The sequence below is a fragment of the Pristiophorus japonicus genome, chromosome 1, assembly GCF_044704955.1.
Source record: "Pristiophorus japonicus isolate sPriJap1 chromosome 1, sPriJap1.hap1, whole genome shotgun sequence".
Classification (NCBI taxonomy): Eukaryota; Metazoa; Chordata; class Chondrichthyes; family Pristiophoridae; genus Pristiophorus; species Pristiophorus japonicus.
The window spans coordinates 109,729,403-110,216,989 of NC_091977.1; the positions used below are offsets into that span (position 1 = coordinate 109,729,403).

The following is a 487,587-nucleotide window of genomic DNA, read 5'->3' on the forward strand; positions in this document are numbered from 1 at the left end:
CTGTCTGCCAGCCAGTTCTCTATCCACGTCGGTACATTACCCTCAATACCATGTGCTTTGATTTTTCTCTTGTGTGGGAATGTTGGGAGTTAGAGAATTAAGTCATGAGGGAGCTCGTGGAATTTTTTTTCTATTGGTAAATAGTGAGGGGAATGTGAGTGGTAAGGGATATGAGAAAGAGGTCAGAGATCACCTTATCGGTGATGAGAACATCAAATGCAGAGAGGTTAAAAAAATGATAAGGTCAAGTGGGTGGCTATAAGTATGGCCCGGGTTTGTACCGAGGTCATTCCTAATCTGTAACTCTGTTACTCATTGGATACATTTTCTGAGAAGGATATTGCTGCTGTAGAGAATAAATATTCAGGTTAATACAATTAATATTCATAATGCTATGTAACTTATGATCACAACTGATAAGGGGAAAAGTAATTATATTGTTTTCTTTTCTTTCTCCTTTTCCCCTTTTGAATTGTCTACAATTTTTCCTACATATTTCTAATCTTTTCCAATTTCTCCGCTATTTATTTTTTGGATCCTTCTTCCCAACTCTTCCCATAACTGGCTTCTAAAAAGCCTAGGGCCTATTCCTTTCCTGCATAGAAGCATCCACTTCTGCTTGATGCCTCACTCCAATGGCCCACCAAACATTCTATTGTGTCATAGAAACATAGACATAGAAACATAGGGCCCAAGTTTCCACATGATTCGCGCCTGATTTTTAGGAGCAACTGGTGGAGAACGGACTATTTTAGAAATCGCAATTCTTCACATTTTTTTTTCTGCAGTTCTAGTCAGGTAGAACAGTTCTAGTTTAGAACAGAATTTTTTCTTCAAAAGGGGGCGTGTCCGGCCACTGACGCCTGATTTGAAAGTTTCCACAGTGAAAGTGTACTCCAAACTAAAGTAGAATGGCGCCAGTGAAGATTTTTGTAGAACTGAAAAAACCTGTTCGACACATTAAAAAATCAGGCGCAGGTTACAAATTAGGCGTCCAGAACGAGGTGGGGGGGGAAGGGAACTCATTAAATTCGACAATAAATCCTTATTTATAGTTCTACAAATATTATACAAATAAATCCAACCTGAATAAACATTTATAAGCCAAGAAAAGATTAAATAAACCATCTTCCTACCTGTGTGAAAGTGCTTCAGCCAGGGAGAATTCTGCAGCTCTTCGTGCCGCTGAGCGAGAGAGGGAGGGAGAGAGGCGAGAGAGGGAGGGAGAGAGGCGAGAGAGGGAGGGGAGGGAGAGAGAGAGAGAGAGAGGGGAGGGAGAGAGAGAGAGAGAGAGGGGGGAGGGAGAGAGAGAGAGAGAGAGAGAGGGGAGGGAGAGAGAGAGAGAGAGAGGGGAGGGAGGGAGAGAGGGGAGGGAGGGAGAGATGGAGGGAGAGGGAGGGAGGGGGGAAGGGGGGGAAGAGAGGGGGGAAGGGTCGGGGTACAGGAGCGGGTGTCGGGTGCGGGGGGGGCGGAGCGGGTGTCGGGTGGGTGGGGGGGGGAGAGCGGGTGTCGGGTGGGTGGGGGGGGAAGAGCGGGTGTCGGGTGGGTGGGGGGGGGAGAGCGGGTGTCGGGTGGGTGGGGGGGGAGAGCGGGTGTCGGGGGGGGAGCGGGTGTCGGGGGGGGAGCGGGTGTCGGGGGGGGAGGAGCGGGTGTCGGGTCGGTGGGGGGAGCGGGGGTCGGGTCGGGGGGCGGGGGGGGGGGAGCGAGCCTCGGGTCGGGTCGGGTCGGGGAGCGGGTCTCGGGTCGGGGCTGGGGGAGGGGAGCGGGTGTCGGGTCTGGGTTGGGAGCGGGTGTCGGGTCTCGGTCGGGGCGGGGGGGATCGGGTCTCGGGTGTCGGGTCGGGGGTGGGGGGGGAGAGCGGGTGTCGGGTCGGGGGGGGGACGGGGAGCGGGTCTCAGGTGTCGGGTCGGGTCTGGTCGGCGGGGGGGGGGGGGAGAGCGAGTGTCGGGTCTGGTCGAGCGGGGAGCAAGAGCTGGCCGTGGGAGGAGCCTCATTCACGCAGCCCCAGTGAGGCCATTGGGCCAGGGCTAGGGGCTGCGTGCTTCGGGCCCCTCCCACACAGTTCGGCGCCTGGAGCTACTGCACATGCGTGCCGACTGTAGCGCGCATGTGCAGAGGTCCCGGCACTGTTTTCAGCGCCGGGACCTGGCTCCGCCCCCCCCTCAGCTCGTGCTGGCTGCGTCGAGTGCCACAGGACCTGTAAGTCGGTGGAGAATACCGAGGATTTTTTTAGGCGCCGTTTTAGGCGCGAAAAACGGGCGCCCAGCTTGGAGGGGCGCCCGTTTTTTTTCATGTGGAAACTTGGGCCCATAGAAACTAGGTGCAGGAGTAGGCCATTCGGTCCTTCGAGCCTGCACCACCATTCAATGAGTTCATGGCTGAACATGCAACTTCAGTACCCCATTCCTGCTTTCTCGCCATACCCCTTGATCCCCCTAGTGGTAAGGACTACATCTAACTCCCTTTTTGAACATATTTAGTGAATTGGCCTCAACAACTTTCTATGGTGGAGAATTCCACAGGTTCACCACTCTCTGGGTGAAGAAGTTTCTCCTCATCTCGGTCCTAAATGGCTTACCCCTTATCCTTAGACTGTGACCCCTGGTTCTGGACTTCCCCAACATTGGGAACATTCTTCCTGTATCTAACCTGTCGAAACCCGTCAGAATTTTAAATGTTTCGATGAAATCCCCTCTCCTTATTCTGAACTCCAGTGAATACAAGCCCAGTTGATCCAATCGTTCTTGATATGTCAGTCCTGCCATCCCGGGAATCAGTCTGGTGAACCTTCACTGCACTCCCTCAATAGCAAGAATGTCCTTCCTCAAGTTAGGAGACCAAAACTGTACACAATACTCCAGGTGTGGCCTCATCAAGACCCTGTACAACTGTAGTAACACCTCCCTGCCCCTGTACTCAAATCCCCTCGCTATGAAGGCCAACATGCCATTTGCTTTCTTAACCGCCTGCTGTACCTGCATGCCACCCTTCAATGACTGATGTACCACGACACCCAGGTCTCGTTGCACCTCCCCTTTTCCTAACCTGTCACCATTCAGATAATAGTCTGTCTCTCTGTTTTTATCACCAAAGTGGATAACCTCACATTTATCCACATTATACTTCATCTGCCATGCATTTGCCCACTCACCTAACCTATCCAAGTCACTCTACAGCCTCATAGCATCCTCCTCACAGCTCACACTGCCACCCAACTTAGTGTCATCCGCAAATTTGGAGATACTACATTTAATCCCCTCGTCCAAAACATTAATGTACAATGTAAACAGCTGGGGCCCCAGCACAGAACCTTGCGGTACCCCACTAGTCACTGCCTGCCATTCTGAAAAGTACCCATTTACTCCTACTCTTTGCTTCCTGTCTGCCAACCAGTTCTGAATCCACGTCAGCACACTACCCCCAATCCCATGTGCTTTAACTTTGCACATTAATCTTTTGTGTGGGACCTTGTCGAAAGCCTTCTGAAATTCCAAAAATACTACATCAACTGGTTCTCCCTTGTCCACTCTACTGGAAACATCCTCAAAAAATTCCAGAATATTTGTCAAGCATGATTTCCCTTTCACAAATCCATGCTGACTTGGACCTATCATGTCACCTCTTTCCAAATGCGCTGTTATGACATCCTTAATAATTGATTCCATCATTTTACCCACTACCGATGTCAGGCTGACCGGTCGATAATTCCCTGTTTTCTGAGTCCCTAGTTTCATGTATGTAACCTCTATGTAACACCACTGCAATACTGTATATACTTAAGCAATGCACACCTTGACCACAGGGGATGAACTTGTGGGAGACACTCCTTACCTGGTCATCCAGGTATATAAAGGGAGGTCCCACGCAGGGTCATCACTTCTTGGTCCTGTGAAGAAAGGTTCAGGGCATATAGTGACCTTGTCCATAGAATGTGCCTGTGTGGTTTTTGTGCCATTGAGTAAGGACTTTACATTGGCGACGAGAAACGGGAATCAGCGACCTACGAGAATGGCCACCGGTAGCACAGAGGAACGGTATTGTGTTGGTGAGGACTGGGACAATTTCATTGAGAGGCTCCAACAAAGCTTTATCATGAAAGAATGGCTGGGAGATGCAGCGGCCGACAAGCGAAGGGCACATCTGCTGACCAGCTGCGGACCTAAGACTTACGCGCTCACGAAGGACCTACTAGCACCTGAAAAGCCGGCGGACAAAATCTTTGAAGAGCTCAGCAAACTAATCGGTGAGCACCTCAAACCGGCAAGCAGCATACACATGGCTCGACACAGATTCTATATCTACCGACATCGTGAAGGACAGAGCATACCGGACTTCATTGTGGACCTCCAGGGTTTGGCCAGCCTCTGTAAGTTCACAGACGCCTGCAGCGGGGAGATGTTAAGGGATTTCTTTATTGAGGGTATCGGTCATGCGGGGATTTTCCGAAAGTTAATTGAGACCAAGGACTTGAGTTTGGAAGCGGCGGCGTTGATGGCTCAGACTTTCATGGCGGGGGAGGAGGAAACCAAAATAATATACGCATGCAATTCTGCCTCCAACGCGGCGGGGGATCAGGGAGTCAATATCATAAACACGACTCAGAGCCCTGCAGGCAGGCAAGGCCAGTTCGACACACCCCAGGCAGCAATAGACCCCAGAGCAGGTTTTCAACAGAGACAATGGCAGGCTGAACGGACATTTACGCCATCACAGTGGACAATGCGGTCCGGGATGGGGCCATTGACACCCACTAACAGGGTACTCGAGGGCAGTCAAAGGGACAATCAGCGAGGAATGCCGGGTCATAGCACCTTTGTTCACAACAATGGGAATCTCAGCTCATGCTGGAGGTGTGGGGGAAAAGACGCTGCCAGTACTTGCAGGTTTCAACAATTCGTCTGCAGAAATTGCAACCTCAGTGGCCATTTAGCTCGAATGTGCAGGAAGCCTGTAACCAGGCTAATTTATGAGGCGGATGGACCAGAAGAGGGGTCTGTGATGCTGGATGACTCTTGGGGCAAATCAATGGACGCTGAACTTCAGCGGGTTCATGTGGCAAACATTCACAGCTCATATACCAAAATGCTGCCTATGATGATGAAGGTTTTATTAAACGGCATCCCTGTACGCATGGAGCTGGACACGGGGGTCAGCCAGTCACTCATGAGCGTTCAACAATTCGAAAAGCTATGGCCACACAAAGCCAGTAGACCCAAACTAGAACACATTGAGACACAACTACGGACGTATACCAAAGAAATCATTCCAGTGCTAGGCAGTGCAATGTTGGCGGTCACACACAATGGATCAGTGAACCGGCTGCCGCTCTGGATTGTCCCAGGCAATGGTCCCGCACTGTTGGGAAGAAGCTTGTTAGCTGAGATGAACTGGAAATGGGGGGATGTGCACGCAATGTCATCTGTGGAGCGAAGTTCGTGCTCACAAGTCCTACAACAATTTGAGTCACTATTCCAAACTGGCGTCGGGACGTTCAAAAGTACCAAAGTAGTGATACGCATCACCCCGGACGCCAGACCAGTGCACCACAAAGCCAGAGCGGTGCCATATGTGATGCGAGAGAAAATTGAGAGTGAATTGGACCGTTTGCTGAGAGAGGGCATCATCTCGCCCGTTGAATTCAGCAACTGGGCGAGCCCCATCACTCCCGTCCTAAAAGCGGATGGTTTTTGTCAGGATATGTGGCGACTACAAGGCTACTATCAATTGGGTGTCCCTACAAAAGCAATACCAGCTCCCGAGAGCGGAGGATCTTTTCACCACGCTGGCAGGCGACAAGCTGTTTACCAAGTTGGATCTCACTTCAGCCTACATGACCCAAGAACTGGCCGACGAATCTAAACTACTGACCACCATCACTACGCACAAGGGACTGTTCATTTACAACAGGTGCCCGTTTGGCATTCGATCAGTGGCCGCGATTTTTCAAAGAAACATGGAAAGTCTCCTTAGATCCATTCCTGGAACAATCGTATTTCAGGACGACATCCTCATCACGGGTCGTGACACCGAGGAACATCTCCACAACCTGGAGGAGGTGCTACGCCGACTGGACCGGGTAGGCCTGCGACTGAAGAAGTCCAAATGTGTGTTTTTGGCTCCGGAGGTTGAGTTCCTGGGCAGGAAGGTTGCTGCAGATGGGATTTGGCCCACCGAATCCAAAACAGAGGCGATTCGACGAGCGCCCAGGCCCGGCAACACATCGGAGTTGCGTTGATTTCTGGGACTCTTGAATTATTTTGGGAACTTTCTGCCGAACCTAAGCACGTTGTTGGAGCTGCTTCACGTGCTCCTGCAGAAGGGTTGTGATTAGTTTTGGGGGGACTGTCAGGAACGGGCTTTCAATCGGGCGCAGAACCTACTTTGTTCAAATAAGTTATTGACCCTGTACGACCCCTGTAAGAAATTGATTCTGACATGTGATGCATTGTCCTATGGGGTCGGGTGCGTGTTGCAGCAGAGTAATGCTGAGGGCCAACTACAACCTGTGGCTTATGCTTCCAGGTCACTCTCAAGCAGAACGGGGATATGAGATGGTTGAGAAGGAGGCACTCGCGTGTGTCTATGGTGTAAAAAAAATGCATCAGTACCTTTTTGGCAGGAGGTTCGAATTAGAAACGGACCACAAGCCTTTAACATCCCTGTTGTCAGACAGCAAGGCTGTCAATGCCAACGCGTCAGCCCGCATACAGTGATGGGCTCTCACGCTGGCTGCGTATGACTACTCCATCCGGCACCGGCCGGGCACTGAAAATTGCGCTGAAGCGCTCAGCAGGCTTCCACTGGCCACCACCGAGGGGTCAGCGGAACAAAGCGTTGAGATGGTCATGGCCGTTGATGCCTTTGACAGCGCAGGCTCCCCCATCACAGCCCGCCAGATCAAAATCTGGACAAACAGAGATCCCCTCCTATCTCTGATTAAGAAATGTGTTCTGACTGGGGATTGGGCACCTGCACACGGAGCATGCCCTGAGGAGGTCAGACCGTTTCATAGGCGGATGGGTGAGCTCTCCATCCAAGCTGACTGCCTACTATGGGGCAGCCGGGTAGTCATGCCCCAGAGGGACAGGGAGGCATTCATCAGGGAACTCCACAGTGAGCAGCCTGGCATCGTTCTGATGAAGGCCATTGCCTGGTCACATGTTTGGTGGCCGGGAATTGATTCAGACCTGGAACACTGTGTTCGCAGGTGCACGACGTGTGCCCAGCTGGGTAATGCCCCCAGGGAGGCCCCGCTCATCCCGTGGCCCTGGCCCACCAGGCCATGGTCACATATTCATGTTGACTACATGGGCCCGTTCATGGGAAAAATGTTTCTCATTGTGGTGGATGTGTACTCGAAATGGATCGAGCGCATCATTTTGAATTCGTGCACGACATCCACCACTGTGGAGAGTCTACGTGCGGTCTTTGTGACTCACGGCTTGCCAGACATCCTTGTTAGCGATAATGGCCCATGTTTCACGAGCTATGAATTCCGGGAGTTCATGCCGGGCAATGGCATCAACCATGTTAGGACAGCACCATTCAAGCCGGCCTCCAATGGCCAGGCGGAACGTGCGGTCCAAATCATTAAACAAGGCATGCTCAGGATTCAAGGACCCTTCCTTCAATGCCGCCTATCGTGCCTCCTGCTGGCCTATCGGTCCCGACCGCACTCGCTCACAGGGTCCTGCCCGCTGAGCTACTTATGAAACAAACACTCAGAACTCGGTTGTCTCTCATTCACCCAGTCCTGACCGACATAGTTGAGGGCAAGCGTCAGTCCCAAAATGAGTACCATGACCGAAACTCAAGGGGGAGATGTATAGAAATAAATGGCCCCGTATTTATCCTCAATCACGCCATGGGACCCAAATGGCTTGAGGGTGCTGTAATAGACAAAGAGAGGAACAGGGTCATCGTGGTTAAACTTAACAATGGGCAGATATGCCATAAGCATCTGGACCAAGTAAAAAAAAGGTTCAACATGGACACTGAGGAACCCGAGGAAGATCATGAGATGGTGTTCACACCACCTCCAGTGAACGAGCAACAAGAACATTCAGCAACATGCACAGTCCCAGCGGTCAGCCCGGACAGGCCAGAATCATCATAGGTGACAGACACTCACGCCAAGGCTCAACAACCAGAGCCCCAACTGCGGCGCTCCACGAGGTAGCGTAGACCACCTGAAAGACTTAATCTATGATCCCAATAAGACTTTGGGGGGTAGGTGGGAGGTGATGTCATGTATGTAACCTCTATGTAACACCACTGCAATACTGTATATACTTAAGCAATGCACACCTTGACCACAGGGGATGAACTTGTGGGAGACACTCCTTACCTGGTCATCCAGGTATATAAAGGGAGGTCCCACGCAGGGTCATCACTTCTTGGTCCTGTGAATAAAGGTTCAGGTCATAGAGTGACCTTGTTCATAGAATGTGCCTGTGTGGATTTTGTGCCATTGAGTAAGGATTTTACACTCACAACCCCACAAGATGTCTGCATTACTCAAATTCTGCCCTCTTGAGCATTCCTGATTATAACTGCTCAACTATCGGTGGCCGTACCTTCAGCTGCCTGGGCCCTAAGCTCAGGAACTCCATCCCTAAACCTTTCTGCCTCTTTACCTCTCTTTCCTTCTTTAAGATGCTCCTTAAAACCTATCTCTTTGACCAAGGTTTTAGTCATCTGCTGTAATTTCTTCTGATGTGGCTCAGTGTCAAATTTATTTGTTTTGTCTTATAACACTGCTGTGAAGTGCCTTGGGATGTTTTACTACTTTAAAGATACTATATAAATAAAAGTTGTTGTTGTAAAGAATTTTCTTCTGAATTCCCTATTGGATTTCTTGGTGACCAACTTATATTGAAGGCCTCCAGTTATGCTCTTCCCCACAAGTGGAAACATTCCCTCTGTATCAATTCTGTCAAAACCTTTCATAATTTTAAAGACCTCTATTAGGTCACCCCTCAGCCTTCATTTTTCAAGAGAAAAGAGATCCAGCCTGTTCAGCTTTCCTGATGTGTATACCCTCGCATTTCTGATATCATCCTTGTAAATCTTCTCTGCACCCTCTCCTGTGCCTCTATATCCTTTTTATAATATGGCGACCAGAGCTGTTAAGTGTGGACTAACCAAGGTTCGATACACATTTAGCATAACTTCCTAGACTTTTCAATTCTATACCTCTAGAAATAAACCCGAGTGCTTGATTTGCTTTTTTACTGCCTTGCTAACCTGTGTTGCAACTTTTAGCGATTTGTGCATTTTGTACTCCGAGATTCCTTTGTTCCTCTACCCCACCTAGACTCTCATCCTCCAAGTAATAAGTCACCTCCCTATTCTTCCTACCAAAATGTAATACCTCATATTTATCTTTGAACTTAATTTGCCAATTATATGCCCATTCTGCAAGTTTATTCATGTCCTACTGTAATTCGTTGCAGTCATCCTCAGTCACCCCTAATTTGGTGTCATCCGTAAAGTTAGAAATTGTGTTTTTGATTCCAAAGTCTAAATTGTTAATATAAATTGTGAACAACAGTGGTCCCAGCACTGATCCTTGTGGAACACCACTACCCACCTTCTGCCACTGTGAATAGCTACTTGTAATGTCTGTAAGCTTGTAATGTTTGTAGCTCCACACATTGTGGATGTGGACGTATTGTGTACTGCAACTACAGAGTTAAAAATTAAACAGAACCAGGCGTGTTCCGGAAGCTTCCGAGAGAGCTGCCTGCCATGTTAGAAGCTGTGTGTGCTGTGCTCTGTGAATATATCACATTTGGCGGCGAGATGGGATTTTTCAGATGATTTAAAGCTGAAATTTTGTTGGTGAAGGTTTCAGCCAGCCGACAGAGAGACTTTGGAAGCTTCTGTATTTGGAAAAAGCTACAAAATCCAGGGTAAAATACAGCACACTATGTGAACAGCTAGAAATTAAAATGACAACACCCGCAGGTGTAATGGGACATTTGGGTGAATATAAACGCGACCGGGAACATTTTAAAGCATATGTGGATTGGCTAGAAATGTATTTCACTGCAAATAACATAATCGAAGTTCCAGAGAATGCAGTCCAGAATCAGGCGATATTGGAACATAAGCGAGCAATCTTCTTATCGGAAGCTGGACCGGAATTGTTTGAAACTCTGGTAAATCTGCTTGTGCCTGATGAGCCAAAGGACACAATGCTTAAAGAGATTTTAATGAAGCTGGAGCAGCACTACAACCCCAAACCATTAGAAATTGCTGAAAGCTATCGTTTCGGGATACAGAATCAAAAGTCTGATGAATTTATCAGTGATTACATTGTAGCATTAAAAAAGCTATCTATTCACTGTAATTTCGGAAACTTTCAAAACCGAGCATTGCGGGATCGTTTTGTTTGTGGGGTGAAAAATGATGTGATCAGAAGGAAGTTATTGATGACGGATGACTTGACTTTTGAGCTTGCTTGTCAGACAGCGAGGTCGATGGACATGGCCGATCAATATTCCCGAGAATTAAATAATAATTACGGTCGTCAGTCAACCGAGGTAAATCGCCTGCAGGTTCAAAGTAAAAGACGGCCCAAAGTCTCAGAAACTAGAAATTCTAACAGCGTCGAAGTCATGCTATAGGTGCCTGGGACAACACATTGCTCAAAGTTGTCCATACGTGAAGGCAGAGTATTTCTTCTGCGGAAAGACTGGGCATCTTGCGAAGGCATGCCGGGTAAACCAGCTTTTAAAGCTATGAGTCCAGCGTTCAAAGCTATGAGTAGAAATCCACAGAGATTACATAGCATGCAAGAACAACAGGACAAGGAGATGTTAGAGTTACACGTCATCAGGAGCACGAGGTTAACGGACAGCAATTCAAAAAGTATCATACTCCACATAGAGATTGCGGGATTCAAGATACCAATGGAAATCGACACGGGTGCATCCATGAGTGTAGTACCGGAGTCACTATACCTCAACAAATTGCGGGATTTCCCATTGGAGAAAGCCAAGATAGAGCTGCGAGGCTACTCAGGAGAGAAAATTCCTGTGGTAGGTCGTATCACCGTACCGGTGAAATATAAGGATCAATTCCAGAACTTGCCTCTAATAGTAGTGAAAGGAGACAAGCCTGCCTTACTAGGAAGAAATTGGTTATCACTGAAACTGGATTGGAGTGAGATTTTCCGTGTGGAAGCGATATTTGCATCAACAGATGATGTTATCAAGAAGTATCCGAAGGTGTTCTGCGAAATGGGCAGTCCGATCCAAGACTTCAAGGCGAGTGTCAGGGTATAGAAGGAAGCTAGATCGGTTTACTACAAGCCACGTTCCGTACCATATGCACTCAAGGAGAAAGTTGAGCAAGAACTCAAAAGACTAGAGACTGAGAACATTAGTTTTAAAATAGGTCGATGTAATGGGACTACACCCATTGTTGTTGTACCTAAATCCGATGGTAAGGTAAGATTGTGTGGTGATTATAAAGTAACTGTAAACCAGGTTCGAGAGGGTAATGTCCCCAATACATTGCTGAATATAGAAGATTTGTTCACAACACTGACAGGTGGTCAGATCTTCTCAAAACTGGATTTTACGAATGCCTACTTACAGCTTGAACTAGATGAGGAGTCCAAGTCATGCTTGACTATAAATACTCATCTTGGCCTGCATCAATTTAATAGGCTAGCATTTGGAGTGTCTTCCACCCCTACATATTCCAAGGGGTGATGAGCCAGATTTTACAAGGTATTGAAGGGGTAGTATGTTATTTGGATGACATACTAATTTCAGCACCAAATAGGCAAATTCTTAATAACATATTAAATGAAGTCCTCAAAAGGCTAGAGAAGCACAGAGTACGAGTGTCTGCTCGTAAGTGTGAGTTATTTAAAACTCAGTGGATTACTTAGGGTACAGAGTAGACAAAGATGGTTTACATCCAATCATGGGAAAGCTGGATGCAATCAGAAATGCACCCACTCCCAGGAATATCACTGAACTTCGTTCATTCTTGGGTCTTTTGAACTATTATGGGAAGTTCCTACCAAATTTAGCTATAGTATTACATCCACTGAATGAACTATTGAAAAAAACAGGTCCATTGGAAGTGGTCAAAAGAGTGTGATGCAGCATTCAAAGAGTGTAAAAGCAAATTGGCAGAGAGCACCATGTTAGTTCACTATGACATATCTAAGGAGATTAAGCTAGCATGTGATGCTTTTCCGTATGGAGTTGGGGCAGTGATCTCTCATGTATCACGTAGTGGGGAGGAGAGACCAATTGCTTTTGCTTCACATATTCTCAGTGCCAGTGAGAGCAATTATGCGCAAATTGAAAGGGAAGCTTTGGCATTAATTTTAGGGGTCAAGCAGTTCCACAAATACTTGTATGGTCATAAGTTTACCATCGTTACAGACCATAAGCTCCTAACAGCAATCCTCCATCCAAAGTCCCCAGTTCCAACATCAGCTGCAGCCCGAATGCAGAGATGGGCTTTGATTTTGTTAGCATATACATATGATATTGACTGCAGACGATCAGCTGATCACAGTAATGCTGATGCAATGTCTAGATTGTCTTCCCCATCACAATAGGGAAGAAGTGTTTTATTTTTCATACATTGATGAACTGCCAGTCACAGCTGAAGAGATTGGTAGAGCAACCAAACATGACCCAGTGATGTCAAAGGTGTATGATTATATTGCAAATGGATGGCCAAACCAGGTAACAGACAAAGATATTCATCGATTCTTCATTCGAAGGAATGAATTATCAGTCATTAAAGATTGTATCATGTGGGGTGCAAGAGCGATTATACCAAATAAATTCAGGTCCAAATTATTAGGAGCCCTCCGTGACCAGTACCTGGGAATGTGCTTAACCAAGAGTTTTGCGCGCAGTTACTTATGGTGGCCAGGTCTTGATGAAGATATAGAGTACATCGTGAGTCAGTGTACGACATGTCACTCGGTAAGCAAGCAACCACCATCAGTACCATTACAGCCATGGAAATGGCCTCCCAGGGTGTGGCAAAGATTACATATTGATTTTGCTGAGCTAGAAGGACAACAATTTTTCATTGTGATTGATAGCCATTCGAAGTGGGTTGAGGTGTTTTCAATGTGGAAAATAACAACAAGTAAAACATTAGACATTTTGCGAAGTTTATTTTCTTCCTTTGGCCTCCCAGAAGAAATTGTTTCGAATAATGAACCACAATTTCGTTACGAAGAATTTGCACAGTTCACGAGCAAAACTGGTGTGAAACATACTAAGATTCCACCATATCACCCTGCTGCACCATTCGAAAATGGTGCAGCAGAGCGCACTGTACAAATTGTAAAACGTGCCCTCATAAAATAAATGTTAGATCCTAATCCAAAGAAGCGACAGTTGTCATTGGATCACAAATTGGCTAATTTTTTGATTACATATCGTAATACTCCTCATACAATTACTGGTAGAACACCAGCAGAGTTGTTTCTCAAACGACAGCCACGAACCAGATTCTGATGGTTAAAACCAAATTTGGCACAGTCCGTAGAAGAGACACAATTAAGACAGAAAGAGAATCAGGATAGAGGTAGAGTAAAAGAGAGAAGTGTGAAATTAAATCAGGGAGTGAAGAACCATCACCATAAATGGTTAAAGTGGTTACTCGGAAGAGCGGTGAAGTTATGTGGTCCTCGCACATATTTGGTCAAGATATTTGATTATGGACAGGTTAGGTTTGTTCATATTGATCACATTTTACCTACAGACATGAAAGGAGTTGAAGGTTGGAATAATTCAATTATTTCTGACTCATCAGATAGTTTTGACATACCAGTAGCAAATCCTACATCTAGTGTACTGGAAACAAATCCAAGAGAAAATCAGAATGAAAGTCTGAGTCCGAGTCAGGAAAACAAAGAGCCTGAAGTTAGAGTGAGTTCAAATGAAAATCATGGAAATTCCATGGAGGAAACGTTCCTCAGGTTGAGCCTCGAATGAGTTTAAATTCAACACCATATTTGGAAGGTTCTGTTCGAGAGAGAAGGTATCCTCTTCGAAACAGAAAACAAGTGGTAAAGTTAAATTTGTAAATATGGAAAAAAAATAAGTCTATATCCTGTGTTATGTATAAACATGTAAGTTATGTATGATGTTTGTTCTAATAACTTCTTCATTAATGAGGGAGAAATGTAATGTCTCTGAGCTTGTAATGTTTGCAGCTCCAAACTGTGGATGTGGACATTTGTGTACTGCAACTACAGAGTTAATAATAAACAGAACCAAGTGTGTTCCGGAAGCTTCCGAGAAAGCTGCCTGTCATGTTAGAAGCTGTGTGTGTTGTGCTCTGTGAATATATCACACTACCTTTTACCCCTACTCTCTGCTTTCCGTCTTAAAGCCAGCTAGCTATCCATTCTGCTACTTGTCCTCTGACTCTGCATTCTCTGACCTTGTTCATCAGTCTATAATGGGGTACCCCATTGAAGGCCTTTTGAAAATCTAGATAAATTACGTCTACTGCATTACCATTGTCTACTCTCTTTGCTACCTCTTCAAAAAATTCAATGAGGTTGGTCAAGCAAGACTTTCCCTTTTGAAATCCATGCTGACCAAAGTTATTATATTTTTGGTTTCTCGATGTTCTTCTATTTTCTCCTTTAGTCGGCATTACATTATTTTTCCTACCACCGATGTTAAGCTGACTCATCTATAATTCCATGGACATGTTCTATTCCCCTTCTTAAATATAGGTATTATGTTAGCTATCCGCCAATCCTCTGGCACTACATCTTTTTTCTAATAAATTATTAAATATGTGTAGTAATGCCTCTGCTATCTCTTCCCTAGATTCTTTTAAAATACGTGAATGCAATCCATCTGGACCAGGGTTTTATCCTCATGCGATGGAGCATGACCAGAAGATGGAATGAGTGTAGACAGTGACACTTCTTACAGCGATCGGGAAAGAAGTGCCTGAAGTCTGCTTCACGGGGTTAGACTGTGCCGAGGATAGAGACAGAAACAAGATGGCGTCGGTGCTGACGAAGCTCTCACAGTACTGGCAACTACACAAGAATGTTCCTTTTGAGAGATATAAGTTCAACAGGAGGATGCAAGAAACTGGTGAAATATGACCAGTATCATACAGCACTGAAAAAATTTGCTGAAGGGTGCGAGTTCTACTCCATAATGCCAGAAGAGATACTCTGAGACAGACTCGTGTTTGTGATTGCGGCTACGAAGGTGGGAGACAGACTGATCTGAGAGGCTAATAAGAACATAAGAAATAGGAGCAAGAGTAAGCCATTTGGCTTCTCGAGCCTGCTCCGTCATTCAATAAGATCATGGGTGATCTTCTACCTCAACTCCTCTACTGCCTGCACTATCCCCACATCCCTTGATTCCCTTAATATCCTAAAATATATCAATCTCTGGCTTGAATATAGGCAACGACTGAGCCTCCACAGTCCTCTGGGGTAGATTATTTGAAAGATTCACAATCCGCTGAGTTAGGAAATTTCTCCTCATCTCAATCCTAAATGGCCGACCCCTTATTCTGAGACTGTGACCCCTGGTTCTACACGCCCCAGCCAGGGGAAACAACCTCCCTGCATCAACCCGGTCAAGCCCTGTAAGAATGTTATATGTTTCAATGAGATCACCTCTCCTTCTTCTAAACTTGAAAGGATATAGGGCTAGACTTTCCATAAGTTTTGCATCGCTACCGCCCATTTAACATCCATTTTAACGCTGAGATGAGGTATAACGCCTAGATATCACCCATTTATCAAAAAAATGGAAACTTACGCCCATTTATCACTCACTTATCGCCCAGCGTTACTTTCAGCATATAGTTAACACCAAGAATTAATAATACCGCCCGCCCATTTTTTTGCCGTAAACATCAGAAAATGGAAACTAACGCCCATAATATTGCCGAGCGTTACTTTCGGCATCTTGCCCACATATTGCCGTAAATATCGCTCGCCGAAACAAACGCTGAAAAAAGCTGCCCTCAGCTGACCTTAACCCAGCGATATGGACGCCATTTTGTAAATCAGAGGACTTTTCATATAAAAGGCTGCTTCAACCTCTGGGGAGTTTTGATGTAATCTGAAGTTATTTTAAGGTGATTTGAAAATCTGAACAAACATCTTATCATACTGTGGACAAATTGAATTTATTTTATTTGTTTTAGTAGGTAAATTTATTGTTTGTGAACAATAGGTATAATACTGATATTGTAATATGGCCTGTAATTTCTCAGCCTGTCTTGATGACTATGCACATGCTACAGACTAGAGATGGCAGAAGGTATATTCGAGAGCATTATGTGCCCAATCAAAGAGGTGGCAGACTGAGGAGGAGGAGGATGAGAACTTACACCCGTGCACTTACAGGAAGAAGCAGTCTTATCTGAAATTGTCCGATACCACGTGCCTTAGGAGACTGTGCTTCCGGAAAGAGGTCATCAGTGAGATATGCCAAATCATTAGGGGAGATCTGCAACCTACCAGCACCATTAGGACCGCACTGTCCGTTGAGGTCAAGGTAACCGGCACTTTCCTTCTATGCATCAGGTTCCTTTCAGGCCTCAGCTGGTGACATTTGTGCTATATCTCAGCATGCCACACATTGCAGTATTCGACAGGTGACTGAAGCCCTTTATGCATGCAGGATGGACTTGATCAGCTTCCCTATGACCAGGGAGGCACGGACTGAGAGGGCTCTAGGATTCTCCAGAATAACAAACTTCCCCAAGGTGCAGGGAGCAATAGACTGTACACACATCAGCATGCGGGCACCTTTTCAGGATGCAGAGGTGTTTCGGAACCGAAAGGGTTCCACTCCCTGCATGTGCAACTCATTGTCGACCACAAGCAAATTATAATGGCAGTAAATGCCAAATTTCCAGGCAGCATCCATGATGCTCACATCCTGCATGAGAGCGCCGTGTCTGACATGTTTACCAGTCAGCCACAAGGTCAATGCTAGATGCTTGGTGACAAAGGATATGGCCTTGCCACCTGGCTGATGAGCCCCCTACATAACACCCAGACAGAAACCGAAAAGCGATACAACGAAAGCCACATCGCCACATGCAATATCATCAAAAAGACAATTGGGAGTGCTGAAGCAGCGCTTTAGATGCCCGGACCACTCAGGAGGTGAGTTATAATACCACCCTGAGCAGCTAGCTCAATTTTTGGTGGTGTGCTGTATGCTGCACAACTTGGCTATCAAGAATTGTCAGAAGGGACTGCCGGTTCACCTCAGGAGAGAGAGGAAGAAGAGGACGAGGAGGTGGACAATGACCTTGGGGCAGACAATCAGACTGATGATGAAACCATGCCCCCACCCCCCTGTTGACCACTGGAAAGGGCCCGTGGTGGCTACATAGCTGCAAGACTCTTATGTCAGCAGCTCATAAATGAGCGTTTTGCTAGAAATAACGTTGGTGGTATTTACAAAGCTGCAAAACTGCTGTGTCTGCAGCTCATACATCAATGGTATGCATTACCTTGGTGACAGTTAAAGTTGATTCAAGTTATGTTGAATTATCCCCTTTCATGTTAAGGAATCACCAGTGTTTAACATTCCAGCTATCTGAGAAAATGTGCAACAATGTTATGTTAAATTTTTAAAAAGTAATGATAACATTTGTATTCATTCATAATTATAACTCTAAAAAAAACACCCGACCCCACAACAAATTTATAACATTTATTAAATTTTTTACATTTCCAATAACACTAATAACACAAATGCAAATACAACAAGGTACCCCCCTCCCCTTCCCCCCTTGCCCCAAACCTCCCAACATTCATTAACTAGCAACAAAAGCAAGAACAATACTGTTAGAACTCCAACTCCTGTGGCCATGCACCTCATTTTCCTTTCTCCCCCGACCCCCCCACATCTTCTCCCCACCTCTACCCCTTCCCCTCCCGACTCCAAGCCGCCTTGCCGCAGTGCTCCTCAGGCACAGCTTCATTTGGGGGGATGACGGCAGATCGGCTGGTTGGCCGGATGCTGAAGAGAACATTCCTGAGGAGGAAACGTCCTCCGAGCCAGAAGCAAGAGCTTTCTCCTGGCTCTCATGTGTCATTGGCAATGGGGGTGCGGCACTTTAGGGTTCAGTGTCGCATTCCAGGAACACTGGTAGCCCTCTGGCACCAGTGTTCCTGGCTATCACTTCCAGGGCCACCGCCATCCGCGGCATGTACTCGGTCATGTTTGTGGATATGGTGGCCAGCTGTTGGGATATGACCCCCATTGTCTGCAGGATCTGCTAACCTATGTCAACACTCCTCCTGGACAAAATATACCATGTCCCCGCTGAGATCTGCCGATCATGGAACAGTCCTGCTGCGTCAAACCAACCTCCGCGGGGTCGGCGCTGGTATGGAGATACTTGGGGTGCCCTGCTGCAAAGTGCTTGGGCCCGCTATCTCCATGGTGGAGGAGGATGGCCGCAGGAGCACTAAATGTAATAGATGTGCTTGATCTGGAGTTTGTTGCTGCAGGCTCCTCCAACTCCTCACTGTCCTCAGTGGAGAGGACAACCTGCAGCTCAACGGGCGATATTCGGGGCTCCTCAACACCAGAAGCACAATCCACCACAGACGCCGCCACAGGATCATCACCTCACCTCGGTGCTGTTGGCAGTGACTGTGCTCTTGGCTGAGCTACAAAACATAAATGAGGTAATTAGAGGAGAAGTGGGTATTAGGGTCACAGGGTGATTCAAACGCTACACACAGCATATGCACAAGGACAGCATTACCGCTATCAAAATAATCACAGACATCACATTTAATGAACATAGCCAAATTCTGCATTACAATGATTTTCATGAGCCCATCATTAATTACAAAACACTTTCATCTATCATATATTGTACGGATATGAGTGGGTGTGGCATCTATTGACTTTACATCACGCAATGGTGTATACTTTACTCACATGGCATTACATCAGGTTCTGCTGCTGCACGGGTGGACGAGCGATTGTGGATCCCCACTAGTGCCAGTGCCCGCTCTTCAATGTCAGTCAGCTCACACATCACTGGTGGGCTGCCACCCGTGCACTGCTGCTCGGCCCTATTCTTCGAAAGCTTCTTCTGCAAAAGGTAACAACAGCACGACATGGCATAAGATCATTGAGTAAGATCATTGCTAGGTACTGTCACAGATACTGATACAATACATAACCGACAGATGTTATAATTATTATTATTGTCATCATTATTAACCTAAACACGGACATCGTAAACGTAGGATTTGAGTAAAACATTACTGGTCTGACTGCAATACATCAGATCTGAATTTATTTACTCATTACACTTACAATTTAAATTATATAAATATATAAGTAAATGTAAATAAATGTAATACTTACTCAGCTGGAGCCGACAAGGTCGTTCCAGTGCTTGTGGCACTGGTTGCCATCACGTCACCGACGAGACCACCTCAGCGATTTCGGCCCAAATCTTCTGATAAACCTTCAGGGTGGTCTTTCCATGCCCACCTTGGGTCAATAAACCCCAACGTGACTCTACCTCCTGCAGGAGGGCAGCATTTGCCTCGTCTGAGAATCTCCTCGCACTTTTTCGACCTCCCATCTCCAATTCCTCTCCAACCTCACTGCCCTCACCAGCCTCCTCCACCTCCACATTGTGATCTCTCGCCTCCTCCATGCCTCCCATTTAAAAAAAAATTTTGTGACAGTTATTTCTGTCTCACAGAACTAAAGAGTGCTATTTTTTATGGGTACTCCTCATAAAAATCCTTCCAAACTCCCACAATAGCCAAACAAACCACAAACACCGACACAACAAACCTACACAAGCTTTCTCTTCCTCTGCTCTCTCTCTCTCCTCTTCTGCGCATGTATTGATGACCCCTGACCTCCTAAAACGCGGGAAAAGACCGTTGCTATGACATTGCTATGGACGCCGACATTTTATGACAGAAGAAAAAAAAATACCGCTAACGCCCATTTCACATCGCTCCCGCTAATGCCCATTTTATAAAGTGGAAACTAGGGGGTTTGAAAATGGGCGATAATTCGGCGATCTCAAAACCCATAATAAACACCAATGCTGGAAATAACGCCCATTTTGGGGCGATCTGCACAAGAATGGAAAATCTAGCTCATAGGCCTAGTCTACTCAATCTTTCCTCATAGGATAATCCCCTCATCCCAGGAATCAGTATGGTAAACCTTCGTTGCACTCCCTCTATGGCAAGTATATCCTTCCTCAGGTAAGGAGATCAAAAGTGTACACAATACTCCAGGTGTGGTCTCACCAGGTCCCTATATAATTGCGGTAAGACATCTTTACTCTTATACACAAATCCTCTTGAAATAAAGGCCAACATACCATTTGCTTTCTTAATTGCTTGCTGTACCTGCATGTTAACTTTCAGTGATTTGCATACAAGGACACCCAGGTCCCTCTGAACACCAACATTTCCCAATCTTTCACCATTTAAAAAATTCCCTGCTTTTCTATTTTTCCTGCCAAAATGGATAACTTCACATTTTTCCATATTATATTCCATTTGCCATGTTCTTGCCCACTCACTTAGCCTATCTATATCCCCTGGAAGCCTCTTTGCATCCTCCTCACAATTTACATTCCCGCCTAGGTTTGTATCATCAGCAAGCTTGAATATATTACATTTGGTTCCCTCATCTAAATCATTGATATGTATTGTGAATAGCTGAGGTGCAAGCACAGATCCTTGTGGTACCCCACTAGTTACAGCTTGCCAACCCGAAAATGACCCGCTTATTCCTACTCTGTTTTCTGTTCATTAACCAATTCTCAATCTATGCTAATATATTACCACCAATCCCATGAGCCCTAATTTTGTTTAATAACCTCTTATGTGGCACCTTAACAAAAGCCTTCTGAGAATCCAAATACACTACATCGACTGGTTCCCCCTTATCGATACTGCTAGTTGCAACCTCAAAAAACAGATTTGTCAAATATGATTTCCCTTTCATAAATCCATTTTGACTCTGCCCAATCTTATAATTTTTTCTAAGTGCCCTGTCACCATGTCCTTAATAATAGATTCTAGCCTTTTCCCTACTGCTGATGTCAGGGTAACTGGTCTGTAGTTTCCCATTTTCTCTCCCTCCTTTCTTAAATAGTGGGGTTACATTTGCTACCTTCCAATCCGTGGGAACCGTTCTAGAATCTACGGAATTTTGGAAGATGACAACCAATGCATCCACTATTTGTATAGCCACCTCTTTCAAAACCCTAGGATATAGGCCATCAGGTCCTGGGGATTTATCAGCTTTCAGTCCCATTAATTTCTCTAGTTCCATTTTTTTACCATTACTAATTTCTTTCAGTTCCTCATTCTCACTAGATCCTTGGTTCTCCACTATTTCCGGCAAGTTTTTTTACATCTTCTTCTGTGAAAACAGACACAAAGTATTTGTTTAATTTCTCTACCATTTGCTTATTCCCCATTGTAATTTCTCTTGTCTCAGCCTGTAAGGGACCCACATTTACTTTAGCTAATCTTTTCCTTTTTGCATACCTATAGATGCTTTTACATTCTGTTTTTATGTCTCTCGCTAGCTTACTTTCATATTCTATTTTCCCTTTCTTTATCAATTTCTTGGTCTTCCTTTGCTGAATTCTAAAATCCTCCCAATCCTCAGGCTTACTACACTTTTTGGCAACATTATAAGCCTCTTCCTTTGATCTAATACTATTTTTAACTTATCTTGTTAGCCACAGTTGGACCACTTTTCCTGAGGGGTTGTTGTGCCTTAAAGGAACGTATATTTGTTGTAAATTATGTATTCTTTAAATGCTATCCATTGCTTGTCGACCGTCTTACCTTTTAATGTAGTTTCCCAATCTACCTTAGCCAACACGCCCCCTCATACCTGCGTAGTTTGCTTTGTTTAGATTTAAGACCCTAGTTTCGGATTTAACTAAATCACTTTCAAATTCAAATATAAAATTCAAACACATTATGGTCACTCTTCCCTAAAGGCCCCTTTACTACAAGCTTATTAATTAACTTTACTCATTGCATAATAGTAGATCTAAAATAGCCTGTTCCCTAGTTGGTTCCTCATCATACTGATCTAGAAAATGGTCTTATATACATTCCATGAATTTGCCCTCTACACTATTACCACAAATTTGATTTGTCCAGTCTATATGTAGATTAAAGTCCCCCAAGATTACTGTATTACCCTTATATGCATTTCTAATTTCCTGATTTGTACTCTGCCCTATATTACTACTGTTTGGGGGCCTATAAACAACTCCCAGCAATGTTTTCTGCCCCTTGCTGTTTAATAGCTCCACCCAAACTGATTCAACTTCTTGATTTTCGGACCTAAGATCCTTTCTCAATACTGTCTTAATCCCAGCTTTTATTATCAGAGCTACCCTTCCTCCTTTTACATTTTGCCGATCTCTTCTAAAAGTTAAGTATCCTGGAATATTTAATTCCCAACCTCGGCCACTTTACAACCATGTCTCCATAATAGATCAAACCTATTAATTTCTATCTGCGATATTAATTCATTTATTTTGTTGCGAATGCTTTGCGTTTTGAGATATAGTGCCTTTATATTTGACTTCTTCCTATTCCTCCCTGATGTCACCTTAGTAAATAATGGCCTATTACCTTTGTTACTCTCTGTTCCTTCCTGAACCACTCAGCTTATTTTTACCCCAAACTGTACTCTGCTCTAGAGCTTTGACATTTCTCTTGCTGATTTTAAATGTACTCTTTTCTGAATCCACCGCCCATCCCCCTCGACCTCCTTCATTAGTTTAAAGTCCTGTCTACTGCCCTAGTTATTCAGTTGGCCAAGGCACTGGCCCCAGCCTGGTTTAAGTGGAGCCCGTCCCAAGGGAACAGCTTTTTCTTTTCTCAGTACTGGTGCCAATGCCCCATGAACTGAAACCCCTTCCTCCCACAACACTGCCTGAGCTACGCATTTAAATCTTTAATCTGTTTGTCCCTATGCCAATTTGCGTGTGGCTCAGGTAACAATCCAGAGATTATAACCTTTGAGGTTCTACTTTTTAATTTGGATCCTAGCTCCTCAAACTCCCTCAACAGAACCTCATTTCTGGTTCTACCTATATCATTGGTTCCTGCGGCATGGACCACAACAACTGAATCCTCCCCCTGCCACTCCAAGTTCTTCACCAGCCGCGAGGAGGTATCCTTATCCCTAGGCAACACAAACTCTGGAATTCCCTGTCAAAGCTGCAGAGAACAGTATCTATCCCCCTGACTATACTATCGCAGACCACAACCACATTCCTTTTTACTCCTCTCACTTGAATGGCCTCCTGTACCACAGTGCTGTGGTCAATTTGCCCATCCTTCTTGCAGTCCTTGTTCTCATCCATACAGGCAGCAAGTACCTCGTACCTGTTGAGGATGGATGAGATTTGTCACGCATCTGAAAGCATGGTTGTGCAACTCAAAGTCATCGGGGATGCGAATGGACAGAATGTGAGTGCAGTACAGAAAGTCAAGGTGACCCCAAGGTGTGATAGAGGCAAGCTTTGGGACAATGCCAGAGCCTCCCCAAAGACTTGTGCTGGAACTGCATCTTGTTTGCAAATCCAATCAGGGCCCCTCCCCTCCCTATCTCTGTAATCTCCTACAACCCTACAACCCTCTCAGATATCTGTGCCACTCCAATTCTGGCCTCTTGAGCATCCCTGATTTTAATGTTCCACCATTGGCTGCCGTGCCTTCAGCTGCCTCAGACCTAAGCTCTGGAATTCCCTCCTTAAAACTCTCCACCTCTCTACCTATCTTTTGTCCTTCAAGATGGTCCTTAAAACCTACCTCTTTGACAAAGCTTTTGGTCATCTGCCCTAATATCCCCTTATGTGGCTCGGTGTCAATTTTTTTGTCTTACAATATTCCTGTGAAGTTGGGATGTTTTACTACGCTAAAGATGCTATCTGGCAAATGGAATTCAATCCTGAGAAGTGTGAGGTAATGCATTTGGAGAGGGCTAATAAGGCAAGGGAATACACAATAAATGATAGGACACTGAGAAGTGCAGAGGAACAAAGGGACCTTGGAGTACATATCCACAGAACCATGAAGGTAACAGGACAGGTAGATAAGGTGGTTAAGAAGGCATACGGAATACTTGCCTTTATTAGCTGAGGCATAGAATACAAAAGCAGGGAGGTTATGCTTGAACTGTATAAATCACTAGTTAGGCCATATCTAGAGTACGATGTACAGTTCTGGTCACCACATTGCAGGAGATATATGATTAGAGAGGGTACATAAGAACATAAGAACTAGGAGCAGGAGTAGGCCATTTGGCCCCTCGAGCCTGGTCCGCCATTCAATAAGATCATGGCTGATCTGATCTTGGCCTCACCTCCACGTTCCTGCCCGCTCCCCATAACCCTTGACTCCCCTATTGTTCAAAAATCTGTCTATCTCTACCTTAAATATATTCAATGACCCAGCATCAACAACTCTCTGGGGTAGAGAATTCAAAAGATTCACGACCCTCTGAGAGAAGAAACTCCTCCTCATCTTCGTTTTAAATGGACGATCTCTTATTCTGAAACTATGCCCCCTAGTTCTAGATTCACCCACAAGGGGAAACATCTTCTCTGCATCTACCCAGTCCAGTCCCCTCAGAATCTTATACGTTTCAATAAGATCACCTCTCATTCTTCTAAACTCCAATGAGTACAGGCCCAACCTGCTCAATCTTTCTTCATAAGACAACTCCTTCATCTCAGGAATCAACCTCGTGAACCTTTATACTCCATCCCCTGGCAATAAAGGCCAACAAACCATTTGCCTTCCTGATTACTTGCTGTATCTGCATGTTAACTTTTTGTGTTTCATGTACAAGGCCCCAGATCTCTCTGTACCACAGCATGTTGTAGTTTCTCTCCATTTAAATTATACTTTGCTTTTCTATTATTTCTGCCAAAGTGGATAACCTCACATTTTCCCACATTATACTCCATCTGCCAAATTTTTGCCCACTCACTAACCTATCTATATCCCTTTGCAGATTCTTTGTGTCCTTTTCACTATTTGTTTTCCCACCTATCTTTGTATCATCAGCAAATTTGCCTACATTACACTTTGTCCCTTCATCCAAGTCATTAATATAGATTGTAAATAGTTGATGCCGCAGCACTGATCCCTGCGGCATCCCGCTAGTTACAGTTTGCCAACCTGAAAATTACCCATTTATCCCGACTTTCTCTTTTCTGTTAGTTAGCCAATCCTCTATCCATGCTAATATATTACCCCCAATCCTGTGGGATCATATCTTGTGCAGTAACCTTTTATGTGGCACCTTATCGAATGCCTTCTGGAAATCCAAATAAATGACATCTACTGGTTCCCCTGCCCATTACATCCTCAAAGAACTCGAGCAAATTTGTCAAACATGATTTCCCTTTCATAAAATCATGCTAACTCTGCTTGATTGTATTATGATTTTCTAAATGTCCTGTTACTAGTTGCTTAATAATGGATTCTAACATTTTCCCAATGACAGATGTTAGGCTAACTGGTCTATAGTTTCCTGCTTTCTGTCTCCCTCCTTTCTTAAATAGGGGCGTTACATTTGCGGTTTTCCAATCCGCTGAGACCTCCCCAAAATCCAGAGTATTTTCTATGAACTCGTCCTCAAGGCTACCTTTGCCAATTTTATTTGTCCAATCTATATGAAGAGTAAAATTGCGCATGATTATTGCCGTACCTTTCTTTCAAGTCTCCATTATTTTTTGATTAATACTCTGTCCTACAGTGTAGCTACTGTTGGGGGGCCTATAGACTACTTCCACCAGTGACTTCTTTCCCGTATTATTTCTTATCGCCAGCCAAACTGATTCCTAATCTAGATCTTCTGAGCCAAAATATCATTTCTCACTACTGCACTAATCTCATCCTTTATTAACAGAGCTACCCCACCTTCTTTTCCTTTCTGCCTATCCTTCCGAAATGTCAAATACCCCTGAATATTCAGTTCCCATTCTTGGTCACCTTGCAACCACGTTTCTGTAAAGGCTATCAGAACATACCCATTCATTTTCTATTTGTGCCGTCAATTCATCTATCTTGTTACGAATGCTGCATACATTCAGATAAAGAGCTTTTAATTTTGTCTTTTTACCATTTTTCCCTACTCTGTCCCACTTTTTGATACACTCTTATGTTTATGCGCTCTGTCCCTTCCTGTCACACTCTGGTTATCGTTACCCCTATTGCTACACTGCATTATTGCCATCTCCTTTCTCTTTAACTTTTAAATTTTCCCCACCTGAACCCTTCCCTCCCACTATTTAGTTTAAAGCCCTATCTGCAGGCCTAGTTATTTGATTAGCCAGGACACTGGTCCCAGCATGGTTCCAATGAAGCCCGTCCCAACAGAACAGCTCCCTCTTTCCCCAATACTGGTGCCAGTGCCCCATTAATCAAAATCCATTTCTACCACACCAATCTTTGAGGATACAGAGGAATTTTATGAGGATGTTGCCTGGACTGGAGAATTTTAGCTATGAGGGAAGATTGGATAGGCTCGGGTTGTTTTCTTTGGAATAGAGGAGGCTGAGGGGAGACCTTATTGAGGTGCATAAAATTATGAGGGGCTTAGAAACATAGACATAGAAACATAGAAAATAGGTGCAGGTGTAGGCCATTCGGCCCTTCGAGTCTGCACCACCATTCAATAGATCATGGCTGATCATTCCCTTTCCTGCTTTCTCTCCATATCCCTTGATCCCCTTAGCCGTAAGGGCCATATCTAACTCCCTCTTGAATATATCCAATGAACTGACATCAACAACTCTCTGCAGTAGGAAATTCCACAGGTTAACAACTCTCTGAGTGAAGAAGTTTCTCCTCATCTCAGTCCTAAATGGCCTATCCCTTATCCTTAGACTGTGTCCCCTGGTTCTGGACTTTCCAAACATCGGGAACATTCTTCCCGCATCTAACATGTCCAGTCCCGTCAGAATCTTATACGTTTCTATGAGATCCCCTCTCATCCTTCTAAACTCCAGTATATAAAGGCCCAGTTGATACAGTCTCTCCTCATATGTCAGTCCAGCCATCCCTGGGATCAGTCTGGTGAGCCTTCGCTGCACTCCCTCAATAGCAAGAACGTCCTTCCTCAGATTAGGAGACCAAAACTGAACACAATATTCCAGGCGAGGTCTCACCAAGGCCCTGTACAACTGCAGTAAGACCTCCCTGCTCCTATACTCAAATCCCCTAGCTATGAAGGCCAACATACCATTTGCCTTCTTCACCGCCTGCCGTACCTGCATGCCAACTTTCAATGACTGATGAACCATGACACCCAGGTCTCGTTGCACCTCCCCTTTTCCAAATCTGCCACCATTCAGATAATATTCTACCTTCGTGTTTTTGCTCCCAAAGTGGATAACCTCACATTTATCCACATTATACTGCATCTGCCATGCATTTGCTCACTCACCGAACCTGTCCAAATCACCCTGCAGCCTCTTAACGTCCCTATCACGGCTCACACCGCCACCCAGTTTAGTGTCATCTGCAAACTTGGAGCTATTACACCCAATTCCTTCATCTAAATCATGAATGTATATTGTAAAGAGCTGTAGTCCCAGCGCTGAGCCCTGCGGCACTCCACTAGTCACTGCCTGTCATTCTGAAAAGGACCCGTTTATCCAACTCTCTGCTTCCTGTCTGCCAACCAGTTCTCTATCCACGTCAGTACATTACTCCCAATACCATGTGCTTTAATTTTGCACACCAATCTCTTATGTGGGACCTTGTCAAAAGTCTTTTGAAAGTCCAAATACACCACATCCACTGGTTCTCCCATGTCCACTCTGCTGGTTATATCCTCAAAAAATTCCAGAAGATTCGTCAAGCATGATTTCCCTTTCATAAATCCATGCTGACTTGGACCGATCCTGTCACTGCTTTCCAAATACGCTGCTATTTCATCCTCAATGATTGATTCCAATATTTTCCCCACTACCGATGTCAGGCTAACCGGTCTATAATTCCCCGTTTTCTCTCTCCCTCCTTTTTTAAAAAGTGGTGTTACATTCGCTACCCTCCAGTCCATAGGAACTGATCCTGAGTCGATAGACTGTTGGAAAATGATCACCAAAGCATCCACTATTTCTAGGGCTACTTCCTTAAGTACTCTAGGATGCAGACTATCAGGCCCTGGGGATTTATCGGCCTTCAATCCCATCAAATTCCCTAACACAATTTCCTGCCTAATAAGGATATCCTTCAGTTCCTCCTTCTCACTAGACCCTCGGTCCCCTAGTACACCCGGAAGGTTATTTGTGTCTTTCTTTGTGAAGACAGAACCAAAGTATTTGTTCATTTGGTCTGCCATTTCTTTGTTCCCCATTATAAATTCACCTGAATCCGACTGCAAGTGACTTATGTTTGTCTTCACTAATCTTTTTCTCTTCACATATCTATAGAAGCTTTTGCAGTCAGTTTTTATGTTCCTGGCAAGCTTCCTCTCGTACTCTATTTTCCCCTGTTAATTAAACCCTTTGTCCTCCTCTGCTGAATTTTAAATTTCTCCCAGTTCTCAGGTTTTCTGCTTTTTCAGGCCAATTTATATGCTTCTTCCTTAGATTTAACACTATCCTTAATTTCCCTTGATAGCCACGGTTGAGCCACCTTCCCTGTTTTATTTTTACTCCAGACAGGGATGTACAATTGTTGAAGTTCATCCATGTGATCTTTAAATGTTTGCCATTGCCTATCCACCGTCAACCCTTTAAGTATAATTTGCCAGTCTATTTTAGCCAATTCACGTCTCATACCGTCGAAGTTACCTTTCCTTAAGTTCAGGACCCTAGTTTCTGAATTAACTGTGTCACTCTCCATCTTAATAAAGAATTCTACCATATTATGGTCACTCTTCCCCAAGAGGCCTCGCACAACAAGTTTGACAATTAGTCCCTTCTCATTACACATCACCCAGTCGAGGATGACCAGCTCTCTAGAGTGGGTGATGTGTAATGAGAAGGGACTAATTGGCAACCTTGTTGTGCGATAGGTTGAATGGGAAGAACCGATTTCCTTCAGCAGAGAAGTCAACAACAAGGGGGCATAGATTTATTGTAATTGGTAGGATGTTAAGAGGTGATTTGAGGGGTCATTTTTTCACTCAGAGGGTGGTGGGAGTCTGGAACTCATTGCCTGAAAGAAACCCTCAACACATTTAAAAAGTACCTGGATATGCACTTGAAGTGTCGTAACCAACAAGGCTATGGACCAAAAGCAGGTAAGTGGGATTAGACTGGATAGCTCTTTGTTGGCTGGCACAGACATGATGGACCGAAATGGCCTCCTTCTGTGCTGTAAATTTCTATGATTTTATATAAATATAAGTTGTTATTCTTGAGTTCCACAAAAGAGAGCTGATCCCTGCCTTTGTGGAAATGTGCAACAAGTGCGGAAAAAAACACCATTTCACAGTGGAATGCTGTGGAATAAATTGCCTGCACACAGATAAATAGCTTGAGCAATAGAGGATGACCGAAGGACAAAAGAAATCATTGTCATCAATGAGGTCAATGTTATTGGTTTGGATGCATTGCATTAATATAGAAACATAGAAATATAGAAAATAGGTGCAGGAGTATGCCATTCGGCCCTTCGAGCCTGAACCACCATTCAATAATATCATGGCTGATCATTCACCTCAGAACCCTTTCCTGCTTTCTCTCCATATCCCTTGATCCCTTTAGCCGTAAGGGCTATATCTAACTCCCTCTTGAATATATCCAACGAACTGGCATCAACAGCTCTCTGCGGTAGGGAATTCCACAGGTCAACAACTCTCTGAGTGAAGAAGTTTCTCCTCATCTCAGTCCTAAATGGCGTACCCCGTATCCTTAGACTGGGCCCCCAATGTCCCGGCAAGCTTCCTCTCATACTTTATTTCCCCCTCTTAATTAAACCCTTTGTCCTCCTCTGCTGAATTCTAAATTTCTCCCAGTCCTCAGGTTTACTGTTTTTTCTCGTCAATTGTTATGCCTCTTCCTTGGATTTAACACTATCCTTAAATTCTCTTGTTAGCCACGGTTGAGCCACCTTCCCCGTTTTATTTTTACTCCAGACAGGGAAGTTGAAGTTGAAGTTCATCCATGTGATTTTTAAATGTTTGCCATTGCCTATCCACCGTCAACCCTCTGTAAGTATCATTTGCCAGTCTATTCTAGCCAATTCACGTCTCATACCATCGAAGTTACTGTCATGTATCTTACATTATTATATATAACTGTATCCTTACATGCTTCCATGACTGTAATAAGATATGAACTGTAACCACCAGCATACCTTACCACCAGGGGTGCACTTGCAAGAGACAGGTATATAAGGACAGTTCTCAGGCAAGTGCAGCATTCCAGAGCTGTGAAATAAAGGTGCAGGTCCAGAGTGACCTTGACTTCACTACATGTCTCGTATGAATCTGTACTGAGGGGACAGGACTTTACAGTGGCGACGGGTTACAGCATTACAAAATCCACAGAATGGCGAACAACGGATCAGATGAAAAGTACAATGCGGGAGACAATTGGGAGGACTTTATAGAAAGGCTCCAGCAAAGCTTTGTAACCAAAGACTGGTTAGGCGATGATAAGGCAGACAAGAGAAGAGCCCATCTCTTGACCAGCTGTGGCGCGAAAACATACACTTTAATGAAGGATCTGTTGGCACCCGAGAAACCAGTAAACAAGTCGTTTGAAGAATTGAGCACACTGGTAAGAGACCACCTGAAGCCAGCGAGCAGCCTACACATGGCCAGACACAGGTTCTACAACTACAGACGCTGTGTGGGCCAGAGCATACCCGACTTCGTGGCGGAACTTCGGAGGTTGGCTAGTTTATGCGAGTTCTCCGATGAACTGAGGAGAGAAATGCTGAGAGACTTTTTCATTGAAGGTATAGGCCACGCAGGCATATTCCAAAAGCTCATAGAGACCAAGAACCTGATCTTAGAAGCAGCAGCACTGGTTGCACAGACATTCTTGGTAGGGGAAGAAGAAACGAGGTTGATTTACAATGCAGGTGTGACAACTAATGAAATATTGGAACAAGAAGTTCACAGCACTAAACAAGCTGCTACCCCCACACACAGACAAAACCGGGAGAACAGGCTCTTGACAGCAGGCGGAAGCCATCAAGGGCCACAGGAACGGCCGTTCACACCTCATCAACCCACAATGCGAGCAATCAACTACAAACTGAGAGACGCTCAAGAGAGATCAGCCAGACGCAGCTCATTCTTTGGGAACACTTTAAACAATAGAACAGGTCTGTGCTGGAGGTGTGGGGGTGGGCACTCATCAAGAGGATGTCAATTTCGGGAGGCTGTTTGCAGAAATTGTGAATATACAGGGCATTTGGCCCGCATGTGCAAAAAAACAGCAGCTCGGCTGGTATACGAATCGGATGGGTCGGAAAGTGGACCAGAAGATGGTGGGGACAATACCCGTGACACCGATGTACAGCGGGTCAACACGATCAATGGCCGCTGCTCCTACAACAGGATGCCTCCTATAATGATGAGGGTCCTACTCAACGGGATATCTGTCAACATGGAGCTGGATACGGGAGCGAGTCAATCTCTCATGGGCGCTCAACAATTTGAACGACTGTGGCCGCATAAAAGAGACAGACCAAAACTCACAAGGGTCGACACCACACAAGGACTTATACCAAAGAAATCGTACCAGTCTTCAGCAGCGCTATGCTCTCTGTCACACACAAAGGGACAGTGAACCGACTTCCCCTGTGGATTGTCCCCGGAGACCCCCAGCACTGCTGGGGAGAAGCTGGCTGGCAAAATTAAACTGGAAATGGGATGATGTCCATGCCATGTCATTAGAGGAACGGACCTCCTGCTCAACAGTTATAAAGCGATTTGAACATCTCTTTCAGCCAGGTGTGGGCACTTTCAAAGGGACCAAAGTCAAAATCTACATCACACAGGATGCTAGACCGGTCCATCACAAGGCCAGAGCTGTACCCTATGTGATGAGGGAAAAGATTGAACACGAACTAGACAGGCTTCTGCGAGAAGGCATTATATCACCTGTGGAATTTAGCGACTGGGCAAGTCCCATCGTCCCAGTCATGAAGCCTGATGGATCCGTACGAATCTGTGGGGACTACAAATCTACCATAAACAGAGTCTCCCTACAGGACCAGTACCCGCTGCCAGGAGCGGAGGACTTATTTGCCACATTGGCTGGAGGTAAACTTTTCTCAAAATTAGATCTCACATCTGCGTATATGACACAAGATTTGACCGAGGAATCCAAGCTACTCACCACCATCAACACACATCGAGGCCTTTTCATGTACAATCGATGCCCATTCGGCATCAGGTCGGCAGCTGCCATATTCCAGTGCAACATGGAGAGTCTGCTCAAGTCCATCCCGGGGATGGTTGTATTTCAAGATGACATACTTATCACAGGCAGGGACACCGACTCCCATCTCTGTAATTTGGAGGAAGTACGAAAGCGGTTGGATCGGGTAGGCCTACGAGTCAAGAAATCCAAGTGCCTGTTTCTCGCACCCGAGGTTGAATTTTTGGGCAGAAGGATTGCCGCTGATGGAATCCGTCCAACAGAGTCCAAAACAGAAGCAATTCGCCTGGCACCCAGGCCCCGGAATGTCTCAGAACTGCGCGCCTTTCTTGGGCTACTCAATTACTTTGGGAACTTTATGCAGAACTTAAGCACGCTGCTGGAGCCTCTCCACGTGCTACTCAGGAAGGGGTGCGATTGGTTTTGGGGGGACGCCCAGGAAGGCACCTTCAATAAGGCACGCAACCTTCTGTGTTCCAACAGTGTTTTGACTTTCTTTGACCAGGTAAAAAGCTAGTTCTCACATGCGATGCGTCAGCGTATGGGGTCGGGTGTGTTTTGCAACATGTCAATAGTGCGGGCAAATTACAACCCATAGCTTATGCCTCCAGGTTACTTTCGCGGGCAGAGCGCAGGTATGGATTGGTAGAAAAGGAGGCGCTCGCGTGCGTATACGGTGTCAAAAAGATGCACCAATACCTTTTCGGAGCCAAGTTCGCGTTAGAAACCGACCACAAGCCCCTCACATCTCTCCTATCTGAGAGTAAGGCAATAAACAGCAACGCCTCGGCGCGAATTCAATGGTGGGCACTCATGCTGGCGTCCTACGACTACACAATAAGGCACAGACCAGGCACAGACAACTGTGCCGACGCGCTCAGCAGGCTACCCCTGGCGACAACGGAAGGGTCTGACGAACAGGACTGTGAGATAGTCATGGCAATCAATGCCTTTGAGTCCACAGGTTCACCCATGACGGCTCACCAAATCAGAGCCTGGACGGCTAGCGACCCCACATTATCCTTAGTAAAAAGACGTGTCCTAACCGCTGACTGGGGAGAAGCTCGCAATGCCTGCCCCGAGGAATTAAAACCCTTTCACAGGCGCATGCATGAGCTATCACTACAAGCAGACTGCCTGATGTGGGGCAGCCGAGTAGTCATGCCTTTGCGAGGCAGAGAGGCATTTGTCCGGGAGCTCCACCACGAGCACCCGGGGATCGTTCTCATGAAGGCCATAGCCAGATCCCACGTCTGGTGGCCTGGTATTGACGCGGACTTGGAGCTCTGCGTCCGAAGGTGCACCATTTGTACCCAACTCAGCAATGCCCCCAGGGAGGATCCACTGGGCCCCTGGCCTACCAAACCGTGGTCGCGGGTGCACGTAGACTATGCGGGCCCATTCATGGTCAAAATGTTCCTCGTAGTTGCAGATGCATTTTCAAAGTGGATCGAATGCACCATTTTAATCTCGAGCACAACCTCCACCACTTTGGGGAGCCTCGCAACCATGTTTGCAACGCACGGAATCCCTGACACATTAGTCAGTGACAATAGTCCGTGCTTCACCAGCGCAGAATTCCAAGACTTTATAATTGACCACGCTGAAATCACGTCAAGACGGCACCGTTCAAGCTGGCCTCCAACGGCCAGGCGGAGAGAGCAGTGCAAATCATTAAACAAGGTATGCTTAAAATCCAAGGTCCCACGCTGCAGGGTCGCCTGTCGCGACTGCTGCTGGCATACAGATCTCATCTGCACTCACTGACTGGGATCCCCCCTGCGCAACTGTTGATGAAAAGGACTTTAAAAACAAGGCTCTCATTAATCCTCCCAGACATGCATGAAATCGTTGAGGCAAAGCGCTGTAAGCTGACTGAGTACCATGACAGAAATTCGAGGGGGAGATGGAATGAGATAGGGGACTATGGCAGGGGTCCCAAATGGCTTGCAGGGACAGTAACAGGCAAGGAAGGAAACAGGCTACTGGTAGTACAAATGGACAATGGCAAAACCTGTCGGAGGCATGTAGACCAAGTCAAAAGCAGATTTACCAACAACACTGCGGAACCAGAGGCAGACTACAATGTGGAACTCGCACCACACCTGGTGGACAGACAGAGGGAACAACCTGAGGAAAGGGCAATCCCAACAGACAGCCCAGGCGAGTCAACAACAATCACAGCAATCGAAACAGACAGCCCAGGCGAGATACCAGCAACCACACCCAAAGAAAAACAGACACCAAGGCAAACAACTGAACCACAACTCAGACGCTTCACGCGAGAGCGTAGACCACCTGAGAGACTGAACCTATAAAGACAATAAGACCTTGGGGGAGGGTGATGTCATGTATCTTACATTATTATATATAACTGTATCCTAACATGCTATACATGACTGTAATAAGATATGACCTGTAACCACCAGCATACCTTACCACCAGGGGTACACTTGCAAGAGACAGGTATATAAGGACAGGTCTCAGGCAAGTGCAGCATTCCAGAGCTGTGAAATAAAGGTGCAGGTCCAGAGTGACCTTGACTTCACTAAATGCCTCGTGTGAATCTGTACTGAGGGGACAGGACTTTACAATCTCTTCCCCTCCTCCAATTGCCCCTCTCCCTTCCTCTCCCTCTGATCCTCCCCTCTCTCTCCCTACAATCCTGTCTCTCTCTCTCCCCCACTCTCTCTGCCTCCGATCCCCTCCCTTTTCGATCCTCTCTCCTCCCCATGGATCTAGTGATGGGCCTTGTCCCACGGAACTAAAGGAAGCGTGGCCCGAGCTTCACTGCAGCCACAACTGTGGAGTACTGCGCATGTGCAACCTGGGTGACAGCGCACGTGTGCAGAAGGGGATCGGATGCGCCTATGGAAAAAGGGGCAGGGCCGACCATGTACATGCGCAGAACACAATACTGTTCATGCAGATAATCACTGTGTTTTTGAAAACTTTCCTAGATTATGTGTTGGTACCTCTTTAAATAGTCGATGCAGCCATGCGATATTAGAGTATTAATGTTCAAACGTTTCTCCAAAACCAACTGTTGCAAAATCATCTGCAATGACCTCTATCCCTTGCAATCAATCTTTCCACCAGCTTATGCATCTTGCATTGGAAGACTTCTGGCACTGAGCTGATCCCAAATGTCATACGCTTCCAGCGGTATAATTCACAAGGTGTGTGGAATGTGATTAGGTATGATCATCGATCTTCGAGACTCCCATGCCAAAACCCATTTTGCAGACATCGAGAATTTTAAAGACTTTAGCACCATGTAGGTGTGTAGCTACATCTTCAATAGTCAGCAGAGGATAATGCATTCGCTTGATAGCCTTTTTTAAATCTTTGGGATCTGAGCAGATGTGTAGTGTGCCGTTCTTGTTTGGTATGACTACCATCAAACTGATTCATGATGTCGACATTGTTACAAGAGTGATGCTGTTCTAGCTGACTAGACCATCCAGGGTTTCCTTCAGCTTATCCTTAAAGCCACTGGTACACGACGCAGTACATGTTGGACGGATCTACTAACTTGCCGAGCCTGATTCAGTATTCTCCCTCAAATTGTACTACCCCATCAATGAATACTCGAGGATGTTTCAGTCTAAAACACTCCTTAGTTAGCAGTTACTAATTGAGTTTGACCTGAGTTTGATCGCTACCTGGAGCAGATGCTCAGAGACTTTTTTGTACTGGGCATTGGCCACGAGACCATCCTATGAAAACTTTTGACTGTAGCGACATCGACCCTCAGTAAGGCCATTGCGATAGCACAGGTGTTTATGTCCACCAGTGATAACACCAAACAAATCTCTCAGCACACAAGTGCTAGCAATGTTCATAAAATAACTGGAACTGTGTTTGCGAGCAGAAATGTACAGGGCAGAAACCACGAGTCTGCAACTGCCAGCAGGCCTCAGGTGACCCAGATGACTCAGAGTCCGCAACAAAGGATGAATGCAAGACAATTCACACTTTGTTGGCGTTGTGGAGGCTTCCATTCAGCGTATTCATGCCGCTTCAAAGGGTATGTTTGCAAGAGCTGTGGAACAATGGGGCACCTTCAACGAGCTTGCAGACGAGCTGCAAGCTCTGCAAAACCTGCTAACCATCAAGTGGCAGAGGAAGATCGGTCCATGGTGAATCAAAGCAATTTCGAGCCTCAGAGAGGCAGATGCTGAAGTACACGGGGTGCACACATTTTCAACGAAATGTCCACCTATAATGCTAAATATAAAATTGAATGGCTTACCCGTAGCCATGGAACTGGCTACTGGCACTAGCCAATCCATCATGAGTAAAAAGATGTTTGAGAGACTGTGGTGCAACAAGGCACTCAGACCAGCCCTGAGCCCCATCCACACGAAACTGAGAACGTACACCAAAGAACTCATCACTGTCCTGGGAAGCACCATGGCCAAGGTCACCTACGAGGGCACGGTGCACGAACTGCCACTCTGGATTGTCCCAGGCGATGGCCCCACACTGCTTGGAAGGAGCTGGCTGGACAAAATCCGCTGGAACTGGGATGACATCCGAGCGCTATCACATGTCGATGAGGCCGCATGTGCCCAGGTTCTTGACAAATTCCTTCCCTTTTTGACCCAGGCATTGGAAGCTTTTCTGGGGCAAAGGTGCGGATCCACTTGGTCCCAGAGGCATGACCCATTCACCACAAGGCGCGAGCGGTACCTCACATGATGAGGGAGAGAGTGGAAATCGAGCTGGACAGGCTGCAAAGTGAGGGCATCATCTCCCCAGTGGAATTCAGTGAGTGGGCCAGCCCAATTATTCCAGTACTCAAAAGTGATGGCACGGTCAGGGCCTCACCTGCATCAACACACACAAGGGACTGTTCATCTACAACAGATGCCTGTTTGGAATTCGGCCGGCTGCAGCGATCTTCCAGAGAAACACGGAGAGCCTATTCAAGTCGGTACCACACACGGTGGTTTTTCAGGATGACATATTGGTCACGAGTCGGGACACCGTCGAGCACCTGGAGGTCCTCCAGCGACTGGATCGCGTACGGCTGCGGCTGAAGAGGTCAAAATGCCTCTTCATGGCAACAGAAGTGGAGTTTTTGGGGAGAAAGATCGCGGCGGATGGCATTCGGCCCACAGACGCCAAGACAGAGGCTATCAGGAACACGCCCAGGCCACAGAACGTCACGGAGCTGCGGTCGTTCCTGGGGCTCCTCAACTATTTTGGTAACTTCCTACCGTGGTTAAGCACCCTCTTAGAGCCCCTACATGTGTTATTGTGTAAAGGTGGGAACTGGGTATGGGAAAAAAAACAAGTAATTGCTTTTGAGAAAGCCAGAAACATTTTATGCTTCAACAAGCTGCTTGTATTGTATAACCTGTGTAAAAGACTTGTGTTAGCATATGATGCACCGTCGTATGGAGTCGTGTGTGTATTACAACAAGCTTACATTGCGGGGAAGTTGTAACCTGTCGCCTATGCCTCCAGGAGCTTGTCTAAGGCCAAGAGAGCCTACAGCATGATTGAGAAAGAGGCATTAGCATGTGTGTTCGGGGTAAAGAAAATGCATCAGTACCTGTTTGGCCTCAAATTTGAGCTGGAAACCGATCACAAGCCCCTCAGATCCATGTTCGCTGAAAACAAGAGGATAAATACTAATGCCTCAGCCCGCATACAAAGGTGGGCACTCGCGCTATCAGCGTATAACTATATCATCCGCCACAGGCCAGGCACCGAGAACTGTGCGGATGCTCTCAGTCGGCTACCATTGCCCACCACGGGGGTGGAAATGGCGCAGCCTGCAAACTTGTTGATAGTGGTGCAGCCCGCAGACTTGTTGATGGTTATGGAAGCATTTGAAAATGATAAATCACTTGTCACGGCCCGCCAGATTAGAACTTGGACCAGCCAAGATCCTCTGCTGTCCCTAGTAAAAAACTGTTTACTGCATGGGAGCTGGGCGAGTATCCCCGTTGAAATGCAAGAGCTAATCAAGCCGTTCCAGCGGCGAAAGGATGAGCTGTCCATTCAGGCAGACTGCCTGTTGTGGGGTAACCGCGTAGTGCTACCCAAAAAGGGCAGGGAGACGTTCATCTCGGATCTCCACAGCACCCACCCGGGTATAGTAATGATGAAAGTGATAGCCAGATCCCACATGTGGTGGCCCGGTATCGACTCTGACTTAGAGTCCTGTGTACGGCAATGTCGCGTGTGTGCTCAGTTGCGCAATGCGCCCAGAGAGGCACCACTAAGTTTGTGGTCCTGGCCCTCCAGACCATGGTCAAGGATCCATGTCGACTATGCAGGCCCGTTTCTCGGTAAAATATTCCTAGTGGTGGTGGATGCATTTTCAAAATGGATTGAACGTGAAATAATGCCGGGAAGCACCGCCACCGCCACTATTGAAAGCCTGAGGGCCATGTTTTCCACCCACGGCCTGCCTGACATACTGGTCAGTGACAATGGGCCATATTTCACCACTGCCAAATTTAATGAATTCATAACCTGCAATGGGATCAAACATGTCACCTCGGCCCCATTTTAACCAGCCTCCAATGGGCAGGCAGAGCGGGCAGTACAACCAATCAAACAGAGCCTTAAACGAGTCACAGAAGGCTCACTCCATACCCGCCTGTCCCGAGTACTGCTCAGCTACTGCACGAGACCACACTCGTTCACAGGGGTGCCCCCGGCTGAGCTACTCATGAAAATGACACTTAAAACCAGACTCTCGCTGGTCCACCCCAACCTGTATGATCAGGTAGAGAGCAGGCGGCAGCAACAAAATGTAAACGATGGTTGCGCCACTGTGTCACGGTAAATTGATCTGAATAACTCTGTGTATGTGCTAAACTATGGACATGGTCCCAAGTGGATTGCGGGCACGGTGATAGCTAAAGAAGGGAGTAGAGTGTTTGTCGTCAAACTAGACAATGAACAAATTTGCAGAAAGCACCTGGACCAAACGAGGCTGCGGTTCACAGACTGCCCTGAACAACCCACAGCAGACACCACCTTATTCGAGCCCACAACACACACCCAAAGGATCAACGACACCACCCCGGACCAGGAAATTGAACCCATCACGCCCAACAGCCCAGCAAGGCCAGGCTCACCCACAGCCCTGCAGGGCCAACAACATGCCAGCCCAGCGAGGGCACAGCCAACACACCAGAACAGACATTTGTACCGAGGCAGTCCACCAGGGAAAGAAAGGCTCCCGACCGCCTCACCTTGTAAATAGTTTTCACTTTGACATTGGTCGGGGGTGATGTGTATCTGTAAAGCATGCACTCCCATGTTCCGCCACCAGGGGGCGCAGCCCCTGAAGTCCCAAGGGATCCCAGCATCCCTTGGGAGCACTGTACATAAGCTGGCCCCTAAGGCCTGTTACTCACTCTGGAGTGTCTTAATAAAGACTGAGGTCACTGTTACTTTAACCTCCTTGTGTGATGTTTCATCTGTGTCAGGAACACAATAATATCTGTCTGGTATTATCGCTCGTGGATATGAATGCCTGGGCTATCGTGATGGCCTTGCTCAGGTTTAGGGATTCGGCAGACAGCAGCTTGCGAAGAATGGCCTCGTGGCCGATGCCAAGCACAAAAAAGTCCCGCAGCATTTCCCCCAAAAATCCAGCAAATTTGCAAGTTCCTGCAAGGCGTCTCAGGTCGGCGACGTAACTCGCCACGTCCTGGCCCTCAGAGCGGTGGTGCATGTAGAAGCGATACCTGTGCATTAAGATGCTCTCATTCGGCTTGAGGTAGTTCCGAACCAGCATACACAACTCTGTATTTGTCTTCTCCGCTGGTTTCTCCGGTGCTAGCAGATTCTTGATGAGGCTGTATATTGTGGACCCACACACGGTGAGGAGAATCGCCCTGCGCTTGATTGCTTTATCGTCCCCATCCAGCTAGTTGGCCATGAAATACTGGTCGAGATGCTCAACGAAGGCTTCCCAATCATCACCCTCTACAAATCTCTCTAAAATACCAACGGCAGCCATGACCGCGTGAAAGTTAATAATCTGTTACTCGTCGCCAATTGTTAAGTATGGAAGGACTCCACAAGACTGAGTACTGTAAGCTAAAACTGATGTGACCTTCGTCTCTTGAATACAACTCCAAAGTGCCTAAGCAGCATGGTGACAACCTTTTATACTCCCTTGCACAAGGTGTGCCGGTGACCCATGGGCCTCTAACAGTTGCGCCCTCTGGTGGCAAGTCTTATACAGTTACAATGTTTACATACATAACAGGTGGGAGAAGGTCTTTATCCACGAGGATGAGCCCTCTTTATTGTAAGTGAGCTTTGTTGTGTCTGGAGTCGGCAATCAGAATGGCTTGAATTACACTTTGCAAAGTTACTGATTATTTGGGCAGGGAGGATCTAAATACATTCTGGAGAAACTGCTGGCTGTGTCTTGTCATCTCAGGGGACCAATCAGAGCTTTAGGTGTTGCAAATTATCATGTCCTTTCAAAAAAGTTCATCATAAGCAGTCCCTCGGAATAGAGGAAAACTTGCTTCCACTCTTAACGTGAGTTCTTAGGTGGCTGTACAGTCCAATACGAGAACCACAGTCTCTGTCACAGGTGGGACAGATAGCCGTTGACGGAAGGGGTGGGTGGGACTGGTTTGCTGCACTCTCTTTCCGCAGCCTGCGCTTGATTTCTGCATGCTCTCGGCATTGAGACGCAAGGTGCTCAGTGCCCTCCAGGATGCACTTTCTCCACTTAAGGCGGTCTTTGTCCAGGGACTCCCAGGTGTCAGTAGGGATGTCGCACTTTATCAGGGAGGCTTTGAGAGTGTCCTTGTAACGTTTCTGCTGCCCACCTTTGGCTGTTTGCCGTGAAGGAGTTCCGAGTAGAGCACTTGCTTTGGGAGTCTCGTGTCTGGCATGCGAACTATGTGGCCTGCCCAGCGGAACTGATCAAGTGTGGCCAGTGCTTCAATGCTGGGGATGTTGGCCTGGTCGAGGATGTTAACGTTGGTGCATCTGTCCTCCCAGGGGATTTGTAGGATCTTGCGGAGACATCGTTGGTGGTATTTCTCCAGCGACTTGAGTTGTCTACTGTACATGGTCCATGTTTCTGAGCCATAAAGGAGGGCGGGTATTACTACAGCCCTGTAGACCATGAGCTTGGTGTCAGTTTTGAGGGCCTGGTCTTCAAACACTCTTTTCCTCGGGCGGCCAAAGGCTGCACTGGAGGTGGTGTTGGATCTCGTCGTCAATGCCTGCTCTTGTTGATGGGAGGTTCCCGAGATAAGGGAAGTGGTCCACATTGTCCAGGGCCGCCCTGTGGATCTTGATGACTGGGGGGCAGTGCTGTGCAGCAAGGACAAGCTGGTGGAGGACCTTTGTCTTACTGATGTTTTGCGTAAGGCCCATTCTTTCGTACGCCTCAGTAAATACGTCGACTATGTATGACAGGAATGATTCCTGATATTTTAATTGTGTGTGATTTTGGATCATTACAAAATTCAAGCGAGCTCTAACTTGTCTCCATTTGACGCTAAGCGTCTTGAATATTTTGTTTTACCAAGCACTGGCATCCCAGCAGTGGGGTGGAAGTGATGATGTTGGTGATAGTGGCTGGAGGAATATATCTTTAAAAAGCTAAATACTGTAGTTGCTGAAATTCTGAAACTGAAGTAGAAAATGCAGGAAACACGCAGCAGACCGGGCAGCGTCTGTCCGATTTCTAAAAGTCCCGTACGAGAAACGTCTGACATGTATTTTTTCGACTGTTGCTGCCTGACCTGCTGAGTGTCTTCAGAGTTTCATGATATTTAGCTGTACGAGTACAGTGTCCGGCAGGAGAGCCATGTAACTGGAAGGATGGCTAACCAAATGAAGAAATAACTCAGTGCGAATAGCATCATCGATGACAGTTCAGCTCGGGTGAGGTCTCTCCCAGGCCCAGGTCTGTCACTGTAAACATCTCCGATGATGTATTTATTACACAGAGCACAGAGGCTGCTGTCTGCATCTAACACATAGAGGGAAAAATCAATGCGAACAAAATTTCATTCAATAGATGCATCATTTTCAACATTTCCTGTTTGATAAATTTTCCACAAAGTAATACAAGTAACATTGTAACGATTACAGAAAGCATCAAAGTATGAATGCAGGCGCAGGAATACCATCGCCAAACAATGTGCAAGGAGAGAGCACAGCTGTGCGTTTATATGAATTGAGGTAGAGCTACAATCACTTCGCTGCTCTTTGTTGTCTCCTCGTGCACCACCTGCTGGAGCGCGCGTGCTTGTGAGGTGTGCGCAGAGCGCTGTGATTGGCTGATTCCTGGGTCCAGGGACCGGGACGCGCGCGCCATTCTTTCTGCGCGCGTGTGTCGTGAGCGAGGAGGAGCTTGCGTCTCGCGCAGCGGATCAATACAACCACAGCATCTCTTGCAGCCGGCACACGAAACAGCAGCTTGCATATGCAACGAACAATGTTTGACCTGCAGGGTGGTATTATTTAGCAAGGAAAAACAATTCAAATTCTGTCGCCGGAGTTTCCATGGTTGCTGTTTATTTTCTTCTTGCTGTGTAATTGTCAGCGAAATCTTGAATGAACGTTTGAAATAGAGAGACTCCGCTTGACGCAGTCAATGATCTCCATGTGCTAGTGTTTTCTTCATAATACGATACACAGTCAATGCTTTTCCAGTTTAGTCGAGCGATGTTTGTTTTCGAGACTGACGGCTCCTTATGAGTAATTAAAGAGCGAAGGAGGAAGAATGAAAATGCTCCGCTTTCGCAGTTCAAGTATCAAGTCGTTAAGCCAAGAGATCAAGTGTACAATCAGACTACTCGATGACACTGAGCTACCTTGTATTATCCAGGTACAGTAACGGGGCTGATAGCTTTAACATTTAAAGATCCTGCCACAAATAAATTACTTTAAAGCTTCTAATGTGATGGGCGAGGTTTTATCTTTGAAGCATCAGTGATAGTTGTTTTTTTCGGCAGTGTGCTCTGCAAAGCTTTTTGTTTTTCATTTTCTCCTGAAGTATCTTATTTCTGCAGTAAATTGAAAATGCACGATACATACTCATTCCACCCATGTTACAGAAATAGGTTGAAGACTCGGATACTTTCCCCGCCCCTCGTGTATTTTACTACAGAGTGACAATGACTACATTATTATTACAACGATGTTGCCATCGAAATGACAGCAGTTAATCATTACTATTGATAATTAGTTGATGTGTTATATGATCTGGATACATTTACTGATACTAGCTTTCGCTCTGTTCGAAAATATGATTTTTTTAAATGGACAAAGTACTATTTATATGTGTTGTGTGAACACATGTGATTTTTAGTGGGTTTACCGTGAAGATCCAATTTGAATAATTTCTTGCGTTTTAAACCTTTCGATTCCTGGACGCTGGTTAAAATGGCCAAGTGTGGAGGTTTTGTTCTGTTGTGTTTTATTTACAACACGTGAATTTTCGTCCAGTGCCCTCTAATTTATATGAGGTCTAACTTTAAAATAAATACATTTATTTTATATATACTGTTTTGTCAAAAATTGCCGATGCTGGAATCAATATTGTGCAGTCACACTATTAAAGAGACAGTTTTCATTTAAGCACGGAACCATATACACAGGAAATATTTGATAAGTTTCATGTTTATTTCGATTTAACCACATAATTTAAAGCAAACATTCATCTATTTAGAATTATTTTCCCATTTTTATTACTGTTGTATTTTGCCAAAATAAATTTGTTCATATTACCTAATAATCCCATTTTGTAGAAAATTGGCACAACTGAAAGATACAGGTTTTGATTGGGCATGTTTTTAAATCGTCTAACAGAAATTACATGGAATTTCATGTTCATTTATTTAAAATGATGGTCTTACCATCTATCCTGAGTAGATTAAACTAGGAATAATTGATTTATCAAACACTTGTATCCTTGTCATTGCAAATTAATATAACTCCTAATCAACGTTCTAGAGTGCTTTTCTTACCATGGTTTTTTTCAATCTTAGCCATCGTTGTAGTTACCTTTTGTGAATTCTATAGTTGATCTCCCAAAGGTAGTCTGGAGCTGGGTTGTTCATTGGTATTCCGATACATAAGTGCCAGCATCAAAATGGGTCAGGATTCCTTTTGAAAATATCATTCAGATGAGAAATCTATTATCTCAACTGTCTTTCAGTGTCTGACTATGACCAGGAAACATTTTCTAATCTTCACACAGATCCAAGGCCGTATGTTTTTTTTAATGCACAGATTAATACTACTTGTCTGAAGAAAATATTTATGAAGTGATAATTTCTTTGCACTGCTGCTTTTTTATTTTTATGCATTCAGACCAAACATAGCATTCACATGGAATGACTCAGTGGGTGAATAGAGCTAGAATATGCAGAAATTATTCTTGTGATATGGGTGTTTCTGGCAAGGCTGGCATTTATTGCTCATCCCTAGTTGCACTGAGAAGCTGGTGGTGAGCCTTCTTCTTGAATCACAACAATCTTATTATTCTTTACCATGGTTTGATACAACTGAGTGGCTTGCTAGGCCACTTCAGAGAACAGTTAAGAGTCAACCTCATTGGTGTAGGACTGGATTCCCATTTAGGCCAGACAGAGTAAGAATGGTAGGGTTCCTTCCTACAGTTCCTTTGACAGCTTCATGGTCACTTTTACTGATATTTATTTATAGAAATTTTGAACTGAATTCAAATTCTCAAACTGCCATTTGAACTCACATTCTCTGGCTTATTAGTCCAGACCTCCTGATTACTAGTCCAGTAACATAACCATCTTATTTCTCCTTTTCGGGAAACTGCAAGATCCGAGATTTGATATCCTAACTTTTGACATTCTAATTTATTTGTGTAACATATAGAACAGGTACAATTCACTTATATATACATAATGGATACCTGGAGTGATTACAAAACTGTAATATTCAGAAGACATCATAAATTGTGAGACCAAAGCTAGAGTAATATTTATAACTAAAGTATACGTTTTGAAGTTCATGAAGTTATTGTGTGCATCATAGATATCTAATGTGTCAGTACTGAAGGATTGTTGGCCGTTTTGATGTAAATACTTCACATTTCTTAAGTGATAATGAACTGTTGAAGAAATGCATTCTGTATATATTGTAACTCAAGTTATCTCTAATTACAAGTACAGATGCAATTCTCTTCCCCCGTCCCCCCCAAATGTTCTCTTAAGTTTCTCCCTTACTCTCTTGGATGTGATGACTCATGCTTATCTCCTATCCTGAAGGTGATGACTAATGCTGGGATATCGCTCTGGCGTAGCTTACTCAAGAGGCATGTGTCATCATCATAGGCGGTCCCTCGAACGAGGATAACTTGCTTCAGCGAGTTCACAGGTGTTTCACTGAAGGACCTGATGTTCCAGTCCTGAACTCCAATTGAGGGTGTGGAAGATGCCTGTGCGTGAATTTTTTTAACGTGTGGTGACCGTTGCACACCAGCCACCATACAGGCTTGACGGAGCTCGGCCTTTATCCAGTGGCAAGGGTTAACCAGGACAACCGGAGACCTGCTCTGCTGCATGGACCAAGGGCGCACACGTATCGCAGTGTGGACTGGCCCGTGCTGCCCCTGGGCCCTCGGCTCTTCTGGGCCCCTTACACTCATTTGCCCAAAGAATTAGGTCACCTACATTGAACAATTTCAACAGTAACAACTCACATAGCATAACCAATATCCTAAGGTGCTTCTTAATGTGTACGGCTACAGTGAGTATCAGCAGGCTATTTGACCTGGGGACATCTAAGTCAAGCCTGATCCTGTCTTCAGCCGATAACCACACACGTGCAGTCTCCATTGCAGTCACTGAAATGATCAGGGACTTGTTTGCTTTTTACCCCTCTCTTTAGTTAGTAGAAAGTGAGGCCAATTGTAGGTCCCCCAGTGCCTCCTGATTGAGATTAGTGACTCAGTACTTTCTTGGTCTGTATGGTTTAGGATTCTTTCTGATAAGTTTAGGATCAAATCAGATGAGGTGCATTATCCACTGAGCCATTGAGGGAGATTATGTGCAATTTTAATACAGGAACAAAAATTAAAATACAAAAAGTTGAATAGCATTCGGTCAAATGGAGTAGTCTACATATTGTTAAGTATGGAGTTGTGTAGAAGCAATCCCATTTTAAAAGGATTGGCAGATTTTACTGTCAAAATATCATCATCATCATAAGTAGTCCCTCGAAATCGAGGAAGACTTGCTTCCACTCTAAAAGTGAGTTCTCAGGTGGCTGTATAGTCCAATGCGGGAATTACAGTCTCTTGTCACAGGTGGGGCAGACAGTGGTTGAAGGAAAGAGTGGGTGGGGAGCCTGGTTTGCCGCACGCTTCTTCTGCTGTCTACACTTGATTTCTGCATGCTTTTGGCGACGAGACTCTGTGTTCAACGCCGTCCTGGATGCTCTTCCTCCATTTTATCCGGTCTTTGGGCCAGGGATTCCCGAGTGCCGGTGGGGATGTTGCACATTAATCACGGAGGCTTTGAGGGTGTCCTTGAAACATTTCCCGTGCCCACCTGGGGCTCACTTGCCGTGTAGGATTTTGAAGTAGAGCATTTGCTTAGGGAGTCTCGTGTCAGGCATGCAGATGATGTGGCTGTCAAAATAATGGTGAGGCTAATGGCGCTCACTATTATTTAAGGGTAAATGGTACAGCAACTTCAGGCGAGGGGCAGATGCGCAGTTAAATGTCAATACCCAAAAGTTGCTGTCCGAGGTGTGATTCGCCGCTGTTAGCTTTGCAAAAATGTAATTTCGCTATCTGCCTTACCATTGAAATGGCATGAAGTTGCTGTATTTGCGTGGTAGATACGAACTAAACTCACCACAGAAGTTAAGTCTTGTCATTACAAGTGCAAATACCCTTTTAATGACATGACAACAGTTAATTACTGCCATACAACCTCTCTGGCACTGAAAATGAACTATTAAAAGTGTGGAATCTCATTCCTTCAGGTATTAATTTTTGTTGGAGATTTAAAAAATGTCAAAGTTAAATTAAAAAAACATTTCTTTTACTTTTCCATTCTCTTTTTTTTCTCTCTTTCTTAATCCAATCTTTCTTTCCCTCTCTTTGGGCTGGATTTTATGAACCTTGGCAAGTCCGTGGCGGGCGACTTTGGTGGCAGAGCTCGCTGTGCAGAATGATTTCCCCCTGATTGGTCTTGTTAAGCCCGCCCAGCGCATTTCCTGGCCAATTGAAGGAAGCAGGTCTGATGACGTTATTTGATGATGTGTCATCAGCTAGTTTCCTTAAAGGGACCATGCGCAAATTTATTTTGATATTTTTGCTGTCAGTGTTCTACAGCATTTGAGGTGCTGCAAACACTGACAAGCACTGCACAAAGGTGCACAGCTGCACCCAGGCTCTCCCATAACTCCCTCCACATGCTTATGGAGGGAGTCACAGCATGCAGGGAGGTCCTCGTCCCTTCCAATGGGCGGAAGAGAGCTCCCCAGAAGATCAACACAGTCTGGTTGCATATTGCACAAGCAAGGGTGTCATCAGGAGGACAAGGCTGCAATGACGCAAATCTTTCAATGACCAAGGGTAACCACTTGGGTATTTTAGTCAATGTTCATGTAATGTTTCTGTTAGAAACATAGAAACATAGAAAATAGGTGCAGGAGTAGGCCATTCGGCCCTTCTAGCCTGCACCGCCATTCAATGAGTTCATGGCTGAACATTCAACTTCAGTACCCCATTCCTGCTTTCTCGCCATACCCCTTGATCCCCGAGTAGTAAGGACCTCATCTAACTCCTTTTTGAATATAATCTGAATGACAAGGTATTATCAAACATTAAAATCTTTATTTTCAGCACTTTGCGTTCTTGGACAGATTTGTGTGCACCTTTGGAAGTGGCTTAGTGAGATGCAGTGAATGGTAAGACATAATGGTACCCCCTGCAATGCTGATGAGTGTGAAAGGAATGGCTTAGGCATTGTAGGGATGATTTATGGTGTTGTGTGGAGTGGTGCCAACCTGGTGCATCATGTGGCAGCCAGGGTGTACAGCATCAAGTGAAGTAAATCTGGCTATGGTGAGGTCATCCCTGGCCTCCTGGGCAACAACGTAGTTGGGTGCTGATGCCCTGTGTCCTGTACAGCATCAGTTGATTGCGGAGAAGATTGGTGCTGTTGGTGATGCTTCTTTTCAGGCTGATTGTGGTGGGATTCTGAAGACCAAGGTGAGAGAATATGAAGTGCACCAATGTTGATGGAATAGATGGCAGGTGAAGTAGAGATGACAGAAGCAATCTGTTAATGGTGGGAGAAGTAATTAGATCAGACTTGATAGAGACTTGTATAAAGACTTGCAGTATTCTGAATCGTAGTGGAAATGCAGTTTAGAAAAGCTAGTGGCTAAGAGAACATTTCTCAATAAGTTGGGAGCTTTGACTTGACATTTGAAGCTGTCAACTCATCAGCTGAAACAATGGCCAATGACCTCCCGCCTCAGCTTCACTGATGAAGTCAAAGCACAGCGAGAAACCAGTAGGCGGTCTGTCAAATTCAAAAAGCTGGAAAAAAAGCATTAAATGGCTGTAAACAAGCCACTAATGATTTTAATTGCCTCCCCTGCTGCCGTGTGGCAACGGGTTGACAGCAGGGTTCTGATCTGCTGTAAAAAAACAAAACACTTTCCCACCCAACCCACCACCGATCATGCTCGCTGACCTCCCGGAAAACTCTCCCTATAATTTCTCTGCACCAGATTGACAATTTGAACTCAGCACTCTAATTTACACTTCCTTCTCTGTTGTTCCTCTGTTTATTTCTCAGTCCTTCAATCTGATTGGTTAAGGAGATACACAGTTGATTGTCCTGATGACAAGTGCCCAGTTTCCCTCCCTGCACCGTTATTAGCTCGCACTTTTAGAAACTTGTCGTCCAAGGGTAAATCTAACTAACGGCAGTTAGATGCCCTGCTACTGCAAAATCCGGACCATTTTTCTTGGGTTGTGGACGACGCTAACAAGACCGCATTTATGTCCAATCCTACTGTTCTAAGAGTGTGATGATGATGTTGTAGTCCTTGTGGTGATGGTGCTCTCACAATGGTGTTCTATCTGTATCTGCTTGCCCTCTGGATGTGAGTGTGATGTGTATAGGGTCTTTTAAATGTTGAATTCTCTCTTAATTGTCATGGTTGACAAACGTATTTTGGCGTGGAAGCAAGTCATCCTCGATTCGAGGGACCGACTAAGAAGGAGAAGATATATGGTAATGTATTCCATATTCTGATAATCCACCCAATTTATGCTTTTAGTATTATAATTCTAAATTTATGCCACCTTGTTGAATTATTACCATTGGTCAGTGAATCACTTTCACTTTTGATCTTCTCAAGTCCTTTCATAATTCTGAACACCAGTTAGTTCCCCTTTAATCTTCTCTGCCCCATTGAACAAAGCTGTAGATTTTCAAGTCTCTTCATCCTGATATCATCTTAGTAATTTATGTTGTATCCATTCTATAGTGCCAATATTCTTCTTGTATTGGAATACTCAGAACAACAACTTGCATTTATATAGCGCCTTTAACATCGGAAAAAATCCCAAGGCACATCATAGGAGTGTAATCAGACAAAAATATTAACAGAGAAAGAGGCATTAGGACAGGTAGCTAAAAGCTTATTCAAACAGGTAGGTTTCAATGAGTGTCTTAAAGGAGGGGAGAGAGCTGGGGAGGTTGAGGGAGGGAATTTCAGAAATTAGGGCTTAGACAGCTGAAGGCACAGCTGTCAATGGTAGGGCAAAGTAAATCAGGAATGCACAAGTCTTGATTTATATGAGGAACGCAGAGTTCTCGGAAGGTTGTAGGGCTGGAGAAAGTAGTAGAGATAGGGAGGAGCGAGGCCATGGAGTGATTTGAAAACAAGGATGAGAATTTTAAAATCAAGATGTTGGTGGACTGGGAGCCAACAATATAATTCAACCAATGTCTTGTATAGCTTCATTGTGTGGCATGTGTGTGTGTGCAAATGTATGTACATGTGCACGTGTTTATATACTCAATCTAATTTCTCCTGTTTATGACTCTTCTCATTCTTGCTTTTAAAGATCTGTGCGTGTGTAATTCATTGAGAATTTTACAGTTCTGGTATATTTCCATTCTGTATTCTTCCCAAATCATGTTTATCTATATTAAGATGCATTTGTCACAAATCTGCTGACTTCCTTAACCTGACTGTGCCATGCAATTGAGTATAGGAGCAGTGAGGTCTGCCATGCCAATTATTTGGCAATTTAACCAAATTTCAGTATTTTGCCTTATGTCTGTGCCCCAATCATTTATTTATATGGGGAAGAAGTTCCAACACAGATCATTACACGATCATTACACCATGCCACTGGCAAGATCTGGGCAAAAGCATTCTTTGATCTACGGTGCTTGGTAATGGTATTAAAATGAAAAAGAATTTTGTGAAATATCAACACTTGAGGAAACACTCAGGTAACTTTAGCAAGAAAGCAAATGGTACGTTGGCCTTCATAGCGAGAGGATTTGAGTAGAGGAGCAGGGAGGTCTTACTGCAGTTGTACAGGGCCTTGGTGAGGCGACAGCTTGAATATTGTGTACAGTTTTCGTCTTCTAATCTGAGGAAGGACATAGAAACATAGAAACATAGAAAATAGGTGCAGGAGTAGGCCATTCGGCCCTTCGAGCCTGCACCGCCATTCAATGAGTTCATGGCTGAACATGCAACTTCAGTACCCCATTCCTGCTTTCTCGCCATACCCCTTGATCCCCCTAGTAGTAAGGACTACATCTAACTCCTTTTTGAGTATATTTAGTGAATTGGCCTCAACAACTTTCTGCAGTAGAGAATTCCACAGGTTCACCACTCTCTGGGTGAAGAAGTTTCTCCTCATCTCGATCCGAAATGGCTTACCCCTTATCCTTAGACTGTGACCCCTGGTTCTGGACTTCCCCAACATTTGGAACATTCTTCCTGCATCTAATCTGTCGAAACCCATCAGAATTTTAAACGTTTCTATGAGATCCCCTCTCATTCTTCTGAACTCCAGTGAATACAAGCCCAGTTGATCCAGTCTTTCTTGATATGTCAGTCCTGCCATCCCGGGAATCAGTCTGGTAAACCTTCGCTGCACTCCCTCAATAGCAAGAATGTCCTTCCGCAAGTTAGGAGACCAAAACTGTACACAATACTCCAGGTGTGGTCTCACCAAGGCCCTGTACAACTGTAGTAACATCTCCCTGCCCCTGTACTCAAATCCTCTCGCTATGAAGGCCAACATGCCATTTGCTTTCTTAACCGCCTGCAGTACCTGCATGCCAACCTTCAATGACTGATGTACCATGACACCCAGGTCTCTTTGCACCTCCCCTTTTCCTAATCTGTCACCATTCAAATAATAGTCTGTCTCTCCGTTTTTACCACCAAAGTGGATAACCTCATATTTATCCACATTATACTGCATCTGCCATGCATTTGCCCACTCACCTAGCTTATCCAAGTCACTCTGCAGCCTCATAGCATCCTCCTCACAGCTCACACTGCCACCCAACTTAGTGTCATCCGCAAATTTGGAGACACTACATTTAATCCCCTCGACTAAATCATTAATGTACAATGTAAACAGCTGGGGCCCCAGCACAGAACCTTGCGGTACCCCACTAGTCACTGCCTGCCATTCTGAAAGTACCCATTTACTCCTACTCTTTGCTTCCTGTCTGCCAACCAGTTCTCAATCCACGTCAGCACACTACCCCCAATCCCATGTGCTTTAACTTTGCACATTAATCTCTTGTGTGGGATCTTGTCGAAAGCCTTCTGAAAGTCCAAATACACCACATCAACTGGTTCTCCCTTGTCCACTCTACTGGAAACATCCTCAAAAAATTCCAGAAGATTTGTCAAGCATGATTTCTTTTCACAAATCCATGCTGACTTGGACCTATCATGTCACCTCTTTCCAAATGCGCTGCTATGACATCCTTAATAATTGATTCCATCATTTTACCCACGACTGATGTCAGGCTGACCGGTCGATAATTCCCTGTTTTCTCTCTCCCTCTTTTAAAAAGTGGGGTTACATTGGCTACCCTCCATTCCACAGGAACTGATTCAGAGTCTATGGAATGTTGGAAAATGACTGTCAATGCATCTGCTATTTCCAAGGCCACCTCCTTAAGTACTCTGGGATGCAGTCCATCAGGCCCTGGGGATTTATCGGACTTCAATCCCATCAATTTCCCCAACACAATTTCCCGACTAATCAGGATTTCCCTCAGTTCCTCCTTCTTACTAGACCCTCTGACCCCTTTTATATCCGGAAGGTTGTTTGTGTCCTCCTTAGTGAATACCGAACCAAAGTACTTGTTCAATTGGTCTGCCATTTCTTTGTTCCCCATTATGACTTCCCCTGATTCTGACTGCAGGGGACCTACGTTTGTCTTTACTAACCTTTTTCTCTTTACATATCGATAGAAACTTTTGCAGTCGTCTTAATGTTCCCTGCAAGCTTCCTCTCGTACTCTATTTTCCCTGCCCTAATCAAACCCTTTGTCCTCCTCTGATGAGTTCTAAATTTCTCCCAGTCCCCGGGTTCACTGCTATTTCTGGCCAATTTGTATGCCACTTCCTTGGCTTTAATACTATCCCTGATTTTCCTTGATAGCCACGGTTGAGCCAACTTCCCTTTTTTATTTTTACGCCAGACAGGGATGTACAATTGTTGTAGTTCATCCATGCGGTCTCTAAATGTCTGCCATTGCCCATCCACAGTCAACCCCTTAAGTATCATTCGCCAATCTATCCTAGCCAATTCACGCTTCATACCTTCAAAGTTACCCTTCTTTAAGTTCTGGACCAAGGTCTTAACTGTTTCATTCTCCATCCTAATGAAGAATTCCACCATACCCTTGTCACTTTTACCCAAGGGGCCTCACACAACGAGATTTCTAATTAATCCTCTCTCATTACACAACACCCAGTCTAAGATGGCCTCCCCCCTAGTTGGTTCCTCGACATATTGGTCTCGAAAACCATCCCTTATGCACTCCAGGAAATCCTCCTCCATTGTATTGCTTCCAGTTTGGTTAGCCCAATCTATATGCATATTAAAGTCACCCATGATAACTGCTGCACCTTTATTGCATGCACCCCTAATTTCCTGTTTGATGCCCTCCCCAACATCACTACTACTGTTTGGAGGTCTGTACACAACTCCCACTGAAGTTTTTGCCCTTTGGTGTTCTGCAGCTCTACCCATATGGATTCCGCATCATCCAAGCTAATATCCTTCCTAACTATTGCATTAATCTCCTCTTTAACCAGCAATGCTACCCCACCTCCTTTTCCTTTTATTCTATCCTTCCTGAATGTTGAATACCCATGGATGTTGAGTTCCCAGCCCTGATCATCCTGGAGCCACTTCTCTGTAATCCCAATCACATCATATCTGTTAACATCTATTTGCACAGTTAATTCATCCATCTTATTACGGATACTCCTTGCATTAAGACACAAAGCATTCAGGCTTGTTTTTTAACACCCTTTGTCCTTTTAGAATTATGATGTAGTGTGGCCCTTTTTGTTTCTTGCCTTTGTTTACTCGGCCTTCCACTTTTGCTTTTTACCTTTCTACCATCTGTTTCTGACTCCATATTACTTCGCCCTATCTCGCTGCATAGGTTCCCATCCCCCTGCCATATTAGTTTAAACACTCCCGAACTGCATTAGCAAATGTTACCTCTAGGACATCAGTTCCAGTCCTGCCCAAGTGCAGACCGTCCCTTTTGTACAGGTTCCACTTCCCCCAGAACTGGTTCCAATGTCCCAGGAATTTGAATCCCTCCCTCTTGCACCACTGCTCAAGCCACATATTTATTCTAACTCTCCTGCTCCCTCTACTCTGATTAGCACGTGGCACTGGTAGCAATCCAGAGATTACTACCTTTGAGGTCCTACTTTTTAATTTAACTCCTAGTTCCCTAAATTCAGCTTGTAGGACCTCTTCCCGCTTCTTACCTATATCGTTGGTACCTACATGTACCGCGACAACTGGCTGTTCACCCTCCCTCTTCAGAATGCTCTGCAGCCGCTCCGAGACATCCTTGACCCTTGTACCAGGGAGGCAACATACCATCCTGGAGTCTCGGTTGTGGCCGCAGAAACTCCTATCTAGTCCCCTTACAATAGAGTCCCCTATCACTATAGCTCTCCCACTCTTTTTCCCACCCTTCTGTGCAGCAGAGCCATCCACGGTGCCATGAACCTGGCTGCTGGTACCTTCCCCTGGTAAGTCATCTCCCCCAACAGTATCCAAAACGGTATATCTGTTTTGGAGGGAGATGACCGCAGGGGACTCCTGCACTACCTTCCTGCTCGTGCCTTGTCTCTTGGTCACCCATTCACTATCTGTCCTAACCCTTACCTGCGGTGTGCCCAACTCACTAAATGTGCTATCGACAACATTCTCAGCATCGCGCATGCTCCAGAGTGAGTCCATCCGCAGCTCCAGTGCCATCATGCGGTCTGTCAGGAGCTGCAGCTGGACACACTTCCCACACACATAGTAGTCAGAGACACTGGAAGCGTCCCTGACTTCCCACATAGCACAGGAGGAGCATGACATGGGTCCAAGCTCTACTGCCATGACTTAACCCTTAAATTAATTTACTTACTAAAATTACTTAAACACCAAACAGCTACTTAGTCGTTCGCTGCCAATTAAAGCAATCTAAAAGTCAGTCTAAAAGAGAGTTATACTTACCAGTCGAACAGCCAACCACTTGGCTTGGCTGTGTCGTCACCTCTCGATTTCTCACCCCTCTATCTTTGTCTGCAACTGGTTGGGCTGGTCTCTGGGCCTCCGTCTCCTACTCTCGCACTCCTTATCAGCTGCTCTAGTGTCAGCACTGGTAGGAAAAACAAGACAAAACAGCACCAGCCACCCCCACTTGCCCGAACTCACCCACTTACCAAACTCACAAATGCCACTCTATGCTGTTGCACTACGTGCTCTGCACGAGCTGCCTCTTTTTTTTTGCTATTGAGGGAGTGCAGCGAAGGTTCACCAGACTGATTCCCGGGATGACAGGACTGACATATATGAAGAAAGATTGAATCGACTCGGCTTATTTTCACTGGAATTTAGAAGATTGGGAGGGGATCTCATAGAAACATATAAAATTCTGATGGGATTGGACAGGTTAGATGCAAGAAGAATGTTCCCGATGTTGGAGGAGTCCAGAACCAGGGATCACAGTCTAAGGATAAGGGGTAAGCCATTTAGGACCGAGATGAGGAGAAACTTCTTCACTCAGAGAATTGTGAACCTGTGGAATTCTCTACCACAGAAAGTTGTTAGATATATTCAAAAGGGAGTTAGATGTGGCCCTTACAGTTAAAGGGATCAAGGGGTATGGAGAGAAAGCAGGAATAGGGTACTGAAGTTACATGATCAGCCATGATTTTATTGAATGGTGGTGCAGGCTCGAAGAACCCAATGGCCTACTCCTGCACCTATTTTCTATGTTTCTATGACTGTATTTTTAAAAAGGTCCATTTCAGTTATTTACCCCAATTAGTCCCTGTAAGACTGTATTTTAATCTTGGAGAAATATTAAGGGGGTCTGGATTGTCATGGGTTAACCCAATGTTGTTACTTTGATACCTTATTTAATTAAGCTCAACAGGGAACCCTTTCTTCAATCGGAAAAGTGTCCTCAAAGCAGGACTGTTAAGTTTTTTTTCTCATCTGGCAATGTCCGAAGGAAGAGCTTTAAAAAAAAAAGTCCATGTTACATATATCTCCCAAGGGGAGGCTGAATGTGATCGGAAGACATTGCTGATGTAGAGCTTATTGGACAGTTAAGTCATTAGGCTATAGAAGCCAGTTATCTAGAAAAGGAAGAGTGATCATAGTGACTGCTGTTATAAAGCACTCTGTATACTATGGCTGGGATTTTCCATTCCTGTGCTTGCCAGCCATGATTTTCTGCTTATTCACTACAATGGCAGAAAATCAAGAGCTGGTGAGCACAGTAATGAAAATCCTATGTGTACAACAATATTCCCTTATAATGTTAGTATCGTCCAGTTCCTAAATCTCTCTATATTTGATTTAACTGCAAATAAATTCTGTGGTGATTTTAACCTGTAATGTTCTGATTCTGAACACGATATTTCTGCATTTGAACTGATAGAAGGACACTAATGGGGATCGCATATAAATTCAACTACATATGTTACTTCAAAATAAGGTAATGCTAATCCTAAGTCATATAACCTAAGACATACATTCCTGGATCATGAGAGACACAGCTTGCTCAAGGGGAATCTGGTACAAAGGTTAAAGGGGAAATGCTGTTTTAAAAAGCCAGAAGAGCAATTATCCAGAGAAAGAAAGATGTAGAGCAGGAGACTACACAATGAGTTTTAATTCCAACATGGTGAGGATGTAGATGTGGTGAGGACGGGGTGGAGGAAGAGTGTAGAAGATTCTATTTTTGCAGGCTAGAGGGAACAAATGGAAATTGCAAGGAGCATTGATCTCATTAATGTTGATGGAATAGAGACAGACAATAAAGATTATAATTCGAGAGAAAGAGGTTGGCGCTTTGATCCACCTATCAGACAACAACCATTTTCTTGTATCCTACCCAAGAGTGTAAGAGATAATATGAAAGATAAATTCAAGTGTTGGGTTTTGTTGAGAATTGTGGAAGGGAAGAGATGTGTTTGCCACAAACCATGACCTAGAAATTCAGCCTTTTTGCAGAGAGTCGTTTATTTCTGGAATAAATTGACAGAATGTGCCATGAGCATGGATTTGTTCCTGCGAATGGAAACAATTTCAGTTACAGCAAGTGGGTGGGGCTAACAGTGGTTAGTATGTCAGTTATTCCAGTCTCTTAGAACTTGCTTGGTTGTCTTCAGGGTTTGGAGAGTAATTCCTCGAGTTATTTTTCCTAAATTGGCCGAAGTTTTTTCTGCTTCTGTTTTTGCCTCTCTCAGCAAATTGTGTGAGGGAGGGCAGAATGGATTGTGTTAATGCTTTACGTAGGCTGCTGCTTCTGAATGGGACATGTTAGATAAACGAGTTATTGTTTTTTGTCCATTTTGTAAGTATGCTTGTATATTGTTGATGCTGTGGATTTGGTTGATTAAATTTATAAACATACAAAACTGACAGGCAAACTAGATAAGAACATAAGAACATAAGAAATAGGAGCAGGATTAGGCCACTTGGCCCCTCGAGCCTGCTCCGCCATTGTCATCATCATAGGCAGTCCCTCGGAATCGAGGAAGACTTGCTTCCACTCCCAAAGTGAGTTCTCTGATGGCTGAACAGTCCAATATGAGAGCCACAGACCCTGTTACAGATGGGACCGACATTCGTCGAGGGAAGGGGTCGGTGGGCCTGGTTTGCCACACGTTCCTTCCGCTGCCTGCGCTTGATCTCTTCACGCTCTTTGCGTTGAGACTCGAGCTCAACGTCCTCTCGGATGGACTTTCTCAGCCTCGGGCGGTCTTCGGCCAGGGTCTTCCAGGTATCAGTGGTGATGTCGCATTTTACCAGGGAGGCTTTGAGGGTGTCCTTGTAACGTTTCCGCTGCCCACCTTTGGCTCATTTACCATGAAGGAGCTCCGCATAAAGCATTTGCTTAGGGATTCTCATATCTGGCATGCGAACTATGTGGCCTGCCCAGCGAAGCTGATCGAATGTGGTCAGTGCTTCAATACTGGGGATGTTAGCCTGGGCGAGGACACTGATGTTGGTACACCTGTCCTCCCAGGGGATTTGCAGGATCTTGCGGAGATATCGTTGGTGATATATCTCCAGCGACTTGAGGTGCTTTCTATACATCGTCCGTGCCTCAGATCCATACAGGAGGGCGGGTATTACTACAGCCCTGTAGACCACGAGCTTGGTGGTAGGTTTGAGGGCCTGGTCTTCAAACACTCTTTTCCTCAGACGGCCGAAGGCTGCACTGGTGCACTGGAGGCGATGTTGAATCTCCGCATCAATGTCTGCCTTTGTTGATAAGAGGCTCCCGAGATGTGGGAAATGGTCCACGTTGTCGAGGACCGCATTGTGAATCTTGATGATTGAAGGGCAGTGCTGTGCGGCGGAGACAAGCTGGTGGAGGACCTTTGTCTTACGGGTGTTAAGCGTAAGGCCCATGCTTTCATATGCCTCAGTGAATACATTGACTATATCCTGGAGTACAGTCTCACAACGTGCGCAGATGCAGGTGTCGTCCGCGTACTGCAGCTCAACGAGAGGTTGGAGTGATCTTGGACCTGGCCTGGAGGCGGTGTAGGTTAAACAGCTTCCCACTGGTTCTGTAGTTTAGTTCCACTCCAGTGGGGAGCTTGTTGATTGTGTGGTGGAGCATGGCGGCGAGGAAGATTGAGAAGAGGGTTGGAGCGATGACGCAGCCCTGTTTGACCCCGGTCTGGACGTGAATTGGGACTGTAATGGATCCGTTGGTAAGGATCACGGCCTGCATATCGTTGTGGAGCAGGCGAAGGATGTTGACAAACTTTTGGGGGCATCCAAAACGGAGGAGGACGCTCCATAGACCCTCACGGTTGACAGTGTCAAAGGCCTTTATAAGATCTAAAAAGGCCATGTATAAGGCTCCCTGCATTTTTCCTGTAGCTGTCTCGCTGCAAAGATCATGTCCGTTGTGCCCCTAGGGGCCAAAATCTGCACTGTGATTCTGGGAGGAGATCCTCAGCCACAGGAAGAAGACGATTGAGAAGAACTCTAGCGACAACTTACCCAGTGGCTGATAGCAGGGAGATTCCTCTGTAGTTGCCACAGTCGGACTTGTCCACTTTAAAAAAAAATGGTCACAATCACTGCATCTGAGATCTCCCGGCATGCTCCATGCTCTCCTCCCTCCAGATGAAAGAGATGAGGTCATGTATCCACGCCAATAGCGCCTCTCCGCCATACTTTAGCGCCTCAGCAGGGATTCCATCCGTACCCGTAGCCTTGTTATTCTTGAGTTGTTTTATGGCTTTGCCTACCTCGTGCAACGTTGGAGTTTCACTGAGTTGGTGGTGGGTCGCATACTGCGGGATGGAGTCGAGAACACTTGGGTCAAAGGCAGAGTCTCGATTGAGGAGATCTTCAAAGTGCTCCTTCCATCTGGCCCGGACAGCCTCGGTGTCCTTGATGAGCATTTCCCCATTCTTGGCCAGAAGTGGGGGTGGGGCCTTGGGAATTTGGACCGTAGGTGGCCTTGACTGCAGTGAAGAATCCTCGCATTTCATGGCTGTCGGCCAGTTGTTGTATCTCCTGTGCTTTCTCCATCCACCACCTGTTCTTTAGATCCTGGGTTTTTTGTTGAACCTGAGCCTTGAGTTGTCTGTAATGTTGTTTTGCAGCTTCCAAGTTGGGTTGTTGCTTGAGGCTCAGAAATGCTTTGCACTTACGATCTATTAGTTCTTTGATCTCCTGATCATTTTCATCAAACCAGTCCTGATGTTTTCTGGTTGAGTGACCAAGTGTCTCTTCACAGGCACTGGTTATAGAGGCCTGGAGGGCAGACCAAGCGCTGTGGGCATTCAGCATCTCAGGATCATCAAGGCACGCCAGAATGGCTGTGAGGCTCTGGCTGTATTGGGCTCTCTTAGCTGGGTCGCTCAGTGCTCCGGCATTAACTTTTTTGTGGAACTGCTTCTGCTGTCCCTTCTGCTTTGGGGCAATGTTAATGTTGATGATAGATCGGATTAGGTGGTGGTCCGTCCAACAGTCGTCCGCTTCTGTCATGGCGCGGGTGATGCGCACATCCTTGCAATCCCTGGCTTGGACAATGACATAGTCAAGCAGGTACCAGTGTTTGGAGCGAGAGTGTTGCCAAGATGCCTTGTATTTGTCCCTCTGGTGGAACAGGGTGTTGGTGATGAGGAATTCATGTTCTAGACATTTTGTCAGGAGTAGGGTACCACTGGAGTTGCCTTACCCTCTCTCTGCCAATCACGCCTCCCCAGAGGGCTGTGTCTTTGCCGACCCTGGCATTAAAGTCACCCAGGAGGATCAATTTGTTGCCCGTGGGGACACGGGACAAGGATGTCTCGAGGTTGGAATAAAAACTCTCTTTAGCCTCATCCGTTGCATCGAGTGTAGGGGCGTACGCACTGATGACTGTGGCACATTGGTTCCAGGATAGGGTAAGACGAAGAGTCATGAAATGTTCGTTAACCCCACAGGGGGAGTCTTTGAGGCAGTCGACCAGCTCATTCTTGACGGCAAAGCCGACTCCATGAAGGCAGCGTTCTGCCTCTGGTTTCCCTTTCCAGAAAAAGGTGTAACCTCCACCATGTTCCTTCAACGAGCCTTCCCCTGCCTGCCGGGTCTCGCTTTGGGCGGTGATGTCAATGTCAAAACGTCTGAATTCCCGGGCAACTATGGCGGTGTTGCATTCCGGCCTGTTGCTGTTGGAATTGTCGATGAGGGTCCTGACGTTCCAGGTCCCGAACTTCATACTGACGAAGTGGAAGATGCCTGTGCGTTAGTTCTTTTAACGTGGGGTGGCCGCTGCACACCGGCAACCACACGGTCTTAGCTGAGAAAGGTCTTGGTCCAGTGGCAAGGGGGTCCAAGACAACTGGAGACCAGGCACAGCTGTATAAGTCTAATTGCCTGTGGCGAAGTGTTGGTCGCAAGCTCGGCGCCAAGTAGTGCCATTGATGGCAGATGGCCCGAGGCTTGGTTGGGGGCAGGCATTAGGAAGGTCACTTCCAAAGTTATTTTAAAAGTTAAAAGTTGAAGAAAAATCCCAATTTATTTAAAAAGTTTCTAAGATTTAAAAAGTCTAAGATGTAGATCAATAATAGGTTATAAAAGTTTCTCCAATTGTTTAAAAGTTAAGATTGATTAAAAGTTTTTTTTTAAAAAGAAGAATTAAAAGAAGAATTAAAAGTCGATTAAAAGTTTAAGGTGCAGGGGTCTGTCCGGGCTGAGGTCAAAATGGGCCGGTGCAGGGGTCCCTTCGGCCCGGGACAGAACCAGGCCAGCACAAGGCCCACACAGAGCACACCAGGCCGAAGATGGCTCCGCGGGTTTTTTTTGGCACCGAGCGACACCGAGCTGGTCGGGGCTGCTACCGTCACTCTCCTTGGCTTGTCTTTTCCTTGGTGTGTGTGTCCCGGGTTCGGGGCCCTGCTGTGTGTCCCGGCGGTGCCAGGCCAGGCCCGGTTCCCCAGGCGGTCCCAGTTTCCTGCTGTGTTTCCCGCGTGGTGCCGGGCTCGGTCCCCGGCGGGTGCTCCTCCTCACAGCGTGGAGTCTTGCTAGACAGCTCGGGTTGCAAGCCTCGAACAGGAGTCGCAATTGAATAAGATCATGGCTGATCTGATCATGGACTCAGCTCCACTTCTCTGCCCGCTCCCTATAACCCTTTACTCCCTTATCGCTCAAAAATCTGTCTATCTCCGCCTTAAATATATTCAGTGACCCAGCCTCAGATTTACAACCCTCAGAGAAGAAATTCCTCCTCATTTCAGTTTTAAATGGACGGCCCCTTATTCTGAGACTATGTCCCCTTGTTTTAGTTTCCCCTATGAGTGGAAATATCCTCTCTGCATCCACCTTGTCGAACCCCCTCATTATCTTACATATTTCAATAAGACCACCTCTCATTCTTCTGAACTCCAATGTGTATAGCCCAATCTATTCAACCTAGCTTCATAAGTCAACCTCCTCATTGCCGGAATCAACCTAGTGAACTTTCTCTGAACAGCCTCAAATGCAAATATATCCTTCCTTAAATACGGAGAAGAAAACTACGCAGTACTCCAGGTGTGGCCTCACCAATACCCTGTATAGTTGTAGCAGGACTTCTCTGCTTTTATACTCTATTCCCCCTTGCAATAAAGGCCAACATTCCATTTGCCTTCCTGATTACTTGCTGTACTTGCATACTAATTTTTTGTGTTTCATGCACAAGGACCTCCAGGTCGCTCTGTACTGCAGTACTTTACAATTTTTCTCCATTTAAATTATAATTTGCTTTTCTGTTATTTCTGCCAAAGTGGATAACCTCACATTTCCCCACATTATACTCCATCTGCCAAATTTTTGCCCACTCACTTAGCCTGTCTATGGGCTAGAACGTCCACTTTTGAGCTTATCGCTCAAAAATGGGTGTTATTTCTGGCGTGGGCATGAAAAAAGGGTTTTCAGATCACCGGCTTCGCGCCCATTCTCAAAACACCTAGTTTAGATCATTGCAAATGAGCGTTACCGCGAGCAATATCAAATGGGCGGTAGCGTTACATTTTTCTGACCTTCTGCCATAAAATGTGGCCATCCTTAGCAACAGCATGGCAACGCTCGATTCCCGTGATTCAGGAGGTCAAGGGTCAGCATGACTTGCGCAAAAGAGGAGACAGAGAGGGTTGTGAATCTGTGGAATTCTCTGCCCAAGGAAGCAGTTGAGGCTAGCTCATTGATTTTTTTCAAATCACAAATAGATAGATTTTTAACCAATAAGGGAATTAAGGGTTACGGGGAGCGGGCGGGTAAATGGAGCTGAGTCCACGGCCAGATCAGCCATGATCTTGTTGAATGGCGGAGCAGGTTCGAGGGGCTAGATGGCCTACTCCTGTTCCTAATTCTTATGTTCTTATGTTCTTATTAATGTTGGGGAAGTCCAGAACCAGAGGTCACAGTCCAGCGATAGGGGGTGGGCCATTTGGGACCGAGATGAGGGGAAACTTCTTCACCCAGAGAGTGGTGAACCTGTGGAATTCTCTACCACAGAAAGTTGTTGAGGCCAATTCACTAAATATATTCAAGGAGGAGTTAGATGTCGTCCTTACTACTCGGGGGATCAAGGGGAATGGCAAGAAAACAGGAATTGGGTACTGAAGTTGCATGTTCAGCCACGAACTCATTGAATGGCGGTGCAGGCTCGAAGGGCCGAATGGCCTACTCCTGCACCTAGTTTCTATGTTTCTATGTTTCTATGTGAACAAGGGAGAACCAATGGATGTGGCGTATTTGGACTTTCAAAAGACTTTTGACAAGGTCCCACACAAAAGATTAGTGTGCAAAATTAAAGCACATGGTATTGGGTGTAATGTGTTGATGTGGATAGAGAATGGGTTGGCAGACAGGAAGCAAAGAGTAGGAATAAACGGGTCCTTTTCAGAATGGCAGGCAGTGACTAGTGGGGTACCGCAAGGTTTAGTGCTGGCACCTCAGCTATTTACAATATACATTAATGATTTAGACGAAGGAATTGAATGTAATATCTCCAAGTTTGCAACTGACACTAAGCTGGGTGGCAGTGTTTGCTGTGAGGAGGATGCTAAGAGGCTGCAGGATGACTTGGACAGGTTAGGTGAGTGGGCAAATGCATGGCAGATGCAGTATAATGTAGATAAATGTGAGGTTATCCACTTTGGGGGCAAAAACAGGAAGACAGAATATAATCTTAATGGTGACAGATTAGGAAAAGGGGAGGTGCAATGAGACCTGGGTATCATGGTACATCAGTCATTGAAAGTTGGCATGCAGGTACAGTAGGCGATGCAGAAGACAAATGGCATGTTGGCCTTCATAGCGAGAGGAATTGAATATAGGAGCAGGGAGGTCTTACTGCAGTTGTACAGGACCTTGGTGAGGCCACAGCTTGAATATTGTGTATAGGTTTGGTCTCCTAATTTGAGGAAAGAAACTCTTGCTATTGAGGGAGTGCAGCAAAGGTTCACCAGACTGATTCCCGGGATGGCAGGACTGACATATGAAGAAAGACTGGATCGACTAAGCTTATATTCACTGGAATTTCAAAGAATGAGATGGGACCTCAAAGAAACATATACAATTCTGATGGGATTGGACAGGTTAGATGCAAGAAGAATTTTCCTGATGTTGGGGAAGTACAGAACCAGGGTTCACAGTCCTAGGATAAGGGGTAAACCATTTAGGACTGAGATGAGGAAAATTGTCTTCACTCACAGAATTGTGAACCTATGGAATTCTATACCACAGAAGGTTGTTGAGGCCAATTCATTAGATATATTCAAAAGGGAGTTAGATGTGGCCCTTACGGCTAAAGGAACATAAGAACATAAGAACATAAGAATTAGCAACAGGAGTAGGCCATCTAGCCCCTCGAGCCTGCTCCGCCATTCAACAACATCATGGCTGATCTGGCCGTGGACTCAGCTCCACTTACCCGCCCGCTCCCCGTAACCCTTAATTCCCTTATTGGTTAAAAATCTATCTGTGACTTGAATACATTCATTGAGCTAGCCTCAGCTGCTTCCTTGGGCAGATTCACAACCCTCTGGGAGAAGAAATTCCTTCTCAATTCGGTTTTAAATTGGCTCCCCCATATTTTGAGGCTGTGCCCCCTAGTTCTAGTCTAGCCGACCAGTGGAAACAACCTCTCTGCTTCTATCTTGTCTATCCCTTTCATTATTTTAAATGTTTCTATAAGATCACCCCTCATCCTTCTGAACTCTAACGAGTAAAGACCCAGTCTACTCAATCTATCATCATAAGGTAACCCCCTCATCTCCGGAATCAGCCTAGTGAATCGTCTCTGTACCCCCTCCAAAGCTAGTATATCCTTCCTTAAATAAGTAATTTTTGGCATGGTTCAAGGGGTATGGAGAGAAAGCAGGAATGGGGGTCCTGAAGTTGCATGATCAGCCATGATCATATTGAATGGTGGTGCAGGCTCGAAGGGCTGAATGGCCTTCTCCTGCACCTATTTTTTATGTTTCTATGTCAGTTAACCCAATTTTTTATCCATGCTGCCACTGTCTCTTTTATTCCATGGGCTTCAACTTTGCTGGCAAGCCTATTTTGTGGCATTTTATCAAATGCCTTTTGGAAGTCCATGTGCACCACATCAACTGCAGTGCCCTCATCAACCCTCTCTGTTACCTCATCAAAAAACTCAATCAAGTTAGTTAAGCATGATTTACCTTTAACAAATTCGTGCTGGCTTTCTTTAATTAATTAATTAATAATTCCACACTTGTCCAGTGAGTGTTAATTTTGTCCCAGATTATTGGGTTCAAGTTTCGGCCTCAGTTGCTCCTGATTTTTTGGAGCAACTAGTGTAGAACGGAGTATCTTAGAAATTCAAATTCTCGGCATTTAGTTTGCTCCAGTTCTAGTCAGTTAGAACAGTTTCACTTTGGAACAGAATTTTTTTTTCAAAAGGGGGCGTGTCCGGCCACTTACGCCTGTTTTCAAAGTTTCGGCAGTGAAAACTTTCTCCAGACTAACTTAGAATGGAGTAAGTGAAGATTTTTGTACGCTCGAAAAAACCTTGTCTACACTTTAGAAAATCAGGCGTAGGTTACAAATCAGGCTACAAATCAGGCGTAGGGAATGGCAGAGGGAGCGGGTTTAAAGGGAAGTTTACAAACATTAAACATTTCAGTTTTACAAATAAAGAGCCATTATCAATAATAAATGATAAAAACATCAATAAATCAACCAATAAATCAATCAAAAAAAATTAATAAATAAAACATTTTCTACTTACCGACTGCAGCACCGGGAGCCCTCCAACAGCGTGCTTGGATGCCCCCCACCCCAGTGTGTCTCTGTCAGTGTCTCTATCTCTCTGTCTGTCTGTGTGTGTCTCTCGCTCTATGTCTGTCAGTGTCTGTGTTTCTGATAGCAAGGGGAGGGGGAGGAGGGGGGTAGAGGGAGAGAGGGGGGGCAGGGGGAGGGGAGGGAGGGAGGCAGAGTGGGAGGGATGGGGGAAAGGGGGAGGGGGGAGAGAAGCGGGGGGGGAGTGGTGGGGAGAGAAGGGGGGAGGAGAAGGGGAAGGAGGGGGGGAGGAGACGGGGAAGCGGGGGGAAGGGGGGGAGGAGAAGGGGAAAGGGGAAAGGAAAGGGGAGGAGAAGCGGGGGGAAGGAGAAGGGGCAGGGAGGCTGAACGGGTCGGGCCTGGCTGGGCCCAAGACTTCGGGCAGGGCCCGTCCCCAGCACCAGATATACAGGTAGGTGGCATTGGGTCGGGTCCGAGGTCGGGAGGGCGGGTCGGGGTCGGGAGTGCGGGTCGGGTCGGGGGGGCGGAGGGAGGTCGGGTCGGGGGGGGGGGGAGGAGGGAGGTCGGGTTGGTTTGGGTGGGGGGGGGAGGGGCAGGGAGGGAGCGGAGCGCGGGTCGGGTTGGGTCGGTTCGGTTTGGGTCAAGGGTGGGGGGGGGTGGCGGTAGCGCAGGTCGGGTCTGGTCCGGGGGGTCGGGTCCGGTCTGGTGGGGGGTGGGGGGAAGCGGGAGTCGGGTCGGGGTCGGGTCCGGGGGCGGAGGGGGGAGCGGGAGTCGAGTTGGGTCGGGAGGAAGCAGGAGCTGGGCGTGGGAGGCAGCCTTATGCATGCAGCCCCAGTGAGGCCATTCAGTCAGGGCTAGGGGCTGCGTGCTTCAGGCCCCTCCCACACAGTTTTGGGCACCTGGAGCTACTGCACATGCGCGCCCACTGTAGCGCGCATGTGCAGAAGTCCCGGCACTGTTTTCAGCGCAGGGACCTAGCTCCGCCCCCCACAGCTCGTGCTGCGCAGCGCCTGACTCCAGAAGAGCAGCAGGGAGCCGGAGAATCTGAGTTTTTTTGTAGGTGCACTTTGTGGCGCGAAAAACGGGCGTCCAGGTCGGGGTTGCGCCGTTCTAGGCGTGGCCCGAAACTAGGGCCCGTTGTTTCTAAAAGCTTCCTCACTATCGAGGTTAAACTGACTGGCCTGTAGTTGCTGGGTTTATTCTTACACTCTTGTTCAAAAAAGGATGTAACATATGCAATTCTCCAGTCCTCTGGTACCATCCCCATCTTTAAAGAGGATTGGAAGATTGTGGCCAGGACCGCCACAATTTCCACCTTTACTTCCCTCAGCATCCTAGGATGCATCCCATCCACCCTGGTAACCTATCAATTTTAAGTACAACCAGCCTTTCTAGTTCTAGTTCCTCCACTTTATCAGTTTTTATTCCATCCAGTATTCCAATTACCTCCTCTTTCACTCTGATTTTGGCAGCATCTTCTTTAATAAAGACAGATGCAAAGTACTCATTTAGTACCTCAGCCATGCATAGGGCTCCATTTTAGTCCCCAATCGGCCCCACCGCTCCTCTTATTATCCATTTACTATTCATATGCGTATATAAGACTTTTGGATTCCTTTTTATGTGCTGAAATCTCTGAAGTGGGATACAAAGATGAGAGTGGTACCACTGAGCCAAAGCTGACACCCATCCAATAATTCATACAATACAATACACAGAAAAAAGGGGCATCCTGTATACAATAAATCCAAGCAAATACCCACTAGAATGGCAGTGATTCTTACAGTGCAGTCATAAACTCTGCAAACAAATTACCCGTGTGTGGTCAGGGTGAGTTTCACAGCCATTTAAGAATCTTGATTCAGGACAGCAATTCCAGATATCCAAACGAAAACATACCAAACTACATTGTATCCTCAAGTAGCCAGTAGCGAAATAAACTTACTGAAATTGAAGTTTTAGTCATTGTACCTGCAGAAATTTTTTAAATCCTGCTGTGACGACACTACTTTAACCTGAGGGTAAGCCAGGTTACCCTGCTATTGCTATTTAGCAATCAGCAGAAAAATGTTGCCACTGACTATACTCGTTGCTCCTGTAGGAATATTACAACCGTTTGAAGTGCATCTTAAATAAAAGTGTCTGTTTGTGCTGAAAGCACATATCACAAAGTCAGGCAAAGAAATGCATACTGTCATGCATATTTGCAGTGGGACTAGAAAGCAAATATCTCGATATTACCCCACTATATTGTGCTCCAAACAGCTACAAGTGGCTGTTAAGCACTATGGGCTAGATTTTACATTTTTGTGCAGATCGCCCAAAAATAGACATTATTTCCGGCGTGGGTGTTAAAAATGGGTTTTTAGATCGCCAGCTTGTCGCCTATTCTCAAAGCCCCTCGTCTCCATTTTTGAAATTGGGCATTACCACGAGCGATATGAAATGGGCGGTGGCGTTAAATCTTTCTGACCTTCTGCCGTAAAGTGTCGCCTTCCTTAGCAACAGCATGGCAACGCTCGTTTCCCGCGATTCAGGAGATCAGGGGTCAGCATTACATGCACAGAAGAGGAGATAGAGACAGAGAGAGAGGGAACAGAGAGGGACTGAAAGCTTGTGTGGGTGTGGTGTGTGCTTGTTTGGCTGTTGTGGGAGGCACGAGGGAGATTCACCAGCAAAAAGCCTACTAAGCACCAAGAACGTAGTTGGCACCGAGTTATTGTCCAACAAATAGTATATAACATGGAAGGGATGGAGAAGGCCCTGAAGCTGGTAGCCAGGAACACTGTTGACAGAGGGCTCCCAGTGGTCCCGGAACACGGCACTGCACCCCAAGGTGCTGCACCCCCATTGCCAATGACACATGAGAGCCAGGAGCAACATCTTGCTTCTGGCTCAGAGCACATTCCCACCCTGGGACAGTCCTCTCCTGCATCCATCCAAGCAGCGGTTCGGCCGACATCCCCCCCCCCCCCACCCCGATGAAGCATCGCCTGAGGAGCTCCTCAGCCAGACGGCTTGGAGTCAGGAGGAGAAGGGGTAGAGGTAGAGGTAGAGGTAGAGGTAGAGGTAGAGGTAGAGGTGGAGGTGTGGAGGTGTGGAGGAGAAAGGATTGTTTTTTACAGAAATACTGATTATTTCAGATTAATGTTCGGTTTAAATCTTTTTTATTTAGCAAAACCTTGTAGCACACTGGCTCAGATAGCTGCACCGTTATACACTGGTGATTCCTTAACATCAAAGGGTATAATTACACTTAACTTCAATCAACTTAAACTTTAACTGTCACCAAGGTGATGCCCACCATTGATGCATGCCCAGCAGTGTGTTAGCCTTGTAAATACCATCAACGTTCTTTCAGGCAAAGCGCTCATTTATGAGCCCCTGAATTAAGGCTCTTGCAGCTATCATGCCATCACGGGCCTTTTCATGTGGTCTACAGGGGTGCGGGGGCATGGCTTCAGCATCAGCCTGATTGTCTGGCCCGATGTCAGCGTCCACCTCCTCGTCCTCCTCTTCCTCTCTCTGCTGAGGTGGACTGTCAGACTCTTCAGGCAATTCTTGTCCCCTCCTGATAGCCAAGTTGTGCAGCATGGAGCATACCACCACAAATTGAGCTACCTGCTCAGGGTGGTATTGGAGCTCGCCTCCTGAGTGGTCCAGGCATCTAAAGCGTTACTTAAGCACTCCAGTGGTTTTCTCCACGATATCGCGAGTTGCTCTGTGGCTCTCGTTGTATCGCCTCTCGGCTTCAGTGTGGGTGTCATGCAAGGGGGTCATCACCCAGATGGCGAGACCATACCCTTTGTCACCAAGCATCCAGCATTGACCTTGTGGCTGATTGTTAAATAAGTCCAATACAGTGCTCTCGCGCAAGATGTGAGCATCATGGATGCTGCCTGAAAATTGATTATTCACTGCCAGTATAATTTGCTGGTGGTCGACAACCAGCTGGACATTCAGGGAGTGGAATCCCTTGCGGTTCCTGAAAACCTCTGCATCCTGAAAAGGTGCCCGTATCACGATGTGCATACAGTCTATTGCTCCCTGCACCTTGGGGAAGTTTGCAATTCTGGAGAATCCTAGATCCCTCTCAGTCTGTGCCTCCTAGTCATAGGGAAGCTGATCAAGTCCCTCCTGTGTGCGTACAGGGCTTCAGTGACCTGTCTAATGCAGCGATGTGTGGCATGCTGAGAAAGTCCGCAAATGTCGCCAGCTGTGGCCTGAAAAGAACCCAATGCGTAGAACGACAGTGCTGCAGTGACTTTGACCTTGGCAGACAGTGCAGTACTGATGATGCTGGCAGGCTGCAGATCTCCCCTTATCAGCTGGCATATCTCAGTGATAACCTCTTTATGGAAGCGCAGTCTCCGAAGGCAGGTGTTATTGGACAAGTTGAGGTAAGACCACTTCTCCTTGTACTTGCGGGAGGTGTAATGTCTGGTCCGCCTCATCAGTCTGGCACGTCTTACATTGGGCATATAATGCTGTGGAGCATGCCTTCTGCCATCTCAAGTCTACAGCATGTAATTGGTCGTCAAGAGAAGGTGAGAAAGGACAGGCCCCATTCCAATAGCTATCTGTTTTCCACTAATTGTTCACAAAGAATCAATGTCCCGACGAAGACACCTATTAAATTCCAATTGTTCATAGTATGATAAAGATGTTTGTTCAGATGTTCACATCACCTCCAAAGACCTCTAGAGTACATCCGAACTCCCCCGAGGTTGAAGCAGAGCAGTCGTAAATGATGCGACATGTGATTTAGAACATGGCGTCCATAACGCTGAGTTAGTTCCACTTTTTTCCGGCGTTTTTTTGAGTGAGCGATATTGTGGGTGAGATGTGTGCGAGGTGGTGAAAGTGACCCTGGGCGATCTCCTGGGCATTAGTTTCGGCAAATGTGATCTTTACGACAAAATAAAGTGGGCGGTCGGTATTATTGAATCTCGGCATTAATTACGTGCGGAAAGTAATGCTGGGCGATATTATGGGCATTGGTTTTGCCCATTCTGATGATTCCGCCCAAAAAAAGTGGGCTGGTGGTATTATTTCTTCCCGGCGTTACACATAGGGGGAAAATAACACTCGGCGATAGTGTCTGAAAAATGGGCATCAGTTTCCATTTTGTGGCTAAATGGGCGATAATTGGGCGTTATACGTCATTTCAGCCTTAAAATGGACGTTAAGTGGGCAAAAAAAGTGGAAAATCTCACCCCATACAAGTAACTTAACAAAACACTTTAGTCAGAATGTCGTTGATGCCTGAACAACTTCGGGAGAAAATCGGTGGAAACCTCCGATAGATACGTAAATGGGTTTAATAACAGATGGAAACAATGCCGAAGCAGGTTAATTATAAAAAAATGACCTGGAATTTGTGGTCAGCGGCAAAATGACAGCGCCCCACAAATATCTTGCGATCCCTGTGCTGAAAACTTTAGCTTTCTCGATGTTAATTTGATTGCAGCACTGCCAATAAGGGATCTCCAGCGTCCAGCAGCAGTGATGTCATCAAACTGGCTAAGCAACCAATCATATTGAAGAATTCTCACTGTCAGCAAACCAGGAAATAAAAAGCAGCTTTATCATTCACTTAAAATTTTTTTTACAGAGAGCGAAATAAAGATTGGGATTAAGGTAGAAGCTGAAATATCAAACAAACTTCAAAAAATATTTTTTATTTTTAAAATCTAGTCATTTTATCATAATGGAGAAATTTGACATTCCACAAATATAAAATTAGTTTTTCAAGACCAGAACAGTCAGGAGCAAGAACCCTGGCCAATATTTTATTCCTTCCCTAACCAGGGACAATGAGGCCATATTTAGTGCCTGTACTGTTGTCCTCGATAACATCAGCTAATGCAACACAGACCAAGATTTATACTGGTCTTCTTGGTCTGTGTGGCTTAGCTACTTACTTGGTAAATTTGTTGAATCATTGGAAAAGTGGAGCATGTACCTTTCAAGGAGAAAAGCACAAATGCTATAGCATCCAAAGGGTGCTTCCTTGCCTTCTCTTTTGGCTGTCCTGGGCTATGCTTCATTCCTCAGTTGACAGTGGGTGCGTAAACAAGTGAACTTCTCTCTCATCTGGAAGGAGGAGAGCATGCCAATGGATTTCAGAGACGCTGTTATCGTGACCATCTTCATGAAAGGTGACAAGTCTGATTGCAGTACTTAGAGAAGTTTCCCTGCTGTCTGCCACAGGGAAAGTCATCGCAAGAATCCTCCTCCACCATCTTCTCCCAGTGGATGAATAACTCCTTCCAGAGTTGCAATGCGGATTCTGCCCACTAAGGGGTACAATGGACATGATCCTCACCGTGTGCTAAATCCAAAAAGAATGTAGGGAGCAGCATCAACCTCTGTACATGGCTTTCTTTGACCTCACAAAGGCCTTCGACTCCATCAACTGTGAGGGATTATGGAGTGTCCTTCTCAAATTCGGCTGCCCTCAAAAACTTGTCACCATCCTCTGCATAATTCATGATGTCATGCAAGCCTTGATTCTTACCAATGGATCTACCACAGACCCAATACACATGCAGACCGGTATCAAGCAAGGGTGTTAATCTTTCTTACTGCAATGCTCTATCTCACCCTTAACAAGCTCCCCGCTGGAGTGGAGCTAAACTACAGGACAAATGGGAAATTGTTCAACCTCCATTGCCTCCAGTTCAGATCCAAGGTTGTCCCAACCTCTGTCATTGAATTACAGTATGCAGACGATGCTTGCGTTTGTGCACACTCTGAGGTCGAACTCGAAACCATCGTTGACACCTTCACCGAAGCATACGAGAGACTGGGCCTTACACTAAACATCCATAAGACAAAGGTTCTCGACCAATCTGCCCCCATCACACACTACTGCCCCCCCCCCCGATTATCAAGATCCATGATGAGACCTTGGACAATGTGGACCACTTTCCATAACTTGGGAGCCTACTATCAACAGGAACAGACATCGATGACGATGTCCCAACACCGCCTTCAGTGTGCCAGTGCAGCCTTCGGTCACCTGAGGAAGAGAGTGTTCGAAGACCAGGATCTCAAACCCGGCACCAAGCTCATGGTTTACAGAGCAGTAGTTATACCCGCCCTCCTATATGCCTCAGAGACAGTAGGCATCTCAAAGCACTGGAGAAGTACCACCAACGTTGCCTTCGCAAAATCCTGCAAATCCATTGGCAGGATAGGCGCACCAACGTCCGTGTTCTCGTTCAGGTCAGCATCGTATCATTGACCAGCTCCGATGGACAGTCCACATGGCTGACACTCGACTCCCGAAACAAGCACTCTACTCCGAGCTCCGAATTGGCAAGTGAGCCCCAGGAGGGCAGAGAAAGCGCTTCAAGGACACCCTCAAATCCTCCTTGGAAAATGTGCAACATCCCCACCGACACTTGGCCCAAGATTGCTCAAAGTGGAGGAGAAGCATTCGAGAAGGCGCCAAACACGGTGGTGTCTTCGTCCGGAGCACGCGCAAGCGAAGTACAAACACCGGAAGGAGCATATGACAAATCAAGCACCCCACCCACCCATCCCTGCAACCACCACCTGCTCCACCTGTGACAGAGGCTGTAGATCCCGCATCAGTCACCTTCGAACTCCTATTAGTGTGGAAGCAAGTCATCCTCGACTCCGGGGGATTGCCGAAGAAGAAAAGGTAAATTTGTTGAGTCATTGGAAAAGTGGAGCATGTACCCTTCAAGGAGAAAAGCACAAATGCTATAGCATCCAGATGGTGCTTCCTTGCCTTCTATTTTGACCGTCCTGGACTATGCTTCATTCCTCAGTTGACAATGGGTGCGTAAACAAAGGAACTTCACCCACAGTGAGCCATGCATATTCTTGATTCAAGGTAGTAATTGCTGAAGGAATGGCTACATCTCAAAAATGAAACACCTTACTACAATTATTTTGCAATTTTTCTTCATTATGTTGTATGTTTTTATTGTAAAACTGATAGAGAATGTACAAGGGATTTAAATAAGTAAACCAATTTATCTGGAAAGACCGACATTGTACTGTATTGAGATGCATAACAAGAGTCCCTGTAAGCTGAAACACAGCACAATTCATTAACAAAGATTTCACTGGCTGATTTAAAAATTCAATTAGGCTTGATGTATCAATTTTGTTGTTACAGTACAGAGCTCCTACCACTAACTGGTACTGGTTCCTGTCCTCGATAATTATCTCAGTATTGTCTTGAATCAGAGAATAAGTACAATTCACATCTTGGTGAAGCTCCTTTGTTGCCCTTGGCATCAAGGAGGTGGTTTGTGCTCCAGAGTGCTTCTGGTTTCAGCAGCAATTATGAATCACAATATTTTTTTTTACAAATACAATGAACTACAAAATTGTGGTTGGTTTTGTACTTCTAATTGTACTTTATAATCAGTGCTTGGAATTCATAGTTTGCCAAGTATTTGTAATGTTAAACTGATATGCTCAGTACCTTTTCAGTTGTATTGTTTCATTTGAAAGCTGCAAAGGTCATTACTATACAAAGGGCTGAAATAAAAATATTGATGTGCATGATTCCTTCCTCTGAAATTGTTTATGTTGCTGTTTCAAACATATTATTTTACTCCATTGTGGTTCAAAGTAGTTATTGTTCAGGCTAAAGTGATGGATGATGGTGTGAAGCAAGGAATTCTGGTTTTGTTAAAAAAAAATCAAAGAACTAAGGGGTGATTTTTGCCAAATGGCTTGTTAAACAGCTGATTGGCACTGAAAATGCCTGCGAGTTGTCATTAAAGAGGCTGCATGGCATTTTGGTGGCGAGCTTCTAATATGTCCTTAGTATAGAGTATAAATGCATATGAGGCCCATACTTGCGAGGAGGTCACTCTGTGACCAGTTACCTTTATTACCAAGACCTCAAGAGACTGAAGGTGACTGGAGCTTCCCCTTTTATACCGGAAAGTCCAGGTTAGGAGTGTCTCCCACAAGTTCGCCCCTTGTTGTCAATGTTCTCAAGGTGTACAATTTAGGTCAGCTTATGCATGGGTTACAATGATAATTGAATACATGACATCACCTCCCCCCCCAAAGTCTTATTGGGATCACAGGTTAAGTCTCTCTGGTGGTTTACGCTCCCTTGCAGAGCGCCTGAGTTGGGGTTCCGGTTGTTGGGCGCTGGCCTGAGTGTCTGCTGTTTGCGGTGACTCAGGTCTGTCCGGACTGCCCACAGTGACTGGGCTCTCCTCCACTTGGTTCCGGTGTTCGGTCACCTGTGCTGGAGTAAACTGTATGTCGTGTTCTTTCTCTGCTTCTTCTATGGGGTTGCTGAACCTCCTTTTAGTTTGATCCACGTGTTTGCGGCAGATTTGTCCATTGGTAAGTTTAACTACCAAAACCCTATTCCCCCCTTTGGCAATCACAGTGCCTGCAAGCCATTTGGGCTCTGCAGCGTAATGAAGGACAAAAACAGGGTCATTGACATCAATACATCGCGCCCTCGCATTCCTGTCATGGTAGTCACATTGTGACTGACGCCTGCTCTCAACAATTTCTTTCATAGTGGGGTGTATAAGGGATAACCTGGTTTTGAGCGTCCTTTTCATTAGCAGCTCTGTGGGTGGAACCCCTGTGAGCGAGTGTGGTTGGGATCTATTGGCTAACAGGAGGCGTGATAAGCGGCTTTGTAGGGAACCCCCTTGGTTTCTGAGCATCCCCTGTTTGATTATCTGCACTGCTTGTTCCGCCTGGCCGTTTGAGGCTGGCTTGAACGGTGCTGTTCTGACATGGTTGATTCCATTGCCTGCCATGAAGTCCTGGAATTCAGTGCTTATGAAGCACGGGCCACTGTCGCTGACCAAGACGTCCGGTAGACCATGGGCAGCAAACATTGCCTGTAGACTTTCTACCGTGGCAGAGGATGTGCTTGAATTTAAAATGGCACACTCAATCCATTTGGAGTAGGTGTCTACTACAACCAAAAACATTTTTCCCATGAAAGGACCTGCGTAGTCCACATGGATGCGTGACCATGGCTTGGCGGGCCAGGACCAGTGGCTAAGGGGGGCTTCCCTGGGTACGTTGCCCAGCTGAGCATACCTGTTGCACCTGTGAACACAAAGTTCCAGGTCTGCATCTATCCCTGGCCACCAAACGTGTGATCTGGCAATTGCCTTTACCATGACAATGCCCGGGTGCTCATTGTGAAGTTCTCTGATAAACACCTCTCTGCCCTTCTGGGGCATGACTACTCGGTTTCCCCACAGTAGGCAATTGGCCTGAATCGAGAGTTCATCCTTGCGCCTATGAAATGGTTTAAACTCCTCAGGGCATACCCTGTACGTGGCTGCCCAGTCCCCATTCAGGACACATTTCTTAACTAAAGACAGTAGCTGGTCTTTATTTGTCCAGACTTTAATCTGACGGGCTGTCACAGGTGAGCCTTCGCTTTCGAAAGCTTCAACCGCCATGACCATCTCAGCATCATGCTCAGTTGCCCCCTCAGTGGTGGCTAGTGGGAGCCTGCTGAGTGCATCGGCAGTTTTCAGTGCCCGGTCTGTGCCGAATTGTGTAGTCACAGGCGGCTAACGTAAGTGCCCACCTCTGTATGCGGGCCGATGCATTCGCCTTTATGGCCTTGTTGTCAGCCAAAAGGAACATTAGGAGTTTGTGATCTGTCTCCGGCTCAAATTTCCTGCCAAACAGGTACTGGTGCATTTGTTTTACTGCATATACACATGCTAGCGCTTCCTTTTCTACCATCCCGTAGCCCCTTTCTGCCTGGGACAGACTTCTGGAGGCATAAGCTACCGGCTGTAACTGACCATTGGCATTCACATGCTGCAACACACACCCGACCCCATAGGACTATGCATCGCACGTAAAAACTAGTTTCTTACACGGGTCATAGAGCACGCAATTTGTTATGCTCCAACAAACTGTTAACGTTACATCAAAAGCCCTTTCCTGGCTGTTTCCCCCAGACCCAATCGTGACTTTTGCGTAGGAGCACGTGTAGCGGCTCTAACAGCATGCTCAATTTGGGAAGAAAGTTACCAAAATAGTTCGGGAGCCCCAGGAACAATCGCAGCTCTGTCGTGATACGGGGTCTGGGTGCTCTCTGGATCACTTCCGTTTGGGATGCAGTCGGTCTGATCCCATCTGCTGCTACCCTCCTCCTCAGGAATTCTACTTCTGGAGCTAAGAAGACGCACTTCGCCTTTTTCAGTCGCAGTCCTATCCGGTCCAGTCTACGTAGCACCACCTCCAGGTTGTGGAGGTGTTCTGCAGTATCGCGACCCGTGATGAGGATGTCGTCTTGAAAAACCACCGTCCTTGGAATCGACATGAGGCTTTCCATATTTCGCTGAAAGATCGCGGCAGCCGAACGAATCCTGAACTGACATCTGTTATACTCAAACAACCCCTTGTGTGTCGTGATGGTGGTCAGCTTCTTCGACTCACTTGCCAGCTCCTGGGTCATGTAAGCTGAGGTCAGGTCCAATTTTGAATAAAGTTTGTCACCGGATAGTGTCGCAAAGAGGTCCTTCGCTCTCGGTAGCGGGTACTGGTCTTGGAGTGACATCCGATCGATGGTGGCCTTATAATCGCCACATATCCTGACCGACCCATCCGCCTTGAGGACCGGCACGATCGGGCTCGCCCAGTCACTGAATTCAACTGGCGAGATGATGCCTTCCCTCAGCAGGAGGTCGAATTCGCATTCTATCTTTTCCCGCATCATGTACGGCACCACTCTGGCCTTGTGATGTACTGGCCTGGCATCTAGGTTTATGTGGACCTCATGAAAGTGCCGATGCCAGGTTGAAATAATGTGTCAAATTTGTCCAGGACCCCTGTGAGCATGATACTCGCTCCACAGAAGAAATTGCATTGACATTGCCCCATTTCCAGTTCATGACAGCAAGCCAACTCCTCCCCAGTAGTGCGGGACTGTCCCCCGGGACAATCCAGAGTGGCAACCTGTTCTCCGAATCTTTGTGGGTCACGACTACTGTGGCGCTGCCTAGCACCGGAATGATCTCCTTTGTATATGTCCGTAGCAGTGCATCAATCGGCAATAATTTTGGCCTCCTGGCCTTGGACATCCACAACCTTTCGAACTGTTTAATACTCATCAGGGACTGGCTGGCCCCTGTGTCTAGCTCCATTATACTGGGTTGCCATTGAAGAGCACTTTCATCATTATCGGTGGCGTCTTAGTATATGAACTGTATATGTGCTCCACATGAACTCGCTGAACTTCAGCTTCCAGCGATTTCCCCCAGTATTCATTTGACCTCGTAGGGCTTACATCGGGCCTGTCCTCCTCGTACATCAACCTGGCGGACGGCTTCCTGCACATACGCGCCAAGTGACCGCTGACGTTGCAGTTTCTGCAGGTATATTGCTGATACCTGCAAGCTCTGGCTGGGTGTTTGCCTCCACACCTCCAGCATGAACTGGAGGCCCCATTGTTGGAAACAAAAGGTCCATTACCAGTCGATTGTCTTTGACTGTCTCTGTAACTGTCCTTAAGCGCACCATTAACAGGTGTTGATGGCCCCATTACTGGCCACATTGTCCATTGCGATGGCTTGAATCGCCGTTCAGCTAGCCATTGTCTCTGTTGAATTCCCCCTTTGGGTTCGACTGCATGCTGGGGCATGTCCGATTGCCCTTTTCTGCCTGGAGAACTGTGTACTGCGTTAACAATGTTGACTCCCTGGTTGTTTGCCAAGATTTTTGCCATAAATCATTCTGATCTCTTCCTCCCCTGAGATAATTGTCTGGGCTATCAGCCGCCGCTTCCAAGGTCAAGTTTTTGGTCTCGATCAGTTTCCTGAAAACCCCAGCATGCCCGATGCCCTCAATAAAAAAGTCTCGCAGCATCTCCGCTCTCATGCATCTGGGAACTTACATAGGCTCGCCAGTCGCCGGAGATCTGCCACGAAGTCTGAAACGCTTTGCCCTTCTCGCTGCCGGTGCGTGTAAAACCGATGTCTCACCATGTGCGTGCTGCTCGCCTGTTTAAGGTGTTCCCCGATCGATTTACTGAGCTCTTCGAATGTCTTGTCCGCCGGCTTCTCTGGCGCTAGAAGGTCCTTCATCAGGGAGTACGTTCTGGATCCACAAACCGTCAGGAGATGAGCCCTGCATTTGTCGGCTGAATCCTGTCTCAACCATTCCTTAGTGACAAAACTTTGCTGTAGTCTCTCAATAAAGTCGTCCCAATCATCACCAACACAGTACCTCTCTTCTGTGCTGCAGTGGCCATGCTCGCATGGTTTAAATCCCAGTTTCTCTTCGCCAACAATATGTCCTTACTATACAATATAAATGCACACGAGGCTCATACTTGAGAGAAGGTCACTCTGTGACCAGTTACCTTTATTACCAAGACCTCAAGAGACCGAAGGTGGGTGGAGCTTCCCCTTTTATACCGGAAAGTCCAGGTTAGGAGTGTCTCCCACAAGTTCGCCCCTTGTGGTCAGTGTTCTCAAGGTGTACAACTTAGGTCAGCTTATACATGGGTTACAATGATAGTTGACTACATGACCGCTTCAATTAATGCCCTCTCCTAACTGTGACCAGCTGTTTGGGGTAAACTCAGCGTTTATGTCGATTTCAAATGCTACTCAAACTGATTTTTACCATTGCGTGTTCATTGCTGTTGGAGCTGTGAAGAGGGCCTCTAAAACATATTGGGAGACATTCTGGGACATTTGTCAAGACTTCATCAACACTCGAGCAACATTTATTCTGAAATTTAGGACTTCACCTAAAAAGTGTAAGTGCTGCACTATTCCATCTTATAGGAGCCACCAGGAGAATGGGAGTGCTTGGTCATGAGGATCTTGCTAGGGGTCCCCCTTGGTCTGGATGAGGAATGGGAGGAGGACATGAGGCCAGGCAGAGCAGCAGTAGCTGCTGCAAGAGAGACAGGCAGGAGGGCGAGGTGCTGTCCTCCCTCCCCCTGCCCCCTCCCCCCTGCAGGTTCAGGAAAGACATCCTCCTCTGGACCTCCTGCACCAGGACTTCTAGTGCTGCATCCGAGAATCTGTGCACTGTCTCCCTTGGTCCCTGAGCCATCCTGCAACATGCCGCTGTGCGCCAGCCAGAACACGCCACATCTTCAGTGGAAGTGGGCGCGAGGAGCCCACATATACTGCGCCATGAAAATTGTTTTTAATCAACTCTTGAGTGCTAAACCAGCAGTTTTCTGGTTTAGCACCTCTAAGCAAATTCACATTATGGTAATCAGCAATTAGGACCAAAATTGTGTGCTAAATCTAGATTTTCAAACAGACATGTCTTATTTGCACTGCACCCATTTAGCGCTTGTTTGCACCCTTTGGCTAAAATAACCCGCTAGGAGTGTAGCACATTAGAATGCTATTCTTTCAGGTCAATCCAGTCCAAATTGATGGGATGAAAGTTTATTCTCTCCCTCTGTGGCTGTCGAGGCCCAAAGGACAATGAAGTTGTACAATGTAAATGCATTTTCTTGTGATTGTAGGTCAACTGCATAATTCACCACTTTGGCAGATTTACTCGGGGAAGTCACAGGAAATGTTGTACAGTGTGTTAAAAAGTTGTCAAGTTGTCCAGAAAACCTAATCAGTGCAGTAAGAGTGTTTTTCTGAAACTGGAAGGCGAAGTTCAAGATGCATCATTGGAGCAGACTAGAATGATCTTTAGTTTGTATAAACCCAACACATAATAGGCCTGAAAATATTTGCATTCGTTGCATAAAATTAGGGGAAATGTTTTAATTTATTTCTTTGAGCACAAAGGGACAGAACATGGAATCATGGAAATTATAGCTCCTTACAAAGGAGGTCATTTCACTGATCATGACTGTGCTGATGCAAGTAGGCGGTGGGAATCTGTCGTAAGTGCCAGGATACGCCCACCTGGAACCCTTCCATTGCTGACCCGGCCAAAGTTTTTTGGGTCGGGGGAGGTCTCCTGATTTGCATATAAATGCTACTAGGCTCAATACCCTAGGAATACAGGCTGTTCTAAAGTAGTCGTGGGGGTTAGATATGCTAGGACCATCCCACCTGGAAAGTAAGCCACGTGCCCCATTTGTAAGGGGTCAAATTTTAAATATTTTTTAAAAATAGGGCGTTTATTGAAGCTAGCCACCAAAATGCCATGCAACCTCTTTAATGAGCTCCAGACGCCGCCTCTTACAGGGCCCTGCGGAATCCCTGATTCCAGGACCAGTGAATCCTGCCAGAATGATCGCAACTTTTATCATTTAGTGTGTATTTTCTTTCATTATTCTTTCTCCCAAAATGTACTATTTTAAATTTCACATGGTTTATCTGATGTGGAGCTGGATGTCATGTGAACAATGCAATATTGGACTGATAGTAAAATCCACTCCTCTTGACTTATCCCATGGAAATGTGACTTTATCCTATTTCTTTTTTAAAAATTGTATGAAAATGTTTATATTTTATTCATGAACATAATCTTCTGCTAAGTGCAGTCAACTACCCCATTCCCAGTTTATTTAAAAAAAATGTTTGCATTTGACAAATTAGTATTAATAGCTAGTTCTGGACTACATTTATTGGAATAACCAACAACTCTGTCTAAACCAAGAAAGGTTTACGTATCCGACCCTCTTAGTTTCCAGAATTGTGCAATGCTGAGTGGGAACAACCATTACGTCTCGGTGGTATTTTCTGTAGCTATCTTCAGCCACTTCAGTATTGCCGAGGCTCTTGAACTCCTTGCATGTGATTGTTTGTATCCTTCAAATTTGGTCCTTTCTGCACACCAGTCCTAATCTTATTTGTTAGCTCTCTGCTATTACTTGGCTCTTGTGAGTGCATTCTTTCTGGAACTGTGCTATATCTTTTCTGCCTCCTGTCTGTCATGCATTTAATTCTTCTTTTTATCTATACTATCCTCTGCTGCGAAGCATGTCAGGATTGGTCTGTTGACATTTTCATCTCATGAAGGGGAAGGAGTTGGATGGTGTGAAAACACAGGCCTACCTGTGCTTGTGTTGCCAGTTCTTCACCACTTCACTCATTCTGGGTAATGCAGGTAGGACACATGCAGAGAGATGCAGACATCCTTGTCTTCAAATCCCTCCATGGTCTCGCCCCCTCCCTATCTCTGTACCTCCTCCAGCCCTACAACTCTAATGAGATCTCTGTGTTCCTCCAATTCTGACCTCTTGCACATCCCCAATTTTAATCACTCCACCATTGTCGGCTGTGCATTCAGCTGTCTAAGTCCTAAGCTTGAGAATTTCCTCTGCCTCTCTACTTCTCTCCTCCGTTAAGATGCTCTTTAAAACCTACCTCTTTGACCAAGCTTTTGGGCACTGATCGCAATATTTCCTTTTGTGGCTCGGTGTCAAATTTCATTTGATAACGCTCCTGTGAAATATCTTGGGACGTTTTTTAAAAGGCACCAGCATTTGTTGCCCTTGAGAAGATGTGGTGATCCACCTTCTTGACAGCTGAGTGGCTTGCTAGGCCACTTCAGAGGGTAGTTAAGAATGAACCACATTGCCGTGGGTCTGGAATTACATGTAGGCCAGACTGGGTAAGGACATCAGGTTTCCTTCCCGAAAGGATATTCGTGAACTAGATAGGTTTGTTACGACAATCCGGTAGTGTCATGGTCACTATTACTAATACTAGCTTTTTATTCCAGATTTATTTAATTAATTTAATTAAAATTCCCCAACTTTTATGAGGGGATTTGAACTCGTGCCTCGGGATTACTAGTCTAGTAACATAATCACTATGCTACCATTCCCGTTCATAGTCTTTACTCCTTAAAGCCGAATTCCCTTCCGAACCTCAAAAAATGGGAAAAACGCTTCCGCACTAACACATGGCTCGGTAAGCCAGGGAAGGGGCACCCAGGGTCTCGCACGCAGCACTCCAGTTTTGTGCCGGGGGTCAACATTGCAAAAGACGTCCTCTACCCACAGGGGCCAGGAGGTCCTCCAGAAAGAATGATGTGGGACTACCTGACTCCAGTGCCCAAAGAAGTTTCATGACCTCAGACCACTGGTCAAAGTCAGTGAATGCATTTTCAAAAGCCGTCTCTTATCAACTGAATCATGAGCCTCACACACTGCTCAATGCACAACTCTCCCACCCCACCCCCATTCACTCACCTACCAACAATCCGTACCAATTATGAGATACATCTCCCATTGCTAACCTCACCTCACTCCCTTGGAGGAGACTGTATAGGCCATTCTTGGCAGGGGCATAGCTGAGCCCTTGGCCAGTGGTGGGGCAGAAAGATACAAGATGCTGGTATCCTTATAAGTTACCCTTCTTCTGGCATGCACCTCTTGCTTTCCTGCTCTTCCCTCACCACAACTCCACTCTTGGGTGTATGAAATGTGGAAGGCACAAGAAATGCAGCCTGCCCAGTCAGTGGTTGCCCAAGAAGAGGGAGAGGAGAGAGAAGGAGAAGGAGAAAAAGAAGAAGAAGAAGCAACAACATCGTCACTCAGTTTCACATTCCCAGCCACCAGCTCCTCAGGGTTGACCCGCAAGGCCATTTGCAGTGCCCCCATTGAAATTCAGCAGCCTTCCACCAGCCATGCTGCAGCCACTGGGATGGCACTGCATGATATTAGTAGAATAGGCAAAGGCATATACAATCAGTCATTAAGAGAATGCATAAATGTGAACAATTGATTTATTGATATCATATTCTTTTCTATTTTCTCCTCTTCTGCTTCCTCCTCTTCGGCATCTTCCTCTTCTGTTTCTTCCTCTTCTGTGTCTTCTTCCCTCTGCGAGAGGATGCTGCAAATCTGAAATGACATCATAAAATGCTAGAAATACTCAGCGGGTCATGCAGTATCATGACCTGAGACATGAACTCTGTTTCCCTCTCCATGGATGTTGCTTGACCTGTTGAGTATTTGAAGCATTTTCTGTCTTAGAGGCCTTCCTTTACTATCTGAGGTCTTGTAAGCATCAAACAGCACTCTCTACATACACAAACAACGCCATTCCCTTTCCACGGCAACTGCCTAAGGCTGACCAAATCTGTTTGCAACCTTGATGTCATATCACGAATTGAACTTCCTACCTCATATTCGCTCTATCACTAAGACTGCCCATTTCCACCTTCATAATATTGCCCGTCTCCACTTTTACCTCAGCGTATCTACCCTCATCCACACCTTTATCATCTTTAGACTTGACTATTCCAATGCACTCCAGGTCGGCCTCCCGAGTTCTACCCTCCATAAACTTGAGGTCATCCAAAACTCTGCTGCCCGTGTGCTAACTGGCACCAAGTCCCGGTCACCCATCTCCCCTGTGCTTGCTGACCTACATTGGCTCACAGTTAAGCAATGCCTCAATTTTAAAATTCTCATCCTTATTTTCAGATTCCTTCATGTCCTTACCCCTCCTTATCTCTGTAATCTCCTCCAGCCCTATAATCCCCCTAGACTTCTACGCTCCACCTATTCTGATCTTTTGAACATCCCTGATTTTAATTGCTCCACTGTTAGCCATCATGCCTTCAACTGTCTCAGTCCTAAGCTCTGGAATTCCCTCCCTAAATCTGTCCTCCTCTCTACTTCTCTTTCCTCATTTAAAACTCTCCTTAAAACCTACCCCTTCGACCAAGCTTTTCGTCATCTGCCCTAACATCTCCTCCTATGGCTTGATGACAAATTTTGTTTTTTTCATTAACACCCCTGTGACACACCTCTAACGTCACAGGCGCTACATAAATATGTTGTTGTTGAAAATGTTCAAATGTTACAGCAGACTTGCATGTGCAGGTAAACAGATGTCTGCAATAAACTTTCAGACACCAGAAACTATATTATGCATATATTAACAGAGAATAAGAACATAAGAAATAGGAGCAAGAGTAGGCCGTACGGCCCTTCGACCCTGCTCTGCCATTTAATAAGATCATGGCTGATCTGATCATGGACTCAGCTCCACTTCCCCACCCGCTCCCCTTAACCCTTTACCTCCTTATCGTTTAAGAGACTGTCTATTTCTGTCTTAAATTTATTCAATGTCCCAGCTTCCACAGCTCTCTGAGGTAGCGAATTCCACAAATTATCAACCCTTTGAGAGAAGAAATTCCTCCTCATCTCAGTTTTAAATGGGTGGCCCCTTATTCTAAGATGATGCCCCTTAGTTCTAGTCTCCCCCATCAGTGGAAACATCTTCTCTGCATCCACCTTGTCGAGCCCCCTCATAATCTTACATGTGTCGATAAGATCACCTCATTCTTCTGAATTCCAATGAGTAGAGACCCAACCTACTCAATCTTTCCTCATAAGTCAACCCCCCTCATCCCCGGAATCAACCTAGTGAACCTTCTCTGAACTGCCACCAAAGCAAGTACATCCTTTCGCAAATATGGAAATCAAAACTGCACGCAGTTTTCCAGGTGTGGCCTCACCAATAACATATAGCTGTAGCAAGACTTCACTGCTTTTATACTCCATCCCCTTTGCAATAAAGGCCAAGATACCGTTGGCCTTCCTGATCACTTGCTGTACCTGTATACTATCCTTTTGTGTTTCATGCACAAGTACCCCCAGGTCCTGCTGCACTGCGGCACTTTGCAATCTTTCTCCATTTAAATAATAACTTGCTCTTTGATTTCTTTCTGCCAAAGTGCATGACCTCACACTTTCCAACATTATACTCCATCTGCCAAATGTTTGCCCACTCACTTAGCCTGTCTATTTCTTTTTGCAGATTTTTTGTGTCCTCACACATTGCTTTTCCTCCCATCTTTGTATCGTCAGCAAACTTGGCTATGTTACACTCAGTCCCTTCTTCCAAGTCGTTAATATAGATTGTAAATAGTTGGGGTCCCAGCACTGATTCCTGCGGCACCCAACTAGTTACTTGTTGCCAATCAGTGAATGAACCATTTATCCCAACTCTCTGTTTTCTGTTAGTTAGCCAATCCTCTATCCATGCTAATATATTACCCCCAACCCCGTGAACTTTTATCTTGAGCAGTAACCTTTTATGTGGCACCTTGTCAAATGCCTTCTGGATGTCCAATGCATTGCTATCCCTCATCCACCCAGTGCCGCTGCTTTTCTGCTTCAAAACACAGTACTATTACTTCAACATAGCTGCAAGTTCATCAAAAAATTGTATTTGAATCTAGTACAGAGTTCCTAATATAATACATGCACTGTAAGCTATGATGTACAGTAGTGTGACCTCTTTGGCGAGCCAGCCTGCTAGACGACATCAACGCAGAAAACCCAAAATTTGCTGGCTGCATTGTGCCAGAATAAATATACTGTAGAAGAGATATTTGCTTTTTACAATTATTAAGGCAAGTTTGTTTTAATCTACAGAAAATAGTAGAAATCTCAGTGGGTCAGGCAGCATCTGTGGAGAGAAAAACAGTTAACGTTTCAGGTCGATGACCTTTTGTCAGAACTGGCGAATGTTCGAAAAGAACAGATCTTATGGAGCACTGAAACGGGGAGGGGGAGAAACAACAAAAGGGAAGGTCTGTGATAGGGCAGCAGGCAGGAAAGATGCAAAACACAGTCCTATTACTTCAGCATAGCTGCAAGTTCATTTCAGCCCATTTCAATTCGGTCCATCATCCCTTTTTTGTCTCGAATCTCTCCTGCCTTTAATCTACTAAGTGTCATTGATTTGAATAATTCAGAGAAGTCTTTGTTTGACTGCTCTTGTTAACTACCTTAGAATTATATTCCACGTACAAATAATTGATGAGAGCTGCATTTCACAGACTTTGCTTCCTTTTTTAAAAAGCTAATATAATGCTATAACACTACAACACATCTGTTGGAATTAACTAGATTTAGAATAAATTACAAGTACTAAGACTAACTATTATCATGAGAGGAAGCTGTGAAGAGAACTAAGGAAAGAACAGACCTGCAGCTCTCTGTCAATTGCTTGTAATTACAGTGTAACCCGACTAAGGTAGCGAACAACAACAGTCAAAAAAAGCGACTCTGAATTATTCAAAGCGATGGTTAAAGCTCTGGAGGGATCTAGCTAAAAGAATCTGGGAAATGAGAGAGAGAGAGGAGAAAGATCAAAAGAAAAGGAGAAGAAAGATCAGAAGGAGATAGCTCATTCCTCGCTCCTTGCAGTGCCAGGCCATCAGTTGGAGGGATATTTGTAGATAAAAAGATGCCAAGCAGAAATTAGCAATTAACTCTGTTTCAGAAAAGCCTTGCAGTTTGATTGACATCTAGGAATATTGTCATTGTTTCAGTTGAGATGTTTGGTGATTGAACTGTGTATGATGTCATATAGGCCCTTTTCTTTTTTCATCTGAAATGTGTCTTCCGAGGGATGTAGAGCACTAATTTAAAGTGCAGTCAGATTTCTTTAGACACCGAGAAGTTTAAAAATCACGAGAGCTTTTGTCCAATTTGTAAATGTTCACCTTTTTTTTCCCAGCTGTGCTGTACTTTTGTGATTTTTTTTTACAAAAACCTAATAAATTCAAAAAGTTTTTCAAAATTACAGCCCTCACAGAGAAGAAGTGATAAATTGCACTGATTTGAGAGTCGAATTTTCTTTTTGGTCAGTTAGGTTCCTGACAATGCAGGAAACATCCTCAGAGCTGCTCTTACTCCTCTGGAAAAGTTATGGCAGTGGCTGTGAGAAAATTCCTGGCCCATGTTTCAATGTGATTTTTGAGAAATCCATGCACCTTGGCGAGATTTTTCTTCGGTGGGTCTGACACAGGCGATATGGGTTGCAGGTCACAGCCCTGCTACTGGCTCCATCCTGCTCTGGAATATGAATTTATATTGATAATGCTTGTTAAGCCCACCCAGCACATTTCCCGGTCCAATTAGAGGAAGCGGGTCTGCTGATGCCATTCATGACGCATCATCAACCGGTTTTCTTAAAGGGACCATGGCCAACTTTCTTTTGATATTTGTGTCCGTGTTCTACAGCATTGAAATGCTGCAAACACTGACAATGGCTGCACAGAGGCAGAGGGCTGCACCCAAGTTCTCCCACGACTTCCTCCATATGCTTGTGGAGGGAGTCAGAGTGCGCAGGGAGGTCCTCTTCCGTTCCAATGGGCGGAAGACACCTCCCCAGGAGACCAAGGCAGTCTGGTTGCACATTACACAGAAAAACACAAACAGAGATGTGGTCAGGAGGACATGGGTGTAGTAGCGCAAACATTTCAATTATCTCATTCGATCACAAAGCGTTAGTACAAAGCCACACTCAACCTCATCGTTCTGTGCCTCTCAGCACATCACCATCACTCTGCCTTGCCTTCCCTACTCTACCCCTGCACATCCTTACACCAACTTACTTTGCACCTCCACCCATCCCCCTCTCTATCTACCCCCATCTCATTAGCTACCCCTCACACTCACCCTCATCCGAGTGCAATCATACCAACTAACAACACACAAGGGTAGCCACTTGAGTGTTTTATCCAATGTTTATGTAAAATTTCTATTAATCTGCTGACAAACATTGAAACCTTTATTTTCAACACTTTCCGATCTTGGACACATTTCTATATAGTGGCTTAGTGAGTTGCAATGAATGGTAAGACATAATGCTACCCCTGCAATAGTAATGAGTGTGAAAGGAATGGCTTGGTCATTGTAGGGATGCTTTGTGGTGTTGGTGTGGTGCCAATCTGCACATCATGTGGCACCCAGGGTGTACAGTGTAATGTTAAGTACATCTGGCCACGATGAGGCAATCCCTGGCCTCTTGGGCAACAATGTGCTCATGTGCTGATGTCCTCTGCCCCTGTGCAGCATCAGGTGATTGCGGAGAAGGTTGGTGCTATTGTTGGTGCTTCTGGTGTTGAGGCTTATTGTGGTCCGATTCTGAGGACCAAGATGAGACCGTATAAACGGCACTCAAATCGCATGGGGTAGCTCAAATCGCACGGGGTAGCCTTGAGGAGGAATTCATAGAATGCATACGGGATTGTTTCTTAGAACAGTATGTTACAGAACCTACAAGGGAGCAAGCTATCTTAGATCTGGTCCTGTGTAATGAGACAGGAATAATAAACGATCTCCTAGTAAAAGATCCTCTAGGAATGAGTAATCACAGTATGGTTGAATTTGTAATACAGATTGAGGGTGAGGAAGTAGTGTCTCAAACGAGCGTACTATGCTTAAACAAAGGGGACTACAGTGGGATGAGGGCAGAGTTGGCGAAAGTAGACTGGAAACACAGACTAAACGGTGGCACAATTGAGGAACAGTGGAGGACTTTTAAGGAGCTCTTTCATAGTGCTCAACAAAAATATATTCCAGTGAAAAAGAAGGGCGGTAAGAGAAGGGATAACCAGCCGTGGATAACCAAGGAAATAAAGGAGAGTATCAAATTCAAAACCAATGCGTATAAGGTGGCCAAGGTTAGTGGGAAACGAGCAGATTGGGAAAATTTTAAACGACAGCAAAGAATGACTAAGAAGGCAATAAAGAAAAGAAAGATAGATTACGAAAATAAACTTGCGCAAAACATAAAACAGATAGTAAAAGCTTTTACCGATATATAAAACGGAAAAGAGTGACTAAAGCAAATGTTGGTCCCTTAGAAGATGAGAAGGGGATTTAATAATGGGAAATGTGGAAATGGCTGAGACCTTAAACAATTATTTTGCTTCGGTCTTCACAGTGGAAGACACAAAAACCATGCGAAAAATTGCTGGCCACGGGAATGTGGGAAGGGAGGACCTTGAGATAATCACTATCACTAGTGGGGTAGTGCTGGACAGGCTAATGGGACTCAAGGTAGACATATCCCCTGGTCCTGATGAAATGCATCCCAGGGTATTAAAAGAAATGGCAGAAGTTATAGCAGATGCATTCGTTATAATCTACCAAAATTCTCTGGACTCTGGGGAGGTACCATCGGATTTGAAAACAGTTAATGTAACGCCTCTGTTTAAAAAAGGGGGAAGACAAAAGGCAGGTAACTATAGGCCGGTTAGTTTAACATCTGTAGTGGGGAAAATGCTTGAAGCTATCATTAAGGAAGAAATAGCTGGACATCTAGATAGGAATAGTGCAATCAAGCAGATGCAACATGGATTCATGAAGGGAAAATCGTGTTTAACTAATTTACTGGAATTCTTTGAGGATATAACGAGCATGGTGGATAGAGATGTACCGATGGATGTGGTGTATTTAGATTTCCAAAAGGCATTCGATAAGGTGCCACACAAAAGGTTACTGCAGAAGATAAAGGTATGCGGAGTCAGAGGAAATGTATTAGCATGGATAGAGAATTGGCTACCTAACAGAAAGCAGAGAGTTGGGATAAATGGGTCCTTTTCGGGTTGGAAATCGGTGGTTAGTGGTGTGCCACAGGGATCGCTGGGACCACAACTGTTTACAATATACATAGATGACCTGGAAGAGGGGACAGAGTGTAGTGTAACAAAATTTGCAGATGACACAAAGATTAGTGGGAAAGTGGGTTGTGTAGAGGACAAGAGAGGCTGCAAAGAGATTTAGATAGGTTAAGCGAATGGGCTAAGGTTTAGCAGATGGAATACATTGTCGGAAAATGTGAGGTCATCCACCTTGGGGAAAAAAAAACAGTAAAGGGGAATATTATTTGAATGAGGAGAAATTACAACATGCTGCGGTGCAGAGGGACCTGGGGGTCCTTGTGCATGAAACTCTTTTTGGTCCTTGTGCATGAATCCCCCAAAAAAGTTAGTTTGCAGGTGCAGCAGGTAATCAGGAAGGCGAATGGAATGTTGGCCTTCATTGCGAGAGGGATGGAGTATAAAAGCAGGGAGGTCCTGCTGCAACTGTATAGGGTATTGTTGAGGCCGCCCCTGGAGTACTGCGTGCAGTTTTGGTCATCTTTCTTAAGGAAGGATATACTAGCTTTGGAGGGGGTACAGAGATGATTCACTAGGCTGATTCCGGAGATGAGGGGGTTACCTTATGATGATAGATTGAGTAGACTGGGTCTTTACTCGTTGGAGTTCAGAAGGATGAGGGGTGATCTTATAGAAACATTTAAAATAATGAAAGGGATAGACAAGATAGAGGCAGAGAGATTGTTTCCACTGGTCGGGGAGACTAGAACTAGGGGGCACAGCCTCAAAATACGGGGGAGACAATTTAAAACTGAGTTGAGAAGGAATTTCTTCTCCCAGAAGGTTGTGAATCTGTGGAATTCTCTGCCCAAGGAAGCAGTTGAGGCTAGCTCATTGAATGGATTCAAATCACAGATAGATAGATAGGGGTACTGAAGTTGCATGTTCAGCCATGAACTCATTGAATGGCAGTGCAGGCTAGAAGGGCCGAATGGCCTACTCCTGCACCTATTTTCTATGTTTCTATGTTTCTATGAGACTTCCCTGCTTTTATACTCCATCTCCTTTGCAATAAAGGCCAATATTCCATTGGCCTTCCTGATTATTTGCTGTACCTGCATACTAACCTTTTGTGTTTCATGCACCAGGACCCCCAGGCCCCACTGTACTGCAGCACTTTGCAATATTTCTCCATTTAAATAATAACTTGCTCTTCGATTTTCTTTCTGCCAAAGTGCATAACCTTAGACTTTCCAGCATTATATTCCATCTGCCAAATTTTTACCCACTCACTTAGCCTGTCTATGTCCTTTTACAGGTTTTTTGTGTCCTCCTCAGACACTGCTTTTCCTCCCATCTTTGTACCATCAGCAAACTTGGCTACATTATACTCAGTCCCTTCATCCAAGTCGTTAATATAGATTATAAATAGTTGCAGTCCCAGCACTGATCCCTGCGGCACCCCACTAGTTACTGATTGCCAACCCGAGAATGAACCATTTATCCCGACTTTCTTTTTTCTGTTAGTTACCCAATCCTCTATCCATGCTAATATATTACCCCCAACCCCGTGTCTTGTACAGCAACCTTTTATGTGGCACCTTGTCAAATGCCTTCTTGAAGTCCAAATACACCATATCCACTGGTTCCCCTTTATCCACCCTGTTCGTTACATCCTCAAAGAATTCCAGCAAATTTGTCAAACATGCCTTCCCCTTCATAAATCCATGCTGACTCTGCCTTTTCCAAATGTCCTGCTACTGCTTCTTTAATAATGGACTCCAACAGTTTCCCAACCACAAATGTTAGGCTAACTGGTCTATAGTTTGTCTGCTTTTTGTTGGTCTCCTTTTTTAGAAACATGGAAACATAGAAAATAGGTGCCGGAGTAGGCCATTCGGCCCTTCGAGCCTGCACCACCATTCAACAAGATCATGGCTGATCATTCACCTCAGTACCCCTTTCCTGCTTTCTCTCCATACCCCTTGATCCTTTTAGCCGCAAGGGCCATATCTAACTCCAAGATATGAACCACAAACAATATACATATAATATATAATGGGCTGGATTTTCGGCTTTGTTCATCTCGGGGTGGAAATGGCGACGGAGCGGTCCGGGAACAGTTTGCGCCTCAGTCAGCAAAATTGGGCAGCTGGGCCCAGAGTGCGGGGCGGAGCGCTAAGTGAGGCGTTGTACACCTCTCTTTGGGCATAGGCCGGCTGAGCATGCAAAAATCCTGAGCTAAACAGCCGGCCTTGGAGCACTCTAAGAGAGGCCTGGGGAGAAAAGTAAAAACCTGAAAAACCACCAGAAACATTCCCAATAAGTAACTCACGTCACCACAACATAAATCGTAAAAAAAACCAAGCAGACAAAAAAATCATACTTACCTGAGGTCGACATTACTTACCTCACTGTAGCCGCTACAGCTTGGACCGCCCGCTTTCACAGACGGTCCCACCAGGACGCTACGGATCAGGCTGGAGCCAAAAATCGAGCCGGTGTCGCAACCAGGGGCATTGCACACCGGCTCACCTCTTCCGAGCGGTAATGCTCCGCGCCCCGGCGAAACCGGCCCCGAAAATCCCAGCGGGAAAAGCTCACCACCGCCATTGCTGCCCCTCCAGGGCGAAAACCGAGGCGGCAATAAGCGGAAAATCCAGCCCAAGTACTTTATTGAAAGTTCTGAATACAAAAAGTGCTCAATGGTAACCAATAGAGATGAACATGTTACCAAGGCTTCCCTCATGTCATTATGCACTGTTAATTGGTGCGCCATTCAGAAGTTCACAGTAAGAGTGTGAAAAATCATCTCAATGATTCATTAAGAACATAAGAATTAGGAACAGGAGTAGGCCATCTAGCTCCTCGAGCCTGCTCCGCCATTCAACAAGATCCTGGCTGATCTGGTCGTGGACTCAGCTCCACTTACCTGCCCGCTTCCCGTAACCCTTAATTCCCTTATTGGTTAAAAATCTATCTATCTGTGACTTGAATACATTCAATGAACTAGCCTCAACTGCTTCCTTGGGCAGAGAATTCCACAGATTCACAACCCTCTGGGAAAAGAAATTCCTTCTCAACTCAGTTTTAAATTGGCTCCCCCGTATTTTGAGGCTGTGCCCCCTAGTTCTAGTCTCCCCGACCAGTGGAAACAACCTCTCCTCCTCTATCTTGTCTATCGCTTTCATTATTTTAAATGTTTCTATAAGATCACCCCTCATCCTTCTGAACTCCAACGAGTAAAGACCCAGTCTACTCAATCTATCATGAGGGTACTCCCCCCTCATCTCCGGAATCAGCCGAGTGAATCGTCTCTGTACCCCCTCCAAAGCTAGTATATCCTTCCTTAATTAAGGTGACCAAAACTGCACGCAGTACTCCAGGTGCAGCCTCACCAATACCCTGTACAGTTGCAGAAGGACCTCCCTGCTTTTGTACTCCATCCCTCTCGCAATGAAGGCCAACAGGGGAGCTCCATTTGCAGTTTACCAATCTGCTGGAACCTCCCCAGAATCCAAGTAATTTTGGCAGCAGGCTGAATCTGTTGTGGAAATTCAGTGAGGAACAGTGATCTCTGAAGCTTTTACTGTATATTTGAAGCTGTCAAGTAATCAGTTGGAGCAATGGCCACTGAAGTCCTGCCTCAGGTTGACAGATGTGGTCACTGAACAGCTTGGTTCCCATAGCCATGAAGTTAATGTTAAAGAATAAGGTTTAAAAAAAGCTCGTTAAGGGTCTGGTAAGTACAATATAATTAGTTTAATTGGGTCGCCTGCCTGTCAGGCTGCTCAGTGCTGACAGTCCCGACATTGGGAAAAGCACGTGCGGCGGGTTGACAGTGGGTTCCCGACCCGTTGTCAAACAAAAACACTTTCCCACTTGACCTGCCACCGATCCCGCCGCGAACACCGGCCCTTGAGTTTTGGGTTGCCTAATATGAACCTCACACTTTTTCCTGTCTGGAGTAGATCCAGCTTATCCAAATCCAGAAATCCTTGATGCAGGTTGGCAATACCAAGACTTGAGGTCTCATAAATGTTTAAAGGAGTACTGTTGGAGTTAGACCAGCTGTAACCATACAGTCTACCTGTACCGAACACTGGTAAGCTTACGACTGCTTGTTTAGCCAAGATAACCTTATTCATTGGGACATTGGCTTACAGAGTTATCTGAAGATGATTGAGAAGAATCCCAGCTCTCAGTGACAGGATACCCCCTGCCCCCCCCTCCCCTCCCCTGGTTCCAATAGTGAGCCAGGTTAGCTGGTCAACCACAAACAGTGCTCTGACGTACAGTGGATTGGTCTCACTCAGATATCTAATTACAGAATCTGCTACAGAAGCTTGATTTGGTTCTGAACTTCCATTACCTGATGTATTGTGTAACCTTGCCTAACTTCCACCAATTCTTCCCTTTGCCCACCAACAAGGGCAAGGACAGCAGTTTTCCATTACAGAAGGACATAAGTGAACCAGTTGGGTTTTTATGATCATTCTGTTCAATGTGGATCATGTTCTTCCACCTGGATAACTGAGTGAATCCCTTCCACACAGGTGAATGGCCTCTCCCCAGTGTGCACTCGCTGGTGTGTCAGAAAATTGGTTACACACACACAGCGCACGTGCCCCGCACGACGCGGGTGCGCACGCATGCCTGCATGGGCCCCACTATCCCGCGCGCCCCCAGCGCACCGCACGACCCCCATGCACGCCCCACACACACATGATCCCTTCATTCTGAATTAAATCATTATTATCACTTCCAGAAGGAAAAAAATACTCCAAAGAAGTAACTAACCCACTAATTAGAGTATAAAGTGGTCAAAAGTGGATCTGATCTTGGCCTCAACTCCATGTTCCTGCCTGTTCCTCATAACCCGTGACTCCCCTACAGTTCAAGAATATATTCAATGACTCCGTCTCTACAGCTCTCTGGGGTAGAGAATTCCAAATATTCACGACCCTCTAAGAGAAGAAATTCCTTCTCATCTCTGTCTTAAATGGGCGACCCCTTATTCTGAAACTATGCCCCCGAGTTCTAGCTTCTCCCACGAGGGGAAACATCCTCTCAGCATGTACCCTGTCAAGCCTCCTCAGAATCTTGTATGTTTCAACACGATCACCTCTCATTCTTCGAAATTCCAATGAGTACAGGCCCAACCCGCTCAACCTTTCCTCATAAGACAACTCCTTCATCCCAGGAATCAACCTTGTGAACCTTCTCTGAACTGTCTCCAATGCAAGTATATCCCTCGTTAAATAAAGAGACCAAAACTGTACGCAGTACTCTAGGTATGGTCTCACCAATGCCCTGTACAGTTGTAGCAAGACTTCCCTACTTTTATACTCCATCCCCCTTGCAATGAAGGCCATCATTCCATTTGTGTTCCTAATTACTTGCTGTACCTGCATGCAACCTTTTTGTGTTTCATGTACAAGACCCCCAGATCCCTCTGTACCGCAGCATGCTGCAATCTCTCTCCATTTAAATAATATTTTGATTTTCTATTCTTCCTACCAAAGTGGATAACCTCACATTTTCCCACATTATAATCCATCTGCCAAATTTTTGCCCACTCACTTAACCTATCTATATCCCTTTGCAGACTCTTTGTTTCCTCTTCACAACTGAAAGTGGACGTGTCATTGTGCCAGGTGAAGACAGGAGAGAATTCAGCTGTGGTGATCCTGTGAACAAATAGCCTGTCAACACTCACTTGACAAATGGCCATTTAGATAAACTGGAAATTGTGGAACCATATCACAGCATGGAGTCAGTGCCTTCAGAAGAGGAGGAAGAGAGGCAAAAAATGAGTAACATAGAAACATAGAAAATAGGTGCAGGAGTAGGCCATTCAGCCCATCGAGCCTGCACCACCATTCAGTAAGATCATGGCTGATCATTCCCTCAGTACCCCTTTCCTGCTTTCTCTCCATACCCCTTGATCCCCTTAGCCGTAAGGGCCATATCTAACTCCCTCTTGCATATATCCAATGAACTGGCATCAACAACTCTCTGCAGTAGAGAATTCCACAGGTTAACAACTCTCTGAGTGAAGAAGTTTCTCCTCATCTCAGTCCTAAATGGCCTACCCCTTATCCTAAGACTGTGTCCCCTGGTTCTGGACTTCCCCATCATCGGGAACATTCTTCCCGCATCTAACCTCTCCAGTCCTGTCAGAATCTTATAAGATCCCCTCTCATCCTTCTAAACTCCAGTATATAAAGGCCCAGTTGATCCAGTCTCTCCTCATATGTCAGTCCCGCCATCCCGGCAATCAGTCTGGTGTACCTTCGCCGTACTCCCTCAATAGCAAGAATGTCCTTCCTCAGATTAGGAGACCAAAACTGAACACAATATTCCAGGTGAGGCCTCACCAAGGCCCTGTACAACTGCAGTAAGACCTCCCTACTCCTATACTCAAATCCCCTAGCTATGAAGGTCAACATGCCATTTGCCGCCTTCACTGCCTGCTGTACCTGTATGCCAACTTTCAATGACTAATGAACCATGACATCCAGGTCTCGTTGCACCTCCCCCTTTCCTAATCTGCCGCTATTCAGATAATATTCTGCCTTCGTGTTTTTGCCCCCAAAGTGGGTAACCTCACATTTATCCACATTATATTGCACCTGCCATGCATTTGCCCACTCACCTAACCTGTCCAAGTCACCCTGCACCCTTTTAGCGTCCTCCTCACAGCTCACACCGCCATCCAGTTTAGTGTCATTTACAAACTTGGAAATATTACACTCAATTCCTTCATCTAAATTATTAATGCATATTGTAAAGAGCTGGGGTCCCAGCACTGAGCCCTGCGGCATCCCACTCACTGCCTACCATTCTGAAAAGGACCCGTTTATCCCGACTCTCTGCTTCCTGTCTGCCAACCAGTTCTCTATCTACGTCAGTACATTACCCCCAATACCATGTGCTTTGATTTTGCACACCAATCTCTTGTGTGAGACCTTGTGAAAAGTCTTTTGAAAGTCCAAATACACCACATCCACTGGTTCTCCCTTGTCCACTCTACTAGTTACATCCTCAAAAAATTCCAGAAGATTTGTCAAGCATGATTTCCCTTTCATAAATCCATGCTGACTTGGACCGATCCTGTCACTGCTTTCCAAATGCGCTGCTAATCTTTAATAATTGATTCCAACATTTTCCCCACTACTGATGTCAGGCTAACCGGTCTATAATTACCTGTTTTCTCTTTCCCTCCTTTTCTATACAGTGGTGTTACATTAGCTACCCTCCGGTCCATAGGAACTGATCCAGAGTCGATAGACTGTTGGAAAATGATCACCAATGCATCCACTACTTCTATGGCCACTTCCTTAAGTACTCTGGGATGCAGGCTATCAGGTCCCGGGGATTTATCGGGCTTCAATCCCATCAATTTCCCTAACACAATTTCCCGCTTTATAAGGATATCCTTCAGTTCCTCCTTCTCACTAGACCCTCGGTCCCCTAGTATTTTCGGAAGGTTATTTGTGTCTTTCTTCGTGAAAACAGAACCAAAGTATTTGTTTAACTGGTCTGCCATTTCTTTGTTCCCCATTATAAATCCACCTGAATCTGACTGCAAGGGACCTACGTTTGTTTTCACTAATCTTTTTCTCTTCACATATCTATAGAAGCTTTTGCAGTCAGTTTTTATGTTCCCAGCAAGCTTCCTCTCATACTCTATTTTCCCTCTCCTAATTAAACCCTTTGTCCTCCTCTGCTGTATTACAAAATTCTTCTAGTCCTCAGGTTTGATGCTTTTTCTGGCCAATTTATATGCCTCTTCCTTGGATTTAACACTATCCTTAATTTCCCTTGTTAGCCACGGTTGAGCCACCTTCCCTGTTTTTATTTTTACCCCAGACAGGGGTGTACAATTGTTAAAGTTCATCCATGTGATCTTTAAATGTTTGCCATTGCCTATCCACTGTCAACCCTTGAAGCATCACTCGCCAGTCTGTTCTAGCCAATTCACATCTCATACCATCGAAGTTACCTTTCCCCAAGTTCAGGACCTTAGTCTCTGAATTAATTGTGTCACTCTCCATCTTAATAAAGAATTCTACCATATTATGGTCACTCTTCTCCAAGGGGCCTTGCACAACAAGATTGTTAATTAGTCCTTTCTCATTACACATCACCCAGTCTAGGATGGCCAGCCCTCTAGTTGGTTCCTCGACATATTGGTCTAGAAAACCATCCCTAATACACTCCAGGAAATCCTCCTCCACCGCATTGCTACCAGTTTGGTTAGCCCAGTCAATATGTAGATTGAAATCGCCCATGATAACTGAGACCTTTATTGCACGCATCCCTAATTTCTTGTTTGATGCTGTTCCCATTCTCATTACTACTGTTTGGTGGCCTGTACACAACTCACACTCGCATTTTCTGCCCTTTGGTATTCCGTAGCTCCACCCATACAGATTCCACATCATCCAAGCTAATGTCCTTCCTTACTATTGCATTAATTTCCTCTTTAACCGGCAACGCTACCCCACCTCCTTTTCCTTTCTGTCTATCCTTTCTAAATGTTGAAAACCCCTGGATGTTGAGTTCCCAGCCTTGGTCACCCTGGAGCCATGTCTCCGTGATGCCAATTACGTCATATCCGTTAACTGCTATCTGCGCAGTTAATTCGTCCACCTTAGTCAGTTATATTTATACTGATCTTGGATGTAAGGAACAATCAGTTACTTTGAACAAAATCAAAAATCCCAACCAAAGCAGTGAAGTTTTATAGTCAATCAGTTAATTAAAATAAATACTTTGGCCTAGAAATTGGAACCTTTAGCGCCAGCCATTAAGCCCGGTTTTGAAGAAAATATGGCAGCCTAACTGTCCAATTCCGCCCAATTAGATAAATCACCAGGAGCGGATGGGATGCATCCTAGGATGCTGAGGGAATTGAGGGCGGAAATCACGAAGGTACTGGCCATAATATTCCAATCCTCCACAGATATGGGGGTGGTGCCAGAGGACTGGAGAATTGCAAATGTTAAACCATTGTTCAAAAAAGTGTGTAACGATAAACCCAGCAACTATAGGCCACTCAGTTTAGTGGGGAAATGATAATTAGGGACAAAATTAACAGTCACTTGAGGGATAGGTGTGAATTAATTAAGGAAAGCCAGCACAGATTTGTTAAAAGCCAATTATGGTTAACCAACTTGTTCGTGTTTTTTGATTTGGTAACAGAGGGTTGATGAGGGTAATGCGGTTGACATAGTGTACATGGATTTCCAAAGACATTCGACAAAGTGCCACATAATAGGCTTGCCAACAAAGTTGAAGCCCATGGAATAAAAGGGACAGTGGCAGCCTGGATACGCAATTGGCTAAGTGACAGGAAACAGAGAGTAGTGGTGAACGGTTGTTTTTCAGACTGGAGGAAGGTATACAGTGGTGTTCCCCAGGGATCGGTTCTCGAACCACTGCTTTTCTCGATATTTATTAATGACTTGGATGTACAGGGCACAGGGCACAATTTCAAAATTTGCAGATGAACTAAAACTTGGAAGTATAGTGAACAGTGAGGAGGAGAGTGATAGACTTCAGGAAGACATAGGCAGGCTGGTGAAATGGGCAGACATGTGGCAGATGCAATTTAATGCAGAAAAGTGTGAACACTGGTCGGCCCCAACTGGAGTACTGTGTCCGATTCTGGGCACCACACTTTAGAAAGGATGTGAAGGCCTTAGAGAAGGTGCTGAAAAAAATTATGATAATGATTCCCGGAATTCTGGGTTTTTATCAGGTTTTTGCCTCTCCCAGGAGATCACATGGCTCCGGTTGGGGTGGAGTGTAGAATGTTTCAGTATAAGGGGTGTCGCAGTTGTGTGAGGCGGACTGGTTGGGCTGGGTGCTCTTTGCCTTTCCGTCATTGTTCATAGGTTTATATGTAACCTTTTTGGCCTCATCTGTTGCATCGAGTGTTGGGGCGTAAGCACTGATGACTGTGGCGCACTGGCTCCCTGCTGGACTGGAACTAAACTACAGAACCAGTGGGAAGCTGTTCAACCTTCACTGTCTCCAGGCCAGATCCAAGACCACTCCAACCTCTGTCGTCGATGCCTGCGTCTGTGCGCACACAGAGGCTGAACTCCAGAACATAGTTGACGTATTTACCGAGGCATATGAAAGCATGGACCTTACACTAAACATTAGTAAGACAAAGGTCCTCCTCCAGCTTGTCCTCGCCGCACAGCACTGCCCCAGACATCAAGACCACGGCGTGGCCCTGGACAACGTGGACCACTTTCCCTATCTCGGGAGTCTCCTATCAACAACAGCAGGCATTGATGACGAGATCCAACACCGCCTCCAGTGCGCCAGTGCAGCCTTCGGCCGTCTGAGGAAAAGAGTGTTTGAAGACCAGTCCCTCAAAACTGTCACCAAGCTCATGGTTTACAGGGCTGTAGTATTACCTGCCCTCCTGTATGGCTCAGAGACGTGGACCATGTACAGTGGACACCTCAAGTTGCTGGAGAAATACCACCAGCGATGTCTCCGCAAGATCCTGCAAATCCCCTGGGAGGACAAACGCACAAACGTTAGCGTCCTCATCCAGGCCAACATTCCCGGCATTGAAGCACTGACCACACTTGATCAGCTCCGCTGGGCAGGCCACGTAGTTCGCATGTCAGACACTAGACTCCCAAAGCAAGCACTCTACTCTGAACTCGTCCACGGCAAACGAGCCAAAGGTGGGCAGAGGAAACGCTACAAGGACATCCCCAAAGCCTCCCTGATAAAGTGCGACATCCCCACTGACACCTGGGAGTCCCTGGTAATATACTGCCCTCAGTGGAGGAAGTGCATTCGGAAGAGCACTGAGCTCCTCGACTATCGTCGCCGAGAGCATGCAGAAATCAAGCGCAGGCAGCGGAAGGAGCGTGCGGCAAACCAAGCTCCCTGCCCACCCTTTCCCTCAACAACTATCTGTCCCACCCGTGACAGAGACTGTGGTTCTCGTATTGGACTGTACAGCCACCTAGGAACTCATGCTCAGAGTGGAAGCAAGTCTTCCTCGATTCCGAGGGACTGCCTATAATGATATATATAACCTTTAGGGCTGCTGACCAAGGGCCGTGCGGCTCTTTGTCAGCCGGCTTGGACACGATGGGCTGAAATGACCTCCTCCTGCGCTGTAAGCTTCTATGTTTCTATGTTTTCTATGAATGAGGGGCTTGAGTTATGTGGATAGACTGGAGAAGTTGGAGTTGTTCTCCTTGGAGCAGAGAAGATTGAGGGGATCATGAGGGGCCTGGACAGAGTAGATAGCGAGAAACAGTTTCCATTGGCAGAAGCGTCGTGAACCAGAGGACACAAATTTAAGGTGATTGGCAAAAGAAAGGAAGGCGATGTAAGAAAAAACTTTTTTACGTAGCGAGTGGTTGGATTCTGGAATGCATTGCCTGAAAGGGTGGTGGAGGCAGACTCAATCTTATTTTTCAAAAGAGAGTTGGATAAGTATCTGAAGGAACAACATTTGCAAGGCTTCAGGGAATGGGCAGGGGAGTGGGACTAGCTGAGAGTAGGTAAAGGCTCGACAGGCCGAATGGCTTCCTTCCATTCTGTAACCATTCCATGATTCTAAGATTCTATGGCTCGGAACGCGATAGCCGCCATTTTGGGCAGCTCGGCAGTGTTACCATTGTCTGCGCTCACCTCAACTATTTTAATGATCGAAAGCGTGACGCCAATCGACATGCAATGCCGAATTAATGCACACTGAGCGGTTTTGGACATCACCACTCCTTTTACCGCCCTCTCCAAAGCATGCCCGTATGATTGTTGTCAGTGTGTAGACCCGGAGAAAGTCTTCAATAACTATGCAGAGTATGTCCAGTACAGTGAGATGGCTCATGGTCATTGCTGCAGATGCACATCAGCAGATTGAATGCCTGTTCTATAGACATTACATCACTGGAGCAGCTCAGTGAGTTCTGGCACGTAATGTGTACAAATAATCTGGGGTACTTATACTGTATCTAAAGGCCTGATCCATTACTGTTGGTCAGTTGTGTAACGCAAGATGTACACTTGTACACCAAACTTTCAAATCTTACTAATAAGCGCTTGCAGTTGTGTCAGTAAACTGGAAATTAAACGATATTTGGGTTTTGTAAATGTTTGCTGTTATTGTTACAAATGTCCGTATTGAATACGCACCTTGTTCCTCTGATAGGTATGTGCTTCTTATATTTTCAATTAAAGGAGATCTATTACTTTTTCCTGTTTCTGATGGAATTTGTACATCTGTGTTTCCTCGTATCGATATTCAGGTGTTCAGGATATCCAGAAAACTTTTCACGTCTCTTGGTCTATGCTGGCAATTATGCAAACAAATCTCCCAATTCCAGTACACCGTTGACCTTTCAAAATGCTTATCCGGGTACTTTTGAGAGAGATATACTCCTAAAAAGACTTACAGTGAAACGCCTCTGTGATAACAAAATGTATTCACTATGGATGAGTAATTAAAAGAATAGGTTGCTTTTTCTTGTAATCCAGGGAGTAAAATCGGAAATATTGTTTGCATTCTTTAAAATATGGCAGATTAGAGTATTTTTAGGCTTTGATTTATAATTGCATACCCTTTCTGTCAATCTACAAATATAATCGGAAAGATTGCACTTCACTTTAATAAATTGTGATTTCCTGATAGCACCGTGCAGAACGATTAGACCTGACCTTCTGCCTCCTGCTGATCTTACCGCCTGAAGGAGCATGTTGCACAGCATGTTGCTGCGCTCATTTAAATAGGCAGGCAGCACCAAAATAACGATGCTGCCTGCACTCATTTTTACAGGCAGCCATTAACCTTGGTATGCGGTGGCACTGCCCATTTTCAGGCTTAACTATATAGTGAGGGGATTTAGTAAGCAACTAATTTATTATTGGAGTCCAGTTGATTTAGTTTGTGATTCATGATTTTATTTAGAACATCATTTACTTATCAGGATCAGGTGTTAATGTCCCGGCAACACTGGAAGGATCAATTATAATGTGGTTGCTTGCTGGAACTTAGCTACAGCTATTTCTCCTGGTGTGCTATAGCTGATCTTGGTGTGCAAGCTTAGAATTCAATGGGTAGAAATTGCGTAGCGCCCTGCTTGGGGCAATAACTTTTGCAGGAAAGCAAAAGTATTGCTGGGCGCTATGCAAGTAAAGCCAACGCGAACTTCCGGTTTAGCGCTCCAGGAAAAAAGTGGAGCACTAAATCAAGCTCAACCACTTCCCTTGGAGCGTTAAACCAGGCAAGAGGAGCGGTAGCGGCAGAGTGCTGCACAATGTCCAGAGCAGCGATGGCGGGATCGGAGGCTCCTTCCCTCCCTTAAAGGGAAGGGCCATTGCTGCAGTTCTCCACACTAAATCAACTCCCCTGCTTCCCGGTGGCAACCACAATCTGCGCTGATCAGCCCCAAGCACACTAACAGAGTGCAGGGCTGATCAAGCGTGGCGGAAGGAAAGGTTAAAAAAAAATGCACAGAGGGTTCAAAAAAGATTTTTCACTTACCTCACCGGCGATCCCTTTAAATACCGCTCCCCAAGCAGCCGGCCTACCTTACAACGCCTCCTGCAGCTGCTGGTGTTGACATCCGGCGATGCTGCAGGGGGCGGAAGCGATCTTTGCATCCGGGGCGGTACCGGGATGCTGCGCACCGGATGACGTCATGATCTCTGGGGTGCAGGGGATCGTGGTGTTGGGGTTTACCACCGCCGCTTACCTGCAAGGCAAGTTCACAGGTGTCGGTCCTTTTGCCGTGCCCGGCCAAAGAGTCGGGAGCACCTGCTATCGCCCCTCTGGAGGCGCCAACGAGAGGCGCAAAGATGACCAATTTCTCTCTCAATAACTTTACCTACTGGAAACTTCATTTGAGTCAAATGAGAATATAATAGACAATGGGCAAATTACCAGTGTACAAACTTGTCTATTATAAGTGGCTTGTACTGTATTTGATAGTTGCATGGAGATTTGGTACTCAAAATTACTTTTAGAAACTGAAGTATGTAGGATCCTCTTCGGTATTGTGAAATATTCAGATTATTCGGGAAATCACTCCTGAGCAACTAGTTTGAGTTCTCTTGGTGGAATCATGGGTTGGTGGCTCACCCACTCTTTCGCAGGTAGTGGTATGGCCCTTGGATCACAGCAAAGAGATATTAGAGGGTAAATATGCTTACAGTAATTTTTTTCCTGATTTTACTGGAGATGTTTGGGGTTTGAGCAGCTGTGCTTTGTGCTAGAACAGTGTTATTTTATCTAAGAGACCTGGGTATAAATCGAGTCCAGACTGATGGACGAAAATCTGCTGTTCCCTTACAGTAACAGTCCTACATGAAGTGCATTTTGGGTGCTGCAGTGCAGTTATAATTTGGCATAAGTCTGCAGCAGCAAACAAGCCATAACTTGGCATCAATACAAATGCAAAATACTGCAGATGCTAGAAATCTGAAATAAAAATAGAAAATGCTGGAAATACTCAGCAGGTCAAACAGCATCTTTGGAGAGAGAAACAGAGTTGACGGGGGAGAGGTTCAGCTGTTTTGCGCCTCCCGGTATGTGGTAATGGGGCGCTAAGGGGTTACCGACCGGGCGCGGCGAATTCACTAACGCCCACGAACATCCCTGGCGGTTTTGCGCTAGCACGAACACTTACGCCTTGCTGTCTTGCGCCCGCAGATCGAGACGTCGTCCAGTGCGCAGCGTCCCATTACTGCTCCGGATGTGATATTCGCTTCTGCTCCCTGCTACATCGCCGGGCGTCAACAATAGCAACAATAGGAGGCGTTGTCCCCTCGACTGGCCGCATTGCGATATTTAAAAGCAGTGGTGGTCGGGTAGGACAAACGTTATTCTTGGCACCAGTCTGGTGCCTGTTGATTGTTTTTGATGGCACATTGCTGCGCGATTCCTCAGCCCTCCAATGCTTGGAGCTGTAATGGAAGTTGCGCAGGTCCCCAGGCCCCACAGAAATAAGAGGAAGAATCTTGCAACCCAGCATTGGCCCTTCCTTTTAAGCGAGGGGAGGAACCTCTGATGCCGGTTGCACTGCTTTGCACACTCTTCAGCACTCTGCGGCTACTACCCCTCTCTCACACTTTAGTACTCCAAGAGAAGCGGTTAGCACTTGCTTCCCTCTTGGAGTGTTAAAGCTGAAGTTCCCGGGATTCAAAAAGGATAATTATCACTTCTCAAAAGTTATTGCCCCAAATGGAGCGCAACGGAATTTCTCAAACTTTTCAGGTCGATGACCTTAAATGTTAACTCTGCTTCTCTCTCCACAGATACTGCCTGATCTGCTGAGTATTTCCAGCATTTTCTTTTTTTATAACTTGGCATTAATTGGTTTTGAAGTCCTGTAGAAGTTATAAGGATGGTTAATATTGGAAATGGAAATGTGAGATTGGCATTTTGGCCTGCACTTCTGAGATTGGGGTTAAGCTATGTTGTTGGGACAGAATAGATGCTGTTTCACTTAATATTTAAGCAGTGTTATACCTAATCAGCAACTACTTGATGCTGACATTAGGGTAACAAGAAGTGTGAAGATATTTATTTTACAGCACTGGGGTGACAAATGCACCATATTGTATTGCACTGTATAACACAACGTTGTATTCGGTCTATACAAAACCAGTATATTTTTCAAATGATCATTTGTCCCATGGATTTATTTTGCATTTTTATGATGTAATTTGACAAAAATGCACTGACCATAATCTTGCTTCTTCCAGCTGAGTTTAACTGTTTCCAAAATTTTCAAAGAGGTAGAAAATGGGTTAATTTCTTAAAATGCTTACAAATGCAAGTTACATTTGCAGATGCACACTTTAAAATATATTGTGCAGTACATCTGGATAAATTAGCCTTCTCTGCAAGATAACACAATTGCAGTTTTTCACAGCAACTCACTGCAAGTGAATTCAGACCTTAGGATGATGAGGGCATTGCTGAATTTAGCCTAAAACAAACTGTAACCTTTGAACAGCTGGCCACCAAGTTTCACGTTGCCCAATATAACTTTTTCTGCTACCTCGAGTATTACTTCCAGGACCTTAGTGCACCGTTCAAAATCTAGTACACAGTGAACTTGCTCTCTCTCCCTCAGATTAAATCATTATAGAGCTTGCTGTATATGGTTTGTGGAAGGAATGAGCTTGATGAGCCAAATGGCATTTTCTTGTTTTGTTGGTGTATATACACACCGCTTCTCTGAACACCAAGTACAGTTTACCAATGAAGAGTACTAATAAAATGTTCATAATAGTAGAAATATGAATAATTATACTGATAAGAATTGATCCCAAATAAAGCACATAGTGGTAATTACTTTGTAATTGTGTTTTTTTCAGCAATGTACAGTGATTGTTGTTGAGAAACAAGACAAAACAACCAGAAAAGCCAGTTGCTAGACATCTTGTAGACAAAAAAGCGAACTTGATAAGTGTAACATATACCAGGTAGAGTTATATCGGGACCAATGACAGAGGTAGAAAGAGGGATGAGGTCCTGCAGGCAGAGTTTAAGGAGCTAGGAGAGAGATTAAAAAGCAAGTTCTCAAAGGTAGTAGTAATATCCAGAGTACTCCCGATGCCACGAGCAAGTGAGTACAGAAATAGAAGGATAGAGCAGATGAATGCGTGGCTGGAGACATGGTGTAGGAGAGAGGGCTTTAGTTTCCTGTGGCATTGGGACCACTTCTGGGGGAGGTGGGATCAGTATAAGCCGGACGGGTTGCACCTCAACAGAGCCGGGACCAATATTCTCGCGGGGTGGGGTTTGCTAGTGCTGTTGAGGAGGGTTTAGAAACATAGAAAATAGGTGCAGGAGTAGGCCATTCGGCCCTTCGAACCTGCACCGCCATTCAATGAGTTCATGGCTGAACATGTAACTTCAGTACCCCATTCTTGCTTTCTCGCCATACCCCTTGATCCCCCGAGTAGTAAGGACTTCATCTAACTCCTTTTTGAATATATTTAGTGAATTGGCCTCAACAACTTTCTGTGGTAGAGAATTCCACAGGTTCACCACTCTCTGGGTGAAGAAGTTTCTCCTCATCTCGGTCCTAAATGGCTTACCCCTTATCCTTAGACTGTGCCCCCTGGTTCTGGACTTCCCCAACATTGGGAACATTCTTCCTGCATCTAACCTGTCTAAACCCATCAGAATTTTAAACGTTTCTATGAGATCCCCTCTCATTCTTCTGAACTCCAGTGAATACAAGCCCAGTTGATCCAGTCTTTCTTGATATGTCAGTCCTGCCATCCTGGGAATCAGTCTGGTGAACCTTCGCTGCACTCCCTCAATAGCAAGAATGTCCTTCCTCAAGTTAAGAGACCAAAACTGTACACAATACTCCAGGTGTGGCCTCACCAAGCTAACTTGGCAGGGGGATGAGAATCTGAAAATAGATTCAGTAGGGAGGGGAATAAAGCTGGAATTAGAAAGCAAAAATGAAGAAAGTGAGTTTGAAGGACAGAGGAAACCAGCAGAAAAAAAATGGTAAAAAAACAAATTTAAAAGCTCTTTATCTAAATGCACGTAGCATTCATAATAAAATAGATGACCTGAGGGCACAAATAGATACAAATGGGTCTGATCTGATAGCTATTACAGAGACGTGGTTGCAAGGTGATCAGGACTGGGAACTAAACATTCAGAGGTATTTGACAACCCGGAAGGACAGACAGAAAGGAAAAGGAGGTGGGGTAGTTCTGTTGATAAAGGATGCAATCACTGCAATAGTGAGAAACGATATTGGCTCAAGTGATCAGGATGTTCAAACAGTTTGGGTGGAGATCAGGAAAAATAAGGGGAAAAAGTCACTGGTAGGCGTAGTCTATAGGCCTCCTAACAGTAGCAACTCTGTTGGTCGGAGTACAAACCAAGAAATAGTGGGGGCTTGTAAAAAGAGAACAGCAATAATCATGGGTGATTTTAACCTCCATATTGATTGGACAAATCAAATTGGTCAGGAAGTCCTTGAGGAAGAGTTCATAGAGTGCATTAGGGACGGTTTCCTTGAGCAGTATGTAATGGAACCAACCAGGGGGCAGGCTATCTTGGATCTGGTCCTGTGTAATGAGACAGGATTAATAAACAATCTCCTAGTAAAGGATCCCCTTGGAATGAGTGATCATAGCATGATTGAATTTCAAATTCAAATGGAGGGTGAGAAAGTTGGATCTCTAACCAGCGTACTAAGCTTAAATAAAGGAGACTACAAAAGTATGAGGGCAGAGTTGGCTAAGGTGGACTGGGAAAATAGATTAAAGTGTAGGACAGTTGATGAACAGTGGCATACATTTAAGGAGATATTTCAAGAAAAATATATTCCAGAGAGGAGAAAAGGGTGTAAAAGAAACGATAGCCATCCGTGGCTAAGTAAAGAAATAAAGGACGGTATCCAATTAAAAACAAGGGCATACAAAGTGGCCAAAACTACTGGGAGGGCAGAAGATTGGAAAGTTTTTAAAAGCCAGCAAAGAATGTCTAAAAAAAATGATTAAGAAAGGGAAGATAGACTATGAAAGCAAACGAGCACAAAATATAAAAACAGATAGCAAGAGTTTCTACAGGTATATAAAAAGGAAAAGAGTGGCTAAAGTAAATGTTGGCTCCTTAGAGGATGAAACTGAGGAATTAGTGATGGGGAACATGGAGATGGCAGAAACTCTGAACAAATATTTTGCATTAGTCTTTACGGTAGAGGACACTAACAATATCCCAACAGTGGATAGTCAAAGGGCTATGGGGGGGGGAGGGGGGGGGGTGGCGAGGATGAACTTATCACAATCACAATCACTAAGGAGGTGGTACTCAGTAGGATAATGGGACTAAAGGAGGATAAATCCCCTGGACCTGATGGCTTGCATCCTCGGGTCTAAATAGAAGTAGCGGCAGGGATTGTGGATGCATTGGTTGTAATTTACCAAAATTCCCTGGATTCTGGGAAGGCCCGAACAGATTGGAAAACTGCAAATGTAATGCCCCTATTTAAAAAAAAGAATGCAGACAAAAAGCAGACAAACTATAGACCAGTTAACCTAACATCTGTGGTTGGGAAAATGTTGGAGTCCATAATTAAAGAAGCAGTAACAGGACATTTGGAAAAGCAAAATTTGGTCAGGCAGATTCAGCATGGATTTATGAAGGGGAAGTCATGTTTAACAAATTTGCTGGAGTTCTTTGAGGATGTAATGAACAGGGTGGATAACGGGGAACCAGTGGATGTGGTATATTTGGACTTCCAGAAGGCATTTAACAAGGTGCCACATAAAAGGTTACTGCACAAGATAAAAGTTCATGGGGTTGCGGGTAATATATTAGCATGGATAGAGGATTGGCTAACTAACAGAGAACAGAGAGTCGGGATAAATGGTTCATTCTCTGGTTGGCAGCAAGTAACTAGTGGGGTGCCGCAGGGATTAGTGCTGGGACCCCAACAATTTACAATCTATATAAACGACTTGGAAGAAGGGACTGAGTGTAACGTAGCTAAGTTTGCTGACGATACAAAGATGAGAGGAAAAGCAATGTGTCAGGAGAACACAAAAAATCTGCAAAAGGACATAGACAGGCTAAGTGAGTGTGCACAAATTTGGCAGATGGAGTATAATGTCGGAAAGTGTGAGGTCATGCACTTTGGCAGAAAAAAATCAAAGAACAAGTTATTATTTAAATGGAGAAAGATTGCAAAGTGCCGCAGTACGGTGGGACCTGGGGGTACTTGTGCATGAAACAGAAAAGGATAGTATGCAGGTACAGCAAGTGGTCAGGAAGGCCAATGGTATCTTGGTCTTTATTGCAAAGGGGATGGAGTATAAAAGCAGGGAAGTCTTGCTACAGCTATATAAGGTATTGGTGAGGTCACACCTGGAATACTGCGTGCAGTTTTGGTTTCCATATTTCCGAAAGGATATACTTGCTTTGGAGGCAGTTCAGAGAAGGTTCACTAGGTTGATTCTGGGAATGAGGGGGTTGACTTATGAGGAAAGGTTGAGTAGGTTGGGCCTCTACTTATTGGAAATTCAGAAGAGTGAGAGGTGATCTTATCGAAATGTATAAGATTATGAGGGGGTTTGACGAGGTGGATGCAGAGAGGATATTTCCACTGATGGGGGAGACTAGAAATAGGAGGCATAGTCTTAGAATAAGGGGCCGCCCACTTAAAACAAAGGAGGAATTTCTTATTTGAGGGTTGTAAATCTGTGGAATTCACTGCCTCAGAGCTGTGGAAGCTGGGTCCTTGAATAATTATAAGACAGAGATAGACAGTTTCTTAAATGAAAAGGGAATAAGGAATTATGGGGAGCAGGCAGGAAAGTGGACCTGAGTCCATGATCGGATCAACCATGATCGTATTAAATGATCTTATGGGGCCATATGGCCTACTCCTGCTCCTATTTCTTATTTTCTTATTATCCAGGTTCTATGGGGAGCTGAATCCACACACACTACTGATACGGAATCATTCTGGGACCTACGAGCTGGTAATAACAATTGTATTTCTTCACAGTAAACAGCAGAAAACAGTCCCTCAATGCTGTCATTGACATATCCCTTTCAAATCAAAACAAATAGCAAAAATGGACAGAAAGAACAAGAGGACATTAATTTTATAGCAATTAATGGTGAGATCCTGGGCCATAACTTTTGCCACCATAAATATGATGGAGTGGGACTTCAGTACACATAACCCCATTCCAATTCCCAAGGTTCCCTCCACTTAAATATTTCTGGTAGGCATTCATTTCATTTATGGCACAGCTGTGGCATTTGTCTTTGTTGGGGGTTGGCAACTTGTTGTGGGCCTTGCCATGGAATAAAAGGGACAGTATCAGCATGGATACGAAATTGGCTAATGACAGGAAACAGAGTAGTGGTGAATGGTTATTTTTCGGACTGGAGGATGGTGTACAGTGGTGTTCCCCAGGGATCGGTACTAGTACCACTGCTTTTCTTGATATATATTAATTGTTATGTCTGTAATGCACTTATGAAATACTCCACGAGGCAATGTATTGTACTCAAACTGCAGTGACCTTGGTCCTTTATTTGTAACTTCAGAGTGAGGCACAAGCATGGTGGACAACCTTTTATACTGGGCGCTGCACACCTGTGCAGGTGACCCTCGGGTCTCCCACTGCAGTGTCCTCTAGTGGACAGCCTCTGCCACAGGGCCAGGACACGCCGGTCTCCACCAGTTGCACCCTCTAGTGGTGCCAGCATAGTCTATACACAGTGTAAACCTTATTGATAGTACATCAGATAACAAGTCTCCATCTTAAGCAACTATACAGTGACTACACAGAGAGTATACCTATAGTCTGCATATATAACATCACTCTCCCCCAAGTCCTTTGTGCCGATTATCGTGACACCTTGGTTCAGTGACTTACATCCGTTACGTTTTGCGGTCGTGCGCCAGGATTGGGTAGATTGCATTCATGGTTCAGTCATGGTAAATACTGAGGTAGCAGTACAGGTATGCGAGGATGCAGGTTCCAGAGCAACCGGACGGGGTCCTTGTCATCTGATAGCGGCGCTGCATCCCCTGCTAGCGGGGTGGGCTTGGTTCGCTCACCTAGCCAGGACTCAGGGTCTTTGCCGTTACCAAGTGGTGGGCAGAGTCACAGATGCCTCGTGGTGGGCAGAGCCACAGATGTGTGTGGCCTCCCTGTCCTCCTTTGAGCGCTGCAGAATCTTCTGCCTGCTCTCTAACGGTGTTGGGAAACTGGCTGTTCCAGGTCCTGTTTGGGGAACTCGTTGGTTCTGACCTATCGCTCCCGGACGTGGCCGAGGTAGTGACTAGGTCTGGGGGCTGCGATGTCTCCACCCGGGTGGTGGGCAACCGCGGCCGACGGCATATTGGCGCCGTTTTCGTTTTCACGTCCGTGGCGAATAGTGCCATCAGATGCCTGCAGCGTGGGATAGGCCTGGGGCAGGCTATCAGGATCAGTGCCTTCACCCTCCTGAGGTCTCTGGCCGATTACTTGTGGGGACACCTGGGGCAGGGCATCAGGATCAGCGCCTTTATCCTCCCGAATTCGCTCGCTTGCTACTTAAGGGGACACACTATTCCCAACATCTCGCAACAACATTTTGTTCTTTACATTAGGAATAGTACCGACATCTCGCAACAACATTTTGTTTACAATCTTAATCTGTTCATTACATTGATTGTCATGCATACAATGTCTCTAAATTCAGTTGGTCTCCTTTAGAAACATAGAAACATAGAAACTAGGTGCAGGAGTAGGCCACTCGGCCCTTCTAGCCTGTACCACCATTCAATGAGTTCATGGCTGAACATGCAACTTCAATAGCCCATTCCTGGTTTCTCGCCATACCTCTTGATCCCCCTAGTAGTAAGAACTTCATCGAACTCCTTTTTGAATATATTTAGTGAATTGGCCTCAACAACTTTCTGTGGTAGAGAATTCCACAGGTTCACCACTCTCTGGGTGAAGAAGTTTCTCCTCATCTCGGTCCTAAATGGCTTACCCCTTATCCTTAGACTGTGTCCCCTGGTTCTGGACTTCCCCAACATTGGGAACATTCTTCCTGCATCTAACCTGTCTAAACCCATTAGAATGTTAATCGTTTCTATGAGGTCCCCGCTCATTCTTCTGAACTCCAGTGAATACAAGCCCAGTTGATCCAGTCTTTCTTGATATGTCAGTCCCGCCATCCCGGGAATCAGTCTGGTGAACCTTCGCTGCACTCCCTCAATAGCAAGAATGTCCTTCCTCAGGTTAGGAGACCAAAACTGTACACAATACTCCAGGTGTGGCCTCACCAAGGCCCTGTACAACTGTAGCAACACCTCCCTGCCCCTGTACTCAAATCCCCTTGCTATGAAGGCCAACATGCCATTTGCTTTCTTAACCGCCTGCTGTACCTGTATGCCAACCTTCAATGACTGATGTACCATGACACCCAGGTCTCTTTGCACCTCCCCTTTTCCTAATCTGTCACCATTCAGATAATAGTCTGTCTCTCTGTTTTTACCACCAAAGTGGATAACCTCACATTTATCCACATTATACTTCATCTGCCATGCATTTGCCCACTCACCTAACCTATCCAAGTCACTCTGCAGCCTCATAGCATCCTCCTCGCAGCTCACACTGCCACCCAACTTAGTGTCATCCGCAAATTTGGAAATACTACATTTAATCCCCTCGTCGACATCATTAATGTACAGTGTAAACAGCTGGGGCCCCAGCACAGTACCTTGCGGTACCCCACTAGTCACTGCCTGCCATTCTGAAAAGTCCCCATTTACTCCTACTCTTTGCTTCCTGTCTGACAACCAGTTCTCAATCCATGTCAGCACACGACCCCCAATCCCATGTGCTTTAACTTTGCACATTAATCTCTAGTGTGGGACCTTGTCGAAAGCCTTCTGAAAGTCCAAATATACCACATCAACTGGTTCTCCCTTGTCCACTCTACTGGAAACATCCTCAAAAAATTCCAGAAGATTTGTCAAGCATGATTTCCCTTTCACAAATCTATGCTGACTTGGACTTATCATGTCACCTCTTTCCAAATGCACTGCAATGACATCCTTAATAATTGATTCCATCATTTTACCCACTACCGATGTCAGGCTGACCGGTCTATAATTCCCTGTTATCTCTCCCTCCTTTTATAAAAAGTGGGGTTACATTGGCTACCCTCCGCTCCATAGGAACTGATCCAGAGTCAATGGAATGTTGGAAAATGACTGTCAATGCATCCACTATTTCCAAGGCCACCTCCTTAAGTACTCTGGGATGCAGTCCATCAGACCCTTGGGATTTATCGGCCTTCAATCCCATCAATTTCCCCAACACAATTTCCCGACTAATAAGGATTTCCCTCAGTTCCTCCTCCTTAATAGACCCTCTGACCCCTTTTATATCCGAAAGGTTGTTTGTGTCCTCCTTAGTGAATACCGAACCAAAGTACTTGTTCAATTGGTCCGCTATTTCTTTGTTCCCCGTTATGACTTCCCCTGATTCTGACTGCAGGGGACCTACGTTTGTCTTTACTAACCTTTTTCTCTTTACATATCTATAGAAACTTTTGCAATCCGTCTTAATGTTCCCTGCAAGCTTCTTCTCGTACTTCATTTTCCCTGCCCTAATCAAACCCTTTGTCCTCCTCTGCTGAGTTCTAAATTTCTCCCAGTCCCTGGGTTCGCTGCTATTTCTGGCCAATTTGTATGCCACTTCCTTGGCTTTAATACTATCCCTGATTTCCCTTGATAGCCACGGTTGAGCCACCTTCCCTTTTTTATTTTTACGCCAGACAGGAATGTACAATTGTTGTAGTTCATCCATGCGGTCTCTAAATGTCTGCCATTGACCATCCACAGTCAACCCCTTCAGTATCATTCGCCAATCTATCCTAGCCAATTCACGCCTCATACCTTCAAAGTTACCCTTCTTTAAGTTCTGGACCATGGTCTCTGAATTAACTGTATCATTCTCCATCCTAATGCTGAATTCCACCATATTATGGTCACTCTTCCCCAAGGGGCCTCGCACAACGAGATTGCTAATTAATCCTCTCTCATTACACAACACCCAGTCTAAGATGGCCTTCCCCCCTAGTTGGTTCCTCAACATATTGGTCTAGAAAACCATCCCTTATGCACTCCAGGAAATCCTCCTCCACCATATTGCTTCCAGTTTGGTTCGCCCAATCTATGTGCATATTAAAGTCACCCATTATAACTGCTGCATCTTTATTGCATGCACCCCTAATTTCCTGTTTGATGCCCTCCCCAACATCACTACTACTGTTTGGAGGTCTGTACACAACTCCCACTAACTATTTTTGCCCTTTGGTGTTCTGCAGCTCTACCCATATAGATTCCACATCATCCAAGCTAATGTCCTTCCTAACTATTGCATTAATCTCCTCCTTAACCAGCAATGCTACCCCACCTCCTTTTCCTTTTATTCTATCCTTCCTGAATGTTGAATACCCCTGGATGTTGAGTTCCCAGCCCTGATCATCCTGGAGCCACGTCTCTGTAATCCCAATCACATCATATTTGTTAACATCTATTTGCACAGTTAATTCATCCACCTTATTACGGATTCTCCTTGCATTAAGACACAAAGTTTTCAGGCTTGTTTTTTTAACACCCTTTGTCCTTTTAGAATTTTGCTGTACAGTGGCCCTTTTTGTTCTGTGCCTTGGGTTTCTCTGCCCTCTACTTTTCCTCATCTCCTTTCTGTCTTTTGCTTTTGTCTCCTTTTTGTTTCCCTCTGTCTCCCTGCATTGGTTCCCATCCCCCTGCCATATTAGTTTCACTCCTCCCCAACAGCACTAGCAAACACTCCCCCTAGGACATTGGTTCCGGTCCTGCCCAGGTGCAGACCGTCCGGTTTGTACTGGTCCCACCTCCCCCAGAACCATTTCCAATGCCCCAGGAATTTGAATCCCTCCCTGCTGCACCACTGCTCAAGCCATGTATTCATCTGCGCTATCCTGCGATTCCTACTCTGACTAGCACGTGGCACTGGTAGCAGTCCCGAGATTACTATTTTTGAGGTCCTACTTTTTAATTTAACTCCTAGCTCCTTAAATTCGTTTCGTAGGACCTCATCCCTTTTTTTTACCTATGTCGTTGGTACCAATGTGCACCACGACAACTGGCTGTCCTCCCTCCCTTTTTAGAATGTCCTGCACCCGCTCCGAGACATCCTTGACCCTTGCACCAGGGAGGCAACATACCATCCCGGAGTCTCGGTTGCGGCCGCAGAAAAGCATTTCTATTCCCCTTACAATTGAATCCCCTATCACTATCGATCTCCCACTCTTTTTCCTGCCCTCCTGTGCAACAGAGCCACCCACGGTGCCATGAACTTGGCTGCTGCTGCCCTCCCCTGATGAGTCATCCCCCCCCAACAGTACCCAAAGCAGTGTATCTGTTTTGCAGGGGGATGACCACAGGGGACCCCTGCACTACCTTCCTTGCACTGCTCTTCCTGCTGGTCTTCCATTCCCTATCTGGCTGTGGACCCTTTCCCTGCGGTACGACCAACTCGCAACATGTGCTACTCACGTCATTCTCAGCATCATGGATCCACCCTAAGCTCCAACTCCGCAACCCGGTCCGTCAGGAACTGGAGGCGGATACACTTCCCGCACATGTAGTCGTCAGGAACACTAGTGTTGTCCCTGAGTTCCCACATGGTACAGGAGGAGCATAACACGTGACCGAGCTGTCCTGCCATGACTTAACCCTTAGATAAGCAACAAGAATGCTAAAGTTTACTCACTGTTATAGAAGAGAAAAAAGAAAAACTACTCACCAATTACCAGCCAATCACTTACCCCTTTGGCTGTGACGTCACCTTTCTGTTTCTTTCTACTTCCTTTTTGCCTTCTCCCTGTAGCTGCACAAGTACGCCTTTTATAGGCCTCTCCACGCACCTCCGTCGCTGCTCCCGACTGCTGCCGATGCTGGGCCCCGGACTCCTGTTGTGCCTTTTATAGGCCTCTCCACGCACCTCCTCACGCTGCTCCCGACTGCCGCCAACGCTGGGCCCCGGACTCCCTGCTGTGCCTTTTATAGGCCTCTCCACGCACCTCCGACGCTGCTCCCGACTGCCGCCGAAGCTGCTGGCTTGACCCCAATCAAATCTATTGTTAGACACCACGTATTGGTGCCTCAGCGTTGCACCTTGTGATATGGCCGCGGCCATCTTTTTTTTCAGCCACACTGCACCTCGCTGCAGCAGGGACGCCATCTTGCCTCTGTCCTCGAGGTCAACTGCCTTGATACTTTTCTCCCATGATTCTGCCACAAAAGCTGGAAGAGTGCCTGTGAATTCCATCTTCCTCCCCAGGAGTCCTGCCACTGGAGCCGGGAAGGTACTTTTAGGTCGTTCCAGTTGGATCATTGCCACGCAGTCGTGATGGAAAGTCTGTGCTTCAGGTGCTGCACTGGTCTGTTCTCTGGTGCCTGGCCCAAGTGAAGGTGAGGTTTTGCTTTGCCTCTGAGCATGGGGGACATAGATTGCTGGAGTGAAGAGGTCTTCCCATTTCCACTGGATCTTCCCCATCCACCACCTTCCGAGTAGCGTTGGATCATCACCTGCAACAATCCAGAGAGGTAACTTGTGCACCAAGCCATTATGGATTAGGGATCAGCTCCTTGGTGTAGGTGCGCAACTTTTCCTGTACTGGAACCAGCTCGGGTCGTTTTTCGTTCCATAGCCTCTCAAAGGCATCCTGGCTCATCACTGACTGGCTCGCTCTCCGTGTCCACTTCCATGAAGACTGGAACGCCATTTATCTCGACTTCCATCTTTACTGGATGACAATCTGTGGTGCAGGTATACACTCCATACACTTCTTGGGGCTGAGCTGCCTCTCTGGCCAAATCATCATACTCCCCGCTGGATTCAAAGTCATCTACCGACTCCTCTGCTAGACAGTGAGTTGTATTTCTTTTACACATATGCTGGAGGTGGCCCTTCATGTTACAGGCATTGCATACGCACTCAGCAAACCAACACTGGTGAGCGCTATGGTTTCCTCTGCAACGCCAGCATGGTGCTACTCGATTAGCACCCCTTGGCAGACTCTGAGTTCTGGAACCCTGAGGTCTGTGCTCTCTGCCCTGGGCAGAGCCACGTTCTACAGTCTTGCCTGTGAAAGGCACCATTCTGTGGACAGTACTTGCCAGGTTTGAGTCCACAGGATGAATAATTTGCTTGGTGCTGCAGGTCGAGATCATGAATGCCTGACTGATGCTGATTGCCTTCTGCAGGTTGACTGTGGTGTCGGCAGATAATAGCTTGTGAAGGAGGCTTTCGTGGCCAATTCCCATAACGAAGATGTCTCGCAATGCTTCGTTGAGGTGTGCGCTGAAATCACACGGTGCCGCAAGTCTCCTGAGGTCGGCAGCATATTTTGCAATCTTCTGGCCCTCAGGTCTGCGGTGAGTGTAGAATCTGTGCCTGCTCTGTTTTTCTTTTAGTTGGTCACGAATTAGTTCAGTCAGTTCATCGTATGTCTTATCCTTGGCCTTCGTGGGTACCAGCAAGTCCCTGACGAGGCAGTGGACCTCGGGCCTACAACTGGTCAGCAATATAGCCTTGTGCTTCTCCACCAATATGTCCGTCTCCCCTGCCAGGTCGCTTGCCATGAAATATTGCTCGAGCCATTCCGTGAAGGCATCCCGATCATCACCCTCTGCGAAGTCTTTTAGTGTGCCAAAGGTAGCCATAATCACGTGAAAGTCCGTATTCCCGTCGCCAGTTGTTATATCTGTAATGCACTTATGAACGACTCCACGAGGCAATCTGTTGCACTTAAACTGTAGTGACCTTGGTCCTTTTTTTGTAACTCCAGAGTGAGGCACAAGCATGGTGGGAAGCCTTTTATACTGGGCCCTGCACACCTATGCAGGTGACCCTCAGGTCTCCCACCGCAGTGCTCTCTAGTGGACAGCCTCTGCCACAGGGGCAGGAAATCCTGGTCTCCACCAGTTGCACCCTCTAGTGGTGCCAGCATAATATATACACAGTGTAAACCTTATTGCAAGTACATCAGATAAAAAGTCTCCATCTCATGCAACTTTACAGTGACTACACAGAGAGTATATCTATAGTCTGCATATATAACATTAATGACTTGGACGTGGATGTACAGGGCACAATTTCAAAATTTGCAGGTGACACAAAACTTGGAAGTATAGTGAACAGTGAGGAGGATAGTGATAGACTTCAAGAGGACATAGACAGGCTGGTGAAATGGACAGACATGTGGCAGTTGAAATTTAACGTAGAAAAGTGTGAAGTGATACATTTTGGTAGAAAGAATGAGGAAAGGACATATAAACAAAATGGTACAATCCTAAAGGGGGGTGCACGAACAGAGAGGCCTGGCGGTATGTGTGCACAAAGCAGTTAAAGTAACCTATGGGATCCTGAGCTTCATCAGTCGAGGTATAGGGGGTGAAATTCGGTCATGCCCCGTTTGGGCGCGAGTTCTGCTGCACAGGACTCAGATGAGGACCTCGATGGAGAGGCATTCACAAGAAGGGTGATGGCCATGCACTCTGACATGATAGGTGCAATGGCAAGGGTGCCTGAGAGCCTCTCTGCTATGGTAAGGAGCATGGAGGAGTCCGCCTCCAGCATTGCACAGAGCTTTACGGAGCCCATCACTTCCAGTCTGCAGACGATAGTGGACTCCCAGAGAGAATGTGGCGCAATGCAACGTCTTGTGCTGTAATGCAGACAATGGTTGATGGCATTGAATCTCAGACTGCTGTCATGCAGTCTCAGCTGGATGCCATGCAACGTCTTGGTGCTGTCATGCAGTCAATGACTGCTGGCATCATGTCTTAGACTGCTGTCATGCAGCCTCAGCTAGATGCCACACGTGCTCTGACTGCTGCCATCGCCGCTGGGTCCACCACAGTCCACTGATGATCTCATGGTGTCTCAGCAGCCCACCAGTCTATGCTCCATCAGATTAGTGGGGATGTTGAGATGCTGCCCCGGAGGAGTGGTAGTGGGTCAGTGGAGCAGGAACCTGCCGTCCTCTCTCAGGATAATGGCATTCCTGAGCTCGCCATTGCACTTGTCGTTGCCTGTTACCCAGCCAGCCCAGACTGCCGCCGGCCAACCGGAGGTGGTGCCGTCTACAGCCGGGCCTTCCAGCATCCTACAAGGCCATCTGTAGTCTCTGGCCCTGATACACAGCGGCCTTCCACCAGCCGTGCTGCAGCCACAGGGGACATACTGTGTAGGAGCTGTAGAATAGTTAAACTGGGTGTGAAGTGAGGATGTAAGGAAATGCACAGGAGTGATTGTTAAATATATTTGTTCTTTATGGCACTCTTAAATGTTATGATATAAATTGGAATTGCCAATGTTTCATCTTTGGTGGTGTCACGCTTTTCAGTTTTGAGGCTGTAGTATGGAAGAGAAAATTGATGTGCTGATGAGGGTATCCAGAGGAACCGGGAACTGTGATGGAATTCAATGGAACCGAAGTCTGATGAGACTGAGGTGGTGGAGCTATGCCTGGTGACAATGGCTGCACCCTCATGATGGCCAAGTTGTGCAGCATGCAGCAGACAACGACATAGGGACACCCGCTCAGCCGAGTACTGGAGGACTCCTCCTGAGCGGTCAAGGCAGTGGAACCATTGCTTGACCACTCTGATGGTCTGCTCAATGATGTTCCTGGTGGTGACATGGCTCTCATTACATGAGTGCTGGTCAAGAGTGTTGGGGTTGTGAGGGGAATTATGAGCCAGGTGGAGAGCTGATAGCTCTTGTCTCCGACCATCCAGCCTGGCCTGAGCTTGATGTGGTGGCTAGAAGAGAGCTGGCACAGTATGAATGCATCGTGGCTCCTGCCAGGACAGCGGGCATTGACGGTGAGGATTCGGCGTGTGTCGTCGTACACCAACTGCACTTTCAATGAGTGGTAGCCTTTGCAGTTATGGAAGATCTCAGGATTGTGATGCGATGCTCGCAAAGCGACGTGGGTGCAGTCAATAGCGCCCTGCATTTTGGGGGAAGCCCGCTATGCTGGCAAAGCCATATGCATGCTCCAACTGCTACTCTCTGGTCATGGGGAAGGAAATGTATTCCCTTCTCCTCCTGTACTGACCATCTGTGACCTCACGGATGGAGCAATGGACGGCAAACTGGGAGATGTTGGAGATGTCTCCTGTTACACACTGGAAGAATCCATTGGCATAGAAATTGAGCATAATGATGACCTAGACTGCCTCTGAGAGAGCCGTCCTCACCCTGGTCGAGGTCTGGTTGCAGCAGATGGCAGAGCTCTATGACCATGTCCTTGCTGAAGTGCAGCCTTCGAACACACTTTTGCTCAGTGAAATTGATGTAGGAGAACTGCTGCCGGAATACCCTGGGAGGGTAAGGTCTCCTGTTGACAGTCCTGTTGGGCTCCTCCCTCTGGCCATATTTTGCTGTCTTTTTTCCCGTCTTTCTTCCCTGTCTTTCTTCCCTGTCTTGCATAAGAACATAAGAAAAACAGAAGAAATAGGAGCAGGAGTTGGCCATTTAGCCCCTCGAGCCTGCTCGGCCATTCAATAAGATCATGGCTGATCTGATCATGGACTCAGCTCCACTTCCCTGCCCGCTCCCCATAACCCTTTACTCCCTTATCGCTCAAAAATCTGTCTATCTCCACCTTAACTATATTCAGTGACCCAGCTTCCACAGCTCTCTGGGGCAGAGAATTCCATAGATTTACAACCCTCTGAAAGAAGAAATTTCTCCTCATCTCAATTTTAAATGGACGGCCCCTTATTCTGAGACTATGTCCCCCAGTTTTAGTTTCCCCATGAGTGGAAATATCCTCACTGCATCCACCTTGTCGAGCCCCCTCATTATCTTATATGTTTTAATACGATCACCTCTCATTCTTCTAAACTCCAATGTGTATAGGAGGCCCAACCTACTCAACCTATCTTCATAAGTCAAACCCTCATCTCTAGAATCAACCTAGTGAACCTTCTCTGAACAGTCTTCAATGCAAGTATGTTGTTCCTTAAATACAGAGACCAAAACTGTATGCAGTACTCCAGGTGTGGCCTTACCAGTACCCTGTACAGTTGTAGCAGGACTTCTCTGATTTTATTCTCTAATCCCCCTTGCAATAAAAGCCAACATTCCATTTGCCTTCCTGATTACCTGTTGTACCTGCATACTAACTTTTTGTGTTTCATGCAAAGGACCCCCAGATCCCTCTGTACTGCAACACTTTGCAATTTTTCTCCATTTAAATTATTTACTTTTCTATTATTTGTGTCATCATTATACTCCATCTGCCAAATTTTTGCCACACATAGCCTGTCTATATCCCTTTGCAGATTATTTGTATCCTCCTCACAATTTGCTTTCCCACCCATCTTTGTATCATCAGCAAACTTGGCTACATTACACTTGGTCCCTTCATCCAAGTCATTAATATGGATTGTAAATAGTTGAGGACCCAGCACCGATCCCTGCGGCACCCCACTAGTCACTGTTTTCCAACCGGAAAATGACCCATTTATCCCGATTCTGTTTTCTGTTAGTTAGCCAATCCTCTATCCATGCTAATATATTACCCCCAACCCCATGAGCTTTTAACTTGTGCAGTAACCTCTTATGTGGCACCTTATCGAATGCCTGCTGGAAATCCAAATACACCACATCCACTGGCTCCCACTTATCCACCCTGCTCATTACATCCTCAAAGAACTCCAGCAAATTTGTCAAACATGATTTCCCTTTCATAAAACCATGCTGACTCTGCTTGATTGAATCATGTTTTTCCAAATGTCCCGCTACTGCTTCCTTAAGAATGTACTCCAGCATTTTCCCAATGACAGGTATTAGGCTAACTGGTCTTTAGTTTCCTCCTTTTTGTCTGCCTCCTTTTTTAAATAGGGGTGTTACATTTGAGGTTTTCCAATCCGCTGGGACTGCCCTAGAATCCAGGGAATTTTGGTAGATTATAACCAATACGTCCACTATCTCTGCAACCACTTCTTTAAAGAACCTAGGATGTAAGCCAACAGGTCCGGGGGACTTGCCCACCTTTAGTCTCATTATTTTACCAAGTACATAGAAACATAGAAACATAGAAACATAGAAAATAGGTGCAGGAGCAGGCCATTCAGCCCTTCTAGCCTGCACTGCCATTCAATGAGTTCATGGCTGAACATGAAACTTCAGTACCCCCTTCCTGCTTTCTCGCCATAACCCTTGATCCCCCGAGTAGTAAGGACTTCATCTAACTCCCTTTTGAATATATTTAGTGAATTGGCCTCAACTACTTTCTGTGGTAGAGAATTCCACAGGTTCACCACTCTCTGGGTGAAGAAGTTTCTCCTCATCTCGGTCCTAAATGGCTTACCCCTTATCCTTAGACTGTGACCTCTGGTTCTGGACTTCCCCAACATTGGGAGCATTCTTCCTGCATCCAACCTGTCCAAACCCGTCAGAATTTTAAACGTTTCTATGAGGTCCCCTCTCATTCTTCTGAACTCCAGTGAATACAAGCCCAGTTGATCCAGTCTTTCTTGATGGGTCAGTCCCGCCATCCCGGGAATCAGTCTGGTGAATCTTCGCTGCACTCCCTCAATAGCAAGAATGTCCTTCCTCAAGTTAGGAGACCAAAACTGTACACAATACTCCAGGTGTGGCCTCACCAAGGCCCTGTACAACTGTAGCAACACCTCCCTGCCCCTGTATTCAAATCCCCTCGCTATGAAGGCCAACATGCCATTTGCTTTCTTAACCGCCTGCTGTACCTGCATGCTAACCTTCAATGACTGATGTACCATGACACCCAGGTCTCGTTGCACCTTCCCTTTTCCTAATCTGTCACCATTCAGATAATAGTCTGTCTCTCTGCTTTTACCACCAAAGTGGATAAGCTCACATTTATCCACATTATACTTCATCTGCCATGCATTTGCCCACTCACCTAACCTATCCAAGTCACTCTGCAGCCTCATAGCATCCTCCTCGCAGCTCACACTGCCACCCAACTTAGTGTCATCCGCAAATTTGGAGATACTGCATTTAATCCCCTCGTCTAAATCATTAATGTACAATGTAAACAGCTGGGGCCCCAGCACAGAACCTTGCGGCACCCCACTAGTCACTGCCTGCCATTCTGAAAAGTACCCGTTTACTCCTACTCTTTGCTTCCTGTCTGACAACCAGTTCTCAATCCACGTCAGCACACTACCCCCAATCCCATGTGCTTTAACTTTGCACATTAATCTCTTGTGTGGGACCTTGTCGAAAGCCTTCTGAAAGTCCAAATATACCACATCAACTGGTTCTCCTTTGTCCACTTTACTGGAAACATCCTCAAAAAATTCCAGAAGATTTGTCAAGCATGATTTCCCTTTCACAAATCCATGCTGACTTGGACCTATCATGTCACCATTTTCCAGATGCACTGCTATGACATCCTTAATAATTGATTCCATCATTTTACCCACTACTGAGGTCAGACTGACCGGTCTATAATTCCCTGTTTTCTCTCTCCCTCCTTTTTTAAAAAGTGGGGTTACATTGGCTACCCTCCACTCCATAGGAACTGATCCAGAGTCAATGGAATGTTGGAAAATGACTGTCAATGCATCCGCTATTTCCAAGGCCACCTCCTTAAGTACTCTGGGATGCAGTCCATCAGGCCCTGGGGATTTATCGGCCTTCAATCCCATCAATTTCCCCAACACAATTTCCCGACTAATAAAGATTTCCCTCAGTTCCCCCTCCTTACTAGACCCTCTGACCCCTTTTATATCCGGAAGGTTGTTTGTATCCTCCTTAGTGAATACCGAACCAAAGTACTTGTTCAATTGGTCTGCCATTTCTTTGTTCCCCGTTATGACTTCCCCTGATTCTGACTGCAGGGGACCTACGTTTGTCTTTACTAACCTTTTTCTCTTTACATACCTATAGAAACTTTTGCAATCCACCTTAATGTTCCCTGCAAGCTTCTTCTCGTACTCCATTTTCCCTGCCCTAATCAAACCCTTTGTCCTCCTCTGCTGAGTTCTAAATTTCTCCCAGTCCCCAGGTTCGCTGCTATTTCTGGCCAATTTGTATGCCACTTCCTTGGCTTTAATACTATCCCTGATTTCCCTAGATAGCCACGGTTGAGCCACCTTCCCTTTTTTATTTTTACGCCAGACAGGAATGTACAATTGTTGTAATTCATCCATGCGGTCTCTAAATGTCTGCCATTGCCCATCCACAGTCAACCCCCTAAGTATCATTCGCCAATCTATCCCAGCCAATTCACGCCTCATACCTTCAAAGTTACCCTTCTTTAAGTTCTGGACCATGGTCTCTGAATTTACTGTTTCATTCTCCATCCTAATGCAGAAATCCACCATATTATGGTCACTCTTCCCCAAGGGGCCTTGCACAATGAGATTGTTAATTAATCCTCTCTCATTACACAACACCCAGTCTAAGATGGCCTCCCCCCTAGTTGGTTCCTCAACATATTGGTCTAGAAAACCATCCCTTATGCACTCCAGGAAATCCTCCTCCACCGTATTGCTTCCAGTTTGGCTAGCCCAATCTATGTGCATATTAAAGTCACCCATTATAACTGCTACACCTTTATTGCATGCACCCCTAATTTCCTGTTTGATGCCCTCCCCAACATCCCTATTACTGTTTGGAGGTCTGTACACAACTCCTACTAATGTTTTTTGCCCTTTGGTGTTCTGCAGCTCTACCCATATAGATTCCACATCATCCAAGCTAATGTCTTTCCTAACTATTGCATTAATCTCCTCTTTAACCAACAATGCTACCCCACCTCCTTTTCCTTTTATTCTATCCTTCCTGAATGTTGAATACCCCTGAATGTTGAGATCCCAGCCCTGATCATCCTGGAGCCACGTCTCCGTAATCCCAATCACATCATATTTATTAACATCTATTTGCACAATTAATTCTCCCACCTTATTGCGGATACTCCTTGCATTAAGACACAAAGCCTTCAGGCTTGTTTTTTTAACACCCTTTGTCCTTTTAGAATTTTGCTGTACAGTGGCCCTTTTTGTTCTTTGCCTTGGGTTTCTCCGCCCTCCACTTTTCCTCATCTCCTTTCTGTCTTTTGCTTTTGCCTCCTTTTTGTTTCCCTCTGTCTCCCTGCATTGGTTCCCATCCCCCTGCAATATTAGTTTAAATCCTCCCCAACAGCACTAGCAAACACTCCCCCTAGGACATTGGTTCCAGTCCTGCCCAGGTGCAGACCGTCCGGTTTGTACTGGTCCCACCTCCCCCAGAACCGGTTCCAATGCCCCAGGAATTTGAATCCCTCCCTGCTGCACCACTGCTCAAGCCACGTATTCATCTGCGCTATCCTGCGATTCCTACTCTGACTATCACATGGCACTGGTAGCAATCCCGAGATTACTACTTTTGAGGTCCTACCTTTTAATTTAGCTCCAAGCTCCTTAAATTCGTTTCGTAGGACCTCATCCCTTTTTTTACCTATGTCGTTGGTACCAATGTGCACCACGACAACTGGCTGTTCTCCCTCCCATTTCAGAATGTCCTGCACCCGCTCCGAGACATCCTTGACCCTTGCACCAGGGAGGCAACATACCATCCTGGAGTCTCGGTCGTGGCCGCAGAGACGCCTATCTATTCCCCTCACCATTGAATCCCCTATCACTATAGCTCTCCCACTCTTTTTCCTGCCCTCCTGTGCAGCAGAGCCAGCCACGGTGCCATGAACTTGGCTGCTGCTGCCCTCCCCTGATGAGTCATCCCCCTCAACAGTACCCAAAGCAGTGTATCTGTTTTGCAGGGGGATGACCGCAGGGGACCCCTGCACTACCTTCCTTGCACTACTCTTCCTGCTGGTCTTCCATTCCCTAGCTGGCTGTGGACCCTTTCCCTGCGGTAAGACCAACTCACTACACGTGATACTCACGTCATTCTCAGCATCGTGGATGCTCCAGAGCGAATCCACCCTCAGCTCCAACTCCGCAACGCGGTCTGTCAGGAGCTTGAGGTGGACACACTTCCCGCACACGTAGTCGTCAGGGACACCGGAAGTGTCCCTGAGTTCCCACATGGTACAGGAGGAGCATAACACCCGACCAAGCTCTCCTGCCATTGACTTAACCCTTAGATACACTTAAATTGGCAACAACAATGTTAAAAGTTACTGACTAATATAAAAAGAAAAAGAAAAACTACTCACCAATCACCAGCCAATCACTTAACCCCTAGGCTGTGACGTCACCTTTGTTTCTTTGCCTTCTCCCTGTAGCTGCATCGGTACGCCTCTCGCCGACCCCGGACTCGCGCTGTTCCGAGCTCCCGCCTCCTCAACCTGCTCGAACTGCTCGATTCCCGCTGGCCTTTATAGGCCTCTCGCCGACCCCGGACTCGCGCTGCTCCGAGCTCCCGCCTCCTCGACTGACTGCTCGACTCCCGCTGGCCTTTATAGGCCTCTCGCCGACCCTGGACTCGCGCTGCTCCGAGCTCCCGCCTCCTCCTTACTACTTCATTAGTGATAGTGAATGTATTAAGTTCCTCCCTCCTTGATTATCCACTATTGGGATGCTTTTAGTGTCTGCTACCATGAAGACTGATACAAAATATTGTTCAACATCTTTGCATTAATTAATTCCCCAGTCTCATCCTCTAATGGACCAACATTTACTTTAGCCACTCTTTTCCTTTTTATGTACCTGTAGAAAGTCTCTCTGCCTGTCTCTCTGCCTCAGTTGCCTCCGATGGTGAAGTCGGAGCAGGAGGTCGAGTGCCAACACAGCTCCCGTGAAACTATATCAATGTTGTTGTTTCAAATCTGCCCTCAATGAAAGACAGGGATGTTTAAGGGCCAGAAGACCTCTTCAACTGAAAATCGCTCAAATCTGTCAAACAGCCTGCGTGTCTATGTGTTAGTAAGCTAGTCACAGTAATGGTTGACAACATTTCTTTCTAAATATGGTGCCTTTAAATGGTGCTCCTGCAGCTGACTCCCAACTGAAATGCGACAGCTATCAGCGGCAGGCGGTAAGACGGGACGCGACCGAATTTAGCTTCCGGGTGGATAACGGCTCGCTGCGCACGGCGAAGACGTCATCATCACCGGGCGCAGCCGAACAAAGTGCTATCTGTTAGCGCCGTTGGAAAGCCCCCGGCCAATTTATTGGGATGCGCTGTTTTTGCCATGCCCCCCCCCCCAGCGGATGTTAATGGGAGGTGCAAAGTACTCAAATTTCGCCGCACAGAGTACAAAAGCTTGGAAATTGTGATGAACTTGTATAAAACACTGGTTCGGTCTCAATTGGAGTATTGTGTTCAATTCTGGGCACCGTACTTTAGGAACGATGTGAATGCCTTAGAGAGGGTGCAGAAAAGATTTACGAGAATGACTTCAGGGATGAGGGACTTCAGTAACGTGGATAGACTGGAGAAACTGGGGTTATTCTCCTTAGAGCAGAGAGGAGCTGTGATTGAGGGTCTGGGCAAAGTAGATAGAGAGAAACTGTTACCATTGGCAGAGGGGTCGTGAACCAGAGGACACAGATTTAAGATGATTGGCAAAAGAACCAAATATGAGGAACATCTTTTTTGTGCAGCATGTGGAATGCACTGGAGGCAGACTCAATCGTGGCTTTCAAATGGGAGTTGGATAAGTACCTGAAGGAAAACAGTTTGCAGGGCTATGGGGAAAGGGCGGGGGACTGGGACTAGCTGTGAAATGCTGTTGCAGAGAGCAGCACGGGATCGATGGGCCGAATGGCCTTCCGTGCTGTAACCATCTATGATTCGATGAATGTTCGGCATGGTAGGGTGCAAATAGCAGGAATTACATTGTATTATGTAATTTCCTTCTTTGCATGGCATCATAATATGCTTGCCCATGCTATACACCTGATCCCACCATTTGCTGTAAATTCTGACAGGCAGAGAAGTGGTAGGACTGCATGGGTCTATCCCTTATTCCAATCCTGGCCTCCCCAGATTTTGGTGTTTTAATGCTGAAGGATAAATGCCAATGTAAGGCCTCCTAATTGTTTGCACCTTTGGGTGATTTGTGCAATTAAATCAGTAAATTTTATTTGGTTAAAAAAGTATCTTATCATGCAGGCCACATCAAATGCAAAGATTTACAAGTTTTTAAATCCTGTTAGAATTTGGAATATTATTCTGGGAAATTATGAAAACAGCCTGAAGATATAGTGCGAAACAAAACTTGGAGACCGTGAAATTCTGCAGTGCCTTGTTAGGGGCAGTAACCTTTCCGAGGCCGGACATTCTGCGCCCGGCACAGAAGTCCCGTCCCAGAAATGAAATTGGGGTTACCACCCCTCACAGGAAATGGAGCGCAATGTTGCACGCTCCACTTCCTCTCGGGGCAGGCTCGGGGGCGCTAAGCATGCGCAACACATATTCCACGGGCCCTCCCATTCTGTTAAAAGGGAGGAACGTTGCGATGGGCTCTTGATGGGCCCATCGGCCACCGGAGATGCGGGGTGCCGTGGTTGCAGCCCAGCACCAAAACGGAGTGCCGGGCTGCACAATCTCGGCACGGACCCCGCAAAATTGGCAGATAAAGACCCAACCGATAAGTCAGCCAAAAAAAAATGCCGACGCGTGGCGGCTCGCACCTCCCTTTTAAATTTTGCCCCACGAGCGAAATGCAGCCCAGTTTGCAACCCGCGAGGCTGACACTGACATCGCCCGCGGCATCCTCACGGGGCGCTGTCCAATTTATGTCGCGGATGAAAACGGGGTCGCTGCGTGTGGCGATGAAAACACTTTCGCGCCCTGTTAGCACCCCCCGATCACTCCTGGATGCCATCAGTGGGGTGAGTGATGAGTTAGCAGGACTGTCGGAGAAATAACAGCAATGACACGAGAAATGGGAACGATAGCCGGGACCATCAGTGAGGAAATAGTGGCCATGAGAGAGGGAATGTCAGAGATAGTACAAACCACATCACTGACCATGAGGGAGGGAATGTTGCAGGTCGTTGAGACACTGTTGGGACGCATGAGGGACGGCATGTTGTAGAGTTAGCTGCTGCAATAAGGGAACATGCCCAGACCCCGCGCCCTTTGACAGAATCAACTGTCACTCCCACTCCAATCCCACACCAGCCTTTGAAGAGCCCAAAGCCGGGCCCTCCAACTTGCCACCTGACGCCGACGCCCTCCACTCTCAAGAGGCGCGCAGTACTCGAGATGTTAGAAAGAATAAGTTTGGTTCCAAGCCCAGAAACACTGCGCCATCGCCTGCGGGCAGGGGTGGGGGAGTATCCAAGACCAAGTGCAGCGGGCGGTCTTAGAATAAAGTGGAGGAGAGATGGGTGGGTGCAGCCTTTCTTTGCTGTTGTTGTTATTATTGTTGTTACTGTTGTAACTGTTCCCAAATTAAAAGTTTTTTGTAAGTTATGTAAATTTACAAGTTTAAAAGTTTGTAAGGAATCTTAAAGTTTTTAAGTGATCTTGAAGAGTGATCTTAAAGTAAAGCTTGATGCAAGAATAATTTTATTAAAGTTAAGTTTACACTGTTAAACTTTTGAATAAAATATATTTTACATTAAAACTGAATCATGTTCCATTAACACAACACAACACAACATTACGGAACAGCTCCAAACAGTAAACATGGTCCATGTGGAATAGTTATCGCTGAGCCCTCAGGCATCAGTGAAGCGTTCACGAATGAGCTGCTGGCGCAAGGCTAGAGCAATCGTGAAAGGGGCACGATGGCCCGCCCTCTTCCGCTGTCATGTTCCGGCCTCAGGCACGTGCATGGCTTCCTCATCATCCTCCTCCTCCTCCTCCTGCTCGTCATCTACATCTTCCACATCATTATCATCAGCCACTCTCACCGCAGGTGGGTCTTCCACTATCAGGTGCTGTAGCCTCATAATGGCTAAGTTATGCAGCACACAACAGTGAATCGACCGACAATCTCGGGAGTACAGCAAGTAGCCTCTGGAATGGTCCAGGCATCGGAAATGCTGTTTCAGGATGCCAATGGTCCTCTCCATGATGCTGCGCATCGCAATGTGCGACAGGTTGTATTCACGGTCAGCTTCCGTCCGGGTTACGCGTAGGGGCGTCATGAACTAGGTGGCGAGGCCGTACCCTTTGTCTCCCAGTAGCCAGCTCTGCCCTTCTGGCTGCTGCTGCTGAAACATGGCAGATATAATGCTGTCACGTGGGATTAACACATCATGGGTGCTCCCAGGGTATCTTGCATCGACTGACATGATATGATGCATGTCATCACACACGAGCTGTACATTAATGAGTGGAAGCCTTTTCTGTTTCTGTACATCTCGGAACCCTCCAAAGGTGCTCGCAAGGTGATGTGGGTACAATCAATGCAGCCCTGTACCTTTGGGAAGCCAGCAATCCTGGAGAAGCCCACAGCCCTGTCATGGATTGCTTGGGCGGTCATGGGGAACTTTATGAAGTAATTCCGCCACGCATACAGTGTAGCCGTGACCTGGCGAATGCATGTTGAGAGATGGTGCACACATCTCCAGTTATAGCTTGAAACGAGCCGGAGGCATAGAATGAAAGTGCAGCTGTAACCTTCACTTCAACTGACAAAGCAGTCCTTCTGATGCTTCTAAGTTGTAGGTCTGCTTTGACCAACTCACAGATCTCAGTTACAACTTCTTTGCGGAAACACAACCTTCTGACACAGTCTGCATCACTCAGGTCAAGGTACGAACGCCCATCTCGATATACTCGAGGTGGGTAAGGCCTCCTGCCCAGCACCATATGGGCTCTGATGTTCCTGATGTGATGACGTCGAATCAATTGTCTCCTATGTAGCACCATGATGTAGAAGGGTCACACAAGGTATGGCATTGTCAGTATTGCCTCCATACTTAAATTTAACCTTTGAAAGAAGCTCAAAACGACAGGAAAGCAGGCAGGAAGTTCTCTCTCTCCCCAAGGTCTGTATGCATGGACCACACCCAAGGTCTTGTGACTTCTCTCTTCCCCCTCCCCCCCTTAACTAATTGCAGTCATGACTTCTCCCCTTCTCTCTCCCACTCTTCCCCCACCCCCCCGCCACTTAGTCTTCAGAAGCTTTCTGATCGGCATCTCGCGCTCTCTCCTTCACCGTCCACCCCACACCACTCCGACGGCTTGTTTTCTAGCCAAGCCCGTGTCTGGGTGCGGGGCCGATTTTGCCGGCCAAAGCTACGCCCCTCCAGCACTGCTTCAAGACATTCGATGATGGCGTGCGAGTGAGTAAAAAAAATGAGAGAAATCCAACAAATTTACATTTACTATGTTGACAGATTAAAAAAAGTTGAACATTATTCTTGATTTTGACAGTGTTCTTAACTCCCTCCAAAATCTTTGATTTAAAAATAATGGCGTCTTTGAGCGCTGATTTGTGAATGTGCGCTTATTTCCTTAAGTGCCCAGAAGGTTTTTCAGGAGTGGCCAGACATGGCGACCCAGGACGAAAAAATGTTGGCCAAACTGCGAAAAATTTAAAAAACCGACGCAAAAAAAGGCCTAGAAAAATCGGAACTAAGTCAGTTACGCCAGCGCAAATCGCAGGGGGAAACTTTGAAAAAGAAAACGCCAAAAAAAACGGCGCAAATGACCGGGGAAAATTGAGCCCTAAATTAGGTGGCTCGTGGACAAAAACACTGGATCAGACTTGATAGGTCATTTGGCCTGTTTGTGTACTGCAACATTCCACTATTCATTGACTTTTGTCTGCACATGATGTCACCGAGAAGCAGCATGTAAGTAAGGGAGAAAAGGGGTTCAAGGATGGATCCTTGAGAAATTTTGGAGGTAACTCTGTGGTACTGGAAATGCACTCACTATGTTGGGAAAGGGGCGGTTTTTAACCTCTGAGGCCAACCACAGTCATCATCATAGGTAGTCCCTTGAAATCGAGGAAGACTTGCTTCCATTCTAAAAGTGAGTTCTTAGGTGACTGAACAGTCCTGTCATATATGTAAATTTGTATATACTTTTTACAGCCACCAGAGAGCTCATCCCCTGGAGTCCCAAGCTATCCCATAATCCCTTGGGAGCACAGGTACTTAAGGAGACCTCACAGGCTGGAAAGACGCTCTGGAGCCCTGCAATAAAAGACTAAGGTCACACTTTACTTTGAGCTTACGGTATCCAGTCAGACTCTTTCTTCATACATAACAACTGGCGACGAGATACAGATAACAAACCCCACCGCAACGATGCAGAGAACAGTGGGCATCCTGGAGAAGTTTTCGGATGGAGATGATTGGGAAAGTTTCATGGAGCGATTCAACCAATACTTGGTGGCCAACAAGCTGGAAGGAGAAGTGAACGCTGCCATTTGTGGGGCACCAACGTATGGTCTCATGAAAAATCTGCTTGCTTCAGCGAAACCCACACAGGGGTCATGCGATGATTTGTGCACACTGGACCAGGAACATCTGAACCCGAAGGAAAGTGTTCTGATGGCGAGGTACCGGTTCTACACCTACAAAAGGTCTGAAGACCAGGAAGTGGCGAGTTATGTCGCCGAGCTAAGACGCCTTGCAGGACGTTGCGAATTTGAAGGACATTTGGAGCACATGCTCAGAGACTTTTTCGTACTTGGCATTGGCCATGAAATGATACTTTGCAAACTTTTGACTGTAGAGACCCTAACCTTGAGTAAGGCCATAGCGATAGCCCAGGCGTTCATTGCCACCAGTGACAATACTAAGCAAATCTCTCAGCACACGAGTGCTTCTACAAGTACTGTGAACAAAGTGATGTTGTTTTTAAATCGCAACGTACAGGGCAGGCCGCACATGCCAGCAGCCGCACGTCCGCAGATGTCTCAGAGTCCACCATCAAGGGTGATGAATGCAAGACCATTAAACCTTGTTGGCGCTGCGGGGGTGATCATCGTTTCCATTCATGCCGCTTCAAAGGATACATTTGCAAGGGCTGTGGAACAATGGGACACCTCCAACGAATGTGCAGGCGAGCTGCTAATCCTGTTAATCCTTCAAACCACTGTGATGCAGAGGAGGACAGATCCACGGCAGATCACGATGAACCAGAGCCTCAGACTGAGGAGGCAGAGGTATATGGGGTGCACACATTTACTACAAAGTGTCCCCCGAAATGTTGAAGGTTGAACTAAATGGACTCCTGGTGTCAATGGAGCTGGACACGGGCGCGAACCAGTCCATTATGAGTAAAAAGACTTTGAAAAAATTGTGGTGCAGCAAAGCCTAAAGGCCAAACTTGACTCCAATTCGCAAAAAACTGAGAACTTACACAAAGGAACTGATTCCCGTAATTGGCAGTAGCACTGTAAAAGTCTCCTACGATACACAAGCTACCACTCTGGGTGGTACCGGGTGATGGTCCCCCGCTGCTCGGCAGGAGCTGGCTGGGAAAGATACGCTGGAACTGGGAGGACATCTGAGCGCTCTCGTCCGCTGACAACACTTCATGTGCACAGATCTTAAACAAATTCCCTTCGCTGTTCGAACCAGGTATCGAGGAGTTCCAAGGAGCAAAAGTGCAGATCCACCTAATTCCGGGGGCGCGACCCATCCATCACAAGGCGAGAGCAGCACCGTACATGATGAGAGAAAGGGTAGAGATCGAGCTAGACTGGCTGCAAAGAGAGGGCATCATTTCGCCGATCGAATTCAACAAGTGGGCCAGTCCGATCGTTCCTGTCCTCAAGGGAGACGGCACTGTCAGAATCTGTGGCAATTACAAAGTAACTATCAATCGTTTCTCCCTGCAGGACCAATACCCACTATCAAAGGCCAACGACCTTTTTGCTTCGGTGGCGGGAGGAAAGACTTTCACAAAGCTGGACTTGACCTTGGCCTACATGACGCAGGAGCTGGAGGAATCATTGAAGGCCCTCACTTGCATCAACCCGCACAAAAGTTTTTTCATTTACAACAGATGCTCGTTGGGAATTCGGTCAGTGGCGGTGATATTCCAGAGAAACATGGAAAGCTTACTGAAGTCGGTCCCGCGCACGGTGGTTTTCCAGGATGACGTCTTGGTTACAGGTAGGGACACAAGTGAGCATCTGCAGAACCTGGAGGAGGTTCTTAGTCGACTCAGCCATGTGGGACTCAGGTTAAAACGCTCCAAATACATTTTCCTGGTGCCTGAAGTGGAGTTCCTGGGGAGAAGAATAACGGCGGACGACATCAGGCCCACCGATTCGAAGACGGAGGCAATCGAGAACGTACCGAGGCCACAGAACATGACGGAGCTGCGGTCGTTTCTACGACTCCTGAACTATTTTGGGAACTTCTTACTGGGTCTCAGTGCACTGTTAGAACCACTGCACGCCTTGCTGCGTAAAGAAAACGAATGGTATGGGGCAAAAGCCAAGAAAATGCCTTTGTAAAAGCTAGAAAATTGTTATGCTCAACCAAATTGCTTGTGTTGTATGATCCATGTAAGCGTTTGGTACTAGCTTGTGATGCATCGTCATATGGCGTCGGATGTGTATTGCAACAAGCTAATGATTTTGGGAAATTGCAACCGGTTGCTTATGCATCCAGGAGTATGTCTAAGGCTGAAAGCCTACAGCATGATTGAAAAAGAAGCGTTAGCGTGTGTTTATGAGGTAAAGAAAATGCATCAATACCTATTTGGGCTAAAATTCGAATTGAAAACTGACCATATGCCACTGATATTCCTGTTTTCCGAGAGCAAAGGGATAAATACCAACACTTCGGCCCACATCCAGAGATGGGTGCTCACATTGTCTGCATACAACTATGCCATCCGCCACCTGCCAGGCACAGAAAACTGCGCCGATGCTCTCAGTAGGCTGCCATTGCCCACCATGGGGGTGGAAATGGCACAGCCCGCAGATCTAGCCATGGTTATGGAAGCATTTGAGAGTGAGCAATCATCCGTCACTGCCCGACAGATCAAAACCTGGACAAGCCAGGACCACTTGTTATCTCTAGTCAAAAGCTGTGTGCTTCACGGGAGCTGGTCCAGTGTCCCAGTGGAAATGCAGGAAGAGATAAAGCTGTTCCAGTGGCGCAAAGGTGAAATGTCTGTCCAGGCAGACTGCCTTCTGTGGGGCAATCGAGTAGTGGTCCCCAAGAAGGGCAGAGACACCTTCATCAATGACCTCCACAATACCCACCCAGGCATCGTAATGATGAAAGTGATAGCCAGATCACATGTGTGGTGGCCCGGCATCGATGCAGACTTAGAGTCCTGCGTTCACAGATGTAATACATGCTCGCAGTTGACTATGCAGGCCCGTTCTTGGGTAAAATGTTCCTTGTGGTTTGTAGACGCGTACTCCAAATGGATTGAATGTGAGATAATGTTGGCTAGCATATCCGTTGCCAACACTGAAAGCCTGCGGGCCATGTTTGCCACACATGGCTTACCTGATGTCCTGGTGAGCGACAACGAGCCATGCTTTACCAGTGCTCAGTTCAAAGAATTCATGACCCGTAACGGGATTAAACAGATCACATCTGCCCTGTTTAAACCAACGCCCAATGGTCAGGCAGAGAGAGCAGTGCAAACCATCAAGCAAGGCTTGAAGATGGTAACTGAAGGCTCACTGCAGACTCGCCTATCCCGAGTCCTGCTTAGCTACCGCACGAGACCACACTCACTCACTGGGATCCCACCTGCTGAACTGCTCATGAAAAGAGCACCTGAGACAAGGCTCTCGTTAGTTCACCCTGATCTACTTGAACAGGTAGAGAGAAGGCGGCTTCAACAAAGTGCATACCATGATAGCGCAAATGTGTCACGCGAGATTGAAATCAATGATCCTGTATTTGTGTTAAATTATGGGCAAGGTCCTAAGTGGCTTCCCGGCACTGTTGTGGCCAAAGAAGGGAGATGGGTGTTTCGGGTCAAACTTTCAAATGGACTCATTCACCGGAAACACTTGGACCAAATCAAACTCAGATTCACGGACTATCCTGAGCAACCCACCTTGGACCCTACCTGTTTTGATCTCCCAACACACAGACCAGTGGCAACCGACACCACGGTTGACCACGAAGCAGAACCCATTATCCACAGCAGCCCTGAAGGGCCCAACACACCAGGCAGCCCAGCAAGGCCAGCTGCACAGCAGCCCAGCGAGGGCCCAACAAATTACTCAACAACACCAGCTTTCACACCGAGACGATCAACCAGGGCAAGAAGGGCCCCCAGATCGACTCATATTCTAAATAGTTACACTGTTGACTTTAGGGGGGAATGTTGTTACGTATCTGGACTTGTATATACTCTGTAGCCACCATAATCCCTTGGGAGCACAGGTATTTAAGAAGGCTTCACAGGTTGGAGAGGCACTCTGGAGACCTGCAATAAAAGACTAAGGTCGCACTTTACTTTGAGCTCAGTGTTCAGTCTGACTCTTTCTCCATACACTACAATAGGTATGGAAAGGACTCAAAAATTTGGAAAGATGATGGTTAAGGGAAAATCTATTTATATTTTAAAAGGGTAAACGGTGAAAAGATTGTTGCCATTTGTAACAAGGGAGCACAGACTGAAGATTATCCCAAGAAGAACAAAAAAGGAAGTTAGAAGACCGAGAGAAGAAGATAGAAGTAATATTTTCACATGGGATTACTGAGACATGGAATGCTTTACCATAGTAGCGATTAAGGCACAGACTATAATATAATTTGAAAAAAAAATCAAACATGCCCTGTAGTTAAAACTGCAGGGGGATAGAGGAAACCTGTACTTCCGGCTTTCCCGTCCATAACTCCTCCCCACACCCCACTCCGAAAGCGCGCCCCTCAGCCTCTGTACTGGAGTGACTAAATAAATTCATATTAATAGAGATGAATCCTATTGAAATACAAAGACCTTTAAGCAGTTATCAAACAAGAGTTTAAAAAACCTTGTGGTGTACAATGTGGTCAAAAAGGGTGTTTCATTTTAGGCAACATGTTCTACATCTTTTAATGTCAATAGCCAACAGTAGTTGGTTATTGTTAGGTTGCAATGTAAAAATATCTGAGGGGTTGAAAGCTCAACTGCTGAAGCAGTTGTCATCATCACCATAGGCGGTCTCTCGAAACGAGGATGACTTGTTTCCATGCCAAAAAAGGAAAAGTTCACATGTGTTCCAATGAAGGACCTAAAATTTCAGGTCCTCAACTACATCCTGAAGGGTGGAAGCTGCCTGTGTGTGGATTTTTTTTAACATGTGGTGGCCGTTGCCCTCCAGCCACCACACGGGCTTGACAGAGCTAGTCTTGGTCCAGTGGCAAGGATTACCCAAGACGACTGGAGACCTGCTCTGCTGCACGGACCTAGTGCGCACACATATAGCAGTGTGGGCTGGACCATGCTGCCCCTGGGCCCCTGGCCCTGAACTCACACTTCCCCTGGGCCCCGATCACATCCCTCCAGTCTCTCACTGCCCCTTCGCCCCGACCTCGCAGCTACTGCTGTATCTGCCCACACTCCAGTTTAAAAACTATGTCAGGACTCAAGATTACTTCTGTCATTTAAAGTACAGATCTGCCACTAATTATTTTGAGGAAATTCCCAAGACCACATGTTGGGACTTGTATGAGAACAACCTGTAAGTACCGAACTTGACGATTGTCATTGGCGGTGTTGGCCAACATTAATTTTATTCCTAGTGGCAGTGACAATGTATTGCTGAAATGTTACTGAACCCCTGCTGTGCTTTCTCAGAGCTGCTGGAAGAATTAAGCTTTTAAGAGCGTTTTCTGTTGTACAGTTAACCTCATTTGGCTGTCTTCAGTGAATTTGCTAAACCATTTTATTGAAAATATAGCCTAGTAAAGTGCAACATTATTGAACTGCAAATAATAATAGGTCTAAGCTTCAGCTGAATTGCATACAGCTTCCCTGTCACTGTTTTGAGTCATAGAATTATTATCATCAAAACATAACAGTGAAAATCAGACTTGGCAGATTGAGCTTTACTGAAGTATAGGAATACAGCCCTTCAATGATGCAGAAGTACTGCCAGAGAAAAATGTGGTTAATATTAACATCATGACATGAAGCACATGATCCGCAGTATTTTACCATGATCTGCAATATTGTACCATGATCCTCTATAAATGGCTAAAATATTGACTCCTCCAGGACCTGCAAAGATAATCTGGGCTGCTGCTATCTCAGGACACCCTCCATCTGCAATCGGTACCTCCCCAGCCACCGCCGTTCCCCCCCACCCCGCAGAAGTGACTATATTGGGGGGGAAATTGTGGTCAGAGGCTTCCTTTGGACGAACGCTTCCGACCTAAAATGTTTTAACGAAAATACCTGGTCGTCTTGGAGGAACGTAGGAATCCGGTCGGAGGCCCCCATTCACTGTGCAGCATACGGGAACACATATTCGTATCCGTGATTCACGTGAGCCTGGACCACCAATCACTATGTAGTATTCTCATTGATAATGGAAACTCTGTTTTTACAAGCTCCCATTACTATCAATGATTTAGATGAAGGAATTGAATGTTATATCTCCACGTTTGCAGATGACACTAAGCTGGGTGGCGGTGTGAGCTGTGAGGAGGATGCTAAGAGACTGCAGGGTGACTTGGACAGGTTAGATGAATGGGCAAATGCATGGCAGATGCAATATAATGTGGATAAATGTGAGGCTATCTACTTTGGTGGCAAAAACAGGAAGACAGAATATTATCTGAATGGTGACAAATTAGGAAAAGGGGAGGTGCAACGAGACCTGGGTGTCATGGTTCATCAGTCATTGAAGTTTGGCATGCAGGTACAGCAGGCAGTGAAGAAGGCAAATGGCATGTTGGCCTTCATAGCTAGAGGATTTGAGTAAAGGAACAGGGAGGTCTTACTGCAGTTGTACAGAGCCTTGGTGAGGCCAAACCTGGAATATTGTGTTCAGTTTTGGTCTCCTAATCTGAGGAAGGATGTTCTTGCTATTGAGGGAGTACAGCAAAGGTTCACCAGATTGATTCCCGGGATGGCAGGACTGACATATGAGGAGAGACTAGATCAACTGGGCTTGTATCTGTAAAGTCCTTACACAATACCACAAATCCACACGAGGCACATTCTATGGACAAGGTCACTCCCTGACCTGCACCTTTATTCACAGGACCAAGAAGTGATGACCCTGTGTGGGACCTCCCTTTATATACCTGGATGACCAGGTGAGGAGTGTCTCCCACAAGTTCACCCCCTGTGGTCAAGATGTGCATTTCTTGCGTATATACAGTATTGCAGTGTTGTTGCATAAAGGTTACATACATGACAGTATCCACTGGAGTTTAGAAGAATGAGAGGGGATCTCATAGAAACATATACAATTCTGACAGGATAGGACAGGTTAGAGGCAGGAAGAATGTTCTCGTTGCTGGGGAGTTCCAGAACCAGGGGTCACAGTCTAAGAATAAGGGGTAAGCCATTTAGGACTGAGATGAGGAGAAACTTCTTCACTCAGAGTTGTTAACCTATGGAATTCTCTACCGCAGAAAGTTGTTGAGGCCAGTTCGTTAGATATATTCAAAAGGGAGTTAGATATAGCCTTTACGGCCAAAGGGATCAAGGGGTATGGAGAGAAAGCAGGAAAGGGGTACTGAGGTTGAATGATCAGCCATGATCTTATTGAATGGCGGTGCAGGCTCGAAGGGCCGAATGGCCTGCTCCTGCACCGAATTTCTATGTTTCTAAGAATACCCCTAAAAACATGAAACACAACACAATAAATTAAAAAAAACACCTCACATTTAAAATTAATTGAAATTGAATGTTTTAGAAAAAAATATATTTAAAAAATGTTTTTTTAATGTGTTTTAGTAGGGTTAAAAATAAACTTACCTCAATGAACAAGGTTTTTAATATAAAAATGAGTGATTACATTTATTTTTTCTATGTTTTAAAACTCTTACGTTGGTAAATGTAGGCTATACTTTTACCAGGCGTAAGAGTTCGAAGGACATTCACTGGGCAGGATTTGGGCAAATAGCCAAATCTCTGTTCTGCGGATGTCCATCCTGCAGGGCTGCGTGCGAACTGTCAAAAGAAATTTTGACAGATCGGAAAAAAACGGTTCTCGGCACATGCGCATTGCACGCCGAGAACCAGCATTTGCGAGGCCTCTTCGGGAACGTGCAACCACAGTGAAACTCGAGCCATTTTGAAGCGCAGGCACAGGTAGCTGACTATTGACAGCTGTAGGAAATTATAGTGGAGGAGCCATGCATGAGTTAGCATCGGGCTGTAATATTTTTTGTGGGGCAGGGAGAAGTACTTTTGGATTTTTTTTGAGCAGTCTCCACCGGTCCCTTTAAGGACCGCTGGAGACAGATGGTGGTAGAATTGGGCCAAGTGTCAGTGGCACATGCTCTGTATATTTTTAAAATTCAAATTGGAGTTTTACATATGTCATAGGACCACAATTTGTGTACTACACGTGGCTTCCCATCTGAAACAGGCAAGTGCTCCGGCCACCCTTCTCAGGAGCCTGAGTGGCCAGAGTGCCAGCATAAATCGGGTGGGATGTGACCCAATGTCATTTTCAGGACACTACTGCTGCATTTACTCTGGAGGGAGTTAAAATTCCCTCACCTAGAGTTGTAAATTTCCCCATAATTTGTCAATCTCACTTAGAGCCCAGCCGCATTGAGAATATTTGGAGTGAGAAACAGAATTCTGAGATTCCTGAGGCATTGGGACCATTTCTGGGGGAGCTGGGACCTGTACAAGCCGGACGGGTTGCACTTCAACAGAGCCGGGACCAGTATCCTCGCGGGAGGGTTTACGAGTGCTGTTGAGGAGGGCTTAAACTGGCAGGGGGATGGGAACTGGAGAATAGATACAGTGGGGAGAGAAACAAAGCTGGAATTGGGCAGCTGAAAAGTAGAAAGTGAATTTGGAAGTCAGAGGAAATAAGGGCTGGAAAATAGATAACAAGGGAGTTTGGCACCACTAAATGGTATATACAATGCAAGAGGTATCGGGCATAAGGCAGATGAGCTGAAAGCACAGATAGCCACTTGGGACTACGGTATTATAGCTATTACTGAGACATGGCTGAAAGAAGGGCAGGTATGGCAGCTCAACATTCCTGGTTACAGGGTTTTCAGACGGGATAGAGAGGGGGCTATAAAAGGAGGAGGAGTCGCAGTATTAATTACAGAGACAATTGCAGTTGTGAGAAGGGATAATAGGTTAGAGGGGTCATCAAATGAGGCCATATGTGTTGAATTGAAAAACAAAAAAGGGGCGATCACACTACTGGGAGTGTACTATAGACCCCCAAACAGTCAGAGAGAGATAGAAGAACAAATATGTAGGCAACTGGCTGTGAAGTGCAAAATCTATAGAGCTGTAATAGTGGGGGATTACAAGTACCCTAATATAACCTAGGAAAAAAGTAGTGTGAATGGTATAGAGGTTGCGGAATTCCTAAAATGCATTCAGGAGAATTTCTTTAGCTAGTATATAACAAGCCCAATAAGGGAGGGGGCAGTTCTGGAATTGGTTTTGGTAAATGAAGAGGGGCAGGTGGAACGGGTATCAGCAGGAGAGCATTTTGGTGCGAGTGATCATAATTCAGTAAGATTTAGGATAGCTATGGAAAAGGACAAAGGTGGACCAGGAAAAAAAGTTCTCAATTGGGAAAAAGCCAATTTTGCTGAGCTGAGATGGGATTTGGCCAAAGTGGACTGGAAACGCCTACTTGATGGTAAATCAGTGTCAGAGCAGTGGGAGGCATTCAAGGAGGAGATCCTGAGAGTACAGAGCAAGTATGTTCCCTTTTTTAAAAAAAAGGGTGGGGCTAACAAATCTCGAGCGCCCTGGATGTCAAGGGGCATACAGGGAAAAATAAAGAAAAAAAGGGAAGCTTATGACAGATACCGAGAACTCAGTACTGCAGAAACTCTAGAGGAGTATAAAAAGTACAGGGGTACAATCAAAAAAGATAGCAGGAAAGTCAAGAGACTGCATGAAAGAATGTTGGCAAGTAAAATCCAAAGATGTTTTATAAATACATTAAGAGCAAGAGGATAACTAGAGAACGAGTGGGGCATATTGGACACCATAAAAGAAATCTGTGTGTGGAGGCAGAAGTTGTGGGTATGATTCTGAATGAATATATTGCATCCGTTTTCACAAAAGAGAAGAGCAATGCAGAATTTGCAATGAGGGAGGAGGAGTGTGAAATATTAGATGAGATAAACATAGTGAAAGAGGAAGTATTAAGGGGCTTAGCAGCTTTGAAAATGGATAAATCCCCAGGCTTGGATGAAATGTATCGCAGACTGTTAAGGGAAGCAAAAGAGTAAATATTAGACGCTCTAACCATCATTTTCCACTCTTCTCTGGCTACAGGTGTGGTGCAAGGGGACAGGAGGACTGCTAATGTTGTACCTTTGTTTAAAAAGGGAGAAAGGAATAGACCGAGTAATTACAAGCCAGTCAGCTTAACCTCAGTGGTGGGAAAATTATTGGAAAAAATCCTGAGGGACAGGATAAATGTTCATTTGGAAAGACATGGATTAATCAAGGCCAATTGGCATGGATTTGTTAAGGGAATGTCTTGTCTGACTAACTTGATTGAATTTTTCGAGGAGGTAACCAGGAGGGTCGATGAGGGAAGTGCGTATGATGTGGTATGTATGGATTTTAGCAAAGCTTTTAATAAGATCCCACATGGCAGGCTGGTCACGAAAGTAATAGCCCATGGGATCCGGGGCAAAGTGGCAAGTTGGATCCAAAATTGGCTTGGAGGCAGGAAGCAAAGGGTAATGGTTGATTGGTGTGTGTGGCTGGAAGGCTGAATCCAGTGGGGTTCCGCAGGGCTCAGTGCTGGGTCCCTTGCTTTTTGTGGTATATATCAATGACTTGGACTTGAATGTTGGGGGTATGTTTAAGAAGTTTGCACATGACACTAAAATAGGCTGTGTGGTTGATAATGAAGAAGAAAGCTGTGGACTGCAAGAAGATATCAATGTACTGGTCAGGTGGGGCAGAACAGTGGCAAATGGAATTCAATCCGGATAAATGTCAGGTAATGCATTTAGGGAGGTCTAACAAGGCAAGGGAATACACATTAAATGGTACCATACTGAAAAATGTAGAGGAACAAAGGGACATTGGAGTGCAGGTCCACAGATCCCTGAAGGTAGCAGGCCAGGAAGATAAGGTGGTTAAGAAGGCATATGGAATACTTGCCTTTATTAGTCGAGGCATGGAATACAAGAGCAAGGAGGTTATGCTTGAACTGTATAAAATACTGGTAGGCCGCAGCTGGAGTACTGTGTGTAGTTCTGGTCACCACATTACAGGAAAGATGTGATTGCAGTGGAAAGGCTGCAGAGCAGATTTAAAAAAATGTTGCCTGGACTGGAGAATTTTGGCAATGAGGAAAGATTGGAGATGCTTGGTCTGTTTTCTTTGGAATAGAGGAGGCCGAGGGGAAACCTGATTGAGATGTATAAAACTATAAGGGGCCTGGATAGAGTGGAAAGGAAGGACCTGTTTCCCTTGGCAGAGGAGTCAACAACCAGGGGCCATAGATTTAAAGTAATTTGGGGGAGGTATAGAGGAAATATGAGGGGAATTTTCTTCACAGAGGGTGGTGGGCATCTGGAACTCACTGCCTGAAAGGATGGTAGAAGTAAAAAGCCTCACCACATTTAAAAAAAATCCCTGGATGTGCACTTAAAGTGCCATAACCTACAGGGCTACGGACCAAGAGCTGGAAAGTGGATAGCTCTTGGTCGGCTGCACGGACACTATGGGCCGAAATGGTCTCCTTCTGTGCTGTAAATTTCTGTGGACCCAAACTTGGTCGAGGCTCCGTCCACAGCCGGAGAACTTCCGCCAGAAATGTTTTTTTTTGGTTAATTCCTCCGGTCCCGCCCATCTGTTGCCAGGTGCCACCCGCTGGGAGATTCCTTGCGGAGTTTTCTCCAGCGCTACTTGTTGCTGCCCACCCATGCCGGAGGCTGGAAATCTGCGATTTTCCTCAGGCACCATGGACTAAGATCGCCCTGCGCCCGCTAGAAGGACCGCTGGCAAAAAGCTAGTCTGAGCTGGCTGTGAGTCGAGTGGCAGGGAGAATCGCTCAGCGCGCTGCAGTGCTTCACATCCCGGGTATCGTGCACATCATCATCATCATAGGCAGTCCCTCGAAATCGAGGAACACGTGCTTCCACTCTTAGCATGAGTTCTTAGGTGGCTGTACAGTTCAATACGAGAAACAGAGTCTCTGTCACAGGTGGGACAGACAGTGATTGAAGGAAAGGGTGGACGGGGAGTCTGGTTTACCACACGCACCTTCTGCTGCCTGCACTTGATTTCTGCATACTCTCGGCGACGAGACTCGAGGAGCTCAGCGCCCTCCCGGATGCACTTCCTCCACTTAGGGTGGTCTTTGGCCAGGGACTCCCAGATATCAGTGGGGATCTCGCACTTTATCAGGGAGGCTTTGAGAGTGTCCTTGTAACGTTTCCGCTGTCCACCTTTGGCTCATTTACCGTGGATGAATTCCGAGTAGAGCGCTGGCTTTGGGAGTGTCACGTCTGGCATGCGAATTATGTGGCCAGCTCACGGAGCTGATCAAGTGTGGTCAGTGCTTCAATGCTGGGGATGTTGGCCTGGACGAGGAAGCTAATGTTGGTGCACCTGTCCTCCCAGGGGATTTGTAAGATCTTGCGGAGACATCGTTGGTGGTATTTCTCCAGCGACCTGAGGTGTCTACTGTACATGGTCCATGTCTCTGAGCCATACAGGAGGGCTGGTATTACTATGGCCCTGCAGACCATGAGCTTGGTGACAGTTTTAAGGGCCTGGTCTTCGAACACTCTTTTCCTCTGGCGCACTAGAGGCGGTCTTTGATCTCGTCGTCAATGCACGTTCTTGTTGATAGGAGGCTCCCGAGATAAGAGAAGTGATCCACGTTGTCCAGGGCTGTGCTGTGGATCTTGATGTCTGTGGGGCAGTGCTGTGCAGTGAAGACAGGCTGGTGGAGGAACTTTGTCTTACTGATGTTTAGTGTAAGGCCCATGCTTTCGTACGCCTCAGTAAATACGTCGACTATGTCCTGGAGTTCTGCCTCTGTGTGTGCACAGGTTGGGTTGGTCTTGGACCTGACCTGGAGACGGCGAAGTTTAAACAGGTTCCCACTGGTTCTATAGTTAAGTTCCAGCGGGGAGCTTGTCAACTATGAGGTGGAGCATGGCAGCGAGGAAGATTGAGAAGAGGGTTGGGGCGATGACGCAGCCTTGCTTGACCCTGGTCCGGACGTGGATTGGGTCTGTGATGGATCCATTGGTAAGGATCATGGCCTGTATGTCGACGTGGAGCAGGCGGAGGATGGTGATGTACTTTTGGGGACATCCGTCACTGAGGAGGACGCTCCATAGACCCTCACGGTTGACAGTGTCAAAGGACTTTATAAGGTTAAAGAAGGGCATGTATAACGGCTGCCGCTGTTCCCTGCATTTTTCCTGCAGCTGTCGTGCTGAAAAAATCATGCCCGTTGTGCCCCGGAGGGGACGAAATCCACACTGCGACTCCGGGAGGAGCTCCTCGGCCACGGGGAAAAGACGATTGACGAGGACTCTAGCGAAGACTTTTCCAGTGGCTGATAGCAGGGAGATTCCTCTGTAGTTGCCACAGTCGGACTTGTCCCCTTTTTTAAAGATGGTCATGATCACAGCATCTCTAAGATCTCCCGGCATGCTCTCCTCCCTCCAGATGGGAGAGATGAGGTCATGTATTCGCACCAGCAGTGCCTCTCCGCCATACTTCAGTGCTTCAGCAGGGATTCCATCTGCTCCCGTAGCCTTGTTTTTTTTAAGCTGTCTTATGGCTTTTTCTACCTCATGCAGTGTTGCGGTCTCACTGAGGTGGTGACGGGTAGCATGCTGCGGAATGGAATCGAGAATACTCGAGTCAAAAGCAGAGTCTCAATTAAGGAGATCTTCGAAGTTCTCCTTCCAGCAGGCCCTGACTGCCTCGGTGTCCTTGATGAGTGTTTCCCCGTTCTTTGCTAGCAGTGGAGTGGGGCCTTGGGTGTTTGGCCCGTAGGTGGCCTTGACTGCGATGAAGAATCCTCGCACATCATGGCTCTCGGCCAGCTGCTGTATCTCCTGTGCTTTCTCCATCCAGCACCTGTTCTTTAGGTCCCGTGTTTTTTGTTGGACCTCAGCCTTGCACTGTCTGTAATGCTGCTTTGCTGCTCCCGAGTTGGGTTGTTGTTTAAGGCTCAGAAATGCCCTGCGCTTGCAATCTAATAGCTCTTGAATCTCCTGATCATTCTCATCAAACCAGTCCTGGTGTTTTCTGGTTGAATGACCGAGTGTCTCTTTGCAGACACTGGTTATGGAGGCCTGGAGGGCAGACCAAGCATTGTGGGCATTCTGCGTCTCGGGGTCATCAAGGCATGCCAGGTTAGCTGGTGTGCACATGCAGCGGCATTAACAGTGGCACAGAAATAGTAATGTGATGGGCCTCAAAGAGTGGAGATATGTAATTCTACATTAGACGGTTGAAGGGAAGGTGTGGTCAGGCAGCGGCAATGAATGTTGAAAGATGGTAAAGCCTCAATGGAGATGCCCTACATGAGTCTTGAAACCATTTTCAGGCAGAAGATTTTTAGTGACAGATTGTGACTGTGCATATGGAATGATCTTAAGTCAGAGAAAATGGGCGAGAGTTAGAAGATGTGAAGCTCTGGCAGGTCTCGGCATGTGATAGTGAGAACAGCATGACATGAGGTATGGAAGACAGAAAAATACATATAATGGACTGCAATTTCACTGATGCACATGTCATCTCAGGGGTCCCACTACGCGATGTTTGGCATGAGAAAAAGTTGGGTGAAGTGCAAGCCTTAATGTGTGCCCTTCACGTAGTTCAACTGACTCTCATTGAATGGAAAACTTCCTGCATTGGTGACTCTTGCTTGTCGTGGCGAGATGGCCCGATTGCAGGACCCATTATACAGAAGAATCATTGGTGGAGGACAAGTTATCCCTCAGACAGCAGAATACCAGAGTGAGAACTGTGTGTTTCTCAGAAGGCACCACACATTATGTAAAATCGAGACACTGACCAAGAGTGGGTGAACAATGTGAATTTTGTGAAAAGTGCAGCATTCCAAAAGTGACAGAACATCATAACTAATGAGCATATACACCACCAAGATCCACCCGTCTACCCGCCACCGCCACCTCTCTTTTCTCCCCCTTGATGTGAGGCCCCTCGTCCTCTTCTTCGCTCCGCTTTCAACACGGCATGCCGTACCCCTGCCCCTCACCGCTTCTGCTTGATCAGTTTATGCAGGAGGACAGCCAGATTTCTGCAGACGTGTCCATCTTGGCGAAAAGGTAGGGGGCTTGATTGATGGAGCCGGCATGTCCGGCTCCTCGGGATCTGTGAGCCTTGAGGATGTGGGCTCGGGGGCTTGCACGACCTAGCCAGAAGCCATCGCTTGCCTCATCGCCTCGATAGACTTTGTGCTCCGCTCCACCACACTAATGAGCCGGTCCAAGCTGTCAGTATGGTGTTGAGCAAAGGTCGCAATGCTGGCAGCTACCCCAGCCATGGTCTGCAGCAGATAGCGACCTAGCTCGGCGTTTGTCCTCGACAGCTGCACTATCTCGTTAATGGCCGCGAGCCTTCCTTCATCTCCTCAGGTGATTGTTGGGTCTGTGTGCGTGAATGCATCGTGGTTGGTTTAACGCCATGGCCTCTGCGCCTGCCGGCACTTGTTCCTGGTTCATCCGCTTCGAATCCCATGAATTCGGACCACGATGCCGAGGCTCTCCGGGCAGGTGGCACACATGTCAGGAGCTGGTGCCTTCCTCTTGCAACTCCTCGAGCTCATTTGGCTCTGTCATGGGCCCTTCTCCCTCCTGGTCTTCCTGACTCTGGGTGGCGGAGGTGGGTGCGGTGGACATGGGTAATCTTGCGGGTGGGGTGGGGAGGGGGCCGGTTGGTTGGATTCTTGGACTGGTGACAACGTAGGGGATGGAGAACTTGAGATAACACTTCTCCTTTGTGTGCCAGAGGTGGATGGTGTGCATTGCTCGTTGCTGTCTGACTCAGCATCTGCAAGTAGAGGACAACTTTTCATTCTATAGCTGAGGGTGGGGTTTGTCAGGATGACATATGAACCATCCAATCTCACATTGCGCCATCAAGGAGTTCCATCGCTCCTTGGGCACACCAAGAATGGCCGACAAAGTGTGCGTGAAAACGCTTTTGACTTACATAGAAACATAGAAAATAGGTGCAGCAGTAGGCCATTCGGCCCTTCGAGCCTGCACCACCATTCAATATGATCATGGCTGATCATTCACCTCAGTACCCCTACCGGGTTAATGTTGCATGACCTTTCATGACATGAGTGTCACGCACACTGGAGATTAGTTTAACCTTATCATGCTCTATAATGGGATCTGCATCACCCTTTGTGGTTGCACGCCGTTGCTCACCCACCAATGCCAAGGCACGCTCCTCCAGGCTGATCAACTCTATGACCCCCTGCTGGGCCCCCTCCCATGGCTCACAGACTTTCTGTCTTGGATGGCTTTTTCTTCTGCGGAAAGAAACGTTGCATCCTTGACCACTTTTGCTCATGCCCCACACACACACAGACACTTCTGGCACAGAACCTTTTGGAGTTGTACGGGAGGGCTCCTATAAATGGTTACTCACTCTTGCTGACACCAACACATCATTCCAACATTTCCTATACTGGTCTCCATCCCGCCAATTGCCCATTGAGGACACGGCCTCACCAATCTCACTCCAAATGCATCTGTATTGGGGTGGTGGAGGCTTTCCGGGTGAGGTCTTTATACCTGCGCTCCACCTCTGATACAAGCTCCTCCAGTTCTTCATCATTAAACCAGAGAGTTGTGGGCCTGGTTTTAACAGTCTTCCTTAAAGCTTTTTGTCCACACTTCAATTGCCTATATGAATGGCTGCTGAATACTTTGTTGCTCTCTATCTCCAACACTCTCCCCTCTCCAATTGGCAGGTGCAAAGGAGTGATCAGAATTTAAGCACATGCGCAGATGTCCCATCAGCCTGATTCGGCTCAACAATGACGTCAGGTGGCAAATGAAACTACAAAAATAACCCAAGTCTCGCACATGTGCGGTGCACGGCCTCTGAAATCTTCCGAGTTGAGAGGTCTGCACATATCAGCTGTTGCCCGCTGATGCCCGTTTCCCGCCGCCAATTCCCGCTGCCTGCCGCTGCTGCCGACATAACCGCATGAAACTCGCTCCTGACTGGCCCCAGAGGCAGCAGGCAGAAAAAAGGTATGTGCCGCCCGGGGACCGCTGAGAAATAGGCGGGCCTTAGAGTCGACCAAGTTCAGGCCCTATGATTCTGTGATTCTATGTACAAAGGAATGCTCTTTTGAAATGCATGTTAAGGTGCACTGTAGAATCAGAATAGAGAGCACTTTGCTGTGCATTTCACTGTGCTATTCTGGACCCCAGAAGGTTTGATGCTGACCGTGGGTGCCTGGAGTGGGAAAGCTAGCAACTCCTGCTTTGATAAGTACAGTACAAAGAAAACCATCCACGTCTATTAAATCTGGTATCCTACCACAAAATGCCTGTCAGTCTGTTTGCTTTTGAAAATGGTGACCATAGCATAGTAGCAAGGTTTTGTATTCCTTCTTGGGATATGGTGTTGCTACCAAGGCCCATTTTTATTTTCCCTTGAAAAGGTGGTGGTGGGTTTTCTACTTGACCCACTGCAGTCCATGTGGTGAAGGTACTCCCACAATGGTGTTAGGTAGAGAATTCCAAAATTTAGACCCATTGACAATAAAGCAATGATGATATGGGTTCAGGTTAGGATGGTATGTGACTTGGAGGGGAATTCGGAGGGGAACTTGGAGGTCATGGTGGTCCCATGCAGCTGCTGCCCTTGTCCTTCTAGGTCGTGGGGGTCGAGGGTTTGGGAGATGCTGTCGAAGAAGACTTGGAGAGTTGCTGCAATGCCTCCTCTGGATCATACTCACTGGAGCCACAGTGCACTGATGATAGAGGGAGTGGATGTGTTGAGCTTTTTGAGTGCTGCAGCAGAACTCATCCAGTGAAGAAAGAACAACTTGTATTTATATAGCGCCTTTCACGACCACTGGACATCTCAAAGCGCATTACAGCCAATGAAGTACTTTTTGAAGTGTAATCACTGTTGTAATTTAGGAAAAGCGGCAGCCAATTTGCACACAGCAAGCTCCCACAAACAGCACTGTGATAATGACCAAATAATCTGTTCTTGTTATGTTGATTACGGGATAAATATTGGCCAGGCCTGCTCTTCTTCGAAATAATGCCATGTGATCTTTTATGTCCACTTGAGAGAGCAGATTTGGCCTCAGTTTAACGGCTCATCTGAAAGACAGCACCTCTGACAGTGCAGCACTCTCTCAGTACTGCACTGGAGTGTCAGCCTAGATTTTTGTGCTCAAGACCTGGAGTGGTGGCTTGTATGCAGTGGAGAGACTTTGGAATCAGGAGGTGAGCTACCTGCCACAGAACACGCAGCCTCTGATCTGCTCTAGTAGCCACAGTATTTATGTGGCTGGTCCAGTTGAGTTTCTGGTCAATGACAACCCCCAGGATGTGGATGTTGTTGGGGGATTTGGTGATGGTAATGCCACTGAATGTCAAGGGGAGGTGGTTAAGAGTCTCTCTTGTTGAAAACAGTAATTGCCTGGTAATTGTGTGGTACCAATGTTACTTGCCACTTATCAGCCCAAGCCAATTTTGAGCTGCTACATCTGTTTTTAATCTATCCCACTTAGTATGGTGGTCACATGACACAGTGGCGAGTGTCTTTACTGTGAAGGTGGGACTTGGACTCCACAAGGACTGTGTGGTGGTCACTCCTATCAGTACAGTACTTCATGAACAGATGCATCTGTAACAGGTAGATTAGTGAAGATGACATCAAGTAGGTTATTCCCTCATGTTGGTTCTCTCACATCCTGCTGCAAACCCAGTCTGGCAGCTATGTCCTTTAGGACTTGGCCAGCATGGTCAGTGGTAGTACTACCAAGCTAGTCTTGGTGATGAACATTGCAGGCTGAGGGAGAGCAGTAGGTGACAATCAGCAGGAGGTTTCCTTGCCCATGTTTGACCTAAAGCATTGAGACTTCATGGGGTCCTGAGCAATTAAGCTGTGCAGCCGCGTGGCAGCGCAGCCATCTGGAGGTTCCCCGCAGCCTGCTCAGTGGCTTTTAAATGGAAAAACTGCGCATGTGTGGAAATTTGAATGGGCTGCGCAGCCCATTAAAGGGGCTGCAAACCCAAAGTAATTTAGCGTGAACATTGGTCCAGAGTAAATGTTGAGTACTCCCAGGGCCACTCCCACCCCACTTTATATCACTGAGCTCCCACCAGTGGAATAGGATACACCAATGGATGTTGACTGAAAGGTATGATTTTGAGAGTATGACTATGTCAGGCTGTTCCTTGTCTAGTCTGTGGAACAGGTCTCCCAGATTTGGCACCAGTCCTCAGATGCTGACAAGGAGGACTTTGCAGGATCAACTGTGAGATACCTTTGGGGCCGTGAATGACACCCACAGCTCGTCAATACTATCCCAACAAGGCTGGTGGATGAGTTTGCGTGGTCCTGCTGCCGGCCTCATTAGCAGCGTACAGCATGCACTGCACTGGATCACGTCCTGATTTGGGCCCAATCCAATTTCTAGGATGTTTACCAGTTAATAATCAAAATATGATTGATTACATGATTTATCTATATAATCAACACTTTTTTCGTGACCTCCAGCTATTTTGTCAAAGCACAAGAGTCCTATCGTCGTACTAAGTAAAACACTTTTTTTCCTATTATTAGGAGGGACTAGTTACATTTTCTTAAGCAACTTATCTGCTCAATATAGCCCTGCATTGTCCACATTCTTGATAGTGTTTCTACAATACTAGTTAAAGAATATAATATACAGTAATTTTAATTACTGTTTACATCCAATCTTGGCAACTATTTCCATCGGTGTAGGTCTGAGGTACATATTTAAATGTCTATGCAATCTCCTCTGTAATTCAAACAAAGAATTATTCTTAGTCAAATGGAGTAACATCTCCATAATTATTAGCTCTTTTAGTTCAAAATAATTTATAAAGTTTTTGACCCTACATCAAAAATGAATTGAGTTTTTTTTTAATTGGTTTTCAGCTATGAGCTGTTAAAGAAGAAGATTAGTAGATATCCAGTAGTTTGGGTTTTCCTTTAGCTTAATATAACTTAACCTTGATTCCTTTATGGCCGTGAAATTCGGCAGCTTAACGCCGGTAGATAATGCTTTTTTTAAATGTCGTATTGGGACCAATGTTCCTTTTACCCTGCGCGGCCGCGGAGCCGCACAGTGCTCCAGGGAAACCGCGCAGCCGTCTTGCCTGCTTTTAAATGCAAAAACTGCGTATTTTGAATGGTCCGCGCAGCCCCTTAAAGGGACCATGCACTGTGATAAAAAATTAGTTCGGACCACTGCTTTTTTTGATATATATTAATAATAGTGTATGTAGGCACCTTTAGTAATGACTCCACGAGACAGATGGTGCTTAAACTGTGCAGACCTGCAGTCCTTTATTAGCAGCTCCTGAGTGCTCACAACAAGCTGTGTGTTCCTTTTTGTATTGGGTTACCTGCCATGTGCAGGCAACCCCTCGGTCTCCAGCAACAGCACCCTTTAGTGTACCGGTAAGGTGTGTACAGTACAAGGGTACATTCAATGTTGCATGACAGTGTTACACACATCACACAGTGAGCAGGCATGCCTACACAAAACTAATGACTTGGACTTGGGTGCACAGAGCATAATTTCAAAATTTGAAGATGACACAAAACTTGGAAGTGAGGAGGATAGTAACAGACTTCAGGAGGACATAAACAGACTGGTTAAATGAACAGATACATGGCAGATGAAATTTAACACAGAAAAATGTGAGTTGATGCACTTTGGGAGGAAGAATGAGGAGAGGCAATATAAACTAAATGGTGCAATGTTAAAGGGAGTGCAAAAACAGAGACCTAGGGGTGTATGTACAAAAATCTTTGAAGGTGGCAGGATAAGTTGAGAAGGCTATTAAAAAAAGCATATGTGATCCTTTGCTTTATTAATAGCTGCAAAGGCCGAAATTTTAAGGAGGAAGGTGGTTTGCGGGTGGGGCTCCGAGGCAGTTGGGAAACCCGGAAGGCCGCAGACCCTACTGACTTTAATGGCGGGGCCTGATTTGCATGTGAGGCCTTGGCTTCCCGCCCGCAGCCAGCCAGATTGAGAGACTGCTTACTGTGGGCGGGTCGGCCTGCGGCCGCACAGGAAATAACATAAGAATTAGGAGTAGGAGTAGGCCATTCATAGAAACATAGAAACATAGAAACATAGAAACATAGAAAATAGGTGCAGGAGTAGGCCATTCGGCCCTTCTAGCCTGCACCGCCATTCAATGAGTTCATGGCTGAACATTCAACTTCAGTACCCCATTCCTGCTTTCTCGCCATACCCCTTGATCCCCCTAGCAGTAAGGACCTCATCTAACTCCTTTTTGAATATATTTAGTGAATTGGCCTCAACAACTTTCTGTGGTAGAGAATTCCACAGGTTCACCACTCTCTGGGTGAAGAAGTTCCTCCGCATCTCGGTCCTAAATGGCTTACCCCTTATCCTTAGACTGTGACCCCTGGTTCTGGACTTCCCCAACATTGGGAACATTCTTCCTGCATCTAACCTGTCTAACCCCGTCAGAATTTTAAATGTTTCTATGAGGTCCCCTCTCATTCTTCTGAACTCCAGTGAATACAAGCCCAGTTGATCCAGTCTTTCTTGATAGGTCAGTCCCGCCATCCCGGGAATCAGTCTGGTGAACCTTCGCTGCACTCCCTCAATAGCAAGAATGTCCTTCCTCAGGTTAGGAGACCAAAACTGTACACAATACTCCAGGTGTGGCCTCACCAATGCCCTGTACAACTGTAGCAACACCTCCCTGCCCCTGTACTCAAATCCCCTTGCTATGAAGGCCAACATGCCATTTGCTTTCTTAACCGCCTGCTGCACCTGCATGCCAACCTTCAATGACTGATGTACCATGACACCCAGGTCTCTTTGCACCTCCCCTTTTCCTAATCTGTCACCATTCAGATAATAGTCTGTCTCTCTGTTTTTACCACCAAAGTGGATAACCTCACATTTATCCACATTATACTTCATCTGCCATGCATTTGCCCACTCACCTAACCTATCCAAGTCGCTCTGCAGCCTCACAGCATCCTCCTCGCAGCTCACACTGCCACCCAACTTAGTGTCATCCGCAAATTTGGAGATACTACATTTAATCCCCTCATCTAAATCATTAATGTACAGTGTAAACAGCTGGGGCCCCAGCACAGAACCTTGCGGTACCCCACTAGTCACTGCCTGCCATTCTGAAAAGTACCCATTTACTCCTATTCTTTGCTTCCTGTCTGACAACCAGTTCTCAATCCATGTCAGTACACTACCCCCAATCCCATGTGCTCTAACTTTGCACATCAATCTCTTGTGTGGGACCTTGTCGAACGCCTTCTGAAAGTCCAAATATACCACATCAACTGGTTCTCCCTTATCCACTCTACTGGAAACATCCTCAAAAAATTCCAGAAGATTTGTCAAGCATGATTTCCCTTTCACAAATCCATGCTGACTTGGACCTATCATGTCACCTCTTTCCAAATGCACTGCTATGACATCCTTAATAATTGATTCCATCATTTTACCCACTACCGATGTCAGGCTGACCGGTCTATAATTCCCTGTTTTCTCTCTCCCTCCTTTTTTAAAAAGTGGGGTTACATTGGCTACCCTCCACTCCATAGGAACTGATCCAGAGTCAATGGAATGTTGGAAAATGACTGTCAACGCATCCACTATTTCCAAGGCCACCTCCTTAAGTACTCTGGGATGCAGTCCATCAGGCCCTGGGGATTTATCGGCCTTCAATCCCATCAATTTCCCCAACACAATTTCCCGGCTAATAAGGATTTCCCTCAGTTCCTCCTCCTTACTAGACCCCCCGACCCCTTTTATAACCGGAAGGTTGTTCGTATCCTCCTTCGTGAATACCGAACCAAAGTACTGGTTCAATTGGTCCGCCATTTCTTTGTTCCCCGTTATGACTTCCCCTGATTCTGACTGCAGGGGACCTACATTTGTCTTTACTAACCTTTTTCTCTTTACATATCTATAGAAACTTTTGCAATCCGTCTTAATGTTCCCTGCAAGCTTCTTCTCATACTCCATTTTCCCTGTCCTAATCAAACCCTTTGTCCTCCTCTGCTGAGTTCTAAATTTCTCCCAGTCCCCAGGTTCGCTGCTATTTCTGGCCAATTTGTATGCCACTTCCTTGGCTTTAATACTATCCCTGATTTCCCTTGATAGCCACGGTTGAGCCACCTTCCCTTTTTTATTTCTATGCCAGACAGGAATGTACAATTGTTGTAGTTCATCCATGCGGTCTCTAAATGTCTGCCATTGCCCATCCACAGTCAACCCCTTAAGTATCATTCGCCAATCCATCTCAGCCAATTCACGCCTCATACCTTCAAAGTTACCCTTCTTTAAGTTCTGGACCATGGTCTCTGAATTAACTGTTTCATTCTCCATCCTAATGCAGAATTCCACCATATTATGGTCACTCTTCCCCAAGGGGCCTCGCACAACGAGATTGCTAATTAATCCTTTCTCATTACATAACACTCAAGCCTGCTCCACCCATCTATAAGATCATGGCTGATCTTCTACCTCAACTCCACTTTCCTGCACTATCCCCATATCCCTTGATTCCCTTAATATCCAAAAATCTATCGATCTCTGTCTTGAATATACTCAAAGACTAAGCCTCCACGACCCTCTGGGGTAAAGATTTCACTATCTTCTGAGTGAAGAAGTTTCTCCCCATATCGGTCCTAAATGGTCGACCCCTTATTCTGAGACTATGATCCCTGGTTCTAGACTTTCCAACCAGAGGAAACACCCACCCTGCATCTACCCTGTTGAGCCCTGTAAAAATGTTGTATGTTTCAGTGAGATCACCTCTCATTCTTCTAAACTCTAGAAAAAATAGGCCTAGTCTACTTGATCTCACCTCATAGAACAATTCTTCCAGCCCCTGGCGGCTGGGCTGTTAAATGGATGGATCGAGGGGATGGGTAGAGGATCGGGGGCCGGGACGTTAAATGGGTTGGGGGGAGGGCGGTAGAGGATTGGTGGATAGAAGATCGGAGATCGGGCCAGGCCAGCAAATGGATCGGGGGGCGGGGGCGGGGCGGGGAGGGGAGGGGATTAGAGGATCGGGGGCTGGGCCAGGCTGTTAAATGGATCGGGAGGGGTTAGTAGAGGATCGGGGGTCGGGTCAGGCCATTAAATGGCTCTGGGGGGTGGGGGGGGAGGGGATTAGAGGATCAGGGGCCGGGCCAGGCCCTTAAACGGATTGGGAAGGGTTAGTAGAGGGTCGGGGGTCGGGTCAAGCTATTAAATAGATTGGGGTGGGGGTGCGTTGGGCAGAGGATCGTTGGTGGGGGGAGGGGGAGAGAGGGTCGAGGCCGGATGATGGGGCGGAGGCGATGGAAGGATTGAGGCCGGCCACCAGAGGATCGTTGCGGCGGGTGGCGGCAGGGAAGATTGTGGCGGGCCACCGGAGGATCGTGGCTGTCCTCAGCGTCATCGCTCTGGTGCGGGGGTGAGGATGAGGGGAATGCCTGGGGGTGTGAACGGATGCCTTATGAGGGGGTCTACAATCGTGGGGGTTAGTTAGGCAGGGACACTGGATGCAGAAGGTAGGTATAAAAGCACTTACCTCCTGGAACCAACAGGCCCTGCCTTGCTGTAACTGCCAGGTTTCACGAATTGTGTGAAAGCCCTCCACATACAGCTGAACAACAAAATTGAGTTGAAAAAAGAGGCTGCCAACCTCATTATAATATTTAAATTGACGCTCTGCCCCTGGGAGCAGGCTGATCGTCCACCCACCGTCCTGCCTCCATTAAAAGTGGGCGGGTTTGGAGGCGGGTTCAGGTCCCGAATCCCATTTTTAACAATTTAACTATCCCCCCATGCTCCAAACTTAATTTTCAGGTTAAAATTCCCTCCATTAGGTACAAAAGCAAGGAAATTATGCTTAAACCTTTATAAAACACTGGTTAGGTTCCAGCTTGAAGTATTGTGTCCAATTCTGGGCACCACACTTTAGGAAGGATGTAAAGGCCTTGAAAAGATGCAGACGGGATTGACTAGAGTGATGCCAGGGATGAGGGTGTTCAGTTATGTGGAGAGACTGGAGAAGCTGGGTTTGTTTTCCTTTAGAACCGAGAAGGTTAAAGGGAGATTGAGAAAGATGCTCAAAACCATGAAGGACTTTTGATAGAGCAAATAGGCAGAAACTGTTTCCAGTGGCTGAAGGGATTTAAGGTAATAGTCAAAAGAACCAGTTGTTAGATTTGGAATGAATTGCCTGAAAGGGTGCTGGAAGCAGATTCAAGAATAACTTTCAAAAGTGAATTGGATAAATACTTGAAGGGAAAAAGATTGCAGGGCCCTAGGGAAAGAGCGGGGGAGTGGGACTAATTTAATAGCTCTTTCAAAGAACCAGCACAGGCATGCTGGGCTGAATGGCCTCTTTCTGTGTTGTAGCCATCTGTGATTCAATATTATACAAACTAACATAAAAATAAACTGATCGGTATAGGAAAATGGTCTTGTGGTTAATTTTTGTTTTTAAATTGTGTTGAGTGTGCCAATTGATACGTCGTGTTATGAATGACAAAATGTCAGCATCATTGTTATTTAAAACCTAAGACTAGAAAGAAGAGCATAACTAATTTAGTGGGATATGCCCACATCCAATGCTGTTTTGTAGTCTATTTAGACCAATCCTTCAGGTTTCTCTAAAACAAAAGCAAAATAATGCAGATGCTGGAAATCTGAAATAAAAACAGAAAATGCTGGGAAACACTCAGCAGGTCTGGCAGGATCAGTAAAGAGAGAAAAAAAGTTAATGTTTTAGGGCTCTTCAGGCTTCTTTTATTTGTCAGGTTGATGAAACAGTTAATTATCATGTTAATTGTTACATCATATTGGTTCTTGTGCCAGCGTGGTGTATTCTGTGGTGGACCATTACGCTGCAGCATGTTTTTCTGCCTGTAATTTGTAACAAGCAAATTGCTGATCCAAGGCTGTGTTAATTATGAATGTTGCTAAGTGCAGTACAGATGCCTGAGAGAAAATTACTCATCTCATGCTCCGCTGCAGAATAAAAAAAATTGAAGGAAATTAAGAGAACTTGATAGATGAGGTTTTACTGGATCTGTGCCCAGCAAAACTGATTGCGAGGGAGCCATTCTACAAACTCCTTGAGTCCCACTGCCATTTCCAGGACTTTCCACAGAAGTAACAGTGGATGGGCATTTACTATACGCACCTAAATATGGACAGGCGTATTCATATGATACATTAAAGATGGGAGAATGTAATACAACATTTTTCCTGTTATTAACACCATAGCAACATTGAGCACTGTGTTCCTAGTGTGCGGCATTGCTATGGTTGATAGAGGAGGATTTAAAATTAAATTGTCTCTCCCCTCCCAGGGAAGTGTAATCGATTACACTCCCTCTGCTGGAAAATTTTAAAATTTAAAAAGTCAAATTTTTCTTCAACTAACCCGGCCTGCAATGATCATATTAATGTTGCAAGCATGGAGTCGCGGAAGACCTAACCTGCCAAAGTAGTATTGGGATTACACCTTATTGGAAAATATCACCCTTTTCCTTGAATATAGTAAAAGTCTCCCATAAAAATCTGTGATATTGAGAGAGTGAATTTTAGTTAACTTTTATCTCTCCTTATTCCAAGGATGCCAAGGCCAATTAGACCCTGGCTGAGATTAAGTATCTCAGCACGGACTGGGAATTGAACCTGCCACAGTCCTGATTTGTATAGTTAAGCTCCGCACGAGCCAATGCAATCACTGAGCAACTGATGGAGTTGCAGTTTTAACATCTCATCAGATAACTGAAGGCTTTTGTTTTCAAAAATTTGCCTCTTGGTGTTCCTTGCAGATTATTGCCTGGAGCTCAGATTCACTAGTTTTAAGATTTTTATTTATGTAGAGTGGCAGGGTGTAGTTTTGATCCACCATTTTTCTGAGTTCCCCATTGTTGTGTATGGCGAAAGAGTCAGACTGAACACTGTGAGCTCAAAGTAAAGTGTGACCTTAGTCTTTTATTGCAGGTCTCCAGAGTGCCTCTCCAACCTGTGAAGCCTCCTTAAATACCTGTGCTCCCAAGGGATTATGGGATCCCTTGGGACTCCAGGGGATGAGCCCTCTGCTGGCTGTACAGAGTAAATACAAGTATACATATATAACAAAACTCCCCCCTCCCCCCCCCCCCCCCCCCACCAAAGTCAATAGTGTAACTATTTACAATGTGAGTCGATCTGGGACCCTTCTTGCCTTGATCATTTTGGTGTGAAAGCTGGTGTTGTTCAATCATTTGTTGGGCCCTTGGTTGGCTGCTGTGTAGCTGGCCTTGCTGGGCTGTCTGGTGTGTTGGGCCCTGCTGTGAATGATGGGTTCTGCTTCGTGGTGAGCCGTGGTGTCGGTTGCCACTGGTGTGTATGTTGGTGGATCAAAAAAGGTAGGGTCCAAGGTGGGTTGCTCAGGATAGTCCGTGAATCTGAGTTTGATTTGGTCCAAGTGTTTCCGGTGAATGAGTCCATTTGAAAGTTTGACCCGAAACACCCATCTCCCCTCTTTGGCCATGACAGTGCCGGGAAGCCACTTGGGACCTTGTCCATAATTTAATACAAATACAGGATCATTGATTTCAATCTCGCGTGACACATTTGCGCTATCATGGTATGTACTTTGTTGAAGCCGCCTGCTCTCCACCTGTTCATGTAGATCAGGGTGAACTAACGAGAGCCTTGTCTTAAGTGCTCTTTTCATGAGCAGTTCAGCAGATGGGATCCCAGTGAGTGAGTGGAATCTCGTGCGGTAGCTAAGCAGGACTCTGGATAGGCGAGTCTGTAGTGAGCCTTCAGTTACCCTCTTCAAGCAGTGCTTGATGGTTTGCACTGCTCTCTCTGCCTGACCATTGGACGCAGGTTTAAACGGGGCAGATGTGACATGTTTGATCCCGTTACGGATCATGAATTCTTTGAACTCAGCACTGGTAAAACATGGCCCGTTGTCGCTCACCAGGATATCGGGTAGACCGTGTGTGGCAAACATGGCCCACAGACTTTTCGTAGTGGCAGCGGACGTGCTAGCTGACATTATCTCACATTCAATCCACTTGGAGTACGCGTCAATAACCACAAGGAACATTTTACCCAAGAATGGGCCTGCATAGTCGACGTGTACCCAAGACCACGGTTTGGAGGGCCAAGACCATAAACTTAGCGGCGCCTCCCTGGGTACATTGCTTAACTGCGAGCGTGTATTACATCTGTGCACGCAGGACTCTAAGTCCGCATCGATACCGGGCCACCACACGTGGGATCTGGCTATCGCTTTCATCATTACGATGCCTGGGTGGGTACTGTGGAGGTCATTGATGAAGGTGTCTCTGCCCTTCTTGGGGACCACTACTCGATAGCCCCACAGAAGGCAGTCTAGCTGGATGGACATTTCATCTTTGCGCCGTCGGAACGGCTTTATCTCTTCCTGCATTTCCACTGGGACACTGGACTAGCTCTCATGAAGCACACAGCTTTTGACTCGAGATAATAAGGGGTCCTGGCTTGTCCAGGTTTTGATCTGCCGGGCAGTGACGGGTGATTGCTCACTCTCAACTGCTTCCATAACCATGGCTAGATCTGTGGGCTGCACCATTTCCACCATCGTGGTGGGCAATGGCAGCCTACTGAGAGCATCGGCGCAATATTCTGTGCCTGGCCTGTGGTGGATGGCGTAGTTGTATGCGGACAATGTGAGCACCCATCTCTGGATGCGGGCCAATGTGTTGGTATTTATCCCTTTACTCTCGGAGAACAGGGGTATAAGTGGCTTATGATCAGTTTCTAATTCGAATTTTAGCCCAAACAGGTATTGATGCATTTTCTTTACCCCATAGACTTACACTAACGATTTTTCTCAATCATGCTGTAGGCTCTCTCAGTCTTAGACAGGCCCCTGGATGCATAAGCAACTGGTTGCAGTTTCCCGAAATCATTAGCTTGTTGTAATACATACCCAACGCCATATGATGATGCATCACATGCTAGTATACTCTCAATGCGAGGAATATTCGGAATAAGGTGGACGAATTAACTGTGCAGATAGCAGTTAACGGATACGATGTGGTTGGCATCACGGAGACATGGCTCCAGGGTGACCAAGGCTGGGATCTCAACATCCAGAGGTATTCAACATTTAGGAAGGATAGACAGAAAGGAAAAGGAGGCGGGGTGGCCTGGCTGGTTAAAGAGGAAATTAATGCAATTGTAAGGAAAGACATGAGCTTGGATGATGTGGAATCGGTATGGGTGGAGCTACGGAATACCAAGGGACAGAAAACGCTAGTGGGAGTTGTGTACAGACCTCCAAACAGCAGTAGTGATGTTGGGGAGGGCATCAAACAGGAAATTAGGGGTGCATGCAATAAAGGTGCAGCAGTTATCATGGGTGACTTTAATATGCATATAGATTGGGCTAACCAAACTGGAAACAATACGGTGGAGGAGGATTTCCTGGAGTGCATAAGGGATGGTTTTCTAGACCAATATGTCGGGGAAGCAACTAGGGGGGAGGCCATCTTAGACTGGGTGTTGTGTAATGAGAGAGGATTAATTAGCAATCTCGTTGTGCGAGGCCCCTTGGAGAAGAGTGACCATAATATGGTGGAATTCGACAATAGGATGGAGAATGAAACAGTTAATTCAGAGACCATGGTCCAGAACTTAAAGAAGGGTAACTTTGAAGGTATGAGGCGTGAATTGGCTAGGATAGATTGGCAAATGATGCTTAAGGGGTTGACTGTGGATGGGCAATGGCAGACATTTAGAGATCGCATGGATGAACTACAACAAATGTACATCCCTGTCTGGCCTAAAAATAAAAAAGGGAAGGTGGCTCAACCGTGGCTAACAAGGGAAATCAGGGATAGCATTAAAGCCAAGGAAGTGGCATACAAGTTGGCCAGAAATAGGAGCGAACCCGGGGATTGGGAGAAATTTAGAACTGAGCAGGGTTTGATTAGGGCAGGGAAAATAGAGTACGAGAGGAAGCTTGTAGGGAACATTAAGACGGACTGCAAAAGCTTCTATGGATATGTAAAGATAAAAAGGTTAGTAAAGACAAACGTAGGTCCCCTGCAGTCAGAATCAGGGGAAGTCATAATGGGGAACAAAGAAATGGCAGACCAATTGAACAAGTACTTTGGTTCGGTATTCACTAAGGAGGACACAAATAACCTTCCGGATATAAAAGGGGTCAGAGGGTCCAGTAAGAAGGAAGAACTGAGGGAAATCCTTGTTAGTCGGGAAATTGTGTTGAGGAAATTGATGGGATTGAAGGCCGATAAATCCCCAGGGCCTGATGGACTGCATTCCAGAGTACTTAAGGAGGTGGCCTTGGAAATAGCGGATGCATTGACAGTCATTTTCCAACATTCCATTGACTCTGGATCAGTTCCTATGGAGTGCAGGGTAGCCAATGTAACCCCATTTTTTTAAAAAGGAGGGAGAGAGAAAACAGGGAATTATAGACCAGTCAGCCTGATATCGGTAGTGGGTAAAATGATGGAATCAATTATTAAGAATGCCATAGCAGCGCATTTGGAAAGAGGTGACATGATAGGTCCAAGTCAGCATGGATTTGTGAAAGGGAAACCATGCTTGACAAATCTTCTGGAATTTTTTGTGGATGTTTCCAGTAGAGTGGACAAGGGGGAACCAGTTGATGTGGTATATTTGGACTTTCAGAAGGCTTTCGACATGGTCCCACACAAGAGATTAATGTGCAAAGTTGAAGCACATGGGATTGGGGGTAGTGTGCTGACATGGATTGAGAACTGGTTGACAGACAGGAAGCAAAGAGTAGGAGTAAATGGGTACTTTTCAGAATGGCAGGCAGTGACAACATAAGAACATAAGAATTAGGAACAGGAGTAGGCCATCTAGCCCCTCGAGCCTGCTCCGCCATTCAAAAAGATCATGGCTGATCTGGCCGTGGACTCAGCTCCACTACCCGCCCGCTCCCCAGAACCCTTAATTCCCTTATTGGTTGAAAATCTATCTATCTGTGATTTGAATACATTCAATGAGCTACCCTCAACTGTTTCCTTGGGCAGATAATTCCACAGATTCACAACCCTCTGGGAGAAGAAGTTCCTTCACAACTCGGTTTTAAATTGGCTCCTCTATATTTTTGAGGCTGTGCCCCCTAGTTCTAGTCTCCCCAACCAATGGAAACAACCTCTCTGCCTCTATCTTGTCAATCCCTTTCATTATTTTAAATGTTTCTATAAGATCACCCCTCATCCTTCTGAACTCCAAGGAGTAAAGACCCAGTCTACTCAGTCTATCATCATAAGGTAACCCCCTCATCTCCGGAATCAGCCCAATGAATTGTCTCTGAACCCCCTCCAAGGCTAATATATCCTTCCTTAATTAAGGTGACCAAAACTGCACGCAGTACTCCAGGTGCAGCCTCACCAATACCCTGTACAGTTGCAGCAGGCCCGCCCTGCTTTTGTACTCCATCCCTCTCGCAATGAAGGCCAACATTCCATTCACCTTCCTGATTACCTGCTGCACCTGCAAACTATCTTTTTGGAAAGAGTTTCATGCACAAGGACCCCCAGGTCCCTCTGCACCGCAGCATGTTGTAATTTCTCCCCATTCAAATAATATTCCCTTTTGCTGTATTTTTCCAAGGTGGATGACTTCACATTTTCCGACATTGTATTCCATCTGCCAAACCTTAGCCCATTCGCTGAACCTATCTAAATCTCTTTGCAGCCTCTCTGTGTCCTCTACACAACCCACTTTCCCACTAATCTTTGTGTCATCTGCAAATTTTGTTACACGACACTCTGTCCCCTCTTCCAGGTCATCTATGTATATTGTAAACAGTTGTGGTCCAGCACCGATCCCTGTGGCACACCACTAACCACCGATTTACAACCCAAAAAGGACCCATTTATCCCGACTCTCTGCTTTCTGTTCGCCAGCCAATTCTCTATCCATGCTAATACATTTCCTCTGACTCCGCGTACCTTTATCTTCTGCAGTAACCTTTGGTGTGGCACCTAATCGAATGCCTTTTGAAAATCTAAATACACCACATCCATCGGTACACCTCTATCCACCATGCTCGTTATATCCTCAAAGAATTCCAGTAAATTAGTTAAACATGATTTCCACTTCATGAATCCATGTTGCGTCTGCTTGATTGCACTATTCCTATCGAGATGTCCCGCTATTTCTTCCTTAATGATAGCTTCAAGCATTTTCCCCACTACAGATGTTAAACTAACCGGCCTATAGTTACCTGCCTTTTGTCTGCCCCCTTTTTTAAACAGAGCTGTTACATTAGTTGCTTTCCAATCCGCTGGTACCTCCCCAGCGTCCAGAGAATTTTGGTAGATTATAACGAATGTATCTGCTATAACTTCCGCCATCTCTTTTAATACCCTGGGATGCATTTCATCAGGACCAGGGGACTTGTCGACCTTGAGTCCCATTAGCCTGTCCAACACTACCCCCCTAGTGATAGTGATTGTCTCAAGGTCCTCCCTTCCCACATTCCCGTGACCAACAATTTTTGGCATGGTTTTTGTGTCTTCCACTGTGAAGACCGAAGCAAAATAATTGTTTAAGGTCTCAGCCATTTCCACATTTCTCATTATTAAATCCCCTTCTCATCTTCTAAGGGACCAACATTTACTTTAGTCACTCTCTTCCGTTTTATATATCGATAAAAGCTTTTACTATCTGTTTTTATGTTTTGCGCAAGTTTACTTTCGTAATCTATCTTTCTTTTCTTTATTGCTTTCTTAGTCATTCTTTGCTGTCGTTTAAAATTTTCCCAATCTTCTAGTTTCCCACGAACCTAGGCCACCTTATACGCATTGGTTTTTAATTTGATACTCTCCTTTATTTCCTTGGTTATCCACGGCTGGTTATCCCTTCTCTTACCGCCCTTCTTTTTCACTGGAATATATTTTTGTTGAGCACTATGAAAGAGCTCCTTAAAAGTCCTCCACTGTTCCTCAATTGTGCCACCGTTTAGTCTTTGTTCCCAGTCTACTTTCATTAACTCTGCCCTCATCCCACTGTAGTCCCCTTTGTTTAAGCATAATACGCTCGTTTGAGACACTACTTCCTCACCCTCAATCTGTATTACAAATTCAACCATACTGTGATCACTCATTCCGAGAGGATATTTTACTCGGAGATCGTTTATTAATCCCTGTCTCATTACACAGGACCAGATCTAAGATAGCTTGCTCCCTTGTAGGTTCTGTAACATACTGTTCTAAGAAACAATCCCGTATCCATTCTATGAATTCCTCCTCCAGGCTACCCCGTGTAATTTGTTTTGACCAATCGATATGTAGGTTAAAATCCCCATGATTACTGCCGTTCCTTTTTCACATGTCTCCATTATTCCCCTGATTATTGTCCGCCCCACCGTGAAGTTATTATTTGGGGGCCTATAAACTACGCCCACCAGTGACTTTTTCCCCTTACTATCTCTAATCTCCACCCACAATGATTCAACATTTTGTTCATTAGAGCCAATATCATCTCTCACAACTGCCCTGATATCATCCTTTATTAACAGAGCTACTCCACCTCCTTTCCCTTCTTGTCTATCCTTCCGAATTGTCACATATCCCTGTATGTTTAATTCCCAGTCTTGGCCACCCTGCAACCACGTTTCTGTCATGGCCACCAAATCATACCCATTTGTAATGATTTGTGCCGTCAACTCATTCACTTTATTTTGAATGCTGCATGCGTTTAGGTAGAGTGTTTTAATACTAGTTTTTAAACCATGATTTTTAGATTTGACCCCTCCTGCAGCCCCTTTATATTCATACATATTGTCCCTTCCTATCACCTTGTGGTTTACACTTGCCCCAGTGCTACTCTGCTCTGTTGCCTCCTGCCTTTTGCATTCTTTCTTGGGGTCCTGTTCATCTGCGCTCTCACCCACTCTAACTAGCTCAGAGCCCTCTCCTGGGTCGCGAATAATCCTTGCATTGAGACACCGAGCTTTCAGGCTTGCCTTTTTATTGCACTTTGACCCTTTAGAATTTTGCTGTACAGTGGCCCTTTTTGTTTCTTGCCTTGGGTTTCTCTGCCCTCCACTTTTACTCATCTCCTTTCTGTCTTTTGTTTCTGTCTCCATTTTGTTTCCCTCTGTCTCCCTGCATTGTTTCCCATCCCCCTGCCATATTAGTTTAACTCCTCCCGAACAGCACTAGCAAACACTCCCCCTAGGACATTGGTTCCGGTCCTGCCCAGGTGCAGACCATCCGGTTTGTACTGGTCCCACCTCCCCCACAACAGGTTCCAATGCCCCTGGAATTTGAATCCCTCCCTGCTGCACCACTGCTCAAGCCACGTAATCATCTGCGCTATCCTGCGATTCCAACTCTGACTAACACGTGGCACTGGTAGCAATCCCGAGATTACTACTTTTGAGGTGCTACTTTTGGGCTACCGCAAGGTTCTATGCTGGGGCCCCAGCTGTTTACATTGTACATTAATGATTTAGACGAGGGGATTAAAAGTAGTATCTCCAAATTTGCGGATGACACTAAGTTGGGTGGCAGTGTGAGCTGCGAGGAGGATGCTATGAGGCTGCAGAGTGACTTGGATAGGTTAGGTGAGTGGGCAAATGCATGGCAGATGAAGTATAATGTGGATAAATGTGAGGTTATCCACTTTGGTGGTAAAAACAGAGAGGCAGACTATTATCTGAATGGTGACAGATTAGGTAAAGGGGAGGTGCAACGAGACCTGGGTATCATGGTACATCAATCATTGAAGGTTGGCATGCAGGTGCAGCAGGCGGTTAAGAAAGCAAATGGCATGTTGGCCTTCATAGCGAGGGGATTTGAGTACAGGGGCAGGGAGGTGTTACTACAGTTGTATAGGTCTTTGGTGAGGCCACACCTGGAGTATTGTGTACAGTTTTGATCTCCTAACTTGAGGAAGGACATTCTTGCTGTTGAGGGAGTGCAGCGAAGGTTCATCAGACTGATTTCCGGGATGGCGGGACTGACATATCAAGAAAGACTGGCTCAACTGGGCTTGTATTCACTGGAGTTCAGAAGAATGAGAGGGGATCTCATAGAAACGTTTAAAATTCTGACGGGTTTAGACAGGTTAGATGCAGGAAGAATGTTCCCAATGTTGGGGAAGTCCAGAACCAGGGGTCACAATCTAAGGATAAGGGGTAAGCCATTGAGGACCGAGATGAGGAGAAACTTCTTCACTCAGAGAGTGGTGAACCTGTGGAATTCTCTACCACAGAAAGTTGTTGAGGCCAATTCACTAAATATATTCAAAAAGGAGTTAGATGTAGTCCTTACTACTCGGGGGATCAAGGGGTATGACGAGAAAGCAGGAATGGGGTACTGAAGTTGCATGTTCAGCCATGAACTGATTGAATGGCGGTGCAGGCTCGAAGGGCCGAATGGCCTACTCCTGCACCTATTTTCTATGTTTCTAGTACCAAACGCTTACATGGATCATACAACACAAGCAATTTGTTTGAGCAGAACAATTTTCTTGCTTTTACAAAGGCATTTTCTTGGCTTTTGCCCCAAACCCATTCGTCCCCTTTTCATAGTAGGACATGCAGTCATTCTAACAGTGTGCTGAGACCTGATAAGTAGTTACCAAAGTAATTCAGGAGTCTCAGAAACGACCGCAGCTCTGTCATGTTCTGTGGCCTCGGTACGTTCTTGATTGCCTCCGTCGTCGCGTTGGTGGGCCTGATGCCATCCGCCGCAATCCTCCTTCCCAGGAACTCCACTTGAGGCACCAGGAAAACGCACTTCGAGCGTTTTAATCTTGAGCCCCACGCGGTTGAGTCGACCAAGAACCTCCTCCAGGTTCTGCAAATGCTCGACTGTGTTCCGACCTGTGACCAAGATGTCGTCCTGGAAGACCACTGTGCGGGACCGACATCAGTAATCTTTCCATATTTCTCTGGAATATCGCCACCACCGATTGGATTCCAAATGGGCATCTGTTATAAACAAAAAGACCTTTGTGCTTGTTGATGCAGGTGAGGGCCTTCAATGATTCTTCCAGTTCCTGCGTCATGTCGGCTGAAGTCAGATCCAGCTTCGTGAACGTCTTTCCTCCCACCAGTGTTGCAAAGTGGTCATCGGCCTTTGGTAGTGGATATTGGTTCTGCAGGGAGAAATGATTGATAGTTACTTTGTAATCGCCACAGATTCTGATGGTGCCGTCTCCCTTGAGGACTGGGACGATAGGACTGGCCCACTTGTTGAACTCGATAGGGGAAAGATGCCCTCTCTTTGCAGCCGGTCTAGCTCGATCTCTACCCTTTCTCTCATCATGTACGGTACTGCTCTCGCTTTGTGATGGATATGTCGTGCCCCCGGAATTCGGTGGATCTGCACTTTTGCTCCTTGGAATTTCCCTATGCCTGGTTCAAACAGCGAAGGAAATTTGTTTAAGACCTGGGCACACAAAGTGTCGTCAGTAGGCGATAGCGCTCGGACGTCGTCCCAGTTCCAGCGTATCTTTCCCAGCCAGCTCTTGCTGAGCAACGTGGGACCATCGCCCGGTCCCACCCAGAGTGGTAGCTTTTGCACCGCTCCATCATAGGAGACCTTTACGGTAGCACTGCCGATTACAGGAATCAGTTCTTTAGTGTAAGTTCTTAGTTTCGTGAGAACTGGATTTAAGACTGGCCTTGAGGCATTGTTGCACCACAACCTTTCGAAAGTCTTTTTGTCCATGATGGACTGGCTCGTACCTGTCTCCAGTTCCATTGACACTGGGAGTCCATTTAGTTCAACATTCAGCATTATCGGGGGACAATTCATGGTGAATGTGTGTACCCCATGTACCTCTGCCGCTTTGATCTAAGGCTCTGGTTCATCATGATCCTCCATGGATCTGTCCTCCTCTGCAACATAGTGGTTTGCAGGTTTATCAGGCTTTGCAGTTTGCCTGCACACTCGTTGGAGGTGTCCCATTGTTTCACAGCCCTTGCAAACGTACTCTTTGAATCGGCATGAATGGAAACGATGATCACCCCGCAGCACCAACAAGGTGTTAATGGCCTTGCTTTCATCACCCTAATGGTGGACTCTGAGGCATCTGTGGAAGTGTAGCTGTAGTATGTGTGACCTGCCCTGTACGTTACGAATAGAAAATAATATCACTTTGTTCACAGTACTTGTAGCAGCACTTATGTGCTGAGAGATTTGCTTAGTATTGTCACTGGTGGCAATGAACGCCTGGGCTATCGCTATGGTCTTACTCAAGGCTGGGGTCTCTACAGTCAAAAGTTTGCGAAGTATGGTTTCGTGGCCAATGCCAAGTACGAGAAAGACTCTGAGCATGTGCTCCAAATGTCCTTCAAATTTGCCGCAATGTCCTGCAAGGCGTCTTAGCTCGGTGACATAACTCGCCACTTCCTGGCCTTCAGACCTTTTGTAGGTGTAGAACCGGTACCTCGCCATCAGAACGCTTTCCTTCGGGTTCAAAAGCTCTCGGACCAGTGTGCACAAATCATCGTATGATTTCTCCGTGGGTTTCGCTGGAGTGAGAGATTCTTTATGAGGCCATACGTTGGTGCCCCACAGACGGTGAGGAGGATCGCCCTTCATTTGGCAGCGCTCGCTTCCCCATCTAGCTCGTTGGCCACGAAGTATTGGTTGAGTCGCTCCACAAAAGTTTCCCAATCATCTCCCTCCGAGAATTTCTCCAGGATGCCCACTGTTCTCTGCATCCTTGGGTTCGCTATCTGTATCTCATCGCCAGTTGTGTATGGAGAAAGAGTCAGACTGAACACTGTGAGCTCAAAGTAAAGTGTGACCATAGTCTTTTATTGCAGGTCTTCAGAGTACTTCTCCAACCTTTGAAGCCTCCTTAAATATCTGTGCTCCCAAGGGATTATGGGATCCCTTAGGACTCCAGGGGATGAGCCCTCTGGTGGCAGTACAGAGTAAATACAAGTATACATATTTAACACCCATCTCATCTACTTGTCCAGTGATGTATTAAACACAACCCAGAAGTCTGCATACGGAGGAGAGAAAAAATTGGTTTTCTTTCATGCAATTGAAGCCATTAACCAATCGTAACATTGGCGGAGACCTGTCAGAAATTTGTGCACCTATCCTTTTTTATTAAAGATCGTTTGCTGTTTGGGGAGACCAAGGACGACTGGGGAGCAAAGGGAGGGACTTTTGAGAGAGAAAATTTAGAAGAACTTTTCATAAGAGCTTATCTTGTTATTACTACTTTTGTCTCCTTCATTTCTTAAATCTTGAGCTCCGATTTTAACCCTGCTAGCAGGCAAAACAGTGCAGGCGGAGGGTTACAATGGCAGCCGGGTGCTTCCTGCTGATTTCTAGCAGCGTTCGTGCTCCTTGCCATTACACTCCTGGGCCTTCAGGAGCGTTGAGACCGCCTGCCACAGACTGGCTGAGGCATCGTAGATATTTGAATATCCATGACATCATTTGGACCCCAAGATGAATTTAACAGTGAAGTGCACGCAAATCGTGCAAAGTCCCAGAGTCACCAGTGAAAGCTGGCATCAAGCAAGATCGGGCACAGAAGAGGCTCTCGGGTAGGTTCATCTTATTCATCTTGTTAAGACTTCCTTGTGGGCCTGGAGTGCTCCTCTTGGCTCCACAAGACATCCTTGGGCCCCTTTAGCCCCAGCTTCTCCACCTCTCCTGCTGTCGATCGTCACAAACTTCCCCCATTACCAAACTCAGCGTGGACTGTTTCATTGGTACTTTGGCACCGGCTGCAGTCATGTGATCTTGCGCGTCCACCTGCCTACTTTGTGTGGAAGTCAGTGTCGAGACATTCAAATGAGGCCTGGAGTAATAATTGCCTGGGCCTCATACAGGCACTGTTGTGGGTGGTTCCATGTCACTCCAACCATGTACCTCGTACCCCACACTTCTGCCCCAGGTTAAAATCAGGGCGTTGTTATTTTCTACATGTTACAGTGCTATGCTGCACTTTTGAGCAAGCAAGAACATTTATGATGCGCATTTTTACTACACTACATATCCTCTGTACGCATATGCTGGATTTTCATTTTAGCATTATTGCTTTATCAACTGTGCACTGCGGTAAATTAAACCCTGGAGAGCAGTCAATGCCTTGACAACGCTTTGATGTTGCTAGGTACATCATCACGGCAATCCGCTGGGAGGTCCGACATTTATTTGTATACATGTAAGCAGTGTTTTCTAGCAACTTAATACAATGATAGGAGCTCTCTGGATGTAGTACCTATTGTACAGCAAACAGATCCTACTTAAGACAGTTTATTCAGGTTTGTACCTTGTATAATTCAGCTGGGCCTGCCTGTTGAATTAATGTCGTATTAAGTGTGCATCTTTTTTGCCTGAATTAGCATCGGCAATCCAAAGTGCACAGCACTGAATTTTAGACATGTGTTTGTTGAATAACTTCATTTACAACTTAAGCAACATTTAGACTAATTGTACAGGTACTTGCAAGAATTCATTTAGAATACATTCTGCTTTCTTTTGGTCAATGGCCTGTTCTCAGTGCGTCTTTTTAAAGACCTTTCTTGCCATTCATTTCAGTTAAGTGGCATAATAATGGAAGTTTTCATTGGTTTATTGATTTCCAGTCCTTTTACACAATGGACAGTTCTAGTTTCATTTTCCCTTCATATTTCCATAATCTATTCTAGAGATGATGTCATCTAAAAATGTTATGGCACCAGAATCAGGCCTGTCAGCCTATCCTTGGTGGGGGGAAAGTTATTGGAAAAAATTCTGAGGGACAGATTTAAATCTTCATTTAGAAAGTTATGGATTAATCAAGGACAGTCGGCATGGATTTGTTAAGGGAAGGTCTTCTCTGACTAACTTGATTTGAATTTTTTGAGGAGGTAACAAGGAGGGTCGATGAGGGCAGTGCGTATGATATAATGTATATGGATTTTAGCAAGGCTTTTGATAAGGTCACACATGACAGACTGGTCACGAAAGTAATAGCCCATGGGATTCAGGGCAAAGTGGCAAATTGGAACCAAAATTGACTCAGAGGCAGGAAGCTAAGGATAATGGTTGATGGATGTTTTTTGACTGGAAGGCTGTTTCCAGTGGGGTTCCGCAGGGCTCAGTACTAGGTCACTTGCTTTTTGTGGTATATATCAATGGTTTAGACTTGAATGCAAGGGTTATGATTGAGAAGTTTGCAGAGAATACTAAAATCGGCTGTGTTGTTGATAATGAAGAAGAAAGCTGAAGACTGCAAGAAGATATCAATGAACTGGTCAGGTGGGCAGAACAGTGGCAAATGGAATTCAATCGGGAGAAGTGTGAGGTAATGCATTTGGGAAGGGCTAACAAGGCAAGGGAATACTCATTAAATGGTACGACACCGAGAAGTGTAGAGGAACAAAGAGACCTGGGAGTTCATATCCACAGATCCCTGAAGGTGGCAGGTCAGGTAGATAAGATGGTTAAGAAGGCATATGTAATCTATGCCTCGGTCTTTATTAGCCGAGGCAGAGATTACAAGAGCAGGGAGATTATGCTTGAATTGTGTAAAATACTAATTAGGCCACAGCTAGAGTACTGCATGCAGTTCTGGTCACCACATTACAGGAAAGATGTGATTGCACTAGAGAGGGTACAGAGGAGATTTACGAGGATGTTGCCCAGATTGGAGAATTTTAACTACGAGGAAAGATTGGATAGGCTGGGGTTTGTTTACTTTGGAACAGAGGAAGCTGAGGCGAGACCTTATTGAGATGTATAAAATTATGAAGGGCCTATATAGAGTGGATAGGAAGAATCTATTTCTCTCAGCAGAGAGGTCAACAACCAGGGGGCATAGATTTAAAGTAATTGGAAGGCGGTTCAGAAGGGATTTGAGGAGAATTTTCTTCACCCAGAGGTTGGTGGGGTTCTGGAACTCACTGCCTAAAAGGGTGGAAGATGCAGAAACCCTCACCCACATGTAAAGGGTACTTGGAAGTGCACTTGAAGTGCCATAACCTGCAGGGCTATGGAACAAGAGCTGGAAAGTGAGATTAGGCTGGATAGCTCTTTGTTGGCTGGCGCAGACACGATGGGCCGAAATGGCCTCCTCCCCTGCTGTAAATTTCTATGATTCTATGAACCAGGGCCATGAAAAAGGTGCAAATTGATTATATGTGCAACAACATGAAGGCTGGAGTGAGAGACAGCGAGTATAGCACATCGCATAGCACAGATTTACTCTTGTCTTTAATCAGTCTAATTTAAACACATGAAGACACTATATCCTAAAAGCACAATCATCATTCTTTTAAAATATTATGAGGTCTCCTGTGGGCAGGAGGCAGGCTGAGCTCTAGGGCGGGGCAGAGTTATGAATAGAGTAGATGGGACACTGGATAGTGGTGGTGGGTGGAGCTTGCCGTCCTAAGTCATGAGGAATGCTGTTATAGGGCACGCCGTTTTTTAACATCGATGGCCGGAGTTTTACCTACCTGGTTACCCAGCGAAATAAGATGGAGTGGGACTGGTGACGTCATAAAGCATTTTCAGATGGGATCTTTAAAGGGACCATTCTTCCAATGAGGTAACACTGGATGGAGACTTTGTTGGAAACACTTGCAGTCTGCAAATCCTTAAAAATGGGCACCATTCTATCACAGATAGAGGAAACTAAGGTGAAAGGGCCGGGAATGTGCTATCTGCTTGGTACCCTTGTCCTACACATGTTGTCGGTGTCGAAAGGTTCCAGGGCTGGATGAGATTACAGAGATAGAAACATAGAAACATAGAACATAGAAAATAGGTGCAGGAGTAGACCGTTCGGCCCTTCAAGCCTGCACTGCCATTCAATGAGTTCATGGCTGAACATACAATTTCAGTACCCCATTCCTGCTTTCTCACCATACCCCTTGATCCCCCTAGAAGTAAGGACTACATCTAACTCCTTTTTGAATATATTTAGTGAATTGGCCTCAACAACTTTCTGTGGTAGAGAATTCCACAGGTTCACCACTCTCTGGGTGAAGAAGTTTCTCCTCATCTCGGTCCTAAATGGCTTACCCCTTATCCTTAGACTGTGACCCCTGGTTCTGGACTTCCCCAACATTGGGAACATTCTTCCTGCATCTCACCTGTCTAAACCCGTCAGAATTTTAAACGTTTCTATGAGATCCCCTCTCATTCTTCTGAACTCCAGTGAATACAAGCCCAGTTGATCCAGTCTTTCTTGATATGTCAGTCCCGCCATCCCGGGAATCAGTCTGGTGAACCTTCGCTGCACTCCCTCAATAGCAAGAATGTCCTTCCTCAGGTTAGGAGACCAAAACTGTACACAATACTCCAGGTGTGGCCTCACCAAGGCCCTGTACAACTGTAGCAACACCTCCCTGTCCCTGTACTCAAATCCCCTTGCTATGAAGGCCATCATGCCATTTGCTTTCTTAACCACTTGCTGTACCTGCATGCCAACCTTCAATGACTGATGTACCATGACACCCAGGTCTCGTTGCACCTCCTCTTTTCCTAATCTGTCACCATTCAGATAATAGTCTGTCTCTGTTTTTACCAGAGAAAGGTGAAATGGAAAGGTATATGGACATGGTAGCAGAGTCAGCACAACTTGTCAACGCACAGTGGGGCAGCAATGAACAAAGAAAACAGAATGCTTAATTATATTGCTAGGTTAGTTGCATATTAATCAGAATATGTCATGCTGAAACTTTACAGCCTCCTAACTAGAGAAAGGCAAAGTCATGAAGGGATTTGAACACAAACCTAGAATTTTAAATTTGAGGCATTGTGCGACCAGGAGCCAATGTAGGTCAGTGAGCACAGGGGTGATGGATGAGCAGGACATGCTGCAGGATAGGATAGGATAGGTGAAGCACAGTTTGGATGAGCTGCAGTTTATGGAGGCTGGAGGCTGGGAGGACAGTTAGGAGGCTGTAAAGTTTCAGCATGACATATTCTGATTAATATGCAACTAACCTAGCAATATAATTAAGCATTCTGTTTTCTTTGTTCATTGCTGCCCCACGGTGCGTTGACAAGTTGTGCTGACTCTGCTACCATGTCCATATCCCTTTCCATTTCACCTTTAGCTATTTCTGCTCCATCCATACTATGCTTGCGACATCTATTTTTCCTTTGAATATGCAGTACTTTGCACTTATCTACACTGAATTTAATTTGCTACTGATCTGTCTATTTGCAGATAACTCCTTGTTAGGTCCTTGGCTGCTTCCTCCAACTGACGGTCCCCTCTCTTGTTTAGTATCATCTGCAAATTAACCAGTTTGGGTTTTTGAATCCAAATCATTAATGTAGATCAGGAACAATAGGGTCCCCAATACTTATGTACTTGTTAGGTAGTGATGTCAAGGTGCAGCTCCAATAAGAAATATATTTTAATCATACCATTCCATACAATATCAAGCCACTATAAATTAATTTACAGTGCATTAGTTTCTCAGACATAGTGGCATAAATTCTCCTCAAAATAAATCCTCACATTAATTTCCTTTTGTTCCTTACTCTGGTAAGTGCCAGTTATGGCAGGGTGATGTCATCAATTATTGTCACGCGCAATCTATCCTTTATCCTCACATTGCACCTTTTTTGTTTTAACCCAAATATTAATGCCAAAAATTCAATCTTGGGTTTTGCTGAAATTTATCAACTGTGTAGCTTTGCTCTCTTAGTTTATAATGCTGTCAGCTTTCTGTTATCCTGCATAGATCGATCATATTATTCATTCTCTGAGATCTGCCACATTCAGTACTTTATCATTCACCAGCAGCTTGAGTCTAATCAGTGTAAAGGCTCTTATGATCTGCACACTCTGTGTATTGTTGCAGTAAAATGAAATTCTTGTAAATATTGCTTTTTCATATCACACTGCACCTTAAAAAATCTCTTAATATAAATTCCATACAAGCCTTTAAAAAAAATAGAAATTGATTGCACATTTGAGAGTGTAATAAATTATTACTTTCTGTTCTTTTAAAAAATTATTTATGCCACAAATTATAAGTATAAGAAAGTGTGAAATGAATTTAATAATCTTATTTGCAAAATGTATTTAGCTACGTTCCCCCAGCCTCTCGATCCCCACATCGAGCCCACACAAAATCCAGAATAATTTCAATTTAATAAACAACTGGTAATAGCTGAGTTTTCTTAGCCATGGCTGTAGAGTTCTATGAAACACAAAAGGGATTTATTTTCTTTGGTCTTGTAACATTAATGTTTATATAAATAAAAGCTAATTTGATAAATATGATTTCTGGTACATTTGTCTCGCTCAATAAAAGGTTTATTTTCTTTGGTCTTGTGGCAAATAACAAAATAATCAGTAAAGTTGTGCAAAATTATTTTGGTATCCATAACCTTGTGGCAGGTCTTTTCTAGCTAAATCATCCTTTTTAAAAGTATCTGACAACAGTGAATTTATTTTCTATGATTAATCCATTTATTAGAAGTGATGCTCAATTGCAGTAGCTTTACTGTATTTAAGGTCAAAGATGTTTTACTTAAATTAGAAGGTTTTTTGGACAGTTTCAAGGCAGATGACCTGATATGGGATCATAACTACTGGGAGATTTGCCCTAATATTATAAAATAATAAGCATAAGTCAGATTATTAACCAAAAAAATACTGTGGCTGTAATTTATGTTTTTTTTAATGAAACTATTTACCAGGCCTTTTTGATACTAAACTTTTGACTCCATCGATGGGGCCCAAATATGCTCTTATGGAAACTGGTACGTCTTCACTCAGTCAGCATACTGGCTGCCACACAAACACCGAGTCATGACTGTGGAGAAGAAGCGAGAACTCTGGACTTAGAGGACAAAGGAACAGGAGCAGGCGCAGGCCCTTCATCCCCTCAAGCCTGTTCTGCCATTCAGTTAGATCATTGGTGATCTGTACTCATCTCCATTTACCCATCTTTGATCCATATCCCTTGATATCCTTACCGAAAAATATCTGTTGATCTCAGCCTTGAAAGTTTTAATCCTTTTATCATTTTAATGACCTCAATTGGATCAACTTTCAACTTTTTAAACTCAAGCAATCGAAGTTTAAACCACCTGTCCTCATAATTTTACACTTTAGGTCCCAGTATCAGTGCTGTACTTGCTCCAAGACCGATATATAATTCCTGAGGTGCTTTGCCCAGAACTGAATGCAATGCTCCAGATGTGGTCTGACCAAGGCTCTGTATAACTGAAGCATCAATTCCTCCCCTTTGTATTCCAGCCTTTTTGAGATAAAGGCCAACATTCCATTAGCCCTTTTGCATCTGTGCCATTGCTCTTTGTACCTGTACATCTATCGGGTTTACTCTCTAGGCCAGGATTAAAATAAAAAATGCCAGTTCTTTAAATATTATAATTCCAAGAAAAAGAAGATTTTTAAAATAATATAGAAATAGTGGTACTCAGCTGGTGCTGACCTTTCTAGATTCTGTCTTCTCTTCTTAGGCAGTCCCTCGGAGTCAAGGATGACTTGCTTCCACATTAATACAGTTTCTCAGGTGACTGATGAAACCAGTGCGGGATCTACAGTCTCTGTCACAGGTGAGGAAGGTGGTGGTTGAAGGGACAGGTGGGTGGGGCGCTTGGGTTGTCGTGCGCTCCTTCCGCTGTTTGCACTTGGTTTCCGCGTGCTCCTGGCGAGGAGGTATTCGACACCTTCCCGGATGCTTCTCCTCCACTTTGAGAGGTCTTGGGCCAGGGATTCCCAGGTGTTGGTGGGGATGTTGCACTTTTTCAAGGAGGCTTTGCAGGTGTCCTTGATACATTTCCTCTGCCCACCTGGGACTCGCTTGCCATGTCGGAGCTCTGAGTAGAGCGCTTGTTTTGGGAGACAAGTATCGGGCATGTGGATGATGTGGCTGTCCATCGGAGCTGATCGAGCATGGTCAATGCTTCGATGCTGGGGATGTTGGCCTGAGCGAGAACACTGATGTTGGTGTGTCTATCCTGCCAATGGATTTGAAGGATCTTGCGGAGGCAGCATTGATGGTACTTCAGTGCTTTGAGGTGCCTACTGTATATAGTCCATGTCTCTGAAGCATATAGGAGGGTGGGTATCACGACTGCTCTGTCGACATGAGCTTGGTGCTGGGTTTGAGATCCTGGTCTTCAAACAGTCTCTTCCTCAGGTGACCGAAGGCTGCACTGGCACACTGAAGGCGGTGTTAGATCTTGTTATCGACATCTGCCCTTGTTGACAGTCGGCTCCCAAGGTATGGAAAGTGGTCCACGTTATCCAAGGCCTCGTCATGGATCTTGATAATTGGGGGGGCAGTACTGTGTGGCAGGGGGAGGTTGGTAGCGAACCTTTGTCTTATAGATGTTTAATCTATGGCCCATACTCTCGTATGCTTCAGTGAAGGTGTTGACGATGGTTTGGAGTTCGACCTCTGAGTGTGCGCAAACGCAAGAGGCGTCTACATACTGTAATTCAATGACAGAGGATGGAACGACCTTGGATCTGGACTGGAGGTGGCGGAGGTTGAACAATTTCCCGTTTGTTCTGTAGATTAGCTCCACTCCAGCAGGGAGCTTATTGAGGGTGAGATGGAGCATTGCAGCGAGGAAGATTGAGAAGAGCGTTGGTACGATGACACAGCCTTGCTTGACCGCATGAGTATTGGATCTGTGGTGGATCCATTGGTCAGGATGACTAGACCTCCTAGTCAGCTTTCAAGCTGGCCCTGTGTGCTGATTTTCAGGTTTCATCAAGATGCCATTCCATATCATATCCACAAATGTCAAATTCAGTGGTTAAATGGCATGAGGCAGGATCCAAATGCTAAATTTTCATGGGAATGAAAACTAATGGCTGAAAGTTGAATTACTTATTGCAAGCTAAAACAGTACAAATTTGATTTTTGCTGGTACTTAGATGATAGGAACAGGAATAGGTAATTTAGCTCCTCTCACCTGTTCCACCATTCAATGAGATCATGACTGATCGGTGACCTAACACCATCTACCGCCTTTGCCCCATATCCCTTAATACCCTTTCTTAACAAAAACCTATCAATATCAGATTTAAAATTGAGAATTTACCTAGCATGAGCTGCCATTTGCAGAAGAGAGTTCCAAACCTCTACCACCCTTCACATGTAGAAGTGTTTCCTACCTCTACTCCTGAAAGGCCTGGTTGAAACATTTAGGCAATGTCCTAGGGGGAGTGTTTGCTAATGCTGTTGGGGAAGAGTTGAACTAATATGGCAGGGGGATGGGAACCAATGCAGGGAGACAGAAGGAAACAAAATGGAGACAGAAGAAAAAGGCAGAAAGGAGATGAGTAAAAGTGGAGGGCAGAGAAACCCAAGGCAAAAAACAAAAAGGGCCACTTTACAGCAAAATTCTAAAGGGTCAAAGTGCAATAAAAATGCAAGCTTGAATGATCGGTGCTTCAAGGCGAGGAGTATTCGGAACCCAGGAGAGGGCTCTGAGCTAGTTAGAGTGGGTGAGAGCGCAGATGAACAGGACCCCAAGAAAGAATGCAAAAGGCAGGAGGCAACAGAGCAGAGTAGCACTGGGGTAAGTGTAAACCACAAGGTGATAGGAAGGGGCAATATGTGTGAATATAAAGGGGCTGCAGGAGGGGTCAAATCTAAAAATCATGGTTTAAAAACTAGTATTAAAACACTCTACTTAAACGCATGCAGCATTCGAAATAAAGTAAATGAGTTGACGGCACAAATCATTACAAATGGGTATAATTTGGTGGCCATTACAGAAACGTGGTTGCAGGGTGGCCAAGACTGGGAATTAAACATACAGGGGTATCTGACAATTCGGAAGGATAGACAAGAAGGGAAAGGAGCTGGGGTAGCTCTGTTAATAAAGGATGATATCAGGGCAGTTGTGAGAGGCGATATTGGCTCTAATGAACAAAATGTTGAATCATTGTGGGTGGAGATTAGAGATAGTAAGGGGAAAAAGTCACTGGTGGGCATAGTTTATAGGCCCCCAAATAATAACTTCACGGTGGGGCGGACAATAATCAAGGGAATAATGGAGGCATGTGAAAAAGGAACGGCAATAATCATGGGGGATTTTAACCTACATATCGATTGGTCAAATCAAATTGCACGGGGTAGCCTGGAGGAGGAATTCATAGAATGCATATGAGATTGTTTCTTACAACGGTATGTTACAGAACCTACAAGAGAGCAAGCTATCTTAGATCTGGTCCTGTGTAATGAGACAGGAATAATAAACGATCTCCTAGTAAAAGATCCTCTCGGAATGAGTGATCACAGTATGGTTGAATTTGTAATACAGATTGAGGGTGAGGAAGTAGTGTCTCAAACGAGCGTACTATGCTTAAACAAAGGGGACTACAGTGGGATGAGGGCAGAGTTGGCTAAAGTAGACTGGGAACACAGACTAAACGGTGGCACAATTGAGGAACAGTGGAGGACTTTTAAGAAGCTCTTTCATAGTGCTCAACAAAAATATATTCCAGAGAAAAAGAAGGGCGGTAAGAGAAGGGATAACCAGCCGTGGATAACCAAGGAAATAAAGGAGAGTATCAAATTAAAAACCAATGCATATAAGGTGGCCAAGGTTAGTGGGAAACTAGAAGATTGGGAAAATTTTAAACGACAGCAAAGAATGACTAAGAAAGCAATAAAGAAAGGAAAGATAGATTACGAAAGTAAACTTGCGCAGAACATAAAAACAAATAGTAAAAGCTTTTACCGATATATAAAACGGAAGAGAGTGACTAAAGTAAATGTTGATCTCTTAAAAGATGAGAAGAGGGATTTAATAATGGGAAATGTGGAAATGGTTGAGACCTTAAACAATTATTTTGCTTTGGTCTTCACAGTGGAAGACACAAAAACCATGCCAAAAATTGCTGGTCACGGTAATGCGGGAAATGAGGACCTTGAGACAACCACTGTCACTCGGGAGGTAGTGCTGAACAGGCTAATGGGACTCAAGGTAGACAAGACCCCTGGTCCTGATGAAATGCATCCCAGGGTATTAAAAGAGATGGCAGAAGTTATAGCAGATGCATTGGTTAGAATCTACCAAAATTCTCTGGACTCTGGGGAGGTACCAGCGGATTGGAAAGCAGCTAAGTCGGGAGGTACGTGAGTCCGTTGGAGAGGCCTATAAAAGGCCGCGAGGTCGGGAGGTGCGTCGCTGAGTCAGGAGCAGCGTGAGTCCATTGGAGAGGCCTATAAAAGGCCGTGAGGTCTGGCGGTGCGTCGCTGAGTCGGGAGCAGCGTGAGTCCGTTGGAGAGGCCTATAAAAGGCCGCGAGGTCAGGAGGTGCGTCGCTGAGTCGGGAACAGCGTGAGTCCGTTGGAGAGGCCGATAAAAGGCTGCGAGGTCGGGAGGTGCGTCGCTGAGTCGGGAGCAGCGTGAGTCCGTTGGTGAGGCGTGCTTGTGCAGCTACAGGGAGAAGGCAAAAAAGAAGTAGAAAGAAACAGAAAGGTGACGTCACAGCCAAGGGGGTAAGTGATTGGCTGGTGATTGGTGAGTAGTTTTTCTTTTTTCTCTTCTATAACAGCGAGTAAACTTTAGCATTGTTGTTGCCAATTTAAGTGTATCTAAGGGCTAAGTCATGGCAGAAGAGCTCGGTCACGTGATATGCTCCTCCTGTACCATGTGGGAACTCGGGGACACTTCCGGTGTCCCTGACGACTACGTGTGCGGGAAATGTAACGCCTCTGTTTAAAAAAGGGGGCAGACAAATGGCAGGTAACTATAGGCCGGTTAGTTTAACATCTGTAGTGGGGAAAATGCTTGAAGCTATCATTAAGAAAGAAATAGCGGGACATCTAGATAGGAATAGTGCAATCAAGCAGACGCAGCATGGATTCATGAAGGGGAAATCATGTTTAACTAATTTACTGGAATTCTTTGAGGATATAACGAGCATGGTGGATAGAGGTGTACCGATGGATGTGGTGTATTTAGATTTCCAAAAGGCATTCGATAAGGTGCCACACAAAAGGTTACTGCAGAAGATAAAGATACGCGGAGTCAGAGGAAATGTATTAGCATGGATAGAGAATTGGGTGGCGAACAGAAAGCAGAGACTCGGGATAAATGGGTTCTTTTCGGGTTGGAAATCAATGGTTAGTGGTGTGCCGCAGGGATCGGTGCTGGGACCACAACTGTTTACAATATACATTGTTGACCTGGAAGAGGGGACAGAGTGTAGTGTAACAAAATTTGCAGATGACACAAAGATTAGTGGGAAAGCAGGTTGTGTGGAGGACACAGAGTGGCTGCAAAGGGATTTAGATAAGTTAAGCGAATCGGCTAAGGTTTGGCAGATGGAATACAATGTTGGAAAATGTGAGGTCATCCACCTTGGGGGGGAAAAAAAACAGTAAAAGGGAATATTGTTTGAATGGGGAGAAATTACAACATGCTGCGGTGCAGAGGGACCTGGGGGTCTTTGTGCATGAAACTCTTTTGAGTTCACCTGTGAAAACATAAAAACAATAAACGGTGCCACCCGACCTGGGTGACACTCCAGACATTTTCAAGGCCCTTTTTTTCCCCCCTTTTTTTTTTGGTTTTTTTTTTTGTGTTTTTTTTTTGTGTTTTTTTTTTTTTTTTTTTTTTTTTTTTGGGCACTAAAATTCTTTGTGCATGAATCCCAAAAAGTTAGTTTGCAGATGCAGCAGGTAATCAGGAAGGCAATGGAATGTTGGCCTTCATTGCGAGAGGGATGGAGTACAAAAGCAAGGAGGTCCTGCTGCAACTGTACAGTGTATTGGTGAGGCCGCACATGGAGTACTGCGTGCAGTTTTGATCACCTTAATTAAGGAAGGATATACTAGCCTTGGAGGGGGTACAGAGACTATTCATTTGGCTGATTCCGGAGATGAGGGGGTTACCTTATGATGATAGATTGAGTAGACTGGGTCTTTACTCGTTGGAGTTCAGAAGGATGAGGTGTGATCTTATAGAAACATTTAAAATAATGAAAGGGATAGACAAGATAGAGGCAGAGAGGTTGTTTCCACTGGTCGGGGAGACTCGAACTAGGGGGCACAGCCTCAAAATACGGGGGAGCCAATTTAAAACCGAGTTGAGAAGGAATTTCTTCTCCCAGTGGATTGTGAATCTGTGGAATTCTCTGCCCAAGGAAGCAGTTGAGGCTAGCTCATTGAATGTATTCAAATCACAGATAGATTTTTAACCAATGAGGGAATTAAGAGTTATGGGGAGCGGGCGGGTAAGTGGAGCTGAGTCCACGGCCAGATCAGCCATGATCTTTTTGAATGGCGGAGCAGGCTCGAGGGGCTAGATGGCGTACTCCTGTTCCTAATTCTTATGTTCTTATGTTTCCTTATGTCCCCCAGTCCTAGACACCCCAACCAGCGGAAATAGTTTCTCTCTATCTACCCTATCAGTTTCCCTTAATATCTTGAAAACTTCAATGAAATCACCCCATAACCTTCTAAATTATGGGGAATACAACCCTAATTTGTGTAATCTCTCATTGTAATTTATCCCTTGGACTCCAGGTATCATTCTGGTTAATCTACACTGCACTCCTCCAAGGCCAATATATCCTTCCTAAGGTGTGGTGCCCAGAACTGCTCACAGTACTTCAGGTGTGGTCTAACTGGGACTTTGTATAGATAGCTGTAGCTTGACTTCTAACCCCTTGTATTCTAATCTTCTCGATATAAAGGCCTGCATTCTATTAGCCATTTTGATTATTTTCTGTATGTGTCCATGACATTTTATTGATGTATGCACATGGATCACCAAGTCTCTTTGGATCTCCAATGTTTCTAGCTTTTCATCGTTTAGAAATTACTCCGATCTATCCTTTTTAGGTCCAGAGTGGATGACCTCACACTTGCCTACATTGAAATCCATTTGCCGCACTTTTGCCCATTCACTTAATCTATTAATATCTCTTTGTAATTTTATGTTTCCATTTACACTGCTTACCACATGGACTGCAGCGATTCAAGAAGATGGCTCACCACCGCCTTTTCATAGGCAATAAATGCTGGCCTTGCCTGCGACACTCACGTCCCAGGAATGAATATAAAGAAATCTACACTGCTTACAATGCCTTCTGTCTTTATGTCATCAGCGAATTTGGATCTGTGGCTTGCTGACTCATCATATAAGTTGTTAATAAATATGTTGAATAGTTGTAGCGCCAGCACAGATCCCTGTCACATCCTGTCAGTTAGAATATCTGCCCATTATCCTTACTCTCTGTCTCCTGCCACTCAGCCAATTTCCTAACCAGGTTAATAATTTGCCTTCAGAACCCTGAGCTTCAACCTTCGGTCAGGGTAACTTTAGATGAAAACTGCATTGTTCGTTGTCTGAAACAAAAGGAAAAAATGCTAACAACACTCAGCACATCAGGCAACATCTGTTAAAGGAGCGCAAGTTGACATTTCCCTTCTTTAACTGAGTTTTTTATATCCAGGTTGCAAATCATTGCATTGCATGGAATTACATAAAATATACAGCACAGAAACAGGCCATTCACCCCAACCAGTCTATGCTGGTGTTTATGTTCCACTCGAGCCTTCTACCATCCTTTCGTTATCTAAATCTATCAGCATAACCCTCTATTCCCTTCTCCGTCATATGCTTATCTAGCCTCCCCTTAAATGCATCTATACTATTCACGTCAACCACCGCTGTGGTAGCGAGTTCCACATTCACACCACTCTTTGGGTAAAGAAGTTTCTTCTGATTCCCTCTTTGATTTCTTGGTAACTATCTTATATTGATAGCCTCGAGTTTTGCTCTGCCCCACAAGTGGAAACATTCTCTCTGTGTCGACTCGATGAAAACCTTTTGTAATTTTGAAGACCTTTATTAGGTCACCCCTCAGCCGCCTTATTTCAAGAGAAAAGAGATCCCGCTTGTTCATCCTTTCCTGATGGGTATACCCTCGTATTTCTGGTTTCATCCTTGTAAATCCTTTTTTGCACTCTCTCCAGTGCCTCTATCCTTTTTATATTATGGCGACCAGAATTGTACATAGTACTCCAAATGTGGTCGAACCAAGGTTTGATACAAGTTTGGTATAACTTCTCTACTTTTCAATTCTATCCTTCGAAAATAAACCCTAGTACTTGGTTTCTTTTTTATGGCCTTATTAACCTGCATTGCTACTTTTAGTGATTTGTGTAGGCTAAAAATTGAGAGCGCTAAAAACCTGCCGGTGCCACCGCAGGCCGGAGTTAACGGCCGCCGAAATTAATGGCGCTGCCAGCACCGGGATATTGGTGCTGATCGCTAATTAACTTTGGCCCAGTGCTAAATTTACCATGCAAGACAGTTTTCATGGTGGTAGCCCCAGCAGGAGAACCAATGTAGCGTGATCGTAGCGTTATTGGAGCAAGAACAGTCTTCTCTTAAAGCAAGGCAGTCATTTTAGAAAGCAGTATCGAGCCCTTAAAGGGGAACTGCTTTCTAAAATAAACAAAAATTATTTAAAAATAGGCAGTTTTTAGCTCTTACAGCTCAACTGCCTTCTGAAAAAAAATTAACATTAAAATGAATACCCAAATGAGAGTCTGCAGCTCTTCAAGCTGAATTGCCTTCTGCACCCAACAAAAAAAGTGAAAAGTGCTTCAGCGCTAACACGAATGGCTCAGCAAGCCAGAGAGGGTCTCTCACATAGCACTCCAGCTTTGTGCAGGGGTTCAACACTGCAAGAGAGGTCCTCTACCCACAGGGGACATAGAAACGTAGAAAGTAGGAGCAGTAGTAGGCCATTCGGCCCCTTAAGCCTGCACCGCCATTCAATATGATCATGGCTGATCCTCTATCTCAACACCATATTCCCACTTTTTCCCCATTCCCCTCGATGTCTTTTGTTTCTAGAAATCTATCTATCTCCCTCTTAAATATATTCAGTGACTTGGCCTCCACAGCCTTCTGTAGTAGAGAATTCCACAGGTTCACCACCCTCTGAGTGTAAAGATTTATCCTCATCTCGGTCCTAAATTTCCTACCCCATATCTTGAGACTGTAACCCCTTGTTCTAGATTTCCCAGCCAGGGGAAACATCCTCCCCACATCCAGTCTATCCAACCCAGTCAGAATTTTATATGTTTCAATGAGATCCCCTCTCATTCTTCTTAACTCTAGTGAATACAGGCCTAGTTGACCCAATCTCTCCTCATACGACAGTCCTGCCATCCCAGGAATCAGTCTGATGAACCTTTGCTGCACTCCCTCTGTGGCAAGTATATTCTTTTTTAGGTAAGGAGACCAAAACTGCACACAATACTCCAGGTGCTGTCTCACCAAGGCCCTGTATAACTGTAGTAAGACATCCTAGCTCCTGTATTCAAATCCTCTTGCAATGAAGGCCAACATACCATTTGCCTTCCTAACTGCTTGCTGCACCTGCATGTTTGCTTTTAATGAGACCCTCCAGAAAGAAGGAGGGTCAGATCATCAAGGTAGTCACTGTCAGCAGTGTTGCCCCCAGGACCTGGCTTCAGTGTCCAAAGAAGTTTCATGACCTCAGATGAGTGGTCAAGGTCAGTGAAAGCATCTTCAAAAGCCGTGTTCTATTAACTGCACCACTAGCCTCACACACTGCTCAATGTATGACCCCTCGCATCACTCACCTACCAATAATTTCTACCGCACATTCCGAGCTTCACCTTACCCCCTTGGAGGAGACGGTGCTGGCCATTCTTGGCAGGGTCATCGCTGAGCCCTTGGCCAGCAGCAGGACTAAAAGAATACAGGATGCTGGCATCCTCATACTTTATCCTCTTTCTTGCATCCCACTTCCCTCTCATCCGACACTCTATTCTGATGTATAAGCTGCACATAGTGTAAGCAGCACCCTTTCCTTTCCCGTCATTCCCTCACAGCAACTCTACCCTTGTGCCTTCCTCATTTCAGACACCCAGAAAATCTAGCCTGCCCAGGCAGTGGTTAAACAAGAAGAGGCAGAGGAGAATGAAGAAGAAGATGAAACACTGTCATTCAATTTCACATTCCCAGCCACTAGTTCCTTGAGATCGTCCTGCAAGGCCATCTGCAATATCCCACACTGAAAGGCAGAAGTCTTCCACCAGCCATGCTGCAGCCACTTGGGTAGCACTGCGTAGGAGCACAAGGATAGACAAAGGCAGGCACAAGGCACTCACTAGGTAAAGGTGTTGAATGGTGCATGTTATGTATGCAACACCTTGTAACCAGCATTCTACCACCACCAGAGGGCGCATCTGTTGGAGTCCCAAGGGATCCCAGCATCCCTTGGAAGCACTGCATCTCAGCAGGCCTCCCATGCTGTGTCTGCACTCTGGAGTCAGAATAAAGAGACTAAGGTCACACTTACTCAAGTCTACAGTACTCAGTCACATTGCTTTATTTGAGACATAACAACTGGCGACAAGTAATAGATAACGATCTATCACATGAAAATGCAGAGAACTGTTGGTACCCTGGAGAAATTCTCAGAAGATGACGATTGGGAAGCCTTCGTGGAGCGACTCAACTAATACTTCGTGGCCAATGAGCTGGCAGGGAATGAGAGCGCTGTCAAACGAAGGGCGATCCTCCTCACTGTCTGCGGGGCAACAACCTATGGCCTCATGAAGAATCTTCTTGCTACTGTGAAAGCAACAACCAAATTGTATGAACAACTGTGTGCACTGGTCCAGGAGCACCTAAATCCGAAGGAGAGCGTTCTGATGGCAAGGTATCAATTTTATAAATGTCAACGGTCTGAAGGCCAGGAAGTGGCGAGCTACGTCGCCGAACTAAGGCGCCTTGCAGGACATTGCGAATTTGATGGATTCCTGGAGCAAATGCTAAGAGACTTTTTTGTGCTTGGCAATTGACCATGAGGTTATCCTTCACAAACTATTGACTGTTGAAACACCGTACCTGAGCAAAGCCATAACGATAGACCAGGCATTTATGTCCACCAGCGATAACACCAAACAAATTTTGCAGCATAAAGATGCATCGGCAAGTACTGTACATAAAGTAACGTCGTTTTCAGGCAGGAATGCATATGGCAGAATGTACACGCCTGCAGCCGTACGACCTCAGATGACTCGGAGTCCGCCATCAAGTGTGAATGCGAACCAATTAACACCTTATTGGCGCTGCGGAGGTGATCATCGAGCCCATCAATGCCGCTTCAAACACTATGCGTGCAAAGGCTGTGGAACAATGGGACACCTCCAGCGAATGTGCAGACGAGCTGCAAACCCTGCAAACCACCACGTTGCAGAGGAAGACCGATCCATGGTGGATCAAACTGAATGAGAGACTCGAACCGAGGAAGCAGACGTGTATGGGGTACACACCTTCACCACGGAATGTCCACCGATCATGTTAAAAGTTGAACTGAATGTAATTCCAGTATCCATGGAATTGGACATGGGTATGAGTCAGTCTTTCATAAGCAAAAAGGCCTTCGAGAGGCTGCGGTGCAATAAGGCACAAAGGCCCAAGCTGAGCCCTATTCATACCAAGCTGAGAACTTATACTAAAGATCTGATCCCTATAATTGGCAGTGCTGCAGTAAAAGTCTCCTATGATGGAGCGGTGCACGAACTACCACTATGGATTGTACCAGGAGATGGCCCCACACTGTTCGGCAGACGCTGGCTGGAAAAATCCGCCGGAATTGGGATGACATCCGAGTGCTTTCATCCATTGATGACACCTCATGTACCCAGGTTTTGAGCAAGTTCCCGACATTGTTTGAGCCAGGCATCGGAAATTTCCCTGGGGCGAAGGTGCAGAACCACTTGGTTCCCGGTACACGACCCATTCACCACAAGGCACATGCGGTGCCATACATGATGTGAGAGAAAGTGGAGAGCGAGCTGGACAGTCTGCAACGAGAGGGCATCATCGTGCCAGTTGAGTTCAACGAGCCGGCCAGTCCGATTGTTCTGGTTCTCAAGGGCGATGGCACGGTCAGAATTTGTGAGGACTATAAAGTAACGATTAACCGTTTTTCGCTGCAGGACCAGTATCTGCTACTCAAGGCAGATGACCTATTTGCGATGCTGGCAGGAGGGAAGATGTTTACCAAGTTGGACCTGACCTCTGACTACATGACGCAGGAGCTGGCGGAATCTTTGAAAGGCCTCACCTGCATCAACACGCACAAAAGTCTGTTCATCTACAATAGATGCCCGTTTGGGATTCGATCGGCCGTGGCTATTTTTCAAAGGAACGTGGAGAGTCTGCTAAAGTCGGTTCCGCATACCGTGGTTTTCCAGGACGACATATTAATCACAGGTCGGGATACCATCGAACGCTTGCAGAACCTGGATGAGGTTCTAAGTCGGCTAGATCATATGGGACTCAGGTTGAAACGCTCGAAGTGTGTTTTCCTGGCGCTAGAGGTCGAGTTCTTAGGGAGAAGACGCACGGCAGATGGCATCAGACCCACCGACGCCAAGATGGAGGCCATTAAGAACGTGCCGAGACCACAGAACATGACGCGCTGCAGTCGTTCCTGGGACTCCTCAATTATTTTGGTAATTTCCTACCCGGGTTAAGCACCTTGCTAGAACTTCTACATGTGTTGCTACGCAAGGGAGATGACTGGGTATGGGGTAAATCACAAGAGACTGCTTTTGAGAAAGTCAGAAACCTTTTAGGTTCCAACAAACTGCTTGTTCTGTATGACCCATGTAAATGTTTAGTGCTAGCTTGCGATGCGTCTTCGTACGGGGTAGGCTGTGTGTTGCAACAAGCAAACGAATTGGGAACATTGCAAACGGTCGCTTATGCATCCAGGAGTTTGTCGAAAGCCGAAAGGGCCTACAGCATGATTGAAAAAGAAGCTCTGGCATGCGTTTATGGGGTGAAAAAAACGCACCAGTATCTGTTTGGGCTTAAGTTCGAGTTAGAAACTGACCATAAGCCGCTCATATCGCTATTCTCCGAGAGCAAAGGTATTAATACCAATACCTCTGCTCGCATCCGAAGATGGGCACTCATGCTGTCTGCATATAACTATGTAATTCGCTACAGGCCATGCAGAGAGAACTGCGCTGATGCTCTGTTGGCTACCATTGCCCACCACAGGGGTGGAAATGGCACAGCCTGCAGACTTGCTCTTGGTGATGGATGCATTTGAAAACGAAAAGTCAGCCGTTATGGCCCGTCAGATCAGGACCTGGACCAGCCAGGATCCTTCACTGTCCCTTGTAAAAAAATTGTCCTCCATGGGAGCTGGTCCAGCGTCGCAGCGGAGATGCATGAAGAGATCAAGCCATTCAGGCGGCACAAAGACAAAATGTCCGTACAGGCAGACTGCCTTTTGTGGGGTAATCGTGTCGTTTTACCTAAGAAAGGCAAGGAAATGTTCATACGCGACCTACACAGTACCCACCCAGGCATAGTAATGATGAAAGCTATAGCCAGATCCCATGTGTGGTGGCCCGGCATCGACTCAGATTTGGAGTCTTGCATGCGCCAATGCAACACTTGCTCTCAACTGAGCAATGCATCCAGGGAGGCACCGCTAAGTTTGTGGTCATGGCCCTCCAATCCGTGGTCTAGGATCCACGTTGACTTCGCTGGCCCGTTTCTAAGCAAAATGTTCTTGGTTGTTGTGGATGCTTATTCAAAATGGATTGAGTATGTAATAATGTCTGTAAGCACGTCCACTGCCACCATCGAAAGCCTACGAGCCATGTTTGCCACACATGTCCTGCCTGATGACCTTGTCAGCGACAATGGGCCATGCTTTACCAGCGCTGAATTCAAGGAATTCATGACCCATAATGGGATCAAGCACATCACATCTGCCCCGTTCAAGCCCGCATCTAACGGCCAGGCAGAACGGGCAGTCCAAACCATCAAGCAAAACTTGAAACGCGTGTCGGAAAGCTCCCTGCAGACCCGCTTGTCCCGAGTCCTGCTCAGCTACCGCACAAGACCCCACTCGCTCACCGGGGTTCCCCCTGCCGAACTGCTCATGAAAAGGGCACTCAAAACAAGGCTCTCTCTAGTCCATCCTGATCTCCATGATCATGTTGAGGGCAGGCGGCATCAACAAAGCATGTACCATGATCACGCGATATTGAAGTCAATGACCCTGTATTTGCACTCAACTATGGACATGGTCCCAAATGGCTTGCTGGCACTGTCGTAGCCAAAGAAGGGAGTAGGGTGTTTGAGGTCAAACTTGCAAATGGACTAACTTGCAGAAAGCATTTGGACCAAACCAAACGACGATTCACAGACAGCCACGAGCAACCTGAAGAGGACACCACCAATTTTGACCCTCCAACACACACACACGCACAAGTGACAACTGACATCACGGTTGACCACGAAGCTGAACCCAACATCCCCAGCAGCCCTGCAAGGCCAACTGCGCAGCAGCCCAGCAAGAGCCCAATCAACTCATCTGCACCGGTATTTGTACCGAGACGATCGACTAGGGAGCGGAAAGCCCCAGATCGTCTCACCCTGTAAATAAGTGTGCTATTGACTTTTGGGGGGGGGGGGGGGAGTGATGTTATGTATGCAACACCTTGTAACCAGCATTCTACCGCCACCAGAGGGTGCATCTGTTGGAGTCCCAAGGGATCCCAGCATCCCTTGGGAGCACTGCATATAAGCAAGCCTCCCATGCTGTGCCTGCACTCTGGAGTCAGAATAAAGAGACTAAGGTCACACTTACTCAAGTCTACAGTACTCAGTCACATTGCTTTATTTGAGACATAGTGCGGTGCATCCAAAATAGCAGGCCATGTGTCAATTCAGCATTGCCCACTGATTAACATCACAATATGACTAAATAACATTTTTGCAGCTAGTGTAGGCAACGATAGCACTGCCGACCTGCCCAAAATGGCAGGCATCATATTTCACGCCGAAAGTGTGTGGAAGCAAGGCGGCTGCCATTTTTTCTCTGAAACTGGCCTGATCAGCCAGCGCCAAGATGCTGAATTTCATGGCCAATAGGTGTGAACTTTTTATTGATTTCCGAAACAGGCTAATAATTTGTTGTATCATTTAGTGTTTGGAGAAATAAAAGAAATTAAAGCCCAGTTCATTACCATTTTAACCGCTTTTTTCTCGGTGTCTTTTTTAAACTTGTGTGAACACACTTTGCTTTAAAACACAACCCTTAAATGCATTTTCTCCTCCAAATCCTTTCTGTGGAAAAAATATTTAAAATAAACCAACAACGCTATTAAAACCAACATTGCATCCTGGAAGCTTCTCAAATTACATGGTTTGATGTCATACCTTGCCAGACTCTACGTAGAATATACAGCACAGAAACAGGCCATTGGGCCCAACTGGTCTTTGCAGGTGTTTATGCTCCACATGGGCCTCCTCTCACTCTTCTTCATACAACCCTGTTAGCATATCCTTCTATTCCATTCTCCCTCATGTACTTATCTAGCTTCCCCTTAAATGCATCTTTGCTATTCGCCTCAACTATTTCATGTGGTAGCAAGTTCCATATTCTAACCACTCTCTGTTAAGGAGTTTCTCCTGAATTCTTTATTGGATTTATTAGTGACTATCTTATATTTATGGCCCCTAGTTTTGGACTCCCCACAAGTGGAAATACCTTTTCTACATCTACCCTATGAAACCCCTTCATAATTGTATTAGGTCATCTCTCAGCCTTCTCTTTTCCAGAGAAAAGAGCCCCAGCTTGTTCATGCTTTCCTGATAGGTGTAACCTCTCAGTTCTGGTATCATGCTTGTAAATCTTTTTAGCATCTTCTCCTTTATATCCTTTTTGTAATATGGCGAAAAGAACTGTGCTCAGTATTCTCCAAGTGTGGTCTAACCAAGGTTCGATATAAATTGAACATAACTTCTCTGCTTTTCGATTCTATGCCTCTAGAAATGAACCCCAGTGTTTTGTTGCATTTTTTATAGCTTCCAAGCAATTTTGGTTTGGTCACTTTCTTCCTGTTTTTCTCCTTCCCTTCCTATGCATTACATATTAGCTATATTCCCATAGCAACTGTGGATATGGAGCTGTGTTGCAGAATTCCGTGATGCTTATTTAATTTCTGCCTCTGTATTCCAGTGATGTTCTACGCATGCTTTAATTCACATGTACTTACAAATGAACAAACAATTTAACTTTAAAAAACATGTCACACTCACACCATAAACTTTTTGTATTGCATTCTTGGATCTTATTTGTTGAATTTTCAAGGTATTACCTTCAAAAAATATATATCTGAATATAATTTACCTTTTGGATTCTTGGTTCTTTAACCATAAATTAGAAAATGGGGAGAATTTTAACCTCAAAAAATGGGTCGGTTGAGGTTAGGAGGGAAAAGAGTTAACAAAACAGAATCCTGACCCCAAACTGCCCACTTCCGGTTTTAACAGAGGTGGGATGGAGCGGGACGGGCAGTCAAACTGCTGCCAGGAGGCAGGTCATTCATTTAAATATTATAATGAGGCTGGCTTGCCTCATGGTGATCCACCATTTCAAATTTAACTGTGGGCGGGTGGGTTTCCCTGGCCTCAGGGAAATCACCAACTAAAGGGAGGCGCGGACTGCTGTATCCAGGAGGTAAGTGGCTTATTGAGTATTCCAGCATTTTCTGTTTTTTTTCAGATTTGCAGCATCCACAGTATTTTGTTTTTGCTTCTGTGCTATTAATTTCTCTCACCAATGCAGTGATTCTTCAAAAGTTTCCCATCGTTAATCTTACTAGCCCTGATGCCAACTTTGACTTGATGTAAAATATTCACTTTTTCGTGTTACTTTATTTTGTCTCTTTGCGAGTATTTTCTTTCCCTTTCTTTGAGACATAGGAATGGCCAGTGAGTGCTAAACATGGAAAATCATTTTTACTGCTGCCTGACATCCAGCCATGCTTTGCTGACATCTACATTTAATCTAAGATTAGCAGACACAGGAGTATTAGGCCCCAATTTCCCCACACCATACATCATATAATAAAAACAGAAATGTTGGAAATACTCAGCAGGTCAGGCAGCATCTGTGGAGAGAGAAACAGTTAACAGGCTGGATTTTATGGGGGGGTCAGTGGACGCAATCAGTGGCGGGTTGGGTAGGAAATTGCATTTTTTTCCCCAGCGGGTTGGGGCTCTGCTGTGAACCCGCCGCCGCGTGCCTTTCCCGATATCGGGTCTGTCAGCCTGAGCAGACCTGACACGCAGTGGCAGAATCACAGTGGGGGACCCAATTCGGGTAATTAGTGGCTTGTTTAGAGCCACTAAAGAATGAATTTCAGCTCATCTTCTGCATTTGACAGCTCGCCCATGGGGTCGATGCTGGTTGTAGACCACGTCTGTCAAACTGAGGCGGGGGGTCAGTGGCCATTGAATCATCTGTTGAGTTGACAGCTTCAAATGTACTGTAAAAGTTCCCACTTTAGAGATATCGTCTCTCAGCCACAAACTCTTCCTCACTGCATTTCCACAACAGATTCATAAGAACATAAGAAATAGGAGCAGGAGTAGGCTATTTGGCCCTTCAAGCCTGTTCTGCCATTCAATAAGATCATGGCTGATCTGATTTTGGGTTCAGCTCCACTTCCGTGCCCGCTCCCCATAATCCTTTCACTCCCTTATCGCTCAAAAATCTGTCTATCTCCACCTTAAATATATTCAATGAACCAGCTTCCGCAACTCTCTGGGGCAGTGAATTCCACAGATTCACAACTCTCTATGAAAGAAGAAATTCCTCCTCATCTCAGTTTTAAATGGACGACACCTTATTCCGAAACTATGCCCCCTAGTTCTTGATTCCCCCAGGGGAAACATCCTCTCTGCATCTACCTTGTCGAGCTCCCTCAGTATCTTGTATGTTTCAATAAGATCACCTCTCATTCTTCTAAACTTCAGTGAGTATAAGCCCAACCTACTCAACCTTTCCTCATAAGTCAACCGCTTCATCTCAGGAATCAGCCTAGTGAACCTTCTCTGAACTGCCTCCAATGCAAGTATATCTCTCCTGAAATAAGGAGACCAAAACTCTACGCAGTACTTTGGGTGTGGCCTCCCCAATATCCTGTACAGTTGTAGCATGACTCCTCGGTTTTTATACTCCATCCCCTATGCTTTCTTCACTATGCTGCAACTCTTTATGCAAGTCTCCATCCAGTCTGACCTCACTATCTCTCTCACCATTGACAGATCGCTTCTGTCATCTCTACTTCACGTGCCATCTATTCCATTTGAATGGTGTCCTTTTTACTCTCTCACCTTGGTCCTCAGAATCCCACCATGATCAACTTCAAAATCAACATCACTAGGCAGACCACCATCACCAACAACAACACCAACCTTCTCCGCAATCACCTGATGTTACACAGTACAGAGGGCATCAGCACCTGAGCACATTGCTGCCCGGGAGGTCAGGAATGGCCTCATCATGGCCAGACTTACTTCACTTGACGCTGTACACACTCCGCCGCTCCCTAAAACGACCACTTTGTATTCTCTCATGGTCTGGCACAAGCCACTTTTCTTCTTCCTTGTTCTTTCCTTCCTTTTAAAGAGGGGGTGGTGGGGTGGGTGGGGGATTGTAGGTGGGTGGTGTGGGGTGGTGCAAGTTGGCGCAACCCCACACCACCACCTTAAAGCATCCCTTCATTGCACAAGCCATTCCTTTCACTCTCCTCACCATTGAGTTATGTCTCACCATTCACTGCAACTCACTAAGCCATTTCCAAAGGTGCACACAAATCTGTCCAAGAACACAAAGTGTTGAAAATAAAGGTTTCAATGTTTGACATCACATTAAAATAAAATTTACATGAACATAAGAACATAAGAACATCGCATAAAATACCCTGTGCTGTCAATTGCTATGATTGCACTAGGATGAGGGTCAGTGGGAGGGGTGGCTAGTGAGATGGGATGTGATAATGTAGATAGAGAGGGATGGGTGGAGGTCCAAGATAGTTTGTGTGAGTAAGGGTGTGCATGAGTAGCGTTGGGAAGGCATTAAGCTGTTGGGTTACCGATTGATGGGGATGTGATGAGAGGCACAGCAGGATGAGGTTGAGTGTGGCTTTGTACTTAGGTTTCGTAATCTACTGCGTTCATTGAAGCATTTGCGGCACTGCACCCTGATCTTCCTGACCACATCCCTGCTTGTACTCTGCACTGTGCAGCCAGGCTGTGTTGATCTCCTTGGGAGGTCTCTTCCGCCCATGGGAAGGGAAGAGGACTTCCTTGTGTGCTGTGACTCCCTCCATAAGCATGTGGAAGGAGTCATGGGAGAGCCTGGGTGCAGCCCTGCACCTCTGTGCAGTGCTTGTCAGTATTTGCAGCACCTCAACGCTGTAGAACGATGACAGCACAAATGTCAAAATAAAGTTGGCCATAGTCCCTTTAAGGAAACCGGCTGATGATGCGTCATCAGATGATGCGTCATCAGATGATGCGTCATCAGATGACGCATCATTAAATGATGTCACCAGACCCGCTTCCTCTAATTGGCTGGGAAATGCGTTGGGCGGATTTAACAAGCCCAATCAAGGGAAATTCATTTCAGAGGCCGGGATGGATACAGCAGTGGGGTCGGGAGCCGCCACCAACATCGCCTGCCACAGACCCGCCAAGTTTAGTAAAATTGAAGCCAACATTTCAGGTCGATGACCTTTCATTAGAACTGGAAGATGTAACAGGTTCTAGGCAAGTACAGAGGCAGGAAAAGGGGGGATGAGAACGACCAAAAGGGAAGGTCTGTGAAAGGGTGGAAGGCAGGAAAGATTAAATGGCAAAAGGGATGATGGTGCAAGGTAAAAGAGAGTGGTAATGGGACAAGTAATGAAACAAAAGATGGGTCTTGAAGAGGTGTAGATGGGAATAGCAGAATCAGTACCTGCTGTCCAAAAAAATGGGGGCAAAAATTATGATCTGAAATTGTTGAATTTAGTGTTGAGTCCGGAATGCTGTAAAGTACCTAATCAAAAGATGAGGTACCTAATCAAAAAGGGAAGTGATTGGTTGGTGAATCTTGCTCTTTTTTTCTTGCTTTAAATTAAGGGCCTTAAATTAGGATCCGGGATTAAAAACTAAATCTAATGAATTAAATACATTATAGATGGCAGGGCATGTGATGAGTTACTGCTGCAGCTTGTGGAATCTGGTGGATCCCATTGAGATCCACGGCGACCACATCTGCAGCAAGTGTCTGCAGCTCAAGGAACTTCGGCTCCGTGTTGATGAGCTGGAATCCGAGCTGCAGACACTACGACACATCAGGGAGGGTGAGAGTTACTTGGACGCCGCGATCCAGGAGCTAGTCACACCAATTAGATTAATTAATTAAAATTCGATCCGTGGTCAGGGACAGGAGGGTATGACTACAAGTGAGGAAGGTATGGGGACGCAGGATGGAGTGATGGAGGAGCCTCAGCCCTTGCTCTTGTCCAACAGGTTCGAGGCTCTTACTCCCTGTGTGGACGAGCAGGGATTGCAGGGAGGATGAGCAAACTGACCACAGCATCATGGTACAGGGGGCCAATCAAGTATGAGGAGTAAAAAGAAACGTAGTGGTAGGGGACAGTATTATTAATGGGATAGATACTGGTCTCTGCAGCCGAGAGCGTGAGTCCCGAAGGCGGTGTTGCCAGGGTTAAGGACATCTCCTCTGGGCTGGAGAGGAACTTGGAATGGGAGGGGGAAGATCCAGTTGTCATGGTCCACGTGGGTACCAACGACATAGATAGGACAAAGAAAGAGGTTCTGCTGAAGGATTATGAGCAGCTAGGGCCAAATTAAAAAGCAGAACCACAAAGGTAATAATCTCTGGATTACTACCTGAGCCACGATCAAATTTGCATAGGGTAAATAAGATCAGAGAGTTAAACACGTGGCTCAAAGACTGGTGTGGGAGAAATGGGTTTTGGTTCGTGGGGCATTGGCACCAGTACTGGGGTAAGAGGGAGCTGTTCTGTTCAGATGGGCTCCACTTAGACTGTGCTGGGGCTAGTGTCCTGGCGAATCGAATAACTAGTGCTGTAGAGAGGGCGTTAAACTAATTAGTGGGGGAGGGGGGGGTCCAGGTGAGCGAAAATTTAAAAAGTCAAAGAGGAAAAGCAGGCAATAAATCAGGATAGCACTGGGGGAATGAAAACAAGTGCGTGACAGGAAGGGACAGAATGTATAAACATAAAAGTGAATCAGAATGTGGGGTCAAAGCAGGAAAAAATGGTTAAAAAAACAAATTTAAAAGCTCCTTATCTGAATGCACGCACCATTAGTAACAAAATAGATGAGTTGATGGCACAAATATACAAATGGGTATGATCTGAGCCATTACAGAGACGTGGTTGCAAGGTGACCTGGACTGGGAACTAAATATTCAGGGGTATTTGACAATTCGGAAGGATAGACAGAAAGGAAAAGGAGGTGGGAGAGCTCTGCTAATAAAGGATGAGATCAGTGCGTTAATGAGAAACTATATTGGCTCAGAAGATCAAGATGTTGAATCAGTTTGGGTGGAGATAAGCAAAAATAAGGGGAAAAAGTCGCTGGGGGAGCGTAGTCTATAGGCCCCCTAACAGTAGCTACACTGTTGGACGGAGTATAAATCAAGAAATAATGGAAGCTTGTAAAAACGGAACGGCAATAATCATGGGCGATTTTATCCTTCATATTGATTGGACAAAGCAAATTGGCCAGCGTAGGCTAGAGGAAACATGTATCCGGGATAGTTTCCTTGAACAGTACTTTGTGGAACCAACCAGGGAGCAGGCTATCTTAGATCTGGCACTGTGTAATGAGACAGGATTAATAAACGACTTCCTAGTGAAGGATCCTCTAGGAATGAGTGACCATAACATGGTTGAATTTTAAATTCAGTTGGAGGGTGAGAAAGTTGGATCTCAAACCAGTGTCCTAAGCTTAAATAAAGGAGCCTACAAAGGTATGAAGGCAGAATTGGCTAAAGTGGACTGGGAAAATAGATTAAAGTGTGGGACGGTTGATGAGCAGTGGCAGAAATTTAAGAAGATATTTCATAACTCTCAACAAAAATATATCCCAATGAGAAGGAAAGACTGCAAGAGAAGTGTCATGTCTGTACTTTTGGGATCACTCGCCACAAGATGACGTCACTGTTGGAGGCCATTGGGCTGCACGCACGTGTGTGCAGCCCAAGTATAAAAGGCCAGCCATTTTGTACATTAGTCACTTTGGGCCGTAAAAAAGCAGAGCCAAGGTCATACCGCTTGGAGTTAAACAGTACTCAGTCTAACAGTTATTGCATAACACAACAAGAAGGAATAACCATCCATGGCTAACTAAGGAAATAAAGAATGCATTCAAATTGAAAACAAGGGTATACAATGTGGCCAAGACTAGTGGGAGGCCAGAGGATTGGGAAACTTTTAAAAGCCAGCAAAGAACGACTAAAAAAATAATAGAGAGGGAAGATAGATTATGAAAGTATACAAACAGATAGTAAGAGTTTCTACAGGTACATAAAAAGGAAAAGAGTGGCTAAAGTAAATGTTGGTCCCCTAAAGGATGAGACTGGGGAATTAATAATGGGGAATAGGGAAATAGAGACTTTGAACAAATATTTTGTATTGGTCTTGACAGTAGAAGACACTAAAAACATCCCAATAGTGGATAATCAAGGGGCTATAGAGAGGGAGGAACTTAATACAATCACTAACACTGAAGAAGTAGTACTCGGTAAAATAATGGGACTAAAGGCGGACAAGTCCCCTGGATCTGATGGCTTGCATCCTAGGGTCTTAAAAGAAGTGGCTGCAGAGATAGTGGATGCATTGATTATAATCTACCAAAATTCCTTCGAACCTGGGGAGGTCCCAGTGGATTGGAAAAGTGCAAATGTAACGCCCCTATTTAAAAAAAAAATGAGGCAGACCGAAAGCAGGGAACTATAGATGAGTTAGCCTAATAACTGAAATTGGGAAAATGCTGGAGTCTAATATTAAGGAAGCATTCGCAGGACATTTGGAAAAGCATAATTCAATCAAGCAATGTCAGCATGGTTTTATGAAAGGGAAATCATGTTTGACAAATTTGCTGGAGTTCTTTGAGGATGTAACGAGTAGGGTGGATAAGCGGGAACCAGTGGATGTGGTGTATTTGGATTTCCAGAAGGCATTCGATAAGGTGCCACATAAAAGGTTACCACACAAGATAAAAGTTCAGGGGGTTGGGGGTAATATATTAACATGGATAGAAGATTGGCTAACTAACAGAAAACAGAGAGTCGGGATAAATGGGTCATTTTCCAGTTGGCAAACAATAACTAGTGGGGTGCCGCAGAGATCGATGCTGGGGCCTCGGCTATTTGCAATCTATATTGTTGACTTGGATGAAGAGACCGAGAGTAATGTAACCAAGTTAGCTGATGATACAAAGATGGGTGGGAAAGCAAATTGTGTGGAGGACACAACAAATCTGCAAAGGGATATAGGCAGGCTATGTGAGTGGGCAAAAATTTGGCAGATGGATTATAATGTGGGAAAATGTGAGGTTATCCACTTTGGCAGAAATAATACAAAAGCAAATTATAATTTAAATGGAGAAAAATGGGATAGAAGGAAGACTTCTCTTCCTCGAGGTGGACTCCCTGGTATAAGGAGTCGACACCCGCCCTCTTGTATAGCGACCACGGAATCACTCATGAAAACTTCGGTTCAACCGGTTTTTATACAAGCATGCTAGGGAAGGGTTCCGATGAACACTTCTCCAATCAGAGGTTTTACAATTACAATTATACAGTTTTTCGAGGTGTGCAACCCTCCTACAGAACCACCGATTGGCCGACTGCCATCAGTGAAGTTACATTGATTTGTTGACCCTTATCAGACTGGCTTTGAGTGGTTCTTCCCCACCTGTCCATCTCCCATCACATATCACCCTCCCGGAATGTGTTATTCATTGTTGTCAACTTTGCCTCAGTTCCTCATGACGTGTTGATTAATTTTGTTTTCCAGGGTGGTGCCTCCTTATCCATCTCCCAAGAACTCTAGTCAAAACTACGTCAAAAGCATCCTGTTCCCATGCTGCTATAATCTATGTTCCCAAACATTTTACTGTCCTTATTCTGTACTGAATATATAAGTTTCCATGAGTCTTACTAAGGTTAATACACCGGATGGTTCATTAACCATCAAGCTTTGCAACATAGCAAGCTTTGCTGCTTCCCCTTCTTAAAACCCATTCCAGCAAGTTATTAAGCGTGCTTTCCATACATTGGTCAATTACAATCCCTATCAAAAGGTAGAGAAGTTCCTGATTCCTCAGAACCTCCTGATACGGATAAGTCCTACAATCTGGACCATGTGTCTGAATGTCTGCCACTTTAGTGACCGTATTTTATCCCCCTTCAGTGCTGCAGTACAGAGGGACCTGGGGGTCCTTGTGCATGATACACAAAAAGTGAGTATGCAGGTACAGCAAGTAATCAGGAAGGCAAATGGAATGTTGGCCTTTATTGCAAGGGGGATAGAGTATAAAAGCAGAGAAGTCCTGCTACAGCGGTACAGGTATTGGTGAGGCCACACCTGGAGTACTGCATACAGTTTTGGTCTCTGTATTTAAGGAAGGATATACTTGCATTGGAGGCTGTTCAGAGAAGGTTCGCTGGGTTGATTCCGGAGATGAGGAGGTTGATTTATGAAGGTAGGTTGGGTCTATACACATTGGAGTTCAGAAGAATGAGAGGTGATCTTATCGAAACATATAAGATAATGAGGGGGCTTGACAAGGTGGATGCAGAGAGGATATTTCCACTCATAGGGGAAATTAAAACGAGGGGACATAGTCTCAGAATAAGGAGCCGCCCATTTAAAACTGAGTTGAGGAGGAATTTCTTCTCTTGAGGGTTGTAAATTTGTGGAACTCACTGCCCCAGAGAGCTGTGGAGGTTGGTTCATTGAATATATTTAAGGCGGAGATACACAGATTTTTGAGCGATAAGGGAATAAAGGGTTATGGGGTGCGGGCATGGAAGTGGAGTTGAGTCCATGATCAGATCAGCCATGATCTTATTAAATGGCGGAGCAGCCTCGAGGGGCCAAATTGCCTACTCCTGCTCCTATTTCTTATGTTCTTATGTACTGTTCCTCGAGGTTATGTTGAGCTTCATTGGAACAGTGAAGGAGGCGGAGAGCAGAGAGGTCAGAGTGGGAGTGGGGCAGAGAATTAAAGTGAAAGGCGACTGGAAGCTCAGGGTCACACTTGCTTACTGAAAGCGGTCACCCAAGCTGTGTTTGGTCTCCCCAGTGTAGTGGAGACCACATCGTGAGCAGCGAATACAGTAAACTAAATCGAAAGAAATACAAGTAAATTGCTGTTTCACCTGGAAGGGGTGTTTGGGGCCCTGGACAGTGGAAAGTGGGGAGGTAAAAGGTCAAGTTTAAGTGCTTGCATGGGAAGCTGCCGTGGGAAGGGGAGGGCGTTTGGGATGATTGAGGAGTGGACCAGGGTGTCGCAGAGAGAACGATCCTTTCAGAATGCTGAAAGGGGAAGGAAAGATTTGTTTGGTGGTGAGATCATACTGGAGGTGGCAGAAATGATGGAAGATGATCCGTTGAATGTGAAGGCTTGTGGGGAGGACAAGGGTGACCCTATCATGGCTCTGGGAGGAAGGGAAAGGGATGAGAGCAGAAGTGCGGGAAATGGAATAGGCATGGTTGAGGGCCCTGTCAATCATGGTGGAGTGGAATCCTCCTTTAAGGAAAAAAGGGAGACATATCGGAAGCACGAGTATGGAAGGTGGCATCGTCAGAACAGATTCGACGGAGGCGGAGAAACTGCGAGAATGGAATAGAGTCCTTACAGGAAGCCGGGTGGGAGGAAGTGTAGTCAAGGTAGCTGTGAGAGTCACTGGGCTTGTATTGTATATAGGTTGATAGCTTAGCCCCAGAAATAGGGACAGAGAAGTCAAGGAAGGGAAGGGTATGAGATGGACCATGTGAAGGCAAGAGCAGGGTGGAAATTAGAAGCAAAGTGGATGACATTTTCTAGTTTGTGATGAGAGCAGGAAATGGCACTGAAATACTGGAAAAAAGAGGTGAGGGAGGGGACCTGAGTCGGACTGAAACAAGAATGTTCCACATATCCCATGAAAAGGCAGGCATAGCTGGGACCCATGCAGATTCCCATAGAAACACCTTTTATTTGGAAGAAATGAGTGGAATCAAAGGAGAAGTTGTTCACTGTGAGAACATGTTCAGCCAGGTGGAGGAGGGCGATGGTGGATGGGGACTGGTTGGGCCTCCATTCAAGGAAGAAGCAGAGTGCCCTCAGGCCGTCCTGGTGCAGGATGGAGGTATACATGATATCATGACTGACCGATTCAGTAGCTAGCCTGCTCTCAATCTTCTGCCAATACCATTCTGTAGCTGGTAAGGTCCTGAATTTCTACCTGATTAGCATTAAACTGATGGTGAACAGAAATTCTAGGGTGAGGTGTGGAAGACCAGTTTTGGTGACTGTCCTTCTAAATTTTATTTCAATGTAACTTGCCTCCAAATAATTTCCTTAAAGGCACGGTTGAGCTTAGGGTCTTGCAATGTGTGGATGATGAAGTGTTGTCATTCTACTCTCTGTCATGATGCATTAATACTTCAATATGCATGTGAATTTGATTATCAGAAAAGATGTGTTGGTGCATATGGAGTAGGTTTGTGTATTTTTATATAATGTAGCAGAGATATTCACAGATCTTCTGTTAATAGTCTAGTGCCAGCACTAGGCTAGTGAGAGCCCAGGCAGAGGCTAAGGCATGGGCTCCTCCCACCACAACTTTGCTTGGAAAAGGACTTAGAATCATAGAATGGTTTACAGCACACAAGGAGGCCATTCAGCCCATCGAGCCTTCACAACAGCTAGTCCCTTTCTCCGTAGCCCTGGAAATATTTTTCCTTCAGGTACTTCTCCAATTCCCTTTTGAACACCACGATTGAGTCTGCCTCCACCAACCTTTCAGGCAGTACATTGCAGATCTTAACCACTTGCTGCGTAAAAAATGTTTTCCCTCATGTCGCCTTTGGTTCTTTTACCAATTACCTTAAATCTGTGACCTCTGGTTCTCTACCCAGTGGGAACAGTTTCTATCTATTCTGTCTAGACCCCTTATGATTTTGAACACCTCCGATCAAATCTCCTTTCAACCTTCTCTGCTCTAAGGAGAACAACCTCAGCTTCTCTAGTCTATCCATATAACTGAAGTCCCTCATCCCTGGAATCATTCTTGTAAATCTTTTCTGCACGTTCTCTAAGGCCTTCACATCCTTCTGAAAGTGTGGTGCCTAGAATTGGACACAATACTCTAGAAGAGCCCGAACCAGTGTTTTATTAAAGTTCACCATAACTTCCTTGCTTTTGTACTCTATACCTCTATTTATGAAGCACAGGATCTTGCAAGCCTTTTTAACCACTTTCACAACCTGTCCTGCCACCTTCAACGATTTGTGCACAACTTAGGCAGTTCCCCGGAGTCGAGAATTACTTTTTTCCACACTAATGAGTTCTAAGGTGACTAATGAATGCGATGCAGGATCTACAGTCTCTGTCGCAGCTGGTGGTTGAAGGGACGGGTGGGTGGGGTGCTTGGTTTGTACTTGGCTTCCACGTACTCCCGACGGAGAAACTCAGTGTTTGGCGCCTTCTCGGATGCTTCTCCTCCACTTTGAGCGGTCTTGGGCCAGGGATTCCCAAGAATCAGTGGGGATGTTACACTTTTTCAAGGAGGCTTTGAGGGCGTCCTTGAAGCGTTTTCTCTGACCTCCTGGGACTCATTTGCCGTGACGGAGCTCAGAGTAGAGTGTTTGTTTTGGGAGTCTTGCATCAGGCATGGGGACAATGTGGCCCGTCCATCGGACCTGATTGAGCGTGATCAATACCTCGATGCTGGGGATGTTGCCACGAGAAAGAACACTGACACTGGTACGCCTCTCCTGCCAGTGAATTTGCAGGATTTTGTGGAGGCAGTGTTGGTGGTACTTCTCCAGTGCTTTGAGGTGCCTACTGTACGTTGTCCATGTCTCTGAAGCATGTAGGAGGGCGGGTCTCACTGCTGCTCTGTGGACCATGAGTTTGGTGCTAGGTTTGAGATCTTGGTCTTCAAACACTCTTTTCCTCAGACGAACGAAGGCAGTGTTGGATTTCATCATCAATGTCTGACCTTATTGACAGAAGGCTCCCAAGGTATGGGAAGTGGTCCACACTGTCGGTGGAGGCAGATTGGTCGAGAACCTTTGTCTTACGGATGTTTAATGTAAGGCTCAGTCTCTCAGGCTTCAGTGGAGGTGTCAATGATGGTTTGGAGTTTGGCCTCCAAGTGTGCACAAACATAAACGTCGTCTGCATACTGTAATTCAATGACAGAGGTTGGAACCTTGGTTCTGGACTGGAGGCGACGGAGATTGAACAATTTCCCATTCGTCTTATAGATTAGCTCCATTCCAAAGGAGAGCTTGATAAATGAGATGAAGTATTGCAGAGAAAGATCAAGAAAAGCATTGCTGCAATGACATAGCCTTGTTTGACTCTGGTCTGCACTTGTATTGGGTCTGTGGTGGATCCGTTGGTAAGGATCGCGGTTTGCGTGAAGCAGGCGGAGGATGGTGACAAATTTTTTAGGGCAGCAGAATTTGAGAAGGGTACTCCACAATTCCTCTTGGTTGACAGAGTCGAAGGCCTTTGTGAGGTTATATGTGTTATGTTCAGAATAACTCCACAAGACTGTGGGCTGTAAGCGCCAACTGATTTAACCTTAGTCTCTTTAATCAAACTCCAGAGTGAAGAGTCAGCATGGCAGACAACCTTTTATACTTGCTTGCATGAGGTGTGCAGGTGACCCTTGGGTCTCCAACAGGTGCTCCCTCTGGTGGCAAGTCTTACACTATTATAAAGTTCACATACATGTCATCACTCCCACCAAAGTCTGAGATACAAGTTATTTACAAGTTGAGGCGATCTGGCGCTCTGTGTTCCCGGGTTGATCACCTGAGTTGAATTCCTGGCATGGGTGAGTCGGTCGGATCATTGCTGCGTTGCAGCGCGGCTGGTCTGATCAGACTGTTGGGCATGGTGGGTTCATCCTCGTGATTGACAGCGAGGTCGATTGCTGGTTGGGTGTGTGCAGGTGGATCAATGATGGTAATGTCCTCTTCAAACTGTTCTTGTTTGTCAGTGAATCGCAGTTTGGTCTGATCCAAATGCTTTCTGCACGTTTGTCCATTCAGAAGTTTGACAACAAACACTCTATTCCGCTCCTTGGCTAAAACAGCACCAGCAACCCATTTGTGACCATGACCATAATTAAGAACAAATACAGGGTCATTAACCTCAATGTCATGCGATACAGCCGCGCGATCATTGTACATATTATGCTGGTGACGCCGGGTTTCTACATGATCATTGAGATCCGGGTGGACTAGGGAGAGCCTTGTTTTGAGTGCTCTCTTCATTAACAATTCTGCCGGGGGTACCCCAGTAAGCGAGGGGAGTCGCGACCAGTAGCTGAGCAGAACCCGAGATAACCAGGTCTACAGGGAACTGTCCGCCACGCGTTTCAAGCTCTGCTTGATAGTTTGGACTGCCCGTTCTGCTTGACCGTTGGATGCAGGCTTAAACGGGGCAGACCTGACATGTTTGATGCCATTGCGGGTCATGAACTCCGTTGAATTCCGAGCTGGTGAAACATGGTCCATTGTTACTAACAAGGACGTCGGGCAAACCATGGGTGACGAACATGGCCCAGAGGCTTTCAATGGTGCAGTGGACGTACATGATATTATTACACATTCAATCCATTTAGAGTAAGCGTCACTGCTACTAGGAACATCTTTCCTAGAAAGGGGCCAGCGAAATCTACGTGGACCCTGGATCACGGTTTGGAGGGCCATGACCACAGACTCAGTGGGGCCTCCCTTGGTGCATTGCTCAACCGTGAGCAAGTGTTACATTGATGTACGCATGACTCCAATTCCGAGTTAATGCCGGGCCACCAAACATGCGGCCTGGCGATAGCCTTCATCATGACTATGCCTGGGTGGGTACTGTGTAGGTCGGATAAACGTTTCCCTGCCTTTTTTTGGCAAAACCACGCGATTCCCCCATAGGAGACAATCTGATTGGATGGACATTTCATCCTTGCGTCAGTAAAAGGGCTTAATTTCGTTTTGCATTTCCCCGGGAATAGTCGACTAGCTCCCATTAAGGACGCAGTTTTTTACTAGTGATAGCACAGGGTCCTGGCTAGTCCAGGTCCTGATCTGGCGAGCTGTGACGGGTGACCCCTCGCTCTCAAAAGCATCCATTACAAGAAGCAAGTCTGCGGATTGCGCCATTTTCACCCCGGTGGTGGGCAATGGTAGCCGACTGAGGGCATCAGCACAGTTCTCCATGCCTGGTCTGTGGCAGATTACATAGTCATGCGCAGATAATGTTAGTGCCCATCTTTGGATGTGGGATGAAGCATTGGCGTTAATACCTTTGCTTTCTGAGAACAGCGAAATGAGCGGCTTGTGGTTGGTTTCGAGCTCGAACCGGAGTCCAAATTGGTATTGGTGCATTTTCTTAACCCCGTATACGCATGCTAATGCTTCTTTCTCAACCATACTGTAGGCTCTTTCAGCTTTAGATAAGCTTCTGGACACATATACAACCAGTTGCAGTTTGCTTGCTGTAACACACAACCAACCCCGTACGAAGATGCATCACAAGCTAGTACTAAACGTTTACACGGGTCATACAATGCAAGTAACTTGTTAGAACATAGCAGGTTTCTGGCCTTATCGAAGGCTGTCTCTTGAGATTTACCCCAAACCCAGTCGTCACCCTTACGTAGCAATAAATGCAAAGGTTCCAGCAAAGTGCTCAACCCGAGTAGAAATTTACCAAAATAGTTGAGTCCCAGGAACGAACGCAGCTCCGTCACATTCTGTGGTCTGGGTGCATTCTTGATGGCCTCCGTCTTAGAGTCCGTGGGTCTGATGCCCTCTGCCGCAATCTTTCTCCCCAAAAATTCGACCTCTGGTGCCAGGAAAACATACTTGGAGCGTTTCAGCCCGAGTCCCACTCTGTCCAGTCGCTTTAGAACCTCTTCCAGGTTGTGCAAATGTTCGGTGGTGTCACGACCAGTGATCAGGATGTCGTCTTGGAACACAACGGTGCGCGGAACCAATTTCAGCAGACTCCATGTTCCTCTGGAAGATAGCAGCAGCCGAGCGAATCCCAAAAGGGCATCTGTGGTATATGAACAGTCCTTTGTGCGTGTTGATGCACGTCAATCTTTTCGAAGATTCAGCGAGCTCCTGTGTCATGTAAGCAGAGGTTAGATCCAGCTTGGTGAACGACACACCTTCCCCCCCAACCCCCCCCCAGCCCCTGCTAACGTTGATTGTTACGTTGTCGTCTCCGCAGATTCTGACCGTACCATCGCTTTTCAACACCGGAATAATTGAACTGGCCCACTCGCTGAACTCGACTGACAATATAATTCCCCCTTGTTGAAGTCTGTCCAGTTCGATCTCGACTTTCTCCCGCATCATATATGGAACCGCTCAGGCCTTGTGATGAACAAGCCATGCATCAAGGACGAGATGGATTTGCACTTTGGCACCTGTGAAGTTGCAGATGCCTGGCTCAAATAGTGACGGAAATTTGTTTAGCACTTGAGCGCATGAGGTCTCATCCACCGAAGACAGTGCTTTGATGTCGTCCAAGTTCCATCGGATCTTTCCTAGCCAGCTTCTGCCGAACAGCGTTGGGCCACCGCCTGGTACAATCCATAGTGATAAATCATGCACAGCTCCATCGTACGATACCTTCACTGCCGCACTGCCAATGACTGGTACGAGCTCTTTGGTGTAAGTGCGCAGCTTTGTATGGATCGGGCTTAGTTTTGGCCTTTGTGCCTTGTTGCCCCACAGTTTCTTAAAAGCTTTCTGGCTCATAATTGACTGACTCGCCCTCGTGTCCAATTCCATGGAAACTGGAATGCCGTTTAATTTGACTTTCAACATTATCGGAAGGCTTTTGGTGGTGAAGGTGTGTACCCCATACATTTCTTCTTCAGCCTTGGGTTGAGTTGGCTCTCTTACTCGTTACCAGCGTGATCCGCGTTGGATCGGTCATCTTCTGCTGACTCTGCCACGTGGTGAGTCGCAGCACGTTTGCACATTCGCTGGAGGTGCCCATTGTTTCGTAGCCTTTGCACACGCAGTGCTTGAATTGACATTGATGTGCTCTATGATTATCCCCGCAGCGTCAACATGGTGTTAATGGATTTACACTCACGCCCCACGGCAGATTCTGAGTCATCCTACGTCTGGCCTCTGCAAGCGTGCAGGCCCTGTCATGTACAGTTCTGTCTGCTGAAGGCATTATTTTATGCACAGTACTTGCCGGTGAGCTTCGGTGTTGAAAAAATATCTGCTTAGTATTATCGTTCGTGGACATGAAAGCCTGGGCTATCGTGATGGCCTTGCTCAGACCTAGGGATTCGGCAGACAGCAGTTTGTGAAGAATGACCTCGTGGCCGATTCCAAGCATGAAAAAGTCCCGCAACATTTCCCCCAAAAATCCGGCAAATTCACTTGGTCCCCCAAGGCGTCTTAGGTCGGTGATAAAGCTCGCCACGTCCTGGCCATAGGAGCGATGGTGCATATAAAAGCGATACCTGGCCATTAAGATGCTCTCCTTCGGCTTGAGGTGTTCCCGAACCAGCGTGCACAACTCTGCATATGTCTTGTTCATTGGTTTCGTCGGTGCTAGCAGATTTTTGATGAGCCTATGTATCGTGGACCCACAAATGGTGAGAATCGCCCTACGCTTGACCGCGTTACTGTCCGTATCCAGCTCGTTGGCCACGAAGTTCTGGTCAAGACGCTCAACGAAGGCTTCCCAATCATCACCCTCAACAAATCTCTCAAGAATACCAACGGCAGCCATAACCACATGAAAGTTTGTGATCTGTTACTCGTCGCCAATTGTTATGTTCAGAATAACTCCACAAGACTGTGTGCTGTAAGCTCAAACTGATGTGACCTTAGTCTCTTTAATCAAACTCCAGAGTGAAGAATCAGCATGGCAGAGAACCTTTTATATTTGCTTGCACGAGATGTGCAGGTGATCCTTGGGTCTCCAACAGGTGCTCCCCCTGGTGGCAAGTCTTACACTATTATAAAGTTTACATATATAACAATATGTCCCCCAGGTGTCTCTGTTCATGCACTCCTTTTAGAATTGTACCTTTTAATTTATATTGCCTCTCCTCGTTCTTCCTACCAAAAATGTATCACTTCGCACTTTTCATGGTTCAATTTCATCTGCCAAGGCTCCGCCCATTTTATCAGCCTGTCTATGTCTTGTTGAAATCTATTACTATCCTCCTCACTGTTCACTATACTTCCAAGTTTTGTGTCATCAGCAAATATTAAAATTGTGCCCTGTACACCCAAGTCCAAGTCAATAATATATATAAAGAAATGCAGTGGTCCCAGTACCGATCACTGAGGAACACCAATGTATACCTTCCTCCAGTTCGAAAAACAACTATTCACCACTACTCTTTCTCAGCCAATTTTGTATCCATGCTGTCACTGTCCCTTTTATTCCATGGGCTTCAACTTTGCTGGCGAGCTTTTTATGTGGCACTTTATCAAATGCCTTTTGGAAGTCCATATACAGCATGTCAACCGTGTTACCTCATCGAAAAACTCGATCAAGTTAGTTAAACATAATTAGCCTTCAATAAATCCGTGTTGGCTTTCCTTAATGCCCGATGCTTGACCCTGGGGATGGGGAGTGGGGAGGTGTTTGTATGGTGGGTGTCTGATGGGGGAGCTTGGGGGGGCCAAACCAGATCCTTCGCAACCTTGAGTCCGAGATGGGCTCCGACCCCATATCCTGTCCATCACTAAAATCACCCACTTCCACCTCCGTAACATTGCTCGTCTCCGTTCCTGCGCCTGCTCATTTATTGCTGAAACCCTCATTCATGCCTTTGTTACCTCTAGACTTGACTATTTCAATGCTTTCCTGGTTGGCCTCCCACCTTGCAGTATCTGTCAAGTTAAAGTCTGTCCAAAACTCTGCTATTCGTATTCTAACTCACACCAAGTCTTGTTCACTCATCATCCCTGTGCTCGCTGACCTACATAGGCTCCTGGTTCGGCAATGCCTCAATTTAAAAATGATTATAGTCGTTTTCAAATTCCTCAGTGGTCTCGCTCCTCCCTATCTCTATAACCCCCTCCTTCACAATATCCCTCTGAGATCACTGCACTCCTCCAATTCTAGCCTCTTGCGCATCCCCGATTTTAATCACACCCTCCCTAAACCTCTCTACCTCGCTCCCCTTCTTTAAGACGCTCCTTAAAACCTCTTTGACCAAGCTTTTGGACATCTGTCCTAATATCTCCTTATGTGGCTTGGTGTCAAATATTGTTTGGTAACTCACCTGCAAAGCACCTTGGGACATTTTACTATTTTAAAGACGCTATATAAAGGTAAATTGTTGTTAATGCCGGTTCCGTGGACCACCTGGTGGAGGGTGGTGGTAGGCCCGTGATGTCTGTAAATGAAAGGAAAGGGCCTAGTGGAAGTCTCCTCTCCATCCAATCTAATCCCCAGGCATTTGCCTTTGTAAGTCTCTGCTGAAGCTCACAGTGGCTGCTGTTCCTACCTTCTTCGGAGCTCTTCTGCCCTGTCTGTTTCATCAGGTGGGCATAGCACTGTCTAATGTTCCTTGGTGTCACTGGCGGCTTCCTCTTGGTGGCAATGATCCTGCCTTGCATGGGTAATGCCTTTGACCCAGAAGAAGGGGTTGGGTTGTTGGAATAGTGGACAGAAGTACCAACCTGTTGGCACACCACTGCAAAGATGTAAATCCAGCCACTGAAGTCATTTACAATCCTCCTTTCCGTTTGTCAAACTCCTAATTTTATGTTGTAGGCAAATTTTGTGACTTTGATCTGTATACCCAAGTGCAAATGATCAATATCTATTAAGAACCAAGGTGGATCCAGCATTGACACCTCGGGTGCATCAGTTCCAATCTTGAGCGCTGCCCATTTACCCTAATTCTTATGCCAGGAATGTCCTCCCAATCAGCCACTAACTCATGGAAACTGGGTTTATATGGTTCATCCGAGGTATTTGCTGATCATCTGCTTTGATGTGTTAAAGTACCTGTGGGAAACAAAGTAGCCAACATTTAGCAAACACATCAAGTTAATTCTTTAATATTTTCTGACATATGTCAGTGATAATTTTTCTATGACTATTTTGAAGTAAATAAAAGGAAATAAATAAATTGCTTTTATATAAGACCTTATGACGACTTCAGGACATCCCAAAGTGCTTCACATGTAATGAATTATACCTCTGATAATGCAACACTTCCTCACTACTATACTGAGGGCATCAGATATGATTGTATGTTCAAGTCTTGAAGTGCGTTTTGAACCTCCAACCATCTGACTCAAAGGCAAGAATACTAACTGAACCAAACGGACACTTAAAAAGTAATTATTATCTCGATATATTACGTTAAAATGCATTTTAAGCCCAGTAAGATCAGCTACATCTTCTGTTTCTATGTTTCTATGTAACGTTGGACTAACCTCCTAAGAAGCTGTCTATTTATTATGTGCAGGAATGAACCTGAAGTGAGCCAGTTCAGGTTAATTCAGCTGAACCCCTTAATTTGAAAACTTGGGTATTGGATTTGCCAACTACTTTGATACTAAGTTGGGTGGCAGTGTGAGCTGCGAGGAGGATGCTATTAGGCTGCAGAGTGACTTGGATAGGTTAGGTGAGTGGGCAAATGCATGGCAGATGAAGTATAATGTGGATAAATGTGAGGTTATCCACTTTGGTGGTAAAAACAGAGAGACAGACTATTATCTGAATGGTGACAGATTAGGAAAAGGGAAGGTGCAACGAGACCTGGGTGTCATGGTACATCAGTCATTGAAGGTTGGCATGCAGGTACAGCAGGCGGTTAAGAAAGCAAATGGCATGTTGGCCTTCATAGCGAGGGGATTTGAATACAGGGGCAGGGAGGTGTTGCTACAGTTGTACAGGACCTTGGTGAGGCCACACCTGGAGTATTGTGTACAGTTTTGGTCTCCTAACTTGAGGAAGGACATTCTTGCTATTGAGGGAGTGCAGCGAAGGTTCACCAGACTGATTCCCGGGATGGCGGGACTGACCTATCAAGAAAGATTGGATCAATTGGGCTTGTATTCACTGGAGTTCAGAAGAATGAGAGGGGACCTCATAGAAACGTTTAAAATTCTGACGGGTTTAGACAGGTTAGATGCAGAAAGAATGTTCCCAATGTTGGGGAGGTCCAGAACCAGGGGTCACAGTCTGAGGATAAGGGGTAAGCCATTTAGGACCGAGATGAGGAGAAACTTCTTCACCCAGAGAGTGGTGAACCTGTGGAATTCTCTACCACAGAAAGTAGTTGAGGCCAATTCACTAAATATATTCAAAAGGGAGTTAGATGAAGTCCTTACTACTCGGGGGATCAAGGGTTATGGCGAGAAAGCAGGAAGGGGGTACTGAAGTTTCATGTTCAGCCATGAACTCATTGAATGGCGGTGCAGGCTAGAAGGGCTGAATGGCCTGCTCCTGCACCTATTTTCTATGTTTCTATGTTTCTAAATGGTACTGCACAGAATAGTCTTTTGTAAATACATATAGCTCTTTTCCTATGCCACAATAAACATTCTGTTAGCGAGTTTGAAGGGCCTGCATCTGCTGTGTATCACGCGATCCACATCAACAAAGGCATGCTTGTTTCAAAAGTAAATGGTCTGACGGTGGATAAACAGAGGCGGATAACTCAATCTTTTGTTTTATTCATTCTGGGATGTGGGCATTGCTGGCAAAGCCAGCATTTATTGCCCATCCCTAATTGCCCTTGAGAAGGTGGTGGTGAGCTGCCTTCTTGAACCGCTGCAGTCCTTGTGGTGAAGGTACTCCCACAGTGCTGTTAGGGAGGGAGTTCCAGGATTTTGACCCAGCGATGATGAAGTATGCAATATATTTCAAAGTCAGGATGGTGTGTAACTTGGAGGGGAACTTGCAGGTGATGATGCTCCCATGCGCCTACTGCCCTTGTTTTTCTAGATGGTAGGGGTCGCGGGTTTGCCGAAAAAGTTGTGGCGAGTTGCTGCATCTTATGCGCCGGTGGTGGAAGGAGTGAATGTTTAAGGTTGTGGATGGGGTGCCAATCAAGCAGGCTACTTTGTCCTGGATGGTGTCGAGCTTCTTGAGTGTTGTTGGAGCTGCACTCATCCAGGTAAGTAGAGAGTATATCATCACACTCCTGACTTGTGCCTTGTAGATGGTGGAAAGGCTTAGGGAAGTCAGGAGGTGAGACACAAGCTGCAGAATACCCAACCTCTGACCCGCTCTTGTTGCCACAGTATTTATGTGGCTGATCCAGTTAAGTTTCTGGTCAATGGTGACCCCCAGGATGTTGATGGTGGAGGATTTGGTGATGGTAATGCCATTGAATTTCCTGGGGAGGTGGTTAGACTCTCGCTTGTTGGAGATGGTCATTGCCTGGCACTTGTGTGAAGATAAGAACATAAGAATTACGAGCAGGAGTAGGCCAGACAGCCCTCGAGCCTGCTCCGCCATTCAATAATCTTTGACCTCAACTCCACTTTCCTGCCCTATCTCCATAATTCCTTGATCACCCTAGAGTCAACTCCAAAGATTCACAACCCTCTGAGTTAAGAAATTCCTCCTCATTTCAATCTTAACTAGCCGACCTCTTATCCTGAGAATATGCTCCCTAGTTCTAGACTCTCCAGCCAGTGGAAACAACCTCTCAGCCTTTACCCTGTCAATCCCCCTCAAAATCTTGTATGTTTCATTCTTCTAAACTCCAGAGATTATAAGCCCAATCTGCTCAAACTTCAGAGGACTACCCTCTCATCCCAGCAATTTAGTGACCCTTCATTGCACCGCCTCCAAGGCAAGTATATCCATCCTCAGAGAAGGAGACCAACACTGTGCACAGTATTCTAGGTGTAGTCTCAATTGTAGCAAGACTTCCTTACTCTTATATTCCAACCCATTTGCAATAAAAGCCAACATGCTATTTGCCTTCCTAATTATTTGTTGTACCTGCATGTTAACTCTCTGTATTTCCTGTACGAGGACACTTAAATCTCTCTGAATACCAACATTTAATAGTTCCTCACCATTTAAAAATATTCTGTTTTTCTATTCTTCCCACCAAAGTGAATAACCTCACATTTCCCCACATTATACTCCATCTACCACCTTTTTGCCCAGTCACTTAACCTGCCTATATCCCTTTTCAGGCTATTTATGTCCTCCTCTCAGCTTACCACCTAGCTTTGTATTGTCAGCAAACTTGGATACTTTGCACACGGTCCCTTCATTTAAGCCATTAGTATAGATTGTTAATAGCTGAGGTTCAAGAACTGATTCTTGTGGCAATCCACTAGTTCACCTGCCAACCCGAAAATGACCTGCTTATCCCTACTCTCTATTTTCTGTCCATTACCCAAGCCTCTATCCATGCTAATATATTTCTCCCAAACCCATAATAACCTAAGAACATACAATTAGGAACAGGAGTAGGCCATATACTTGAGCCTGCTCTGCCATTCAGTAAGATCATAGCTGATCTTCAATCTCAACACCACTTTCCCACCTGAACTCCATATTCCTTGATTCCCCTAGAGTCCTGGGGGTCTAAATTGCCCATCGACCAAAAAGTGGCACACTCAACATTTTGTCTGTGTTTTCTCCGCCCCAATACATGGGGCAGAGAGTCGACCAATGTTCAGCGCACTTTTTTTTCCCCGATCGGGGTGGTGTTCGAGTCGGCTGCAGGCGGAAGTGTCCTTGGATCGGAGTGGATGTCGCTTAGAATTATCAGCGCCGCGCTGGTAATGTCAGTGCGTCGCTGACGTGTCACAACATCCCTCCCTTCAATTAAAGGCGAGGGCCGCTGCGAACTCGGCATTTAGTTTGACCCATTGGGCTACCAGGGAGGGCTTCGGCCGGGCCAGTGGCCCGGTGCCCAAGAGCAGGTACCAGGCTGCCTGTTGGCGGCCCGGTCGAACCCGTGGCCACCATTGTCGGACCAACCTCGCAGTCGGACGACAATTTAAATAACATGGCGACAGCGGCAGTGCGCCGTCCCCAGTGGAAGCATCTATGCCCGGGGAAAGCTGTCAGTGGCACCGATCGGTGGCGGCGCTGCTCCTGAGGGGCAATTTCCCTCGCGGGGTGAAAAAGGGGTCGCCGCCGGTCGGAAGGGGGTCGACGGGTGCCCGATGGGGCGTCAGCACTGGCCGTCTGGAAACCTATTCCTGCCACTCCCGGCCTGGGGCAATTTAGGAAGGGTCGGCCCATCCGGCTGCCCCCGGTTGGTGAGGCCTATCCGTACCATTTGAGGTGGTAATGGACCATAAGGAGGTGGAAATGTTTGCCCTCAAGAATCTATCTATCTCAGCTTTGAATATACTTAATAATTCAGCATCCACAGCCCTTTGTGGTAGAGAATTCCAAATATTCGCAACCCTCGGAGTGAGCCCTTATCTTGCATAACAAGTTTTGTGTTGCACCTTATCGAATGCCTTTTGAAATCAAAATATACTACATCCATCCTTTACCTTGCTAGTTACATCCTCAAAAAACTCAAATAAATTTGTCAAAATACGATTTCCCTTTCATAAAACTATGTTGACTCTGCATAATCATATTATGATTTTCTAAGTACCCTGTTACCACTTCTTTAAGAATTGATTCCACCATTTTTCTGATGATTGATGTCAGGCTAACTGCCCTGCAGTTCCCTGTTTTCTCTTTTCCTCCTTTTTTGAATGGCGGTGTTACATTTGCGGTTTTCCAATCTGCTGGGACCATTCCAGAATCTAGGGAATTTTGGAAGATCACAACCAATGCATCCACTATCTCTGCAGCCACGTCTTTTCCAACCCTAGGATGCAGGTCATCGGGTCCAGGAGATTTGTTGGCTTTCAGTCCCATTAGTTTCTCAAGTACTTTTTCACTATTGATCTTAATTACTTTAAGTTCCTCACTTTCATTAGCCCCTTACTCCCCCACTATTTTTGGTATGCTTTTTGTTTCTTCTATAGATACAAAGGCCAGAATTTTGCCGGCGCTCACAGGATGGGATCAGTGGCAGGTCAGATGTTAAATTTGAAATGATTGACAGTGGATCGGGACCCTGCTGTCAACCCACTGCCATGCTACTTTCCAAGATGTCGGGTCTGTCAACGCTGAACAGACCCAACACGCAGAGGCTGGGGAGGCAATTTAAATGATTAAGACCTTGTTAAGAGGCTATTAAAGAATATTTTGAGCTGAACTTACCTTTTTACCAGGTTTTCCACGAGGTTCCCGCTGCTCGGGGATCATGTCAGGTAAGGATGTTGGGAGTTGTGTCACCATTAATTAATTTACTTACCTGAAAGCTGCAAATGTGCTATAAAAGCTTCCATCTTACAGTTGTTCACTTTCCAAGATCAAAAGATCTTTCTTACTGCATTTGGAAGGCACATTGAGCTTTATGCAGGTTGCAAGACTTTCACGCAATCTCTCTATCCAATGTCACCTGCCATCTATTACATTAGCATCGGTGCCCTTGAAACTATCTCACTTGCTCCTCAGAATCCCGCCACGATAAGTCTCAACACCAGCAACACCAACAACAACACCAACCTTCTACGCAATCATCAGCTGATACTGCACAGGACACACGGCATCAGCAGCTACCACATTGCTGCCTCATCTCTTTTATCTGGAAGGAAGTGGTTGTCTGACATCGGTAGTGGGTAAAATGATGGAATCAATTATTAAGGATGTCATAGCAGTGCATTTGGAAAGAGGTAATATGATAGGTCCAAGTCAGCATGGATTTGTGAAAGGGAAATCATGCTTGACAAATCTTCTGGAATTTTTTGAGGATGTTTCCAGTAAAGTGGACAAGGGAGAACCAGTTGATGTGGTATATTTGGACTTTCAGAAGGCTTTCGACAAGGTCCCACACAAGAGATTAATGTGCAAAGTTAAAGCACATGGGATTGGGGGTAGTGTGCTGACATGGATTGAGAACTGGTTGTCAGACAGGAAGCAAAGAGTAGGAGTAAATGGGTACTTTTCAGAATGGCAGGCAGTAACTAGTGGGGTACCGCAAGGTTCTGTGCTGGGGCCCCAGCTGTTTACACTGTACATTAATGATTTAGCCGAGGGGATTAAATGTAGTATCTCCAAATTTGCGGATGACACTAAGTTGGGTGGCAGTGTGAGCTGCGAGGAGGATGCTATGAGGCTGCAGAGCGGCTTGGATAGGTTAGGTGAGTGGGCAAATGCATGGCAGATGAAGTATAATGTGGATAAATGTGAGGTTATCCACTTTGGTGGTAAAAACAGAGAGACAGACTATTATCTGAATGGTGACAGATTAGGAAAAGGGGAGGTGCAAAGAGACCTGGGTGTCATGCTACATCAGTCATTGAAGGTTGGCATGCAGGTACAGCAGGCGGTTAAGAAAGCAAATGGCATGTTGGCCTTCATAGCGAGGGGATTTGAGTACAGGGGCAGGGAGGTGTTGCTACAATTGTACAGGGCCTTGGTGAGGCCACACCTGGAGTATTGTGTACAGTTTTGGTCTCCTATCCTGAGGAAGGACATTCTTGCTATTGAGGGAGTGCAGCGAAGGTTCACCAGACTGATTCCCGGGATGGCGGGACTGACCTATCAAGAAAGACTGGATCAACTGGGCTTGTATTCACTGGAGTTCAGAAGAATGAGAGGGGACCTCATAGAAACGTTTAAAATTCTGACGGGGTTAGACAGGTTAGATGCAGGAAGAATGTTCCCAATGTTGGGGAAGTCCAGAACCAGGGGACACAGTCTAAGGATAAGGGGGAAGCCATTTAGGACCGAGATGAGGAGGAATTTCTTCACCCAGAGAGTGGTGAACCTGTGGAATTCTCTACCACAGAAAGTTGTTGAGGCCAATTCACTAAATATATTCAAAAAGGAGTTAGATGAAGTCCTTACTACTAGGGGAATCAAGGGGTATGGTGAGAAAGCAGGAATGGGGTACTGAAGTTGCATGTTCAGCCATGAACTGATTGAATGGCGGTGCAGGCTAGAAGGGCCGAATGGCCTACTCCTGCACCTATTTTCTATGTTTCTATGTTTCTAAGAGAGCATGCCGGGAGATCTGAGATATGCTGTAATCGTGACCATCTTTAAAAAAGTGGACAAGTCCGACTGCGGCAACTACAGAGGAATCTTCTTGCTGTCGGCCACTGGGAAAGTCATTGCTAGAATCCTCCTCAACTGTCTTCTACCCTGTGGTTGAACAGCTCCTCCGAGAGTCACAATGCGGATTCCGTCCACTAAGGGGTACAACGGACATGATCTTCATCGCACGACAACCACAAGAGAAATGCAGGGAACAGCACCAACCCTTGTACATGGCCTTATTTGACCTCACAAAGGCCTTTGACACTCAACTGTGAGGGACTGTGGAGCATCCTCCTCCATTTCGGCTGCCCCCAAACGTTTGTCACCATCCTCCGCCTGCTCCACGACGACATGCAAGCCATGATCCGGACCAACGGATCCACCACAGACCCAATCCACATCCGGACTGGGGTCAAGCAGGGCTGCGTCATCGCGCCAATGCTCTTCTCGATCATCCTCGCTGCAATGCTCCATCTCACTCTCAAAAAGCTCCCCCCAGGAGTGGAACTAAACTATAGAACCAATGGGAACCTGATCAACCTTTGTCGCCTCCAGACTAGATCCAAGGACGCCCCATCCTCTGTCATCGAACTGCAGTACACGGACGACGCTTTGATCTGCGCATATTCAGAGGCTGAACTCCAAGCCATCGTCAACATCTTCACCGAGGCGTGCGAAAGTACGAACCTTACATGAACCATCCATAAGACAAAAATCCTCCACCAACCTGACCCCGCCATATAGCACTGCCCCCCCCGGTCATCAAAATCCACGGCACGGCCTTGGACAACGTGGACCATTTTCCATACCTCTGGAGCCTACTATCAGCAAGGGCAGACATCGACGACGAGGTCCAACACCGCCTCCAGTGTGCTAGTGCAGCCTTTGGTCACCTGAGGAGGAGAGTGTTTGAAGACCAGGACCTCAAATCTGGCACCAAGCTTATGGTCCACAGGGCAGTAATGATACCCGGCCTTCTATATGACTCAGAGACGTGGGCCATATACAGTAGATCCCTCAAAGCCCTGGAGAAATACCACCAGCGCTGTCTCCTCAAGATCCTGCAAATCCACTGGGAGGCTAGACGCACCAACATCAGTGTTGTTGATCAGGCCAACATCCCCAGCATCGAAGCACTGACCACACTCGACCAGCTCTGTTGGGCAGGCTACATCGTCCGCATGCCCGACATGAGATTATTACATTTGTGGTTTTGCTTTTTAATTTGGCCCCTAGCTGCTCATACTCCCTCAGCAGAAACTCTTAGTTTGTCCTACCTATGTCGTTGGTACCCACGTGGACCATGACAACTGGATCTTTCCCCCTCTCCAAGTTCCTTTCCAGCCCAGAGGGGATGTCCTTAACCCTAGCACCGGGTAAGTAACACAGCCTTCGGGACTCACGCTCTTGGCTATCGATAACTTATCTAACACCCTAATGATACTGTCCCCTACTACTACAACATTTCTTTTTACTCCCCCCTACTTGAATGGTCCCCTGTACCACAGTGCTGGGGTCAGATTGCTCATCCTCCCTGCAGTCCCTGCTCTTGTCCACACAGGAGTAAGAGCCTCGAACCTGTTGGACAAGAGCAAGGGCTGAGGCTCCTTCATCACTCTATCCTGAGTCCTCATAGTCACACCCTCCTGTCTCCGAACACGGATCGAATTTGACTTAATTAATCTAATTTGTGTGACTAGCTTGTGGATCGCAATGTCCAGGTAACTGTCCCCCTCCCTGATGTGTCATAGTGTCTGCAGCTCGGATTCCAACTTATCAATGCAGAGCCGAAGTTCCTCGAGCTGCAGACACTTGCCACAGATGTGGTCGCTATGGACCTCAATGGGGTCAACCTACTCCCACATGCTGCAGCAGTGACAGATCGGCCTCGCCATGGCCAGATTTACTTCTCTTGATGCTATACACCCTGGCTGACACATGATGCGCCAGGTTGGCACTACCCCACACCAGCACCATAAAGCAGTCCTGCAATGCCCAAGACATCCCTTTCATACTCATCACCATTGCAGAGGGTACCCTTAAGTCTCACCAGTCACTGCAACTCGCTAAGCCACTTCCAAAGGTGCACCAAATCTGTCCAAGAAGGCAAAGTGTTGAAAATAACGGTTTCAATGTTTGACAACACACTAACAGAAACTTTACATGAACATTGGCGAAAACACCCAAATGCCTACCCACGTACGATGGTAGTTGGAATGATTCCACTATGATGAAGGTGAGTGTGACAGGTGGAGAGTGAGATGGGGATGTGAAAATGTAGATAGAGAAAGGGATGGGTGGAGGTGCAAAGTAATTTGGTGTGAGAAAGGATGTGCAGGAGTAGGGCAGAGAAGGCAGAGCGATGGGATGTGATGAGTGGCACAGTAGGATGAGGTTGAGTGTGGCTTTGCAGTAACATTTCATGATTTACTGAGATAATTGAAACGTTGCGTCACTGCAGCCAGGTTCTCCTGACGACATCCCTACTTGTAACCTCCTGTGCCATGTACAACCAGGCTGCGGTCGTGTCCTGGGGAGGTCTCTTCCGCCCATTGGAAGGGAAATGTATAAACATATGGAGAGCCTCGGTCCAGCCCTGCACCTTTGTGCAGTGCTTGTCCGTGTTTGCAGCAGCTCAATGCTATTGAACACTGACAGCGCAATTGTCAAAATAAATTTGTACAGAGTCCCTTTAAGGAAACCGACTGATAACATGTCATCAAATTATATCATCAGATCTGCTTCCTTTTAATTGGCCATGAACCACGCTGGGCGGGCTTAACAAGCCCAATCAAGGGAAAGTCGTGTGGGAGGCCGAGATGATCACAGGAGCAGTATAGGGTCCCGCCACCGGCGTCGTCCGCCTCGTTGGGCAAAATCATGGCCAAAATATTTGTTTATAGTCCCTGCCATTTAATTATTCCCCATTATATTTTCTCCTGTCTCAGCCTGTTACGTTGAGAATTTTGGAATATTTCTTTAAATGCTTGCCACTGCATATCTATTTCTTCCTCTAATATCAAATTTTGCATTCTTGTTTCCTTTACCTGAGCTCATGTATGCAAGAATTGCCCAGAGGCTTGTAACTATACAGGTTTCATGCCCATCCTGTAACTTTATCATCCCCTTGTCTCTGCTGCCCACAGTTGCTTGTTCATTATTTCCCCTTAGGCTTTTGTTTCCAGCCATAGAGGTGGCTATAATCTCGTTACTATTCACTTGAAAGCACAGCCTTGTTTAATTCTTTAGTTCCTTTATCTTGTAAGGTTGCATGTCTTTCCTGGTCCCTGACTGTCTTGTTCTATCCCCTAGTAATAGATAAAATTGAATAGCTCTGTCAAGCTTTATCTAGGGGTCGCCTATATCAAACTTCCCTTCCTAACTTTGTAAAGTACAAATAGCACCTGATCTTTTAGTTGGGAAATGAGCCACTTTGTGGCTGTATTATCTTGCATGCTAGATTTACCTATGTTAATTTTATTTTTTATTTCTAATATAAATACACTGGAAAATTATAGAGAACAGAAGAAGGATATTTTTGATGCTACGCTGTGCATCAAATTGATTTCACCGTGTTGTTGCCAGGCTGAGGTTTGTTCCCAAGTGCTTGCAACTAACCCAAGCTTGATAAGCAAGAGTAAAGAAAATAATAGTAGAAAGCTACAGGATAACTAACCATATAAGAACATAAGAAATAGGAGCAGGAGTAGGCCATACGGCCCCTCGAGCCTGTTCCACCATTTAATACGATCATGGCTGATCCGATCATGGACTCAGGGTCATTTCCCTGCCCGCTCCCCATAACTCCTTATTCCCTTATCGTTTAAGAAACTCTCTATTTCTGTCAAATTTATTCAATATCCCAGCTTCCACACCTCTCTGAGGCAGCGAATTCCACAGATCCACATCCCTCTGAGATAAGTAATTTCTCCTCATCCCAGTTTTAAATGAGCGGCCCCTTATTCTAAGATCATGCCCTCTAGTTCTAGTCTCCCCTATCAGTGGAAACATCCTCTCTGCATCCACCTTGTCAAGCCCCCTCATAATCTTATACGTTTCGATACGATCACCTCTCGTTCTTCTGAATTCCAATGCGTAGAGGCCCAACCTACTCAACCTTTCTTCATAATACAACCCCCTCATCTCCGGTATCAACCTAGTGAACCTTCTCTGAACTGCTTCCAAAGCAAGTATATCCTTTCGTAAATATGGAAACCAAAACTGTACACAGTATTCCAGGTGTGGCCTCACCAATACCCTGTACAACTGTAGCAAGACTTCCTTGCTTTTATACTCCATCTCCTTTGCACAAAGGCCATGATTCCATTGGCTTTCCTGATCACTTGCTGTATCTGCATACTATCCTTTTGTGTTTGATGCACACGTACTTCCAGGTCCCACTGTACTGCAGCACTTTGCAATCTTTCTCCATTTAAATAATATTTTGCTCTTTGATTTTTTTTCTGCCAAAGTGCATGACCTCACACTTTTCAACATTATATTCCATCTGCCAAATTTTTTCCCACTCACTTAGCCTGTCTATGTCCTTTTGCAGATTTTGTGTGTCCTCCTCACACATTGCATCTACCTGACAATATGGAAAATTGCATAGGTATGTCCTGTCCACAACAACATGACAAACATGACTATACTCAAGGGAATACAAGCCTAGTCTATACAGCCTGTCATAATTTAACCCTTTCAGCCCAGATATAATTTTGGTGAATCTGTGCTGCACCCCTTCCAAGGTCAGTCTATCCTTCCTGAGGTGCGATGCCCAGAACTGAACATAGTACTCTAAATATGGTCTAATCTGAACTTTATAAAACTGTACTATAATGTCCAGTCCTTTATATTCCAGCCCCCTGTGATACAGGCCAATATTCCATTAGCCTTTTAAGTTATTTTTAGCACCTGTTCACCAGCTTAAATCTCTGTGCTTCTCCATAGCTCCTAACTTCTCGATGTTGTAGATGCAGACTATGGATGTGCTCTCTGTGTAGTCACTGTGTGATTGCATAAGATGGAGACTTGTTTTACCTGATGTACCATCAAGTAGGTTTACACTGTGTATATACATGCTGGAATCACTAGAGGGTGCAACTGGTGGAGACTGGGGGTTTCCTGTAACTGATGGCAGGGCCCAGTATAAAAGGCTGCACACCATGCTTGTGCCTCACTCTGGAGTTTGGAATAAAGGACCAAGGTCACTACAGTTTGAGTACAATACATTGCCTCGTGGAGTCATTCATAAGTACCTTACGGATATAATATTCACCACTTAGAAAATACTCTGATCTATCTTTCTTGGGTCTAAAGTCAATGAACTCACACTTCCTGGTGGCCAGCCTGGCAGAGTTTTAATGGATTCTTGCAGTGCTGTCGTCTAGAAAATTTTAACATCATCTAGTTCACTTTTTTTTCTATAAAGGTATTCATTAGTGAAATTAACTATAAATCTTTCTACAGTCTACAAATATAATTTTATTTTCCAAGATGTTAAGTCATTTTTCATCACTTCTATGCTTGGACTCCTTTCTGTTGATCCTTGTACTCAAATTATAATTAAAATTATAGTAGAAACAAATTGTGAAAGCAGTGCTACAAGATGACCCTTTGTTCTGCAATTTAACTTTTGTGAATTGTTCTGACAAACAGCCACACCTATGTTTTTTCGTCCTCATTTCTGTCATGTGGAATATGGAAGATGGCTTGTCTTGATGGTGTTTCAATATTAAAAGTTGTTTAAAGCACATTGATTTTTTCACTCATTCAAGCAAATCAAATATTGACGTGTGTTCTGTGTTCATCAGATCAGCCATGATCTTAGTAAATGGCGGAGCAGGCTCGAGGGACCAAATGACCTACTCCTGCTCCTATTTCTTATATTCTTATGTTCTTGTGTATTACTATCAGTTATTTTGATGTCACTGCTTACATGACATAGCCTGGTTGTTCAGAATATTACTGAGAAATTACTGTACCAGATAATTTATTAAAATAGTTGCATGTAAGCTAATTCTATTCATGTATTATTACTCCCTCTGTTTGTAACATACAACATAATATAATGTGTTAAGTAATTCCATTTATGTAGTTTTATTACTCTCATAGAATCATGCAACACAGAAGGAGGCCATTTGGTCCATTCTGCCTGTGTCGGTTCTTTGTAAAAGCTATCCAATTAGTCCCACTCCTATGCTCTTTTCCAATAGCCCTGCAAATTTGTCCGTTTCAAGTATTTATCCAATTCCTTTTTGAAAGTCACCACTGAAACTGTTCACCTTTTCAGGCAGTGAATGTTCCCTTTATATATAATGTAACTTTGTAAAAATAGATTGCTCACAAATTCTTGAAGTTTTTCTGACTGCATTGTCAGTGGTATAAATGACAACACTGTCATATTTGTCAAAATACATGGCGGGTAGTTGTCTCTTTCAGAGGGGAGGTAATAAACTCTATTTTAAATGTCCCTAGGTTCACACAATGAAGACTATACAAAATTATTGAAATGTTATCTCAGTTTATTACATATATTACTTAATGGCCCCCAAAAATTGCGGTCAGCGGTATGGCTACGGAGTGCGCCACCGACCTATGAAAAGAATACAAACTTACTTTGTGTGAGGCCCTGAACAGAGAATTGGGGGCTGAAATTCAGCCTCCTGATAAGGCCTCTGCCCGCCGGAAAGCAGCGGCCATGGGGCAGTGTGGAATGGCCATCATTAGCGAAATTCAGCTCGGTGCTTTTTGCTGCGGTGTGGAGATCCAACCTGCACCCCCCCCCAACTTCCACCCCACTCCTGTTGATGCGTCATTAAAGATGTCATCAAAACGCGCACCGCAACGGAGCCGCCCCAGGAGGGAAATTCACCTACAGAGGTCTTCCGGCCGCCATTCGGTGCCCCCGACAGCTTTTTGTGTCGGTGCGCTCCTTGGTCGGTGGCATAGCTGCCCTTAAAGGGGAGGTGGCACTGCCGGCGATGCCATTTTATTTTTTATTGTCGGATGACTGCCAGGTCAGGCCGACAATTTTGCCCACGGGTTTGGCCAGGCCGCCAACATCAACCTGGCAGCCGAAACCCCCCCTGGTGGCCCAGTGGACCTAACTTAAAAACGTGCAGAGCTCACAGCGGCCCTCCCCTTTAACTGAAGGGGAGAAAAACTGTGACGCACCAGCGCGCTGATGACTGACAGTGGCGGAGATTCCGTCCCTCCTCCACTTCCGCCCCACTAGTGACTTTCACTTGAATCCTGCCCCCACCTCCGTCCCCATTATGACCAACTTCCGCCCTGCTCGACAAAAAATGACAGAGCTGAATTTCGCAGGCTGGGCTGCCGCATCCATTGTGGCGGCCATGCACAAGAAAGACGGCAGGTGCGACCCGTTTCCGGTGGGCGTGAATTTTAGCCCCTTGCTCTTCGGCGCTGCAGAGTTGCGTGCATCACAAAGGCCAAGAACGCAGCATACAGCCTATGCGTAATTCCATAGACATTATAGTTCCAATGGCCCAGATTTATTCTGGAACAGTGCCCCTCACAGTGAGCACTGTGAGTTGGATTTTTTTCCTCATCCTTCAGCTCCACACCATTTTGACTTGCAAATATATTGCCGTTCTTTCATCATCGCTGAGTCAAAATCCTGGAACTCCCGACCTAACAGCACTGTGGGAGTTCCTTCAGCACATGGTCTGCAGCGCTTCAAAAAGGCGACTCACCACCACCTTCTCGAACAGTTAGGGATGGGCAATAAATGCTGGCCTTGCCAGCAACACCCACATCCCATGAATGAATAATAAAAAAATAATCATTTTGCACTACAAATTGCTGGAAGTGAGAGTTGATAACGGTGCAGCGAGGTCAACAGGGCATCTTGGACTTTGGTGAATGACGGGACCAATAGTCCTACCTCCTTAACCTATGATATTTAAGGATTTGAATGGTTAGCAAAGCTCTGAAGTAACAGCTTGAACATTATTTAAACAAAGTTTAACACTGAATTACATGAAGAAAATGTTCAGTTCTAAGTCTTTTTGCCTATGGAACATGACATAAAAACATGTGAATAAGACAGGCTCTGGTTCTGTGTTCAAATTAGTAGTGTTTTTTAATTCATGAAATTCAGGAACTGAAGGCTCCCTACATGTGAAAGCTATATATTTCATAGCAATTCCAAGCAGTGGAATCAGCATGATGATTGTTAGTTACTTACCAGTGTCAGTGGGTAGCCCATTCGCCTCTGAGTCAGAAGGTTGTGAGTTCAAATCCCATGCCAGGGACTTGAGTACATAAATCTAGGCTGACACTCCAGTGTAGTGCTGAGGGAGTCATCATCATCATCATCATAGGCAGTCCCTCGGAATCGAGGAAGACTTGCTTCCACTCTTAGAATGAGTCCTTAGGTGGCTGAACAGTCCAATACGAGAACCACAGTCCCTGCCACAGGTGGGACAGACAGTCGTTGAGGGTAAGGGAGGGTAGGACAAGTTTGCCGCATGTTCTTTCTGCACTCAGCGATGAGACTCGAGGTGCTCAGCGCCCTCCCAGATGCACTTCCTCCATTTAGGGCGGTCTTTAGCCAGGGACTCCCAGGTGTTGGTGGGAATGTTGCACTTTATCAGAGAGGCTTTGAGGGTGACCTTGTAACGTTTCCTCTGTCCACCTTTGGCTCATTTGCCATGAAGGAGTTCCGAGTAGAGCACATGCTTTGAGAGTCTCGTGTCTGGCATGCGGACAATGTGTGTCCTGCCAGCAGAGCTGATCAAGTGTGGTCAGTGCTTCAATGCTGGGGATGTTGGCCTGGACAAAGACCGTAACGTTGGTGCGACTGTCCTCCAAGGAGATTTGTAGGATCTTGTGGAGGCATCGTTGGTGGTATTTCTCAAGCGACTTGAGGTATCTACTGTACATGGTCCATGTCTCTGAGCCATACAGGACAGTGGGTATTACCACCGCCCTGTAGCCCAAGAGCTTGGTGGCAGTTTTGAGGGCTTGGTCTTCAAACACTCTTTTCCTCAGGCGGCCAAAGGCTGCACTGGCGCACTGAAGGCGGTGCTGGATCTCATCATTGATGCCTGCTCTTGTTGATAAAAGGCTTCCGAGGTATGGGAAATGGTCCACATTGTCCAGGGCCGCGCCATGAATCTTGATGACTGGGGGGGGCAGTGCTGTGCGGCGAGGACAGGCTGGTGGAGGACCTTTGTCTTACGAATATTTCGCGTAAGGCCTATGCTTTCATACGCGTCAGTAAATATGTCGACTACGTCCTGGAGTTCAGCTTCTGAATGTGCGCAGACGCAGGCGTCGTCCGCATACTGTAGCTCGACGACAGAGGTTGGGGTAGTCTTGGACCTGATCTGGAGACGGTGAAGGTTGAACACCTTCCCATTGGTTCTATAGTTTACTTCCGCTCCAGCAGGGAGCTTGTTGACTGAGGTGGAGCATGGCAGCGAGGAAGATTGAGAAGAGGGTTGGGGTGATGACTCAGCCCTGTTTGACCCCGGTCTGGATGTGGAATGGGTCTGTAATGGATCCGTTGGTAAAGATCGTGGCCTGCATGTCGTCATGGAGCAAATGGAGGATATTGACGAACTTTTGGGGGCATCCGAAACGGAAGAGGACGCTCCATAGACCCTCGCGGTTGACAGTGTCAAAGGCCTTTGTAAGGTTATAGAAGGCCATCTGTAAGAGCTGGTGCTGCTCCATGCATTTTTCCTGCAGCTGTTACGCTGCAAATATCATGCAGTTGCACTGTCAGAGATACTGTCTTTCGGCTAAGACGTTAAACCGAGGCCCCGGTCTGCTTTCTCAGGTAGATGTAAAAGCTCCCATGGCACTATTTCGTAGAAGAGCCAGGGTGTTATCCCCAATGTCCTGGCCAATATTTATCCCTCAACCAACATTACTAAAACAGATTATCTTTTCATTATCACATTGCTGTTTGTGGGAGCTTGTGCGCAACTTGGCTGCTGCCTTTCCCACATTACCACAGTGACTACACTCCAAAGAGCACTTCATTGGCTGTAAAGTGCTTTGAGACTTCCAGTGGTCATGAAAGGTGCTATAGAAATGTAAGTCTTTTTTACCAGTTGATGGACCCACGGGTCGATTGGGGTGGTGGGGAAACTCTTAAATCGTGACAAGCAGTAATTGAATTTTGCACTGACTTTACTCTCAGCCAGAATCCACAACAAATCAATTTAACATCTTGGTTGCGAGCTTTATTAGGCATTTGCAGAACAATGATCATTTAATTGCTAATTAGTTTCAAAGTGGAGGGCCATTACAGCAACCCTAACCTTCTGCGATTAATTTAATTTGTTTGTCCAGCACAAATTCAGCAATTTATTGACACTCATGGGAAGTTGACGGTAAACTCCAGTTTTTGCAAGGCTGATGGCGGAGTGGCACAGCATATCTCTTTCGCACTACAAATTTCTGGAATTTTTTTTACATATAATGCCAGCAAATTCTGGCCCAATAAATATGTTTATTGGTATTAATTCAGCACCCTCATATGTTTGACTTAAAATTCCTTCCAGCTATCATTCCTTTTAACTGTTTCATTTGAACTGGGACATCATAACATTAAATATTGTTGCTGAGAAAAGCAGCAGTATTACGCAAGGCTCCCAAGCTGGCAGAATCAGCTTATTTGTAGGTTCTATAGAAAAGCATGCTCATACCCTGAGCACTGACCCGAATTCTACTCTTTCATCACATTGCAGTTTGAGAGGGAAGCAAGATAGAGCTCTCCCCAAGTAAATCAACAACTCATCCTTCAAACAAAAATATTGTTTCAAAAAATAAGAAAGGAGACAAAAGATTACCAATGCTGATAATTCTTTGCAACAAACTTCTAGTAAAGGATACTAAGAGCGATATTCAGTTCAGTCATGAATGTAACTTTCATTTACTGGGTTTCCTCACATTCATTGTTATTTTTATTTTACAGTTGGAATACTTAATGGTGTCATTATTAAAGATATTTAAAACACATGGGAGTGAATTTCCTTTGGGCATCTCCTGTTCTGTAAATTAGGTGGAAACGTAAACAGAATTTCCATTGAAGCTACAATGGTGGAGCAGGTGAAGCACTGAGGAAATCCAACCCCTTTGTTTTTTTTTCAGTATTCAGGCTAATTAAACTTCAGTGTGTGTTCCTCAGTATTGTTAACAGTTTTTTCATTACTTCATGACATTACCTGGTTATAGAAAGTTGTTTTAAATAATTAATAAAGCACAATGGATTGTTTCTTCCTGCTTATACTTAAACTGATGAAAATATACTGGACTTATTGAGTAAGAGAGGTTAGAATTTTAGTCGTAGATGGGTTCATTAAAATTGCATCAAAAGTATTTAATGCTATGTTGACTAACTTCAAAAACCTTTTAAACTCAGCAGTAAATCAACAATGAAGATCTTAAATAGGAAAGTATATATATGGAATGAATATATTCTAACAAGCTCCTATGATGCATTGTATGTTGCTGGCTGCATTCATCTTTAATTGTTGCTTTTCACTATAGTTTGAGAGAGCTAGTTTGATGTATCCACATCTGTCAGTCATCACCCGACTTTACATTTACTTTAATCATATCGATGTTATCCCTTGGGAAATGTCTTGCATTATTCTCTAAAATCCTGTAGAATTATTTTATTTCTTGTCTTTTGTCAGGTTATTTAGTAATTCAAGATATGACCAGAAATGTGTGGTTATCCATTATTTATTTTTGTGAATTTTAATAAAAGCACGAGTTAAGGAATTCTGTGTTTTTTAAATGGGTGTTATACTGTGGATAAATGATTTATGCCGCAGAGAGTTGTTGATGCCAGTTCATTGGATGTATTCAAGAGGGAGTTAGAAATAGTCCTTACAGCTAAGGGGATCAAGGGATATGGAGAGAAAGCAGGAAAGGGGTACTGACTGAATGATCAGCCATGATCTTATTGAATGATGGTGCAGGCTCGAAGGGCCGAATGGCCTATTCCTGCACCTATTTTCTATGTTTCTATGTTTAAAAGACATCCGCCCAAAAAATCACACTTCTGTCTAAAGCAGTAGAAAAGTTGTAAGATGTGTTTTGTTTACTGAGTTAATTTCAGCTATGTTCTGACTTCCAGGTTACTCTGCCCAGTGTCAAAGAAGGTTGTTGCTAAAAGCTGTGTAATATTAAACTGCTGCTACACTATGCTCTGTGCTAGTGGTACGTATCTAATGGCTTGTTGAATGCTTGGTTAAATTCATTTGATTCCGGACACCTTGTATGGTTAATTCATAGTGTATAGAATGCATTGTCAATTCTTCTATTATGGGTTGATAAAGAACTGGTTTATTCTCTAATCTGAAGTTTTACTGCTTTTATTGTTTGGTGTTTAGCCACATTCTGTGAATATGTTGTAGAACAATGCTAGCATTTTATGACTGAGAACAGCCAGTGTTCTGTGACTTTCGCACCCTTAATTCCTCACAAGCTGTGTTTTACAGTCTTAAGGTTACCATTGTGAGGAGGTGCAAATGGCTCTCTGCAGAGAGTATACATTACCAATGTCAGCTATTTAAACTGACTAAACTGACACTCAGTTTTTCACCCATGCATTGGTTTATCAGAGATTCATATATGAAAAGAATCAACTTTTTTTTAACAGGGATTTGACATTGTTAATGTTGACCATCGATCAGATCAGTCAGGTCAGTTGGAATGCAGAACTAAAAGCTATTACATAAGAACATAAGAAATAGCAGCAGGAGTAGGCCATTTGGCCCCTCGAGCCTGCTCCGCCATTCAATAAGATCATGGCCGATCTGATCCTGGCCTCAACTCCACTTCCCCGCCCGCTCCCCATAACCCTTGACTCCCTTATCTTTCAAAAATCTGTCTCTCTCCACTTTAAATACATTCAATGACCCAGCCTCCACAGCTCCCTGGGGTAGAGAATTCCAAAGATTCATGACCCTCTGAGAGAAGAAATTCCTCCTCATTTCCGTTTTAAATGGGAGACCCCTTATTCTGAAACTACGCCAACCAGTTCTAGATTCCCCCACGAAGGGAAACATCCTCTCTGCATCTACCCTGTCAAGCCCCCTCAGAATCTTATACATTTCAATAAGATCACCTCTAAGTCTTTTCAAATCCAATGAGTAGAATCCCAACCTGCTCAACCTTTCTTCATAATACAGCCCCTTCATCTCAGGATTCAACCTCGTGAATCTTCTCTGAACTGCCTCCAGTGCAAGTATACTCTTAAATAAGGAGACCAAAACTGTACTCAGTACTCCAAGTGTGGTCTTACCAATGTCCTGTAGAGTTGTAGCAGGACTTCCTTACTTTTATACTTCATCCCCCTTGCAATGAAGGCCAATATTCCATTTGCCTTCCTAATTATTTGTTGTACCTGCATGCTAACTTTTTGTGTTTCATCGACAAGGACTCGCAGATCCCTCTGTACCTCTCCCCATCTCTCTCCATTTAAATAATAATTTGCTTTTTTATTTTTCCTACCAAAGTGGATAACCTCACATTTTCCTACATTATACTCCATCTGCCAATTTTTTGCCCACTCACTGAGCCTGTCTATATCCCTTTGTAGATTATTTGCATCCTCCTCACAACTTGCTTCCCCATCTATCTTTGTATCATCAGCAAATTTGGCTACATTACACTTGGTCTCTTCATCCAAATCATTAATCTAAATTGTAAATAGTTGTGGCCCCAGCACTGATCCCCGTGGCACCCCATTAGTTACAGTTTGCCAAGCTGAAAATGACCCATTTATCCCGACTTTCTGTTTTCTGTTAGTTAGCCAATCCTCTATCCACGCTAATATATTACCCCATACCCCGTGAGCTCTCCTTTTGTGCAGTAACCTTTTATGTGGCACCTTATCGAATGCTTTCTGGAAATCCAAATACACGATATCTACTGATTCCCCTTTACCCACCCTACTCATTACATCCTCAAAGAACTCAAGCAAATTTATCAAAAATTATTTCCCTTTCATAAAACCATGCTGACTCTGCTTGACAGCATAATGATTTTTTTAAGTGCCTTGCTATTACTTCCTTAATGATGGATTCCAGCATTTTCCCAATGACCGATGTTAGGCTAACTGGTTTATAGTTTCCTGCTTTCTGTCTCCCTCCTTTCTTAACTAGGGGCATCACATTAGCAGTTTTCCAGTCTGCTGGGACCTCTCCAGAATAGAGGGAATTTTGGTGGATTAAAACCAATGCATCCACTATCTCTGCAGCCATCTCTTTTAAGACCCTAGGATGTAGGCCGTCAGGTCCAGAGGAGTTGTCCACCTTTAGTCCCATTAGTTTGCCTAGTAATTTTTCTCTAATGATTGTTTTAAGCGCCCCCCGCCCCCAATACCCTTGTTTATCAATTATTGGGATGCTTTTAGTGTCTTCTACCGTGAAGATCGATACAAAATATTTGTTCCATGTCTCCGCCATTTCTCTGTTTCCCCAGTCTCATCCACTAAGGGAGCAATATTTACTTTAGCGACTCGCTTCCTATTTATATACCATTAAAACTATTTTCTTCCCATTGTTGGTTGTGCGCAAGTTTAAGGCAGAAATGTTTTAAGATGAGCTGATGGTTCTTCAGAGTTGCAACTATAGGTGTTTTTATTTAGTATCTGTCCTCAAAGAACCTCTCTGTAAACATCAGCTCATCCAAAACTCTATTGCCCGTATTTTATCCCGCACAAAATCCTGCTCCCCTATCACTCCTATTCTCACTGACCTACATTGACACACAGACCACAATGCCTTGCATACAATATTCTCATCCTCATATTTAAATTCATTCATAGCCTTGCCCCTCCCTATCACTGTAACTATCTCCAACCCGACAACCCACTCTCCCGCCCCAGAACTGTCCAGTCATCTGTCATCCCTCTGCTTGCCACACAATTGGCTGCCGTGCCTTCAGCTGTATAGAGGTCCTCCACCAGCCTGTCCTCGCCGCACAGCACTGCCCCCCCAGTCATCAAGATCCACAGTGCGGCCCTGGACATGGTGGACCACTTCCCATATCTCGTCTGCCTCCTTTCAACAAGAGCAGGCATCGATGACAAGATCCAACACTGCCTCCAGTGCACCAGTGCAGTCTTTGGCCGCCTGAGGAAAAGAGTGTTTGAAGACCAGACCCTCAAAACTGCCACCAAGCTCATGGTCTACAGGGCTGTAGTAATACCTGCCCTCCTGTATGGCTCAGAGACATGGACCATGTAACATAGAAACATAGAAAATAGATGCAGGAGTAGGCCATTTGGCCCTTCGAGCCTGCACCACCATTCAATAAGATCATGGCTGATCTTTCACCTCAGTACGCCTTTCCTGCTTTGTCTCCATACCCCTTGATCCCTTTAGCTGTAATGGCCATATCTAACTCCTTTTGAATATATCCAATGAACTGGCATCAACAACTCTCTGCGGCAGGGAATTCCACAGGTTAACAACTCCCTGAGTGAAGAAGTTTCTCCTTATCTCAGTCCTAAATGGCCTACCCCTTATCATAAGACTATGTCCCCTGGTTCTGGACTTCCCCAACATCGGAAACATTCTTCCCGCATCTAACCTCTCCAGTCCCGTCAGAATCTTATACGTTTCTATGAGATCCCCTCTCATCCTTCTAAACTCCAGTGTATTAATGCTCAGTTGATCCAGTCTCTCCTCAAAAATGTCAGTCCAGCCATCCCTGGAATCAGTCTGGTGAACCTTCGCTGCACTCCCTCAACAGCAAGTACGTCCTTCCTCCGATTAGGAGACCAAAACTGAACACAATATTCCAGGTGAGGTCTCACCAAGGCCCTGTACAACTGCAGTAAGACCACCCTGCTCCTATACTCAAATCCCCTTGCTATGATGGCCAACATACCATTTGCCTTCTTCACCGCCTGCTGTACCTGGATGCCAACTTTCAATGACTGATGAGCCATGACACCCAGGTCTTGTTGCACCTCCCCTTTTCCTAATCTGCCATCATTCAGATAATATTCTGCCTTCATGTTTTTGCCCCCAAAGTTGACAACCTCACATTTATCCACATTATACTGCATCTGCCATGCATTTGCCCACTCACCTAACCTGCAGCCTCTTAGCGTCCTCCTCACAGCTCACACTGCCACCCAGTTTAGTGTCATCTGCAAACTTGGAGATATTACACTCAATTCCTTCATCTAAATCATTACAGTAGACACCTCAAGTCACTGGAAAAATATCACCAACGATGTCTCTGCAAGATCCTACAAATCCCCTGGGAGGACAGATGCACCAACATCAGTATCCTCGTCCAGGCTAACAGCCCCAGCATTGAAGCACTGACCACACTTGATAAGCTCCACTGGGCAGGCCACATAGTTTGCATGCCAGACACGAGACTTCCAAAGCAAGCACTCTACTTGGAGCAGCTTCACAGCAAACGAGTCAAAGGTGGGCAGTGGAAACGTTACAAGGACACCCTCAAAGCCTCCCTGATAATGTGCGACATCCCCACTGACACCTGGGAGTCCCTGGCCAAAGACCGCCCGAAGTGGAGGAAGTGCATCCGGGAGGGCGCTGAGCACCTCGAGTCTCTATGCCGAGACCATGCAGAAATCAAGCGCAGGCAGTGGAAAGAGCTGCGGCAAACCAGTCCCACCCACCCCTTCCCTCAACTATCTGTCCCACCTGTGACAAAGTCTGTGGCTCTCGTATTGGACTGTTCAGCCACCAAAGAACTCACTTCAGGAGTGGAAGCAAGTCTTCCTCGATTCCGAGGGACTGCCTTTGAAGATAGATCCCACATCCTGGAATTTTCTCCTAAACCCCTCTGCCTCATCATGTCTCACCCTTCCTAATATAGTTTTCTTTGACTTGCCATCCATTTTTGTCTGATTACATCTCTGTGCAGCACCTTGGGATGTTTCTCAATGTTATATAATTGCACGTTGTTGTTATTGTACAGATATTATATGCTTAGACATGCAAAACTTCAAACATTTGTTTTTGTTGTAGGAAGTAGCTGTGAATTCAGAAATTACACAGCCTGTTGATAGCATCATTATGAACAAACAAGCCAAGAGACACAACATTGCCACCTGTAGATGCAGATGCCTATTTAGGGTTATAATCCTCTTCCATTCTGAGTAACAGCCAAAGTGATTCCAATCTGCAAATAAGATGTGCACACAAAATAGTAGGCACCGAAATACAGCTATATAAAATTTGGGGATCTGCACAGCGGAAACTATTTTGTGTGCTAATTGTTTACAAGTTGGGATCATTGGCTATTACTCAGATTTGTGCATGGAATACAGAAAATACTGTAAAACTGAGGTATTGTTCTTTGGTTTTCCACTTAATTGACAGATATAACAAAGATGCACACAGGTTACAATCTAAATTAGCAAAATTTCTTGAGAGTATTTGTTGATGCAACTTCACTTGGAATATTTACATCTCTTCAGAATTTTTTAAAGGGATACTGTTTAAGCTATTAAGTACAGGCTCCCTGATGAAAGCTTAGTGGGTGCATACACTATGTGTTGTGATTCTAAGTCACACACAACAAGGGACTAGAACCTCCACTTTTGTGCTTATCGCCCAAAAATGGAACTTATTTCCGGCGTGTGCGGTAAAAAAGGGTTTTCAGATCGCCAGCTTCTCGCCCATTCTCAAAACACCTAGTTTATATTTTTGAAAATGGGCGTTACCGCGAGCGATATCAAATGGGCGGTAGCGTTAAATTTTTCTGACCTTCTGCTGTAAAGTGACCGTCCTAAGCAATGGCCTGGCAACGCTCAATTCCCGCGATTCTGGAGATCAAGGATCACCATGACATGCGCAGAAGAGAAGATAGGGAGAGACAGAGAGAGAGGGAGTTCAGAGGGACTGAAGGCGTGGCTGGGTGTGGTGTGGCTGGTTTGGGAGGAAGGAGGGAGATTTTAGAGCTTCACAGCAAGTAGGCAAACAAAAAGTAGCTGTTACCAGCCACATATATTTGACTGAATTTCCCCTATAATGGAGGGAGAGGAGGAGGCATCACAGCACGCCGTGGAGACTGACGCTGGAGAGAACAGTGAGGCGGAAGAGGCGCACATTGGAGGGCGCAAAAGAGCCAGGAAGTTCTCGGACAAGGCAAATGCCTCCCTCCTGCAGGAGGTCGAGTCACGCTGGGGTGATTTGACACAGGGAGGGCTTGGGAAGCCCATCCCAAAGGCCTACCGGAGGATATGGACCGAGATAGCAGAGGTGGTCTCATCGGCGACCAACGAGGTGCATGAGAGCAACCAATGCGGAAACGATGGAACGACCTTGTGTGATCCGCAAGAGTAAGTATTACATTGATTTACATGTACTTATGTATTTGTATAATTTGATTTATAATAGTCATGATTGACTATTGGCAGATTTGAGGTCTTGCACTTTTACCGCGAATGTTTTACTCAAAACCTGCGGTCATGGTGTACGTCTTTAGGTAAAGAATGATAATAATCGTAACCGACAGATGTAATCATGATTATTATATGTTGTATCAGTCTCTGTGACAGTAACTAGCAATGATATCACGTAATGATCTCATGCCATGTCGTCCTGTCACCTTTTACAGAAGAAGCTATTGATGATGAGGTCCGTGCAGAGGCGAACGGGTGGGGGGCCACCAGTCCCCAGCACCATCACAGAGATGGAGGAGTGAGTGCTAGTACTTGTGGGGAAGCACTCCCGGATAGCCACGGACGCATCTGCAGACCCTGAAGTGATGCCACGTGAGTAACACTTACACCATTGCATGATGTAAAGTCAATAGCACACCAACTCATATCTGTAAAATCATATGATAGATGATTTCTAAAAGTGTCGTGGAACGAATGCTAGCCTAATGAAAATCATTGCAATGCCCAATGTGTTGATGGTCATGAAATGTGATGTCTGCGATGATTTTGAGAGCGGTGATGCTTTTGTCATGCATATGCTGTGTGTAGCGCTGGACTCACCTTGTCACCCTAGCACCCCCTTCTCCTCTAATAACATCATTTGTGTCTTGCAGCTCAACCAGCAGCGCGGCCCCAGGCAAGGCCACAGAGGCCAGAAGGTTGGGTCTCAGGGCAGGAGTCGGCAGACGATTCTGCTACATCTGGTGCTGAGGAGCTCCAATTGTCGCCCGTCAATCCGTTGAGTCTGTTCTCGATGGATGAGAGCGCGGACTTCGAAGAACCTGCACCGCCACGCTCCAGAACCCATTCCACCCCAAGGCCATCTAGTTGTCCTCCCATTATTCCCGCCTCCACTCTTGAGGTGCCGGCCCCAAGCACCTCTCCACAGGACACCACATTTGTCCCCAGGACGGCGCCAATCCTGCGGAGGCCTTGTGGACGCGGCAGGTCTGTTTCACGAGCGTGACATGACAGCGGAGAGATGGTACAGTTGTCCAGGAGGACTGTAGACATTGGTGACCAGCTCATCGAAGCATTGGGGGGCATATCCCGACACCTGGCCACCATTACCGAGTACATTCCGCGCATGGCGGAGTCCTTGGATGCGATAGCCAGGAACACTGCTGCCACAGGCCAGTGGTCCCCGAGCGTGGCACACTACCCCTAGGTCCCACACCACCACTGCGAATGACAGATGAGAGCAAGGACCAAGATCCTGCTTCTGCATCAGAGAATGTTGCCCTGTTGGCACCCTCGCGCTCCCGTACCCATCCAACCAACGCATCTGCTTTCATCCCCCCCACAATGAGGCACCGCCTGAGGAGCTCCTCGGCCAGGCACCGTGGAGCGAGGAGGGGAAGGAGTAGAGGTGGGGAGAAGGTGAAGAGGGGGGGGAAGGAAAGTGTTATGTATGGAGAAAGAGTCAGACTGAACACTGTGAGCTCAAAGTAAAGTGTGATCTTAGTCTTTTATTGCAGGTCTCCAGAGTCGCTTTCCAACCTGTGTGCCCTCTTTAAATATCTGTGCTCCCAAGGGATTATGGGAACCCTTGGGACTCCAGGGGATGAGTCTTCTGGTGGCTGTACAGAGTAAATACATATATAACAACACTCCCCCACTCCCCATTCCCCAAAGTCAATAGTGTAACTATTTATAATGTGAGTCGATCTGGGGCCCTTCTTGCCCTGGTTGATCGTCTCGGTGTGAAAGCTGGTATTGTTGAATCATTTGTTGGGCCCTCACTGGGCTGCTGTGCAGCTGGCCTTTCTGGGCTGCCTAGTATGTTGGGTCCTGCTGGGCTGCTGTGGATGATGAGTTCTGCTTTGTGGTCAACCGTGGTGCCGGTTGCCACTGGTGTGTATGTTGGGGGATCAAAAAAGATAGGGTCAAAGGTGGGTTGCTCAGGAATCCATGAATCTGAGTTTTATTTGGTCCAAGTGTTTCCGGTGCATGAGTCCATTTGAAAGTTTGACCCGAAACACCCTGCTCCCCTCTTTGGCACGAGAGTGCCGGGAAGCCACTTGGGACCTTGTCGATAATTTAATACAAATACAGGATCATTGATTTTAATCTCTCGTGACACATTTGCACTATCATGGTATGTACTTTGTTGAAGCCGCCTGCTCTCTACCTGTTCATGTGGATCAGGGTGAACTAACGAAAGTCTTGTCTTAAGTGCTCTTTTCATGAGCAGTTCAGCAGGTGGGATCCCAGTGAGCGAGTGGAGTCTCATGCAGTAGCTAAGCAGGACTTCGGATAGGCGAGTCTGCAGTGAGCCTTCAGTTACCCTCTTCATGCCTTGCTTGATGGTTTGCACTGCTCTTTCTGCCTGACCATTGGACACTGGTTTAAACGGGGCAGATGTGACATGTTTCATCCCTTTACGGGTCATGAATTCTTTGAACTCAGCACTGGGAACACATGGCCCGTTGTCGCTCACGAGGACATCGGGTCGGCCGTGTGTGGCAAACATGGCAAACATGGCCCGCAGGCTTTCAGTAGTGGCAGCGGATGTGCTAGCCGACATTATCTCACATTCAATCCACTTGGAGTACGCATCTACAACCACAAGGAACATTTTACCCAAGAACGGGCCTGCATAGTCGACGTGTACCGTAGACCACGGTTTGGAGGGCCAAGACCATAAACTTAGCAGCGACTCCCTGGGTACATTGCTTAACAGCAAGCATGTATTACATCTGTGAACGCAGGACTCTGAGTCTGCATCGATACCGGGACGCCACACGTGGGATCTGGCTATCGCTTTCATCATTACGATGCCTGGGTGGATACTGTGGAGGTCATTGATGAAGGTGTCTCTGCCTTCTTGGGGACCACAACTCGATTGCCCCACAGAAGGCAGTCTGCCTGTATAGACATTTCATCTTTGCGCCGCTGGAACAGCTTTATCTCTTCCTGCATTTCCACTGGGACACTGGACCAGCTCCCGTGAAGCACACAGTTTTTGATTAGGGACAATAAGGGGTCCTGGCTCGTCCAGGTTTTGATCTGCTGGGCAGTGACGGGTGATTGCTCACTCTCAAATGCTTTCATAACCATGGCTAAATCTGCAGGCTGCGCCATTTCCACCCCCGTGGTAGGCAATGGCAGCCTACTGAGAGTATCGGCGCAATTTTCTGTGCCTGGCCTGTGGCGGATGGTGTAGTGCCCATCGTGAGCGCCCATCTCTGGATGCGGGCCGATGCGTTGGTATTTATTCCTTTACTCTCAGAAAACAGGGATATGAGTGACTTATGGTCAGCTTCCAATTCGAATTTTAGCCCAAACAGGTATTGATGCATTTTCTTTACCCCATAGACACATGCTAATACTTCTTTCTCAATCATGCTGTAGGCTCTCTCAGCCTTAGACAGATTCCTGGATGCATAAGCAACTGGTTGCAGTTTTCAAAAATCATTAGCTTGCTGCAATAAACACCCGATGCCATATGATGACACATCACATGCTAGTACCAAACACTTACATGGATCATACAACACAAGCAATTTGTTTTAGCATAACAATTTTCTTGCTTTTACAAAGGCATTTTCTTGGCTTTTGCCCCAAACCCATTCATCCCCTTTTCATAGTAAGACATGCAGTGGTTCTAACAGTGTGCTGAGACCCGGTAAGAAATTACCAAAGTCATTCAGGAGTCCAAGAAATGACCGCAGCTCCGTCACGTTCTGTGGCCTTGGTGCGTTCTCGATTGCCTCCGTCTTGGAATTGGTGGGCCTGATGCCGTCCGCCCCGATCCTCCTCCCCAAGAACTCCACTTCAGATGCCAGGAAAATGCACTTCAAGCATTTTAACCTGAGCCCCACGCGGTTGAGTCGACTAAGGACCTCCTCCAGGTTCTGCAGATGCTCGACTGTGTCCCGACCAGTGACCAGGATGTTGTCCTGGAAAACCACAGTGCACAGGACCGAATTCAGTAAGCTTTCCATGTTTCTCTGGAATATCGACGCCGCTGATCGAATTCCAAACTGGCACCTGTTATAAACAAAAAGACCTTTGTGCGTGTTGATGCAGGTGAGGCCCTTCGATGATTCCTCTAGTTCCTGCGTCATGTAGGCTGAAGTCAAATCCAGCTTCGTGAACATCTTTTCTCCCGTCAGCGTTGCAAAGAGGTCGTCGGTCTTTGGTAGTGGGTATTGGTCCTGCAGGGAGAAACGACTGATAGTTACTTTGTAATCGCCACAGATTCTGACGGTGCCGTCTCCCTTGAGGACAGGAACGATCGGGCTGGCCCGCTCGTAGAACTCGATTGGTGAAATGATGCCCTCTCGTTGCAGCTGGTCTAGCTCGATCTCTACCCTTTCTCTCATCATGTACGGTACTGCTCTTGCCTTGTGATGGATGGGTCGCGCCCCCTGAATTAGGTGGATCTTCCCTTTTGCTCTTTGGAATTTCCCGATGCCTGGTTCGAACAGTGAAGGGAACTTGTTTAAGACTTGAGTACACGAAGTTTCGTCAGCGGGTGATAGCGCTCGGACGTCGTCCCAGTTCCAGCGCATCTTTCCCAGCCAGCTCCTGCCGAGCAGAGTGGGACCATCGCCCGGTACCACCCAGAGTGGTAGCTTGCGCACCGCTCCATCGTAGGAGACCTTTACAGTAGCACTGCCGATTACGAGAATCAGTTCTTTTGTGTAAGTTCTTAGTTTTGTACGAATTGGAATTAAGACTGGCCTTGAGGCCTTGTTGCACCACAATCTTTCGAAAGTCCTTTTGCCCATGATGGACTGGCTCTTGCCCATGTCCAGCTCCATTGACACCGGGAGTCCATTCAGTTAAACATTCAGCATTATTGGGGGACAATTCGTGGTGAATGTACCTCTGCCTCCTCGGTCTGAGGATCTGGTTTGTCGTGATCCTTTGTGGATCTGTCCTCCTCTGCAACATGATAGTTTGCAGGTTTAACAGGATTTGCAGCTTGCCCTTGCAAACGTACCCTTTGAATTGGCATAAATGGAAACGATGATCACCCCCGCAGCGCCAACAAGGTGTTAATGGCCTTGCATTCATTACCCTTGATGGTGGACTCTGAGACATCTACGGACGTGCAGCTGCAGGCATGTGTGACCTGCCCTGTATGTTGCGATTCGAAAACAACATCACTTTGTTCACAGTACTTGTAGCAGCACTTGTGTGCTGAGAAATTTGCTTAGTATTGTCACTGGTGGCAATGAACGCCTGGGCTATTGCTATGGCCTTACTTAAGGTTGGAGTCTCTACAGACAAATGATTGTGAAGTATGTTTTCATGGCCAATGCCACGTCTGAAAAAGTCTCTGAGCATGTGCTCCAAATGTCCTTCAAATTCGCAATGTCCTACCTGGCGTCTTACTCGGCGACATAACTCGCCACTTCCTGGCTTTCACACCTTTTGTAGGTGTAGAACCGGTATCTCGCCAATAGAACGCTTTCCTTCGGGTTCAAATGCTCTCGGACCAGTGTGCACAAATCATCGTACGATTTCTCCGTGGATTTCGCTGGAGTGAGCAGATTCTTCTTGAGGCCATATGTTGGTGCCCCATAGACAGTGAGGAGGATCGGCCTTCGTTTGGCAGCGTTCTCTTCCCCATCTAGCTCATTGGCCATGAAGTATTGGTCGAGTCGCTCCACAAAAGTTTCCCAATCATCTCCCTCCGAAAATTTCTCCAGGATGCGCACTGTTCTTTGCATCTTTGGGCTCGCTATCTGTATCTCATTCTGTATTTGTATCTGTATGGAGAAAGAGTCAGACTGAACACTGTGAGCTCAAAGTAAAGTGTGACCTTAGTCTTTTATTGCAGGTCTCCAGAGTGCCTCTCCAACCTGTGAGAACTCCTTAAATACCTGTGCTCCCAAGGGATTATGGGATTCCTTGGGACTCCAGGGGATGAGCCCCCTAGTGGCTGTACAGAGTAAATACAAGTTTACATATATAACAGAAAGTGAGGTGCATGTGTGCAGGTGATCGCTGTGTTATATCTCCATTTGGGTGTATGCAATTTGTTGCAACGTATGGGGGCTGGGTACCATGCTCCTGCTTTGCCTTTGTATTCTGTGTTGCTGGACATGTTGAACATGTGATTTATGTCAATGGTGGAAAAAGTGGGGTGTGGGCAGGGGTTGGGTGTTATTGGCTGTGATACTTATGATTTCAGACCAATGTTGGTGTTAAAATTTTGTTATTGAACATAACCTTTTTACGCTTTGTCTCGGATAGCTGCATCGTTACACGCTGGTGATTCCTTACCATGAAAGGGTTAAATACAACTTAACATCAATCAACGGAAACTTTAACTGGCACCAAGATGATGGGCACCATTGATGTCTGAGCTGCACACACACAGCAGTGTGCGAGCATTGTCACTCAAATCAGCGCTCTTTCAGTCAAATCTTTCCAATATCAGCTCCTCACGTAAGAGTGGGATTTAACAAATGCCAGCCACACCGCTGGCGTTCATTACGGTTCGTTCCACCTTTTGTGGGCGTTTTTTTAAGCGAGCAATATTATGGGCGATATGTGTGCGAGGTGGTGAAATTGAAGATGGGCGATCTCCATGGCTGCTGGTTTAGGTAAATATGCTCTTTATGACAAAAAACAGTCGCCGGGCGTTAATATTGAATCTCGGCGTTAATTCTGAGCAGAAAGTAAAGCTGGCCAATATTATGGGTGTTGAATTCGCCCATTCTGCTGATTCTGCCCCCAAAAAGTGGGCGGGCAGTGATATTGTTTCTCGGCGTTAACTCCATTGCGAAAATAACGCTCGGCGATAAGTCTCCTTAAAAAAAAAAAGCCCGTCAGTTTCCATTTTGTGCCAGAATGGCCGATTATATAAGTGTTATACATCATTTCAGCAGTAAAATGGGCGTTAAGTGGGTGTTAAGCATGCAAAAAAAGTGGAGCCAGGCTTGATTGATGAATTAGCTGTTCGCAATTTGGGCAGCAGTGATGTGCGACAGTTCGGTTCTGTATCCCTGACTTGCAAAGGATATACTTGCTTTGGAGGCAGTTCAGAGAAGGTTCACTAGGTTGATTCCGCGGATGAGGGGGTTGACTTATGAGGAAAGGTTGAGTAGGTTGGGCCTCTACTCATTGGAGTTCAGAAGAATGAGAGGTGATTTTATCGAAACGTATAAGATTATGAGGGGGCTTGACAAGGTGGATGCAGAGAGGATGTTTCCACTGATGGGGGAGACTAGAACTAGAGGGCATGATCTTAGAATAAGGGGCCGCCCACTTAAAACAGAAATTTCTTCTGAGGGTTGTAAATCTGTGGAATTCGCTGCCTCAGAGAGCTGTGGAAGCTGGGACATTGAATAAATTTAAGACAGAAATAGACAGTTTCTTAAATGTTAAGGGGATAAGGGGTTATGGGGAGCAGGCAAGGAAGTGGAGCTGAGTCCTAGATCAGATCAGCCATGATCTTATTGAATGGTGGAGCAGGCTCGAGGGGCCGTATGGCCTACTCCTGTTCCCATTTCTTAAGTTCTTATGCCATACCAAGTAGATTCACGAGGGTAGCCAATTGGATGTTTTATTCAATGTTAACGTGAAGTTTCAGTTAATGTCACGTGAACCATAAATTTCTTTATTTTCAAAACTTTCCGGTCTTGGACAAATTTGTGTGCACCTTTGGAAGTGGCTTAGTTAGTTGGAATGAAGGGTCAGAAAAATGGTGGTGACTGTGAAAGGAATGGATTGATCACTGTAGAGATGCTTTATGGTGTGCATTTGGGGTGTTGGCAACCTGGCGAAGCATGTGGCAGGGATATGAGTGTACTGTGTAAAGTTAAGTAAATCTGGCATGATGAGGCCCTCCCTGGCTTCCCTGGCAGCAATGTACTTGAGTGCTGGTACCATATGCACAGCAGTTTCCTCCAGCTCCAGTTCCTCCTCATCTTCCAGATGATGCTCCTTCTCCTCCTGCTCCCCCTCCTCTGAAGAGGCTGTGTGCTCAATGCCTTGTTCCTCGTGCAGTGACAGTCCTTGCCACTGCGCTATGTTGTGCAGGGCACAGCAGACCATGATGATTCTGGAGTCCCTGGTAGGTGTGTAGTGAAGGGCTCCTCCAGATCTGTCAAGGCACCTGAATTGCATTTTGAACGTAACTATTGTCTCCTCGATGACACATCTGTTGGAGATGTGGCTTTCATTATATCTCTCCTCGGCGTCAGTACTTGGCGTTCTCAAGGTTGTCATGAGCCACGTCTTCAGTGGCTAGCCCTTGTCTCCAAGCAGCCAGCCAGAAAGTCTGTTTGGAGGTGCGAAGAGCTGAGGGAGGCTGGACTGGTGAAGGACGAACAAGTCATGGCAGCTGCCAGGGAATTTGGCACACACATGCAGGATGATCTTCCAATGGTTTCAGACCAGTTGCACATTGAGAGAGTGGAAGTCGTCACAGTTAACAAAGAGTCCTGGGTTATGATGGGGTGCCCTGATGGCCACATGTGTGCAGTTGATGATGTCCTGCATCCGCGGGAAGCCAGTCAGAGTGGTAAAGCCAAGCGCCTGCTCAGTAACACTGGCTTCATCAGTAGCAAAGTTTGGCTGACTTGTCAAAGAGGTCATCGGTGACCTGTGTGATGCATCTGTGGGCGGCCGACTGCGAGCTGCCGCAACTGTCTAGAAGGATCCTGAGGTGAAGAAGTTGGGGGCACTGGCGACTTAGACAGTCACTGATAAGATGTGTCCACCCGCTCCTTCAGGCTGCAGGTCTTGCTCCAGCAATGTACAAATGTCTGCGATGACCTGGTGCAGTAGCCTGAGCGTCCTTTGGCATTACTCTGTCATGTCCAGGAAGGTCAACCTCTGCCTGAATACCCTGGCCTGGGGATTGTAAGAAATCGTGGATTGTAAGAAATAGTTGTATACTGGTTCCTGAGCTCAGCAGTTGGACTAAGTCGATGACACTGAAGGATTCGAATCACATCAGATAAGGAATTGTACAGACAGCTGAGTTATAAGGGCATTAAAAGGGAATATTATTTGAATGGGGAGAAATTACAACATGCTGCGGTGCAGAGGGACCTGGGGGTCCTTGTGCATGAAACTCTTTTTGGAGTTTATCTGCAAAACAAAAAACACTAAACCGTGCCACCCGCCCTGGATGACACAGCAGACACTTACAAGGCCATTTTTTTTTGTGTTTTTCTTTTTTTGGGGTTTTTTTTTGGGCGCTAAAATCACATTTTTTCCAGTGCCCCCTATAAAAGGGGAGGGGGACACTAAAAGCACCGGCAATTAAAACAAATTAAACTTTAAAACGTAAAATCAAATTAAAATTTGGTTGCCGGGCGTGATGATGCACTCCAGTCCCTCCGGTGCCCACCTCTCGCGGAAGGCCGCGAGCGTACCGGTGGACACCGCGTGCTCCATCTCCAAGGACACCCTGGACTGGATGTAAGAGCGGAAGAGAGGCAGGCAGTCAGGTTGAACGACCCCCTCGACCGCCCGCTGCCTGGACCGGCTGATGGCACCCTTGGCCGTGCCCAGGAGCAGTCCTCCGAGGAGGCCTTCTCCTTGTGCATGAAACTCTTTTTGAGTTTATCTGTAAACAAAAAACATTAAACCGTGCCACCCGCCCTGGATGACACAGCAGACATTTACAAGGCCCTTTTTTTTTTCCTTTTTTGTGTTTTTTTTTTGTGTTTTTCTTTTTTTTTGGGGTTTTTTTTGGGCGCTAAAATCACATTTTTCCAAGTGCCCCCTATAAAAGGGGAGGGGGACACTAAAAGCACCGGCAATTAAAACAAATTAAACTTTAAAACGTAAAATCAAATTAAAATTTGGTTGCCGGGCGTGATGATGCACTCAAGTCCCTCCGGTGCCCACCTCTCGCGGAAGGCCGCGAGCGTACCGGTGGACACCGCGTGCTCCATCTCCAAGGACACCCTGGACCGGATGTAAGAGCGGAAGAGAGGCAGGCAGTCAGGTTGAACGACCCCCTCGACCGCCCGCTGCCTGGACCGGCTGATGGCACCCTTGGCCGTGCCCAGGAGCAGTCCTACGAGGAGGCCTTCTCCTTGTGCATGAAACTCTTTTGAATCCCAAAAAGTTAGTTTGCAGGTGCAATAGGTAATCAGGAAGGCGAATGGAATGTTGGCCTTCATTGCGAGAGGGATGGAGTACACAAAGAGGGAGGTCCTGCTGCAACTGTATAGGGTATTGGTGAGGCCGCACCTGGAGTACTGCGTGCAGTTTTGGTCACCTTACTTAAGGAAGGATATACTAGCTTTGGAGGGGGTACAGAGACGATTCACTAGGCTGATTCTAGAGATGAGGGGGTTACCTTATGATGATAGGTTGAGTAGACTGGGTCTTTACTCGTTGGAGTTCAGAAGGATGAGGGGTGATCTTATAGAAACATTTAAAATAATGAAAGGGATAGACAAGATAGAGGCAGAGAGGTTGTTTCTACTGGTCGGGGAGACTCGAACTAGGGAGCACAGCCTCAAAATACAGGGGAGCCAATTTAAAACCGAGTTGAGAAGGAATTTCTTCTCCCAGAAGGTTGTGAATCTGTGGAATTCTCTGCCCAGGGAAGCAGTTGAGTCTAGCTCATTGAATGTATTCAAATCACAGATAGATATATTTTTAACCAATAAGGGAATTAAGGGTTATGGGGAGCGGGGCGGGTAATTGGACCTGAGTCCACGGCCAGATCAGCCATGATCTTGTTGAGTGGTGGAGCAGGCTCAAGTGGCTAGATGGCCTACTCCTGTTCCTAATTCTGATGTTCTTATACAAAAATAGGCCTTGATAAGAGGTCTAGCAAGGAACCTTGAGATAAACAAACTGTCCAAGAGAAGGTGCGATCTCATGGGAAGGGGAGGGTTTTTCATCTAAGAGTTGAGACAAGTGCGAGGAGCTCATGGACTTCTTTGTCTCAAAGATTGAGACCATCTGATCAGCTGCCTCTGCGAGTTCCCTTCCATCCCCTAGCCCACCGGGCCTAACTTCCTCTGAGGTTCTCCCCCTGCCCTAGCCCTAAACTTGCATCTTTTTCCAGTTTCTCTCTGATCTCCCCTCTTGAACTCTCCATGCTCATCTTGTCCATGAGACCCATTTCCAGCTCGCTTAACCCTATTCCCACTAAACTGCTGACCACCCAACTTCCTTTAGTGACTCCCATGTTAGCTGACATTGTTAACGGTTCTCTCTCCTCAGGTACTGTCCCCCTTGCCTTCAAATCTGCCGTCATCACTCCTCTCCTCAAAAAACCAACCCTTGACTCCACTGTGCTTGCAAGCTACCGCCCCATCTCCAACCTCCCTTTCCTCTCTGAAGTCCTTGACCGTGTTGTCACCCCCCAAATCCGTGCCCATCTTTCCCGGAATTCCATGTTTTAATCCCTTTAATCTGTTTTCCGCCCCTGCCGCAGTACCAAAACGGCTCTCATCAAAGTCACAAATGACATCCTTTGTGACTGTGACAAAGGTAAACTAGCCCTCCTCGTCCTTCTCGACTTGTCTGTAGCCTTTGATATGGTTGACCACTCCATCCTCTTCCAATGCCTCTCCACCATCGTCCGGCTGGGTGGAACCACACTCGCCTGGTTCCTTTCTTATCTATCTAATCATAGCCAGAAAATCATCTGCAATGGCTTCTCTTCCCACTCCCGCATCATTACTTATAGTGTCCCCCAAGGATCTAGCCTTGGTCCCCTCCTATTATCTATATGCTGCTCCTTGGCGAGATCATCCGAAAACATGGCATCAATTTCCACATGTACACTGATGACATGCAACTCTACATCACCACCACTTTTTTCAACCCCTCCACAGTCTCTAAATTGTCATACTGCTTGTCCGACATCCAGTATTGGATGAACAGAAATTTTCTCCAATTAAATATTGCGAAGACAGAAGCCATTGTCTTTGATCCCCACCACAAACTGCGTTCCCTAGCCACCGACTCCATCCTTCTCCCTAGCATCTATCTGAGGCTGAACCAGACTGTTCGCATGCTAGGTGTTATAGTTGACCCTGAAATGAGCTTCTGGCCACACATCCGCGGTGTAAATAAAAACGCCTATTTCCACCTCCGTAACATTGCCCATCTCCGTCCCTGCCTAAACTCATCTGCTGCTGAAACCTTCATCCATGTCTTTGTTACCTGTAGACTTGACTATTGCAGTGCACTCCTGGCTGGCCTCCCACATTCTACCTTATATAACCCAAAGTCATCCAAAAACTCAGCAGCCCATGTCCTAACTCACAACAAGTCCAGTTCAACCATCACCCCTGTGCTCTCTGACCTCTGGGTTAAGCAACACCTCGATTTCAAAATTCTCATCCTTGTTTACAAATCCCTCCATGGCTTCGTCCCTCCCTATCTCTGTAATCTCCTTCAGCCGTACAACCCCCCCCAAGATATCTGCACTCCTCAAATTCTGCCCTCTTGAGCATCCCTGATTATAACTGGTGGCCATGCCTTCAGCTGCCTATGCCCTAAGCTCTGGAACTCCCCCCAAACCTCTTGTTCTCTACCTCTTTCCTCCTTTAAGACGCTCCTTAAAACCTACCTCTCTAAGCAAGCTTTTGCTCATCTGCCATAATTTCTTCTTATGTGGCCCGGTGTCAAATTTAGTTTTTGTCTTATAACACTGTTATGAAGGGCCTAGGGACATTTTACTATGTTAAAGGCACTGTATAAATACAAGCTGTCCCGGGGCGCTAAGGGAAAGAATGACTGCATGAGGTAAGTGTGATTGATATATTTTTTTTGCAATTTAACTTTATTTGGGGTGTGTAATGTATAGGGAATGTTTTTTTGTGGTTTTTGTTCTGATTCTTTTTTTTGCAGGGACGCCTTTTTTAGGGTGCTACGAAGCTAGCTCTTTAGCATGGGATATTCAGTTGCTCACCCGGCCGAGTGCCCTAAGAGAAGTGTGGAACACTTTCCTCAGCGCTCCACTCCACTGTCAGGACGCAACCACTGAATTTTTTGTCTGCCGTCGCAAACAATTTTTCTCCGCTAAATTTAGCGACCACCCGACATTAGCACCTTAAAAAAAAATCTTCAACCGAATTTCCAGACCATTACCTAGGTTATTAGAGCATTTTAGTTTTAATTGTTGCAATGCCAGGCAACGTAATTGGAATTATATGTACACCGTACCTTCATGGGCTCTTGCTCGAATCTTCGTTGACCTATCCATTCTTACACAGTTCTGTATTGTTGGCAGTGCTTTCTAAGTGATAGAATTAGAACAATTTTGAAATAGTTTAAATTTTCTCATTATAATTTCCTGTTCAAGAATATTTATATCGGAGGTTATTCTTCCAAGTGGTTCTGTCATGTGTTACAAATGGATTCCTAATATAAATTCATAAGATGTATCGATGCTTCCATATCAAATTAACAGCCACATGAAATTAAAATGTGGAAAATTTCTGTTAGGTTAATTTCTTAAAGGAGTAATGGGGATAATTTTTTGTCTGCATTGCATGAGCAGTAATAGATATTATGGCAGATATCCACAACCAGGATGCTCCATGCAGCTGATGAATGAAGCCTGTGACAGATTAATGAGTGACACTCAATCACTGGATAATTGTTGAATGATAATCTACAGTTGATTATATAATAGCATTGGTAGAAGTGACCACCACACACTCCTTGTGTAGACAGTCGCATTTCTACAGTGAGAACATACCACTGCCACCATGCCAAGTGGCACAGACTAAAGACAGATGTAGCAGCCCAAAACTGGGAATCACTCCTTATCACCATCAAACCAGGAGACCAACCTTGGTTCAATGTGGACTGTAGACAGGCCTATGAGGCGTATCTTAGAATGAGGTATGAACCTAGTGATACTACTATATGGAATTCCTTGCATGGTAAACACCAAAAGCAGCAAGCTATAGATAGAGCCAACTGGTTTGATAAGCAATGGATCAGAGCAATGCTCTGTAGCTCTAACACATTCAGTCAAGAATGGTAGTGGATAACCAGGCAGCTAACAGGAAGGGGAGGCTCCATGAACATTTCCATCCTCAACCATAGTAGGAGCCCAGCACATGAGCTTAAGAGACCATACTGACGTGTTTGTGCCTTCAGCCAAAAATGCTCAGTGAATGATCTTACGTGGCCTCGATCAAACTCCCCACCATCATAAATACCAGTATCCAGCCAATTTGGTTCATTCCTTGTGACATTAAGAAGTGGCTAAGTGCACAGGAGACAGCAAAGACTATGAACCCTGACAATATCCTGGCTGTAAAACTGAATACCTGTGCTCCACTAATCAAGCTGTTACAGTTCAGCTATAACACAGGCATCTATCTGATGATAAAGAAAGATTTGCATTTATATAGCACCTTTCATGACCACCAGACGTCTCAAAGCAATGAAGTACTAGTGTAGTCACTGTCGTAATGTGGGAAATGCGGCAGCCAACTTGTGCACAGCAAACTCCCACAAACAGCAACGTGATAATGACCTCATGCAGTGTTAGGGTTTTACTGAGATGGTGGCAGGTAGCATGCTGCGGGATGGAGTTGAGAACACTTGGGTCAAAGGCAGAGTTTCGATTGAGGAGATCTTTGAAGTGCTCCTTCCAGCAGGTCCTGGCTGCCTCGGTGGCCTTGATGAGTCTTTTCCCGTTCTTGGCCAGCAGTGGGAGGGGCCTTGGGTATTTGGACCGGAGGTGGCCTTAACCTTGATGAAGACTCCTCGCACATCACGACCACAAATCCACTGGGAGGACAGATGCACCAACATTAGCATCCTTGACCAGGCCAACATCCACAGCATTGAAGCACTGACCACATTTGATCAGCTCCGCTGGGCAGGCCACATCATTCGCATACCAGACACGAGACTTCCAAAGCAAGCGCTCTACTCGGAATTCCTTCACGGCAAACGAGCCAAAGGTGGGCAGAGGAAACGTTACAGGGATACCCTCAAAGCCTCCCTGAAAAACTGCAACATCCCTACTGACACCTGGGAGTCTCTGGCCAAAGATCGCCTTAAGTGGAGGAAGTGCATCCGGGAGGGCACTGAGCACCTCGAGTCTCATCGCGGAGAGCATGCAGAAATCAAGCGCAGGCAGCGGAAAGAGTGTGCGGCAAACCTGTCCCACCCACCCTTTCCCTCAACGACTATCAGTCCCACCTGTGACAGGGTCTGTGGCTCTCGTATTAGACTATTCAGCCACCTAAGGACTCATTTTAAGAGTGGAAGCAAGTCTTCCTCGATTCCGAGGGACTGCCTATGATGATGATGATGAGGAGGATAATGACCAGATAATCTGTTTTTGTAATGTTGATTGAGGGATAAATATTGGCCAGGACACTGGGAATAATTCCCCTGCCCTTCTTCGAAATAGTGCCATAGGATCTTTTGCGTCCACCTGAGAGCAGACGGGGCCTTGGTTTAATATCTCATCCGAAAGACGGCACCTCAGAGTGCAGCGCTCCCTCAGCACTACACTGGAGTGTCAGCCTAGATTTTTGTGCCCAAGTTCCTTGAGTGGAACTTGAACCTACAACCTTAAGGGAGTCAAGCGTTATGGGGAGCAGGCGAGGAAGTGGAGTTGAGGCCAGGATCAGATCAGCCATGATCTTATTGAATGGCGGAGCAGGCTCGAGGGGCCAAATGGCCTACTCTTGCTCCTATTTCTTATGTTCTTATGACTCAGAGGTGAGTGTGCTACCCACTGAGCCACAGCTGAGACTGTGCAATGTGCAAGATTGCCCAGGTATGTCTTGTCCACAAAAAACAGAATATATCTAGCCTGGCCAATTGTCAGCCATGTCCCAATCATCAGTAAGGCGATGAAAGGAGTCATCAATAGTGTCATTAGCAATAATTATTCACTAATAACCTGCTTATTGCTATTCACTTTGGGTTCACCAGAACCACTCAGCTCCAGACCTCATCACATCCTTGATCCAGGCATGGACATAAGCTAAATGCCAGAGGAGAGGTGCGAGTAGTTGCCCTCAATATCAAGGCGGCATTCAGCCGAGTATGGCACCAAGAAGCCCTAGCAAAACTGAAGTAAAAAGAAAATTCTCCAGTGGCTGGAGTCATATCTGATGCAAATGAAGAGAGATATGATTGTTGGTGACCAATCATCACAGCCCCAGGACATCATTGCAGGTGTTCCTCAAAGAAGTCTCCTCCGTTCAACCATTAACATCAATAATCATCTGTGTGTGTATGGAGCTGTTCACTGATGATTCAGCAGTGCCCAGCTCCATTCATCGCTCCTCTGACATTGCAGCAGCTCATCCCAGCTTACAGTTGTACCTGAATAACATCCAGCCTTCGGTCTGACAAGTGACAGGTAACATTTGTGCCACATAAGAGCCAGGTAATGACCATCTAAAACAAGATAAGCCCATGCCAACCCTGTTGATCTTCAGCGACATTACCATTGCTGAGTTCCCCATCATCAATATCTTGTGGGTTACCATAACCAGAAGCTGAAGCAGCTATATCAACACCATGACTACAACAGCAAGACAGAGGCTGGGTACTGTGCATTGAGTGATTCACCTTCTAACCCCTCATTGCCTATCCACCATATGCAAGGCTCAAGTCAGGAGTGTGATGTAATATTGACCACTTGCCTGGATGGGGGCAGCCCCAACAACACTCTCGAAACTCAACATCAAACATGACAGGGCAGTTTGCTTGATTGGTGCCACTAAACTCAGTATCTCCACCAATGGCACACTGTGGCTGCAGTATCTACAATGTACATGGTGTATTGCAGCAACTCAACAAGGGTATTTCCTTTTTTGCGACCTCTACCACCAAAAAGAACAAAACCAACAATGTTGGAAACAGTCATCACTTTCAAGTTTTCCTCCAAGTCACGCCCCATCCGGAATTGGACATATATCCCCATTCCTTCATCGTCACTGGGTAGATTTCTTGGAATTCCATATATAATATCATTGTGGGACCACCATCACCCACAAGGACTGTAGTGGTTCAAGGAGAAGTCCATCTTCCCATTCTGAAAGCAGTTAGGGATAGGAAATAAATATGGTGTTGCTAGCATCACCTACTTCCGGAGAACAATTGACTGGTTGCCTGTAGTTTAGTGACACTTTCAGAGTTGTGGACTATTACTTTTAATTTAAGTTTGTGATAACCTGCAGGAATATATTGAGCTTGAAATTGTACTGTGCGAGATTAAGTGACAATCACATTAAAGTTTTGTTATGAAATCCATTTGTCCACTATTTTATTGAAAGCATTAACTCATTTCATACAATAATGTGAAGATGATCATTTCAAATTTTGCACAGTGTGACTTCCACCCATTTTAAGAATTTCAAAATCTATCCCAGATAATCCTGTATATCACAGAAAATGGTATTAGAACCCAATGATAGTTCATGTTTTTTACGATGTCAAAGGGGTAGATTTTCAACTGGTGAAACTCTATCCTAAACTGTCTGGTAACACTGCTCTAACTTTTAAGAACAGGCAGTGATTCTCCTTGTGAAATCAAACAGAGTACATTAAAGCACAATGTTTAAAAGCTGCTGAAGCTGACCCAGCTTTGGAGCCTAAATATAGTGTAAAGTCTGTAAGCTTGAATTGTTTGTAGCTCCACACTGTGGATGTGGACGTATTGTGTGCTGCAATTGTAGAATTAATCATTAAACAGAACCAGGCAGATTTCCGGAGACTTCCGATAGAGCTGCCTGCCATGTTTGAAGCTGTGTGTGCTTGTGCTCTGTGAAAATATCACATTTGGCGGCGAGATGGGATTTTTTCGGATGATTTTAAAGTTTACATTTTGTTGGCAAAGGATTCAGCCAGCCGACAGAGAGACTTTGGAAGTTTGTGTCTTTGGAAAAAGCGACAAAATCTGAGGTGAAATACAGCACATGGTGTGAACAGCTAGAGATTAAAATGGCAGGTGTAATGGGACATTTGGGGGAATATAGACACGATCGGGAACGTTTTAAAGTGTATGTGGATCGGTTAGAAATGTATTTCATTGCAAATAACATAATCGAAGTTCCAGACAATGCAGTCCAGAACTGGGCTGTGTTGGAACGTAAGAAAATGATCTTATTATCGGTGGCAGGTCCGAAGTTAAACGAAACCCTTGTAAATCTGCTTGTGCCTGACAAGCCAAAGGACACAACGCTTAGAGATTTTAACGAAGCTGGAACAGCACTATAACCCCAAACCATTAGAAATTGCTAAAAGCTATGGTTTCGGGATTCGGAATCAAAAGGCTGATGAAAGTATCAGTGATTACATCGTAGCATTAAAAAAGCTATCGATGCACTGTAATTTTGGAAAGTTTCAAAACCGAGCATTACGGGATCGTTTTGTTTGTGGGGTGAAAAATTATGCAATCAGAAGGAAGTTATTGACGACGGATTACTTGATTTTTGAGATTGCTTGTCAGACAGTGAGGTCGATAGGCATGGCCGAACAATATTCCCGAGAATTAAATAATAATTACGGTTGTCAGTCAACTGAGGTAAATCACCTGCAGGTTCAAGGTAAAAGATGGTGGGGGCCCAAAGCCTCAGCAACTGGAAATTCTCAGAGCGTCGAAGTCGTGGGACAGTACATTGCTCAAAGTTGTCCAAACGTGAAGGCAAAGTGTTTCTTCTGCAGAAAGACTGGGCATCTTGCAAAGGCATGCCGACTGAAGGGTAAACCAGCTTTTAAAGCGATGAGTCCAGCGCTCAAAACTATGAGTAGAAATCCCAAGAGACTACATAGCATGGAAGAACAACAACAGTACGAGAAGATGTTAGAGTTACACGTCATCAAGAGCACGAGGTTAACGGAAAGCATCAAAATCCACATAGATGTTGCGGGATTCAAGATATCAATGGAAATCGACACGGGTGCATCCGTGAGTGTAGTACCGGAGTCACTATATCGTGACAAATTGCGTGATTTTCAACTGGAAAAATCCAAGATAGAGCTGCGAGGCTACTCGGGAGAGAAAATTCCTGTGGTAGGTGGTATCACCGTACCGGTGAAATATAAAGATCAATTTCAGAACTTGCCTCTAATAGTAGTGAAAGGAGACAAGTCTGCTTTACTAGGAAGAAATTGGTTGAGCTCACTGAAGCTGGATCGGAGTAAGATTTTCTGTGTGGAAACGAGATTTTCATCAACGGATGAGGTTATCAAGAAGTATCCGAAGGTGTTCTGCGAAACGGGCAGTCCGATCCAAGGCTTCAAGGGGAGTGTCGGGTACAGAAGGATGCTAGATCGGTTTACTACAAGCCACGTTCCGTACCATATGCACTCGAGGAGAAAGTGGAGCAAGAACTCAAAAGACTAGAGACTGAGAACATTATTTGTAAGATAGATCGATGTAATTGGGCTACACCCATTGTTGTTGTACCTAAGTCCGATGGTAAGGTAAGATTGTGTGGTGATTATAAAGTAACCGTAAACCAGGTTCTAGAGGGTAATGTGTCCCCATTACATTGCCGAATATAGAAGATTTGTTCACAACACTGACAGGTGGTCAGATCTTCTCAAAACTGGATCTTACGAATGCCTACTTACTGCTTGAACTAGATGAGGAGTCCAAGTCATGTTTGACTATAAATACTCATCTAGGCCTATATCAATTTAATAGGCTACTGTTTGGAGTGTCTTCTGCCCCTGCCATATTCCAAGGGGTGATGAACCAGATTTTGCAAGGTATTGAAGGGGTAGTATGTTATTTGGATGACATACTAATTTCAACACCAAATAGACAAATTCATATTAACATATTGAATGAAGTCCTGAAAACGGCTAGAGAAGCACAGAGTACGAGTGTTTGCTCATAAGTGTGAGTTATTTAAAAACTCAGTGGAGTACTTAGGGTACAGAATAGACAAAGATAGTTTACATCCAACCATGGAAAAATTGGATGCGATCAGAAATGCACCGACTCCCAGGAATGTCACTGAACTTCGTTCATTCTTGGGTCTTTTGAACTATTATGGGAAGTTCCTACCAAATTTGGCTACAGTATTACATCCATTGAAAGAACTTTTGAAAAAACAGATCCATTGGAAGTGGTCAAAAGAATGCGATACACATTCAAGGAGTGTAAAAGCAAATTGGTGGAGAGCACCATGTTAGTTCACTATGACATATCTAAGGAGATTAAGCTAGCATGTGATGCCTCTCCATATGGAGTTGGGGCAGTAATCTCTCATGTATTACGTAGTGGGGAGGAGAGACCAATTGCTTTTGCTTCACACACTCTCAGTGCCAGTGAGAGTAATTATGCGCAAATTGAAAGGAAAGATTTGGCATTGATTTTTGGGGTCAAGAAGTTTCACAAATACTTGTATGGTCGTAAGTTTACCATCGTTATGGACCATAAGCCCTTAACAGCAATCCTCCATCCAAAGTCCCCAGTTCCAACATTAGCTGCAGCCCGAATGCAGAGATGGGCTTTGATTTTGTCAGCATATACATATGATATTGAATACAGATGATCAGCTGATCACAGTAATGCTGATGCAATGTCTAGATTGCCTTCCCCATCACAAGTTACACCCGATAGGGAAGAAGTGTTTTATTTTTCATACATTGATGAACTGCCAGTCACAGCTGAAGAGATTGGTAGAGCAACCAAACGTGACCCAGTGATGTCAAAGGTGTATGAGTATATTGCAAATGGATGGCCAATCCAGGTAACAGACAAAGATACACATCCATTCTTCATTCGTAGGAATGAATTATCAGTCGATAAAGATTGTATCATGTGGGGTGCAAGAGTGGTTATACCAAATAAATTCAGGTCCAAATTATTAGGAGACCTCCATGACCAGCACCTGGGAATGTGCTTGACCAAGAGTTTTGCATGCAGTTATTTATGGTGGCCAGGTCTTGATAAAGATATAGAGTATATCATGAGTCAATGTACAACATGTCAATCGGTCAGCAAGCAACCACCACCATTATCATTACAGCCATGGAAATGACCTCCCAGGGTGTGGCAAAGGCTACATATTGATTTTGCTGAGTTAGAAGGACAACAATTGTTCATTGTGATTAATAGCCATTCGAAGTGGGTTGAGGTGTTTCCAATGTGGAAAATAACAACAAGTAAAACATTGGACATTTTACGAAAATAATTTTTTTAATTTGGCCTCCCTGAAGAAATTGTTTCAGATAATGGACCACAATTTCATTCAGAAGAATTTGCACAATTCATGAGCAAAAATGGTGTGAAACATACCAAGGTTCCACCATACCATCCTGTTTCGAATGGTGCAGCAGAGCACACTGTACAAATTGTAAAACATGCCCTCATAAAACAAATGTTAGATCCAAATCCAACGAAATGACAGTTGTCATTGGATCACAAATTGGCTATTTTTTGATTACATATCGAAATACCCCTCATACAACTACTGGTAGAACACCAGCAGAGTTGTTTCTCAAACGACAGCCACGAACCAGATTCTCATTGTTAAAGCCAAATTTGGCACAGTCCGTAGAAGAGACACAATTAAGACAGAAAGAGATTCATGATTGAGGTAGAGTAAAAGAGAGAAGTGTGAAACTAAACTAGAAGGTGAGAGTGAAGAACCATCACCATAAATGGTTAAAGTGGTTACCAGGAAGAGTGGTGAAGATATGTGGTCCTCGCACATATTTGGTAAAGATGTTTGATAATGGACAGGTTAGGTTTGTTCATATTGATCATATTTTACCGACAGACATGGAAGGAGTTGAAGGTAGGAATGATTCAATTATTTCTGACTCATCAGATAGTTTTGATACACCAGTAGCAAATCCTAAATCCAATGTACTGGAAACAAATCCAGGAGAGAATCAGAATGAAAGTCTGAGTCCAAGTCAGGAAAACAAAGAGCCTGAAGTTAGAGTGAGTTCAAATGAAAATCAAGGAAATTCCGTGGAGGAAAATGTTCCTCAGGATGAGCCTCGAATGAGTGTGAAATCGACACCATGTTTGGAAGGTTCTGTTCGAAAGCGAAGGTATCCTCTTCGAAATAGAAAACATGTGGTAAAGTTCAATTTGTAAATATGGGAAAAAAAGTTTATATCCTGTGTTATGTATAAACATGAAAGTTATATATGATGTTTGTTATAATAACTTCTTCATTAAGGAGGGAGAAGTGTAATGTCTGTAAGCTTGAATTGTTTGTAGCTCCACACTGTGGATGTGGACGTATTGTATACTGCAATTGAAGAATTAATCATTAAACAGAACTAGGCAGATTTCTGGAGGCTTCCGAGAGAGCTGCCTGCCATGTTGGAAGCTGTGTATGCTTGTGCTCTGTGAAGATATGACATATAGTAATTGGTAAGCCAATAATTCCATTAGATTGCTTCTCTGGTTACTTCTCATAGAATCATAGAATAGTACAACACAGTAGCAGGCAATTCGGTCCATCGAGGCTGCACCAGCTCTTTCGAAGAATAATCCAGTTACTCCCACTCCCCCACTCTTTTCTCATATCCTGCAATTTTTTCTCTTTCAAGTATTTATCCAATTCCCTTTTGAAGGCTACTATGGAATCTCTTTCCAAATCCTAACCACTCATTGCGTAAAAATGTTTTCCCTCATGCCACCTCTGGATCTTTTGCCAATCACCTTAAATCTGTGCCCTTTGGTTACTGATCCTTCAGCCATTGGAAACAGTTTATCTTTATTTACTCTATCCAAACCCTTCATGATGTTAAACACCTCTATCAAAACTCCTCTTAGCCTTCTCTGCTCTAAGGAGAACAACCCCAGTTTCTCCAATCTATCCAAGTAACTGTAATCTCTCATCCCTGGAACCATTCTAGTAAATCACTTCTGAACCCTCTCCAAAGCCTTCACGTCCTTCCTAAAGTGTGGTGCCCATAATTGGACACAATACTCCAGCATGTGCACATTTGTTCTGCCATAGTATATTGCAAAAACATGGTGGTTTTTTATTTAGCTTTGTTAACATTCTGTTTTAGTTTATGCAATAAAATAGATTTTAAATCCGAATGCAATGTCACATCACTGAGCTCCATTACTAATTGAAAGGCACAATTCAGAGTCAAGGACTGACCACACTAACATGATTCAAATGAATTATTAGGGACAGAGTCATGGCTGGATTGATGGGTGGATCAAAGATGTTTTAAAGCAATTATATAATTATAATTCCTTTTCAAATGTAATTTTAACTCCTGTTTTTTCTGTCTAATGTTGTTTTATAATGTTTATAACTGTGCTTTTTACTTTTTCTGTGATGCCTAAGTGTGGTAGCACTCATTGTATCAATGTCAAACAGAAATTACATACAATTCAGAAGAATGCTTCCTTATATCACCCCTCAGTCACTATAGAGATGATGTAAAAACAATTATAAATTTGTTAAAAAGTTGAATGGTCACTTAAATCAAATAATAAGTTGGCGCTATGAACATTCATTGAATTGTGCTCTTCATTCTCATCCTCAGTTCATATTCAAATTATTTAATTTAACTCGGGTGGAAATAGCTGAAGCTTCTCATTCAGTCATTAAGTGAATGAAAAATAATTTTGGACAGAATTGCAGCCCTATTATTTAATGTGTTAGCAGTACGTTAGTTGTATCAAATCATTTCTGTAATCTTTCATTGACAGGAAATAATTTCATGGTCTACAGGATACCAACTTAAAATGTAAATTTGATAAATTAATATGTTGACCGTGATAGCATCACACTAATATTTGTTTGACATTATTTTTTGTTTTGCAGAGAGACACCAAAGGTCAATTCCTCATTGATCACATCTGCAACCATTTCAGCTTGTTGGAGAAGGATTACTTTGGCATTAGATACGTTGATCCAGAGAAGCAAAGGGTATGTATTAGTGGATCTTTAATCATGTAGAAACAAACTCCGTTACTTTCTTATTTTCCCCTTCCTCTCCTGAACAGACTCGTGCTGAAGTGCTATGTCATGGGCACTGCTAACCATCTGTTACCATGTCTAAGTGTCTTATCTTAACTTGTGAACATAGACAATGAGTATCAGCAGGCCATTTGATCAAGGAGGGCATTATGGTTGAGCCTATGTCAATCCTCGCCTGATTTTCCCATATATGCACTTCCAATAGAGTCATCAGGACTTGGAGCTGATATTTTCACTCACTAATACAGTGAAGCTGAAATTAATTTTAGTGTTCCCATCATTGCCATGACTGAGGCCAGATAACTCAACATAGACCAAAGGTTTTCCTCCTGTGGAGCACAGAATGATGTGTGCCTGCAGTAGTACCTTAAGGAAGAAAGCCTAAAATATTATGGGATCAACGTAACTGCAGATTAACGTGGTTGGGAAATGTAAAGAGCCACAAGGAGTTAAACTTAAGAAAATGAAAAAAGAAAAAAATAATTGCCAGATGTGCTTCAGCTTTGCCTTTAAGTTGTGCTGCGAATGGTTGCTTCCTGACATCTACTGACTATCAATTTGTGGGAAGGTTGAGGAAGCAGTATTGGCAGCACTGATTGACATAAATGTACACTGGGATCCTAATTGTGTCATTTGACCCCTATTCAAAGATATCCATGATTCTTCCCCCCCGCCCCCCCCCCCCCCCCCCGCCAACTCTATTGCCAGCAGGAACGCTGGCCACCTAGTTTGAGGATCAGCCAAAAATCAGAATAGCAGACTTTCAGTGGTAAGTCACCAATTTTTAAAAAAAATTTTCTCCTACTACTGACCCATTTATTCCAGAAGCAGGGCAGCAGTGAGATGGAGATCAGCTCCCAAGTATCTTAAAAAAATTATGACCAGGTTTATGCCTGGCTGGTGTTGTTTAAGATGTGACATTTCTCTCCTTATTCCCCACACTTATGGAATAGCAGCCATTAGATTCCTTCAGTTTTCTTTTTGATGATGCCATATGACACTCGCTTAGACTTGAGGCCTTGGGATGGAAATTGTCCTCCGCCCTGCCGTGGTGGAAAAGGGGTCGCCGCCGGGTGGGAAAGGGTTGGTGCGCGGCCAACAGCGGGTCAGAACGCCGGGTGGAGTGGAAACACGGGGCGCAGTGGAAACCCGTTTTGGCCATCCCCGGCCCAGGGGCAATTGCGGATGGGTCACACCATCCGCCTGTTCCCGGTCGGAAAAGCCTTACCGCCTTAGTTTATGCCTTAAAAAGGGGGCAATTTCGGCCCCCTAATCTTAACCCAATGCCCCCCATTGCAGACTTTGAATGTTGGGGACCATTTCAGTGGGTCTCCGGTGACAGTCTGACCCCACGAATTTTGATTCCCGTCTGATAGCGGTAACGTCATTGGGCAGGAGTCAATATCTGAGCATGCTAATTAAAATCTTCTGCTGCTGATGGGGCAGAAGGGGAGACTTTCACCCCAAAGAAATGATTTGTTTAAGCCTCCAATGTGATACTGCCCATTTTGAGCTGCCGCCTAAGATTAATTATTACCACTGTCTATCAAGTGTTGTCCTCTATCACATTCAGCAGCAAGTCTTACTGCATTATTCCCATGCCATTTGGAAGAAAGAATTGCATTTATATAGTGCCTTTCATGACCACTGGGTGTCCCAAAGCGCTTTACAGCCAATGAATACTTTTGAGTAGTTTTCAAGGAGTACTAAACAATCAAGGCAGCTAAAAAGATATACTGGAGGATTTTTTAACCCATTGCCTGGTGGAAACTAGGTGGTGGTACGGTTTAGGGTTATGAACTCTGGTTGGAGACATTCCTGGAGGTTTGATCCTGTGACGTTCTGAACACCTGTCATTTGACCATGTGGTGCCTGGTCACATGACATCAGATCACGTAACGTCTGATCATGTGACATTCAATCATGTGACTTCCACAAATGTTACAGCATTTACCGTATAAAAGTTGGGTCCCTGAAAGTGAGAATTCTTACTTGTGGTTTCGCGCCAGAAACTGTTGTGTGTGACAAGTTCCAAGAACCAGGAGGCCACCTGTGAGCAGGAGAAGAGGGAAAACCAAGGGTGCGGAAGAGGGGAACCAGATGGTGAGAAGAGGGGAAACAAGGAAACCCCCATTTCATGGACTCTCCCATTTCAGTTAAACCCCCATTCCAAAGAACCCCCCCATTTCACAAACCCACCGATTACTGAGACTCCCCGATAACTGCGATTCCCAAGCCCACAAGCACCCTCCCAAGTGCACTCCACATGGTTACAGCTCTCCGCAGAAGACATCATGGAGGGTTGGGGGGGTGCGGGGGCACAATCTGCGGTGGGAAATTCAAATCCTGGCTGCTAGAGGCAGCGCACTGGGGAGGAACCCCCGATTCTGGGAATCTCCCACTCATTCCGGAAGGGTTGGGAACACGAGTACAGTTAAAATGGAGCAGGGACTTAGCCACTGACTTCCTGCAACGATCTGGCTGATCGCGGTTTAAAATTGCAGGCAGCAAAGACAACTGCTCAAACCTGGCGCGAGCCTTCTTTAAATATGCAGATCGGTCTCCAATGATATAATCGGGGCCTGACTGCAATATTAATCTGTCAGGAAATGGATTTAGGCCAGAAGAGGCCATGGAAGCCAAGATTAATTTTATTTTAAGTTTCTTTGTAGGCCAATAGGAGCAGGAATGCTCTTCTGAGCCCCATAAGGAAATCTTGGGCATCCTCTGTCCTGGGCTCCCTCTGCCTCCCCCTACCAGATCCCTGTCAGACCCCACCCTTGATCATTTGCCATAATTCCAGAAACTGTTCCCTCCAGTCCCTGGCAGCGGCCTAGCGGCATGTTTATGAGACCTGGCCATTAAAATTGGCCAGGCCTCCCTAATCCTGCTGCTGCTCCCGAGCTGGCTGGCCACTCACAAGGTCACATTCCGACCCTGATACGTCCTTACTATACAGTATAAATGCACACGAGGCCCATGCTTGAGAGAAGGTCAGTCTGTGACCTGTCCTTTATTCCTTAGCACTCAAGTGATGGAAGTGGATGGAGCTTCCCCTTTTATACCTGAAGGTCCAGGTTTGAAGTGTCTCCCACAAGTTCACCACCTGTTGGTCATTGTTCTCACAGTGTACAACTTAGGTCAGATTATACATGGGTTACAATGCTGGTTGAATACATGACATCACCTCCCCCCCCCCCCCCCCCCCCCCCCAAAGTCTTATTGGGATCACAGGTTGAGTCTCTCTGGTGGTTTACGCTCTCTTGTAGAGCACCTGAGTTGGGGCTCCGGTTGTTGGATGCTGGCCTGAGTGTCTGCTGTTTGCGGTGCCTCAGGCCTATCCGGACTGCCCACAGTGACTGGGCTCTCCTCCCTTTGGTTCCGGTGTTCGGTCACGTGTGGTGGAGTGAACTCTATATCGTGTTCTTCCTCTGCTTCTTCTATGGGGTCGCTGAACCTCCTTTTTGTTTGATCCACGTGTTTGCGGCAGATTTGTCCATTGGTAAGTTTAACTACCAGAATCCTATTTCCCTCTTTGGCAATCACAGTGCCTGTGAGTCATTTGGGCCCTGAGGCGTAGTTGAGGACAAGAATAGAGTCATTTACATCAATACATCACGCCCTCGGATTCCTGTCATGGTAGTCATATTGTGGCTGGCGCCTGCTCTCGACAATTTCTTTCATGGTGGGGTGTATAAGGGATAACAGGGTTTTGAGTGTCCTTTTCATTAGCAGCTCTGCGGGTAGAACCCCTGTGAGCGAGTGTGGTCGGAATCTGTAGGCCAACAGGAAGCGTGATAAGTGGCTTTGTAGGGAATCCCCTTGGATTCTGAACATCCCCTGTTTGATTATCTGCACTGCTCGTTCTACTGGCCATTTGAGGCCGGCTTGAACGGTGCCGTTTTGACATGGTTAATTCCATTGCCTGCCATGAAGTCCTGGAATTCAGTGCTTGTGAAGCACGGGCCATTGTCGCTAACCAAGATGTCCGGTAGACCGTGGGCGGCGAACATTGCCTGTAGACTTTTTACCGTGGCAGAGGATGTGCTTGAATTTAAAATGTCACACTCGATCTATTTGGAGTAGGCATCTACTGCAACCAAAAACATTTTTCCCATGAAAGGACCTGCGTAGTCCACATGGATGCGTGACCAAGGATTGGCGGGCCATGGCCAGGGGCTAAGGGGGGGCTTCCCTGGTCGCATTGCCCAGCTGGGCACACGTGTTGCACCTGCGAACACAAAGTTCCAGATCTGCGTCTGTCCCTGGCCAACAAACGTGTGACCTGGCAATTGCCTTCATCATGACGATGCCCGGGTGCTCATTGTGGAGTTCTCTGATGAACACCTCTCTGCCCATCTGGGGCATGACTACGCGGTTTCCCTACAGTAGGCAATCGGCCTGAATCGAGAGTTCATCTCTGCGCCTGTGAAATGGTTTAAATTCCTCAGGGCATGCCCTGTACGTAGCTGCCCAGTCCCCATTCAGGACACATTTCTTGACGAGAGACAATAGCGGGTCTCTATTTGTCCAGACTTTAATCTGACGGGCAGTCACGGGTGAGCCTTCGCTTCCGAAAGCTTCAACAGCCATGATCATCTCAGCAGCATGCTCGGTAGCCCCTTCAGTGGTGGCTAGTGGGAGCCTGCTGAGTGCATCGGCGCAGTTTTCGGTGCCCGGTCTGTGCCGAATTGTATAGTCGTAGGCGGCTAACGTAAGTGCCCACCTCTGTATGCAGGCCGATGCGTTTGCATTTATGGCCTTGTTATCGGCCAAAACGGACGCTAGGGGCTTGTGATCTGTCTCCAGCTCAAATTTCCTGCCAAACAGGTACTGGTGCATTTTCTTTACCGCATATACACATGCGAGTGCCTCCTTTTCTACCATTACCTAGCCCCTTTCTGCCTGGGACAGACTTCTGGAGGCATAAGCTACCAGCTGTCACTGACCCTTGACATGCTGCAACACACCCCCGACATCATAGGACGACACATCGCACGTTAACACAAATTTCTTACATGGGTCATATAGCGTTAACAGATTGGTGGAACATAACAAATTGCGTGCTCTATTAAAAGCCCTTTCCTGGCTGTCCCCCCAGACCCATTCACGACCTTTGCGTAGGAGCACGTGTAGCGGCTCTAGCAGCGTGCTCAATTTGGGAAGAAAGTTACCAAAATAGTTCAGGAGCCCCAGGAACGAACGCAGCTCCGTCGTGTTACGGGGTCTGGGTGCTCTCTGGATCGCTTTTGCCTTGGGTGCAGGAGGGCTGATCCCGTCTGCTGCTACCCTCATCCCCAGGAATTCTACCTCTGGAGCTAGGAAGACGCACTTCGCCTTTTTCAGTCGCAGCCCTACTCGGTCCAGTCTGCGTAGCACCTCCTCCAGGTTGTGGAGGTGTTCTTCAGTATCGTAACCCGTGATGAGGATGTTGTCCTGAAAAACCACCATCCCTGGAAACGACTCGAGGAGGCTTTCCATATTTCATTCGAAGATCGCGGCGGCCGAGCGAATCCCGAACGGACATCTGTTGTACTCAAACAACCCCTTGTGTGTCGTGATGGTGGTCAGCTTGTTCGACTCACTCGACAGCTCCTGGGTCAGGTAAGCTGAGGTCAGGTCCAATTTGGAAAAAAGTTTGCCACCGGATAGCGTCGCAAAGAGGTCCTCTGCTCTCGGTCGAGGGTACTGGTCTTGGAGTGACACCCGATTGATGATGGCCTTGTAATCACCACATATCCTGACTGACCCATCCGCCTTGAGCACCGGCATAATCGGGCTCGCCCAGTCACTGAATTCAACTGGCGAGATGATGCCTTCCCTCAGCAGGTGGTCCAATTCGCCTTCTATCTTTTCCCGCATCACGTACGGCACCGCTCTGGCCTTGTGGTGTACTGGCCTGGTGTCCGGGTTTATGTGACTCATTACCTTAGCCCCCATGAAAGTGCCAATGCCGGGTTGAAATAATGAGTCAAATTTGTCCAGGATCTGTGAGCATGATACTCGCTCCACAGAGGAAATTGCATTGACATCGCCCCATTTCCAGTTCATGACAGCAAGCCAACTCCTCCCCAGTAGTGCGGGACCGTCCCCCGGGACAACCCAGAGTGGCAACCTGTTCTCCGAATCTTTGTGGGTCACGACTACCGTGGCGCTGCCTAGCACCGGAATGATCTCCTTTGTGTATGTCCATAGCTGTGCGTCAATCGGCGATAATTTTGGCCTCCTGGCCTTGGACGCCCACAACTTTTCAAACTGTTTGATACCCATCAGGGACTAGCTGGCCCCCGTGTCTAGCTCCATTGATACTGGGATGCCATTGTGGAGCACTTTCATCATTATCGGTGGCGTCCTGGTGTATGAACTGTATACGTGCTCCACATGAACTCGCTGAACTTCAGCTTCCAGCGATTTCCCCCAGCATTAATTTCTGCAGGTATTTTGCTCTTCTCTGCAAACTCCGGCTGAGTGTGTGCCTCCACGCCTCCAACATGAGCTGTTGTTGGAAACAAAAGGTCTCTTGCCAGTCGATCGATCATTACTGCCCCTGTGATTGTCCTTGAGTGCGCCATTAACAGGTGTTGATGGCCCCATTACTGGCCGCATTGTTGCTTGCAATGGCATGAATCGCCGTTCAGTTTGCCATTGTCTCTGTCGAACTCTCCCTCTGGGTTCGACAACATGTTGAGTCATGCCCGATTGCCCTTGTCTGCCTGGAGAACTGAGTGCTGCTTTAACAATGTTGAATCTCTGTCCCAACCATTCCTTAACACAGTACCTCTCGTCTGATCTGCTCGTGGCCATGCTCGCGTGGTTTAAATCCCAGTTTCTTGTCGCCATTGATACGTCCTTACTATACAGTATAAATGCACACGAAGCCCATGCTTGAGAGAAGGTCAGTCTGTGACCTGTCCTTTATTCCTTCGCACTCAAGTGATGGAAGTGGGTGGAGCTTCCCCTTTTCTACCTGAAGGTGCAGGTTAGGAGTGTCTCCCAGAAGTTCACCACCTAGTGGTCATTGTTCTCACAGTGTACAACTTAGGTCAGATTATACATGGGTTACAATGCTGGTTGAATACATGACAGACCCGAGACTTAAAATCGAGTCCATTGTTTCAGGGTGAGGAAGGTATTGCAAGTAAGAAAGAAAAGAAAAACTTGCATTTATATAGCACCTTTCATGACCACCGGACGTCTCAAAGTACCTTGCAGTCAACGAAGTACTTTTTGAAGTGGAGTCATTGGAGTAATATGGGAAACTTTCTGTTCTTTATTTGTAGTTTACATTCCAGCTCACGACATTGAGATTATTGGTGGACAGGTGAAGAGCTCTTTAGAGGAGGATATTAAAAATACTCTTCCTGGCTGCATAAAATGCTCCTGCCCCTCCGGGATTGTTTCCCCCTATCTAATGCCACTTCTAGCTCACCTTCATGGAGAGCCACCAGCTTTCCTGCCCTCTCCGGATCGGTGAGCTGTCTGCAATGCTCTTTCAACTGATAGCTTTCTGTGCATATTAAAATGAGGGCTTTGAATAAAAACAGATCCAGTGGGTGTAGCAGACATCCCATCCCCCTCCTGCCTAATGTACACAATAATTAAAAATCCCAACCCTACTAAGTTTGTTTTATATAATGTGAAACTGACTGCTGTTAAAAAATAAAATAATTGTTTTTCTACCTTCAAGTTTCAAGAAATTGTTTTTGAATTTTTATGAAAGAAATAACTAAGTGACTACATCTTTTTTACTTTATTGCTATTTTTGACCTTTTCTTCCATCCAGGCTGATTCGTATGATCAGACCTCAGATTCCGGCCGAATTTTGTTTGAAGCATATTCAAATATAGTTAATAATATTGTTTAAGCATCCCATCATCACCTCTACTCCATCCCCACTCCATAAGATGTCATGCTGCACATTTGCTGTATGTGTTCTGGCCAGTAATGTAGCTGAGTGCTGTTAAAACTCAGCATGAATATGATAGTCAGGTTAGCATTAAAACCAAAAGTATTTTGAAAGTAGTATTGTAACTAGGAAGCTACTATGATTATTTAATATTCTTTCTAATTCCTCCAGAAACACGAGATTCTTTTGTCTTGACTGCATTTGAAAATTGTCATTTGTTTGGTATGTGTACAGTAACTGCTGACCAAATAATTATTTGTTTTGTAGACTCACATTCCGAAGTTTATGCAACTGAACCTTTGAGATTCATTAGCATTATATCACACAGCACAAAGCAATCTGTGTGTGAGAGAGAGAGAGAGCGAAAGAGAGATGTAATATTGACTAATTATCTCCAATTTTTATTTCATAGCATTGGCTGGAACCCAACAAGTCAGTTGTGAAGCAAATGAAATGTAAGTTTTGACAGATTTTTTCTTTGTAAATACAGGTTGAAAATGTCGAAAGTTCTATGTACATCAGACTTACATTATACTCTGGCATTATCAACCGATTGAGAGAAATGCTGGCAAATTCAGATGGATTTATGTCATGCAATTCAGTTGTGATACTGTTTGGTGATGGGTCATTTTTAACTACTGCCTCTCTGTTTCTGAGCTGGTTGCACCATATGTGTAAGTTATTCATTTTCTAGTAGGAGTGGAGTACCTTGAAATGATTTTAATTAAATATGACAATTAAAAGTCCTTTAATTACATCCATAATCACTAGTGCTTTGTACAGCCATCATAGGAACATCTTATGAGGTCTACACTGGACTAGCAAACACATTTTGGCTGGGAAACATAGAAACAGAAAATAGGAGCAGTAGTAGGCTATTCGGCCCTTCGAGTCTGCGCCGCCATTCAATATGATCATGGCTGATCCTCAATCTCAACACCATATTCCCACTTTTTCCCCATTCCCCTTGATGCCTTTTGTTTTTAGAAATCTATCCATCTCCCTCTTAAATACATTCAGTGATTTGGCCTCCACAGCCTTCTGTGGTAGAGAATTCCACAGGTTCACCATCCTCTGAGTGAAAAAATTTCTCCTCATCTCCGTCCTAAATTTCCTACCCCATATCCTGAGACTGTGACCCCTTGTTCTAGACTTCCCAGCAAGGGGAAACATCCTCCCCGCATCCAGTCTATCCAACCCAGTCAGAATTTTATACGTTTCAATGAGATCTCCTCTCATTCTTCTAAACTCTAGTGAATACAGGCCTAGTCGACCCAATCTCTCCTCATACGACAGTCCTGCCATCCCAGAAATCAGTCTGGTGAACCTTCGCTGCACTCCCTCTATGGCAAGTATATCCTTTCTTAGGTAAGGAGATCAAAACTGCACACAATACTCCAGGTGCAGTCTCACCAAGGTCTTGTATAACTGTAGTAAGACATCCTTGCTCCTGTATTCAAATCCTCTTGCAATGAAGGCCAGCATTGTGATGGTTTCTGGCGCGAAGTGGGTAATGCGCCTGCAACGCACACCTGAAGAAAAAGATCCAAGACATGTTGGAAATTGGGCCTTGGCTATCATCGGCCATTCCAATGCAACTTGCCGGTCGTGGCACTCTCACAATTGGATGGCTAGGACGAAGAGCCAGCCCGCAGATAGGTCCTGGGGAAAGGGAGGTAAACAAATGGGAGGTGTGAGTGTGGGCTGGCAGCGGCTCTCATCATTGCTGTGGATCCAGGAAAAAACTTACCTGCTCTTTGGAGGCCTCCAGTGGTCATTTTAAGGACCCTTGGTTAGGCTGCTGTAGACCCGGAAAAACTTAAGTGGAGTATGCATGGCACTTTGCGCTTGAAAGTTGTTGGCTCTGAATTTGCCAGCTGGTCCACCTCCAGGAGAGATGGGGTGCAGGATATTGCGACTGGAAATTGTTTCCACCGACTCCTATTTATGCCCAGAAATTGAGTGCGACGGGAGACCAATTGCTTCCCCTTTTATCTATTCCTTGGCAGAGGTTTTTTAAGTACTAGTGTTTCTCCTCTGTATTGCTCATGGTGACTCTGATGTCATGCTGTTTCGAGGGTGAGAGGAGCTACTATGCATTGGTGCCAGTTCCCCCGTATTATCAGGTGCAGATACCTGAGGCCTTTTATATGCCCATTGTGTAATGTGACCCTGAAGTGCTTTGAATATTTGAAGCCTGTGCACACAAGTGGGCAAGGCTCATTACAGCCTACTGTTTTACATGAATGAGAGATCCTTCCCATAGTATGATCAGGGGACATGAATGCCACTCAATGGGCTGATTTCCTGCATAAAATGGGTGCTGCTAGGCAAGGTTGTTGCCTTCAGCTGGATTCTTGTTAAAGGTACATTGCTGTTCTTGCTGTATACAGTCTGTTGGACAGAAATGCTGCATATATGTGAGGGCATGAATGAATAAATAAGGAGTTAAGCAATGAAAAGCAAAAGATATTAGACATATGGGGCGAAATTGCCCTGCGCCCCGATTGAGGGTGGTAACTATCTGGGGCCGGGACTTTCTGCACCTGGCATAGAAGTCCTGCACTTGCCGCTGAATTGGGCTTACCGCCCCTCAAAGGAAGCAGAGTGCAATCTTACGCGCTCCGCTTCCTTTCAGACGGTTACCGGGGTGCTACTGGGGTGCTGACGCACTTCAACGCTCCTTCCCTTTGCTTAAAGGGGAGGGCCACTGCACACTCTGAAAGGCCACTGATGGCCCCCACCAGGGCAGCGTGCGACTGGGCATGCAGCCCGGCACCCAAAACGGAGTGCCGGGCTGCACGATAGCAGCCCAAACCATGCTAGGGCCAGCATTGTAGAGCACCAGAGGGTTGGCAGTTCAAAAAAAGATGCTGGCCCGGGGCGCTGGCACCCTCCCCTTTAAGGAGCGCCCCGAGAGCAGATGTTGGCCAGGCGTTAACATCCTAGCTTCGCTTCCCACAGAGCAATTTCCCTCGTGGGGCGTTAAGGGGTCACCATGCACGTCAATGACGTCATCGCCGGTTGCACGGCGGCCCGGGACGCTAACCGCGGGGTTGCCATGGCAGCGCCTCTGCAAACTACCGGACAATTTCCCGGGCGGCGGCAGCACCCTCCCCCGGCTGAAAAGTCTCATCCACCCTGTTAGCGCCCCCTGGAGGCGCTAATGGGTCTTTAAAAATGGTCAATTCCACCCCCATAAACATTACCCTTTCCCATGCCCTCTATTGCATCCATGCCAAGAGGTGGACTGTTCATGTGGGAAATCAGGTGATTTCCAGAGTGCCCCAGTGAATGGTTCCATAGTCCACAGCTCTGTACTATCGGTGCCCTCTCTTTTCCTTGGGAACCCAGAGAATCTCATGCCCTTTCAGGAAAGCCAGTCTACTTCTGTCTATGTCCATAATCTTGATGGCCTCTCTAATCTTGATGGAGTTAAGGAGCTGTCGGAGAGGAATTCCTGGGCTGCCTCTGATTGCTGGGTGCCAACTGGCTAGACTTAAGACAAGTCCACTGTTTTAGGTCTGGAAATGTGCATTCTGATAACTAGCCTTGTCTGTGCAGGCCAGTAATACACATCCACTATTACTGACCTGTATGGAGTTAATTTTAACTTGACAAATTCGTTGTTACCAGGACAGTAATGGCCTTAAAATGGGATTGGTAGCCTAATTGCTCCATTAACATCGACGTTCTGCTCACTGACAATTTTATGGGGTTGTGCAGAAAGAGCACCTGCTTGCTTCAGGAGGTGGGCCTCATTTAGAATGCAAATTGTGGTATTATGACATACATAGGACCCCGATTACCATTTTCGGACCGAGCTGGTCGGAGCGAGCATCGTGCACCCTTTGTCCAATTTTACTAGTGATACAGCCAGAGATGTCCTGAAAAAAGAAGTTTAAAGTTATCTTGGGGTGGTCAGAAGAAACAGGAACGCTCCATGGGCCCCACAGAAATAATTTGGGTCTCTGCTGTCCTGGGTTACTTCTCCAGGTGCAGAAGTCTCGCCTCTCACGAGAAATTGGGGTTACTGCCCCCAGAAAGAAGTGGACGCTAAACCAAGTGCTCCACTTCCGTTCTGGGACGGTAGAGGAGCGGAAGCCTCGGGAGCGGGGAGCAGCGCTACGCACTGGGCTGCGTAGTGCTGCCGCGTTGGGGGGGCTCTTCCTGGAATTAAAGGGAAGAGCCCAAGCTGCAAACTCTGCAAACCGGGGAGTGGGGGTGCCACGATCACAGCCCGCATTCAAGCAGAGTGCCGGGCTGACCGATCATGGCATGGATTCCATGTCCAAAGTGCCAATGGGGCGTACAAAAAAATCGTCAATTTTGTTTAGGCACAGCCGGCCACCTCCCCTTTAACTTTCGCCCTGCGAGCGGCCGTCCGCCTGGTACGTGTCCCCTGAAGCTGCCGGTGTCATCGCCTGGTGCAACTTCAGGGATTGATACGCAATTTAGGGCCCGGGATGTGGCGCACGGTGATGACGTCTGTATCGCCAGCACAACAGAGTGGGGCGCTATGTGTTACCGCTGCTGTTAAACTCTCGCCGAATTTAGCGGGAGTCGCTAGCAGCGCCACGCCTGATCGCAAAATCGTTTGCGCCCCTGACTCTGGATCAGTTCCTCTGGATTGGAGGGTAGCTAATGTAACCCCACTTTTTAAAAAGGAGGGAGAGAGAAAACGGAATTATAGACCGGTTAGCCTGACATCGGTAGTGGGGAAAATGTTGGAATCAATTACTAACATAGAAACATAGAAACAGAAAATAGGTGCAGGAGTAGGCCATTCGGCCCTTCGAGCCTGCACCACCATTCGATAAGATCATGGCTGATCATTCCCTCAGTACCCCTTTACTGCTTTCTCGCCATACCCCTTGATCCCCTTAGCCATAAAGGTCATATCTAACTCCCTCTTGAATATATCCAATGAACTGGCATCAACAACTCTCTGCGGCAAGGAATTCCACAGGTTAACAACTCTCTGAGTGAAGAAGTTTCTCCTCATCTCAGTCCTAAATGGCCTACCCCTTATTCTAAGACTGTGTCCCCTGGTTCTGGACTTCCCCAACATCGGGAAGAATCTACCCGCATCTAACATGTCCCGTTCCATCAGAATCTTGTATGTTTCTATGAGATCCCCTCTCATCCTTCTAAACTCCAATGTATAAAGGCTCAGTTGATCCAGTCTCTCCTCATATGTCAGTCCAGCCATCCTGGGAATCAGTCTGGTGAACCTTCGCTGCACTCCCTCAATAGCAAGAATGTCCTTCCTCAGATTTGGAGACCAAAACTGAATACAATATTCCAGGTGAGGTCTCACCAAGACCCTGTGCAACTGCAGTAAGACCTCCCTGCTCCTATACTCAAACCCCCCAGCTATGAAGGCCAACATACCATTTGCCTTCTTCACTGCCTGCTGTACCTGTATGCCAACTTTCAATGACTGATGAACCATGACACCCAGGTCTCATTGCATCTCCCCTTTTCCTAATCTGCCACCATTCAGATAATACTCTGTCTTCGCGTTTTTGCCCCCAAAGTGGATAATCTCACATTTATACACATTATACTGCATCTGCCATGCATTTGCCCACTCACCTAACCTGTTTAAGTCACCCTGCAGCCTCTTAGCGTCCCCTTCACAGCTCACACCGCCACCCAGTTTAGTGTCATCTGCAAACTTGGAGATATTACACTCAATTCCTTCATCCAAATCATTGATGTATATTGTAAAGAGCTGGGGTCCCAGCACTGAGCCCTGCGGCACTCCATTAGTCACTGCCTGCCATTCTGAAAAGGACCCGTTTATCCCGACTTTCTGCTTCCTGTCTGCCAACCAGTTCTCTATCCACATCAGTATCTTACCTCCAATACCATGTGCTTTGATTTTGCACACCAAACTCTTGTGTGGGACCTTGTCAAAAACCTTTTGAAAGTCCAAATACACCACATCCATTGGTTCTCCCTTGACCACTCTGCTAGTTACATCCTCAAAAAATTCTAGAAGATTTGTCAAGCATGATTTCCCCTTCATAACTCCATGCTGACTTGGACCGATCCTGTCACTGCTTTCCAAATGCGCTGCTATTTCATCCTTAATAATTGATTCCAACATTTTCCCCACCACTGATGTCATACTTTCTCTCTCCCTCACTTTTTAAAAAGTGGTGTTACATTAGCTACCCTCCAGTCCATAGGAACTGATATCGAGTCGAGACGGTTGGAAAATGATCACCACTGCATCCACTATTTCTATGGCCAGTTCCTTAAGTACTCTAGGATGCAGCCTATCAGGCCCCGGGGATTTATCGGCCTTCAATCCCATCAATTTCCCTAACACAATTTCCCGCCTAATAAGGATATCCTTCAATTCCTCCTTCTCACTTGACCCTCGGTCCACTAGTACTTCCGGAAGGTCATTTGTATCTACCTTCGTGATGACAGAACCAAAGTATTTGTTCAATTGGTCTGCCATTTCTTTGTTCCCCATTATAAATTCACCTGAATCCAACTGCAAGGGACCTACATTTGTTTTCACTAATCTTTTTCTCTTCACATATCTGTAGAAGCTTTTGCAGTCAGTTTATATGTTCCCGGCAAGCTTCTTCTTGTACTCTATTTTCCCCCTCTTAATTAAACCCTTTGTCCTGCTCTGCTGAATTCTAAATTTCTCCCAGTCCTCAGGTTTGCTGCTTTTTCTGGCCAATTTATATGCCTCTTCCTTGGATTTAACACTATCCTTAATTTCCCTTGTTAGCCACGGTTGAGCCACCTTCCCCGTTTTATTTTTATTCCAGACAGGGATGTATAATTGCTGAAGTTCATCCATGTGATCTTTAAATGTTTGCCATTGCCTATCCACCGTCAATCCTTTAAGTATCCTTTGCCAGTCAATTCGAGCCAATTCACGCCTCAAACTATCGAAGGTACCTTTCCTTAAGTTCAGGACCCTAGTTTCTGAATTAACTCTCCATCCTAATAAAGAATTCTACCATGTTATGGTCACTCTTCCCCAAGGGGTCTCGCACAACAAGATTGCTAATTAGTCCTTTCTCATTACACATCACCCAGTCTAGGATGGCCAGCTCCCTGGTTGGTTCCTCAACATAGTGGTCTCGAAAACCATCCCTAATGCACTCCAGGAAATCCTCCTCCATTGCATTGCTATTAGTTTGGTTAGCCCAATCAGTATGTAGATTAAAGTCACCCATGATAACTGCTGTACCTTTATTGCATGCATCCCTACTTTCTTGTTTGATGCTGTCCCCAACCTTACTACTACTGTTTGGTGGTCTGTACACAACTCCCACTAGCATTTTCTGCCCCTTGGTATTCCACAGCTCCACCCATACCGATTCCACATCATCCAAGATAATGTCCTTTCTTATTATTGCATTTATTTCCTCTTTAACCAAAAATTCCACCCTGCCTCCTTTGCCTTTCTGTCTATCCTTCCTAAATGTTGAATACCCCTGGATGTTGAGTTCCCAGCCTTGGTCACCCTGGAGCCTTGTCACTGATGCCAATTACATCATACCTGTTAATTGCTATCTGCGCAGTTAATTCATCCACCTTATTCCAAATACTCCTCGCATTGAGGCACAGAGCCTTCAGGCTTGTCTTTTTAACACAGTTTGGCCCTTTCGAATTTTGCTGTAATGTGGCCCTTTTTGCTTTTTGCCTTAGGTTTCTCTGCCCTCCACTTTTACTTTTCTTCTTTCTATCTTTTGCTTCTGCCTCCATTCTACTTCCCTCTGTCTCCCTGCATCGGTTCCCACCCCCCTGCCATATTAGTTTAACTCCTCACCAACAGCACTAACAAAAAGATGTAATAGCAGGGCATTTGGAAAGCAGTGACAGGATCGATCCAAGTCAGCATGGATTTATGAAAGGAAAATCATGCTTGACACATCTAGAATTTTTTGAGGATGTAATTCATAGAGTAGACAAGGGAAAACCAGTGGATGTGGTGTATTTGAAAAGCTTTTGACAAGAGATTAGTGTGCAAAATTAAAGCACATGGTATTTGGGGTAATGTAGTGACGTGGATAGAGAACTGGTTGGCAGACAGGAATCAAAGAGTAGGAATAAACGGGTTCTTTTCAGAATGGCAGGCAGTGACTAGTGGGGTACCGCAAGGTTCAGTGCTGGGATCCCAGCTATTTACAATACACATTAATGATTTAGACAAATGAACTGAATGTAATATCTCCAAGTTTGCAGATGACACTAAGCTGGGTGGCAATGTGAGCTGTGAGGAAGGTGCTAAGAGGCTGCAGGGTGACTTGGACAGGTTAGGTGAGTGGGCAAATGCATGGCAGATGCAGTATAATGTAGATAACAGTGAGGTTATCCACTTTGGTGGCAAAAACAGGAAGGCAGAATATTATCTGAATGGTGACAGATTAGGAAAAGGGGAGGTGCAATGAGACCTGGGTGTCATGATACATCAATCATTGAAAGTTGGTATGCAGGTACAGCAGGTGGTGAAGAAGGCAAATGGCATGTTGGCTTTCATAGCGAGAGGATTTGAGTATAGGAGCAGGAAGGTCTTACTGCAGTTGTACAGGGCCTTGGGGAGGCCACACCTTGAATATTGTGCACAGTTTTGGTCTACTAATCTGAGGAAGGACATTCTTGCGATTGAGGGAGTGCAGTGAAGGTTCACCAGACTGAATCCCGGGATGGCAGGACTGACATATGAAGAAAGACTGGATCGACTAGGCTTATATTCACTGGAATTTAGAAGAACGAGAGGGGATCTCATAGAAACATATAAAATTCTGACAGGATTGGACAGATTAGATGCAGGAAGAATGTTCCCAATGTTGGGCAAGTCCAGAACCAGGGGTCACAGTCTAAGGATAAGGGGTAAACCATTTACGACCGAGATGAGGAGAAACTTCTTCACTCAGAGAGTTGTGAACCTGTGGAATTCCCTACCACAGAAAGCTTTTGAGGCCAGTTCGTTAGATATATTCAAAAGGGAGTTAGAAACATAGAAATTTACCCTGCAGAAGGAGGCCATTTTGGCCCATTGTGTCTGCGCCGGCCGACAAAGAGCTGCACGGCCCTTCGTCAGCAGCTCTAAAGGTGACGTACAAACCCATGAACAAAGACGGAAAGGCAAAGAGCACCCAGCCTAACCAGTCCGCCCCACACCACTGCAACACCCCTTATATTAAGAACATCTACACTCCACCCCAACCGGAGCCATGTGATCTCCTGGGAGAGGCAAAAACCAGATTAAAAACCCAGACAAATTGAGGGAGAAAAAATTTGGGAAAATTTCTCTCCGACCCATCCAGGCGATCGAAACTAGTCCACGAGATCACCCTGGCCGTATTCTATTCCCTGCAGTACTTACCATCATATCTGCTCCGTCCAACAAAAGTTCACCTCGTCTAATCCAATTACAAGCTCTCGGTCCGTAACCCTGCAGGTTACTGCACTTTAAGTGCCCATCCAACCATCTCTTAAAAATGGTGAGGGTTTCTGCATCCACCACTCTTCCAGGCAGTGAGTTACAGATCCCCACAACCCTCTGTGTAAAGAAGTCCCCCCTCAAATCACCTCTAAACCTTCCACCAACCACCTTAAAACTATGCCCCCTTGTAATAGCCCCCTCCACCAATGGAAATAGACTCTTACTATCCACTATGGCCAGGCCCCTCAATATGTTGTACACCTCAATGAGGTCTCCTCTCAACCTCCTCTGTTCCAATGAGAACAAGCCCAGCCTATCCAATCTGTCCTCATAACTAAGATTCTCCATTCCAGGCAGCATCCTAGTAAATCTCCTCTGCACCCTCTCGTGCAATCACGTCCTCCCTATAATACGGCGACCAGAACTGCACGCAGTACTCCAGCTGCGGCCTAACCAAAGTATTATACAATTTAAGCATAACCTCCCTGCTCTTATATTCTTTGCCTTGGCCAATAAAGGCAAGCATTCCGTATGCCTTCTTAACCACCTTATCCACCTGGCCTGCTACTTTCAGAGATCTGTGGACAAGCACTCCAAGGTCCCTTTGTTCATTTACACTATTAAGTGGCCTGCCACTTAATGTGTATACTTTTCCTTATTAGCCCTCCCAATGTGCATCACCTCATATTTCTCTGAATTAAATTCCATTTATCACTGCTCTGCCCACCTGACTAGTAGATTGATATCCTCCTGCAGCCCATGACTTTCCTCTTCATTATGAACCACACAGCCAATTTTAGTGTCGTCTGCAAACTTCTTAATCATACTTCCTTTATTCAAACCTAAATCGTTGATATATATCACAAAAAGCAAGGAACTCAGAATTGAGCTCTGCAGAACCCCAATGGAAACTTCCTTCCAGTCACAAAAACATCCATCTATCATTCCCCTTGCTTCCTACCTCCAAGCCAATTTTGGATCCAACTTGCCACTTTGCCCTGGATCCCATAGGCTTTAACCGTCATGACCATTCTACCATGCGAGGCCTTATCAAAAGCCTTGCTAAAGTCCATATATACTACATCGTACGCACTATTCTCATCGACCCTCTTGGTTACTGTCATGTATGTAACCTTCATGTAACTGTAACCTTCATAACAACACTGCATACCGTATACACCTAAGAAATGCACACCTTGACCACAGGGGGTGAACTCTTCACCTGGTCATCCGGGTATATAAAGGGAGGTCCCCCGCAGGGTCATCACTTCTTGGTGCTGTGAATAAAGGTTCAGGTCACAGAGTGACCTTGTCTGTAGAATGTGCCTCATTTCAATTTAAAATACTGTGTGAGGACTTTACAGTTACCTCCTCAAAAAATTCAATCAGGTTAGTCATGCACGATCTTGCCTTAACAAATCCGTGTCTGTAATTAATCCTTGCCTATCTAAATGCAGATTTATCCTGTCTTTCATGATTTTTTCCAATAATTTTCCCACCACTAATATTAGGCTGACAGGCCTGTAATTACTCGGCCTATCCCTTTCTCCCTTCTTAAACAAGGGTACTACATTAGCAGTTCTCCAATCCTCCGGCACCATGCCCATACCCAAAGAGGATGGGATAATGATGGTCAAGGCCTCTGCTATTTCCTCTTTTACTTCGCTCAACAACCTGGGATGCATTTCTTCCGGGCCTGAGGACTTATCTACTTTCAAAGCTGCTTAATACTTCCTCTCTCATGATATTTATTTCATCCAGAATATCACACTCCTCCTCTATAGCAGTATCTGCATTACCTCTTTCCTTTGTGAAAACAGATGCAAAGTATTCATTAAGAACCCTACCAACATCTTCCGCCTCCTCACAATCATAGTCTCTAATAGGCCCTACCCTTTCCTTAGTTACCCTGTTACTCTTAATATATTTATAGAACATCTTAGGCTTTTCCTTAATTTTACTAGCCAAGAATTTCTCATGCTCCCTCTTAGCATTCCTAATATCCTTTTTAATTTTACCTCTTATCCTTCTATATTCCTCTAAAGATTCTCAAGTATTCAGCCGTTGATATGTGATATGTCCCTTTTTTTCTTAATCCTACCCTGTAAGTCCCTAGACATCCAGGGAGCTCTAGAATTATTTTTCCCAGCTTTTTTCTTTAAGGGCACATGTTTGGCCTGAACCTTTCGGATCTCCTCCTTGAATGCCTCCCACTGTTCCGACACCGATTTACCCACAAGTAGCTGTTTCCAGTCCACTATGGCCAAATCACTCCTTAACTTAGCAAAATTAGCTTTTCCCCAATTCAGAACTTTTATTCCAAGCTTATTCTTGTCCTTATCCATAACCAACTTGAATCTGACTGAATTATGGTCACTGGCATCCAAATGCTCCCCCACTAATACCCCTTTAACCTGCCCAGCTTCATTCCCCAAAACTAAATCCAAGACCACCCCCTCTCATGTTGGGCTTGCTACATACTGACTAAAAAAGTTCTCTTGATTGTATTTCAAGAATTCCGCACCCTCTATGCCCTTTACACTAAATTTGTCCCAATCAATGTGGCCCTTACAGCTAAAGGGATCAAGGTGTATGGAGAGAAAGTAGGAATGGGGTACCAAAGTTGCATGACCAGCCATGATCATATTGAATGGTGGTGCAGGCTCGAAGGGCCGAATGGCATACTCCTGCACCTATTTTCTATGTTTCTATGTTAAGGAAGGCACAAATGACCCATATTTCTGCCCCTAATGAATGCTTCCACATAAAACATTAACCTTGCCTTTTTGACTGGTTATGAAGTTCCAGCATTTCTGTTGGCATTTCAGATTTTCAGCATTTGAATTTTTTGTTTTCATCTCTAGCTATCACTTGAATAAGAATACTATAAATGCCCAATGTGCAACTTTACATTAGATCTTACAGTAAGCGTTAGGTATATAATTGGAAACATTTTTAGATGAACAATAGTTTAGTATTAAATAAAATGGAAATATTCAGCATGTCAGGCAGCATCAGAAGGGTCATCGACCTGAAATGTTAACTCTTTTTCTCTCTCCACAGATGCTGCCTGATCTGCCAAGTATTTCCAGCATTTTCTATTTTTATTTCAGATTTCCAGCATCTGCAGCATTTTGCATTTGTAATAGTTTAGTATTTCCTTTTTAAGGAGTATGGATGTGCTAAAGACAAGTTAGTCCAATAAAATGGTAATGTCTAGTTTACTACATTTAGGTAGTAGGAAAAAGCCTTAATTGAAAATGACAGTAAAATATGAAACATGGGAAAGGTACAAAGGTACAGAAAGCTCTAAACACCATGTAGGTTATATTTGTACAGCTTTTTACATAATTAATTTTATCTTGAACTTGCTTCTTCACCATTTGTGTGCTCCACAAGAACCAAGACGTGAAACCAAGGTTGCCTTTTGCCAGGTGGGTGTGCGAGTGAAATCTGCACCATGTTGCTTCCTTGTATTGTGGACACTGACATGATATTTTAAAGCAGTACCTTTATACTTGGTCTTGCACTGTTAATAGCCGTTTTAAAGAGGTAAGTTATTATATATCAGATGCAAAATAGTAGCCTTAGAACAGATTGTTTTCAGTTAAAATTTAAACATGGTTCTATTAAGTAATCTAGGCATTACGATTTTAAAATTAAAATAAATCATGTATAATATTTACTTCTCATGAGCATTAGTAGCGAAATTAAACATAGATTACTAACAAAATCATCTCTGTGCCCCAATTTCACAATTCTTTCCTAAAATATACTAGACCTTCTCTAGCAGGTTATAAAATAGGAGATACTATTTTTGGATGTTGGCTCTGAACGCCTATGTTTTTGCCCATACCAATTTGACGGGTGGCGCACTTGCGGCTCAGAACAAACGTGCGCTTCTTGCCTGCTATATTGGAGGCTTAGTAAGTTGCGCAGTCGAATTACTAGGCCAGTGTGCTAACTGTCTCATTGGTGCTTGAATCTGCTAATTACTTAAAGATAAGGAGCAGGAACTAGAGTAGTAGGTTTGATGCAATATATAATACAACAGGGGTAAGGTTCTAAAAGTACTGATAGTCCTCTGATATCTGGCCTAAATGGCCATTCTTCATGTGTATGCCTAGATTTTGAGTGTTAGTGGCCTGCTGAACTTTGGGGGGATATAATCCTAATCCTATCCTCATCCAATGCTGACATAGGCACATCTTCCAGCAGGGGGAACTGGATAGTAATCAGGATCAAATTTTGAGCTTATTTTCCCCTCCTGGAGAATACTGCATGAAATTGTAGTGACCTCTGTTACAATTTGGACTTCCATCACTCTTAACTCATGCTCATAACAAAAAAGTCGTTTCCATATCAAACCCACATCTATGAACTAAGACTTGAAACTGATGAATGATGTGAATGGGTCTAACAATATTCCTGTCCACCATCTTGTGCATTGGAGGCTATGTGGACTAATCACCATGTTCTCCTGTCCACTCAAAGCAGTAGATATTACACTGTGAGATTGTATGATTCAGGTTAAAAGGAATAGTTGAAATTATTTACAAATTAGATAATTACACTGAAGTAGAAAACATACAGCAAATAACTAGTAGTACAATATTTGACATACCCAATATTTCAACTATTCTAAAAAATAACAGCACAGGATCTTTACAGTTCATTCGAGAATCTTTTAACTGAATCTCTGATGGAACATGATGTGGCAAAGGTATCTATGGAGCCTCTCTAGGCTGCTTCTGCTGGAAACGGGCAAAGAGCAGAGAACTAGAGATAGCAGTAAACCTACGACTTTTACAATTCTTTTGGGCCTCTAAAGGGAAGATTCTCTTCAAGATCAAGGAGATTCTTAATAATCTGTCAACCTGTATTAATTATTTGACCATTCAAGTAGATGAGGTGTGATAGTCTGTTAAGTTTCGTGAGCACTTGGTTGTAATCATATTAAGTGACCTGAGGTAATGTCTGATACAATTGACTTATAAATACAAACAGTACTGTCAGTGCAGGAAACTGGCAGTATCAGGTGGCCTGCATGGAAGTGTGGATATTGCTAGACAGTGTTGGATATTGGCTCGGAATTTGCAGTCAGCAGCGAAGCGAAAGTGTTCGCTGCTGGCCCTGAAGTATAAGGATCTCGCGATCCCTGTGTCGAGAACTTTGGGTTTTCCAACATTCAATTCAAATCAACGAAATATAGTGGGGATCCCCTTGTCTGAACTGCTGTGACCTCAACAGGCTGTCTAAGCAGCCAATCAAAATGCATAATTCTCACAAACGGCGAACAAGGAAGTGAGTAAGCTCTTAAAATTCTAAATTTTAAAAAATGTTAGAGGGTGCAAAACAAAGATTAAGGGCTGGATTTTAGGCTTTTCTGTTTTCGGGGTGAAAAAGGGGATGGGGTGTGAAAGTTACCAGCCGGGAATAGTTTGCGCTTTGGTAAGGAAGTTTCGGCATCTGGGCCCTGCGTCAGGGGGTGCAGTGCGAAGGGAGGCATTGTGCACTTTTCATGGTGCAAAAATGGGAAACTTGTGAACTAAACTGCCGGGCAGTGCATGCTCAGAGAGGCCTGGGGGGGGCGGGGGGTGGGGGAGGAAAAACCTTTAAAAAACACACAAAAACATTCCCAAAATGTTGCCCACACCACCACAACACAAATCGCTAAAAAAATTAAAAGAACAAACACTCGCATTTACCTTCAGAGTACTTTCCCTTCCTCACAGCTGCTGGCATGGCTGGACCGCACTGATTTCCCAATTGGTCATTGCGGGCCGAAGGACCGGGCAAAAGGCCAAAGTACTGCCGGTGTCGCAATGAAAGGCGATGCACATCTGGCACAGCTCTTCCCAGCGGTGCTGCTCAGTGCTGCCGCAAAAACGGATTGGAGGATCATGACGGGGCGCAGGAGACCTGAATGCTGCCTTTCACGCCGCTCCGGGGCGAAACCCGGAGAGCAAAGGACCGGAAAATCCAGCCTAATGGCTATCACATGGGAAAAAGGCAAACCTAAAATAAAGATGGTTAAACTTAACAACTTTCTAGCCCAAAATGTTTTTAATAGCCAAGAAATGGGCAGTGTTTAGATTAAAAATGGTTAAGTAGCGCCAGTTGAAAATGGTCTGGGCTGCACGCAAACATCGTCCTCTTCAACATGCGTCGCTGGAACTGGCATTAGGTGGCATTAATGCTCTCAACAGTGTTAGCGCCATCTCTTGGCAGTAATGGCCGCACTAATTTCTCCCCCTTTAATTTTTACTAAAATGGACAAATTTCACACTGCACAAAATTAAAATTAGTTTTCCAGGCCCTTAACATTTGTTTAGCAGTAATAATGCTGTTAAAACTCCAGTTACTCTTAAGCCCTTTGGGTCTAACTTTTAGTGGGTAATTTAGCAGCATCCTTAGGGCTAGAAATTCCTTAGCGCCCCAACTTTTGAAAAGTTGAAAAAGTAGCACCAGGCGCTAATGATTCCTGCCAGAAAATTCAGCTTTAGTGGTCCAAGTGGGAAGTGGAAAGGGCTAACCACTTTTCTTAGGGCGCTAAAGTCCGAGAGCAGGACGGTAGTGGCAGAGCGCTGAACAATTTGGAGCGCATTGCTAACGGCTTCAGAGGCTGCTTCCCTCGCTTAAAGGGAAGGGCCAATGATGGTGCACAACCTAATTGTCGGCAGTTCTGCATTGCAAGGTGACCTGCGCGACTGCCATTACAGCTCCAAACACACTCTCAAAGTGAAGGGCTTGGACATCTTGCAGCAATGGAACATCAAAAACTTTGAGTAAGCACCAGAATGGTGCAAATAATAAGTTAGCTGACCTGAAAATCATTCTCTTTAATTAGCGTTCCCAAAGCGGCCAACTTAGTTGACAACACCTCCTCTTCCTGCCGTTGTTCAGGGCTGGAATTTTCCCAGTGCTGAGCACGTGGGTTTGGGGGCGGGTAAGCAGATAAATTCGTGGAAAATGATAGCACGTCAGAAACCAGCCGTCATCCCGCCGACATCCGCATTTAGCTTGGGCGCATTTCTCAGCGTGCCACGGGCCCGCTCGGGAGAGGCGGCTTATTGTGTTCCTAACACAGATGAGGTTGCACACAGGGAGGTTAAAGTAACAGTGACCTCAGTCTTTAATAAGACACTCCAGAGTGAGGAACAGGCCTTAGGGGCCGGCTTATATACAGTGCTCCCAAGGGATGCTGGGATCCCTTGGGACTTCAGGGGATGAACTCCCTGGTGGCGGAACAGGGGAATGCATGCTTTACAGATACACAAGTCTGACATTGCATTCACTTTTCATGACCTCATGAGATAATTAAATCGTTTCCAGCACTGGATCCACATCCTCCTCATGACATCCTTGCTACTGACCTCCTCTGCGATCTCTAGCCATTCCCTTTTTGTCTCTTTGGCTGGTCGTTTTCGTCCATCCCCAGGGCAGAGGACCTTCCTGCATGCTCTTACTCCCTGCCCCAGCACATCCATGGAGGCATCTGTGAATCTTGGAGCTGTCCTCTGTCTTGTCTCCATGATCCACAGATTTGTCAATATTATTCCTCAATTTAGAGCTATTGGCCCCAAGTTTCGTCCCGCGGCGAAAACTCCGCACCTCCGAGCTGGGCGCCTGTTTTTCGCGCCGAAAACTGTGCCTAAAAAAAAGTCCGATATTCAAGGAGCTCGATGTCTGCTTGGCGCGACGCGCTCTTCGCAGCAGCGGGCGGAGCCTAACACTCGCGCCGATTTTCTAAGTAGCAGGGGGCGGATACAATTTAAATTAGCCTTCGTGGTGCCGGCAACCCTGCGCGTGCGCGTTGGAGCGTGCGCGCACGCGCAGTCTCACGCAAACATTGGCACTCGGCCATTTTAAAAAATACTGCAGAAAAAGTGAAGATTTGTTTCTTGGACCCCTGCAAAGGCTTGTAATTTAATTTTTTTTGATATTTCTGTGTGTGAGGGAGTGCTTTTAGCAGCACTGCTGAATAAATCACCTGCTGAAATCAGTGAGTTCAGCTTTTCACTGCTAAACTTGCAGAACCGGTGCTGCATTGGTGCATGCAAATTAAGGACTGTGTGTTTGGAGAAATAAGAGTGCCAATTCAACTTTGCAATAATACGTGGTGTTGACAATGCAGCACCCATTCTGCAAATTTAAATATAAAACTGTCGATGTGGCTGCCTCTCCCTGTCCAAATGGCCTCAGTCCCCCTCACAGCTCGAAGGCTGCTGCTGTATCTTCGGCTGCCGTCGAGCCACTGACGCCGCCCCTAAAGCGTGGCCGAATGGCCTCAAGCACCATAAAGAGCTGCGTGTGTCAGGTGTTGATTCTTCGGCTGCCGGCCAGCCACTGACGCCGCTGATATTCTATGGCCGAATGGCCTCACGTCCATCCGCTGCTGATTCTTTGGCTGCCGGCCAGCCACTGACGCCGCCCCTAAAGCATGACCAAATGGCCTCAAGAACCTTAATGAGCTGCGTGTGTCCTGCGTTGATTCTTCGGCTGCCGGCCAGCCACTGACGCTGCTGATATCTCATGGCCGAATGGCCTCGGTCCGTCCGGTGCTGCTTCTTCGCGGCCAGCCACGAAGAGAATGAATGCCTGCCTCAAGCACTGCAGCTCAGCTCGAAGCTTGCTGCCGCTGCTGTCGAGACACTGACGCTACACCCCTGCCTGTCTCCAACATGAAAGGCCTGTCTGAAGCACAGCAGCTCGAAGGCTGATGCTATTTCACACAGGTAGGAACATGGTTTATTTAATCTTTTCTTTGCTTATAAATTTTTATTCAGGTTGGATTTATTTGTGTAATATTTGTATAAGTATAACTAAGGATTGATTGTAGAATTTAATTACTTCCCTTCCCCCCCCTCCCCCCCTCACCTCGTTCCCGATGCCTAATTTGTAACCTACGCCTGATTTTCTAAAGTGTAGACAAGGTTTTTTCGAGCGTACAAAAATCTTCACTTACTCCATTCTAAGTTAGTTTGGAGTAAATTTTCACTCACGAAACTTTGAAATCGGGCGTAAGTAGCCGGACACGCCCCCTTTTGAAAAAAAAATTCTGTTCCAAAGTGAAACTGTTCTAACTGACTAGAACTGGAGCAAACTAAATGTGGAGAATTCCGATTTCTAAGATATTCCGTTCCACACCAGTTGCTCCTAAAAATCAGGAGCAAATCATGTGGAAACTTGGGGCCCTTGAAACTACCTTTTGCACTCCTACAATGTGTGCAAGGTTGCTTTAAATATCTGCGCGTAAAATGAGTCATCGGTGACGTCATCAGAAGCGTTCCATTTAATTGGGCCGGGAAACGCGCATGAGTCTTTCAATTGGCGCCATTAAGGTAAGCGCTCAGTGCAGAACAAATCTTTGGGTTCCTGACCTGCTACATGGCCTGTACGCACCCGACTCGACTCCAAGGTAAAGAGTCCGGCAGAGATCTCCCAATTCCATCTTCCAGTCTCCAGCTCCCCTCTATCCTCTGATTTATGTCTTCGCATAGCAATGATGGATGCGTCTGATATGTGGGTTATAGATTTCTTTCCAGGTTTTTTGGGTCGAAGGTAGAGGGTGCGTATACAGTATAAATAATTTAAAGCAGATTATCAGACTTGCACATAATGTTGCTGGTCAAGGGTGAGTAACACAAAAAATAAAATTTGCATTGGAAAATTGGGGTTATGTTCACAAATGGTTTGTAATGCAGCTACTAAGTATCATGAGAAGTAAAATGTTATGAATATTTTGTTTCCTGACATGCACCCTGCTTTGAAGCTGCCTTTTCATGCATCTTTATTCCATTTTTACCAGTGAGCTTTCTTGCCCACAGCAGTGGTATGCCTGAAAGTACAGAGCTCATTATCGCATGAGGTAATGTTTGGCCAAGAGCACTTCTTGAATAAATGTCTAGTTTGCTCCAGACATGCAAAAAATTTATTTATTTTCTACTGCTTTCACATATTTCTTTGTAATATTGCAGCTCAACCGCCATATACCATGTGCTTTAGAGTGAAGTTCTATCCTAGTGAACCCGTGAAGGTTAAAGAAGAGCTCACCAGGTACTTTTGTTCTCTTATGAAAACTGAACTATAGTGGTTGTAGAAGTTATGGGCCCAAGTTTCCACATGATAAAAAACGGGCGCCCCTCCGCCCCCCTAAAACGGCGCCGGAAAAAAAACTCGCGATTCTGGAGCGCTTTGCAGCTCCTTGTCTGCTTGGCGCGGCGCCCAGGGGGGCGGAGCCAACAATCGCGCCGATTTTGTAAGTGGGAGGGGGCGGGTACTATTTAAATTAGTTTTTTTCCTGCCGCAACGCTGCACGTGCGCGTTGGAGCGTTCGCGCATGCTCAGTGTGAAAAAAACATTGGCACTCGGCCATTTTTGTAGTTCTTTGTAACTGTTTAGTTTTTGAAAATTTTTTAATAAAAGTACATTGCCATCAGCACAGAGGCTTCTTGTAGCAGTGAGAAGGGTGCAGGAAGCCTCAGAGAGTTGAGGCAGCCGTTTCCCGACGACCTCCCCCTTTTGCCGTCAGGAAATGGCTCTTCAATTTCTGAGGCTTCCTGCAGCCTTCTCTCTTTCCCGCCAGCCATCTGGAACGGCTCCATTCCCTTCCCCACCCCCCCCCGGCGTTCGGTAGGCTCCCTCCCTCCCGCGTTTGGTCGGCTCCCTCCCTGCCGCCCGCGGTCGGTCGGCTCCCTTCCCCCCTCCCACCCCGCGTTCGGTCGGCTCCCTTCCCTCTCCGCACCCCCCCACCCCGCATTCGGTAGGCTCCCTCCCTCCCGCCCGCCCGCGTTCGGTCGGCTCCCTCCCCCGCGTTCGGTCGGCTCCCTCCCTCCCTCCCTCCCTCCCGCCCGCCCGCCCGCGTTCGGTCGGCTCTCTCCCTCCCGCGTTCGTCGGCTCCCTTCCCTCCCCCCCCCTCCCATGTTCGTCTGCTCCCTTCCCTTCCCTTCCCTCCCCACCCCCCCCCCCGCGTTCGTCGGCTCCCTTCCCTTCCCTCCCCCCCCCCCCCGCGTTCGTCGGCTTCCTTCCCTTCCCCCCCCCCCCCACCACGTTCGTCGGCTCCCTTCCCTTCCCTCCCCCCCCCACCCCGCGTTTGGTCGGCTCCCTCCTCCCCCCCCACCCCCCGCCCGCGTTCGGTCGGCTCCCTCCTCCCCTCCCGCCCGCGTTCGGTCGGCTCCCTCGTTTTGTGAGGCTTGCTGCACCATTCTTTCTGGCTGAAGCACTTTCACACAGGTAGGAAGATGGTTTATTTAATCTTTTCTTTGCTTATAAATGTTTATTCAGGTTGGATTTATTTGTATAATATTTGTATAAGTATAAATAAGGATTGATTGTAGAATTTAATGACTTCCCTGCCCCCCCCCCCCTTCCCCCCACCTCGTTCTGGACGCCTAATTTGTAACCTGCGCCTGATTTTTTAATGTGTAGAACAGATTTTTTCAGTTCTACAAAAATCTTCACTTGCTCCATTCTACTTTAGTTTGGAGTACGTTTTCACTGTGGAAACTTTGAAATCAGGCGTCAGTGGCCGGACACGCCCCCTTTTGAAGAAAAAATTCTGTTCCAAAGTAGAACTGTTCTACCTGACTAGAACTGCAGAAAAAAAAATGCGGAGAATTGCGAATTTTAAGATAGTCCATTCTCCACCAGTTGCTCCTAAAAATCAGGCGCAAATCATGTGGAAACTTGGGCCCATTGTGTTTATTTTAAAATTAACCACAAGAACTTCGAAGAAATGTTAGTGGTGAAGTAACGGAGAGGGTTAATGAGGGTAGCATGGTTGATGGAACTAAAATTGTCCCTTCCGATAAGGTCTCTGGCTAGAAAGTGGCGGCCACAGGGCGGCGCGGAATGGCTGCCGACTCTCACGAAATTGCCCCTTTTCAAAATTGCCCCAAGGGAAAGGCCCCACCGCTGGTCGGTGCCCCTGACATTGGTACCCTCCCTGGTGGCCCAGTGTTTGTCACTAAAGTGGCAGCAGAGTTCGCAACAGCTTTCCCCTTTAACTGAAGGGGAGAGAGGTTGTGAAGCGACTGCGGATGATTGACAGCCTCGGCTACTCTGCCTGCCCCCACTTCCGCCCCGCTATTGACAGCCACTCTGCACAGCCCCATGATAAGGCCACTTCTGGCCCGCTCGAAAAAAATCCCCGAAGAGCTGAATTTCGATGGCTAGGCCACCCCAGTGCATGGGGCGGCCAGAACATATCGAAACCGGTCGGTGCACCTCGTTTCTGGCGGTGGCCAATTTTGGCCCCGATGTGTATATAGATTTTCAAAAGGCCCTTGATAAAGTATCACATAATCGACTTGTTAGTGAAATTAAAGCCCATGGGATTAAAGGGGCAGTGGCAGCATGGATACAAAATTAACCAAGGGACAGAAAGCAGAGATTAGTGATGAACAGTTGTTTTTTTTACACTGGAGGGAAATATACAGTGGTGTTCCCCAGGATTTGGTATTGGGACTACTGCTCTTTTTGATATATATTAATGGCTTGGAATTAGATATACAAGGCATGATTTCAAAGTTTGCAGATGAAACAAAACTCAGAAATGTAGCAAACAGTGAGGAAGATAGTGACAGACTTCAGGAGGACATTGACAGACTGGTGAAATGGGCAGACAAACGGGCAGACTGATGAAATTTAATGCAGAGACCATAAGAACATAAGAATTAGGAGCAGCAGTGGGCCATTCAGCCCTTGAGCCTGCTCCACCATTCAATAAGATCATGGCAGATCTTCTACCTCAACTCCACTATCCCTTGATTCCCTTAATATTCAGAAATCTATCGATCTCTGTCTTGAATTGTGAAGTGATATATCTTGATAGGAAGAATGAGGCAATATAAACCAAATTATCCAATTTTAAAGGAGGTGCAGGAACAGAAAGACCTGGGGGTGTATGTACACAAATCTCTGAAGATGGCAGGACAAGTTGAGAAGGCTTTTTAAAAAACATACAGCATCCTTGACTTTATTAATCGAGACATCGAGTACAAAAGCAAGGAAGTTATGCTAAACCTTTAAAACATTGTTTTGGCCTCAGCTGAAGTATTGTGTTCAATTCTGGGCACCAAACTTTAGGTAGGGTGTCAAGGCCTTCGAGGGGGTGTAGGAGAGATTTACTATAATAGTACCAGGGATGAGGGACTTCAGTTATGTGGAGAGACTGGAGAAGCTGGGATTGTTCTCCTCAGAGCAGAGAAGGTTAAGAGGAGATTTGATAGAGGTGTTCAAAATCATGAACTGTTTTGATAGAGTAAATAAGGAGAATCTGTTTTCAGTGGCAGAAAGGACGATAACCAGAGGATACAGATTTAAGATGATTGGCAAAAGAACTAGAGACAACATGAGGACAATTTTCTTTACGCAGCATGTTGTTGTGATCTGGAATGCATTGCCTGAAAAAGTGTTGGAAGCAGATTCAGTAGTAACTTTTAAAAGGGAATTAGCTAAAAACTTGAAATGAAAAATGTTGCAGGGCTATGGGGAAAGAGCAGGGTAGTGTGACTAATTGGATAGCTCTTTCAAAGAGCCGACACCGGCACGATGGGCCAAATTCTATGATTCTATGAAATACTAAAAGTGCTAGATAGGAGTGCTGCAGTAGGTACAGCACAGTATGTTTATCATTGGGACCTGAATACAAATACAGACTGATGGGATTCAAGTCTTCTCTAATGAGCATAGGTCAATATTGCAAAACTGTCCACAATTTGGTGCAAATTGATATTACTTTGTGTACTCCTGAAGGAGGAAGTGCTATTCTGATTTACATTTGTAAGTATATTATTGAGGTAAACAGTAAAACAGGAGTGGAGTAAATAAGAAATGGGAAACTAGAATAAATAACACAAGGGAAGGAGAATGCAAATGACCCCAGAGAGTGAGAAACAGATATTGGAGGCAGATAAAGGAAATTAAAATAAGAATATAAGTTATAGAGGCTCTCTTTTATTTTCTTGTCTTTTTGGTGTTGATTTGTTCTGTAATGGTTTTCCCTTGTTGGTTTATGCTGCAGTATTAAAATCAGGATTCATTTAGCTTACATTCTGCATATACAGAAATGCTGAAAGAATATTACATAATTAGATTGAATCTAAACCAAAGCAGGATCTATCCCCTTATATCAATGATGTTATGGCTACAGTGTATAGAAATGTTTCTGCCCATTTAACATGGAGTGCACAATATGAACTGGCAGCAGTACAACCGAAGTTCAAATTTTTACATAAAGCTGAGATAAATGAAATATTCCCCATCCATTTATTGTATATATGCTCACTTAACTGTATACCTATACCCTACTTACACACCTTTTTATATCATTACAATTTCTCAGCTTTGAGCTAGATGTTTGTCTACTATGGTACTACAGTACTGTTGATTTCACCATTTCCTTGAAATAAAACAGAAACGCAATTTTCCAGAAGAAGTATCTGTGATAATGCATAACATTTGGACAGATTAAAGTCTAGGTATATTGAGATTACGGAAGTCTGAGAAGGTAGCAGTGCAATGTGGACCTTGAATAATCATCATTATCATCATAGGTGGTCCCTCGAAACGAGGATAACTTGCTTCCACGCCAAAAAAGGATAAGTTCACAGGTGTTTCAATGAAGGACCTAATATTCCAGGTCCTGAGCTACATGTTGAAGGGTGGAAGATGCCCGTGCATGGATTTTTTAACGTGTGGTGGCCGTTGCACACCAGCCACCACACGGGCCTGACAGAGCTCGGTCTTGGTCCAGTGGCAAGGGTTATCCAGGATGAATGGTAACAAAATTGGGTAGTTTGCCCTTGGTCATCAGTATGCTGTATGAAGAGGTCCCTGTTTACAAAGAAGCCTTGACCCTATTTTATGGAGATTTCCTGCATATTTGATACTTTCATTGTCATAATAAACACACCGACCTGAATTAAAATGTGCAATGTGAGAGAGAGAACTGATGAAAAATTGTGCAATTATTTAATTTCTGTAGTAATGTTTTATGGATCTAAAACAAACATAAATTTATACAAGTCACGGGGTTAATGACAATGCACTTTGCAATGGAGGATTTAAAACAAAACAATGATTCAAAGGAAATAATCTGTTAGGCTCGCTTTGGTCAGCAGTATTCTGTGTTTTACTGCTTTGCCTAAGTGACCACTTTTCATGTCTGAAGCTAAATATGAGAGTCAATAGGCTAATTACCAGGGTGGGCATCACAGTAGATCATGATCCTATGGTCATCAAATCCACAAATGCCCCTTTCAGCCAAAGTTACCAGATATTATCAGAAGCTTAGGATATTCTGTGTGTGGGAAATACACTCTGTTTACATAATACATAGTAGAAGGAGAAATGTAGCAGCATGAATAAAAAGTTGTTTGATGGACACAAAATAAGGAGTTAGAGTAAATGGCTGGCATGGGCTCGATGGGCCGAATGGCCTTCCTTCGTGCTGTAACCATTCTATGATTCTATGGGGCCGATATTGCCTCTTTAAGAGCCGTGACTGCCTCAAAGAGGTGGCTACGGGTCAGTAAGGACTCTCCACCCAGTTGGCGTGGAGTCCAGCAACATTTAATAAATTGCCCTACCTGATTTTCCCGGCCGTGATAGTCACCGCACTGCCCATGTTCCTGCCCCGTCGGGCACACGCTGACCCCCCTACCGACCAGTGGCAACCCCCTTTCCGCCCCCTGCGGAAAATTGCCCCGTGGGAAATTGTCCCGCGGGAGTGGTGTCACCGCCGGTCAGTGCCACTGACTGCGGGAAGCTGAGTGCATCTGGATGGCACATCCACTCTTAAAGGGGAGGGCGCGCTGTGCGCGCCTACATTTTATTTTATTTCTTGGCCGATTCTGAGGTCGGCCCAACAATGGTGGCCACGGGTTCAGCCAACAGGCAGCCTGTAACTCCTTGTTGGATGCCAGACCACGAGCGCGGCCGAAACCCTCCATGGTGGACCAGTGCAAAGCGCGCAGCAGCTCTCCCCTTTAACTGAAGGGGAGGGACGTTGTGACGCGTCAGCGCGGCACGTCCGCGTCGCGCTGACGTCATCAGCACGCCACTGATGACGCTGAGCCGTGTCCGCTCCGCTCCAAGGGCACTTCCGCCCCTCAGTTAAGTTAAACCACCTGAATATCAGTCGAAGAAAGGAAAAACAACAGTAGGTATGCCACTTTTTAGTCAAGGGACAATTTCAGCCCCAATGATCCTAAATGGGTGTTGCTTGGATTGGAGCAGTTTTAGAAAAGTGGTGTACCCTGGGGTCAGTGTCGTGTTCACTTTTGTTCCTGGTATATAAAAATGATTTTGCCTTGGGTATACAAAACACAGTTTTGAAATCTTGCTGATGACACACAGCTGGGGGATTTTGCAAATTATGAGAAAGACAGTCAAAGACTGCAGAAAGACAAAGGGATAGAAATTCATCCGGCCCTGTTTTCGAGTGCAGAATTGGCGCGGCATCAACTGCATGCACCTAATTATGTCAGCTGCAATGAAAAGGTGAAATTGGCCGGGGCCCTCATTATCATGAAATAGGCAGACTGTCAGCACTAATCACGCTGTTGATTGGCAGCTCGCTTAATCGGTGGCGTGAATATTGGATGACCTGATGCTAGTTAATGGCAGCATGCATCTCTTAAAGGGCCTGTTGCACTTTTGCTGCAGCCAACTGCTAGATAATTCTAAAGATGACAGGCCAAGGAGATGCTTCAAGGCCCTCACACCTCTTGGATGCAGCACTGGAAGTCCTGGTGGAGCAGGTCAGCAGGAGGAGAGACGTCCTTTTTCACCAAATGACAGGAATGTATCCCGTCAACCTGCTTGGCAGCAGTGGGAACAGGTGGCAGACAGATCAGCACTGGGAGCATCGCTGCCCAGGGCATTGCTGCAATACAAGAATAAGTTTAATGACATGACCAGAGTTGCTAAGGTAAGACTGCCATCTTAAAATCTTCTATTTTTCATTACTCTGTATAATCTTGCACTACCTGACATCCCAGCACTTATACCCTTCCCTCCCCCAATAACCAGCACTCTCCTCCATGCAAAATACTTCACTCCACTTCCTTCTGCTCCTAATGCCACCCTATTACTGTCTTCACCTCCTCATACCTCTGCCGTCCTTCACATATCAACACCACTATTCTGACTTGACATGCAGATCCTCAAAGCATTTCATTCGTCTACCAGTAACGCTCTCCCTTCTTGCAGCGCACTCTGGCGGACTATAGTAGAGGTGAAGAGAGGACACAAGGGCAGGAGAAGGAAGAGCACCTATTCAGGTCCTCTCCCCAGTCAAGGAGGATTTTATGCAGATGATGGGGTAGGTCATGTCAGGCGCAGGGCGAACGTTCTGCAAGGTTCTTAGCTATTTTACATTTTGTCCCTTCTCATTGAAATCTCATCCTCACACACTATGCATGAGAAAGTGCAGCCACTTATCTGTCTCTGCTTATCCTACACATTAAATGCTAATCCTTGTCCCTCTTTTCCCTTGCAGGTAAAAAAAAATGGAGAGCCACCAGAAGCTGAAGAGCTGGAAGAAAGCAGCTCTCAAGATGAGACAGTGTCACTCAACCTTACTTTATACTTGGAGACTCACCAAGCATTAATGCACAGGAGCATGGGTAGGGGGATATGACGGCCCAAGAAAAAGGGAGACCTTGCATCTTAGCCCTGCTGCAGAGAGCACAGATTAAGATTTTAACTGTGCAACTTACATTAAAAGACTGATTTCTATACACCAGGACTTTATAAGTGCACCCGGCAGCCTGACAGCGAGCTTACACACACTGGCACAGAGTCTGGAGGAGTCCATCTCTAGCTTGTGTGCGGTCATTGAGACCACGCAGTCAACCACAGAGTCAGTCGTCTGTTCGATGAACAGTGGGGTCCACAATGATGGAGCCTCTGGTGACAGCTCTGACAGCTTCAGAGCTCAGACTTCTGCCATTGTGACGCTGGGGTATAGCACCTCCTCAGCTTTTCAATCCATGAAGAAGAGCATGGATATGGGCTTCCCGAGCATCACAATACTCCGTCACCCTGTTCTATGCAGAGCAGAGGGAGTGCAGAGTTACAGCCCCTTGACAGTGGCATTAGCTCCATGACTCAGGAACAGGAGTAGGCCATTTAGTCCTTGAGCCTGTTCCGCCATTCAGTGAAATCATGGCTAATCTGCAACCTAACTCCATATACCAGCCTTTGACACACAACCCCTTTAATACTTTTGGTTAACAAAAACCTATCAATCACAGATATAAAATAAACAATTGATCGAGCATCAATTGCTGTTTGTGGAGGAGAGTTCAAAATTTCTACCACACTTTGTGTGTAAAAGTGTTTCTAATTTTTTAGTTTCCTAATTGTTACGTCCTTACACACTACAGCAAATCAACACAAGGCACATACTGGAGACAAGGTCACTCCCTGACCTGTACCTTTATTCACAGGACCAAGAATTGATGACCCTGCGTGGGACCTTCCTTTATATACCTGGATGACCAGGTGAGGAGTGTCTCCCACAAGTTCACCCCCTGTGATCAAGGTGTGCATTTCTCAGGTGTATACAGTGTACAGTGTTACATAAAGGTTACAATTATGACATCACCTCCCCCCAACGTCTTTGGGTCAAAGATTGAGTCTTTCAGGCGGTCGACACTCTCTCGTGGAGCGCCGCAGTTGGGGCTCTGGTTCTTGAGCCTTGGCATGCGCCTTTGTCACCTGTGGTGATTCCGACTCATCCGGGCTGACCGCAGGGACTGTGCATGCTGCTGACGGTTCTTGTTGCTCGTTCACTGGCAGTGGTGTGGGCAGCATCTCATGATTTTCCTCAGGTTCCTCAGTGTCCATGCTGAACTTTTTTTTTTACTTGGTCCAGATGCTTGCGGCATATCTGCCCATTGTTGAGTCTGACCACTATGACTCTATTCCCCTCTTTACCAATTACAGTACCCTCAAGCCACTTGGGCCCCACAGCGTGATTAAGAACAAATACAGGGTCATCGATTTCTATCCATCTCCCCTTTGAGTTACGGTCGTGGCACTCATTTTGGGACTGGCGCTTGCCCTCAACAATGTCTGACAAGACTGGATGAATGAGGGACAGTCGAGTTTTTAGTGTACGTTTCATGAGTAGTTCCGCTGGCGCGACCCCCGTGAGCGAGTGAGGTCGGGACCTGTAGGCCAGCAGGAGGCGCAATAGATGGTATTGAAGGGGGGGTCCTTGAACCCGGAGCATGCCTTGCTTTTTGATTTGGACCGCACGTTCCGCCTGGCCATTGGAAGCCAGCTAGAACGGCACTGTCCTGACATGTTTGATGCCATTACCCGACATGATCTCCCGGAATTCATAACTAGTGAAACATGGGCCGTTGTCGCGAACTAGGATGTCCGACAACCCATGGGTCACAAAGACCGCACGCAGACTCTCCACTGTGGTGGATGTTGTGTACGAATACAATATGATGCACTCGATCCATTTCGAGTACGCATCAACAACAATGAGGAACATTTTTCCCATAAACGTGCCTGCGTAGTCCACGTGAATACGTGACCATGGCTTGGTGGGCCAGGGCCACGGGCTGAGTGGGGCCTCCCTGGGGGCATTTCCCAGCTGGGCACACGTCGTGTACCTGCGAACACAATGTTCCAGGTCTGCATCAATTCCCGGCCACCATACATGTGACCGGGCAATGACCTTCATGAGCACGATGCCTGGGTACTCGCTGTGGAGTTCCCTGATGAATGCTTCCCTACCCCTCTGGGGCATGACTACCCGGCTGCCCCATAGTAGGCAGTCGGCTTGGATGGAGAACTCATCCATCCGCCTGTGAAACGATCTGACCTCTTCAGGGCATGCTCCGTGTGCGGGCGCCCAATCCCCAGTCAGGACACATTTCTTAATCAGAGATAGGATGGGATCTCTGTTTGTCCAGGTTTTGATCTGGTGGGCTGTGATGAGGGAGCCTGCGCTGTCAAAGGCATTAACAGCCATGACCATCTCCGCGCTTTGCTCCGCTGCCCCCTCAGTGGTGGCCAGTGGAAGCCTGCTGAGCGCGTCAGCGCAATTTTCAGTGCCTGGCCGGTGCCGTATGGTGTAGTCATACACAGCCAGCGTGAGAGCCCATCGCTGTATGCGAGCTGACGCATTGGCATTGACAGCTTTGCTGTCTGACAACAGAGATGTTAACGGCTTGTGGTCCGTTTCTAACTCGAACCTTCTGCCAAAAAGGTACTGGTGCATCTTTTTCACCCCGTAGACAGATTCCTTTTTAACCATCCCATAACCCCTTTCTGCTTGGGAGAGCGACCTGGAGGCATAAGCCACAGATTGGAGTTGGCCCTCATCATTACTTTGCTGCAATACGCACCCAACCCCATAGGATGATGCATCGCATGTCAAGACTAATTTCTTACAGGGGTCGTACAGGGTCAATAACTTATTATAACAAAGCAGGTTCCGTGCCCGATTGAAAGCCCGCTCCTGACAGTCCCCCCAAAACCAATCGCAACCCTTACGCAGGAGCACAGGTCTAGCAGCTCCAGCAATGTACTTAAGTTCGGTAGAAAGTTCCCGAAATAATTCAATAGTCCCAGAAATGAACGCAACTCTGCCGGGCCTGGGCGCACGACGGATCGCCTCCGTTTTGGATTCGGTAGGCCGGATCTCGTCTGCGGCAACCCTCCTGCCCAAAAACCTAACCTCTGGGGCCAAAAATACACACTTGGACTTCTTTAGTCGCAGGCCTACTCGGTCCAGTCGGCGTAGCACCTCCTCCAGGTTGTGGAGCTGTTCCTCGGTGTCTCGACCCGTGATAAGGATGTCGTCCTGATATACGATTGTTCCGGGGATGGATTTGAGCAGGCTTTCCATGTTCCTCTGAAAGATAGCAGCTGCTGAACGAATGCCAAATGGACACCTGCTGTAGACAAACAGCCCCTTGTGTGTGGTGATGGTGGTCAGTAGCTTGGATTCTTCGGCCAGTTCCTGGGTCATGTAGGCTGAAGTGAGGTCCAACTTGGTGAACAGCTTGCCGCCTGCCAACGTGGCAAAAAGATCCTCTGCTCTCGGAAGCGGGTATTGGTCCTGAAGGGACACTCGGTTGATGTCCTTGTAGTTGCCACAGATCCTGACTGAGCCATCCGTTTTTAGAACAGGGATGATGGGGCTTGCCCAGTCGCTGAATTCAACGGGCGAAATTATGTCATCTCTTAGCAACCTGTCCAACTCGCTCTCAATTTTCTCCTGCATCACATACGGCACAGCTCTGGAGCTGGACATAGGAGCCAGCCAGTCACTTATGAGTGTCCAACAATTCGAGAAACTGTGGCCACTCAGAGCTAGCAGACCTAAACTAGAACGCATTGACACGCAATTACGGATGTACACCAAAGAGATCATCCCAGTGCTAGGCAGTGCAATGTTGGTAGTCACACATAATGGATCTTAGAACTGGCTGCCACTCTGGATTGTCCCGGGAAATGGTCCCACACTTTTGTGTTTCATGCACAAGTACCCCCAGGTCCCGCTGTACTGCAGCACTTTGCAATCTTTCTCCATTTAAATAATAACTTGCTCTTTGATTTTTTTCTGCCAAAGTGCATGACCTCACACTTTCCAACATTATACTCCATCTGCCAAATTTTTGCCCACTCACTTAGCCTGTCTATGCCCTTTTGCAGATTTTTTGTGTCCGCACACATTGCTTTTCCTCCCATCTTTGTATCATTATCAAACTTGGCTATGTTACACTCAGTCCCTTCTTCCAAGTTGTTAATATAAATTGTAAATAATTTGGGTCCCAGCACTGATCCCTGCGGCACCCCACTAGTTACTGGTTGCTAACCAGAGAATGAACCATTTATCCCGACTCTCTGTTCTGTTAGTTAGCCAATCCTCTATCCATGCTAATATATTACCCCAACGCCGTGAACTTTTATCTTGTGCAGTAACCTTTTATGTGGCACCTTGCCAAATGCCTTCTGGAAGTCCAATTACACCACATTCACTCGTTCCCCTTTATCCACCCTGTTCGTTACATCCTCATCCAGCAAATTTGTCAAACATGACTTTCCCTTCATAAATCCATGGTGACTCTGCCTGACCAAATTTTGCTTTTCCAAATGTCCTGTTCCTGCTTCTTTACTAATGGAGTCCAACATTTTCCCAACCGCAGATGTTAGGCTAACTGGTCTATAGTTTCCTGCTTTTTGTCTGCCTCCTTTTTTAAATAGGGGCGTTACATTTGCAGTTTTCCAATCTGCTGGGACCTCCCCAGAATCAAGGGAATTTTGGTAAATTACAACCAATGCATCCACAATCTCTGCCGCTACTTCTCTTAAGAGCCGAGGATGCAAGCCACCAACCAAGGGGATTTATCTGCCTTTAGTCCCATTATCTTACTGAGTACCGCCTCCTTAGTGATTGTGATTGTGTTAAGTTCCTCCCCCCGCTACAGCCCCTGGACTATCCACTGTTGGGATATTGTTAGTGTCCTCTACCGTAAAGACTGATGCAAAATATTTGTTCAGAGTTTCTGCCATCTCCATGGTCTCCATTACTAATTACCCGGTCTCGTCCTCTAAGGGACCAACGTTTACTTTAGCCACCCTTTTCCTTTTTATGGGCCCAAGTTTCCACACGCGTCTAGAACGGCGCAGTCCCGACCTGGACGCCCGTTTTTCGCGCCACACAGTGCGCCTAAAAAAATCCTCCGTATTCTCCACCTCCCTGCAGGTCCTCTGGCCCTCGGCGCAGCGCAGCACGAGCTGTGGGGGGGCGGAGCCAGGTCCCTGCGCTGAAAACAATGCCGGGACCTCTGCACATGCGCGCTACAGTGGGCACGCAAGTGCAGTAGCTCCAGGCGCCCGAAGGCACGCAGCCCCTAGCCCTGGCCCAATGGCCTCACTGCGGCTGCGTGAATATGGCTCCTCCCACGGCCAGCTCCTGCTTCCCTCCCCCCCCCTGACCAGACCCGACACCCGCTCCCCCCCTCCCCCCCCCTTCGGACCGGACCCGACACCCGCTCCCCCCCACCTCTCCGACTGGACCCGACCCCGACCCCCCCCCCCCCCGACTGGACCCGACCCGACCCGCGCTCCTGCTCCCACTCCCCCCCCCCCCCCCCCGACTGGACCCAACCCGACTCGCGCTCCCGCCCCCAGACCCGAACCCCCCCCCCCCCACCCCACTGGACCCGACCCGACCCGTGCTCCTGCTCCCGCTTCCCCCCCCCCCCCCCCCGACTGGACCCGACCCGACCCGCGCTCCCGCCCCCCAACCCAAACTCCCCCAGCCCACTGGACCCGACCCGACTCCCGCTCCAGCTCTGCCCCCCCCCCCCCCCGACTGGACCCGACCCGCGCTCCTGCCCCCGCTCCCCACCCACCCCCCGACTGGACCCGACCCGACCCGACCCGCGTTCCCGCCCCCCGACCCGACTGGACCCGACCCGACTCCCGCTCCCACTCCGCTCCCCCCCCCCCCCCGACTGGACCCGACCCGACCCGACCCGCGCTCCTGCTCCCGCTCCCCCCCCCGACCTCCCCCTCCCTGACCTGACTTCCCTCTCCCTCTCTCTCCCCCCCTACCCCCCTCTCTCTCCCCCCCTCCCCCCCTCTCTCTCCCCCCCCTCCACCCCTCTCTCTCCCTCCCTCCCCCCGAACCGAACCGAACCGAACCTCCCCGACCCAACCCAACGCCACCTTCCTGTAAATCTGGTGCTGGGGACGGGCCCGGCCCGAAGTCTCGGGCCGGCCCGTTCAGCCTTCGGTCCCGAAAGGCCTGCCTGAAGCACTTTCATACAGGTAGGAAGATGGTTTATTTAATCTTTTCTTTGCTTATAAATGTTTATTCAGGTTGGATTTATTTGTATAATATTTGTATAAGTATAAATAAGGATTTATTATAGAATTTAATGACTTCCCTTCCCCCCCCCTCCCCCCCCACCTCGTTCTGGACGCCTAATTTGTAACCTGCGCCTGATTTTTTAATGTGTAGAACAGGTTTTTTCAGTTCTACAAAAATCTTCACTTGCTCCATTCTAAGTTAGTTTGGAGTATGTTTTCACTGTGGAAACTTTGAAATCAGGCGTCAGTGGCTGGACACGCCCCCTTTTGAAGAAAAAATTCTGTTCCAAAGTGGAACTGTTCTACCTGACTAAAACTGCAGAAAAAAAAATGTGGAGAATTGCGATTTCTAAGATAGTCCGTTCTCCACCAGTTGCTCCTAAAAATCAGGCGCAAATCATGTGGAAACTTGGGCTCTATATATCTATATTTTGCCCTAGTTTACTTTCATAGTCTATCTTCACTTTCTTAATCATTTTTGTAGTTGTTCTTTGCTTGATTTTAAAAGCTTCCCAGTCTTCTGTCCTCCCACTAGTTTTGGCCACTTTGTATGCCCTTGTTTTTAATTGGATACTGTCCTTTATTTCTTTAGTTAGCCACGGATGGCTATCTTTTCTCTTACACCCTTTCCTCCTCACTGGAATGTATTTTTCTTGAGAGTTGTGAAATATCTCCTTAAATGTACACCACTGTTCATCAACCGTCCTACACTTTAATCTATTTTCGCAGTCCACTTTACCCAACTCTGCCCTCATATCTTCATAGTCTCCTTTATTTAAGCTGGTTAGAGATCCAACTTTCTCACCCTCCATCTGAATTTGAAATTCAATCATGCTATGATCACTCATTCCACGGGGATCCTTTACTAGGAGATTGTTTATTAATCCTGTCTCATTACACAGGACCAGATCTATGATAGCCTGCCCCCTGGTTGGTTCTGTTACATACTGCTCAAGGAACCCATCCCTTATGCACTCTATGAACTCCTCCTCAAGGCTACCCTGACCAATTTGATTTGTCCAATCAATATGGAGGTTAAAATCACCCATGATTATTGCTGTTCACTTATTACAAGCCCCCACTATTTCCTGGTTTATGCACCGACCAACAGTGTTGCTACTGTTTGGGGACCTATAGACTACGCCCACCAGTGACTTTTTCCCCTTATTGTTCTTTATCTCCACCCAAACTGTTTCAACACCCTTATCATTTGAGCCAAATATCATTTCTTACTATTGAGTTCACAAGCCTCCTGTCCTCCCTTAATCTCTCCCTCCATGTAAACTCCCCAACCCATATTCACGGCCAGGCCCTCGACCTTGCCATCTCTCGTGGCCTCGCTACACCCATCGTGTCAATCGCAGATAAAGCTATCTCAGACGACTTATTTGCATCACTCTCCACCCACATCCCGCTTCCACACACCCCCAACCCTATCTCCTTCTGTGTCCGCCCCTGAAAAAAACTCTCCCGACTCTCTTAGAACTGCATTTATCAACTTCCAACTGTCCAGCCTTTGGCCTTCCATTCTCAATGACATCTCTGCTCAATCACACTCTCACCACCACCACCTTTGATGCCCTAGTCCCAGTTAAAACAATTACTCTCTCTCACCCTGGCCATTCTCCCTGGTACAGTCCTGATCTTCGTTCCCTTAAGTCCAAGGGACGTAGACTTGAATGGATATGGCGGACAACTGGTTTAGCCATTCACCGCCAGATCTGGCTGGACCACAAAAAACACTATCGGGTCCTGCTCTCGTCTGCCAAAATCGCTCTATTCCAGAATCATTATGGAATGTAAAGATAAACCCCGGCTTCTATTTACCACTGCTATCCATCTTTTTAAACCCCTCTCCCCAGTCTCCATCCTCACCTCTGACAATAAGTGTGAGGAGCTCATGGACTTCTTTGTCTCTAAGATTGAGACCATCCGTTCGGCCGTCTCTGCCTCTTCCCTTCTTTCCCCTAGCCCACCGGGCCAAACTTCCTCTTCGGAAGCCCCCTGCTCTCGCCGTGACCTCACATTTTTCTCCAGTTTCTCTCCAATCTCTCCTCATGACCTTTCCAAGCTCATCCTGTCCATGAGACCCACTTCCTGCTCCCTTGACCCTATTCCTACCAAACATCGCCCGTCTCCACCCTTGCCTCAGCTCATCTGCTGCTGAATCCCTTATCCATGACTTTGTTACCTCTAGACTTGACTATTCCAGCGCACTCCTGGCTGGCCTCCCACATTCTACCCTACATAAACTAGAGGTGATCCAAAACTCGGCTGCCCGTGTCCGAACTCACACTAAGTCTCACTCACCTATCACTTTTGTGCTCGCTGACCTACATTGGCTCCCGGTTAGGCAACGCATCAACTTCAAAATTGTGATCCTTATTTTCAAATCCCTCCATGGCCTTGCCCATCCCTATCTCTGTAATCTCCTCCAGCCCCACAACGCCCCGAGATGTCTGCGCTCCTCTAATTCTGCCCTCTTGAGCATCCCTGATTATAATTGCTCAACCATTGGCGGCCGTACCTTCTGTTGCCTAGGCCCCAAACTCTGGAACTCTCTGCCTAAACCTCTCCGCCTCTCTACCTCTCTTTACTTCTTCAAGACGCTCCTTAAAACCTACCTCTTTGATCAAGCTTTTGGTCACCTGTGCTAATTTCTACTTATGTAGCTCAGTGTCAAATTTTTATCTCGTAATACTCCTGTGAAGCGCCTTTGGACGTTTCACTACGTTAAACGCGCTATATAAATACAAGTTGTTTATTTCCCACCCCTAAAGTATATCCTTTACCCCTTAAACCCGTGCGGCAAGGGCAGCTACCTGGGCCCACTGCCCATTCCCCAATCAAGACTTGCCTTCTCGATCGACCTCCCTGCTGCCAAGACCTTCTAACTGGACCTTCGCTATTCGCTCCGCACTGGACGTGGCCGACTCAGCTGCTCCATTCGATGGCGATGAGCCTCCGACCAGCTCCGACCACTGGTTTGGGCCCTACCTTCACTCTTCACCCTCACACACGGGCCTTCCTCCCTCCGGCGACGTTCGGGACTCCACTCCTCCGGCGACGTTCGGGACTCCACTCCTCCGGCGACGTTCGGGCCTCCACTCCATGGGCGAAGTCTTGGCCTTTCTTCCTCCCTCCAGTGACATTCTGGCCTTCCCCCAGCCGCTGGTCCCACTCAACTCGAGCAAGTGGTGTGCTCAATGGCTGTGGCCACTCTGACCTCTCTGACCACTCCTCCTCCCACGAAGTGGACCTCTGGCCATCCCAATGCTTGCCCTCAGTCAGAAGCTGATACCTATGAGAGGGAAGCATTTCCTCAAATCTCTCACCCCCACTTTCCACACCTCGGATTTCTCATCACCTCACCGAAGGGTGTTGCTCAGCGCTGAGCTTACGGCTCGCATCCCGCCGTACTCAGCTAGGCTCATACAGTATTACCTGCTCTCCAGTCGTCTTGGACCTCCTTGTCACTGGACCATGATCTTGCTCTGCTAAGCCCATGTGGTAGCCGGTGTGCAATGGCCACTCCACGTTAAAAGAACTCACGCACAGGCATCTTATACCCCTTCAAAATGAAGTTTGGGATCTAGAATGTCAGGGCTCTCATGGACAACCCCAACAGCGACAGACCGGAACGCTGCACCGCCATCATTGCCCGGGAACTTAGACGCTTTGATATCGACATCGCCGCCCTAAGCAAGACCTGGCGGGCAGGGTAAGGTCAGCTCAAGGAACAAGGTGGAGATTACACCTTTTGGAAAGGTAAACCAGAAGAAGAACGCCTTCTCCAAGTTGGTCGGCCACTTCGGAGACTCCCCCTGCGGGATTAGCGAATGTCTCCGGTTCACCCGATCCCGGAACCAGCGCACCACAGTTATCAGTGCATACGCCCCAACACTCAATGCCGCTGATGAGGCCAAAGAGGAATTCTACTCCAGCCTCGAAGAGTCCCTGTCCCGAGTCCCTACGGAGGACAAACTGATCCTCCTCGGCGTCTTCAACGCCAGAGTAGGTAAGGACACAGACCTCTGGGGAGGCATGATCGGCAGAGAGGGGATAGGGAAAACCAACTCCAGCGGTACCCTGCTCCTGACAAAATGCCTAGAACACGACCTTGTCATCACCAACACCTTGTTCTGCCAGAGGGACAAGTACAAGGCATCCCCGGTCCAAGCATTGGCACCTGCTCGACTATGTCATCGTAGGTGATGGACGTGCGCATCACCCATGCCATGATAGGAGCCGATGACTGCTGGACGGACCACCACCTAATCCGTTCCATCATCAACATTCATATAGCCCCAAAGCGGCGATAGCAACAGAAGCAGTGCTGCAGAAAAATCAATGCTGGGGCACAAAGACCCAGTTAAGAGAGCCCTATACAGCCAGAGCCTCACTGCTAACCTGACGACCCCCGAGACGCAGAATGCCCACAGTGTTTGGTCTGCCCTCCAGGCCACCATAATCAGTGCCTGCGGAGAGACGCCCGGTCAATCAACTAGGAAACACCAGGATTGGTTTGACGAGAATGACCAGGAGATCCAGGAGCTAATAAACCGTAAGCGCAGGGCATTTCTGAACTTAAAGCAGCAACCCAATTCAGAAGCAGCAAAGCAGCTCTACGGATGGCTGAAGGCCAAGGTCCAACAAAAAACCCGCGACATAAAGAATAGATGGTGGGTGGAGAAAGCACAGGAGAGTCAGCAGCTGGCCGACAGCCATGATGTGCGAGGATTCTTCGCCGCAGTTAAGTCCACCTATGGCCCAAGCACCCAAGGCACCACCTCACTGCTGGCCAAGAACAGGGAGACACTCATTAAGGACACCGAGGCAGTCAGGACCTGCTGGAAGGAGCATTTGGAAGATCTCCTTAATCGAGACTCTACCTTTGATACAAGTGTCCTCAACTCCATCCCGCAGCATCCCGCCACCATCTCAGCAAAACCCCAGTCCTGCACGAGGTAGAAAAGCCATCCGTCAGCTCAAGAACAACAAGGCATCAGGAGCAGATAGAATCCCCGCTGAGGCACTGAAGTATGATGGAGAAGCACTATTGGCAAGGATGCACGACCTCATCTCTACTTTCCATACTATCAGCAAAGGCAGACATCAACCGCCAGCACAGCCTTCGGTCCTCTGAGGAAGAGAGTTTTCAAAGACTAGGACTTCAAATCTGGCACCAAGCTTATGGTCTACAGGGCTGTACTGATACCCGCCCTCCTATATGGCTCAGAGACGTGGACCTTATACTGTAGACATCTCAAAACGCTGGAGAAATACCACCGACGCTGCCTCCGCAAGATCCTGCAAATCCACTGGGAAGATACACGCACCAGTGTCAGTGTTCTTGATCAGGCCAACATCCCCAGCATCGAAGCACTGACCACACTCGACCAGCTCCGTTGGGCGGGCCACATCATCCGCATGCCCAACATGAGACTCCCAAAGCAAGTGCTCTATTCTGAACTCCTACACGTCAAGCGAGCCCCAGGTAGGCAGAGGAAATGTTTCAAGGCACCCTCAAAGCCTCCTTGATAAAGTGCAACATCCCCACCGTCACCTGGCCCAAGACCGCCATAAGTGGAGGGAGAGAATCCGGGAGGGTACTGAGCACCTCAAGTCTCGTCGCCGAGAGCATGCAGTAAACAAGTGCAGGCAACGGAAGAAGCGTGCGGCAAACCAGACTCCCCACCCACCCTTTCCTTCAACGATTGTCTCACCTGTGACCGAGACTGTAATTCCCGTATTGGACTGTACAGTCACCTGAGAACTCACTTTTAGAGTGGAAGCAAGTCTTCCTCGATTTCGGGGGACTGCCTATGATGCTGATGATGATGTTGTAATTTCACTCCTGAAAGGCCTGGTTCTAAATTTTTAAACTATGGCCCCTAGTCCTAGATTCCCCAACCAGAGGAAAAAGTTTCTCTCTATCTACCTTATCTGTTCCCTTTAATATCACTCCTTAATCTTTAAGTTCGAGGGAATACAATCCTAATATGTGTGATCTCTCCTTGCAACTTAACCCTTGGAGTCCGGGTATCATTCTGGTAAACCTACGTTGTAGTCCATCCAAAGCCAATATATCCTTCCTAAGGTGTGGTGCACAGAACTGCTCACAGTACTCCAGGTGTGGCCTAACCAAGGCTTTGTATAGCTGCAGCATAACTTTTACCTTCTTGTATTCTAGTCCTCTACATATAAAGGCTAGCAACCATTAGCCTTTTTGATTATTTTCTGTACCTCTTCATGGCATTTTAATGATCTATGTACCTGGACCCCCAATCTCTTTGAGCATCCATTGTTTTTAGCTTTTCACCATTTGGAAGGTATCTTGCACTATCCTTGTTCGGTCCAAAGTGAAAGCCCTCACATTTTCCTACATTGCAATCAATTTGCCAACATTGAAATCCATTTGCCACAGTTTTGCCCATTCACGTAATCTGTCGATATCCCTTTGTAATTTTATACTTTCATCTACACTGCCTACAATGTTGCCTATCTTTGTGTCATCAGCAAATTTGGATATGTGGCTTTCTATGCCATTATCTAAGTCATTAATAAATACTGTGAATATTTGAGGCCCCATCACAGATTGCTGCGGAACACCACTCGTCACATCCTGCCAATTTGAGTAGTTGTTTCCATTATCCCTTCTGCCTGTCTCCTGTCGCTCATCCAATTTCCTAACCAGGCCAATAATTTGCCTTCAATTCCATGGGCTTCAACAGTTAACAGTCTCTTATGTGGGACTTTATCAAATGCCTTCTGGAAGTCCATATGAATAACATCCATCGACATTCCCCTGTCCACTATTTTCGTCACCTCTTCAAACAATTCAATCAGGTTTGTCAGGCATGACCTACCTTTCACAAATCCATGCTGGCTCTCTCTGAGCAGCTGAAAACTTTCGTGGTATTCAGTCACCCTATCCTTAATTTATAGACTCTGGTAATTTCCCGACAACAGATGTTAGGCTAACTGGTCTATAATTCCATGGTTTCCCTCACTCACCATTCTTAAATAGCGGAGTGACGCGCAATTTTCCAATCTAACGGGACGGTTCCTGAATCGAGAGAACTTTGGAAGATTATAGTTAGGGCATCTGCAATGTGCTCACCTACTTCCTTTAAATCCCTGGGATGGAAACCATCTGGTCCTGGGGATTTGTCACTCTTTAGTGCCACTATTTTCTTCATTACTGCTATTTTGCTTTCATTAATTTTATTGAGTCCTTGGCCCTGATTCAATATTAGTTTCCTTGGGATTTCTGGCATGCTATCCTCTTCCTCTACATGATGCAAAGTAATTATTCAACATGTCCATCATTTCCTTATTATCATTGACAATATCACCGATATCAGTTTCCAAGGGACCAACATTGCATCTGACCATCCTCTTTTTCCTAATATAATTGTAAAAATTCTTTGTGTTGATTTTGATATCCCTTGCCAGTTTCTTTTCATACCCCCTTTTTGTAGCTATTACTATCTGTTTTGTTCATTGTATCTTTCCCATTCACCAGGATCTGAGCATATTTTTTGCATTTTTTAATGCTTTTTCTTTTAGTTTTATGCTGTCTCTTACCTTTTTAGTCGTTCGTGGCTGTTTTTTTTGGCAAGTAGAGTGCTTGCCCCTAAGGGGCAATTCAAATGAATCACATTCATTTTTTTTTGAACACCTTCCATTGATCTTCTGCCATTTTACTCATCAACAAATTTGCTCAATTTACTTATGGACTGTCTCTGTCTCATCCCGTTGAAGTCAGTCTTACATAAATCCAGAATCTTAGTAGCTGTTTCCCGTTTCTCCCTTTCAAACAATATATTGAACTCGATCATGTTATGATCACTATTAGATAAATGTTCATGCACTGTTAGGCTGTTAACTAAATCTGGCTCGTTACTAAATCTAATATGGTCTGGCCCCTTGTTGGCTTATGCTATCCTCTCTCATGACAACAAATTGCCTGCTCCCCTTCCAACCTCTGACCCAGTGCCTTTGTTGATTCCAGAAAAACCAGATAGATCCGACTGCAGATGGGACCTCAAGGGCCAGAACTGCCCACTACGGCCATCTCAAGAGCTCTCAGTGGATGATTAACAGCCTTCCCCCTTCCAGGCTCTTACACAGGGGTGTGTAAGATTTCTAAATCTCTGGCATTAAATTTGACAGCGAGACAATTCTTTTAAAAACAATTGGAACAGTTTATAAAAAAAACCACACACATGCACATCAGCAATCGTCGATTATCCCACGGGTCTACCTTAGCTACAACTGAGATACAATGAGGTTATAATAACAAGCGATATACGTTACTTCCCTTTGGCTGGCTGGTTTGAACACATGGCTTGCTGTTTTGGCTGGTCTTCAGCAGGAGGCCTTTGCCATGTGTCCAGCAGAGAGAAGAGGAAGAAAAGGTCTTTGCCTGAGATCGTTATACTTCTCAAAGCCATTGTCCCTCAAAACGCCTCCGGATTGGACCTTGGTTCCAGGGCAGCTACTTATTGGCTCTCCTCACACATGTGGTTGTCTGGCCTGGCTCAGCCATTGATTGGTTTAATGGCTTTCCAAAACACAAAACCCATCCGTCAACGCTGTAGGCTTTCATTTTGTTTCAACACAAACAGGCCTTTCCGTATAACCTACACTTTTATACGTATGCAGAATCAATTTTAATCATTAATAAACACTTTTATTCTTACAAGAGCCACCTCATAGGAACACTAGAATAAGAAAACAAACACAGAAGCCAGGCACTAAGGGATTACACTAGCAGAATGCATTTTCAGTATTAAGGAAAGGCCTGTTAAATCCACAATGTGCTTGATGTTAAGTAAAGAGGGTTTTGTTTGCATTGATGTTGGTCTTCATATTGTTAGTTATGTAAGAGGAAGATCCAGGAGATAGTAATGTGGGCGAGCATTCAGAAGGTAGGTGGAAGGAGTGGGTCAAATGTTGGGACTGTTGGTGCATGGCGGGGGCGGCAGAAGGGGGTAGGGGGAGGGTTTAGTTAGGAGAATCTCACCTCAATAATTTGTTGCCATACAGCACTGATAGCTGGCAACACTCTTGACCTTGGTCTTCCTTATTATCCTTTTCTTCCTCAACCCCTGCTTCATCTTGTTCCTGCACTTCTTCCTGTGGTGGCTGAAATGCTTGGTCTTTCCGAATGACATAATTGTGCATCATGCAGCAGACCACTACAAATCTGGAGATTTGCCCGGGGCTATACTGCAGGACCCCACTGGATTGGTCCAAGCATTAGAACCTTTTCTTCAGGATGTCTATGGGTTGCTTACTGACAGCTCTGGTTTGAGTGTGGCCCTCATTGTATCGGTGTTCAGCGTCTACGCCGGGGAAGGCAGGTGGAGGTTAAAATCAGGCCTGTTTTGCCAACTTCTTAAAATGAGTATTTTGTAAAACAGTTGTTCATTTAATTTTGTTCTTTTACAGGTATTTGTTGTACCTTCAAATTAAAAGGGACATATTTCATGGACGCCTGCTTTGCTCTTTGTCAGATGCTGCTTGCCTGGGTGCACATACTTTACAAGGTAGGTCAGCAAGCACAATGGGACCCAGTATGTCACATTAATTTGGATTGATTTAAGTTATAATCACTTTCAAATAACTATTCTCAAAACAAATATTACCCTTCTGATAAGATTCATCAGTTTATTGTTTTTAATTTTTTTGATGTAGCGACAGTTAGCATTTTTACACCTTGCACATATTCATAAAATTCCACAGTGGTTGAACATCAAAAGTATAGAAAATTGGACATAGCATCAACATTGCTAATTAAATAGAAACAATTATCCAAGGAAAGTGCTGTGCAACAGTATTATACAACAACTCCTGGAACACTGGAATGGCATATGAACCGTACGTTGGCTACTATATGGTACCACAGCTACAAGGAAGTAAGTGCAAATACCAAGATTTAACATTAAAAAGCATATTAGTGGAAGTGCCAAATATAAGGACTTTCATTACATAAATACTGTACTCCAGTCAATTGGTTTGTGTTGTGACCCGACTGAACTTCATACACTGAGAATTTCATCATTCCCACGCTATTCGTTGAGGTGAGTGGTTGCTGCTTGATTTATGTTGCCACTTCACCTTCTAATCCGGACAAGTACAAGCCATCCCAATAGCAGCCAAACTGGTGGGCCTTATGTCACATATAAAGAGTTACTTAGAATTTGATGTGGTGGAACATTTTTCTCAAATTTTATCCCCATGGAGTGTATTTTACTCTGTATGTAAAGTTAGAGATACAGAAGCAGATTTTCCATGTGGAACAGCAGTGTAACTTCAGTGAGTTGGGTCTTCTGCATTCTTTATGTCTGAGCCCCTAGCAGGTTCCTGGCGACATTCCCACTTGCTTCTGGGAGCTTACTGAGAGAGAGAGAGAATGACTGAACTTGCTGGCAGGTTTCCCATTACACTTACTGCTGTTTAACGGGCAAAATGATGAGTCATTTTTCAACGCATTAAATTTTGTGGGTTTCAGAATTGAAACGATCAGCCTGTAATTGATTAATTTCCCTTTGGGACATTTAAAATTTTAATTCCATTCCCCCAACCTGCATGCCAGGGCAGATGTGGAGAAAATGTTTCCCCTTGTAGGTGAGTCCAGAATAAGGGGGAATATCAGATAGCCACGAATCAAATAAATAATTTAGGAGGAATTTCTTCACACAGAAAGTGGTGAGAATGTGGAATGCATTGTCACATGGAGTGGTTGAAGCATTTAGCATTCGCACATTTAAAGGGAGGCTTGCTGATTATATGAAGGAGAAGCAAATAGAGGGTATATGGGGGCAGGGTGGAAAGAGGTCATTAGAGTCAGAGGAGCTAATGTGAAGTATAAAAAAAACAGCAAAGAGCAGTAGGGCAAAATGTTTTTTTTCTGTGATGTAGACCAGATTGTAGCTATACTGTTGTTTCCCGGCCCCAAAGGACATTTCCATTAGTTTCCACCGGAAGTGACCAAGGCTGGGAACTAAATATTCTGGGGTAAGTGACAATTCGGAAGAACAGACAGAAAGGAAAAGGAGGTGGGATAGCACTGTTAATAAAGGATGAGATTTCTGCCTTCGTGAGAAACGATATTGACTCAGAAGATCAAGATTTTGAATCAGTTTGGGTGGAGATAAGGAATAATAAGGGGGAAAAGTTGCTGGTGGACATAGCCTATAGGCCCCCTAACAGTAGCGACACTGTTGGACGGAGAATAAATCAAGAAATAATGGAAGCTTGTAACAAAGGAACGGTGATAATCATGGGTGATTTTAACCTTCATATTGATTGGACAAAGCAAATTGTCCAGGGTATCTTGAGGAAGAGTTCATAGAGTGTATCCGGGATAATTTCCTTGAACAGTACATTGTGGAACCAACCAGGGAGCAGATCTTAAATCTGGTACTGTGTGATGAGACATGATTAATAAATGATCTCTTAATATAGGATTCTCTAGGAGTGAGTGACCATAACATGGTTGAATTTCAAATTCAGTTGGAGGATGAGAAAGTTGGATCTCAAACCAGTGTCCTAAGCTTAAATAAAGGAACCCACAAAGGTATGAAGGCAGAGTTGGCTAAAGTGGACTGGGAAAACAGATTAAAGCATGGGACAGTTGATGAGCAGTGGCAGACATTTAAGGAGATATTTCATAACTCTCAACAAAAATATATCCCAATGAGAAGGAAAGACCGTAAGAGAAGGGATAACCATCCGTGGCTAACTAAGGAAATAAGGGATGGTATCAAATTGAAAACAAGGGCTTACAATGTGGCCAAGATTAGTGGAAGGATAGAGGATTGGGAAACTTTAAAAAAGCCAGCAAAGAACGACTAAAATAATTATAGAGAGGGAAGATAGATTATGAAAGTAAACTAGCATGAAATATACCAACTGATAGTAAGAGTTTCTACAGGTACATAAAAAGGAAAAGAGTGGCTAAAGTAAATGTTGCTCCCCTAGAGGATGAGACTGGGGAATTAATAATGGAGAACAGGGAAATGGCAGAGACTTTGAACAAATATTTTGTATTGGTCTTGGCGGTAGAAGACACTAAAAACATCCCAATAGTAGATAATCAAGGGGCTATAAGGAGGGAGGAACTAAATACAATCACTATCACTAAAGAAGTAGTACTCGGTAAAATAATGGGACTCAAGGCGGACATGTCCCCTGGACCTGATGGCTTGCATCCTCGGGTCCTAAAAGAGGTGGCTGCAGAGATAGTGGATGCATTGGTTGTAATCTACCAAAATTCCCTAGATTCTGGGGTTGTCTCACCGGATTGGAAAACTGCAAATGTAACGCCCCTATTTAAAAAGGAGGCAAACAGAAAGTAGGAAACTATAGACCAGTTAGCTTAACATCTGTCGTTGGGAAAATGCTGTAGTCCATTATTAAGGAAGCAGTAGCAGGACATTTGGAAAAGCATAATTCAATCAAGCAGAGTCAGCATGGTTTTATGAAAGGGAAATCATATTTGACAAATTTGCTGGAGGATGTAACGAGGAGGGTGGATAAGGGGGAACCAGTGGATGTGGTGTATTTGGATTTCCAGAAGGAATTCGATAAAGTGCCGCATAAAAGGTTACTGCACAAGATAAAAATTCACGGCATTAAGGGTAATATATTAGCATGGACAGAGGATTGACTAACTAACAGAAAACAGAAAGTCAGGATAAACGGGCCATTTTCCGGTTTGCAAACAGTAACTAGTGGTGTGCCGCAGGGATCAGTGCTGGTGCCTCAACTATTTATAATCTATATTAATGACTTGGATGAAGGGACCAAGTGTAATGTAGCCAAGTTTGCTGATGATACAAAGATGGGTGGGAATGCAAATTGTAAGGAAGACACAAAAAATCTGCAATGGAATATAGACAGGCTAAGTGAGTGGGCAAAAATTTGGCAAATTGAGTATAATGTGGGAAAATATGATCCACTTTGGTCAGAAAAATAGAAAAGCAAATTATAATTTAAATGGAGAAAAATTGCAAAGGACTGCAGTACCGAGGGACCTGAGGGTCCTTGTGCATGAAACACAAAAAAGTTAGTATGTAGGTACAGCAAGTAATCAGGAAAGGCAAATGAAATGTTGGCCTTTATTGCAAGGGCAATAGAGTATGAAAGCAGAGAAGTCCTGCTCCAACTGTATAGGTTATTGGTGAGGCCACACCTTGAGTACTGCATACAGTTTTGTTCTCCGTAATTAAGGAAGGATATACTTGCATTGGAGGCTGGTCAGAGAAGGTTCACTAGGTTGATTCCGGAGATGAGGGGGTTGACTTCTGAAAATAGGTTGAGTAGGTTGGGCCTATACTCATTGGAGTTCAGAAGAATGAGAGGTGATCTTATCGAAACATATAAGATAATGAGGGGGCTCGACAAGGTGGATGCAGAGAGGATAAACTAAAACTAGGGGGCATAGTCTCAGAATAAGGGGCCACTCATTTAAAATTGAGATGAGGAGGAATTTCTTCTCTCAGAGGATTGTAAATCTGTGGAATTCTCTGCCCCAGAGAGCTGTGGAGGTTGGGTCATTGAATATTTTTAAGGTGGAGATAGGCAGATTTTTGACTGATAGGGGAGTTATGGGGAGCAGGCAGGGAAGTGGAGCTGAGTCCATGATCAGCTGTGATCTTATTAAATGGCGGAGCAAGCTCGAGGGGTTAAATGGCCTATTCCTGCTCCTATTTCTTATGTTCTTATGTATACAATACATATCAGGGTGTATAATAATGAGAGGCAAATAACAGGTGTACTTTGGGAGAATTTCAGAGCAAAAATATCCGATAAAACACCTGCCATAACTTTGCCTAATTTCAGGCATATACTTCATTAATTAATGGAGCACTTGTTGGTGTTTGTTAGGTGGGAGACTTGTTGGGTTTGTTGGGGTGGGGGAGCAGTTGTGGGGTGGAGGGGGGAGTAAGGATTGATTTTCTGGAAATAAGGAGGAAATTCAAGAACAATTACAGATAAGGAAGTGCTGGAAAGGATGCACGGAAAGAGGATAAAAGCCTGGGATCAGATAGGTTGCACACAATGGAGGGTAATTTAGTCATTGGGCGATAGTGTAAAATGAGCAATATGTAATCAGCCGTGCGCTATACATCTTGCTTGATTTTCATTCCCATTGACTTCAATAGTGAAAAATAAAAGTTACAAATTTCTTTGGGACTTTTTTGAGAGGCTCCTTTAAGATCAAATGGGTGGAGAACTTGTAATGGGTCCCAAGCTGGAAAGAAATCGCATGGAATATCAAAATTTAGATGATGGTACTAATTACAGCAAGACCTTAATGAACCAACAGCTGGAAGAATGGAAAGCATGATGGTAAGGTCTGTGGTATTTATGGCCAGATCTGTTGTGACTACTGATTGATACTGCTTGCAGTCCTACTGCAAACTGCCCTTGTTACTGCATTTTAGAAATCGTCAGTTACGAGTTATTGTTTTAGCTTATATTTCTATATCATTGGTGGGTGGGTGTTCCACCTCAGATTTGTTTTAACAGCTGCACATATAAATCTTTGTGCAACAAATAATTTATTCCCAATTGCAGATTAAAAATTATTCCAGTCATTAGCAGAGCATTTATAAAACAGGGCACGTTAATGTACCGTGAAGTTTATTGCCTGAGTGTCAATGGGGTTTGCAATGAAATGAACAAAATAGGCTGTTAATAAATAGTAGATTCAATAGTACTCTGAAATCCATTGCTTTATGAATTTGCACAGTTAACAAATTGATACAATTTTGTTGGAAATGATGTTTCATTTAGAAATATACTTTAATGTTTGTGGGGGCTTGCTGTGTGCAAATTGGCTGCCGTGTTTCCTACATTACAACAGTGACGACACTCCAAATGTATTTCATGGCTGTAAAGTGCTTTGAGACATCCGGTGGTCATGAAAGGCGCTAAATAAAACATCTTTATTTTATATACTTTAATAATTGAGATCTAGTTTACTTAATTTGATGTACAGTTCACCATGTTATAAAACATGTTTTTCTCTTTGCAGCTGAGTTGGGAGATTATGAGCCAGATGAACACCCGGAGGGTTATGTTAGTGAAATCAAGTTGTTTCCCAAACAAACGCAGAAACTGGAAAGAAAAATGGGACAGATTCATAAAAATGAACTAAGGTATCTTGGATCTTTAATGGTTTTATCCTAGATGTCTCAGTTTCTGTAGTTTAGATTATTCTCAATAGTGAGTTCTTAACTTCTCATGGCATATCTTAACTGGGCATCTTCATTGGCTCTGATATCTAGGTAGGTTTTGGCAATGTATCCAGGATAGTGAACATAAAACCTTTCTTTAAAAGTTTCTTTACTACTGGATCTGCCATGTGCCTGTACAGAACCTTACTCACAGCTTCAAATAGTGACAGAGCATCACAACATCCAATCTCATTTCAGACTTTTAACTGTCCAGCAAATATATTGCACAATTGTTGAACAAGTAAATAGTTAGCATTAATATAATACATGTAGATACAATAGATATGATACTATACTAACTTCTTGAAAGGAAAATAATTTTTCACTATCTATGCTAAACTATTATGTTATACTTAAGTGTTATATATGCAGTTACATTATATACAAGTGTCAGCTGGTAACACACTCACCTCTGAGTCAGAAAGTTGTGGGTACTGAGGAATGCTGCATTTTCAGTGCTATTGTCTTTCGGATGAGACATTGGTCCGGATTTTGGTCTCAGTGATGAAAGACCAGCGCTCGCCGTTCATCTCGCTGACAACTACCCACAGACTTTTTGCGGTCTGTTGGCGGAGATTTCCACTAATCCGATGTTTTTCCAGTGTGGTGCCCTCTACAGGGGATCTGTGGCATCTGTGAACAGGTCACGCAATAGTGTGGCTTTTCAACCAAACAGATTGAAGTATCCTCAATGAGATACAGGGGCCTAGAAATTAGATGCTTTAACACTGACTGTTAAGGCAGGTTTTCTAGAAAAAATGACTACCGTCTCGCTTCCGCGCACTTCCGGTGCGAGACATGGAGGCTGCCATTTTGGTAAGGGCCATAGTGCTGACATTGACGGCGCTGGCCTCTCAAATTTAAATAAGCAGATTGTGATGTCAATTGGTGTGCAATGCCTGATTTGACGCCATGACTGCTAATTTGGACGTTCTCGCTCTCCATTACACTGACGTTCTAACCACGCACAGAAAAGCATATGTGAAAAGTCCCCGCATCATTACCTCTGGTGTCCCCCAAGGATCTATCCTTGGCACCCTCCTATTTCTCATCTACATGTTGCCCCTAGGCGACATCATCTGGAAACACAGCGTCAGTTTCCACATGTACTCTGATGACACCCAGCTCTACCTCACTACCACTTTTCTCCACACTTCCACGGTCTGTAAATTATCAGACTGCTTGTCCAACATCCAGTTCTGGTTGAGCAGAAATTTTCTCACATTGAATATTGGGAAGACCGAAGCCATTGTTTTCGGTCCCCGTCACAAATTCCGTTCCCTAGACACTGACTCCATCCCTCTCCCCAACTCCTGTGAGGCTGAACCAGACTGTTCGCAACCTTGGTGTCATATTTGACCCTGAAATTAGCTTTCGACCACATATCCGCAGCATAACTAAGACTGCCTTTTTCCGCCTCCATAACATAGCCCATCTCGGCCCTTACCTTAGCTCATCCGCTGGTGAAGCCCTCATCCATGCCTTTGCTACCTCTAGACTTGATTATTCCAATGCACTCCTGGTTAGCCTTCCACATTCTACCGTACGTAAACTAAAGGTGATCCAAAACTCGGCTGCCGATGTCCTAACTCGCACCCAAGTCCCGCTCACCCATCACCTCTGTGCTCACTGACCTACTTTTGGCTTCCGGTTAAGCAACGCCTCGATTTTGAAATTCTCATCCTTATTTTCAAATGCCTCCATGGCCTCACCACTCACTACTGGCATGGCTGGATCGCTCTGGTTTCCTAGGCGGTTATTGCCTGGCGCGATTCCAGGCATACGGGTTGGGTTCGAATCAAATCTCGGATGGTGTCGCAACGAGAGGCATTGCACACCCGGTGCAGCTCTTCCCGGCGGTGCTGCTAAGCGCTGTATGAAAACCTGACCCGAGGATCGCGACAGGACGAAGGAGACCTCGCCAACCCATTTCATGCCACTCCGGGGCGAGACCCAGAGCGCAAAGGACCAGAAATTCCAGCCCAATCATTACTCATGTGAAACGCCTTGGGATGTTTCACTACGTTAAAGGCGCTATGTAAATACAAGTTGTTGTTGTTGTACGTGAAGCAGCCCTGCAGAGCTGCTGTCAGTGCTTCTTACAAGGACACACACATCTTTCAGATAAGTTTGGATTTCAGCTTTTGGACTTTAAAAAATATTTTATTGAAGTAGTGACTTGGTTCAATGCATTTAAAAAAGTTGTTAAAGTGTGCAAGGAGTGCTGCTGGACACTTGCAAGGCCTCGGATGGTAATGGAAAGCCTCTGAGAAGACAGAAAGTGCTGGAAATACTCAGCAGGTCAGGCAACATCGGTGGAAAGAGAAACAGAGTTAACATCTCAGGTTGAGATGCTGCCTGATCTGAGTATTTCCAGCATTTTCTGCTTTTATTTCAGATTTCAGCATCAGCAGTATTTGGCCTCTAAGAAGACCACTTAGTGCTGGGGACAGATGGAGATGAAGCAGAGGCAGCAAAGGGGACAAGCTGCTCACAGTGATAAGAGGAAGATGCCGAAGAGGAAGACGCTGAAGAGGAGGAAGCGGAAGGAAGGATGCAACTCAGACAGCCCCCTTCTGGCCGGGATATCCGGGAAGGAATCATCGCCTGTGGTATAAGTGAACACCCCCCCCCCCCCCACATATGTATTTATGCTTTGTCTTTTCATATGAGACATTAAACTGAGGCCCTGGCTGCTCTTACATGCAGACATAAAAGATCCCGTGACACTATTTGAAGAACCACAGGGAACTTCTCAACTGGCCAATATTCATCCCTCAATCAACCTCACTAAAACAAATTTTCTGATCATTTATTTTATTGCTGTTTGTGGGACCTTGCTGTGCGCAAATTGGCTGCCATTTTTCCTACATATGCAGGTGTCAGCCATGGGTCAGTGATAACACTCTCGCCTCTTAAGTCAGAAGATTGTGGGTTCAAGTTCCATTTTAGGAACTTGAGCAAAAGTCTAGGCTGACACTTCAGAACTGTGGGTGTGCTACACTGTTGGAGATGTTGTCCTTCGGATGAAATGTTGAACCGAGGCCCAGTCTACCTTCTCAGGTTTATGTAAAATATCCCACTATTATGAAGAAGAGCCGGGGAGTTCTCCAAAGTGTCCTGGAAAATATTTATCTCTCAACCTATGCCTTAAAACAGATTATCTAGCTATTATCACATATCTGTTTGTGGGACCTTGCTATGTGCAAATAGACTGCCACGTTTCCTACATTACAACAGTGACTGTACTTCAAAACTATTTAATTGGCTGTAAAGCACTTTGGGATGTCCTGAGGCCAAGAAAGGCACTATATAAATGCAAGTCTTTCAAGTATTTCATATTACAACTGTGACTACATTTCAAAAATGCTTCATTGGCTGTAAAGTGCTTTGGGACATTTTGAGGTCATAAAATAGGCTATATAACTGTAAGTTCTTTCTTTGTTTGCCTCGTCCCTCCATATGAGACTTTAAATTCATTATACTACAGTGTATGACCCTTAATTCTTTTTCAAATAATCTATATGAATAGTTTTGGAATGTACATTACTGCTTTAATGATAACAAATTAATTTAATTATTATTTTAGGGGACAGACTGCAGCTGTTGCTGAATTGAACCTGCTGCAGAAAGCTCGTACGTTGGAAACCTATGGCGTTGATCCCCATCCATGCAAGGTAGCAAAAAAGTGTTTTACTGCATGTATGCAAATGACCATTGTAGCTTTCTTTTTTGCTTTCCTTCTTGTATCAAAACATATGTACTGAAAACCATAATTTTATAAAAAGTAAAAATAAAAGGATAAGGTACAAATGCTGGAATAAAAACAGAAAATACTGGAAATACTCAGCAGGTCAGGCAGTATCTGTGGAGAGAGAAACAAAGTTAACGTTTCAGATCGATGACCTTTCATCAGAACTGGAAAAAATTAGCGATGTAACAGGTTTTAAGCAGGGAAAGGGAGGAAGGAGGAAAGAACAAAAGGGAAGGTTTGTTTTAGGGTGGAAGGCAGGAGAGATTAAATGACAAAAGGTATGATTGTACAAAGCCAAAGGAGATGGTAATTGGGCGAGTAAAGAAACAAAAGATGCGTCGAGAAAAGGTGTAAATGGGAATAGCAGAAGCATCAACAGCTGCCATATGAAAAATAGGGGGCAGAGGGGGCAGAGGTTATGATCTGAAATTGTTAAATTCGATGTTGAGTCCAGAAGGCTGAAAAGTGCCTAATCGAAAGATGAGGTGCTGTTCCTCGAGCTTACATTGAGCTTTGTTGGAACAGTGTAAGAGGTCAATGATAGAGGTAAGATGGGAATTGAGCGGAGAATAAAAGTGACAGGCAACCGGAAGTTCGGGATCACGCTTGCGGACTGAACGGAGGTGTTCCGCAAAAGCGGTCACCCAATCTGCATTTGGTCTCCCCAGTGAGACCACATTGTGAACAGTGGAATACAGTATACTAAGTTGAAAGAAGTACAAGTAAATCGGTGTTTCACCTGGAAGGAGTGTTTGGGGCCCTGGTTGGTGGGAAGGGAGAAGATAATCTGAAATGAAAAAAAAATGCTGGACATACAAGGCAGGTCAGTCAGCACCTAAAAGAGAAAGATAGATTAACATTACCCATGATGAAGTGTCTCATTTAAAATTTCAGTTGCCTGTCCCTTTCAGATGTGACTGACCTATTATGCAATTACAATATTTTCTTTTTATTTGACTTTTTTTTACTGTGAATTAGTACAACTTTTATTTCCATAATCTCCTCTCTTAAACCAAATATTGCAGAAATGTTACCTCAGTGTAACTGTACAAACTTGTCTCTGGTAAGACCATTTCAGTACTCATGATGAATGTTTTCCATATTTTTATAATGCTTTGGATGGTGCATTTAAACAAATTGGCTTATTAAATCACTGACAATAGCAGCTGCAGTCATCACACAGATGTGACTCAAATAGATAAATTATGATTCCTTTTGTTAAGTTTGATGTTTTTAATGCTCATGAGCTTTTGAAACCACAGAAGTCCTGTGAAACGATGGAGGCTTGTTTTTGATTCTCTTTGGCAGTGGCAGTTTAGTTTTTATTACAGGTAAACAACAAGCCCATTTAGTGAAAAGATATTAGTAAATAAATCCGACACGCAGGAAGTACTGAAAACAGACAATTTTAGTTTATGAACAAAGAAAGGAAAGATCAAGTTGAAGTTAAATATAATTCATGTCACAAGTAAATAAAATTGTGCGAAATATTAGCAACAAAATTCAAGAGTACAGTTATGTTGCATAGGAATTCTTATAACCATTAACCGAACTGCGTATTGGTTCAAATTGTATCAATATTATTAGAACATGTTGAGAGTGGAAGCGAGTCTTCCTCAATTCCGAGGGACTGCCTATGATGATGATGAATCAATACTAGTGAGCAAGAGTTAAATGAGTCATAAATAATGTTAACTACAAAAGGAAAATAAGTCACAAATGCACTTACAAGTCCTCTTAGATGTTACTACAGAAAATGTTTCATATGAAAAATATTGTAAACAGTTAATCAAAGCTTTTTAGTATCTTCACATGATCTTTCGGGGCTGAAATTGCCCCTTTCCTTAAGGCCTATTACCACTGCAAATCAGCGATCATACTGAGGAGGGGAGTGGCCACCGACTTTTGCTCGAATGGCCGCTGATAGCACAATTGCCGTCCTGAGTTTTCCCGGCAGTGCCCCAATTCCACCTTTACTGCTCCGCTGCTGCCAGTCGGCGTCCAACCACTCAACGGTGACATTTCCCTCCGAAAATCTTCGGCCTGCCCGGTGGTGCCAAAACAAACTTTCACCCAGTGGTCCAGTGAGGCTGTGGCCTTCTACAGTGTCGGTGCAGCTTCCCTTAAAGGGGAGGGCCTACTGCTGCTGCCGTTATGTTTTTTTTTGTCGGACAACTGCTAGGTTGGCCAGACAGTTATGCCTCCGGGTTCGGCCAGGCCACCAGTAGGCAACCCGGCACCCCCTGTTGGGTGCCAGGCTGCTGGCCCAGCAAAAACACTCCCTGGCGGCCCAGTGGCCCGAAGTTTTAAAACTGCGGAGGCTCTCCCCTTTAAGTGAAGGGGAGAGCCATGTGACACGGCGCTGTGATGACATCATCAAGGTGGTGACTCCGCACTGCACCCAATTTCCGCCTCATTTGCTGTCACCACCACGTTTTTGCCCCTCAGGTGTAGTCACCACCCCCATAATGACCGACTTCCAGATCAAAACAAAGAGCACAATTTCGCGAAAGAGTCGATCTGAACCGCAGCTGTGGTAAAAACCACCAAAACAGGGTGGGAGTGCCCTGTTTCGGGCGGGGTGCAATTTGTCTTCAGAAGAATCTTTTGGATTTCTAATTGATTTTAAAATCTAGTTTACACTACTCCAAATGCTTGGGTTGTCAGATTGTGGGCACAACATGAAGTTTTAATGTGCAGCATAAGAGAAGCCCACTGCTTTTTATAATGCTGGTAATGATGTGAGGCAGCTGATTGAGAGAGTAAAGATATGTGGGATTCTTATTCCAATGTTCCAGTTTATATATTATCTGAGCATTTAATGCTATCTTGTTCCATAGTCACTGTTTTTCAAAATCTATTGATTTAGATCTACTCACACCATGTACTTTGTATGGAAAAAAAACACTCTTAATGTTATCTTAACTTTATTGTGCTCTGCAGGCATTTCTCAGATATGTGATAAACATTTTACCTCTGCTTTGCCTTTTCTGTTAATTACAGTGACCATCATTCACTACATTTATGTGTCCTCTGTTGAGGATTCTTTTCAATTTAACCCAAATTACCATTCTTACCCTATAAATTTAAACAGAAAATCACAATACTGAATTCACAGGGGGGCGATTTTCAACTGCTCTCTACCCTTTTCCTGCTCAAAAAGCAAGTAGCTGACAGAGAAAAATTGGGGGAGGGGAACCTTGGCTACCACTTGCGCGTCTGCTGCAACTTTCAGACAGGCTTGTAAGTGGGCGCCTGGCATGCCAACCTTTTTCAGGCTGGAGGCTCTTTAACTATGCAAATCGGAGTTCCACATCCATTTTACCAGGTGGTGAGTGGTCCGTAAAGGGACTGCCGGCAACCACTCCTCAAAAGGGGCCCAAACTTTTTACTTTACAAAAGCAAAATACTGCGGATGCTGGAATCTGAAATAAAAGCAGAAAATGCTGGAAATCTCAGCGGGTCAGGCAGCATCTGTGGAGAGAGAAACAGTGTTAATGTTGCAGGTCGATGACCCTTCGTCAGCTGCCTGACCCGCTGAGGTTTCCAGCATTTTCCACTTTTTATTTTATTTTTACGGAGCCAATCTTTTCTTAGTTTGCAAACATGTGACATAATGATGCGAATCTTGTCGACCCATCATGAAGCCTTTATCAGCTTTGGCTCTTGTTCCTCCCCAAACAAATCATTTTGGCAAACATTTCTATGAAAATTCTGTGCCTTTTGCTCAGATATTATGTGTCATCTGATGTCTACTACTATTTTAAGTTTTTTTATGGTTGCACCATTTATATACAATTTTCTAAGTGAATCCTTGGGATTATTACACTTAACACTGAAATCTTTATCATAACTATTGAGAACTCATTTAAATCTTTAAATTCTCTCACCCTGAAATTTAAATATTAGACAAATACCAGGGGAAAATAACTAACACTGTTTAATTAGTAACTAACCTCTTCAATTAGTCATTAAATACAGTACAAACTAAAACCCAATGTAATTCTCCCATCCGTAACCCATTTTCCCTTTACTCCTAATCCCAGCCAGTGTTTACGTGCAAACATGCTGCCGTAACTTCTCCAGAAGTGCGGCGGAGAGGGAGCAGCTCCGAAGAAATTCCCAGCCAATGTTTCCAACGCTCTGTAAGTTACTCTTTAAAATTTAGGTTGCACATTTTATCAAATATGCATCAGCTTTTTAAAACATGTGAATTCCCCTGAGCTGTTTCATTGATTCCCCTGCAAACACAAGAATTTCCACAAACTGGCAAAGGCACAACCAGTTCACCCCTTTATAGATCATAGATCAACCATGACTTACTTTCTCAGATACCTTAATTATTTTTCGTGCTCAGAATGTGAGCTTTGCTGGCATTAACCTAGTTGCCCTAAGTGTTGTGTCCTTACACACTACTATAAATTCACACGAGGCACATTCTGCAGACAAAGTCACTCTGTGACCTGACCTTTATTCACAGCACCAAGAAGTGATGCAGGTGGGTGGAGCTTCCCCTTTTATACCTGAAAGACCAGGCTAGGAGTGTCTCCCAAAAGTTCACCCAGTGTGGTCAAGGTTTGCATTTCTTAGGTATATATAGTATGTAGTGTTGTTACATGAGGTTTACAGTTACATGAAGTTACATACATGACATCACCCCCCCCCCCCCCCACATCTTGCGGGGTCAAAGATGAAGTCTTTCGGGCGGTCGACGCTCTCTCGTGGAGTGCCGCAGTTGGGGCTCTGGTTGTTGAGCCTTGGCATGCATCTCTGTCCTCTGTGGTGATTTCGGCTCGTCCGGGCTGACCGCAGGGACTGTGCATGCTGCTGAAAGTTCTTGTTGCTTATTCACTGGCGGTGGTGTGGGCAGCATCTCATGATCTTCCTCAGGTTCCTCAGTGTCCATGCTGAACCTTTTTTTTTTACTTGGTCCAGATGCTTGCGGCATATCTGTCCATTGTTAAGTCTGACCACTATGACTCTATTCCCCTCTTTGCCAATTACAACACCCTCAAGCCACTTGGGCCCCAAAGCGTGATTAAGAACAAATACAGGGTCATCGATTTCTATACATCTCCCCTTTGAGTTACGGTCATGGCACTCATTTTGGGACTGGCGCTTGCCCTCAACAATGTCTGACAGGAATGGATGAATGAGGGACAGCCGAGTTTTTAGTGTACGTTTCATGAGTAGTTCCGCTGGCGGGACTCCCGTGAGCGAATGCGGTCGGGACCTATAGGCCAGCAGGAGGTGTGATAGGCGGCATTGAAGGGAGGGTCCTTGAATCCGGAGCATGCCTTGTTTTATGATTTGGACCGCACGTTCCGCCTGGCCATTGGAGGCCGCCTTGAACGGTGCTGTCCTGACATGTTTGATGCCATTACCCGACGTGAAACATGGGCCGTTGTCGCTAACCAGGATGTCTGGCAAGCCGTGGGTCGCAAAGACCGCACGCAGACTCTCCACAGTGGCGGATGTCGTGCACGAATTCAATATGATGCAATCGATCCATTTCGAGTACGCATCAACAACAATGAGGAACATTTTTCCGATGGACGGGCCCGCATAGTCTACGTGAATACGTGACCATGGCCTGGTGGGCCAGGGCCACGGGCTGAGTGGGGCCTCCCTGGGGGCATTTCCCAGCTGGGCACATGTCGTGCACCTGCAAATACAGTGTTCCAGGTCTGAGTCAATTCCCGGCCACCATACATGTGACCGGGCAATGGCCTTCATTAGCATGATGCCTGGGTGCTCGCTGTGGAGTTCCCTGATGAATGCTTCCTTTCCCTTCTGGGGCATGACTACCCAGCTGCCCCATAGTAGGCAGTCGGCTTGGATGGGGAGCTCATCCATCTGTCTGAAATGGTCTGACCTCCTCAGGGCATGCTCCGTGTGCGGGCGCCCAATCCTCAGTCAGGACACATTTCTTAATTAAGGATAGGAGGGGATGTCTGTTGGTCCAGATTTTAATCTGGCGGGCTATGATGGGGGAGCCTGCGTTGTCAAAAGCATCGACAGCCATGACCATCTCAGCGCTTTGCTCCGCTGCCCCCTCAGTGGTGGCCAGTGGAAGCTTGCTGAGTGCGTCAGCGCAATTTTCGGTGCCCGGCCGGTGCCGTATGGTGTAGTCATACGAAGCCAGCGTAAGAGCCCATCGCTGTATGCGAGTTGACGCATTGGCATTGACAGCTTTGCTGTCTGACAACAGGGATGTTAACAGCTTGTGGTCTGTTTCTAACTCGAACCTTCTGCCAAAAAGGTACTGGTGCATCCTTTTCACCCCATAGACACATGCGAGTGCTTCCTTTTCAACCATCCCATATCCCCTTTCTGCTTGGGAGAGCGACCCGGAGGCATAAGCCACAGATTGGAGTTGGCCCTCATCATTACTCTGCTGCAACACGCACCCAACCCCATAGGATGATGCATCACATGTCAAAACCAATTTCTTACAGGGGTTGTATAAGGTCAATAGCTTATTAGAAGAAAGTAGGTTCCGCGCCCGATTGAACGCCCATTTCCGACAGTCCCCCCAAAACCAATCGCAACCCTTACGCAGGAGCACGTGTAGTGGCTCTAACAATGTGCTTAAGTTCAGCAGAAAGTTCCCGAAATAGTTCAATAGTCCCAGAAATGAACGCAACTCTGATGTGTTGCCGGGCCTGGGCGCACGACGAATCGCCTCCGTTTTGGATTCGGTAGGCCGGATCCCGTCTGCGGCAACCCTCCTGCCCAAAAACTCGACCTCTGGGGCCAAAAATACACACTTGGACTTCTTTAGTCGCAGGTCTACCCGGTCCAGTCGGTGTAGTACCTCCTCCAGGTTGTGGAGGTGTTCCTCGGTGTCTCGACCCATGATAAGGATATTGTCCTGAAATATGATTGTTCCAGGGATGGATTTGAGCAGGCTTTCCATGTTCGTTTCAAAGATAGCGACTGCTGAACGAATGCCAAATGGACACCTGTTGTCGACAAACAGCCCCTTGTGCGTGGTGATGGTGGTCAGTAGCTTGGATCCTTCGGCTAGTTCCTGGGTCATGTAGGCTGAAGTGAGGTCCAACTTGGTGAACAGCTTGCCGCCTGCCAGCGTGGCAAAAAGATCCTCTGCTCTCGGAAGCGGGTATTGGTCTTGTAGTGACACTCGGTTGATAGTGGCCTTGTAGTCGCCACAGATCCTGACCGAGCCATCTGTTTTTAGGACAGGGACGATGGGGCTTGCCCAGTCGCTGAATTCAATGGGCGAAATTATGCCCTCTCTTAGCAACCTGTCCAACTCACTCAATTTTCTCCCGCATCACATACGGCACAGCTCTGGCTTTATGGTGCACTGGTCTGGCGTCCGGGGTGATGCGTATCACAACTTTGGTACCTTTGAAAGTTCCGACACCAGGTTGAAATAGTGACTCAAATTTCTGTAGGACCTGTGAGCATGAACTTTGCTCCACAGATGAAATGGCGTGCACATCCCCCCCATTTCCAGTTCATCTCAGCTAGCCAGCTCCTCCCAAAAAGCGCAGGACCATTTCCCGGGACAATCCAGAGTGGCAGCCGGTTCTCTGATCCATTATGTGTGACCACCAACATTGCACTACCTAGCACTGGAATGATCTCTTTGGCATATGTCCGTAATTGCGTGTCAATGCGTTCTAGTTTGGGTCTGCTAGCTCTGAGTGGCCATAGGTTCTCGAATTGTTGGACACTCATAAGTGACTGGCTGGTCCCTGTGTCCAGCTCCATGCGTACCGGGATGCCGTTTAATAGGACTTTCATCATCATAGGTGGCGTTTTTGTATATGAGCTGTGAACGTTTGCCACCTGAACCCGCTGAATTTCAGCGTCCATTGCTGTGTCCCAAGCATCACCTTGCCTTGCAGACCCCTTTTGTGGTTCATCTGCCTCGTAAATTAGCCTCGCTGCGGGCTTCCTGCACATTCTGGCCAAATGTCCACTGAAGTTACAATTTCTACAGATGAATTGTTGGAACCTGCAGGTTTTTGCAGCATGTTTACCCCCGCACCTCCAGCATGAGCTGAGGTTGTTATGAACAAAAGGACTGTTACCAGGCATTCCTCTCTGATTGTCTCTTTGATTACTCTTGAGCACTCTGTCAGTGGGTGTCAATGGCCCCATCCCGGAACGTATTGTCCCTTGTGATGGTGTAAATGTCCGTTCAACCTGCCATTGTCTCTGTTGAGGACCCACTCTAGAGTCTGTTACTGCCTGGGTGGTGTCAAATTTCCCTTGCCTACCTGCAGGGTTCTGAGTCGCGTTTACAATGTTAACTCCCTGCTCCATCGACACGTTGGGAGCAGAGTTGCGCGCGTATATTATCCTGGTTTCCTCCTCCCCCGCCATGAGGTCTGAGCCATCAACGCCGCCGCTTGCAAGGTCAAATCCTTGGTCTCAATTAGCTTTCTGAAAATCCTGGCATGCCCAATGCCCTCAATGAAGAAATCCCGTAACGTCTCCCTCCTGCAGGTGTCTGTGAACTTAGAGGCTGGCTAAGCGCTGAAGGTCCGCAACAAAGTCCGGTATGCTCTGTCGTTCCCGACGTCGGTGTGTATAGAATCGGTGTCGGGCCATGTGTATACTGCTCGCCGGTTTGAGGTGCTCACCGATCAATTTGCTGAGTTCCTCGAAGATTTTGTCCGCCGGCTTCTCGGGTGCGAGCAGGTCTTTCATCAGCGCATACGTCTTAGTTCCACAGCTGGTCAGCCACTTCCTCTCCCAGCCAGTCCTTCGTGACAAAGCTCTGCTGGAGCCTCTCAACGAAATCGTCTCAGTCCTCACCAACACAGTACTGTTCCTCTGTGCTACCGGTGGCCATTCTCGTGAGTCATTGATTCCCATTTCCCGTCGCCAAATGTTGTATCCTTACATACTACTATAAATTCACACGAGGCACATTCTGCAGACAAAGTCACTCTGTGACCTGACCTTTATTCACAACACCAAGAAGTGATGAAGGTGGGTGGAGCTTTCCCTTTTATACCTGAAAGACCAGGCTAGGAGTGTCTCCCACAAGTTCACCCCCTGTGGACAAGGTGTGCATTTCTTAGGTGTATATAGTATGCAGTGTTGTTACATGAGGGTTACAGTTACATGAAGGTTACATACATGACACTAAGTTTGATACAACTGAGTGAATTCAGACAAGATATGGAATTTGGTTTCCTTTTTGTTTTTAAACTGAATTTAAGTTCTGAAACTGCCACGGTGGGATTTGAACTCATGTTCTGATGACATTAGTATAGGGCTCTGGATTGGGAACCCAGTAATATACCCGCTACACTACCATGCCGGGCCTATTTCTAGTGAGCAATACATTTAATTCCCTCTTGAACCCACTTGTACTGTCTGCGTCAATGGCCTACTGGTTCAATTGACATCTTACTCCTAACTTCTTAATTTTTAACTTCTGATTTCATCCTTCATAATAATAAATAATTTAGCACAATAAAATTTTGAATAGGCTGTTTGAAGAGTTCTCCTTTCCGAAGAAAACAAGTCCAACTTCCTTTACCTTACATTAGAACGTAAGAGATAGGAGCAGGAGTAAGCCATATGGCCCCTCAAACCAACTTTACCATTCAGTAAGATCATAGCTGATCTTCTACATTAACTCCACTTTCCCACTCTATCCTCATATCCCTCGATTCCCTTAGTGCCCAAAAATCTTATCAATTTTAGTCTTGAATATACTCAATGACTGAGCAACCACAGCACTTTGGGGTAGAGAATTGCAAAGATTCACAACCTTCTGGTGAAGAAATTTCTCCTCATCTCAGTCCTAAATGGCCGACCCCTTATCGTGAAACTATGACCCCCTAGTTCTAGACTCTCCAGCCAGTGGAAAAAGCCTCTCAGCATTTACCCTGTCAAGCTCTCTAAGAATTTTATACGTTTCCATGAGATCACCTCTCATTCTTCAAAACTCCAAAGAATATAGGCCCATTCCACTCAATCTCTCCTCGTAGGATGACCCTCTCATCCCAGGAATCAATCTAGTGAACCTGCGTTGCATCCCCTTTAAGTATGTCTGTCCGTAGGAAGGAGACCAAAACTGTACACATTACTCCTGGTGTGGTCTCACCAAAGCCCTATATAATTGCAGCAAGACTTCCTTCTTCTTATACTCCAACATCCTTGCAATAAAGGCAATCATACCATTTGCTTTCCTAACTGCTTGCCTTGATAACTTTCTGTGATTTGTGTGCAAATCCAAATCCAAGTTTCTTTGAAAAGTAACATTTACTCGTCTCTCACCCTTTAAAAAATATTCTGCTTTTCTACTCTTCCAACCAAACTGGATAATTTCACATTTCCCCACATTATGCTCCATCTGTCACCTTGCCCAATCATTTAACCTGTTTGTATGCATTTTACAGCCTCTTTGCATCCTCCTCACACTTACTTTTCCACCCATCTTTGTATTGTCAGCAAACTTAGATATATTACACTTGGTCCCCTGATCCAAGTCAGTGATATCGATTGTAAATAGCTGAGGCCCAAGCACCAATCCTTGCTCCACTAGTTACAACCTGCCAACCTGAAAATGACCCATTTATTCCTACTCTCTGTTTTCTGTCCATTAATTAATCCTCAATCCATGTTAATATATTACCCCCAATCCCATAAGCTCTAATTTGGTATAATAACCTCTTGTGGCACCTTATCAAATGCCTTCTGAAAATCCAAGTATACTACATTCACTGGTTCCCCCTTATCTACCCTGTCAGCTGCACCCTCAAACAACTCTAATAGATTTGTCAACAGGATGTCCCTTTCATAAATCCGTGTTGACTCTACCCAATCATATTATGATTTTCTATGTGCCCTGTTACCACGTCTCTAATAATAGATTCTTGCATTTTTCCTACTACTCATGTCAGGCTAACTGGTCTATAGTTCCCTATTTTTCATCTCCCAACTTTCTTGAATAGCGGGGTTACATTTGCTACCTTCTAATCCACGGGGACCGTTCCAGAATCTAGGGAATTCTGGGAGATCAAAACCAATGCATCCACTATCTCTGTAACTACCTCTTTTAAAACGCTAGGATGTAGGCCATCAGATCCAGGGGATTTGTTGACTTTTAGTCCCATTAATTTCCCCAGTATTATTTCTTTATTAATACTAACTTCTTTACGCTCCTCATTCTCACTAGATCCTTGGTGTTCCCCACTATTTCCAGAATGTTTCTTGTTTCTTCTCCTGTGAAGACAGATACAAAGTATTTGTTTAATGTCTCTGCCATTTCCTTATTTCCCATTATAATTTTGCCTGCCTTTGCCTGCAAGGGACCCATGTTTACTTTTGATAATCTTTTCCTTTTTACATACCTATAGAAGCGTTAACAATCCGTTTTTATGTCTCTTGCTAGTTTACACTCACATTCAATTTTCCTTCTCTATTAATTTTGTGGTCATACTTTACTGAATTCTAAAATCCTCCCAATCCTCAGGAGTACTACTCTTTTTGGCAACATTATAAGCCTCTTCCTTTAATTTCATATTATTTTTAACTTCTTTTGTTAACCACGGTTGGACTCATTTTCCCGTGTTTTTTTTATTCCTTAAGGGAATGTATAGTTGTTGCAAGTTATGAATTATTTCTTTAAATGTTTGCCATTACTTATGTACAGTCTATCTTTTAATGTGATTTCCCAATCTACCTCAACCAACTCTCCCCTCAAACCTACGTAGTTTGCTTTGTTTAGATTTAAGACCCTAATTTCGAATTCAACTAAATCACTCTCAAACTCAATATAAAATTCTATAATATTCTTTCCCAGAGGCTCCTTTACGACAAGGCTATTACTTAGTACAATGCTAGATCATAGTACAATGCTAGATCTAAAATAACCTGTTCCCGAGTTGAGTCTTCGACATACTGATCTAGAAAATTATCGAATGCATTCATGAACTCGTCCTCCGCATTATTACTGCAAATTTAGTTTGCCCACTCCATATGAAAATTAAAGTCCTCTATGATTACTGTATTACCTTTGTTACATGCACACCTAATTTCCTGATTTATACTGCTCCTGACACTATAACTAATGTTAAGGAGCCTATAAACTACTCCCACCAGTGAGTTCTGCCCGTTGTTGTTTCTTAGCTCCACCCAAAGTGATTCTATGGGGCCGAAATTCAGGGTCCAGATAATGCCCGTTACCGCCGTTTTGCTGCGGTCATGCGGCACAATCGAGTGGCCACCGCGTTGCAGTCCAAATTTAGCTCGGGCATTTTTCGGCCTGTCCCCACTGCTGCCCCACTGCTGTCAACCACCGCAAGCGTGTCATCAAAGTGTGCACTGCTGCTTATGACGCACCTCCAGAATACTCCGCCCAAAATTTACCTTGAAAAATCACCTTTTTCTGTCGGTGCACCTTGCATGCTCTCTCTCTGCGCTGGCTGTGCGACGGCCATTAAAGGTGAGGATCCAATGCCGCGGCTGACATTTTCTTTGCCGGCCGACTGCCATGTCGGACGGACTATTGTGCCCACTGGTTCAGTCGAGCCATGAACAGGCAGACTGGCATCCCCTCTTGGACTGGCTGAAACCCCCCCTGGTGGCCCAGTGGCCGAGCGTACAGAATCGGCAATTCTCTCCTCTTTTAATGAGGGGAGCGATGTGGTGACGTACACGCGCAGTGACGTCATCACCACTCTGCCGGTGAGTGACAGCGGCAGAGACTCGGTCCCGCCCCAACTTCCGCCCCTCACCAGCACTTGCCACCGCACTTCTGCCCCATTATGACCAACTTCTGGTCCGACGCGAAAAAAAGTTATAAGTGCAGAAAATCGATTGGAAGGCCGCCTCATTGCATCGAGCGGTAAAACCAGATAAAAATTCATAGATGCACCAGCTTTCTGGCGTGCATGAATTTCAGCCCATATGTCTTGATTTTTCAAGCTATAATCCTTTGGGGGCCGAACGGGGCGATAACCTTTGCGCTGCCGGAGATTCTGCGCCTGGCGTCGAAGTCCCTCCCCGGAAGCGAAACTGGGCTTACTGCCCCGGGAGGAAATGAAGCACAATATCGGGTGCTCCACTGCCTGCTCAGGGGTGCTACCTGGATGAAAGTCGGAGTTGGCCTTTCCGCATAGTACTGACGTGTTTCAAGGGCCCTCCCTTTCCGTTAAAGGTGGAGGGCACGCTGCGAGCTCTGCAGTGATTTCAGGGGCCTACACTAGGCCAGTGGGAGTACAGAGTGCTGTGACCTCAGCCCGGCACCAAAACTGGAGGCTCTAGTTGCTCCCAAGTGTTGTTCTCAGAGACCTTCCTTTAATATCCAAAGCTTTGCAAGCATCCAACACCACTCCCTGCACATTTTAACAACTTTTTAAATGTATTGCACCAAGCAACTACTCCAATAATGACCGCTCTAGTTGCAATCCCCTTGGACTGCAACATCACATGGAGATGAAGCGGAGGTAGTAAAGGGGAGAATGCTGCTCGCAGAGTGAAGGGGAAGAAGCAGAAGAGGAAAAAGTAGAAGAGGAGGAAGTGGAAGGAAGGAGGCAACCAAGACGGTCTCTTTCTGGCTGGGATATCTGGGATCGAATCATCCGCCTGTGGTACCAGTGAACATAACCCCAATTCCCCTTTCAACATTTACATAAGAACATAAGAAATTGGAGCAGGAGTAGGCCATATGGCCCCTCGAGCCTGCTCCGCCATTCAATAAGATCATGGCTGATCTGATCACGGACTCAGCTCCACTTCCCCACCCGCTCCCCATAACCCCTTATCATTTAAAAAACTGTCTATTTCTGTCTTAAATTTATTCAATGTCCCAGCTTCCACAGCTCTCTGAGGCAGCGAATTCCACAGATTTACAACCCTCTGAGAGAAGAAATTCATCCTCATCTCAGTTTTAAATGGGCGGCCCCTTATTCTAAGATCATGCCCTCGAGTTCTAGTCTCTCCCATTAGTGGAAACATCCTCTCTGCATCCACCTTGTCAAGCTCCCTCATAATCTTATACGTTTTGATAAAATCACCCCTCATTCTTCTGAATTCCAATGAGCAGAGACCCAACCTCCTCAACCTATCCTCATAAATCAACCCCCTCATTCCCGGAATCAACCTAGTGAACCTTCTCTGAACTGCCTCCAAAGCAAGTATATTCTTTCGTAAATATGGAAACCAAAACTGCACGCAGTATTCCAGGTGTGGCCTCACCAATACCCTGTATAGCTGTAGCAAGACTTCCCTGCTTTTATAATGCATCCCCTTTGCAATAAAGGCCAAGATTCCATTGGCCTTCCTGATCACTTGCTGTACCTGCATACTATCCTTTTGTGTTTCATGCACAAGTACCCCCAGGTCCCGCTGTACTGCGGCACTTTGCAATCTTTCTCTATTTAAATAATAACTTGTTCTTTGACTTGGTCCCACATAGACCTTCCCTCTGTTACAGACCATCACCATGTCCTCGGCCACAATGCTGAAATAAAAGCCACCATAAAGCAAATTTTCCAATCTACCTTTATCCATATATGCATCCAATATTACATTAAAAAATCAACTAATCATCATTGTGCAGTCCCTTAGTGAGTGCCCATCCATAGCTATGGAGCTGTGCCAGAGGACTGGAGAATTACATATTACACCATTGTTCAAAAAAGAGTGTAAAGATAAACATAGAAACATAGAAAATAGGTGCAGGAGTAGGCCATTCGGCCCTTCGAGCTTGCACCAACATTCAATAAGATCATGGCTGATCATTCCCTCAGTACCCCTTTCCTGCTTTCTCTCCATACCCCTTGATCCCCTTAGCCGTAAGGGCCATATCTAACTCCCTTTGGAATATATCCAATGAACTGGCATCAACAAATCTCTGTGGCAGGGAATTCCACAGGTTAACAACTTTCTGAGTGAAGATGTTTCTCCTCATCTCAGTCATAAATGGCCTACCCCTTATTCTAAGACTGTGCCCCCTGGTTCTGGACTTCCCCAACATCGGGAACATTCTACCCGCATCTAACCTGTCCCGTCCCATCAGAATCTTCTGCGTTTCTATGAGATCCCCTCTCATCCTTCTAAATTCCAATGTATAAAGGCCCAGTTGATCCAGTCTCTCCTCATATGTCAGTCCTGCCATCCCAGGAATCAGTCTGGTGAACCTTTGCTGCACTCCCTCAATAGCAAGAACGTCCTTCCTCAGATTAGGAGACCGAAACTGAACACAATATTCGATGTGAGGCCTCACCAATGCCCTGTACAACTGCAGTATGACCTCTCTGCTCCTATACGTAAATCCCCTAGCTATGAAGGCCAACATACCATTTGCCTTCTTCACCGTCTGCTGTACCTGTATGCCAACTTTCAATGACTGATGAACCATGACACCCAGGTCTCGTTGCACCTCTCCTTTTCCTAATCTGCCGCCATTCAGATAATATTCTGTCTTCGTGTTTTTGCCCCCAAAGTGGATAACCTCACATTTATCCACATTATACTGCATCTGCCATACACTTGCCCACTCCCCTAACCTGTCCAAGTCACCCTGCAGCCTCTTAGTGTCCCCCTCATAGCTTACACCGCCACCCAGTTTAGTGTCATCGTCAAATTTGGAGATATTACACTCAATTCCTTCATCCAAATCATTGATGTATATTGTAAAGAGCTGGAGTCCCAGCACTGAGCCCTGCGGCACTCCACTAGTCACTGCCTGCCATTCTGAAAAGGACTCCTTTATCCCGACACTCTGTTTGCTGTCTGCCTACCAGTTCTTTATCCACGTCAGTATATTACCCCCAATACCATGTGCTTTGATTCTGCACACCAATCTCTTGTGTGGGACCTTGTCAAAAGCTTTTTGAAAGTCCAAATCCACCACATCCACTGGTTCTTCCATGTCCACTCTACTAGTTACATCCTCAAAAAATTCCAGAAGATTTGTCAAGCATGATTTCCCCTTCATAAATCCATGCTGACTTGGACCGATCCTGTCACTGCTTTCCAAATGCGCTGCTTTCATCCTTAATAATTGATTCCAACGTTTTCCTCACTACTGATGTCAGGCTAACCGGTCTATAATTACCCGCTTTCTCTCTCCCCTTTTTAAAAAGTGGTGTTACATTAGCTACCCTCCAGTCTGTTCAGGACCCTAGTTTCTGAATTAACTGTGTCACTCTCCATCTTAAGAAGGAATTCTACCATGTTATGGTCACTCTTCCCCAAGGAGCCTCGCACAACAAGATTGCTAATTAGTCTTTTCTCATTACACATCACCCAGTCTAGGATGGCCAGCTCCCTAGTTGGTTCCTCGACATGTTGGTCTAGAAAACCATCCCTAATACACTTTGCCCCTTTAGAATTTTGGTGTAATGTGGCCCTTTTTGCTTTTTGCCTTAGGTTTCTCTGCCCTCCACTTTTACTTTTCTTCTTTCTATTTCCCTCTGTCTCCCTGCATAGATTCCCATCCCACTGCTATATTAGTTTAACTCCTCCCCAACAGCACTAGCAAACGCTCCCCCTAGGACATTGGTTCCGGTCCTGCCCAGCTGCAGACCGTCCAGTTTGTACTGGTCCCACCTCCCCCAGAATCGGTTCCAATGTCCCAGGAATTTGAATCCCTCCCTTGTGCACCACTCCTCAAGCAATGTATTCATCTGAGCTATCCTGCGATTCCTACTCTGACTAGCATGTGACACTGGTAGCAATCCTGAGATTACTTTTGAGGTCCTACTTTTTAATTTAGCTCCTAGCTCCCTAAATTCGTATCGTAGGACCTCATCCCATTTTTTTACCTATATCGTTGGTACCTATATGCACCACGACAACTGGCTGTTCACCCTCCCTTTTCAGAATGTCCTGCACCCGCTCCGAGACATCCTTGACCCTTGCACCAGGGAGGCAACATACCTTCCTGGAGTCTCGATTGCGGCCGCAGAAACGTCTATCTATTCCCCTTACAATTGAATCCCCTATCATTACAGCTCTCCCACTCTTTTTCCTGCCCTCCTGTGCAACAGAGCCACCCACGGTGCCATGAACTTGGCTGCTGCTGCCCTCCCCTTATTAGTCATCCCCCTCAACAGTACCCAAAGCGGTGTATCTGTTTTGCAGGGAGATGACCACAGGGGACCCCTGCACTACCTTCCTTCCACTGCTCTTCCTGTTGGTCATCCAACCCCTATCTGGCTGTGTACCCTTTACCTGTGGTAAGACCAACTCATTAAACGTCATTCTCAGCATCGTGCATGCTCCAGAGTGAATCCACCCGCAGCTCCAGGGCCGCAACGCGTCCATCAGGAGCTGCAGCCGGATACACTTCCCGCACACGTAGTCGTCAGGAACACCGGAAGCGTTCCTGACCTTCCACATAGTACAGGAGGAGCATAACACGTGTCCGAGCTGTCCTGCCATGACTTAACCCTTAAAGAAACTTAAATTGGCAACAACAATGCTAAAGGTTACTGACTGATCTAGGAAAGAAAAAGAAAAACTACTTACCAATCACTTACCCCCTTGGCTGTGACGTCACCTTTCGATTTCTTTCTACTTCTTTTTTGCCTTCTCTCCCTGCTGCAGCTGCACAGGCTGGCCTCTCCGACTCACCACACTGGGCCTTTTTATAGGCCTCTCTGTGCTGCCTCCTCCGACGCTGCTCGATCTCCCGCAACTAGCAACTACAGGCTAGTCAGTTTAACCTTGATAGTGGGGCAGCTTTTAAAAACAGTAATCAGGGACAAAATTAACAGTCACTTTAATAGGGCTGAATTAGTTAGGGAAAGCCAACACAGATTTGTTAAAGGCAAATCGTGTTAACCAACTTAGAAACATCGAAATCTACAGCGCAGAAGGAGGCCATTCCGGCCCATTGTGTCCGCGCCAGCCGACAAAGAGCCACACGGCCCTTCGTCAGCAGCCCTAAAGGTTACATATAAACCTATAAACAATGACGGAAAGGCAAAGAACACCCAGCCCAACAAATCCGCCTCACCACAACTGCGACACCCCTTATTCTAAAACATTCTACACTTCACCCCAACCAGAGCCATGTGATCTCCTGGGAGAGGCAAAAACCAGATAAAAACCCAGGCTAATTTAGGGAGAAAAAATCTGGGAAAATTCCTATCTGACCCATCCAGGCGATCGAAACTAGTCCAGGAGATCACCCTTGCCGTATTCTATTCCCTGCAGTACTTACCGTTATATCTGCTCCATCCAACAAAAGGTCATCTAGTCTAATCCCAATTACCAGCTCTAGGTCCGTAACCCTGCAAGTTACTGCACTTTAAGTGCCCATCCAACCATCCCTTAAAAGTGGTGAGGGTTTCTGCATTCATCACTCTTTCAGGCAACGAGTTCCAGATCCCCAAACCCTCTGCATAAAGAAGCCCCCCCCCCCCTCAAATATCCTCTGAACCTTCCACCTTAAAACTATGCCCCCTCATTATAGACCCCTCCAACAATGGAAATAGAGCTTCACTATCCACTATGTCCAGGCCCCTCAATATTTTGTACACCTCAGAGGTCTCCTCTCAACCTCCTCAGTTCCAATGAGAACAAACCCAGCCTATCCAATCTGTCCTCATAACTAAGATTCTCCATTCCAGGCAGCATCCTAGTAAATCTCCTCTGCACCCTCTCTAGTACAAACACGTCCTTCCTATAATACGGTGATCAGAACTGCATGCAGTACTCCAGCTGTGGCCTAACCAGCGTATTATACAATTTAAGCATAACCTCCCTGCTCTTATATTTTATGCCTCGACCAATAAAGGCAAGCATTCCATATGTCTTCTTAACCACCTTATCCACCTGGCCTGCTACTTTCAGGGATCTGTGGACAAGCACTCCAAGGTCCCTTTGTTCATCTACACTATTAAGTAGCCTATCACTTAATGTGTATACCCTTTCCTTATTATCCCTCCCAAAGTGCATCACCTCACACTTCTCTGAATTACATTTCATTTGCCACTGCTCTGCCCACCTGACCAGTAAATTGACATCCTCCTGCAGCCCATGACTTTCTTCTTCATTATCAACCACACAGCCAATTTTAGTATCGTCTGCAAACTTCTTAATCATACTCCCTATATTCAAATCTAAATCGTTGATATATACCACAAAAAGCAAGGGACCCAGTACTGAGCCCTGTGGAACCCCACTGGAAACATCCTTCCAGTCACAAAAATATCCATCAATCATTACTCTTTGCTTCCTTCCTCTAAGCCAATTTTGGATCCAACTTGCCTCTTTGCCCTGTATCCCATGGGCTTTAACCTTCATGACCAGTCTACCATGCGGGACCTTATCAAAAGCTTTGCTAAAGTCCATATATACTACATCGTACGCACTACTCTCATTCACCCTCTTGGTTACCTCCTCAAAAAATTCAATCAGCTTGGTCAGACACGATCTTCCCTTAACAAATCCGTGCTGACTGTCCCTAATTAATCCTTGCCTTTCCAAATGCAGCTTTATCCTGTCTTTCAGGATTTTTTCCAATAATTTCCCCACCACTGAGGTTAGGCTGACAGGCCTGTAATTACTCGGCCTATCCCTATCTCCCTTCTTAAACAAGGATACTACATTAGCAGTCCTCCAATCCTCCACACCATGCCCAGATCCAAAGAGGACTGGAAAATTATGATCACGGCCTCTGCTATTTCCTCTTACTTCGCTCAACAGCCTGGGATGCATTTCATCCGAGGCTTATCTACTTTCAAAGCTGCTAAACCCCTGAACACTTCCTCATTATATTTATTTCATCCAGAATATCACACTCCTCCTTGATAGCAGTATCTGTGAAAACAGATGCAAAGTATTCGTTAAGAACCCTCCCAACATCTTCCGCTCCACACAAAGATTACCCTCGTGATCTCTAATAAGCCCTACCCTTTCTTTAGTTACCCTCTTACTCTTAATCTATTTATAGAACATCTTAGGGTTTTTCTAATTTTACTGGCCAAGAAATTCTCATGCTTTCTCTTAGCATTCCTAATATCCTTTTTTATTTTGCCCCTTAACTTTCTACATTCCTCTAAAGATTCTGTAGTATTTAGCCGTTGATATATGACATAAGCATCCCTTTTTTTCTTAATCCTCCCCTGTAAGTCCCTAGACATCCAGGGGGCTCTAGAATTATTTTTCCCAACCTTTTTCTTTAAGGGAACATGTTTGGCCTGAGCCTTCCGGATCTCCTCCTTAAATGCCTCCCACTGTTCCGACACTGATTTACCCACAAGTAGCTGTTTCCAGTCCACCTTGGCCAAATCACTCCTTAACTTAGCAAAATTAACGCTTCCCCAATTCGGAACTTTTATTCCAGGCCTATCCTTGTCCTTATCCATAACCAGCTTGAATCTGACTGAATTATGGTCAATGGCACCCAAGTGCTCTCCCACTAATACCCCTTCAACCTGTCCAGCTTCATTCCCCATAACTAAATCCAAGACCGCCCCCTCTCGTGTTGGGCTTGCTACATATTGACTAAAAAAGTTCTCTTGAATGCATTTCAGGAATTCCACACCCTCTATAACCTTCACACTATATTTGTCCCAATCAATATTTGGATAGTTAAAATCCCCTACTATTACGACCCTATGGTTTTTGGACTTCACAGCAATTTGCCTACATATTTGCTCCTCGATCTCCCTCCCACTATTTGGGGGTCTATAATACAGGCCCAGCAGTGTGATCACCCCTTTTTTATTTTTCAATTTAACCCATATGGCCTCATTTGATGATCCGTCTAACATATCATCCCTCTCACCGCTGTAATATTTTCTTTCATCAGTACCGCAACCCCCTCACTTTTTACCCCCCCCACCTCTATCTTGTCTAAAAATCCTGTAGCCAGGAATATTGATCTGCCAAACATGTCCCTCTTTCAGCCATGTTTCTGTAATGGCTATAATGTCATACTCCCAAGTGTCTACCTGTGCTCTTAGCTCATCCGCCTTATTCGCTATACTCCTTGCATTAAAGTAAGACCTCCTTGGTTACTACATACTAAACGCTGTTTCCTCTGTTTTACAGATTTGCTTTTTAGATTCTTGTTATCCAATTTCAGCTTTACTTCCTTCCCTTTTGAATTCGTTCTCAGGTTCCCATCTCCCTGTCAAGCTAGTTTAAACTCTCCCAACTGCACTAGCAAAACTCCCCTTGAGGATATTGGTCCCGCCGCTGTTGAGGTGCAACCCATCCGGTTTGTACAGGTCCCATCTCCCCCAGAAGTGGTCCCAATGCCTCAAGAATTTAAAGCCCTCCCTCGTACACCAACTTTCCAGCCACATGTTCATCCCCTCTATCCTTCTATTCCTATACTCATTAGCATGCGGCACCAGTAGTAACCCGGAGAATACTACCTTTGAGGTCCGACCCAATAATTTTCTTCTTAGCTCCCTGAATTCTTCCTGTAGGACCTCATCATTTATTTTACCTATGTCGTTGGTCCCGATATGGACCACGACTTCCCCACCCCCCCAGGATGCCCTGCGTCCACTCTATTATCCTTGGCCCTGGCACCAGGGAGGCACAAAATCATTCGGGAGTCACGTCTAAGCTGCAGAAACACCTTATCACTAGGGCTCTTTTGTTCTTCGTCCCTTCCCCCTATGCAGCTGAGCCACCCGTGGTGTCTTGGACTTGGCTCTGGCTGCACTCCCCAGAGGCACCATCCTCCTTACCGATACTCACAAGTGAATATTGGTTTGAAAGCGCGATGGACTCTCGGGGGTCTCCCGCACTACTTGCCTAGCACACTTACTACGCCTGGTGGTCACCTACTTCCCCTCCACCTGCATGCCTTTAAGATGCGGGACGACCACCTCCTGAAACGTGCTATCCACGTAGTTCTCAGCCTCGTGGATGCACCTTATTGACTCCACCGCTGCTCCAGCTCTGAAACGCGGAGCTCGAGCAGTTCAAGCTGGAGACATCTCCTGCACACATGGTTATCTCGGCTGCGCGAAGCATCCAGGACTCCCACATGCCACCGGATGTGCACTCCACGGGACTGGGCTTCACTGCCATCCCTCTAGTTAGCCTTTTTTAGTTTAAAATCTACTTTAAAAAGAAATAGAGAAAAGAGAGCTATTACCAGCTCACCTCACTGACCTCAGTGGCCTCCCAAACTCACCGACCTCTGTGGCCTCCCGACCTCTTGGCCTCCGAACTCCCAACCTAAAAGAAATAGAGAAAAGAGAGCTACTTACCAACTTACCTCACCGACCTCTGAGGTCTCCGAACTCCCGGTCTTTGAATTCCCGACTCGCCGACCTCACAGGGCCTACCTATTCGCCGACCTCCCGACTCACCGACTCGCTGACCTCAGGGCCTTACCGACTCGCCGACCTCCCGACTCACCGACCTCAGGGCCTTACCGACTCACCGACCTCCCGACTCACCGACCTCAGGGCCTTACCGACTCACCGACCTCAGGGCCTTACCGACTCACCGACCTCCCGACTCACCGACCTCAGGGCCTTACCGACTCACCGACCTCCCGACTCACCGACCTCAGGGCCTTACCGACTCGCCGACCTCCCGATTCACCGACCTCAGGGCCTTACCGACTCGCTGACCTCAGGGCCTTACCGACTCACTGACCTCCCGACTCACCGACCTCAGGGCCTTACCCATTCGCCGACCTCCCGACTCACCGACCTCAGGGCCTTACCCACTCGCCGACCTCCCGACTCACCGACCTCAGGGCCTTACCGACTCGCTGACCTCAGGGCCTTACCGACTCGCTGACCTCAGGGCCTTACCGACTCACTGACTTCAGGGCCTTACCGATGCGCCGACCTCCCGACTCACTGACCAATGCAAGGCTGTTTCTTAAAAACATCCCACTGAATGAAAACACTATTCAACCTTGATCGAGTTTTTTGATGAGGTAACAGAGAGGGTTGATGAGGGTAATTTGGTTGATGTAGTGTATATGGATTTCCAAAAGGCATTCGACAAATTGCCACATAATAGGCTTGCCAACAAAATTGAAGCCCAAGGAATAAAAGGGACAATGGCAGCATGGATACAAAATTGGCTAAGTGACAGGAAACAGAGAGTAGTGGTGAATGATGTGTTTCGGACTGGAGGAAGGTATACAATCGTGTTTCCCAGGAGTTGGTTCTAGGACCATTGCTTTTCTTGATATAAAGTAATGACTTGGATGTGGGTGTACAGGGCACAATTTCAAAATTTGCAGATGACACAAAACTTGGAAGTATAGTGAACAGTGAGGAGGAGAATGATAGACTTCAGGAAGACAAAGACAAGCTGGTGAAATGTGGCAGATGAAATTTAATGCAGAAAAGTGTGAAGTGATGCATTTTGGTAGAAAGAATGAGGAAAGGACATATAAACTAAATGGTACAATTCTAAAAGGGGTGCACAAACAGAGAGACCTGGGGGTATGTATGCATAAATCATTGAAGGTGGCAGGGCAGGTTGAAAGAGCAGTTAAAAAGGCTTACAGGTTCCTGGGCTTCATAAATAGAAGTATAGAATACAAAAGTGTGGAAATAATGATTACATAGAATTACATAGAATTTACAACACAGAAACAGAACAGTCTGTGCAGGTGTTTATGCTCCACACGAGCCTCCTCGCAGCCTACTTTGTCTCACCCTATCAACATTGCTCAAGATAACAGCAGCAATATTAGATCAACGTTATTCTACAGACACCCCACAAGAAAGCAATTTGGGGATACTGAATAGATGCATAATAACAACAACAATTTGTATTTATATAGCATCTTTAATGTAGTAAAGCATCCCAAGGAGCTTCACAAGAGTATTATAAGACAAAAAATTTGACACCAAGCCACAGGAGGAGAAATCAGGGCAGACGACCAAAAGTTTGGTCAAAGAGGTAGGTTTTAAGGAATGTCTTAAAGGAGGAGCGAGAAGTAGAGAAAAGCAACAGCAATAAAGAGAACAAGTAGGTAGGTTCTTGGGCTATTGGAGTGAAGCCCACGGCAATTGGAACGTCAATAGACTCTTTGTTACCCAATTAGATGATCCTTAACTGTCAGTTAAACTGCTTTTTCTTTCACTATCTCTGATATTTTTATAACTGATAAATAAAAGTGCTGAAAAAACATTAAAATGCGTACTTTATTTCAAAGCATCAATATGTTTTCTCCCAGGTTGCTCGAAGTAGTCTGTGGGAGATTAATCTTTTGTTCCTGGAGACTCCAAGACAATCCTGGAGGACTGCCAACCCTAGTCACAGGATGTCTGTAAAACTGCACCCTAACATCAATCAATTTTAATTCGAAAGCTTGGGATTTGTAGATTGCAATGAATCCTGGAGACATGATATTTTTTTTTTATGCAACAAGTTGTGATGATCTGGAATGCACTGCCTGCAAGAGCGGAGGAAGCAGATTCCTTACCTTCATTACTTGCAATGGCTTTTCTTCCCGCTCCCGCATAATTAACTCTGGTGTCCCCCAAAGATCTATCCTTGTCCCCCTCCTATTTCTCATCCGAAAACACCGTCAATTTCCACATGTAGCTGACAACACCCAGCTCTACCTCACCACCATCTCTCGCGACCCATCCACGGTCTCTAAATTGTCAGACTCCTTGTCCGACATCCAGTACTGGATGAGCAGAAATTTCTCCGTCCCCTAGCCACTGACTCCATCTCTCTCCCTGGCAATTGTCTGAGGCTGAACCAGACTGTTCGTAATCTTGGCAGTGTTCCCTGTAAGGCACTGTTCCAAGGAACCCTCACAGCCGGTTTGCCGGCATTTCAGTGTAAAAACCGCGCACGCAGTGCTTGGAATGGCCCACGGGGCCAAACAGTCCCAAAAATATTTACAGGGAACATAGAACCTTGGTGTCGTATTTGATTCTGAAATGAGCTTCCGACCACATATCCAGGCCATTACTAAGATCGCCTATTTCCACCTCCGCCCCTGCCTCAGCTCATCCGCCGCTGAAACCCTTATCCATGCCTTTGTCACCTCTAGATTTGACTATTCCAACGCACTCCTGGCTGGCCTCCCACGTTCCACCCTGTGTAAACTTGAGATCACCCAAAACTGCATTGCCTGTGTCCCAACTTGCACCAAGTCCCATTCACCCATCACCCCTGTGCTCACTGACCTACACTGGCTCCCAGTTGAGCCACACCTCGATTTTAAAATCAGAGTGACTGCTACCAATGAAGCAGAAGCTGCGCAGAAGCATACTGCTCACTCAACAACTGGAAGCATGATGTACCTGTATAACACACTGGTTCGGCCCCAACTGGAGTACTGTGTCCAATTCTGGGCACCACACTTTAAGAAGAATATGAAGGCCTTAGAGAAGGTGCAGAAAAGATTTACAAGAAGATTCCAGGAATAAAGGACTTCAGTTACATTGATAGACTGAAGAAGCTGGGGTGTTCTCCTTGGAGCAGAGAAGGTTGAGAAGAGATTTGATAGAGATGCTCAAAATTATGAGGGGTCTGGACAGAGTAGATAGAGAGAAACTGTTCCCATTGGCAGAAGGGTCAAGACTCAGAGGACACAGATTTAAGGTGATTGGCAAAAGAACCAAAGGCGATGTAAGAAAAAGCTTTTTTACACAGCGAGTGGTTAAGATCTGGAATGCATTGCCTGAAAGAATGGTGGAGGCAGACTCAATTTTATCTTTCAAAAGGGAGTTGGATAAGTATCTGAAGGAAAGAAAATTGTCGAGCTCCAGGAAAGGGCAGGGGAGTGGGACTAGCTGAGAGTAGACATGGGTTCGACGGGCCGAAAGGCCTTCTGTGCTATAACCATTCTATGATTCGATGATTCTGTCTGCCTTTGCCTATCCTAGTGATGTTACGCAGTGCTACCCCAGTGGCTGCTGACTTTCAGTGGGGGATACTGCAGATGGCCTTGCAGAACGACCTCGAGGAGCTGGTGGCTGGAAGTGTGAAATCAAGTGACGGTGTTTCTTCTTCTTCACTCTCCTGTGCCTCTTCTTGGTCAGCCACTGGCTGGGCAGGCTGGATTTCTTGCGTGTCTGAAATGAGGAAGGCACAATGGTAGGGTTGTGCTGAGGGGAGGGTGGGAATACAAATGCTGCATGCTTATACCACATGCAGCTTGTACAATAGATTGTGGGATGAGGGAAAAGTGGGATGTGAGATTGCCTAATTTAGAATTGTTTTTCAATTTTATTTTTCGTGAAGTAATTCACCTTTAAGGGCTAGAGACTGCCTTGAAAACGAACAGCCTTACTTTAAGGAAATGCAGCGTTGCTCTAGAAACGCGACCTTGGGCCTCCTACTGAGCACGCAGCCTGTCAGCAGCACGATAGTCTCAGGGCTGTGTGCTAAAATCATTTAAATTAGCAGGCAGCAGCAAATTAATCTTGCCCTGTGGTGCTCCCGCCCGTTTTCAGGCCTTATCAAATATCTCTGCCTTGGTATTAGTCTCATAAATGTCTGACTTGACTGCAGTTAAATACCATATCACATTTTGAAGATTTAACCCAGAATTAATGCAATGACATAACTGCAAGAAATCTTGGAAATTATACTAGCTGCTCCAGTGGCTCAGTTGGTAAAGGCATATGCATCCCTGCGCTAGGGAGGGGGGAAAAAACAACTAGATCACTATCTGTGACAACTGGAATGTGTATGGATGTTGGATGCTGCTTCCTAAAGTCAAACGAGTATATGGCCTCTGTATTCATTGATCCTACCTTTTAATGGTTTTCCCATCAACCCTGGTCATAATGTCTTGTTGACGGTTCTTGCTACATGACTTTCTGCAAAGTTTGGATCCAACCCACATTTGTGCAGAATTCTTTCCAATTCACCGCACATCATTCAACAGGCAAACGTGCTGTACCTCAATGTTTACATTATCAGTAAAAGGATGAGAGATGGAGACACGGCCAGGCCATGGGCACAATTCGAAAGTCCCATACTTTCTAAGTACATTTTAATTCATGACTAAACAGGAAAATTCCAATAAAACATTTACAGACTACAGGAATATTTATGAACAATCAGGATCTAAGACTCCTGGGGGCCAAAATTGCCCCTTCTGACAAGGTTTCTTACCGGCTGAAAGCAGTAGTCACGGGGTGGCGTGGATTGGCCGCTGACTCACCGCGGAGGGGCTGCCATTTTTGAAATTCGTGAGTTTTGGAGCGGTGCCTGGGACCGCTCCGCCTGTTTCCCGCCCCGGCATGCATGTGCCAACCTCTTACCGACTGGCGGGGACCCCCTCACAAAATTGCCTCTCGGGAAATTGCCCCTTCTCCGATATTGCCTCGTGGAAGCGGCTCTGCCGGTGACCGGTGTCCCCGAAGGTTTTTGATGTCGGTACACTCTCTGTGGCTTGGCAGCCCGGCCGCCCTTAAAAGGGAGGGCGCACTGTCGCGGCCACCATGTTATTTTCTTTTGTCGGTCAACTGCCAGGTCAATCCGACAATTATGGCCACGGTTTTGGGCCGGGCCGCCAACAAACAGCCTGGCATCCCCTCTTGGGTGCCAGAATGCGGGCCCGGCCGAAACCCTCCCTGGTGGCCCAGTGTTTGCCACTAAAGTGGCTGCAGAGTTCACAGCGGCTCTTCCCTTTAACGGAAAAGGAGAGACATTGTGACGTGCCAGCTGATGACTGACAGCCTCGGCTACTCTGCCCTGCCCCGCTTCCGCCAAGCTCGAACAAAATCCCCGAAGTGCTGAATTTCGACGATTAGGCCACCCAAATGCACGGGGTGGTCAGAACACATCAAAAACGGTAGGTGCGCCTCGTTTCCGGCGGTGGGCAATTCTGGTCCTCTGGTGTCCAGTACAATGATACCAATTTGATATTCATTGGTTTTTAGGATAATTGTTTTAGGTTTCAGAGGGAGTTTGCTATTAAAATTACATCAATTTGTAAGCCAAGGCTCATCTACATTAAGTTCACTCTAGAATTTTTCTTTGATGGCCAATAACATAAGCCCAGAAATTAATGTTGATATTATTGAATGAACCCTTAATACAGTGGTATAGCAGTTCTCTGACTGCAATTTTAATGGAGGGATTAACCCATCTAAAATAAATAGATTAACTCTACCCTTAAAGTAGTGGAATGAGAAATGTGTTACAAAGATGTTGCGTGTTTATAGGCTAATTTCTAGACTGTAGTCTGTTGAAAGTAATGTAAATGTTTATCTTTTATCTTTAAGGATTCTTCAGGAGCTACAGCTTTCATAGGATTCACTGCCACAGGCTTTGTTGTGTTCCAAGGGACAAAAAGGATCCACCTCCTAAGATGGTAAACGTTTGTCTTACATTGATGTGTATTTTTGTACACCGAAGATGTGTGTGAATATTTGACACTTGAGTATGAGATTGTGTTGTATTTTGGTGAGATGCATCAAAATCACCCTTTTTGTGGAACTGTTCCATACCATGAGTGATATTTTATCTGTGGCATATTTGAGTTCAGATGACATCACAAACCACAAGACCAGATCTGTGATTCTTTTCCTTAACATTAGGTCAGGTTAATGACACTCTATACTGACTCAAGAATGAACTGAATCTTATTGTTGCAATTAATAGTGGAAATATTACAGTTGGCAAAATTGCTGTTTTTAGCCTCTGCTGAGTGGTAAAATTGAAATGTTACCAGGGTTTCGAATTTTTATCTTTTTCCAACTGTGAAAGCAATCAGATTAATACGAATATTAGTTTTCAGTAAGTTTGGAATGTTTTTCTCCAGTATATTGGGGGATCTACAACCAGTGGTAGCCATCACTCAAGCAGTGTCTCTTACTACGTGAGCTGAGACAGTTAATGTTGACAGACTGTTTGTTTTGGGGGACATTACAGAGGAGCCTGGTCCTTTGCTGACCCAATGTTCACAAGTGCACATTTTCTGGCAAGAGACTTTGAATAATAATCAGAAGTGGAAATCCTCTATGTATTTTCCTCTCCATAGCCCAGGGTTACCGAGGCTAGTCTAAGCATTCTAAACACCATCCCATCTGAGATCAACGAACTCAACACACACCAAGGACTGATCTGGGAACCAGTGGTGTGTGTGGCTTAGTAATAAAGTACACAGTGCATTTATTACTCAGCTATAATGAGAGCCGACAGAGATGAAACGTTGGCGCACCTATGAATTTTTAACTGGTAACATAGAAACATAGAAAATAGGTGCAGGAGTAGGCCATTCGGACCTTCGAGCCTGCACCTCCATTCAATATGATCATGGCTGACATGCAATTTTTTCTCTCCATACCACTTGATCTCTTTAGCTGTAAGGGCCACATCTTTTGAATATATCTAACGAACTGGCCTCAACAACTTTGTGGTAGAGAATTCCACAGGTTTACAATTCTCTGAGTGAAGATGTTTCTCCTCATCTCGGTCCTAAATGGCATACGCCTTATCCTTAGACTGTTAACCCTGGTTCTGGACTTCCCCAACATCGGGAACATTCCTGCATCTAACCTGTCCAATCCCGTCAGAATTTTATGTTTCTATGAGATCTCCTCTCATTCTTCTAAATTCCAGTGAATATAAGCCTAGTCGATCCAGTCTTTCTTCATATGTCAGTCCTGCCATCCCAGGAATCAGTCTGGTGAACCTTCGCTGCACTCCCTCAATAGCAAGAATGTCCTTCCTCAGACCAAAACTGTACACAATATTCAAGGTGTGGCCTCATGAAGGCCCTGTACAACTGCAGTAAGACCTCCCTGCTCCTATACTCAAATCCTCTCGCTATGAAGGCCAACATGCCATTTGCCTTCTTCACCACTTGCTGTACCTGCATGCCAACTTTCAATGATTGATGTACCATGACACCCAGGTCTCGTTGTACCACCCCTTTTTCTAATCTGCTACCATTCAGATAATATTCTGCCTTTGTGTTTTTGCCCCCAAAGTGGATAACCTCACATTTATCTACATTATACTGCATCTGCCATGCATTTGCCCACTCACCTAACCTGTCCAAGTCACCCTGCAGCCTCTTAGCATCCTCCTCACAGCTCACACTGCCATCCAGCTTAATGTTATCTTCAAACTTGGAGATATTACATTCAATTCCTTCGTCTAAATCATTAATGTATATTATAAATAGCTGGGGTCCCAGCACTGAACCTTGCGACACCCCACTAGTCACTGCCTGCCATTCTGAAAAGGACCCGTTTATTCCTACTCTTTGCTTCCTGTCTGCCAACCAGTTCTCTATCCACGTCAATACATTACCCCAATACCATGTGCTTTAATTTTACACACTAATCTCTTGTGTGGGACCTTGTCAAAAGCCTTTTGAAAGTCCAAATACACCACGTCCACTGGTTCTCCCTTGTCCACTCTACTAGTTACATCCTCAAAAAATTCAAGAAGATTTGTCGAGCATGATTTCCCTTTCATAAATCCATGCTGACTGGGACCAACCCTGTCACTGCTTTCAAAATGCGCTGCTATTACATCTTTAATAATTGATTCCAACATTTTCCCCACTACCGATGTCAGGCTAACTGGTCTATAATTACCTGTTTTCTCTCCCACTCCTTTTTTAAAAAGTGGGGTTACATTAGCTACTCTCCAATCCATAGGAACTGATCCAGAGTCTATAGAATGTTGGAAAATTACCACCAATGCATTCACTATTTCTAGGGCCACTTCCTTAAGTATTCTGGGATGCAGACTATCAGGCCTTGGGGATTTATCAACCTTCAATCCCATCAATTTCCCAAACACAATTTCCTGACTAATAAGGATTTCCTTCAGTTCCTCCTTCTCGCTAGACCCTCGGTCCCCCAGTATTTCCGGACGGTTATTTGTGCCTTCCTTCGTGAAGACAGAACCAAAGTATTTGTTCAATTGGTCTGCCATTTCTTTGTTCCCCATTATAAATTCACCTGATTCTGACCGACATTTGGCTTCATTAATCTTTTTCTCTTCACATATCTATAGAAGCTTTTGCAGTCAGTTTTTATGTCCCCTGTAAGCTTACTCTCATACTCTATTTTCCCCCTCCTAATTAAACCTTTTGTCCTCACCTGCTGAATTCTAAATTTCTCCCAGTCCTCAGGTTTGCTGCTTTTTCTGGCCAATTTATATGCCTCTTCCTTGGATTTAACACTATCCCTAATTTCCCTTGTTAGCCACGGTTGAACCACCTTCCTCGTTTTATTTTTACGCCACACAGTGATGTATAATTCTTGAAGTTCATCCATGTGATCTTTAAATGTCTGCCATTGCCTATCCACCGTCAATCCTTTAAGTATCATTCGCCAGTCTATCCTAGTCAATTCACGTCTCATACCAGTTAATTCAGAAACTAGGGTCCTGAACTTAAGGAAAGATAACTTCGATGGTTTGAGGCGTGAATAGGCTAGAATAGACTGGTAAATGATACTTAAAGGTTGACGGTGGATAGGCAATGGCAAACATTTAAAGATCACATGGATGAACTTCAGCAATTGTACATCCCTGTCTGGAGTAAAAATAAAATGGGGAAAGTGGCTCAACCGTGGCTAACAAGGGAAATTTAGGATAGTGTTAAATCCAAGGAAGAGGCATAAAATTGGCCAGAAAAAGCAGCAAGCCTGAAGACTGGGAGAAATTTAGAATTCAGCAGAGGAGGACAAAGGGTTTAATTAAGAGGGGGAAAATAGAGTATGAGAAGAAGCTTGCCGGGTACACAAAAACTGACTGCAAAAGCTTCGATAGATATGTGAAGAGAAAAAGATTAGTGAAGACAAACGTAGGTCCCTTGCAAGTCGGATTCAGGTGAATCTATGATGAGGAACAAAGAAATGGCAGACCAATTGAACAAATACTTTGGTTCTGTCTTCACAAAGGAAGACACAAATAACCTTCCGGAAGTACTCGGGGACCAAGGGTCTAGTGAGAAGGAGGAACTGAAGGATATCCTTACTCGGCGGGAAATTGTGTTAGGGAAATTGATGGGATTGAAGGCTGATAAATCCCCGGGGCCTGATAGTCTGCATCCCAGAGTATTAAGGAAGTGCCCTAGAAATAGTGGATGCATTGGTGATCATTGTCTAACAGCCTATCGACTCTGGATCAGTTCCGATGGACTGGAGGGTAGCTAATGTAACACCACTTTTGAAAAAGGGAGGGAGAGAGAAAGCGCATAATTATAGACCGGTTAGCCTGACATCAGTAGTGGGGAAAATGTTGGAATCAATTATTAAGGATGAAATAGCAGCGCATTTGTAAAGCAGTGACAGGATCGGTCCAAGTCAGCATGGAGTTATGAAGGGGAAATCATGCTTGACAAATCTTCTAGAATTTTTCAAGGATGTAACTAGTAGAGTGGACAAGGGAGAACCAGTGGATGTGGTGTATTTGGACTTTCAAAAGGCTTTTGACAAGGTCCCACACAAGAGATTGGTATGCAAAATCAAAGCACATGGAATTGGGGGAAATATACTGACGTGGATAGAGAACTGGTTGGCAGACAGGAAGCATAGAGTTGGGATAAATGGGTCCTTTTCAGAATGGCAGGCAGTGACTAGTGGAGTGCTGCAGGCTCAGTGCTGGGACCCCAGCTCTTTACAATATACATCAGTGATTCAGATAAAGGAATTGAGTGTAATATCTCCCAAGTTTGCAGATGACACTAAACTGGGTGGCGATGTGAGCTGTGACGGGGACGTTAAGAGGCTGCAGGGTGACTTGGACAGGTTAGATGAGTGGGCAAATGCATGGCAGATGCAGTATAATGTGGATAAATGTGAGGTTATCCACTTTGGGGGCAAAAACGCGAAGACAGAATATTATCTGAATGGTGGCAGATTAGGAAAGGGGGAGGTGCAACGAGACCTGGGTGTCATGGTTCATCAGTCATTGAAAGTTGGCATACAGGTACAGCAGGCGGTGAACAAGGCAAATGGTATATTGGCCTTCCTAGCTAGGGGATTTGAGTATAGTAGCAGGGAGGTCTTACTGCAGTTGTACAAGGCTTTGGTGAGGCCTCACCTGGAATATTGTGTTCAGTTTTGGTCTCCTAATCTGAGGAAGGACACTCTTGCTATTGAGGGAGTGCAGCGAAGGTTCACCAGGCAGATTCCCGGGATGGCTCGACTGACATATGAGGAGAGACTGGATCAGCTGGGCCTTTATACATTGGAGTTTAGAAGGATGAGAGGGGATCTTATAGAAACATATAAGATTCTGACGGGACGGGACAAGTTAGAATGTTCCCGATGTTGGGGAAATCCAGAACCAGGGGTCGCAGTCTTAGGATAAGGGGTAGACCATTTAGGACTGAGATGAGGAGAAACTTCTTCACTCAAGAGAGCTGTTAACCTGTGGAATTCCCTGCCACAGAGAGTTGTTGATGCCAGTTCATTGGATATATTTAAGAGGGAGTTAGATATGGCCCTTACGGCTAAGGTGATCAAGGGGTATGGAGCGAAAGCAGGAAAGGGGTCCTGAGGGAATGATCAGCCATGACATTGAATGGTGATGCAGGCTTGAAGGGCCGAATGGCCTACTCCCGCACCTACTTTCTATGTTTCTACCATCGAAGTTACCTTTCTTTAAGTTCAGGACCCTAGTCTCTGAATTTACTGTGTCACTCTCCATCTTAATGAAGAATTCTACCATATTATGGTCACTGTTCCCCAAGGGACCTCGTGCAAAAGATTGCTAATTAATCCTCTCTTGTTACACAATACCCAGTCTAGGATGGCCTGCTCTCTAGTTGGTTCCTCGACATATTGGTCGAGAAAACCATCCCTTATATAAAGGAAATCCTCCTCCACTGTATTGGTACCAGTTTGGTTAGCCCAATCTATTTGTAGATTAAAATCACCCATGATAACTGCTGTACCTTAATTGCTTGCATCCCTAATTTCCTGTTTGATGCCATCCCCAAACTCACTACCACTGTTTGGTGGTCTGTACACAACTCCCACTCGCGTTTTGTGCCCTTTGTTGTTCCACAGCTCGCCCCATACAGTTTCCACATCATCCAAGCTAATGTCCTTCCTTACTATTGCGTTAATCTCCTCTTTCACCAGCAAAGCTACCCCACCTCCTTTTCCTTTCTGTCTATCCTTCCTGAATATTGAATACGCCCGGATGTTGAGTTCCCAGCCTTGGTCACCTTGGAGCCATGTCTCCGTAATCCCAATTACTTCATATCTGTTAACAGCTCTGTGCGCAGTTAATTCATCCATCTTATTACAAATGCTCCTCGCATTGAGACACAGAGCCTTCAGGCTTGTTTTTTTAGCACTTTGTCCTTTTAGAATTATGTTGTAATTTGGCCCTTTTTGATTTTTGCCTTTGATTTCTCTGCTCTCCAACTTTCCTTATCTCCTTTCTACATTTTTCTTCTGCCCCCATTTTACTTACAACTGTCTCCCTGCATGGTTAAAGAGGAGATTAATGCAATAGTTAGGAAGTACATTAGCTTGGATGATGTGGAATCTAAATCGGTAGAGCTGCAGAACACCAAAGGGCAAAAAAACGTAAGTGGGAGTTGTGTACAGACCTCCAAACAGTAGTAGTGATGTTGGGGAGGGCATCAAACAGGAAATTAGGGGTGCATGCAATAAATGTGCAGCAATTATCATGGGTGACTTTAATATACATATAGATTGGGCTAGCCAAACTGGAAGCAATACGGTGGAGGAGGATTTCCTGGAGTGCATAAGGGATGGTTTTCTCGACCAATATGTTGAGGAACCAACTAGGGGGGAGGCCATCTTAGACTGGGTGTTGTGTAATGAGAGAGGATTAATTAGCAATCTCGTTGTGCGAGGCCCCTTGGGGAAGAGTGACCATAATATGGTGGAATTCTACATGAGGATGGAGAATGAAACAGTTAATTCAGAGACCATGGTCCAGAACTTAAAGAAGGGTAACTTTGAAGGTATGAGGCGTGAATTGGCTAGGATAGATTGGCCAATGATACTTAAGGGGTTGACTGTGGATGGGCAATGGCAGACATTTAGAGACCGCATGGATGAACTACAACAATTGTACATCCCTGTCTGGTGTAAAAATAAAAAAGGGAAGGTGGCTCAACCGTGGCTATCAAGGGAAATCAGGAATAGTATTAAAGCCAAGGAAGTGGCAATACAAATTGGCCAGAAATAGCACTGAACCCGGGGACTGGGAGAAATTTAGAACTCAGCAGAGGAGGACAAAGGGTTTGATTAGGGCAGGGAAAATAGAGTACAAGAGGAAGCTTGCAGGGAACATTAAGACGGACTGCAAAAGCTTCGATAGATATGTAAAGAGAAAAAGGTTAGTAAAGACAAACGTAGATCCTCTGCAGTCAGAATCAGGGGAAGTCATAATGGGGAACAAAGAAATGGCAGACCAATTGAACAAGTACTTTGGTTCGGTATTCACGAAGGAGGACACAAACAACCTTCTGGATATAAAAGGGGTCAGAGGGTCTAGTAAGAAGGAGGAACTGAGGGAAATCCTTATTAGTCGGGAAATTGTGTTGGGGAAATTGATGGGATTGAAGGCCGATAAATCCCCAGGGCCTGATGGACTGCATCCCAGAGTACTTAAGGAGGTGGCCTTGGAAATAGCGGATGCATCGACAGTCATTTTCCAATATTCCATAGAATCTGGATCAGTTCCTATGGAGTGGAGGGTAACCAATGTAACCCCACTTTTTAAAAAAGGAGGGAGAGAAAACAGGGAATTATAGACCGGTCAGCCTGACTTCAGTAGTGGGTAAAATGATGGAATCAATTATTAAGGATGTCATACAGCGCATTTGGAAAGAGGTGACATGATAAGTCCAAGTCAGCATGGATTTGTGAAAGGGAAATCATGCTTGACAAATCTTCTGGAATTTTTTGAGGATGTTTCCAGTAGAGTGGACAAGGGAGAACCAGTTGATGAGGTGTATTTGGAATTTCAGAAGGCTTTCGACAAGGTCCCACACAAGAGATTAATGTGCAAAATTAAAGCACATGGGATTGGGGGTAGTGTGCTGACGTGGATTGAGAACTGGTTGGCAGTCAGGAAGCAAAGAGTAGGAGTAAATGGGTACTTTTTAGAATGGCAGGCAGTGACTAGTGGGGTACCACAATGTTCTGTACTGGGGCCCCAGCTGTTTACATTGTACATTAATGATTTAGACGAGGGGATTAAATGTATCTCCAAATTTGCGGATGACACTAAGTTGGGTGGCAGTGTGAGCTGCGAGGCGGATGCTATGAGGCTGCAGAGTGACTTGGATAGGTTAGGTGAGTGGGCAAATGCATGGCAGATGAAGTATAATATGGATAAATGTGAGGCTATCCACTTTGGTGGTAAAAACAGAGAGACAGACTATTATCTGAATGGTGACAAATTAGGAAAAGGGGAGGTGCAACGAGACCTGCGTGTCATGGTACATCAGTCATTGAAGGTTGGCATGCAGGTACAGCAGGCGGTTAAGAAAGCAAATGGCATGTTGGCCTTCATAGCGAGGGGATTTGAGTACAGGGGCAGGGAGGTGTTACTACAGTTGTACAGGGCCTTGGTGAGGCAACACCTGGAGTATTGTGTACAGCTTTGGTCTCCTAACTTGAGGAGGGACATTCTTGCTATTGAGAGAGTGCAGCGAAGGTTCACCAGACTGATTCCTGGGATGGCGGGACTGACATATCAAGAAAGACTGGATCAACTGGGCTTGTATTCACTGGAGTTCAGAAGAATAAGAGGGGACCTCATAGAAACGTTTAAAATTCTGACGGGTTTAGACAGGTTAGATGCAGGAAGAATGTTCCCAATGTTGGGGAAGTCCAGAACCAGGGGTCACAGTCTAAGGATAAGGGGTAAGCCATTTAGGACCGAGATGAGGAGAAACTTCTTCACCCAGAGAGTGGTGAACCTGTGGAATTCTCTACCACAGAAAGTTATTGAGGCCATTTCACTAAATATATTCAAAAAGGAGCTAGATGAAGTCCTTACTACAAGGGGGATCAAGGAGTATGGCGAGAAAGCAGGAATGGGGTACTGAAGTTGCATGTTCAGCCATGAACTCATTGAATGGCGGTGCAGGCTAGAAGGGTCAAATGGCCTACTCCTGCACCTATTTTCTATGTTTCTATGTATGTTTCTATGAAGTTGGTATGAGGAGCCTTAAAGTCCACATAGGTGCCATCTTTGATGCCTTGCACCTGAGCAAACCCTGCCATCAAGTGAAAGCTCTGTGCCCTGTCTAGATGATGCCTTCTTTCCACAGGGAAAGTGATGAAAGGGTGATTCCTTGCAAACATAGCATTGTCACTTACTTGGTGCATATGTGCACTTTTAGACTATCCAATGTGGTAGATGTCACCTGGGTTGACTTGGAAGACTGGAATCGTGAAAGCTGCATGATGTGATCATTTTATTTCTATGGGAGAGCCATCCCTATTCCAGATGTTAGTTTGTAGTTTATTGTGCCACCAATGGTCCTACTTTGTAGCATTCTATTGTGAAGCACTGTACAGGTAGTTTCTGACATGTCCAGGGAATGGGTGGAGGGGTCTATAAGCATGGATCCCAGGTAGTAACAGGTGAATGGAAAATCCCTCAAGTGCTCCTGCATTTGTTGTCATGTCTTCCTCATCTAAATCATGCAGCACTATGGGAACTCCCAAAGCAATACCGATCCTCACCACTTTCTATGGTATGCTTTAAGTTACAGCAGCAACCAAGAATAATGAAGGACTTGGAAAAAAATAACCACAGATCAAAAATGATCAAAATCCATTCAGCAAAATCAATTAATATAAGGAGCAAAATGCAATGCCAAATGCAAAGCTCCCCACTTTTAATTGCCATTCTAATTGTGATCTTTCTTTCAGCATCTTACTTAAGCAAGCCAGGTGCCTTGATTCGAGATGGGCCTATTTAACGTGAGTGAGGCGTGTGCTGTGGGCAGACCCTCATTCAAAGTCATGAAATTCTGCTCGGGACCTACTTTTACTAAATATTTTATTTAAATGAGCTGTTATTTTTCCATTCTGGCCCCCTGAAATCACACCTCAAATTAGTATAGAATCATAGGGGCGGAATTGCCCCTCTCGTTAAGGCCTGTTACCACCGCAAATCGGCGGCCGATTTTTCGTGTAATGACCGCTGATAATCGAATTGCCCTTCCAAGGTTTCCCAGCGGTGCCCCGATCCCCCCCATTGCTCCACTGCTGATGATCCATGGTAAGTGCATCATCACAGTGCGCATCGCCAATCTAACCCCCCCGACGGCGACATTTCTTTCAGAAAATCTTCGGCCCGCTGGGCGGTGCCAAAACCTGTCTTTTCCCAGTGGTCCAATGAGGCTGAGGCCTTCTGCAATGGCGGTGCGGCTTCCCTTAAAGGGGAAGATGCACTGCTGCTGCCGCCATGCTTTTTTTTGTCGGCTGGCTGCCATGCCGGCCCGACAATTATGCCCCTGGGTTTTGCCACCCCTTCTTGGGTGCCAGGCTACTGGCCCAGCCGAAACCCTCCCTGGTGGCCCAGTGGGCTGAAGTTTTAAAATCACGAAGGCTCACCCGTTTAAGTGAAGGGGGAGCTGTGGTGATGTCATTGCAGCGGTCACTCCGCACTGCCCCAACTTCCACCCCTCAGGTGTTGCCACCGCCGCGTAACTGCCCCTCTCATGTCGTCACCGTCCCCATTAAGAGCGACTTCTGGATCCGAATTTTTAAAAAGCAGAATTTCGCTCAAGAGCCGACCACAACCACTGCTGCGGTAAAAACCATTGAAATGGGGCATGCACCCCGTTTCGGGTGGGGGGCAATTTCTACTCCAGAGAATCATAGAAATTTACGGCACAGAAGGAAGCCATTTGGCCCATTGTGTCTGTGCTGGCCCAAAAGAGCTATCCAGCCTAATCAAATTTTCCAGCTCTTGGTCTGTAGCCTTGCAGGTTATGGCACTTCAAGTGCATATCCAAGTACTTTTTAAATGTGATCAGGGTTTCTGCCTCTACCACCCTTTCAGGCAGTGAGTTCCAGACCTCCACGATCCTCTGGGTGAAAAAAGCTCTCCTCAACTCCAACAACAACAACTTGTATTTATATAGCACCTTTAATGTAGTAAAACGTCCCAAGGCACTGTACAGGAGTATTATAAGACAATAAATTTGACACTGAGCCACATAAGGAGAAATTAGGGCAGGTGACCAAAAGCTTAGTCAAAGAGTTTTAAGTTTTAAGGAGGAAAGAAAGGCAGAGCAGTTTTGGCAAGGAATTCCAGAGATTAGGGTCTCGGCAACAGAAGGTATGGCCACCAATGGTTGAGCGATTATAATCAGGGATGCTCAAGGTGGCAGAATTAGTGGAGTGAAGATATCTCAGTGGTTTGTGGGGCTGGAGGAGGTTACAGAGGTCGGGAGGGGTGAGGCCATGGAGGAATTTGAAAACAAGGATGAGAATTGGGTAATGTTGAGGGGGATGACTCATCAGGGGAAAGCAACAGCAGCCAAGTTCATGGCGCCGTGAGTGGCTCTGCTGCACAGGAAAGCAGGAAAAAGAGTGGGAGAGCTATAGTGGTAGGGGATTCTATTGTTAGGGGAATGGAATAGATAACCGTTTCTGCGGCCCCAATCGAGACTCCAGGAGGGTATGTTGCCTCCCTGGTGCAAGGGTTAAGGATGTCTCGGAGCGTCTGCAGGACATTTTGAAGGGGGAGGGTGAACAGCCAGTTGTCGTGGTGCATATAGGTACCAATGATATAGGTAAAAAACAGGATGAGGTCCTACAAGATGAATTTAGGGAACTAGGAGCTAAATTAAAAAGTAGGACCTCAAATGTAGTAATCTCAGGATCACTACCAGTGCCACGTGCTAGTCAGAATAGGAATCACAGGATAGCTCTGATGAATATGTGGCTTGAGGAGTGGTGCAGAAGGGAGGGATTCAAATTCCTGGGACATTGGAACAGGTTCTGGTGGAGGTGGGTCCAGTACGGTCTGAATCTGGGCAGGACCGGAACCAATGTTCTAGGGGGAGTGTTTGCTAGTGCTGTTGGGGAGGGGTTAAACTAATATAGCAGGGGGATGGGAACCTATGCAGGAGACAGAGGGAAGTAGAATGGAGGCAGAAGCAAAAGATAGAAAGAAGAAAAGTAAAAGTGGAGGGCAGAGAAACCAAAGGCAAAAAGCAAAAAGGGCGACATTACAGCAAAATTATAAAGGGACAAAATTTGCTTAAAAAGACAAGCCTGAAGGCTCTGTGCCTCAATGCAATGAGTATTCGGAATAAGGTGGACGAATTAATTGCGCAGATAGCTGTTAACGGATATGATGCAATTGACATCACGGAGACATGGCTCCAGGGTGACCAAGGCTGGGAACGCAACATCCAGGGGTATTCAACATTCAGGAAGGATCGACAGAAAGGAAAAGGAGGCGGGGTGGCATTGCTGATTAAAGAGGAAATTAACGCAATAGTAAGGAAGGACATTAGCTTGGATGATGTGGAATCGGTATGGGTGGAGCTACGGAATACCAAAGGGCGGTGGTTGTGGAAGTTGTGTACAGACCACCAAACAGTAATAGTGAGGTTGGGACAGCATCAAACAAGAAATTAGGGATGCATGCAATAAAGGTATAGCAGTTATCATGGGCAACTTTAATCTACATATTGATTGGGTTAACCAAACTGGAGTAATGCGGTGGAGGAGGATTTCCTGGAGTATATTAGGAATGGTTTTCTAGACCAATATGTCGAGGAACCAACGAGAAGGCTGGCCATCCTAGACTGGGTGATGTGTAATGAGAAGGGACTAATTAGCAATCTTGTTGTGCGAGGCCCCTTGGGGAAGAGTGACCATAATATGGTAGAATTCTTTATTAAGATGGAGAGTGGCACAGTTAATTCAGAGACTAGAGTCCTGAAGTAAAGGAAAGGTAACTTTGATGGTATGAGACGTGAATTGGCTAGAATAGACTGGCGAGTGATACTTAAAGGGTTGACGGGGGATAGGCAATGGTAAACATTTAAAGATCACATGGATGAACTTCAACAATTGTACATCCCTGTCTGGAGTAAAAATAAAATAGGGAAGGTGGCTCAACCGTGGCTAACAAGGGAAATTAAGGATAGTGTTAAATCCAAGGAAGAGGCATATAAATTGACCAGAAAAAGCAGCAAACCTGAGGACTGGGAGAATTTTATAATTCAGCAGAGGAGGACAGAGAGTTTAATTAGGAGGGGGAAAATAGAGTATGAGAGGAAGTTTGCTGGGAACATAAAAACTGACTGCAAAAGCTTCTATAGATATGTGAAGAGAAAAAGATTAGTGAAGACAAACATAGGTCCCTTGCAGTCAGATTCAGGTGAATTTATAATGGGGAACAAAGATATGGCAGACCAGTTGAACAAATACTTTGGTTCTGTCTTCACAAAGGAAGATACACATAACCTTTCAGAAATACTAGGGGACCGAGGGTCTAGTGAGAAGGAGGAACTGAAGGATATCCTTATTCGGTGGGAAATTGTGTTTGGGAAATTGATTGGATTGAAGGCCCATAAATCCCCGGGGCCTGATAGTCTGCATCCCAGAGTACTTGAGGAAGTGGCCTTAGAAATAGTGGATGCATTGGTGATCATTTTTCAACAGTCTATCGACTCTGGATCAGTTCCTATGAACAGGAGGGTAGCTAATATAACACCACTTTTTAAGAAAGGAGGGAGAGAGAAAACAGGTAATTTTCGGCCGGTTAGCCTGACATCAGTAGTGGGGAAGATGTTGTAATCAATTATTAAAGATGAAATAGCAGCGCATTTGGAAAGCAGTGACAGGATCGGTCCAAGTCAGCATGGATTTATGAAAGGGAACTCATGCTTGACAAATTTTCTAGAATTTTTTGTGGATGTAACTAATAGAGTGGACAAGGGAGAACCAGTGGATGTGGTGTATTTGGACTTTCAAAAGGCTTTTGACACGGTTCCACACAAGAGATTGGTGTGCAAAATTAAGGCACATGGTATTGGTGTAATGTACTGACGTGGATAGAGAACTGTTTGGCAGACAGGAAGCAGAGAGTCAGGATAAACGGGTCCTTTTCAGAATGGCAGACAGTGACTAGTGGACCCCAGCTATTTACAATATACATTAATGATTTGGGTGAAGGAATTAAATGTAATATCTCCAAGTTTGCAGATGACACTAAGCTGGGTGGCGGTGTGAGCTGTGAGGAAGACGCTAAGAGGCTGCAGGATGACTTGGACAGGTTAGGTGAGTGGGCAAACGCATGGCAGATGCAGTATAATGTAGATAAATGTGAGGTTATCCACTTTGGGGGCAAAAACACGAAGGCAGAATATTATCTGAATGGCGGCAGATTAGGAAAAGGAGAGGTGCAATGAGACCTGGGTGTCATGGTACATCAGTCATTGAAAGTTGGCATGCAGGTACAGTAGGCGGTGAAGAAGGCAAATGGCACGCGGGCCTTCATAGCTAGGGGATTTGATTATAGGACCAGGGAGGTCTAACTGCAGTTGTACAGGGCCTTAGTGAGGCTTCACCTGGAATATCGTGTTCAGTTTTTGTCTCCTAATCTGAGAAAGGATGTTCTTGCTATTGAGGGAGTGCAGCGAAGGTTCACCAGACAGATTCCCGGGATGGCAGGACTGACATATGAGAAGAGACTGGATCAACTGTGCCTGTATTCACTGGAGTTTAGAAGGATGAAAGGGGATCATAAAAACATATACAATTCTGACGGGACTGGACAGGTTTGATGCAGGAAGAATATTCCTGATGTTGGGGAAGTCCAGAGCCAGGTGTCATAGTCTAAGGATAAGGGGTAAGCCATTTAGGACTGAGATGAGGAAAAACTTCTCCACTCAGAGAGTTGTTAACTTGTGGAATTCCCGACCGCAGAGAATTGTTGCCAGTTCATTGGATATATTCAAGAGGGAATTAGATATGGCCCTTACAGCTAAAGGGATCAAGGGGTATGGAGAGAAAGCAGGTAAGGGGTACTGAGGTGAATGATCAGCCATGATCTTATCGAATGGTGGTTCAGGCTCGAAGGGCCGAAATGGCCTACGCCTGCATCTATTTTCTATGTTTCTATGGGCCCAAGTTTCCACATGATTTGCGCCTGATTTTTAGGAGCAACTGGTGGAGAACGGACTGTCTTAGAAATCGCAATTCTCCACATTTTTTTTTCTGCAGTTCTAGTCAGGTAGAACGGTTCCACTTTGGAACAGAATTTTTTCTTCACAAGGGGGCGTGTCCGGCCACTGACCCTGATTTGAAAGTTTCCACAGTGAAAACGTACTCCAAACTAACTTAGAATGGAGCAACTGAACATTTTTGTAGAACTGAAAAAACCTGTTCTACACATTAAAAAATCAGGCGCAGGTTACAAATTAGGCGTCCAGAACGAGGTGGTGGGGGGGAGGGGGGGTGAAGGGAAGTCATTAAATTCTATAATAAATCCTTATTTATACTTATACAAATATTATACAAATAAATCCAACCTGAATAAACATTTATAAGCAAAGAAAAGATTAAATAAACCATCTTCCTATCTGTGTGAAAGTGCTTCAGGTAGGCCTTTCGGGACCGAAGGCTGAACGGGCCGGCCCGAGACTTCGGGCAGGGCCCGTCTCCAGCACCAGATTTACAGGTAGGTGGCGTTGGGCCGGGTCGAGGAGGCTCGGTTCGGTTCAGGTCGGAGGGAGGGAGGGAGGGAGGGAGAGAGAGGGAGGGAGAGAGAGAGAGAGAGAGAGAGAGAGGGGGAGAGAGAGAGAGGGAGGGAGGGAGGGGGGAGGTCAGGTCGGGGAGGGGAAGGTCAGGTCGGATGCAGTCCGGGGGCGGCAAGCGGGAGTCGGAGGGAGGGTCCAGTCGGCGGGGGTGGGGGGGAGCAGGAGCGCGGGTCGGGTCGGGTCGAGTCGGGGGGGGGGCGCGGAGCGGGAGCGGGAGTCGGGTTGGGTCCAGTAGGGGGGGTCGGGTCGGGGGGCGGGAGCGCGGGTCGGGTCGGGTCCAGTCGGGGGGGGGGCAGCGGGAGCAGGAGCGCGGGTCGGGTCGGGTCCAGTCGGGGGGGGGGGGGGGCGCGGAGCGAGAGCGGGAGTCTGGTCGGGTCCGGTCTTGGGGGGCGGGCGGAGCGGGTGTCGGGTCTGGTCGGGGGGGGGCGGGGGCGGGGGGAAAGCAGGAACTGGCTGTGGGAGGAGCCTTATTCACGCAGCCCCAGTGAGGCCATTCGGCCAGGGCTAGGGGCTGTGTGCTTCGGGCCCCTCCCACACAGTTCGGCGCCTGGAGCTACTGCACTTGCGTGCCCACTGTAGCGCACATGTGCAGAGGTCCCGGCACTGTTTTCAGCGCAGGGACCTGGCTCCGCCCCCCCACAGCTTGTGCTGCGCTGCGCCGAGGGCCAGAGGACCTGCAGGGAGGTGGAGAATACGGAGGATTTTTTTAGGCGCATTTTGTGGCGCGAAAAACGGGCGTCCAGGTCGGGACTGCGCCGTTCTAGGCGTGTGTGGAAACTTGGGCCCTATATTTCTATGAAATCGAGGTATTGCTTAACCAGGATTCAGTGTAGATCAGCGAGCATAGGGGTGTCGCCAACTCCCCTGTAATTCTTCCACCAATTACTTTAAATCTCTGCCACCTGGTTATTGACCTCTCTGCTAAAGGAAATAGGTCCTTCCTATCCACTCTATCTAGGTCCCTCATAATTTTATTCTTCTCTATTAAGTCTCCCCTCAGCATCCTCTGTTCTAAAGAAAGCAACCCTAGCTTTTCCAATTTTTCCTGATAGCGAAAATTCTCTAGTCCTGGCAATAACCTTGTAAATCTCCTCTGTACCCTCTCTATTGCAATCACATCTTTCCTGTAATGCGGTGATCAGAATTGTACACGGTATTCTAGCTGTGCCCTAACTAGTGTTTTATACAGTTCAAGCATAATCTCTCTGCTCTTATATACTATGCCTCAGCTAATGAAAGAAACTATCCCATCTGCCTTCTTAATCACCTTATCTACCTGTCCTGCTACCAAGTATTTAGGATTTCAGTAGTAGGTTGCTAATTTCTTACTTCTGCCTCTTTGTGAAACATGTTTTGAAACTGGTTCACTTCCAATGAAAGTATTATGGGGGAATGATATGTATTTCTCACCGAATGCTGAAGAACATTACATTTTTGCACTTTGTCCATAATTAAGCTAGTATTGTAGAGGTGCACATCAGTGTTATACATAGCCAGTGTAAAGAAACTGAGAATTAGATTTTATAACAGAGAAATTAGGTATGTGTTATGGGATACTTAATTTAGTTGTAGTTGCTCTGGTTTAAAAATAACCTGGCAAGTTATAATTGCAGAATCATAGAATGCCACAACACAAGCTATTCATCCCATTATGTACTCATTGGTGGTTTTCCTCCATTTAAGCCATCGGGCCAGATATTCGGCTTTCGGGGTTTTTCAGCGAAAATGGTAGCGATATGTGAAAATTAACATTTATGTTGCGCTATCGTTTTCAGGCTGAACTTTCGACCTATATGTCTGCGCCATTGGTAAAGGAGGCGTTGCACGATTACTCACAGCACAAAAAGCGAGTTTCGTCAACTTTAGTCCGTGGTTGTTTGCGCTGCAAAAATATTAAAATAAAATTGCAAAAAAACCTTCCAAAAACATTCACAGAACCCTTAGCGAGCAAGTCGATGAAAAATAATTAAAAAAATAAAAACTTTAACTTACCTTTTTTGCAGGTTTTCATACTTACCGCTGCTGGCAGGGCTGTACTGACAGGTTTGACCTGTTGGTATTCTGGGCGCAGTGTACAGGTCGGGAGAGTGCTGAAAGTACGACGGTAACGCAATCTGTGTCATTACACATCGGCGCACCTCACCCCGATGGTACTTGAAAGCCCCGCCGCAAATAGGTACCCGAGGATCCCTCCTAGGCTTTGCAACCGGGTTTTCGCCGTGGAGGGTCAAATCATGGCAAAAACTTGCCGAAAATCCGGCCCAACTAGTCTAATCTCCCTCTTCTATTTGCCCTCCCATACCTTTTATTATTTATTTTTTTCGTACAGCTATCAAGTCATTTGATTCTGTTACAGAATGTTCCAGGTAAGTGTAGCCTAACTGTGCACAGAGTGCTAAAGTACGTTTGATCCTCACATTCATCACTCCACCACTTGCTTCCACTCTAAAAGTGAGTTCTTAGGTGGCTGTACAGTCCAATGCGGGAATTACAGTCTTTGTCACAGGTGGGGCAGACAGTGGTTGAAGGAAAGAGTGGGTGGGGAGCCTGGTTTGCTGCATGCTCCTTCCGCTGTCTGTGCTTGATTTCTGCATGCTCTCGGCAACGAGACTCGAGGTGCTCCGCACCCTCCCGGATGCTCTTCCTCCATTTTGGGTGGTCTTGGGCCTGGGATTCCCAGATGCCGGTGGGGATGTTTCACTTTATCAAGGAGGCTTTGAGGGTGTCCTTGAAACGTTGCCCCTGCCCACCTGGGGCTCGCTTGCCGTGTAGGAGTTCCGAGTAGAGCGCTTGTTTAGGGAGTCTCGTGTTGGGCTTGCGGACGATGTGGCCCACCAATGGAGCTGGTCAAGCGTGGTCAGGGTTTCAATGCTGGGGATGTTGGCCTGAGCAAGAACACTGACGTTGGTGGGTCTATCCTCCCAGTGCATTTGCAGGATCTTGCGGAGACAGCATTGGTGGCATTTCTCCAGCACTTTGAGATGTCTGCTGTATATGGTCCATGTCTCTGAGCCATATAGGAGGACGGGTATCACTACTGCCCTGTAGACCATAAGCTTGGTGCCAGATTTGAGGTCCTGGTCTTCAAACACTCTCTTCGTCGGGCTACCGAAGGCTGCGCTGGCACACTGGAGGCAGTGTTGGACCGTGAGGGACTATCAAGTGTCCTCCTCCGTTTCGGCTGCCCCTAAAAGTTTGTCACCATCCTCCGCCTGCTTCACGATGACATGCAAACTGTAATTCTGACCAATGGATCCACCACAGACCCAATCCACGTCCAGACCAGGGTGGAGCAGGGCTGCATCATCGCACCAACGCTTTTCTCAATCTTCCTTGCTGCAATGCTCTATCTCACTCTCAACAAGCTCCCCACTGGAGTGGAACTAAACTATAGAACCAATGGGAACATGTCAACCTTTGCCACCTCCAGGCTAGATCCAAGACCGTCCCAACTTCTGTCATCGAACTACAGTACCCGGACGACGCTTGCATCGGCGCACTTTCAGAGGCCGAACTCCAAGCCACCATCAACACCTTCACCGAGACGTATGAATGCATGGGCCTTATGCTAAATGTTTAAGACAAAGGTCCTCCACCAACCTGACCCCGCCGCACAGCACTGCCCCTCAGTCATCAAAATCGCGGCCTTGGACAACGTGGACCATTTTCCGTACCTTGGGATCCTATTATCAGCAAGGGCAGACATCGATGATGAGGTTCTTACATTCCATGGAGCTACTGATGTCAGCATTGTTGCTGTGCAGACGGGAATTCAAATAAAATGTTACTAGTCTCTGTGCCATTCTTACTCATCTTCTCGTAGCTGGTTTAATAGTAGTATTAGCATAAGCCTGAGAGCAAGTTTTTGGCAAACCCTATCGTTCATATTGCATGTGCCCCAGGAAAATAAAATAGACTGAGACAAAATAGAGTGGTTTCATAAACAAATGTATGAAATAAAGAAGAATGAAACACTTGCATTTGTATAGTGCCTTTTACATCTTCAGGATGTCCCAAAGCATTTCACAGCCAATTAAGTACTTTTGAAGTGTAGGGCTCAATTTTACCTCCTGGGCGCGAAAGCGGCTAAGCAAGTGGTGTGCCCGTTGGGAGTGACAGCAGGCAAGCTTGGCCAATTTTAATAGCTGATCTTCATTAGCATGCTGACTTCCCAACTAAAATGGGTGGGAAGTTGGCAGGAAGTGGCTGCCCGGCCGTTGAAATTGGGTAGGATGAGGCTGCTGCTGGCGATGGGACAGGGAAGGTTCAAGATTTCCTTATCGGGCCCGGAGGAGAATTTAAAAAAAACCACCTTACTTTGTTGGGCCTCTTCTGGCCCTGGCTGCAGTTCCTGGTAGATTTTGCTGGCAGAGCAGCTACCACTGCTTCCTGAGCAGGCCTTAGGTTACAATGGCAGATCGGGCCTTGATGACGTGATCTGAGCATGTTTAATGAGGATCCAATGTCATGGTTTGGGTTTCCATGCTACCTGCAATTTGAAATTGCAATCAGTCAGATCAGGGCAGGATAAGAGTGGGCAAGTCACTGCTCCATTCTAACTGCCCCCTGCCTGCCCGTTGTCACTGTTGTAATCTAGGCAAAATATGGGTGGTTAGATGATTCAGCATTAGGCCAATGTAATGACCAGAAAATTGCATGGGCACCTAAATTATGTCATCATGGCCTACTTTTATAATTAACTTAAAACTGGCAGGCACTTTTGATGCCAACTAGAAACTGGAATGGTGCACTAACTGGGTGGCAATCTAATGTAGCCAATCTCTACACATTTTTCCAATCAATTGCACCCACTTTGCGTCCATTAATAACCAATTGGAAAGTCCACCCCAGTGTAATTCATCAATATATTATATGAACTGACTCCATTTCAGAATAATACCGGGGCTAAAAGGGTTAAATTATGAGGACAGACAAGGCTTGCATTCACCTGAATATAGATTAAGGGGTGATATAATGGAGGTGTTTAAGATGATGAAAGAGAGATACTATTTCCTCTGGTGGGAGAGTCTAGAACAAGGTGGCTTAACCTTAAAATTAGAGCTTGACTATTCAGGGGTGATGTCAGGAAGCACTACTTCTCACAAAGGGGAGTGGACATTTGGAATTATCCCCGAAAAAGCTGTTGAGACTAGGTTAATTGAAAATTTCAAAACTGAGATTGCTAGCTTTTTGTTAGGCAAGGCTATTAAGGGTTACGGAACCAAAGTAGGTAGATGGAGTTCAGATATAGATTAGCTGTAATCTAAGTGAATAGCTAAACAGGCTCGAAAGCTGAATGGCCTTGCCCTGTTCCTATGTGAGTTGTGCAAATATTTCTGATAAACTGATTATATTTTTCACATTTTACATGTGTTGGGGAATGACACATTTTTTGATTAATTTTACAGTGTCCTCATTCTTCTCATGTCTTTTTCTTTGCCAGGTCTGATGTCAACAAATTGAAATTCGATGGGAAGATATTCTGTGTTCATGGTGTTCAGAAAGAGGTCAGACATTACTTTTTGTTGGTATGCAGTTACATGAAAAAGATGGACAAACAATATAAAGACTTTAAAGCTCGCACTGGCTAACAACTTAACCAGTGCAAAAACTGCTAGTGTGTCTTCTAGCATACTCTGCAAATTAATTCATCATATGAATTCATGTACGTCGTGTCTTAAATATGTGCTCATGTTTTCTTCCTTTAGGAATAATGATTAAAGTCAACCTGTTTCTGCAGGTGCATCTGGATTTTCTCCTGTCGGAGACATGCCTCACAAATTCTATAATATCACCTGGCAGAAACCGACACCGACCAATCAGTGTGTATGCGCACTAATTCACATTTTCACACTTCAAGCAGTTAACAAGCTGCTTAATCACCAGAACTTCCTAACAAACTGTAGATATTGCTGTGCCATGAGAAAAGGAGAATGCTTTTTCTCACGATCCAACAGTCTTTCTTGGTGAGATGCATCAGAAACAAGGGGGTCAAAATTTGGTCACGTCCCGTTTGGGTGCAGTAACTGAGGCGCGGAAGTCCTGCCCCGGCACGGCATTCCGGTTATCGCCCTTCACGTAGTGGAGTGCACTGTTCTGCGCTCCACTTCCTTTTGGGCTGGAATCAGGGGCGCTACGCAGGCGCATTGTGGAACGCTATGAGACCTCTCCATGTAGCGCTGACGCGTTTCAGTGCCCCTCCCCTTCCGTTAAAGGGGAGGGATGCAGCAGACTCTGGAGGTCCTTTGAAGGTCTCCACTGGGCCATCCGGGCTAAGGGGTGCCGTGGCCACAGCGTGGCACCGAAGCGGAATGCCGAGCAACACAATTGTGGCCCAGACCACGCGAGAGGAAAATTAAAGATGGCAGCGCGAGGCACAGCACACCTCACCTTTACGTTTCGCCCCTCCCAATGGGTGATTGGCCTGATTTGCGACCCGCGGCCTCACGGGGCGCTGTCCAATTTCCACCGTGTGGCGGAAACGGGTTGCCGCGGGGCGAAAAAGTGGTCGCTGCGCTCGGCGATCGTGTCATTATCTGAGGCACAGCAGACCAGGGCGCTACCAGCGGGGGCGCGGTGCTACTATATTCGCGTCTCTGCTAACACCCGAGCAATTTTGCCCTGCGTGGTTCCCGGCCAATTAAAAGGAAGCAGGTCTGATGATGTCATTTCATGACGTGTCATCAGCCGGTTTCCTTAAAGGGACCATGTCCACATTGATTTTGACAGTTGTGCTATTAGTGTTCGACAGCATTGAGGTACTGCAAACAGACAGACACTGCACAAAGGTGCACGGCTGCACTCAGGCTCTCCCGTGACTCCCTTCATATAATTATGGAGGGAGTAACAGCATGCACATAGATTGGGCTAGCCAAACTGGAAGCAATACGGTGGAGGAGGATTTCCTGGAGTGCATAAGGGATGGTTTTCTCGACCAATATGTTGAGGAACCAACTAGGGGGGAGGCCATCTTAGACTGGGTGTTGTGTAATGAGAGAGGATTAATTAGCAATCTCATTGTGCGAGGCCCCTTGGGGAAGAGTGACCATAATATGGTGGAATTCTGCATTAGGATGGAGAATGAAACGGTTAATTCAGAGACCATGGTCCAGAACTTAAAGAAGGGTAACTTTGAAGGTATGAGGCGTGAATTGGCGAGGATAGATTGGCGAATGATACTTAAGGGGTTGACTGTGGATGGGCAATGGCAGACATTTAGAGACCGCATGGATGAACGACAACAATTGTACATTCCTGTCTGGCGTAAAAATAAAAAAGGGAAGTTGGCTCAACCGTGGCTATCAAGGGAAATCAGGGATAGTATTAAAGCCAAGGAAGTGGCATACAAATTGGCCAGAAATAGCAGCGAACCCGGGGACTGGGAGAAATTTAGAACTCAGCAGAGGAGGACAAAGGTTTTGATTAGGGCAGGGAAAATGGAGTACGAGAAGAAGCTTGCAGGGAACATTAAGGCGGATTGCAAAAGTTTCTATAGATATGTAAAGAGAAAAAGGTTAGTAAAGACAAACGTAGGTCCCCTGCAGTCAGAATCAGGGGAAGTCATAACGGGGAACAAAGAAATGGCAGACCAATTGAACAGTACTTTGGTTCGGTATTCACTAAGAAGGACACAAACAACCTTCCGGATATAAAAGGGGTCAGAGGGTCTCGTAAGGAGGAGGAACTGAGGGAAATCCTTATTAGTCAGGAAATGGTGTTGGGGAAATTGATGGGATTGAAGGCCGATAAATCTCCAGGGCCTGATGGACTGCATCCCAGAGTACTTAAGGAGGTGGCCTTGGAAATAGCGGATGCATTGACAGTCATTTTCCAACATTCCATTGACTCTGGATCAGTTCCTATGGAGTGGAGGGTAGCCAATGTAACCCCACTTTTTAAAAAAGGAGGGAGAGAGAAAACAGGGAATTATAGACCGGTCAGCCTGACATCGGTAGTGGGTAAAATGATGGAATCAATTATTAAGGATGTCATAGCAGCGCATTTGGAAAAAGGTGACATGATAGGTCCAAGTCAGCATGGATTTGTGAAAGGGAAATCATGCTTGACAAATCTTCTGGAATTTTTTGAGGATGTTTCCAGTAAAGTGGACAAGGGAGAACCAGTTGATGTGGTATATTTGGACTTTCAGAAGGCTTTCGACAAGGTCTCACACAAGAGATTAATGTGCAAAGTTAAAGCACATGGGATTGGGGGTAGTGTGCTGACGTGGATTGAGAACTGGTTGTCAGACAGGAAGCAAAGAGTAGGAGTAAATGGGTACTTTTCAGAATGGCAGGCAGTGACTAGTGGGGTACCGCAAGGTTCTGTGCTGGGGCCCCAGCTGTTTACATTGTACATTAATGATTTAGACGAGGGGATTAAATGTTGTATCTCCAAATTTGCGGATGACACTAAGTTGGGTGGCAGCGTGAGCTGCGAGGAGGATGCTATGAGGCTGCAGAGTGACTTGGATAGGTTAGGTGAGTGGGCAAATGCATGGCAGATGAAGTATAATGTGGATAAATGTGAGGTTATCCACTTTGGTGGTAAAAACAGAGAGACAGACTATTATCTGAATGGTGACAGATTAGGAAAAGGGGAGGTGTAACACGACCTGGGTGTCAAGGTACATCAGTCACTGAAGGTTGGCATGCAGGTACAGCAGGCGGTTAAGAAAGCAAATGGCATGTTGGCCTTCATAGCGAGGGGATTTGAGTACAGGGACAGGGAGGTGTTGCTACAATTGTACAGGGCCTTGGTGAGGCCACACCTGGAGTATTGTGTACAGTTTTGGTCTCCTAACTTGAGGAAGGACATTCTTGCTATTGAGGGAGTGCAGCGAAGATTCACCAGACTGATTCCCGGGATGGTGGGACTGACCTATCAAGAAAGACTGGATCAACTGGGCTTGTGTTCACTGGAGTTCAGAAGAATGAGAGGGGACCTCATAGAAACGTTTAAAATTCTGATGGGTTTAGACAGGTTAGATGCAGGAAGAATGTTCCCAATGTTGGGGAAGTCCAGAACCAAGGGTCACAGTCTAAGGATAAGGGGTAAGCCATTTAGGACCGAGATGAGGAGAAACTTCTTCATCCAGAGAGTGGTGAACCTGTGGAATTCTCTACCACAGAAAGTAGTTGAGGCCAATTCACTAAATATATTCAAAAGGGAGTTAGATGATATCCTTACTACTCGGGGGATCAAGGGTTATGGCGAGAAAGCAGGAAGGGGGTACTGAAGTTGCATGTTCAGCCATGAACTCATTGAATGGCGGTGCAGGCTAGAAGGGCTGAATGGCCTACTCCTGCACCTATTTTCTATGTTTCTATGCAGCTAGGTTCTCTTCCCTTCTAATGGGCGTAAGAGACCAGCGCAGCCTGGTTGCCCATTGCACAGGAGGGCACAAGCAGGGATGTGGCCAGGAGGACCTGGCTACGGTGGCTCAAACCTTTCAATGATCTAAGTAGATCATGAGACGTTATTGCAAAGCCACATTCAACCTCATCCTGCTGTGCCTCTCATCACATCCCCATCACTCTGCCTTCCTACTCCTGCACATCCTTACTCACATCAACTTACCTTGAACCTCCACCCATCCCTCTCTTTCTACATTATCACTTCCCCATCTCACTCGCCACCCCTCATACTCACCCTCATCCTTGTCCAATCATACCAATTAACAACACATAAGGGAAGAGTCTTGGGTCTTTTAGCCAATGTTCATGTAAAGTTTTTGTTAATGTATTGTCAAACATTGAAATCTTTAATCTCAACACTTTGCCTTCTTGGACAGATTTGTGTGCACATTTGGAAGTAGATTAGTAAGTTGTAATGAATGGTGAGACATAACGGTACCTCCCGCAATGGCGATGAATGTGAAAGGAATGGCTTGGACATTGCAGGGATGCTTTATGGGATGGTGCCAACTTGGCGCATCATGTTGCAGCCAGGGTGTACAGCATCAAGTGAAGTAAATCTGACCATGGTGAGGCCATCCTTAGCCTCCGAGGCAGCATTGTGGTTGGGTCCTCATGCTCTGTGTCCTGTGCAGCATCAGGTGATTGCGGAGAAGGTTGGTGCTGCTGGTGTGCCTGGTGATGCTGGTGTGCCTGATGATATTGGTGTTGGGGCTTATCGTGGTGGGATTCTGAGGACCAAGGTGAGATTTTTTTCAAGGGCACCAGTGCTGATGGAATAGATGGCAGCTGAAATTGAGATGACAGAAGCGATCTGTCAATGGTGAGAGAGGTTGCTCCAAGGAGGTGACAGTGTATAGAAAGTTTACTCCAAACACTTCCAATCTGCATAAAGCTCAAAAGCGTCTTCCAAATCCTGAAGGCTCCAGCTTCTAATATTGGAAAGTGAACAGTTGTGAAATGGTAGCTTTTATACCACATTTGCAGCTGTCATCTATTCACAAGAATGGAGAGTCATTGAAAACCCGACCTACTTACCTGACGTGATCCCCAAATGCCATGAATATTGTCAAAAAGTTGGAAAAATGGTTAGTAGATGGTAAAATGCTGTTTAAGTACCTTTTAATAAGCTGTTAATGATGTCAATTACCTCCCCGCCCCCTTGGTGTCAGGACAGACCTGACACTTAGGGAAACTGATGTGAAGGCGGGTTGATAGCGGGCTGCTGACCCGCTGTCAATGTTTTCTATTTCGACAGCGGACCCACTTCCGAACCCGCCCTCTGAATGGCGGCAAAATTCCGGCCAAAGATATTGCACACTTTGTCAGTGGAAGCCATGCTTATCCTTGTGCTAGCACAGATATACTATGCAGATGTCAGAGTATAGTTGGGTGCTTTATCTCATAACCTTTGCATTATGCATACCATGGCAATACAGAACAGCTAATGTAGCATCATGGCAGAGCATATCTTGCCAATAATTAAATATATTCTGTTTGTTTTTTGAGCATTATTAACTCAATTTTTGGGGTGATTATTGTAGAAATGCATCCAAGTGAAATCTGGTATGTTTTCTGCTGAGAGAACTTTTTGTTCTGTTTGGAGTGAAAGTTAGTGCTGAAATCTGTCCAATCTCAATTGACTGGTAATTATACAAGTTTCACACGTCTCAAATGTTAACAGCCGCTTAATCAACAAAGGTAACATGGAAAGATATTGGGCAAGGAGGAAAACAGACTGTTAGTGCTATGGCTGACCAAAATGAATGTAATGTCTAGGTGAACTGGCATTTGGTTGTTCATTATTTAAAAATTGGATATATTTTACTATGTTAAAGATGCTATATACAGGCAAGTTGATGTTGAACGAGCAGTGCCCAAAGCTTTGCAGTAGTGGTACCCTTTTGTGTTATGCAGTATATGCTGCTGTTGGCAACAACTTACCTTTATATAGCATCTTTAATATAGAAAAACATCCCAAAGCGCTTTACTGAGGTGTAATCAACGATTGGACACAGAGCCAAAGAAGGAAATATTAGAATGGGTGGCCAAAAACTTGGTCAAAGAGGTGGGTTTTAAGGAGGCTCTTAAAGAGAGGGAACTGGAGGGGAAATGTGGTTTAGGAAGTGAATTTGAGAGCATGTGGCTTAGCTGGTAGCGATCATGGCTGTCAATAGAAACATAGAAACATAGAAAATAGGTGCAGGAGTAGGCCATTTGGCCCTTCGAGCCTGCACCACCATTCGATAAGATCATGGCTGATCATTCCCTCCGTACTCCTTTCCTGCTTTCTCTACATACCCCTTGATCCCTTTAGCCGTAAGGGCCACATCAAACTCCCTCTTGAACATATCCAATGAACTGGCATCAACAACTCTCTGCGGCAGGGAATTCCACAGTTTAACAACTCTGAGTGAAGAAGTTTCTCCTCACTTCAGTCCTAAATGGCCTACCCCTTATCCTAAGATTGTATCCCCTGGTTCTGGATTTCCCAACATCGGGAACAATCTACCCGTATCTAACCTGTCCCGTCCCGTCGGAATCTTGTATGTTTCTCTGAGATCCCCTCTCATCCTTCTAAACTCCAATGTATAAAGGCCCAGTTGATCCAGTCTCTACTCATGTGTCAGTTCGGCCATCCTGGGAATTAGTCTGGTGAACCTTCTCTGCACTCCCTCAATAGCAAGAACGTCCTTCCTCAGATTAGGAGACCAAAATTGAACACAATATTCCAAGTGAGGTCTCACCAAGGCCCTATACAACTACAGTAGGACCTCTCTGCTCCTATACTCAAGTCCCCTACCTATGAAGGCCAACATACCATTTGCCTTCTTTACCGCCTGCTGCACCTGTATGCCAACTTTCAATGACTGATGAACCATGACACCCAGGTCTCGTTGCACCTCCCCTTTTCCTAATCTGCCACCATTCAGATAATATTCTGTCTTCGCCTTTTTTGCCCCTAAAGTGGATAACCTCACATTTATCCACATTATACTGCATCTGCCATGCATTTGCCCACTCACTTAACCTGTCTAAGTCACCCTGCAGCCTTTTAGCATCCCCCTCGCAGCTCACACCGCTACCCAGTTTAGTGTCACCTGCAAACTTGGAGATATTACACTCGATTCTTTCATCCAAATCATTGATGTATATTGTAAAGAGCTGGGGTCCCAGCACTGAGATCTGCGACACTCCACTAGTCACTGCCTGCCATTCTGAAAAGGACCCGTTTATCCCGACTCTCTGCTTCCTGTCTGCCAACCATTTCTCTATCCACATCAGTATATTACTCACAATTCCATATGCTTTGATTTTGCACACCAATCTCTTGTGTAGGATTTTGTCAAAAGCCTTTCGAAAGTCCAAATACACCACATCCATTGGTTCTCCCTTGACCACTCTGCTAGTTACATCCTCAAAAAATTCCAGAAGATTTTTCAAGCATGATTTCCCTTTCATAAATCCATGCTGACTTGGACAGATCCTGTCACTGCTTTCCAAATGCGCTGCTATTTCATCCTTAATAATTGATTCCAACATTTTCCCCACCACTGATGTCCGGCTAACCGGTCTATAATTACCCGCTTTCTCTTTCCCTCGCTTTTTAAAAAGTGGTGTTACATTAGCTACCCTCCAGTCCATAGGAACTGATCCCAAGTCGATAGATTGTTGGAAAATGATCACCAATGCATCCACTATTTCTAGGGCCACTTCCTTAATACTCTGGGACACAGACGATCAGGCCCCGGGGATTTATCGGCCTTCGATCTCATCAATTTCCCGAACACAATTTCCCGCCTAATAAGGATATCCTTCAGTTCCTCCTTCTCACGAGACCCTTGATCCCCTAGTACTTTCAGAAGGTTATTTGTGTCTTCCTTCGTGAAGACAGAATCAAAGTTCAATTGGTCTGCCATTTCTTTGTTCCCCATTATAAATTCACCTGAATCTGACTGCAAGGGACCTACATTTGTCTTCACTAATCTTTTTCTCTTCACATATCTATAGAAGCTTTAGCAGTCAGTTTTTATGTTCCCAGCAAGCATCTTCTCATACTCTAATTGCCCCTCGTAATTAAATCCTTTGTCCTCCTCTGCTGAATTCTAAATTTCTCCCAGTCCTCAGGTTTGCTACTTTTTCTGGTCAATTTATATGCCTCTTCCTTGGATTTAACACTGTCCTTAATTTCCCTTGTTTGCCACGGTTGAGCCACCTTCCCCGTTTTATTTTTACTCCAGACAGGGATGTACAATTGCTGAAGTTCATCCATGTGATCTTTAAATGTTTGCCATTGCCTATCCACCGTCAACCCTTTAAGTATCCTTTGCCAGCCCACTCTAGCCAATTCACGCCTCAAACCATCGAAGTTACCTTTCCTTAAGTTCAGGACCCTAGTTTCTGAATTAACTGTTTCACTTTCCATCCTAATAAAGAATTCTACCATGTTATGGTCACTCTTCCCCAAGGGGCCTCGCACAACAAGATTGCTAATTAGTCCTTTCTCATTACACATCTAGGATGGCCAGCTCTCTGGTTGGTTCCTCGACATATTGGTCTAGAAAACCATCCCTAATACACTCCAGGAAATCCTCCTCCACCGCATTACTACCAGTTTGGTTAGCCCAATCAATATGTAGATTAAAATCATCCATGATAGCTGCTGTACTTTTATTGCATGCATCCCTTATTTCTTGTTTGATGCTGTCCCCAATCTTACTACTACTGTTTGGTGGTCTGTACACAACTCCCACTAGCGTTTTCTGCCCTTTGGTATTCCGCAGCTCCACCCATACCGATTCCACATCATCCAAGCTAATGTCCTTTCTTACTATTGCATTAATTTCCTCTTTAACCAGCAATGCCACCCCACCTTCTTTTCCTTTCTGCCTATCCTTCCTAAATGTTGAATACCCGTGGATGTTGAGTTCCCAGCCTTGTTCACCCTGGAGCCATGTCTCCGTGATGCCAATTACATCATACCCGTTAACTGCTATCTGCGCAGTTAATTCGTCCACCTTATTCCGAATACTCCTCGCATTGAGGCACAGAGCCTTCAGGCTTGTCTTTCTAACACACTTTGCCCCTTTAGAATTTTGCTGTAATGTGGCCATTTTTGCTTTTTGCCTTAGCTTTCTCTGCCCTCCACTTTTACTTTTCTTCTTTCTATCTTTTGCTTCTGCCCTCATTCTACTTCCCTCTGTCTCCCTGCATAGGTTCCCATCCCCTGCCGTATTAGTTTAACTCCTCCCCAACAGCATTAGCAAACACTCCCCCCAGGACACCAGTTCCGGTCCTGCCCAGGTGCAGACCATCCGGTTTGTACTGGTCCCACCTCCCCAAGAACTGGTTCCAATGTCACAGGAATTTGAATCCCTCCCTTTTGCACCACTCCTCAAGCCACGTATTCATCTGAGCTACCCTGCGATTCCTACTCTGACTAGCACGTGGCACTGGTAGCAATCCTGAGATTACTTCTTTTGAGGTCCTACTTTTTAATTTAGCTCCTAGCTCCCTAAATTCGTCTTGTAGGACCTCATCCCTTTTTTTTACCTATATCGTTGGTACCTATATGCACCACGACAACTGGCTGTTCACCCTCCCTTTTCAGAATGCCCTGCAGATGCTCCGAGACATCCTTGACCCTTGCATCAGGGAAGCTGCATACCATCCTGGAGTCTCGGTTGCGGCCGCAGAAACGTCTATCTATTCCCCTTACAATTGAATCCCCTATCACTATAGCTCTCCCACTCTTTTTCCTGCCCTCTTGTGCAGCAGAGCCACCACAGTGCCATGAACTTGGCTGCTGCTGCCCTCCCCTGGTGAGTCATGCCCCTCAACAGTATCCAAAGCGGTGTATCTGTTTTGCAGGGGGATGACCGCAGGGAACCCTGCACTACCTTCTTTCCACTGCTCTTCCTGTTGGTCATCCATTCCCTATCTGCCTGAGTAACCTTTTCCTGCGGTAAGACCAACTCACTAAACGTGCGATTCACGTCATTCTCAGCATCGTGCATGTTCCAGAGTGAATCCACCCGCAGCTCCAGTGCCGCAAAGCGCTCCATGAGGAGCTGCAGCTGGATACACTTCCCGCACACGTCGTCGTCAGGGAAACCGGAAGCGTCCCTGATTTCCCACATAGTACAGGAGGAGTATAACACGTGTCCGAACTGTCCTGCCATGACTTAACCCCGAGGCAAACTTAAATTGGCAACAACAATGCTAAAGGTTATTTACTGATATAGAAAAGAAAAAGAAAAACTACTCACCAATCACCAGCCAATCACTTACCCCCGTGGCTGTGATGTCACCTTTCGATTTCTTTCTACTTCATTTTGCCTTCTGCCCCTGCTGCAGCTGCACCAGCTGGCCTTTATAGGCCTCACCAATGCTGCTGCTCTGTTTCTCCGACTGCCATCGATCCCCGGACTCCCGCTGGGCCTTTATAGGCCTTACCAACGCTGCTGCTCCGCCTCTCCAACTACCACCGATACCCAGACTCCCGCTGGGCCTTTATAGGCCTCACCAACGCTGCTGCTCTGCCTCTCCGACTGCCGCCGATCCCCGGACTCCCGCTGGGCCTTTATCGGCCTCACCCACGCTGAAGCTCTGCCTTTCCGACTGCCGCTGGCCCTTTATAGGCCTCACCCACACTGCTGCTTCGCCTCTCCGACTGCTATGATATGGTTAAGGCAGAGGAGGTGCATAAAAGTCCAGAGTCAAAGTAATGGAGTGTTTGAGGAGATTTTTATGATTGGTGTAGGTTACAGAACTCATGGGGCAAGACCATGAAGGGATTTAAAGACAAGGATGAAAATATTAAATTTGAGGCTTTGAGCCTATGTAAGTCAGTGAGCATAGAGGTGATGGACAAGTGGGCCTTGGGTGCAGGATAGGATGAGCTGAAGTTTACTGAGAGTGGAGGATGACCAGTAGAATGTTGGAATAGCTGAATCAGGTGCTGACAAAGGCCCAAATTTTCCCCAGCCGTTTATTTGGCGCCCAGTGAGTTTTTTGGTGCCGAAGCCCAGTTCAAAGATTTCCCAGTGTTGGGGCGCCGTAAAGAAGGTTCCCACGCCATTTCTGGGCTGAAAGCCATGTTTCCTCCCGAACGAAAATGTTTAAACCGCCTAACAGACCCAAGAAACACCATAGGAAAAAGCCTTACCTTCAGTTGGAGAAATCCACGCTGGCCTGCTCCTATCCATGGCCGAATGGAATCCCTCGCTAATAATTTAACTTTTAGCACATTAAAAAATACTACATTACCTGTAAGTAAAGTATAAAAATAAAAATGTTAAATGAAAATTTACCAATTGCTCTTGCAATGTTAAACTGCATTCAGGCCATAAAATTTAAAAAAATTTAACTTTTTTCATCGATGTTTTTGCATAAGAACATAAGAAATAAGAGCAGGAGTAGGCCATATGGCCCGTCGAGCCTGCTCCGTCATTTAATACGATCATGGCTGATCCGATCATGGATTCAGGTCCACTTTCCCGCCCGCTCCCCATAACCCCTTAATCCCTTATCGGTTAAGAAACTGTCTATCTCTGTTTTAAATTTATTCAATTTCCCAGCTTCCACAGCTCTCTGAAGCAGCGAATTCCACAGATTTACAACCCTCTGAGAGAAGAAATTCCTCCTCATCTCAGTTTTAAATGGGTGGCCCCTTATTCTAAGATTATGCCCCTTAGTTCTAGTTTTCCCTATCAGTGGAAACATCCTCTCTGCATCCACCTTGTCAAGCCACCTCATAATCTTATACATTCCGATAAGATCACCTCTCATTCTTCTGAATTCCAATGAGTAGAGGCCCAACCTCCTCAACCTTTCCTTTTAAGTCAACCCCGTCATCTCCGGCATCAACCTAGTGAACCTTCTCTGAACTGCCTTCAAAGCAAGTATGTCCTTTTTTAAATATGGAAACCAAAATTGCATGCAGTATTCCAGGTGTGGCATCATCAATACCCTGTATAGCTGTAGCAAGACATATACTCCATCCCCTTTGCAACAAAGGGCAAGATTCCATTGGCCTTCCTGATCACTTGCTGTACCTACATACTAACCTTTTGTGTTTCATGCACAAGTACCCCCAGGTCCCGCAGTACTGCAGCACTTTGCAATTTTTCTCCATTTAAATAATAACTTGCTCTTTGTTTTCTTTCTGCCAAAGTGCATGACCTCACACTTTCCAACATTATACTCCATCTGCCAAATTTTTGCCCACTCAGTTAGCCTGTCTATGTCCTTTTGCAGATTTTTTGTGTCCTCCTCAAAACATTGCTTTTCCTCCCATCTTTGTATCGTCTGCAAACTTGGCTACGTTACACTTGGTCCTTTCTTCCAAGTCATTGTTATAGATTGTAAATAGTTGGGGTCCCAGCACTGATCCCTGCGGCACTCCATTAGTTACAGGTTGCCAATTCGAGAATGAATAATTTACCCCGACTCTCTGTTTTCTGTTAGTTAGCCAATCCTCTCTCCATGCTAATATATTACTCACAGCCCCGTGAACTTTTATCTTGTGCAGTAACCTTTTATGTGGCACCTTGTCCAAATGCCTTCTGGAAGTCCAAATACACCACATCCACTGGTTCCCCTTTATCCACCCTGTTTGTTACATCCTCAAAGAACTCCAGCAAATTTGTCAAAATGACTTCCTCTTCATAAATCCATGCTGACTCTGCCTGACCGAATTCTACTTTTCCAAATGTCCTGCTACTGCTTCTTTAATAATGGACTCCAACATTTTCCCAACTACAGATGTTCGGCTAACTGGTCTATAATTTCCTGCTTTTTGTCTGCCTCCTTTTTTAAATAGGGGCATTACATTTGCAGTTGTCCAATCTGCTGGGACCACCCCAGAATCCAGGGAATTTTGGTAAATTACAACCAATGCGTCCACAATCCCTGCCGCAACTTCTCTGAAGACCCTAGGATGCAAGCCATCAGATCCAGGGGATTTATCTGCCTTTAGTCCCATTATCTTACTGAGTACCACCTCCTTTGTGATTGTGATTGTATTAAGTTCCTCTCCCCCCCCATAGCCCCTAGACTATCCACTGTCGGAATATTGTTCGTGTCTTCTATCGTAAAGACTGATACAAAATATTTGTTCAGAATTTCTGCCATCTCCATATTCCCCATTACTAATTCCCCGTTCTTGTCCTCTAAAGGACCAACATTTACTTTAGCCACTCTTTTCCTTTTTACATATGTTATGTATGCAATAAAGATTCAAACTGAGTACTGTTTAACTAAGCAAGGTACAACCTTGGCTCTGCTTTATTTAGGCCCAAAGTGCCTGATTCTCAAAATGGCTTGCCTTTTATACCTGAGCAGCACCATGTGCGTGCTGCTTAGTGGCCTCCAACAATGACGCCATCTGGTGGCTACAAACAGAATGTACATTCATGACAATATCCCCCTCTCAGATCTTATCGCAGTCTTTCACAGGTTGAGACCGTCCAGTGCATTGTGTTCCCGGATGGACTGTCTCAGTTCGATTCCAGCCTTGGTTGAGTGTACGGGGTCTGTTGTAGCTGATGGCTGGATGACTGACATGTTGGGGATGGCAGTGGGCATGTCAGGAATTGCAAGTCGATTTTTATTGAACAAGTCCGTGATGGAAATTCCGGGTTCACCGATGACCTTTGAGTCTGTTAGATCTCTTAATTTCCAATGAAATACGAACTCCGATTGTAGTTTTAATGTAACGTTATTCTGGCAGCAGCAACAAGCTTCTGGCTTTAAGCCAGGCCTTTGTCCTTCTGAGACCACATGGCCAAAATGGCTGTACTAATACCTGGTTCAATTTACAGAAAAGAACTCGCCTTCTTTGACCTTATTGGCTCATTTGATAGTCTTTTAACCTTTAATTGGCTCGCTACCCAAGGTCCTAAAATGTCAAGTTGATTGATGACTTAATGCAATGTGGTCTGTGTTTTTTCAAAACTGCAGCCGGGCTGCAGAGCTTGAATTCTCTATCAATCCCCCCTTTGATTCTTTCACAAACTGAATAATAAAACATCAGGTATCACTGGTTAAACATTCTAAAAAATAATTTCATACATGTTAAGAGAGTTTCCTTCTAAAATTTGTTGATGTGTTTCACCACATGTCAGGACTAGTAGCTTCCACACAAATTTACACCAACCCGAGTTCCATCGTGGCCACAATGGAAGTCTGGTTTTAGTAGGTTAATTAACCTTATTCCAATTTAATCCAAACGAATATCTTAATTCAACCAGTAATCAACCTTCCCTTAAGCATAACATACCCCTGTGCCATGTACAGACAGTCTGCTGGGACCTGCAAGGTGTCTCACATGCGGGACAGCAGCTACAACCGCCTGGTTGCAACAACATTTAATGAGCATAAACAAACAATATAAAAGTAAAATAATTAAAATGAATAGAATTAAACCTTCCACCAATGAAGTTCCTATTGAACCAAGCCATTCAGTGGCTCCGCTCCACAAAGTGAATGATGGGGGTTGCTTATATAGGCAACACTCAGTTCCGAGTAGGGCGCAAGTACCTCCCTTTTCAGCCAGGAGGTAATCAAGGGCCAGTCTATTCTGTAGGGCTACTGTGTGGATTGCTACCATTTCTGCATTGATTTTAACTAGGGCCTCTGAGGTATCATTGGCTACCCGTTCCACAACGGATGCTATGTTAATGGATTCCCGTGCCAGTCTGGCGGTCCCATACCTGGGGATCAGAATGGCAAAGAACCTCTCTGTCTCTGTGATAGCTCTCTTAGGACAATGTAAATGTTCCGACAGTGACTCTATATGATACATATATGGCACAATGTAGGCTAAATAGCAGGATCCCGTCCAATTCTGGGGCAGCCAAGGGTAGGCCTTGTGGCCACACACCCAATTGGTGCCATTATAGGCAATGAATGTTAGCTGTTTCTTTGTCAGCAACACTCCGGGGTCTGTCCAGGCTTTTCCATCTGTTTTATTCAGAATCCCCGTTACGTTAAGAATTCCCACATCAGCCCAGTTTGGACGGTTCCATGGCTTGATTACATTATAATTCCGGGAGCAATTACTATACCCCATATTTTGGCCTCCTTTGATGTTTCTAATCAGACAGACCGATTCCCCCGGTCTTCCTATTCCCGTTGTATTAGTGATAATAAAAAATGGGGGCCGTTTGGAATTATTGTAGCACGGTTGGTATCCCCCTTCAAAGGTAGTCAGATTGTAACCTGCTGACTTCCATTTACGTGCTCAGTTTTCCGTATCCTGAACCGCATTGCCTGTTTTGTTTTGATTAATTATCCACTCAGCCATTTCCGAGATATTCAAGGGAACTGCCCTCAAGGGAATCCCTCCCTTTGAGTGAATAGGAATATGCGCACACACCCAACAACTAGAAATGTTACCTTGTTTGGCATATATGTATGACATATATAAAAAGGTATTTACATGTAATTCCCTTGGTACTCTACTATTTCCCTTTGGTGCAGAGGGTCGGCTAGTAAGAAGTAGGCAAATGCCTAGAATACCTACAATCAGTAATACAGTAAATTTATACATTATGACAAAAAGTAATTGTCCTTATTGGATTTCAGCTTCAGTTACGGGTGCTCGTTTAACGTGTGAAGCGTGGATCCAGGCTTTCTTTTCTTGGACTTTAACAGCTGCCTGGGTGGTCAATAATACTTGATAAGGCCCCTCCCACTTGGCACCCAAAGGTTCTTTATGCAACTTTTTCACACACACCCAGACTCCCAGGATGATGTCGTGTCCTCCTTCGGGTGGATTACCCCAAGCTGCCGATACCTGTCGGGAAACAGAACTAATGGCATTGGTTAGGTTCTGACAGTATGATTACAAAGTGTCACTCATTAAGTGAACATCAGCTTTCCTTAAATCAATAGTTCCTGGCAGCGACATGGGTCTTCCTGTTATAATTTCAAATGGGCTTAGACCTGTAGTTCTGTTTGGGGTTGCCCTAATGCTACATAGCACTATTGGTAGTGCCTGGGGCCATGGTGTTCCTTCTTGGTGATATTTGGCAAGCTGTTGTTTCAGAGTTCGATTCATTCGCTCTACTTGTCCTGATGATTGTGGATGATAAGGACAGTGTAAATCCCACGTAATGTTCAGTAATCTACAGACTTTTTGACAGACAGCACCTGTGAAGTGTGTTCCCTGATCTGAGTCAATGCTACTCGGGACTCCCCATTGGGGAATGTAATCCTTACACAAGACCTTTGCAGTGTGATTGGCTGTGGCTCTTTTAGTTGGGACAGCTTCTACCCATCTAGAGAATCTGTCGACCATGACAAGAATGTTAGTGTATCCTTGGCCTGAAGGAAGAGATATCTAATCAACCTGCAGATGCTGGAATGGTCCTTCAGGGGCAGGGGGCCTCAGTTGGGACATTACCGTGATGGGTCCAGAATTATTTTTCTGGCAGACCACACAGCGGTCTGCTACCAGCTGGGCATGTTTTTTAAATCCCCGACCCCACCAGCTTTTCTGGAACCGTGCCGTCATCTGTTGTGAGGCCAAGTGTCCCCACGAGTGGATCTGTTGGGCTAAAAAAGGCCCGACTGGCTTGTCGGTAACTCTTTTTCTCCAGACACCATCTTCACATAGCTTAATTCTTGCCTCAATCCATGTCCATTTTTCCTCTCTGGAGCACTCGCCTTGCATTGTTTGAAGGTCTCGTGTCAGAGTCCTGAGTGTTTTCAATCTGCACATCTGTGTTGGTTCTTCTGGGGGTACGCCCTGTGAGGCGGCATCTTTAGCTGCCTGGTCGGCTAGGGCATTTCCCTGTGCTTCCGTGGTATTTTCCTTGTTATGGGCCTTACACTTCAGGATGGACACTTCCTGAGGTAATTGTATGGCCTCTAATAAGTCTCGGACTTATTTTCCATTTCGGATAGGTGTACCAGCAGCAGTGAGGAATCCTCTTTTCCGCCATAACAGACCAAAGTCGTGAGCGACTCCAAAAGCATAACGCAAATCTGTGTAGACATTAGCTGTCTGTCCTTCTGCTATTCGACATGCTTCTGACAGGGCCCGTAACTCGGCCTGTTGTGCTGACGTTCCTGAGGGTAAACGTCCTTTTACCACTACCTCATATAAGGTTGTAACTGCCCATCCTGCTTTTCTGGTACCATTGTCAACAAAGGAGGAACCATCTGTAAACAGGATGAGGTCTGGGTTGTGCAGAGGCTCCTCTGCTGCTAAGGCTGCTTCTTCTGTTTCTTTTAAAATCTCCACGCAGTCATGCTCTTCACATTCTCCTCCCTCTTGCTCCCTCGATTCTGACATCGGGAGCATAGTTGCGGGATTAACCGGGCTGGCCCGGACGATATGGAGATTAGGAGCTTCCAAAACTGCTGTCCAGCGGGTCCATCTAGCTGCCGTCACCTGAGACATTCTAGTCATAGACAGAAAAGCCTATACGGTGTGGGGACACTTGACAATCAGCTTTTGGTCGAGGACGAGACCCGCAGTGATCATTACCGCTCGACATGTAGCTTGCATGGCCCTTAGGCAACTTCCCCATCCGAGGGTTACCGCATCCAGTTTTGCCGAATAATAGCCAATAGGTCTTTGCCGATCCCCATGTTCTTGTGTCAGTATAGCTGTCATGTATCCTTCTTTCTCATAGACAAACAGGGTAAATGGCTTACCACTGTCGGGGATTCCAAGAGCCGGTTGCGAACACAAAGCCTTTTTCAAACTCAGGAAGGCCTCTTGCTGTTCCTTAGTGAGGGTGTTGGCTTCTTTAGAGGCACGTTTCCCCTTTAATATATCATTCAATGGCTGAGCAAGCTGTGTGAAGGAATCAATCTAATTTCTGTTAAAGTTACACAATCCCAAAAAAGACCTTAGTTCCTGAATAGTGGTGAGTTTTTTAGCAGCCGAATGGCTGGAGTTCTATCCTGGGTAAGTTCTCTCTTTCCTTGTGAAATCTTTTGTCCCAGGTATACAACCTCTTCTTGGGATATTTGTGCTTTGTCAATGCTGGCTTTATGTCCTTTCAGCCAAAGGTGGTCCAGCAAAGCTCGTAAATCTTGTTCATGCTGTTCTTCCGTGTTTGAAGCTAGCAGGATATCGTCGACATATTGGATGACTGTGAATGACAGGGGAGGTAATTCTCACAAATGGCTTTGTAAAGCCATGTGGAATACCATAGAGCTGTTGTGGAAACCCTGCGGTAACCGGGTCCAAGTATACTGTTGTCCTTGGACAGTGAAAGCAAACCACTGTCGAACCTCCGGTGTTGGCCATATCTATAACCGAGAAATATTTATGTTCCGGTTTGAGGGCATTAAAAATGGTGGAGGGATCTGCGACCAAAGGAGCTTTTTGATCAATACACTGGTTAGCTTTCCTATAATCGACAGTCAAACGCCAAGTCTCATTAGATTTCTGTACCGGCCGCACAGGGCTATTGGAGGAGCTATGCGTTTTAATAAGCACCCCTTGTTTCTCCAATTGCTGAATAACCGGTAAGATTCCCGCGATGGCAGTTGGACTGATGGGATACTGTTTAGTGCATGGAGGCTTGGTCCTGGTAAATGACGCAGGCTCCATCTGGAGTAGGCCACAATCGTTCTTATCTTTAGCCCATATCGGGTGTTCCTTCAATTCTTCTTTCTTTAAAGTTCTAATTGACCATGTCACCCGACCATTCTCGAAATGCAACAATGAATCTATTTGGATTAGAACGTCCATTCCCAAAAGGGATTGATCTACTGGGCCTATCCAGACTGGCGTGGTTAGTTCATGTGGACCCAGCCCTATAAGTACCAGTGTTGTCCTTTTAATTTCCATTTTATGGCCCCCAACTCCATAGGCTGTACGTGCCCTACCATCCAACGGCAAAAAGTCTCCATATTGTAGGGGTAAGCATGTTAATTCCGCCCCTGTGTCGAAAAGACAGTCCACATCCTTAAGGCCCACCCTCACAGTTTTATATAGCCTCTGTTGTATTAGTGCGAGGAGGGGGGCCAGGGTGGGCTCTAATCGTTTTTTGCTATCCCAAGTAACTCCTTCTGTTGTTGTATTGTCAGTCGCTTAAATGCTTCTATGAGGTCGGTATCTTGTGACAAGCCTGGTTTGTTGGCTGAATTGTATCCCTGGCTGCGTCCTCTTCCCCAGCCGCGATCTTGCTGTTTTGCAATGCACGTCTTGGCCCAGTGATCTTCTTTCCCACAATAATGACATTTTCCGGGTAATTTTCCTCATAGTTGTTTATCGGAATCCTGAATTTCCATCCCATAGCCTGTACAGCTCGGACTTTAGCTCCCATATCCCGATCTAATTGGTTACATCAATCCACCAATGCTGCAAAGGTAGTTCCTCTACCTTCCCAGTCCGGTAACACTACCTTAAGCATTTTGGACAGTTCTAGCTTTAGACCTGCCATGAAAGCTGCTTTCAGGGGTCCAAACACTTGTTCATCCATTTCCTTATCCGTATTATTCATACCCGAATGTTCTAGCCACGTGCATCTAAACCGCTCGTCATACTCCAGGACCTCCTCTGTTCCTTTCTGTTGGCAGGCTACAATTTTTCCCCAGTCTGTCTTAGCTGGACTGAAGACTTGCAGCCAGTGTTTAATCGCCTCCCATCCTGCGTCTAATTCTTGCTCATCCTGCCCCAAAGCTTCTTCTACCTTGTCGTGCAATTTTCTTCCCTGTATTTTTGGCACCATTATGGTCAAAATTTGCACTCCGTCCCAGGGATGAAGTTGATATATATTTCTTAAGCGGTCCAATTGGTCCCACGTTTTCACTCCCCCTTTCTTTGGATTGGGCAACTCCTTGGACCATTTATCAATTTTCTCTGGGTCTGCTGGATCATGAACTAAATATTCTGCATACACCCTTCTCTTCGTTTTTTTGGTTCCGCCTTCATCCGCAGTCTCTTCTGATTTGACTACAACTCGTCTTTTTTTAAATGGGGCAAAGCACACCCCTAATTCGTCATCCTCCGACCCTGTATCATTACAGGATTCAGAATCCGTATCTATTCCTTGGTCGTGTCTTCGGATTTGCGCTTTTAATTTATCCAAACATGGGTACCCTGGGAATTGACCGATGCATTTTCCTTTTCCTATTACTGTCTCTTGACCTAATGATTTTTTCCATTCTTTAATTTCACCTTTAAGATCTTTAACTTTCAAGTTCAAGTCTTTTCTGCCACAGCTGTGCACAAACAGCTTGCAATTGGTCCTTTGTACTGGTCAGTTCTCGATCATGTTGGGAACGCATTATAATTTCATTCCGCTTTCGGATCTGTCCCATAACGGCTAGGGACCATCTAGTTCGCTCTTTATTTTTCATACGGGTCGTTTTTCCCCAGATCCTTTTAATCTCGTCCAAGGATCATTGTCCTTTGGAGGTTCCGTACTTTTGTTCGATCTTAATACAGTTTTAGATAAGTTGAATTGTTGCTCTATGTATTCTTTCAACTGTTCGAGGATTTCATCTATCGAAACCTCGGGTGGTGCCCGCCCGCCTTTAACAGTTGTAGGCAATTCTTTGCTCTTATCTCCTGCTGCCATAATACTGATTTCTTTACTGGGGTCTCGAGTCATAGGCTTTCCAGCCGATCAGTAGGTCGGTGATTAATTAACTAACACACCACCAAAGTTAGACATCTATGGGACCTCGAGCCGACGACCAACTGGAGGGTTCGCAAACCAGAGGCTTTCGGAATCGCGTAGAAGGAGAGGTGAATTTAGACTTTTGACCGAGGACATTTATAAAGAGGAGTCCTTACCTCAGTATGTAGGTCCGATGTCCAAAATTCAGTTTCTTTCCTCAGCGATCGTGTTCATGACGCCAAAATTGTTCGATCTGTTAATTTCCAATGAAATACGAACTCCGATTGTAGTTTTAATGTAACTTTATTCTGGCAGCAGCAACAAGCTTCTGGCTTTAAGCCAGGCCTTTGTCCTTCTGAGACCACATGGCCAAAATGGCTGTACTTATACCTGGTTCAATTTACGGAAAAGAACTCGCCTTCTTTGACCTTATTGGCTCATTTGATCGTCTTTTAATCTTTAATTGGCTCGCTACCCAAGGTCTTAAAATGTCAAGTTGATTGATGACTTAATGCAATGTGGTCTGTGTTTTTTCAAAACTGCAGCCGGGCTGCAGAGCTTGAATTCTCTTATCAGAGTCCTCTGAAGACTGCTTGGTTGGTCGTCGATGGTTTCTTCGTCCGACTGTTCTGCTCGTCTGTGTGCCTCAACTTTGTCTGATCCATGTGTTTCCTGCAAGTTTGCCCATTCTTGAGCTTAATAACGAATACTCTGTTGCCCTCTTTAGCCATGACTGTACCAGCGATCCATTTGGGACCCTGACCATAGTTCAACACATATACAGAATCATTAACAGAAATCTTGTGTGACACAATTGCGCGATCGTGGTGCCCTTGTTGATTTTGTCTTCAATATTCAACATGATTATTTTAATCCAGGTGTACCAGAGATAGCTTGGTCTTAAGTTGCCGATATCCGGTTCGAACAGTGAGGGGAACTTGCTCAATACTTGGGCACATGTCTCTTCCTTCGATGACAACACCTTTATGTAATTCCAGTCGCATCTGATTTTCTTCAACCAGCTCCTGCCGAGCAGCATTGGGCCATTGCCTAGAACAATCCACAGTGGTAACTCGTGAACCGCACTGTTATATGGCACATTAGTTTGTGCACTGCCAATCACCTTTATCAGTCCTTTGGTGTACATGCGCAGCTTGGCATTAACAGGGCTCAGCCTGGGCCTTACAGTCTTAGTATCCCACAGCTTATTAAATGCCCTCTCATTCATGATCGATTAACTCACTCCTGTGTTCAGTTCTATCGATACCGGTATCCCATTAAACTTCACGTTAATCAAAATTGGTTTACTCTTGGTTATGAAAGAGTACAGTGCATACACTTCCTCCTCTGGCATCTCGGATTGCGTATCCGGATCCGCACTAGTCTGACTCTCAGCCTCTACGTGGTGTGTTGCAAATTGCTTGCTCATCTGCGGACACTTGCGCTGGAGATGCCTCACTCTCAGACAGTCTTTGCAACTATATTGCTTAAATCGGCACTGCTGGTGCCGATGATTTCCCCCACATTGCCAACACAGAGAAGTCGGATAGATTCCCGCTGGCAGACTTTGGGCAGCCACAGGTTTCGCGAACGCAGCCAGATAGACCCTGCCATGTGCTGCTCTGCTAAATACCGAATCAATTGCATTTACAATACTTTCCGATGTTCGGTTCTTCACCGCTATTTGCTTTAGACTCCTGTCCGTCGTCATACACAATTAAGCGATCTGGATGGCCCTTTTTAAATCCAACTCCTCCACCGCCAGAAGTTTGCACAGGATCACTTCGTGGTTGATACCGATAATGAAGAAGTTCCGCAGCATGTCTGCCAACACCCTCCCGGAACTTGCACGGTCCCGCTAGACGTCTCGGATCGGCAACGACTCCCGCCGCGTTCTGGCCTTCCGATCGAACGTGTGTATAAAACCTGTATCTCGAGATGATGATGCCGTCGTCTGGCTTGTGGTGCTCCCGTACCAATGTACACAACTCCTCGTACGTTTTTTCTGTTGGATCACTTGGCAGTAGTAGATTCTTTTATCAGACCGTCGATCTTTGAACCGCACACAGTGAGGAACACGGCCCGACGCCGATCTGCATCGTCGACCCCCTTCATTTTGTTGGCCATGAAGTACTGATTCAACCAGCTCACAAAGTCTGCTCAATCTTCTCCCTCCACGAATCGCTCTAAAAATCCAGTTGTGCTCATTTTGCAAACAAAGGTTCTTGTATTCTCGTCGCCAAATGTTATGTATGCAATAAAGGTTCAAACTGAGTACTGTTTAACTAAGCAAGGTACAACCTTGGCTCTGCTTTATTTAGGCCCAAAGTGCCTGACTCTCAAAATGGCTGGCCTTTTATTCCTGAGCAGCACCATGTGTGTGCTGCTCAGTGGCCTCCAACAATGATGCCATCTGGGTGGCTACAAACAGAATGTAGAAACATAGAAAATAGGTGCAGGAGTAGGCCATTCGGCCCTTCTAGCCTGCACCACCATTCAATGAGTTCATGGCTGAACATGCAACTTCAGTACCCCATTCCTGCTTTCTCGCCATACCCCTTGATCCCCCTAGTAGTAAGGACTTCATCTAACTCCTTTTTGAATATATTTAGTGAATTGGCCTCAACAACTTTCTTTGGTAGAGAATTCCACAGGTTCACCACTCTCTGGGTGAAGAAGTTTCTCCTCATCTTGGTCCTAAATGGCTTACCTCTTATCCTTAGACTGTGACCCCTGGTTCTGGACTTCCCCAACATTGGGAACATTCTTCCTGCATCTAACCTGTCTAAACCCATCAGAATTTTAAACGTTTCTATGAGATCCCTCTCATTCTTCTGGACTCCAGTGAATAGAAGCCGAGTTGATCCAATCTTTCTTGATATGTCAGTCCCGCCATCCCGGGAATTAGTCTGGTGAACCTTCGTTGCACTCCCTCAATAGCAAGAATGTCCTTCCTCAAGTTAGGAGACCAAAACTCACCAAGTGTGGCCTCACCAAGGCCCTGTACACCTGTAGTAACACCTCCCTGCCCCTGTGAAGGCCAACATGCCATTTGCTTTCTTAACCGCCTGCTGTACCTGCATGCCAACCTTCAATGACTGATGTACCATGACACCCAGGTCTCGTTGCACCTTCCCTTTTCCTAATCTGTCACCATTCAGATAATAGTCTGTCTCTGTTTTTACCACCAAAGTGGATAACCTCATATTTATCCACATCATACTTCATCTGCCATGCATTTGCCCACTCACCTAACCTATCCAAGTCACTCTGCAGCCTCTTGGCATCCTCCTCGCAGCTCACACTGCCATCCAACTTAGTGTCATCCGCAAATTTGGAGATACTACATTTAATCCCCTTGTCTAAATTATTAATGTACAATGTAAACAGCTGGGGCCCCAGCACAGAACCTTGCGGTACCCCACTAGTCACTGCCTGCCATTCTGAAAAGTACCCATTTACTCCTATTCTTTGCTTCCTGTCTGCCAACCAGTTCTCAATCCACGTCAGCACACTACCCCCAATATCATGTGCTTTAACTTTGCACATTAATCTCTTGTGTGGGACCTTGTCGAAAGCCTTCTGAAAGTCCAAATACACCACATCAATTGGTTCTCCCTTCTCCACTCCTGTAGGTATGACAATATACCTATAGAAACTCTTGCTATCTCTTTTTATATTTCGTGCTTGTTTACTTTCATAATCTCTCTTCCCTTTCGTAATCATTTTTTTAATAATTCTTTGCTGGCTTTTAAAAACTTCCCAATCTTCTGTCCTCTCACTAGTTTTGGCCATTTTTATATGCCCTTGTTTTTAATTGGATACCGTCCTTTATTTCTTTAGTTAGCCACGGATGGCTATCTTTTCTTTTACACCCTTTTCTCCTCACTGGAATATATTTTTCTTGCAAGTTGTGAAATATCTCCTTAAATGTACGCCACTGTTTATCAACCATCCTACACTTTAATCTATTTTCTCAGTCCACTTTAGCCAATTCTGCCTTCACACCTTCATAGTCTCCTTTATTTAAGCTTCGTACGCTGGTTTGAGACCCAACTTCCTCACCTTCCAACTGAATTTGAAATTTAACCATGCTGTGATCACTCATTCCAAGGGAATCCCAAAATTTGGGTCCCAAAATCATCAAAAAATCTTCAAGGACAATCCACCAGGCTCCATCTTCTGAGACATCCACCAGATTTTTCAAAGAAGCTGAAAAAATGAAGTTTTCTTCTGTGAACAGCAAGGGCAGCCTTCTGCCATTTCTCCTCATCGACTGCAGCCGCTGCTAGCCCCTGGCTGAAGGTCTACACACAGAAGGCAGTGCAAGACACTCCAGGCTCATGGGAAAGCAGCAGTGATTTCTAATAAAGACTGGACATTACATTATTATTAAATAATCCCACCACAAATCTTTCATGTTTAAATCGAGTGTTGGAGGGCTTAGGTGGACAATAATGTACAACAATATACTTGTGGAGATATTAAATGAGCATGTTCCTGTACTAAGTTGTTCATGGATCTAATAACACTGGGTCAGGGTCACTGATACATGCACCATGGTCCTGTGTTGCATGTATCAGTGACCCAGAAAAAGTTAGGATCCATGAACACCTCAGTAGAGGAACCTGCCCCTGTATCATTTAAATTAATATGTTCCAAGTGTTGAGGCCATTTTACATGTTGTATCTGTTCCTTTATCCTATAATATATATTAGTGTAGCATTTCTTAGTGTAAGAAAGTAAGAAATTAAGAAATTAAGTGCAGGAGTCAGGTTAAAAGTCCAAAATAAATATGTTTATTCAACGTTTGTACAGCACAGTTGTAATTAGCTTAACATGACATATTAAAACCATCGTACCTTTAGAAACTTTAATGATTACAGTGGCAAACTTTATAAAAAGCAATCAACCAGACCAACCAAAAAACAAACAAACATTTATCCTTCTCTTTAGTACTGTGCGCCAATCCTGCCCCAGTAGATGCTGCTACCCCTGTGCGTGCCCGTAGTTGCAGACTTCTGCTTCCTTGGCCCCCTTAACCCCAGGTTTAATTTGGATTTTTTCCGGTGTGGCGATTCTTGCTGCTGGTTTACGACAGAGCCAAAATGTATCATTGTGGAAGGCCTAGGTTGCTCTTCATTATCATCCTCAGCCTCAGGATCAACCCTTGATTTTGGTGCAGAGCAAAAAGCATTTCTTGCATCAATGACAGCCTGGGTTAGCCCCCCTATTGCCGCTACAGCCTCGCTCAACTGCCCTGAAAGTCTTTTCACCTATAATAACAGTCCCCCTAACTCTGCCCTCACCCCACCAACGGCTTCCAGGAGCAAGCGCGATTGTTGGATGTTCTTCCTGCTCATCTCCACAAGATGTCCTATGCTCTCCGAATCCATTGTTTCTGCATCAGGTCTACAGTGCACCCTCCTTTGATGTCTCGCAGGTGTGGCTTGCTGCGACACACCTGGATCCGCAGCCCCAGCCGTCACACCTAGAAAAGTCCCATCGCTTGAATTGTTCATGAGAGGGCTTGGAATGCGCAAGGGGTTCATCATCTCCAAATCCAAGGTAACCATGTCATCGTCGGCAGTACCTTCTAGCATCCCATCATTCTCCTGATTTGGAATATCTGGAATGGCAGTTTCCTGAACATTCTCTGCTTCAACTTCAGGTACACCTTTTGTTTCCTCCTGATGCTCAGCCTCTGCGAAACAAAAGATAGATGCTTGGTTAGCAGCATTGAGGAAGAAGAAGGGTAGGCAGCACACGCAGTACGTAATGTTTAGCCAACCCAGACTGTGCCATTTGCAGGGCTTACCCTCTATTGCGAAACTGGGCCCAGCTTCTGTATTGATTGTTGGTCTTCTCCTGTGACATTTAATCATAGACGCTATCCTCTGCTCCACGGCTGTAAGTTGCAACCTACTTGGCGGACCTCCTCCAATTTGTGACCATTCTCGGTTGATCTGTGACACCATCTTCTGCAAGCTGAAAATGGAACGTTTGAAGAGAGGGTCCTTCTGAACACACACACACACACACACACACACACACACACACACAGATCACATTTACAGATGTTTTTGCAGTACATATGCTTAAAAATCCACATAAATGTAAATATAACTTATTACTTACAGTCACTGCTTGTCCGAGGTCCTGCCACTTCTTTTGCAGCTGCGCACCGGTTCTCGGGGTGAGGGACATTCCATTAAACCCGACTGCGACCTGATCCCAAACTTTTGCGAGTAGAGAGGGTTTAAGTTTCTTTTTACCGAAGCTCCCCTTGTTTTCAATAACTTCCGATCTACTCGCAATTAAGTCTACCACGGGCTCAATTTCTTCCGCAAGACATCTTTTCGCCCTTACTGCTTCCCCTTCTCCGGCTCCATCTCTGCCCCTTTTGCCTTCTCTGTGCCCTTCGATTGCAGCCATCTCATGATCGAAGCTGTATTTCCTACCTGAAAATCCACCTCTGCCACCAAGGATTTCCAATGGTGATCCACACAGTCCCCACATGTGCTGTTTTTTATACATTGTACTGCGCATGCGCAGGTTTTTTTTGTGAGCATGCACAATTACTTGCCCGTTTTATTTTTTCTGGAGCGCATGTGCTGTGCAGTTCCGGCACACACTTGAAGCCGCGCCTGCGAGTTCAGCTCGGATAGCGTCGGTGTCAGAAGGTGCGCAATGGTGGGACAAAACTTAGTTTTTTTATTTTCAATGCTGAGGGGCCAAATAAAAACGGGGGTCCAGGTAAGTGAGCGCCATTATTTTTTATTAGAGAAACTTGGATCCATAGTCCTACATGAGGATTTCAGTGGCACTGGACTGAGGTGGGGAAGAGGCGAGCAATGTTACGGAAGTGCAAGTAAGTGGTCTTTTTGATCGAAAGGGGTCAGAAGCATGGCTAGATGTCAGATAGGGCACTGAAGTTGCCAGCACTCTGATGCAGGGTGAGGCAGTGGGAAGGGGTATAAAGTCATTCGCAAGAGTTTGTGGCGGGGCTAAAGTTAATGGGCTCAATTTTCCCCAATGCCGTTTTTTGTCGTATTGCAAGAGTTACCCCCATTTTTTTTGCCCCCGACTACTCCAAAAAATAACTAGCAAGTTTTCCCATTCTAATTTTTGAAATTGGTGCCACACGGCCTGTCCTAAAATCAATGGCCCCCCCCCTTCTGCGCATGCGTGGGAAAAAAAAACATTTTTGACGTGACTGCTATGGACACGCATGCCCAGTACATCTCCCGGTCTGTATTCGGCCATTTTTAAAGAGCCAGTTCTGTGTGAGAACTTTAATTCTCAGATGAAAAATCGGAGCTGCAATACAACACGCAATACGGCTCAAGGACCAAGAATTTCTTACGAGGAAGTGGAGGCACTAGTCACTGTAAGTGAGGCCAGATGGCACGAGCTGGACACCAGCAGAGGTCGCATAAAAGTTTCACCAAAAGAAATGAAGAAATGCTGGAACTAACTTGCAGAAGATTACTCGGCAATGGTGACCACCACGAGGTCTGGAGGCCAGTGCAAAAAGAAGTGGCAGGACCTTGGTCAAGTAGTTAGTGTAAGTAATATTTTCATGTATTCACTGGAATTGCAATTGTAAATGTGACCACCTGTATATGTCCCATCCAGCAGAAAGACACCCTCTCTAAAAAGTTATATTTTCATCTTTGCAAAGGAAGGTGGCACACAACAAAAGAGAAAGAACTCAAACAGGAGGAGGTCCGGCAAATCTGCACCCACTGACACACTTGGAAGACAGGGTTGCTACTTTGATGGGTCATGCCTGGAGAAAAGCAACCACCACTGCACAAGCTGAGCCCACACTCGAGGGAGAGGGTAAGTCCTGCAAATTCCACATTCTGGCTTTCTAAAAGTCAAGTACTGCGTGGGCTCGCCATGCTTCGGTTCATGGAGGTGTCTCTGTCAGCTACGCTTCGGTTGATGCAATGTGCTATCCTTCATCGTGGTCCTTCAAATCAGCCTGCTACCTGCACTGTGTGAGCCTACTCATGCCACCCTCCCTGCCCCCTTCTCTGCTGCTAACCATTTGTCTGTTCTGTTATATTTTGTGGAACTTAGGGCCAACCCTGATGAGTCTGAAGCCAATGCAGAAGAAGATTCAGACACGGATGAGCCTGAAGAGGAGAACATCTTCCAATCTCACCTTCCAGACCATGCAGGTGAAGGGGAGGCGCAGGGGGAGGGGATGGATGAAGCCCCCACTGTTGTACTCACTCCGGAGGAGGTGCAGGTGCCAGGCCCTTTCCTGAGTTGTACATGTTGGGACATTCCATGGTTTCTCACAGTCTGAGGCTGGGGATTCCATTGGGATACAGCGAGGCAGACCCAGGGCCTCACCATCTGAGGCTGCGGGTCCCATGGGATGCAGCGAGGCAGACCCAGGGCCTCACCATCTGAGGCTGCGGGTCCCATGGGATGCAGCAAGGCAGACCCAGGGCCTCACCATCTGAGGCTGCGGGTCCCATGGAATGCAGCGAGGCAGACCCAGGGTGAGGAGGGGAAGGAAAGCTCGACAACGTTCTCCCGAGGTGCACAATCCAACAGATGTGGTTCAGATGATGGCAGTGAGTTCAGAGAGCATTGACCTTACGTGATCACTCCTGGACACCATCAGTGGGGTGGGTGATGAGATACCGGGACTGTCGGGAGAAGTATCAACACTCTCACAAGAAATGGGAACACTGTCCGGGCACATGAAGGAGGGAATGTCGCAGGCAACTGATATATTGTCCATGAACATGAGAGAGGGAATGTTGTAGGTAGCTGATACACTGTCGGTGAACATGAGGGAGGGAATGTTACAGGTAGTTGAGACACTGTCAGGGCACATGAGGGAGGGAATGTCGGAGGTAGCTGCTGCAATAAGGGAACACGCCCAGACCCCGCGGCCATTGACAGAATCAGCTGCCACTCCCACTCCGATCCCCAGACCAGCCTCTGAAGAGACCCAAGCCGGGCCTTCCACATTACTGCCTGTCCACGGCTCCCCCCTCCCCCCCCCATCAAGAAGTGCGCATTACCCGAGATGCTCAAAAGAATAAGCTTGGTACCAACCCGAGAAACGCTGCGCCACCGCCTGCGGGCAGGGGTGGAGTCACCAAGACCAAGCGCATCGGGCGGTCTTAGAATAAGGTGGAGGAGAGATGGGTGCAGCCTGTCTTTGCTGCTGTTGTTATTATTGTTCTTACTGTTGTAACTGTTCTCAAATTAAAAGTTTTTTGTAAGTTATGTAAATTTACAAGTTTAAAAGTTTGTTAGTGATCTTAGAGTTTGTAATTGATCTTAAAGTTTGTAAGTGGTCTTAACTGAAAACTTTAAAGTTTGACCCAAGAATATTTTTATTAAAGTTAAGTACAAACAAATGTTAAACTTTTGAATAAAATATATTTTAAATTATAATTGAATCATTTCCATTATTTGTTCCATTATTAACACACCTTTTTGATCTAAATAAGAATAATTTCCATTATTTGTTCCAGTAACACAACACAACGTTACAGAACAGGTCCGAACATTAAACATGGTCCATTAAACATGGTCCACTTGCCGCTGAGCCTTCAGGCAGCAAAGCGTTCACGAATGAGCTGCTGGTACAAGGCTCGAGCAATCGTTAAAGGGGCATGACGGCTCGTCCTCCTCCGCCGCCGTGCTCCGGGTTCAGGTAGTTGCATGGCTTCCTCATCCTCCTACTCCTCGTCCTCCTAGTCATCTGCATCTTCCTCCTCATCATCAGCCACTATCACCTCAGGTGGGTCTTCTACTACCAGCTGTTGCTACCGCATGATGTCTAAGTTATGCAGCATGCAGCACACAACAGTGAACTGACTGACAATCTCAGGGGCGTATTGCAAGTAGCCTTCAGAATGGTCCAGGCATTAGAAACGCTGTTTCAAGATACCAATGGTCCTCTCTATCATGCTGCGCGTCGCAATGTGCAACATGTTGTATTCCCGGTCAGCTTCTGTCCGGGTTACGCATAGGGGCATCATGAGCCAGTTGGTGAGACTATATTCTTTGTCTCCCAGCAGCCTGCTCTGCCCTTCTGGCTGCTGCTGAAACATGGCAGATATAGTGCTCTTGCGTAGGATGAACGCATCATGGGTGCTCCCAGGGTATCTCTCATCAACTGACATGATGCAATGCATGTTGTCACACATGAGCTGCACATTAACGGAGTGGAAGCCTTTTCTGTTCCTGTACATTTTGGAATCTTCCAAAGATGCTCGTAAGGTGATGTGGGTACAATCAGTGCAGCCCTGTACCTTTGAGAAGCCAGCAATCCTGGAGAAGCCCACAGGCCCTTTCACGCATTGCGTGGGTGATCATGGGGAACTTTATGTAGTCAATCCTCCGGGCATAAAGTGCAGCAATCACTTGCTGAATACAGATATGTGTTGCATGTTGAGAAATGGCGCACACATCTCCAGTTGTGGCCTGGAATGATCCAGATGCATAGAATGAAAGTGCAGCTGTAATCTTCATTTCAACTGACAAAGCAGTCCTCCTGACACTTCTAGGTTGCGGGTCTGCTTTTACTAACACACAGATCTTGGTTACAACTTCTTTGCGGAAACGCAGCTTTCTCACACAGTCTGCATCACTCAGGTGCAGGTATGAACGCCTGTCTCGATATACCCGACGTGAGTAAGGCCTTCTGTCCATCATCCTATGTGCTCTGAGATTCCTCATGCGATCACGTCTCCTCCACAGTAGCAACATGCAGAAGGCTTGCACGAATTATGGCATTGTCAGTATTGCCCCCATAATTAAATTGTAGCTTTGCAAGAAGCTCACAACAGCAGGACAAAGATTTAAAGCTTTTCTCCTCTCTCTCTCCCCAAGGTTGACTCCCTAATATGGACCACACGCTGGTCTGCGCATTCACAATAGGCTTGCTTAGAATGGGAAGCTAGGCATTCAGTGAAGGCATTTGGGCAATGAAGTCTAATGCAATTCTTTAATTTTAGATTTTTTTCAAAGTACCACCCCACCACCGACCAAACATCTCCTCACCAGGCTTGTGGATCGGCCGGCAGAATCGCTCCCTCGCCCGGAAACGGGCTTGTCAAACACACCCCCTTCCACCCCCCCCCCCCCCCCCCCCCCCACCCTCCTCAGGCTTCTTCTGAAGCCGAGCCCCTGCGTCCGGGCGAGGGAGCGATTCTGCCGGCCGACCCTCGAGTCTGGTGAGGTGGTGGCATGACACTTTGAAAAAAATCCAAAATTAAAGAATTGCATTAGACTTCCATTTTTTCCCTTTCGAGTTTGAAAAAAATTGCTTAGAATGGCATCTTTCATGATACATATTCTTTGTTTTCTTGACTCCCTTCAAAACTTTGCATAAAAACAATGGCGTCTTTCTGCGCTGATTTTTTAATGTGCGCTTGTTTTTCTTAAGTGCCCAGAAGGTTTTTTAGGAGTGGTCACATACGCCGTCCTAGGAAAAATGTAAGTTGGCCAAACTTGCATATATTTGAAAACCTGGGGCAGACATCAGGTTACGCCTCCTATGACGCGAAAAAATACAAACCTAAAAAGTCGTAATTGAGTTACGCTGGCGGGGAAACTTGGATATTTTAATTTACGCCAAAAAAAGCAGCACGGGCCAAAAAAAACGATGCAGATAACTGGGGAAAATTGAGCCCAATGGCTTTGCCCCTCCTAATGTTTAATTAGAATGTGCTGCTTATCCATGACTGGATGACATTACCAACTGAATCTGCTCAGCTCCTGTGCCAGGAGTCAGAAGAGTAGCTCATATCATACACCATAAATCTAATTCTATTCACAATAAATACATTTTCACTATATTTGTGAATTGCACCAAACAGTGAAATGTTACTTATCATGAACATAACTAGTCAAGTCCACTACTCATCAGCATTTTAATTTTAAAATGAAGCAAATTTTAAGACTCTCCTACCCAAGTGCTGAGAATGAATTGGATTTGGATGAATCATTAGTATTAACATTTCTGTGTCTGTCAGCAATGCAGACTCCTGAAATGATTCACTGTAATGTTGAAAGTAACGATCAGCTCCAGAGCATCAGGACTGTAAAGGACAGCTGTGTTTGAAGTCGATGTCCCAATGAGGAAAGTTGAATGTGGGACTGTAACTTTAGCTGATTACTGTGCTAATCAGGCAGAGCAAGCTGCGGATATCAAGCAACAGAATGAAGTTTGGGTGTGATGCCCCAGGTAGTCAAATTTCATTGCTTAACTGCCTGGCTTGCACATGAAGAATGGCATCTTTAGTTGGATATTGGAGGGTGGTTGTCATCTGTGGAACCCTACTCTAGTATGAGTGCATCTTCAGGAAAGGAAGAGAGACCATTGAGAAATGTTGAAAACAAGACTTGATGCAATTTTGCAATGCCAGTATCAAATACTTTTGCACTGGATACATTTCTCTCATTATCTTGATTTTTGTGTGAAAAGTAGACATCCAGGAGTCCACAGAACAAAACACAGAATCTAGATGTATTCACTATGATCTAGGTGCAATGGGACCTAATGGGGCAAAAGTTTTTTTCAAAATCCTTTAATTCTCTACTCTGACTGAAAGAATCTTTAAAGCAGCATTACCAATACAGCAATTTTGGACACAGAACAAAAAGATTATTTTATATGTATGAGACATTTTATTAAAAAAAAAGATATGCAGAACACTGGCAGAAAGTTTGTACTTATATAATTCAACATCTGCTGGGAATCAATTGGCATGACTCCAACCATAGTGTGATCTTTGAGATTTGAAAACATTAGGAATTTCTTTGTGCAGGGATAGTAAAACAAAAAAAAACTAAAATAAAAAGAACTCATCTAAAGTTAAACAAACTTTCAGTGCTTTCTTCAAATCTAGTTGCATGCTATCATTTTGATAGTTTTAAATGTGGTTAATTTAACATAGTGACTTCTGACAGGAATAGAAAGCGTTCCAAGTAACTCAGTGCCTTTATTTTCTATCCATGATCGACAGCAAGAATTTATTTCACGTGTGACTTTTGCTCTCTGGTTATCTCATAGGCAGTCCCTCAAAACGAGGATGACTTGCTTCCATGCCAAAAAAGGATGAGTTCACAGGTATTCCAGTGGGGGACCTAAAATTCCAGGTCCTGAACTACATCCTGAAGGGTGAAAGATGCCTGTGTGTGGACTTTTTTAATGTGTGGTGGCCATTGCACACCAGCCACCACACGGGCTTGACAGAGCTAGGTCTTGGTCCAGTGGCAAGGATTACCCAAGACGACTGGAGACCTGCTCTGCTGCACGACCTAGTGCGCACGCACATCACAGTGTGGGCTGGCCTGTGCTGCCCCTGGCCCCGAACTCACGCCTCTCCTGGGCCACGATGACGTCCCTCCACAGTGTCTCGCTGCTCCTTCGTCTCGACCTGCTGTATCTGCCCACGCTCCAATCACCGACCTGGGCCTTGATGACTTCACTCTTCGCTGCCGTCGCAGCTTGTGCTGCTCCCTGAAGTGGTATGCCTCCACGCTGCTCCCAGGCCGCTGCTCGATGCTCCTTTTATGGCCTCTAGTTATACATATTGTGCAGCAACATTAATAAATTCTCAGATTATGCAGAGTGCCCCATCTGTCAATTCAAAAGTGGACTGCAGTAGATAAGTGAACCAGTTACATCAGTGCCAATCAGCACTGACAGCTGCTATAAATAATGAACTACATGTTTTTCAGCAGTTAGCTTGTAAATCACAGCCTGCCAATGCAACGATTCATATTGCAATACATAATTATGATGCTTATGGGGCAACATGAGCAGCATCTTTAATAAAGTTGTTTAGTTTATTTACTGCAGTTGTCCTTTAAAATGGGGACTGCACTGTGTTATATTGCATCTGTTCAACATGTTGGGCTGGATTATCGGCTCATTAGCACCTCGGTTAGCACCCCTGTGGTGCGTTAAATGCTGTTTTGGGGCGTAATGCCGGGCATCCAGGATTTACCGCCCGGCCGGTAGATTCGGCTACTGATTAGCGCTAGCGCAAAAGCTTACCGCCCTGCCGTCTATTTTGACTGAGATCATGACGTCCGTCATCGTGCAATGCTGCGCCAGCGCCCCCGATGGAACATTCGGCCCTTACGCCTCATTTAATACCCGCCCAGGAAACGCCTGAAAAAAATAGATCATTCTAGGGTGCTGCAGGCGGTATTGGCAGCATTTTTAAATGGAGGGATGAGGATCCAATATCACAGGTCACATTGACTGCGACGGTTGCGCACATAACGCTTTGTGAAGCTCCGACTTGCAAACTTTATTTTTATCTGCCATTACAGTGTCTGTACAACTTCAGTGAGAAAATTTAATGGGGGAATTACTAATTCGCCAGCGTATCATGCTCCATGCTATTGCCAGGCAGCAACAAGCTGGAAGAAAGGCTCTTGGCCATGTTGGCCCATGGATGAGGAGAGGCCAAAGATGTCCGGGGAGGAGGCCTTACCCCCCACGCGTTTACAGACACCAACGCTCTTACCTCAGGCTCTCTGAGAGGCAGTGTGAAGGCCGTGCTTCTGAAAGGAAGTGCTGTCAGAGATATGTCATCTCTTACAGGCCTAGACCGCTCTGGAGGCAGCCTTCAATACCCTCAACTGGTATCCAAATTCATTGTGGTGTGATGCATCCTGCACAACTTGACCATCATGAGGGGCCAGGCATTGCCAGTGGGGATCGCATGCCCACCTCAGCAGGAGGAGGACGACAAAAGAGGAGCCTGGCGAGGTCCCAATTGGATGGACAGCCCATCCACGGGCGAGGCAGCGTGGAGATGCTGTTGGACCAAGAACCGCATGTCACCAGCTCTAAATGAACTGGCTCTCCTAAATGGAGGAAACTGGACACTCTATGTGACCCCATAAAGGCATAGAAACATAGACATAGAAACATAGAAAATAGGTGCAGGAGTAGGCCATTCGGCCCTTCTAGCCTGCACCGCCATTCAATGAGTTCATGGCTGAACATTCAACTTCAGTACCCCATTCCTGCTTTCTCGCCATACCCCTTGATCCCCCTAGTAGTAAGGACCTCATCTAACTCCTTTTTGAATATATTTAGTGAATTGGCCTCAACAACTTTCTGTGGTAGAGAATTCCACAGGTTCACCACTCTCTGGGTGAAGAAGTTCCTCCGCATCTCGGTCCTAAATGGCTTACCCCTTATCCTTAGACTGTGACCTCTGGTTCTGGACTTCCCCAACATTGGGAACATTCTTCCTGCATCTAACCTGTCTAACCCCGTCAGAATTTTAAATGTTTCTATGAGGTCCCCTCTCATTCTTCTGAACTCCAGTGAATACAAGCCCAGTTGATCCAGTCTTTCTTGATAGGTCAGTCCCGCCATCCCGGGAATCAGTCTGGTGAACCTTCGCTGCACTCCCTCAATAGCAAGAATGTCCTTCCTCAGGTTAGGAGACCAAAACTGTACACAATACTCCAGGTGTGGCCTCACCAATGCCCTGTACAACTGTAGCAACACCTCCCTGCCCCTGTACTCAAATCCCCTTGCTATGAAGGCCAACATGCCATTTTCTTTCTTAACCGCCTGCTGCACCTGCATGCCAACCTTCAATGACTGATGTACCATGACACCCAGGTCTCTTTGCACCTCCCCTTTTCCTAATCTGTCACCATTCAGATAATAGTCTGTCTCTCTGTTTTTACCACCAAAGTGGATAACCTCACATTTATCCACATTATACTTCATCTGCCATGCATTTGCCCACTCACCTAACCTATCCAAGTCGCTCTGCAGCCTCACAGCATCCTCCTCACAGCTCACACTGCCACCCAACTTAGTGTCATCCACAAATTTGGAGATACTACATTTAATCCCCTCATCTAAATCATTAATGTACAGTGTAAACAGCTGGGGCCCCAGCACAGAACCTTGCGGTACCCCACTAGTCACTGCCTGCCATTCTGAAAAGTACCCATTTACTCCTACTCTTTGCTTCCTGTCTGACAACCAGTTCTCAATCCATGTCAGTACACTACCCCCAATCCCATGTGCTCTAACTTTGCACATCAATCTCTTGTGTGGGACCTTGTCGAACGCCTTCTGAAAGTCCAAATATACCACATCAACTGGTTCTCCCTTATCCACTCTACTGGAAACATCCTCAAAAAATTCCAGAAGATTTGTCAAGCATGATTTCCCTTTCACAAATCCATGCTGACTTGGACCTATCATGTCACCTCTTTCCAAATGCACTGCTATGACATCCTTAATAATTGATTCCATCATTTTACCCACTACCGATGTCAGGCTGACCGGTCTATAATTCCCTGTTTTCTCTCTCCCTCCTTTTTTAAAAAGTGGGGTTACATTGGCTACCCTCCACTCCATAGGAACTGATCCAGAGTCAATGGAATGTTGGAAAATGACTGTCAACGCATCCACTATTTCCAAGGCCACCTCCTTAAGTACTCTGGGATGTATATCTCTGGTGACCGTTGGAACATTGGAATGATACACAAGATACCAATGGCAAATTATGATTCATATATTTTACTGCAACAAAGTCACAAAAACTCCCCCCACCAAAATAAAACCATACAATATACAACGTTATGTTGCAGGGCACTAAACAACAATAAAACTTCTTTACCGCCGCAAGTTTCGGCTCGGGCGCACAAAGTCCGCTGTGCAGTGCCTGAGTTAACGTCAATGTTCCTCCAATTTACATTTTTGCCGAAATTTGCAGTTGAAGGCGCAAACTATTTTCAGTCGCTCCAAAATTGCAAAAGCCCAAAATCCAGCCCGATGTGCCACAGATCAGGAGGATACGGGTTTGCATTCGCCTATTTCTCAATCTCTGCATTCCAGCAAGGGGAGGTATTGAATTGAGGCCAAAGAGGGATGGAAACATGCCCAGGATTGTTTTCTTCCAATTCCTGCCAACTGGCTATATATTAGTATCGATGCAGAGGTACCAACATTGAAAATGTAAAAAAACTAGATTCAAGTCTCTTTAAAAATGGGGGTCCAGGAAGTGATAGTCAGAAGAATACATAGGAGGCACTGTCTCCATTGGCAACAGAGGGACTGACACCAAATACTGGCAGTTCTTTGCTGCTATCTTTCTTGAGGAGCCCACTATGTCGAGCTGAAAACCTGCAGCTTCTTATACTTTCCAAATTATTTACTTTTGGCAAATTTACCTAAATCTTTTTATTTATTTTTCTTCCTGCCTCCCATAACTGTGGTTTAAAAAATTTTTTTTATTCCACGCTCACTTGTGTAATTCTATTTTCTTACCTTTCTCTACATTTGTTATTTTTTGCAATATTGTCAGATTTTTTTCCTCAATTTTATCTCCAACTGTTTTCAACTGACAGCATTGACTCTCTTGCGTTTCAAGATTGCAGCCAATGGGAAACGCTTAGTTCTTTCACTGTCAGCTGTAGTTAGAAACTGTCTGACTTACCTTGTTCCAGTGGCTTTAGAAAGCACTTTTTTCTTCAGACTTGTGAGCTGCCACCAGTTCCACTGGCTCCACTTCCGACTGGCACCTGATGGAAACATAAACAAAGGATAATGGCACCCAGAGGCTGTAATCATACTGCTTTCCTAAAACTGGGATACAACCTAGAAACTTCACTGTATTCCATCCCATGGAAGTTGATCACCATTATCCAGGTGTGGGTCTTGATATATTCTTACAACATCACGAACAAACACACTCTACAAGATGGCTCTTAACAGAAAACTATCATCATGTGACCTTGCCACGTGATCCTTTATTATTTACATCAGTAGTTGCAGTAAATCCGTAGTCCACTAGGTGGAGTAGTAGTCCACTAGGGAGAGCTCTATTACACTTCCCCCCTTAATGAAGAAGTCATCATAATAAAATAATCATCATATATAACTTGCATGGTTATACACAACAAAAGATATGGGGCTGGATTTTCGGCTTTGCTGTTTTCGGGGCGAAAACTGAGGCAGCGCGAGAAATTTACCACCTGATTAATGCGCTGTGTGGAGTAACCTTTGCAAAGGAAGGCGTTGTAAGACTTTCATGGCGCAAAAACGGGAACCTTACCAACTAAGGTGCGGGGCCGGGAGCACTCCGAGATGCCTTGGGAGGGGAAAAAAAAAGAAAATTCACAAAAACATTCAAAAAACATTGGCAACACCCCCACAACACAAATCACTGCAAAAGAAATGAAAGAATTAACACTGAAACATACTTTTTTTGCAGTTTATCTATCTCACCACTGCCGACAGGGCTGGACTGCTGTGCTTTCCCTGGCAGTCATCGTGGGGTGGGTTTCGGGGCGTACGGGTGCGAGTAGAAACTTCTGCCGGTGTCGCAAGGAGAGTCGTTGCATACCCGGCACAACTCTCCCCGGCGGTGCTTCCAAGTGCTGCTGCAAAACCTGACCGGAGGATTGCGACCGGATGCAAAAGACCTCACCGCTGCATTTTTCGCTGCGGAGAGTCAAAACCCGACAAAATCTGGAGTGCAAACAACCCGAAAATCTATTGACTTATTTTTCCATATTTGCAAATCAAACTTAACCAGTAGTTTTCTGTTTCAAAGAGGATATCTTCGCTCTTGAACAGAACCTTCCAAACTTGCTGTCGAACTTAAACTCATTCTAGGCTGAGCCTGAGGAGAGTTTTTCTTCAGGGGCAACCCTTGATCTACATGTGGACTCTCTACAAATTCAGGATGTTTGTCTGCCTGACTCGGACTCGGACTTAATTTTGACTTTCTCTCGGACTTGTTTCTAGTACATCTGATGTAGGATTTGCTACTGGTACTCTGCTTGTAACTAGTCTATCTGACTCATCAGAAATAATCGAATCATTCCAACTTTCAACTCCTTCCACATCTGTAGGTAAAATATGATCAATGTGAACAAACCTAACCTTTCCATGATCAAACATCTTGACTAAATATGTGTGAGGGTCACCTATCTTCTTTACTCTTCCTGGTAACCACTTTAACAATTTATGGTGATGGTTCTTCACTCTAATCTTCTGATTCAATTTCACACTTCTCTCTCTTACTCTACCTCTATCATGATTCTCTTTATGTCTTGATTATTTCTCTTCCACTGACTGTGCCAAATTTGGCTTTAACAACGAGAATCTGGTTCGTGGCTGTTGTTTGAGAAATAACTCTGGTGGTGTTCTACCAGTAGTTGTATGAGGAGTATTACAACAACAACAACTTTTATTTATATAGCGCCTAGAACATCCCAAGGTGCTTCACAGCAGTGTTACAAGACAAAACAGATAAATTTGACACTGAGCCACAAAAGAAGAAATTAAGGCAGATTACCAAAAGCTTGGTTAAAGAGGCAGGATTTAAGGAGCATCTTAGAGGAGGAAAGAGAGGTAGAGAAGTACGATAAGTAATCAGAAAATTTTCTAATTTGTGTTCCAATGACAACTGCCATTTCTTTGAATTTGGATCCAACATTTGCTTGATGTTTTGTATTGTGCGCTCTGCTGCAGCATTTGAAGCAGGGTGCTACAGTGGAACTTTGGTATGTTTCACACCATTTCTGCTCATGAACTGTGCAAATTTTTCTGAACAAAATTGCGCCCATTATCAGACAAAATTTCTTCCAGGAGGCCATATGAAGAAAACAATCTTCGCAAATTGTCTGGTGTTTACTTGTTATTTTGCGCATTGGAAACACCTCTACCCACTTCTTAAAATCATAGAAATTTACAGCACAGAAGGAGGCCATTTTGGCCCATCACGTCCGCTCCGGCCGACCAAGAGCTATCTACCCTAATCCCACTTTCCAGCTCTTGGTCCGTAGCCCTGTAGGTTACCGCACTTTAAGTACACATCCAAGTATTTTTTTTAATATGGTGAGGGTTCCTGCCTCTACCATCCTCTCAGGTAGTGAGTTCCAGACCCCCACTACCTTCTGGATGAAGAAATTTCCCCTCATATCTCCTCTAAACCTCCCCCCAATTACTTTAAATCTATGCTCCCTGGTTGTTGACACCTCTGCCAAGGGGAACAGGTCCTTCCTATCCACTCTATCCAGGCCACTCATAATTTTATACACCTCAATCAGGTCTCCCTTTTGCCTCCTCTGTTCCAAAGAAAACATACCCAGCATCTCCAATCTTTCCTCATAGCCAAAATTCTCCAGTCCAGGCAACATTCTTGTAAATCTCCTCTGCACCCTTTCCAGTCCAATCACATCTTTCCTGTAATGTGGCGACCAGCACTCCAGCTGTGGCCTAACCAGTGTTTTATACAGTTCCAGCATAACCTCCTTGCTCTTGTATTCCATGTCTCGACTAATAGAGGCAAGTATTCCATATGCCTTCTTAACCATCTTATCTTCCTAGCCTGCTACCTTCAGGGATCTATGGACCTGCACTCCAAGGTCCCTTTGTTCCTCTACATTTTTCAGTATAGTACAATTTAATGTTTATTCCCTTGCCTTGTTGGATCTCCCCAAATGCATTACCTCACACTTATCCGGATTGAATTCCATTTGCCACTGTTCTGCCCCACCTGACCAGTACATTGATATCTTCCTGCAATCCGCAGCTTTCTTCTTCATTATGAACCACACAACCTATTTTAGTGTTGTCTGCAAACTTCTTAACCATACCCCCAACATTCAAGTTCAAGTCATTGATATATACCACAAAAAGCAAGGGACGCAGCACTGAGCCCTGCAGCACCCCACTGGATACATCCCTCCAGTCACAAAAACACCCATCAACCATTACCTTTTTGCTTCCTGCCTCTGAGCCAGTTTTGGATCCAACTTGCCACTTTGCCCTGGATCCCATGGGCATTTACTTTCGTGACCAGTCTGCCATGTGGGACCTTATTAAAAGCTTTGCTAAAATCCATGTATACTACATCATACGCACTTCCCGCATTGACCCTCCTGGTTACCTCCTCGAAAAATTCAATCAAGTTAGTCAGACATGACCTTCCCTTAACAAATCCATGCTGACTGTCCTAGATTAATCCACGTCATTCCAAATGAAGATTTATCCTGTCCCTCAGGATTTTTTCCAATAAATTTCCACCACTGACATTAGGCTGATTGGCCTGTAATTACTCAGTCTATCCCTTTCTCTCTTTTTAAACAAAGCTACAACATTAGCAGTCCTCCAGTCTTCTGGCACCACACCTGTAGCCAGAGAGGACTGGAAAATGATGGTCAGAGCCTCTGTTATTTCCTCTTTTGCTTCTCTTAACAGTCTGGGATACATTTCATCCGGGCCTGCGGATTTATCCACTTTCAAAGCTGCTGAGCCCCTTAATACTTCCTCTTTCACTGTTTATCTCATCTAATATTTCACACTCCTCCTCCCTCATTGCAAAGTCTGTATCGCCTCTCTTTTGTGAAAACAGATGCAAAGTATTCATTAAGAATCATACCCATATCTTCTGCCTCCACACACAGATTTCCTTTATGGTCTCTAACCTGCCCCACTCTTTCTCTCATTGTCCTCTTGCTCTTAATGTATTTATAAAACATCTTTGGATTTTCCCTGATTTTACTTGCCAACATGCCTTCATGCTCTCTCTCTTTGCTTTCCTGATATCTTTTTTAATTGCACCCCTGCACTTGTACTCCTTTGGAAATTCTGCAGTGTTGAGTTCTCGGAATCTATCACAAGCTTTCCTTTTTTTCTTTATCTTACCCTGTATGTCCCTTGACATCCAGGGGGCTCTAGATTGGTTAGCCCCACCTTTTTTTTTAAGGGAACATACTTGCTCTGTACCCTCAGGATCTCCTCCTTGAATGCCTCTCACTGTTCTGACACTGATTTACCACCAAGTAGCCGTTTCCAGTCCACCTTGGTCAAATCCCAACTCAGCTCAGCAAAATCGGCTTTATCCCTGGTCCCCCTTTGTCCTTTTCCATAACTACCTTAAATCTTACTGAATTCATCATCATCATCATCATAGGCAGTCCCTCGGAATCAAGGAAGATTTGCTTCCACTCTCAAAATGAGTCTTTAGGTGGCTGAACAGTCCAATACGAGAACCACAGACCCTGTCACAGGTGGGACAGATAGTCGTTGAGGGAAACGGTGGGTGGGACTGGTTTGCGGCATGCTCTTTCCGCTGCCTGCGCTTGATTTCTACATGCTCTCAGCGATGAGTCTCCAGATGCTCAGCGCCCTCCCAGATCCACTTCTTCCACTTAGAGCAGTCTTTGGCCAGGGACTCCCAGCTGTCGGTGGGGATGTTGCACTTTATCAGGGAGGCTTTGAAGGTGGCTTTGTAACGTTTCCTCTACCCACCTTTGGCTCGCTTGCCGTGAAGGAGTTCCGAGTAGAGTGCTTGCTTTGGGAGCCTCATGTTTGGCATGCGAACGATGTGGCCTGCCCAGCGGAGCTGATCAAGTGTGGTCAGTGCTTCAATGCTCGGGATGTTGGCCTGGTTGTGGACGCTAACGTTGGTGCGTCTGTCCTCCCAGGGGATTTGTAGGATCTTGCGGAGACATCGTTGGTGGTATTTCTCCAGCAACTTGAGGTGTCTACTGTACATGGTCCATGTCTCTGAGCCCTGTAGACCATGAGCTTGATGGTGGATTTGAGGGCCTGGTCTTCAAACACTCTTTTCCTCAGGTGGCCGAAGGCAGCACTGGCGCACTGGAGGTGGTGTTGAATCTCGTCGTTGATGTCTGCTTTTGTTGATAAGAGACTCCCGAGGTATGGGAAATGGTCCACGTTGTTCAGGGCCGCGCCGTGGATCTTGATGACTGGGGGCGGTGGGGGGCGGCAGTGCTGTGCAGCGAGGACAGGCTGGTGGAGGACCTTTGTCTTTGTTCTCCGATGCAATACTAATAGAACATGACTTCTGAGCCCGTTAGCAAGGGACTGGGTAAATCAGACAGGGACCTCATGCATGATCACTATACATGTGACCCTGCTGAAGGGTGCAAGTGTGCGGATATTTGGTTGAGTACACGCTTGGCTGTGATGCCCTCAGCCCCACATGATCATATAGCCTCCTGATGCCTGATGACCAAACACATTTTAAAAGAGGGCTGCTCGTGCCCTTGAAAGTGTATATCTTAAAAGTAGAATTGTGGTTTTTGGCAGCAGTTTTGCTCATCGAACAGAGTTAGGTCAAAACATACTTAGATTTTACAAAAGCAAAATACTGCGGATGCTGGAAATCTGAAATAATACATCTGAATGTACATTTTATTTTTTTTTATATTTGGTTGTTGGACACTAGTTTGATGATGTCTTTCATTTCACACAATCAGATGAAAATTGTGCTGACGTACCATACATCAACCCCAGCTGCATGCAAGCATCTTTGGAAGTGTGGTGTGGAAAACCAAGCTTTTTACAAGTGAGTTTGTAATTAGTGAGATGGTTTTATGCAAAACTGATGAAAGCGGTAACTGTTTTTCTCAGTTTATTGACATATGTTCCCATATTTTTTCTCTATCTTTCTAGATTAGCCATGATTATTTACAATTTAAAACAATCTACATAATTTTATGTGCTTTTTTAACTTAAAATTGTTTTGTAATGTTTAGATTTAATAGTTTAGAGTCAATATTACAGTGATGAAGGTTTAACTACAGAATGTATTTGTAAAAGTTCTGTTTTTTACTCTTTTACTGATACCAATATGATTTTAACTTGTGTTCTTGGATTATTAACCCAAGCTTCTGCATTTCCAGTCTATGTTGCTCTTTTGAACTTGTTGACAAGGTCTGTTTTTCTTCCTGAAAATTAAAATCGTTTAAAAAAACTAAAATGCACAAAATGTGGTTCCCAGGAACAGACACAGGCACAGAAAGCTCAGTTTGGCGAGTCCAGATGCATCGGACAGACTGCGTCCTGTTTGGGAATGTCAATCTATTATACTTTTATTGATTATTAATGCCATTCCATATTTCCCCATGAATACTGACTACTCTAATATAGGTGGTATGGGCTCTTTCCTCACTTACTCCACAGTAACATAGGGACTTCAACCATGCTGGCTGAAATTGTAACTGGTTCCTGCTCCTTGGGCATTGTCCTCCTCCCTTTCCAAACCGTCATCATCCCCTCCTTTCTCATGAAACGTACCCCTGAGCCCCCTGCACTCGTTAACTCACGCAATCTCAAATCTTCCTGTCTTACAGGACATTGAATTTGTTGTTGCCTTCCAGATCTGTACCTATCTAACTCATAACTCCTTGTTTAAACCACCTTCGATCAGGTTTCTGCGCTTTCCGCAGCACCAAGTTGAGTCTACCCAAAGCCATAAACATCATCTTTGTGACTGTGACCATGGTACATTATCCCTTTTCATCCTCAATATCCTCTCTGCATCCTTTGACATAGTCGACCACACTTCTCCTCTAATGCCTCTCCTCTGTTGTCCAGCTGCGTAGGACTTCCCTTGCCTGGTTCCACACTATTGATCCTTGTCAGAGCATCTCCAGCAATAGCTTCTCTTCCCACCCCTGCATTATCACCTCCACAATCACCTGGGCAACTATCCTTTGTCTCTTTTTCTTAATCTGTGCACTGCCCCTTGGCAACTTGCACATGTACGTTGATGATGCCCAGCTACTTCTTCAATACCTCTCTCAACCTCTCCACTGCTGCTGTGCTGACCAACTGCTTGTCTGACATGCAGTTCTTTACAAGCCATAACTTCCTCCAGTTAAACATTGGGATGATCAAAGCCACCATCTTCAGTCCACACCACCAACTTCACCTTGATCTAAAATAACAGCCGGCTAATTTTTCTACATTAAAGGCACTATATAAATTCAACTTGTTGTTGTCGTTCTATAAGTTAGCTGGTTTAATAGCTCTGCAATTAATGTGACAACATCCAGTGGTATCTTCTGATTGATTTAATTAGTTCACCTTGACAGACAGTACTCCTAATAAAAAAGCCGGTGTTTCTTCACAAGCTGACGCATGGGGGTCAATTGTAACACGGGCGGGATTGGCGCATGGGGAGCCCGAAGCAGGCGGCGCACCCGGATCGGAACTGAAACGAGGCCCGACTGATTTTAACTGTTCGACCTCATTTTAATATTTCATATCTGTCTCCTGCCCAAAGCCGCTGGGAAAGATGTCAAGGCTGGTGGGCGGGAGTGGGAATTGAGGTAGGAGCTGAATGCCGCCAGGGTCTCGGCAAAGAGAAAGTGCCGCTGGATGGCAACAGAATGACCTCGGGCTTGTATATCAATTCACCTGATTTTAAGCTGTCCCACACACCATTCCCACTTGGTGAGGAGTGGGGGTTAAAGCTGACCATTAATTTAAATAGCTGATGGTTGACGTGCATGCAGTTATTTCAAAATCATTTGAATAGCCAAAAGAGCAATATCCAGAAAGATTACTTTCCATCCCTGTTTCTACGTTTAGATGATACAGAGAAGTGTAGAGGAACAGAGGAACTTAGGATACTGAGAATAGAAGAGCAAGGAGTTATGCTTGAACTGTATGAAACACTAGTTAGGCCACAGCTAAAGTATTGCATACAGTCTGGTCACCACATTACAGGAAAGATGTGATTGTACTCAAGAGGGTGCAGAGGAAACTCATGAGGATGTTGCCAGGAGTGGATAATTTTAGCATTGAGGAGAGTGGCTAGGCTAGGGTTGTTTTCTTTGGAACAGAAGAGTCTGAGGGGAGACTTAATTGAGATGTATAAAATTATGAGGCGCCTAGATAGAGTGGATAGGAAGGACCTGTTTCCCTTAGCAGAGGGGTCAATACCAGGGGGCATAGATTTAAAGTAATTGGTAGAAACATTATAGGAGAGTTGAGGAGAACTTTTTTCACCCAGAGGGTGGTGGGAACCCTAGAACTCACTGCCTGAAAGGATGGTAGGGGGAGAAACCCTCATCACATTTTAAAAAGTGCTTGGATATGCACTATGAGTGGTAATTATGACACTTCTTACATAAGTCGCTTCATGGAACTCTCCTAAGTAATACCTTTGAAGAACACATGTATTGGGCTAAAAATTCGGGGGTTTAGCGCCACTTGTTACTACCAGATTCGGGGATAAAAATGGCGGCTGCCGCACTATCGCCAGCTACTGACGGGTTCCGTGGCGACCGTCATTTTCGGCATGTTGGCAGCGCTGCCGTTGCCTGTGCTCGCCGAAAGTATTGTAATGAGTTGGAGTGTGATGTCAATTGCCGGGCAACGCCGAGTTAACGCCTGCTCACTGAATTTGGATATCGTCGCTCCTATTGCCACCATCTATAAAGCACGACTGTGCGTGCAACTGATAGAAGAGCTTCAGCATCGTTAACGGTCATGAGGAGTCTGGCAAGACTTGGCAGATTGTATACAAGGTTGGAGACTGACAATTGGAAAACACCTCAGACGCCTCCTTTGCCATCAGGGTTGCATTTTCTGGCGAAGGCCTACAGTGTTTGTGGGTCAGTAAATCAATGGGTAAAACATTGTGGAACAAGCTTTTAGTTCAGAAAGTATGGCATCTGTTCTGTACATGGCCTATAGGTTCACTCCTTTCTTCTCCGTTCCCCTTCACAGCGAGACAGACGTGACCTTTGGCCTCCTACTGAGTTTAGCAATGGAAAGAGCACGTTACACCACAAAATCAATGCACTGCTGATGTTAATTAGTAGATAGCACCAAAATATAGGTCTGCCTGCACTCTCTTGCCAGGCAGCCATTAGTCTTGGCCGGCGCTGTTACTGACCAGTTTCCAGCATACTCCAATTTTTAGCCCCATTATGGATTCTTAGATGTTAAGCAAAGACTGGATGTAGAATAGGGACAAGTGCATTTCTGTTATCTAAAGCAGATGCAATACTGTGATCAGCAGAACAAGCCATTTTCTCAAACCACACCACTCAACTCATGCCTAAATAATGTACATCATGAGTTTGATACACCAGTTAACTATGAACTCTGCAGCACTCAATGAGAAAAGGCCTGCTGTATGAAAATGCTGAGGAATTGAAATACTTCGTGGAAACACTATGGGGAAAATTGCACACATGATACATTAAAAAAAATCTGAGTGTAGTTCGAAACATAGAAAACATAGAAAATTGGTGCAGGAGTAGGCCATTCGGCCCTTCGAGCCTGCACCACCATTCAATAAGATCATGGCTGATCATTCACCTCAGTACCCCTTTTCCGCTTTCTCGCCATACCCCTTGATCCCTTTAGCCGTAAGGGCCATATCTAACTCCCTCTTGAATATATCCAATGAACTGGCATCAACAACTCTCTGCGGTAGGGAATTCCACAGGTTAACAACTCTGAGTGAAGAAGTTTCTCTTCATCTCAGTCCTAAATGGCTTACCTCTTATCCTCAGATTATGTCCCCTGGTTCTGGACTTCCCCAACACCTGTCCAGTCCTGTCAGAATTTTATATATTTCTATTAGATCCCCTCTCATCCTTCTAAACTCCAGTGAATACAGGCCCAGTCGATCCAGTCTCTCCTCATATGTCAGTCCTGCCATCCCGGGAATCAGTCGAGTGAACCTTCGCTGCACTCACACAATAGCAAGAACGTCCTTCCTTAGATTAGGAGACCAAAACTGAACATAATATTCCAGGTGAGACCTCACCAAGGCCCTGAACAATTGCAGTAGGACCGCCCTGCTCCTATACTCAAATTCTCTAGCGATGAAGCCCAACATACTATTTGCCTTCTTCACCGCCTGCTGTACCTGCATGCCAACTTTCAATGACTGATGTACCATGACACCCAGGTCTTGTTGCACTTCCCCTTTTCCTAATCTGCCACCATTCAGATAATATTCTGCCTTTGTATTTTTGCCACCAAAGTGGATAAACCACATTTATCCACATTATACTGCATCTGCCACGCGTTTGCCCACTCATCTAACCTGTCCAAGTCACCCTGCAGCCTTTTAGCGTCCTCCTCACAGGTCACACTACCACTCAGCTTGGTGTCATCTGCAAACTTGGAGATATTACACTCAATGCCCTCATCCAAATCATGAATGTATATTGTAAATAGCTGGGGTCCCAGCACTGAGCCCTGCTGCACCCCACTAGTCACTGCCTGCCATTCTGAAAAAGACCCGTTTATCCCGACTCTCTGCTTCCTGTCTGCCAACCAGTTCTCTATCCACATCAGTACACTACCCCCAATACCATATGCTTTAATTTTGCACACCAATCTCTTGTGTGGGACCTTGTCAAAAGCCTTTTGAAAGTCCAAATACACCACATCCACTGGTTCTCCCTTGTCCACTCTACTAGTTACATCCTCAAAAAATTCTAGAAGATTTGTCAATCAGAATTTACCTTTCATAAATCTATGCTGACTTGGACCGATCCTGTCACTGCTTTCCAAATGTGCTGCTATTTCATCTTTAATAATTGATTCCAACATTTTCCCCACTACAGATGTCAGGCTAACTGGTCTATAATTACCTGTTTTCTCTCTCCCTCCTTTCTTAAAAAGTGGTGTTACATTAGCTACTCTCCAGTCCATAGGAACTGATCCAGAGTCGATAGAATGTTGGAAAATGATCACCAATGCATCCACTATTTCTAGGGCTACTTCTTTAAGTACTCTGGGATGCAGCCTTCAATCCCATCAATTTCCCAAACACAATTTCCCGCCTAATAAGGATTTCCTTTAGTTTCTCCTTCTCACTAGACCCTCGGTCCCCGAGTATTTCTGGAAGGTTATTTGTGTCTTCCTTCGTGAAGACAGAACCAAAGTATTTGTTCAATTGGTCCGCCATTTCTTTGTTCCCCATTATAAATTCACCTGAATCTGACTGCAAGGGACCTACGTTTGTTTTCACTAATCTTTTTCTCTTCACATATCTAGAGAAGCTTTTGCAGTCAGTTTTTATGTTCCCAGCAAGCTTCCCCTCATACTCTATTTTCCCCCTCCTAATTAAACCCTTTGTCCTCCTCTGCTATATTATAAAATTCTCCCAGTCCTCAGGTTTGCTGCTTTTTCTGGCCAATTTATATGCTTCTTCCTTGGATTTAACACTATCCTTGTTAGCCACGGTTGAGCCACCTTCCCAGTTTTATTTTTACTTCAGACAGGGATGTACAATTGTTGAAGTTCATCGATGTGATCTTTAAATGTTTGCCATTGCCTATCCACCATTAGCCCTTTAAGTATCACTCGCCAGTCTATTCTAGCCAATTCACGTCTCATACCATCGAAGTTACCTTTCCCCAAGTTCAGGACCCTAGTCTCGGAATTAACTGTGTCACTCTCCATCTTAATAAAGAATTCTACCATATTATGGTCACTCTTCCCCAAGGGACCTCGTACAACAAGATTGCTAATTAGTCCTTTCTCATTACACATCACCCAGTCTAGGATGGCCAGCCCTCTAGTTGGTTCGTCGACATATTGGTCTCGAAAACCATCCCTAATACACTCCAGGAAATCCTCCTCCACAGTATTGCTACCAGTTTGGTTTGCCCAATCAATATGTAGATTAAAGTCGCCCATGATAACTGCTGTACCTTTATTGCACGCATCCCTAATTTCTTGTTTGATGCTGTCCCCAACCTCACGACCACTGTTTGGTAGTCTGTACACAACTCCCATTAGCGTTTTCTGCCCTTTGGTATTCCGTAGCTCCATCCATACTGATTCCACATCATCCAAGCTAATGTCCTTCCTTACTCTTGCGTTAATTTCCCCTCTAACCAGCAATGCCACCCCACCTCCTTGTCCTTTCTGTCTATCCTTCCTAAATGCTGAATACCCCTGGATGTTGAGTTCCCAGCCTTGGTCATCCTGGAGCCATGTCTCCGTGATGCCAATTACATCATACCCGTTAACTGCTATCTGCGCAGTTAATTCGTCCACCTTATTCCGAATACTCCTCGCATTGAGGCACAGAGCCTTCAGGCTTGTCTTTTTAGCACACTTTGCCCCTTGAGAATTTTGCTGTAATGTGGCCCTTTTTGCTTTTTGCCTTAGCTTTCTCTGCCCTCCACTTTTACTTACATGAAAATACATCCAGGTGATCAGCAGATTGTGTGAGAGTAGATGTGAACATTTTCCTGTGACCTACTTTTACTGAAACAATTGAAACATTTGTTTGCAGATATTGAAGGTTAAAGTTTCTGGTTTTGCAGACTTGGTGCATGCAGGGGATGCACATTGCAAAATTCCACGTAATTTTCTGGTCCTTAAAATTACTGGTTATAAAATCCGAGGATGGGGTATGTAATATGCCAATATGCACCCCTGGCCAAGAGGAAAATTTCCCTTAGCATCGGCATGCAGGACAGCCTGAAGTGCAAGTTTCCATTGTACTGAATGGAGCTGCTCTGCACTATATACAATCCCTACCATAAATCATGTCACGAGTGGCTGAAGAGGAAAGGAGAGCCAATTTGGTAGGTGTCCGTGAGGCTGATGCAATGATATTTTCTGATAGTTAAAATATTTTTGTTACTGTATTTTTTCAGAGAAAGATGGGAGAATACTCCCTTTAGCCTTTCATAGTGCTTGGAGTCATTGTATCATTCACACCTGGGCTGGGGTATTCACCTTGTGAACTCACCTGCAATTTCCCCCCCATTGATTTTAATGGACAGAAAAAGCGTGGACTGACAAGTGCAGAAGCAGTGAACCTTGACCCTGATGTAATACTCAGTACTTTGTGGGACATAGATTTCCCTCTAATCCTTTTTTCAAAATGCCAAACACCCCAAATACTAATGATTTGTTTTACATTATTATAGGTATGCGAAATCCAGTCAGATCAAGACCGTCTCCAGCAGCAACATCTTTTTCAAAGGCAGGAGGTTTCGTTTCAGGTGAGTGCTTTCTGTCATGTCAAGATAGCTTCAACAAAAAGTAATGAGGGTCAGTTGTCAAACAAATATCAATTGAGAATAACCAACTGTTGGAAGGGCCAAAAGGACATGAGAAAAGTGTATTATAGATAGGAGCAAGAGGAGTCAAAGAAACTTCTTTAGCTTGATCAGTCGATGGATTGTTAAAAAGCCAGACCGGTCCTGTAAGGACTAAAATCTCAAGAACTCAGTGGGAGAATGCACTTCATAGAATCATAGAAAAATTACAATACAGAAGGAGGCCGTTCGGCCTATCATGTCCATGCCGGTAGTTGAAATCATTGTATAATTCACACCTATGCTGGGATATTCACCAATACTTATGGATAATAGGAATTTGGAAAGGCAAGCAAATAATATTGAAAAGCAGCATCAGGTTTTCAAAGAATGTGTGAAGGAACTGGCTAATCCATACATATGAGGTGGTCCAAAGTTTGGTCAGCCTTTTTGAGTGAGCTTAGTTCAGGCATACTAAAGCCTGGGGAGGGGAAAACAGCCAGGGTTCCTGAATGCTACACTGTGACAACTATTAGAAAGTGTGGGTGAATGGATCTCAGCTGTAATGCTTGCTTCCCCCAGTGAACTAGCTAAGATTACTGTGTAGGCTCACGGATGAAGAATAACTACTTGGGAGAAGTTCCAGGGGATTGATAACACCTAGAATGGTTACAGCACAGAAACAGGCCATTTGGCCCGTCGAGCCTGTGCCAGCTCTCTTTAAGAGCACTTCAGCTAGTCCCACTCCCATGCCCTTTTCACGTAGCCCTGCAAATTTTTTTCCTTCAGGTACTTATCCAAATCCCATTTGAAAGCCACAATTGAATCTGCCTCCACCACCCTTTCCGGCAGTGAATTCTATATCCTAACCACTCGCTGCGTAAAATCATTTTTCCTCATGTTGCCTTTGGTTCTTCTGCCAATCACCTTAAATTTGTGTCCTCTTTTTCTTGACCCTTCTGCCAATGGGAACAGTTGTTCTCTATCTACTCTTTCTAGCCCCTCATGATTTTGAACCTACAGATGTGTATCACAGTGTAGCTTAGTCCTTTCAGGAGCGATGGGGAGGAAAGTTAAATAAAATTGCTAATAATTTTAAAACGTGATTTAACACTTGTGGCTATTTGAGGAAATACTAGCTAAGATTACTGTGTAGGCTCACAGATGAAGAATAACTACTTGGGAGAGGTTCCAGGGGATTGATAACACCTAGAATGGTTACAACACAGAAGAAGGCCATTCGGCCTTGATTAGTTTTAGGGAATGAAGCTGCAAATGAAGCTGGGTAGGTGGAAGGGCTATCAGTGGGAGCGCATTTTGGTACACTGATCATAATTTAGTTAGATTTAGGGTAGTTATGGAAAAGGACAAAGATAGACCAGGAATAAAAGTTCTCAATTGGGGGGAAAACCAATTTTATTGGGTTGAGATGTGCTTTAGCCAAATGGACTGGAAACAGCAACTTGAAGGTAAATCAGTGTCAGAGCAGTGGGAGGCATTTAAGGAGGAGATCCTGAGGGTTCATAGCAAGTATATTCCCTTAAAGAAAAAAGGTGGGACTAACAAATCTAGATGTTGAGGGACATACAGAGTAGGATAAAGATATAAAAGGGAGGCTTATGACAAGATACCGAGGCAGAAAGCCTAGAGGCGTATAGGAAGTGCAGGGGTGAAATTAAAAAGGAAATTAGGAAAGCAAAGAGAGTGCATGAAAACATGTGGCAAGTAAAACCAAGGAAAACCCAAAGATGTTTTCTAAATACATTAAGAGCAAGGGGATAAAGAAAGAAAGAGGAGGGTCTATTAGAGAATATGAGGGTAATCTGTGTGTGGAGGCGAAAGATATGGGTATGGTTCCGAATGAATACTTTGCGTCTGTTTTCACAAAAGAGATGGGCAATCAGATATTGCAATCAGGGAGGAGGAGTGTGAAATATTGGATGAAATAAACATAGTGAAAGAGGAAGAATTAGGGGTTTAGCAGTGTTGAAAGTGGATAAATCCCCAGGCCCAGATGAAATGTATCCCAGGCTGTTAAGAGATGCAAAAGAGGAAATAGTAGAGGCTCTGACCATCATTTTTCAATCCTCTCTGGCTACAGGTGTGGTGTTGGAGGACTGGAGGACTGCTAACATTGTACCTTTGTTTAAAAAGGGAGAAAGGGATAGACCAAGTAATTACAGGCCTATCACCCTAACCTCGGTGGTGGGAAAATTATTGGAGAAAATTCTGAGGGACAGGATAAATCTTCATTTAGAAAGTTGTGGTTTGACAGTCAGCATGGATTTGTTAAGGGAAGGTCATGTCTGACTAACTTGATTGAATTTTTTGAGGAGGGTAGATGAGGGTAGTGCGCTTGATGTAGTGTATATAGAATTTAACAAGGCATTTGATAAGGTCCCACATTGCAGACTGGTCATGAAAGTAAAAGCCCATGGGATCCAAGGCAAAGTGGCAAGTTGGATCCAAAATTGGCTCAGAGGCAGGAAGCAAAGGGTAATGGTTGATGGGTGTTTTTGTGATTGGAAGACTGTTTCCAGTGGGACTCAGTAAACATAGAAACATAGAAAATAGGTGCAGGAGTAGGCCATTCGGCCCTTCTAGCCTGCACCGCCATTCAATGAGTTCATGGCTGAACATTCAACTTCAGTACCCCATTCCTGCTTTCTCGCCATACCCCTTGATCCCCCTAGTAGTAAGGACCTCATCTAACTCCTTTTTGAATATATTTAGTGAATTGGCCTCAACAACTTTCTGTGGTAGAGAATTCCACAGGTTCACCACTCTCTGGGTGAAGAAGTTCCTCCGCATCTCGGTCCTAAATGGCTTAGACTGTGACCTCTGGTTCTGGACTTCCCCAACATTGGGAACATTCTTCCTGCATCTAACCTGTCTCACCCCGTCAGAATTTTAAATGTTTCTATGAGGTCCCCTCTCATTCTTCTGAACTCCAGTGAATACAAGCCCAGTTGATCCAGTCTTTCTTGATAGGTCAGTCAGATTGCAGTCTGGTGAACCTTTGCTGCAATCCCTCAATAGCAAGAATGTCCTTCCTCAGGTTAGGAGACCAAAACTGTACACAATACTCCAGGTGTGGCCTCACCAATGCCCTGTACAACTGTAGCAACACCTCCCTGCCCCTGTACTCAAATCCCCTTGCTATGAAGGCCAACATGCCATTTGCTTTCTTAACCGCCTGCTGCACCTGCATGCCAACCTTCAATGACTGATGTACCACGACACCCAGGTCTCTTTGCACCTCCCCTTTTCCAATCTGTCACCATTCAGATAATAGTCTGTCTCTCTGTTTTTACCACTAAAGTGGATAACCTCACATTTATCCACATTATACTTCATCTGCCATGCATTTGCCCACTCACCTAACCTATCCAAGTACTAGGTCCTATGCTTTTTGCGGTATATATAAATGATTTAGACTTGAATATAGGGGGTATGATTAAGAAGTTTGCAGATGATACAAAAATTGGCTGTGTGGTTGATAATGAAGAAGAAAACTGTAGACTGCAGGAAGATATCAATTAATTGGTCAGGTGGGCAGAACAGTGGCAAATGGAATTCAATCCGGAGAAGTGTGAGGTAATGCAGTGCGGAGGGCTAACAAGGCAAGGGAATTCACAAAAAAATGGTAGGACACGGAGAAGTGTGGAGGGACAAAGGGACCTTGGAGTGGATGTTCGCAGATCCTTGAAGGTAGCAGGACAGGTAGATAAGATGGTTAAGAAGGCATACTGAATACTTGCCTTTATTCGGCGAGGCATAGAATGCAAGAGCAAGGAGGTTATGCTTGAACTGGATAAAACACTAGTTAGGCCACAGTTCCGATCACCACATTACAGGAAATATGTGATTGCACTAGAGGGTACAGAGGAGATTTACAAGGATGTTGCCTGGACTGGAGAATCTTAGCTATGAGGACAGATTGGATAGGCTGGGTTTGTTTTCCTTGGAACAGAGGAGGCCGAGGGGAGACCTTATTGAGGTATATAACATTATGAGGGGCCTAGATGGAGTGAATAGGATGGACCTATTTCCCTTAACAGAGGGGTCAACAACCAGGGGGTATAGATTTAAAGTAATTGGTAGGAGGCATAGAGGGGAGTTGAAGGGAACGTTTTTCACCTAGAGTGTGGTGGGGGTCTGGAACTCACTGCCTGAAAGGGTAGTAGAGGCAGAAACCCTCACCACATTGACAAAGGGCTTGGCTGTGCACTTGAAGTACCGTAACTGACAAGGCTATGGACCAAGAACTGGAAAATGGGATTCATCTGGATAGCTTTTTGTCAGCCAGCACGGACATGATGGGCCGAAATGGCCTCCTTCCGTGCTGTAAATTTCTATGATTCCATGAAATACTCATAGGCATATATTTGAATAATTGAAAGTAAGTAGATGGTGGAAGAGGGCTAGTGCAAGTTGCTTTGTTTAGGAATATATGGTCATGTGTAGATAGCTCTTACATTGTATTGGATTTATGAAAACTTCTTGTTTTTGTTATTATTTTCAAAAATAGTAACTGGACATTTACATAAACAAAATAACATGTTTATCTTGTTGATTGTAGTGGGAGAGTTGCCAAGGAAGTTATAGAAGCAAGCACCAAAATTCAGCGCACCCCTCCTGAAGTTCACAGGTAAGAGCAAAATAATACACATCGATCACTCTGTTATCACTAAGCAACCCAGTGTCCAGAGTGGAGAGTAATTCAGGACACACTCAGACACTAGAAATAAAATGTGCAACTTGTTTACAAATACCATTTGTCAAGATTCATTTTTGGGAGCAGTTGAGATTTGGTCTCTTTCAGATATTTTCTCTCTCAAAGCTTTCTTGGGTATCCCTGTGCCACTCCCAACTCTTGGCTGATAGGCTATTGTGGATGTTGCCCTGAATCGGGGCAGGCAAGGGTAACATTTTCGCTCCCTTCATGTGAGGAAGTAGCCTCCACCCACTGCTCCCTTTTCAGCATATAATCTCAGCATGTGTGGGATTACAACCATGAATCCACATCCTATGACTCTCTGCCCCATTTCTTTTTGAATTGTAATTTTGAAGCATTGACTCTTTGCCAGTTTCACAGGCTCCTGGCATTCTTCAGTACCTTACTAGGCTATTCAACAGTGGGTGGACCTCATAACCAAGCCAGATATTGTTTGCATTGATTGGACTGTCACAATTGCTTGCCTGCCAACAGTGGTTGCTGGCTAACAATCAGGAACAGGAACTCTTGCTGAAATGTTACCTCTACTTAACTTGGGGGCAATTGTAGTGCCTGAACTGCTATCCCATTAGTGATGGGCTAACTCTGCCTAGACAAGCGATAGAACCTGGATCATCCTAGTCTGTCTGGCTGAATACCATATGGTGCATTTACCCACTAGTCATTGGAAGATACTAAAAACAGACCATACTTTTGCATAAGTCTGTTTTAATTTGTACTGTTGGTTCTGCCCTTAGTGTAAAGTGTTTTTTTTCTCTCCTGTGCTGTCTTGAAGGAAGGAGCCAGTATTCTGTCCAAGTGGTTATTATTCATGTGTGAGCCTTGACCAAGAGTGTTGGTAGGCTATTCAATCACAGCATAGACAAATCTGATCCTGCTCTCACTCAACATCCAGGCAAGCACACTTTCAGTAGGGGCCTTCGGATGGGAGAGTGAACCCTGGCCAAGTGATGTTTACTGTTATCCTTAATTTCAGATTAAACATTTTGAAAAGCCAAAAATAGAATATGCAGTCATTACTGTAAATAAAAATACATTGAGAAATGTAGAGAAAACAACACATTTAAAATTATATATATAATATATATATATATGTATAGAAAAACAAATAAATAGCAAAAGACAGGTTGCTTAAGACAGTGAGCTATTGAATATAGGAAGGTGAAAACTATCACTTGAGTCGGTCACCTGTTTTTATTTCTTATGTATGCAGAGTACTGTATCTCGGCTGACTCTGTGCCATCACCTTTTTCAGGACCACACTTGCTCAGAGCCGCAGTTACTGTTCTTTATCCAAACAGTTGATAACAAACGTCAAGTCAACAGAATCATGCCTCCCATCCCCCAATGAATCTGAGGAGCAATCTGCCATGGATGGTGAGAATTCATGTATACTTTTTACTTGATCAGCCTCTTCAATCCATAAGAGGATATAAAACGGATTAAAACGAGTTGAAAATATTTAATCATCTTAAAACTCTATTCTTTGCTTAATCAGTCTTTGAATAAGCAGTGTTCAGATTGATAACACCACCTGTTCACATTTGATTGAGAGTGATCAAACCAGATTAAAGTTACGCTTATGAGACACCAACACATGGGAGGGTCTCCACTGTCCCTTCAATGGGGCAGCAACAATGGAAAATACTCCACTCATGTTTGAGACCAATCAGCATCATTTGAACATTGTAAAAAAGTAGAAAAGAAAGGAATATATCAAATGCTATATGAATTTTTGATAAATAATGTGATCTTAGTTCTCAGGTTGGCCTATCTATAGTCAATACCCTATTATTACTTGAATTGGTTTTGCACAGTCACATTAGCATTTGGCTTGAGCAAATTCTGCTGAATGCTATTTCTAGCACTCAGACTAAAGCTGTATGTAAAATTGTTACATGCAGGATTTTCACAGTTTGTTAAAATAACGCATATATGAATTTTTATACAGGTGCATTAACCCACTGCACTGTCTGGCCTTTCTGTTTGAGCACCATCATGGTTTGATCACAGGGAAGAGCTGTTGTGCAACTTCTTCTGACTGCTTCTGCCTTTCCCCCCTTCACTCACTTTGGCCCAATGTCTCACCTTTGCCTGATGGTGCCTTTGATGGCCTATATTTGTTGTAAAATAAATCATAATTTTAGCTTTCAATCGGGCATTACTTGCAAGTAAATTGGCAGTCTCATTGTTAAAGACTACAATTATAGCTGCCTTGGGGAAATGGAAATACCACTCTAGTGCAATTCTGCGATTGGATTGGGTACATTGGTATAGTCGAGAGGCAGATTTGCACAGCACCTGTTTGTGCTGTACGTGAAATTGGACTGCTTGCTGCTGACACTTAACAGTCAAAAATTGTTCCATTCCCCAGCAATTATATTTTTTACCTTGAAACGAGCAAAAAGATCAAAAATAGGTAACAAATCAGAAAATGACCAGATTGATAAGATTTTATGGATCTATTGATTTTGTTTTCTAAAATGAATTACTCAATCTCCCTTGGCATTGTAGACAGGGAGCCTAGAGTGCAGTGTTTAGATCAGGCAAGGTGAGATGATGGAGCGATAACTGGACCTAGACAGGACAGGGATGAGGAGGCAAATAGAAGATGGAAGTGGTGAGGGAGAGAAGGGGAAAAAGAGGGAGGAGACAATGAGAGAAAGAAAGGTGAGGAAGATAGGAAGAGAGGAGTGGAAGGGAGATGACAAATGAGGAGGAGGGGAGGGACAAGAAAGAAGGGAATATAGGAGAAGGGGAGAGGAAAAAGGAGGATGTGATCTCACTGTTCAGTTTAGTCTACCTATGGTCAGTTTTCCATTATTACTTGAGGTGGTTCTGCAAAGTCACATTAGCTTTTGGCTGGAGCCAAATAAGATCAACCACTGGGTGTTGAAATTCTGCTGAATGCTATTTCTAGCATTCAGGCTAAAGCATCATCTAAAATTGTTACATGCACAATTTTCAGAGTGTTAAAATAACGCACATATAAATTTTTATACAAATGCATTAACCTACTACGCTGTGGAAGGGGAGAGCAGAATGGATGGAGGAGAAGTGCAATGAGGAAGGGCTTGGGAGGTGGAAGAGGCATTCAGGAATGGCAGAGCTACACAGGGGGACAGAGGGGAGTGGGGAAGAGTAACAGGAGGAACTGAATGACGCTTGGATGATTATTCAGTAGAGGTCGCAATGTTGGTTCGTGGGTTTGGGAACAGGAGTAATTCGGCTACTCATTGGGGAAGGGGGTATGGATCGAAATGCTGCACAGTATGGGTGACATCAACAACAACACAACTTGCATTTATATAGCGCCTTTAACATAGTAAAATGTCCCAAGACACTTCATAGGAGGGTTATCAAACAAAATTTGACATTGAGCCACATGAGATATTAGGACAGGTGACCAAAAAGGAGTGTCTTGAAGAAGGAGAGAGATGTCGCGAGGCGGAGAGATTTATTGTGGAAGTTCCAGAGCTTAGGGCCTAGGCAGCTGAAGGCACAGCCGTCAGTGGTGGAGAGTTTAAAATCTGGGATGCACAAGAGGCCAAAATTGGAGGAGCGCGGAGCTATTGGAGGGTTGTAGGGGTGGTGGCGGTTATAGAGATATAGAGGGGCAAACCTTGAGGGATTTGAAAACAAGGATGATAATTTAAAAATTGAGGTTTTGTCAGGCTGAGAGGCTGAAGTGAAGATTAAATAATTAACCTCGACACAGTCTGTTAGGAATTAAACACACGTAAGCTTATTTTACTTGCAAGGGAGAAAACAGGCAGTAAGTCAGTCCCTACTGAACTCTCTGTACCCGTTTCTCTCCAAACAAAGAACACACAGGGTTTTTATACAGTTACTCGGCCTATAATGGCCGGACATTCAATACATGAGATATACATTGATTTGAATGGACACAGCCCCTTGTCATTCAGGTGAAGCTGGTTCGTAACCCTTGGGACCTTTCCCCCCAATGCGTTTCTGGGTTGTTTATGCAGCTTTGGAATGTTATGTTATCTCTCCTGTGCCTGGCTCCAATTCTCATATTATTTGACCTCTGCTGATACTGGGTACCGCTTTTGCTCAAGTGTTGGTCTGAGACATTCTCATGTTATCTCTTGTGTTAGGACATGACGGAGCCGATGAGACCTTGAGACATAGCGCAGATTTTACATTCTCATTTTTTACTTGCATCTAGTTCAAAGGATGCTTCTGCTTTCTGCACGTACACACTTTAACCCTTTATTCCATGTCTGATTTGTCCAGTGTGACTTATTGTCCCACTTCAGCGGCGATGTAGGTCAGCAAGCACAAGTGTGATGGATGAATGAGACTTAGGATACAAGCAGCAGAGTTTTCAATGAGCTCCAATTTACAGAGGGTGAAAATGGGAGGCCTGCCAGGAGTGCACTGGAATGCAATCTCAGATAGTGGTCAGGGAGCGGGATGGAGTTGGTAACTAAGGGACAGAGTTTGTGGCGGGGACAGAAGACAATGGCTTTGGTCTTCCCACTATTTAGTTCTGCTCATCCAGTACTTGATGTCAGACAAATAGTGTGACAAATCAGAGACAGTGGAGGGATCGAGAGAGGTGGTAGTGAGGTAGTGCAGGATGTCGTCAGTGTACATGTGGAACCTGGTGTGTTTTTGGATGATATCGCCGAGGGGCAGTATGTAATGAGAAATAGGAGGGGACCAAGGATAGATTTTTGGAGGACTTCAGGGCTAACAACGCGGGAGCAGAAAAATAAACTATTTCAGCTGATTCTCTAGATATGACTGGATAGATAAGAATGGAACCAGGCGAGTGCAGTCCCACCCAGCTGAACGACGGAGGAGAGGCGTTGGAGGAGAATGGTGTGTTCAATCGTGTCAAAGGCTGCAGACAGGCCGAGAAGGACAAGGAGGGATAGTTTACCATTGTTAGTTACATAGGATGTAATTTGTGACTTTAATAAGGGCTGTTTCAGTGCTGTGGCAAAGGTGAAAATCTGATTTGGGGGGGGGTTCAAATGTGGGAAAGATGAGCGTGGATTTGGGAGGTGACATGTTCAAGGATTTTGGAGAGGAAAGGGAGGTTGGAGATGGGGTGAGGAGAGGGTGGTGGTCAAGGGTGGATTTTTTAAGAAGGAGGTCATGATGGCAGATTTGAAGGGGAGGGGGTGCAGCACCCGAGGAGAGCGAACTGTTAACAATGTCAGCTAACTTAGGGGCCAGGAAGGGAGATTGGGTGGTCATCAGTTTAGTGGGAATAGGTTTGAGGGAGGAGGAGGTGGGTTTCATGGACACAATGAGCTCAGAGAGGGCATGAAGGGAGATAGGAGAGAAACTAGAGAAAGATGCAAATTCAGGACTAGGATCGGGTGGAACCTTGGGGGAAGTTTGGCTTGGTGGGCTAGGGGAAGGGAGGGAGGCGGCTGAGGTAGATGAAAGGATGGTCTGATTCTTCGTGACAGAGGTCCATGACCTTCTCGCACTGGTTAGAGATGAGGGTGAAGGAAGCAGGGAGGAGGGGTTTAAGAAGACGGATTGTAGTGGAGAGAAGCTGGGGGTTACCTTTGCATTCCAGGATGATCCTGGAATAGTGAACAATTTTGGCAGAGGAGAGCAGGATACGACAGTCCATCCAGCCAGATTTGATGATGAATGGCTAAATCCGTTGTCCACCATAGCGTTCATGTTTGCATCCCTTGGACTTAAGGGAGCAGAGATGAGGGCCATACCAGGGGGAAGGACCAGGGTGCAAGAGAGTAATGGTTTTCATGGGGACAAAGGCATCAAAGGTGGAGGTGAGAACGTGATTGAACAAATCAGTAGCTGCAGAAATGTCGTGAACTGGAGGGCCAAAGGCTGGACAGTTGGGTATATGAAAATGGCAGATTAAGTGACTTGGGGGACAGTTTTTTTCAGGGGCGGACACAGAAGGAAGTGGGGTTCGAAGGGGGTTGTGAGAGGAGCGGGATAGAAGGAAGTGATCAGAGGTGGCCTTATCTGTGATTGACACGATGGGAGTATAGAGGTTACGTGAGCTGGAAAGGTTGAGGTAATGGCTGTGAATATGGGTGGAGGAGTCTAAATGGAGGGAGAGATTAAGGGAGGATAGGAGGGCTGTGAACTCAGAGGAGAGATGGCATGATGAGTTGAGATGGAGTTTGAAATCACCGAGCATGAGAAGTCACTTGGTGCAGAGGCTGAAGGTGGAAAGCAGTGAAGTTATCTCGGTGAGAAACTTGGTGCTGTACTTGGGTGGGAAGTAGTGAATGAGGATTTTAAAGGAGAGATGAAAGGGGTGGAACAAGATGAAATGCTCAAAGGAAGCGAAGGTACCAGAGGTGCCTGCTGGGGTTCAAGAGGGAAAGGAAATGGACTGAATACTGTTCATAGAAACATAGAAACATAGAAAATAGGTGCAGGAGTAGGCCATTCGGCCCTTCGAGCCTGCACCGCCATTCAATGAGTTTGTGGCTTGATTTCTTGGTTTGGGGGGCGGGGGGCGGGGGGGGGGTGGTGGGGTGGATTAGGGACAATATGCTGCTCGGCTTAGAGGAGGTGGAAGGTCAATACGGTTTGATACACAAGCACGTGAATGTTGTTCGGTGGGTGGGATGAGAGGCTTGAGTTTGTGACTGCAGTTGACTGAAAGACTGATCATGCAAGCTTGCGGGTTGACTTTTGAAGTCACAAAACAAGTAAGTCTGTCAGAGGTATAAGGGTGCAATAATAGAAACAAAAATTACATTTCCTTTTAATGTTTGTTACTTGCCTTGCTTGTCTTCCTATACCAAAGTGGCAGCTCATTAACAAAAACATAGACTACTCCACAGTGACACTCAGTGGCTGGAGCTTGCAATTGCATCAAGCCACAACCTTGTTTTGGTATGAATTCTCAAAATACTGTATTGCCGCTGTTGTTTTTGTAGCTATCGTTATGTGACATTTAATATTGAAAAATCCGATTATGGTGTCACTTATAAGCATAACAAGTGCTGTGGTTAAATGTTGACATTTTAATTCTAGGTTTTCCCTTTAAGCTAGTATAACAATGGGCTGAATAGCCTCCTTCTGTGCTGTATGATTTTTTGATTTTATAACATGAGACTTTTCAATTAATTTTGAAATTGAATGCTGTGACCTATTCAGCAATTAAAATGTATAACTAGTCAATCTACAGTGGTGTTGCACATCCGTAGTCAACATCAATGAGTAAGAGGGAGGAGGAGGAGGAGGCAAATATTAGGTAGAGTGGCAGAAGCTTGGAAAAGGGAGTGGTGTAGATAGAGATTTGGGCATTCTAGTGCATGCATCCTTAAAGGTACATGAGCAATAGCTCGAGTAAATCTGGTGTTGAGGTATATATAATATATAGCTTCCCCCTAGTGTACTACTGCTCCACCGAGTGGACTACTGTGGTAATGCAACTGCTGCTGTAAATACAATAAAAGTCACATGATGTGTTGGGGCCATCTTGTAGACTGAGTATGTTATGATGTCATAGAGAGTATATCACATTGGCGATGTAGGATAAGATTTCTGGATACCTTAGCTGAAATATTTGTTGGTGAGTGATCCAGCCAACCAACAGAGCAACCTTGAGAGGTTCTTTCTTTTGCAGCACAGCTAAAAATCCAAGATAAATTACAAGCACACTTGGCTGAACCGTCAAGTTCAGGTGGCTGCGCCTATGGGAATAATAGGGCACTTGGGTGAGTTCCATCATGACCGAGAGACTTTTAGAGCATATGTGGAGCGGCTAGAAATGTTTTTCACCACAAATAGTATCGACGAAGTTCTCGATGATGAAAACCGTTACTGGGTGGTTTTCGAAAGGAAACTGCCAATTTTCTTGACTGAAGTAGGTCCCGAGGTGTATGAAACTCTTAAAAATTTGCTTGTTGCCGTCAAGCCGAAGGACAAGTCACCGACAGAAGAGCACTACAGTCCTGAGCCCTTGGAAATTGCTGAAAATTATCATTTTGGAATAGGAAATCAGTCAAATGGTGAGAGTATCAGTGAGTACATTGTAGCTTTAAAAAATCTATCCATTCACTGTCATTTCGGAAACTTTCAGGATCGAGCATTGTATGACCGCTTTGTTTGTGGGATGAAAAATGAAGCAATCAGAAGAAAGTTGTTGACAACCTCTAACTTGACTTTTGATTTAGCTTGTCAGACATCTATGTCGATGGATATGGCCGACTAATACACCTGAGAATTTTGCGCCATTTCCAGTCGTCAAACAACCGAGGTGACTCGCCTGCAGGTTAAAAGTAAAAGGCAGTTGGGCCCCAAGGCCTTCGCAATGGGCCATGGTAACAATACATTGAAGCCGTGCTTTCAGTGCCTGGGGCAACACATTGCTCAAAGCTGTCCATATGTAAAGGCAGAATGTTTCTTCTGCAAGAAAACAGGACATCTTGTGAAGGATTGCCGACTGAAGAGCAAACCAACTTTCTATGCTAGAAGTAGAAATCTCGAGAGACTACATAGCATTGAAGAGAAGCAACAGGACTAGGAAGTTCTGGAGATACACGACATCAGGAGCACGAGGGTATCTAACAACTATTTGCGATGTATCGTCATCCAAGTAGATGTTGTAGGAACCAGGATACCCATGGAAATCGACACGTGCATCCATGAGCATAGTATCAGAATCGCTATATCTCGACAAATTGAATGATTTTTCATTGGATAAGTTGAAGATAGAGCTGTGAGGCTACTCAGGAGAGCAAATCCCTGTTGTAGGATGTATCGCCATACCGGTGAAATACAATATTCAGTTTCAAAGCTTGCCTCTTAGTAGTTTCAGGAGACAAGCCGGGAAGGCATTGAGCACCTTGAATCTCTTCACCAGGAGCAAGCAGAAGCCAAGTGCAAATAGTAGAAAGAGTACGCAGCAACCCAAGCACCTCTCCCACCCAGCCCTTCGACCACCGTCTGCTCCAAAGGTGTTCTGCGAAACAGGCAGTCTGATCCAAGGCTTCAAGGCGAGTGTGAGAGTACAGAAGATTGCCAGACCTGTTTACTGCAAGTCACATACCATACACACTCGAGGAGAAAGTTGAGCAAGAACTCAAAAGACTAGAAACTGGAACTTTATCTCTAAGATAGATCTAAGAATTGGACTACATCCATTGTTGTTGTACCTAAGTTAGATGGTAATGCTGATGCTATGTCCAGGTTGCCATCCCCATCACAAGTTACACTCAATAGGGAAGAGGTGTTCTATTTCTCATACATTGATGAACTGCCAGTCACAGCTGAAGAGATTGGTAGAGCAACCAAACATGAACCAGTTATGTCTAAGGTGTATAATTACATAGCAAATGGTTAGCCAAACCACATATCATAGGATGATATTCATACTTCATTCGTAGGAATGAATTATCATTGGATAAAGATTGTATCATATGGGGAGCAAGAGTAGTTATTCCAAATAAGTTCCGGTCCAAATTGTTAGGAGATCTTCATGACTAGCACCTACGAATGTGCTTGTCCAAGAGTTTTGCACGCAGTTACTTATGGTGGCCAAGTTTAGATAAAGATATAGAGTACATCGTTAGTCAGTGTACAACATGTCAATTGGTAAGCAAGAAACCACCATCAGTACCATTACAACCATGGAAATGGCCTCCCAGGGTGTGGCAAAGGTTACATATACATTTTGCTGATCTAGAAGGACAACAATTGTTCATTATGATTAATAGTCATTCGAAGTGGGTACAAGTGTTTCCGATGTGGAAAATAACAAGTAAAACTAGACAATTTGCGAAGATTGTTTTCGTCATATGGCCTCCCAGAAGAAATTGTGTCTGATAATGGGCCACAATTTTGTTCAGAAGTATTTGCACAGTTCATAGAAACATAGAAAATAGGTGCAGGAGCAGGCCATTCGGCCCTTCGAGCTTGCACCACCATTTGGTATGACCATGGCTGATCATGCAACTTCAGTACCCACTCCTGCCTTCTCTCCAAACCCCCTGGTCCCTTTAGCTGTGAAGGCCATAACTAACTCCCTTTTGTATATATCCAATGAACTGTCTGTGGTAGAGAATTCCATAGGTTCACAATTCTCTGGGTGAAAAATGTTTTCCTTATCTCGGTCCTAGATGGCTTACCCCTTATCCTTAGACTGTGACCCCTGGTTCTGGACTTCCCCAACATCGGGAACATTCTTCCTGCATTTAACCTGTCCAAACCCGTCAGAATTTTATATGCTTCTATGAGGTCCCCTCTCATTCTTCTAAATTCCAGTGAATATAAGCCTAGTCGCTCCAGTGTTTCTTCATATGTCAGTCCTGTCATCCCAGGAATCAGTCTGGTGAACAATAGCAAGAATGTCCTTCCTCAGATTAGGAGACCAAAACTGCACACAATATTCAAGGTGTGGGCTCACTGTGCAACTGCAGTAAGACCTCCCTGCTCCTATACTCAAATCCCCTCGCTATGAAGGCCAACATGCCATTTGCTTCCTTTCCTGCCTGCTGTACCTGCATGCCTACCTTCAATGACTGATGTACCATGACACCCAGGTCTCGTTGCACCTCCCCTTTTACTAATCTGTCACCTTTCAGATAATCTGCCTTCCTGTGTTTGCCACCAAAGTGGATAACCTCACATTTAGCCACATTATACTGCATCTGCCATGCATTTGCCCACTCACCTAACCTATCCAAGTCACCCTGCAGTCTCTTAGTATCCTCCTCACAGCTCACACTGCCATATAGCTTAGTGTTATCTGCAAACTTGGAGATATTATATTCAATTCTTTCGTCTAAAGCATTAATATATATTGTAAATAGCTGGGGTCCCAGCACTGAACTTTGCTGTACCCCACTAGTCACTGCCTGCCATTCTGAAAAGGACCCGTTTATTCGCACTCTTTGCTTCCTGTCTGCCAATCAGTTCTCAATCCACGTTACCCCCAATACCATGTGTCTTAATTTTGCACACTAATTTGTGTGGGACCTTGTCGAAAGCCTTTTGAAAGTCCAAATACACCACATCCACTGGTTCTCCCTTATCCACTCTACTAGTTACATCCTCAAAAAATTCTAGAAGATTTGTCAAGCATGATTTCCCTTTCATAAATCCATGCTGACTTGGACCGATCTGTCACTGCTTTCCAAATGCTCTGCTATTACATCTTTAATAATTTATTCCAGCATTTTCCCCACTACCAATGTCAGGCTAACCGGTCGATAATTCCCTGTTTCTCTCTCCCTCCTTTTTTACAAAGTGGGGTTACATTAGCTACCCTCCAGTCTATAGGAACTGATCCAGAGGCCATGGAATGTTGGAAAATGACCACCAATGCATCTACTTTTTCTTGGTGCACTTCCTTAAGTACTCTGGGATGCAGACTATCACGCCCTGGGGATTTATCGGCCTTCAATCCCATCAATTTCCCGAACACCATTTCCTGACTAATATGGATTTCCCTCAGTTCCCCCTTCTCGCTAGACCCTCAGTCCACTAGTATTTTCTGAAGGTTATTCGTGTCTTCCTTAGTGAAGACAAAACCAAAGTATTTGTTCAATTGATCTGCCATTTCTTTGTTCCCCGTTATGAATTCATCTGAATCTGACTGCAAGGGACCTATATTAGTCTTCACTCATCTTTTTCTCTTCGCATATCTATAGAAGCCTTTGCAGTCAGTTTTTATGTTCCCTGCAAGCTTACTCTTATACTCTATTTTCCCCCTTCTAATTAAACCCTTAGTCCTCCTCTGCTGAATTCTAAATTTCTCCCAGACCTCAGGTTTGCTGCTTTTTCTGGCCAATTTATATGCATCTTCCTTGGATTTAACACTATCCCTAATATCTCTTGTTAGCCACGGTTGAGCCACCTTCCCCGTTTTATTTTTTCGCCAGACGGGGATATACAATTGTTGTAGTTCATCCATGTGATCGTTAAATGTCTGCCATTGCCTATCTACCGTCAACCCTTTAAGTATCATTTACCAGTCTATCCTAGCCAATTCACGTCTCATACCTTTCCCCAAGTTCAGGACCCTAGTCTCTGAATTAACTGTGTCACTCTCCATCTTAATGAAGAATTCTACCATATTATGGTCACTCTTCCCCAAGGGTCCTTGCACAACAAAATTGCTAATTTATGTGCTCTCATTACACAAGTCCCAGCCTAGGATGGCCTGCTCTCTAGTTGGTTCCTCGACATATTGGCCTAGAAAACCATCCCTTATACACTCCAGGAAATCCTCTCCACAGTATTGCTACCAGTTTGGTTAGCCCAATATATATGTAGATTAAAGTCACCCATGATAACTGCTGTACCTTTATTGCACAAATCCCTAATTTCCTGTTTGATGCTATCCCCAACCTCACTACTACTGTTTGCTGGTCTGTACACAACTACCCATATAGATTCCACATCATCCAAGCTAATGTCCTTCCTTACTATTTTGTTGTGTATAACCATGCAAGTTATATATAGTGATTATTTTTTTATGATTACTTCTTCATTAAGGAGGGAGAAGTGTAATATATAGCTTCCCCATAGTGGACTACTGCTCCACCTAATGGACTACAGTGGTAATGCAACTGCTGCTGTAAATACAATAAAAGGCACATGATGTGTTGGAGCCATCTTGTAGTCTGAGTGTGTTGTGATGTCGTAGAGAATATATCACAGAGTATCCATAGGACAATTGAGTATAAGACAAGGTATATTGTTTTGTCCTGGTACAAGACCTTATTCAGGCCGCACTTGGAATACCTTGTCCAGATTTGGTCTCCTCACATGTTGGGTGATATTGAGGCTCAGCAAAGGGTGCAGAAGAGGGCCACTCGACTAATTCTAAGTCTAAAGCATCCCAAGATAGGCTAAAAGAGTTGGAACTCTATATCTTAGAGCAGCGTAGACTTAGGGGGATCTGATTGAGGTTTATAAGATAATGAAGGGAATAGACGGTGTTCCAACTGACAGCTTATTTCAATAGGTTAGTCTGGACCAGGGGTCACAAATTTAAGTTGTATCGGGCTAGATCTAGGTTAGATGTCAGGAGGTGGTTCTTTTCCCAGAGAACAGTATACCTCTGGAACAAGCTCCCCTCTCATGTGGTGGATGCAGACTCGCTGAATTTCTTCAAGTGAAAGCTGGATTTGTTTCTGGTTGGGGGGGAGATCACCTCTTACAGAAGGTAGGTACTGCAGGAAATTCAACGCCAGAGTGATTTCCTGAACTAGTTTAGATCGCCTAGATGGGTCAGAGAGGAATTTCCCAGATTTTTTTCCCCTCCAAATTTGCTTGGGTTTTTAATCTGTTTTTTTTGTCTCTCCCCGGAGATCACATAGTTTCGGATGGGGTGGAGTGTACATGCTATGATACACAAGGTATCACAATTGTGTGGCACAGGCTCGATGGACTAGATGGTCTTTACCTGTCCGTCATTGTTCGTATGTTCGTAAATGGGAGACGGTGTGAAGGTAAGAAAGAAGGGCAGAGCGAAGCGAGAGAGAAATATAAATGGGGAGATGAAGTAAGAGAGGGAAGAGGAGGAGAGGAAGAAAGGAGACAAGCCAGCTACCGTGAGAGAAGAATAACTGAGCGGTGGTGGAGTTCCATGGATAGGAAATGCATTTGGGGGTGGGGTGGGGGCGGGTGGGTTACCGTAAAAGGGGAAATTAAACAGGTGATGGGTAGCCTATGAGGGGATACTTCAGTCAGTGGAGGGAAAGAATTATCAGCCAGCAGATAGGTTGGAATGAGAAATGCAGCTGACGAGGAGGGAGATTCTCGGTCAGAGGAGAAAGTAGGGGGACTTGCTTATTGGGTGAGTAGTGTGAAATTTTTCGTTTAATTTCTCATTTTATTTTGCTGCTTGTTTGCACAAATGTTGGCACTTTCTACAGAAACTTGGACCATGGGAACTAAAATTCAGCTTTGGCAGGGGCGCAAAACGAGCATGGCAATTCGGCCACATGGTGATAGGGCCAAGAACTTGGTCAATGGGGGTGGGTGGGGAGAGACACTGGGTGAGACTTGTATGAGGGAGGGAGATGGGCTGATAACTGGCAGGACAGGGAGTAAAATGTTTCTCAGTTGGGTTCAGGACCAGGGAAATGTGCAGAGAATGTCCTTGCTGTTGATGCAGAGCCGAAAACTTGCTCAAAGGGATAGGTTCAGGCGAAAGATTTTTTCAGCAGGGGAGAGGGACATAAGCCTGCTTAGTGGGGGGAATGAAAACTTTTTCAGCAGGAGGAGGGAGGAGTGATGCTGAAAACTTGTTTAGCAAGCACCAAACTATTCTGGAGGTTTGCAAGTGCTGTTCTGTTTATTTTAAACTCTGAAAAGAAATGTGTTTGATTTTATTGTGAATCTGAATAATACATACTTATTCTGATACTTCCTTTGATGCCAGAAATGGTGATTGCTTTCAGGGTTGATTATATGGGCTTTTATAAAGGTACCATTTGGGCTGTCTTGTAATGTTAGGTGGCACCCTCTTGTTTATCAAGCTGTCACATAACGTTAAATTCACATTGTGGTACCTTTGAAATCTAGAGACAACTCACCAGTTTTAATATATAATGATAAATAGATGTGTTTTATGTGCCATATTTTCTTTGATATTTTACAGGTTTAGTGAAATGGTTGCCTGAATCCATTTCCCAAGGCTGTTTGTTATGGTGTGGGATTCATTGCCCATTTTTTTTCACAGAAATGCTATGTATGATTTTGTTTCAGCAAAAGTTTGCATAAAAGCCCTGTGCTGAGCTGTGGATCGGTAGGCAGACGAATGGTAATTACATCACGAAATGGGAAGATGTTTCAGTGACTCAAACAATGGGTAATTCATTAGCTATGTCAGGTTATTCAGAAGTACACTTTGTACCTTGGTGTTGGAGACTTGTTTGATCTCTGTGCAGGTTGTGAAAGCGGCTTTTAAAATTCAGAACACAGCCATCTAGAATCAGCCGAGCAGCAGAAGGTTGTGATAGGAGCAAACTGTTATAGATTGTAGGACAATCATAGAATCATAGAAATTTACAGCGCAGAAGGAGGCCATTCGACCCATCATGTCTGACGGGAAGGACAGCGTACAGATAAGTTATGCATTTCAGTTGAGGATGTGTGATAAGGAATTTTTAATTATAATTTGGAACTTCCAGTTACTTTTTCTTGTATCCAGTACAATGGTCTGCTTCCACAGGCAAGCCCACACTCCCTTTGAACTGACATGTGACTTTATGCATCAAGCAGTCTTATGTAGCCAATCTCAAGGTAATAAATAAAATCTTTTGACTATAAGTTACACAGTGGAAATAATATGGGTTAACACTGTATGCTGCTGATCGTTTCAACTGCCAGACAAATAAGACTCTTGTTAGGCCACGAGTCAGGTCTGTTAAGAAGTAAAATTAAAACATGAAAGAGCAAACATGCCAACTTTCACTAGACAGCAGAAATTGACTCAGTCTACATTTCAAAATGGTTAAATATTTCAAAGTTCTGACCGGTCTCTGTAATATTAGCAGCAAGAAATGAGCTGCAGAACTGAGAAAAAGCGCAGGCTGGGAAATTGGAGTCATTAGTGCTGGCCGTTATGGCTAGATAGGATGGAAAAATGGCAGCCGACTTGCTTTTGCATGCTTCCACGCGGAACGTGGCAGCCGCCATTATGGGCAGGTCAGCAGTGCTGCTGTTGCCTAAGTTCGCTTCACATATTTAAATGCTCCAGATCGTGACGTCAATCGGCGTGCAGTGTTGAATTGATGCACAATCTGGGATTTTGGACGTTGCTGCTCTTGATAACGCCCTCTCCAAACCATGCTGGAAGAACGTGCTTGCAACAATACAACAAAAATGCTTCTTAAAGGGACGCACACAACTTCCAGGTAAGTTTAGATTTTTGCTTTTGGACTAGTTTCTTTACATTTTATTGGAGTAGTGGCTTGGTGCAATACATTAAAAAAGTTGTTGAAGTGTACAGGAAATGCTGCTGGATGTTTGCAAGGCTTTGATTTTTAAACACCACTTACAGCCCAAGGGGCCGGGCTGCAACATCTCATGGAGATGAAGCAGAAGCAGCAAAGGGGAGAAGTTGCTCACGGATGGAAGAGGAAGAATAAGAAGAGGAGGAAGCAGAAGGTAGAAGGTAATCCAGACAGCCCCTTTCCAGTTGGGATATCTGGGATTGAATCGTCTGCCTGTGGTACCAGTAAACACAACCCCAATTCCCCTTTCAACATTTGTCCCACACCTTCCCTTCCCTTTGTTATTGACCATCACAGCATCCTCTTGGCCATAATGTTGAAATAAAAACCACCACAAAGCAAACTTTCCAATTTAACTTTATCAATATATACCTCCAATATTAAATCAAAAAATCAACAAATCACCCTTATGTATTCCCTAAGTGAATGTCTTGCATGTGCCTTTGCCTATCCTAGTGCTGTTATGCAGTGCCACCCCAGTGGCTGCAGCATGGCTGATAGAAGGCTGCTGACTTTCAGCAGGGGAGACTGCAGATGGCCTTGCAGGACAACCTCGAGGAGCTGGTGGCTGGGAGTGTGGAATCGAGTGACGGTGTTTCTTCTGCTTCTTCACTCTCTCCTTTTTGGCCAACCTGGATTTCTTGGGTGTTTGAAATGAGGAAGGGGCAAGGGTAGGGTTGTGGTGAGGGGAGGGTTGGTGGGGGGGGCGGGGGCAGGGGCGGACGTAAAGCAATAGGTGCAGGCTTACACCATGTGCAGCTTATAAATCAGACGATAGTGTGGAATTAGGGGTAAGTGGGAATTCAGAAGGAGAATATTGTAAGAGGATACTAGCATCTTGTATTCTTTCAGCCCCGCCACCGGCCAAGGGCTCAGCCATGCAGCTGCCAAGAATGGCTAGGAATGTAAGGTGTGCCTCGTGTTTGATAGAGATTGTTAGTGGGTGAGTGATGGGGGGGCGGTGGGGGGGAGAGACGGGGTCATGCACTGAGCAGTGTGTGAGGATAGTGTTGCAGTTGGTAGGAGACGGCTTTTGAAGATGCTTTCACTGACCTTGGCTACTCATCTGAGGTCATAAAACTTCTTTGAGCACTGGAGCCAGGTCCTGAGGGTGACATCGGCGATCTGGTGTCACATCCTTCTATCTGGAGGGCCTCCTGGTCCCATGTGGGTAGACGACCTCTCTTCTGTCCAGCACCTCTTTGTGTAGGGGCACAGTACTGCGTCCGAGACCCTGGGTGCCCTTTTCCCTGGCCTGTTGAGCCATTTGTGTTAGTGCTGAAGCACATTTACCATTTTTGATCAGCAGAAGGCAGCTCACCTTTAAGAGGTGCTGACTGCCTAGTGCTGAAGCAGTTTTAATTTTTTTTATCTGCTGAAGGCAGCTCAGCTTTAAAAGCTGCAGACTGCCTTTAAGAGGAGAAGGCTAGCTTTAAGTAAAACATTAAGTAAAGCTAGCCTCCCTCCAGCAAAGTGACATTGAGAAATGTTCCCGTTAAGCTGCACAGCCATGTAGCCAAGCAGCAGCCTGGAGGTCTTGCAAAGGCCACTCACCAGCTTTTAAATAGAAAAAACCATGCATGCACGTTAATTTGAATGGGTCATGCAGCCTGTTAAAGGGGCTGCGCACCCAAAAAGAAAATTAATATAACATTGCCGTTGAGTGCACAGTCTGTCAGTAGCATGATCAGTGCTAGGCTGTGCACTACAATAATGATAATTAGCAGGCAACACAAATTTGATGTGCTGCCTGTGCTTTTTGAACGGGCAGGGGCATATCTCTCATTACGGTGCCAGAGCATATTTTTTGTCATTATCAAATTTCCCGGCCTCAGTATTTAATCTCTGTCAGGCAATGCCAAGCTCCGAGCTGTTAATCAGTACCAGCAGCAGACACCCTGGCTAAAATACACACACCACACTACCGAATGAGTCACCATTACCAATCAATTAACTTTGTCTCTTTTCTGCAGTCTAGAAATCATTTATTTAAAATTATTTTTTCTGTCCAGCGAGAGCATGAATGTTAGTTCTGTGTCTCTTAAATGATTGATTGCCAGATCAAACAGCCAAGCTTGTTCATTAATTACCATCTTGTTTCTAGCACAATCTTCTAAACAATAAGGTGAGAAAGCTTCCACCTCTCTCAGCTTGTCTTACGACCATGGTTATTTTCCTCAAATGCAATTAAAAACAGCAGAGAAGAAAAGTTACACAAGGTCACCCGAGACACTGCTATGAATCACAGATAATGGGAATTCTAGTGCAGATAATGTGTATTCTATCTGAACTGGCAGGCCCCAGCTGTGCAGTTACCAACTTAAAATGATCACAGCACCACCAGATGCAAACTCCCATAAAGAAACACTAATATATGATTAGAAACAAGTCAGATCTTTGATCCATCACAGAAATTTCAAACAATGGTCAACATGGATGTATGCTAATATTGCACAGCATGATTTCATCTTAGTTCTTCTGAAAATTAATCTTTAATTCATGTGGGGCAAAGTATTGTTCTTATTTTGCACTTTCTGCAGTAGCTATAACAATTGTTTTTTTCCTTGCACGGGACTGCAAGGCTTAAAGAGATCTCCCTATAGCCTCTGCTAAAGCTAATTTTAAAAAGAGATGATGCATTGAAAACTGGAAAATGCTTAAATGTTCAATAATTGTATGTTGCTAAGTAGCAGTAGAGCAAAACATAATTTGAATGAAATGAAGTGGATGACAAAATTTTTTGAAGTATGTGAAGCAGAAACACTTCTTTCTTCTCAGATAGGACATGACAGAATAAAGGCAATGAAAAACTGAGAGGCAAAGCAAGAGAATTAGCAATAAAGAAGAAGTCTTCTCATCCCACAACATCAATCGTCTCCCAGTTTCAGTACTTTAAAAGAAAGACTTGTATTTTTGTAGTGCCTTTCACATCCACCGGATGCCCCAAAGCTCTTTACAGCCAATGAAGTACTTTTTGAAGTGCCATCATCATCGGCATTCCCTCGGAATCGAGGGAGACTTCCTTCCACTCTTAAAATGAGTCCTTAGGTGGCTGAACAGTCCAATACGAGAAACATAGAAACATAGAAAATAGGTGCAGAAGTAGGCCATTCGGCCCTTCGAGCCTGCACCACCATTAAATATGATCATAGCTGATCAGTACCCCATTCCTGCTTTCACTTCATATCCATTGATCGCTTTAGCCATAAGGGCCACATCTAACTCCCTTTTGAATATAATCTAACGAACTGGCCTCAACAACTTTATATGGTAGAGAATTCTACAGGTTCACAATTCTCTGAGTGAAGAAGTTTCTCCTCATCTCGGTCCTAAATGGCTTACCCCTTATCCTTAGACTGTGACCCCTGGTTCTCGACTTCCCCAACATCAGGAACATTCTTCCTGCATCTAACCTGTCCAATCCCATCAGAATTTTATATGTTTCTATGAGATTCCCTCTCATTCTTCAAATTCCAGTGAATATAAGCCTAGTCGATCCAGTCTTTCTTCATATGTCAGTCCTGCCATCCCGGGAATCAGTCTGGTGAACCTTCGCTGTACTCCCTCAATAGCAAGAATGTCCTTCCTCAGATTAGGAGACCAAAACTGTACACAATGTTCAAGGTGTGGCCTCACCAAGGCCCTGTACAATGGTAGTAAGACCTCCTTGTTCCTATACTCAAATCCTCTCGCTATGAAGGCCAACATGCCATTTGCCGCCTTCACCGCCTGCTGTACCTGCATGCCAACTTTAAATGACTGATGCACCATGACACCCAGGTCTCGTTGCACCTCCCCTTTTCCTAATCTGTCACCATGCAGATAATATTCTGCCTTCCTGTTTTTGCCACCAAAGTGGATAACCTCACATTTATCTACATTATACTGCATCTGCCATGCATTTGCCCACTCACCTAACCTGTCCAAGTCATCCTGCAGCCTCTTAGCATCCTCCTCACAGCTCACACTGCCACCCAGCTTAGTGTCATCTGCAAACTTGGAGACATTACATTCAATTCCTGTCTCAGTCCCTGTCACAGGTGGCACACATAGTTGAGGGTAAGGGAGGATGGGACAAGTTTGCCGCATGCTCTTTCCACTGTGCGCGCTTGATTTCTGCATGCTCTTGGCGATGAGACTCCAAGTGCTCAGTGCCCTCCCGGATGCACTTCCTCCACTTAGGGCGGTCTTTGGCCAGGGATTCCCAGTTGTCAGTGGGGATGTTCCACTTTATCAGGGAGACTTTGAGGGAGTCCTTGTAATGTTTCCTCTGCCCACCTTTGGCTCATTTGCCGTGAAGGAGTTCCGAGTAGAGTGCTTGCTTTAGGAGTCTCATGTCTGGCATGCGGAGCTGATCAAGTGTGGTTAGTGCTTCAGTGCTGGGGATGCTGGCCTGCTCAAGGACGCTAATGTTGGTGTGTCTGTCCTCCTAGGGGATTTGTAGGATCTTGCACTGTTATAATGTAGGAAATGCAGCCGCCAATTTGCGCACAGCAAACTCCCACAAAGAGCAATGCGATAATGACCTGATAATCTGTTTTTTACTGTTGATTGAGGAATAAATATTGGCTAGGATACAAGGGATAATTCCCTTGCTCTTCAAAATAGTGCCATGGGATCTTTTACACCCGCCTGAGAGAACAAACGGGGCCTTGGTTTAACCTCTCATCCGAAAGACGGCATCTCCGACAGTGCACCACTCCCTCAGCACTACACTGGAGTGTCGGCTTAGATTTTTGTGCTCAATCTCTGGAATGGGACTTGAACTCACAATCTTCTGAGTCAGAGGCAAAAGTGCTACCCATTGAGCCACAGCTGACACAGCTGTGAAATATGACACCTTGGGGGGAAATTTAACCCCAAAAAACCGATGGATTGGGGTTGAGTGAGCGGTTAAAGAGTTAAAACTCTGAATCCTGACACCCACTTCCGGTTTTAATGGAGGTGGGACAGGGTTCGGGCAACCAAGCTGCTCACAGGAGGCAGGTTGGAACATTAAATATTATAGTGAGACTGCATGCCTCATGGTGAGCCACCATTTTAAATTTAATGTGGGCAGGTGGGTTTCCCAGGCTTCAGGGAACCTGCTAGCTAAAGGGAGGCAAGGATGGCTGGATCCAGGAGGTAAGTGCTTTTCCATTTACCTGCTGGAACCAGCTTGTCAATATCCACGATACTGAGAATGACGTGAATAGCACATTTAGCGAATTGGTCTTACCGCAGGTAAAGGGTACACAGCCAGATAGTAAATGGGTGACCAACAGAAAGAGCAGTGCGAGGAAGGTAGTGCAGGGGTCCCCTGCCGTCATCCCCCTGCAAAACAGATACACCGCTTTGGGTACTGTTGAGGGGGATGACTCATCAGGGGGGAGCAGCAGCAGCCAAGCTCTTGGCACTTTGGGTGGCTCTGCTGCACAGGAGTGCAGGAAAAAGAGTGGGAGAGCTATAGTGATAGGGGATTCGATTGTAAAGGGAATAGATAGGCGTTTCACAACCGAGACTCCAGAATGGTATGTTGCCTCCCTGGTGCAAAGGTCAAGGATGTCTCGGAGCAAGTGCAGGACATTCTGAAAAGGGAGGGTGAACAGTCAGTTGTCGTGGTGCATATAGGTACCAATGATATAGGTAAAAAACGGGATGAGGTCCTACAAGACAAGTTTAGGGAGCTAGGAGCTAAATTAAAAAGTAGGACCTCAAAAGTAGTAATCTCAGGATTGCCACCAGTGCCATGTGCTAGTCAGAGTAGGAATTGTAGGATAACTCAGATGAATACGTGGCTTGAGGAGTGGTGCAAAAGGGAGGGATTCAAATTCATGGGACATTCGAACCAGTTCTGGGGGAGATGGGACCAGTACAAACCGGACGGTCTGCACCTGGGCAGGACCGGAACCAATGTCCTGGGGGAATGTTTGCGAGTGCTGTTGGGGAGGAGTTAAACTAACATGGCAGAGGGATGGGAACCTATGCAGGGAGACAGAGGAAAATAAAATGGAGTCAAAAGCAAAAGATAGAAAGGAGAATAGTAAAAGTGGAGGGCAGAGAAACCCAAGGCAAAAAACAAAAAGGGCCACATTACAGCAAAATTCTAAAGGGGCAAAGTGTGTTAAAAAGACAAGCTTGAAAGCTCTGTGCCTTAATGCGAGGAGTATTCGGAATAAGGTGGACGAATTAACTGCGCAGACAGCAGTTAACGGATATGATGTAATTGGCATCACGGAGACATGGCTCCAGGGTGAACAAGGCTGGGAACTCAACATCTAGCGGTATTCAACATTTAGGAAGGATAGACAGAAAGGAAAAAGAGGCGGGGTGGCATTGCTGGTTAAAGAGGAAATTAATGCAATAGTAAGAAAGGACATTAGCTTCGATGATGTGGAATCGGTATGGGTGGAGCTGCGGAATACCAAAGGGCAGAAAACGCTAGTGGGAGTTGTGTACAGACCACCAAACAGTCGTAGTGAAGTTGGGGACAGCATCAAACAAGAAATAAGGGATGTGTGCAATAAAAGTACAGCAGTTATCATGGGCAACTTTAATCTACATAATGATTGGGCTAACCAAACTGGTAACAATGCGGTGGAGGAGGATTTCCTGGAGTGTATTAGGGATGTTTTTCTACACCAATGTGTCGAGGAACCAATGAGAGATCCTCGACTGGGTGATGTGTAATGAAAAGGGACTAATTAGCAATCTTGTTGTGCGAGGCCCCTTGGGGAAGAGTGACCATAATATGGTAGATTTCTTTATTAAGATGGACAGTGACACAGTTAATTCGGAAACCAGGGTCCTGAACTTAAGGAAAGGTAACTTCGACAGTATGAGGCGTGAATTGTCTAGAATAGACTGGTAAAGGATACTTAAAGGGTTGACGGTGGATAAGCAATGGCAAACATTTAAAGATCACATGGATGAACTTCAGCAATTGTACATCCCTGTCTGGAGTAAAAATAAAACGGGGAAGGTGGCTCAACCGTGGCTAACAAGGGAAATTAATATAATGTTAAAACAAAGGAAGAGGCATATAAATTGGCTAGAAAAAGCCGCAAACCTGAGGACTGGGAGAAATTTAGAATTCAACAGAGGAGGACAAAGGGTTTAGTTGAGGGGGAAATAGAGTACGAGAGGAAGCTTGCAGGGAACATAAAACCTGACTGCAAAAGCTTCTATAAATATGTGAAGAGAAAAAGATTAATGAAGACAAACGTAGGTCCCTTGCAGTCGGATTCAGGTGAATTTATAATGGGGAACAAAGAAATGGCAGACCAATTGAACAAATACTTTGGTTCTGTCTTCACGAAGGAAGACACAAATAACCTTCCGAATGTACTAGGGGACAGTGGATCTAGTGAGAAGGAGGAACTGAAGGATATCCTTATTAGGTGGTAAATTGTGTTAGGGAAATTGACTCTGGATCAGTTCCTATGGACTGGAGGGTAGCTAATGTAACACCACTTTTTTAAAAAGGAGGGAGAGAGAAAACACGGAATTATAGACCGGTTAGCCTGGCATCAGTAGAGGAAAAATTGTTGGAATCAGTCATTAAGGATGAAATAGCAGCGCATTTGGAAAGCAGTGACAGGATCAGTCCAAGTCAGCATGGATCTATGAAAGGGAAATCATGCTTGATGAATCTTCTGGAATTTTTTGAGGATGTAACTCGCAGAGTGGACAAGGGAGAACCAGTGGATGTGGTGTATTTGGACTTTCAAAAGGCTTTTGACAAAGTCCTGCACAAGAGATTGGTGTGCAAAATCAAAGCGCATGGTATTGGGGGTAATGTACTGACGTGGATAGAGAACTGGTTGGCAGACAGGAAGCAGAGAGTCAACATAAACGGGTCCTTTTCAGAATGGCAGGCAGTGACTCGTGGAGTGCCGCAGGGCTCAGTGCTGGGACCCCAGTTCTTTACAATATACATTAATGATTTAGATGAAAGAATTGAGTGTAATATCTCCAAGTTTGCAGATGACACTAAACTGGGTGGCGGTGTGAGCTGTGAAGGGGACGCTAAGAGGCTGCAGGGTGACTTGGACAGGTTAGGTGAGTGGGCAAATGCTTGGCAGATGCAGTATAATGTGGTTAAATGTGAAGTTATCCATTTTGGGGGCAAAAACACGAAAGCAGAATATTATCTGAATGGCGACAAATTAGGAAAAGGGGACGTGCAACGAGATCTGGCTGTCATGGTTCATCATTGAAAGTTGGCATGCAGGTACAGCAGGCGGTGAAGAAGGCAAATGGTATGTTGGCCTTCATAGATAGGGGATTTGAGTATAGGAGCAGGGAGATCTTACTGCAGTTGTACAGGGCCTTGGTGAGGCCTCACCTGGAATATTGTGTTCAGTTTTGGTCTCCTAATCTGAGGAAGGACGTTCTTGCTATTGAGGGAGTGCAGCGAAAGTTCACCAGACTGATCCCAGGGATGGCTGGACTGCCATATGAGGAGATACTGGATCAACTGGGCCTTTATTCACTGGAGTTTAGAATGATGAGAGGGGATCTCAGAGAAAGGTTTAAGATTCTGATGGGACTGGACAGGTTCGATGCGGGAAGAATGTTCCCGATGTTGGGGAAGTCCAGAACCAGGGGACATAGTCTTAGGAATAAGGATTGAGATGAGGAGAAACTTCTTCACTCAGAAAGTTGTTAACCAGTGGAATTTCCTACCGCAGAGAGTTGTTGATGCCAGTTCATTGGATATATTCAAGAGGGAGTTAGATATGGCCCTTAGGGCTAAGGGGATCAAGGGGTATGGAGAGAAAGCAGGAAAGGGGTATTGAGGGAATGATCAGCCATGATCTTATTGAATGGTGGTGCAGGCTCTAAGGGCCGAATGGTCTACTCCTGCACCTATTTTCTATGTCTATATTTCTATGTTTCCCCGCAGTCGGCCCCCGCGACCTTTCCAATCTTCCTCCAACCTCTCCCCTTGAGGCCTTCGACTGCCCCCCCCCCCCCCCCCACCCTCATGAGGGCTCCGATCTCCAATTCCCACTCCAGCCTTGTGACCCCCGGCACCCGATCTCCCTCTGCCATTTTGACCTCTCCCCTCTGGTTCCCGATCCCCCCCTTACATTACCTGCGTTCTTCCAATCCCCCTGCTCTGGCCTTCCAACCTCTCCGCTCCGGCCCCCGATTCCCTACTCAGAACCCTGCTCTGGCCTTCCGACCTCCCCCTCTGGCCTTCCGGCCTTCCAATACCCCTCCGGCCTCCAATCCCCGTCCCGATCCCTCCCCCGCCAATTCCTCCCTCCCTACTCTCTGGGGCCTGTTGCCACAGGACTACCCGCCTGATAGCCAGCCAGCCTCTCAATCTGGCTGGCTGCAGGTGGGAAACAGTGATTCAAAATGCAAATTTAATGGCAGGGCCTGACCGCATTGCAACTCCCACTCTCAACCCACATCCAAATTAAAATTCTGGTCCTTATGTATGAATTTTTAACTTCCTCATTTTAATATTTTTGAAACATTTGATTTTTTTTCCCCCTCACGGATTACCTCTCTATCAAAAGGCCTTGAATCCTTGCTGTACTGCAGCTCCACAAACAAATTAGCCATTGATTCTTATTCGTGTAAGTGCCTACAGGCTATTCACCGCAGGGTACATTACGCACTCATCCAAAATCCACACAAGCATATTTATGACCTCATCCAACAACTAAATGTGGACAATTTCATCAGATGTTTCTGGATAATAATCAGGCATTTTTTACTTTAACCATGGAGTACCGAGGGCACGTTGGGCGATTCAGAGACAATGTAGGTCAGTAAGAACAGGAGTGATAATTGAGCGGAGTTGATGCAGGATAGGATCTGGGCAGCAAAGTTTTGGGTGAATTGAAGTTTACAGAACATGGAGAATAGGAGGTTGGCCAGGAGAGGATTACAATAGTTTAGTCTGGAGATGAAAGAGGCATGGATGAGAGTTTCAGCGGCAGGGGTGGAGGCAGTTGATGTTATGGAGGTGGAAGTATTTGGTCTTTGTGGGGTCAGAAGTAGAGCTCAGAATCAAACAGGACTCTGGGTTGCCCATAGTTTGATTCAACATGAGACAATGGCCAGGGAGGCGGATGGAATCAAAGGCTAGGATACGGAGTTTGTACCGGGGGCCAAAGACAAAGGTTTTGGTCTTCCCAGTATTTACTGGAGGAAATTATGGTTTATCCAGGACTGGATATAGAAGAAGCAATCTGACAATACAAAGGCAGCGGAGGGATCAAGAGAAATGATGAAGAGGTCAAGAGAGATGGCACAGTGGAAAGGTACAGTTGTGCGTCATTAGCGTACATGTGGAATCTAACCTTATGTCTTTGGATAATGTTGCCAAGGGACAGCATGTAAAAGATGAAGTCCAAGGATAGATTCTTGGGGCACACCAGAGGCAACAGTGTGGGGGTGAGAAGTAAACCCTTTTTTGGAGATGTTCTGGCTACAATTGGATGGATAAGAGTGGAACCAAGTGAGGTCAGTCCTATTTTCTACAGAAAATAGCCCCTGTTTCGCTAACCACTCTTCAAAACTAAAACTTCTCGGTCTTTATATCATCTTATGAAATCATTTTTATACCCTATCAATGGCCTTGACATTCTTCCTAGAGTAGGACCCAAAAGCTAGACACAATATTCTAATTGCGGCATAACCAATCATTTGTATAGGTTTAACATTACCTCTTTCCTTTTTGTACTCTATATTGCTATTTATAAAACTGTTTTTTTACAACTTTTGTTGTCTACCCACTTTTAAAGATTTGTCTATTTGAATCACTGTCACTCATTTATACTACTTTTACAATTTTACCATTAACTGTTTATGTCCTCTCCTTATTCTTCCTCCCAAAATTAATTGCCTCATATTTCAACATCTACCTGCCTAATCTATTAATCTGTCAGTGTCGTCTTAAAGTCACATACAGTTAACCACATTCCCTACTTTTGTGATTTGCAAATTTTGATATTATGACACCAGAGTCCAGATTGTTTAAGTATATATTATATATGATACCGCTGTTCTTCATTCCTCTAGTTTGAAAAGCAACTATTAATCACTACTCTCTGTTTTCTGTCCTTTTACCAACTTCCTATCCATGCTGTCACATTGTTTTAAGTAGCGTGAGCCTTAATTTTATCAACAAGCTTCCTGCGTGGCACATCAAGTGCCTTTTAAAAATTCATACATACAATACTCATTGCATTTTTTTAATCAATACATTCTGTTGTTCCTCAAAGAATTCTATTAAATTTGTCAGATGTAACTTGCCCTTTACAAATCCATATTGACCCTTTTTAATTAACCAATGTCTTTCACTAGATGAGTATTAATTTTATTTTCCAATTTCTGGGCTGGGGCCATTAGAGGGAGCAACGTGCGGCAACCTGCCCCGGAAATCGACACGGTCCCGGCCTGCAAGACCATCAGCAGGCCGGGGCCATTAGAGGGAGCAGCGTGCCACTGCAGGGAGTGACGAGGTTGGGGCAAAGGAGCGGCAAGAGTTCATGGAGGGATGTGATCGGGGCCCAGGAGAGGCGTGAGTTTGGGGCTCAGAACAGGCGAGGGCCCAGGGGCAGCACAGGCCAGCTCACACTGCGATACTTGATCCTGTGCACTTGATCCATGCAGCAGAGCTGGTCTCCAGTCGTCTTGGTTAATCCTTGCCACTGGACCAAGACCTAGCTCTGTCAAGCCCGTGTGGTGGCTGGGGTGCAAAGGCCACCACATGTTAAAAAAAATCCATGCACAGGCATCTTCCACCTTTCAAGATGTAGTTCGAGATCCAGAATATTAGGTCCTTCATTGAAACACCTGTGAACTCATCCCTATTCGGTGTGGAAGCAAGTCATCCTTGTTTCGAGGGACTGCTTATGAAGATGAATAATTTTATCCCATATTTTGGTCTTTCAGAAACTTACACACAACTGAGTTGTCTTTTACAAATCTGTGCTGGCTGTCCTTATTAAAACCATGGGACCGAAATTCAGGCCAGCCAGAAAGCTGGCGACCTACCATTTTCTAGATGCTTTTACCATTGGGTCCGACGAGGTGGACTCTTGATCCATTTTCACTTCTTCGGCAATTTTTTTAGAGCGTACTGGAAGACGGTCATAATGGGAGCGGAAGTGCGCCAGTAAGTGCTGGTGAGGGGTGGAGGTGGGGGTGGGACAGATTCTCCGCCACTGTCATTCAGCGACGGAGCGGTGGTGACGTCAGTGTGCGTCACCACGTCTCTCCCCGCAATTAAAGGGGAGAGAAGCAGCATTTTTTTTAGGTTTGGCCACTGGGCCACCAGGGAGAGTTTTGACCAGGCCAGTGGCCTGGCACCCAAGAGGGGATGCCAGGCTGCCTGTTGGCGGCCTGGCCGAACCCGGGGCCATAATTGTCCAGCTGATCGGGAAGTCGGCCGGCAGAAAAAAACATGCCGGCTGCCGCAGTGCACCCTTCCCTTGAAGGGCCGCCGCGATGCCTGGCTCACACACAGAAAACAAGGTGCACCAACAGAAAAAGCTGTCGGGGGCACCGCACGGCGGATCGTGGACTTTTTCAGGTAAATTTCGTGCGGAGTGGGATGGAAGTGCAGGAGATTGGCGGTGCGTGTTTTGAAGATGCACTTGGGGCGGTCGGCAGCAGCGGGGTGGAAGTGGGGACCGGCTGAAAAATCTCCGAGGTGAATTTGGATCATGGCGGCCATTGGACTTCAACAAGGTGGCCACTCAATTCGGCCGCTTAGCCGCCGCAAAATGGCAGTCATGGGCCTTATCTGGACCCTGAATTTCGACCCCCATGTCTTTCTAAGCTAGCATTAATTTAATGCTACTTTACAGATTTTAGATGCAAACCCACTTCTCCTTTCTTGAACAGAGGCACTACATTGGCAACCCTGCAGTATTCTGGCACAAATTTCACATCTAAGGATATTTAAACAGTTTAGGTAGGAGACCTTGCTGTTTCCTCTCTGACTTTTCTTAGCATTCCAAGATGCATACCATCAGGCCTTACCAATACCTTATACAGTTGCAGCAAGACCTCCCTGCTTTTGTACTCCATCCCTTTCGCAATGAAGGCCAACATTCCATTTGCCTTCCTGATTACCTGCTGCACCTGCAAACTAACCTTTTGGGATTCATGCACAAGGAGTCGTTCAACCTGACTGCCTGCCTCTCTTCCGCTCTTACATCCGGTCCAGGGTGTCCTTGGAGATGGAGCATGCGGTGTCCACCGGTACGCTCGCGGCCTTCCGCGAGAGGTGGGCACCGGAGGGACTGGAGTGCATCATCACGCCCGGCAACCAAATTTTAATTTGATTTTACGTTTTAAAGTTTAATTTGTTTTAATTGCCGGTGCTTTTAGTGTCCCCCTGCCCTTTTATAGGGGGCACTGGGGAAAATTGTGAATTTAGTGCCCAAAAAAAAACCCCCCAAAAAAAAAAAAAGGGGAAAAAAAAAAAAAGGGCCTTGTAAATGTCTGGAGTGTCACCCAGGTCGGGTGGCACAGTTTAATGTTTTATGTTTTGCAGGTGAACTCCAAAAAGAGTTTCATGCACAAGGACCCCCAGGTCCCTTTGCACCACAGCATGTTGTAATTTCTCCCCATTCAAATAATATTCCCTTTTACTGTTTTTTTCCCCAAGGTGGATGACCTCACACTTTCCGACATTGTATTCCATCTGCCAAACCTTAGCCCATTCGCTTAACCTATCCAAATCTCCTTGCAGTCTCTCTGAGTCCTCTACACAACCCGCTTTCCCACTAATCTTAGTGTCATCTGCAAATTTTGTTGCACTACTTCTAGGTCATCTATGTATATTGTAAACAGTTGTGGTCCCAGCACTGATCCCTGTGGCACACCACTAACCACTGATTTCCAACCGGAAAAGGACCCATTTATCCCGACTCTCTGCTTTCTGTTCGCCAGCCAATTCTCTATCCATGCTAATACATTTCCTCTGACTCCGCGTACCTTTATCTTCTGCAGTAACCTTTTGTGTGGCACCTTATCGAATGCCTTTTGGAAATCCAAATACACCACATCCATCGGCACACCTCTATCCACCATGCTCGTTATATCCTCAAAGAATTCCAGTAAGTTAGTTAAACATGATTTCCCCTTCATGAATCCATGCTGCGTCTGCTTGATTGCACTATTCCTATCCAGATGTCCCGCTATTTCTTCCTTAATGATAGTTTCAAGCATTTTCCCCACTACAGATGTTAAACTAACTGGCCTATAGTTACCTGCCTTTTGTCTGCCCCCTTTTTTAAACAGAGGCGTTACATTAGCTGCTCTCCAATCCGCTGGTACCTCCCCAGAGTCCAGAGAATTTTGGTAGATTATAACGAATGCATCTGCTATAACTTCAGCCATCTCTTTTAATACCCTGGGATGTATTTCATCAGGACCAGGGGACTTGTCTACCTTCAGTCCCATTAGCCTGTCCAGCACTACCCCACTAGTGATAGTGATTGTCTCAAGGTCCTCCCTTCCCACATTCCTGTGGCCTGCAAATTTTGGCATTGTTTTTGTGTCTTCCACTGTGAAGACGGAAGCAAAATAATTGTTTAAGGTCTCAGCCATTTCCACATTTCCCATTATTAAATCTCCCTTCTCATTTTCTAAGGGACCAACATTTACTTTAGTCACTCTCTTCCGTTTTATATATCGGTAAAAGCTTTTACTATCTGTTTTTATGTTTTGCGCCAGTTTACTTTCGTAATCTATCTTTCCTTTCTTTATTGCTTTCTTAGTCATTCTTTGCTGTCGTTTAAAATTTTCCCAATCTTCTAGTTTCCCACTAACCTTGGCCACCTTAAAAGCATTGGTTTTTAATTTGATACTCTCCTTTATTTCCTTGGTTATCCAAGGCTGGTTATCACTTCTCTTGCCGCCCTTCATTTTCACTGGAATATATTTTTGTTGAGCACTATGAAAGAGCTCCTTAAAAGTCCTCCACTGTTCCTCAATTGTGCCACCTATATCTATCTGTAGTTGTCCTATCTATTTACTCCATTTCCTCCTCTTGTATCCTTTAATACCCAATAAAAATTTTTTGTGAAAACAAAGGAAAAAGTGCTCATTTCGGGCCTAAGTTTGCCCAGGAGTTGCTCTGTTTTTTTTGGAGCAACTAGATTTTTTTTGAGTATCTTAAAAATCGCAATTCTGCCCATTTAATTTGCTCCAGTTAGTTAGGTTTTTTAGTTTCGTTTTTTTTTTCAAAAGGGGGGCATTACCAGCCACTTACGCCTGTTTTGGCCATTAAGCAAGTTTAGACAGCTATTAGTTACTCCAAACTAACAGGCCAGCATATGTGGCCACTTGTGTTCGCACAGAAAAACCTAGTGGTGAGCTAAGAAATCAGCGCAGGTAGCCAGAGATAGGGGGGGAAGGAAAGTGAGAGGACCTTGCAAAGCACTAAACATCTTCACAACAACATTAAAGAAACATAAATACATTTAAAGCACCAAGCACTAAACAAAGCAGTACATTTAAAGCACCAAGCACTAAACAAAAGACAAAAATAAGCATTCAATAACAAATAAAAAATACAAGGAAGCTGAGGGGACCTGCACCTAGGCCTAAGACTTACAAAGCACTAAACAACTAGATTAAAAATGGATTGGTAAACTAGCAAATACATTATAGCAAGTCCTGTAAATAAGAGTTTCAGCCTAACTATTTTACAGAATTCCTTTTGAAAGCAGATGAAGAGTAAACTTGAATGTAAATCAAACAAGAATTTAGGACCACATAATCAATCAATGAATAAATAAATAAACAAATAAAAAATGGAAGTCCTACCTCAGCTAAGCTTTACTGCAGAAAAACACGAGCAGCTGGCCGCCGATGAGGGAGCCCATTCGGCCAGGGCTAGGGGCGGTAAGACGCACACCGGGAGGCTAGGCTCAATGTGGCATAGGGGATATGATGACAAAGGCCCAGCTCAGGTGGGCTGCTCACCTGGTCACAATGCCTGGAACGAGACAACCCAAGAAAGTATTCTACAATGATTTGAAGCTTGGTAACTGCTTTCATTGTGGTCAGTTCAAAAGATATATGGTTTGCCAAAAGACCGATCTTAAAAATGTGGCAAACCAGCTGATGCATGGGAGTATGCTGCTTATGACCAAAACATTGATAAAAGATGATTCACAAAGGCACAACAAAGTCTTTAAGCAAGTCGTATCCAGCTAGCTGAAGAAAAGGGAAATCAAATCAAAAGAGTAAGATTAGCCGTTGGGGTAGGGTTGGGGGGTGGGCGGTGGGGGGGGGGGATGCCCATTCGGCCAGGGCTAGAGGCGGCCCCTCCCACACAGCCTGCAGAGATTGTGGGGGTGAGGAGCTACTGCACATGCGCGCACACTCTAGCTGGGAAAAAATATTACCGCCCTGTCCACTTTTTTTGGGCGTAATCATCAGAATGGACAAAATCAACGCCCATAATATTGCCCAGCATTACTTTCCACATGGAATTAACACCGAAATTCAATAATACCGCCCGCCCACTTTTTTTTGTCGTAAAGAGCACATTTGGCAAAACTAACGCCCAGGAGATTGCCCAACATCACTTTCCTCATCGCCCACAATATCGCTCACCCAAAAAACACCCAGAAAAAGTGGAACTTTTTTGAACGAATGCCAGCGGTGTGGATGGCATTTTTAAAATCCCACTCTTACGTGAGGAGCTGAAATCTGAACGATTTTCCTGAAAGAGCGTTGATGTGAGTGACAACGCTGACACACTGCTGTGTGTGTGCAGCTCAGACATCAATGGTGCCCTTCACCTTGATGCCAGTTAAAGTTTATGTTGATTGATGTTAAGTTGTATTTAACCCTTTCATGTTAAGGAATCAACAGTGTGTAACTGTCCAGCTATCTGAGACAATGCGCAACAAGGTTATGTTCAATAACACAAATTTTATACCAACATTGGTCTGAAATCATAAGTATCACAGGCAATAACACCCAACCCCTGCCCACACCCCACTTTTTCCATCATTGACAAAATCAAATGTTCAACATGTCCAGCAACACAAAATACAAAGGCAAGGTAGGAGCGTGGTCCCCTCCCCCTATACATTGCAACAAATTGCATACACCCAGATGGAGATATAACACCGCCATCACCTGAAGACATGCACCTCACTTTCCTTCCCCCCACCTCTACCCCTTCACCTCCTCGCTCCACGGTTCCTGGCTGTGGAGCTCCTCAGGCGGTGCCTCGTTGGGGTAGATGAAGGCAGATGCGGTCGTTGCATGGGTACGGGAGCAGGGGATGCCGAGGGGGTAACATTCTCTGATGAAGAACCAGGATCTTGGTCCTTGTTCTCATCTGTCGTTCACAGTGGTGCTGCGGAACCTAGGAGTGGAGTGCCGCGCTCGGGGACCATTGGGATGCCTGTGGCAGCAATGTTCCTGGCTATCGCATCCAGGGCTTCCGCCATCCATGGAATGTACTCGGTCATGGTGGCCAGCTGTCAGGATATGCCCCCCAATGCTTCAATGAGCAGCTCACCAATGTCTACAGTCCTCCTGGACAACTGTACCATCTCTCTGCTGTCATGTGGCGCGCGTGGAATAGACCTGCCATGTCCATGGGACCTCCGCGGGTTCAGTGCCATCCTGGGGACAAATGGAGTGCCCTGTGGCGAGGTCCTTGGGGCCAGTACCTCCAGAGTGGAGGTGGGAATGACCGGAGGACCACTAGATGGCCTTGGGGTGGAATGGCTTCTGGGGCGTGGCGATGCAGGTTCCTCAAAATCCACGCGCTCATCCGTGGAGAACAGACTCAATGGATTGACGGGCGAGAATTGGAGCTCCTCAGCACCAGATGTAGGATCGTCCGTCGACTCCTGCCCCGCGCCCCCATCTTCTGGCCTCTGTGGTCTTGACTTGGGATGCGCTGCTGGCTGAGCTGAAAAACATAAATTAGGTTATTTAGAGGAGAAGGGGGTGCTAGGGTCATAAGGTGAGTCCAACGCTACACACAGCATATGCACGACAAAAGCACCACCGCTCTCAAAATCATCGCAGACATCACATTTCATGACCAACAACACATTTGCATTCCAATGATTTTCATTAGGCCATCATTATTTCTACGCCAATTTTAGAAATCTTCTATCATATATGATTGTTTGAATATGAGTGGGTGTGGCATCTATAGACTTTACATTATGCAATGGTGTAAGCTTTACTCACGTGGCATCACTTCAGTGTCTGCAGATGCGTCTGTGGCTGTCCGGGGGTGCTTCCCCATGAGTGCAAGCACACGCTCCTCCATGTCAGTGATGTCGCTGGGGACTGGTGGCCCCCCATCCGTTTGCCTCTGCACGGACCTCATCGTCGATAGCTTCTTCGTAAAAGGTGACAGGATGACATGGCATGAGATCATTGCGTGATGGTATTGCTAGGTACTGTCACAGACATTGATACAACACATAACCGACAGATGTAATCATCATCATTATGAAAATTATCCTTCTTTACCTAAAGACGTGCACTGTGACATTGGTTCTGGGGGAGGTGGGACCAGTACAAATCGGATGGTCTGCACCTGGGCAGGACCGGAACCAATGTCCTAGGGTGAGTGTTTGGTCGTACTGTTGGGGAGGGCTTAAACTAATATGGCAGGGGGATGGGAACCTATGCAGGGAGACAGAGGGAAGTAGAATGGGGGCAGAAGCAAAAGATAGAAAGAAGAAAAGTAAAAGTGGAGGGCAGAGAAACCCAAGGCAAAAAGCAAAAAGGTCCACATTACAGCAAAATCCTAAAGATGCAAAGGGAATTCAAAAGACAAGCCTGAAGGCTCTGTGCCTCAATGCGAGGAGTATTCGGAAAAAGGTGGATGAATTAACTGCGCAGATAGCAGTTAACGGATATGATGTAATTGGCATCGTGGAGACATGGCTCCAGGGTGACCAAGGCTGGGAACGCAACATCCAGGGGTATTCAACATTCAGGAAGGATAGACAGAAAGGAAAAGGAGGTGGGGTGGCGCTGCTGGTTAAAGAGGAAATTAATGCAATAGTAAGGAAGGACATTAGCTTGGATAATGTGGAATCTGTATGGGTGGAGATACGGAATACCAAAGGGCTGAAAATGCTAGTGGGAGTTGTGTACAGACCACCAAACCGTAGTAATGTGGATAGAGACAGCATCAAACAAGAAATTAGGGATGCGTGCAATAAACATACAGCAGTTATCATGGCGACTTTAATCTACATATTGACTGGGCTAACCAAACTGGTAGCAATGCGGTGGAGGGGGATTACCTGGAGTGTATTAGGGATGGTTTTCTAGACCAATATGTCGAGGAACCAACTAGAGGGCTGGCCATCCTAGACTGGGTGATGTGTAATGAGAAAGGACTAATTAACAATCTTGTTGTGCAAGGCCCCTTGGGGAAGAGTGACCATAATATGGTAGAATTCTTTATTAAGATGGAGAGTGACACAGTTAATTCAGAGACAAGGGTCCTGAACTTGGGGAAAGGTAACTTCGATGGTATGAGACGTGAATTGGCTAAAATAGACTGGCGAGTGTTACTTAAAGGGTTGACGGTGGATAGGCAATGGCAAACATTTAAAGGTCACATGGATGAACTTCAGCAATTGTACATCCCTATCTGGAGTCAAAATAAAACGAGGAAGGTGGCTCAACCGTGGCTAACAAGGGAAATTAAGGATAGTGTTAAATCCAAGGAAGAGGCATATAAATTGGCCAGAAAAAGCAGCAAACCTGAGGACTGGGAGAATTTTGTAATACAGCAGAGGAGGGCAAAGAGTTTAATTAGGAGGGGGAAAATAGAGTATGAGAGGAAGCTTGCTGGGAACATAAAAACTGACTGCAAAAGCTTCTATAGATATGTGAAGAGAAAAAGATTAGTAGGTCCTTTGCAGTAAGATTCAGATGAATTTATAATGAGGAAGAAAGAAATGGCGGACCAGTTAAACAAATACTTTGGTTCTGTTTTCTCGAAGGAAGATACAAATAACCTTCCGGAAATAATAGTGGACCGAGTGTCTAGTGAGAAGGAGGAACTGAAGGATATCCTTATAAAGCGGGAAATTGTGTTAGGGAAATTGATGGGATTAAAGGCCGATAAATCCCCGGGGCCTGATAGTCTGCATCCCAGAGTACTTAAGGAAGTGGCCATAGAAATAGTGGATGCATTGGTGATCATTTTCCAACAATCTATCGACTCTGGATCAGTTCCTATGGACCGGAGGTTAGCTAATGTAACACCACTGTTTAAAAAAGGAGGGAGAGAGAAAACGGGTAATTATAGACTGGTTAGCCTGACATCAGTAGTGGGGAAAATGTTGGAATCAATTATTAAAGATGAAATAGCAGCGCATTTGGAAAGCAGTGACAGGATCGGTCCAAGTCAGCATGGATTTATGAAAGGGAAATCATGCTTGACAAATCTTCTGGAATTTTTTGAGGATGTAACTCATAGAGTGGACAAGGGAGAACCAGTGGATGTGGTGTATTTAGACTTTCAAAAGGCTTTTGACAAGGCCCCACACAAGAGATTAGTGTGCAAAATCAAAGCACATGGTATTGGGGGATTCCCGGGATGGCGGGACTGACATATGAGGAGAGAGTGGATCAACTGGGCTTGTATCCACTGGAGTTTAGAAGATTGAGAGGGGTTCTCATAGAAACATCTAAAGTTCTGACAGGATTGGACGGGTTAGAGGCAGGAAGAATGTTCCCGTTGCTGGGAGTTCCAGAACCAGGGGTCACAGTCTAAGAATAAGAGGTAAGTCAAACTTCTTCACTCAGAGAGTGGTTAACCTGTGGAATTCTCTGCTGCAGAAAGTTGTTGAGGCCAGTTCGTTAGATATATTTAAAAGGGAGTTAGATATGGCCCTTATGGCCAAAGGGATCAAGGGGTATGGAGAGAAAGCAGGAAAGGGGTACTGAGGGAATGATCATCCATGATCTTATTGAATGGTGGTACAGGCTCGAAGGGCCGAATGGTCTACTCCTGCACCTACTTTCTGTGTTTCTATGTTTCTAAAACATTCCCGGTAAAAGTGAAAGAACTCGCATCTGATGATAGTCACTTATGACTGTTACAAATTGAGTTATATAAATACATAAGTACATGTAAATCAATGTAATACTTACTCTTGCGGATCCCACAAGGTCGTTCCATCGTTTGTGGCATTGGTTACCCTCACACACCTCGTTGGTCGCCGACGAGACCACCTCTGCTATCTCGGTCCATATCTTCTGATATGCCTTTGGGGTGGGCTTCCCACGCCCTCCCTGTGTCAAATCATTCCAGCGTAACTCGACCTCTGCAGGAGGGATGCATTTGTACAGTTGTAGCAGGATTTCTCTGCTTTTATACTCTATCCTCCTTGTAATAAAGGCCAACATTCCATTTGCCTTCCTGATTACTTGCTATACCTACATACTAACTTTTTGTGTTTCATGCACAAGGACCCCCAGGTCTCTCTGTACTGCAGCACTTTGCAATTTTTCTCCATTTAAATTATAATTTGCTTTTCTATTATTTCTGCCAAAGTGGATGACCTCACATTTTTCCACATTATGCTTCTGCCAAATTTTTTCCCACTCACTTAACCTGTCTATATCCCTTTGCAGATTTTTTGTGTCCTCTTCACAATTTGCTTTCCAACCCATCTTTGTATCATCAGCAAACTTGGCTACATTACACTCGGTCCCTTCATCCAAGTTATTAATATAGATTGTAAATAGCCGAGGACCCAGCACCGATCCCTTCCACACCTCACTAGTCTCTGCCAACCGGAAAATGACCCATTTATCCCGACTCTCTGTTTTCTGTTAGTTAGCCAATCCTCTATCCATGCTAGTATATTAATCCCAGTCCCGTGAACTTTTATCTTGTGCAGTAACCTCTTCTGTGGCACCTTATGTAGTCCTTGTAGATGTAGTCCTTACTACTAGGGGGATCAAGGGGTATGGCGAGAAAGCAGGAATGGGGTACTGAAGTTGCATGTTCAGCCATGAACTCATTGAATGGCGGTGCAGGCTCGAAGGGCCGAATGGCCTACTCCTGCATCTATTTTCTATGTTTATATGTTTCTTTTCGAATGCCTTCTGGAAATCCAGTTATCCAAGTGCTCCATGTGATGGTTTACTGGTGTTTGTGAGGCCGTAAAATGATCGCTGTACTTGCATAGCTGTTTGAGAGTTTCATGTCCCTGGTCAAATAACTATAGTCTTAAATTGTCTGGCACCACTTCCAGAAATCTTTCCCCTAACAGGTGAAATCTAAATTGGTATATCCACATTTTGCTTTTCTAATCTGTATGTTTACCCTCTATATTTTCTATACTGTACTTGATTTACTTTTTATTTCTTAGCCCTAGATGTATCATGTGCCTCTTTTTTAAGTCTTACTTTAATTTCTCTACTCATCCAAGAAACTCCGCTTTTGTTACACCTCATTTACTTAAATTGGAAATACATAGACCTAGAAATTCATCTCTGGCAATAGGGCAATGCGGGCCGTATTGGATCGGCCACCCGTTGTACACACTGTGGGCCTGATATTCAGTTCAATTGCACTGGAAGATTGGCCGCCCGTTATATGCTGCTGTCCATTATACGCCACCGCCCAAGATGAATTTCTCGGCTATATAGTTTGTACCCTAATCATCTCCAATTTGAAAGTTTCTGATTGTTCGGCAACTGTTTTACCTGCCAATATTTCTTTCCAATTTATGTGGACTGGTTCCATTTTTATCTTTGTGATATTAGCATTTTCTCCAGCCAATTACTTTTACCTTTGACTATTCCATCCCTTTTCAATTTCTAGGTTGTGCTGTCAAGCAATAGTGCTTAAATAATACGTGGTTGCTTGTTATAGATACAGGCATCCCAATATCTTGGGCCTGTAAGGCCATTTCAAAGGCTAAAATTGGCTTGGGGCAGGACCCAGTTCCACCAGGTATCTGCCCTTTTTCTGTTTGATGAAATATTCTGACAGTGGTAGCGGTGGATGTCATATGAAGAGGTGGGGCTGGTGGGATAACATCTCCCTCCAGAAATCCTGGTAGTACCGTATCACTTACATCCCATACAATGGACGTGCATCAGGACAACGCCTTGATGGAACCGGGACCACAATGCAGGTCTCCTGATAGTGACTTTAAACTCTTCAACCATCTCACATTGTGTAAATGATCCAGTTCATGGAATTTGGGATGGGGTCAATGCCGAGGCAGACTGACAGCCAGAAATCTCACCCCAACACATGTTTGGTGACAGAGCAGGCTTCCAGGATATCCTGTGATGAACTTGTTCTATGTGATACTTATGTGATGCTAGAGTAACACATGTGGAACAGATGCTGGTGGGGTACAAGTTACATCAGTTTGCATGTGGATCTCAGAGTCATTCTGATGCGGTGAGTAGGCTTACCATGTGAAGGAAATTGTCGCTATTAGCAGAAATTGTTTCTGTGCCTTTTGAAAGGCACTTGTAGACTGTCAATTGCATGGTTTATCTCTAGAACACGCTGCACATACTGATCCATTTTTGCTGTGTTCATTGATTTTTGTTGTTGCCTAATAATGGGGACATTGAACTGTATTTGATGTTTGGTTGCTTGGTGGCGTCTCCAGGCCAGGTCCAAGACCACTCCAACCTCTGTCGTCGAGCTACAGTACGCGGACGATGCCTGTGTCTGTGCACACACACAGGCTGAACTCCAGGACATAGTCAACGTATTTACTGAGGCGTATGAAAGCATGGGCCTTACGCTAAACATTAATAAGACAAAGGCCCTCTACCAGCCTGTCCTCGTCGCACAGCACTGCCCCCCAGACATCAAGATCCACGGCGCGGCCCTGGACAATGTGGACCACTTTCCTCATCTCAGGGGCCTCCTATCAACAAGAGCGGGCATTGACAACAAGATCCAACACCGCCTCCAGTGCGCCAGTGCAGCCTTCGGTTGCCTGAGGAAAAGAGTTTTGAAGACCAGGCCCTCAAAACTGTCACCAAACTCATGGTCTACAGGGCCGAAGTAATACCCGCCCTTCTGTATAGCTCAGAGACGTGGACCTTGTACAGTAGACACCTCAAGTCGCTGGAGAAATATCACCAACGATGTCTCCAAGATCCTACAAATTCCCTGGGAGGACAGAAGCACCAACATTAGCACCCTCATCCAGGCCAACATCCCCAGCATTGAAGTACTAACCACACTCGATCAGCTCCGCTGGGCAGGCCACATACTCCCAAAGCAAGCGCTCTACTCAGAACTCGTCCACAGCAAACAAGCCAAAGGTTGGCAGAGGAATCGTTACAGGGACACTCTCAAAGCCTCCCTGATAAACTGCGACATCCTCACTGACACCTGGCGAAAGACCGCCCTAAGTGAAGGAAGGGGAGGGTGCTGAGCTCCTCGAGTATCATCGCCGAGAGCATGCAGAAATCAACCGCAGGCAGCGGAAGGAGCATGTGGCAAACCAGGCTCTCTGCCTCCCCTTCCCTTCAACCACTGTCTGTCCCACCTGTGACAGAGACTGTGGTTCTCGTATTGGACTACACAGCCACCTAAGAACTCATGCTAAGAGTGGAAGCAAGTCTTCCTCAATTCCGAGGGACTGTCTATGATGATGACAACGGCAGCACTCGGAGTCACTACTGTAGGTACTGTGCACTGAGAGTGCTAATTATCCCAAGCAAATTCGGGGTCACCGACAGTTGTGGCCTCCAGTTGCATTGGTGCGACTAACCCTCCAGTTTCTTATCAGAATGGCCATTCTACAGGCATGAGTAAAACCCATTAGAAATAATTGGCACTCTCGGTGCGCAGTATCTACAGTAACAGCTGATGCTGTTCCCAGGCTCTCCCAAGGGAGACATTTAGAATTTCAGTGGGCAGGCATGGGGGGGAGGGGAGGGAATAGGGTCCTGGGAAACAACTCCCCCACCCCCCGCCACGATCTCCCCCAACCATGGCATGTCAAGTTTCTGGCTGCATGGTGCTTTGGAGATAAATCCGCAGTGACATAGGCACCTGTCACTCTCTTATTGACCCGGAAAAATTTGGTGGCGTCTGCTCTGGAGGGCACCAGCAGGTATGATCCAGGCATAACCACCAGGATAGTGGCCTGCAGATCTTTGGGGCCAGTGCTTTCAGAAAGGGAGGAGGAAAACAACTATTTTAAAAAAAACTTCCAGCGTACCATAAAAACACCATAAAACTATATACACATTGTAATAATAAATACCCTCCTTTTGATAGCAAACCATTTAGTTAATTGCACTGAAAAACATTAGATCAAATACAGCTCTGAGTTAGACTGCCTGTGACTAATGAACTGACCTAGGCCCATGGTGTGAAGTTGGTTCTGTGTTAACAAATGCTAGCATTTCCTGTACATGTAGGAATTCCTTAGTATCTGGGAGCCCAGTTATCAGGTTACAAATAGTATATAAATGTTAAAAATATCCATTTAAAAGAACGTTATTATAGTTTTAAGATTTTAAATGTGTAACAGCATCAATCCCCCAAACCAGACATGTAACAGGTGTTTGTGGAGGGAGGTAGTCAGTCATCCTCTGAATTCATTCCAACAGCTGATGCTGCTCCCAGGCTCTCCCATGTATGTAAAATTCTAATCATGTCTATTTATCTGCTAGTGCCCAGGGAAATGGTTCTAAGGATCAGTTTGCAGGCATTATTAACATAGTAAATGACATCATGGAAACTAGACATGTGTCTTCCTCCCTCACACGACCTTAGTTAAATTGGTCTGCATCGATTTCAAGTTAAACATTCGATAGACAACTGGGTTTTCTGCTTAGTGGGTTAAGGGAAAGGAACAGAAGGACCTTAGAAACGAACATACTTCAGCCTATTAAACTGTACATTGATGAGATGCCATCCACTCCAATCACAATTTTTAACACCCACTGGCTATTTACATAGAGTTACATAGTTACATAGTCTACAGCACAGAAACATACCACTCGTCCCAATGTGTCTGTTGGCATTTATACTCCACACAAGCATCCTCCCATCCTACTTCATCTAACCCGATAAGCATATCATAAGCACTTAAGAAATAGGAGCAGGAGCAGGCCATTTGACCCCCTCGAGCCTGCTCTGCCATTTAATAAGATCATGGCTGATCTGATCATGGACTCAGCTCCACTTCCCTGCCCGCTCCCATAACTCTTTATTCCCTTATCGCTCAAAAATCTGTGTATTTCCACCTTAAATATATTCAGTGACCCAGCCTCCACAGCTCTCTGGGTCAAAGAATTCCATAGATTTACAACCCTCTGAGAGAAGAAATTCATCCTCATCTCAGTTTTAAATGGGTGGCCCCTTATTCTGAGACTGTCCCTTAGTTTTAGTTTCCCCTATGAGTGGAAATATTTTCTCTGCATCCACCTTGTCGAACTCCCTCATTATCTTATATGTTTCGATAGGATCACCTCTCATTCTTCTGAACTCCAATCAATGAGTATAGACCCAACATACTCATAAGGCAACCCCCTCATCTCCGAAATCAACCTAATGAACTTTCGCTGAACAGCCTCCAATGCTGTTCTTCCTTAAATACGGAGACCAAGTATATCCTTCCTTAAATACAGAGACCAAAACTGTATGCAGCACTCTAGGGGTGCCCTCACTAATGTCCTGTACAGTTGTAGCAGGACTTCTCTGCTTTTATATCTATCCCCCTTGCAATAAAGGCCAATATTCCATTTGCCTTCCTGATAACTTGCTGTCCCTGCATACTAACTTTAGTGTTTCATGCACAAGGACCCCCAGGTCCCTCTGTACTGCAGCACTTTGCAATTTTTCTCCATTTAAATTATAATTCGCTTTTATATTTTTTCTGTCAAAGTGGATAACCTCACATTTTCCCACATTATACTCCATCTGCCAATTTTTTGCCCACTCATTTAGCCTGTCTATATCCCTTTGCAGATTTTTTGTGACCTCCTCACAATTTTCTTTCCCACCCATCTTAGTATCATCAGCAAACTTGGCTGCATTACACTCTGTCCCTTCATCCAAGTCATTAACATAGATTGTAAATAGTTGAGGCCCCAACACTGATCCCTGCGGCACCCCACTAACCACTGTTTGCCAACCGGAAAATGACCCATTTATCCCAACTCTTTGTTTTCTGTTGCAGGTTGAACCTCTCTTATTCGGGACTCCCTTATCCGGCAGCACCCCTCGTCTGGGACCATTCCCGGCCGGCGGGTGGCTTATGCACAGAATGTGACCCGTCAAAATCCTACTCACCAATATATTCTTTCTCTTCTATCGGCTGCCTCTCCTTGTCCCCCTGTTGGAACTCCTGCAGCCACAGTCCTCGGGCCGGCTGCTCCTCCCCACAGTACTCCCTCCGGGAGGTTGGGCCGACTCGTCGAGGCCCGCCGTGTCCCGCCAATGCTTCTGGACCAGCCGGGGCCCACTGACTCCAAGGCCGCCGGCTCTTTGGGGCCCGCTGGCTCTTCGGGGCCTGCCGACTCGCTGTGGCCCGCTGACTGTTCGAAGCCTCCCAGGGCCCGCCAACTCTTCGGGGCCCGCAGTCTCTTCTGGGCCCACCGGTTCGCCGGCACTTCAGGGCCCGCCAACTCTTCGGGGCCCGCCGGCTCTTTGAGGCCCCCTGCACACTGATTGACTGACTGACTGACAGTCGGTCCAGCCAATCAGTGCACACATAGACTTACCCCAGCACAGTCCACCCAAACATGTGACCACTCCTCATTAGGCAAAATCCCTAGTTCAGGACAGGCCAGGTCCCGAGGGTGCCGGATAAGGGAGGTTCAACCTGTAGTTAGCCAATCCTCTATATCCATGCTAATATATTACCCCCAACCCCGTGAACTTTTATCTTGTGCAGTATCCTGCCATTCCTTTCTCACTCATGTGCTTATCTAACTTAAATGCATCTATGCTATTTGCCTCATCAACTCCTTGTGGTAGCGCGTTCCACATTCTTACCATTTTTTGGGTAAGACGTTTCTTCTGTATTCCCTACTGGATTTATTAGTGACTATCCTATATTTAGTTTTGGACACCTCTACAAGTGGAAACATTTTCTCTATGTTTACCCTATCAAACCTTATTATCTTAAAAACATCTATCAGGTTATCCCTCAGCCTTCAAGAGAAAAGAGCCCCAGCCTGTCCTGGTAAGTATATCCTCTCAATTCTGATGTTATCCTTGTGAATCTTTATTTGCGCCTTCTCCAATGCCTCTATATCCTTTTTATAATATGGAGACCAGAATTGTTTACAGTACTCCAAGTGTGGTCTAACTAAGGTTATATACAAGTTTAACCTAACTTCTATTTTTCAATTCTATCGCTCTAGAAATGAATCCCAATGTTAGGTTTGTACTTTTTAAATGGTCTTAGTAACCTGCGTTGCTACTTTTAGTGGTTTGTGTATCTGTACCCCTCGATCCCTATACTCCTTTATCTCATTCAGACTCCAAGCAGTATGTAGCCTCCTTATTCTTCCTACCAGATGCAAAACCTCACACTTATTTATATTGAAATTAATTTGCCAATTACGCACCTATTTTGCAAGTTTATCAATGTCTTCCTGTATGTTGTCACATTCATGTTTTTTGTATTCACTCCACCTCCCAATTTGGTATCATTAGCAAATTTTACAATGGTACTTATGATTCCCAAGTTGTGAACAATGGTTGTCTCAGCATCACTTCCCACCTTTTGCCAGTCTGAGCTACCTTTAACCCCTACTCTCTGTTTTCTGTTTTGTAGCCAGCTTGCTATCCATTCTGCTACCTGTCCCCTGATTCCACACGTGGAAGCTGACCCCATGTCTACAGATAATGTCATCAAGGGGTGGCATGTAGATGGTGAAGAGGAATGGGCCAGGGAACCTTGAAGTAAACATTAGGTGGGTGGGGAACGAAGCCATTGTTGGAGATTTTCTGGCTATGACTGGATATTGAAAAGTGAAATCAACCAAGAGCAATCCCCCTGAGCTGGCCAACGGAAGACAGGTGTTAGAAGAGGATAGTGCGGTTTACTACATCAAAGGCTGAAGAGTGGTCAAGGAGGACAAAGAGGGATAATGCAACCACAGTCACAGAATGTTAGTTGGGTGGTCAGAGAATGAGACTGAAGAAGGAGGCGACTAGTCTCCTCCACAATCTGTAACCTCATGGTTACCGGCATATCCCTCACTCTACCATTAACATCAAGCCAGGCAATCAACCCTGGTTCATTGAGGCGTGTAGAAGAGCATATTAAGAGCAGTACCAGGCGTATCTAAAAATGAGGTACCAACCTAGGGAAGCTGCAACACAGGACTACATGCATGCTAAACAACGGAAGCAGCATGCTATAGACGGAGCTAAACAATGAATTAGATCAAAGCTCTGCAGTCCTGCCACATCCAATCGTGAATGGTGGTGGACCATTAAACAACTAACGAGTAGAGGAGGCTCCATGAATATGCCCATCCTCAATGATGGCGGGGCTCAACACGCGAATGCAAAAGACAAGGCTGAAGTGTTTGCAACAATCTTCAGCCAATAGTGCCAAGTGGATGATCCATCTCGGCCTCCTCCTGAGGTCCCCACTATCACAGAAGACAGTCTTCAGCCAATTCGATTCATTCCACGTGATATCAAGAAATGGCTGAGCGTACCGGATACAGCAAAGGCTATGGGCCCTGACAATATTCCTGGCCGTTAACTTCTCCATCCATCCTCCATTTCATCCCGAAAACAGAAAAGTCTAAAATCCAGCCCTTGTCTTCTCTTGTTTTCAACTCCAACTCCTCCAAATTCTATCTACAGATTGGCCCTTTAAATACTGAAGTTGAGATTGCATCATGCGGATCCTCATCACGCCCGTTGCCCCGTATCAACGGCAAACAGGGAAGTAAAATGATAATGAATTGGCTGCATTAAAATGCCACTGACAGACATGCGGAACATACTTCCAGGTGCTATCAGACACCCCCTCCCTCCCATTCCCAAGGTGCCTCCAAGTTAATATCGGTGCCTGTATGTCTGGATCATTTCTCCTAATGAGCCCCTCAAAGTAACCAGCCCCACTTTGGTTTGGATCAGTGCTGCAAAGCAATGGATTGTAGGATCAATCATTAACTTTATTAAGTTCCGTATTTGAAAACTCTGCTAAATGTGGCAATGTTACAACCAATAGTTATGCATTGGGAGAAAAAAGGTCCCCAAGTTGCTTTCATACACATGATTGGGAGGAGGCTGATAAACCCGTAATTTCATTGTAATGGCTGTTATGGGAGGCTGGTTTATTCTGGGAGAAGTAATTTTCCCTCTTGTGCAAAGTAAATGCGTTTCATAGGAGAATGAGCAGGAACAGAGGGTGGATGGTGGGTGGTGGTGGAGACAAAAAAAACTCTTTTCCAGTAGTTCTTAATAAAAACTCTCCGTTCAGAGACAAATCAGGGGGAAATTGGGCGTGATTACAGAGAATGTTGGAAAATTCGGGCGGGGAGGGCTACCGCTGCCTTACCACCAGAGATTTCCCTTTCACTGCCCCTATTGGGATAATCGCTGCTCGTTCCTTCCCCACCACCACCTGTAAATGGCAGTCGGTGAGGCAGGTGGGTCCTGGGGTCATGGCACATTCCACACGCCACACTTATTGCCATGTGGAAGGTGGTGGGAGGCCCTGGGAATTGGCTGTAAATACCCAAATGGTCTGGCATCCTCTCCCTGCAAATGCCCCAAAGACATAACTGCTAAAGCCCTGGGTCTCAGCCAAGGCTTTCAGTGGAAGGCCTTGTTCAATCCTCAGTGTTCTTTTACATTTTTAATTATCTTGTCAGATCTTCTGGTGCTACGCCTGTATCCCTGCTACAGCACCATGAGTTTCCTTGCTGGTACTAGTGGGCTCCCTCATGGCAGCGGGAATCCCACCATGAGTGCGCATGTATCTCTATTGAACACCGACCCATGAAAATGCGTCGAGGCTGGGCAGACAGAAATACCATTACTGCAAAACTCCACACCGAGGGGAGAATATTCAGACTATCATGTTCAGTTTAGACAAAAAGTAGCATTATGCCTTTCCCATAAATCTCTTTGGTAAAATGTTACAACTGATTCAGGCAAGTGGTTTATAAATAACTGTAATCTTAGCCATCATTTCCCTCATGGCCTGTGTTCCTAAGCCCTTTCACACAGTTGACATTTAGTTCCTATACTGAAGGCTTGTATGTTCTACTTTTGGGAGTTCACTAACAGGACTTCAAAAGTCTGAGTACACGAAAGAAAATGATTGCTTTATAAGATTTTGGATTGATATAAAAGGAGCAATCATGGTGAAAGGCCTGCTAAAAATCCAGACAAGGAGAAGCATTCACCTGCGGATGGTGAATCACTGCTGCAGGGATGTATGTATTCGATTGTTGAAACATGGGCCAAAGATCATAGCCAGAGGAATCGGTAACATTTTTCTTCAATAATAAACCCCTTGCTGCATGAATAATTTTTTTGAATTACTGATGCTATTGATAGATTTGGTATTCAGGAAAAATTCTAGGTTAAAATGCTGATTTATATTGATTCACTTTTGTGAAAGAATAATATATATGAATTCAAATTGCGCTTTGCTCGGAATCAAAAATGTTTGTGTCATTTGTTAGCGTATCTAATTTTACATGTTATAGCTGGATTTTTCTTTGAAACCTTTTATTTCAGATTGCAATAAATACACAATCAGCTCTAATATGAAAGGTATGAACAGCAGCTATTGATGCCATTATACAAGAAAAGACTAGCAGAAATATAAATGAGCTGTCGTTACCAGTTTCTGTGCTCTACAGACTTAGATTTTCACCTAATAGAAAAATGAATGAATTGGGTGACCTGTGGGAATTGTACTATAGTTGTGATACTCCTACACACTTTCTCAAAATGGTACTGTGGAATTCATGTTTTCTGTTATAACACAAGGTGACAATTCCAGTTGCATTTTAAATGCAGCACTTTTACTGTTGTAAGATATTGACACACATAGCCCTATATACCATGTGCTGTTGTGAAATTATTTGAAACCAATTAATTATCATAGAATGATACAACACAGAAAGATGCCATTTGGTCCATCATGCCTGTGCTGGCTCTTTGGTATCCATTAATCCTACTCCCTTGCTCTTTCCCCATAGACTTGTAATTAATTTCTCAAATAGTTATCCAATTCTCTTTTGAATATTATTATTGAATCTGCTTCCACTACCCTTTCAGGCAGTGCACAATAACACTGAAAAGTTTCCTCATGCTGTCTCTGGTTCTTTTGCCAATCACCTTAAATCTGTGTCCTCTGGTTACCTTCTGCCATTGGAAACATTTTCTCCTTATTTATTCTATCAAAATGATGATTTTGAACACCTCTATCAAATCTCCTCTTAACCTTCTCTGCTCTAAGGGGAACAACCCTAACTTCTCCAGTCTCTCCACATAACTAAAGTCCCTCATTCCTAGTATAATTCTAGTAAATCTCTTCTGTACCCTCTCCAAGGCCTTGACTTCCTCCTAAAGTGTGGAGCCCAGAAGTGAACACACTACTGCAATTGATTCTGTTTTGCATACTGAGCATTGAAAAATTAGCGACAAAAATAGTGAAGGTGGTTCAGGATTATGTATCTATGTGTGGGCATGAAATCTGCATAGTGGGGGAAACTGTACATAGGAAAAATAAGCATTGATCAAGGTCATATTTAAGTAAGTAAATTTATTAGCTACTAGTTAGCCAAGCAATGAGATATTCTACTTTTCTAGCATTTCTTTTTAACATGTATTTATGTGATAAATTGTTTTGTAAACTTATTTAGCAATATTTTATATTATTATAATGAGGCTGTCTTCACCTCTAAGATTGAGACCATTTATGCAACTGCACTACTCTGATTCCATTACTGTGTTGTTTTTCTCCATCTACCCTTGCCTTCTCTGATCTCATATTTTCCATGAGGCCCACCTCCTACTCTTGATCCTATCCTCACCCAACACTTGTCCACTCAATTACTTTTCTTTGTCACTTGCTTAGGTTCCCTTTTCATAGGCTGGACTCTCTTCCTTTCAAGTCCACTGTCAACACTGACCCATCCATTCTCTCCCAACTATTGCCACACCTCTAACCTACCTTTCTTCTCCAAGTTCTTTGGACATGGTTGGCATTCTCCCAGCTCCATACCCACCTTTTTCAATACTCCCATTTTGATTCTTTTGATTTTGGCTTCTGCCCTGTTCACTGTACTGAGACATTCTCGCCAAAATCACAAATTACGTATTCTGTGACTGCAGCCATGATGCATTATTCTCCCTTGTGCGCCTCAACCTATAAGTGATGTGCATGGTCAACCATGCCATCCACCTTCTCTATTGTCCAGTTCCATGGAACTGTCCTTATGTGGTTCCACCCTTATTTGTTCCAACACAGTCAGTGCACCTTACTGCCCAAGTTCCCCAACAATCTGACCTTGGACCCCTCCTCTTCCTCATCTATATGCTGGCCTTCGGTAAAATCATCAGAAGGCACAGGATTAGCTTACACATGTGTGCTGATGGTGTCTAGCTCCACTTCTCCATCATTTCCCTTGACTCCATGACCACCCTTGTGTAGTCAGAGTCCCTTTTATGGATGTGTCAAAATGTCCTTCAACTGAACATTTGTAGCTATCAGTTAGCCCTGGCATAAATATTAGTACTTTCACCAGGCCCTCGCCCTGGCCACATGCTCAGGCTGAATTAATACTGGCAAAACTGTTCAAACTCCATATCTTATCCATCATCAAGACTACTTACTTCCAGCTCCACAACATCACCTGCATCTGCCCTGCCTTGCTCCCACTGAACCTCTTATCCCGCTTTTGTCACCTCCAGACACGATGGCCTGTGCTGTAAGTTTTTCTTTTCAAATTACTCTGAGCTTTGTGATATTCCAAGTGTTGTGTATCTGTAAAGCATGCACTCCCATGTTCCGCCACCAGGGAGCTCATCCCTGAAGTCCCAAGGGATCTCAGCACCCCTTGGGAGCACTGTATATAAGCCGGCCCCTAAGGCCTGTTCCTCACTCTGGAGTGTCTTATTAAAGACTGAGGTCACTGTTACTTTAACCTCCCTGTGTGCAGCCTCACCTGTGTTCGGAACACAATAACTGGCGACATGAATACGAATCCAACGCAAAGATGTAGCAAACTGTGGGCATCCTGGAGGTTCTCGGAGGGTGAGGACTGGGAAGCCTATGTTGAACAGCTAGACCAGTACTTTGTAGCCAACGAGCTGGACGGAGAAGGAAGCGCTGCAAAAAGGAGAGCGGTCCTCCTCACAGTCTGCGGGACACCAACCTACAGTCTCATGAAGAATCTTCTGGGGCTGAAACCCACAGATAAGTCGTATGAGGAGCTGTGCACACTGGTTCGGGAGCATCTTAACCCGAGGGAGAGCGTGCTGATAGCGAGGTATCAGTTCTACACGTGTTAGCGATCTGAAGGTCAGGAAGTGGCGAGCTACGTCGCCGAGCTAAGGCGACTTGCAGGATATTGTGAGTTTGATGGCTACCTGGAGCAAATGCTCAGAGACTTTTTTGTACTGGGCATTGGCCACGAGACCATCCTACGAAAACTTTTGACTGCAGAGACACCGACCCTCAGCAAGGCCATTGCGATAGCACAGGCATTTATGTCCACCAGTGATAACACCAAACAAATCTCTCAGCACACAAGTGCGAGCAATGTTCATAAATTAACTGGAACTGTGCTTGCGAGCAGAAATGTACAGGGCAGAAGCCACGAGTCTGCAACTGCCAGCAGGCCTCAGGTGACCCAAATGACTCAGAGCCCCCAACAAAGGATGAATGCAAGGCAATTCACACCTTGTTGGCATTGTGGAGGCTTCCATTCAGCCTATTCATGCCACTTCAAAGGGTATGTTTGCAAGAGCTGTGGAACAATCGGGCACCTCTAACAAGCTTGCAAACGAGCTGCAAGCTCTGCAAAACCTGCTAACCACCACGTGGCAGAGGAAGATCGGTCAATGGTGGATCAAAGCAATTTCAAGCCTCAGAGAGAGGAGGCAGATGCTGAAGTACATGGGGTGCACATATTTTTGACGAAATGTCCACCTTTAATGCTAAACGCAAAATTGAATGGTTTACCCATAGCCATGGAACTGGACATGGAAGATGTTTGAGAGACTGTGGTGCAACAAAGCATTCAGACCAGCTCTGAGCCCCATCCACACGAAACTGAGAACGAACACCAAAGAGCTTATCACTGTCCTGGGCAGCGCCATGGTCAAGGTCACATACGAGGGCACAGTGCATGAACTGCCACTCTGGATTGTCCCGGGTGATTGCCCCACACTGCTTGGAAGGAGCTGGCTGGGCAAAATCCGCTGGAACTGGGATGACATCCGAGCACTATCACATGTCGATGAGGCCTCATGTACCCAGGTTCTGAACAAATTTCCTTCCCTTTTTGAGCCAGGCATTGGAAACTTTTCTGGGGCAAAGGTGCGGATCCACTTGGTCCCAGAGGCACAAGCCATTCATCACAAGGCGCGAGCCCCTACATGTGTTATTGCGCAAAGGTGAGAACTGGGTATAGGGAAAAAAACAAGTAATTGCTTTTGAGAAAGCCAGAAACATTTTATGCTTCAACAAGCTGCTTGTATTGTATAACCCGTGTAAAAGACTTGTGCTAGCATGTGACGCGGCGACGTATGGAGTCGGGTGTGTATTACAACAAGCGAACGTTGCGGGGAAGTTGCAACCTGTCGCCGATGTTTCCAGGAGCTTGTCTAAGGCCGAGAGGCCCTACAGCATGATTGAGAAAGAGGCATTAGCATGTGTGTTCAGGGTAAAGAAAATGCATCAGTACCTGTTTGGCCTCAAATTTGAGCTGGAAACGATCACAAGCCCCTCACATCCCTGTTCGCTGAAAACAAGAGGATAAAAACTAATGCCTCAGCCCACATACAAAGGTGGGCACTCGCGCTATCAGCGTATAACTATACCATCCGCCACAAGCCAGGCACCGTGCCAGTGCGGATGCTCTCAGTCGGCTACCATTTCCCACCACGGGGGTGGAAATGGCGCAGCCTGCAAACTTGTTGATGGTGGCGCAGCCCGCAGACTTGTTGATGGTCATGGAAGCGTTTGAAAATGATAAATCACCTGTCACGGCCCGCCAGATTAGGACGTGGACCAGCAAAGATCCTCTGCTATCCCTAGTAAAAAACTGTGTACTGCATGGGAGCTGGGCCAGCATCCCTGTTAAATTGCAAGAGCCAATCAAGCCGTTCCAGCGGCAAAAGGACGAGCTGTCCATTCAGGCAGACTGCCTATTGTGGAGTAACCGTGTAGTGCTATCAAAAAAGGGCAGGGAGATGTTCATCTCGGATCTCCACAGCACACACCCGGGTATAGTAATGATGAAAGCGATAACCAGATCCCACGTGTGGTGGCCTGGTATCGACTCTGACTTAGAGTCCTGTGTATGGCAATGCAGCGTATGTGCTCAGTTGAGCAACACGCCCAGAGAGGCAGCACCACTAAGTTTGTTGTCCTGGCCCTCCAGACCATGGTCGAGGATCCATGTCGACTATGCGGGCCCATTTCTCGGTAAAATGTTCCTGGTGGTGGTGGATGCATTTTCAAAATGGATTGAATGTGAAGTAATGTTGGGAAGCACCGCCACTGCCACCATTGAAAGCCTGAGGGCCATGTTTGCCACCCACAGCCTGCCTGACATACTGGTTAGTGACAACGGGCCATGTTTCACCAGTGCCGAATTTAAAGAATTCATGACCCGCAATGGGATCAAACATGTCACCTCGGCCCCGTTTAAACCAGCCTCCAATGGGCAGGCAGAGCGGGCAGTACAAACCATCAAACAGAGCCTTAAACGAGTCACAGAAGGCTCACTCCAAACCCGCCTGTCCCGAGTACTACTCAGCTACCGCACGAGACCCCACTCGCTCACAGGGGTGCCCCCGGCTGAGCTACTCATGAAAAGGACACTTAAAACCAGACTCTCGCTGGTTCACCCCAACCTGCATGATCAGGTAGAGAGCAGGCGGCAGCAACAAAATGTAAACAATGGTCGCGCCACTGTGTCACAGGAAATTGATCTGAATGACCCTGTGTATGTGCTAAACTATGGACATGGTCCCAAGTGGATCGCGGGCATGGTGATAGCTAAAGAAGGGAGTAGGGTGTTTGTAGTCAAACTAGGCAATGGACAAATTTGCAGAAAGCACCTGGACCAAACAAGGCTGCGGTTCACAGACTGCCCTGAATAACCCACAGCAGACACCACCTTTTTCGAGCCCACAACACACACCTAAAGAATCAACAACACCACGCCGGACCAGGAAATCGAACCCATCACGCCCAACAGCCCAGCAAGGCCAGGCTCACCTAGCAGCCCTGCAGGGCCAACAACAGGCACAGCCAACGCATCAGAGGCGATCCACCAGGGAAAGAAAGGCTCCCGACCGCCTCACCTTGTAAATAGTTTACACTTTGACTTGGCGGGGGGGGGGGAGTGATGTTGTGTATCTGTAAAGCATGCACTCCCATGTTCCGTCACCAGGGAGCTCATCCCCTGAAATCTCAAGGGATCCCAGCATCCCTTGGGAGCACTGTATATAAGCCGACCCCAAAGGCCTGTTCCTCACTCTGGAGTGTCTTATTAAAGACTGAGGTCACTGTTACTTTAACCTCCCTGTGTGCAGCCTCATCTGTGTTCGGAACACAATACCAAGGATTAACTCAACAGTGCTGGGGGCATGTTACTTCAAGCAAATTACATGGAAATAGCTGTTAGCTGTACTGCATTTTAATTAGTAAAAAAACACAGCACTTACTATATTCAAATTGATACTTATTTGCAGGGAAAAGTTGTCGCATTCAGTTCTCCTTGTTCATGATCTCCACCTGAGCGGTCCTAAAATTAAAATTATTCTGAATTTCAAGCCACCATGATCTCCAGAATATTTTAAATACCTTGGCCTCTGAGCTTTGGGTAAGGCCTATGTGTGGAGGCTAACACCAGAATTTGTATTACAGATGCACTATTGAAAAAAAGGTTAGAGTCATGGGGCTCAATTTTCCCCAGTGATTTTTGCTATTTTTTGGGCGCACACCGCTTTTTTTGGTCTAAAATAAAAAAAATCAAAGTTTCCCCAAAGATTGTGCGCCAGCGTAGCTCAAGTAGTTACGATTTCTTTCGGGTTTTTTTGTCATGGGAGCATAACCTACCACCCGCGCCAATTCTGTCCATTTTTAAGCAAGTTTGGCCAGCTCCGATTTACTCCCAATTTTTCTTAGGACGGCGTATGTGGCCTTTGTGGAAAAACCTTCTGGGGAGTTAAGAAAATCGGCGCAGGTAAGGAAATCGGCGCAGCAGATGTACTTCCAGAGCCCAGACAGCAGCAGCAGCAGAGAGAGTGGGATGAGTGGGGGGAGCCTTTTGGGCATAGTTAGGAGGGGTATCGGGAGGGAGGAGGCCGTTCGGCCTGGGATAGGAAGGGGGACCGGGAGGCCATTCGGCCTGGGATAGGAGCGGGGACCAGGAGGCCATTCAGCCTGAGATAGGAGCGGGGACCGCCATCGGGCGGAGGGGGGGTGAAGAGGTAGACTTTTGTCATTAACACTTTAATAATTTAATGGAGGTAAGTTGCTGCAATGTGTAATGTACTTGTGTAGGGTGCTGTGAGCTGGCTGTTGTATGTGTCACTTTCCAGCCTTAGCCCACAGTGTGTTGCTGGTTTCCGTGGAACCCGATCTTTTTGGCGCAGATCTTAGTCTCCATCCCCAAAACTAAACAACAAGCTAGGCGGCGCCAAAATGAAGAATTCAAACGGGGAAACTTGATTATTTTTTGGCGTACTTGGACCCCCAAAAAACGGGGGTAACTCTTCAAGAATGCCAAAAAACGGCTTTGGGGAAAATTGAACCCATAAAATGTAGTCTTGACGGTACACAGTATGTGTAGTTTAGGGCTCGGTTGTCTATGCTTGGCAATTTCTGTTTCCCATGAGCTTCCACTCTTTTTGATGCATTAGTATCAGACAGCAAGACATACAACTGCCAAAAACAAAAACATCAATCATATTTCAAATATGCTGATATAAAAATATGACACAGTTTCAAGTGTAGCAATTAGCAGACACAAACCCACAACAGATCTAAGCCAGATTTTCTTCATGCAATACTGTGTTGTGTAAACAGATGTGCAAACACCAGGCTCAAGCTGGAATTCATAAACTGACATTCACATTTCAGGTGGTGCACTTCCCATGTTGCAATGCAGGTCAGTCCTCATTAGCATGGCACAGCAGGTGTATGACTAAAAAAATTTCAAGTATTTTTTGTGGTACACAGGGCTTGATAATACATTAGAACATTAGCTGAGGACTTGAACATGAGTTGTTGGAAAGGAATATAGACCAGGAGATCCACACTGAACAAATTCATGGAGGCCGAAATTCAGGGTCTCTGAGAGACCCGTTAATGCCCGTTTGCAGCGGCCATTCCTAAAAATTAAAATCAAATAAATACTTACCTTTCCGTTTTCAGCTTTATCCGTCAATCCCCCGCCGCACGGTGCCCCCGGCAGGTTTTTTTGCCGGTGCACCCTCTGAAGACTGTGGCCGCCCTTAAAGGGGAGGACCCACTGCCGCAATGGAAGAATTTTTGCTGGCCGACTTACTGATCGGCCGGCAAAATACTGGCCCTGGGTTCGGCTAAGCCGCCAACGGGCAGCCTGGCACTCCTTCTTGGGTGCCAGGCTGCTGGCCCGGCCAAAACTCTCCCTGGTAGCCCAGTGACCACAGTTAAAAACAATCGCATCTCTCCCCTTTAACGGGGGGTAGAGAGCATGGTGATGCACACGCGCTGTGATGTCACCACGTTGATTGACAGCGGCGGACGGCCCAACCGACCCATTTTCAGCCAGTCAGCCTGGCTTTGAGTCTAAGGCCCGCCCCCATTATGATCCATTTCCTGTAGGACTTTGAAAAAAATTCAAAGTACTGAAAATTGATCTACTCACCGCACCAAGAGTTCCAGCGGTGAGTACCAGTTTAAAAACTCATAGGTGCACCAGCTTTCTGGCTCGCCTGAATTTCGGCCCCATGATTTCAGTTTTGTCATGAACAGAGACTGAGATTTTCTTGCTGGGAGTGATAGGCAATTGGATAACAAGCGGGCTTTCATATGCTGATCACTCAGTAATGCTGGACAGATGCTGTCACTCACTAAGCCTTGATAGTCCAGCATTTACTTCTGTAGTAACAATTACAGATGGCTTACTTTCCAAGCTGAGCAGTAGTACATTGTGTTGGATGAATGAGAATTGCAAATATATAGCTTCTCTCAAACATTTAAAAGCACTTCACATACAATGCATTACTCTTTGGAATGCAGTGAATATTATTTATGCAGGCATACACAGCAGCCATTTTGTGCATAACAAGAAAGTAAATAGACCCCACATTTGTCAGTTTTTCCTCACAATTCAGACCTACAACTATAGGTATCGGCCTTGTGGCTCTTCCCTGCACTGTCTGCAACATACAAATGTCTACCTTGTATCTTAGTAGCAGAAATGCACACAGTACTCTAGATGTGATTTGGCTAGAGCAATGTACAGTATCACAGCTTCTCCAAACTCGTATTTTTTTGGCTACAACATTCTGTTGGCTTTGTTAATTGCTGCTTTGCACTAATTGGACATGTTGAACGTCGCTAAACCCCGGCTTCTATTTTCTGCTGCTAACCGTCTTCTTAAACCTTTCTCCCTGTCTCCTCCATCCTCACCTCTGACAACAAACTTGAGGAGCTCGTGTGCTTCCTTGTCATTAAGATTGAGAGCATCCAATCAGCTGCCTCTGCCACTTCCCTTCCTTCCCTAGCCCACCGGGCCAAACTTCCTCTAAGTTTCCCCCCTGCCCGAGCCCTGAATTCACATCTTTTTTCAGTTTCTCTCCAATCTCCCTTCATGACCTTTCCACGCTCATCTTGTCTATGGGACCCACTTCCTGCTCCCTGAACTCTATTCACACCAAACTGCTGACCAACCAACTTCCTTTTCTGGCTCCCATGTTAGCTGACATTGTTAATGGTTCTCTCTCCTCTTGTATTGTCCCCCTCTCCCTCAAATCTGCTGTCATTACCGCTTTTTAAAAAAACAACTTTTGACTCCTCCGTCCTTGCAAACTACTGCTCCATCTCCAACCTCTCTTTCCTCTCCAAAGTCCTTGAACATGTTGCTACCTCCCAAATCCGTGCCCATCTTTCCCACAACTCTATGTTTCAATCCCTCCAATCAGGTTTCCGCCCCTACCATAGTACCGAAACAGCTCTCATCAAAGTCACAAATGACATCCTTTCTGACTGTGACAAAGATAAACTATCCCTCCTCGTCCTTCTTGACTTGTCTTCAGCCTTTGACAGGGTTGACCACTCTATCCTTCTCCAACGCCTCTCCACCTTCATCCATCTGGGTGGTACTGCACTCGCTTGCTTCCATTCTTATGTATCTAATTGTAGCCAGAGAATCACGTGCAATTAGGTAAGTTTTTCTCAGATGACTTGAAAAAAATTATTTATAGTTAATAGGGTGTAAATCGTCATTTTATGAAAATCAATAGTTTAAGAAAGCATGAAAAAGTAGGAGACAAGTTTGCCCCTGCAGTCTCTCACACAGTGACTTATTTTCATCAGGGAAAAGAAGATTATGAGGTAACATGATGCAGATCTTTGAATTGTCTTGTCTCTTTTCAGGTGGAGAGCTGAAGTTAAATGATCAATCCATACCTGAAGAAGAAAAGGAAAAAGAGCCACAGAGTGAGTCAGGAGAGAGAGATGAATCCAAATGTGAGAACAAAGAGGAAAATAGTGAAGAAGACCTAACTATATCAGAACTAGTGTATAATCCAAGTGCCAGTGTCCTTCCTACTCCTGTAGAAGATGGTGGGATTGACTTGCTTTTTAATAGTCACCCACTTGGGAACCAGAGAGATGAAGGAGGCTTATATGATGAGTTCGATGCAGCTGAAACTGCACTTCTGATTGCAGAAGAGGAAGGGCTGAAGGAAGTGAAGCGAGTACTAACCAGGAGCTTTGAATTGTTGACAAGCAACAGACATCTGAATGCGCTGGCGAAGAGCTTTGTGAAACTCCTTCTGGTGGGCCTGGGCTTGATGCTGTTCGCTTTCCCACTTCTTTTGGTCTTGCTGGAGTCCGACATTGATGCTTCTTTTCTGAGGGAAATCCGGCAGACACCTGAGTTTGAGCAGTTTCACTATGAATACTACTGTCCACTTAGACAGTGGCTGGCATGTAAAATACACTACATCCTCGACAAACTGGGCAGCTCCTGAAACCACACTGGTGTGCAGTTGGACTAAGGGTAACGACTTGTAACAACTTCTCTGAGCAAAACTTATTTCTGCTGTTTTTACTGTTTTTATGTTTTGTACCTTTTTAATGTGGTAAAAAGTATTTCAGGAAATTTTATTCAGTTTTTTTTAAGTGAAAACTGCTCGTAAAATGACTGAATTGTAACATGCAAAGTAATAGGTGTGGCATGAAGGAATTTTTAAAATTATTGGTAAGTTTTTTCTGGTATTCCAAGATTATTGTGTGACTGCACAGCATTTTGTTTCCATTCTTCCCATGGTGAGTGCAAGATTCGAAAGGTTCTATGCAGATGAATAACTATTTTGGTAATGGACCTTGTTTGTGTATTTACATAAAATGTATTGGCTGGGTTATATAAAATGCATGGTTTTGGAGAGTGGGGACTTGGTATTTGCACAGACTGTAATAACAAATCAATATTCTGTTTTACTAGAAATTATCAATCAGGGTCTGCAATAATTGGAAATACCAAACTCATTTGGGGGTGAATTTCTGTGGAAGTTCTCCCACTTGTCCACTGTAGGTTGGGCAAAAAAGCAGTGGAAACCCCGGAAAAGCAGAAAAATTCACCCCCTTGTAACTAAACATTTTATAAACTGAGAAGTTTCCAGGTAGGAGGAGTCATGAAGTGATGAGTGTGTGGCAGAGAAGAGAAAATGAAAGTTTATAAAAACGAGACAAAAGTTACCAATGTCAGACTAGCTGCAAGAAATTATTATTCTGTTTGAGCGAAGTGAGATTGTAAATCAAAATCAGAGAAGGACAGACAACTGGCTCAACTCTTTCATTTCAGAGCATACATTCACTTCATTTACTCACGTTATTATGCAAACTGAAAGCTTATCACAATAAGATACTTTTTAAAAGCTATAGGATATCGGATTTCACAGGGTTTCAAATAGCTGCACATTTATATTAATATATACAACTGAACAATGTTTTTTAAAAGCACAAGATCTTTAAAGGGAAATGTGACCAGAATGAATTCCTAGTTTCTAAGTACAGGCTCAAGTTTCAGTAATCGAGCCACAAGAACAAATTATAGAGCTGCATCCTTTTCAATAGAATAGATACATAGGAGCACTAAGTTTAGTAAAATTTTCATTGCAGTCAAAAAAAGGCTGTTGCAAGTTAGAAAGTCAAAAAGAATATTACTGAAAATAATATAAAGTATATATAATAAAATATTAAAGATTTTCAAATAATTGCTTCTCCAATGTGGATGGAAAAGTCACTTTGCCCATTGGTTGTGCTTAATCAATTGACTATATTCACTGACAATAGGTAGAAACT

General features: G+C 45.5%; 1 protein-coding gene across 3 annotated transcripts; it reads left to right on the plus strand.

Moving 5' to 3' along the window:
• The first annotated feature begins 42,768 nt into the window (after positions 1-42,768).
• On the plus strand, positions 42,769-487,223 carry frmd3 (FERM domain containing 3). 3 transcript variants are annotated; one of them, XM_070861449.1, is made up of 14 exons: positions 42,769-43,240; positions 262,372-262,476; positions 270,846-270,888; positions 289,841-289,919; positions 313,176-313,273; positions 318,772-318,895; positions 322,563-322,650; positions 350,873-350,961; positions 371,789-371,852; positions 415,628-415,716; positions 423,074-423,148; positions 427,767-427,835; positions 429,178-429,299; positions 485,656-487,223. In XM_070861449.1, the coding sequence occupies exons 1-14, from the start codon at positions 43,136-43,138 to the stop codon at positions 486,252-486,254; spliced, it is 1,749 nt and encodes a 582-aa protein (XP_070717550.1). In that variant the 5' UTR covers positions 42,769-43,135; the 3' UTR covers positions 486,255-487,223. The 3 variants fall into 3 exon arrangements, with proteins under 3 accessions (XP_070717550.1, XP_070717619.1, XP_070717683.1); XM_070861518.1 differs by lacking the exons at positions 42,769-43,240; positions 262,372-262,476 and adding an exon at positions 289,691-289,731 and having other exon boundaries at positions 270,865-270,888; XM_070861582.1 differs by lacking the exons at positions 42,769-43,240; positions 262,372-262,476; positions 270,846-270,888; positions 289,841-289,919 and adding an exon at positions 298,348-298,373.
• The last annotated feature ends 364 nt before the right edge of the window (positions 487,224-487,587 follow it).

Bases quoted from the DNA above. Each gene is read 5' to 3' on its own strand.
- frmd3 (XM_070861449.1), top strand. From the start codon at position 43,136: ATGAAAATGCTCCGCTTTCGCAGTTCAAGTATCAAGTCGTTAAGCCAA. The intron at 318,896-322,562 runs GTATCTTGGATC...TTATTATTTTAG, and splicing joins ATTCATAAAAATGAACTAAG to GGGACAGACTGCAGCTGTTG. The intron at 427,836-429,177 runs GTAAGAGCAAAA...CACCTTTTTCAG, and splicing joins ACCCCTCCTGAAGTTCACAG to GACCACACTTGCTCAGAGCC.